Here is a 576,716-nt window from a genome sequence, read left to right as displayed (position 1 = left end):
CTATTAACCCTGGGGCTGCTGGGGGGGTGTCACTATTACCGCTGGGGGGTGGGGGTCACTATTACCGCTGGGGCTGCTGTGTGGTGGGGGTCACTATTATCGCTGTGGGGGTTCACTAGCGCTGGGGCCGCTGTGATGTGGGGGGTCACTATTACCGCTGGGGCTGCTGGGGGGGGGGTATCACTATTACCGCTGGGGTATGTTTACATGTGGCGGAAATGTGCAGGGCTCTTTCGAAATAGACAGTGCAGATTTTGACTACTTTTTGGATGCGGAAATGCTGCAGAATTTTCCACAGAAATTTCCACTGAGGAAATTCTGCAGTATATCCACATCCAAAAAGCAGTTAAAATCTGTACGCTGTCTATTTTGAAGCAGCCCTGTCCTTTTTAGAACGACGGGGGTAAAATCATACGGCGTGATAAGCCCGGCCCCCTGACATGTTGGCACTTTGCGATAAATAAGTGGGTTTTAGGTTGCAGTTTGGGCACTCGGTCTCTAAAAGGTTCACCATCACTGCTGTAGGATGTGATGCTGAGCTGCACGAACCCGGGAGAGAGGAGTATATGATGCTTTTGTAATACATATTTTTTGCATGGTGAGCAGGAGTATATAGAAAACCTGTCACATCCCCAACACATCATAAACTAACTTATGGCGCCATTAGGGGACATAACAGTCAGGCAATTTATTTTTTACACTCACCGGTTCCCATGATCCACTGATGTCCCGTGCTCTCCAATAGACTTGTATGGGAGCGTGCATGCACAGGACTCTAAAAAGAGTCGGAATTTCATGCCATGCTTAGTTTTCAGAGGGGGAATCAAGGGAGGGTATATAAATACCTGGCTCCCTGTCGCTGTCCTAATAGTGCCCTAGCTTAGTTCGCCCTTATTCACTCTAATAGCTTCAGTAGCAACAGTGTCCCTCCCTCCAGCAGTGCGGCATCAGTAGCTACAGTGTCCCACCACCACCTCAGTAGCTACAGCGTCCTCCCACCTCCACCGCAGCCTCAGTCGCAACAGTGTCCCCCCACCAACACCACCGCGGCCTCAGTCGCAACAGTGTCCCCACCACCACCACCACTGCGGCCTCAGTGGCAACAGTGTCCCCCCCACCACCACCACTGCGGCCTCAGTGGCAACAGTGTCCCCCACCCCCCAACAGCATCGCAGCCTCAGTGGCAATATTGTTCCCCCACCACCACCGCGGCTTCTATGGCAACAGTGTCCCCCCCCCATCACCACCGTGACCTCGGTAGCAATAGCGTCCCCCCCATCACCACCGTAACCTCGGTAGCAAAAGCGTCCCCCCCATCACCACCGTAACCTTGGTAGCAAAAGCGTCCCCCCCATCACCACCGTGACCTCGGTAGCAAAAGCGTCCCCCCCCATCACCACCGTGACCTCGGTAGCAATAGCGTCCCCCCATCACCACCGTGACCTCGGTAGCAATAGCGTCCCCCCCCATCACCACCGTGACCTCGGTAGCAATAGCGTCCCCCCCCATCACCACCGTGACCTCGGTAGCAATAGCGTCCCCCCCCATCACCACCGTGACCTCGGTAGCAATAGCGTCCCCCCCCCCCCCCATCACCACCGTGACCTCGGTAGCAATAGCGTCTCCCCCCCCCCCCATCACCACCGTGACCTCGGTAGCAATAGCGTCCCCCCGCCCCCCCCCCCCCATCACCACCGTGACCTCGGTAGCAATAGCGTCCCCCCCCCCATCACCACCGTGACCTCGGTAGCAATAGCGTCCCCCCCCCATCACTACCGTGACCTCGGTAGCAATAGCGTCCCCCCCCCATCACCACCGTGACCTCGGTAGCAATAGCGTCCCCCCCCCCCCATCACCCCCGTGACCTCGGTAGCAATAGCGTCCCCCCCCCCCCATCACCACCGTGACCACGGTAGCAATAGCGTCCCCCCCCCCATCACCACCGTGACCACGGTAGCAATAGCGTCCCCCCCCCCATCACCACCGTGACCACGGTAGCAGTAGCGTCCCCCCCCCCATCACCACCGTGACCACGGTAGCAATAGCGTCCCCCCCCCCCATCACCACCGTGACCACGGTAGCAATAGCGTGTCCCCCCCCCCATCACCACCGTGACCACGGTAGCAATAGCGTGTCCCCCCCCCATCACCACCGTGACCACGGTAGCAATAGCGTCCCCCCCCCATCACCACCGTGACCACGGTAGCAATAGCGTCCCCCCCCCCATCACCACCGTGACCACAGTAGCAATAGCGCCCCCCCCCATCACCACCGTGACCACAGTAGCAATAGCGTCCCCCCCCATCACCACCGTGACCACGGTAGCAATAGCGTCCCCCCCCCATCACCACCGTGACCACGGTAGCAATAGCATCCCCCCCATCACCACCGTGACCACGGTAGCAATAGCATCCCCCCCATCACCACCGTGACCTCGGTAGCAATAGCGTCCCCCCCATCACCACCGTGACCTCGGTAGCAATAGCGTCCCCCCCATCACCACCATGACCTCGGTAGCAATAGCGTCCCCCCCCATCACCACCGTGACCTCGGTAGCAATAGCGTCCCCCCCCCTCCATCACCACAGTGACCTTGGTAGCAATAGCGTCCCCCCCCCTCCATCACCACAGTGACCTCGGTAGCAATAGCGTCCCCCCCCCCCCATCACCACCGTGACCTCGGTAGCAATAGCGTCCCGTCCCCCACCCCCATCACCACCGTAACCTCGGTAGCAATAGCGTCCCGTCCCCCATCACCACCGTGACCTCGGTAGCAATAGCGTCCCACCCCCCCCCCATCACCACCGTGACCTCGGTAGCAATAGCGTCCCGTCCCCCCCCATCACCACCGTGGCCTCGGTAGCATAGTCCCCCCCCCCCATCACCACCGTGACCTCGGTAGCAATAGCGTCCCGTCCCCCCCCCCATCACCACCGTGGCCTCGGTAGCATAGTCCCCCCCCCCCATCACCACCGTGACCTCGGTAGCATAGTCCCCCCCCCCCCCATCACCACCGTAACCTCGGTAGCAATAGCGTCCCGTCCCCCATCACCACCGTGACCTCGGTAGCAATAGCGTCCCACCCCCCCCATCACCACCGTGACGTCGGTAGCAATAGCGTCCCGTCCCCCCCCCATCACCACCGTGGCCTCGGTAGCATAGTCCCCCCCCCCATCACCACCGTGACCTCGGTAGCATAGTCCCCCCCCATCACCACCGTGACCTCAGTAGCATAGTCCCTCCCCCCCCCCCCCATCACCACCGTGACCTCGGTAGCAATAGCGTCCCCCCCCCCCCATCACCACCGTGGCCTCGGTAGCAATAGCGCCCCCCCCCCCATCACCACCGTGACCTCGGTAGCAATAGCGTCCCCCCGTACCCCCCCATCACCACCGTGACCTCGGTAGCAATAGCGTCCCCCCCCCCATCACCACCGTGACCTCGGTAGCAATAGCGTCCCCCCATCACCACCGTGACCTCGGTAGCAATAGCGTCCCCCCATCACCACCGTGACCTCGGTAGCAATAGCGTCCCCCCCCCCCCATCACCACCGTGACCTCGGTAGCAATAGCGTCCCCCCCCCCCCATCACCACCGTGACCTGGGTAGCAATAGCGTCCCCCCCCCCCCATCACCACCGTGACCTGGGTAGCAATAGCGACCCCCCCCCCCATCACCACCGTGACCTCGGTAGCAATAGCGTCCCCCCCCCCATCACCACCGTGACCTCGGTAGCAATAGCGTCCCCCCCCCATCACCACCGTGACCTCGGTAGCAATAGCGTCCCCCCCCCCCCATCACCACTGTGACCTCGGTAGCAATAGCGTCCCCCCCCATCACCACCGTGACCTCGGTAGCAATAGCGTCCCCCCCCATCACCACCGTGACCTCGGTAGCAATAGCGTCCCCCCCCCCCCATCACCACCGTGACCTCGGTAGCAATAGCGTCCCCCCCCCCCCCAATCACCACCGTGACCTCGGTAGCAATAGCGTCCCCCCCCCCATCACCACCGTGACCTCGGTAGCAATAGCGTCCCCCCCCCCCCCCATCACCACCGTGACCTCGGTAGCAATAGCGTCCGTCCCCCCCCCCCATCACCACCGTGACCTCGGTAGCAATAGCGTCCCCCCCCCATCACCACCGTGACCACGGTAGCAATAGCGTCCCCCCCCCCATCACCACCGTGACCACAGTAGCAATAGCGTCCCCCCCCATCACCACCGTGACCACGGTAGCAATAGCGTCCCCCCCCCATCACCACCGTGACCACGGTAGCAATAGCATCCCCCCCATCACCACCGTGACCACGGTAGCAATAGCATCCCCCCCATCACCACCGTGACCTCGGTAGCAATAGCGTCCCCCCCATCACCACCGTGACCTCGGTAGCAATAGCGTCCCCCCCATCACCACCATGACCTCGGTAGCAATAGCGTCCCCCCCCCATCACCACCGTGACCTCGGTAGCAATAGCGTCCCCCCCCCCTCCATCACCACAGTGACCTTGGTAGCAATAGCGTCCCCCCCCCTCCATCACCACAGTGACCTCGGTAGCAATAGCGTCCCCCCCCCCCCCCATCACCACCGTGACCTCGGTAGCAATAGCGTCCCGTCCCCCACCCCCATCACCACCGTAACCTCGGTAGCAATAGCGTCCCGTCCCCCATCACCACCGTGACCTCGGTAGCAATAGCGTCCCACCCCCCCCCCCATCACCACCGTGACCTCGGTAGCAATAGCGTCCCGTCCCCCCCCATCACCACCGTGGCCTCGGTAGCATAGTCCCCCCCCCCCATCACCACCGTGACCTCGGTAGCAATAGCGTCCCGTCCCCCCCCCCCGATCACCACCGTGGCCTCGGTAGCATAGTCCCCCCCCCCCCATCACCACCGTGACCTCGGTAGCATAGTCCCCCCCCCCCCCATCACCACCGTAACCTCGGTAGCAATAGCGTCCCGTCCCCCATCACCACCGTGACCTCGGTAGCAATAGCGTCCCACCCCCCCCATCACCACCGTGACGTCGGTAGCAATAGCGTCCCGTCCCCCCCCCATCACCACCGTGGCCTCGGTAGCATAGTCCCCCCCCCCCATCACCACCGTGACCTCGGTAGCATAGTCCCCCCCCATCACCACCGTGACCTCAGTAGCATAGTCCCTCCCCCCCCCCCCCCATCACCACCGTGACCTCGGTAGCAATAGCGTCCCCCCCCCCCATCACCACCGTGGCCTCGGTAGCAATAGCGCCCCCCCCCCCATCACCACCGTGACCTCGGTAGCAATAGCGTCCCCCCCCATCACCACCGTGACCTCGGTAGCAATAGCGTCCCCCCCCCCATCACCACCGTGACCTCGGTAGCAATAGCGTCCCCCCATCACCACCGTGACCTCGGTAGCAATAGCGTCCCCCCATCACCACCGTGACCTCGGTAGCAATAGCGTCCCCCCCCCCCCATCACCACCGTGACCTCGGTAGCAATAGCGTCCCCCCCCCCCCATCACCACCGTGACCTGGGTAGCAATAGCGTCCCCCCCCCCCCATCACCCCCGTGACCTCGGTAGCAATAGCGTCCCCCCCCCCCATCACCACCGTGACCTCGGTAGCAATAGCGTCGTCCCCCCCCATCACCACCGTGACCTCGGTAGCAATAGCGTCCCCCTCATCACCACCGTGACCTCGGTAGCAATAGCGTCCCCCCCATCACCACCGTGACTTCGGTAGCAATAGCGTCCCCCCCATCACCACCGTGACCTCGGTAGCAATAGCGTCCCCCCCCCCCATCACCACCGTGACCTCGGTAGCAATAGCGTCCCCCCCCCACCATCACCACCGTGACCACGGTAGCAATAGCGTCCCCCCCCATCACCACCGTGACCACGGTAGCAATAGCGTCCCCCCCCCCCCATCACCACCGTGACCACGGTAGCAATAGCGTGTCCCCCCCCCCCATCACCACCGTAACCTTGGTAGCAAAAGCGTCCCCCCCCCATCACCACCGTGACCTCGGTAGCAAAAGCGTCCCCCCCCCATCACCACCGTGACCTCGGTAGTAATAGCGTCCCCCCCCCCATCACCACCGTGACCTCGGTAGCAATAGCGTCCCCCCCCCCCCCCATCACCACCGTGACCTCGGTAGCAATAGCGTCCCCCCCCCCCCATCACCACCGTGACCTCGGTAGCAATAGCGTCCCCCCCCCCCCATCACCACCGTGACCTCGGTAGCAATAGCGTCCCCCCCCCCCCCCCCATCACCACCGTGACCTCTGTAGCAATAGCGTCCCCCACCCCCCCATCACCACCGTGACCTCGGTAGCAATAGCGTCCCCCCGCCCCCCCCCCCCCATCACCACCGTGACCTCGGTAGCAATAGCGTCCCCCCGCCCCCCCCCCCATCACCACCGTGACCTCGGTAGCAATAGCGTCCCCCCCCATCACCACCGTGACCTCGGTAGCAATAGCGTCCCCCCCCCCCCCCCATCACCACCGTGACCTCGGTAGCAATAGCGTCTCCCCCCCCCCCCCATCACCACCGTGACCTCGGTAGCAATAGCGTCCCCCCGCCCCCCCCCCCATCACCACCGTGACCTCGGTAGCAATAGCGTCCCCCCCCCCATCACCACCGTGACCTCGGTAGCAATAGCGTCCCCCCCCCCCCATCACCACTGTGACCTCGGTAGCAATAGCGTCCCCCCCCATCACCACCGTGACCTCGGTAGCAATAGCGTCCCCCCCCATCACCACCGTGACCTCGGTAGCAATAGCGTCCCCCCCCCCCATCACCACCGTGACCTCGGTAGCAATAGCGTCCCCCCCCCCCCCATCACCACCGTGACCTCGGTAGCAATAGCGTCCCCCCCCCCATCACCACCGTGACCTCGGTAGCAATAGCGTCCCCCCCCCCCCCCATCACCACCGTGACCTCGGTAGCAATAGCGTCCGTCCCCCCCCCCCATCACCACCGTGACCTCGGTAGCAATAACGTCCGTCCCCCCCCCCATCACCACCGTGACCTCAGTCGCAACAGTGTCCCTCCACCACCACCACCACTGCGGCCTCAGTGGCAACAGTGTCCCCCCACCACCACCACTGCGGCCTCAGTGGCAACAGTGTCCCCCACCAGCATCGCAGCCTCAGTGGCAGTATTGTTCCCCCACCACCACCGCGGCTTCTATGGCAACAGTGTCCCCCCTCCCCCATCATGACCTCGGTAGCAATAGGTTCCCCCCCCCCCCCCCATCACCACCGTGACCTCGGTAGCAATAGCGTCCCCCCCGCATCACCACCGTGACCTCGGTAGCAATAGCGCCCCCCCCCCCCATCACCTAGCAATCGCGTCCCCCCCCCCCCCATCACCACCGTGACCTCGGTAGCAATAGGTTCCCCCCCCCCCCCATTACCACCGTGACCTGGGTAGCAATAGCGACCCCCCCCCCCATCACCACCGTGACCTCGGTAGCAATAGCGTCCCCCCCCCCCCCCCATCACCACCGTGACCTCGGTAGCAATAGCGTCCCCCCCCCCATCACCACTGTGACCTCGGTAGCAATAGCGTCCCCCCCCCCCATCACCACTGTGACCTCGGTAGCAATAGCGTCCCCCCCCATCACCACCGTGACCTCGGTAGCAATAGCGTCCCCCCCCATCACCACCGTGACCTCGGTAGCAATAGCGTCCCCCCCCCCATCACCACCGTGACCTCGGTAGCAATAGCGTCCCCCCCCCCCATCACCACCGTGACCTCGGTAGCAATAGCGTCCCCCCCCCCATCACCACCGTGACCTCGGTAGCAATAGCGTCCGTCCCCCCCCCCCCATCACCACCGTGACCTCGGTAGCAATAACGTCCGTCCCCCCCCCCATCACCACCGTGACCTCAGTCGCAACAGTGTCCCTCCACCACCACCACCACTGCGGCCTCAGTGGCAACAGTGTCCCCCCACCACCACCACTGCGGCCTCAGTGGCAACAGTGTCCCCCACCAGCATCGCAGCCTCAGTGGCAGTATTGTTCCCCCACCACCACCGCGGCTTCTATGGCAACAGTGTCCCCCCTCCCCCATCATGACCTCGGTAGCAATAGGTTCCCCCCCCCCCCCATCACCACCGTGACCTCGGTAGCAATAGCGTCCCCCCCGCATCACCACCGTGACCTCGGTAGCAATAGCGCCCCCCCCCCCCCATCACCTAGCAATCGCGTCCCCCCCCCCCCCCCCCATCACCACCGTGACCTCGGTAGCAATAGGTTCCCCCCCCCCCCCATTACCACCGTGACCTCGGTAGCAATAGCGTCCACCCCGCATCACCACCGTGACCTCGGTAGCAATAGCACCCCCCCTCCCAACACCACCGTGACCTCGGTAGCAATAGCGTCCCCCCCCCCCCATCACCACCGTGACCTCGGTAGCAATAGCGTCCCCCCCCCATCACCACCGTGACCACGGTAGCAATAGCATCCCCCCCATCACCACCGTGACCTCGGTAGCAATAGCGTCCCCCCCCCCATCACAACCGTGACCTCGGTAGTAATAGCGTGTCCCCCCCCATCACAACCGTGACCTCGGTAGTAATAGCGTCCCCCCCCCCCCATCACCACCGTGACCACGGTAGCAATAGCATCCCCCCCATCACCACCGTGACCTCGGTAGCAATAGCGTCCCCCCCCCCCCCATCACCACCGTGACCTCGGTAGCAATAGCGTCCCCCCCCCCCATCACCACCGTGACCTCGGTAGTAATAGCGTCCCCCCCCCCCCATCACCACCGTGACCTCGGTAGTAATAGCGTCCCCCCCCCCCCCATCACCACCGTGACCTCGGTAGTAATAGCGCCCCCCCCCCCATCACCACCGTGACCTCGGTAGCAGTAGCGCCCCCCCCCCCATCACCACCGTGACCTCGGTAGCAGTAGCGTCCCCGTCCCCCCCCCCCCCCCATCACCACCGTGACCTCGGTAGCAGTAGCGTCCCCGTCCCCCCCCCCCATCACCACCGTGACCTCGGTAGCAATAGCGTCCCCCCCCCCATCACCACTGTGACCTCGGTAGCAATAGCGTCCCCCCCCCCCATCACCACTGTGACCTCGGTAGCAATAGCGTCCCCCCCCATCACCACCGTGACCTCGGTAGCAATAGCATGCCCCCCCCCATCACCACCGTGACCTCGGTAGCAATAGCGTCCCCCCCCCCCATCACCACCGTGACCTCGGTAGCAATAGCGTCCCCCCCCCCCCCATCACCACCGTGACCTCGGTAGCAATAGCGTCCGTCCCCCCCCCCCATCACCACCGTGACCTCGGTAGCAATAACGTCCGTCCCCCCCCCCATCACCACCGTGACCTCAGTCGCAACAGTGTCCCTCCACCACCACCACCACTGCGGCCTCAGTGGCAACAGTGTCCCCCCACCACCACCACTGCGGCCTCAGTGGCAACAGTGTCCCCCACCAGCATCGCAGCCTCAGTGGCAGTATTGTTCCCCCACCACCACCGCGGCTTCTATGGCAACAGTGTCCCCCCTCCCCCATCATGACCTCGGTAGCAATAGGTTCCCCCCCCCCCCATCACCACCGTGACCTCGGTAGCAATAGCGTCCCCCCCGCATCACCACCGTGACCTCGGTAGCAATAGCGCCCCCCCCCCCATCACCTAGCAATCGCGTCCCCCCCCCCCCCCCATCACCACCGTGACCTCGGTAGCAATAGGTTCCCCCCCCCCCCATTACCACCGTGACCTCGGTAGCAATAGCGTCCACCCCGCATCACCACCGTGACCTCGGTAGCAATAGCACCCCCCCTCCCATCACCACCGTGACCTCGGTAGCAATAGCGTCCCCCCCCCCCCCATCACCACCGTGACCTCGGTAGCAATAGCGTCCCCCCCCCCCCCATCACCACCGTGACCACGGTAGCAATAGCATCCCCCCCATCACCACCGTGACCTCGGTAGCAATAGCGTCCCCCCCCCCATCACCACCGTGACCTCGGTAGTAATAGCGTCCCCCCCCCCATCACCACCGTGACCTCGGTAGCAATAGCGTCCCCACCCCCCCATCACCACCGTGACCTCGGTAGCAATAGCGTCCCCCCCCCATCACCACCGTGACCACGGTAGCAATAGCATCCCCCCCATCACCACCGTGACCTCGGTAGCAATAGCGTCCCCCCCCCCCCCCATCACCACCGCGACCTCGGTAGTAATAGCGTCCCCCCCCCCCCATCACCACCGCGACCTCGGTAGTAATAGCGTCCCCCCCCCCATCACCACCGTGACCTCGGTAGTAATAGCGTCCCCCCCCCCCATCACCACCGTGACCTCGGTAGTAATAGCGCCCCCCCCCATCACCACCGTGACCTCGGTAGCAGTAGCGTCCCCCCCCCCCATCACCACCGTGGCCTCGGTAGCAGTAGCGTTCCCCCCCCCCCCCCCCATCACCACCGTGGCCTCGGTAGCAGTAGCGTCCCCCCCCCCCCATCACCACCGTGGCCTCGGTAGCAGTAGCCTCCCCCCCCCCCATCACCACCGTGGCCTCGGTAGCAGTAGCCTCCCCCCCCCCCCCCCATCACCACCGTGGCCTCGGTAGCAGTAGCCTCCCCCCCCCCCCCCCATCACCACCGTGGCCTCGGTAGCAGTAGCCTCCCCCCCCCCCATCACCACCGTGGCCTCGGTAGCAGTAGCCTCCCCCACATCACCATGGCCTCGGTAGCAGTAGCCTCCCCCACATCACCATGGCCTCGGTAGCAGTAGCCTCCCCCACATCACCATGGCCTCGGTAGCAGTAGCCTCCCCCACATCACCATGGCCTCGGTAGCAGTAGCCTCCCCCACATCACCATGGCCTCGGTAGCAGTAGCCTCCCCCACATCACCATGGCCTCGGTAGCAGTAGCCTCCCCCACATCACCATGGCCTCGGTAGCAGTAGCCTCCCCCACATCACCATGGCCTCGGTAGCAGTAGCCTCCCCCACATCACCATGGCCTCGGTAGCAGTAGCCTCCCCCACATCACCATGGCCTCGGTAGCAGTAGCCTCCCCCACATCACCATGGCCTCGGTAGCAATAGCCTCCCCCACATCACCATGGCCTCGGTAGCAATAGCCTCCCCCACATCACCATGGCCTCGGTAGCAATAGCCTCCCCCACATCACCATGGCCTCGGTAGCAATAGCCTCCCCCACATCACCATGGCCTCGGTAGCAATAGCCTCCCCCACATCACCATGGCCTCGGTAGCAATAGCCTCCCCCACATCACCATGGCCTCGGTAGCAATAGCCTCCCCCACATCACCATGGCCTCGGTAGCAATAGCCTCCCCCACATCACCATGGCCTCGGTAGCAATAGCCTCCCCCACATCACCATGGCCTCGGTAGCAATAGCCTCCCCCGCATCACCATGGCCTCGGTAGCAATAGCATCCCCCACATCACCATGGCCTCGGTAGCAATAGCATCTCCCACATCACCATGGCCTCAGTAGCAAGTGTCCCCCACAGCAGCATCCCACTTTCATGGTGACCAGAGATCAGCATATGTGCCCAAAAAGAGGGCTCTAAGTGCCCCCTCTGGCACACATACCATAGGTTCACCACCACAGCAGAACATTATCCAGCTGTATGGAGGGGACATTTCTCACAGCAACCCCACACCCTCCTCAGTGCTAGCACAGCCCCATCAACAGTCTCTGCACTGTTCTTACCCTTCTTGTCTGCTCCAGTCTTACAGCCATCACTTCCTAGTACTCCTATATAAAGAGTCAGCTCTTCTCACCTGGTCAGTCAGAGCAGCAGGTGTAATTCATGGGATGGAATAAGGGTCGGGATCCTCCCAACTCTTCCCCAACCGCCTCCAGGACTCTCTTTATGCTGGACTTTGACAGAACACGTTTTTTTTTCTATGTTCAAACACAATCTGGCTGATTTACTAATACCAATAACTATGACCAGTAATGTAACTTTATGTCCTGTGGCATTAAGGGGTTAAGGGGTGTATGCTACTTACTACATGTGTCTTGGGCTGCTCCGGTGCCAGAAGGGAACCGTTCAATACCCGATTGCGTTCTTGACGCCAGTGCTCCTTTCCAATGTTAAGTGTAAATAACAAAGTTCACAAAGAAATAATTTTTGCAAAACCGGAGGCACGCAGTTTTTCTTTTTACTCTCAATTCAAACGGTGCGGTTCCATTACACGGTTTCAATTGTCTTCTTTTCACGTTTTTCTCCGGACTACCACTCCCCTGTCTAACTCCTCCTTCTATCACCTGACTCACTTTACATCACAGGCACACACAGCAGGTAAGGAAGGGCAATACACATAACCAGACTAGACTGATACAACGCCAGACATTAACCCTTTTGTGACCTGTCGCTCTTGTCGCAGGGTATGTACCCTACCCTCTGCTGTGGCACAGTAATTTGAGTCATCAAAGACTTGATCAATAGCGGTAGTGTAGGCATTGAGATTGTCCAGGAGGTTACTGTTGTTTTCCACATATGGCGAGGTCCATGCAAACGTCTCATCTGTGAGGAGGTTAATGATCAATAATACAGTGGTGCTTTGGCTTACGAGTTTAATCTGTTCCATGATGGAGCTCTTAAGCCAAAACACTTGTATCTCAAATCAGTGTAAGGGTGCATTCACACAAACGTATATCGGCTCGGTTTTCACGCCGAGCCGATATACGTTGTCCTCGTGTGCAGGGGGGGAGGATGGAAGAGCCAGGGCCAGGAACTGTGCTCCCGCCCCCTCTCTGCCTCCTCTCCGCCCCTCTGCACTATTTGCAATGAGAGGAGGCGGGACAGGGGTGGGGCTAAGGCCCGGGAATTAGCCCCGCCCCGTCCCGCCTCTCCCTATTGCATATAGTGCAGAGGGGCGGAGAGGAGGCAGAGAGGGGGCGGGAGCACAGTTCCTGGCCCTGGCTCTTCCATCCTCCCCCCCTGCACACGAGGACGACGTATATCGGCTCGGCGTGAAAACCGAGCCGATATACGTTCGTGTGAATGCACCCTAACACATTGAAATGAACTGGAATGCCATTAATGCGTTCCGGACCTCCCCAAAAATAAGCCCTAACTACACTACAGTAAAGTACATGTAAAAAAAACAAACATCAATACTCACCTACCGCCGGCGTTCCGGTCCTCGCGGTGGTCTCTCTCACTGCTGATATCACTGAATGGATGTGATTGGTTAATCCAGCGCCAGCTTTCATTGACTGACGCGGCACTAAATTAACCAATCAGAGCATTAACTTGCTGGAGGCGGAGTATTCAAGCCTCGCTTCCAGGAGAAAAATGCTCTGTTGGCGTGGAGGAGGCCGCGGCAGCCTACAGCAGTGCCGCAGACCACCGCGAGGACCGTAACGCCGGTGGTAAGTGAGTTTTAGCCCCCCCCCCCTTCCCCCAACCCTCAGCTTGCAAGCTTCTTGACTTGCGAGTAGACTCGTAACCCGAGTTTTTGCTCTTGAATCAGAGCAAAAATTCGGAAGAGAGTCTGCTCTCAGGTCAAGAAACTCACAAGCTGAGGCACTCGCAAGCCGAGATACTACTGTACCTTCCTTCTGTTACTGTTAAATGCAGTCGGTGGCATCTGGAAGTTCGTACAGTACTGGTTAAGGAACCCTCCGTATTGGCGATGAGCTCTGATCAGGGAAACAGGAGCAAAAGCAGGGAACCAGGACCAGGCCATGCAGGGGAGCTCTCCAAAGATAGCTGACCCAGCAGAGCCACGGCCTGGAGTACAGGAATTCCTGGGTTCAAGTTATTAATTCAATGAGGTATCTAGCTTTCAAAATGGGGTCACTTGTGAGGGTTTTCTGTCGTTTTGGCCGGTGAAGGACTCTACAAGTGTGCAGTGGGACCTGAAACACCTTCAAGCACAATCTCTGGCCTGAAAGCCATCAGCTGCTCATTTCGGTTTGCACCCCATTGTGTATATGGACATAATATTAGGGCCACAGGGGTATCAATTTTTGGGTACAAATCCTCATTTCATGTGCACTATAGAAAAAAAAACTGTCTTTAAAATGACATATTTGCAAAAATATGAAATTTTTATTTTTTCTAAATTGCATTAACTCCTGAAATGAAACAATGGGGTCCAAATACTTTACACAGTGGGGGTATCCATCATTCTGATACCTATGAGCCTTTGCAATCTTGGCATGGTGTAGGAAAACAAAATGTTCGTCAAAATGTTAATAATCAATGTTAAATTTGTACGTCTCCTAAATGGTTAAAAATACTGAAGTTTTTCCAATGAGCTTTCAGAATAAAGTAAACAGATGGAAATATATATCTTATCAAAAATGTGTACAGTATGTTTGCACATATTTCAGATATTGCAGTTGAAAATGTGAAAAAATGAAAATTTTTTCAAACTTTTCCCAATTTTGGCGCTTTAAATAAATATACACAAATTCTATTGGTCTATTTTTACCACCTAAATGAAGTACAATATGTGGCGAAAAAACAATGTCAGAATTACTTGGATATGCAAAACCTTTACAGAGTTATTCTGTTAAAGTGACACACGTCAGATTTCCAAAATTTGGCTCCATCACAAAGACGCAAACAGGCTTGGTCACTAAGGAGTTAAGAAGTTAAAGGAGAGCTCCCCATCATGGGCGCAGTACCATGAAGCTCTAGCCTCAGGCAACATCCTGCAGCTCTTCAGAGGGAACATGTGCTGTAGAATGGCAAAGAGACGCTAGCTGTGTAGGAGATAAGTATTCGGAAATACTTGCAGTGATGTCATTATTATGTGATCATAATTCAGAGTTCAGCAGTGTAGAGGACTACTGTAGATGAAAGCTATGCAATGATGCCGCTATCTGCTGGTAAAGGCTCTGCGGTAATTATGTGACACAATGGGGTTTTATATGGTGTAGAAATAAGATGAGAGCTAGGGAATTGCTAGGAGCTGTAGTTCCCTCATCTTATACGCTCCTTCCTGTAGTATCCTCTGATATCAAATATTAATGGCCTGGAAGACCTGCAACTTCAAATTTCTTACACTCCCACCTTGTAATATTCCCTGATATCTTATAATTACTGCCTGGACATGATGGGACTTGTAGTACTCTCATCCATGTAATTTCCTCTAATAGCTAATAACAACACAGACATTCTGGGAGTTGTAGTATTCTCCATTTATGCAGGGGAGTAGCTTGGGGAGCAATTAGAGCTTCAGCTGCTGGCATAGCTAGGATTTGCCTGCCCTAGACCACCAAAGATATACCATGTTAACCCCACACTGTCCTAGAACACCATGGATTTGCCCATTAACCCAGTCTCTCCTCTAGACCACCCAAATTCTGGCTATTGGTTGGCCATTAAACGTTTGCCTTCCTTTCCGTGTTTATGAAATCTATGATATGTCTCTCTTGAAAGGGGTTGTCTAGTACAGTAAAACCTCTACTAACATTGGTAATACGTCCGAAAGCAATCTGCTTTACCTGAAACCATTGCTCCTTGAGGTAATTATATCCATAGGAATCAATGTAAATCCAATTAATTAATTCTAGACATTCCAAAAAACACACCAAACCACATTTAGGCTGGATTCAAACGAACGTATATCGGCTCGGTTTTCACGCCGAGCCGATATACGGTGTCCTCATCTGCAAGGGGGGGAAGATGGAAGAGCTAGGAGCAGGAACTGAGCTCCCGCCCCCTCTCTGCCTCCTCTCCACCCATTCTCCGCCCCTCTGCACTATTTGCAAAAAAAAGAGTCGGGATGGGGGCAGGGCTAAGTTCTGATAATTAGCTCCGCCCCTGTCCCGCTTCTCCCCATTGCAAATAGTGCAGAGGGGCGGAGAGGAGGCAGAGAGGGGGCGGGAGCTCAGAGGACTGCTCCTGGGCTCTTCCAGGCTCCCCCCCTGCAGAGAGAGACGATGTATATCGGCTGGGCGTGAAAACCGAGCCGATATACGTTCGTCTGAATCCAGCCTTAATGGAGAATAAATAGTCTTTAATACCAATAACAATAATAAATGAATGTAAAAGACTACTGTAAAGAATAAATTAACATATATCATCTTATTGAACATGTTACTGTGTGTTATCTGTGGTATAACATAGGACTGCAGGTCACATCTACTATATCATCTGTCCTCAGAGTTTTCACTGTGTTCTCTGAGCTGTTACATAGGACTGGAGGTGACATCTGCCGTACTACAGTACATCATCTGTTCTCAGTGTTATCATGGTGTTCTCTGTGCTGTTACATAGGACTGCAGGTGACATCTGCTGTACTACAGTACATTATCTGTCCTCAGCGTTATCACTGCGTTCTCTGTGCTGCTACATAGGACTGCAGGTGACATCTACTGTACTACAGTACATCATCTGTCCTCAGCGTTATCACTGTGTTCTCTGTGCTGTTACATAGGACTGCAGGTGATATTATTATCTGTCCTCAGTGTTATCACTGTGCAATTGTACAGTACTGTGCTGTACTAGTGTATTACCCATCACCGATGATGGAGAAGGGTGGGTTGCATTAGCAGCACTAGTGTCCACCTTCCAATGGACAAAGGACAAATAAAAGAAGAATCAGTCATTCAACAACAAACAGAGGGGTGGATCAGACATAAACGGAATACACACATAAAACAGCAACTGACAAACACCCAAAATACTCACCTAACATACCGGCACGCATAAACAAATGTAATATATATGATACAAGGTATTGGGTGCTAATTAGCTCACTAGCTAATTAGGAATGAGCTATATACAATTGAGGGCTGTGGTAGTGAGTATTCCACTATAGTAAATATAGAGTTTCTATGAATGGAACTGTGAATGATACAAATAACTGAGGGAGGTGGCTCCCCACTGTAGTAAACACAGGCTTCTGTGAATGAGGTTGTAAATTCGAGATTCCATTGATAAAAAAGGTGCCGTATTGTGTCACAAGGACAGGAAACAACGTTGATCACATGACGCCAAGATGGCTCTGGCGTGCATCGTGATGAGTGTAAGTGGACTATTAAACTCTCTATATATATATGTAGATGTATTTTCAATATGTATGTATGTCATATGATTGAAAAAGGCAAGAACTATATTGCCGAAATGCGTCGCATAAATAAAAGGTATACTATGAACCGAAGAGTCTACCATTAAACCTTTTGGGTTTCGGAGTGCGGGGATTTTTCTTCTTGTTTGTACACCATATTTTGAATTTTAACTGTAAAATTTCACAGCGCAATTCTGCAGCATAAACAGACATACTGCAGAGTCAGAATCCATAGTGTTTTATAGAAACGCTGCAGATTTTTCGTGAAAAATATTCGCACCAAGTGAAGGGGATTTTTCAAAATCCTCTCCACATGGCTTGTACTGTAATTGTGGCGGAATTTTCACAGCGATTCTATATATAGAAACATTGTATGTAAGGCCCAAAAAATACATATTTATGGTCCAGTTCAGCCTATTACCCCCAAATGTTGATCTGGAGGAAGGCAAAAAAAAATAATGAAGTAGAAGACAACTTTCCCCATTTAGGTGAAAAATTCCTTCCAGACTCCAATCTGGCTATCGGAATAATCCCTGGATCAACAAAACATCTGAAGTACCGTATATACTCGAGTATTAGCCGACCCGAGTATAAGCAGAGTCAATAAGTTTTACCACAAAACATTGGTGAAACTTATTGACTCGAGTATATACTAGGTAAAATAAAAAAACTTAATACTCACCTCCCAGCCGGTGTCTGTGTCCCCGGCGCGTTGGTCTGCTCGGTGGTGCGGCAAGTTGCTTGAGACTTCTCCCCGCTGTCATCTCCCTGCTTGGCTTTGAATTCCCCCGCCATCAGCGCTGTGTAAGTAAGCGCTGTGATTGGATCGAGCGCCAGACAATCACAGCCAGCGCTTGATAGACCAATCATAGCCATTCACTGATGTCATTCACTGAATGACTGTGAATGAGTGAGCACAGGCTGTGATTGGCTGGCGCTCGATCCAATCACAGTGCTTAGTTACACAGCGGTGATGGCGGGGAATTCAAAGCCGAACAGGGAGATGACAGTGGGGAGAATTCTCAAGCAGCTTGCCGCACCGCCGGGGAGACCATCGTGCCGGGGACACAAATGCCGGCTGGGAAGTGAGTATTGCATTTTGCACTTGAGTATAAGCCGACGGGGGTTTTTTCAGCACAAAAAAATGTGCTGAAAAACTAGGCTTATACTCGAGTATATATGGTAAGTAGTCATTATAACATGTAATAATGTAACGCTCAAGTAAGACATCCAGGCCCCTCTTCAACTCTTTTAGTGAGTTCGCCGTCACCACATCCTCAGGCAGAGTTCCATAGTCTCACTGCTCACAGTAAAGAACCCTCTTCTATGTCAGTGTAGAAACCTTCTTTCCTCTAGACGTAGAGGATGCCCTTTTTTACAGTCACAGTCCTGGGTATTAATAGATGATGGGAGAGATCTCCGTATTGTCCCCTGATATATTTATACAAAGTTATTAGGTCGTCCCTCAGCCATCAATTTTCTAAAGTAAATAACCCCACTTTTGATAACCTCTCTGGGTATTGCAGTTCGCTTATTCCGTTTATTGCTTTAATTGCTCACCTTTGAACCCGCTCAAGCTCAGATATGTACTTCTTGAGTACCGCTGCCTAAATCTGTCCACAATATTCCATGTGTGGTATGACCAGTGACTTGTAAAGAGGAAGAACAATGTTCTTGTCATGGCCCTTAGACCTCTTTTGATACACTACATGATCCTATTTGCCTTGGCAGCAGCTACTTGAAACTGGTTGCTCCAGTTAATTTTATAGTTAACTGAAATCGCCAAGTCCTTTTCTATGTAGGTTTTGCTTAGTGGTTTCCCATATTAGTGTGTAATGATCACATGCATAACATTACATTTATCAGTGTTAAACCTCATTTGTTACTTTTCTGCCTAAACACCCAACTTATCTAAATTCATTGCAACCACATTCTGTCTTCTCTTGTGTTAATATGTTTACATAGTTTTGCATCATCTGTAAATATTGATATTTTACTGCAAAATCCTTCTACCAGGTCATTAATAAATAAATTAAAAAGAATAGGGCCCAGTACCGACCCCTGTGGTACCCCACTAGTAACAGTGACCCAATCATGAATACCCACCCTCTGCTTTCTATCACTGTGCAGGTACTTGCCCACATTCTCGCCCAGACCAAGCATTCTGCTAATGTAAATTCTGTAGTGGATCCTGCATTTGTGAATTCCCCCTCAGACAGCACATGGACTCATAGTAGTCAATATGCCAAATAACACATCATTTTTGCACATGTATGGCTTGAGAAAAACAGAACATGCATTACTTGGTTTTGCAGATAAGATTCGCCTATTCAAGTCAATAGGGATGCAAAAATGCCATTGTGTACATTCTATATTTATTGAGTCCATTGCTAAGAAATGCAGAAAAAAAAGAATTTGCCGTTTCAGTTATTTTGCGGACGTGAAAAATGGATGACATACTGAAGTACAATCTCAATTCCTAAAAAGTTGAGATATCTGCATCAATAAACAGCAACATTTATTTTCATGTTCCCTGCAAAGCTGGGATGATTTATCTCCAGTTTTCTATAAATAATTGATACTAAGACACCTTGAAACATAGTAATTACTACTGCTATTTTGAGACTTGTATTCCGATAATACATTTTCCTATTCGGTCATTGGAACATGAAAATGCAATGCTAGCTGGGGAGGGATCCGTCCTGTGATGGACACAAATGGTACCTAATGCTACTCATTGGCTATCAGGGACCATCACACGGACAGGATCGGACGCACGATGCACCGCAAGCTGCGATAAAATCTGTTCAGAATCGGCAGGCTACCTGAGGATTTGGATACGGAATTGAAAATGGCTTAAAACCTGCCTGCAATTCCGTATCATAATCTGCAGTTCGACCCGCGGATTTGGCTGCGTCCTGCGGTGTAATTCCATCCTCTGTGAAATGTCCCTAAGGGGATCTGTCTGCCTTCCATCATACCGCTTGCATTTTGCTGGACAAAGTAGGGCGCTGCATTGTTTTATCTGGGATTTTGTTCCGGAGCCTCAGATGTGGATGTGAGCAGAACACAAGCGCTATGCAAAACATACTAATATAGGAGAGCAGGACCCTTCTATGTATTTTTTGCATTGTTCTATTGTGACCGTATAGCCATTCTGTGAAAGAAAATCAGATTTTTGTATTTTCTCATGAAAACCTTCCAGTTCCGGCCGGATACATGCAAACAGGTGAGTGGGGACACCTGTGGAAGGTATATTGTGGGCAGGTGAGCGGGGACGCCTGTGAAAGGAACCTGCGGGCAGGTGAGGAGGGACACCTGTGAAAGGTCCCTGCGGGCAGGTGAGGAGGGACACCTGTTCAAGGACCCTGCAGACGGGTGAGGACGGACATCTGTGGAAGGTACTTGTGGGCAGGTAAGCAAGAATGCCTGTGGAAGGTACCTGCCGGCAGGTGATGAGGGACACCTGTGGAAGGTCCCTGTGGGCAGGTGATGAGGGACACCTGTGGAAGGTCCCTGTGGGCAGGTGATGAGGGACACCTGTGGAAGGTACATGCAGGTAGGTGAGGAGGGACACCTGTGGAAGGTCCCCGCGGGCAGGTGAGGAGTAAGGCTGCTGTGTGACAAGTAGGGAGCGCCGCTCGTCCGCCCTTCCATCAGTAACACAAGCCTCTCCCTACATCCGCCGAGCCCCCAGTCCTCCCCCGGAGCCCCATGACGGTCGGCCCCGGGATGACGTTCTATGTTGTCTTCCTTCCACCTCTGCTATCTAGCACACACGTCCCACATCTGCTGAAGGAGTCCGCCGTGTCTCCGCCCTAGATTTGACTTCTTCCGTCCTGCTAGTCAGCCAGCGAGTGGAGACTGACCCGGTCCGTATGGAGAGCCGGAGGACGCACGGGGCCATGTCCGTCTGCCTGCTCGCTGCCGTCTCCCTATGGGCTGTGTGTGGCGGGCAGGACGGGGGCGCTCAGTGGACCGCCGAGAAAGTAGGTGCATTACTAGTCAGTGCGGGGTGATGTGCAGCTGGTCAGGGACCGGGGGAGTGCCGGGCATTGTGGAAGATTGGGTGAAAATATGTGAGCACAGAGGAGCCGCCGGTGTGGTAATATGTGACAGTATAGAGGTACTAATGGTGTGGTAATGTCTGCACAGACGAGCCGCCCGTGTGGTAATATGTGACTATAGAGGTACTAATGGTGGGGTAATGTCTGCACAGAGGAGCCGCCGGTGTGGTAATATGTGCCAGTATAGAGGTACTAATGGTGTGGTAATCTCTGTACAGAAGGAGCCGCCGGTGTGGTAACAGCTGAGCACAGAGGTACCTCCGGTGTGGTAATGCCTGACAGTACGGAGGTACCTTCAGTGTGGTAATAGCTGACCATGGTGACACCTCCGGTGTGCTAACAGCTGTACGCCCGCTGATGCCTCTGTGGTGACAGCAGACGGTCGGCAGGAGGTGCCGGTGGTGAGGGGATTATTATGTGCCGCTTCCTCTCCTGACTGGACGCCTTCATGCCGACCTCCTCCTATGTTCAGGCTGGTCCACCATGCTGATACTGGGTGACTGGCTGTGAATGAAGATATCCGGCTGGAATATGGTGGCATTATCTTGTGCTGTAAAGGGGTTTCCTCATTACTACAAAGAAATATACGGCCCCTGGGCCACCATAAGGGCTTCCACAGCTGAACATATGCGCAAATATGCATATTTGCGCATGAACAAGGGTATCCGCGATGCCACATCCTCTGCCTTGCTTTTTTTAACCTGCCATAGACTTAAGTCTGCGTAACACTCAGAAGGATGGCGCAGGACTTATCTCCTCTCACGTAACACTCAGAAGGATGGCGCAGGACTTATCTCCTCTCACGTAACACTCAGAAGGATGGCGCAGGACTTATCTCCTCTCACGTAACACTCAGAAGGATGGCGCAGGACTTATCTCCTCTCACGTAACACTCAGAAGGATGGCGCAGGACTTATCTCCTCTCACGTAACACTCAGAAGGATGGCGCAGGACTTATCTCCTCTCACGTAACACTCAGAAGGATTGCGCAGGACTTATCTCCTCTCACGTAACACTCAGAAGGATGGCGCAGGACTTATCTCCTCTCACGTAACACTCAGAAGGATTGCGCAGGACTTATCTCCTCTCACGTAACACTCAGAAGGATTGCGCAGGACTTATCTCCTCTCACGTAACACTCAGAAGGATTGCGCAGGACTTATCTCCTCTCACGTAACACTCAGAAGGATGGCGCAGGACTTATCTCTTCTCACGTAACACTCAGAGGGATGGCGCAGGACTTATCTCTTCTCACGTAACACTCAGAGGGATGGCGCAGGACTTATCTCTTCTCACGTAACACTCAGAGGGATGGCGCAGGACTTATCTCTTCTCACGTAACACTCAGAGGGATGGCGCAGGACTTATCTCTTCTCACGTAACACTGAGAAGGATGGCGCAGGACTTATCTCCTCTCACGTAACACTGAGAAGGATGGCGCAGGACTTATCTCCTCTCACGTAACACTCAGAAGGATGGCGCAGGACTTATCTCTTCTCACGTAACACTCAGAAGGATGGCGCTGGACGTATCTCTTCTCACGTAACACTCAGAGGGATGGCGCAGGACTTATCTCTTCTCACGTAACACTCAGAGGGATGGCGCAGGACTTATCTCTTCTCACGTAACACTCAGAGGGATGGCGCAGGACTTATCTCTTCTCACGTAACACTGAGAAGGATGGCGCAGGACTTATCTCTTCTCACGTAACACTCAGAGGGATGGCGCAGGACTTATCTCCTCTCACGTAACACTCAGAAGGATGGCGCAGGACTTATCTCCTCTCACGTAACACTCAGAAGGATGGCGCAGGACTTATCTCCTCTCACGTAACACTCAGAAGGATGGCGCAGGACTTATCTCCTCTCACGTAACACTCAGAAGGATGGCGCAGGACTTATCTCCTCTCACGTAACACTCAGAAGGATTGCGCAGGACTTATCTCCTCTCACGTAACACTCAGAAGGATGGCGCAGGACTTATCTCTTCTCACGTAACACTCAGAAGGATGGCGCAGGACTTATCTCCTCTCACGTAACACTCAGAAGGATGGCGCAGGACTTATCTCCTCTCACGTAACACTCAGAAGGATGGCGCAGGACTTATCTCCTCTCACGTAACACTCAGAAGGATGGCGCAGGACTTATCTCCTCTCACGTAACACTCAGAAGGATGGCGCAGGACTTATCTCCTCTCACGTAACACTCAGAAGGATTGCGCAGGACTTATCTCCTCTCACGTAACACTCAGAAGGATGGCGCAGGACTTATCTCTTCTCACGTAACACTCAGAAGGATGGCGCAGGACTTATCTCCTCTCACGTAACACTCAGAAGGATGGCGCAGGACTTATCTCCTCTCACGTAACACTCAGAAGGATGGCGCAGGACTTATCTCTTCTCACGTAACACTCAGAAGGATGGCGCAGGACTTATCTCCTCTCACGTAACACTCAGAAGGATGGCGCAGGACTTATCTCTTCTCGCATTCATCAGAACGAACTCTTTGCAATCAATGGGTTCACTTTGTCCGGTTTTGTGGGCGAGTCTCACGAGTGCGGAGATGTTCACAAACATGTTCGTTTGTTTAAGCCCTAAATTGAAAAAATGTAGCATTCTCTACCCTCCTCAGCCTCCTGAAGTGCAGCATCGGCCCGCGGACGTCATGTGACTGCTGCAGCCAAGCAGCGGCTGCGCCATCACTTTCAGCACTCCTTTCATCAGTGCTGACATCCTGGGCACCATGATGCCAGGAGTTTAGGACAGTGATGTCATAGCCTCTGGTTGGCCACAGCGATCACGTGACTTCTGCTGTGCTGTCTACCCGGAAGCTAGAATTGGGGGCCGTGTGAGTGCTCTGCTGCATTTCAGGGGCAACGAGAGGTGAGTATGATCTAGTTTTAATTTTACAGAGCGCCCAGCGGCTGGAAATTATTTTCTGTAGTAATGACAAAATCCGTTTTAAGTGTTTATTTATGGGTACTGCAAATATTACATTGTTTGCTTGCAGCGCCTGTGTGTAAAGGAAACTTGTTGAAATGGTAAGCAAAGCTTGCAGCTTTAGTCTCTGTTTTCCGGTTCGGACTGGATGCCTTTTCTGGCAATCCTGACAGCCTTTCAGGACGGTAGGCCATCGGGAGGCTACAGCACAATGTGAATGATGCCCTCCTTGATCATATCTCTAGCTCCCCTGGCACAGAATGATTGAGATGGGTGAATTTTCTTGCCTAGAGTCTCCATAACATACAACTGCATAAAGAGGATCATGCGAGTGTTGTGCCTGAGGGACAAACAGTTGGCCGACAGCCATACTGCTGTTGTAATGGCCGGGGGCAGAGAAACAGGTCTCAAGATTAGACAGACGGGGGGTAAGCTTTATTTACCAGTTTAATTTCTCTCAAGGCTCACTGATGCACGTAGGAGGTGAAGGCTAGCCAGTTTTGTCTGATACCACCAAACAACTATTGTAACATAAATTACTTAACATGTTACATGCTGATAGAAAAGTGTCAAGAAGACACAGTGGATCACAGCTTGCTACATATGTGGCTGAATGGCCACTGACGAATCAAGTGCCCAAGCTAACCCCAGCTAATGTATCTACAAAGGGAATGTAAGCATCAGAACTGGACCATGAAGCAAGAGAAGAAAGTGGCCTGACTTCATGTGTCATGTTTTTTTTTTTTTTACATTAGGAGGATGCTGGGTGCGCTTGCATTATGTACCTGGGAAAGAGATGGCACCAGGATGCACTATGGGAAGAAGGCAAGCTGATTCTCTGGGCAATGTTCTGCTGGGACACCTTTGTTATTCATGTGACAAGTAGACATACCTCTAAAAGGGGTTTTCTGGACATTTACTATTGGTGACCTATCCTTAGAACAGGTCATCAATCGTTGATTGGCAGGAGTCCGTTGCTCGGGATCTCTGATGATTATCTGAGTCTCTTGCCCGCTGTCAGTGAAGCGGAGTCAGAGATCTGTATTGGGGTTGGAGCCAGAAGAGTCATAGAAGGCATCCCTCCCACTGATTTCATTGAGAGTGAAGCTTTTCTACTACACTTCCATCTCCAAACATAATGCAGACGTCTGGCTCCACTGCACTAAGAGCGGACCAGAGGATCAGTTGATTGGTGGGAATCCCGAGTGGTGGACCCCAGTCAACTATGAATGACTTATCCTGAGGATAGGTCATCAGTGTAAATGCTTGCAAAACCTGTTTAATGGCCGTAGTATTCACTAAAGGTTTGTTCACATGACAGAAATCCGTGTCAGAAAAGTTGGCGCAGATTTCAAGAGAAATTTGCATCAGAAATCTGTACATTTCATCATGGATTTTTTACATGTATTTCTTATTTTAACACACAGATTTGCCAGAGATTCTTTGTGGATTTCCTATTTGTTGTGGAATATGCGTCCATTAAGTGGCATATCACAATGTGGATTTCAAAGCCCAGGTTAGAGAAATGCACCCTATAAGAACTATGGGGTGGATTACCACTGAAAGCATTGGGATGTGGATTTGGGCACAGAATATCCATTTGAAAGTGCTCTGTGTGAACATACCCGCATGACACGGGCACCTTTCAGCCCTCTAACCCGTAAATCTTGTTCAGGAATGGTCTGAGGAACATGCCAAAGAGATCAAGTGTTGACTAGGCCTGCAAATTCCTAAACTGATCTCCAAGTGTATGATCGAGTGCCTATGGGATGTGTTGGAAAAAGTTGTATTCTTGGAGGCCCACCTCACAACTGACAGAAGGAGTTCCTGCTAACATCTGCGCCAGAGCCCACAGTACACCTTCAAAGTTTTGTGGAGTCCATGCCATGACAGTTCAGAGCTGTTTTATCTACATGACCGCTACCTACAAAATATTAGGCAAGCGGGTTTAGTGCTCTGGCTGCATAATCTATATAATGTTCATTTCTAATTAATGTTTATATTCCTTTACAGAATTCACATCGCCCCCTGGTTTTGCGCACAGCTGATGTACGGCGTGTTGTATCCCAAACAGATATTTCTAACATGTGGAAAAATGACTTAAGGCCTATGCTTATTGAAAGATTTTCCGGATCACCAGGGAATTTTGCTGTGCGGCAAGTGAGTAATGCTCTATAGAAAAGTATATTCACATGGACCTATGTAAACAAAAAAAATCCTGAAAGGCCCATTTAAACGAGTTATGATTTTTTAAAAGGGGGAAGTTAACTGACTCCAATCACCGTGTACTGCCCAGGCGTGCATCGCGTGCATAATACGCAGTGAAATCACGCCCATGTGGATAAGCTCTAACTTTTCAGACAACTTGTACTTTTATGGTAGCCAGGCTGATAATGAGCAAAACTGTTATTTGCGTCATTTATCTTGAATAATGTTTTTGTGCTGAAAAATCCCCTCCCCTACCTTGCTTCTCTCTGTCTGCTCTCACATGATTGGAAAAGGATGCTAGGACAGTATTGCAGGGATATCAGTCATTCTGCTCATTGAACTGTATGCAGAGAGCAGAAAGGAGGGGGAGCAGAGGGAGGGAACGACTCTAGTACACATACCTGAATCTTGGAGCTAATGCTGCTATATCTGCTGCTGTTACTACACATCTACACTACTAGAGCTCGCTCTACACTCCAACATGATCAGGTTGTATGTGTGTGTTATAGACAGCAGAGTCTTTGAAGTTCTCTGTGTACAGTCAAGAGAACATAGCACAGCAACAGGCTCCTCCCAGCAGTCCTTAGAGGATGGAAAATCAAATGCCCTGCAGAGGGGCAAATGGGGAAAAAATACAGTGTACAAGTCATTTGACACCACACATGGTGTTACTCCTCTTGTGCACACACAACGGCTTATTCTGAAAGGCCAAGTACACTTTAAGGGTGCATTCAGACGACCGTATATCGGCTGGGTATTCACGCCCAGCCGATATACGGCATCTCTCTCTGCAGGGGGAGGAGGCTGGAAGAGCTGGGAGCAGTGCTCTGAGCTCACGCCCCCTCTCTGCCGTATATCGGCTGGGCGTGAAAACCCAGCCGATATACGGTCGTGTGAATGCGCCCTAAGATAAATTCTTACACACTGTCTATTTTTATTCTGCCTACAAAGGTACTCAGCAGTACCACCACAATTTATTGCTCTTGTATTTTTATTATTTTCTGTATACTCTTGTGCCTATGTGTGTAATTGGGAATTCACATATTCCATTTTGGGGGCATTTGACATGTATTTTCTGTATTCTGTTGTGGCATGATTGTAGCCACATTTTTAATAATTTTTGTATTGCTGGTGAATTTTAAAAATGAGACCTGTATTACAGATTGTGGTTGTGCCTCTTATTTTTATCTTATTTCATGTACTGGATTTAAAAAATGATTTAGTCACTTTGATGATAGTTTAATGTTTTCCTTTGCTTTTCTGTTAATAGCACATTAAAGAGCGACTGCAGAGACTTCAAGCTGGGTGGCGTATAGAAGAAGATACATTTCAAAGTCAAACTCCTTTTGGATATTTGGCATTCTCAAATATTATTGGCACTCTCAATCCTTCAGCAAAACGTCACTTGGTTCTTGGCTGCCATTATGATTCAAAATACTTCAGTCCCCGGTGGGATGGTAAAATATTCATTGGAGCTACAGATTCAGCTGTACCATGTGCAATGCTATTAGAGCTCGCCAGAGCGCTGGACTATCGTCTTCAGCAGTTAAAGGTATGATAAAATACTGTGTGTGAAGCCAGATTTACGTAAGTATATTGTGAATTCATTGCAGACATTTTCCAGCAGATTGTTGAAAACTCCTCCACATGACTTGTACAGTAAATGCTGCGGAATTACCACTGCGACTCTGGCATTTCCACCATATGTGAAGATGGCCTTAGAAGTACTAGGCAAGCCTAAGTTTTCCATTGTTTGAAAATTTAATTCAGGGGCAATTGAAATGGCTGCCAGAAACTCTGTACTTTTATTTAAAAAAAAGTTTATATCACCAGATATTCCAGGACTAATGTTAGAACTTGATGCCTGTTGTCTCTAATCTGTGTCCACTTCAGTAATTATTCCAAAGTGGTCACACATGCTCAGTCTTGCTTCTTTCTCTGCTCCACTGGGTACATAGTGCCGGCTATTTCTGAACTTCCCGCGTCTTCTCTGATGTTAGAAGAGATGCTGAGCAAGTGATAATAGAGTGAGATAGCATTACTGCGTAGAAGCCAGACTGAGTATGTGTGACCATCTTGGAACATTTACTGAGGTGGAGTGGAGACAAAAAGGCTCTTCGGGTAGTTCTGTTCTAATTATTTCTGGAATATCTGGGGATATAAACATTTTTAAAATAAATGTAAATACAAAAAATGATTATGATTATGGGTTGGATTCAATAATTTTTGTAGGGCAACCCCTTTTTTAGGCTGCCTGCCCATGGCAGAGCCGGATTCCGCATGTGGGTTTCCCGCAGCGATTTCTGGCTCTGGCCGATTTTTTTTTTAATGTTTATTTTTCCTGTGCTAAGTAAAATGTTAATTGCAGCTGGGCCGTGGGTCGGACGGCATCCATTGACTTCAATGGAAGTCATTTGCGCAAAAATGGAGCAAGCTGCGATTTTTAAAATTGTTTGTTTGTTTCCACCACGAGCAGAAACCGCAATTGATTTCCTCTCATGTGCAGGAAGAATCGATTTCCCATAGCATGCTATGGATGGTATTTGCTGCGTATCCACGGACGCCCGCCGCGGATTCTGCAGCAAAAATCCGCCCATGTGTGGGTTTTTTAAGTGAGCTGAACTGCAAGTGCAATGAAGTTATTGTCTTGAGGGTGGATTCAGACGACCGTATATCGGCTCGGTTTTCACGCCGAGCCGATATACGGTGTCCTCATCTGCAGGGGGGCGGGGAGGATGGAAGAGCCAGGAGCAGTGCTCTGAGCTCCCACCCCCTCTCTGCCTCCTCTCCGCCCATCTGCACTATTTGCAATGAAAGGAGGCGGGATGGGGCAGGGCTAAGTTCAGAGAATTAGCCCCGCCCCTGCCCTGCCTCTCCTCATTGCAAAAAGTGCAGAGGGGTGGAGAGGGGGCGGGAGCTCAGAGCACTGCTCCTGGCTCTTCCAGCCTCCTCCCCCTGCAGAGAGAGACGCCATATATCGGCTTGGCGTGAAAACCCAGCCGATATACGTTCGTCTGAATCCAGCCTGACTGTTGAAGTCTTGTAATTTTCAGATTTTTTAAAAATGTTTTTAATGTTTTATTTATATAGAAAAGAAGCTCCGAATCAAAACCAGATCTTTCCCTTAAGTTAATTTTCTTTGACGGTGAAGAAGCATTCCTTCAGTGGAATCAATATGACTCTCTTTATGGATCTCAGCATTTAGCCCAGAAGATGGAAAATAGTCCACACCCACCCAATGCTGAAAACACAAATCAACTTAATGGGATTGTAAGTATTAAGTAGTGGTTTGTGTGCTTTTTAATACTGTATACATAAAAAACGCTTATAGGATACTTATAGAAATGTGGAAAAAGTAAAATGTTAGTAGTCTTGTAACTTAAAAGGGATGTTCCTATCTCTGTCAAACATGGCTGACATGGGAAAATTGTTGATTACGAGACGGTTGGAATGACAGAAATAACTGAGCTTCGCTACATTGTTTCCCTAAATCTCACAGATGTCAATGAGCCACTTTGTAAATAGCACAGCGCAGTTGCTATGTTGTTTTTTTCAGCTTCTGAGTTCCGAAAATAAAATAGCTTGCTGTGCTACACTGTTTGCGCAACTCTCATTGACTTCTATTGGAGTTATGAAAATGCTGTACCATAAGACACTAAACTATTTCTGTCCTCCTGGCCACCACATTCAGGGTGGCTGGAGGTGGTAGACCCCCCTCACTCAAGATAGGTGTGGGTCACAGAGGTGCGATATGCTGATAGTGGCGCAAGCCCCGGTCTCTACTGAAATGAAGCAAGCTGAGTGTGCATGGTTACATGAGGCAGGAGAAAAAGCAGTGGGCTGAAGGAGCACTGGACTGGCAGCTTAAAACCTTATTTTGTTTTCAGGTCTAGAACCCTGAACTGATTAATTTCATAGTGTCGTGGATTTTAAGGATCCACGGCGTTATCAATAGGAATGTTTGCACCCTTCCTGATTTACGTTCACAGATTGTGCGCACAATGGAAGAAAATTGACACCGAGACAGACTCAGTGTAGAAAGTCTTCCTTGACTCCGATTTATTTGTAGGCATACAGTATCTCTTTACAGCATGTTAAAACTTCCCGCCCTTTATGGGCATGCCAGAAATTGTGTAAGCTATACGTCCAAGCCGGTGATGGAGTAGACCATTTAAGGTCTTCTTGCATCCGGTCCTGCATGTCCATCATCACGTGGTTTCAGGTGGAATGCAGGCGACATCTTTGGTGTTCAATGGAGGGGAGAGGGGAGTGGTGAGCAGCGTGTTGCCAAGTGACGCCTGAGGTTATGTGCGTGCGTTTCTATTAACTCCTTAAGGACATGGCCTATTTTGGCGTTGAGGACCAAACGATTTTTTTTGTGAATTTTCATCTCCATTTTTCAAAAGCCATAAATTTTTTATTTTTCCGTCGACGCGGCCTTATAAGGGCTTGTTTTTTTGCGTGGCAAACTAGATTTTATTGGTGCCACTTTTGGGTACATAGACTATATTGTAAAACTTTAATTTTTTTTTTCTATGATCGCAGGGAGAGAAAACACATCAATTCTGCCACAGATTTTTTTTTTTAAGCGTTAATCATGTAGCATAAATGACACACATTTTTTCTGCGGGTCGGTACGGTTACAGCGATACCAAATTTCTTATATTTTTATTATTTTTTCCACTTTTCTGCAATAAAAACCCTTTTTTTGGAAATTATTTTTTATTTCTAAATTACTGCATTCAAAGTCCTGTAACTTTTTTTATTTTTCCATGGACAACGCTCTGTGAGGGCTTATTTTTTGCAAGACGAGTTGTAGTTTTTATTGGTACCATTTTGGGGTACATACGTTTTTTAGCGTTTTTTTTTTACGCTTTTTACCGTGCAGGATAAAAAGCATGTCCAATTTATTGTACGCGTCGTTACGGATATGACGATACCAAATATGGGGGGGGGTTTATGCTAATATGAGAAAATGCATAAAGTTTATTTTTTTACATGTTTTTTTACATTTTTATTTTTAGTACATTATTTTGATCTTCTTTTTACACCATCTGTGTCCCTCTGAGGGACTTACACTGCAGCACTGATGATCGCTGTGATAAGGCATTGCAGGACGTCTCTCCTGCAATGACTTATTGCTTATTACAGCGATCACAGGCACTGGCAATACAGCAAGCCGGTATCCTGCATTCTGTTGCCATGGCAACCAGCCGGGCTCTCTGCGATAACATTGCGAGAGCCGGCTGAAGTCACAGAGGGAGCGCTCCCTCTGTGAACCCTTTCCCTGCCGCGATCTACTTAGATCGCGGTAAGAAAGGGGTTAACAGCAGGAGGCCGGCTATCAGTGACAGCCGTCTCCCGCTGCCGGATAGCGCGAGATCTGTCATGATCTTGCGCTATCCCTATGACGTAAGGGTCTGTCATTTTGCGGCAAGTACCCCACCCCCATGGTGTACCCTTACGTCATGGGGAGGGAAGGGGTTAAAGCTGTATATAGTGATAAACTGCCAGCAGTAGAGATGTGACCAGCACATCCTGCCTGCTGGCTCAGATAATGAAATAGACATTTCACTTTATATAAATTCTCAATTACAATAGTACATCATTCCAAGGGTTGGAACTCCATTCTTATACAATGCTCCAAATCCTCCTGCTTCTTTTCTCATAATCCTACATGTTGAATTAAAGGGGTTGTCCCGCGGCAGCAAGTGGGTCTATACACTTCTGTATGGCCATAATAATGCACTTTGTAATGTACATTGTGCATTAATTATGAGCCATACAGAAGTTATAAAAAGTTTTTTACTTACCTGCTCCGTTGCTGGCGTCCTCGTCTCCATGGTGCCGACTAATTTTCGCCCTCCGATGGCCAAATTAGCCGCGCTTGCGCAGTCCGGGTCTTCTGCAATCTTCTATGGAGCCGCTCGTGCAGAATGCAGGCTCCGTGTAGCTCCGCCCCGTCACGTGCCGATTCCAGCCAATCAGGAGGCTGGAATCGGCAATGGACCGCACAGAAGAGCTGCGGTCCACGAAGACAGAGGATCCCGGCGGCCATCTTCAGCGGTAAGTATTGAAGTCACCGGAGCGCGGGGATTAAGGTAAGCGCTCCGGTAAGCTTTCTTTACCTCCCTGCATCGGGGTTGTCTCGCGCCGACCGGGGGGGGGGGGTGAAAAAAAAAAAAACCTGTTTCGGCGCGGGACAACCCCTTTAAATAACACTTACACTAACACCATTAGGGGAAGCTTATTGCATACAGATTTTATAGCTTCCATTGATCTAAACTGAAAAAAAAATGTAGGCAATAAGCTTCCATACTGGCAGCTAGAATGTTATCGTTTAATATTATTTCTATGTAAAGTTAAAAGAAAGTTTAAAAAGTGTACAATAAAAAGGAAAAAAAAAGTTTTAAGTCTCATCTTCCCTCACGGATCATATGTGTGAGGGGAGATGAAATTACATACTTAAGGCCCCCGGATTTATATGCAGACTTTACTCTGGCTTCTGCGCACGCGCCCGTCGCTAGAGTGGCAGACGCATATGCAGAAGCCGCGGATTGCCGAGGTAATTTAAAATGTCCCTGCTCCTGCCTGCCAAAGGTAGTCGAGAGCCTGGAGATTTCACGGGGGCCGCGGTACGCAGTCCCTGGCTACGTGATCGCCACTATCCAATGGATAACGGCAATCCTAAAAAAGTTAACATTTCACCTCTTGTCATGGATCAGATCTGTGAGGGGAGGTGAAATTACTTACCTAAAGCCCCCAGCGAAGTCCCCTGATGGGTTCTTTATCCACGGACCTCTCCCCAACTTCGGCGCAAGCTCCCGTCGCCAACATGGCGGACACAAGCGCAGAAGCTGGGGAGGGCCCGGGAAATTTAAAATCTCCTTACTCCTGGCTACTAAAGGTAGCCGAGAGCCTGGAGCAGTGACCAAGGGCCATGGTGAGCAGTCTCCAGTCACGTGATCCCCGTTATTCAATAGATAATGGCAATCACGTAAAAGTTAAAACACAGTTGAACTTTAATGCTCCTTTCAGCTTGGGCCCCATTGTGCATACAGACAGAAGATTAGGGCCACAATGGGTATGTTTATGAACACTGGACAAACTGGGGGATCCATTTTGGGGTGAAAGTCATAATTCTAATGTGTGCTGTACAAAAAAGCTGTTTTTAAAATGACACAGTTGCCAAAAAAATGAAAAACGTTATTTTTTCTTCTGTTTTGCTTATATTCATTCAAAAACTGTGGGTTCAAAATACACCGTACACCCCTTAACCCATTAAGGACCAACCACTGTAAATTTACTGCGCTTGACCCTGTGCTTTAAACCCAGCTGATTTTAAAAATACGGTGGCAGTTTGAAGCCCCTGCTTCTGTAATTAATCAGAAGTATGCGGGTTGTCAGCTCTTAGTCACAGCTGAAAACCCGAAGGAGAAGGCAGGAAAGGTTTTTAACCCTTTCTGCCTTCTCTTTTCTCTACTACACAGCGCTCAATGAGTGATATGTACTAAACTGTGAAAGGAGAAGTATAACTTCCACTATGCAAGATGGCTGCCGGGATTCCATGTCACAGCAGAGCTACAGGGTCCTAGCAGACCTTGATCAGCTCTGCCAGTGACTACTGTCACTACAGGGGATGTTTTTCCCTGTAACTGTAACTCTTATGAATGCCCCAGCTATAATGGGAAAGTGTTAAATGAAAAAAAAAAAATGAATGTCCCCCAGTGGTCTTATATGACATCTGGGGGACATAGATAGTAAAAAAAATAATTGCATAAATAAGTAAAACAAAATTACAGAATAAAATAGAAATATATGCATAAAAAGGAAAATAACCCAAAGCCGACGCTAACAAAAGCCGTAGCCATATGCGCCCTGTAATCCCAAACTATACATATTACATATCAAAACGTCCGAAAAAAAATAAGAAACCCATTAGTATACTTTATTTATCCCTAATATTTTGGGATTTCTCCCTTGTTTTGGCCAGTCAAGAGCTCTACAAGTGGGCAATAGGGCATAAAACACCTTCAAGCAAAATGTCTGTTCAGAAAACCACCGATTGCTCCTTTCGGTTTGCGCCCCACTGTGCATAGAGACATAAGATTAGGGCCACAGGGGGTATGACTCTGAACACAGAACAAACAGGGGGATCCATTTTGGGGTGTAAATCATGCGCATTTTCATGGGCACTATAGAAAAAAAATATGTCTTTAAAAGTACATATTTGCATTAACTCTTGGAAAAAACTGTGTGGTCAAAATAGTGAATATATTAAGTGGTGTCGTTCTTTAAATGGGGTCATTTGTTGGGGTATCGATCATTCTGACACCTATCAGCCTTTGCAATCTTGGCTTGGTGTAGGAAAACAGTGTTCCTCACAATTTTAAAAAGTAATGTTAAATTTGTACGTCTCCTAAATGGTTAGAAAAAAGTTTTTAAATGTGTGTCCAGAATAAAAAAAAACAGATGGAAATATATATTTTAGCAAAAATCTGTACAGTATGCACATATTTGGGATATTACTGTTGAAAATGTGAAAAAAGTTACAATTTTTTCCAAATTTTACCAATTTTGGCACTTTTAATAAATATAGTTTTTAGTTGACCCGTTAAAACCAATTTGTTACAGTAATCTACCCTGGATATGCCAGTCCGGGTTTCCCTGGATCTTACCCGCAACCCCTGTCCCTGCCCACTTGCCTCCACTCCTGGCTAACCCCAGGTGGGCAACTGGGCGGCGGTCCCTATGCTATCTAGGGACCGAGAAGGAGCGCTGGCATACCTAGATGAAATGGGTAGACTACCGACAGGACAGGCAGATGAAAACGGCCAACACCAAACAATACTGATAGTACCGAGGCAGATGGAACAACCTGGCAGATGGTAACAAAATAGCAGACAAGCTGACAGAGGCAGAAGACCTACAGATGCAGACTAGCTAGCAACCTGAGGGAAACCAATAACTGGCAGTGATTGCAGTCACTGCCAGACTTTTAAACAGAAGCCTCCGCCCAGAGGCGGAGAGAGGGAGACAGCCAACTCCCTATAGCACATCAAAAGGGAGCTCGTGCACGGCAGCTACACTCCCAGGTGCACGCGTGCACGGCGCCGCCAGGACTACCGAGCGCGCGCAGTGCGCCGCGAGCCACCATTACCACGCCAGCTTGACACCCGCGCCCCCGGCAGCCGGAGCACAAGTCGGGGGGGGGGCGGCGCCCCGACTGCGGGACCCAGCACACCGCCGCCACGGGAGGAGCCGCAACCGCCACATGGTAACACAATTATTGGGTAACTGTGAATAACAAAACAAACATCTGGGACAATTCTATACAAAATGAAAAAATGTCTGTAAACATATGGGCAGCCACTCTCGTACGTGGAAAAAATGTAAAGAGGACTTATATAGACAGAAAAATACGTCTCATGTTATTTTGAGAGGGTCTATTTTCACCGACTCAATGAAATACATTATGCGGTGAAAAAACAATGTCAGAATCACTTGTATATGCCAAACCTTTACAGAGTTATTCTATGTTAAAGTGGCACATGTCAGATTTCCAGAATTTGGCTTCCTCACTAAGGGGTTAAAGTAATTCTGTCACCATGTATTTGCAGCCCTCTCTTAAAGCAGCATAAAGTAGTGTCTGTCACACTGATTGCAGTGACATGTGTCCTGTGTATGTCTGTGCAGGAGTTTTGGAGAAGCTTGGAGACACAAAGCTGATCTTACATATTCATGAACTGCAGACAGGCCACACCCACCCTGCCCTAAGCACAGTAATAGGCAGATAGTAGTAAATCAGTGGCTGGAGGGCATGGTGGTTGTGGCTAGCCTGCAACTATTGAATATCAAAGACTATTGTAAGTAGTCCTGTATGCATGTGCTGTTGCTAATAAAATGTAATTTTCTCCAAAACTACTGCACAGATCCAAACCACAGATCTATCACTGTAATTGGTGTGACCAGCACTACCTTGTGCTGCCCTCCAAGAGGGGTGCAATAAGATGGTGACAAAGTCTCTTTAACTGCTGTAATCTATAGAATATAAAGGGTTAACTACTGACTACAATACCAGCCACATTATGTGTGGGCTTGACTCTAACTCACGCACATCCAACATTAATTAACTTGAAGTTGTTAAAGAGGTTATCCCATCAAAAATATTGCTTAATTGCTGGGGTCTGACGACTGGGACCCTCTGGAATCATTGAGTCCCCGCTAGTGTTCACTGTGCAGAATAAATACTTGTGAGATTGGAACACCCGTCTGTATGCGGTGGCCAGAAGTACAGAAACAGCCAAGCAGGCCGGCACATTCAGATGGGTATTCCCATCTCAGCCATAATTGTCTGTAATGGGATAACCCTTTAATGTACCTGAACCAAGCTCATTATATGTCTACCGCACTAGAAGCACTGCTCCCTGTAGCCCCCTCTCATAGCCTGCTCCCCATGCTTCCGTCATTACTCTTCCATTATGGAAGTCCTAGTGGTCACATCAGCAACCTCAGTCTGCTCCTACTCTGTTGTGAATCACTACAAGACGGCAAGGTGGGGGAGTATCCCAGGGTCTACTGGGGAATTCACCGGCTCCCTGATGGGCCCGTCCGAGCCGGTAAACGCTGTACACTGTATTTATCTTTTGATTTCTTAAATTCCTTAACATGACCTACATTTCCAAACCTTGATGTTACCATAGAGATTAATAAAAGCACCTCTAGCCAACAGCAATAATTAGTTTGCAGTAGCTGCACGCTTTACTGCACAATAATTCATATACTTGGCAGCTGTGAATGAATACATAATCTGAGATAAGGATTGTATCTTTTCATTTAAATCAAATTAAAAAAGAAATGTTTTTTTTTTTTTTGTTTTTTTTTTAAACTCAGGCCTGTTTATTTTGGGTCGTCATGATCAGACACAATTTATCCAGTTTTCTTAGATGCTAGTTTCAAGTAACTCTCTGGGCTCACATTGGTGTATTGTCATTGCGTGTCACGCGTGCAATTTTTCTGAACCTGACACGTGATGCCAATAGACTACTAACTTCTATTGGGCCATTTACATCAGCGTATTCCTCATGCGAAAAACAAAATTGCAGCATACACTATCTTGGCACGTATTACACATGCATACATGCCCAGATAGTGGTGGCACGCAGCAAATACGCATGTCATTGCATACTTATTGAGTGCCTGCTCTAGAAATATTCGCACATGGCACTCCGGTCTACACGGTCATGTGAGGCCGGCCTTGCTGAGACAATCCCCTCAGTATTTGTGTGGCAGTTCTTTTTTCACTGATATTTTAGTAACTTGTAATTTATAATCATTTTGTCCTTGCTGCAATGAATATCAGCTCCTCATACACTGACTTTGTGGTGAGCCTGTCATCGACTTGTACTTATAGATAGCAGCCAATCTGAGGAGGTAAAGTTGAAAGGGGAGGGAAAGAGCAGCAGCTTGAACAAAAGATGAGACAGGAGGTTTGTTTGAGACTACCTCAGACTCCTTGTATATACTGTAGCTAAACTGAGTACCGGTGTACCTTGACGCCTCCGGAAGCTAGGGGTTTGACGGGAGGAACGCCCCTGTCACACCCCTAGCTCCCGATTGGCTGCACACCCAGCACAGCTCTGGAGGCAGAGAGCAGCGTGCTGTGAATTCTGACATGTGAGGGGTCCGAAATATATAATATAAGGCTAACTGTTACACTTAGCCCTCACCCTAACCCTCGATCCCTGACGCAAATTACCGCATGGTACTTTTACTCTGCTGGACCGCTCCTCCGCGGACAGCCCATCTCCCACCCCCTGTACCTCTACTGTGGTCCCTGCACCCAAAGCTACTGGGAGCACTGTAAGTGCCGTCCCTGCTGGTATCCCTGGGTCGCACTCACCCTGCACCGCTGTTCGCGGCTCCCGCTCCCCCTGCGGCCAAACGACATTAAGTAGAAAGCAGTGCTGGCCGCTCAGCTCCCAACTCCCGCTCTGAGTATTCCCCGGAGGCTGCTCTCCAACTGCTGACCACGCTGCAGTCAGTTTTTGCTCCAAGCAGTCCTGGGCGCTCACCTCCCCGCTCCTGCACTGACTGTTCCCCAGATGCTGCTGTTGGAGATTAATCTGCAGTCGTCCACTGCAGACAGCATCTCCGCTGCTCGGCACAGTGGCGCTAAAGTGACTGAAGCGTTTCCCCCTGCGTTATGAATGATATTTTTTGAATCGGGCAGGTCGACTGAATAAAATACATCTAAACTCATTGCAGTGTGATCCCCAGAACACCCCCAAATGGCATATTCGCGTACCTAGTTAGAATTTCTGGAGAAACTTTAAAAACTGAGGGGTCAGAGAGACCGTGTGTCAGTCCTTCAGAGATATCCCACAGCGTAAGGACTTTCCTGTTTGCTTCCAGTGACTCCACAGAATCAGAACCTTCCAAATCTGATATCTTCTTTATTTCTTTTTTGTTTTATTTTAGATGCCGTCTGTTGTGTATACCTGTAAACCTTATGCCCATTATAACATCTTTTTGTGTATATTTTTGTATATATTTAGAGTAAATCTGCAATTTATTAGTCAAACCTTGTCCTTTTTAAAATGAACCATGACTTCAAAGTTTCTTTTAATAAACAAAGTGTGGGTTCGAGCTTACATGGGAAACAAAAGCTGGCGGTGGCAGCGAGTGTGTGTGTGTGTGTGTTGGTATTGTAGAGCGTGGGAGTCATTAGACCAGATCAGGGGGTGATTTGAGCTTTTGTTCTGCATGCGTGCAGACGCCTGGGAAAGCTGGGTACCAATTTGCCTGTATTCTAACAACTCCACGCTTGCAATCCCGCTAGTGTGATGGATCGAGGCTCTGTCATGACAAGCTTTCACAGCGGTGAGAACACTCGGAAAAGTTGATTCGCAACAAATCGATGATAGAGGTGGGATCCATCCGGGTCTCCCCATCTCTCCCCCCTCCCATCCGTGACAGGTTAAATGCTTGAAGGTTTTCTAGGGGCCCCTTTTAGATGAGCTGATTTATAGTTTGAACAAGCGAATGACATTACCGTTCGCTTGTGCAGACTGTTTAAATAGGCAGCTACATTATTGACTCCTTCAAATGGGAAATTGTTCAGAAACGTTCAATCTTTCACATTTGCTGTATAAATGAATGAGAAGGATTGAATGAGCGCTGTGTAATCTAAACGATGAGTGAACAAGCCAACAATGATTTTTATACATGCATAAAATGAATGACTGATAATCATACTATCTAAAACGACACTAAGAGATGCTATCCTCAAGTACCTCAATGAGATTATGAGGGGTTACCTCTGTCATACCAATCTAATCAGCTTCTATGAGGAGGTAAGTTCTAGAATGGGCCAGGAAGAGTCATTGTATATCTTGATTTTTCCAAAGCGATTGATTCTCTGCTGCATAAAAGGTTGGTATATAAAATGATGATGCTTGGTCTGGGCAAGAATGCGTGTGAGTCAGTAAGTAACTGGCTGAGTGATAGAAAGCAGAGGGTGCTTATTAATGGTACATACTCTAATTGGGTCACCATTACCAGTGGGGTGCCAAAGGGGGCAGTACTGGGCCCTAGTCTTTTATATATTTATTTAAGGGAACCTGTTCTAGGATTCTAGTAATGCAGGCTTAGAGTAGCGTTACAATATTGACTGTCTGGTTTTACACAGTCATTTTCGTTGGTCTGATAATACGTGCATACCTTAGCAATTGGAGTTTAAAGTTTGCCCATGCCACATGTAAATGAGGCTGAACAGTACGGTGAGCTGAAAAAATAATACATTTCAGAAGTATGAAGTATACTCCAGCACCTATTTGCCAATCTGTGTACAGCACTGTAAAATGTTTATGCTATGTAAATGAGCAAATATCTGCAAAAATGTCCAGAAACCCAGTAAGAGTATTAATTATTCTCTTTGAGTGTATGATAATATATACAATGTATCACAGAGAAAATGCTGCCATGAAGAAATGTTTGTAAATGAGACAAAACTCCATGAACTGATTTGTAATTAAAATCTATTGTTCAGAATGTAATTCTCTAACAATTATACATAGTTTGTTAGATTGAAGAAAGACATATGTCCACCCTGCAATGTTGATCCAAAGGAAGGCAAAAAAAAACATGAGGTAGAAGCCAATTTTCCTAAATTTAGGGAAAAAATTCCTTCCCGACTCCAATTCTGGCAATCAGAATAATCCCCGGATCAAAAAGCCTTCTGAAGTAATCAGTGACTATAACATGTAATATTGTTACACTCAAGAAAGGCGTCCAGGCCCCTATGCCCTCATAGATTCTCCATCACATCGTCCTTGGGGAGAGAAATCCATAGTCTTACTGCTCTTACAGTAAAGAACCCGCTTAGTGTCGGAAACTTCTTTCCTCTAAATTTAAAGGATAATCCCTTGTTACAGTCACAGTTCTGGGTGTGAATGTGGAAGAGATCTCTGTATTGACCCCTGATGTCTTTTCTCTACCCTAAATAACCTCAATTTTGATAACCTCTCTGGGTATTGTAGTCCGCCTTTTCCATTTATTAATTTAGTTGCTTGTCTTTGAATCAGCTCAAGCTCTGATATGTCCTTTAGTACCGGTGCCCAAAACTGTCCACAATATTCCATGTGTGGTCTGACCAGTGGTTTGTAAAGAGGAAGAACAATGTTCTTGTCATGTGCCGCTAGACCTCTTTTGATGCACCTCGTGATCCTATTCGCATTGGAAGCAGCTGTCTGACACTGGTTGCTCCAGTTAAGATTACAGGTTTCTATCCCCAAGTCCTTTTTCCATTTCAGTTTTGCCCAGTGGTTTCCCATTTAGCATGTAATGGTGACATGTATTTCATCTGCCCATATGCATAAACTCAACAATGCTGTGCAGAGATGGTCGTCACTCATATCTGTCCATTTACTCAATTGGGCAAAAAGTTTTACAAATAAAACTTGAATTTTAGTTTAAAAGAATATACTGCCATAGATATATACAGTATTTTTCCTAAATGTAGACAGCTGGTACATTGTGAAAATGGCACCAAGAATTTGAAACTCGTGACTGACTTTTTAAAATTTTTGTAATTTTCTGTCCTAGTCAGCATGCCTACATGTTAACAAAATCTTCAAACCAAAGAGACCAAAACATGTTTTTAAGTACACCCCCAATTCCAAAAACGTTGGGACGCTGTATAAAATGTAAATAAATGTCAGACGAAAGAATGCAATGATTTGGAAAGATGTAATCATGTTTTATTCACAATACAACATAAAACACGTTAGAAGTTGAAAATTGAGACATTTTCCCTTTTTATTTTTAAAACTTAACTGATTTAGAAATTGATGGTAGCAACATATGTCACATGAGTCACATGACTGTGTATAAAAAGAGCATGTTACAGAGGCAAAGATGGTCAGAGGTTCACCAATTTATGAAAAACTGTCTCTAAAAATTGTGGAAAAATATTACAACAATGTGCCTCAATGATAAATTTTGGAAGACTTTGAATATCCCATCTACAGTAAATAATTAAAAGATTCAGAGGAGCTGGAGAAATAATCGCATCACTCTGAAGAGGCATAGATTTGTATTATAAGTTATGCCACTTTCTAGTGAAAGTCAGTAGATGTGTCAGCCCACAGGTGGCCCTGCCCTCTTCCATTAAACATCACCCACTTTTGAAAAGTGGTGAGAGAAGTGTGAAACGGCAAAAACTGCCATAATTGCAAATGCAATAGTACATGTCCCCAATTGTCTCTGTTAATAAAATGTTTTTTTTTTCTTTAAGGACTTATTTATTTTACTTGATTTAATTGGAGCTGCAAATCCTACTTTTCCAAATTACTTCCAAAATACATTTCGTTGGTTTAACCGGCTTCAATCTATTGGTAAGTAAGCTACATTGACCGTCATTTTTAAAGTATTAAATCATGCTGTGCTATTTTATCCGGAAATATGTTGGTGAGATGGACCATAATGGACAGACCACCTAAGACTGTTCAGGTTTGCCAAACCCAGCGCTTTCATCTTTCCATCTGTGCAGCTTCTTTGATGCAGTGTAACAGAAAGATGCGTGCAGGTGTCAAAATGGCCTTTGGATACAAACTGATGAAAGGATTAATAAAAAATAGACTGATGTTGTTTTTAATTAGCTTCCTGTTCCATATGTATACGTATGTATATGTGTGTGTGTGTGTGTGTGTGTGTGTGTGTGTGTGTGTGTGTATGTATGTGTGTGTGTGTATGTGTATATATATATATATATATATATATATATATATATATATATATATATATATATATATATATATAAAACTCTTTAATTAAAAAAAAATGGTCATTGAATTGGGATGCAAAAATGATATGTGAACCTAGTCTTACTCCCAGCCAATGAACATTCTATACACACATGAATATTTCTCATTAATTAAATCATGTTAATAGTAATAATTATTATAGCTTTAACATATTTTGTAGCACTTTAGAAAACAAATCTTCATAAACATTGCAAGTGAACAACATGTCATACTAGCTGATATATCCAGCTTCGCCCGAGTTAATTTGGTACAGGTGTTTACCTGTTGTTCGCATGGAAAATTTTATGAAGTCATGGTTACTTCAGATGAACAGAGAAATAACATATGTATACACAGAGGAGCGTTAGATTCTCCTCAGACTGCATGTACCGATGTTCCTCTTCCAATCTCCTCACTTTTTACCCTTAAAGGTAATGCCCCTTTTTATTCAAATTTACCCCCAGACTGGAGGTTGCAGCGCCTTCTTAGCCTTAAAGGCATGCTCAATCCCTGCGGTCCATGGCTACTTCCTTTATGTACTTTACAGCTTTCAGTATATACACACTAAGGACAGTTATATTCTCCTCAGTATATGCACACAAGTGATGTAGATTCTCCACCATATGTACACATAGAGGTGAGGTAGATTCTCCACCATATGTACACATAGAGGTGAGGTAGATTCTCCTCCATATATACACATAGAGGTGAAGTAGATTCTGCTCCTTATGTACACATAGGGGTAAGGTAGATTCTCCTCCGCATATACACACAGAGGTGAGGTAGATTCTCCTCTGTATATACACACAGACATGAGGTAAATTCTCCTCAGTATATACACACAGAGGTGAGGTAGATTCTCCTCAGTATATACACACAGAGGTGAGGTAGGTTCTTCTCTGTATATACACACAGACGTGAGGTAGATTCTCCTCCGTATATATACATAGAGGTGAGGTAGAGTCTCCCCCGTATATACACAGAGAGGTCATTTATATTCTTCTCAATATATACAATATATACCCATAGAATCCTAGAATGCCAGAGTTGGAAGGAACCTCCAGGGTCATCTGGTCCAACCCTCCGCTCAGTGCAGGATTCACTAAATCATCCCAGACAGATATTTGTCCAGCCTTTGTTTGAACACTTCTATTGAAGGAGAACTCGCCACCTACCATGGTAACCTGTTCCACTCATTGATGACCCTCACTGTCAGAAAGTTTTTTTCTAATTTGTGTCTCCTCCCTTTCAGTTTCATCCCATTGCTTCTTGTCCTTCCTTGTACAGATGAGAATAGTGCTCACCCCTCTGCACTGTGACAGCCCTTCAGATATTTGTAGACAGCTATTAAGTCTCCTCTCAGCCTTTTTTTTGCAAGCTAAACATTCCCAAATCCTTCAACCGTTCCTCATTGGACATGATTTGCAGACCGCTCACCATCTTGCTAACTCTTCTCTGAACTTGCTCCAGTTTGCTATGTATTTTTTAAAGTGCGGTGTCCAGATCTGGACACAGTATTCCAGATGAGGTCTGACTAAGGAAGAGTAGAGGGGGATAATGACCTCATGTGATCTAGGCTCTATGCTTCTCCTCATAGATCCCAGAATTGGGTTTGCCTTTTTGGCTGCTGCATCACATTGTTGACTATGATCTATTAGTATACCCAAGTCTTTTCCCCATGTGCTGCTTAGCCCAATTCCTCCCATTCTGTATGTGCTTCTTTCAATTTTTCTCCCGGATGTAGGACTTTGCATTTCTTCTTGTTAAATACTTATAGAGGTGAGGTAGATTCTCTTCAGTATATACCCATAAAGGTGAGGTAGATTCTCCTCAGTTATACCCATAGAGGTGAGGTAGATTCTCTTCAGTTATACCCATAGAGGTGAGGTAGATTCTCTTCAGTTATACCCATAGAGGTGAGGTAGATTCTCCTCAGTTATACCCATAGAGGTGAGGTAGAGTCTCCTCAGTTATACCCATAGAGGTGAGGTAGATTCTCTTCAGTTATACCCATAGAGGTGAGGTAGATTCTCCTCAGTTATACCCATAGAGGTGAGGTAGATTCTCTTCAGTTATACCCATAGAGGTGAGGTAGATTCTCTTCAGTTATACCCATAGAGGTGAGGTAGATTCTCTTCAGTTATACCCATAGAGGTGAGGTAGATTCTCTTCAGTTATACCCATAGAGGTGAGGTAGATTCTCTTCAGTTATACCCATAGAGGTGAGGTACATTCTCTTCAGTATATACCCATAGAGGTGAGGTAGATTCTCTTCAGTTATACCCATAGAGGTGAGGTAGATTCTCTTCAGTTATACCCATAGAGGTGAGGTAGATTCTCTTCAGTTATACCCATAGAGGTGAGGTAGATTCTCTTCAGTTATACCCATAGAGGTGAGGTAGATTCTCTTCAGTTATACCCATAGAGGTGAGGTAGATTCTCTTCAGTTATACCCATAGAGGTGAGGTAGATTCTCTTCAGTTATACCCATAGAGGTGAGGTAGATTCTCTTCCGTGTATGCCCATAGAAGTGAGGTAGATTCTCTTCAGTTATACCCATAGAGGTGAGGTAGATTCTCTTCCGTGTATGCCCATAGAAGTGAGGTAGATTCTCTTCCGTGTATGCCCATAGAAGTGAGGTAGATTCTCTTCCGTGTATACCCATAGAGGTGAGGTAGATTCTCTTCCGTGTATACCCATAGAGGTGAGGTAGATTCTCCTCTGTATACAAATCTATAAATAACTATAAGGCTTTATAGAAAAGAACATTTTCATGTATTGAGGAGTTTCACACAGCAATATTCACTATTCACACAGCAATATTCAACTTCAATATTCACTTCATGCTTAGAAGTGAATATTGAAGTTGCAACCCCTTTACTTTTCCTATTTGGGACATAAAGAATGGGTTATGTCCGCTGGGCGCAGTAAAGTGCCATTCCTCTGAATGGACGCAGGATTGTGTCCTTTTAAAACTGCAAACACTCTCACAGCATTTGCACTCACAACTTGCACCTCTCCAGGCAATGATGGAAGGACCCCTGTCCCTTACTAATCAGGGAAAGTGGTGCACCCCTGCCAAAAAGCGGAATGACTGTCTTCATCTGGGACCTGGCTATCCCTGACTGGAGAAGTGCACAAAGCACACATAGCAGGACACTGTTCACACACACACAGAACAGGACTGCACATAAAACACATGTGCCACTCACACAGACATACAAAACACGTCGCTGTTCACACCAACATACGATGTTATGCATACCACATTGAACAGGACTGCACATAGAGCACATGTCTGGCCACTTGCACAGACATACCACACACGTCACTGTTCACACCAACATACCAGGTTGTGCATATAACAGGAACCCGACCCAGAGCTCACATGCATACAGATGGTAACCCTTAGCCACTCCAAGTGTACTCACACCAGGGTAATAGAGAGACAGCCAGTGTGCTGACATAGGGAACAGTGTCAGGCATCACCCATCTGACACACACACACACACACACACACACACACAAGATATAAGACGATGGAAATATAAAAATGCACTCGCACCTGGAATGCTGCAACATAAAAGCAAATCTTTTAAAAAAATAAGTGTTTTTAATGTACAAATAGCAAAACATACAAAAACTGTATAAACTTGGTATCGCCGGACTCATGCTGACTCAGAGAATATTGTTGTCATGTTATTTAAAACAAATGGCAGAATGTATTTTCTTTTTCCAATCCCCCTAAAAAAGAATTAAAGTTATACACTACATTATATATACCAAAAAATTAGGTAATTGAAAAATGCAGCTTGTCCCGCAAAAAACAAGCCCTCATATTGCTATGTCAATGAGAACTTTTTTAACCACTTGCCTGACTTTAAATTTGTCTCCGACGCATGCCATGCGATGCGCAAGAGCTGCTCTGGTCCCATTGAAATCAATGGCCGATGATTGTTATCCACTGCCACTGCTGTAACAGCAGTGGCAGAGGATTCCTTCACCCCCTCGGGGAGTCCCCTCATCGCTGAGGGCTGTGACAGTGCTGTCACAGAGTTCAGTGATGAGGGGACACCTGCGGCAATGATTTTCCGGGGGCGGGGGGTGATTATATATACACTCACACTCACTCACCTCTCCGCCGCTGATGGGGTCTTTCCTCCTTTCCTGAGGAGGAAAGCTTGTCTGTGAGAAATCATCTTAGTTCTAAAATGTTAAAGGTAAGAATTGCTTTGGATGGATTTTTTTTCTATCTAGAAAGAAGACTCCATAATCTCGGGCTCCTGAAGAATCATCCATCTGAAATTTTATATTTTCTAAGCAGTTTGCGTGCAAGACAAGTTGATGATGATCATGTACCATTTTTACAAAGAGGTAAAAAATGCAGTTCTAATGAAGATGTTTTTATGTGTGTCTTTTCCAGTGTATTCACTCAGGAAAATGAAATGTCAGATGAAATGCAGAGTGATAAAGTAAACTCCATTAAATGTCACCAGTCTAAAGGGCCATTTTAAACATTGTGTATACCCTCTTATATGTGGGCATCTAGTTGTGTTCAGAATTAGCCAATCACATTTAATCTGATGTTAAATAGTCGTCAGTACACAGCTGTCATTATTTACAGGGATTCTGATTTCCCCTATATAAAGTTCAGCTGATCTAGTAGGATTTTCCTGACATTTTCTTAGTTACATTTTTCAGTAAAAGCCATAAAGAGCTTACAGCACATCAAAAGGGTCTGATAGTTGAAAGGTATCAGTAGCAGGGTACCAAAACATTTCTAAGGCATTACTTATACTATGGAACAGAGTGAAGATGGTCCCTAAGAAGTGGAGTAATTTTGGCACAACCATGACATTACCAAGAACTGAATATCCCTCAAAATTGATGGAAAGACCAGAAGTCAATTGGTCTGGTAGGCTGCCAAGAGGCCTACAGCAACATTAAAGGAGCTGCAGGAATTCCTAGCAGATACTGGTTGAGGAGTACATGTGACAACCATCTTCTGTATTCTTCATATGTCTGGGCTGTGGGGTAGGGTGGCAAGATGGAAATGTTTTTTAACAAAGAAAAACATCCAAGCCTGGCTATGCTTTGCCAAAACCTACATCAAGTCTACCAAAAATATGTGGGAGAACGTATTATGGTCTGATGAGACCAAGGTTTTTCATACAAAGCTAAACTTTTTGGCCATAATTCCAAACGGTATGTTTGGCGCAAAGCCAACACTGCGCATCACCGAAAGAACACCATACCCACAGTGAAGATGGTGGAGGCAGGATCATGCTTTAGGGCTGGAACTGGGGCTTCAGTCAAGGTGGAGGGAATATGAACAATTCCAAATATCAGTCCATTTTGGCACAAAATCTTTAAGCACAACGATCCAAAGCATACCACCAAACCAAAAAAGATACCGATCAAAGTTTTGGAATGGCCCAGCCAGAGCCCAGACCTGAATCCTATTGAAGATCTGTGGGTTGACCTGAAGAGGGCGCTACACATGAGATGCCCTCATAATCTATCAGATATGGAGTGCTTTTGCAAGGAAGAATGAGCAAAGTCAAGATGTACCATGCTGATTGACATCTACCCAAAAAGACTGAATTCTGTCAAAGGGTACATCAACAAAGTATTAGGGTGTGCATATTTATGCAGCACGTTATTTTAGTTAGAGTGGAAAAATCTAAAAAAAACTGTTTTGGTTTTCAGTGGAATTATACAGATAATGGGTCACATTGAAGGTGGGAATAAATCTGAAATTATGCATCTTTGTTGGATTTTTTTAACATGACAAAAACTTGGCATTTCAATAGGGGTGTGTAAATGTTGTATACCCACTGTGTATGCCATATAGGCAGCCATTTAGAGCATATATAAAGGGGTCATCTTGATAAAGCAGCAATTTTTAGTATCTTTGTTTTTTTGAAAGTCAGTTGTGATTGTACTGTACAATGTTTTCTTAAAGATTGGAAAGTATTCTTTGTATTTGGTGGTAGAAGAGAGAAACTGGCAACAACCATGCAACAAAAGCTGTTTTTGCAGTATCCATTTTGTTCAAGTGACTTTAGACTCACATGACACAGGCAAGGGGAAGAAATAATTGCTAATTTTCTCATTGTGTAGAGCACTACCAATCCTAAATAAGACTCTGCATGTCTATGGTAACCATATATGTTTTATTGCAGGTGTTCCAGTCCTGCATCTTATTCCTTCACCCTTTCCATATGTTTGGCACACATTTGAAGATAATGAAGAAAATCTTGATTCTTCAACTGTTGACAACCTCAGTAAAATTATTCACGTTTTTGTACTTGAATACCTAAATATATGAAGATATTGTATAAAATTTATTAGTAAATCAATTATATAGTATTTTGGTAATGTAGTAAATTGTGCAAGATTCAGTTTTATAGAAATAATGGCAAGTAACTGTTGTATAAAACAGCTGTATGCCAGTCCTAATATGTCTAGGCCTACCTGTCCTTTCAAGTGAATTCTCAGAATAATTGTATTCTTGAACACAATGTCATCTGCATGCTGTATGTTCTTGCTGTTTCACACCTCTTGGAATATTCCATTTCGCCAGCTCTGCTCTAGAAGGCATGGGCACTGCCTGCTATGATGCTCCCCCACATTCATTTTGGAGGGGTACTATTTCTCCTTGTTAAGACCACCAAATTGCCATAGTGAGACTTATAGGCCGTGCAGTGCTCCCCTAGGAAATAAGGTATGCCAATGCAGTGGGATTGTATAATGACGTATGGGGAAGCACCCTTCCAGTAGGCGGTGCCACAGAGGTATTATGGCATCTCATATTTGCATACCCACACTCAGTAGCACAGTGCAGGCTTCCAATGAGTCTGGCTCTGATTAGTGTCCTGCGGGAGCTGCCACCGTTCTCACAACCTCATTACTGTGTGCAGTCACAGAAACGTAGAAAATTCACAGCTGGAAACAACTACTTGATCCATCTAGTCTCCCCTTATACTATTTCCTTTTTATTTCTATCGCTACGTTTATTATCTTTAAATGCACTATTGATTTCTAGGGAAAATATTAACATTAGGAGCATCTTGGATGTTACTTTACATCGGGCCCGAATTCTTCCTGGAAATAGCGTGCACGCGGCTGCCGACAGGGAAATGGCTCACTTGCTGGAGTCACTTGGTTTAGCAGAACTAAAAACCAAGGAAGTTTTGGCTGCTGAATGTTTGAGTGACTCCTGTTTACTGTAAATGTGGCCGGGTGGGCTGGAACGATCCAGGCCCACTCCACCTCCATTCACTTGAATAACTCTGGGACCTTTCACGCAGGGTGGAATATTCCGCCACAGCATTTCAGACTATGCTCTCCTACAAAATATGCAGCCCTAATTCTGCACTGCTGCCATGCAGATTTTGGTTCAGAATTGAAAATGGTAGAATCCTGCGGGCAATTTAGCATCAAAATCCACAGCAGAGGAGCGATATTTGGGCAACACTCTGTGGGATGGCAGGCGCTTATGTGCCTGGCAGTTGGTACATCGTAAAGCAACCTTAAGGCGTAAAAATAGGTGTCCAGAACTACAAAGCAAACAGCAAATGTGTGCCTCCTCCTATATACTATTAATCCCTGTGCCTCCACCCCTATACACTATAGTATGTACCCCCTCTGCCACCCTTTTTATTCTATAAATGCTCTGTACCCCCATTGCTAGATATACTGTATCCCATTCCTGTATAATACAGTATCACCCCTGCCCCCCCCCTCCTATTTACTATGCCCTTCCCTGCCCACCACTTCTATACACTGTAACTCTCAGTATTTGAGTGTACTATGGAGTGTTTCTCCCTCAAATGTCATGCTGTTTATCCCAGCTCAGTCTCCTCCATCACTCCCCTGCCTCTAGCACTTACTACTTTATCCTCCTCTTCTGTTGCCACCATCCCTCAATCAAGTGCCATGCAGGAGGGTGGTGCTGGTTGCCCTTGGGTAGCCATACTTTCCCATATCATCAGACTCACCGTCATCCTGCTGCTGCCATGGCTGGTGTAGAACAGGAGACAGTGGGTAGGGAAGCTGGGTAAGACTGTCAGTGCCTAGAGGAAGATACAGCCTTGTGGAGAGTCACTGCATTGTGGGGATGGGCCACCAAGAGCTCATTAAATAGGAATAGGCAAGAACGCAGAGTAGTGTTAGTGTGGTGAGGAAGGGGCTTGTAGATGTCACAGAGAGTAATGTAAGCCAACTGATAGGTAGTATAAAGTTAGTCAAAAGTTTATAAAGATTCACCAGATTTATCATCCTGTATGAGCCACTGTGATATACTGGGCACAAGTTAGAGACTGTCTAGTGAATGGTTGTGCTGTTTAATACATGATATTAGTAAATCTCCCTCAGGACTTATTCAGATGACTGTATTTGCGCAGGCATTTCCGTACATTATAAAGTCACATATATAACGCGACCATGTGATATATTGGATTTCAATTGCTTCATTCAGACAAGCGTGCTTTTCCACTTTCTCGCGAGAGAAAAACTGGAACCTGCTCTATTTTTCTCGGTTGTCATTTGTTATACGGGGTGAGAAAAGATGTTTGTTCTTGTTACGCAGCAAGTTCCCATAGACGTCTATGACAGCTAAAAAAAGGAAGGGGAGGGAGTTACCCTGCGTACAACGCTGAAAAAGAAGACCGTTCATCCTAATTAGACATTTTATTGCCTTTTCAGGGGTTTATTCCAGTCGTTGCTAGCCATCACATTTAGTATGTTTTTCACCTTCGCGCTGCAGTGCCTGGTATGAATGACTTTAAAAACGCCAATTACGATCGGGACTCGAGCTTGTCTAAAATTCATTCATGCGAATATAGCAAGACATGTACGCATACGCTCGTGTGAAGGAGCCCTCAAGCTTCATTGATTTGTACTGTGAGAATACAGAACACGCTACATATTTGAAATACAGCTGTAGACAATTTGACCATGTGAACTGCTCTAATTTCAAGTTTGTTTGTTTTTTTATTATGACCATCCAAATACAAAGATGATATACACACACGTGAATGAGGAGGAAATGGACATTTTTGTCCTAAATACAACTAGTTTTCTGGTTTGGTTGTACTTTTGCATTCTCATTCAGCATTTTTATTTAGCTCCAATGTGACTAAAATGTTAAAAGCACTTTATATGTGTGACTTCTTGGCCACCAATGGGAACAAGAAAGTGTTTTATGCATGAAAAATGTAAATGAAAATAAATATAAAAAACATGTCAAGAAATGTATTCAAATAAAAATGATAGATGTTTACATTTTTACAATATATTTGGAGATGACTTTGCCTGCATCAAAACATCGGGGGGGTTTCATTGTGTCCTACAGCAAAGATAGTTGTCCTATCATACAATGGTGCACCCAGAAGCTTAACTTGTGAGGGGGTCCGGGGTCCCTGAGGATGTGCTAAGTGATGTGTGCTATTTCATATATTAGGGTGATCAAATGTTGTGAAAATTTTCTGCAATGAAATCTGCACCAAAAGTCATTCGGTGCTTCATTGGAGATTTTGCTGCGGTCTGCATTTTCACTGCGGATGTTACTTTGCAATGAATGAAATATGTGGTGACTATTTTCCATTGCACATTTCTTCTATTGTGAGTGAATGGGGTTTGCTAAAAAAATTAAGTTCAGATATTGTGAAATTGTTTCAAACCCCATGGAAGAAATCTGCTGTGAAAAGTAGTCATGCTGTGGATTTTCAATTTTCAAATCCATAACATGCTGTGTTGCGGAAAAGGGACAGATTTTCCTTCATTGCAACGCAATTAAAAAAATCAATGGGGAAATTCCCCAGCAAAGTCATGTGTGGATTTTCATGTAGAACATTTGCAGTATATGTGCTCCTTTTAGGATCGGCTCACACAGCTGTAATTTGCGGCGTGCCACATGCAAGAATGCATTAAAGGGGTTGTCCCGAGGCAGCAAGTGGGTCTATACACTTCTGCATGGCCATAATAATGCACTTTGTAATGTACATTGTGCATTAATTATGAGCCATACAGAAGTTATAAAAAGTTTTATACTTACCTGCTCCGTTGCTGGCGTCCTCGTCTCCATGGTGCCGACTAATTTTCGCCCTCCGATGGCCAAATTAGCCGCGCTTGCGCAGTCCGGGTCTTCTCCTCTTCTCTATGGGGCTCTGTGTAGCTCCGTGTAGCTCCGCCCCGTCACGTGCCGATTCCAGCCAATCAGGAGGCTGGAATCGGCAATGGACCGCACAGAAGCCCTGCGGTCCATGAAGACAGAGGATCCCGGCGGCCATCTTCAGCAGGTGAGTATGAAGACGCCGGACCGCCGGGATTCAGGTAAGCGCTGTGCGGGTGGTTTTTTTAACCCCTGCATCGGGGTTGTCTCGCGCCGAACGGGGGGGGGGTTTAAAAAAAAAAAAAAACCCGTTTCGGCGCGGGACATCTCCTTTAAGTATGCAATACCATGCCTACTTGCTGTGTGCCACCAATCACCATGCATTATCATGGCGTGTATGCTCGCAAAATACGCACCAAGATAGAACATGCTGCTTTTTTTTTTTTTTGCGTGCATCGGTCACGCAATTTGTGTATGTGGCAATATGGGAGCCTATGGAAGATTGGTACAGCATGTTACGCACGCAAAACCTTTAACCTTATGCTTGTCTGAGCCCGACCTTAGGCTGGTTGGTTGAACTAAGAAAGTCATACAAGCAGTTTAATAATTATACTGCACTGTTTTTATTTCCACAGCAAACCACCATGTGATGTCGGGCCATGTTTGCAGGGTGTTTTGTCTTTGTGACTTGAGTAGTCATAGAGAAATTGTAGTACAACTTAGTGGCAAAAGAAAAGTGTTGGCTAGTTGGGAAAAATGTGATTGCACTCAGACAAAACAAAATAATATTCTTGCAGATATGATACATTTAATACTAACAAATATAAAAGAATTATAAGTAAAACAGCAAACCTGTAAAGCTAGTTAGGACAAAATAGCACAGCATGCTGCATTATTTCAGAGGGCAAAATGCTGTACAATGTGGCAGAAGCCAGACGGATTCCAATCTAGTGAATGAGGTCCTTCTGGGGTTTTGGTTTTTTTTTTACCTTGTTTGCCTTCTAGGATAAAGCTCATCAATGCAAACCCAAAGCACTAATGTGAACCTAGCCCTAGGTCTCTTCATTAGGCCTCCTATAACAGTATCTCAATGGAAGATTACTCTGAGAACCACCAAGAGTTAATGCAGCACCATCTGTTGGAAGGTAGCTTCCATAAATCTGGCCTTCTAACAGGCATAGAAACATGACTGAGGCCTTAGTCACACAGGCGGTTTTTCCCGCGATTTGTGGATCGCATGACGGATGCGCATCCGCAAATCGCGTGACCGGGGCCGAAAAATCGCCCAAAAATACTGCTCCTAGCCGCGTTTCAATAGAAACGGGCCGCAGCTGTCCAGCGCATTGAATTCAATGGAACCGGCAATACAGCCGGTTCCATTGAAAGCAATGCGCTGCGGGCGATCGCGGGATGAATTTTTGGGAAGGGCTTAAATATATAAGCCCTTCCCTGAAATTCATACAGAAATGTGTAAAAACAAAAAAAATATATATACTCACCTGGTCCCGGCAGATGGAGTTCAGCCGCGGCCGGCGGCAGTTCTCCTGAACTGCTCTCTGTAGTATTCAGCAGCTCATTCAGCAGGCGGGGATTTTAAATCCCCGGCTGCTGAATACTACAGAGAGCAGTTCAGGAGAACTGCCGCCGGCCGCGGCTAAACTCCGTCTGCCGGGACCAGGTGAGTATATATTTTTTTTTTGTTTTTACACATTTCTGGATGAATTTCAGGGAAGGGCTTATATATTTAAGCCCTTCCTGAAAATTCATCCCGCGATCGCCGGCAGCCCATTGCTTTCAATGGAGCCGGCTGTATTGCCGGCTCCATTGAATTCAATGGGCTAACATCGTTCTTCTCTGCTACAGCTGTGGCAGAGGAGAATGATTTGTCTACTATATGTTCTCAATGGGGTCGGCGCTGCTGCCCCTGGCCCCATTGAGCGCATATAGAGAAGAGAACAGGAATCACAGATCGCAGATAGGTGCGATCTGCGATTTCTGTTCTATAATTTATCGGACGAGCGCATAAAAAGCGCTCATGTGTCCGATACCATTGCAAAGCAATGGTTTTATAAAATCGCCAGACGCATGCGCAAATCGTGCGAAAAAAACGCCCGTCTGACTGAGCCCTGAGGTTGTATTCACAAGGACTTGTGCAATTTGTGCCCATAAGAAAATGGCATAAAAAAACAAAACATTGCATAGCAATCAAACACCAGTGATGTGCTGTGCAATGTTACCAGACCCCATACCCTGCATGTCCTACTCTAGGACTGAAATAGGACATGTAGCAATTAATAAAATCAGAAGCCTAAATAGCCTCATAGCTGGAGGTGGAAGGGAGTTTAGCAGCATGGCTCCCTCCCCGCTCACAGGCTCACCACTGCTCTCCTCCCAGCTCGTTCTTTGCAACGAGAGGGGGCGGGATGGGGGCAGAGCTAGGCTCCGCCCCGTCCGACCCCTGTCCACAGCCAGCAATGGGAAAAGGCAGGATGGGGCGGTGCTTAGCTCCGCCCCTGTCCCACCCCCTCCCATTGCAAAAAGCGAGCAGGGAGGAGAGCAGAGGTGATCCTGCGAGGGGGAGGGAGCGGAAAGGAGCGACAGCATGGTAGCCTTGGCATATTTACACCGGGGCCCATGCCGTGTGAACGGGGGCACAAACGTTAGATTTGTGCGTCCATTCACGAGCTTTAACGCCCCAGATAGTAGCGTATATCGGCTGGCCGTGAAAATGCCCACGGCTAGTGGGAATAAGCCCTTAATATAAGGCTGTGTGAATGCACTCTTATAATACAAGACAATCTAGATTAATAAAACATCTTTATGTATATAGCAATAACATATTCAGCAATACTTTACAAATCGGGGAGTACAGGAACAGACAAAATCAGACATTTCATACAGTATTAAAGGAATCTTCTGTGAATTTACTATTGATGACCCTGAGGATAGGTCATGAATAGTAAATTCCCAGAAAATCCCTTTACAGGGATCCTGTCACCAGTTTTTAACACCTAAAGATGTCTGCACAGTTTATACCCTGATGATTTGAGCATTTTAACATTTGCTTCCTTGGATACTGATGTATCTTGTCTCCACAAGATACTCAAAACATCTGCTTTAAAAGTCTTGCGGATCTTTGAGACCGATGCATGCGCAATTGCAAAGGCTGGTTCTACCCACAGCAATGACAAAAGTACTGCACATGCAAAGTTACTACAGGCTCCAGAGGCAGCTCACTGGGAATGGAACGGCACACTCATCGTCCCGGTCGCCCCAATTAGCATTACAGTGAAGAACAATAAATTCTAATTGTTCTAATCTACATTAAAGGGGTTGTCCCGCGGCAGCAAGTGGGTCTATACACTTCTGTATGGCCATATTAATGCACTTTGTAATGTACATTGTGCATTAATTATGAGCCATACAGAAGTTATAAAAAGTTTTTCACTTACCTGCTCCACTGCTGGCGTCCTCGTCTCCATGGTTGCCGTCTAATTTTCGTCGTCTAAAATGGTCGAATGGCCAAATTAGACGCGCTTGCGCAGTCCGGGTCTTCTGCTTTTCTGAATGGGGCTCCGTGTAGCTCCGCCCCGTCACGTGCCGATTCCAGCCAATCAGGAGGCTGGAATCGGCAATGGACCGCACAGAAGAGCTGCGGTCCACGGAGGAAGAAGATCCCGGCGGCCATCTTCAACCGGTAAGTATAGAAGTCACCGGAGCGCGGGGATTCAGGTAAGCGCTGAGCGTTTTTTTTTTAAGTCCCTGCCTCGGGGTTGGCGCGGGACAACCCCTTTAAGTAGTAACATTGAAAAAAAACACTCAGACATCTATGTTGATGAATGTATAAAAGAGTTATGATGTTTTGAAATTGGGGAGGAAAAACTGAAAATGGAAATGAAAAAAAAAGGCTGGTCCTTAAGGGGTTAAACTAATAACAGTTTGAATAATTGAAGTGAGAGCTCTGCTCACAAGAGTTTACAATTTAGGAGGAAATAAGGATGGCACAAGAGGTAAATGTTCTAGTTTTGCATAATGATACAGCCATCTTCAACTGAAAAGGCTGCTACCCCGTTTCCCAAAAATAAGACAGGGTCTTATATTAATTTTTGCTACAAAAGATTTTACTATTTTACATGTATAGCTGCCTGTACACTATTTACATTGACTTTTGTATTAACTGCTACTAGGGCTTAATTTTGGAGTAGGGCTTATAGTTCAAGCATCTTCAAAAATTCTGAAAAATCATTCTGCATCCTCAAAAATCTTGAAAACTAATGCTAGGGCTTATTTTCGTAGTAGGTCTTATTTCCGGGAAACAGGGTATACATAAAGTCGGTCACTGTCCAATACTTCTGTTTACTCACATATGAAGTGCGCTAGCTTCATAGACTGTGAGGGATACTATGGGATGAAGGGATAAGGTTCTGAGGGAGGATACAGAAGGATAAATGAAAATGGGTTAAATTAGGGGATGTGATAACCCTCCCTAAAGAGATGTGTATTAGGGCACTCTTAAAACTGTGAATATTTGTGATTAAACTGATTGGGGTAGCACATTCCAGAGAACTAGCGCAGTTCAGAAAATAATTCTTGGAGATGGGAGGTTTGTATTATGAAAGTACTAAAAGTCTGACAACATTAGTAGAATGGAGAGCATGAGTATATGAGTAGGGTGGTAGACAAAGATAAGGGAATCGCAGAGTAGTGTCAGAGTAATCTAAACTACAAGGCAGCTCCCCTCTCGGACACTCTCATACAGGTGTATTTTGATAGCGTTTAGCGGATGTTTGTAACGCCTACTAAAAACGCTGAACTGAGCATCCATTCATTTCAATAGGGCTTCTCAGACGAGTGTTGTAGCAAAGTGTTTCCAACGCGCTAAAATGAACGCTGTCAACCGCGGTCAAAAAGACTGTAAAACGCTGCATTTGTACAAACGCCTGTGTAAGAGTGACCTTACAGTTGTCTGGATATTTCACATAACAGCTGGGAGGTGGACCTAGACAGGAAAACATGGAGCCAGGAACATGGGAAAAGGTGAAGCATCACCTGGAGCACATGAGGTTGCAGGTTCAAGTCCTGACACGCTGTCACATTCCTGCACCTGTTTGTAAGCACAATAGGGATTCTTACCTTAACTGATATGCAGACACAAGAGTGGCGGGTGTATAATGGAGTCTGACCAGGGAGAGCAACACCCTTTTATTTAGAATTTTGTAACATAGAAGAGCATTTCAAAGCATCTTTTGATGCTACTCCAATATTTGACAGCATTTGGATATTGCCCCAAACCAAAAACACAAGTAAAAGGTATGCATACATTTTATTATAGAAAATAAGAGGAAAGCTTAAAATGTGGTTTATGATATAATTCTGCTAGTATGCCCTATTGACTACTACTGATAATGGCTCTAGCTGGCTAATACATGAGTAGCACATAATTAACCCTTAGTTATAAGACAAGGCCTAGCAATTATTTTTAACTATTAGGTTACTTTTTCATTTTCCCGATTTTGAAAATAATTTTAGCCTAAACACAGACGTGACTCACCCATGTTATACCACAACTGCGTAAGACCTCTAGGTCATTTGACAGATACTGTCTGAACACTGTAATAAAGAAGATTAGACTGTAAGTACGTGGTTGTGGCAGGTGACTTTTTACCTTGTGTAATTGCTCTATGCATCATGACTTTAGAGTTCAAGCATTTCAGAAATCGCTTTGTGGATGGGGGATATCCCGAGCAAGTGCTGAAAACAGTGTACAATAATGCAATGGCACGTAATAGAAAGGATCTTTTAACCAAAAGAAAAAGAGAAACTGAAGAAACACAAGTGCGGAATATCGTATGTATGATGACCAGCATTTAGAGGTAAAGAATATACTCCAGATGTATTGGAATATTCTGAACATGGATTCAATAATAGCTGACAAAATAGATGGTTTCCCCTCTGTAACGTATAGACGCGGAACGATAGGCTTGTTAACAGCTATCACAGACCCTTAGAAACAATGAAGAAGAATGTCACTGCGTGTTGCATTGCATACCCCTATATTCAGAAAGGTTGAGCTTTTTGCAGTATAAACAATGGAAAATAGTATCAGATTTTATTTCTTCGCATCATGCAAATCCGTTGAGGAAATTTACCTGGCAACATGTCCCTGACTTCTTAATTACATTGGAAAGACAATAAGACAGTTTAGGAGAAGAATCGGGGACCATCTGAGCGATATTCAACATAATAAAGACAAACCTTTGGCTAACCATGTGAATATCTACCATAATTGCGACTACTGAGATCTGAAGTTTCAAAGTCATAAGCCATTGAATTAGAGCAGCCTCCGATAAGAGCAGAGGACTGGGATAAAATGATGTTGAAGAAAGAAGCACAATGGATACTTAGATTTCAAAGCATGGCCCCTAAGGGGTTAAATGAAATCCAGTCTTGCACTCATCACTATTGCAATATATAAGAGCCATTTGAGCAGTGTGATCCATCTTTGTATATGTATATATGTGTGGTACCATCTAATACATATATATTATCTTATGGATTCTCTATGGGGATGACAAAATGGAGGAAAGGTCTTCATGCCGTTTTGAGTTACAGGCGTTTGTATGGCTGCATCCAACTGTCTCGCGACTACTCAGTTTGTCATTATCTTGACATTGGCTAAGGTGAACGTCCTCTTGAACTTATTTTGGCAGTTTAAAGCATAATGTCCCAAAAAATCCGAATCTTTAAGCCAAGACGTGGTCAATAAACAAAACATGGTCAATCTTCTTATTGCAGGCAATAAAGAGGAAAAGCTTGGCTAAAAGCTGGTAGGCACAATAAACCTGCAAGAAATGAAGGGACAGGTTTATATAGGAAGCTAATTGGGGAAGGTACAAGAAGGTGTATGGTGGACCTAGACAGGAAAACATGGAGCCAGGAACATGGGAAAAGGTGAAGCATCACCTGGAGCACATGAGGTTGCAGGTTCAAGTCCTGACACGCTGTCACATTCCTGCACCTGTTTGGAAGCGCAATAGGGATTCTTACCTAGCGTCCTTGTCATCCAGCTCCTAGGGGATGCCTACAGCCACATGGCGCTTGGTACTTCAGCTGGTACTTGCCTCTCCCGTAGCCACCACTTGGCGGATGGTAGTGGGAACTCATACTCAGCGGGGGGGAAAGGGAGTTACCGAGTAGAGCTCCATCAATCACTCAACCTAGGACTTCCAACTCTTCTCTCGTCTTTGGCCATTTTTAGGGAATAGTGGGCCATTTGTCCTCTAGTGAGTGATCATCAGCCCCCATGATGAACCATGTTCCCTAGAACATCTGTGGCTGACAACTCTGCCATCTGACCTGGAGAGACTGAGTGCCTGATTATATACCAATTAGCCACAGGGTGAGAGGCTTGTTTGAGTTTGGGTGACCTGGGAGGCAGTTAATGCCTCTAGGGATACAATCCCTTACTGAGATCATTTTCAAACGGAGTCATTCACTGTGGTCTGTTATTCTAGTGGTGAATTTGTTCTCTACAGCACAAACAAGCTTCTCTTTTTTTTGGAAGGGGGGGGAGGCTGTTTTTGCAAATTAAACTTTTATGTGAAAGGCAATATTTGTTTTTTTTAAAAACTCTAGCTCCGATATACAACTTTTGCCTGCAAACATTGGAGTTGCTAGATAATGTGCATCTTTTCAGTCTACAACCCCACCTAGTGGACAGGTAGGAGAATAACATTCATTGGAACTATTCATTTCTCTTGCCATTCTATATTGTTATGCAGGCACTGCCTGAATTTTTCAGGTTTCACTTAGTGGGATTGTATATACCCCAACTCAAACAACTGCATAAGGAAATTGTCATTAACCCCCAAATTACCATTGATGTTTCTCACCATTCTTTATAATATCAATTAAAATATAGCTTCCAGGTCCAGCTCTGGTATGCTAATGTAACACTGCTATTGTTTCCCATCTGGACACTGCCCCATTTCTGCTGGTAGAAATCAAAATGCCATTTTGCCTCCCCCTATCTGTTGCAATAGAAAGTACATGGAGCGCTATTTGTTTTGCAGTGTCAAAAAGTATCCACAAACCACTGGAAGTATCCTGCATACCTCCATTGACAGTGTAGAATTGACAACAACCATGGAAGCAGATACAAATAACATAAAACTTTATTAAAGCCAGCAAGCTCAAACCCAATTGAGTCAGTCGGTTTTACAGTGCCTTACAATAGACTATAAGTTATTGGCCATAGAGGTGTCTCGATATTTGGCCGAGGGCATTCAGACTACACTGGCAGCAACTATTCAGACCTCACTCAATCTTTTACAGGACAAACTCCACCAACATACTGTCCACCTGGAGGAAGCAGAGCAACAAATATCAAATGTGAAAGTTGATCTCATGAGTGATTAAGAATATGCAGAAACAAAATAAAATCTTACTGGAGCGGATTGTGGATCTGGAGAAGGGGTAATTTGAGGCTGGTTGCACTGCCAGAAAATTAAACAAATTTGTAAACTGGAACTACCTCCAGCCTTAAATTTAAAGTGTCCTATGAAAGTAGGGCGAGCCCATCATGTGGGCCCTCCAAAACAAGTGCCAAACTCATCTGACAGACTTAGGCAGGTCATTATGAAATTCCTGGATGACAGTGACAAGGAGGAAATTCTTTGACCGTTCTGTAATAAAAAAGGTGCTTTAATGATTCAAGTGCATAAACTACTACAATTTGAGTATTACTCGACTGAGGTGATGAAGAGGGGCAAGGCTTTCAGCTGAGTTTGCTCTTCTGTTTTCAAACGAAATTATAAATTTCAACTAGTCTATCCAGCAACCCTAAGGGGAAGGAGGTCAGACACCACTTTTAAAGCCTTACAAGATTCTGTGGAGGCCTTTTTTAATGTAGATTATGAGGACCAAGAGAAGGAAAGCTCATCAACACCACGGCACAGGCCTCTCCAAGAAAAGCATGGTTGGAGATTGCAGCTTCAGCATTCGCTAAGCCAAAAGAGTAGAGGACAACACAAGGCATCGCAAAAGTGACAAATTTGTTTGAGCTACTTCTCATTTGTCTTATAATTTGTAAGACTGTTCCACGTGTTGGTGATAATATTTAGTTGTACCTCTTCCAATATTGGAAGTTAAGGGAGGGATGTGCCTTCCAGCTCAGTCCTGTGGACACTATGAGGAACATTATCACAGAGACTGGGACTTTTCCATTGGGTCTGCCAAGTCTGGTGAAGGGGTAGGTGGGTATTTGGCAAAGGGGCATTTTATGAGTAGAGATTAGCATGCTTATACTTTACAAGTTGAAACTTTAATATTTACTCTAAATGAGAATACCATGTGAAGTACCAGAAAAAGGGAAATAATATACTGTATATCAAATGTTACATTTGTTTTGTTTTTTTCATGTTTTTGGTATTGTACAGTGTTTGCTTGCATTTTACGGCCTCAATATTTATAATATAACATGTTAACTTCTGACATTCTATATTGCAGAGTGCAGATTGGCATGAGTATGCATTCACTCCATGATGGCCAACAGCCATCATCCATTTGGGGTGTTAGGGGCCTACCTTTTTTCTTTTTCATTTAAGTTAAAACTCTTTCACATGGCTCTTTACCATGAGGATACCATAATGCAAATCATAATGTGGAATGTGAAAGGCTTGAGGCCCCCTAACAGATGTATGAGAATGTTGAGACATTTAAAACGATTGGGGGCAGATATTGCACTACTACAGGAGACACACCTGAGGGAAGCCGATTTTCCTAGGCTTTGCAAATTTTGGGTGGTGACGGTATATGGGTCTCCGGCAGTGGAACAATGGGTTGCAGTGATCACTCTTTTGAGATAGGGCTTGAACTGCGCAGTAAAGAGCCACACAACTATGATGGTAGAATCTTGCATATGGAGGTGACAGGGCCTAATGGAGATATCAGCATCTATAGCATCTATGCCCCAAATGCGAGTCAGAGAACCCCTAGGAGGGCACTTTAATGCAGCTATCGCCACTCAGTAAGACAAGAGATGGACGCAGGACTTGGGGGAGTCAGCCACTAGGTAACCCACTATACTTAACATTTTTGTAGACTCACTGAAGCTGAAAGACAGTTGGAGACTATGCAACCCAGGTAAGTACGAATATACACATTATTCGTATTGACATTTTTCGTGTTCCTGTATTCATTATATACTACTTAGTGGGCAATTGATCCCTAGAATTCACGGGGTGCACATAGCCGATCTAGTTATCTCTGACCATGCTCTGGTGGCCTTTGGTATGCTTGATTCCTAATTTTCTTCTTTCGTCTTCTTCAAGGGTGGTGGTTCGAAATTTTAGATAATAATGAGGAACACTTGCAGAATACAATATTATTTTGGGAGAAGGACAAGGTGGTTCTTCGAGGCTGCCTAATCTCTTGTGTTCTGGACCTGAAAAAAGTCACCCATGGACAGTTTAAAAAAAACAGTAGTGATTTGAGAGTAGCATATATGCAATTTCAGGCCTCTCCATCTGCAGAATTAAGGAAAAAATGGGTTCTGGCAAAATAAAACATTCGATTTCTGAATGTAAAGGAAAGAAAGCTTGGTCATGTCTCACAGGAGGTGGAGTTTTACAGGTTTGAGGACAAATCAAGGAGACTACTAGCTAATTTAGCTAAGGGAAGAAGACGTATGCATACCTATCAACAACTGAAAAGTTCAGGATGTCCCTGAAAATCTGGCTGCAGGCTTAGATTACCTTGGATTGTTGAAACCTTGCATTCTTATCCAGGGTTTCTATGCCTAAATTTAAAAGTGATCAGCTAGAGCTCTTAAGTTCTCTTATTACTGCAGAAGAAATTCAAGAGGTAATCAAATCACATCCAGCAGCTAAGGCTCCAGGCCCTTACAGTTACCATGCAGAATTTTATAAGGCCCTTAAACTATGAATAATACCTACCTTGGATAGTCTCTTTAAATCTATTATACAGGGGACGGACATTCCACCCTTATCTTAACATTGCCAACATAAAGGCATTATTTAAGGAAGGAAAAACTCTGGATCTTTCAGAATCATACCATCCATATTCACTCATATATGAAGATATTTGTGAAGGTAATGGCCAACAGCTATAGTCTTTTTTGCTGACTCTGATTTTACCCTCCCAAGTGGGATTTGTGCAGGGCAGGTCGGCAGTTACCAATGTTAGGAAAGTTTTGATGGCCCAGGACAGTGTCAATAGACAAATGATTGGACAGAGCTTATCAGCCTTGGTTACCATAGATGTCAAACAGCCCTTAAACAAGATTAGATAGGACTGGTTGCAGTGGGTATTAGATACAATGCACCTCATGGCCACTTGTGAACCTTCATAGGCAAATTATATGACACACCACAAGCTAGGGTATACACGCCAGGCTTCTTCTCCGAAACATTCCCATTGCAGAGAGGTACACGCCAAGGATGCTCATTGTCCCCCCTGTTGTTTGATTTGGTTTTGGTTTCCTTGATGAGATTATTAAACTCAGACCATATATTTGAAGCCATGCAGATAAAAAATAGGGAATTGAAATGTGCATGATTTGTGGATGATATAATTCTACTTATAAATCTACCTAAGATATTTTCCGTAATGTCAGGTTTTTCTTTTAATTTACTTTGAGCTAAATAAATCTAAATGCAAAGTACTTTTCCAAAACAGGGGGAGAGGATCTCACTCCGGACTCCTTGTATCAGTAGAATTACATCCCCCTATTTAATAATAATGCGCAAAACCTTAAGAGATGGCATAACTTGCTCTTGTCTATGCTGGGAAGGATACACCTAATTAAAATGTGTTTGTCGAGATTTTTATATCCTTTGCAATCTATCCCTTTAGTGCTCAAACATACCGACCTCTTGAGATGTAACAAGGCCATTAATCATTTTCTTTGGCAGGGAAAGCATCTGCATAAACAAACTGATGGACACTAGGAGTGAATGGAAAGCTAATTTGCTTAACATCAGAGGGTATAACCTGGCCTGTATATTCTGACATATCATCGACTGGATTCCTGAAACTAGCTATTATTCTGACTTTGTCTTGGAATCTAACTTCTGTACTCCTTCGGACTTCAAAATGCTATTACATATGCCTTTACGTGTAATACCGCAGGAAGTTAAGAGTTTGGTTCTCTTTAGAGACGTTTAAATGGCATGGAAGTAGAGATGAGCGAACGTACTCGTCCGAGCTTGATACTCGTTCGAGTATTAGCGTGTTCGAGATGCTCGTTACTCGAGACGAGTACCACGCGATGTTCGAGTTACTTTCACTTTCATCTCTGAGACGTTAGCGCGCTTTTCTGGCCAATAGAAAGACAGGGAAGGCATTACAACTTCCCCCTGCGACGTTCAAGCCCTATACCACCCCCCTGCAGTGAGTGGCTGGCGAGATCAGGTGTCGCCCGAGTATATAAATCGGCCCCTCCCGCGGCTCGCCACAGATGCATTCTGACATAGTTCAGGGAAAGCGCTGCTGGTGCCGGAGCTGCTATAGGGAGAGCGTTAGGAGTTATTTTAGGCTTCAAGAACCCCAACGGTCCTTCTTAGGGCCACATCTAACCGTGTGCAGTAGTGTGGAGGCTGCTTTTTGCAGTGTTGCACTTTTTTTTTTTTTTTTTTGTATATCGGCCGTGCAGAGCATTGCGTCCTGCAGTTATTTTACATTTCCAGGGCCAGTAGTGGTGAGGCAGGGACAGAAGACATATTTAGTGTATATAGGCAGTGGGCCTTTCCAAAAACATTTGGGAAAAAAAATCTATTTGGGCTGCCTGTGACCGTCCTCTGTGTACTGGGTCTCTGCTGAGGGTAGTTGTCCTAATTCATATGCAGCCAGCTAAGTGTTACAGCAGGCTTGCGCAAAATTCTTTCCTGCCTCTGTGTTGCCTCTTACATCACCGCTGTATTCCTGTCCACAGTGAAACAGTCTGCAGTAATTTTACATTGTCCAGGGCCAGTAGTGGTGAGGCAGGGACAGAAGACATATTTAGTGTATATAGGCAGTGGGCCTTTCCAAAAACATTTGAGAAAAAAAATCTATTTGGGCTGCCTGTGACCGTCCTCTGTGTACTGGGTCTCTGCTGGGGGTAGTTGTCCTAATTCATACGCAGCCAGCTAAGTGTTAGAGCAGGCTTGCGCAAAATTCTTTCCTGCCTCTGCTGTGCGTTCCGTAAGCGAAGTCAGCCTCCAACCACAGGACAATAAGCGGCACATTTAATTACAGCGTTCTGTTTCTGCACTACTGGTAATACATCATGCTGAGGGGTAGGGGTAGGCCTAGGGGACGTGGATGCGGCCGAAGACGCGGGATTAGGAGAGAGGCATGTTTCTGGCGTCGACACATTCATCTCACAATTAATGGGTCCACGCGGTAGACATTTCTTAGAAAATGAGCAGTGTGAGCAGGTCCTTTCGTGGATGGCAGAAAGTGCATCCAGCAATCTATCGACCACCCAGAGTTCTGCGCCGTCCACTGCTGCAACTCTGAATCCTCTGGCTGCTGCTCCTCCTTCCTCCCAGCCTCCTCACTCCATTACAATGACACATTCTGAGGAGCAGGCAGACTCCCAGGAACTGTTCCCGGGCCCCTGCCCAGAATGGCCAGCAATGGTTCCTCTCCCACTGGAGGAGTTTGTCGTGACCGATGCCCAACCTTTGGAAAGTTCCCGGGGTCCGGGGGATGAGGCTGGGGACTTCCGGCAAGTGTCTCAAGAGCTTTCAGTGGGTGAGGAGGACGATGACGATGAGACACAGTTGTCTATCACTCAGGTAGTAGTAATTGGAGTAAGTCCGAGGGAGGAGCGCACAGAGGATTCGGAGGAAGAGCAGCAGGACGATGAGGTGACTGACCCCACCTGGTTTGCTACGCCTACTGAGGACAGGTCTTCAGAGGGGGAGGCAAGTGCAGCAGCAGGGCAGGTTGGAAGAGGCAGTGCGGTGGCCAGGGGTAGAGGCAGGGCCAGACCGAATAATCCACCAACTGTTTCCCAAAGCGCCCCCTCGCGCCATGCCACCCTGCAGAGGCCGAGGTGCTCAAAGGTCTGGCAGTTTTTCACTGAGAGTGCAGACGACCGACGAACAGTGGTGTGCAACCTTTGTCGCGCCAAGATCAGCCGGGGAGCCACCACCACCAGCCTCACCACCACCAGCATGCGCAGACATATGATGGCCAAGCACCCCACAAGGTGGGACGAAGGTCGTTCACCGCCTCCGGTTTGCACCGCTGCCTCTCCCCCTGTGCCCCAACCTGCCACTGAGATCCAACCCCCCTCTCAGGACACAGGCACTACCGTCTCCTGGCCTGCACCCACACCCTCACCTCCACTGTGCTCGGCCCCATCCACCAATGTCTCTCAGCGCACCGTCCAGCCGTCGCTAGCGCAAGTGTTGGAGCGCAAGCGCAAGTACACCGCCACTCACCCGCGCACTCAAGCGTTAAATGTCCACATAGCCAAATTTATCAGCCTGGAGATGCTGCCGTATAGGGTTGTGGAAACGGAGGCTTTCAAAGGTATGATGGCGGCGGCGGCCCCGCGCTACTCAGTTCCCAGTCGCCACTACTTTTCCCGATGTGCCGTCCCAGCCCTGCACGACCACGTCTCCCGCAACATTGTACGCGCCCTCACCAACGCGGTTACTGCCAAGGTCCACTTAACAACGGACACGTGGACAAGCACAGGCGGGCAGGGCCACTATATCTCCCTGACGGCACATTGGCTGAATTTAGTGGAGGCTGGGACAGAGTCAGAGCCTGGGACCGCTCACGTCCTACCCACCCCCAGAATTGCGGGCCCCAGCTCGGTGGTGGTATCTGCGGCGGTGTATGCTTCCTCCACTAAACCACCCTCCTCCTCCTACGCAACCTCTGTCTCACAATCAAGATGTGTCAGCAGCACGTCGCCAGCAGTCGGTGTCGCGCGGCGTGGCAGCACAGCGGTGGGCAAGCATCAGCAGGCCGTGCTGAAACTACTCAGCTTAGGAGAGAAGAGGCACACGGCCCACAAACTGCTGCAGGGTCTGACAGAGCAGACCGACCGCTGGCTTGCGCCGCCGAGCCTCCAACCGGGCATGGTCGTGTGTGACAACGGCCGTAACCTGGTGGCGGCTCTGCAGCTCGGCAGCCTCACGCACGTGCCATGCCTGGCCCACGTCTTTAATTTGGTGGTTCAGCACTTTCTGAAAAGCTACCCACGCTTGTCAGAGCTGCTCGGAAAGGTGCGCCGGCTCTGCGCACATTTCCGCAAGTCCCACACGGACGCTGCCACCCTGCGCACCCTGCAACATCGGTTTCATCTGCCAGTGCACCGATTGCTGTGCGACGTGCCCACACGGTGGAACTCTACGCTCCACATGGTGGCCAGGCTCTATGAGCAGCGTAGAGCTATAGTGGAATACCAACTCCAACATGGGCGGCGCAGTGGGAGTCAGCCTCCTCAATTCTTTTCAGAAGAGTGGGCCTGGTTGGCAGACATCTGCCAGGTCCTTGGAAACTTTGAGGAGTCTACCCAGATGGTGAGCGGCGATGCTGCAATCATTAGCGTCACCATTCCTCTGCTATGCCTCTTGAGAAGTTCCCTGCAAAGCATAAAGGCAGACACTTTGCGCTTGGAAACAGAGGTGGGGGAAGACAGTATGTCACTGGATAGTCAGAGCACCCTCCTGTCTATATCTCAGCGCGTTGAGGAGGAGCAGGAGGAGCATGAGGAGGATGAGGAGGAGGGGGAAGAGACAGCTTGGCCCAATGCTGAGGGTACCCATGCTGCTTGCCTGTCATCCTTTCAGCGTGTATGGCCTGAGGAGGAGGAGGATCCTGAAAGTGATCTTTCTAGTGCGGACAGCCATGTGTTGCCTACTGGTACCCTGGCACACATGGCTGACTTCATGTTAGGATGCCTTTCTCGTGACCCTCGCGTTACACGCATTCTGGCCACTACGGATTACTGGGTGTACACACTGCTCGACCCACGGTATAAGGAGAACCTTTCCACTCTCATACCCGAAGAGGAAAGGGGTTCGAGAGTGATGGTATACCACAGGACCCTGGCGGACAAGCTGATGGTAAAATTCCCATCCGACAGCGCTAGTGGCCAAAGGCGCAGTTCCGAGGGCCAGGTAGCAGGGGAGGCGCGGAGATCAGGCAGCATGTACAGCGCAGGCAGGGGAACATTCTCTAAGGCCTTTGACAGCTTTCTGGCTCCCCAGCAAGACTGTGTTACCGCTCCCCAGTCAAGGCTGAGTCGGCAGGAGCACTGTAAAAGGATGGTGAGGGAGTATGTAGCCGATCGCACGACCGTCCTCCGTGATGCCTCTGCCCCCTACAACTACTGGGTGTTGAAGCTGGACACGTGGCCTGAACTCGCGCTGTATGCCCTGGAGGTGCTTTCTTGTCCTGCGGCTAGCGTCTTGTCAGAGAGGGTGTTTGGTGCGGCTGGGGGAATCATCACGGATAAGCGTACCCGCCTGTCAACCGACAGTGCCGACAGGCTTACACTCATCAAGATGAACAAAGCCTGGATTTCCCCAGACTTCTCCACCAGCAGACAGCAGCGATACCTAAACAATACGTAGGCTGCACCTGCGGATGGAAGCATCGTTCTCTATCACCATCCAAAACGGGGACCTTTTTGCTTCATCTATCTGTGTATAATATTCCTCCTCCTCCTCCTGCTCCTCCTCCTGAAACCTCACGTAATCACGCCGAACGGGCAATTTTTCTTAGGCCCACAAGGCTCAGTCATATAATTTTTGTAAACAATTTTTATACGTTTCAATGCTCATTAAAGTGTTGAAACTTTCACCTGAACCAATTTTTATATCACCGAGGCAGCCAAGTTCCCGTTGAAGAAATATATTTCACCGTAGGGAACCACAAGAAATATAAAATATAACTTTTATTAGTTAGATAAAAAGAAAAAGAAAATATTGTGCGATATAAAGTGATAGAATAGATCTATGCTGATATAATGATAAGACTAGGAGGTCTCATATGTATACTGATTGTTTTCTTAAAGTCCAGATATTCCCTTTAAGAAAGAAATCTTATATGACCCATTGGGAACTCTATGTGATACATAAACTCTCTCTCCCTTGTAAGTTGGTGGGAATTGGTTTAAATCAATTCTCCTATTATCCAGTGTATCAGATAATATAGTCGAAGGGGAGATGTGTAGATGTTGACAGGGATTACTAAGTGCCCCAATCACAGATGGAAGTGTCAACTGGGATCCTATATCCCCAAATTCAATGGAGTATGTATTCACTGTGAGATATATAGAATCCTAGGGTCATATATCAGGCTGGAACAAATGAATAAGTCACCACAATAGATGATTTGTAAATCCTGGGTTCCTATTTTATGGTAACCCACATATACCTACAATCATCAAGGGATGGATACACATCCCAAAGTCCAATAGTGCATATTCAAAAGGATGGCTTATGAATTTATAGAGCAATGCGCGGTATGCCCTAGATGACAGGAATAGCCAAAAGGCAAAGTTCTGGCCATCCAAAGTGTATGTAACAAAGATCAAAGGTTTTTTCTTTGATTCATATAGAGAACTCCTTTCAGAGGAAAAATATATACTGATCTGAGATATAACTACAGATCATATATATTACTCTGAGATATAACTTCAGATCATTTTGCTGCAGGGGTACACCCAAAGTTTTTTATGTGTGCCAAGCAGTAAAATACCTATGTAATTATTGTGGCAAAAAGCCAACTACTGATATTGATCACATTAGGCAAAAACCTTTTGCATCAAATCACTGCTGGAGTGCACTTTAAGATTTTTATATGTGCACAGCAGCAGAGTCCCTTAGGGCTCATGTCCACGGGCAAAATATGATTTAAGATCCGCAGCGGATCTCCCGCATGCGGATCCGCATCCCATAGGGATGCATTGACCACCCGCGGGTAGATAAATACCCGCGGATCGTCAATAAAAGGGATTTTAAAAAAAATGGAGCATGGAAAAATCTGGACCATGCTCCATTTTCTTGCGGGTCTCCCGCGGGGACGGCTCCCGCGGGCTTCTATTGAAGCCTATGGAAGCCGTCCGGATCCGCGGGAGACCTAAAATAGGAATTTAAAGTATTTACCATCCGTAGCGGACCGGGAAGGTCTCCTCTTCCTCACGGCCGCATCTTCCTTGCTTCGGCTCGGCGGATGTGCCCGGCGCATGCGCGCGGCACGTCGACGACGTGCCGGCGACGTGCCGCCGGCGTCAGGAATTCATCCGCCGGCCGAAAATGAAGATCCGGCCGTGAGGAACAGCTGACCTTCTCCGCCCGCGCCGGATAGGTAAATGCTTTTAAATTGCTATTTTCGGCGCTCATGTCCGCGGGGCAGGAGGGACCCGCTGCAGATTCTCCATTGAGAATCTGCAGCGGATCTGATTTTCCCCGTGGACATGAGCGCTAAGTGATTAGTTTGGCACAAAGCCAACCACTGATAATAATCACTTTAGGCAGAAAGCTCTTTCTCCATCTACGCGTTTCTGCTGTCAGAGACTATCTGGCAGCGTCATCAGGATGGATTTTATGCTAGAGACAGGATATTAAAGCCACACAGCATCGTGGCTGATGAAAGATCTGCACAGCACGGTGGCTGTGGAAAGAATGAACCAATTTTTATTTTAACTGGGCTGCCTCCAGGCCTAGTTACAAATTAAGCCACATTAACCAAAGCGATTAATGGGTTTCACCTGCCCTCTTGGTTGGGCATGGGCAATTTTTCTGAGGTACATTAGTACTGTTGGTACACCAATTTTTTGGGGCCCTCGCCTACAGTATAATCCAATTAATTTTTTGCCCACCTGCATTAAAGCTGACGTTACATCAGCTGTGCTGGGCGCTGCAATGGGATATATTTATGTACAGCCGGTGGGTTCCAGGGAGCCACCCATGCTGTGGGTCCACAGGGAGTTGTAACTGCATGTGTCTACTTCTAAAGAACCCCAGTCTGACTGGGGCATGCTGTGTGGGCCGAAGCCCACCTGCATTAAACATGACATTACCTCAGCTGTGATGGGCAATGCAATGGGATATATTTATGTACCGCCGGTGGCTTCCTGGCACCCACCCATGCTGTCGGTCCACACGGAGTTGTAAGTGCATGTGTCCACTTCTAAAGAACCCCAGTCTGACTGGGGCATGCAGTGTGGGCCGAAGCCCACCTGCATTTAATCGGACGTTACCTCAGCTGTGATGGGCACTGCAATGGGATACATTTATGTACAGCCGGTGGGTTCCAGGGAGCCACCCATGCTGTGGGTGCACACGGAATTCCCATTGCGGAGTTGTACCTGCCTGTGACTATTTATAAAAAAACGCGGTCTGACTGGGGCATGCAGACACCTTGACAGAATGAATAGTGTGTGGCACATAGGTTCCCCATTGCTATGCCCACGTGTGCAGCTCCTGATGGCGGTGGCACAGGATTATATTTCTCATTGCTTCTGTACAGCATTGTGGGCTATCACCCCGCCCCTTTTAAAGAGGGTCGCTGCCTAGCCGTGCCAACCCTCTGCAGTGTGTGCCTGCGGTTCCTCCTCATGGCAGACGCACTTATAAATAGACATGAGGGTGGTGTGGCATGAGTGCAGCTGAAGGCTGCGCAGGGACACTTTGGTGTGCGCTGTGGACACTGGGTCGTGCGGGGGGGTTGGGCAGTATGTAACCCAGGAGAAGTGGCAGCAGAGTGTCATGCAGGTAGTGATTGTGCTTTGTTGGAGGTAGTGTGGTGCTTAGCTAAGGTATGCATTGCTAATGAGGGCTTTTCAGAAGTAAAAGTTGTTGGGAGGGGGGGGGCCCACTCTTGCCGCTATTGTGGCTTAATAGTGGGACCTGGGAACTTGAGATGCAGCCCAACATGTAGCCCCTCGCCTGCCCTATCCGTTGCTGTGTCGTTCCCATCACTTTCTTGAATTGCCCCGATTTTCACAAATGGAAACCTTAGCGAGCATCGGCGATATACAAAAATGCTGGGGTCGCCCATTGACTTCAATGGGGTTCGCTACTCGAAACGAACCCTCGAGCATCGCAATAATTTCGTCCCGAGTAACGAGCACCCGAGCATTTTGGTGCTCGCTCATCTTTACATGGAAGGCATTACGAAAAAAATGTAAAATATCCTTCCGTGTTTCTAAGCATCTACCTCTGTGGAAACATTCGGGCTTCCCACATAGTGTGACAAACTAGTTATTTCAAAAATGGAGGGAGAAGAGGATTCTGACAGTATAGCAACTTTTCTATGAAACTGAAGCTAGGTGGTTAAGAATAGAGGAACTAGTTAAAAAGTATGGCTTACGACCTTTTCAACATATACAATATGCTTACATCCACAAATTCTTTATGGAACAGTTACAGGAAGTGAGAGGAGAAGTTACAATAAACAGGTTAGACAAGCTATGACTATCCAAAGTGGCTCCTATCTCCATATCAGTTTTATATTAACAGTTTTCCACAATATGAACATGGCAATTACAAGATGAGCGTGTAGATGAAAAAATCATGAAGGGGTGGCATGTATTAAATAGGATATTATAAAGTGAGATATGGCAAGATATGCATTTCAGATTCATGCATGGCGCAATCTTTGCTTTTAACCTCCCTCCTACTCCTCAAAAACCAGACAGATTAGTCCATTGTAAAAAAGTCAGCTACCAAGGATAGATTTGTTGATGGCCTCTGGAGCTTCAGCCAAGTGGCTCAATTCTGGACCCAAATAAGCCAAATCAATCATTTATGGAGCTTCATGGTCTCCCAGTATTGCATCTCTTTCATTATGATGATAGAAGGGATACAGCTACAACCAGTAGGAAAAGAAAATTACCCTATCTCTTTCATCCTATTACCCTAGTGGCTAAAGGTGTTTATTACAGCCTTCGATGCCTGATGAACAGACACCAGTATCTCAACTTAAGAAACTATTATCTTTGGAAAGACTGGAAACAGAGCGGAATAACGACAAACACACTTATGCTTTCTTCAAAAGATGGCAATGGTTTATTATACATTTTTTCAGATAAGGAAATACGACATAATGGTATTTATTAGAGGGTTTGAGGGGCACTTTAGATAGATTAAATATTGGATAATGGTTGCATAGGATGGATTCTGAGATATACGCTTCTGCCTAGATGAGCCTTGTTATTATTGATGAGAAATACCATATGCTAGTGAGCCCATTTCTAACAATAATGTTATATTCTACAGTCCCTTTTTTTGGAGCATCTCCCATTGCAATTGTGTTATGTTGTTGTTTCAATAAGCAAAAAAAACATAAAATATGTTTAAAAAAAAATCATTGGGTGAGTGTCCTCGCTGGGTAATTGGTTCCATGCACAGGCACAATAAAATTGCACCACACAGACCTGTGAAAAATGGCATGTCATATGAGGAGGTTGCTTATGAAACCACGTGGCAAAAGGTAGAGTAAAAGGGAAACACATGAAAAGTACTGCACTACCCTAGTTAGGCTACAGTCAGCTTAAGAAGAAAACTCTAAAACTGCAAGAAAATAGAGCATATTGTACCTACTGCCAGAGTAGTGACCAAATCTGGAGAAATAGAGAAATGCGGGTGGGCCATGCCTGGGTGGAAAACTGAGCGGTTGCAGACTATAACCAGAGAGTCTTTGAGTGATCTACCATGCCCTGTAAGCATGAGCTAAGCTGTGCCAACCAAGCTATTTGCTGCTAGTTTCACACAGCTGAAACTTGGTCCGATATTGTGCTTGGGCACGTGTGATGTACCCGTGGTTGCGAGACATATTTTTGTCAAAAATGCCTCCCACCACTTCAGTACAGTTGCAATCCTGTTGTGAAACCTTGCATCACACTAGCGTGCACACTGCACGCCTTGCAGTGTGTTTTCCAGCCCCATTGAAAACAATAGGCGAGGTGTTCCAAGGGAAATACATAAAGATAGAACATTCCACGATTTATTCAAAAGAATGGGGTTCATATTTCTGTGAGATTTGGGCGCCCTGTAATGTACAAATCTCACGCAATTATCTCAGCCGTGTGAAAGCGGCCTAGGGAAGCATGTGGGACAAAGACAACTCGAACCAAACTGTGTACTGTAATGAGTGTACTGAGGACTACTGGAGTGCAACAAGTCGAATCAAAGACTGAAGGCAAAAGTGAGTCCTGATCTACGGAACATCGCCTGACACACCTGTAATAAAGAGACAGAGGTAAAACTGTATGGTACTGTGAGCAAGGGAGTGTGTAATATAGACCAGTTGCTGCTGCTAGTAAAGTATTAAGAGACTGTGTAAACTACCAAGCTATTGTCTCTGTAAAGATGTTTATCCACTAAGCCTATTGCCCTAATTGAGAGACTATAACCACCACACCTGTTGCCTCATTGTGAGTAAACACCGATTCTGCTTAAAGTGTACCTGAATTTTCCAAAAATTTTCCAAAGCAGCCAAGAACTTCATTAGCCACTCCTTCACTGCTGTTTGCACCCAGTTTGAGGTTTATCAATTCAGTTTTTCATGTTGATTTTCCTATTTTTCTGCTGCCCTGGTGTTTGCAAACCACTTACAGGGGAAAGGTGGGGGGTGTTTTAAAACAGCCATTGTGCTAGTACTGTACTAGATGGGACTTCCTTTCCCATATTTCCCATGCTGCCTTGTATAGCCCTGCTCCAATCAGCTGCAAGACAGTATCTGAATGCTTGCCCCTCTGTTGCATGTAGTAACTAGCAGTCTACCCATGTTCCTCTTACTAAAGAAGCCAAAGGCCTAACAATAGACAGTGGATTTCAAAGGTGCTGGAAGGGAGACCCCTAATGCTAGGCACTTCGAACGTGATCTTCAGGGGTAAAACAAATAAATTTAATACAGAAAATTACAAGATTGAAGATATGCACATAGACTGCTAAATCCGCATAAATTGTGTAAAAGGTTATTGTCCATGTAACCTTGCTGTGTCTGTTATTTTCTGCAGCATTATGATTGTACTGAAGTCTCTATTTATCCTTACGAAAGTTGCCCTATGCCAATGCTGAGCAAATGAGAACTGGCACTGAAATGAGTATACTATTCAGCCTGCCACTGAACCTAGACGTACAAATGGAGTTGATTGTATATGCTTCATTAATCTTGAGCAGATTTGTGACAAGTTAGATTCCCACCCCAATCAAAAAACATGAGAAAACCTTTAAATAAAAATGTCTGCTGTATACATTATAAGAATGGAGTGTATGTTGGCACATTTTTCATCTTCATATTTGTTTTATTTTTGTTAAAAGGGTCTTCCAAGCAAAGTGCTCAATGAGCACTATGAACTAAGAATTGAAAGTGGAAGTGTTTCTTCCACTACGCAATCCGGCGATCACCTAACCGCCAGGCCCCCCTGTTACTGCAGGGTCCTAGCACTATTGTCACTACAGGAGGATATTTTCCCTGTAACTGGGGCTCCTACGTTCCTATAGGAACATCTGGTGTCAGAAACGCTATCTTTTCTCCTTAGGGAGAGCACCTAGACGGTGAGTGAGGAGACTCAAATGGCCATGCACGCTCCTCTGGGTAATATGCAAATAAGGGAGATGGAATAAAACCTCTACAGGGCCACCTATTGGAAGGCAGCATTCCTTCAATATAATTTGGTTTCTGGATCACAAAAGATTAAAAGGTATAAACCCTCTTATATTAGTGCGATAGAGTCACTTTACAATAGCTCCACTATAGCTAGTATAGACAAAGAGGACAGAATACGACTAGATATCTTCCTCTAGTAGATAATGCTGGTCAATGGTTCAGCGAGTTTCCCTATTTGTATAGTTCTTCAGGAACTAGATATTAATGTCTAAATAAATTCCAACTCGTGATCTACTTTAGAAATTGTGTCTCTGACCTAAGTCGTTTTTACGACTTACTGCCGCTGGTAGTTAGGATTGACGGACAGTTCTTATTCTCTTAGTTCCTATTTAGGTAGGATCTCTGTGCCTAGTACAGTCTTAAATCTATTGGAGCTCTAACTACTAGCTAAGCAGGGTCATTGTGCCCACGGCTACCTTAGATATTGTTCCTTTTAGCTTTCAGCTTAGCAGGGCTTTTGTAGACATTGTGTCTCTAACCTAAGTTGTTTTTACGACTTACTGACGCTGGCAGCTAGGATCGATGGTTGCCCTACTGGGAGTTGAAGGATTGTGGAATGTCAGTCAATCTTAACTGTCAACGACGATAGACAACTGAAAAGATGCACTTTCTAGAGTAGTGGCGGGCACAATGACCCTACTCAGCAAGCAGCTATTAAACGCAGATATACATTAGCCTGTAGCAGGCCAGATAGTCCTACCTACCTATGGGCTAAGAGTTTGAAAACTGACCATCGATTCTAACTGCCAGTGGCAGTAAGTCGTAAAAACGACTTATGTTAGAGACACAATGTCTACAATGGTTATAGGCGCAAAAGCTGAATACAAGTCAAAATTCTAGTTTGGAGTCTTCGATTTTAAAGTTAGGAGGATCCGTTTAGATTTGCTCTAGGCAAACGTTCCAAAGCATAACAGCATCGTATAGTTACTCCACATAAAGATGCAACTTCAGGGAGAAAGATTCGTATATAAAGATTCCCCACCGGAGGTAAATTGTAACTTCCGTCTATTAGTCATCTTGTTCTTATGCAAACATCAGAACAGTCTTACCTCAATTTTCCAAAGGTATTCTTTACCATAGATACCTTACCGAAGATGTGTGGCGAGGAAAAAGAGGCTTCATCTGTTGTCTTTCCACTGAAGATCACCTGTCAAAATCAGAGGTCACCAGCCAGCAGCCCAACACAGAGGATATGAGTAAACAGGTCATAGGCAGAGCCTAGAGGCTATAAATCAAAAGCCATAGAGCCAAAGGCAAAGCTCAGCAGCCAAAAGCCTGCAGGCTAACATGCATAGGTGAGGACTAGTGGCCACAAGCCCTAGGCCAAGCAAAGTCGCTATTCGTACCAAGGCCTGGCACGGAGGCCCTAATTAAAACACAAAAAGGGTATAGGCAAAACTCAAAAGCTGTAGACAACAGGTAAACTACAAAAGTTAAAAGGCCAAACTCACAAAGGCTATAAGCAAAGACCCAAAACCATAAAAACTACAGGAAAAGTCATAGATGATTTTTAGGCCATAATGCAGAGACCACAGGGCCAAAACCACAAAGGCCACAAAAGGCTGTTTGCAACGCCATAAAAATATAGGTAAAGCCATAAAGGCTATTATGCTATAGGAAGAGCCGTAATTCTATAGGCAAAGCCATAAAGGCTATGGCACTATAGGCAGAGCCGTAAGGCTAACAGGCAGAGCTATAAGGCCATAGGCAAAGCCATAAAGGCTACCTGGCAGAGCTATAAGCAAATCATTCATGAAGGGTTTAGGCAATGGCAGAATTCAATCCCTCATGTAATTCTACTCACAGGACTGGCTGGAGATTCTCTCAGAAAGCGCTCATTTCTTCTCCCAGCTCCAATGCATGGGTACTAGGAACTGCCCGGAGTAGTACACACCTAATGATGACCACAAACCTCCAGGTCAGGTGCAACAACCCAGGGAGTATACCACCACTGAAGGGCTCTTCCACAACTACACAGAAGTATCCCATGAGGTAGAGAAAGGGACTTCCCTTCATAACCTCCAGAGACAGGGGAGCACAGAACCTGCTGCAGGAGATGAGAGGATGATTCCAGGCTTCCTCAGAGGCTTCTAGTGGAGACTTACATCAGTTGGAAGTTTGCCACTTCTAGAGATCTGGAAGAATCCTTGAAAGAGCAAATGCAGCCAAGCAACAGCTTTCTCCTCTAACCTGTCTTATGGACAGCTTAGGTGGCAAAGTTTATACCCGCCTTTAACCCCTTAAGGACCAGGCTGTTTTGTACCTTAAGGACCAGACACTTTTTACTGATTTTACCCATGTGGCGGTTTTACTACCCTATTTTTTTTCCTTTAGCTACCAAAATTATTTTTACTGTGTTTTTTTTTCTGCGTGATATATAGTGCTATTTTTTAAATATCTTTTTCACTGACTTTTTTTTTCTGTTTTTTAGTTTCATTGGGGGTAAAATGCTAAAAAAAATGATTTTTTTAACATTTAGTTATTTTTTTTATTTAGTATATTTATGCTAAAATAAAGTATGGGAACTGGTTCCTTTATTTGTTTCCGACATTTGATATATAGTATGCATGGTTTTGTTTTACAGGGCGCATACGGCGACACTTTTTGTTGACGTCAGCTTTGTGTTATTTTTTTTCTTATGTATATATTGTTGTTTTATTGTTATTTTGTTTTATTGATGAATGGAATTTATGGAATTTAATTTTTTTACTATCTATGTCCCCCATGACGTCATGTAAGGCCTCTGGGGGACATTAATTTTTTTATTTTTTGTATTTGACACTTTCCCACTGTAGCTGGAGCATCCATAGGAGCCCCAGTTACAAGGGAAAACAGCCCCTGCAGTGACAGTAGTCTAGTACAGGGTGCAGTCTGACCCTCCAGCTCTGCTGTAGCAGGGAACCCAGGCAGTCACATGACCCCCTCGCTCCCTATGTGAAAGTTGCATGTTACTTTCACTTTCAGTACACAGTGTTCATTGAGCACTGTGTACTCGGGGAAGCAGAAGGCAGGAAGGGTTAAAAACTGTTAGTGACAGCTGATAACCCGTTTCTGCCTCTGACTGATTGCAGAGGAAGGAGACGTAAAGCGCCGCCGTAATTTTACATACGGCGTGCTTTAAGCCCTGGACCAGGCGCTGTAAATTTACTGTGCCTGGTCCTTAACGGGTTAAGGAGATCTGGGAGGTTCTTGTTTCCCGTCTGGATGGGAATCGGTCTCTCACTGGTGGTGTCATGAGCATAAGGGGGAAAAAACGCATCACACTCACATGTAGATGAGAGCACGATGCAATTTTTTTTCGAATTTTCATATAAGAAGAATGGGCAATTCTTAAAGAGGATCACCGAAAATTGGACATGGTTTAATTTTTCCTCTTGCAGCGCTGCAAGAGAGAAATTGTACAGATAAACACACCCATTGAAAAGGATGGATTCTTTTCCAGCGTTATTTCTGTGAACCTCGCAACGCACAGAAATCATGCAAGAAAAATCACCTGTGCAAGTGCATTCTCACATATAACTCGTGTTTTTCTCACCCATGTAAATACAGCCTAATTGCACCTTCCACAAGCTTGTGACATGTCAGAGAGGTATGTCAAAAAATGTTATCACTGGAAGTCTCGCTGCCTAATTGCTAGAAAAAAGGAGACACAGCGCTGACCTGAACACTGTGCCCTTTCAGCTGTCTTCACTACTTTGAGGTTTCTCATGACAGCTAAAGATGGCAGCATAGAACTCTATACACATCATGAGGCCGTCCTCCGCTGCCCGGAGGAGCCAAAAAGCAGCTGAGATAGCCGAAGAGGCTATCCCCCATCTAGCGATCAGCGGGAGTCTGAGCTGTGGGACTCCCGCTGATCAAAACTTTTGACTTGTCTCTGGCATGTCAAGAGTTTGTGAAAAGTGTAGCTACTTTATAAGGGAAGAGTGGAAGACATTGGAGATGGGTGTGGATGTGGGGTGCTTTTCTGCTTCCTGGTCCTAGGAGGGGCTATAAGCAATCTTTTAGCTGGTGTGGATATGGAGGATAAATATAAAGAAAAAGAAAAATGCTATGGGTATTTGAAAGTACAATACATTATATATATATATATATAGTGAATGCTGTAAAAAGCTAGGTGTTTATTGGTTGTTTAGAATTCATGGGGTACTCTTGGAAGAGGCCATGAAGATACATGGGGATCTGACTCACCGCACTTCTGCAGATCAGCATTGTTAAGGGCTGAGGTAGTGCAGTGTGGGACAGAACTGTTGTAAACTGCAATACCAGAAACTATACACTGCTAAAAGTATAGAGATGTGCCCAGTAAACAGTGAAGTGACACCAACAGTCAGATTTCCACCAATCTAATATGGATAGCCCATTTACACGGGACGATTATCGCTCAGAGTTGTTTAAACTCCCGCGCTCCTGTGTATATGCATGCAGAGAACTGAACGACTGCCTGCTTACAGTGAATAGAGGCAGTGGTGGGGAGAGTGCTTGCCGGCCACCCCGCCTCCATGCTGGCTGCGCTCTGAGCGATATTTGCTCCTGTGTAACAGCACAGGAGGAGCATCACTGGGACACGCTGTCGGGCATCGTATGCCCAACAGCTCACCCCGTGTAAGTGGGGCTTAATCAAGTCTTTATGACACATTATCCCATTCAGACACAAGGACCACATTACAGACAGACAGGGGAGGCCAAATTATTTTATTTAATTTAACAATAGCCAATTGAAGTGGCGGATGCGATTTTCTTCTGTCATACAATCATTACAGACTCATGTTGGGAAAAGATCTGATTCCCAGTTGTAACTTGTGCAGTGCTTTACAACTGTGACAAAAGTGCATTAACGAGAGATCCTCATCTTAGTAAACAGTAGGACTTTCTTCAACTGCTGAATTGGATAAAACCGCTGCAATGCTGATGCAGCCTACAAAGTACTTCCGCTTTTATGCCAGGGGTGAAATGCTAAAAAATTTGGGTATTGATTATAGTAATCCGAGATTCATAAAAGGGAAGTCGTCTTTGTTTTCATTTGACTATAGAGAAACCTTGTCACCTTAAAGTATAAAACACAGAGGTTTCTTCAGCCAGGTCAAAATACATACCTTTATAACAAAACTAAAAATTTACTTGGAGTATAAACGAGGATATACACATATTACACTGTGTACACTATTTACACAACCATACAAAATATAATACTAGAGTTCTGTACAGAAATGGAAAATGCAAGGTCCACTTAAAAGGGAACCCGTCACGTCCCCACAGAACCATACACTAAGTTCTGGTGCCGTTAGCGGGCGTGACAGGGAGCCGGGGATGGACTTTATTATACAAACCCGATCCTGCACTGTCACCTTCTGAAGATCGCGTGGCATTGGAAAGCCTGACTCTTTTCAGAGTCCCATGTGCGCACTCTCCTGTAGAAGTCTATGGGAGAAGCGCACACACGGGACTCTGAAGCGTCAGATTTTCCAGTGCCACGTAATCTTCGGAAGGCGAGAACGCCGAAACGTGGGTGAATATAAAAACAAATTCATCACCCGGCTCCCTGTCGCGTCCCCTAACAGCACCGTAACTTAGTTTATAGCTCTGTGGGGACGTGACAGGTTCCCTTTAAGTTCCTGCACAAAAAGAAAGTTCCAAACTTGGAAAAATGCTGGGCATGGTGATTGGGGCTATAACAAAATGTTCATTAAAAGAGGGCTTCAAGCACAACTGTGGACTACAGCTGGACTTTCAATAGGGTTTTCAGGTGATGTGTCATTTGCTCCTTGGATTGGTCGGACAGCTGACCAGTTATGCCCATCCAGTGGCTTGGAGGCTTCGGGAGCACACTTGGGGATGGTGGATCACTAAACTTTGCTCCTGCATAGTTAATCTCTTTGTCTATTTCATCCCAAGTATACCCTTCCTTCTTCATTTTGATATGTTGGACATTTTCAGCGCTTGCTAAAGGTTTCTTCTCAGTTTTCTGAACAGACCTGTTTGAGAGCTCAGAGTCAGTGTGAAGCCTTTCAGTCTTTTTGGGGGAACTGCTCTTTATGGACTGACTTTTACATTTATTTTGCTGTTTGTGGAGATTCCGTTGCTCACAACGGTGTGCTGCCGGGCTGTGGGAGGTATTGTTCTTCTCCGATTTAACAATCTTCTTGTCAGTCTTCGATCTGGTTTTTAACACCTATTTAGAAAACAGAATTTAAGTTTACATGGGATATTTCAGAGTAAATTACATACATGTTACACCCTTCTCAACATTGTCCCATGTCTAAGTGCTGCGCTCTGCATTATGGCTTCAATGTTTGGATTCTTCAACCCCCAAAAGGTTTCCATACCTCAGTAATAAAAGGAATTGCTCTAATGCCCTGGATATGGGGTGCTTCCTCCATGTGAAGCCGTCTATAACATTTCCTAATCTACCAGGACATGGAGGTTCCAGAAGACTCCACACCCCGATGCCAGGAATGTCAGACTTGTTATCCATCCGAATGTGAGGGGCAGCATTAGTTAATGAAAGGGCATCGATCACCTCCGAGCGGCATAGGGTAGCGAGAGGCACGCCTGTTACAGTAAGTTCTTGGAAACATACTTTAATAGTAGCAGTGCTCACATCGTGCTGGAAGGAAGTAGCCCACAACATTCATGCACACTCAAGCTAACCCCACCCTCTGGCCACTGATGGACAGCTGCCCAACATCCAGAAGGCAGAGCTAGCCCCGCGGCTAATGAATATTCCAGACTCCTTCCTACCAGAGTGATGTTGGGTAAGGAGGGTTTCACACACAATTCAGCCTCATTTTACAAAACTCTACAGCAACCAATCACAGTGCACCTTTCATGTTAGCAGAGCAATTTAAGAATTGAAAGCTGAGCTGTGATTGGTTGCTGTGGACAACAAAGAGTTTTGTAAAATGTTTTTCAGAAAAGCAGCTTAAGTTTTTCACACACTTTTTGAGCCGAGGCCAGAAGTAGTTTTATAAGGCATGAGAGCTTTAAAGGAAAAGGTAAAGGAAAGGGTGCATTATGGGAAAATATAAAGGAAAGGGTGGATTATGGGAAAATATAAAGGAAAGGGTGGATTATGGGAAATATAAAGGAAAGGGTGCATTATGGGAAATATAAAAGAAAGGGTGCATTATGGGAAAATATAAAGGAAAGGGTGGATTATGGGAAATATAAAGGAAAGGGTGCATTATGGGAAATATAAAGGAAAGGGTGCATTATGGGAAATATAAAGGGAGGATGTATTATGGGAAATATGAAGGGAGGATGCATTATGGGAGATAGGAAGGATGCATATTTCTCATTGGATCCACTTCTGGTTTTGGATCAAAAACCTGCAGTGGAGTTAACTCTAAGGCCTCATGTCCACGGGGAAAATCAGATCCGCTGCAGATTCTACATGTAGAATCTGCAGCGGGTCCCTCCTGCCCCGCGGACATGAGCGCTGAAAATGCAAATAAATGAGAATAAACTCACCTCCCATCCGCTCCGTTTCTTCTCTTCGCGGCGGCGTCATCTTCTCTCGTCGCGGCCGGATCTTCATTCTTCGGCTCGGCGGATGTGCACGATGACGTCGGTGACGTGCCCCGCGCATGCGCCGGGCCGAAGCAAAATGATCCGGCCGCGGCTGAGAGAAGATGGCGCCGCGGAGACGAGAAGAACCGGAGCGGGTGAGTAAAATATGATTTTTGTGTCCCGCGGATCCGGACGGCTTCCATAGGCTTCAATAGAAGCCCGCGGGAGCCGTCCCCGCGGGAGCCCCGCATGAAAATGGAGCATGGTCCAGATTTTTCCATGCTCCATTTTTTTTTAAATGCCTTTTATTGACGATCCGCGGGTATTTATCTACCCGCGGGTGGTCAATGCATCCCTATGGGATGCGGATCCGCATGCGGGAGATCCGCTGCGGATTTTAAATAACATTTTGCCCGTGGACATGAGCCCTAAAGCTGCTGTGTGCGGCCCCCCTGCAGGTGCCGACGGACTCCCTTTGTATTAGATTTTTCGTTAAACATGAAGAACTTTCCCATTGTTGTCCATTTCTACACTTCCTGACTTCAGGGATATGCAGAGCAGGTAAAAATGAAAGCAGCATGATTGGGTTTGGGGAACAGAAGTGGGAGCAGCTTGCATGAGACACCCGGCTGTGTCCCATCTCCATGGAGTCTGCTGATTACATTGTCCTGGGCTGCTCTAACACTTGCGCCAGGGGTCCCGTCTTGCTGCTCTGTTTGGGGAGTAGGAAAGGGGAATCCCCGTGGCCAAAGGGGATTTATCTTACGACAGAACTGAACGGACCCCACTGACTATAATGGGGTCCGTTTGGTTTCCACCCTCATCTACCAGCTCTATTTCTGCCGCTATTTTACTCCGGATCTGCAACAGAACTTGCGAACAGAGATTCCAGTGCAGCTGTGACCGGCGCTATTCTTGTCTGTGAATACTGGTGGGAGCAGCCATTCTTTATTCACACAAGCTATTAATCTGCATGAAAAATCAGCTGTCAGAACAGCCTCACAGACAATTGGGGAGCGGTGTGAACGGGTAGGAGGCCGTGTGACTGCGCCCTGACCCCATGTACACTAAGTTATGGCGGGATATAGAAATAATGACACGCAGCATAAGTAACTGTTAGAGGCTCTTACTGGTAACATGGCCGAGGGGTTAAAAGGTGGATTTATAAAACTACTACAGGGAGAAAACAAAATCACAATTCCATGCAGCCATATGTATACTCTGAATATACCAGGTTTGCCTGAAAATAAGACAGGGTCTTATATTACTTTTTGTCCCCAAAGAGGTGCTATGGCTTACTTACACAGCAGGCTGGGTCCTGGTCCCTCCAGCTGCTCTCCGGCCCCCGCAGTCCTCGGCCGCTCACACAAGATCACTTTCTGGGATTTATAAATTCTGACTCTGCGAAGCGATGGCTGTGATTGGTTCTTCCAATGCTGCATTAATTGGTTGAGCAGCAGTACTTGAAGAACCAATCACAGCCATCGCTTCATGAAGGTGGGATTTATGAATCCTGTAACCAGGAAATGACCCTGTTTGGTGGCTGAGGACTGTAAGAACCGCGTCAGGGCTCTGAAAAGCAGCAGGAAGGACCTGGACTGAGCCTGTTGGGCAAGTGAGTCAGCTGACCCTGAAAAGTGCTGTAAAAATGAAGCAATTTTTCATGCACTCCTGTTTACTTTTTTTAAGCAACTAGGGCTTATTTTCAGAGTGGGGCTTATATTTCAAGCCTGCCCAAAAACCCTACTAGGGCTTATTTCCAGGGAAGCAGGGTATATCCAAACTGAAGTAGTCTGGGACACACCTACTGTCTCATGATTGGCTCAGGGTGCCTCTTTTGCTGATCACATGTCCCACACAAACCCAAACTAGGCCTAGTCACAGATCAGCTCTGTCCTGAGTGTAGACCCCCATGCTCAACCATCCTGAGGTCAGCAATAGCATCTGCATGGAAAGCCCCTTTAACCCCTTAACGACACTGAACGTACAGTTACATGCCGTGTGTTCGGGGGTTGTATGGAGGAGGATCAGGGGCCGATCCTGCCCCATACAATGCAGGTGATGGCCGTTTCATACAGCTGACACCCGCCGGCAACAACTGCGATCAGCATCAATGCTGGTTGTGGCTGTCAACTCTTTAAATGCTGCTATCAGTTTAAGTACGGCTGCAGACTGTGCTATTCGTCCGTTAAAAAAAAAAACTGCAAACAGAGTTTTCCATTTTTTTAAAACCCCAATTGAAATTAATATTTAAAAAAAAAAAAACAGATACTTTTTTTCAGTTTTAATTCTGCTCCTCTGCCCTCCAAAAAGAAGAGCCGGAATGCCCAAACGCAGATGTGAAGGCGGCCTTAGTACGTGCGGGGGAGGGGTTACATAGCAGCCAGATCTGGGACAACCCCTCTAGCGAGCAATGGTCAGGTGACCCCTGTCATGTAGGTCAGTAGGTGGGCAGTAATAAGTGGTCAGGTGACCAGTGTCATGTAAGTCTGTGGGTGGGCAGTAATGAGTCGTCAGGTGACCAGTGTCCTGTAGGTGGGTGGTAATAAGTAGTCAGGTGACCAGTGTCATGTAAGTCTGTGGGTGGGCAGTAATAAGCGGTCAGGTGACCAGTTATGCAGGTGGGCGGTAATTAGTGGTCAGGTGACCAGTGTCCTGTAGGTGGGCGGTAATGAGTGGTCAGGTGACCAGTGTCCTGTAGGTGGGCGGTAATGAGTGGTCAGGTGACCAGTGTCCTGTAGGTGGGCGGTAATGAGTGGTCAGGTGACCAGTGTCCTGTAGGTGGGTGGTAATGAGTGGTCAGGTGACCAGTGTCCTGTAGGTGGGCGGTAATGAGTGGTCAGGTGACCAGTGTCCTGTAGGTGGGCGGTAATGAGTGGTCAGGTGACCAGTGTCCTGTAGGTGGGTGGTAATGAGTGGTCAGGTGACCAGTGTCCTGTAGGTGGGCGGTAATGAGTGGTCAGGTGATCAGTGTCATGTAGGGGGGCGGTACGTGCTCCGGCCCCTCCCCTCGGGGTATTATGGCGGGAGGTCTGACGACGCACCTCTCTCCGGCGCTGCCGGTACTGGGCCACTCTGGCGGCCTGCGGCTCCCCCGGCCCCGGACTGGGGCTCCTGCCCGCGGGCTCCCCGGCCCGGCTCTGCAGCGGGTTGTGATGGGTTCTGGTGGGGAAGGGGGTGGAGCGGACTTTATTCTTCCTCCTCTTCCTGCGGCCGCAGCTCCTGGCTCTGCTCACACTGCTCCTGCGGCCGGCCTCTGACATGGTGGCCCCGCGGGGTCTCCGTCCGGTTGTTGCCGATCCGCCCGGTGCCGACAATCCCGGGCTGTGGCGCCGCACAAGATGTCGGCTCCGGCCTCCGGATCACTGTTGTGTTTGTGTTGGAGGCTCCGCCTCCGCGCGCTCCCGCCAGGCATCAGGCGCGGCCCCGCTGCCCGTGAGGTAATGCTGGCGCTGCTGCAGTCTGGTGCGCCCCCTGCCGGCCGCCGCTGCTGGAAGACGGGAGAATCAAGAACGTCTCTTGTCTGGGACTCGTGAAATCATCATGTCTCTGTAGACAGACCCGACCTAAGATACTGAGCTGCGCCCCTAGAGGGGGCTGTCAGGAGGCTCATGCTGGCCGGACCCCGAGATGCCAGCTGCCCAATGGGGACTTCTCATCCTCAGAGTTTGGCCAGTATGAGCCGGATGACACAATCATGTAAAAGAATACTGTGAACTGATGAGCTGTCCTCTGAATAGGCCATCAGTAGTAGGATGGGGGTCCGCCGCTTGGGACCCCCGGCCATCAGATGTCATCAGTGGGAGCGCCGGCTTCACTGCCATTGGGATCAGTGTGAGTGCGGAGCGTCTCTTCCACTTCCTGCTACGCTGGTCAGGATGTCCATAGCAGGAGGTGGAAGGGCCGCTCCGCGCTCACACTGACCCAATGGCAGTGAAGCCGGTGCTCCCACTGCTGACGACCCTCAGCAAGCTGGCTGATCAGCTACTGGATGGGGGTCCCGTGCGGCGGACCCCTGTCTATCAACTACTCATCAGTTCAAGAAGCCCGAATCCCCCTGTAAATGGTGCCAGCCGTAGAGGCCGTATCGCTGTAACGTGAAGACGGGGCCGCTCACCGTGCACTTTCTAACTGTAATGCTGTCTTTGTTGCCCGTAGCAACCAATCAGAGCTCAGCTTTTATTTTATCACAGTTCCCAGAATTAAAAGCTGAGCTGTGATTGGTTGCTATGGGCAACAGACAGTGTTCGACATTTTTGATAAATGAGGCCCTTTGTCTCCTTTAGGGCTCGTTCACACGAGTGCTGTGGGCGGCATTAGAGGCGTGTGAAAAGATCGCAGCTATACTGCACTAAAGATGGCGTGAACGGGTGACTCCCAGCTATTGGAATTAGCCCGTTCACACAATCAGAGGTGCGTGTTATCCAGCTCCCATAGGGGTCTATGGAAACTGCTGCGCAGCTCACACCAAAGATAGGTCAGGTCCTATCTGTTCACGGACCCGAGGCTGGATTCATACGGGTGTATATTGGCAGGGTTTTCATGCCCGGCCGATATACGCTGCCCCTCTGATGCATTGGCTTACAATGCATCAGTGCACATGGATGTATTCCGGCGGCGTAAAAGTGCCCGGCCGGCCAAGATAGTGCATTTCAGCTTTTACGCTGGCAGTGGCTGCATAGACTCCTATTAGAGCCTATGACAGCTGCCGGAGAAGGGAGGTGGGAGAGAGTTTAACAGCGTGACTGCTAAACTCCCACCGCTTGCCCTGCTCCTCTCCTTGCCGGCTGTTTGCAATGGGTGGGGGTGGGGCTAAGATGCACCCTCGTCCCGCCCCTCCCATTGCTGGCTGTGACAAGGCGTGGGAGCTTAGCCCTGTAGCTCCTGCCCCGTCCTGCCTCTTTCCCTTGCAGAGAGTCGGGAAAGGGGAGAACAGCTCAGCAGAGCTAAACGGTCTCCCCCTCCCAACGGCACTGCGGGCTCGGCGTATATGTGCCAGGCCCCTGCTTTCTGAAAGGCACACAAACGATAGATTTGGACGTACAGAACAGGAAGTGTTTGCAGAAGTGACTGATTCTTTAGGCCAAACACATTACTTTATAAATTCCTTAGTAGCTGGCCTATTCTGCATATTAATGACCTGACCAAGCAACCTTTGTTTTCGCGATTGCATTCCAAGAGCCGTAACATTTTTATTTTTTGGCAACATCACTGTATTGAGGGCTTCTTGCTTAACGTGCCTATGAGGACTGGATATTATATCGGAATGGGTGCCAAGCCTGTATGTAAAGGCCCATTTACACTAAGATGATCACTCAAAATTCACTCAAACGATAGTTGAGCGGTTCCTGGTCACGAGATCGCCTTGGCGATCACGTAAAAGTAAAAAAAAAGTTGAAGTTTCATCTCCCCTCACCAATGTAATAGATGAAACTTCTTACCGGAGGTCTCCACATTTGAACCCCGATGCGCTCCTCCTCCACGGACCTTACCTGGATTCTGCGCATTTGCCCGTCAGCAAAATGCCAGACACATTCGCAGGAGCCGGGGAGCCCAGGAAATTTAAAATCTCCTTATTCCCAGCTACCAACGGTCGCCGAGAGCCTGGAGCAGTGACTGGTGGCCTGTTGAGCGGTCCCCGATCACATGATGAAAAGGTATCAATCTACCTTAGGCTGGTATCACGTGACCGGATAGGAATTACGGATTCCACATGCATTTAATCCGCGGTACTAAGCGGATCAATCAAATGCACTGGGTTACACAATGCCGCTCACATTAGCGGGTTGGAATTATGTAATTCACTTGTAGAAAACAGAACGCAGCAGGTTCTATTTTACCGCGGCTATCTGCAGCATAGAGCCCATTGTGCTCCATGGTCGCGGATATACCCGCAGCCCATACGCAACTACATTGTATACAGGCTGCGGGTGCCCATGCCATTGCTAAGCGACGGTGCGGGAAATGCAGACAAAAAAGGTGTACTGCGCATGACCGCCTGTGTGAGTACGCAGTACATTACGCAGCGTCACAGCCAGGCTCGCAGCTGGGATCCACTGCAGGCCTTTGCTAGCAGATTCCACATCCGGCCGTGTGTACCCGCTATCTGTAATACGTAATTTACAAGGAGCCCCGAGAACACTCGCCTTCCTGCAGTTGCAGGAGCAGCTTGTTGAACGCCTTCTGTGTGAGACCGCCACACCTCAGCAAGATTACAAAGCCGCACAGAGCGCCACTTTTCACACCCCATCCCCGCCGCTGAGATCAGGAAATATCCCCCAAAAAAGCATGAGAGGAGGAGTGATATCCGATTTTATTGCCCCATGGGCCCATCCCAACCAGGCCCCCGTGATAACCCCTGTCTTTGCACATACAACACATTATTACTTTAATCTAAGATGTAGGGAACCCCAAAAAGGGCGCGGAGGGGGATTATTTTTAGGGAGTCAATTTTTTTTCTGCACAACTGGGCCTGAAATGTTTTCAGTTGTACCCTGAAATCCAACGTGTATTCTCTCCATTATAGGCCTGACCATGTGTCAAGTAAGTAGATTAGGGCCACAATGGGTATGTTTCAGAACACGGAACAAACGGGGATCCATTTCGGGGTGAAAGTCTTCATTCCTATTTGTGCTGTACAAAAGAAAAAACACGAAATTGAGACAATTGTAGAAAAATGAAAATCTTAATGTTTGTCTCCTGCTTTGCTTAGATTCATTCAAAAACTGTGGGGTCAAAATACACAGTAGAACCCCTACATTAATTCGTTAAGGGGTCTAGTTTTCAAAATGGGGTCATTTGTTGGGGGTTCTCCAGCATTTTGGCCACTCAAGGGCTATACCAGTGTGCTATGGGGCCTAAATCATCTTCAAGCTAAAATCTCTGTTCTGAAAGCCACTGGTTGCTCCTTTCATTTTGGGTCCCGTTGTGCATATAGACATAAGATTAGGGCTACAATTGGTATGTTTTTGAACACAGGACAAACAGGGGGATCCATTTTGGGGTGTAAATTCTCATTTTCATGTGCACTATAGAAAAAAAAACTGCCTTTAAAATGGCATATTTGCAAAAATCTGAAATTTTATTTTTTTCTCCTCTAAATTGCATTAATTGCTGAAAAAAAAGCTGTGGGGTCAAAATACTCCTGACACCTCAGTGAATACATTAAGGGGTGTAGTTTTTAAATCGGGTCATTTGTGGAGGTATCTAACCTTCTGACACCTATGAGCCTATGCAATCTTGGCTTGGTGTAGGAAAACAGAGTTCCTCAAAATGTTGATATCAATGTTAAATTTGTACGTCTCCTAAATGGTTAAAAAAATGAACGTTTTTCAAAGATGCATCCAGAATAAAGTAAATGTATGTCTTATCAATCATTTGTACAGTGTGTGTGCACATATTTGAGATATTGCAATTGAAAATGTGAAAAAAGATAATTTTTTTCAAGATTTTCCCAATTTCGGGCCTTTTAATAAATATACACAAATTGTATTGGTCTATTTTTCCTACCAAAATAAAGTACAATATGTGGCGAAAAAACAATGTCAGAATTACTTGGATATGCAAAACCTTTACGGAGTTATTTTATGTTAAAGTGACACACGGCAGATTTCCAAAAACTACATTTATCCCAATTCCTCGTTCTGTACTTCCTGTGCATGTCCTCACAAAGCTCTGCCCTGCTATTAGTCAGCAATCCAGTCCATTGGTTTCAGTGGGAAACATCACATTGCACAGCCTGCGAGTGCCATGCGATGTCTTTTATGATCAGGGGCAGAGCCTTTAACTCACTCACTCTTGCTACGCCCCATATCATCCAGAGTTACATGCTCCACCCCTAATCATATGACGGTTAAGGTCCTTCATCCGGAGGTCAGCCCGCGTATGTTATGTATCCCCTATAAACCCCTGCAGCCTCAGTTGCTATGGAATAAGACCTGTGATGATGTGACCGTCATTTAATCAGGGGCGGAGCATGTAACTCAATCATGCACGAAAAGGAGGTTGTTAGTAGTTTGATGGGGTGAAAGGTGCTGACAGGTTCCTTTAACCCCTTAAGGACCAAGAGAGGCAAATATACAGCACTAAGTCCTGGGCTTTAATTACCATGGAAAGCAGATATACAGCGTGGGATTAAAGCCTCTGCTGCTGCAATCAAGCAGGAGTAGGTCGAGTCAGCTCTTCAGCTGTTAGTCACAGCCGAGAACCCGGAGGAGAAGGCAGAAGCAGGTACATAGCAAAAAAAATGACCACTATATACTGAAAAGTGAAGTGTTTCTTCCACTACGCGAGCCAGCGGTCACGTGACCGCCGGGTGCCTGCCTTCACAGCAGAGCTGCAGGGTCCCAGCAGACCCTGATCAGCTCTGCCAGTGACTACTGTCACTACAGGGGTGGTTTTCCTATAACTGGGGCTCCTATGGATACTCCAGCTACAGTGGGAAAGTGTGCAATAAACAAAATGTATTTATCATGTGAATGTCCCCCAGAGGTCTTCTATGACGCCATGGAGAATATAGATGATTTAAAAAGTTAAAAATTAGGCTAAAAAAATACAGAATAAAATAAAGACGTATACATAAAAAAAAGACAATGACCCAAAGCCAACGCCAACAAAAACCGGCGCTGTATGCGCCCTGTAATCCAAAACCGCATCCAAATCAAGATGACTCGTTCCTATACTTTATTTTAGCCTAAATTTACTAATTAAAAGAAAACAAAAACTATAAATTAAAAAAAACATTTTTTTAGCTTAACCCCCAAAAAACTACAAAACTGCAAATGCAGTCAGTGAAAAACAGCTATAAAAAAACGCAGTAAAAATAATTTTGGTAGCTGAAGGAAAAAAATAATAGGGCAGTAAAACCACCACCTCCATAAAAAGTGTCTGGTCCTTTAAAGGGATTCTGTCCGAAAAAAACAGAACATAGTCACCTGTGGCGTACGGGGCCGGTCACCAGGAGGCTGCTGCAGATTAGTGTATTTTGACGCCACCTGAAGCTAGGGGTTTGACAGGAGGAATGCCCCTCTCACACCCCTAGCTCCTGATTGGCTCAAGGAAGAAAGGGCCTGGAAGGAGCTACGAGCCGGGGACCTTTGTGATGGAGCTGAAGCGGGACCCATGCTGCAGGAGGAGTGGGACCCAGGGGCGTCAGTGACAGCGCTCCAGCCTGCTTTCGCTGCAGGGGGAGCCGAACAGGAAGCCTAGAGTCCTCGACTTCAGCGGGGACATCGGTCACACCGCTGCAGCCTGCTTCTGGCGGTGGTGGAGCGGAAGCGGCTGCTATCTTCACAACTGCTGCAGGAGTGGGACCCAGGAGCAGCAGCTGAAGACTACTGAGTGAGCGGGAGCACGGCACAGCGCTCCCGCCTGGTTCAGCCGCAGGAGACAGTGCCAGGGAGGGAGAGAGGGAGGCGGGACGCATGCTTGCACGCAATGACTGTCAGTGTGGAGCCATTGGTAAAGCAGCGTCCGGCAATTGGTAGCAGGGATAGAGCGTTACGGTGAGGGGTAAGTGTAAGGGGTATGGTGAGGGGTATATTATAACAGTAAGGCTAACTGTTACACTTCCCCTCACCCTAACCCGTCGTCCCTGTCACAAATCACTGCAGCTGCTGCATTAGCTTAGTGGGCTGCCAGGACCTTGTGCCCATCGAGCTCTGCAGCCAATCAGCTACAGGGGGCGTTGCCGCCCTGTCAATCTTGAGTCTACCAGTTCTTCCTGGTGGTGTCAAGATACACTAATACCGGCTGCTGACCCTCTTTTTTCCTTCCGGCAGCTGTCTGATCGCAGGGCAGAGCTGGCAAACTTTCAGCTTCTGCCCCTGCTCCGAACACGTCACCCACTGATTGGCCTGGCCGCATCTGACCTCTGCCGTCCTTGGAGAGTTGATAGCGAGTGCGCATGCATCCCCCATCCCGTCGCGCATGCGTACTTGCCGTCAACTCTCCGTGGACCGCAGAGGTTAGACGCAGCCAGGTCGACGAGAGGATGCATGCGCGCGCAGGAACCGACCCCTCACACGCCAGGTAAACAGCGGAGGGAAGAACAACAACGGGATTAGCTGCGTTAGCTTTGTTTTCACCCTTTTCTTTTTACAGATCACACTCCACAGGGATGCAGAGGGGTATACATTTTTTTTTAAATTTTACTGCCAGAACCCCTTTAAGAGATGAATGGGTCCTTGTTTTGTCCGCTTCAACTTCGGACAGAGCGCAGACATTACAACGGATGAATCCTTCCAGGAGGGGGAGCCTCACTACGGGACAGACCTCCCCACAGCTCGTCCAGCCCGCTGACCAAGCGGAAGGTCTTCCCATCGTCAGCGCTCTGTCTCGCAGTTCTCCCGTTGCCCGCTAGGTGTCACCCTTGCGCTCCGTATGTCCCTCACCGGAAGTTTCCCATCCCGGAAGCAACCTCTGCGAGCAGGCTGATGCCGCTGTGCATTGTGGGTTGAGTGCCAGCACTTTGAATGGGGTCTATTAGACGCGGGATCCCGGCGGGAGCTTTGCTCCGTTACGTAAGGCGGTGACGTCACACCGCGAGCCCTCCGCCGTGTGAGTGGTTGTGGGCGGTGTCACGTGACGGCAGAGCCTCCAGGAAGCATAGTAGCTGTAATCTCCTCCTCTCTCCATCAGCAGCTGTAGCAGCATGGCTCATAACAAGATACCACCGCGGTGGCTGAACTGCCCTCGCAGGGGACATCCGGTGGCAGGTAACTAGGCGGCCCTTAGTTACACAGTCCTCTAACAACAGCCAGTCACGTGGTCTTAGTGCTAGGCTGTCACCTATGGAGCTGAGCCACTGTCACCGTCCATCCTGAGCACTTCATGTCCTGCTGATCCACCCCACAGCCGGCATGACAGCTGCCTGACCCCATTCTAGTCCCTGGGCACCAGGCTGCCCTCTGCAGGACACATCTGACGGGACTCTAGTCCCATCTACATGACTGATCCTTGTGTACCGCTCTCTAATGTACCCCATAGCTCTAGCACCATGTAGGGCACCCATCCTGGTCACAGCTGAAGCTTTGGTGCAGTTGTATGTTGTCTAGTAGATCAGCCGCACATCTCATGTATAGCGGCCACAATAAACTGTTTAGTGCATACATTACCACAAACCCACGTCTTCATACACCTCATCCACATAACATATAAGCACTTGGACTCTGCTGCTCAAGTAGAATATATTAAGAAAACTTTTTTAAAAATTTTTGCAGTTGGATAGAAAAAAAACAACCTCTAATGGGGAACTTTTATTGTGCAGATCCCATGTGAACGGGCTGCACAGAGATCTGTAGAGATGCTCATAAGGAAACTGCTGGCAGACGTACTGCAAGAAAGTGCGAACAGAGCGCAGCGCACATCTACGCTATTCTCTTCCGTTGTGCTATAGGAGCAGAACAATGAAACTGATGCACATGCATAGCGCCCAACAGACAGACCCCACTGAGTACAACGGGGTCTGTTGGGGTTTTGTCACGCTGTCCAGTAAGTTGCTGTACAAAGTACCGCAGGATGCTGCACTAGTTTTCCTGCCATGTTTGATTGGACCTGTGACACGGGCTCCTAATAGACCCCAAAGCAGATCAGCCAGCGTTTCAATCAGCAACTGTTTAATTTTCTATTACACGGACCGTGAATCTGCTTCTGGGGATGACTGATGGTAATTCTTCCTGTAGGCCAGCTGTACGTCCTCCTCTTCACTCATGTACATCCCTTTGGCTAAAGTCACCAATCAGCTGACAAGCGAGTGTTGGCTCTTTTGATGGCTTTTACATGGCCCGATAATCAGGCTAACGGACATTGATGCCAGATAAGCGATTAGTAATGCTGTTAGTGACAAGCTAGGAGTGTTAGGAATGACTGTTTACCTTGATTTTTTAAAAGGCCACGCAGAAGGCATCAGTTTTTAGGATTGCCTTAATAATGATGTTTTCTATGTTTTGTTTACAGGGAAGTTTTTACCTTTAAAGACAATGTTGGGACCCAAATATGATGATCAGGTTCCTGAGGAAAATCGTTTTCACCCAAGCATGCTGTCAAACTATCTGAAGAGTCTGAAGGTCTGAGATTTCTGCGCTATTTAGTTCTGTTGACATTTGTTCAGAGGAGACAAGCGTTTTATATCCTATATAATCTCTTCAGCGGATAAATGGGAGTAGCTGCCATATTGCATAGATGAAATGTAACTTCAAGGGCTTCTGCCATCTTTGCAAGTTAAGTCCCTGTTCCCAGAATAGTGGATAACTTGCAGATCCTGCGGGTCCAAGCTCTAGGACCCCCGCTGATCTTGAGAATTGGGCCCTATGTATACCTGCAGTGATTACACATGTACACTGCGGCTCCATACACTTCAGTTGAACATAGCCTAATGCTTGAAGTTGGTGAACGGCGTGTCGGAGCGCACGTGTGCATCTGCTGCCCGCACTTCTGCACAGGTCTAGGCCTTGTTCTTCTGATCGGTGGGGGTCCCAACTTTTAAACCCACACTGATCTGCAAGTTATTTCTATCAATGTGGATAGGGAAGAACTTGCAAATATGGCAGAAGCCCTTTAAGTGTCTTGTGCCTAGCATTATTAACCCTTTCCAATCCACTGTCTTGACGTCTAAAGACATTCTGATTGAAGGCTGTACATCTCCGATGTCGGAAGACGTCCGGCAGGGTATTCTTACTGTAGATTACTGGCAGCTCTGTTGTCGGGGGTCTCTCCAGCATGTCCCATAGCGCAGTACTGGCTCTAGCCAGCAAATGGCGCCATTGTATAGTGGCAGAAAGAGAAAGCCCCCCTAGGAAACCCTGAATCCAAAATTGGATTACAAAGGGTTAAAGGGCACCTGTCAGTTTCCCTTCAGCTTCTAAGGGTGATTTTACATGGAGCGATTATTGTTCACCCGAGCAAACGATGTCAAAGTTTGCTCTTTCGCTCGGGCAGTCAGTTTAGACACAAATTTAATATATTTTTTTTCTTACCGGATCGTTCAGTTGATTGCAGCAGTGAATGAGAATGACTGAATGATCGGTGTTTAAACTGGAAGATTACAAAACAAGACAACTGGTTTTCATCTTTGCATGAAATGTATAAGTGAACGAATTACCGTTGGATTGTTGGCGTGTTTACACTTAATGATTATCGTTTAGTTACGGCTTTAAACCAGTGGTACGACGGGGGACGCTGCCATGGAATTGGTTTTTGAAGCTGCAGCATGTCGTATTTAAATCCCCCTGGACTGGTCCTATAGACGGTCCACTGCTGATGGTGGTCTTGGCCTTTCTTCAGTAAGCTATCATCAACCCCTCACCTTGGCCCTTGATTGATGCCACTAGCAGCCAATCAAGAGCCAAGAGTAGGCGTCAACAATCATTTACAGAAGAAAGTCCTGATCAACTATTAGTGAACCGCCCAACAGACTCCTATGGGGTATTTGCATACTCCTTGGTGTGTCTGAAAAGAGGATCCTGGGGCTCCTGAGGCTGGCAGTGCAGCAGAGGACATATGTATAGCGTGTCCCCCATGTCAGCGTCTCTGCCGTGCTACTGATTTAATCACTGCAGGAACGTTAATAGAAGTCCTTTTAAAGGGATATTCCCACCAAACGCGTTGATGACCAGCTTGGGATCTGCTGCTATAAGCTGTTTAGTTGGTAGAAGTTTCACTCACAGCAGCCAGTCATTCTGCAATGCATATTACACAATGTAATCATTTCTTGGGAGCCGAACCATGAAGCTCCATCTTATAGCAGCTACTGCATTATACCGTTCAATGTAAATTCTGTTAAACTAAAGTAAGATCCTTCAATTTTTTGTCAACACCAATAGTCCCAATCATAGTCCCTGCATATTACTGCAAAAGCCATACTCACTCATACAAAGTTAAAGGTATTTGACAGGCTATTGTTGACCTATCCTCAGGATAGGTCATCAATAGTTGATCGGCTGGGGTCCGTCGCTCGAGGCCCCAACTGATCAGCTTTTTGTTCAGGCACCTGCTGTCACTCGCAAAACGCGGGGTACAGAGTGGAAGCGGATACCTCCGACTCTTGTGTAGTGGCTGGCACTGGTAACTGCAGGCGCAACTGTCATTGATTTTATTGAAAGTTGTGCCAGCCACAATACAGGGGTCAGAGCTATCTATTTCCTCTTTGAACCTGTCTTTTGCCAGTGACATCAGGCATCCAAACAGTTGATCAGTCAGGGTCCTGAGTGGCGGACCCCAGCCTATCAATAAATATAGTCTGGAAGACCCCTTTTTAACACAAGTTTACCGCAGGATGCAGATAAGGTTCAAATAATATATGATGGAGGCTGTACAGGTGCAAAATACTGGTGAACAGCCACTTGCACACAGACCATCTATGGGTTGGGTGGATGCTTAGTGTGGCGAATGCAGACAAATGAGGCTTCCCTAGGGTGCCAGTCACACGGTTATGTCTGGTGCACTGTTCCTATTGGTCAGTTTCCTACTATTGGATCAGGCGGCTGCCCAGCTCCTTCTAAGTACTTGACACCACATTCTCCTCTAGCATCACAATGACTGGCTGCATCCTGCAAAAAAGATGAACATGAGGTATTTGTTGATATTTTGGTGAAATGCAACCAACATCAAGGCTCTTCATTCTCTTGTGAGTCGCTAAGCTAAAATCAAAAGCCGTTCACTGAAAAGAGAAATCAAAACTACAACATATCAATGAAAAAAGGCGAAAACACTAGATCACTATTCTAGTCCCTGTTAGCATACAGTACTGCCCGCTGTCACATTGGCTCCATCTGCATTGTGGTGGGAAAGTTGCTGGATTCCCATGGTACATACAGCCCTGAGATGCCTGTACACAAGTGCAATTCTCTGTATTCTTCTATTCTGCCCTGTGGTTCAAGTCCGATTATTAATGATCTATCTCCATCCACTGCGTTTTGTTCCGCTCTTCCATGGACTGGATGACATTTATACATACAGTTGTCCCGTATTAATTATACGAGGGTCGTACTGAAAGTAATGCAAAAGTGGTCATAACTTCCTTATAAGCTGATGTAGATCATTCAGATTGCACATGTAGTTGGAGTGGCTCTTCCTTTATGTGAATTTGCTACTCAATGTAGTTTCCATTAAAAGCGATTTGCGCTACAACTACTCGCCGTTGATGGTACGGCTTCATTCCAGAAAATCAAGTAGAATGATGCCTTTGTCATCCCAAAAAACGGACACCATGACTTTGTGTGCTGATGGCTGAATCTTGAGCTTCTTAGGCCTTTTTATAGCATATCTAGTTGTTGACCGTTCGCTCTTGACTCTGTTTTATCCTTCCCTTCTGCTTCGTGTTGCCTCTACCAAGTCTGCTTGTGCTTGAGTGAATTGTCTCAGTTCCTATTGTATGGAATTATCCCCCTTCCTCGCTCCCTGCTCCCCTTTCTTCTACCTGGATTCCTCGCCCTCATTTCCCTTTCTGTTCTGCTAATAAAACAATCTATGAGTCATGGCTATATCAGGCTTGTATTTGCATTGAAGTTCAAGATATTACGTGGCAAGGACTGGGTCACCGCATGAAGGGAGTTGTAGAATATTGGAAGATAAGGAGAGTCTCCCAAAAACTGTTCTGTATAACTTATGTAACTCTTTTTCAGGTAAAAATGGGTCTTTTAATTGATTTGACCAATACTACAAGATTCTATGATCGGAATGACATTGAAAAGGAAGGAATAAACTACATAAAGCTTCAGTGCAAAGGGTGAGTTCCATCTTCATCTTCTTACTTTCCATGGTGGAACGTTCAGGGGTCTGTTCACATTTACGCACATTTCTGCTGACATTTTGACCCAAAGTGAATAAATGTATTTTTCAATTATTACATAGTGTGGAAAAATTCTGCAACACATTCATTTTTGGTGCGTATTTTACCCATGATTAGTTGTGGCTAATTATCCAAAAATCTGTGTATATGCAGTTGTAAACCTGTGGCAGAATTCATGAGCTTCAGCAGCAAATTGCTGCCATAGATTTCACTGAAGTCCATACCAAATATGAAGGGCTCGGGGAGAGAAGGACCAAAGTCCACCTTTACTGAAAATTAATCATTTTAATTTGAAAGTTTCTAAAGTACAATGAAATGGAAGTCTGAACACTAATACTAATGGAACATTACTGAAAACTTCATGAAAGTTCTAAGATCACCATCTGGAACATTGCCCGATTGTGACAAACACTCACAGTATCATGGTATTCCATTGGCACGAATTGTTTTAGATTGTATTTCTCCTCATGTGATGGGAGAAGAGCAGTACACATTATTCAATGTTCCACCATCTTGGAATTATGTTTTGCGAGTCTTGCCAAAGTCCAAGGTCCCCTGTTTGCATTGCAGAGTATGGGGTGCTACAGACGTCCCTTTCCATTCCCTTTTTTGAAGAAAAGCCTTAAACAGAACGTGCCATTTGGTAGATTAAGAATGCAAAAAACTGGGCGTCCATTGTCCTTTCCGCGAGTTCTTCATGTATTTCGATTGATTGGGAATCCTAAACCTATGGAAGATATTCTGATGTCCTCTTTTACTATGGCAAGCATGGTAATGCGTGAACCTTAACCTCTTGGTGATGAAGCCCGTTTGCACCTTAATGATCGACCTATCTTTCGCTCTTTGTCGCATTCCAGGAGCCATAACCTTTTTTAAAATTGTTGTCGACACAGCCATATGAGGTCTTGTTTTTTGCAGGACAAGTTGTATTTTCCAATGGCATCATTATTTGGCTACATGTAATGTATTGAGCAACTTTTTTATTAATTTTTCTTAGGGGCATTGGGGAGAAAAAAAAGAAATTCTTTTTTTGTTTTTTAGATTTCACTTTCACGGCGTTCAGTATGCAAAACAAATAATGGGATAACATTATTCTCAGGGCCAGCATGATTCCAGCAACACCAAGTTTCTAAAGTTGTTTTTTTTTGTTTTTTTGTGTGTTATTTGTTAACTTTTGTACGCAACCCTTCACCTCGCCCCCTTTTTTTTAAGACCCTTACATTTTTTTTTTGTCAATGGTGTTATATGGGTTCTTCTTAATGGTACCATTTGTTGATCCATGCAACGTTTTGATCATTTTCCATTCTATTTTTTTTTTCATGGCGTTCACCATGCAGGTTAAATAATGTACTAACTTTTTCTCTGGGTCATTATGAACTCAGCGATACTACATATGTAAACTTTTTAAATTTATTTATTTTTTACATGGTGAAAAGGGAAAGGTGGGGTTTTGGCATTTTATTTATTTATTTTTAAATATTTTTTAAACTTTTTACATTTTTGTCCCACTAGGGGACTTGAATATCAGCATCTTTTATCATTATTTTAAAATACTAGTAGATATATACAGTATAGTTGTACTTCAGTATAGTAGTGCATTAGAAAGCCTATGAGGTTAGCCAGAGGCTGAACCTCAGAGGCCCCCGAAGCTGGCAAAACCAGAGGCTATGTCCAAGCCTCTGGGTTCCATACCAACCCATTATGCTTTTACATGCTGCAGCGTGTAAAGGGTTAAACACAGGGGATCCAAAGCTTCTCTGGTCCCCGATATTAGAGCAAGTGCCCATCTGTCATCTGACAGCCGAGCACCCGCTCCTCCCGGAACAGGCTTCTAATGCAACACCGTCTTTTGACATCGCTTCAGAATAAAGCTCCTTAATGTCCGCTGCCAAAAGGCGTATAGGCAGTCGTTAAGGGGTTAATGTATTGGGCAGTAAATTTTCTTAGAACTTTACTTTAATGCCTCTTTTAATGCATATATTACCATTGGATGGCTCAATAGATTGCCTGTCAGATCACGGTAAATGTAATACCTAAGGTATTATGTCATACTGCAGGAGCGATCAAACCATTACACGTCGTCAGAAAGAAAAAGCAATGCTAGAATTGCGCTTTTTCGGTCACCTTATCTCCAAGTAAAAATGTAATAAAAAGCAATGAAAATGTCAATGTACTCCAAAATAGAATGAATTGAATCAAGTTACCAATAGAAACTACAGGACGTTCTGCTAAAAACAAGCCCTCGTACAACTATGATGACGGAAAAATAAAGTTATGGTGGTCAGAAGACAGTAGAAAATAATTACATTTTGTTTCCAAAGATATAGCACAGCAAACAAAAAAACCTGCATAAATTTGGTATCATTGTAATCTTTCTGACCCATAGAATAAAGTTATCCTGTCATTCTTACTGTAGTGTGCACACCGTAGAAACAAACCCCCACAAATGGCGGAATTGTGCGTTATTTCTATTTCACTCCATTTCAAATTTTTTAAAAGTTCTTCAGTATATTATATGGTACATTAAATAGCACCATTGACGTAGACAACTTGGCCCGCAAAAAACAAGCCCTCAAACGGCGACATCGATGGATAAATAAGAGTTATGGATTTTTGAAAGTGGGGAGGAAAAAACAAAAATGAAAATGAAAAAAAGCCTGCGTCCTTAAGGGGTTAATGCATGGCAATCTCATTCCAGGGGTTATCCCACCAAAAACTTTTATTACCTATCCACAGAGCACGAATAACCCAATGTCACTTTAAGGCTGAATGCGCACGGGCGGATTTGAATTGCTGTATCCGGATCGTGCGACCACCTCTGGATTCCGCAGCAAATACCACCATAGCATGCTATGCAAAAGTAATTCTTCATACACATGAGCGGAAACAAATTGCAGTTTTTGCTCGCGGATGAAAAATCGCAGCATGCTATATTTTTTGCGGTGCTTCCAATAAAGTCAATCCGACCCGCAGCCCATCCGCAGTTCACATTGTATCAAAAACATTATTTTTTTATCCTCTGGAGAGATGATAAATGTTTTTGGTGGGAAATCTCCTTTAACTTCTTAAAGCTACAGGTTTGTATGGAGGAGGATCAGGGGTTGATCTCACACCATGCAGGATGAGCGCCAGTTATTTCTTACAGCCAACACCCGCCTGCAACAGCTCTGATAAGCAGAGCTGCTATTTGGATCTGCTAACTCTTTCAATTCTTATAGTGACATTTAAATGCCCAGTTCAATGGTCTGGGGTCTCGCATAGTCCCCATACCCTGTCCCCCCTTCCCCCTCAATGAGATTGCGGGTTGTTGTGCAGGTGTCATGGCAGTCGGGGGGCCTTCTGAAAGGCCTCAGGGGTGTCATTGAAAATTGCCTAACAAGCCATGCCTGTGTTGTGAGTTTATAGATTTTGTCAGATTGCTGTATAGCGTTACATCATACTGCAGGAGTGATCGAAGCTCTTGTCCTCTATGGGGAATAAAAAAAAAAGTCTGATCTATCAAAGTAATGCATTATTTTCTCATCACGGTGAACATCGTCAGAAAAAATAAATAAACAACGCTGGAATTGTGCTTTTTTGGGTCACCATGTGTCCAAGAAAAAATTAATAAAAAGCAATCAAAAAGTCATGTGTACTCCAAAATGGTACCAATTACAGGACATGCCGCAAAAAATGAGTCCCTGCACAACTACACTACCGTTCAAAAGTTTGGGGTCACCCAAACAATTTTGTGTTTTCCATGAAAAGTCACACTTATTCACCACCATGCGTTGTGAAATGAATAGAAAATAGAGTCAAGACATTGACAAGGTTAGAAATAATGATTTGTATTTGAAATAACATTGTTTTTACATCAAACTTTGCTTTCGTCAAAGAATCCTCCTTTTGCAGCAATTACAGCATTGCACACCTTTGACATTCTAGCTGTTAATTTGTTGAGGTAAGCTTGAGAAATTGCACCCCACGCTTCTAGAAGCATCTCCCACAAGTTGGATTGGTTGGATGGGCACTTCTGGCGTACCATACGGTCAAGCTGCTCCCACAACAGCTCAATGGGGTTCAGATCTGGTGACTGCGCTGGCCACTCCATTACCGATAGAATACCAGCTGCCTGCTTCTGCTGTAAATAGTTCTTGCACAATTTGGAGGTGTGTTTAGGGTCATTGTCCTGTTGTAGGATGAAATTGGTTCCAATCAAGCCCTGTCCACTGGGTATGGCATGGCGTTGCAAAATGGAGTGATAGCCTTCCTTATTCAGAATCCCTTTTACCCTGTACAAATCTCCCACCTTACCAGCACCAAAGCAACCCCAGACCATCACATTACCTCCACCATGCTTAACAGATGGCGTCAGGCATTCTTCCAGCATCTTTTCATTTGTTCTGCGTCTCACAAACGTTCTTCTTTGTGATCCAAACACCTCAAACTTGGATTCATCCGTCCACAACACCTTTTTCCAGTCTTCCTCTGTCCAATGTCTGTGTTCTTTTGCCCATCTTAATCTTTTTCTTTTATTGGCCAGTCTCAGATATGGCTTTTTCTTTGCCACTCTGCCCTGAAGCCCAAAATCCCGCAGCCACCTCTCCACTGTAGATGTTGACACTGGTGTTTTGCGGGTACTATTTAATGAAGATGCCAGTTGGGTACCTGTGAGGCGTCTGTTTCTCAAACTAGAGACTCTAATGTGCTTATCTTCTTGCTTAGTTGTGCAACGCGGCCTCCCACTTCTTTTTCTACTCTGGTTAGAGCCTGTTTGTGCTGTCCTCTGAAGGGAGTAGTACACCAGATAGTCGATGGAAAAATAACCAAAGTAATGGCTGTCAGAAGAAGGCGGCAGAAAATAATTTTGAAAAATTAACTAAAAAAAAAAATAGTAGTGTATATATACATTTTGTATCATAGTAATCGTACTGACCCACAGTATTGGGCTGTCATGTCAATTGTTGCAGTGTGTGCCGTATACACTAGACCCCCTTCCCTCACTCCCCCCTTCCCTCAAAGATGGCATAATTTCTTTTCTTTTTTTAAGTTCACCCCACTTAGAATTTTTTTAAAGTTTTTCAGTACCTTATATGGTACATTGTATAGTACCATTGAAAAATACAACTCATTCTGCAAACAACAACTCTGACTGCTGCGTCGATGGATAAATAAAAGAGTTATGATTTTTTAAAAAGGGGGAGGAAAAAACTAAAATGAGGAAGGGGGGTGGAGGGGGGGGGGAGGGCCATGTCCTTAAAGGGTTAAAGGGACATAGGGCTTATTTGCAGCTACTACAGTAAATGTCCAGTTGACTAGCTTGGCTCATAAAAATATCCTCCTTGTTCCTGCATTAAATGTATGGTCCCTACACAAAAGGACATTGGTTGATTAATTCAGGTATTTGTATTTGTGTACATTGATGATTCTGTGTAGTGACTCACATTCTGACTGGTAATAATGCTTTCATTCTATTGCTCTGTAGACATGGGGAATGTCCATCACAGGAAAACACTGAAACTTTCATTCGACTCTGTGAGAGATTCATGGACAGGAGTCCGGAGGAACTTATTGGTATGTTTCTAAGTCCTTATCTTACACATGGTGCTTCCATTTCTATAGACCTTTCATGCAGTTAATAAGAAAAGTTGCAAAAACCAAATAAGAAATGGAAATGAAGTATAGAATAACGTTGTTGTGATCCGAGCGTTGGTTCTCAAGTGTAGAGCGTAAAGCCCAATGCTCATGGCGGAGGCCGTACAACGGAGCACTGAGTGCCGTAGACATTCGGCTTAGTATCATATTCCAGAGATGTGTTGGTGGTGTGCAGGTATTTTACCTTAGAACAAGGTCTCCAGGGAACAAAAGCATCTTTATATGGTGTCTGATGGAAAATGGTTCAAGCTTTTGATAGTGGAGTAAAATTTAAAAAAACCTGTATATCTCCATCCATATAAAATCAGAGGCCTACTTAGGTAAAGTTGGACCCTAAAGACGTTAATGCAAGCTTATGGATTATGGGTCATACAGAGCTAGAATTAGTTAGTGTACATTGGCTCTAACTCCCTGGGTCACAAATAATGTCCTTCAAGAAAGGCATGCAGAATGGGCTGATTTTCAATGTTTTTTAATCACAAAATCACGTGTTCCGCCAGAGTTCCATGTAATGTAAAGCAGTATTTCTATCAGAGACTTTTATGAAATTTCTGAAAACGCAGGTTCTGTTTCCAGGACTCCCACTTACGTGTAGAATGGGGGCCCCCTTCTTCCCAGTCAGTATTCCAGAGAAGAGGAGACCATGTGGCGCTTTCCGTTGTAATGTACAGTGGTAACAGCCTATCATTTTACAGCCCTGTACACCATAATAGAGAGATTCCTATGCATAGACTGTCAACTCTAAACCACATACTCTTTTCTTAAGGGCCAAACAGGGTTTTTTTCGGATGTCTTAGGAGCCAGAGATGGCTACACATTGCACCATTAGTACTTGCTCATACTTTCTTCTGATCTCTGTGCCTTCTTTCTGACATGGAAATTAGATGTCAGCAGCCACACAGAGCAGGACTACAGATAGTCACCAATATTTCCAAACTTTTGGAAATGGCAACAAGATTTTGTGGTATTTGTGACTGTTCCACTTACCACGTTTCATTGCTGTAATGGGAAAAATAATCTATTTTCTATGTAGCAGACCTGCCTCACGCTAGACACGTCCGTTACATGATCCGCCCCCAAACAGTCATGTAACCAACCAGGATCTTCAGGGACTTCATCCCCGCTTGCACTCAGAAAGTATAGACAATTACTTGAAGGAGGGTTTTGGATGTCCTTGCTATACTATATTGAAGGGTCACTCATGGATGTGTGTATCTAGTGAATTTTCTAGTACCGTACAGTATAATACAAAAGAATAAGTCTCTATTCTAACATTATATATGTTTACATTTTATGAATACATTTATTGGGCTCCTATATTTTTCAGCTTGGCAATCAATAAGCCTTGGTAGATTTTTTTTTTTGTTAGTCTGGAGCCCTGCACAGACAGGCATTACTGTGTCCACATGGTTTTGGGACACACAGAATGGGATTATGGGTTACAGGTTGTGCACCCCTGCCTTAAATACTGACAGAGGAGGACTGTATGTCATTCTCTTGTCTGGACACTCTTGTTTCTTGCCATCTGGATCTACTGACTTGTCTATTTTACCCTCTTTAGGATGATTCTTTAGCTGTAATTGGGTTAGCTAGGTGACAGTTAATGGAGAGCTAGGGACCCACCATTAGGATGACTATATGCTAGACATTGAGGCAGTGGATTCAATCTGAATACACTAGCAGCACTTCCAGGAGGAAGGTGGGCTTAGCAAACAGTATTGCTAATTAGTCATTATGGTGTCTGAAAGACTGTATAAAGCTAGAAGAAACAGACAGAATCTGCAGCAAATTCAGTGACGCACACTGTATTACATGTGTCGTGTCTTGGTAGACGTGTTAAGGCCCATTTAGAAACAACGATTATCGCTCAAAAGCCGTCTTTTGAATGATAATCGTTGTGTGTAAATGTGCGCCCATCGTGCAGTTTTTGTTAAAGGGGTTGTCTCGCGGCAGCAAGTGGGGTTATACACTTCTGTATGGCCATATTAATGCACTTTGTAATATACATCGTGCATTAAATATGAGCCATACAGAAGTTATTCACTTACCTTCCCTGCGCTGGCGTCCCCGTCTCCATGGCTCCGTCTAACTTCAGCGTCTAATCGCCCGATTAGACACGCTTGCGCAGAAGGGTCTTCTGCCTTCGGCTCGGTCTGGCACGAGCGGCGTTCTGGCTCCGCCCCCTTCTACGCGTCATTGCGTAGCTCCGCCCCGTCACGTGTGCCGATTCCAGCCAATCGGGAGGCTGGAATCGGCACACGTGGCGGGGCTGAGCTACGCGATGACGCGTAGAAGGGGGCGGAGCCAGAACGCAGCTGCTGCCGGACAGACCCGAAGGCAGAAGACCCTTCTGCGCAAGCGTGTCTAATCGGGCGATTAGACGCTGAAGTTAGACGGAGCCATGGAGACGGGGACGCCAGCGCAGGGAAGGTAAGTGAATAACTTCTGTATGGCTCATATTTAATGCACGATGTATATTACAAAGTGCATTAATATGGCCATACAGAAGTGCTTAACCCCACTTGCTTTCGCGAGACAACCCCTTTAAGCCATCCCTCATAGTTGTCTTTCAGTGTGCTGAAAGACAACGATGAGTCTTATTAGGAATTCACAGCGGGATACAGCTGATACTATTATTTCAGCTGTATCCCGCTCCCTGATAACAGGCTGGGTATGAAGAACAGAGCAGTCCAGCTCTGTTCTCCATACCTGGCACGGAGCGCTCGGCTGTATAACAGCCGGGCTCTCCGTGCAGAAAGCATCTGGATGCAGAAAACAAGCGGGGACACCCCGCTTGTCTTCTGCATCCTCCGCTCCGAGCGCTCAGCTGTATAACAGCCAGGCGCTGGAGCAGGGGAACAGCTGTATGCAGAAGACAAGCGGGGACACCCTGCTTGTCTTCTGCAGCCTCCGATTCGAGTGCTCGGCTGTATAACGGGCGGGCACTCAGAGCAGAGAACAGCTGGATGCAGAAGACAAGCGGGGCCATCCCGCTTGTCTTTTGCATCCTCCACTGGCAGCGCAAGGTAATCACTCATCTTGAGCGATCCTCTTGCACTGTAAATGACCCAACAATGATCACTCAAAAGTCACTTGAGCGACATCATTTGAGCGATTATCGTTGTGTCTAAATGGACCTTTAGACACTTTTTTTTCTTCCCTACGCTACCTCCGATTGGTTTTATTTGCACCAATATTCTGCTTAGCTACACCCCCTTTTCTGGAACTTTTTTTTATACTGGGTAGTGAAGCACTAAAAGTTTCTAAAAAACGGTAAATCAGATGGTGAATTTACTTAGTAAAATCTCTCTCAATGTACTTGGATTTCTTTACAGACTTAAATCCCATTTACACGCAACGATTATCGCTCAAAATTCGTCAAAACAATGGCATATGAGCGGTAATCGTTGTGTGTAAACGCTCCCATCTTTTACTCTTCACCTGAATGATGATTTTAAGGTGAGCTTAAAATCCATCTTCCAGCAAGAGAGAGATAACAGGGACTGGGAGCAGCTGATTACATTGTATTCATGCTGGCAGCTCATGACAGCCCATGCCAGAGCTCAGACCACCTGCTGAGTTCTGCAAGCAGCTCCTGGAGGCTCATTTGCACACAAATGACACTGATAAAGTGCTAATGGACATTAGTGCCCATTAGTACTTTATGCAACCTGTTCACTAAAACTGTCAATTTTTCAATCGTTTGAAAGATTGTCTTTGCGTGTAAATGAGCCGTAAGCAAAAAGTCTCATTTTAGTTTGTTAATTTACCATTGAGTATGTGTAATATATATACACTTACTATTTTTTTCAGTGTTAGGTAGGGTTCACACGGGGCGGACTTTCCGCACAGAAATTTTGCATCCATTCTAAAGCCTGAGCCTACGCTGCAAAGTGGACGGGATTCGCAAAGATTTTGTCCATACGATGCGGACAAGCCTTTTAGGAACTGACATATGGTACAGAATTCAAATCCGCAACATGTCAATTGTATCGCCGTTTCCTCTGCGGGCTCTCTTCTCTCTGTGTGGAGAAATCCTGCAGCGGAATACTGGCGAACAAGCTGCTACGAACACGGAAGCTGCCTTTCCGCTGTAGAAGCCTCGCGGAATTTCGGTGCGTTCCAGTTACGGACATTCCGCGTGATTTCCGTGGGATTTCCGCCCCATGTGAACCCAGCCTTAAGACTATTGTTACTATGCCTTGAGAATACTTTAAAAATACTCTATTAACCCTTTCCAATCAAGTGTTGGACTTGTCTGATGTTGAGATTTCCTTGCATCGCTCCCATATTGGACAAGGTCCAACATATGTATCTAACACTATGCAGAAGAGAGTTCTGTCATTGGAGTGCTCTTCTGCATATGTATATTACAGAATGCAGAGGAGTGCTGACATCGGATTTCTGCATGTTTTAATATATCCAGAAGAGAACTCCGATGACAGACCTCTCTTCTGCATAGTGTAATATACAAATACAAAACTATATTATATATATATATATATATATATATATATATATATATATATATATATATTCGTACAATACACATGTGTAATATATATATTAACTCATGTATAATTTTCAAAAAATTGCTAATAAAATCATCAGTTCATTTTTACGTGTTTGTTTAGTAATTCCAAGGAATCCACAACGCGCTTACCCACCCAAAATAAATAAGAGCTGGGGAGAGTGTGGATGGCAGGGAAATTGGATTTGTATTGGAAAGGGTAAACTCCTGAAAGACATGCCCCCCTCCCCCTTTCTTGGTTTTCCCTCTCCACTTTTTAAAAATTCATAACTTTTATTTATCCATCAACGTAGCAAACTAAGGGTTTGTTTTTTTGTGGGACGAGTTGTATTTTTATTCAAAATGTCTTTTATTAGAGACTTGTGCATAACAAATTATATTAAAACATTGTTCTCCAAATTATTCGTATCTGTAATATGTTCATAATAATGTCTTAAACAACAATTTGGTAAATGAAATGTTTTTGCATTCAATAGAGTATTTCCTCAAGATGTCTCTAAATTTTCTTAGTTCAACATTCTAAATCTGTGTAATGATCCCATTCATTATGACAAATTAACGAGTAATGGGAATATCCGTTCCCGAACAATGCTACTGACTATATAAATGTCAATGTTGCCCCAGTCAGGGGTAGTAGCACCACATGGGTAGGTGTGGAACTAGGTGTGAGAGTTTAAAGAAGGAAAAAAAGGGGGGGGGGTAGTAGATGGGGAGAGTGGGGAAAGCAGAAGGAAAGAGAAACGAAAGAAAAAGAGAATATAAAGGCGAAAAGGAGATAGAGAGGAAAAAGAATAAGCATTGTGCCTCCTGCCCGCGCCGCCTGGCCGACCCGCCCCGGTTATTATTGAGATATAAATCCATTTGCCAACCAATGGCCAAACGTAGTAGATTTACGAAATGTCAACCAAACCTCCCAAGTGGCGTGATAGGATGTATATTGGGTGTCGTCTCTGGCCCTCATCTCCTCCATCCGGCTAATCTCATCCATCGTTGTCACCCAATTCAGGCGTGTCAGGGGGTCCTGTGACCTCCAGTATCTAGGAATCACCGTTCTCATGGCTTGAAGAAGAAACCTTAGAATATTAGTCTTATTAGTACTCATGGATCCTGGTAATATCGATAGTAGAACCATTTCTGGCGTCAAGGATATGGCTCCCCTGTTCAGGGAATTGTATAATCCTTCAATTTCCGACCATAGTTCAGAGAGTTGGGGGCAAGACCACCATATATGAGTGAGCGTACCCCTCTCCCTCAGGCATCTCCAGCACATGTCCGAGAGCCCTGGGAAGATTTTTGCCAGTCTTGCTGGCGTACGGTACCACCTAGTTATGAGTTTATAATTCATCTCTTGGTGGTTCCCTGATACTGACATCTTATGTGTCATTTGCCATGCCTTCTCCCAGTCCTCCTCTGTCACAGGTCGACCCAGCTCCCTTTCCCAGGATCTCTGGATCCTCCTCACTGCGTCCCTGACCTCCCCAGTGACCAGGATGTTGTAGACAGCGGAGATCTCCCCTTTCGTCCGTCGAGGCCCCTCACAGAGTGCCTCGAAGGGCGTGGGCAATGCGGTCAGATCCGATATTGGTCCCAGAGCTCTGATAAAGTGGCCTATCTGCATGTACTGGAACCACGCGCCTGCCATAAGGCCCCCCTGCCCTAGGAGTGTGCTCAGTGGTAATAGACCTTCTTCCCCTACCAGATCCATTACTCTAGGTGTTTGTAAGCCCATTCTATCTAGTAACGGTAATCCCTGAGGGAAATCCGGGTTCCCCATAAGGGGAGTTAGTGGGCCTGGTATTGCTACTAGATGGTGTCGCTGTGCAAAGTTATCCCATATTTTTAATATTGAAGCCATCAAGGGGGAGACTCCCACGCCTCGTCGCCCCAGACCTCCCTTTAACCAAAAAAGTCCCCGGATCCTTCCTGGTACTGGGTACTGCTCCATTTCAACCCACTGTTTAGATGGCTCTCCATGGACCAGATCCAGAACCAGCTTGCCGATTGCAGCTCTGTAGTATAGGGTTAAATCAGGTAGTCCCGCTCCTCCTTTTTCTTTCCGTTGAGTGAGTAGTCTGTAGCTCAGGCGGGGTCTGTGGCCCCCCCAGATAAAACGTGTTACCGCCTTTCTCAATTTAATAAAGTAGTTTCTTGGGATTTGAATGGGCAGCGTTTGAAATAGGTATAGAAGTCTGGGGAGAGCATTCATCTTGATGGTATTTATCCTGCCAAACCAGGAGAGATTTAATGGTCTCCATCTCTCAAAGTCTCTCACCAGCTTAGAACAAATAGGTTCAAAATTCAGCTCATAAAGTTTTCCCGGGTCAGGAGACAGGATCACTCCCAGGTACTTGATGTGGTCCTCTCTCCTGTTTAGGGGGAACTGCGACCTATACTGATTGACCTCCATAGTTGGTAGTGTAATATTTAATATATCTGACTTGTGGAGATTGATTTTAAAATTGCTAACCTGACTATATCTGTCAAATTCTCCTAGGACGGCAGGTATGGCTTTTTTGGGATTTGTAATGTATACTAGGAGGTCGTCCGCAAAGGATGCTACTTTGTGTTCGTTCCGGGCTACTGTATATCCCTGTACTTCCTTATTTGCTCTAATTGCGTTGGCCAATGACTCCATGACCAGTACATACAGTGTTGGGGAGAGCGGGCATCCCTGTCTCGTACCATTTTTAATATTGATTGGCCCGGAGAGTTTCCCGTTCACCCGAACCTGTGCCGTGGGGTTACTATACAAGGCCATTACCCAGTTTATTATCCGGTCACCTAATCCTATCTTGTGCAGTGTAGCCTCCAGAAATGCCCAACTTACTCGGTCGAATGCCTTTTCGGCGTCCACCGATAAAAGGCATAGTGGATTGTTTGTGGCCCTCGCCCGCTCTATCAGTGAAAGTGTTCTGATGGTATTGTCCCTGGCTTCTCGGCCATGGACAAATCCTACCTGGTCCCTATGAATGATCTGGGGAGTGATTGGTCTTAGACGTGTGGCTATGGTTCTTGCAAAAAATTTTGTATCTACGTTTAGCAATGATATTGGGCGGTAATTACTGCACGACATAGGATCTCTGCCTGGCTTTGGTAGCACTGTAATGGTGGCTTGCAAGGCTTGGCGTGGGAATGGGTGGTTTGCCGATACTGTGTTGAAAGCTCTGCTCATTATTGGGGCCACTTTCTCCCCGCAAATCTTATAAAATCTGGGGGTAAAGCCATCTGGCCCCGGGCTCCTCCCTACTTTCAGGTTCTGGATTTCCTCCAGAATCTCTTTTTCCGACATGTCTTGTTCTAATGTCTTGGCCTCCTCTGTAGGTATTGGTGGTGGTGCGTGGCTATTTAGGTATTGTTCGATGTTTGGTGTGGTGCTCCCCCCAGTGTCGCTCCCCTCGTTTTTAATGTTGTAAAGCTCATTATAGTATATCTGAAAACACTCTAAAATATCTTTTGTGGCATGTACTTTTCCCCTTTCCCTTGAGTTTATTGCGAATATGTGGGTTTGACTCTCCCGCGGGTTTAGTGCCCTTGCTAGCCAGGAGCTGCATTTGTTGCCATATTCATAAAAGCCACCCTTTATCCTATCCCTTATGTGTAAATGTGCTTGGTCCATGCATCCTAAAATCTGTTGGCGTAGTAGCGAGATCTCCGCGTTCAATGATGTGGAGGCTTGGGTTTTATTTTCTTGTTCCTTTTTCTCTAGTTTGGTTATCAATTCTGTTAGTTTTCCTGTCCTATCTTTCTTCAACCTAGATCCGTGGGATATAAAAATGCCTCTCAAGACACATTTCATGGCTTCCCATTGTATTGTTGGGGATGTTGTATCCGTTTTGTGGACTTCAATGAAGGTATCTATGGTACGTTTGATTTCAGCTATACACAAAGCATCGCCCAGGAGGTTGTCGTTGAGTCGCCATGTGTTCTGTCCTCCTCTTGTCTCCCCCCCCCCAGGAGTGCCCCATAGACAGGCGCGTGGTCCGTCCAGATAAAATTACCAATGGAGCTTCGTGGGGCTAAGTCTAGAAGGCTGTGGGAGACAAAGATATAATCTAGCCTCCCATAACTATTGTGTGATGAGGAGTGGTGGCTGTAATCCCTGACCTCTGGATGTAAAGTTCTCCAGAGGTCAACGAGTCTCAGCTCTGATATTCTTCTCCGCAGTCTACGTAGGGCCACTAGGGATGAGCTGGACTTACCCGAGGATGAATCCAGACCCGGTTCCAGGCAGAGATTGAGGTCTCCTCCCAGGATTATGTTGGTGCCTGAGGCGAACTGTGCCAGATCTCCCAGTATGCGGTGTCCATACGAGGCTTGACCTGAATTGGGAGAGTAAATATTAGCCACTGTTATAATGCGACATCCCAGATCCATCTTTAAGAATAAATATCTCCCTTCCTTGTCTACTTTAGAGTCAAGGAGTTTATGCGGGAGGTTTTTATGTATAGCTATGGATACACCACCGGCCTTTTTCTCGGGATGTGGGCTGTGATACCAGGATTTGTAATATCTGTTGTTGCTTTTGGGAATATGGCCCACTCGGTAGTGTGTCTCCTGAAAGAGCGCGATGAGTATCCTTTTTTTATGCATATGAGCCAGGATCTGGCCTCTTTTAGCGGGGCAATTCAGACCTCTGGCATTGTACGTGCAAAAGGATAAACTGGTCATGATGATAACCTATATGTATTGGGGCTTGCCGTTCCAGGGGCATGGGCGTAAGGCATCAGAGAATTTGAGAAAGATAAAAGATAGAGAAAAGGAAAAAGAAATAGAAGGGGTGAAATAGGTGTAGGTTTGTAGAGACAGAAGGTATGCATTCTGCCGATCGGGGTGTAGTGTCCCGATCTCACAAAGTGGGAAACTGACTAATGTCAGCTCTTGACGGCACTTAGTGGCGTCTACCCGGTGGAGAGGGAGTTAAGGGTACCCAGACTATCCAGGCCTCTTCCCCGCCACCCCCACCAGTTGGACCTAAAAGTAATCAAGTAAATAGACTCTAACTGTGAGTCATATCTATAACTCCAAGTAACCCCTGCGAACATTTAAAGTTTAAAGGGGTTGTCCCGAGGCAGCAAGTGGGTCTATACACTTCTGTATGGCCATAATAATGCACTTTGTAATATACATTGTGCATTAATTATGAGCCATACAGAAGTTATAAAAAGTTTTTTACTTACCTGCTCCGTTGCTGGCGTCCTCGTCTCCATGGAGCCGACTAATTTTTGGCCTCCGATGGCCAAATTAGCTGCGCTTGCGCAGTCCGGGTCTTCAGCAGTCTTCTATGGAGCCGCTCGTGCCAGAGAGCGGCTCCGTGTAGCTCCGCCCCGTCACGTGCCGATTCCAGCCAATCAGGAGGCTGGAATCGGCAGTGGACCGCACAGAAGAGCTGCGGTCCACGAAGACAGAGGATCCCGGCGGCCATCTTCAGCGGTAAGTATTGAAGTCACCGGAGCGCGGGGATTAAGGTAAGCGCTCCGGTAAGCTTCCTTTACCACCCTGCATCGGGGTTGTCTCGCGCCGACCGGGGGGGGGGGTTGAAAAAAAAAAAAACCCGTTTCGGCGCGGGACAACCCCTTTAACGGTTATGCTAACGGCATTTTTAAACAACACTGGCGCGGTCGCTGTCCGTTTTAGGTAATTTCGCACGGCATTCCACAGCCTTAACTCGCTGGTAATGTAGCTTCTTCACTCCTGTAATAATGCGCATATATTTGCGATTAGATGGCGATTGTCTCTATATAATAGTGACAGAATCATTCATAGTTCTTGTTCAGCGCTTTGGTTGTGTTTTGCTTGGTTGGTGGTTTCTCCCACGTCTGCGGGGTCCAGCCTCCTGCCAGGTTTCTCTTGGCGCCGAGATGGGTAATATTGGCATTTGGGGCCAATCTGGTAGCGCCACCATAGGCAGCTCTAGTATGCCCAAGAACTTAGGGAGGTCTGCTGGTGACCTAAAAGTCGCTGATTTGCCATTTTTGGATGCAGTGAGTTGGAAGGGATAACCCCATCTATACATAATGTTGTTGGTTTTAAGGACATCGAGTATTGGACGGACCGCTTTTCGCAGTTGTAAAGTGCGCCTAGCCAAGTCCGGAAATACCGCTATAGTAGTGCCGTTGTGTTATAATGCCTCTCTCCTTTCTCTTGCGCTTTTTAATATTGCCTCTTTATCTTTGAAGAAATGTATACGGCATACTACATCTCGCGGCCTGCTCGGGTCATCTGGTTTGGGTCCTAAGGTTCTATGGATGCGGTCTATTTCAACGGGTTGTTCCGAGTCTCGCTGTAGCAAGGAGCTAAAAAAATTGCGGGCCCAGTCCTCCAGTTGGGGTGGTGTCACTTCCTCCGATAACCCGCGCAGACGCAGGTTATTACGCCTATGGCGGTTTTCAAGATCATCAAGATGCGACATAATGTCCGCTATTTGTAAAGCCTGCGCATTAATAACTTGGCTATGGGCATCCAGTGTGGTCAGGACTTTATCCTGGGACTCTTCCACCGTATTCAAGCGGTTCCCTACATGTTTAAGTTCCTGTTGTATAAGGGATAAAGCATCTTTATGTGAGTCTTCAAGCCGCTGAAAGTCCCTTTTTGTCGGGAGAGATCGCAAGTGCTTTTTCCAATCCCACTCTTCATCTGAGGAAGAATCATATGAAGATGGGGGAGGGGCTGGTGTATTTGCTGCTGCTGCCGCCTCCTCTCTCCTCTGGTGTCTGTGTTGGGGACTACTACTCCTCTCCTCCTGTGTTAGTGTCCATGTATTATCCTGGTGCTTAGTTGGCAGGGTCTGGCTCTTTATTAACTTTCTCCCTGTAGCTTGTGGCTGTGGCAGGCTATGTGGGGCATGAGGGCTGGTTGGTGCACTGAAGTGTGCTTCCTGTGCTGTATTCCTGTCTGCAGCCTTATCAGAGACAGTCCGGTCAGGGGAGCTCTCACCCCCACCACTCTGTGAGCGTTCCCTGGGTGTACATGTGTTGTAGTTGTGGCACTTATCTTTCGTTCTGCACCCACGTGTTCCCTTATCTCTGGCTGTCTGCTCCTCTTCTCCACTGCCACCGCTGCTGGTCCTGGAGGGGGTCGGGTGCACATGGTCTGGCACCATCTTAGCTGCAGGAGTCTGCTGACCTCGGCCGCTGAAGTAACGCTGTATGTTCGCTCCTTCGTCCTCTGCTGCCTCCGGTCCCTTGCTTGTGCCTCTCCTCTTCACCATCGCTGGATAGGTAGGTTTTGTGGCCGTTTTCTTGCCGTTTTGCGGGGTTTTCTGGTGGGGAAAGCGGGAGCCCAGTCGGCGTGTGACTTATCCGGACATCCGCAAGCTCCTCCCTCCACGAGTTGTATTTTTCAATGGTTTCAATATATGGAGGTAACTATGATGTCACGGTGCTTTCCCCAGAGAAAAATAGACCAATCCCCAAATTTCTGGCAAGGGCACAGCACACTTTAAAATTTTATGGCTTGTTATGCTTATGTTCAACAAATTCATGAGTTTGTTTGTTGTCTCATATTCTTAGGTTGTGCCGATGTTGTCCGAAAACTTAAATAATACCCAATGTAAACACTGCTCATCGTTATACGATTTTTCTGTGGAATTTTTAATAAAACTGAGGTTTCTCAAATCGCCCTCCATGACACCACAGGAGTTAACTACGTAGCCCTATTACCCAGTTTCCCCCAAAATAACAGTGTCTTATATTAATTTTTGTTCAAAAAGGTTTAACTTTTTTACATGTATAGCTGCCTGGACACTATTTAAATTGACTGTTTTAATTAACTGTTAGCAGGGCTTAATTTTGGAGTAGGGCTTATATTTCAAGCATTCTCAAAAAAGCCTGAAAAATCATTTTGCATCCTCAAAAATTCGGGAAAATCATGCTATGTCTTATTTTCAGGGAAACAGGGTATGTGGCCTTTAGACTAAAGAATTATTGTTCAGAAAATCGTTCAAACCAGCGGAACTGGATGATCGTTAAATTTAAACGCAGCCAACGTTGAATATGATTCTTGCACTTCTCGTTTGCCATTCAGTTTCAGCTGGCATAGGAATCCGTGCCGGCTCGTTCACTTGCCAGGCAGTTTAAACACTGGTCGTTCATAAGAATGTGAAACCCTGAACACCAAGTGGGCGAGAACTACATGATTCTGAACGAGAATCATGCAGTCTAAATGTGCTGCCCGAACACTAACGAGCTGGTGATGTCACCAGCTCATTCGCTCTGGGGGAATGATAATTGTCCTGTGTAAAAGGGGCGTTATAGGGACAGGAAACGCACAAGAGGTTAAATAGCCCTGCGCCACTTCCTGTCTGTTACTTTTGTGTGGGCAACAAAGCACCAGGCCCACACGAACGTGACCCCAAGACACGGGTTAGGGACAACTGACCCTGTGCTGCAGGGAAGATGACTTGACCCTACCTACAAGCTGGGCGATCGCCTCAATAAAGGTGGTCCTGCTCTCCCTGAAAGGGTGACACTTGCAACCAGGCGGAACTTACACATTAAATGCACAAATTCACTAACCACACAACCTCGCAAGCTAAAGCAGATGGTAAAGCTGAATATAAAAGCGAGGGATTAGTTCGCACATTGGCCAATGAACTTAAGCTGCAAGGCCACGACAAACCTCCTCGTGTCTTACAGTCTCTACTCTAGCAAGACACTAAACAGGCAGCACAGGACACTACTCACACAGAAAGCTGACCAGACACTACTCACACAGCAGACAAGACTGAAAAAAATACAGCTTCCTCTTTGCAGAGGGGCTAGGGTATATATCTACACCCAGACCCAAGGGATTGGCTCACCTGAACAACCACACCCAGCCAGCTCAATTAACTCTCACCTGTGCAGGTTTGCTCCTGAAACCCTGTAGAAGAGCCAACTCCAGCAGCACAACCTAACACTATCCTCTTCCTGTCCCTATGAGCACAGAGAGAGGTTAAGTTCAGATGTCTATGGACGGCAATGGCAGTTGGAATTTTATTATGCCGGATTAGAAAGGAACGTTCTCTACTGCTGTCATTTTCTGATTTAGGACCTACTGCTTCTTCCCGGTAAAGTAGTGTCTCTGCAATTTGTGTTCTGTGTACTGGGCAAGCATTTGCTTAGGCATGCGTGTGCAGTGACGCATTTCTGGATCTTGCATTCACTTCAGGGGTCCATTCAGCGAATTGTTTCTCCTTGAAGGAAGGAGCTGGGATCAAGGATTTACCAATGAGAAGATAATCCTCCCTGGGACTGCCTTCTTGGGAGGGATTGGTACATCAGTCCTGGTATTTTAGATTTCTCAGACCTGCGTTGTGAGTTGGATGGTTCCTCCTCTCGCCCTGCATTTACAGAGCCTGGTGCAAACCCTGGCCCAGTAAGTAATTGGTGTGGGGATATATTAGCAGAACTTGTGGGAAACCAGTTTCTTACATACTAGTGTATCCTGAAAAAGTGTTCACTGCATATAAAACTGGGACGGATGAAACAATTCGTAAAAGCAATTGATAGAAATTCTGCAGCATTTATGCATTTGAAATCTGAATTTCCCAAAGTTAGTGATGCAAACTTTTTGTAGGGCCACAAATAAGATCAGTGATGGATGATGAAAAGTTTCAGGAACTGTTAAATTCATTGTAAAAAGCAGCCTGATTGTCATTCAAAAATGTCTCCTCTATTCTTGGAAATCATAAATCAGAACACTATTGTGATCTAGTGAGTGATTTTGTGAAATCACACCAAGCCGTGGGATGCAGTATGCCCTTAGAACTTCACTTCTTGGACTCCCACCTGGACTTCTTTCAAGAAAATCTTGGAGCTGTCGGTGACCAACATGGCAAGAGTTTCCATTAGCAGATTTCTACGATGAAACTGAAGTACCATGGCAAGTGGAGTCCCTGTAAGCTGGCTGACTATTGCTGGACCATGAAGAGAGACATCCCAGCAGCAAAGTATTCCTGTCAATCATCACCAAAAACATTTGAAGTAAATTGTATTTCACATGATGTTGACTTGCATAAGCACTCATTTTATGGAACTTAAAATGTGTGTCACGAAAAAAAACCCTGCCTGATGGAAATATATTAACAAAACAAAAAAGGTTTGTTTTGTGGGCTAGTATTCTTCCATCTGAGATTTTCCTTTGATGAAGAAATGGCAAAAGTCTGGTCTGAGATGCCTAAAATTTATTCAGGTGGCTAAAGTCATTAAGGAGACCACGCTACCTTTTGAAGATGCATCAACTTAAAGATTCTATGGACAGGAAAGCAAAAAGCCTGTTAAGAAAATCTTGGGAAGCATTCTCCTCAATGTTAAAGATGAACATATGCTCAACCTGTAGATCCATGTCTAGTTGGCTGATTCAATTAGGAAACCATCCTAAAGCAGGAACTACTAGAGAAGACCTCTTGGTATCCCTACCCCCGCTACAGAAAGCGTAAATTTTTAGCAGATGCATCCGCTGAATCTATCATTTGGTGCAAGATTGGTTGTATTATCAAATACTGTTCGATGTGTATCATGGCTAAAAGTGTGGTATGGAGATACTGTATCAAAAATTAAGCTATGCGTCTCTCCCAGAGCTGAAGATTCAGAAAACGTACATTTTTCGTTCCTACATGAATCAGCCTCCGGAATACAAAGGGATAGGGAAAACGGGGAGTTGCAGTTATTCCAAAGGAAATAAAAGCAAAGAATATCTTATTCAATCAAAATAAATCGGGACAAGAGAAACAAAGATGTCAGAAGTGTTGGCAGAAGGCCGATGGAATTTTACAAATTGTGTCAAAACATCATGCAGAATGTCTGTCTAGATTTTCAGAACTATCAAAGAGGGCTATAATTTGGTGTTCTCCAGTCATCTACATCGGAAGTTCTCTTCTACAGTCTCTATAAAACATCAGCTGACGCTAAATTCAGAAATTCGGGAGCTAGTTTGGATGAACGTTGTATCTGTTCTTCCTCAGGATAGGGGAAAAGGTCATTATTTCCGTCTTTCTGGTACAATTGCCAAGCAGAAAACACAGAACTATAATTAAAGACTCCTGTATGGGTATGTAATGTGTCATCAGTTTGAAATGGAAGCAATAAGAATTGTACCTTTTTTTTCATGGGGAAGAATTTCACGAGGTCAACCATCGCAGGATGCCTATTACCACAATCTAATTCATCCAGATGACAGGGAATACTTAAAGGGGTTGTCCCGCGCCGAAACGGTTTTTTTTTTTTTCAAACACCCCCCCCCCTCCCCGTTCGGCGCGAGACAACCCCGATGCAGGGACTTAAAAAAAAAAAACAGCACAGCGCTTACCTGAATCCCCGCGCTCCGGTGACTTCTATACTTACCGGTGAAGATGGCCGCCGGCATCTTCTCCCTCCGTGGACCACAGCTCTTCTGTGCGGTCCATTGCCGATTCCAGCCTCCTGATTGGCTGGAATCGGCACGTGACGGGGCGGAGCTACACGGAGCCCCATTGAGAAGAGAAGAAGACCCGGACTGCGCAAGCGCGTCTAATTTGGCCATTAGACGGCGAAAATTAGACGGCACCATGGAGACGAGGACGCCAGCAACGGAACAGGTAAGTGAAAAACTTTTTATAACTTCTGTATGGCTCATAATTAATGCACAATGTACATTACAAAGTGCATTAATATGGCCATACAGAAGTGTATAGACCCACTTGCTGCCGCGGGACAACCCCTTTAAGGTTCACGATTGTGATAAACCAAAAAGTTCTACACTTCCAGTTCACCACTCTACCATTCAGAATATTGTGAACACCAAGAATATTTACAAAACTTATGTCAAAATTAGTCACATATCTTGGGCAACAAAATATCATTATTGTACCTTAGCTGGATGATCTGTTGTTAATAGCCCTAGACGAAAAACTTCTACTTGTACATATACAGGCAACCTGTTTTACCTTTAGAAGTGGGATGGATAATATGTAACAAAAAAATCTGACTTAATTCCATCTTGTCCAAAAAATTTTTGGAGGGGGTTTTGTTTGGATTCTCAAAAACAAATGTCCTTTCTTCTGCATGACAGCTCGGCAACAAAATATTTCTATTCCAAAAGCAGAGGCAAGTTGCAATAAGACCGCTAATGTCGATGTTGCGGTCAAGTAACTGCACCCATGCAGGCAGTAGCGTGGTTTCAAGCCTGTAGAAGACCACTTCAAACCTTTCTCTTAAAGGGGTTGTCCCGCGGCAGCAAGTGGGTCTATACACTTCTGTATGGCCATATTAATGCACTTTGTAATATACATTGTGCATTAATTATGAGCCATACAGAAGTTATAAAAAGTTTTATACTTACCTGCTCCGTTGCTGGCGTCCTCATCTCCATGGTGCCGACTAATTTTCGCCCTCCGATGGCCAAATTAGCCGCGCTTGCGCAGTCCGGGTCTTCTCCTGTCTTCTATGGAGCCGCTCGTGCAGAATGCAGGCTCCGTGTAGCTCCGCCCCGTCACGTGCCGATTCCAGCCAATCAGGAGGCTGGAATCGGCAATGGACCGCACAGAAGAGCTGCGGTCCACGGAGACAGAGGATCCCGGCGGCCATCTTCAGCGGTAAGTATTGAAGTCACCGGAGCGCGGGGATTAAGGTAAGCGCTCCGGTAAGCTTTCTTTACCTCCCTGCATCGGGGTTGTCTCGCGCCGACCGGGGGGGGGGGGGGGGGGGGTTGAAAAAAAAAAAAACCCGTTTCGGCGCGGGACAACCCCTTTAAGGAGATGGGACAGATCGCCTTGGCCTTTAGACAAAAATATATTACCTCACAGTATAAAGACTAATTTGATCCCAGGTCACTCAGGGAAAGGAAAATTTGGGCACCCTGATGCCAATGATATCAATCACCATAAATGTTAATAAGTCAGGCTGGGGTGCGATAGTTTCCCATCAGTATTTCCAGGGGATATGGAATAGGTCCATGCAAAGATCTTCACATTTTTGGGAAAGAAAAACAGTTCTATCAACTTTATGAGCTTCAGAACACTTAATCAATAATTCCCATGTACAAATTTATTCAGACAATGTGACAACAGTGTCTCACCTCAGGCATCAAGGTGCAACCAAAAACAGGGAACTTCAGAACATGTCAAGGAAAATAATTGTTTGGGCAGAATTCCATATACTTTCTCTCACAGCCCTACATCTCAAAGGAGCTGTAAATGTGCAAGCTGATTACTTGAGCAGAAAAACAATACGTCCAGTAGAGCGGTGTCTAAATAACTGTGTAGTCAGGAGGATTATACAGAAGTAGGGTCCTTCAGAAGTGGATCTCTTTGCTATACAGGAGAACACAAAAACACCTCATTTTTGCTCTTCGAACCCTAGAGAACATTTGCTGGGAGTAGATGCCTTATCCTACAAGTGGAAATTCTGCCTAGCGTCTGCTTTTCCACCACTTCCCCCTACTACTGAAGGTTTTACAAAAGATAAACAAGGAACAATTCGATGGGAAACCTCGCATCGCATGCCCCTTGCACACCCCGTGATGCTTTTCCTGGCTCCATAGAAAACAATGGGTGAGGCGGTTTGAGGGAATGCCCAAATATAGGATATATTGTGATACTGTGAAAAAGGCTCATGTATATGACCCAATTCAATAGAATAGAGTTCACATTCGTGCATCTCGCAACAGACAAGTCTCGTGATATTCTCAGCCGTGTGAAAGCGGCCTAAATCAGATGTTTGAAAAAATAATTTTTTAAGGAGAGCCTACAAAAAGGGCACAGCCCTGTGTGTCTATTTTGATACAGATCTAGCAGAACACCGTTGGATCAAAAGATGCCTCAAAGTGGCAAACAGGATTAATTCGAGAATCTCAAATTTACTTCCATCTTGGAACTTTATATTTGGTACTGAAAAGTTTAACATATTCTCCGTTTGAACCATTATCAGAAACTAGCTTCAAGTTCTTATTGTGGAAACCGCTTTCCTAGTTGCTGTATCTACAGGTGGGAGGGTTGGTGAGATGCAAGCACTCTCCGTAAGAGAACCTTATTTCACCAAGTTTTATAATGGGATAGTCCTACGTCTCGACCTCTCATTCTACTCAAAAGTAGTTTTGGAATGCCATGAACCAGGATATCATTTTAACAATCCTTTTTCCTGAACCCGAAGAATGCTAAAGAAGAGGAATTACATTCTGTACACAATAGATCAGTCTTAAATTATCTAAAAGCATCAGAGTTTTGGAGAATAGATTCAAATTTGTTTACACAATACCATGGACCCAATAAAGGGAAGATGATGTCCAAGTCTACTCTACATATGGTGTTTTTTATCCAGTTTGCTAAAGCATATGCAGGGCATGGAATCTCCACACAAGTTAAGAGCTCGCTCAATTTGGGCAGTTTCGGTCACTTGGGCAGAAAGGGCCAAAGCATCTATAGAACAGACTTGTAGGGCTACAAGCTGGTCATCACTCCCCACTTTTACCAAACACTAGAGACATGATCTTTAGTTCAATAGAGACTTAAAAATTCAGACGAAAAGTTCTTCAAGCTCTGGGAGTTACCAACCATGTGAAAATGAATATGTATTTCATATGGTGGCTCTTTGTTCAACGTACAACGGCACTCACATTGCACACCAGTCACTAAATACACTGTACTTTCATTTTGAACCGTCACCGTCTTGTGTACTCTTGTCACCATGTACTCTTTTCCTGTTAGACCTCGAGATGGAAAACTTAGAGACTTTCATTCATTTGTCTGTTGTTACCAGGTTAATACCTCTTCTGATTTTGTTATTAAAGGGGTATTCCAGGCACAGACTAACATTTAAAAATTTTAATATACAACATCACAATAAGTCATTTTGTAATAGGTTCACTCTACAGGGTCTAGCTATTTTCTTCTTTTTGTATTTGTCACGTGATCTTCAGCCTGAAAAATATCGCTACTTCCTCTGACATCTTGTCCACATTTGCTGCTTCCACCTGTCCATAGCCCACAGCATACTCCGAGCGATGCATGTTGGGAGGACAGGAGCGGAGGACAGGAGCGGAGCGGATCTACTCTATCGCTCATGTGCAGATCAGAGTGCTGGAAGCTCAGGCCTGGCACTCTGGTTCTGAGGGAGGGTGGTGCTGGGAAGTTGTAGGACCTGTGAGCTGTGGGTGGAGCTACAGCGCTGGCTGGTAAACAAGCTCTATGCATGCTTGCAGTTGCAGATAACTGTTACTGTGGTTATGACGCATGTAAACACAGCGGCAGATCGGCGACTGCACAGGACAAAGAGGGTGTAGAGCAGTAGATAGAAGGTACAGGTTGCCACTAATGAGCTGTACCACCCAGATTTCATCTTTTTTCAGAATTTCCATTTTGTGCCCTGAAAATTCAAAGTTTCATATGGTGTTTTTTTGTTTTTCTTTAGGATCGCATCAAACCCGAAAGGGGTTTTTATTGTTCTGTTTTTTTTGGTTTTTTTTTAATAAAACACACCTCCCATTGATTGTGGGTTTTTTAAAATTTTAACCGTGACAAACTTGTATCACAGTTTCCAATTACCTTACAACTTGCCACTCTGGTTTATTTATTTTTTTATTCATGATGTAACTAGTCAACTAGTCCCCCATTGTGTATATATCAGCTAGTATTATCAGCTAGTATTACCACTGTTAGTTATTACTTTCTATCCGAAGATTCTTGACGACTTTCTCCTCCTCAGATGGGTCGTGTGTCCTCATTCTGACCACCCAGTAAATGTTTTCTGCAGGAATTACAGACAAAAAAAAAATCTCGGCCACTAGGACTTCCTACATGATGAAACTGCATGTACTGTTCTACGAAGACTCTTCATAGCCGGGTAGTGGGCAGAAAATCCTTTCATAGTTCCTCTTAATGATTCAAGGCTCCTGGTACACAATCTTAATGAAGGAAATGAGAATTTATCCTTTCTGATTTTATTCTTTTTAGTCTTTAGCTTGCTTAGTTGAATATAGAGGGTTGTGATATTTACACAGTCCTCCCAGCAGGCAGATATGGTACTGCCTCTAGCTGATCGTGTGATGCTGTGCTGATGCATCATGGAATTAAATAGTGAAAGAGACAGCAGAGAGAAATGTACAGATCAAGATAGTGCCTGGTGAGCAGAAGAGAGAAGGCCTGCATGTGTGGAAGTGACAGCAAAATAATATCTAGAGTGTGACAGGCTATCAGGTGGGGGGATTAAAAAATACATAGAAGACTTGTCTGATAGAGATATCATTCACAAGGTTTGGAAAATAAAGCATTCACTTACAGCCGTCACACTAATAATCGGCACACTGCCTCCAAAACTGAACTTGATCCACAAAGGTTAATCTGCCAGTAGGGTCTGTTCGAGTATGAAGAACAGAAATATCAGGCCCAGCTATGAAGCAGACTATGCTGACAGCTGAAGAATGTTCTGTCACTCAACCAGTTTAGGTTCAGCGGTCTTCCTGGTCTGGCACATTGCACAATTAAGAAACTTATTTGCCCTCAATTTAGTTTTAGAACTCCACGGTCGGCGCAGGAATATTAGCGGGTGACAGGTTGATTTAGGACAGTCATATTACTCTAGCATTTAATTTCATGCTGTGTGATCCAGGGCATAAATGATGGCTGCTCATGAGCTTGCCTTTTCTTTATTTTTGTCCATGTCTGCTATTTCCAGAACAGCAGTCAGGCTGAATATTTTAATTTACTCCATTAGTGTGCTTCACTGAAAGCAAGCAGAGATATGGTATGGGATCATAACAAAGTATATTACAAAGTTACATACCTTTTTCATTATATAATTATAATGCTTTCTTGAAGACTGAAAAACTCCTTTTAAGGGCGCCTACCCACTGGCGTTGCCGATTTTCGTGCGTGAAAAACACAGCGTTTTCCGCGCCGTTTTTCGTGCCTTTTTCGCAGCGTTTTTCGGTAATTTCCATTGACAATCATGGGTGCATTAAGAGAAAAATAAGGAGACATATGCAACTGACAGTTCCTATGTGAAAAATTGCAACGAAACGGAAAAAAAACACCAAATGGACAAGAACACATCCTATGCTAATTGCTCTTCAGAAAAAATGCAAAACGCAATTTAGCATCGCAGGAAAAAAAATCGCCAGTGGGTAGGCACCCTAAGTCCTTCCGGTGTTGCAAACAGATTTCACTTTGATCTGTTAGTTAAAATTGGTGTAATATTTTCAGTAATGTTTATTTAAAGGGTTGGATGCATATTCCAACCTGATGTGACAACAGGTTTGGCAAGTCCCAACTGCATGCTGGATGTTAGGGTAGTATTGTACCTTGTCACCACTGAAAGATAGGGGTTTGACAGGGCTTGTATGGAGGAACCCCCCTGTCACACCCCTAGCTCCCAATTGGCTGAATTTTCTCCTCTGTCCTCCCCATCAGCCAGCCCGGCAGCGGCCACACTGTCCTACCCACTGCTGTACATGCTCTGAAAGTGCGGAGAGCGTTGGAACGGCCTCATCCACTGCGCTGAGCACCGCTACAGCATGGGGGCAGCACAGTGTTGGCCACACCAGCATTGCAGGGGGGATGACGACAGTGTTGCCGGCGGTAGGGCGCCGATCTCGATGTGCACGGCAGTTCAGGGGAGCGGGGATACGCAAGGCAATCGCATTGTATTGATTTTTGGCTGGCGTAGAAGGTTAGGGTTTGTTTTTGTGTTTAGGTTTACATTATTAGCTCTACATGCTTCCATGTTATACCTGTAAAATGGAAGCATGTAGAGCTAATAATGTAAGCCTAACAGGAAAAGTAACTCTAATCCTAACCCTCCAGCCCAGCCAAAAATCACTACAGATGCTGCTAGGACCTTTTAAGGACCTTCAACAATTCAGCCAATTGGGAGCTAGGGGCGTGACAGGGGCGTTTCTCCATGCAAGCCCTGTCAAACCCCTAGCTTCCGGTGGTGACAAGGTACAACAGTACCAGATGTTAGTTGGTTGCCTTGTCCAGTAAAGAATGCCTGGATATATATCTGTCTCTCCCTGACCTCCATGCACGACTCAAATTTTGCTGGAATTAATTAAAAAAAAAATCTGATCAAAACTGGATGCAAACATTTTTCACCTTTTATTCTAATGTTTTTTAAGGAGTACTTTTGTATTATATATATTTTTTAAAATCCTGCTGTCCATGTCTCAAAACAAGTAAGAGCTCCCTATCCCAGGTGCCCGCACCTCCAGTAACACATCTCTATTCAACCCACCAGCACTATATTAATTAACTATTTTAGCCACTTCACCTGTACATGTTCCCTCATTCCTACCAGTTCATTCACTCCACTGACCAATAATCTGGCAGCATATAGCACCTCCACGCTGCCAAACCTATGTGTATCCAACACCTGCAATCCCCGTTTCAAGTACCTTGCATGCTCATGTCCCTCTTGGTCTTTCTGGTTCATATATGGACAGCTGCGCCATACTCAGCTGCCTCAGGGATTCTCTAATGATTTAACTGTCCATATTTCGCTGTTACAGCATTGTGGTATCCCTGATGTAGAGAGGCAGGAGAGTTGTCATTTTAGCACCCCTGGGGCAGTTGCTTAATTCTGCAGTATACTGTGCTGCTGGAAAGGGGAATTATGGAGGGCTAAGAATGGAGCAGCAGGCAAATGAGGAAGGGAGCCGAAGATGGGGAAGGGGTAGAAAAAAGGAACGGATGGAAGGAGCAGCTGGGAATATGGATCCAAGGAGTAATGGGGAATGAAAAAGCAATCCAAAGGGGCAATTAACCCTTTCTGCTGTCTCTTCCTCCATCCTATTCTCCTCTCTCTAGCAGTAGAGTACAGTACAGAACTGCTGGCTGCCCCAGGGATGTCCCATTGATGCGACTGTCCATATACACTTAAAGGAGATGTCCCGCGCCGAAACGGGTTTTTTTTTTTTTAAACCCCCCCCCCCCCGTTCGGCGCGAGACAACCCCGATGCAGGGGTTAAAAAAACCACCCGCACAGCGCTTACCTGAATCCCGGCGGTCCGGCGTCTTCATACTCACCTGCTGAAGATGGCCGCCGGGATCCTCTGTCTTCATGGACCGCAGGGCTTCTGTGCGGTCCATTGCCGATTCCAGCCTCCTGATTGGCTGGAATCTGCACGTGACGGGGCGGAGCTACACGGAGCTACACGGAGCCCCATAGAGAAGAGGAGAAGACCCGGACTGCGCAAGCGCGGCTAATTTGGCCATCGGAGGGCGAAAATTAGTCGGCACCATGGAGACGAGGACGCCAGCAACGGAGCAGGTAAGTATAAAACTTTTTATAACTTCTGTATGGCTCATAATTAATGCACAATGTACATTACAAAGTGCATTATTATGGCCATACAGAAGTGTATAGACCCACTTGCTGCCTCGGGACATCTCCTTTAAGTCATACCGAGCTGCTACAAGTAGTGCCCCAATGATGCAACAATCCATATATGGACTGGAACATTATGGGCGAATCTTTGAAGCTGCTCGACATGATGAAACCGTCCATCTATGTTCAGTTGTGGCCTTGGGGTATTCCTGGGGTAGCTGGGTAGTTCTCTACTGTACCCTGCTGCCAGAAGGGAGAGTGATGGAGGAAGGGTAAGAATGGAGCTGCAGGGAGCCAAGCTAAGGGGAGTGGGGCAATTAAAAAGGGGCTCTGCTGGGAGAAAATGGATGAAAGGAGTGGCAGGTGGAAGAAGCGAGCCGCAGGGGTGCTGATAAATTGAGCCATTGCAGAGAGTGAGGGTGAGCAGCCAGGATAATGTTAATGAACATCTTACATTAGACAGTACCTAAACAAATTTACAGTATATGTATTTATTTAAAGAGGTTTTTAGGTTTCTTGCAGAAAGTTAACCTGTTGTATTAATGAAGAGTTACGCTACCATTTCAAATTTACTTCATGTGTCAGTTCCTCACCAATGTAAGAGACTTATCTTGCTGCCAAGGAATAGAAGCATTCTTGTTTATTTTCAGTCTAAAAACCACTGCAGGACCTCTACAGTTAATGATATATATTTTATCTACTCGATTCAAGCCTCTTCGAGTTTAGAGGGGTTGTCCAAATTTAAGGACACCTCTCTCACCATGCTTAGAATAAAAGAAATCCGCAGGTGCTCACTTTTCTCGTTCCTGCATTTTATCCTCCGTCACTCGCTCCATTCTCCCTGTGACGTCACTTTCGGTGCTGAGCCTGTCTACAAACAAGCTGTCGCAGCCAATGACAGCTCTCATTGGTCATGGCTGAGCGCTGTCATTGGCTGCTACAGCAGGTTTACATTCATCACCACTGCCTGTAAACAGACAGGGGATGAACGAGGGAGCACGGAGAAATGAGTACAGCAGTTTTGTTTTTTTTAAGGCATAGGGGACCCAGTGATGGGTTTCCATAACTCGGACAACCCCCTTTTAAGAGGCTGATATATTTTGCCAGCTCTCACACAAAGGCAAAAGAGACAAGATTTGTACCATGGATGTACGTAGCTTGAGAAATAAGGATTTCCTAGAGTAGATATAACTGTGAGGCCACTCTCGCACACCACGCTTTTTACAGCGTTTACCACAGCGTTTCAAGCTCCACGCTAAATGCTGTAAACCGCCTCCATTGATTTCAATGGGGCTTCGCAGAATAGCGTTCGAACGCAGAGTTTCTAACGCTCTTATATAGCCCTCTTTAATGCACCTCACCCATTGTCCTGACGGAGTGCATTGAAAAACGCTTTTGATCATGCGTTACAACACTGCGTTTGAAGCACGACGCTTTAACAACTATGTGTGACAGTGGCCTAAGACTCTTAGGGCCATTTCACACTAGTGTTTTTGCTTTCTGTCTATCTGTTCCGTTGTGGGAGCAGCAGAATGGAAAGAAAATGTTTCCGTTTTCCTGCCCATAGCAACTAATTGAATCTGAGAACCTTCAGTTTCAATTCATTTCTCAATTTTCTATCTCTGTTCTGTTTTTTTACATCAGAGCAAAAGAATGCTGCACTTTTGTCTCCAGGTCAAAAAAAGGAAACAAAACCAGATACCTATTTTATATTGTAGTCAATAGGAGACTTGAAAATAGCCATTTTCATCCGTTTCACTTACGTTTTGTACAATTCTGTTTTTAATAAAGCAGGATTAGCTGAAATAATTCCAGTGTGAAGTCGGCCTTAGCTGTATCGTGCCTGTACTTATTTTAAACGATGTAAACAAGCATTTTCATGATAGACCTACCTATATAAATATACCTGTAAACACAATGGAATACATGACATGTGTAATGCACCAGATCAGCCACTAGATGGCTCTGTCCGTCTATTTTAGCTGTAAAGCAAGAATGATGGAAGTATATTTATGGAAGCCATAAGTATGAGAAAGATAACAGGTAATTTATTACTTCTAAAGTTCTCTTCAATCCATAAATGCATTTTTGCTGGAACTTTAACCCTTTTTACCGTTGGAGAAAAAAATGAATTTGCTCATCATTTACTTTGCCACATTGAAAGTACATTTATTAAAATTGTCAGTTCTACTTAGGAAATGATTTATTTTGGGGGGGAGAAAATCCTCATCTGCAGTTTTATCTGTGCTGCTGTACTGCACCTAATATCAGCTACTTATTTCTTTCCTTAGGTGTCCACTGTACTCATGGCTTTAATAGAACTGGTTTCTTAATCTGTGCCTTTTTAGTCCAGAAGATGGATTGGAGGTAATAATCTTTATCTAAATCAAAGCATTCACAGGTTGTTTTTTTTAATCAAATAATGAATTAATTGAGTCTCCAATATAAAAAAAGCTTTCATTTCAGCCCAGAAGGTAAGGCTCTATTCACAATAGCATCATAGCTTTAATTAATAGCAAAAGCCATAATGCTGTGCCACATCCATTGTACGGCAGAGGCACATGGCATCAAGCCGACCACCCGGACTTTCTTGGTTTGTTGATGTGATAAACACCTAAGTTCACCTTTCCTGAGATTATCTGTATAGTTGGAGCTCTGTATCAGACACTTTCTCCACCGGAGGTGTACTGGGCTGTCATAGTTGTTCCTTTTGTCGGAGTCTTAGAGGTTATGCAGTACATATCATTGCTGGTGCTTTAATTATATTCCCCCTTATCTTACAAGCAAGCTGTGTACAAATTCAAAGCCTCACCGTATAGAAATATTTAATAAAGACCTTAGAACAGATAGGGCTGGTAATGCACATACAAAGTCATGTAACGATTCCTACAGCCTTGTGGTTCTAGACAATCACTGAAGAAGTGTATGACTTCTTTGCAGGAGTAATGAAGCTGGGGGCCATAGAGATCTACCCTTTAAAGTTACTTTATTTGTTGGGGTTGTAGCAAGGAACACACAAAGTATATATTACTGGTTATCCCTATACATGGCCCACTGGTAAGTGTTCTATTGGTAACGATCTATTAAATCACTTTTCCTGGGGATCTACACATCCAGTGCCATAAATGTACAGTAGAGTTATGGCGTGGGCACAGGAGGTGTCCGAGAATGGCTGTAATAGCTGTCTCCTGGGAAAACATCGAATATCGGCGCTACCTAGATGTTCACCTCCTTAGATGCCATACTTGATGCTTAGGCTTTATTTAAAGTTATGGGCTGACAAAGCCAATTTAGGACTCTGAGTTTTGTGGTAATCATTCACTCACTTGTTTGTTTCTGTAGCTAGGCACATTTCTTTTTTTACTGGGCATTCTTATACAATACCATACAAACATGCATAGGAAGAGATCTCAGCAGTGTTTTGTACATTTCAATAACCAGAATTCTTGTACTTACATATACCCTTTTATTTATTTCCTCCCCAAAGCAGTACCAAGATTCCCAACCTGGGAGATAGTAACTAAAACATAGAAACAAAGGTTTCAGACACGACACGACCGTCATCACAGCAAGCATTCAATATCCCTGTGCATAGTGAGGAGCAGAAAAAGGAAAACCTCCAAATTTCCCTTTGGTTAAGAAGCTAGTCAGATACGCTTGATGCAGTATTAGGGCAGTCAACCCACTGGCCCCATATCTTAGCAAATTTGGCGGGGCAGCCTCGAGCCATATATGTCAACTTATATAGAGGGATGACCCCATTCACTTCACGCTGCCAAGCAGCCATAGTAGGTTTTCTTGGATGTTTCCAGTTAAGCAGTATAACTTTTTTTAGCGTAAAAGAACAGCAATTTATATAAAGTGCGTGTTACTGTGTCAACTGGAATCTCCTCCACAAGGCCAAAGAGACAAATTTTAGGATGCAGGATGCTCGGGACCCCTAGGTGCGTCTCCCTAAACTTGAGGACATCTCTCCAATTGGTCTGCAAAACATGGCATTCCCAAACCATATGCATGATCGTGCCTGCACTTATCAAGCATCTTGGGCAGTCTGCATTTGGGATTAGGCCCATGGTACACAAAAGGGTGGGAGTATAGTAGATTCTATGTAGGAACTTGACTTGGATCAACCTGTCTCCTGCACTGATCAAGGGCGGTCCTGAGCTGGCCAAGAGGCGATCCCGGTCGTCCGAGTCTAGGTCCGGTATGTCCAAGCCCCACTTTTCAAGAGCCCCGTCCCTCAGCAAGGAGAGACCCCCTGTCAATTGCCTATAAAAATAGGAGAGCAGCTTCAGAATGTTGGCCATCTGTGCCAGCTCCTCTAGCCGGGTCAATGCGAGGGGTATGTTCAGGCCTCCAAATTGGGCTCCAAGTGCATGACAGAGTTGAAAATATCTAAAAAGGGAGTTATTAGGGAGGCCCAATCGCATCTGTAGTTGTGCGAAGGTACTAAGAACACCATTCTCAACTACATCCGAGAGGGTAGTTATCGCATGATGTCTCCAGAAAACAATGTCTGGCGTTTCTTGCAAGAGCGGGAGATTAGGATTTCTCCACAAGGGAGTATGAGGGGACCATTTTGCTGTCTCATCCTGTATCAAGTGGAGGGCTATACTCCAAACCTTAAGGGTCACCCAAATAGGTATAGGCAGGGTAGTTATGCGTGAAGTAGGGCCCCTTAGCAATAATCCTCTCAAACTTTGTTCAGGACTTACTGTTCTGTGCTCAAACCCAACCACTGGGTTATAATCAGTAGAAAACAGCCACCACCCCACACATACCAGCTGATCAATCAAAATAGCTGATCAATCCTCACCTGGTCTGCGGTGTCCCGATGGTCTCCGACGGCGCTGCAGTAAACTGCGTCCTCCCCATTACACAGCTGAGCTTCTGCTGGTGACAGGGCTTTAAATACCCCGCCTCCAGCAAAGCGAGAGCTTCGATTGGCTAATCGAGCGCCAGCAGTCAATCACAGCCGGCGCTCGATGAGCCACTCTCAGCCATTCAGTGGATATTAAAACTATTAGGGCCTCACGCATGGCTGTCAGCAAGATCCCTTCCTGAAGGATTTTATTATCTAACTTGAAAAGTTTTGGGGCAGTGAATTCCGTATTTCTTTTGTACCACTCTATAGGAAGTCCATCCGGGCCCGGGGATTTTCTATTTGGGAAGGATTGGATAGCCTCTACTACCTCTTCTAGCGCAAAATTCCCATCTAGCATAGTCTGGGGCAATGTCGGGAATGCAATAGTGTTGAGGTAAGTGCTTAGGTCTTCCCCAGGGCAATTAGCTGCAGGATGGTGGATGCCCGGGGAGGGGGGCATATATCTATATTACACTCAAGTTCGGCACTAACAACCAATGAGGTTGAATCGGGGAACCCAAACAATCAATGAGATCGAATCAGACAAGCCAAACAACCAATGAGATTGCTGGAATTGTGAATCAGAACCAATGAGGTTGCTGGAATTGCTCCATAGTGCCGAACTTGAGTGTAATATAGATATATGCGGGAGGGGGTGAGCATTAACAGGCTGTCCTCAGCTTAGTATTTCAGGGTATACAGCCGTGCAGAGAGCCTGGAGCAGGGGCTCTTATGTCACAGGCCGCGTGCCTGCCGGCAGCAGTGTCACTCACCCGGCTACAGTGTGGGGAGCAGTCAGCAGCTGTTTCTCTGCGGGGGCCTTTGGACTGGCCTCTGCTGCAATCCACTGGGCAGAAGGGCTTCAGCTGGGCTCTCCTGAGCACCTGGTAATGGAGCCTGGGGTCATTCAGGCCTAGCAGGCCACAGCTCAGCTCCGTTGCCAGTAAGACCTTAAAAGGTCTCTAAATGATCCCCGGAGGCAGGAGAAGCTGATGAAGGGTCAGGATATGCAGCCCCAGGTCCAGTAAAAGCAGGATGGTAGAGGATTTCCTGAGCCTGATGATGGGGCAGTCCCCAGCATGTTCGTTCCCCTCGCTCGCTAGGCCGTACCCCTAGACACATTTCTAATAGATTAAAGAGACTCTGTCACCGTCTTTTTGCAGCCCTTACTGAGGGCACGATAAGTGATATGTCTGCTGTTTGTATCTATACAGTAGTTTTAGAGAAAATCCCATTTTATAATTAGCATTACATGCATAGAGGACTACTTGACGTAGTCCTGGATATTTATGAGCTGCAGTTAGCCCCACCCTCCAGCCAATGATTGACTGCTGCCTGCCTATTACTGTGCATAGAGAGAGAGAGCTGCCAATCATTGGCTGGAGGGCAGGCGGGTGTGGCTAGCTGCAGCTCATGCAGGACCAGTTCTCTCTCTGTGGTCTCTACTAATAAAATGCCAGTTTCTCCCAAACTACTGCACAGATTCATGCAGAGTAGACATATCACTGTAATTAGTGCAACAGATACTACCTTCTGGTGCTCTCAGTGAGGGCTACAAAAACATGGTGGCAGTCTCTTTAACTTGAAATGGCACATCCCATGTTGTTGCACATTGCCATCATTGTATTCCTCCTTGCATCTGACATTTGCCATGTTTGTTTCTAATTTTTCTGTTTACTTGGTAACTTTACTTAATTGATTCAGTCTGTGTTTTATTCTAGAATTTTTAAGCTTGGAGAGTTCTTTCAATATTTTTCTCCGGCATTTTAATTTGATTACATATAATCTGGCAATTAAACTGAAGCTACAATTCAAAATGAGACATTAGCAGCATTTCCTTAAGGCAGTTAAGCTGGTGGAAAAAAATGTATTTATGCAATACTTGTAAAAACTGTTTGGCTGGATGTGTTCTGTATGATAATTGCTTTTTCCAATGTTTTTTTAATGCTAGTTTCTGCCATTTAGTTAGCTTACTCATTTCTATTTGGTGCGGTGTGTGTTTATACATGTATATATTACCATAATGTGTAATGTTATGAATTATGTCATCAATGTGGTCTTTCGTTTGCAGTAGTAGTAATATTTTTTTTAATCATCTCATGAAGCATTACTTTTAGGAGATGTGATGACCGTTATAGGTTTTATCTATGGAGGGAGGGGGCGGAGGACTATAAATGAATGATAATGGAAATGTTTAGTAACTCATGAGACTGGTCTACAAATATCATCGATAGAACCAGTATGGTAGAACCAGAAACATCAGGGTATATGTACCTCTGCTTTAATGAGACAATGTATAGTTTGTTTTTAATGTGTTATTGCTTTAATTTGGTAGCTCTGGTTTCAGGACCATTGAAGTGAAATGCATTCATGGATGTAGTCAATTGCTACGTATATTCTTACTCGTAATTATTAGGAAATTATATAGTACCCGTGTTCCTGGTGGCACAATGCGTCAGAAAACAGCTCTGCTACATGCACGTCACACACACACAGCTCTGCTACATGTACATTACATACAGCTCTGCTACTTACATTTTTCATACAACAGGGATGAAAGGCAGCACAGCAGAGTCCTGCACATTCTGCTCACCCCCTGGTCATGTGACCCCAGAATACTCCCACACAGGTGACTTATCACATGACGGTGACATCATGACAGGTTCTGTAAGCACACGACTGCTGTAAGCATTTGTTAGTATTCCATCCCCTACAGACCCCTGCAGTTGCTATGGATTACTGATGAATACCTAGCCAGACAGCAGCCGTGTGCTTAGAGGACATGTGATGACGTCACTGTAATGTGATCAGGGCAGATCATGTAACTCACTTGCGATAAAGGACCTTTTCATGACGTCACCGTCATGTGATCAGGAGCATGTAAAGGCCCATTTACACTGGACGAGTGTCAGGCAAACAATGCCCGACACTCGTCCCTGTGTTCCTCGCTCCCGTGCTCCTGCGTGTATCTTGTTGCTTGCTACATTAATTTTAATGGATGCATTTGAAGTGTTAAAGGCTCCGTCCTCTGTGCCTGGTCTTTGTTTAAAGGCTGCAGTCAGCCTGTGTAAGGAATGTCATAGGCTGCTGCAGCCAATCACATACCTCCTTTACATAGGAGGTCACAGGCTGCTGCAGCCTGTAAACATTGTATCGCAGGGGAGACCCAGAGCTGTTGACACAGGGGATGTTGGGGAGAGGGGAGTATAAGCTAATTTATTTTCTGTGATGGGGAATATGTTTTTATATGAAAAATGATCAGACAACCCCTCTGATTTCAGATCTGTTGTGTTTTTCCTACTAGTATCGAGGCTGCAGTAGCTACTTTTTCTCAAGCGAGGTCACCAGGTATTTACAAAGCTGATTATATAAAGGAGCTTTTTCAACGTTATGGAGATGTTGAAGATACACCCCCTCCCCCTGAACTCCCAGACTGGTGTTTTGAAGATGATGATGAAGTGGATGATGAGGGAAACGGTATAACTCAAGAGGCAGAGCCAGGGTCCTCGGGAACTACCTTACACAGGAAGAGAAAAGAGAGATTAAAACTTGTAAGTCACTTATTTTTATAGTTGATTCATAATGTTTTCTATAAAAAAGTTTTGCATGAAAAAAAACTCCAAAAAACATGCTGCATTTTAGATGGTCCATAGATGATGAGATGTCTTATCCATACTGGTGGTATTCGTAAATACTTCCGGGCCTGACCTGATTATTCTCTTGGCAGTAATGCATAAACCGTCAGTGCCTCTAATATCATAAAATGGTAGGGTTGGAAGAGACCTCCAGGGTCATCGGCTCCAACCCCTGCTCAGTGCAGGATCACTAAATCATCCCAGGCAAATATCTGTCCAGCCTCTGTTTGAAGACTTCCATTGAAGGAGAACTTACCATCTGCTGTGGCAACCTGTTCCACCCATTCATCACCGTCACTGTCAGAAATTAGATATTAGAAAAAACTTTCTATCTCCTCCCTTTCAGTTTCATCCCATTGCTTCTAGTCTTTCCTTGTGCAAATGAGAATAGAACTGATCCCTCTGCACTGTGACAGCCCTTCAGATATTTGTAGACAGCTATTAAGTCTCCTCTCAGCCTTCTTTTTTGCAAGCTAAACATTCCCAGATCCTTTAAGTGTTCCTCATAGGACAGGATTTACAAACCGCTCAATATTCTGATAGCTTTTCTTTGAACTTGCTCCACTTTGACTATGTCTTTTTTTAAATTGGGGTACCTAGAACTGGACACAGTATTCCAGATGAGGTCTGACTAAGGAAGAGTAGAGGGTGATAATTACCTCATGTGATCTAGACTCTGTGCTTCTCTTAGAGGGGTTCTGTCATTAGAAAAAAAAATACTTACCTATTCCTCCGCAGGCAGTCATCTCACCGCATCTTCTCCTCACCTATCTTCTCCTGGCACCTCCAGTCCCGTGGTTCACTTCACCTCCGGCCGGCCTGATCTCTTTTTCCTGTGACGTTACGTACATTCTTCGCATTCTGCTTCCTGCAGGTCAGTGTTTGCTACATCACTAGTGATGTAGCATTCACTGCCTAGCAGGGAATGCCAAATCCTATGCCGGGCTATTGCCAAGACTGTGCATGCGCGCTGTCTCACGGTAATAGTATATGAACACTCGTTGCGAGACAGCGCACATGTGCAGTCTCGGCAATAGCTCAGCATAGAATTTGGCATTCCCTGCTAGGCAATGAACGCTACATCACTAGTGATGTAGTGTACACTGACCTGCTAAACAGAATGCCGAGAATGTATGCTACATAACAGGAACAAGAGGATCTGGCCGGTTGACATGACCCGGGGGACTGGAGATGCCAGTAGAAGATCTGTGGTAAGAAGACTGCCTGGGGAGGAATAGGTACCATATATACTGGGATATAAGCCGACTTGAGTATAAGCCGAGGTACCTAATTTTACCACAAAAAAACTGGAAAAACTAGGTGCCTTGAGTATAAGCTTAGCTAGACTAGGTAAAAAAAAACAAAAGCAATACTCGCCTCTCAGCCGGCTTCTGTGTCCCTGGCGCGATGGTCTCCCTGGCGGTGTGGCAAGCTGCTATGTAATTCTCCCTGCTGTCATCCCCGCTTGGCTTTAAATTCTTCCGCCATCAGCAAGTAAGCACTGTGATTGGATTGAGTGCCAGTCAGTCACAGCTTCATTAAATGGCTGTGAATGATCGAGCGCCGGCTGTGATAGGCTGGCGCTCAATCCAATCAGAGCACTTGCTGACGGCGGGGGAATTAAAAGCCGAGCAGAGAGATGACAGCGGGTAGAATTACATAGCAGCATACCACACTGCCAGGGACACAGGCTCCGGCTGGAAGTATTACTTTTTTTTTTTAACCTAGTCTCTCACTCGAGTATAACCTGAGGGGGGCTTTTTCAGCATAAAAATATGCGCTGAAAGAGTTGGCTCATACTTGAGTATATACGGTAAGTATTGATTTTTGTTTTTCTGATAACAGAACCCCTTTAATACATTCCAGAATTATTTTTGCCTTTTTGGCTGCTGCATCACATTGTTGACTCATATTCAGTCTATGAGCTGTTAGTATACCCAAGTCTTTTCCACATATGCTGTTGCTTAGCCCAATTCCTCCTATTCTGTATAGGTTATGTGCCCTATTTTTTAACATGTTTATTTACCAAATTGTGGCATTGGAACAAGAAAATACTATTTATGTCCAAGTTTAACCCCTTCCCGCTATAGGACGTACAGTTACATCCTGCAGCACCAGGGTATGTATGAAGCGAGATCGCAGGGGCGACCTCTCTTCTTCATACAGCGCGGGCGCCGGCTGTCCACTACAGCTGATACCCGGACGCAATAGCTGCAATCATACACATGGCTGATCGGTGCTATTAACCTTTTAAATGCTGCTGTCACTTAAATAAAAATCAGTACTAAAGTTTTACAAAATATATATTTTTTTTAAAGTTATCAAAGTTAAAAAACAAACAAAAAAAAACTTTTGCCATAATTATAAGAATCTAAATAATAAAACAAAAAGACATATTTGGTGTCATTAAGGGGTTAAAGCACACCTGTCACCACTATTGGCATATCAGTTTTAGTAATACTTATATCTCTCATTAAAATAGGAATGCTGGGTGTCTTGTAACTACATGTTGTACTGTTACTTTTTTATGTCTACTGAATATATATGAACAAATTGATAACTGTGTATTACTATTCTTCTCAAAGGGCTGCAGATCCATGCAGTCTGCCTATGTCAGTACTGATAGGATGACCTTAAACTGTGTAAGGACACACTCCCAGCTGTTAACACCCAGGTGTCAATTTATTCATACATTTTAGGAAGTGTAACAGAGGAACAACAAAACACAGAAGGAGGGATTTACTGCATTTTTCCATTGAAGTGAATGGGACGACACAGCGCTGGACTCAAATTGTTTTCAGTTTCTTAGTTATTTCAATTAGCCACTTTTTAAACAAGAGCTTCGTCACGTTTACTGATACTTATTCTATAGTTAAAGGGGTTCTGCCCCCCCCCCCCAAATTTTTTTACTCACCTTGCCTGACCAGGACCGATCGCCAGGCATGTCCCCTCCGTCTGGCATCTTCTTCGGTGGCTTCTAGAAGCAGAGCATGGGCGGTCAAAATGACCGCTTCCTGCTCTGCTCCGTCCGTCAGCCACTTCTGAGGTTAACGGATGGGCTGCCCACAGCAAGCACGTCACAAGCAGTGCTTGCTGTGGGCGACCCGTCCGTCCTGGCTGAAGTCGGAGTTCTGCGCATGCACAGTGGAGACGCGGCCTGTCCTGACTGCTGTCAGAGGGCACCTCTCCACTGCGCATGCGCGGATTCCCAGAGGGGGGGTGGCTCGTTGGAGGATGAAGAGGAGCCTGCTGGGAGATGACCCTGCTGCAGAGCAACATCAGTAACAAAGGTAAGTGTAAGATTTTTATGCTTTAGCAGCCATTGATCGTGGGTTCCCTGTGTCCATTAGGCAGACCAGGGAACAATGGATGCTAAATAAAGATGAGCGAGCATACTCGGTAAGGCGATATACTCGAGAGAGCATTGCCTTTTTCGAGTACCTGCTGGCTCGTTCCTGAAGATTCGGGGTGGGGGCTGCGGGGGTGAGTGGGGGGGTTGCAGAGGGGATCGGGAGGGAGAGAGAGGGATCTCTCTCACTCTTCTCCCCGCTTCCCCTCGCTGTCCCGCGGCCCCCCCGAATCTTCAGGGACGAGCCAGCAGGTACTCAAAAAAAGCGATACTCTCTCTCGAGTATATCGCCTTACTGAGTATGCTCGCTCATCTCTACTGCTAAAGCATAAATATCCGATTCGTGTCAGAACCCCTTTAACCCCTTGAGTGGCACGCCCGGAAATTTTCCGGGACGAGCTCCACTGCTCATAGTGACATAGCCCGGAAGATTTCCGGGCTATGTATCACTATGGGAGCTGCAGAGCACAATGCCACAGGCTGTGACAGTGTGCTCTGCCTGCACAGTCCCACTGAGAGCAGTGCAAGGGCTTTGAAAAAACAGCAGAAGATATTGCCGATATGCCGGCAATCTCCTGCTTTGTTTACAGGTTGCCATAGAGACCATCGGCTTGTCAGAAGCAAGCCGATGGTCTCTGTGGCAGGGAGAGCTTGGTGCTTGGCTGTCAGAGGACACCTAGGTACCTGCTCTTACAGCAGAGATCAGAGAAAACCTCCGATCTCTGCTGTGTTAACCCTTTACATGCTGCAGTCTATGTGACTGCAGCATGTAAAGGGCTGTCACCATCGGACCCCTGAAATGTGATCAGGGGTCCTGATGGGTCCCTGTGGAAGTCCCCTAAAGGGACAAAAAAAAATTAAAAAAAAAAAAAGGTAAAAAATTGTAAAAAAAAATAATAAAAACACTTGTCTCCCTTTACTTTGTAAAAAAATCAAAAATACAATCACACATGTGGTATCCATGCGTCGTAATGACCCAGAGAAGGAAGTTAATACATTATTTAACCCCTTAATGACATGGCCCCTTTTTTTCTTTTTTCCCCATTTCTTTTTCCCCCCCCCCCCTGTTTAAAAAAATCACAACTTGTCCCGCAAAAAACAAGCCCTCATATGGCCATGTCAATGAAAAAATGAAAAAGTTATGGCTCTTGAGACGCAACTGCAAAATTAGCTGAAATTCAATGATGAGACCATTTTAAAAAACCTGCCCTGGTGGGCACGACAGGGTGGTAGGAAACCCGCCACTCAAGGGGTTAATGGACATGGCTTGCAAGTTGCACGCTGCTTTAATAAAGTTTCTGCCCCTTTGAAACAAGAAATGTAATTCTGGGTCCTAGTTTTTCCTCCGTACACGATGTCTATCCCTCACTTGTCTCATTTGAGATCAGTGACATGGACTGCTGCCATATATTGAGGTTTTTCTTCCAACAAATAATCTTCAGTAGCTTTAATAGCTGTCAACATGAGTTTAATGATGTTCATGGGGATGTTGCCTGTGGGGCTTACATGCTTCTGTATCATTCCTTTCATTCCTCCATTTTTTTAAATGTCACTTTAAGTTATTACATAAACCAGAGCCTTATATTTGATCTTAGCAATGCGAAAACAAAATGTTAATTGTGTTTTGTATAATTTGAAAGGGACCCTCTAGGTAATGGATGTTTGCTTCTCTTCAAGTTTTCCCCCTGTAGGATTGTGTCCTTAAGGTGTCAGTGAAACAGATGGTTACTCGACATGGCATGGGTTTATCCACTGGGATTCCTCCGATGCTTGAACTGAGACTGCAGTAAATCTGTACTTTGTGCTGTTATAGCTTTTGTAGACCATCTGTATCTCTTTTCTGAAGTACTGTACATTAACAATTTGTTTGCCAGGCAGCTAAAATCTTTTGGCTAATATTGTTACATGCAGTCTATGGGAAGGGGGACGGGGGGGTGGGGGGTGGGAGGAGTGCCATATATAAGGAGAAAGCAAAGTTGTCATCAACTTATCAAACATCTTGTACTTATATGACAGCTAGTGTGATAATTAGCAAAACGATGTACTTTTCTGTTGAAAACCCAGCTTTGCTGTCCACTGTCTCCAAGCTCTTGATTGACAGGTGGACTCTAGTATTCAGAGGGAGGAGGGGGAGGGAAAGACACTCACATATGGAGAGCTGCAAGTAGAGCTAATGGTGAAGATTCCTGTTTATACACATGTACACTCCTGCTTGAAAAGGTTATGTCTGTGTGTAACAAGCATTTAGATAGCAAGATCTCTGCAGTTTTCTGTGTACAGTCTATAGTGCACAGCAGAGGCTCCTCCCACCAGACGTGAAAGGATGGAAAATCAGATCCGCACTCTGCACAGGGGAAAATGCAAGGATATATGTCATATAATGGCCAGAAAGAGGATAATTCCTCGTGTACACACATATAAGTTTTCAGAATAAGATGCTATCTGAAAACTCAGGTACACTTTTAAGCATATCCACGTTTTTCTTTATAGTGGAGACGAAGCAGAGCTCCAACCTCAGCTGATCCTTAGCCAAAGGTGGAGGAAAAGGACAATTGTTTCTGAAGCCTGCAGAAAGTTCAGAAAGTCTGAATGATTTTTCTGTTTCTTTCCTCTTTATTATTTTTTCCTCTTAAAATTCAGTATTTGTACTGCAGCTTCAATGTCTTTGGAAAGGTCATAGAATAACAATGGTTCTAAGTAGGCTCTGTTTGTATAAATATCATTATACGGTTTATGTATTTGGAGATACAAATATTGATAATTTTGATATATTTAAATGGATTAACAATTCCCTTATGTATATAAACTCGAAGAATAACATTTACTCAGTCAAATAAAAGTGTGTGATAATTGTAAGGGCATCAAGCTGTTCTGTGTATGTTACTGAACGCATTCACAGGAGGGAGATATCTGGAATGTGTGAGAAATATATCTGATTACAATACTCAAAGCGTTGAGCATATTAATTACTTATACATCAAACATCCAGTCTGCATGCTGGATTCCCATAATGGGGATACAGTGCATTATAGTAAAATGTATCAGTGTTATAGACCAACTGTACTCTTATAGTACACATATAGACCACAGGTACTCTTATAGTACACATATAGATCACATGCACTCTTATAGTACACATATAGACCACAGGGAATCTTATAGTACACATATAGACCACAGGTACTCTTATAGCACACATATAGACCACAGGTACTCTTATAGCACACATATAGACCACAGGTAATCTTATAGTACACATATAGACCACAGGTACTCTTATAGTACACATATAGATCACAGGTACTCTTATAGTACACATATAGACCATATGTACTCTTACAGTACACATATAGACCACAGGTACTCTTACAGTACACATATAGACCACAGGTACTCTTACAGTACACATATGGACCACAGGTACTCTTACAGTACACATATGGACCACAGGTACTCTTATAGTACACATATGGACCACAGGTACTCTTATAGTACACATATAGACCACAGGTACTCTTATAGTACACATATAGACCACAGGTACTCTTATAGTAAACATATAGACCACAGGTAATCCTATAGTACACATATAGATCACATGTACTCTTATAGTACACATATAGACCACAGGTACTCTTACAGTACACATATAGACCACAGGTACTCCTATAGTACACATATAGACCACATGTACTCTTATAGTACACATATAGACCACAGGTACTCTTATAGTAAACATATAGACCACAGGTAATCCTATAGTACACATATAGATCACATGTACTCTTATAGTACACATATAGACCACAGGTACTCTTACAGTACACATATAGACCACAGGTACTCTTACAGTACACATATAGACCACAGGTACTCTTATAGTACACATATAGACCACGGGTACTCTTATAGTACACATATAGACCATATGTACTCTTATAGTAAACATATAGACCACAGGTAATCCTATAGTACACATATAGATCACATGTACTCTTATAGTACACATATAGACCACAAGTACTCTTCCAGTACACATATAGACCACAAGTACTCTTCCAGTACACATATAGACCACAGGTACTCTTCCAGTACACATATAGACCACAGTTACTCTTCCAGTACACATATAGACCACAGGTACTCTTCCAGTACACATATAGACCACAGGTACTCTTCCAGTACACATATAGACCACAGGTACTCTTACAGTACACATATAGACCACAGGTACTCTTACAGTACACATATAGACCACAGGTACTCTTACAGTACACATATAGACCACAGGTACTCTTACAGTACACATATAGACCACAGGTACTCCTATAGTACACATATAGACCACAGGTACTCTTATAGTACATATATAGACCACAGGTACTCTTACAGTACACATATAGACCACAGGTACTCTTACAGTACACATATAGATCACATGTACTCTTATAGTACATATATAGACCACATGTACTCTTATAGTACATATATAGACCACAGGTACTCTTATAGTACATATATAGACCACAGGTACTCTTACAGTACACATATAGACCACAGGTACTCTTACAGTACACATATAGACCACAGGTACTCTTACAGTACACATATAGATCACATGTACTCTTATAGTACATATATAGACCACATGTACTCTTTCTTTTATTGACTAAATATTCAAATAAATAGAATATAGTGCAATAACTTAAAGCACCAGAGTGTGCAAATCTTTTTATTATACTCATAAAGGTATAAAATCAAATTCTGTGTAAAACTTAGTAGGGGCTCAGGGGTTCATCGCCATCCATTCTGCGGCTCATCTCATTTTTCTGGTTGAGTGCAATTTATACAGTGTAAATGCTGAGCTACAATACACAGACCCTGCTCATGCACATAGAGGTGAGGTAAATTCTCCCCAGTATATGGACATACATACACATACATACATATTGGGATGGCCATTAGCTATAGGTAATTTTCCAAAAGCTAAACTTTTGCTGCTCCCACTCCTAATCCTGTTCCAATCAACAAAAAACGGACTGTGCAAAATGACAGCTCAATCGGACAACTGCTGGGCGACCCCCAAAGACCTTGAAGTTGGAACATAGTATACACATTACGCAATTATTAATTCTGTTCAAAAGCTGTATTTACTCTTCCCAATCTCGACCATTTTTCCTTTTTTTTCTTAGAGAAATTTATGTGGACACATCCAGGCAACCCCAGTAATTGTTTAACCCCTTAAGGACCAGGCTGTTTTGTACGTTATGGACCAGACACTTTTTAGGGATTTTACCCATGATCTGGTTTTACTGCCCTATTTTTTTTCCTTTAGCTATCAAAATTATTTTTGCTGTTTTTTTTCCCCATGACATATAGGGCTATTTTTTAAGTATCTTTTTCACTGACTTTTTTCCAGTTTTTTTTTTGTTTTTATTAGGGGTTAAAAAGCTAAAAAAAAATTAGTTTTTTTTAACATTTCTAGTAATTTTTTTTAAAATTAGTATATTTACACTAAAATAAAGTACGAATGGGTTACTCATTTTGTTATGGACGTTGTGATATATAGTATGTATGGCGCTTATAGCAACGTTTTTGGTTGGCGTCGGTTTTGGGTTATTTTCTTTCTTATGTATATATTGTTGTTTATTCTGTTATTTTGTTATACTGATGTATGTAATTATGTTTTCACTATCTTTGTCCCCCATGATGTCATATAAGACCTCTAGGGGACATTCACATGTTTTTTTAATTTTTTTTATTTGACACTTTCCCACTGTATTTGGGACATCCATAGGAGCCCCGGTTACAGGGGAAAACAACCCCTGTAGTGACATTAGTCACTGGCAGAGCTGGCTAGTGGTCTAGTATGACCCTCCAGCCCTGCTGCAGCAGGGAACCCCGGTGGTCACATGACCCCCCCGACTCCCGTAGTGAAAGTTGCACTTTACTTTCACTTTCTAGTACACAGTGCTCATTGAGCACTGTGTACTCGGGGAAGCAGAAGGCAGAAAGAACCCCAGAAGGCAGTTAAAAATCCCTCCTGCCTTCTCCTCCGGGTTATCAGCTGTTACTAACCGCTCATAACCCGTTCCTGCCTCTGATTGATTGCAGAGCCATGAGGATTAAAGTGCCGCCGTTACTGTCGGCAGAGCTTTAAGGCCAGGACCAGGCGCCATGTATTTACAGTGCCTGGTCCTAAACGGGTTAAAAACATACTGAATTCAATTTCCCAAAATGTAAATCCAAAAATGTAAAAAATATTAGGTTTTTTAATAACGCATACAACTTCTATAAGAGAAACACATTTTTATTTACAACAATTTCTATAGAATCAGAACTTAATGTCAACGAATGAACATTGAACATTATTTTTCCCAAGAGAGAATATAGTAGCAGTTGGGTATTTTCTACGGTCCCCGGCAACGATCTGTAGAACAAATTGTTTCTTAGTTTCTTCGTTTGTGAGAATGTTATTGTAATCCTGATTGAGTTTGACGCCTCTTTCCGCAATGTCATTCACAATAACTGGTTCTCAAGTTTTTCAATTCCACGTTTGTAACTGGGATCATCCTTCTATGTTGAAGGGTTTTTGCTGAGGAAATGGGTGCTTACAGAAAATTTCGTGAAGAAAGCTTTACCTCATCAAGTCCAATGATAAAGCCTGATAACGTTCTCTATGTGTAATGCAGACCAAAGGTGCACAGCGTTATAATGGGGAACCATGTAAAAAGTAATGCCGTCGTTAGTAGCAGCGTTACGAATAACGCAGGAAAGGTCTTGCATGCAACGTTTTTGTGTAAATCACATAACATAATTCAAGCATAATATAATTGTTCATTAAATCAATTGTAGCGCCGGCTTAACTTAGCAATAGCAATGCTAATTAATAAAAACTCCTGTTAAATTTCCGTTACTAGTGCTTACAAGTGATTATAAATAAAATAACAAAAAAAAAATTATCTGAAAAAATGAATTTCCAGGTGAAAATTTCAAAACTACACGGTTGATGAGTGTCGCCTCGCAATGGTCTGATTGGGCTAAAATTTTGACTTTTGATCAACTGGTGACTATTTTCTAGTTCAGTTGTAATGAAGCGACTGTGAATTATTGCTCGGCAATAATGACTGCTTGCATGCACTCTTTTGAGCCTTTATTTGGATGATACCTATCCCATGCAGAATGATTATTGAGAGGATAGTTGTCCCACTTAAACCCTTAATTTAAGTAGGTTAACCCTTTGTCCATTTCCTGATCTTGTAAAGTGCAGTATTTATACATTGTGAGGCGGGGAGGGGAAGCCAGCCAGCCGAGCCTAAGCTGTCACACAGTATTAAGGGAAGGGAGCTCTGCCAAATTGATCTCTCATAACCCTGATAAGACCCCTGCAACTGTGCCTGTGTGTATGAAAGGGTTAAATCCTTTTGTTTTGGGAAGGGTGGGCAGAGCTGTGCTTACTAAATGCAGGGGAGAGAGCAGAGGCATGGCCTGCGCTGTGCATGCTCACTTTGTGTTCTGAAGGCAAGGATAGAGCAGTTTGCGAAGGAGTAAAAGCAGGCTGAACTGAGCATGTGCGACCAGAGCAGAAAACTACTAGAGACTGTGTCCAGGAGCGACCAAAGGTAAACAGAGTAGGGATGGGATGTTTAGGGGGGTGAGCAGTCAGAACTGGTGCACTTTAAAATAATGGGTGTATTTTTTAATGTAAATGACTTCAGATATGGAACACACTGAGCCACCAATGTGATTGTAGGAATACACCTTTAATTTGTGTATTGAGATCATATGTTATCTATATGTATAAAATTGAATGTATGTCTGTATGCGTGCGTGTGTGTGTTTGTCTGTTTGTCCTTTATGCGCTACTACACCATTCATCCGATCGCCATGAAACTTTGGGAAGTTGTTGAGTACACTCCTTGGAAGATTATAGGCATAGTACAACTATACTACGATAAATGGCGCGCGTGCGAGCGTCGTCGACAGTTACGCCCCCCCCCCACGTAGATCGTTCGATTTCCATCACTGCCACTAATTCTCTCACTTCCCAATGTCGTAGAAACATGAAATTTGGCACAAGCATTGATTATGTCATAAATAGGAAAAGCTAATGGGTCCCAACTCCATTATTCAATTGTAAGCGCCAAAGAATTAGCGTCCAAATTTTACGTACGGAATCTAATTTTCTCGCTTCCCAATGTCATAGAAACGTGAAATTTGGCACGGGCATTGAATATGTCATAAATAGGAAACGCTAATCGGTCCCAACTCGATTATTCAATTCTATGCGCCAAAGAATTAGCGTCCAAATTTTACGTACGGAATCGAATTTTCTCGCTTCCCAATGTAATAGAAACGTGAAATTTGGCAGGAGCATTGATTATGTCATAAATAGGAAAAGCTAATGGGTCCCAACTCGATTATTCAATTCAATGCGCAAAAGAATTAGCGTCCAAATTTTACGTATGGAATGTAATTTTCTCACATAGAAACTTGAAATTTGGCACGAGCATTGAATATGTCACAAATAGGAAACGCTAATGGGTCCCAACTCGATTATTCAATTCTATGCGCCAAAGAATTAGCATCCAAATTTTACGTACGGAAACTAATTTTCTCGCTTCCCAATGTCATAGAAACTCGAAATTTGGCACGAGCATTGATTATGTCATACATAGGAAAAGTTAATGGGTCCCAACTCGATTATTCAATTTTAAGGGCAAAACAATTGGTGTCCGAATTTTACGTACGGAATCGAATTTTCTCGCTTCCCGATGTAATAGAATCTTGAAATTTGGCACGAGCATTGATTATGTCATAAATAGGAAAAGTTAATGGGAAGTTGTTGAGTACACTCCTGGGAAGATTACTGGCATAGTACATCTATCCTACGATAGGTGGCGCGTGCGTGTGCGAGCGTTGTCGACAGTTATGCCCCCCCAGACAAAGATCGTTTGATTTCCATCCCAAGCACAAAAGCAAAAGGCATTACGACCAACGGGATGAGTGTTCAACTACAAAATGATGCATCCGCCGAACGTATCACAAGACAATTCCTAAATATTGAGAATGCTGAGGTAAAATAAAAGCTGTGCTGTGATTGGTTGCTATATATTATACCGCTGAGGTAAAATGAATGCTGCGCTGTGATTGGTTGTTATATTTTATACTGCTGAGGTAACATATAAGCTGCGCTGTGATTGGGTGTTATATATTATAAAGCTGAGGTAACATCAAAGCTGCGCTGTGATTGGTTGTTATATATTATACCGCTGACGTAACATGAAAGCTGCACTGTGATTGGTTGTTATATTTTATACTGCTGAGGTAACATATAAGCTGCCCTGTGATTGGGTGTTATATATTATAAAGCTGAGGTAACATGAAAGCTGCGCTGTGATTGGTTGTTATATATTATACCACTGAGGTAACCTAAAAAAGCTGCGCTGTGATTGGTTGTTATCTAGATATATAAAAACGAATGTATGTCTGTCTGTCTGTCTTCGCAGCAACGCGCAACGGGTAAGCTAGTCTATATATATAAAATTGAATGTATGTCTGTCTGTGTGTCTGTCTGTTTGTCCTTTATGCGCTACTACACCATTCATCCGATCGCCATGAAACTTTGGGAAGTTGTTGAGTACACTCCTGGGAAGATTATAGGCATAGTACATTTATGCTATGATAAATGGCGCGCGTGCGAGCGTCGTCGACAGTTACGACCCCCCCCACGTAGATCGTTCGATTTCCATCATTGCCACTAATTCTCTCACTTCCCGATGTTGTAGAAGCATGAAATTTGGCACAAGCATTGATTATGTCATAAATAGGAAAAGGTAATGGGTCCGAACTCGATTATTCAATTGTAAGCGCCAAACAATTAGCGTCCAAATTTTACGTACGGAATCTAATTTTCTCGCTTCCCAATGTCATAGAAACTTGAAATTTGGCACGAGCATTGATTATGTCATAAATAGGAAACGCTAATGGGTCCCAACTCGATTATTCAAGTCCATGCGCCAAAGAATTAGCGTCCAAATTTTATGTACGGAATCTAATTTTCTCACATAGAAACTTGAAATTTGGCACGGGCATTGAATATGTCATAAATAGGAAACGCTAATGGGTCCCAACTCGATTATTCAATTCTATGCGCAAAAGAATTAGCGTCCAAATTTTACGTACGGAATGTAATTTTCTCACATAGAAACTTGAAATTTGCACGGGCATTGACTATGTCATAAATAGGAAACGCTAATGGGTCCCAACTCGATTATTCAATTCTATGCGCAAAAGAATTAGCGTCCAAATTTTATGTACGGAATCTAATTTTCTCACATAGAAACTTGAAATTTGCACGGGCATTGACTATGTCATAAATAGGAAACGCTAATGGGTCCCAACTCGATTATTCAATTCTATGCGCAAAAGAATTAGCGTCTAAATTTTACGTACGGAATCTAATTCTCTCACTTCCTGATATATATAAATGAATGTATGTCTGTCTGTCTGTCCTTTATGCATTACTACACCATTCATCCAATTGCCATGAGACTTTGGGAAGTTGCTGAGTACACTCCTGGGAAGATTATAGGCATAGTACAACTATCCTACGATAGGTGGCGCGCGTGTGAGCATCGTCGACAGTTATGCCCCCCAGACAAAGATCGTTTGATTTCCATCTCAAGCACGAAAGCAAAAGGCATTACGAGCAACGGGATGAGTGTTCAACCAGAAAATGATGCATCCGCCGAACGTTTCGCAAGACAATTGCTGGATATTGAGAATGCTGAGGTAAAATGAAAGCTGTGCTGTGATTGGTGGCTACTTCTTATACGACTGAGGTTGCATGAAAGCTGTGCTGCGATTCGTTGTTATATATTATACCACTGAGGTAACAGGAAAGCTGCGCTGTGATTGGTTGCTATATATAATACCGCAGAGGTAACATGAAAGCTGCGCTGTGATTGGTTGCTATTTTTTATATTGCTGAGGCAGAATAAAAGTTGCGCTGTGATTGGTTGTTATTTCTCTTACGGCTCAGGTAACATGAAAGCTGCGCTGTGATTGGTTGTTATATTTTATACTGCTAAGGTAACATGAAAGCTGCGCTGTGATTGGTTGTTATATATTATACCACTGAGGTAACATGAAAGCTGCGCTGTGATTGGTTGTTATATTTTATACTGCTAAGGTAACATGAAAGCTGCACTGTGATTGGTTGTTATATATTATACCACTGAGGTAACATGAAAGCTGCGCTGTGATTGGCTGTTATTTAGACATATAAAAACGAATGAATGTATGTCTGTCTGTCTTCGCAGCAACGCGCGACGGGTAAGCTAGTTGTATGTATAAAATACACTGCGGCACAGTCATATGCTCAATGTGGCTTAAGGTTCTTTTACACGCAATGATTATTGCTCAAAATTTGTCTAAACTGCCAAAAATGTGCAGTAATCGTTACATGTAAACACGGGCATCATGCACTTTTCATTTGAACGATAGGTTTTACTTCACATAAAATCCTCTGTTCAGCAGCTGAAAGACTGAACAAATACATTCCATTTAATGTATTTTGCTCAACTTTCAATACACTGTTGTGTATGTTCTCCCCATGACATGTTTACACTAGCAATGAGGAGAACAATGGAATGTGTCCTCAGCAGTTTACACACCTGGGTGTGTGTTTAAACACAAGCTGGGCTCTGCAAACAACTCCTAGAGGTCCTTTAACATGCAAATGAAGATGCTAAAGTGTTAGATGCTAAATTGTTAATGGTCATCAAAGCCATTAACACTTTATGCAAATACGTTGCTAAATCTTTCAGTCTTAGTAGTTTGAAACATTATCTTTACATATAAAAGGGCCTTTAGAGTTAATTACTAATTTCATTTAGAAGGACTTCTACTCCCCCCAACAATTACTTGTTATTGGCAGGTAGAGGTGGCAGGCAGGTAATTATCTTCCCATAAAAGTTAGAATGGTTAAAATTAAAAATTTCCATAGAGCACAAAACAATAAAAGCAATGTTATGGCCCACTGGCATCAAATGCATGCAAAGCTGTCTTTAGATACATAAATTCAAAAGTACTAGGTAGGTGTTCAGGATTATTTCTAATTTCTGTAATGCAGGGGGTCAGCTTCAAGAAATGTAAAGTTGTTCATAGATAGGTTTGCATAGATAGCCCTACTGATAGTTAATTGATTTGATATTCTCATATTAGAACAGGAAAAAAAAATGTGTGTGTATATATATGTATGTGTGTATGTGTATGTGTATATATATATATATATATATATATATATATATATATATATATATAATATAGTGTGTGTGCGTGTATATACATGTATATCATATATAAACACTTATTGATGAACAGCTTTACATTTTTTTAAACTGACCAACTGCAATAAATAAAACAATTCTGTAGTCTTTAGGATTGTTTTTACAGAACTCTAGTGATGGGATCAATCTTGTAGATTTGTATTCTAATCTTTAAAGAGTAACTGCATTTAAAAAAAAACTTTTGACACAACTGAACAACATGTCAAGAATTTTGATCTGGGGGGTCTTAATGCTGAGGCCCCTGCTAATTTTTTAAATAAATGGGTTGCAGCATACGCCCAAATACTGTGCCTTTTTGATTGTCATCATTGTTTGTCAGCTGCTCTTGGCTGCTGAAGATGGACGCATATATGCCCTTGGTAGTTTATGCGTTCGTCTTCAGCTGCCAAGAGGAGCTGATAGGTAATGAGTGCTGAAGGGGCACAGCTTTTGGGTGACTGCTACTGTCCTATCATTTCTGTGATCATCCAGAGTCTCAGGACCTAGACCCCTATTGATGAATACTGTTATGTGTCATTATGGGATGTCAAAAAGTTTTTGTTTTTTTTTGTTTTTTTTTAAAGGGCAGTTGCTCTTTAAATGTGGCAATCCTTTTCAAATTCTCAATAGCAAATGTGCTGCATCTGATAACTGCTATCTCTATCACATCCGTTATATGTGAGCCTTCTGCCAAATCTTTCTCACATAGATTCTGAAGAAGCCGTCTCCACAGGCATTAATAACAGGGTCTCTATACAGTGCATTTTTAATGACATTATTTCCCTTTTATTGTAATTATGCAGACAAGATGAAATCATTATGCTGTATATAATATAGATGTACATTTATGGCTGTAGGTGCTGAAAGAGTCATAGTGCTCATCATTTTTATTCATACATGAATGAACTCTTTGCAGAGAATTTTAATTTCTAAATTACTCCTTTCTTTAGGGGAGAAAATCTGAACTTTTTGCAAGTTTTATATAGTGTCTGTGTGTGTTTGACAAGCATTAGAGATGAGCGAATATACTAGTTTCGAGTAATTACTCGATCGAGCACCGCGATTTTCAAGTACTTCCGTACTCGGGTGAAAAGATTCGGGGGGCGGGGGGAGGCGTGGCGGAGCGGGGGGTAGCTCCCCCCCCCCCCTCTCCGCTGCAACCCCCCACTCACCCACGGCGCCCCCCGAATCTTTTCACCTGAGTACGGAAGTACTCGAAAATCGCGGCGCTTGGGCGAAAAAGGGGCATGGCCGAGTAGGTTCACTCATCTTAAAAAAGCATCACTAAAAGATGGTGCAATGTACCCTATATACTAAAATTATTTAAATCCAACATTAACCCCTTCCTGCTCCAGGACGTAAGGGTACGTCCTGGCAGTGAGGTACTCCTGCTGCAACAGCGTGGGTGCGTCAAAGCAGGGACCTCTGCTGTTAACCCCTTCCCTGCCGCGATCTACATAGATCGCAGCATGGGAAGGGTTCACAAAGGGAGCGCGCTCCCTCTGTTACGTCATCGGGCTCTCGTGATGTGATCGCAGAGAGCCTGGCTGGTTGCCATGGTAACAGGACGCCACCTATAGGCGTCCTGTATTACCACTGCCTATGATCGCTGTAATAAGCCTTAAGGCATTGCAGGAGAGAAGTCCTGCTATGCCTTATCAAAGCGATCATTGGTGCTATGGTGTAAGTCCCCCAGAGGGACACACATAGTGTAAGAAAAAAAAAAATAAGTAAAAATGAGAATGTAAAAAAAAACTACTTTTTTGTGCTTTTTCTCATATTAGCATAAAAAAAGAGAGAAAAAATCCAGCATATTTGGTATCGTCGGGTCTGTAACGATGCATATGATAAGTTGAACATTCTTTTTATCCTTCACAGCAAAAAGCGTAAAAAGTAACGCTAAAAAAACTAAGGCAAAATGCTAGTTTTTAGCATTTTGCCTCCCAAAAAACGCAATAAAAGTGATCAAAAAAGTCGCATGTACCCCAAAATGGAACCAGTAAAAATTACAGCTCATCCCTCAAAAAATAAGCCCTCACAGAGCTCCCTCTATGGAAAAATAAAAAAGTTATATGACTTTGAATGCAGCGATTTAGAAATGTTTATTTTTCCAAAAAAAGGGTTTTTATTGCAGGAAAGTGGAAAAACCTAAAAAAAATATATAAGAATTTTGGTTTCGTAATCGAACCGGCCTGCGGAAAAAATGTAGTGTGTCATTTATGCTGCATTATTAATGCTTTAAAAAAATAAAATTAAAATCTGTGGCAGAATTGATGCGTTTTCTCTCCCTGCGATTATAAAAAAAAAATAATAAAGGTTTACAGTATAGTCTATGTACCCAAAAATGGCACCAGTAAAAACTACAGTTCACCACGCAAAAACTAAGCCCTTATATGGCCGCGTCTACGGAAAAATAAAGTTATGGCTTTTGAAAAATGGAGATGAAAGTCAAAAATCGTTGCGTCCTGAAGCCCAAAATAGGCCATGTCATTAAGGGGTTAAGACCTGATGGGGTTGATCCGGTAAACTTTATCTGAATCAGAATTACTTCAAGTCTGTCACTAGAAACATTTAAAATTATAATCACTTACTTATAGCAACATTACAATCGCACAAAGTTTAATTTGATTCCGACAACTCTTTCTATTTGCGTGATTGTTTTTTGGATTTTTTTTACAGTGTGTGTATATAAAAAGTTTAGCAACTTTGTAAATACAATGCAGTTGATATGTTGAATTAATAATAATAATCTTTATTTGTATAGCGCCAACTTATTCCGCAGCGCTTTAATTACAGTCCGTATTATAATCCAGGGCTGCATTCCTAATTCTAGCAGACTACAGAATTGAAATCTCCAATACATTAGTTCTGTGCAGTTGTTTAGTGATTTCCTATCCAATAGGGTATGCTTGCGTTCTCCTTGTATTCCTTCGACCTGCAGTTTTCCTGCTGTGTTTTATGTCACCTTTTATGATGATGTTAGTTGCAGTCTTCTCAGCAAGCCAGTACATTATTACCGTAGTACATTTATTCTTCTTCTATAATATACAGGCACCCTGAAATGAATGGCGCTTTAAATAATATATCATTTTCCTTTTTCTATTTTCACAGGGTGCAATATTTTTAGAAGGTATGGCAGTAAAAAATGTATCCCAGTTAACAACACAACCAAAACTTGGAGAAATACAACGGAAATGTCAACAGTTCACCTCCTGGGAAGGGTATGCAAATTTCTGTCTGTCTTCCATCTGTTCTTTTTATTCATCTAAGGGATGTGAACACCTTGGAGTCGCAGGCAGCTTTGGCCTTGTGGACATAGCCCAATTTTTCAATTCTCACGTGTCACTTTATGTGGTAGTAACTTTGACATTCTTTTACCTATCCATGTGGTTCTGCGAATTTTTTATTTATTTATTTATTTTTTTCAGGACTCTTTGATTAAAATTTATGAGTAATATAAAATACAATGTGTTAGGACTTTTCAAACTTTTGCATTTTTTTTGCTTGTAAGGATATATTCACAGGGGCGTTTTTTCCTGTGCAAGTTCTTTCTGATTTGAAAATGGGTAGAACTTACAAAGGAAAAAAGCCCATTGATTTGAATGTCAATTCACACAAGTGATTTTTCTCTTGTACTAATAGTCCAAGTTATAGAAATTGCTACATGTCTAATTTTTGTGCAGTTCTCCTTAAAGATTTGCATATTATTTTTTACGGGAGCGTTAACGCATTACAATCACATGCCATGCATTTTGCATATGATTTTTTATGTGCGCTAGATGCGTTTTTTACTCGGTTTACTATGGGGACCACATGAAAAAAAAAAGAACCAGAAAGATTATGGATCTCATTGAAGGTGGAAATCATCTTTTAACATGACTAAAACATGGCATTTTTACAGTTTTGTGCACTTTTTACATCCACTGTGTGTCAGTTTAAGTATATGTGTATGTATGTATGTTAAAGATGAGCGAGCACGCTCGGATAAAGCAGTTACTTGAGCGAGCATCGCTCTTCTCGAATAACTGCTTACTGATCCGAGTGTGCTCAGGGGGGAGGGGGGGGCGAGTGAGAGAGATCTTTTTTTTTTTTTTTGAAAATGCAGTTACTCTTAATGGGGCTAGTAAATGTTAATAAATACTTGTGTGTGAACCCTTCCAGTTGTAGATCAGGATTACAATCAAGCACACCTAATGGTTCTTTTCAGGATGTTTGCACAAATTGCTTTTTAACCTTATGAAGTCGATTTGTAGCTTCATTATACACATATTATGACACTTAAACAGACTTAATCACTGATGCCTGTCACTGTTGACAACACCCTGTTGAGAATTACAGATGGTTCTGTACCAGTTAGTTGCTTCTTCACCAGGTCCTTTATGAATAATGATTTAAAAGTGTTAAAAATAACATTGAAACATCTGTACATGGGGAAGTGTGGTTTTTAACTATACCAAGACTCATGCCTTCTGGCGCATCAAATCATAGCTAATTATTCAGTTCAATGGCAAGTTGGTTTAGACAGACGAATTGCTAGGGAAGCATTGCCGAGCAATCACAGCCGTTCACAAATGTAAAAAGCCATGTGTCCTAGGTAACCAGTCTGTCGCAAATTTGGCTGTTCAATTGACTGTCAACTAGGCAGTGACCTTAAAGCAGGCCTTTTCATGTGACTTTTCTGCAGTATGTTTGTCCATGGGGCATGTCTGACCAGGATATGACTTGTATGTGGAATTTTTCACCAGTTTTCCTCTGGTGGCTCCATCTCGAATAGTCAGCGTTCATTGAGCTAGTACCGTAGATGAAGACTAGCCACTATGATGTCTCCCAACCACTGCACACATAGGAGGACATTACACAGCAGTACTGAGCAGTGTAGATTTCAATCTAGTAACTGAAAGACAGTAAAACACTATTGGCTGCAGCACAGTTTCTGTTTTGTTTCTTTCTGCCTCTGTCTAACTCAATTGTACCTCCCTCTTCCATAACTACTCGACTTCTATGGGTTACATGTAACCTGATCTGTCAGTAAGCTGATAAGGCCCATTTAGACACGACTATCGCTCAAAATTTGAGCGATAATCGTTGTGTCTAAAGGCTCATTTACACGACACGATAATCGCTCAAAGATCACTCAAACGACAGTTTGAGTGACAGCTCTGAGCGATCATTTTGCATAAACTATTAAGTAGCTACTCAGCTACTTAACAGAAATTAAGTGTGCAAATGAAGCCTTAGCTGACAGCAATTAATAGCCCCAGAGCTATTATCTGTGCTCAGATCCTTTGTTCTCCATGTAGAAACAATGCTATCAGCACTCCCCGTGGAGAACTGCTGATAAGGCTAACCTACGATTTTTAGGTTGGACTGAATTTACTAATCAGCTAGCAGTGCACAATGGGTGCATATTTAAACGCAACGATTATCGCTAAAACGATCGCCTTTTAGCAATTTTTTATTTTTTTTTAAAGCGATCATCGCTCCGTGTAACTGTCGAATGACAGTTTTTAGTTCTGCTTGAAAACCACCGTTCGGCAGAACAGCTGATAAGGACTGCACGCCGTGTTCTACCCAGGAAGAGCTGATTACAACTAATAACATTGTATTAGCTGTTCTCAGCTGTCAGCTCTGCAGGCAGAACAGCTAATAATCAGGACCTTGTATTGTGTCTGCTGTCCATGGTGCTGAATTCTCCACGGGGAGCTAGAGTTTACATCGTTTACTCTTAGCAGCCCCTGGCTGAAAAATGAAGCTACTTACAGAGCTCAGACCACCTGCTGAGTTCTGCAACAGCTCCCAGAAGCTCTTTTGCATGCAAATAAAGCTGATAAAGTACTAATAGCAATTAGTGCTTATTGGTACTTTATGCAAAAATATCACTGATCTTTCAGTCTTTTGAAAGATTATCTGTGTGGGTAAATGAGCCTTTAGTCTGTCTTCTCTATCAAAACAGTTTTCAGCTGTTTTCCAGAGTGAGTGAATAGTTAGGGAGGAGTAAAGGAGCCTGGTAAGTGGAGCAAAGGGCATTTTTCTCTGACATAATATATCACAAAGGTTAGAATATTTGCCTGCACTGTTTTGTGTAAAAACAGGTGAAGCCCAACTTCTATCATTCCAGTGATGATGTGGTTGTGCCGAGCCATCTTCAGACTAGTCTTTTCAATGATTATCAAGTCATTTGCTATTACCGCAGCTAAAACAGAGATAGGATGGTGTGACCATTTTATTGTATGCATGTTCTGGTGAAAGCTGCTGTAACTGTATACTTGATATGTATTATGCGTTCTTCAAAGAAAGAAAATGGAGAAAAAGGTGCAATTCCCTCCCCTCCTACCTTTTATCTTTAAATTACTCCCTTTGTCCGCCAATTTCTCCGCTGTCATATAATAGAAAGTGTTGAAAGCGGTGTTGCATTATTTCAAGTGGTCTAGCAGATTTCTTTGCTTTGAAAAATTTCCTTCTATATCTTATAACTGCATGTAGAAAGTAATGAATCTGAATGTATGTTTGCAACATTTTGTAGACAGTCCCTGCTTTAAAGACCAATTTCCCTTAAAGCATCTTTAGTTTAATATACAGCGCTCTAGATGGCCTTCTTTATTACCACATTTATATGATAACTGCACATCACATAATAGCCGATCCAGGCATCGTTGAACTGAAACTTAAATATTTGTCCTTCCTGAAGCCTGGCATCATTAACCAGTGGATGATATATTCTCTTCCTTGTGCCCGTCCTTAGTGCTCATTAAACACTGCTCATGTAGACTCATTTACTTTGTAGAGTGTTGCCTTTAGAGCAGTCTCATTTTTATGTAGGAAATGTCATTCAGACATGATTTAATTTTTTTTATCCTTGTTACATCATTAAGGGAAAAAAATAAAACCAATGTCTTTCAGATCTGGGTTCCCTGGAGCACAGCCTGTATCCATGGACAAAAACAATCTCAAATTTCTCGAGCAGAAGTCATATAAAGTGAGCTGGAAAGCAGATGGTACCCGGTAAGTGGAGCTGTTATGTGAAATCACATAAATGTTCAGCAAGTTGTTTTCTTTTTGTAGCTAGCTGAAGTATTATTGCTGCAAAGCAGTTGTTTCCCGCTAGTAAATATTTTTTGGACCTTTTTTCGTAAAAATGCATTTTCAAATTTTTTTTATCTTGATACTGACCTCTTTACAATGTCTGCAAAAAGGCTTTGTCTTCTGCCATCAGCAGTTTTGTTTTTTTGTGTCACCTAAGTATACTTCGGAAGGACCCCCCCCAATTACATTTATATGCCCCAACAGGGCCAAAAGCGGAAGAAATGCTTCATGTATTTATTGTTTTTCGCACCTTTTGTTGGTGAATAGAATGGCAGAAGTACCGTAACGGAGCAGTAGGCAAGTGTGAGCTGTGATTGGAGAATCTAATTCTATAAAAAACTGCATATTTTTATGCCTTCTCTACTCTTGGGACACACTGTGATATCCCCAATTTACGATATATTCACATGAATAGTAGTCAACCCTGAAATTGTTAGACAAATATAAGGCTGCCTGCAAATAAACAGATTTTTGCTGCGGAATCTGTAGCAGGCGTCCGCACCGCAGATCCGCAGCAAATACAGTCCATAGCATGCTAGGAAAAATCATAGCATGCTCCATTTTTGTGTGGATTCCGCATGGATGGCCTTCATTGAAGTCAATGGAAGCCGCCTGACCCGCGGCCTGTCTGCAATTTATATGTCTCGCTGCGACCATCCGCAGTACAGATGAAGAGGAAAAGAGGCAGGTATGCGCTGATGCCGCATGCTGTCAGGGGCAGATTCCACTGTGGGCTTCCGAATGCGGAATACGGCTCTGCTGTGTGCAGGCGGCCTATGTAATAAAAAATCAGAATAAATATTTAACGTTTTGCGTAAAGAGTATAGCATATGCCTCTACAATCTATGGCCTATTTTCATTGAAGATGTTTGACCCTGTGTTCTTGGTTTTTAGCCAGTACCCAGAATGCCCTTTCACACAGGTGTAAATTTTCTGCATTCCGCTCCACATGCTGCAGTACATTTTGCACCACAATTCACAGATCATTCTCTTCTCCCTACATGCTGCCTTCTTCTCTTCCACACAGGCCGAAGGGATTGCTGCAAATTCAGTACATGCAGCTTCAACTTCAATCTGCTTTAGCCATGGCTAGAGCTGTGATCCCATTCTTGTTTTAAAGCCATACAAGAATAGAAGGAGAATCGCAGATAATTATCTTCATGCACGTTGCCTACTTGCTCCCCACTGGCCATATTTTCCTGTCCACATAGGCTGAAAGGGAGAGCTGCAAGTTCAATATATGCGACATGCACTTCATCCTGCTCTAGGCTGTGGCTAGAGTCGTGATCCCAGTCTTGTTTTAAATGACTAAAATATAGCAGGATGTAGAGAGACTTCAGAATAGCCGCTCCCTCTGCGCACTCACTACACGATCTGAGCTCAGGATAAACATTAAAGTCAATTCAACTGTTAGGGGTTAAAAGTGTTACAATGGTCAGGAATATAATAACTTTTTACAGTAAAGAAGGTGTTTTGGAGTCAGTAGCATCTAAGACAGACAAGGTATGGCTACTTTATTTTAATGCTTATTACACTATAATGAACAAGGGCTTTTGAGTCATTTGTGAAGTCTTAATTTGTATGTGCCGTGCAATCAATGAGGTGGGTTATGAATAACAATTGTTGCAATGAATTTGGAAGAATGTTGTGTTCAAAGATGTTGGCTCTTATACTAATCAACGTGTCAGTGTCTTGCCTTTATCTTGTCATTACGTCTCTCATTAACAACGCAAGTAGCAGATGTTTGCTCTAATGAGTGGAGCTGAATGTTCAGACAGGATTAACAAGTATATAGTAACAAGGCAGCAATCTGGAAGAAAATGAACTTTATCACTAATAGCGATATTTAAAAAAAAAAAAATTTGCTAAGTTCCCATTGCAGCATTACCCTTTCTGATCTGTATGTTCATTGCAATAAGAGAGTGCATTTATTTGTACTAGCTTTATTATCACATGCTCCTCATGCCAGAATACTAATTTTGGTCTAATGTTCAAGATTCTAGCAAAAGGAATAAGCTTAACCTTTATCAGGCATGGGAAATTGGGATAAAACTTGACTGACTGGAGAATGTGTGTGACTGACTATGCCCGAACTGAGTTGACGCACTATTGTTGACCTGCACTGACCCCAACACCATACGGCCCTATCCTTGCCCCATGGAGTTCCTACATGAGTGAAACCTACATAAAGATATTCCCCAGAGTCCCCTGCCCTCTTACAATCGAAGCAGAATTTCTCCAGTTGCTTTTTAGCCTACCATATTTTTGGGAGGGTCCAGGGGCTGCATTGCAGTGGGTCCTGCAGTAGGAAATCCTATGCCCATAGAGACCACTAGGGAAGGTCTGTGACCATCTCTAAGTCTGAAAGAGAGCTGAAATACTGCTTTCCATCTTACGATCGAGGCTAATGTGCAGCCACCCAGCTTAACCCAGATTTGGGGAGGGGTAACTGCTAACAAACATGGTCTGCACATATGAATTGATACCAAGGATGTCAGCCACAGATAAGTGTGCCACACCATACAGGATTGCAACCCCTACTGGCAAAGCAGTGGTGCCCTGTATCACCACAGTGCACCACTCTGCCATGACATCCTCGGCTTGTCCAGCATCTATAGCAATTTAGTTAATAATGAGATAGCGTAGGTTCTGACGTATGCACAGTGGCCTTGTCGTAGCCTGTTAGCTTACGTTTTTTGGCCAAAATGCAGACTAACACACACATTTATCAGTTTGTTTTTTCATGTCGTTTGCTATAGATGCTGGACGAGCCCAAGATGTCATGCCATGTTTGTCTATAGCGCTAATGAGATGTAATGGAACGATTTTAATGCATGTATATGTTTTTGTGACATCCATATGCATTGTGTGTGTCCATTATTTATGTTCATGTCATCCGTTTCTTGTGTGCAAAAATGCCACCCGTGTTTCTGGCACATGTCGGAAAGAGATTAAAGGATACCTTCACTCGTTATGTAGATTCGTCAATACTATCAAAATGCTGACAAATTTATTAGAAACTTGTTCATGGTACAATAGATTTGGCGCAACTTCCTGAACTGTTTAACCCATATTTTTTGTTTATGCTATCTCATGGCTGGTGTACATGTATACTAATTATGTACAATGACGCACATATTTAGTGCATTAGAAGACTCCTCCATCACCCATGGGGTCCCATTGCTACATTGTAAAAATAAAATAACATTTTATAGCATTTTTTTACTGGATGCTGTTGTATGGAGTAGCTTTTCCTTATTTCATTTTTGCATTCAACATATAATAACCAGTTGTAATTCTGTAAATACATTTACGGTTTACATTGGGTGTGAACGTAGCCTTAAAGGGCTTGTTCAAGTGCAATATGGTTTTTTAAAACTAAAACTCGATTCAAAACTGTTAAAACAATTAAACCAGGGGTTCCTTCCCTGTTCTCAACCCTGGCAATCCAGCACCACAGCCTTTGGCTGCAGCAGTCAGGTGATGGAAATTTCAAAAAGATGATCTGGAGGACCACAGATCTTGGTGGTAAGGACGCACTGAATCTTCGGGGGTGGGGGGTGAGGGCTGGTATGTACTGCTGGTTTTATTTATTTATTTTGATTTGGATCGAGTTAAAAAAATATCACACTTAGGCAACACAGTTTAAAGAGGTTCTGTCACTAAAAAAGAAAAATGCTATACTTATCTATTCCTCCGTCAGTCTACTTACCAGATCTTCACCTGCCTTATCTTCTCCTGTCTCCTGCATTCCTGGGGGTCACTTCACCTCCAGCTGCCTGATTCTTCTCCTTCCTGTGCGGTTAAGTACATTTAGCTGGCAGTCTTCCAATGTATGTTACATTGCAGCTCACAGGCCAGCAGAAGAACTGCCTATCTTCAGAGATTGCTCATGCGAGCTGTCTCTGAAATAGATTACAATTCCTTCCTAGGCAGTGAAGCTACAGCACAGGGATGTGACCTTCACTGACCCAGCCGGAGAGAATTTGTGATAACCAGCCCTCATAACAAGCTGGTCCCAGCCTGCAGTGAGCTGACCTGGGGCACTGGGGAAGCTCAACCAGGAGAAGACGTGATAAGGAGACTGACAGGGAAGGAATAGGTAAGTTTAGATAATTTGTTTTTAACCCCTTAACGACCGCCCCATCGGGAAACTACGTCCTCAGAAAGTGGGCCTTAATCCTAGAGGACGTAGTTTTATGCATCCTCTTTGGATTGATGCCCACCTGCCTGAGGACGTGACAGCTCCATGCTGTCGGTGCCCGCAGGTAGCCGACAGCATGGAGCTGTCATCCCAGGATGCGGGCAGTCCCCCCCGGCATTGCGATCGGCGCTATAAAATGAATAGCGCCGATCGCAAAAAAGTAAATAAAACAGTGTAAAAAAGTAGTAATTCGGCTGCTATGATGGATCGGATCCATCACGGCAGCTGAAAATACTCACACGGCTTGTCGGTGGTGATCCCCGGAGATCTGGTCCTCCCGGACCCGCCGGCGGCCTTCTGCGCATGCGCGCCAGCCGATGACGTCACGCGCACGCGCAGAAGCCCGGGTGTCCCCGGCAAATTTAAAATCTCCTGGCTCCCGGCTCCTGAAGGTAGCCGGGAACCAGGAGGTGTTACCGGGGACCACTGTGAGCGGTCCCCGGGCCCGCGATCACCGCTATCCATTGCGATAGCGGTGATCGCGAAAAAGTTGAAAAAGTAAAACAAAGGTAAAGTTTCACCTCCCCTCATGGATCGGATCCATGAGGGGAGGTGAAGATACTCACCCCCGGTCCTCTGCAATGTCCCGATGTCCCGGGACCCGAAATCCCCGTCTGCGCATGCGCGCCCGATGATTGACATCGGGCGCGTGCACAGAGGGGCTCGAACCCCGGAGAATTCAAAATTGCTCTGCTCCTGGCTGCCATGTGTAGCCAAGAGCAGAGAGATGTCACCAGGGACATGATCACTTTTACTCATGTAAAGTTAAAAAAAAGTGCAAAAAGTAAAAAAATAAAAATAAAAAAAGGGGTAAAAGGTAAAAAAAAAAATTGTGCAAAAAGTAAAAAAAAAAGTTTTAAAAAGTTAAAAAAAGCTTGCGTTTCATCTCCCCCCACGGATCATATCTGGCTACTGGCTACAAAACTTAGCCGAGAGCCTGGAGATTTCACGGAGGGCCGCGGTGAGCGGTTCCTGGTCACGTGTTCGCCGTTATCCAAAGAATAATGGCGATCACGTAAAAATTAAAAAAAGGGGAAGGTTCATCTCCCCTCACCAATGCGATCGGTGAGAGGAGATAAAACTTTTTACCAGAGGCCTCCATATTTGCACCCCGACGCAATCTTCTTCCGTGAACTTTCCCGTATTCTGCGCATGCGACCGCCGGCAAAACACCGGACACATGCGCAGGAGTCGGGGAGCCCAGGAAACTTAATATCTCCTTGCTCTCGGCGACGAACGGTCAACGAGAGCCTGGAGCAGTGACGGGTGGCCTCGTTGAGCGGTCCCTGGACACGTGAAAAAATGGTAGCGATCTACCTTTGGCCGGTCTCACATGACCGGATACGAATTACAGATTCCGCATGCGTTTGATTAGCGGTAATACGCAGATCAATCGCATTGGATTACACAATTCCGCTCACATTAGCGGGTTGGAATTGTGTAATCCACTCGCAGAAAAGAGAACGCAGCAGGTTCTATTTTACCGCGGATATCCGCAACATAGAGCCCATTGTGCTCCATGGTCATGGATATACCTGCAGCCCATACGTAACTACGTTGTATACGGGCTGCGGGTACCCGGGTCATCGCTAAGCGACGGTGCGGGAAATACAAACAACAACAAAAAAAGTGTACTGCGCATGACCGCCCGTGTAAGTACGCAGTTATGCGCAGTACATTACGCGGCCGTACGCAGGGTCACAGCCGGGCTCACAGCTGGGATCCACTGCGGGCCTCCACAAGCAGATTCCACCTACGGCTGCCTGAGCCTGGCGTTATTCAGACCGCTACCTGTAATACGCAATTTACAAGAAGCCCCGGGAACGCTCGCCTTCCTGCAGTTCCAGGAGCAGCTTGTTGAGCGTCTTCTGTGTGAGACCGCCGCACCTCATCAAGCTTACGGAGACTCACGGAACGCCACTTTTTACACCCCATACCCACCACTGAGGTCAAGAAATGACCCCCAAAAAGCATGAGAGGGGGGATACCCGATTTTATTGCCCTATGTGCCCATCCCAACCAGCCTCCATAATTACCCGTCTTTGGAAATACTACACAGTTCACATTATTACTTTTATCTAAGATTTGGGGAACGCCGAAAAGGGCGTGGAGGGGGATTTTAGGGAGTTAATTTTTATTCCGTACAAATGAGCAATGGGGCCTGGAATGTATTCAGTTGTGCCCTGCAATCCAACGGGTGTTCCCTGCATTATAGACCTAGCCATGTGTCCTGTAAGTAGATTAGGGCCACAACGGGAATGTTTTTGAACACGGGACAAACGGGGGTATCCATTTGGGGGTGAACATCTTCATTCCTATGTACACTGTTTTTAAATTGACAAAATTGCCAAAAAAATGAAAATCGTAATTTTTTCCTTCTGCTGTGCTGAAATTTAGTCAAATACTGTGTGGTCAAAATACGCAGTACACCCCTAGATGAATTCGTTAAGGGGTCTAGTTTTTAAAATGGGGATATTTGTGGGGGTTCTTTATAGTTTTGGACGCTCAATGGCTCTACAAGTGGGCAATGGGGCCTGGAATTTATTCCGTTGTACCCTAAAATCCAACGTGTGCTCCTTCCATTATAGGCCTAGCCATGCGTCCTTTAAGTAGATTAGGGCCACAAGGGGTATGGTTCTGAACACGGGACAAACAGGGGTATCCATTTTGGGGTGAAAGTCTTCATTCCTATGTGTGCTGTACAAAAAAAACCAGTTTTTAAATTGATACAACTGCCAACTGATCAAAATGGGATCATTTGTGGGGGTTCTCTGTCGTTTTGGCCGCTCAAGGGCTCTACAAGAGGGCAATGGGGCCTAAATCACCCTTATGCTAAATTTCTGTTCTGAAAGCCACCAACTACTCCTTTCATTTTGGGCCCCGTTGTGCATCCAGACAAAAGATTAGGGCCACAATGGGTATGTCTCTGAATACGGGAGAAACAGGGGTATCCACTTTGGGGTGCAAGTCTTCATTCATGTGTGTGCTGTACCAAAAAAAGCAGTTTTTAAAACGACAGAATTGCCAAAAAAACGAAAATCACAATTTTTTCCTTTTGCTTTGCTTGAATTCATTCAAAAATTGTGGGGTCAAAATGGTCAGTACACCCCTAGATAAATTCGTTAAGGGGTCTAGTTTTCAAAATGGGGTCACTTGTGGGGGTTCTCTTTGATTTTGGCCGCTCAAGAGCTCTACAAATGTGCTATGGGGCCTAAAACACCTTCAAGGAAAATCTATGTTCTGAAAGCCACCGACTACTCCTTTCGTTTTGGGCCCCATTGTGCATCCAGACATGAGATTAGGGCCACAATGGGTATGTCTCTGAACACGGGAGAAACAGGGGTATCCATTTTGGGGTGAAAGGCTTCATTCATGTGTGTGCTGTACAAAAAAAGCTGTTTTTAAAATGACAGAATTGACAAAAAAACAAAAATCACAATTTTTTCCTTTTGCTTTGCTTGAATTCATTCAAAAACTGTGGGGTCAAAATGGTCAGTACACCCCTAGATAAATTCGTTAAGGGGTCTAGTTTTCAAAATGGGGTCACTTGTGGGGGTTCTCTTTGGTTTTGGCCACTCAAGAGCTCTACAAAAGTGCTATGGGGCCTAAAACGCCTTCAAGCAAAATTTATGTTCTGAAAGACACCGACTACTCCTTTCATTTTGGCTCCCGTTATGCATCCAGACATAAGATTAGGGCCACAATGGGTATATTTCTGAACACGGGAGAAACGGGGGTATCCATTTTGGTGTGTAAATCCTCATTTTCATGGGCTCTATAGGAAAAAAATATGTCTTTAAAATGACATATTTGCAAAAATATGAAATTTTATTTTTTCTCCCCTAAATTGAACTAATTCCTGAAAAAAACTGGTGGGGTCAAAATACTCATGACCCCCCTCAGTGAATACACTAATGGGTGTAGTTTTTAAAATGGGGTCATTTGTGGGTGTATCTATTATTCTGACACTTATGAGCCTTTGCAAACTTGGCTTGGTGCAGGAAAACAAAGTGCTCCTTAAAATGCTGAAAAGTAATGTTAAATTTGTACGTCCTCTAAATGGTTAAAAAAAACACAAAAGTTTTTCAAGTGTGCATTCAGAATAAAGTAAACAGATGGAAATACATATCTTATCAAAAATTTGTACAGTATGTTTGGACATATTTGAGATATTACAGTTGAAAATGTAAAAAAATGACAATTTTTTCAAAATTTTTCCAATATTGGTACTTTTTATAAATATACACAAATAATATCGGTCTCTTTTTACAATCTAAATGAAGTACAACATGTGGCGAAAAAACAATGTCAGAATCACTGGGATATGTAAAGCCTTTACGGAGTTATGCCACGTTGAACGACGCATGTCAGATTTCCAAAATTTGGCTCCGTCACTAAGGCGCAAACAGGCTTCGTCACTAAGGGGTTAATGACAAAACCCCTTTAACTGTACATTTTCAGTGCTAGGCTGTTTACATGACAGCATCTGCTTACTGATATTTGAGCATGACTGTTTGTGGCACCTGCATCTTGTAATTAAATAAACTAGAGACCTTTATGTACAGATTATATAGTAAATGTCAAAGTATAATGAACCTTCCTTCCATTAAATATATCTTTTTCTGTAATCTTGCATGGCTGTGTTGTAGGTATATTGTTTGTAGAGCTTATTTTTCTACAAATGTTATTTTCTGATATGCTGACCTTTTCTTTGTAGTAAATTGCAAATTTTGTATTTTGTTCTTTGGAGAAGTAAACCATCTGTTTAGCTTGATTGTTACCTTGTAAGATAATGTTTCACAAGAATAACACAGTGGTTTCCTTTTTATTAAGAAAATAATAATTTAAAGTCAGTGGGATCATGCGAACACCGTTGGGGTTCCTCATGGGACAGATTTGTTCCAGCGTTGTGGCTTCCGTTATACATGGAAGATGCAATGCAAATGTGAACAGTGTCAGATTTTATTCTGGCTGCTTGTAGCCACCGCTTGGGGAAGCTTGATGCAGAAGAATTTATATAGCCTCCATTAAAGTAGCACTAAAATTCTCACCAGCAACAGTCCAGAGCTTCCTGTCCTGCCTATACAGGTCAGTGTCTTCTGTGTGGCTGACTTGCTGTGAACTACAGGATTACATCATCTATCAAACCCTCTTGGTAGCTCAGACACCTCTCCTGCTCACCAAGCTCCACCCGTCTTGTTCCTATGTATGACAGACACCCCCATCCCCACCCCAATTCTTAGAATGCAGTCAGGATATCTAAAGGATCAGTAGGTGAGTCCATGCAATGATTAGATGCAGAGATATACACATTTTCTGTCTTCTATTGTCTATGCTGTTTGTATACCAAATTTCTAGTGTATTCTATAAGATGCTCTCTTCTTTGTCCTGGTTGTAACAGCTGATGGGGAGAAACCTACTAATCACAAGAAGGAGGCAGGGGACAGCAGTGCAAAGCAGTATGTCAGATTACACTTAAAGGGGTTGTCCCGCGCCGAAACGCGTTTTTTTTTTCCCAACCCCCCCCCGTTCGTCGCGAGACAACCCCGATGCAGGGGTTAAAAAAGAACACCGCACAGCGCTTACCTGAATCCCCGCGCTCCGGTGACTTCTTACTTACCGGTTGAAGATGGCCGCCGGGATCTTCTACCTCCGTGGACCGCAGCTCTTCTGTGCGGTCCATTGCCGATTCCAGCCTCCTGATTGGCTGGAATCGGCACGTGACGGGGCGGAGCTACACGGAGCCCCATTGAGAAGAGAAGAAGACCCGGACTGCGCAAGCGCGTCTAATTTGGCCATTAGATGGCGAAAATTAGACGGCAACCATGGAGACGAGGACGCTAGCAACGGAGCAGGTAAGTGAATAACTTTTGATAACTTCTGTATGGCTCATAATTAATGCACAATGTACATTACAAAGTGCATTAATATGGCCATACAGAAGTGTATAGACCCACTTGCTTTCGCGGGACAACCCCTTTAAACTCTGCCGTGTGAGTCAGTGGACAGAAGGTCTATTATCACTATTCTATCATTTGCTGTCATTAGTTATGTTCACCTTATTGTTTTAGTTTTCCCATGGAATTATAATGAAGCTGGTTGGGATTCCATCGTGGTGTCTGCCATTTGATGGGTAGTATAGCACTGTATGTAGCACTATACTTTTCATCAAGTTATAATGATACTGGTTGGATGCTAAATGTCAAATCCTAAATTCATTTTTAGTAATCACCATTTCTGGGTACTAACCTTGTCTGCCAGTACAAGATACCCCAAAGACTTACAGTAGAGCCAAATAGTGTAACATCTGGACCATTTCATGAATAATGGCTATCAGTTAAGTAGCATTGCAATAAAAGAACACATATACCAAATAAGAACTTGTCATAAGAGGGTGATGGTAACTAGATGATGATGAAACTGACAGGGGAGAATGGAGGAGTTCATATGGAACAGAAACAACAACCATAGAAAATTCCATCCCTTATACTGGCTTTCCCTGACACTGACCCTAACACCAGACATCACTGTCCCCAGGTAACCCTCTATTTGAGCTAGTGACCCTGTCTAAAATACTGTCCCTGGGAACAAGAGGGCATTAGGGCTCAGACAAGAAGCCAAACAGCGAGCTGAATAATGAACCGAGGCTAGGCAGATTTAAAAAACAAGGAATGATAAGACAAAACCCTGGGGCTAGAAAACAAAGACATGACTAGACAACTATAGGAATAAGACCACTCTGACGAGAACAAATAAGGCTAGAGCTGGATACTAGGACTTACACAAGGAGTACTGAATTAGACTTGTAGTGTTACTGCTATCAGCATTTACCACACTGTGGAAGCCAGGGATACTTAAGAGGGGCTAGCCAATGAGCAGCTTCTCCATAAATGAGGTTGACTGAGAAATTAGGTCAGCGGACCCACTCTTAAGGCCGGGTGCACACTTAGTGTGTGCAAGTTGCACCTGAGAAGCTTGGGTGCAATGCTCATTGGGATGTGCCTGTGTGCTGTCCAGTTTACATGCACTGGGCACATAGAAATGCATTAGCATGTCCTATTACTCCTCTGGGATACAGGCAGGTCCACTCGAAAATATTTTAACTGCTTAGCTCCATAGACTAGAATGGAGCAATGTGCTGCCCGTGAATTACCATGGACAGCACACGACCACAAATACGCTACTGTGCTGAAAGTCTTCATCGATCAGCTGTTGGAACAGTTGCATAGAAACTGTCCAAACAGATTGGAAAGCAGGAGGTGATGATCCTGCAGGAGAATTACTGCTGATCGTAACACAAGTATAATAGAACTGCCAATGTAGGTTTCAAACTAACCTCTTAAATATTTAATTGGAATGTAGCTTTGGATGGGACTTTGTGCAGAGAAGGTGCTCTGTGAGGAGACTCCCAAGGCTTAATGGGAAAAGTAGGCTGCATTATGGCACGTCAACTGAAATGGCTATACACAAGAACCTCTACATTATTCCTTAATAATAGCCTATGTTGCACTATCTAGGCAAAAACAAGTTGGTTGGAGTGCTTCTTTAAACTCAGTAATAAGTACGACTGCAGTAGGCTCCCCCAGGTGGTGACAGCAGACAGAGGAGGTTTACCATGTGTTTAAAAGGCAACCATAGATGTAGCACTGCGAATGTGCATTTAACAAATAATGCATCTGTATTTGTATTACGTTTTACTATGGCGTTTTACTGCAGTAGCCAAATGTACTTTAGTGAACAAAGTCTTAAAAAATCCCATCCAGATTCTGGGTTGCTTTATAGTACTGGACTAATGCTAGAAATACTTTTACATTCTTATATTTTTGGATGTTGGCTCTACATGGATCTTATACTTCTTCTTTCTGGAAAAAAAGCATGCACCTTATTATCACAGCAAAAAACACTCTTGTAAAGATGCAGTTTTTAAAAATTTTTTATAGTGCCGTTACTGCGATTGTGGTGTTATAAGGGTTGTCCGAGACAATTTGTTTTAAAACCAGGTCTCCCATGATGAAAAAAAACAAAAACTGGCTAATGCTCTCCTGCCTCCCCGTAGGTAATTCTTCGGCAGCTCCGGGTCTTCCCTGTAACATATTGTTTATGAGCTGCAATATCCTGTGTACGTAACGTCACAGGCTGCTGCAGTCAATCAAGTTGTGATTGGCTGCAGCAGCCTGTAAGCAGTACATCAAAGGGAAGACCTGGAGTTGCTGACAGGGGAGTTTGGAGAGGTGAGGATAAGCTGGTTTGTTTTTCGCCATGGGAGAGCTGGTTTTAGATAAGAAAATCTAGAATAACCCCGTTTTAGGTATTGCGCTACCCTGGCCTAATAGTTATTTTGCTTTGAACAATAATGTATTTGTCCTCTAAAAGTAGCCGGGTAAAGACATGCAATAAGGCTGCCTACCCATCTCCATTTATAACAGAAAGTTAGCGGCTGAGATAAGTGCCATAAAGATGACAGTAATTTGTGTACCTGTCACACAGATGTAGTAGAAACAGCTATTTTCTGCCTTTTTTCTGAATGATGGAGAAAAGCGGTCTATAAATTCACTATGAAATTGTGCATCACATGAGCTTGAGGCTCTGTGCCATAGTAGGCAAACTGAAGTTTCCCTATTTCTCAAATGTTCATCATGAGGTACGTTAGTTTTTCATTATCTTCTTGAAGAAAATTGTTAGTCTGTATAAAATTTATTTTATCTTTTTAATTTAATGTACCGTATATACCGGCGTATAAGACGACTTTTGAACCCCGAAAAATCTGCTCTGCAGTCGGGGGTCGTCTTATGCGCCGGTAATACAAAAAAAAAAAAGTGTAAAAAAAAAAAAATTTATTACTCACCTCCCACGGCGTTCTGTCGCGCTCCGGCAGGATGTCGCTCGCTCCGGCAGGCTGTCGCTCGCTCCTCGTCCCCGCCGCAGCATAGCTTTCTGAATGCGGGGCTTGAAATCCCCGCTTCCAGAAAGCTAATACACACGCCGGCAGCCATGACAGCATTGAATGGCTGTGATTGGCTAAAGCACACGTGGCTTCAGCCAATCACACTATTCAATGACATCATTGAATGGCTGTGATTGGCTGAAGGCGCACGTGTTAGCAATCACACCCATTCAATGATGTCATTGAATAGTGTGATTGGCTGAAGCCACGTGTGCTTTAGCCAATCACAGCCATTCAATGATGTCATGGCTGCCGGCGTGTGTATTAGCTTTCTGGAAGCGGGGATTTCAAGCCCCACATTCAGAAAGCTATGCTGCGGCGGGGACGAGGAGCGAGCGACAGCCTGCCGGAGCGAGCGACATCCTGCCGGAGCGCGACAGGACGCCGGGGGAGGTGAGTAATAAAATTTTTTTTTTTTTCTCCACTGAATACCGGCGTATAAGGTGACAGTTGGGGGGTCGTCTTATACGCCCCGTCGCCTTATACGCCGGTATATACGGGTATTTTCATTTAAAATAATAGACTTGTAACCCTACAGCAAATGTAGTTACCTGTAAAGGCTAAGCCTGTGTGCACACTTGTGGTCACTTTTGTCCTTTTTTTGAAGTTGGCAACTATTGAGACAAAATAATGTATCTTACATGAAGAAGACAACAGTTGCTACACATTAAGGATTCAAAAGCAAAGTCCCATATTTTTTTGCTTGCATAAGCATTGGAAAACCTTTTGTCCAGTGAAAAATAAACACTTTACAGTGCTTTTACATCATCCATTACATGTACAGACCAATGGAGAGGCCTCCAGCCTGACCTGATATACAGCTGCTACCAGGTCTAAAACTTCTTCCACATCATGTGTAAGAGGCCTGCAGGATGTACTTTACTATGACAAAATGGGTGATCTCTCAGCTCAATGTTGTATAAAAATCCCAGTGTTCTATAGACTCTGTGGATCCTATAAAGATAAGATAAATGGTGTGCTTCACTTAAAGGGGTTCTGTCATTGGAAAAAAAAATTCTATACTTACCTATTCCTCCCCTGTCAGTCTACTTAACAGATCTTCACCTTGCTGATCTTCTCCTGTCTCCTGCAGTCCGGGGGGAAAAGGGGGGGGGGGGGTCACCTCACCTCCAGCTTGCTGATTCTTCTCCTTCCTGTGAGGTTACATGCATTCACGGGCAGTCGTCTTCCTGCCAGCCAATGTACATTACGTCACAGGCCAGCAGGGGAGTTCTGATCTTCTTCAGAGACTACTCATGCCCACTGTCTCGGCAATAGGTCATAATTCCTTCCTAGGCAGTGAATGCTACAGCACAGGGATGTGACCTTCACTGATCCCGACGGAAGAGAATGTGAGGAATGCAGCCTTCGTAACAAGTCAACGTCTGAGCGATCACCTGGCTTTAGGCAATGGATCTACTATTGCAGATGTGAACAAAGCCTAGCTGTAATCCTGTTATAAAATGATTTTTATTCCCTGGATGTAAACAAAAATTGTCCCGTTTAGGTGACCGCAAGCAGAAATCCTAAAACTATTAGCAATTTGATACAGAAAGTTTATTGGAATTCAGTATGACTTTTTATCTATTTTATTGAAACTGTAAGACCCCTTTTAGTAGCTCATATATCAAAGTGGTTTATGACAAATGACAGTCTGTGCCGATGACCTTGTGAGGCAGGTGGTGAAACATGCTATTAGTAAAGTAAATCCCAGTGTGTGACAATAAGGAACCTAGCTTATCTTTCCTGGCATGTCATGTAGAGACTACAGCCTTTGTTAGCTTGAGTTCCTGTCATTGTGAACAACTGTTTACTAGCCTGAGACATGTTGACACACTTATGATACACTCTATAGTTTGCATTGATGAGAATACAACTCCGCCATCGATTTGACCTTTCATTATTTGTTGGATGTTGACACTTTTGCTGTCATAGCAACACAGCCTGTTTGCATGATGAGTTTCTACCTCAAGGAAAAGAAATCTTATGTGAGAGACTGCATGTCCCTCCTGGATTCATGTCAGCTGCAGAGCCTTTCTTGATTATTCTCTTGGTCACGTCTCTTTTCATAATTTAATTATGCAGAATATACCCCCCATGTACTTTTGTTCTGCCACATGAACATTTGACATGTAAATCAGATTGTAAATTGGCCCCTACAATTCATTATGTGTACATATTTTCAGCACATTGCTCTGCAGGGTACACTTCCTTGGATTTAAGTTGGTCTCCAGGGGCTTGAAGCCTGTCATCCCTGCTGGTAGGGACACCATGTCTGCCTTTTATTTTCTCTAATGATAAGCAGAGTTTACAAGTATATATAGGTAACAGATCTGCTGTCAGAATTCTAAAATTTAATTATGTATTGATTGTACCTTCTTATCTCAACTCCTTCCTGACATCCACCATTCATATATATGTCAGGTGTCATTGTATGGAATGAGCTCGGGAGTGTATGACAGCTGACGTGGTCAGCAACCAGATCACTGTCCGCCATTTGTTGACAGGGCATGTGAAGGCCCCCAGTGCTGCAAAGTGTACTTCTGCCTATTAAGCTGTGCCTGTGGCATGGCTTAATAGATTGCCTATTGAAATATTTCAGTATTGCGGTATATTGTATAAGCGATCAAACAATTACCTTTTTTTTTTTCTATCAGGCATTTATTAGTTTAAGTCCCTAACATAATAAACTAAAAAAACTGAATATAAGATGATTAATTTTTAATTTAAATCCTCCTTTTCTAGTTGTCACATAAAAAAATTAGTGTTGCCACATCCATAAAAGTCCAGTTTATTAAAATATCACATCATTTCTTCCACGTGGTGAAAGCCATCAGAAAAAGAAATACACATTGCCAGCATTACTCTTTTTTGGTCACTCCATCTCAAGAAAAAAATAGAAAGGAAAAAAGTGATCAAAAAGTCCTATGTACCCCAAATAGTAGCGATAAAAACTACAGGTCAACTCAAAAAAAAATGAGCCCTCACACAGCTGTATTGATAGAAAAGCAAATGATCAGGGGGCAAATATGGTGACAACGAAATTTATTTTTCAAAAGGTAGTGTTTTTTTTTTTTTTAATACTACAACATAAAAAGAAACTATACAAATTTGGTATTGTTGTATTCGTTCTGACCTGCAGAAGGAAGATAAAGTCATGGAATTTAGAGAGAACCTGTAATACTCGTAACATGTCTGTTTCAGTAAATACTGGGATTTACACTGAAAAAAACAATTCTAGGGTGTCTTTTCTCATACATACATATAACATAGTATGTTAGACCGAGTGAAGACAATGTCTATCCAGTTCTGCCAATTTCCACCCCCCTAGTTGATCCAGAGGAAGGCAAAAATTCGAAGAGGCAGAAGCCAATTGTCACATTTGGGAGAAAACTCCTTCCCGACTCCATAACGGCAATCAGAATAATCCCTGGATCAACCTTTGATATTCCTACCTAAATATAAGACCCGGAACTACAAACCCGCTGGTCACCTAATGTCTATATCCTGTAATATTCTTCTGCTTGAGAAAGATGTCTAGTCCCCTCTTAAACTCCGCAATGGATTTTGCCATCTCCACCTGCTCAGGCAGAGCGTTCCACAGTCTCACTGCTCTTACAGTAAAGAACCCTTTTTTGTGTTGGTGATGAAACCTGCTTTCTTCTAGACGTAGAGGTGCCCTCTTGTTACCGTCGCAGTCCTGGGTATAAACAGATCATTGGGAAGATCCTTGTATTGTCCCCTCATGTATTTATACATGGTTATTTGGTCGCCCCTTAGCCGTCTTTTTTCCAGGGTGAATAATCCCAATTTTGATAGCCTCTCTGGGTATTCCAGTCCTATTCAGTTTATTTATTTAGTTGCCCTTCTTTGGACCCTCTCAAGCACTGCAACATCTTTCCTGAGCACCAGTGTCCAGAACTGTACACAGTATTCTATGTGAGGCCTGACAAGTGCTTTATATAGTAGAAGAATAATGTTCTAATCCCTCGCCCCTATACCTCTTTTAATGCATCCCAAGACTTTATTTGCTTTTGCAGCCGCTGACTGGCATTGGTTGCTCCAATTAAATCTACAATCCACTAGTACTCCCAGGTCTTTTTCCATATCACTTTTCCCTAGCAGTATCCCATTTAGTGTATATTGGTGACATCCGTTTCTCTTGCCCATGTGCATAACCTTACATTTATCAACATTGAACTTCATTTGCCATTTTTCTGCCCAAGCCCCCAGCTTATCTAGGTCCGTTTGTAGCCGTACTTGTCCTCCGTTGCATTGATTATATTTAGAGATAAGCGAACCTACTCGGCCACGCCCCCTTTTTGCCCGAGCCCCGCGATTTTCGAGTACTTCCATACTCGGGCAAAAAGATTCGGGGGGCGCCGTGGGTGAGTGGGGGGTTGCAGCGGGGGCCGGCGCCCCCCGAATCTTTTCACCTGAGTACGGAAGTACTCGAAAATCGCGGTGCTCGATCGAGTAATTACTCGAAACAAGTAGGTTCGCTCATCTCTAATTATATTGTATAATTTTGTGTCATCTGCAAATATTGATATTTTACTGTGCAGCCCCTCTATCAGGTCGTTGATAAATATATTGAACAGAATGGGGCCCAATACTGAACCCTGTGGCACCCGCTAGCAACGGTGGCCCAATCAGAGTGTTCACCATTTATAACCACCCTCTGCTTTCTATCATTGAGACAATTCTTTACCCAGATACACGTTTTCGCCCAATCCGAGCTGTCTCATTTTATATATCACCCTATTATGCGGCACGGTGTCAAATGCTCTAGAGAAATCCAGATATACGAGATCAATAGACTCCCCCCAGGTCCAGCCTAGAACTTCATTGTAGAAGCTGATCAGATTGGTCTCTCATTACATTGCATTGTGCTGTTCCTATGTTATTTCTCCTGGAAATGTATTTATAAATTAACAACTCTGTGTTACTTTGACAAGTGGAAAAGTATGACATTAAATAGTCAGCACTGATTGGACGATATTGGAATGTACATGGAGATAGCCCCAAATAGTAGCACTCACTTGTCAATTTGCATATACATTTTGTTGGTAGAATAACAGTAGAGCATCACAATGCATAGTGTTAAACTTAAAAAAACAAAAAAAAACAAAAACGGATGGGCAGAAGTGCTCAACTGAGTGCTGTGCCCATTTGGCTTTTATTAGCAAGCTGTGTACGGACTCCGTAGACTTTCTATGGGCCCATAACGCTGAATGGACACAGCGCTCAAGGAAAGATGTTCCAGAATTGTTACTTCACAAAGAGCACAAGTATTCACTAAAACAGTGCCAGGAGAGATGTTGGGTGCTCTTTAAGCCTGCCTAGCCTTGCAATGTGTGTCCATAGAGTCGTTCGTTTTGCTGTATTTTTATGCGGAGATGTCTTTTACCTACTGCATGGTGAATTATCCATATGTCCGGGAATATTAATAGGGCTAGCAAGCTAAGCATATGCCTGGTAAATAAGGAAAATAATCTCCAATGAACCGCTGCAGTATGCATTCTCTCTGTATATATTATTAGTCCTGCGTTCTGGTCCAATTTAAATAGTCATTTTCTCCTTCCTCTTTCTTCTTTCCTGACCTAGTTTTCCAGGTGTTATTGGTTCTCCAGTATTTCATTATTAGTGCTCAGCAATTTGTAAGGAGTCACACACAAGCTTTCCTACCATTCTGCTCGTCAGCGGTTTATTTGTAGAGCTTTGTTACAATGAGTCACACTGAAACTGTTTAGCACATACAAGCCGCATTACAACTTGTGATCCGAACGCAGGATGAAAGGATTGGCAGACACGATTAGTCTTTTCAGTATATGTAATTTTCTCAGTTCCAGGAAGGCTTTTGTAGTCCTGAGAGCGAGAGGTGGGGAAAAAGCATATGTCTTTTGACTTTTGGGGCAATGTTTTTCCTATTTTGTGTATATTGTCTTTTCTACCACTAGATGGCAGCAGAGTGGTAATGTTTGTTCAGTCCACAGGAATACGGATTGAAAATAAAGCAAGAAAAAAACGAGATATTTGGCTTTTCATGGAAGAGACAAACAAGTGAAATGTAGAAGTTAGCACATTTTCTTGGTAAATTATCACAGACTACTTTATTGCTGAGGACAAGTGTAATTATTTTTCATCTGTACCATGTCAATAAGCGGCATTGTAGATCTGTAGCTTTGTGTTAATTAAATTGAGAATGTTCTGTGCTGTAGCAATGGGAGGCTCGACTCTGGATCATATAGCTACTGATGTTTTTCTCTAGGCTTCCCTCCAGTGTTGGGAGCAATTTACAACGTGTTTACAGAGTGGTTTGGTAAAGAGCCTGTTACTGCCTCTAGGTGCCTATTTTCTTTGCTCTGGTTAGTAAATAGGAATTGTAGGATGTACATTGTGCATTTCAGCTCTTTTCTGCTTAAATTGGAGAGAGTGTAGCAATAAAGTACACATATTCAATTACAGCCATGCAAGCGGGGAGACAGTATTTACAGGAAAACCACTACCAGCATGGTCATCAGCCTTCATTATTGTTAATATGCTGCATGAAGCATAGGTGATTTTCTTCTAAAATAGTCTTAAAGTGCCTCTAAATGTATAATAAGGAAACGCTCATACGGTATATTGTTACGATGTGAGGCTGATGGTCAACCTGTTTAGTTCACGTCACTGCCACTTTCTCTCTAAGACCAGTTTCACACACGTGTATTGTAACAGGTCCTTAATACTGGAGTGTATTTGTAATTGTAAGACTGCATTTTAAAGGGGTTATCCAAGAAGTGGCTGCAGGGATATACTGGGGTCAGGTTAGAGTGGAAGCGCTGCTCCAACCCCTGTGTAACGGCCGACACTCGTAATTGCAAGCACAGCTCTGATTGAAATCAGTGGGAGCTGCTTTTGTAATTGCAAGCTAGGATCCCATTGATTTAAGTGGGAGCTGCACTAGCAATTATAAGTGTCGACCGCTACACAGGGGTTGGCGCAGTGCGTCCGCTCCGACCCTAGTGTTATCCCAATGGTCGCTTCCTGGATAACCCCTTTAAAGAATATATTAAAAATGGGGAAAACAGAGGGACTAGAGCAAAGTGCCAGTCTAGAAACATTGGGGCACAAGTCCCCCAGCACAGACACTGGTCTCTAAACTGCCAGGTAGTTAGAGAAACAGAAAAATTATGGGAGTTAGCAGAGCCTGGTGAAAGGTTCCCAAAATTATTTAGGACAGAGCCCTTATTCACTGGATTAAGCAGCAGCATAACACAACATCCTCTCTGATCTGCAGCAGGATCACAGAATATAGACCGTCAGGCTGGGATAGTCTATCCCCTGCAGGATGGTAGTGAGGATCCTCTCGGATGTACAAGCTACCTCAAGGTCTGAGCCTTGCAAGCAGTGCTGTACTGCAGGATAGGCACCACCGGAGAATCAGAAAGGGCAGTGTGCACCAAAGGCTTCAGGGGCTGCAGTAACAGACACAGCACTTGGTCTGCATGCGCCAAATGTCACAGCGTAGGACAAACATGGCAACTGTGATCCCGGTACACAGCGGCAGGCCACAAACGTGTCCACAGTGCGCCAGAGGGTCATCTTAGCACAGCTTTGGACACTCTGATCTAGAAGAGGCTCTTTTGCATCCAAACCTTGTGGGCTACATAAAATGACGTGGCAGGCCAGATTTGGCTTGCAGACCTTGAGTTTGACACATGTTCTAACTGCTTTAACCTCAAGTACTGCAATTGTGGCTAAAATGGCTCTTTTAGACGTTGCTGAATGTGGCACATTATATATCTTTAATGATGCATTTTTGGTTCTAGGCCCTTAAACCCCTGTCTTTAAATATTTCTCCATTGCTTTTTTTAATAACATTAACAATGTATCCAGACATTTATGTTTTTACTTCCCCGTCCCCTCCCTTCCCGACCAATTTGTAAAGGAGCGCTAAACGTAGACTGCTCATACCTATTGGATGACTATAATGAGATAATCTGGCAATGCCACAAACTCCCAGTCAAATCATTTGCAAATAATGCATATAAATCTAGCTTCTCTTTAAAATATAAATACCCAGAATTTGTTTGGGTGACACCCCTTCCTCAGCTCAGAAGAGCAAATAGAAACATAGAGGAGAAAAATAAAAATTGCAAGGCGTACCTCTGAGATGGCTGTTAGCAGAATGCTGCTTCAGCTGACAGCTCTCACTCTGCCCCCCATACACTGAATTCGTGACCGGTCTGCGAGATAGCTATTGCCAACCAGTTGTCTTAGGGCTTATCCACATGAGCAGATGTTTAGTCCATGTTCTTCCCGAGCCTACAGCAGACTAGACTTGGGCAGCACATGGACCTATACTAGCCAATGAGTCTACTCAGATATGCAACTTTTTTACATGGACCATTGGTCCGTGTGAAAAAGTTGCAGCATGTTGTATTCTGGTTCACTTGCAGTATTGGAAAAAGAAAGCTTACCAACAGCACACATTTGTTCCAACATCTGGTAGGACTAGGATGATGCAACAGCCACTTGGGGACCTAGAATCACTATTCCCTGATCGAATTCAGAGTACGAACACAGTCTGTGGCAGCATATCAAGATGCAAAATAGGAGAGTAGCTTTATTCCTCCATGCCAGAAGATCAGTCGCTACTTTTTGACCACAAAGGTCTTTGTGAAGCTTGACAAAATGAAATTAGGGCGTGCAATGTTAACGGCTCTGTATGTCTGTGTGCTCTCCCATATTTTTGCATCTGATTTCGTGAACCGCAAACTAACATACGTGTGTGAATTTGGTCTTGCAGCCAGAAACCATATTATTAGGAGGGGAGGTATGGCAGGTCTCCTGGGACACACAAAATAAATAAATCTTGTTATTTGTATAGCGCCAACTTATTCCGCAGAGCTTTCAAGTAATTTGTTTATTATACCCCACCAAGCTGGGCACTCATTTTACCGACCTCGGAAGGATGGAAGACTGAGTCGACCTTGAGCCGGCTACTTGTACCAAGTGGGGATTGGATCGGCAGCCTTCAGGTCGTGAGCGGGAGCTTAGGACTGCATTTCTGCTGTTTTAGCACTGTGCACCACACAAGGCTCTTTATGTCCTGTTGTTAATTGTATTATGAGACGAAATAGGACAAAGGAAAGAATAATATTAAAGGAAGAAATTATGGGATTTTTTGTCTATTTTATGTGTCCAGTGTTCCTTTTACGAGGAACCAAAGAATCATCTCTGGACAAAAATATATGCCTTTCTCAGGGAACCACCAAGAGATGAATTATAAACTCATAACTAGGTGGTACTGTACGCCAGCAAGACTGGCCAAAATCTTCCCAGGGCTCTCTGATATGTGCTGGAGATGCCTGGGGGAGAGGGGCACGCTCATGCATATATGGTGGTCCTGCCCCCAACTCTCTGGACTGTGGTCGGAAATTGAAGGATTATACAATTCCCTGAATAGGGGAGCAATATCCTTGACACCAGAAACGGTTCTATTATCTATATTACCAGGGTCCATGAGCACCAATAAGACTAATATTTTAAGGTTTTTTCTTCAAACCATGAGAACGTTGATCCCTAGATACTGGAGGTCACAGGACCCCCCGACACGCCTGAATTGGGTGACAACGATGGATGAGATTAGCCGGATGGAGGAGATGAGGGCCAGAGACGACGCCCAATATACATCCTATCATGCCACTTGGGGGGTTTGGTTGACATTTCGCAAATCTACTAAGTTTGGCCATTGGTTGGCAAATGGATTCATATCTCAATAATAACCGGGGCGGGTCGGCCGGGCGGCGCGGGCAGGAGGCACACCTTCCCCCCCCCTCCCCCCCCCCCCTTCCTTTTTCTCTTTCTCTATCACTTCTCTTCCTAACGTTTTCTCTTCCTCTCCTTTTCTTCCCTTCTGTTCTCTCTAATTTCCACATCTACTACCCCCACTCCCTCTTTAAATTCTCACACCTTATTCCACACCCACCCTTTGGGTGCTACTACCCCTTACTGGGGCAACATGGACATTGATATAGTCAGTAGCCTTATTAGGGAACGGATATCCCCATCACTCATTAATTGGCCATAATGAATAGGACTATTACATAGATTTAGAACGTTGAACAAAGAAAATTTAGAGATACCTTAAGGAATAACTTTATTGAATTCATAAGCATTCCATTTACCAAATTGCAGTTTAAGACATTGTTATAAATATTTCACAGATACGAATAATATGGAGAACAATGCTTTCATTATAATCTGTTATGTACAAGTCTCTAATAAAACACATTTTTGATTTAAAAAAAAAAAATATATATATATGCCTTTCAATTAAAAAGCAGCTGCACGTTCTACATTTCAACTGCCTTTGTTATTCAGTGTTAGTACCTGGAAGTAATGACTAGTTGTGCCAGCCTTAGTTGCCGCTTTTCTCTGTAAGGCCCCACGTAACATGGTAGATTTTTTTGCCTGTTAGATTTTCTGCCTATTGACGATCTAGCAGATAGATTGCTGCTCGCTTATCTGCATTCACATGGAGCCAACATATGTACTGGATGTGATTGAACGATCATATGTGCCATTGTTCAGGAGCGCATAGCATATAGTTGGCGGAACATTCCTGATTACATGAGCTGGCAACAAACCATTTTTTATGCTCATCAAAGATGCGATCAGTGACAACCATTTTCTCATTTGCTGGCAGATTGATGGAAATGTTTACAGGGGGCAATGATTTGGGAACACAAAGCCTGTTTGAAAGCGGTTTGCCCATTTATTGGCCTGTGTAAACGGGTCTTGAGTGCAGTTTTCATAGTGCACACCTTTAATTACAAGGAATTGCAGAGCTTCAAATGACAGCAAAAATGGCTGCTATTGTACCTTAAAATTCGCAAATGGTTACAAGAATTGACAGTCTGGCCACCATTTATGACTAGCCCTGCCGCTGCTTTCCTGCAGCAGTGATTTTAAGATTTATCATAGTGGCTCTAGCCTCAGTTTATTCTACCTATTAGTTTTGCAACAGGTGAAACATCAACTTTTTGGTGCAAAAGTTACATTAAGGCCCAATGTCCATGATTGGATCTGATTTTCAAAATCTGCGCATCAAGCTGCCCATAGAGATACCTGGGTGTCCGCAAGTGAAATAAGGCATACAGATTTGATTTGTGGAACTTCTGGTCCGCAAAAAAAATTGTAGCATGACCTATTTCACTGCGGATACCGCAGGGACGGCTTCCAGTGAATGCAAAGGAAGTTATCCGATCCGCGGCTGTGGATTCCGCGGAAAAGCAATAGTTTAAAGTAAAAGAAAAACTCTACTGCGCGTGTGCGGCGGTGCACCGACTGGCTCTTCCGCACACATCCGCAGTGAAGAACAGAGAATACTTGGATGGGTAAGTAAAAGTCCCGCAGTGTCCTCTGCCACGGGCAGGGTTGGATTCCGCTGCGGGCTCCCGCATGCGGAATCCGATCCACCTGTGGACTTGAGGCCTGATGCTGCAGGCCATTTCTCATGAAGCAACACCCTTTTTTGAACTTGGCAAAAAGATGGGTTTAAAGTATATAAATGTAGACCAAAGCAGGGAAGACAGATTTTTGGTGCATTTACAATAGTAAATCTGCTCCTATATTTTCTCTGAGACGCCACAGCATTTCAGGGTAAAACATGGTTCTCCTATAAATTAGGTAGTCTCTTGGTATTTCATGCTGCCCGAGGTTCAAGCAGTCATGAAAATGCTGACAGGTTCCCTTTAAACATAAGATCGTGTAGCGATTTGATGAATGTCAGAGTCCAAATTGCGAGTTCATTTATATGGTAATTCAGAATGGTTGAGCGCAGATCAATAACTGAAGATTAATATATTCTGCACTTCTACCATGATCCTCACCTTATGGCGGTCCTGTGTGTCCATTGATTAGTACACTGTACATTATAGACTCGATGTAAATGGGATTGTTTGCTATATGTTGCTGCACTTTACAGTCTCATGGCAGTAATATATTTGTTGTGCATCCATTACCTCTCTGCTAGTATTTTATTACAAAGCACATTCTATCTACTTAATGGGTGCGCTGTGCAGCGTGAAACAATAATTCTCTCTCATGTCATTTATTAAAGTGGCACTCCATTTTTGAGCAACTTTTACCTTTAAACGGCATCAAAAACAAAAACATTTTGTCATTATTACAGAAACAATCCTTTATCTTCTCTTGAATTGTAGCAGCAGACAGTAAAATCGGCTTATTACTAATAATTTCATAAAAACTGTAATCATTTCAGATTTCTCTTCTTTAAAGGGGTATTCTGGTAACAACCCCTCCCCTCTATTAGCTTGAGATGTGAGCGGAGTCGGGCATGCCTCTAGGTACTGTCAGAACGCATTCGCTTCTGTAAGTGTTCTCCAAAATCAAGGCATCCGTTGTACTGGACAACCCCTGTATAGCTGCAGCGTGGTTATTCATGACATTTTTGGATAGACATCGAAGTCATGGCTTTAATTAGCACATAGTGATGTATGGCATGGCAGAAATTCTTTGGTGAAGCGGCGTTCAGTCAGATCATTTGATGCGTTACACGTAGCACTTGTAACAGAAGAGATCACAGTATCACTGGGAATATTCTGATAATGTTGCTGTTTATGTAACATTTAGGTAAAGTAAGTTGTTTCTTTTACCTTTTGGATATTGGAATATTGCACAGTGGTCAAAACCAACATGGAAAACGACTTGGGGATTTTAGTTAACTATAAGCTTAACTGGAGCAACCAGTGTCAGGCAGCTGCTGCCAAAGCAAATAGGATCAAAGAGGTCTAGGGGCACGTGATGAAAACATTGTTCTTCCTCTTTACCAGTCACTGGTCAGACCACACATGGAATATTGTATACAGTTTTGGGCACCGGTACTCAAGAAGGAGCTTGAGCAGGTACAAAGTAAAGTAGAACAGTAAAGTAATAAATGGCATTGCAGAGGTTATCAAAATTTGGATTATTTAGTTTAGAAAAAAGATGGCTGGGGGGCGACCTAATAACTATGTGTAGATATATAAGGGGACAATACAGAGATCTCTCCCATTTATTTATACCCAGGACTGTGACTGTAACAAGGGGACATCCAGTATGTTTAGAGAAAAGGTTTTTTGCACGGACATAGAAAGGGCTTCTTTACTGTAAGAGCAGTGAGACTATGGAACTCTCTGCTTGAGGATGTGGTAATGGGGAACTCGCTAAGAGTCCAAGAGGGGTCTGGATGCCTTTTTTGAGCAATACAATATTATGTGTTATGATCATTAATTACTTCAAAAGGGTCAGTGATCCAGGAATTATTTAGATTGCCAGCTTGGAGTCGGCAAAGAATTTTTTTCCTTAAACGGGGAAAATTGGTTTCTACCTCAATAGATCAGCATTGGGGGGTAATGGGCTAAACTATATGAACATATGTCTTTTTTCGGCCTTACATACTATGTTACTATGAGTTTACCCACCAGTACTTTTTTTTTTTAGTGCCATGGACATTTTGACGAGTCGTGATCCCCCCCCCCTTCAAATATGCATGATTGGCATGGTATTATTTGTAAAGGCTGGTTAGGGATGGAAGTGGTAGTGAATAATTACAAGGTACCTGGAGGATGTATTTCTTACAGTGTAGCCTATGAATTCTTCAGAACAAAAATCAGCTTAAAATGTGCATATATAATGGAGAAGTGGTCTCCAAAATCTACATTGTTGTAATAGAAAATACAGCTAGTATAATAGAGAGTATGTAGTCGAAAATTTTGTGTGGGCATTAGAAGTGGGAATATGCATTCCTTCTCTCTCCCAGACGAAGTATGTGTTAGGTCTCTACAGAGGTTAGCAGAAAATAAAGCAGATCACTTGTGTGGAAGCATTAAAACAGAAAATACATTACATTTTTTTCTAAGCCGTTTAATGGAAAGGGGCCACATAACATCCGTATGCATGGGGCCATGGTCGAAATCTCTCTAAATGCTTGTATAGAAGTACAAATAATGAACCATGTTCCATTCTGTTTTTTTCCCAGAAATGTAGTACTGTACTCAGTTAACCTGCCACTGAGTCTACTAAATGTACTTTTACCAAATTAATAGAATTAAGCAGCATGTGCTATGGTGTCAGTTGTTTGTTGTAAATATAGGTTTTCCCTATGCGGAAAAGGCATCCTCCATATCTGCAACAGGGGTAATATTTGTATCTGTATCATACACACACAAGCACATTAATATTTAGTACTAGGCTTCGGTAATGCAAATTCTGTGGGAGATAGATGAGGGATATTTCAATAAAGCAAGGGTGGAAGCAGTTTGGGAGTCCCACAACAAACAACTAGGTGCCCACTGTTTGAGCAGTCCCTATTTTCCTACCTAGAGGAGTCCCTCTTCCTTAGAATGTCTGGCCATGACTACTTAAAGGGGTTGTCGGAAACTTTGGGATGATTGGCTAGGGGGCGTGGCTGGGGATCCCCACCAATCAGCTAATTCCCAGTGCCATGGACAGCGTAGGAAACAAACTGCAGTGCAATGGTCTGGTTGATATTGCAGACAAAGCTCCCATTGAATTCAATGCAAACTGTGCTGCTGCGATGTTGTCAACACTACCTGCTTCCAGCATTGACCACATTGACAGCAGCATTGGAAATATCGAGCTGTGCAACCCCACCGATTTGGCAATGATAAAAAAAAACCTCCTAAAGTCTTGGACAATCCCTTTAGCATTTGTTACACTGTCAGTGAATGTAAATTCTGGAATCTTTCTAAACCCATTATTATTACTTTTATCAAAGTACTAACGACCACCTGTCCATCAGTGAGTGAGTGAGTTACATGAGCTTCCCCCGATCATATGACTGTGATGTCATCACAGGTCCTGTAAGCACACGGTGCGGCTAGGTGTTCATTAGTATTTCATAGCAACTGAAGCCGTGGGGTTTTGTAGGAGATGGAATACTAACGAGCACCTACAGCAGCCGTGGCTTACAGGACCTGTCGTGATGTCACTGTCATGTGATCAGTCACCTGAGTGTGAGGAGTCCAGGGTCACATGACCCGGGGGTGATCAGTGTGTGCAGGACTCTGCTGTGCTGCTTTTCATCCCTGTTGTATGAAGAATGTATGCAGCTGAGCTGTATGTAATGTACATGTAGCAGAGCTGTGTGTGTGTGTGACGTGCATGTAGCAGAGCTGTGTGGCGCCACCAGAAACACTGGTACTATGGTTTCCTAATAAATACTAGTATGTTACTATTGAGAAACTGAGACGAGGCTCTCTTTAATAAATCTGTTTTTATGGCTTTTTTTCTGATGTAGTTTCAGTTAAGGTGTTGTGTGTCTGATTGGCTCATTAGGGGTGCATCACACACAGTACATTTGCACAGTAGCCAGATGTTGCAATGAAATGAACAAAGCTGTTTAAATCAAATTCACACAATACAGCTGCAAAGCACAGTTATTTTATGGTTTGCTGCTCCTTCCCTCTCTAGGAATATTTTGCATTACTGTTTAGGGAAAAAAACTGTGATATAAGCGTGTGTCTATTTAAAGGGGTTGTCCCGCGCCGAAACGGGTTTTTTTTTTTTTCAACCCCCCCCCCTGTTCGGCGCGAGACAACCCCGATGCAGGGAGGTAAAGAAAGCTCACCGGAGCGCTTACCTGAATCCCCGCGCTCCGGTGACTTCTCTACTCACCGCTGAAGATGGCCTCTTCCTCCGTGGACCGCAGCTCTTCTGTGCGGTCCACTGCCGATTCCAGCCTCCTGATTGGCTGGAATCGGCACGTGACGGGGCGGAGCTACACGGAGCTACACGGAGCCCCATAGAGAAGAGGAGAAGACCCGGACTGCGCAAGCGCGGCTAATTTGGCCATCGGAGGGCGAAAATTAGTCGGCACCATGGAGACGAGGACGCCAGCAACGGAGCAGGTAAGTATAAAACTTTTTATAACTTCTGCATGGCTCATAATTAATGCACAATGTACATTACAAAGTGCATTATTATGGCCATGCAGAAGTGTACAGACCCACTTGCTGCCTCGGGACAACCCCTTTAACATGTCGCTTTAGATGTCCTCTTTTGGGCAGAACTGTAGGGTGGAGGAAGTTTTGTCACATAAGCATCAGATTGTTCTGTTCCTGAATATACATACTTTCAGCCCCGCGCTAATCGTGGCAGAACACTCCCATTGTTTTCAATGGGACCGCTCAGACAGCCGCTCACTCGCAGCGCTTTTCAGTGCCTTTCAGCGCCGCAATTTTCCAGTGGTGTCTGTTCTGTTTTTGAGCATTTTTAGCGCTCTTCATCAATAATGAGGAGTGCTAGAAGTCGGCGTCGGCCACAGCATCACTGCGGCCAAAAGCTAAGCTCAGCAAAGCGCTGTGATTTAAATCGCAACGCTTACCACAATGCCTGTGTGAGGGAGGCCTTAAAGGGATTGTCAGAATGTGGTGAGAAAAATGTTCTTGGCCTATGAAAAATGCTTTATTGTGCAAAAGTTATACAATATGTATTTGTGTATGTTTATCTATCTCTCGTGTCTGTCTGTCGGTCTCATAGCTATCTATTCCCTGTACATATCTTGACATATGTGGCATATAATTAGTTTGAAATAATCGGGGTGGGGGTGATACAGGAGCTACAAGTAGGGGGGATGAGCCACGGAGGAACATGGGCAGTACGGGAGTTACATCTGGAAATCAGTTGTTATAATGCAAACGGAGTGGGGCGGTAAGGTGGTGTAGGAGTAGAGGTCATATGCAATAAGCAGGGTAGACAGTGTTGGGAGCCATAGGGAGAGCTGGGGGACTAGGTCAGGAGGTTTGGTATGTCTCCTTGAAGAGGTGTGTTTTAAGGCTCGTCTGAAATTTCATGCATCAGGAATTGTCCGGATGCTTTGGAATAGAGCGTTCCAGAGGATGGGTGCTGCTCTGGTGAAGTCCTCTAGGCGAGCATGGGAGGTTCGTATTAGAGGGGTGTTTAGTCTGAGTGTGTTAGCAAATCGTGATGTGCGGGCTAGGTGGTGTACGGACAGGAGGGAGGCGATTTATGGTGGCGTAACGCCATGCAGAGCTTTGTGGGTGAGGGGGAGAAGTTTAAATTTAGTTCTGCTTTGGATGGGCAGCCAATGCAGTCATTAGCATAGTGCAGAGGCATCTGAGAAATCGCTGGATAGAAAAATTAGCCTAGCTGCCGTCTTTAGTGTGGATTGGGGAGGGGAGAGTCTGATGTGGGCTAGGCCAATGAACAGCAAGTAGTCGAGTTGGGAATGGAAGAGGTGACAAGTGTCTTAAGCGTGTCTGTGGTGAGGAACGGCTAGATTTTAGCAATATTTCTGATGTGCATATGGTATGCTTGGGCCAGAGATTGGATGTAGGGGGTAAAGGAGAGGTCAGAGTCCAGAGTGGCCCCCAGGCAGCGGGCGTGCTGTCTGGGGTTTATGATGGTGCCAGACACTGGAATGGAGATGTTGGGGGGAGGTCAGTTGGAAGGCGGAAAGTCAAGAAGGTCAGTTTTAGAGAGGATAAGTTTGAGAAAAACAGAGGACATAGTATTCAAGACAGCGGGCAGACAGTCGGTGATATTTTGGAGGAATGGTTCAGAAGTGTCATGAGAGGAGGTGCATAGCTGGGTGTCGTCAGCGTAGAGATAGTATTGGAAGCCAAATTTGCGGGTGGTTGGTCCAATCGGGGCTGTATAGATAGAGAAGAGAAGGGGAGGGGATAAAGGACCGAGCACTGGGGGACCCCGACACCAAGAGGAAGTGGAGAGAAGGTAGAGCCAGCAAAGGAGACACTAAAAGAGCAGTCAGAGTGGTAGGAGGAGCACCAGGCGAGAGCAGTATCCTTTAGGCCGATAGAGTTGAGCATAGTGAGAAGGAGGTCATGGTCGACAGTGTCAAATGCAGCGAAGAGGTCAAAGAGGATAAGTAGGGAGTAGTCACATCTAGACTTTGCCCATCATCAGGTCATTTGACACTTTTGTGAGGGCGGTTTCGATCAACTGTAGAGGGCAGAAACCGGACTGAAGGGGGTCGAGGAGAGAGTTGTCAGAAAGAAAGTGTGTGAGGCGGGAATAGACCAGGCGCTCTAGTAATTTGGAGATGAAGGGGAGGTTTGAGATGGGTCGGTAGTTGGCTGCGTCGGTCAGGTCAAGGGTTGTTTTTTTTAGCAGAGGGGATATGATGGAGTGTTTGACTGAGGAGGGGAAGATGCCAGAGGTTAAGGAGAGATTGCAGATAGTAGTGAAGTAGGTAATGACAGCTGGGGAGAGGGTCGCTAGCACAGGGGGTGGGGCGATCGGCGGAAAACAGCCTGAAGATTTCTTCCTCTGTCGTTGGTTCAAACATAGAAAGTGAATGGGTGATGGATGCAGTGCTGAGGAGACTAGGATCGGGGCTAGCCGTGCATTTTTCGCAGATTTCTTTTCGGATATTGATGATTTTTTTCTTCGAAATAGGCAGTTAGTTCTCTAGCACTCAGATCTGTCATGGGGGCCTGTTCTTTGGGGCTGAGGAGGGAGTGGAAGGCGTCAAAGAGTTGTGTGATTTTGAGGGGACAAGGGAGGTGAAATAAACTTGTTTGGCATGGTGAAGGGCTAGGTTATAGGTTTTAAGCATGTATTTGAAGTGGAGGAAGTCGGGTAGCTTTGATTTTCTCCACAGCCGCTCGGCGCAGCTAGAGCACCGCCGGATGAAGCGCGTTTGGGATGTGATCCAAGGTTGCTGTGGTCTGCGGTTGTCGGCTCAGTTCACAAGTGGTGCCGCTTCATTCAGAGCACGTCTGAGAGTGGTGTGGTAGTGTTCGGCTACCAGGTTAGGGCAGGAGAGGAGAGACATAGGGCACAGGGAGAACTGGATGGTCTCGGCGAAATGATGGGGGTGGACAGTCTGGAGGTTCCTAGAGGTGAGATAGGTAGATGAAAGGGTCACGGGAGATGCTAGGGTGCCTAATGGAGAAAGAGAGGAGGTTGTGATCCGAGAGTGGAAGGAGGGAGTTAGTAAAGTGGGAAGCAGAGCAGAGGTGGAGGAAGATTAAATTGAAAGTGTTGCCGTCTCTGTGAGTGGGGGAGTCTGAGAGTTGTGATAGGCCGAGGGAGGAGGTGAGCATTAAAAGCCAGGAGGCAGATGAGCTGGGGTCGTTAGTAGGGATATTGAAATCGCCAAAGATGAAGGTTGGGATATCACAGGATAGGAAGTGGGGGAGCCAGGCGGGTGGGACCTGGGGGCCGATAGATAACTGTGACGCATTGGGACAGTGAGCAGAACAGTCGTAGGGTGTAGACTTTGAATGACTAGAAGGTGAGCGAAGGAGCCGAGGAAATGACCTGGAAGGTACAGTTCGGCGAGAGAATGACGCCTACTCCTCCACCACACCTGTCGCCCGGTGTGGGAGAACTGCAGGCCATCATAGGACAATACAGCGGGAGAGGTGAGATCGGACTGCTATATCCAGGTTTTGATGAGGGCGAGCAGGTTGAAGTGTTTGGTGGTGATGAGGTTGTGAATGGTTGGGAGTTTGTTGCATGCGGATTGGGAGTTTCATAGGGTGCATTTGAATGGGGCAGTGTGGGTGCATGGGCTAATGGGGTGGTTTGGTATGATTGGGGGAGGGGGGATTTTGTAGGGAGCAGTACGGGGTGGGCCTGGGTTGGGGGATATGTCCCTTTCGACTAGGAATAGCAAGGGTAAGCAGGAGGTTGGGGTATTTGTGAGGGTGGCTAAGGTGTTTCTTGGTGGTATGCGGAGGATGGCGGCATCTGAGGAAGGTGAAAAGTGCATAGGAGCTCCTGAGCAGAGGAGGGAAGGGCTGATGTGGATAGAGTGCGTTGGGGCTGGGCGTAGGAAGAAAACAATAAACAACGATACCCCTCTCCCTGCGGCCACTGGGATCCAGCTTTGTAGCCTGCTGCGGTCTTAGTGATTCCTGTGACAAACCTCGGGACCACAGAGGGCTACAGCTCTGGATCCCAACGGCCACTGAGGGGCAAGTACCTCTCTATTTATTATTTTCACACGTGGTCCTATTGAAAAGGGATTGTCTGGTAACTGGACAACCACTTTAACGTTTTAACTTTATTTTTCAGGCCATTATGCTTTTATATTGTATAACATTTTTATTCAGACCTGGTGCCCCCAGAGGCCCTATACTCACCTGTCGTGATCCGCCACGAGTGTCTCGGCCAGCGAGCCAGCACGCATGCGCAGTGCAGCACATGATGCGCTGGACTGTGACACGGATTCCCACGATACTTCTGCAGTGCTCACTGTGGAATTATTGTGGGACAGACTACTTCTATTGGCTGCAATGGAAGCCGTCCGTGTGATTTTCTGCACAAAATACAACATGCTGCAATTCTCCCGCGCGAGCGGAAAATCGCAGTTGATTTCCACTCGTGGGCAGGCGAGAGTCGTTTAACACAGCATGTCTATGAACGGTCATTGCTGCGGAATTTGTGGTGGGTGTTTGACTGCAAATTCCACAATGATAATCCGTCCGTGGGCATGTGGCCTAAGCCAGAGTCGTCTTCAGAATTAAAAGATCAACCGTGCATAGACAGTCTGTTTGGTGTTTTTTTCCCCCCATCAGTTTGCTGTAGGTTGCTAGTTTGGCTGAATTCCAATAAGTGGCACTGTAGAGACATTGTTACATCTCACCATTTGCATAAACGTCCCAGAGGAGCATGCTCTACCTGAAGAGAAACCCCACCCTTCCTAATTGTACTTACGGATATCATATTAGGCTCTCCCATAGGCGTATACATATGGCATATGTGGGGTTTTTTATTAGGATCCCCAGCTGCTATGGCTGTGGCACATCTGCAATCATGTCAATGTGGTCACATAGTTAATCCCCTCGATCTGTTCAACTCCTTAAATACCATGGTTGCTATTAACAGCAATATTTAAGAGAGCAAATGGCTGAAACTGGAGTTATCTCCTTTCTGAGTTGTTACAGCGGTACCCAGTGGTACGGGTACAGCTCCTGTGCCCGCTCTATCACCATGACGTAATAGTACGACCGAGTTACCATTATAATGGATATGTGCATACTCTGCATATCTATGAAGGGCGGCCAGCACAATCCTTTCCTCCGGCGGGACCCCGCTGAGGGTGGAGTACTTTTGGAACGCGGACCTTTATCCTGGTTCATTATGTGCACCATTGTCATATGGTAACAGTTGTTCCTCATTTTCTATATGAATCCTGTCTGTAGAGACACGTATGACACTTGTAACAGTGTGAGAAGATTCTCCAATATTGCTGACATGAATGATGTTCTTGCATGGCCTCCAGTACATCTGTCTGAAAAATCCATACAAGTTTTACTGTAAAGTACACAAAAGCAGTCCTGAGAGTAATTTTAAGCCTAAGCAGAACATCTGCCCTTTCTCTTCTTGTTCCTGAAGGAAGGCACAGAAGCTTGTGTATACCGCCACATAGTGTGCTTATTTATGACTGTGTGCTAAGCCAGAAGGAGTTAGGAAGGATCACTGCACAGCTCCATAAGTGTTAAATGGAATGTGGTACTTCCCTGGGATTCTAGCTTATATTTTTCTAATCAATCCACTTGAACATAAGATATGTTTCGGATAATGGCCATTGATTCCTTTTGTAAGAGATATGTCTGATACTTCACTAGCACTCTCTTTACATAGCATTAGCAGTGCATTGAAAAGGGAAGCAATTATAATTGATTATTATGAAATGCTACCTGTGTGAGGGCAGCGATTAAATAGCCGGCAAATTGGCTTCCAAGCTTTATTTTCCTTGGATGTTAGAAGAAAGCTTTTTTTATGTAAGACATGTATTACCTCTGTGGTATTCACTTTCATCAGAACCGGTATGTATGATTTATTCTGTGTCATCAGGCACTTTCCTCAAGTCCAATATAGTTCTAAAGCTGTATTTTGTAATGTTGAAGTTTATCATATAGTTGCAAGAAAAAGTGCGTCCATCAGAATTATCTAGAGATATTACCATAAATATATATAATGATTAGGAACAATGGGATCTGGTTTATCTAAGACACAACTATAGGCAAACCGAATCTAAGTTAAGTACTAACATGTAGACAGTGCTAACATTTATGTCTTTTATTGAGCAAGTGTTCACAGTGCAGGGGGAAAAAAAGAGAGTGAACCCTTCCGTTTAATAACCTGCGAATGTCTCTTTAGCAAAAGTCACTTGAACCAAACGTTTCCTGTAGCTGCAAAAAAATGTGTAATGTCAAGGAGTTGATCAGTATTTCTGGGATGTTGTGTGTACAAAGCTCTCTTTTGGTTATGCCACAACATCTCAATAGGGTTATGGTCTGTACTCTGACATGGCCATTTCAAAATACAAATATTGTAATTGCAAATTAGATAAACACATTTTATTATTAATCAATGTAAAAAAAAAACATAATTCCATTACTTTTTCTATTGACTGTATATGCACCTGCAATAAAAGTCATCACTTCCATATATCTAATGTATGGACAATAAACCAGGTTCTTTTGATACAAGGTAGGCCAGTACACCTGAACAAAGCAGTTGAACTATTTTTGGGGGGTAAAAAAAAAATATATATATATATATATATATATATATTTGTTTTCATCATTAAAAAAAACGCAGTTTTGCTTGTACCTTTAATACATATCTTACGAGACATGTTAAAGGGGAGATGTATAAAGAAGAGGTTTGCTCTCTTTCTAATGATATGCAAAAATCTGAATATATAGTTTTGTAAGGAAGTTGTTTCATGAAGGCATTCCCGTCCATATGGCCTATTAGGGCCTATTCAGGTACTCTGGTTTCCTTCTATCTATGGTCCATTCCCCTTGCCCACTCTAACTTTTGGAATATTAGCGGGTCAGATGTTGTCATCTGCAGTCAGGAGAAGAAGTCGGAGCATTGGCTTTGCTGCCATTGAAATCAGTGTGAGTGCCATGCTAGTACTCTGCTCCCTGCTTCTTTCCTGGTCAGCATATCCTATCCAGTCATGACCAGGAGAGAAGCAGGAAGTGGAGCAGCGGTACGGCGCTTCCATTGATTTCAATAGGACGTGAACTTCCTGTTCTGACCGCTCATGACAACATCTGACTTGCTACCCTGGACAGCAGACCGGATGATCAGCTGGTCGGGGATCCATTTACTAGTACAGGCTGTTCATTGATTCAGCTCCCTGCACTGTCAGTGTGTCAATAGATGCAGAAAACCTGACATCACCCACTGACCGTGAGTGGAAAGACCTCCCATTTGAGTCATTGACCACATTGAGAGCCAGATCGAAAAAGAGCCCGTACAGGTAAACACAGTTGAGTATGCGTAAGGCCTCCCTCACACAGGGCGTTTGCAAAACGCTGCCTTTTCAGCTGTGTTTTCAGCCCAGCTGAAGAGGCTGCCTATTCATTTCAATGGGAGACTCAGCTGAAAACGCCCAAGAATAGAACATGCAGCGCTTTCAAAACGTAGCGTTTTTCAAAGCAGCGTTTTCAGCCCTGTGTGAGCGGCCCCATTGAAATGAATGGGAGCCTTGTACAGCGTTTAGCACGGGGCTGAAAACGCTGCTGAAAACGCCCTGTGTGAGGGAGGCCTAAGACGCAGGCAGTGAATCAGCGAGCCTGCGGCTGTAGAGCTTTGCAGCTTGGCCTGCTGACTCACACACACGGCAGGTTCTCTTTAACTGCAATGTGGATTTAAAAGTTAAGGGGCTTAATGGTGTTTTGCATGTTAAAAAAAAAAAAGTGACTCCGGTGCCATGCCATGCAATGGGGAAGGGGGTGCACATCATAAGCTAGGCCTCCCAAAACATACGTGAGAGCAGTCATCGTTGCCGCATGTATGTGATTATTAACTAGCTGGAATACCCAGCGTTGCCCACGATTAAAACTTGAACAAAGATACATTAACATGGATTGAGATTTTAAGGAAAATCTGTGTTGCCCATGGCAACGAATCACAGCGCAGCTTTAATTTTACCCCAGCGGTATAAGAAATACCAATGAATCACAGCGCAGCTTTTATATTACCTCAGCTATGTAAGGAATGGATTCTTTTTTTATTGTATTTCCTATCCATTTTTTTTGTCGTCTTTTAATATGCTGTGCAATTCAGATCTAGCGTGTAGCTCTAGCAGAGCTCGAGCTGCAACAATTACTAGAACCCAAGAATCTGTTGACCGCGCTGAGGCAAGATGAAAGACAAGCTGCTCTTAGAGGAGTTGGGACCCCGGAGCAGTCTCGGGCACATCGGACTTTAGATTATGAGCGTCATGCATCTCTTAGAGCAGTAGAGACTCTGGAGCAGTCTCGGGCCCGTCAGACTTTAGATTATGAGGGTCATGCGTCTCTTAGAGCAGTAGAGACCCTAGAGCAGTCTTGGGCCCATCGAACTCTAGATTATGAGTGTCACGCGTCTCTTAGAGCACTAGAGACCCTAGAGCAGTCTCGGGCCCGTCGGACTTTAGATTATGAGCGTCACGCATTTCTTAGAGCTACAGAGACATTGGAGCAATGTCAGGTCCGCAAAACTTTACAAGCTGACTGTCACACGTTTTTTAGAGCGACACAGACATTGGAGCAATCTCTGGGCCGCCGGTCCTTAAATGCTGCACATCGCTCATCCCTTAGATCTGCCGAGACCCTGGAGCAAACTCAGGCCTGTCAAACTACTTTTGTACGATTGCGGTGAATCAGGATATACAATTCGTGGTTCCAGATGGCGTTATTTGGTGGGGAACTTTTTATGTTTTAATATACAGCAAAACACAGATTTAGATAAAAAATACAAATACCACGTGGACAAACTCGCTGGTAACAATCTAGTAATTAATAGTTTGCTTGCTATGAGTTTACCATGATGCAATAAACAGACATCTGCACGTAAGCTTCCTGCCACCAATAATAATGGAGGTTACATGACCCTAAGGCCTCCTGCCCACTGGCGAGAGCGATATCGGGCTGTGATTCATGGCCTGATATCACTCTTGTAATCCATGGGAAACTCCTGAATGTGAGGCGCTTTCATGTGAAAACAGCCTCGCATCCCTGCAGGGATTCACTTCATCCCATTGCTCTCAATGGGGAGGCAGCAGCGCCAGCCCCGTTGAAAGCAATGGGAGAAGATCGCAATCCTCTGCCACAGCTGTGACAGCTGCAGCAGGGGATTCCCTCATCACTGAACACTGTCACATATGGAAAGATCTGTGCTGTATGAACTATGGCACAGATTCCCATTGAGTTCAATGGAATGTCAAAATGACAGATTCTGACACAAGCTAAAAACTGTGTGAACAGGGTCTTAGTCTCTTATATTTACATTGCTGAAACACGACCAGGAATAGCAGAGAAAAAAAATTACAATTTAAAAATAGTGTGCCAACGAACCCCTTTTAAGCTTTTCATGGTAGTATTGATGTCTAACCATTAAGTAAGCAGAGTAATAAAACCATTTGTTCTCTAAGATTCCAGCAGCAGGATAAAGGAAAAAGTTGCTTGGTGTAAACAGGTGCTAAGGATCCTAAAACTTGTGTTTTTGATAGATTGTCACAAAGTGGGACCTCTAATGTCCATCAAGGTTTACTGCTTAAAGGGGTTTCCTGGATCTAAGATATTGTTGATCTATCCTTGGGATAGGTCATCAATGTCAGATCTCTGCGAGTCTGCCTCTCTGGACATGTTTTGAAGGCTTTCATGATGACTGATATCGTGCAGCCTCTACAATCAGCTAATCAAGGGGGATCTCGAACAGCGGACCCCCACTGATCTGATCTTGATGACCTATTCTGAGGACAGGTCATTGATATCTTAGTCCTGGAAAACCCCTTGAATTCTCTTTGACTATTCACTTATTGAGACAATTTTGAATTATGCAGATGCCATTGAATCATCAGCGTTTTAAAGACTGTCATTGAAACCGAGCGCAGAATAGAATATTCACATAACATATAGAAAAGATTTATGAGAGGCAGTAATTATTACTCTGTGTTTTGCAGATGGGTATTTCTTCTCGGTCATTTAACACAATCGCCATCCACTAAATAAGTGGTTTGCTACACATAACCGATACATTGAGCAGGCAGAAACTGGCTTTGCTGAGAGAAATTAGATAATTGCGATCATATAAAATTAAGTATTTGTGATCAGGATTTTGCTTCGGTGATCACATTGAAGACTTCAGCTGTGATCTTCTGTGCTAAATTGTAGACAAACTGTAATAGATAGGACAGATTTGCTGGCATTTGCTTGTATCTATTTCTGAAGGCGGTAGAAACAGATAACAAAAAACTTGGCATAGAAAATTATAGGATGCTGTGAAAATGCTCAATGGATGGTTTAATTATAGGCATTAAGCAGAGATTTTGAACTTGTTAATCATTATCAAAAGAAAAGGATTTTAAGTCAATTGACTATAAAGAGGACACAGCAATCTTTTTTGACTTGGTTCTTACTATCTTCGAGCTGATAGGTGAATGAGGATCAAGACAACATCTGAGCTTTGTAAATAGATGCAACTGTTTGGTCACTGTCGGAATAAGAGAGAAGTGGAACAGATTATATTTATTCTTCACAACAACAACAAATACATGTTGCCTGGATGCCCCTTAGTTCGTCCATTGAATCCAGGGTTGAACAAATCCCAAAAGCCTGATTGGCGAAGCTCCTACAATATTTTTTTTCCCCTTGCTAATAGATCTGCTTCTTCCTTCACTTCAAGTGTACAGTTGAAAGAAAAAGTGAGTGAACCCTTTGGGCTTCCCTGGATTTCTGCCTTGATTACTAATGAAATGTGGGCTTATTGTAATCAATCAGTTAGAGACAAATGCAATTGAACTAAACTAATAATACACAGTTATACAGTTCATGTCATTTGTTGAGTAAATATTCAAAGTGCAGGAAGAAAAAATTAATCTCTGTGTTAATAGTTTCACGAAGACTAAATTAGCAGAAAGTGTTCAAATGAAGGAGATGAGATTGGAAGTGTGGCTTTCACAGGTGCTTTGAAAGCTTCTATAGACCTCTGTGTGGCCATCTTCAGCTGCCGGGAGGAGTGAAAAAGCAGGAAAGACAGCTGAGGGACATTTTGCCGAAAGAAACTGTTCAAAATTACTCAACGTTCTGCAAATCCTATTTGTAGCTGTAAGAAATGTTTAGTGGAGAGGATTGCTGCTAAAGGGAGATCTGCGGGTTACTAAATCGAAATGTCCCCTTTTTCTCCTTGCACTTTGGATGTTTGCTCATTGAGCTTAAGACATGTACAACTGTTTGTGTTTTACTCAGTAATCCAGGCAATACCAAAGTATTCTCTTTTACTTGGAACTGTCCGCCTATATGTTCCTTACTTCCAGTAAAGACACATCGGAATGTAACAGTATACACTAAATCTCTAGGAATAAGTTGCTTCCAAATTTGTGGCAACAATTAGGCAAGGCCCTTTTTTTTTGCTTCAGTAGAACTTGACTGACCTGCACAAATAAAAATCTTTGGAATCAGTCAAAACACTGTAAGTGAACCATTAGTGAGGTTGGGCACCCAACATCATTGACAGGCCTAACTAATACTCTTGCGAAGAATAATTTTGAACCCCTGCAACAATCTTCCAAAATCTAGTCAAAAACCTTCATAGGAGGTTGTAGGCATTATAGCAGTTGGGTGGGACAAACTCATAATTGATGGCCATCGTTTAAGTGGAGCAGTTTAACAAAGCTCATGTATAATACCAAGTTCAGGTGTTTGCACACTTTCAGATGTGTATTTTACAAATCACTGTTTGTGATGCATAGGATTTCTGGTTACATAAAACATATAGCTACGCTTGGGGTTTTCAGTTATCATTTGATGCCTGTAGTCAAGCAATTTTCTAGCGCAATCTATGCAATGCTCAAAATATATTTTGCAACAAGAGTCAAGTAAATGTTGATATTTCGTTAGACAAAATCTCAGAGTTGGACCAAAACGGGGAAAAAATATTTTTCCCTAAGATATGACTTTTATTAATATTATTAAAATCAAAGCACTCAAAACTAAATGATCAATAAATAACTAGGATGTGAGGCTACACCGTCGTGCAGTGTCTCACAATATGAGCCAGCTATTATGACAGTAAGAACTCTACTCCTCATCACATCAGATTTAGTTTGATCACATTTCTGTCGAGGATGTTATGTGTCTATGGCCCAAATATTCTACTTTTGGCGCTAGACACAGAGGAAACAAAAAGAATCTTGTTTCTCGAATTCAGATGTTCTGACAATGACTTGAGTATTAATAAAGACAACGCATTTCTGTGTCGATGTAGTGACACGTAATAAAGAGTCATTTAAATAACCTGTCACCTGGTTAATATGGTCGACAGTAAAAAATAACAAAAAAATTGCAACTGATCTATTAAGGTTCATTTCATTGTGTGAATATTTCCAAGGGGATCAGCCCATGTACTGGAAACCAGCAGCTAACTGTGATAGTCAGACACTACCTGGAGGCTCACATGAGATCCATCTTGGAATAAACTCAAATAAATGATACCAGTGCACAAAAAAGCTTGTATGGTATCAAAACATAGTAATGGCAGTTAGCCAGCGATTAAGGTCATACGTTAAGGTTTAAAAGCCTTTATGCCTTGCATTGTGAAGATACACCCCATCAACGGCTGTCATGTCTGAAATAGGGGTTTAATTCATGTAGGCAGATGCCAAAAAAGTCCTCTTGCTGTACAGCGCAAGAATTGTGGCTGATAGCAAAAAATGGACCTTTAGAGCAATTAGAAACAAGACTATCAGCCTACACCTAAGGCTAACTCACTTTCGCCATATAGCCCTAGTGGCAAACTGACAGCATATTAGTAAGATACGGTCCAGACTGAACCTGTCTTATAACAGAGTTCACAGATTCAAAATGAAGGAAAAAAGAGCTACAGCAAAGATAAATGCTAAACAGCCATGATGTCTGGCTACATGTGCAACCAGACTTAGAGTGGCTAGGGTTTATGTACTCATAGCTCCACCCCCAACACTGGAAGAGCAGCGCTATCCACCAATAATCTCTCCTCCTCTCCTGTAAAATAAGCATATCAGCTTCTTCCTATCAGTAAAAAAAAAGGTGTGAAAACCCAGTAGTGAGGGTAATGGGATTGCATATATGATAGAAATGCACATCAGTGACGTCATATGCTGGTGTGTCACGTGCCCTGCCACATGGCCACTACAGTGATGTTCACCTAAAGGAAGGGAACGCCCCCCAGCAGTGTCACTGATCACATTCAAATAAGGAAGGTGAAACAATACCTCTGCAGCGCCACCTATTGGAAGGCAGCATTGCTTCAAGTAAATGTTAGACTCTTTATACAAGCTGTTAGTGCAAACAAATATTTGCTATACGATATGCTATTGGGGTCCAAATTCAAGTTAGGATAAGCTGAGCTCAGGAGACTAACATTAAATCACATAGCATTGGATGTGATCCAAAGTAATCTGTTCATTGACTGACAGACAGCAGCTTTTATACAGGCACATGATCTAATTACAATAATTCAAATCTATTATAATTAATTTATTACCATTGGTCAAAGAAACATAAACATGCAAGATAAGGAATTTAACATCTAAATTGATGAAGAAAAAGCAGCACAGGCGCAGTAGAATCCTACATGAATAACTTCTCAGAATATAAAGATACAATGATTGTTTAGAGAGAGACAGGAGAACAGGGCGCAATGACGCAATACATTCTAGGGCCTTAGAATGTTCTAATCATTGATGTCCCTTCTTATTCTTCAATACATTTTAGCAAATCTTGTAAAAAGAAAAGTACTAAATAATTGACACAGAATATGGCTACTTGTTCACAAAATGGCCACTCATAGTATAGAACATGGAGTCATATTTATTTCACTAACACAAGCCTTATAACAATGACTGGGAACTGAAAACCAAGCCAGAATCTAAACACAGACAGCTGTTTGGGAGTTTTTGCCCCTCATCAGTATGCAGTAACAAACTGCCTTGACTAGTGAGAGGCCTATGATGTGGGTCGGGAGGGTCTCACGCTAGCCAAGGCAGTTTCCTACTGCACACTGATGAGGGGCAAAAATCCCAAAACAGCTGTCTGTGTATGGATTCTGGCTTGGTTTTCAATTTGCAGTCATTGTTCTAAGGCTTGTATAAAGAGTCTAACATTTACTTGAAGGAATGCTGCCTTCCAATAGGTGGCGATGCAGAGGTATTATTCCATCATCTTTATTTGCATATTCCCCAGAGCTGCATGGATGGCTTTATAAGTCTCCTCACTCTAGGACAGATATGGCAGATAAAATTAGGGGATGAATCAGATAAACACTGTTTATAGAGTACCTAGAGTGCTTGTATAGCTGCAGTTAGTAACTCGGAGGTCCAACATTACTAACACACAAAAGTATCAACTCTGTATGTGGTATATTTCATGTAAAAGTATGGTTTAACCCCTTGAGTGGCACGCCCGGAAAATTTCCGGGACGAGCTCCACTGCTCATAGCAACATAGCCCGGAAGATTTCCGGGCTATGTATCACTATGGGAGCTGCAGAGCACAATGCCACAAGCTGTGACAGTGTGCTCTGCCTGCACAGACCCACACAGAGCAGTGCAAGGGCTTTGAAAAACCAGCAGAAGATATTGCCGACATGTCGGCAATGTCCTGCTTTGTTTACAAGTTGCCATAGAGACCATCGGCTTGTCAGAAGCAAGCCGATGGTCTCTGTGGCAGGGAGAGCTGGTTGTTAGCTGTCAGAGGACAGCTAGGTACCAGCTCTTACAGCAGAGATCAGAGAAAACCTCCGATCTCTGCTGTGTTAACCCTTTACATGCTGCAGTCTATGTGACTGCAGCATGTAAAGGGCTGTCACTGCAGCATGTAAAGGGCTGTCACCATCGGACCCCCGGAATGTGATCAGGGGTCCTAATGGGTCCCTGTGGAAGTCCCCTAAAGGGACAAAAAAAAAAAAAAATTAAAAAAAAAAAAAAAGGAAAAAAATTTTAAAAAAACCACTTGTCTCCCTTTACTTTGTAAAAAATCAAAAATACAATCACACATGTGGTATCCATGCGTCGTAATGACCCAGAGAAGGAAGTTAATACATTATTTAACCCCTTAATGACATGGCCCCTTTTTTTCTTTTTTCCCCATTTTTTTTTTCCTCCCCCCTGTTTAAAAAATCACAACTTGACCCACAAAAAACAAGCCCTCATATGGCCATGTCAATGGAAAAATGAAAAAGTTATGGCTCTTGAGACGCAACTGCAAAACTAGTTGAAATTCAATGATTAGACCATTTTAAAAAAACTGCCCTGGTGAGCACGACAGGGTGGTAGGAAACCTGCCACTCAAGGGGTTAACTGGAGCTGATATGTTCCTTCTGTTTGCTGAGAAAGCCAGTCTGAGAGTATGCTATTTGTATATTTCTAAAACTTCTGTGACTGCATCTTTGGTGCACATGTATTACAGTTGAAGACACTTGTACGTCTGCCATAACCCAGTTTGCAATAACCCTTTAAAGACTTTGGAAGCCTTTTGAGGGCATTTTTTACAGAAGTATGTGTATGTTTGGCTAATAGAAAAAAAAAAAAAAAGGGTTTTATTAAAAAATAACAACCCATTTGGCTTATGCATCTTCTGTTATATCACAGCACATGGCAAGCTGCAGACGGATGTTTATTAGCAAATTCATCACACTGACTGTCTGATGGCTCAGTTTCCAGCCCCACTTTTTAGTCTGATATATGATAAAGTCCAAGTTCAAAGACCAAGAAACTTAATCCTAGAAGAATCTTAATGCTGTTATGTATTTTATTTTTCTTTAAGGTACATGATGCTGATTGATGGTAAAAACGAAGTGTATATGATTGACCGCGACAACTCTGTATTTCATGTTTCCAAACTTGAATTTCCATTTCGGAAAGATCTCCGAGTCCATTTGACCAACACTCTACTGGATGGGGTAAGACCTTAAAAAGGAAATTAATTGTACTGTTCTTATCTTTTGGCTCTAATTTATTACCTTACATAGTAACATAGTGTTTAAGGCTGAAAAAATATTGTGTTCATCCAGTTCAGCCTATTACCATCCCCCTCAATGTTGATCCAGGGAAAGGCAAAAAGCCCCATGAGGTATAAGCAAATTTTCCTTATTTTAGAGACAGAAATCCTTCCCGACTCCAAATCAGAATAACCAATACCAGTTCCCAAAACTGTACACAATATTCCATGTGAGGTATGACCAATGACGTGTAAAGAGGAAGAACAATGTTCTCATCATGTGCCCTCTTTTGATACACCCCAAGATCCTATTTGCCTGACACTGGTTACTCTATTTAAGTTTACAGCTAAGTTAAATCCCCAAGCCCTTTTCCATGTTAGTGTTGCCCAGTGGTTTACCATTTAGTGTGTAATGGTAAGAAGTATTTTCCCTGCCCAAATGCATAACCTTACATTTATCTGCATTCAATCATATTTGCCACTTTTCTGCCCAAGCCCCCAGCCTATCCATATCCAGTTGCAACTGTATATTGTCCTCTTGTGTTATTTAGTTCATAGTTTTTTATCATGTGCAAATATTGATATTTTACTGTGCAATCCCTTCACAACCTTGTTAATAAATATATTAAAAAGCATAGGATCCAGTACTGATCCCCGTGGTACCTCATTAGTAACGTTGACCCAATCAAGAGTATGTGCCATTACTGACCACCCTCTGCTTTCTATCACTGACCATTTTTTTACCCACTTACACACATTCTCCCCCAGACCAAGCATCCTCATTTTATATACCAACCTTTTATGTGGACCAATATCAAATACTTTTGAAAAACCAATATATACAAAATCCAATGACTCTCCCTAGTCCAGTCTAGAACTTACCTCCTCGTAGAAGCTGATCAGGTTGATTTGACAGGAGCGACCCCTCACAAATCCATGCTGACATGGAGTTATACAGATCTTTTCATTGAGATACTCCAGGATAGCATCTCTTAGAATAAACATTCAAATTGTTTTCCCACTATAGAGGTTAAACTTATTGTCCTAAATTTTCCAGGTTCACATCTTGACCCCTTTTGGAATATCGACACCACAGTTGCTATGCACCAATCTAGTGAAACAAACTGCATTATTATAAAGTCCTTGAATATAAGAAAAAATGGTCAGTCTATCACATTACTTAATTCCCTTATAGCCCAGGGTTGTATGCCTTCAGGACCCAGCGATTTATCTATTTTTATCTTTTTTTAAGGTGGCTCTTCACTTCTTTCTGGGTAAGAGCCCTTTTACACTAAACAATTATTGTTCAGATTCTTGCTGGATCATGGGAATCTGAACCTTCATTCTAAATCGCTGCATTCTATAACTTTTTTATTTTTTCATGGACTGAGCTCTGTGAGAGCTTATTTTTTGCGAGACAAGCTGTAGTTTTTATTGGTACCATTTTTGATCACTTTTATTGCGTTTTTTTGGGAGGCACCTCAGTTTTTTCGCATTGTTTTTACAGTTTTTGTCTTACAGGATAAAAAGCGTGTTCAACTTATTGTACGTGTCATTATGGACATGACGATACCAAATATGTGGGATTTTTTATGCTAATATGAGAAAGAGCCCAAACAAAAGGGGTTTTTTTACCTTTTTTTTTTTACATTTTTATTTTTTTGTAATTTTTTTTTTTTTTTTACACCATTTGTGTCCCTGTGGGGGACTTGCATCATACCACTGATGATCGCTATGATAAGGCATTGCAGGACTTCTTTCCTACAATGCCTTATCGCTAATTACAGCGATCACAGGCAATGGTAATACAGGACGCCTATAGGTGGCGTCCTGTTACCATGCTAACCTTTTGGCCTCTGTGAACCCTTACAATGCCGTGATCTACATAGATCGCGGGAGGGAAGGGGTTAACAGCGGGGGGCGCATCTCTGGTGCACCCGTGCTGTTGCAGCGGGAGGCCGGCTATCACTGACAGCCGGCTCCCGCTGCCGGATAGCGTGAGATCTCTTATGATCTCGCACTATCCCTATGACGTAAGGGTACGTCCAGTTGCGGAAAGTACCCCGCCTCCAGGACGTACCCTTACGTCATATGGAGCAAAGGGGTTAAAGAGATTTGCTTTATCCTCATCGGCCTTAACAATTCTTCTCTCATTACTATTTGAGGGGCCAACACTTTCTGTTTTAATCTTCTTACTATTTATGTAGTTGAAGAACCCTTTAGGGTTAGTTTTAATCTTTGGCAATGAGTCTTTCTGTCTCTACCTTTACTGCTTTTAGTTGCTTTTTTATTATTTTCATTACATAGTCCCACATCTCTATTTACACTATTTTCCCCTTCTTTCTCTATGGTTGCTCTCCCCCGAGGTGCTGTTCAGTTGCCATGTATTGCAGTATACTCTGAGCTATCAAATGACTTTAAGTTCCCTATGGGGACTGAAAAATAAAAGTAAAAATGAGTTTAAAATGTTTTTAAATTAATTATTAGAAAAAAAAGATTGTTAAAAAAAGGCCTTTCCGATTTTATAATAAAATCTAAACAAATCCCAAACATATTTGTAATTGATGCATCTGTAAAAGTCCAGTTGATCAAATTTTTTTGTTAATTCACTTTTTATTGAAAGAGTTTTCAAAATACAAGGTATGCATGAGTTTGAACGTGCACTTTGCAAACTTATAGCTTGACATTACAAGAATCAGATATATTGTTTATGAAATTGTCAGCCAGCTCAGACAAAGGTTTTATCCATGTCCTAAAGTCAGTACCAGCAGGTCTCTCCCGCCCAGTTTTGTTTGCTTAAAGGCTTTATTTGCTGAGCCGGAGTGAGCCGCTACCTTCCTTCCACAAGCGCTCTCATGCATCTGGAGATCTGTAATAACCTTTCCTAATGTTTATCGAATAATAACAATGGGAGTGGGGGAGGGTAGATGACGGGGAAAGAAAGGCAGGGAGGGGGATGGCGCTGTTATCCACAGGGTGGAGTCAGAGTTTCCGACCCACCCTGTTTGTGGTGTTAGCTTCAGCCTGCGTTCCGTTTGATCAGTTTATCAAATTTTAACACAATTATTCATTGCACTTTGTCAAACTTTTTCAGTACATCATATGGTACATATAATAGTACTATTGAAGAATACAACTTGTCCTGCCAGAAATAAGTCCTAAGATGACTACGTCGATGCATAAATAAAAAAGTAATGATTTTAGAAAGTGGGCAGGAAAAACAAAAAATGGGAAAGATAGGGGTGCACCATACATGGTTAAGGATTTTCCACCTACCTCTAACTTTGTCATAGGTGCCAATGTGCTCCATGACCACGGGGTCCTCACCATCGCCTCCTAGTAATCTGTCAATTTAATCTGCGATATGTCAAACTCAAGCGCCAGGAAGACAACACACTGTTCGACAGTCCCAGTCCATGTGGAAGATTGCCCTAACTGTCATCCTAATAATTGAGTCCCCCACTACCAGAACCTGCCTAGCCTGCCCTGCATTCCTATTCTAACTCCTTTCTGCAGCAGAAATCCCCCTGGCAGTCAGTGCGCATTTCATGCTGCAGCAGTGCTAACTTGTTTGGGTGTGTGAGTTTAGGATTAGCCTTTCTGCAACTCTTCCTACTCCTCCCTTCACACAGCCAGCTGGCTAATCATCCTACACTCCCATGATACCATCCACCCCCACATTTGCCCCAGCGAGTATGTGCTTAGTGAGCAGCAAACTCCTTTCCATGTTGTCAATGGATCTCCGTGTTGCTAGCTGCTTGGTTAGATCCAGGATCTGGGCTTCCAAATGTGCAGCACCCTCACATCTCGTACAGCAGTACGTACCCTGGAACGGCTGTTCAATGACTGTACACATGACATATATACACTGAACAGCGCTGTCAAAATTGGGATTATTCACCCTGCAAAAATGCGGTCAAGGGGCGACCAAATAACTATGTATAAATACATTAGGTGACAATACAAGGATCTCTCCCATGATCTGTTTATACCCAGGACAATGAGGGTAACAAGAGGGCATCCACTACATCTAGTGGAAAGCAGGTTTCATCACCAACACAGAAGAGGGTTCTTTACTGTTAGAGCAGTGAGATTATGAAACTGTCTGTCTGAGGATGTGGTGATGGCAAAATCAATGGAGGAGTTTAGAAGGGAACTAGATGTCTTTTTGGAGTGCTACAACATTATTGCAGGATATACACATTAAATAACCAGAGGGGTTGTTGATCTGGGTATTTTCCAACTGCCGGGTCTTTGAGTCAGGTAGGAACTTTCAAATGTTGATCCAGGGATTATTCTATATACCATTATGGAGTCGGGAAGGAATTTGTTTCCATCAAATGGGGCGAATTGGCGACTGCCTCATTTTGGTTTTTTTTGCCTTTCTCTGAATCAACAAGGGGAGGTGGAAACAGGCTGAACTGGATGGACATTTGTCTTTTTTCAGCCTTTCATATTATGACTCTATGTCAATCATGGAGCACATTCTAAGGGCTAATTCCCACGGGCGGATTTCCACCACGTGATACGCGGCGGAAATCCGTGGCGTTGCCCCGCAGCTATTAGGTTCTATTGAACCTAATAGTGCAATGCTCACGGTGCAGAATTCTGCCCCGTGAATTCACCTGTACTTACCCGTGGCATGTTCTGTTTGCAGTCAATAGAAGCCGTCCGTCACGCTATCTTCCGCTGTAGCACAGCGGAAGATAGCGTGAAAACGCTTTCCCGCCTATTGCCGGCCGCGTCATGTGACCCTGTCATGCGCTATTCTGCGCATTGCGTGCCGGAGCATCATACGGGACGTCGGGCGGCAGATCCGGAGGTAAGTATGGGGTCTCTGGGGGGCGCCGTGACGGGCTCCGCTGCGAAATTCCGCTTGCGTAGCTCGTCAAGGCCGTGGGCGCTGGGCCTAAATGGTACAGATAAAAAACAAATAATCTATACAAATAAAAAATGACTCCCTTCTAAAGTCCTCGAATCGAAAGTCACCTGATTTCAAGTTACGCACATTTTAAATCAAACTGCATTTGCAAATTCTCACACTTGTAGTTTTATCTTTAACCCCTTCATGACGCGGCCCTTTTTTTCTCCCCATTTACGCTTTTTCCTCCCCTCCTAAAAAAAATCATAACTCCTTTATTTATCCATCGACGTCGCTGTATGAGGGCTTGTTTTTTGCGGGACGAGTTGTATTGTTCAATGGTGCTATTTTATGTTCCATATAATGTACTGAAAAACTTTAAAAAAAATTCTAAGTGGAGTAAAACAAATTTTAAAAAAAGACATTCTGATATCTTTCAGTGCGTCTTATTTCTACGGCACACAAACTGCAACAAAAACGACTTGATAACTTTATTCCATGGGCCAGTATGATTGCTACGATACCAAATTTGTATCGTTTTTCTTCTTACTATACTACTGGTTTTTTTTTTTGGTTTTTTTTCAAAGACATTTAATTTTTTTCTATTATTTTCTGCGGTCATCTTGTGCACGCAATAACACTTTTATTTTTCCGTAGTTCAACGATGGCTCCTTTTTTGCAGGACATCCTGTAGTTTCCGTTAATAGTAATTTGGAGTTCATATGACTTTTTGATTGCTTTTTATTGGGGTTTTTTCTGGGAGACAGGGTGACTGAAAAGGTGCATTAATGGTGTTCTTTATTTTTATTTTCAGACGACGTTCACCATGCAGGGTAAATAATGTGCTACTTTGATAGATCGAACTTTTACGGACGCGGTGATACCAAATATGTATTTTTTTTATTTTATTTTTTAGAGTTTTTAATTCTAGATATGGCAAAAGGGGGGTGATTTAAACTGTTATTACGTTTTTCTTTTTTTTTTACAATTAAAAAAACTTTACTGCTCTTTTTTTTAACTTTACTTTTAATTCCCCCTAGGGGAGTACAATATATGATACTTTGATCCCTCCTACAGTATGACGTAATGCTATAGCATTACGTCATACTGCATTGTGACAGGCAGCCTATCAAGCCACCCCACGGGGATGGCTTGATAGGCAGTCTCTCAAGGCAGCCCTTGGGCCTTTCAGAAGGCCCCCGGCAGCCATGACACCTGCACGGCTCCCCCAATCTCACCACGGGGGGGGCATACGGGACCCCCTAACAGAGGGGGCTTTAAATGCGGCTGTCAGAATTGACAGCGGCATTTAAAGGGTTAATAGCCGCTGACGGCTATTTTTTTTGCTGTTTTTTTGCAGCACTTTTCTAGCCATTTTATGACTTATATCCTGCATTCATTACCATTTCCCCCTTTTACAGGCTGTATTTGTGATTTTCAGTTTTCTTTGTCTTGAAGGAATCTCCTGCTAGGCTGTGTTCTGTGTACTGTGCACAGAGAGAATTGCATATTCTGCTCTTTGTCTTAACACAGATAAATACCAAAATAATGTAGGGCAATAGAGCAATACTGAGCGGTGTAGAGTTGATTCTATTAGCTATAACACAGTAACAGTCAATTACTTTTAGCAGACAGTGTCACTGTGTCTTTCTGATTTCCATTTTCCTCCTCTCTCCTCCCCGCTGTTCTCTATAGACTTCAATCAGCGGCCTTAGTCATCCCCCTCCTGTACTTCCTGTTCTCTATCTTATCTCTGTTACTAGAGATTAGCAGCACATGACAAAATGCAATAGTCGGCAAAATTGAAGGAAGGAATACGTAGTGGCGAGTAATTTAGATTGCTAGTTATTTAGCTAAAATGATGTTTTTGTGCTGAAAAATAAGACTTGTAAATAACTTTATCACATTGGCTATCAAGTTGTTTGAAAAGTTAGAGACTATTTAAGCACAGAAAACCTAATATGCCATTTTCTGCAGCTTATGATCTGAGATCTAACATTTGCTCCCAGTGTTACACTCTTTGTGGGTAAAATATTAGTTTTTTATTACTATTTTAATCCCCCAGCTTTAAAAGAGGCGGTAGTGGCAGGGGGTAGTGAACTTTCTGGAGTTCCTCTGTAGTTTACTGCAATAAAGATTTGCTTCTATTATTTCATAAAAAGTGACTGTTCGTCTCTTGATGTTTTGAAAGTTACCTGCAATTTGTCTTAAGGTGGTAAGGCATTGTATATGTGGTGCTATGTATCTATGTTCCTGAGCTTTCTTAAACCCTTTTGTCCATGCTCCCTGTTGAGGTAATCACTTTATTTAGGTGATACTCAAGGGGTATCGTAACCTTATTACTTAGGTATGCTTATTTATTATTATGATGCATCGGGGAAGGGTACGCATAAGAAATACTCAACTGATGTTTCCAAGCTCTTCTTTTTTATAGTTGCAATGCAAAAGAGTTTTATAGTAAAACAACCCCTTTACACACCTCACAAGGTTAAACAGATCAACAATTCAAAGTCCACAGCATGTGTGAAACTTCTATCCTAATAAAACATTCCAAAGTTCGACTTCTATGTAAAGAGCAATTTCCACCGTCGATTATCGCTCAAAATTTGTTCAAAATAACAAAAATGAGTGATTATCGTCCAGTGTAACGCAAAAAAAATCGTTTACTATTCACTCACCCTTCGTTATCGCTGAAATTCCATCAGCATAAAAACCATTGCTGGATCGTGGACTTCTCATTCCTTTTAAATGCTCAGCGCTTCACCTAGAAGTCTAAGGCCTCTTTCACAAGGGCAACAGCAATATCATTGCTAGAAAATCGTGGCGATATCGCATCTGTGTTCTGTGCGATATCGCTGCGTTTGCTCGTGGTGATATTGCGATTTTGTGTCGCTACTTGAAATAGAAGTCTCTACCCCGAAATAAAAACCCTAGCTGCATTAAAAAAAACAATACAATACATCACCCCACAGGAGCTGTCTGCTCTGCTGCACCTCTCCTCTGCAGCTGTGGCACACTTTTCTGTAGTCTTAAGCCAGTGGGTTCAAAAGCCCCGCCTCCTGGAAGTACTGGCTCTGATTGGCAAGGCTGCAGCATTTGAGAATCAATCAGAGCCAGCGCTTGATGAGCCAATCACAGCCATTCAATATGTGTATATACAGAAGTGCATTAAGGTGTATGGCGCTTCGGGCGATACTGTGATCAGGTTTAGATGGAGAATGTACAAACACCATAAATGGGGAAGTGTGTGACTAGAAGATAGAATATGCCTTCCTATTGAGATGTCTTTTGTAGTAATGCAAGGGGGATGCCTCAGGATAAGCTGTTTAACCCCTTAATGACCGTCCATACGTCTTTTGACAGCGACCGTTAAGGTCCTTTGACGAGCTGCATTAGAAGCCTGGCACAGATGCTCGGCTGTTGGATTTCAGCCGGGCACTAGCTCTAAGACAGAGAATCAAGGAAACCTCAAATCCCCGATGTTTCACCCTTTACTCGCTGCGGTCACTGCGACTGTGGCCATGTAAAAGGCTAACAAAAGGAGGTGGCTCCCTCTGTCACCCATTGGATCCCTGCAATGTGATTGAGGGGTCCTGATTGGTTGCTATGGAACCCAGGGGCTTGAATATATATATATATATATATATATATATATATATATTTATTTATTTATTTTTTTATGTGAAAGGCTTTAGAAATTTGGTATTGACATAATTGTACTGCATTATTAATTTAACATATTTGTACTGACAGCGAACGCCATTAAAAATAAAAATTTAAAACGTACCAGAATTGCAGATTTTGTTAATCTTGCATCTGCAAAAAAGTGGAATAGAAACAATCAAAATGTTTTATGTTGCCAAACATTGGATAAATGAAGACTAGATTTCATCCTGCAAAAAAAACCAAGTTCTTATAGACCTCCATTGATGGACATATAAAAATGTTATGGCTCTTGGAATGTGACAACACAAAAGCGAATCTTAAAAAAAAAACCAAAAAAAAACACCTTTTTGTGTACAAAAATAGCAAAACCTGAAAAGACTGAATAAACTTGGTGTCGCCGGAATTATGCTGATCCAGAAAAGAATGTTATCATGTTGTTTATTTTGCACACTAAGAGCTGTAAACATGTAAACAAAAAAACAAGTAGCAGAATTTGTCCCTCCCCCCCCTTCAATACCACAAAAAAAAAAATTCTAAAAGTTATACGGTACATTATATGTAACCCAAAATGATGGCATTAAAAAATACTACTTGTCCCCCCAAAAACAAGCCCTCATACAGATATGTCAGAAGGAAAAATGTAAAGTTATGGCTCCTGGAATGCAAAAATAAAAAAAACTGAGAAATTGGTTGGTCATTAGGGCGCAAAAAGGCTTTGTCACAAAGGGGTTAAAGGGGTTGTCCCGAGGCAGCAAGTGGGTCTATACACTTCTGTATGGCCATAATAATGCACTTTGTAATATACATTGTGCATTAATTATGAGCCATACAGAAGTTATAAAAAGTTTTTTACTTACCTGCTCCGTTGCTAGCGTCCTCGTCTCCATGGTGCCGACTAATTTTCGGCCTCCGATGGCCAAATTAGCCGCGCTTGCGCAGTCCGGGTCTTCTGTAGTCTTCTATGGAGCCGCTCGTGCCAGAGAGCGGCTCCGTGTAGCTCCGCCCCGTCACGTGCCGATTCCAGCCAATCAGGAGGCTGGAATCGGCAGTGGACCGCACAGAAGAGCTGCGGTCCACGAAGACAGAGGATCCCGGCGGCCATCTTCAGCGGTAAGTATTGAAGTCACCGGAGCGCGGGGATTAAGGTAAGCGCTCCGGTAAGCTTCCTTTACTTCCCTGCATCGGGGTTGTCTCGCGCCGAACGGGGGGGGGGGGGGTTGAAAAAAAAAAAAACCCGTTTCGGCGCGGGACATCTCCTTTAAGATAAGTTAACCAAAGTATATGGTAGTCTAAAAAAAAAACAACAAAACAAAGCATTTTCACCAAAACATTTTTTTAAAATCAAATGTAGTCCTTTTATGAATAATTTGTGATTCTCCTCTTGCTGTCTTAATGTTTTTCAGTCATCACTTCTGAAAGGCAGTTTTCCTTCTATTGAATATTTTAAAGGCTTCCTTTCACATTAACTTGCCGAGTCTATGATTTTCTGCAGTTTAAATTAAAATGACTCAAGTGCTGGCTTATTGAATTTGTTTGCCCAGCGTTTGTATTGTTTATCTTTTGAAAACCTCCTGCAAGCGCAGTACTAGATCAGCTTCTGAAAAACTGGACATTCTCATAAATTCATCCGTTGAGACTGTGACAAGTTCTACCTCAAGGCTTTGGATCCTAATGAGGCATTGCAAGAAGGGGGCAGTTTGATTTTTTTTATCATTGGATTGTCAATGTTTGACTTTGACATTTGTCTTACTGTGGTCTGCTTGCTTCTGGTGTATAAGCTTATATGGGGTTATTACGCTTGGCGGTTAACCTTCACACATGTTGCTGCATATTTTAATGTCATAACGCCGTTCAAGGATCCTTTAGTTTTCTACTGTGACAAGTTTTTGATAAAATGACTGGCACCCTTAATGTACAGAGAAGCAGTTATGATTATGTGATGACAACTTTTGGCCAAAGGGACAATTTTCCTAATGAAACTAATTGCAATTGTCTTCTTTTTTCCCTTAACATTCAGGGGTTAAATGGCATACAATATGCTTGCTCCCCAGAGGTCTTATATGATGTCACGGGGGAACTACATGTAAAAAAGAAAGTTATGAAAATAAGTAAAAATTATAATAATATATATATGTGTGTATGTATAATATATAATATATATATATATATATTAATTTAAATATCTATATGAGAAACTGATGCCAACCTAAGCCATTGCCATATGTGCCCTGCAGTCTGAGACTTTACAAACTATATATCAAAAGCTCCGAAACAAAATGAGGAACCCATTCCTGTACTTAATTTTTGTGTAAATATACTAATTTTAAAACTAAACTATAGCATTTTTTCGTCCTTTGATTTATACCCTTAATAAAACAAAGAAAAAAATCTGTGAAAAAATGTATTGAATAATATGTCACAGAAAAAAAAGCTGCAAAAATAATAGCTCAAGAAAAAAAGTAGGGCCGTAAAACCATCAAATGGTTAAAATCCCTAAAAAGTGTCTGGTCCTTTTGGACCAAAACACCTGGGTCATTATTAGACCAAATTGTAGATTTTCTTTTTTCCTCTTCATGACTACCTGCACTTAAAAAAAAAAAAAGTCAGAAAACCCCTTTCATTGGTATGAGGTTACATGAATATATAAGGTTTGTTAAAGGGAACCACCAGCTTCAACATGGCCCTAAACTTCAGGCAGCATATCATAGAACAAGAGGTGAGCAGATTGATATATCGTGTTGTGGGAAAGATTTAATATAAAGTGTAGTTCATTCATTAAACTCTTTGTTTATTTTAAGGTATGAGGTCGTATGGGCGGTCCTGTCAGAGAATGACAGCTGTATGTGACTGTGCATACATTGAAAGCCATTAGTCACTGACAGGACCGCCCAGAATGACCAGAGATATAAATTTAATAGAATACAAGATTTATACTGAATCTTTTCCCACAAGATTATACATCAATCTGCTCAGCTCCTCCTAACATTCTGCTTGTAGAGCCAATTGTATCTCCAATGGGACAGGTTCCCTTTAAATAAATCTATACAGAGCTATACAAGGGAATGTAATATTAGAAAATGACTTATTTAAAATATTATGGTGCAGGACTTTGCAATACCATCATTTTTCTACATAATCACAGGATATTGGGCTATTTTGCTTTTTAAAGGGTCTATCAGATAAAATTTTTATTCATTATGTAACTATCTTCCCCTGTGTATATATAAATCAGCAAGCATTAATTTAGTTTGTTATTCCTTTCTATCACTCCTGGCCTCTTTCTCTTCAGGTGGTCATCTGATCTCAGTTCTGACCAGCTCAGATTTACTTGGCTTTATGTGTTCTTAAATTAGTCAATTTCTCAGTCAGCATGATTGCTGTGTGATGATATTACATGGAGTGTACCACACAAGCTCTTCAGAGGTGGACACAGACTCTCCTAGAGACATAAACTTCCTAAAAAGACATAAATGTGTAATTTTATTGACCTTTTTTTATGGTATTGCCATTTTGGATTACATTTGAACATTAACCCAAGTCAGCAAAAATATTAAAGCAAACTGTTAATTTAAAGTTTCTAAGGCTGAAGGGTGAAATATCATCAGTGCTTTACTTGAATGATGACTTGTAGCCAGTGTTGTGATAGTGTTGTTTTTTTTTTCTCTTTTGAAGGAAATGGTCATTGATAAAGTGAAAGGACAAGCTGTGCCACGATATTTGATATATGACATCATCAAGTTCAATGTAAGTATTCAGATTTTCCTTTATTTTTCATTCCTGCGTGATTTGTAGGGATGACAGGAATATTCTAGTTACTGCATAGACTTTTCTTCCTAGTGATTCATTCTTCTGCTCTTCTGGGGAAAGCAGGTTCTATTGAATTTATGCTTCACTGCATGGGCTTTGTCATATTGAGGCAGTGCCAGAATCCTAACTAACTGCTGTCAAAAAGTCCACACCGTAAGTCAAAACAATCCCTTTACAAGCACCGAATGATGAAAGGTTATGTCAAGATGATTCACGTGTTCTCCGTCCCGTATCTAGTAAAGCGCGCTCTTTTTTTTATATGTCTAATCTTCTGTTTTAAGGTTTGAAAATAATAATAAAACAGTACTATTGAGAAAGTGTACAGATGGTCAATTGTCACTACTGCTGCAGTCAAAGACCCCCCCACACCCCCTGGCATTTTTCTTTCTTTGTCAACTGTACTGTTAGGATTCTATTTTAGGGGGAAGGGGGTGGGGGAAATTAGTTTTTTCCTTTTTAGTAGTACCATTTGTTAATTTATATAACGTTTTGATTACTGTCTATTCTGTTTTTTGTAAGGCGAGATAGGCAAAATTAACTAGTTTAGCCATGATTTTGTATTTTACACATGCACAATGTGGGTTAAATACTGTACTAGCTTTTTTTCTCTGTCTCATGACGAATGTGGCAATACTAGATTTGTGATTTTTTATTTTTTTACACAGTAAGGGAGGAAAAGTGGGGTTTTGTTGTTTTTTATTTTACCGTATATTTGTCCCACTAAGGACCTTGAATATCACCATCTTTTATCATTCTTATACTTTGGTATAGCAGTGTATTATAAAGCCTATAAAGTTCATAGGCCAGACCTGGAGGCCATATTCAAGCCTCTGGGTGCCAATAAGTTTGCTTATTACTGTCTCAGTTAAAGATACATTACAATAGTATAACTGCTCTTGCCTTCACTGGAATTTTGACTTTTTTTTTCATTTTAAATTGCTAACCGATCACAATGCAATCATGCCTATGATATATATTTCTATATACCTTAAAGGGGTTTTCCAAATTGTTTTGTAGTTTTGTATTCCCTATATATAATAGATATACTCACCGCGATATGTGACAGGTAGAGTTGAGCGAACCTACTCGGACACACCCCTTTTTCGCCTGAGCGCTGCGATTTTCGAGTACTTCCGTACTTGGGTGAAAAGATTCGGGGGGCGCCGTGGGTGAGTGGGGGGTTGCAGCGGGGAGTGGGGGGGAGAGGGAGAGAGAGAGAGCTCCCCCTGTTCCCCGCTGCTACCTCCCGCTCCGCCACGCCTCCCCCCGGTGCCCCCCGAATCTTTTCACCCGAGTACGGAAGTACTCAAAAATCGCAGTGCTCGATCGAGTAATTACTCGAAACGAGTATATTCGCTCATCTCTAGTGACAGGTGATACCAGCTGTCCAGAAGGCCTGGGGGTGTCCCTTAAATCTATCATGTGGGGTTATAATGTAGTAGCCCTTTACAAGTTTACGGAATGTCACCAGCGATGTCCCTATCTGGCCTTCTATTGGCTGCAGTGCTTATGTGGGTAAATAACCTATGTGACTGCTGCCGTGGTTATAAACGAAAGACCAGCAGCACAGTGAGCAGCAACAGGAGAGCATCAGGCTAAATGTCCACTTGCACACAGGGGTTCCGCTTCTTAATTCCCACAGCGGAATCCCTGCTTGCCCACGGACATGGGAAGGAAAATAGGTTTTCTTACCTCCCCAGCTCCCGCACGGATCTTCTCTCCGCCGGCCAGATCTTCTTTCTCCAGCACGGCGTATGCGTCCGGATGTGCCAGCGATGTGCCTGATGCACGCGCAGTGCAATTTTTTCCAAATGTCCTGCTCTCCCGCGGATCAGTGGCACAGCAAAATGACAATTGTGGCTGTGCCGCGGATATGGAAATGGAGCATGCCGTGATTTTCTCCTGCAGCATGCAACACGATGTGAGGAAAAGGCATCCGCGCGCTTTTAAATATTTGCGGATGCCAATGTATCCCTATGGGCGGCTAACCTGCAAATCAGACCCACAAATGGACATTGGGCCTCTCGGCAGTGGGAGGTGAGTATTGTGTGGGGGGTTTTATTCTTCTTTTGTTTTTGGTGTGTTTTCTGCTTACCCCCACTGCCACGAATATATCTGACAACCGCTTTAACCCTGTAGGCATCATTGGCCTTAAGCCTCATTAAGCCCTCTTACCAGCATAGTCTGATTTATGATGTTCGCTCTGTGCTGTTTCTGATGATACACATCACAAAGCTTTGCTGAATTAGATACTTAATGAGAAGTTGTGGTTTTCCACTTGACTTGTTAAAAAGGCTTGTTTGAAAATCATTCTCTGAACCGAGTTAGGTTTATTTCTGATGTTCATAAAATGCTAATAGGGGTTTGCATTGACATGTGAGAAGCAATTCAGTGGCGTGCTCCAGTATTTGATGCTGTGACAGAATTTAGAATGGACTTAACTGCTATGTAACGGGCTATTTTGTCGATAGTTACATTTTGTTGCACGTTACACAATGTCCAAGTGATAGCAATAGAATGCCGAAGAGAAACTGAGTGCAGTACAGTCTAAAGTACGACGGCGCTGTCCTCAGTCATTGACAGCTTCTTTACATTACTGCTATGAATTCAGGAGGCAATGCCGACACCAGCTTATACAGAAAGAATATTGAAAAACCTTTGGGGGGTCTGTTATATGGATATAATGTATGCTCCTCTCATCAAAAGCAAATCTTTAGAATAACTATTGTTGGCATTGAGCACAATGTCAGTTCTACCTGTAGTCTGTCCTTGCGCAACAGGAGCACAAATGGAACGGAATAAATGGCATTTCCACTTATGGGCACAACTATTCTTTAGCAAGGAAATCGTACAGTTATTAGAGAAAAGACTGTATGTGTGTGTAAATATTCTGATAAGCCCATTTATGTACCCATTTGTGTTCCTGCTTTTATCAACTGTCTTTGGCTGAGTTTCCATACTGGGTTTTCCCTGTCCATTATATGAAGCATGCTACATTCACCTGCAGGGAGATTTCTAATCATTTCCATTGTAAAACACTATACAATGCCCAATAAAAGGGAGCCCTCCCTGTTTTACAAGCTATTAAGCTTGTATGGTTTTGGCTGTTTCACAGTTCAATAAAATGTCTGATTTGCGTGGAGCTCCTTAGTATGTTACCAATAGAAGTCTATGGGACCCAACTGTACCTCTGTATACCATACCACTGATTTCTTGCAGAGGCATACTATGTTTTTTTCTGTCAATTCATGGATGCGTTATTACAGAGATTATTCTTTACTAGAAACAATGGGGCACTTTAGAAGAATCGACCTTTCATACTCTGTGTTGGAGTAAGAGTCACCAAATTTATTAAGAAGCACTCCCCTCTTAATTATTTTGGCGTATCTTTGGTTGTCCATGTGCGAGAAAATGATATCCATGTAGATATGTGTTATAATGTACATAGCTTCCTAGCGTAAATTTGAGTAAATCTGCCAGCCGTGACAGGCTCAGTCCCTTACCACTAAACCACACCCACTTTTTTTGTAAAGTGATGAGTGGTGTAAAATTGAAAATTTAGCAATTTTTTTTCTTGGATATGGCATTTATCAAAAAGTATTATTTTTTAAATATACATACACACACACACAGTGGTAGGGGGGGAAAGTATTTAGTCAGATACCAATTGTTCAAGTTCTTCTACTTAAAAAGATGAGAGGCCTGTAATTGACATCATAGGTAGACCTCAACTATGAGAGACAACATGAGAAAACACATCCAGAAAATCACATTGTCTGATTTTTAACGAATTTATTTGCAAATTATGGTGAAAAATAAGTATTTGGTCACCTACAAACAAGCAAGATTTCTGGGTCTCACAGACCTGTAACGTTTTCTTTAAGAGGCTCCTCTGTCCTCCACTCACTACCTGTAGTATGGGGGAAAAAACAGGGACATGATGTGATCTCCAGCATATAGTTGCTTTTGTGTAAAACATGTTTGGGCCTGTTTTTCTGGAATGGATGGCAGGCTTGGTAGTGGGGCTGTCCATTCCACCTCCTCCACTCCAGGTCTTATTAGGGGGATTCGCTCCCCAAGTATAGAGGCTAGGTACTTAACCCAGCCCATAAAAGTCTGCAAGCTGCAGACAGAGAGGAGGCTGGGTACAGCTAGGAATGCTGGAAGCTGCTGGCCTCAAGAGACACGCAAATTTGTGCAAATTGCTTGGTGCTCGTGCGGCTGCAGCGAGCTGTCCGTATAGTCAGGGATGGACTCTGTATAGTAAGTCATGGAGAAGCAGGATTTTTGTTTTATGCCTGAAGTTAAAGGGGTTGTCTCGCAAATTAAAGTAAAGCTAAACACTTCTGTATGGCCATATACATGCACTCTGTAATATACATCGTGCATGAAATATGTGCCATACAGAAGTTATATACTTACCTAAAGGGGGTCCCCCCCCCTGTGTTGGCGTCCCCGTTGCCATGGCGCCGACCAGAGTCCTCTTCTCCTCGCTGGAACCGTTGCGGTTGCGCAGAGAGGAATCTTCTCCGGGATGGTCCGTGCGCACGAGCTGCGTCCTGACTCCTCCCTCGGCCGTCCTCTTCTCCACGTCATCGCGTTGCTCCACCTCCGCCACGTGGTGCCGATCAGCCAATGAGGTGGGTGGAATCGGCAGTGGAGCGCACACTGCAGAAGAACACCCACGGTGCACCATGGGAGAAGACCTGCGATGCACCGTGGGAGAAGTCCAGCAGCGCCATCTTGGAGAGAAGATTTTTAAAAGTTGCTGAAAGGGGATCCATGGAAAAGGTTTTTTGTTTTTTTTTAAGTAACACATGGTACGGTATTCCCTTTAAGGAACTGGGGGACTGGGCAAAAAATTTTTTTAAGGTTTTGGCGCAGGAGAACCCCTTTAAGGCTGTATTTTGTTTATTTTTATGCTTGATAATAAACACAGGCCAAGCCTGTACGGACTTTACCTGTTGTTGTGGTCTCTGACTGCTGCTCACAGTGCAACCCCGCGCTCTACCTGAGCTAACTCTCCCTATATATATATATATATATATATATATATATATATATATATATATATATATATATATATATATATATATATATATATATAAAAGATGTTATATAATATTCTCTTGGAGGTACAGGTTACAGGTGATCTAGGTGTCTGACCAGCATTCCTCACTCTCCTGAATAATTAGATTTTTATTATATATATAATATGCGTGTGTGCGCGCGCGTGTTTTTCTAACTATTGAGAAGCCTTGTCATTAACTGTTTTAGGTGTTTACCCTGCTTTGCATGATACATACTGGGGTATAGTCAGCATTCCATTTTTTGCAGGGGCCGATTGCATGGGTTAAAGGAAGGTTACATAGTCCTACAGCAGTGTAAACAACTTGGGCTGTTTCGGCCCCCACCATTTCCCCCTTGAACTGAAATAGCTGTAAATGATGCCCATTATATACATAACTGTAGGGATGACTCTCTAGAATGAAAGCCCTGCTCTGAAATGAGACAGGTGAATAAAGAGATGTAATTTATATCATTTCTTTTAGAAAATAGAATTGGGTATTATAGAAATTGGAGTTATTGAACTGTAATTGTCGGATTCACCAAACCATAATTGAGGTTCACAATTTACAGTCTTTCTGCATTTTCATTAAACCACAAATCCAATAATGTTGGCTGAAGTCATGGAGATGAGGATACAGACTTTTTCTCCATTGTGCTTCCAAGGAGCAGATTATTTCACATGAAATTAACCCATTGTGTTCTGAAGTAGTGTGGGTTTGTGAAACTGAAAGACTGATTTCCGTACCTTTCCTATTAGTATCAGTACTTCGTTGTGCATGCTTGTGGATGAAATCTTTTAGCAGCATTTGCAGAGGATGAACCTTTGCCTGTCAAGTGCTAAAGGTGACCCTTTTTAAATCTTGACATGTCTCTTAGGCATGATAGTTCTAGGAATGCAAAACAGTCATCCAATTCCTTACTAAGGCATTGAAATATCCTTGCCAGAAACACTGTATGTCACTCGCTATTATCTGTTCTAAGTCTATATAAGGCTTATTCACATCTGCATGCTGTCCACATTTGCAACTGACTGCACACGTACAGCACGCTGACTCATATTCAGTGGTGCTCCACAGATGGGCTTTTTTTCATGGATTGTAAAAAAAGAAAAATCGCAGCATGTCCTATTCTTGTCTGACTTCTTGGATAGCAGTCACCTATTCAAATCAATGGGTGCTGTAAAAACAAACAAAAAAAGCGCACACTGCTATAAAAAAAATTGGACCACTTTGTGGTTTCTTCTATGTGCGAGAAGTAAAAGGATAACAATAAGGGAACAATACCCGGAGCTCCAGGGAATATGACCACATACATACATACAGACAATAAGGGAACAATACCCGGAGCTCCAGGGAATATGACCACATACATACATACAGACAATAAGGGAACAATACCCGGAGCTCCAGGGAATATGACCACATACATACATACATACATACAGACAATAAGGGAACAATACCCGGTGCTCCAGGGAATATGACCACATACATACATACATACATACAGACAGACAAAGAGTAGGCATAAGAACATTCACTTACTTCACAGGGGGGTCTCAGATTCTTAGATGAGAACACCCCATAATCCTGGTTGGCAATATACCACAATGGTATTTTCAGAGACTTGAAAAGATGGATCCACCAGATAATAAGATTTGCAGAGTTTATTCAGAAATAATACATACACTTTACATTCCTAACACATAATAAAATTAATAAACATAGGCTGATAGAAGTGTGCAACGCGTTTGGGGGGATAGCTTAACTCCCTTACACATGCACATAAGATGTCTAGCCACGTGATGTATTTATATTGTTGTTGGAATGGATTTTCCACATTTTTGGGAAAATAATCAGGTACCAAAAAGTGATGCACCTGCAGGTCTCACAACTCTAGAAATAGGCCCACTACCTTTGGTTAATAAGAGTTTTATTGGTTTCAGAGTAATCAGAAGATTTGTCGATAAGGTCAGAGGAATACAAAATTAGGCAGGTTGACCACAGTAGCATTACTGAATATTGTTTTTGTAAAAGCATAAAATGAAGTACACGGCTCTGTTACTACTTTACTCCTATTAAAATAAAAAAAATTAAATTTGTGTCAAACGGAGTAGACCGGAGGCAGAGATAACAATTAGGGAAAGACGACAAAGTGGGGAAAATACATAAGGAGAAAGAATTAGGCTGTGCTTCTTATTTATCATGTTGGTACACCTGTGTTAGTCAATAGAGGAGTCTATCTTTATTATTTCTATGTCAGAAATCCTATTCCTTTATGTAGAGGATATGCTTGATGGTAAGCTGCAACCATTGAGATTTCCCCACAAGAGACTGTAGGTGAGGTATCAGCTGAAAAATCCCTTTAGTTTCAATTCTCTATCATGGCAGGAGATTTAGAGAAACCACTGACAAGCTGACATTAACGAGTTATACCTGACGTAGAAGTAAGAAAAGATAACTTTCAAAGTCAGCAAATGAGCGACCTTAGCAATTTTTCTACCAGAGAAAATATAAAAATAATTAATGGCGTACCTGTGGAACCTAACGTTAGGCGTAATATCCCATATATGGCCCTGGATCTATTGTATCAACTGGATAGAAAGGGGAAAGATATGGTGCAGCAGTTTGTTATTCCGAAACCCTATAGAGCAGTTTTGAATCTGGCATATGGGCACATTAGGAGTGGCCGCTTGTGGGTTCAGAAAACCACAGAAAGGATCTTGCAAAGGTTCTACTGGCTGGATGTGCATGGTGATATTAAACCCTTTTGTGAATCATGTTCTGACCGTCAGATTTCTGCATCCAGATTTCATTTCCGTAGCCCCCTTATACCCTTGGCCATTATTGAGGTACCAATTTAAGTACCAAGTTAATTGGGATTGATTTTGCTGGGTCCTTGGTAAAGTCAGCATGTGGACTCAACATATTTTGGTTATAGTGAATTATGCCACACACTATGTAGAGACCATGCGTTTGCATAATATGTCATATATGACGTTTGCAAAGGAACTGGTCTATGTATTCAGTCGGGTTTCCTTTTTAAAGAAATTTTCACAGACCAGAGTAGCCCCTTTATGGTGAAGGTAATGAAAGAACTATGCAAAATGTTCAACGTTTCACAGCTACACAGATCAGTATGTCACCCCTCAAACTGATGGTTGAGAGATTCAATAAGACCCTCAAATAGATGCTTTAAAAAGGTGGTAGACAAGGATGGGAAAGACTGGGACTGTTTACTCCCATATCTACCGTTTGCTATAAGGAAAGTACTGCAGTCATCCACAGGGTTTTCACCATTTGAACTTTTTTATAGGAGGCGTCCTTGTGACCTATTAGATGTGGCTAAAGAAATGTCTGTAGGACTAGTCACCCCTTACAAAAGTGTAATCAAACATGTTTCACAAATGCAGGAGAGCAATGCAGCAGTTATGCTAATTGTTAAAGAGCACATGGAAAAGGCTCAATGACCTCAGAAAAAAAGTACGTACATTTGCACCAGGAGACTGAGTGTTCGTTCCTATTCCATGCAACAGAGAGTAAATTCCTTGTCAAATAGCAAGAGCCGTTTGAAGTAAAGGAAAAAGGTGAGTGATGTGACCTATGAAGTCTGTCAGCAAGGCAAAAGGAAAGTGGAACAAATTAACCATGTGAATCTGATAAAACTCTGGAAAGACCAGCTACCTTTGTCTGAGAAACTGTCTCCGCTAATCCCTGATAATCCAATACTGTCTGATATACAAAAGAAAGAGGCTAAACGGTTGGTTATTTGCAAAAGCATTCTTTCCTGACAAGCATGACCTTATAGCAGAACCTGGGGTAAAGGTACATGGCAAATCATATAGCATTTCGGAGGCTCGAAGAAAAGAGACCTCAAAAGAAATGAAGCCTATGTTGGACCTAGGTGTGATTGAAAAGTTTCACTGTAACTGGACAAGTCCTATTGTGGTAACTCCCAAACCCGATTGTGCTATAAGGTTCTGCAATGATTTTAGAAAATTGAATTCAGTGTCTAAGTTTGATGCCTATCCCATTCCACCAGTTCACTAACTGCCAGACCGACTTAGTGCAACTCAGTATATCACAACATTAAAATTGACCAGGGGAGATTGGCAGATACCCCTGACTGATTCTGTGAAAGCGAAAACAGCACTTTCCACACCAGACAGTTATTGCAATATTTTAATATGCCAATCCGACTAGACTACATGGGGCCTCTGCGACCTCCCAGCAACTAATCGCCAGAATCTTAAGACCACACCGACAATATGCTTCTGCCTATTTGGCTGACATAATAGCATAGAGGATCGACTGTGAACCCTAAGAAGTGTAACATTGGTCTAAAGGAGGACAAGTATTTTGGGTACGTAATTGCAAATGCTGTAGTCAAGCCTCAAGTTGCCAAGATAAAAGACATTCCAATTTATCCACAACCAGTTAATAAAAAACGTGCAAGAGCCTTTCTTGGAATTACTGGGTACTATAGGCGGTTCAGACCAAATTTTGTGGCTATAGGGTTCCTCTTCACTAAGCTTACTAAGGAAACTGAGTCCGTTATGGTAAAATAGAGTCCGGAAGCTGAAGAAAGCATTCCAGGTGCTGAAACTAGCTCTGTGTTCTTAGACGTTATTGGTAACCCCTGACTTTAAAAAGGAGTTTGTTGTATAAACTGATACCTCTAACTTAGGTATTGGAGTAGTTTTGTCAGAGGCTAATAATTGAGAAAAACACCTGCTGCTGGATTTTACTAGAAAATTAAATAAGCATGAGAAAAATTATTCGGTTGTTGAAAAAGTAATGTTGGCTATTGAATGGGCACTGGAGGCCCAAAAGTAGTTCTTGTTAGGTGAAAAATTGTAGATTAGTCACTGACCATGCCCCTCTCAAATGGCTGTATAAAAGCAAATAAAAAAACATTCTTTGCCCTGCAACCGTATAAGTTTACTGTAGAGCACAGACTGGGAAAACTGCAGAGAAATCTGGATGCCCTGTCAAGGGTCAATTGTCTGGTGCTTGCAGTTGCTCGGTCTGACTGGCCTGAACAGAGGATGAGGGGAAATGTGAGTATGGAGGTGTAGTTGTGGAGGGAAGGTATATTTCTCCCAGATTCCTCCTATATGGCATGCAACAGAGAGAGTCCACCTGCTGGGTAATTAATCCAGTGGGTGGCTATTTAAAGGCAACTAGGGGAACAGGAAGTGCTTTCCCTGGGGAACACAGAACATGTTAGGTCTCATTTACACGGGTGTATGTGTAAAACGCCGTGGGTCATCCGTGGTGGTTTACACATGCACAGCCCTTTCGCTCTGCTGTTAGAGACCACGTATGGGCTGAGTATGCACTGCACATGTCTGGGAATCTGACGTCACCAACATGCGCAGTGTGTTTTTTTTTTTTTTTTTTAATTCCCCTCTCTGTTCAGAACGGGAATACATATCGTGACGCTGCCCTCTTGCAGTGCCTGCGTAGAGGCAGTGTTTTGGATATGGGGCCCATAGAATCATAGAATGGTAGCGTTAGAAGGGACCTCCAGGGTCATCGGGTCCAACCCCCTGCTCAGTGCAGGATTCACAAAGTCATCTCAGACAGATATTTGTCCAGCCTTTGTTTGAACACTTCCATTGAAGGAGAACTCGCCACCTCCCGTGGTAACCTGTTCCACTCATTGATCACCCTCACTGTCAGAAAGTTTTTTTCTAAGATCTAATTTGTGTCTCCGCCCTTTCAGTTTCATCCCATTGCTTCTAGTCTTTCCTTGTGCAAATGGGAATAGGACTGATCCCTCTGCACTGTGACAGCCCTTCAGAAATTTGTAGGCAGCTATTAAGTCTCTCGGCCTTCTTTTTTGCAAGCTAAACATTCCCAGATCCTTTAACCGTTTCTCATAGGACATGATTTGCAGACTACTCACCATCTTGGTAACTCTTCTGTGAACTTGTTCCAGTTTGTCTATGTCTTTTTTTAAAGTGGGATGCCCAGAACTGGATACAGTATTCCAGATGAGGTCTGGGTAAGGAAGAGTAGAGGGGAATAATTATCTCACGCGATCTAGACACCATGCTTCTCCTAATACATCCCAGAATTGTGTTTGCCTTTTTGGCTGCTGCATCACATTGTTGACTCATGTTCAGTTTATGATCTATTAGTATACCCAATTCTTTTTCACATGCGCTGCTGCTTAGCCCAATTCCTCCCATTCTCTATGTGCTTTTTTCATTTTTCTTAGCCAGATAGATGTAGGACTTTGCATTTCTTATTGTTAAATACCATTCTGTTAGTCGTCGCCCACTGTTCAAGCTTTTCTAGATCTCTTTGAATACTCTCTCTCTCTTCCATAGTGTTAGCTATCCCTCCTAGCTTTGTGTCATCAGCAAATTTGATCAGTTTCCCATCAATTCTCTCCTCCAGATCATTTATAAAAATGTTGAACAACACTGGGCCTATGATAGAGCCTTGTGGTACTCCACTTGATACATTCTTCCACTTGGATGTGCAGCCATTTATGACCACTCTTTGAGTACGATCACTCAGCCAGTTGGGAATCCACCTAACAGTTGCCTTGTCAATTCCATATTTGGTTATTTTTTTTATTTTTATGGTATGAGATACTTTGTCAAATGTTTTACTAAAGTCAAGATATACAACAGGGCTCAGTATTGGGCCCCTTTCTGTTCAATATATTTATCAACGACCTGAGAGAGGGCTGCATACTAAAATATCAATATTTGCAGATGACACAAAATTATACAATATAATCAATGCAAAGAAGGACAATGTACGGCTACAAACAAACCTAGATAAGCTGGGGGCTTGGGCAGAAAAATGGCAAATGAAGTTCAATGTTGATAAATGTAAGGTTATGCACATGGGCAGGAGAAACGGATGTCACCAATATACACTTAATGGGGTATTGCTAGGGAAAAGTGATATGGAAAAGACCTAGGGGTACTAGTGTAGATTGTAGATTAAACAGGAGTAACCAATTCCAGTCAGCTGCTGCAAAAGCTAATAAAGTCTTGGGAAGCATTAAAAGAGGTAAGTGGGCGAAGGTTGAGAACATTATCCTCCCACTATATAAGGCAATTGTTAGGCCCCCACATGGAATACTGCATACAGTTCTGGTCACCGGGGCTCAGTAAAGATGTTACAGTGCTTGAGGGGGTCCAAAGAAGGGCAACTAAACTAATACGTGGAATGAAGGAACTGGAATACCCAGAGAGGTTATCAAAATTGGGATTATTTACCCTGGAAAAAAGACGGCTTAGGAGTGATCAAATAAATATGTATAAAAACATGAGGGGACAATACAAGGGTCTCTCCCATGATCTGTTTATACCCAGGACTGCAACTGTAACAAGAGGGCATCAGCTACGTGTAGAAGAAAGCAGGTTTCATCGCCAACACAGAAAAGGGTTCTTTACTGTAAGAGCAGTGAGACTGTGGAACTTTCTGCCTGAGGATGTGGTGATTGCAAAATCCATAGAGGAGTTTAAGAGGGGACTTGATGTCTTTCTAGAGCGGAAGGATATTACAGGATATAAATCTTAGGTCAATTGTTAATCCGGGTATACAGGCAGGTAGGAATAGGGGTTGATCCAGGGATTAGTCTGATTGCCATTAGGGAGTCGGGAAGGAATTTTCACCAAAATGGGCTAATTGGTACCTGCCTCTTGGTTTTTTTTTTTTTGCCTTCCTCTAGATCAACAACAAAGGAGGATAAACAGGCTGAACTAGATGGACATTTTCTTCATTCAGCCTTACATACCATGTTACTATGTAACCCAGTCAGTGATTTTGTCTTAGAAAACAATTGGATTTATTGGCATGACTTGTTTGTTACAAACCCATGCTGGCTCTAGTTAATCACAGCATTTTTATCCAAGTACTTGCATACATGCTATTTAATAATTTGTTTAAAGATCTTTCCCAGTATAGAAGTCAGGCTAACAATCCTTTAGTTTCCTGGACCCACCTTCTTCCCTTTTTTAAAGGTAAGGACAACATTTGCCCTATTCCAATCTTCTGGGACTTCTCCTGTTTTCAAAGATTATGGCGAGTGGTTCAGCAATTACCTCTGCTGCTTCCTTTAGTATCCTAAGATGTAATTCATCTGGACCTTGAGACTTGAATTCATTTAAGGTAGCTAAGTATTCCCTCACCACCTCTCTGCTTATAAATAGCCTGCATTGTTTTATTCCCCCAATAGCACATGGAAAATCAGTTGATGTTACATCTACTTTCTGAGAGAAAACAGATACAAAATAGGAATTTAAAAGTTCGGCCTTCTCAACATGATTCTTAACCAATTCACCATTTTCATCTTGTAAGCATGCAATAGCATCTTTTAACTTTTTTTTTTTTTGCTTTGGACATGCCCCCCAAATCCTTTTTTAATTATTTTGGCCTCTGTTGCGAGCCGCAATTTATTATTACCCTCACAGAATAGATGTCTAAAACTAAATTTTAATGATAAATATTTAAAACCAGGGCACTAATGCACACATATACCTCACGTTAAACCAAAATGAATTGGAAATAGACACGGGCGTTAGACACCACAAACAACACAAAATAAATAGTTTCCTGGACCCCAGAAGAGGTACCCAGTGTAAGATTCTATTCAGGAGTAACTTGAAAACTGGTTGATGGTCACGGCCAGCTATAGCCCCTGAAAGAATATTTTGGATAGGTCTAAGCTTAATTGGTAGGAATTCCTAAAGTACATATTGATGCATATTTGTACCCGGAAGGCCCAAGGGGAATGTTTTATTTAAATTGTGGTATGAAAACCACACTCACATTCATTACTACCTCAATATTAGTTCTTCAGTATTGATTTAATTTCAGATTCAGTATTTCATCAAATAATCAATTGTACGAGTTTCCCTGCATATAATGCAGTTTATCAGGAACCTTTTCAAAATAATCACTCAATGATGGAAATATGAGATGGTAGTATTTGTAACCAAAATAAATTGCATATGATGCCCTAGAGCAAGTACTCCGAAACTAGAATGTCAGGTGCATCTTTTGTTGATAGTAACCCAAATGCACTAGTATGGAGACTTAATATCTAAGATCACAACAGATGATGGCATGTATGAGTAACTACTGACTGGCAACCGACGGCCACAAAATATTATGCCAGTCAGATATAGTCAGTGCCCAACAAAAGGGGGTTGGATTGTTTGCATGCCAGCTAATTGTGCAGTGCAGCTACCAACAAGTATATTCTGTTAGTTGCATCACAAGGAGCTAGATATCACTACTTTTAGAGAAATTCAATTACACTGCACTAGCTTTATAGTGGAGTACTGTCCGTACATCATTCTGCAATATGCCATTAAGGCTCAGGCTAGATCACCCTTCCTATCCACTGTATTCAATACAGTTGGAAAATGTAACAGTAAAAAGTACATTAACCTCATTGATTTGATCATCGAAGACTCTCTTTCAGAGTGGTTGTAATATGTAACTTAATCATTTTAAAAAACTTGTGAATCAAGTCATCAAACTAATACTAAAATTGAGCACTTAAAGCAAGTAGGACTTGGCACGTGTCAAAAACTGTTTTGAATCCAGACTTCCAGTTCATAAATTTTCCATTTTTATCTGAAGTGCAGGAATGCATGTATTCAAACCAGCTGTTGCCATTTACAGCCTTAATTGTATCAGTTATGGAAGGAATAGAATTTCCATTCCAGAATTGAGCAATAGAAATTCTGGGAGCTATCAGAATTTGTAACAAGGGAGTGTAAATATTGTAGGGTAGGTGGTCGGAGTCTAAGTTTAATAGGGCTAAGACTGGGTTCAGGGTTCTCTGTACACCACATACAGTGGACATTATTGGAAAGCCTGGGTCCACAAACTCGAAATGTACAGCACCTGTCTCTTAACAGATTACATGAAAATGAGTTTCTAAACTGTATAACACATTTAGAATTGATTTCCTCTTTCTTCGGCCTGGATGTTTGCCTTAAAAAAAAAAAAAAAGAAAGCTATGAAATTAATCCTCCAAATACCAGGATGAATTGATCATGTATATTATTCATTTGAGCAGAGGGCATGTGGCCATGAAACTTAGTTCTTAAAATAAATCTTTGGCTTGGAGTTACTGTTAGGATGGTTTTACACACAGCGTTTGTTTTTTTTTAAATGTGCTTGTTCCCAGCAAGAGAAACCAAGTACTCTTGTAGATATGATACCTTTTTATGGCTAACAAAAATACATGATGTTAGTTATTGCAGCGTTCTGCTTCAGGCTTAAATTAAATAGAGCCGAAGAGGCATGCATATTTATACACACATTCTTATGACAAGGCACAGACATGGGTGTGATTAATTTGCATTAAAAAAAATACTACAACAGAAATACAAACATATTTAAGTAGTCACTGATAAAGATGTGAAAGTTTTATGGTCTCTGAATTAGTGTTACGGGGTCACCAGTGTTGTTTGTACCATAGATGTCTCATACTTCCCAGTCATGCGTGTGAACCCTCTTGAACAATTTAACCCTCTGTTGAAAGTGTCAAAAGTTGTTATAAATTTATATTTCCAAATTCTTCTAGGGCTTTGTGATTTGAAATTGTCTTTCAGTGTAATAACTTTCATATCTTTTATGTTGTGTCTGTGACTAGAAAAGTGCTCAGCCATGTCATTCTGTCTTTCTCTGTTTAATTGTGTGGCAATGAGATCTCATCTTCGCTTTAAGTTTTTGTTCTGTTTCTCCTACATAAAGTCCCCCAAAAGGACATTTACTGCACAGGATCAGGTACACAAGATTGAATGTGGAACTGTTGTGTGTTGGGGAGTTGTATCCTTTCTGTGGTCAGTCCATGTGAGCAAAACCCTGAGTAGGTTTGAAAGCTCGCTGTAACATGATGTATTTTTGTTAACCAGTAAAAGCTATCATATCTAGAAGATTACGTGGTTTCTCTGACTGAGAACAATCACATTTTGCTCTAATGGCTAACACGGCACCAGACTTTTAATGCACTTTTTTAAGCTAAAGCAAGGAGTGCATCCAGCAGGAAGGCGCTGTGTAAGTTCTTTTACATTTCCCATTACTTATCAAGCCAATTATGGCTTATGCTCAAAAAATTGCATGCCCGTAACAGCGCTGATCAACAGTATGGTAAGTCAATTGGCACTTGTTTCAGGTAAATTTATATGCATCAATCATCGGGAATATGTTCAGTCAAACGATCATTCCTGTAATTGTTTGTCATCGTACAGTTTGCATTATTGCCAGCAAACAATTTGTATGCCTGCATAAAAACTTGATCAATTGCTGGATATGTTTACCCTGGGCATTGATCGGGAACAAATGTTTGTATGTATGGAAATGGGCCTTTAATAATCATAGTGTTTCAATGGGCAAGTTTTCTGGCAATGAGGATTTGCTCTTGTTTAGAATACTAATCTAGACTGTGGAAGGCAGGTAACGCATAGTAAAATAGATAGATACAGATGCAATAACAAATTGTTGCACTTTTTAGAAACCCATCCGTTCCTTTGCACAGAAACATAGAACATTATATAGCGTACAGATATGTAAGCTATGGTTCTCTGAGATTGCACCTCCCATGTGTGTGCTATGTACCCAGTTTCCCCGAAAATAAGACAGTGTCTTATATTAATTTTTGCTCAAAAAGATTTAACTTTTTTACATGTATAACTCCCTTGACACTATTTAAATTGACTTTTTTAATTAACTGTAAGCAAGGCTTAATTTTGGAGTAGGGCTTATATTTCAAGCATCCTCAAAAATCCTGAAAAATCATATTGCATTCTCAAAAACCCTGGAAAATCATGCTATGTCTTATTTTCAGGATAGGTCTTATTTTCAGGGAAACACAGTAGTAACATGTGAAGTGCTTATTCCCATGTCTACTAAATAAACATTTTAATGACATTTTTGTTTGCAAATTGCATATATCAGCTGCATGATTTGGATTGTCAGTAATAGTATTAGCTGTGCTGATAACAATTTAGCCTGTACTTGTTCAGTATCAGTAAAGGGGCTAGATCACCAAAAACTTTTTTTATTAATAGAAATTAGATAAAGAAGCATTACATTTTTCTAAACAGTTTTGATTTTCTGATTGTATCATTTTTTATTCTGCTCTCCATACATGACTTTTGGGCGGCCATCTTGCCTGAGCTACATTTAACAGCATTTAGGGAATTTAGGTAGATGTTTTACAGCAGCTTTGTGGGCCATTCACACTATGGGCAGGAGGGAACCCATTGACTTGTTTGGTAGACTGTTCTAGACATGCTCAGTGACCTGTGTAGAAGTAATTTTGCAGGGAAGGGGGTAGAAAGTCACATTTATACCTATAGTGAATATTGGATCCAGTGTTATCTACCTATAGGTGTTACTTTGAAGTGTAATCCTGCCTGTGAGGCTAAGGAGATGACTGCTGCAAAGTTTTCTCTACAGATCAGGAAGTGACAGACTAGTATTTGAATCTGTGGTTAGATTTTTACTATAAACTTTGACGAAAGTTAAAATCCCCCAAAATTCTTTAAGAAATATTTAACACAAAAATGGGATTTATATAATGGGTCATTTGTTGATAACACATTCCCTTTAAAAGTTGTGAAAAGACAATAACAACACATGTTCTCTTGGTCACTAAGCCAAGGTTTGTAGTTGGCTGTGTACATTTTGAAAGAGGTATTTTAGCTTTCAGCAAATCATTTAAGGACACAGAGAAAGCGACAGGAACGGTATTAGATTTTCTGTGTTCACTGTAATAAAAAGACAAATGTTTACATTCATAAGATTTCCATCCACTTGATTTATGACACCAGATTGCATAACTGCGTTAATATATTTCTTGAAACACTTGTCGCTGTGTCTTAAATTGGAAATGATGCGCATTCTATTTTCGGATTCAGCAATATCAACTTTTTTTTTTTTGCAATTTCGGCAAAAAAAGAAACAAATAGAAGTGTCTCTCAAAAGTTCAGTCCAACAAAGGATTTAAAATTTTGCACTATTGAAGACTTCTAAAAGTTAATCCATGTTGTGTTTTGTTAATATAAGCAATATATCTAGAATCACATATTTAACCCATTACATTTTACAATCCATTACTGTTCAGTCAGTGAAAATATCAAAAAATGAAAGCCTGATCAGTGGTGTTTATCTAAAGTAATGTTTTTTATCTTTTCCTAGTGTCCGGTAGGACTTATTTCAGGTAAAAAAAAATAAATGAAAATTGTCTTTCTTTCATTGGTTAGCAAAAAAATGAAGGGGGTAAATGCTTTTATTATCCTCATCAATTGGAAAACAGATTTAGATTCCTCCAGCACGCTGCTCTCCTAAGTGTCTTGAAGACGGTCTTTACCCCTGAAGTTCTCTCAGCTCTCTGCATTGAACTGCTCTATAGTCCCTCCTCTCTGCTCTGATTGAGAACAGTACCATCCAGCCAGAAAACAGCTGACACGAAACATGAATTGACCCAGCTTCAATCGCAGCAGTTTGACATGCTTGGTTAAAGCTGGCATTGGGATGTAAGCCATCACCCCAGGGGTGGTTCTCCGGACCAGTGTGGGTCATGGCAGTCGGACCCTACCTATCATAAAGTTATTTGCTATCCTGTGCACAGGTGATAACTTTAAAGTTAGTACAACCCCTTTAACCCCTTGAGTTGCACGACCGGAAGATTTCCGGGGACGAGCTCCACTGCTCATAGCAACATAGCCCGGAAGATTTCCGGGCTATGTATCACCATGGGAGCTGCAGAGCACAATGCCACAAGCTGTGACAGTGTGCTCTGCCTGCACAGACCCACACAGAGCAGTGCAAGGGCTTTGAAAAACCAGCAGAAGATATTGCCGACATGTCGGCAATGTCCTGCTTTGTTTACAAGTTGCCATAGAGACCATCGGCTTGTCAGAAGCAAGCCGATGGTCTCTGTGGCAGGGAGAGCTGGTTGTTAGCTGTCAGAGGACAGCTAGGTACCAGCTCTTACAGCAGAGATCAGAGAAAACCTCCGATCTCTGCTGTGTTAACCCCTTACATGCTGCAGTCTATGTGACTGCAGCATGTAAAGGGCTGTCACTGCAGCATGTAAAGGGCTGTCACCATCGGACCCCCGGAATGTGATCAGGGGTCCTGATGGGTCCCTGTGGAAGTCCCCTAAAGGGACAAAAAAAAAAAAATTTAAAAAAAATTCAAAAAAAAAAAGTAAAAAAATTATTAAAAAAATAAAAAAAAATACTTGTCTCCCTTTACTTTGTAAAAAATCAAAAATACAATCACACATGTGGTATCCATGCGTCGTAATGACCCAGAGAAGGAAGTTAATACATTATTTAACCCCTTAATGACATGGCCCCTTTTTTTCTTTTTTCCCCATTTTTTTTTCCTCCCCCCTGTTTAAAAAATCACAACTTGTCCCGCAAAAAACAAGCCCTCATATGGCCATGTCAATGGAAAAATGAAAAAGTTATGGCTCTTGAGACGCAACTGCAAAACTAGTTGAAATTCAATGATTAGACCATTTTAAAAAACCTGCCCTGGTGGGCACGACAGGGTGGTAGGAAACCTGCCACTCAAGGGGTTAAAGGATCTGCTGCTAACGTCTTGGAACTAGATGCCACCGAACACCTAAAGTGTTCTTGCGGAATTCATTCCTCGATGCATCACCGTAACTTTTGCGATCTCAAATAGAGCTTAGCACTGGCATTGTGCATGTGGAAAACATTTAATCCAATGTACCAAAAACTTTTTTTTTTAACTCACAGGTTTTAAATTAGAACATTTTGAAAAGGAACACAACGACAAAGTAGTAGGTATAACAAATCACTGAAACTGCAAAAAACAGTAATGGAAGCAGAGCTAGCAAATATTTAAGCTAGGATATAAGTGTTGATTACAGTTAATGATACAAACCATAGAGGGGGCAGGTAATGGGGAAAGAAGGTTGGGAGGGGGGAGGAAAGGGTTGTAAAACTGAACATAGAGACTATCAATATTTAACGATTTAAGAGATTTCCAAGCCAGCTATAGCAAATAGAAAGTCTTCAACCAATTCAAAGGAGTCAAGGCTTTTGTAGAAGTAATTGAGTGACCGGGCTTGTTGGAGACCTATTGGTGGCTGCAGCAACTTGCACATAATATAAATTGCTGCTTTTTTATGCCAAAAAAGTGATCTTACTAAATTGGAAACACCCTGGGAGACCGACCAAGAATGCATGGGTCCAGGTGGTAAATTCTGCAATCCCAATGTACAAAGTGAAATATATGGACATTGGATGCCCAGAGAAATTTGATAAGATCTGGGGTGGCTGAGTGAACTGTCCTGCAACAGGAGTGCCTGTCTAGGCATTAATGGGGAAATAAGTTGGAGGACACTCGCTTGACCTGTCTTTAAAGCCAAATCTAACCTTTTAAGAGTCGCGTTGTGGGGGAAGGGGAGCAGGTGGTGCCTTGGGTGTTCTTGTTGTTTCGGGGTTTTTTTTCTGTTCTTCTTTCTTGTTGTATTTGGCTTCGGGCTTCAAGCCCCACGTTCTTTTTCTATGTCCTTTGATTAGCAACAGCCGATAAAGGTAAAATAAAATTTCTAGCCAAATATCTGCCAGGAGGAATGTATATAAATACATAGATAATGATTGTTTCTGTGTTTCTGTATTTATGCAATGTAATGTACCATTGAGATGGGCACATGTGGTGCCAGCTGTCTGTTTGCTAATTATGCTGGCTAAATAAACGTTGCTTTAAAAAAAAAAAAAAAAAAGTAAGTGATTGAGTGACCAGGCTTGTCTTTGAAGGGAGACAGGATTTGGAAGGTTTATACAGTATCACCATGTCCAGAGTTAAAGTGAACCTTTGCGAAGATACTTGACAAATCGCTTGTTCAACTTTTTCCCAGCAGGGCACTATCAAGGGACAGGTCCACCAGATGTGGAGATATGAGTCCACATGTTGAACAGCTCTAAGAATGTTTAAGATGGGGAAATACCTATTTCTGTCCTTTTGGCTGACACAAATTTGTTTAATAGTTTTGACAGTTTCCTAGTAGTGTTGCATTTAGCTACTACTATTCTCTCAGATTCAGTAAGTGGTCTGGGTGAGGGGATCTATTTCAGAAAGGCTGAAAAGCAAAAGTTTGCTTATGGAGATAAGAAATATTGGAGGTTGGTAGAAAGCTTTGTAGCAGAAGTGATGTCTTGATATTTCTATTTCCATGAGTATCCATAAGAGTGTACTTAGATAAACATTCCCAATGTGCAAAGTTAGTGAGTCAAGTTGTTTAGAGACATAGAAGGATAGGCGGCTAATAGGCAATGAGGGGGATAAGAGACGGCAGAGGGAATCTCAGACCTCATAGGCGTATCCCTCAAGAGGATCGAAAGCAGAAAAATGGGTAAAGCAAGCCTATAGTAGAGGTGGTGCAGAGTATATAGTGAATAGGCCATGCAGTAAAAAGGGGTGTTGGGTGATATGGAGCTGTTGCCAACCAGATGTGACACACCACTAATTGCATGTGAACAAAAATGGATGTGATAAGCGACAAAAACTGGTTACATGGCACAGCCTTCGAAAATGACTGGAAGACTAGAGTGAGTAAAATTCAACTTTTGTTTTATTTCAACAACCAACAATAAAAATGTTTCAGGGTGTAGCACCCCTTCTTCAGTTTAGTTAGAATAGGTGCAATAGAACTCCAGGAAAGGTTTGATTGTACCTGCAGAGGTTAAAAGACAGGAGCACCGGTGTGAGGTGGTGTCCAGTGGCCAGCTATGCTGAGAAACAATGGCTTAGACAGGTACAGATTGCATGAGGTTGTGAGCAGTAGAGACACACCAAGAGAGCTCTCACCTGTTATGTTAGCTTGCCAGCTTGTTTTATGTCCTGAGGTGTTTTAATTCTGCTGTGCTGGTTGTCTTATCGGTCCCTAGGCCCTTGGTTGTGCTGCACCATGGTTCCTGTTGTGGAGGAGCAGTGATAGCAGAGGCTGGTCTGTTGTAAGACCCATCTGTTTAACCAAGTTTTGATGACAAGGAAGAAAGAAACTAGTGGTGCATCTCCGCTTCATGATGGCGCTTATGTGCAGGAATAATAAGCTGACCATGGGCATTCACCCTAATGCTCGTTTATATCCAACACGGCTAAAAGCTGTTATGCAGGGGGAGACGTTTTTTGTTCTCCCCCCCCATCCCCCCCCATAATTCTGGGGATTCGGCCTGCTAGATTGGTAAACAGGAATAATATTTCAGGGTTCATACGCGTCATGGAATACCTAGAATACCTGGAATGTGATGAAAGTAATGGAATACCTGGAAATGTCATGGAATTTTCTGATTTGTCATGGATGTTTGTTTTTTGTCATGAAATTCTTTCTGAGTAATAATAATTTCTGAGATCCTTGTGTATTTTAGTTGTCTTTATTTCATTACAATCCAGTATTGTGATTAACACTATAGGCTAAAGGAATAAATTGTTTTGGATAAACAGAACTAAAAACACAAAATCTCAATACTCAGTCTTGAAAATACAAAAAATATTTCCGATTTTGAAGTTTTTCTTCTCAAGCGGCCTCTCATAGTTGGGGATTTTTTATTAAAAAAAATATATATATACATTTAACTTGAAATATCTCGACTTCGCAGGGTGTGTCTTATTTTTGTATATTAAAAAAACAATAAGGGTGTCCTCACACTTGCAAGAAAATCTTCTGGGAACTGCTCCTTAGTATTGGTAACATTACTGTGATATTGGGACTTTTTAGACCATTATGACTGCCTGGTTATTAGAGCCTTACGTGATATAGGTATGTGTATAGGGCTGGGTGTGACAGGGTGTGTGGTTTTTTTTCCCCCACTTCTCTCTCTTTCTACTTCTCTACTATGCAATACAGCTGGCTTTTTAAATTATTCGCTTAAAGCCTAAATATAATTTACCATGGTTCAAGAGGTTAATATACTTTTGTGTAATGTGCGGCATCTTTTATAGATTCTATGGGAGTATTCATTTGTCCTAAATATATTAATATATTAACAAAAGAGTTATTTTTGGATGGCAATATATATATATACCCCCTTCGTATTCCAGCGAATGCATTAAGAAGGTGATGGAATTTACAGCTATATCTCTTGCTGTTCCTACATTAATTGTGGGTGGTTTAAAGAATTATTTGGATCCCTGTTTGGATAAACTTTTATAAAGGCCCTATAGTGCCTTTTCTTTCCCCAACTACTTTTGCACATTTCTTAATGGAATTAGGTTTAAGTAATCTTTGGAGGGTGATAAATCCAGAGGTTCGCCAATTCTCTTGTTATTCCAGTTCACTTAATACAATTTCTTGAATGGATCTCGTTATAGGTACTCTATCTATGCTTCCTTATGTTTATAAAGTGAAATAACTACCACAAACTGTGTCTGATCACACTCCACTCTAATTTGCCCCTGATTATGAATGGTGGGGGATTTGGTTTGGATTGAGTTTAGATGTTAAATCTATAGATGATCGAGCACGCTCGGATAAGGCAGTTACTCGAGTGAGCATCGCTCTTCTCGAGTATCTGCATTCTTGTCCGAGCAGGCTTTGGTGGGGGGGAAGGGGCAGCGGGGGTTAGAGAGTGAGAGAGAGCCTGTTCGGACGAGAATGCAGTTACTCGAGAAGAGCGATGCTTGCTCGAGTAACTGCCTTATCCGAGCGTGCTCGCTCATCTCTAGTTAAATCCCTTTTGGTTGAACCTGCTTGCTGGTAATGTTAGAATGGAGGAGGCTCTATTGGAACTTTTTCAGATTAATATTGGCTCTTCCTCAGAGTTTCTAGTGTTGGATGCTATGAATACGTATACGTGGTCACTATATAAACCCTACATAAAGCGAAATCTCAGAATATTATTAGGGCCCTTCGGCGATGAGCTTTAGATGCAGAGCGAACGTATATGTACACTACCACTAATAAGGCAAAAATTAATTGGAAAGAAGCAAAGTCTCAACATCTGAGAGGTGTTGCAAAAACTAAGCGTCGTTTTATGAAGTGGAAGATCTTTGAGGAAGGGGAAGCAGGAGGTCGTTTTTTGGCTTCTATAAATAAAAACCTGCATGGTTTATGTTAAGTCTGGATTGTGAAAATCTTTATGGATATTTTGCTTAGATGCAATTGCCAACCTTGTCTGATTATATCACAGAGCAATATTGTTGGCACTTCTCACACTTCTTACAATAACACTTCTGTGTAAGTAAAAGCACTTTATGCGGCTGTTTGCCTATCTAGAGGGATTCCTTTAGGGCTCATGTCCACGGGGAAAATAGGATTTAGGATCCGCAGCGGATTTCCTGCATGCGGATCCGCATCCCATAGGGATGCATTGACCACCCGCGGGTACATAAATACCCGCGGATCGTCAATAAAAGTGATTTAAAAAAAAATGGAGCATGAAAAAATCTGGACCATGCTCCATTTTCATGCGGGTCTCCCGCGGGGACGGCTCCCGCGGGCTTCTATTGAAGCCTATGGAAGCCGTCCGGATCCGCGGGAGACCTAAAATAGGAATTTAAAGCATTTACTCACCCGCAGCGGACCGCGAAGCTCTTCTCTTCCTCACGGCCGCATCTCCCTTGGTTCGGCTCGGCGGATGTGCCCGGCGCATGCGCGCGGCACGTCGACGACGTGCCGGCGACGTGCCGCCGGCGTCAGGAATTCATCCGCCGGCCGAAAATGAAGATCCGGCCGTGAGGAACAGCTGATCTTCGTCGCCCGCGCCGGAAAGGTAAATGCTTTAAATTGCTATTTTCGGCGCTCATGTCCGCGGGGCAGGAGGGACCCGCTGCAGATTCTCCATGGAGAATCTGCAGCGGATCTGATTTTCCCCGTGGACATGAGGCCTTAGGGTATTATTTTTATTACCTTTTTATTAATTATGCATGGATAGCTACTATTTTGCATGTGTCTTGTTTTCTGATGATATAACAGCTGTTCACCCCGTGTTATATTTTTTGTGAATTATTTAAATAGTTTTTTCTAACTCTTATCAAGTTTTGTTTCAAACTTCTTTATGTATATATTTATTTATTTTTTTGTACTTATGCTGGACACTGATTGCTTTTACTAATTTTTAATAGTGTCCAATTTTTTTTTTAATATAATGGAAAATTTTGATGCATATCTTATCTTCTATGACCGCTGGCGTGTGTGGATTGATGGAGATCCCCATGATATTAGGCGCTCTTATTTCCCACTTGTATGATCCATTTAAATGTCCCTTGTTTCTCTATTTCTGTAATGTGGCATGACGAAGGAGTCTGTTCGACTCTGTAATGCATAGCCCTAATTGTAATGAAATCAATTATCTTTACCTATCTGGTTTCATTCTTCAAGGACAGCAGCGCCATTAGTCCTTTTTCAACAATTCTTCATGGTGGAAAATTGGCAGCGGAAAGCTTATGAAAACTGTTTGGTGCCACAACTCTTTTATATACTTCAAAATTCTCCAATTTGGATTCCATCACGAAACTTTTTTAGACTCCATACTATTTTTAGGAGTTTATTATGGAGCAAGAAATCTGCTAGAATTAAATTGGAGACCCTTCAAAGGGATAAACGATCTGGAGGGTTCACAATTCCAAATTCTTGGATATAGTTTCAAATGGCTAATTGGTTTCTAAAATGACAGGTTGTAGCCACCCCTCTCACTCCATGTGGATAGAAACCCTTAGGCCTCCTGCACATGAACGGGTCGTATTCTGGATGCAATATCCCGCTGTGGAATCAGACCCTGTGCTCGGCCAGTGGCCCCGTGTACCTGTCTATTCTTTTTTATCTGTACTGCGGATTGTCCGGATGGATCGCTGTCAGACATGCGCAGTACAGATTTTCCCATACTGTCGCGAGGCGATGACATGAGTACTGCGATCTTTACGCAGTGTTAATTGAGGAAGGGCCCCGGGTCAGACGGCTTCCATTGACTTTAATGGAAGCCGTCCTTGCGGACGCTGCACGAATACAGAGCATGCTGCAATTTTTCCTCAGTGAGCAGAAAATCGAAATTGATTTCTGCTTGTGTATAGGAAAAAGCTCTTTTCCATAGCATGCTATGGATGGAATTTGTCACGAAACCCAGGGACTGGCGCCTGCCTTGGACTGTGCAGTGTAAATATGCCCGGGTGCAGCGCACCTTAATCATTATTATGAGAACGGGTTCCGAACAAAATAAATCATACCAGTTTGACTTTCAGTGGCCCCCTTGGACCGCTTTCTATTTTTGTCCTAATTTCACCTGCTGGGCCAATGGTAGCCCTTCTCCAGGACCCTAGTCGACCCTGACGCTACGAGCTGGCATAGATTTCAGCTATAATTTATGCCAATTCCTGGTTTAGATTCTAGTAAATTTGATGGGCTTCATACAACCATGCCCCCTAGCACTACTGAAAAAGTGTCGGAGGCTGGCATAAGCACTCAAAAAGTCACAATTTTGGCTCTTTTAGCAAAATTACAACTTTTTGGCACCACAGCCAGATAATACATATGCCTCTAAATGTTTATATGGCAATAGTCACATCCTTTTCCTGCTGATTTGGCCAGGAAGAAAGAAATGTTGCATCTATGACTCCTAACTACCATTTAACATACAGGAGCTATTCACCCCCCTGGCTGCTTTTAATTCCAGCACCTAAAAGATGAAAATTTTTGTCTTTATGGCAGAACCATTGAATGATTTTATATAATAATTCTCCGTTTTTTCTAGTGTTTCCCCATTTCTAGTGTTAAAACTAATTCCTAAAACTTCAGGGCAGTGAACATATTTTAATCACAATGCAATTGTAGGCTTTATTGTCAATGGTACATCAGTGTATAAAGCTGAGGCCAAAAACGAATGTAATTTGTAATCTGTTTAAATAATACCAATCCTTTCAGTTCCTTCGTATGGCTTATATTCCTTTCAAGTATTCGCATAACAAGGAATAGAAGTGCAGTTGAAAGCAGTAGGTCATGAATCTTGTTTGAGTTTGGCAATTTAATTTAATGTTACTCTGCTATGCCTGTAAGGGGGCTCGTCGGTTTCTTTTCAGTTTCCAGTTAGCATTTGAAATGCAAATATTGGCTCTCTTTCGCAGTGCATTCATTTGCAATATGTTCTAAACAGTAGAACTTTAAAATTCCGTTCCCGTCAGCGCCACCCAGGCAGATGACTCTTTCCCGGCGCTCACTATGTCTGTTCCTTCTGTGTGGCTCACTAGTCTGGTAGGGTGAATGTCACTTGCCTTATCTTGCCAATCACAGTCCTGCCTAGTGTAGTGATCCGCTTTTAGCCATTTATCTTATTTGACATAGTAGTGTAAATCATGTCCGGTTGCGACAGTTGTTTCCCCGCACTCCAGCAGTTATGTGCTTTCCCCCTTGCATTAATCTTCCGGATTTCTATTCCGCTGACGTTTGTTTCCTTCACAATATGCTTTGTTTCTCTCCGTATGTTATGTAAAAGTTTGTCAATTCTGCTTTCGGCTTATTAGTGTGGGCTGTGAAATTGACTAGTTTTGTGGGTCACCAGGTTTATAGACTTAGAATCATACTTCATAATGTGGATGCAAGGAAGCGCTGATCACTGTAGGTAAGTAAAGCATCCAGGCCTCATACCTAGAACAATTCCATATGTATAGACTGTGCCTCTGTGGAACATGGCAGCATTTGCTTTTTAACTGTTTTATTCCAACACTATTTTGGAGAAGAGATTGTTCTTCCATATAAATTCAGCAGCACGCACGGGTATGATATTGGTCCTTAGTCATCTGTTGGCACTCTTTGCATGGGGTGCAATTAGAGATGAGCGAATATACTCGTTTCGAGTAATTACTCGATTGAGCACCGCGATTTTTGAGTACTTCCGTACTCAGGTGAAAAGATTCGGGGGGCGCTGGGTGGCGGGGGGAGGTGTGGCGGAGCGGGGGGTAGCAGCGGGGAATAGGGGGGAGCCCTCTCTCTCTCTCCATCTCCCCCCCACTCCCCGCTGCAACCCCCCACTCACCCACGGCGCCCCCCGAATCTTTTCACCCGAGTACGGAAGTACTCGAAAAATCGCAGCGCTCGGGCGAAAAAGGGGCGTGGCCGAGTAGGTTCGCTCATCTCTAGGCGCAATCTTTTGTAATGCTGGATAGAATGTTTCCTCTAATATCCAGAGCCCCCCACTCCCTCAAATTGAGGGAATGGGGGGCTCTGGATGTGATTGAACGTGGATAAGAGGGGGTGCCCGGCGATGTGCTTTTACCTGCGGGGTGAGGGTGAAGCCTGTAATTATTTCTGGTATAAATGACCCTATACTCACCGGCTGTTGTGGGTGGGCAGGGTTTCATTTGCATATGGTTACCACATCGTACCCTCGTAGAGACCTGATTCAATACTTGTAGAATGTTAAATCTGGAAGGCTGATACTTCTACGAAGAATGCTGGGAAATGTCGGTCATTTAGTGACATCAGTGAATGGAGAAGTAGCTAGCCCTTAAATTACTAGCGGACAGCTTGACACTCACCTTCACTGCAGGAAAAGACAACATGGGGTTTTAACAAATAAAGGGATTTTATAAAATGTAATGAGAATACATGAAGTAAGAGATTTACAATGTTCGTTTATAATCCATCATAGAACAGCAGTAGTTATAATGCTATTGTGCGTTCGCTGCAGACTAAATGCCTGCAGAGAATGGTCTAAAGGCTTTATATAGATTTTTTTGATTGTGCGCTCTGTTTTAGTTCATAGAGTAGCGATTAATGGCATGACATTTATTGGCTAGTCAAGTATTTTATTTGCTTGCATTTATCCATCAGATGTAATTGTCTGAAGTGAAATCTTTCTAATGTACCAGCAGAATCCAATCAGACATGATTGCACTTTTTTGCTGTCTTTGGGTATGCTCATACTGCGGGAATGCTGTGGATTTTCCACAATGGAATTGGTTGTGAAAAATTTGCTACACTTTACAGTACAAACGGTGTGGATGAGATTTCAAGAAATCCAGTCCACATGCAGATCTGCAGAATAAGTTGACCTGCAGTTCAGATTTTTACCCCTTAGTAACTAGCCTATTTTGTGCCTTAAAGGGGTTGTCCCGCGCCGAAACGTTTTTTTTTTTTTTAACCCCCCCCCCCCCCCCCCGTTCGGCGCGAGACAACCCCGATGCAGGGGTTAAAAAAACAAACCGGAGAGTGCTTACCTGAATCCCGGCGGTCCGGTGTCTTCATACTCACCTGCTGAAGATGGCCGCCGGGGTCTGCTCCCTCCGTGGACCGCAGCTCTTCTGTGCGGTCCATTGCCGATTCCAGCCTCCTGATTGGCTGGAATCGGCATGTGACGGGGCGGAGCTACACGGAGCCGGCATTCTGCACGAGCGGCCCCATTGAAGACAGCAGAAGACCCGGACTGCGCAAGCACGGCTAATTTGGCCATCGGAGGGCGAAAATTAGTCGGCTCCATGGGAACGAGGACGCTAGCAACGGAGCAGGTAAGTAAAAAACTTTTTATAACTTCTGTATGGCTCATAATTAATGCACAAAGTGCATTAATATGGCCATACAGAAGTGTATAGACCCACTTGCTGCCGCGGGACAACCCCTTTAAGGACCAAGCCATTTTCATAATCGCACTGCACGGGCCATAACTCACTGACATGGCCATATGAGGACTTGTTTTTTGTGGGATGAGTTGTATTTTTTTAATGGCATCTCTTATGGGTACATACATATAATATATTTTATAGCTGATTACACAAACATTGTACCTCTTGTAGCATTCCTGGCCTTACGACCCCCCCCCCCCCAACAGTAATTCATGGACCATAAAACTTTCACTCCGCTATCAGTGCCTAGACAAAAAAGTTTGTTTTCTGTTGCAGAATTCCTTTTAAGTGCGAACCAATCACATCCATATCTGTGCCTTGTCATAAGTATGTATGTTATAAGTGTGTATAAATATCCATGCCTCTTCAGATCTTTTCCATTTTTAGCCTGACGAAGAGCCCGAGAGGTTCGCAAGCTCGCTATCATTACATCATGTATTTTTGTTAGCCATTAAAAGCTATCATATCTACAAGATTACTTGGTTTCTCTTATTGAGAACAATCACATTTTGCTCTACTGGCTAACATGGTACCAAACCTTTGTTTTCATTATTGCTATAGTTTGTCTCCATTCCTGGCAGTAAGGGGTTCATTTTGCAGCATGTGAATTTATGTTGTGGTTTTTCTGCTTAGATCTCATCTGTTCAAATGAGTGGGTGAAATCCGCAATCAAAATCCAAATGTAACATATGCGGATCAGCACCAAAATTCAATTACGTACAGATAAAGCAGAGTTTCGACCTAACTTGTTGCGGAAAGTTATCACAGTTATCTTATAAGACCATTGAAAAGCTATTGAAAAGGCAAATAAACAGTGGCACAGAACATTGTCTTAACACTTTCAAGTGTGAACTTAAACTGCTACATCTGTAATCCGAGTCCGATGTATTAGAAAGGTTTTTCTTGTCTTGTCTGTGATACGCACCCTTTAAACTCTCTTCTAATTATCCTGTTTATCTTCTTTCAGGGTCAGCCTGTTGGGGATTGTGACTTTAACATCCGTCTGGCTTGCATTGAAAAGGAGATAATTTTTCCCAGACATGAAAAGATGAAGATGGGACATATAGATAAAACACAGGAACCTTTTAGTGTTCGGAATAAGCCATTTTTTGATATACATGCAGCAAGAAAGGTATGTGTATTCATGGTAGAACAGTGGACGTTTTCCTTCCATATGTAGGATGTCCAGATGTGCATGGTGCTCTTGTGTACGCAGTTGGATTACAGCTGGACATACATGTAGATGAAGCCGGACTCTGACGCTCCACTCCTGTGGATGGCCAAACTGCAGTCCTGCAACCAGACCTCTGGCTACATTGTAGCATATTCATGCAGCTGGAAAATATCTCCACAGACAGCTCAGCTGAGGGTTTCTGTAGTTGGTCTCAAGCATGTCCAGTTGTGATTATCCAGATTTGAGAGGATTATTATGGAGTTTGAAGGGCTGTATAAGTCTATGCATGCTGTGAGGCCAATTGCTTGATATTACTGCAGTTATCTCAGTGTGTAGCTAGTATCAATCAAAAGGCCCATCTGTCCTATCCATTTTCTCTTGGATGCTACGGTCTGCATCGAAATGTAATGTAAAGATTATGTGCACATTTACCTCTTTCATGTTGTTTCCATTGTGTGGTATGCTAATAGATAATCGCCAGGGAGACTGGATTCAGACTGAAAACACATCACACCTTATGGATACTTTTAAAGAATCCCCATGCGATTGTGCATGTGTCATTGATCTCTAAGAATTTATAATCTGGCACCGCAGTGCTGAGGGGGGAAATATTGAGTGAGCCAGGACTAGGTTCGATATCTAGCTCTACAAGATGCATGTTCTCATTTCATGTGAGAAGAAAAAGGTTTGGTACCGTGTTAGCCAGTAGAGCAAAATATGATTGTTCTCAGCAAGAGAAACCACATAATCTTGTAGATATGATACCTTTTAATGGCTAGCAAAAATACATGATGTTATAGCAAGCTTTCAAACCTATTTATGGTTCTACCTTAGGCTTAAAGGGGTTGCCCCGCGAAAGCAAGTGGGGTTAAGCACTTTTGTATGGCCATATTAATGCACTTTGTAATATACATCGTGCACTAAATATTGGCCATACAGAAGTTATACACTTACCCCCTCCGGTGTTGGCGTCCCCGTCTCCATGGCGCCGACCGAAGCATTCTTCTGCCTGGAAGACCTCTGCGGCGCGAGCACGCCGGAGCCGGACAGAAGAGGGCAGACAGCGCAAGCGCGTCTAATCCAGGCAGAAGAAGGCTTCGGTCGGCGCCATTAGACGGGGACGCCAACACCGGAGGGGGTAAGTGTATAACTTCTGTATGGCCAATATTAAATGCACGATGTATATTACAAAGTGCATTAATATCGCCATACAGAAGTGCTTAACCCCACTTGCTTTCGCGGGACAACCCCTTTAATGGAACAGATCCGATGAAGCACATATATATGTACACCTACTTATGAAAAGGCACAGACATGGTGTGATTTAATTTTCACTGAAAAATACCAGAATAGGATGAGTAAAGGAGTAAATAATAAGTCCACTGATGAAGATAACACACAGGCCTGGTGACCCCCTAAAAGCAGTTTGGAGACCATAAAACTTTCACATCTCTATCAGCGGGCTAATTAAGTATTTACTCCTCTGTTCATCCTGTTCTGGTATTTTTTTACTGCAAATAAAAAATGTTTGTGCCGTTTCGTGTGTGTGTGTGTGTGTGTGTGTGTGTGTGTGTGTGTGTGTGTGTGTGTGTGTGTGTGTGTGTGTGTGTGTGTGTGTGTGTGTGATACATGCTGCTTCAGATCTATTCCATTAAGCCTGAAGAAAAACCCCAAGTAGGGTTATTCACTGGACAATTCCTTTAACTTGTGTTTGTCTGTACGTTGTGATTCAGAGGTGATATTCCACCTTTTTCTGCTGTTTGCAATCCCCTTTCATGGAGGGGGTATGTGGCGCGCCAAACATTAACTGTCCTGACTTCCTTGCCTTACTTCCCGTTCAGTATTTCACAGTCTCTTGATTCAAACAACAAGGAAGCAGTATCTGAATCCCACTTCCCCCCCTTCCTTCCTCTCTGCTCTCCCAGAACGATTCAGGCATTCAAAAAAGATATTCTGGCTTAATGGTTAATAAGCACACTAGATTGTGTGTGCGTAACATGCGCAGACACAGACACACACCCATACGCTGTAACAGCAGGAGATGCAGAGACTGTGAAGATCATTATGACAGTGTCTGCAGATCTGTCAGCCTGCAGTCTGCAAGTGCAGCGGAGCCACCTGTGAAGATAGCTCCTCCCTCTGTCGCTATGGAATCATACATGTGTCCTCCTTACTAGTTCTGTAACTAATGATTGTGGATTGCCGATTACCTGGAAGGGAAACCACTAGTGGCAACCACTTCAAACGTGATTTACAGTGGTAAAGCAACAACGTTTTGAATGCAAATATATTACAGAAATAATGAGATTGACACAAGCTAGTGAATGAACAGACGTTTTCTGAAAAGTTAGTGCCCCTTTAAAGTTCGTTTTATATACTCTTCAAACACAGTATGTGTGCACCCTTTGCCATAAACCTACAAATAGCTGTCTGAATGTGCAGTAGCATTCAACAACTGAGGTAATATGTAGCCAACATTTCCTGCAGTGGGAAAGGTAAGGAAAAAACCACATTTTTCACATATGGCAGTTTTACCAAGACTGAATTACTTTACACTTGTTCTTTTAAACAACAACTCCATTCATGCAGAAAACCAGCAAGACTTATGCTGTGTAGTTAGAAGCCATCTTACACAAGACTTGATATTATTAGCAATCTGCTCTTGTCAGACAAATCCGTTTTTAATATTTCTAATTTCACAGATCAGTAGCTCTAGCGTTGAAAGGAAAAAAAGTTTAGAAACTTTAATTGTATGATAGAGAACAAGAGCTGAGACTATAAATCCACAGTTATCATCCAAAATCTATTTTTTTTTTTTCTTCATGTTGACATGACAATTTAGCATTTCTAGGTTGCTGGCTGTCATAGAGCCAGGGTAGAAAATTAGTACAAGTCGTAGTTTTACAACGCTGTCAGTGCCACTTCAGTAAGGAACAATCGTCTGCAGATACCTGTCAGCCTTCCTAAGAGCAGACAGGATCAGGAAAGATGGCAGAATACCTCTAAATGGTGTTCATATTTCATCGCTGTAAATGGCAAGACTGACAAGAGATAAGGGCCACTATAGACATTACTTTTCGGCTGGACATAACAGGTTATTTTTTAGTGTAGGATCTGCAGACTCATAAGCAAGTAAGTTTATCATCTGAACGGCTGAAATCGATATATTTTACAAATTTAAAAGGTTTATACCTGTTTAAATGCTCTATTGCATCATAACCGAGAATACCCTGCTTTGGATTGCATGCATTAGCCAGAGAGGAGAACCAAAGCAAGGAGCCTCTACCATTCTTAGGATTTGGTATAACAATAGTCCTAGGACTGTGACGGTAACAAAAGGACATCCTCTGCGCCTGGAGGAAAGAAGGTTTCATCACCAACATAGAAGGGGGTTCTTTACTGTAAGAGCAGTGAGCTGAGGAACTGGTTATGGCAAAATTAATGGAGAAGTTTAAGAGGGGACTAGACGTCTTTATGGAGCGCTACGACATTGCAGGATTTAGACATTAAATAACCAAAAGGGGGCCTTGGGTTCAGGTAGGATATTTCAAATGTGGATCCAGGGATTATTCTGACTGCTATTATGGAGTCGGGCAGGCATTTTTTCCACCAAATGGGGTTAATTGGTGTCTGCTTCATTGTTTTTTTTTGCCTTCCTCTGTATCAACAAGATGTGGGTGATTGGGAGGGGGGGGGGTTGACAGGCTGAACTGGAAAGACATTTGTCTTTTTTCAGCTTTGCATACTATGTTACCATGTAGTCGCCTTACCATGGGGCTCGTTTGCAGCCAGGAGTGATGATATCACTCTGATTGGCATGCTAAAGTGGATGGCTGCATTTGGCCACCATAATCAATTGATGTTCTGACAGTGCGGACAAGACTTCTTAAAATAGAGGAAAAACATGCCACAAGGAACTTTCTGTTTTCTTAGAAAAGCTCTTCAAAAGTAGGTTAGAGTTTTCATTAAGCCTTACTTCCTGTCATTGGGGTAGATCCATTAGGCGAAACTTCTAACTCAAATTGCACCAAAAAAAATGCACAAATCAATTCAATTATTGGCAAAGTTCACCTCTGCCTAATTTGAGTTGAAGATTTTTTTTTTCATTTTTGGGAAGAGAGGCAAGTGAAATGTGCCAAATTTATCAATGTATGCCAGTTATGAGATGAATTAAAGTGAATGTTAATACTTTAATACAATGCTGGTAATCTTAATGGGTCCAAAATTCTATGCTAGTTCATTTCTGAAAGGACAATTATAATTGGAAAATAACTTTATTTCAATCAGGTTTTCCTTATGACTCTATAAAACATAATGTTAAAATATTGTCCTTTTGAGACTGACCACTGGAACATAGACATTAGGTTAACTTTTTCCCTATTTTTGGCAGCTCTCTTGTCAGCTTTACTGTGTAGACTAGGGCATATGAGCAAAGCCATCTTATTGTCATTAAAGAGTGGGGGATCAAATAAACGCTGTATTTTACTATTGAAGGTGTAAATGAGCCAAAATAGCAACACTGTACACACCCACGGGGCTATGTATGCAGTTCCCATGACCCTCCGTGGTTACTGAGGTAGGGGGCTATACGTCATCACTTTCAAGAGACTGAAATAATCTATGGCATTTATCTGTTTGTTGACTCCCATTATTACAGCTGTCAAAGCACAACACCCTGCTGCACTATTTTAAACAGAATTGCTTGAAGGAAGTGTGTTCCTCCAAATTTGCCACCCTCAGAAATTAAAAAAATATATATGACCACAACATTAAAAAAGAGCAAACATTATTTCTCTTCTACATACGTAAATGTAATTCATAAATATAAAACTACATACATAAGACATTCCCATTAAAGCAGCTGGGGTTTCTAGCAATCGCCCCTTTGATATTCAGGAGGGCCAAATTCCAATATGTGTTCTTCAAAGCACAGAGCCGAGTCCAACAATGTATAAATTATTATCTATAACAAGTACAGTACAGTCCTAAGCATTTTGGAAAACACATGCTGATCAGCACACTGGGGGGACTTCAGTTTTTGTTTTTTTATTTTTGTTTTTATCCCTGAGCACTGTCTTGCTTTTAAATGTGTTTATAAATGGGGAATAACACTATTTCTGGCCAATATTTGACTTATATCCAGTTTTATCTTCTATGGGTTGTATCTCATTTTCATTTTATTTTATATCTCCAAGTTTTAAATCTGTTAGTTGAGGACTCCTGGTGTGTCTTCTATACACTGGCATTGAGAAAACAGATTCTTTTCACTATCTATCTGTAGCACACAGAAAAATAACAGGATCATGGAGTACAATAGTACTGAGCAGTATTGATGTGATTTCAGTAGATGTAAAACAGTAAGTTGCTTACAGTTAGGTGTAACAGCCATATCAGTAAGTTTCTGCTTCTATCTCCCATCTCCCCCTTTGCCTTCCCATCGGGTAGCATAAGACAACACCCTCCTTCACTTCCTGTATTCTATCTTGTTTTCTTTGCTACTAGAGACAGTCTTTACTTGACAAAAGACAGCAAATCAGAAAAAAGGGAGTTCTCTATTGGCCAGCACTTTAGATGGATTTTTGAGCACAAAACATTTTGCATGAATATTGAGTTTTTGTTTTTCTGACTATCACTCTGGCTATCACAATGAAGCAATTATCTGGGTTTTTAAAATTGATGGCCAATCCTGATTGATGGGGACAAACTAATCAGGACAAACGGATGGGACGACGCTGCAATACTCAGAACAGCTCCTACTAAACTAATGGCATTTTGAGTAGCGGCTACTAACCAAAGAAGTGTTAACATTGAAGAGGCCACAGCATTTGTGTGAGGGTCGTGGGCCTTTTTATCAGCTGACTTATGGGCATTCTAAGAGTTGGACCCCTACCGATCAGATAATGGTGTCCCATCCCCCAGATTGGCTATCAGTCTAAAAAACTCAGATGATCCCTTTTAAGACACGTTGTCTCAAGCACTCTCCATCCAGTGCTCTTCTGCTGCACGGCTGTCACTACTGAAAAGTGCATTTTCTTCTCAACCTGCTCTCCAGATCAAGATCACTTTTCTCTATCACCATCTAAATGTACCTCATAATGTAACCTACTAATTTAAGTGGGTGCTTATCAAGAGACTTACGACATGACCTCACTTTTTATAACAAGATGATGAGTCGGAAAGAACGCAGAAAGTCACTGCTTTAACCCATCAGCCACTCAAACAGATCTGAAAAGGTTTCTAAAGAAACAGACAGACAAACCTAGCCAAGATTCAGCTTTGCCTCAGCACAATTTATCTTTAGGGTGAATGCACAAGGGCGGATTTGAATTGCGGAATATAGAGCGGGTGTCTGCCTCTGGATTTCGCAGCAAATACCGCCCATAGCATGCTATGCAAAAGTGATTCTTCATGCACACGAGCAGAAACCAATTGCAGTTTCCGCTTGCAGATGAAACATCGCAGCATGCTCCAATTTTGTGCGGATTCCACGCGGACATTTTCCATCTAAGTCAATGGAAGCCGTCTGATCCGTGGCCCTTCTGCAATAGACATTGTGGGTCGTGGATTCCGCATTATCGCATAGCGATGACATGGGAAAAGCCGAAGGTTTTAAAATAATTAATCTTTACCACGCATGTCCGATGGCGAGCCGGCAAACCATCCGCAGTACAGTTGAGTATTCAAGAAAGCAGGAATGCTCGGACATCGCTGCTGCTATGGCCGGATTCCTACCCGCCCGTGTGCTTGCGGCCTAACACAGAGTCTCTGAGGCACAAAGGAACAAGGATGAAGAAGGAGAACGAAGATGCCCACCAATGTCAGCACCTTCATCAAATGGTCCTTACAAAAGTTTTAGAACCAATACCAAAAGACCTGCTTGAACTAAAAAAAGATGTACAATACATCAACTATAGGGCCAAATCACTAAAGAAATTGCAGGTACCTATTGTTGAACATGCTTGCCTATCTATCCATAAGGACCACATCAAAAAGATGTACCTTACACTTAAAGTTGTGCCTGAAGTGATGCTTAAAACACTGACCAAGATGTTTCATGATTTACTGGAAGAGGTTAGATTACCACCTTCTTATCATAGATTACTTTGTCCTAAACTGAAACCTATGGACCTGCCAAGGGGTGTTATATGTAGAATACTTGATTTCCACAATAAAGATTGTATCCTCTAACTCAAGCAATATCAATATCGCTGGCTGTTTCTCTTTAGCATTTTGATCCTAGCTAAAGGCAAGCAGTATATGGCCAGATCATTGGCCAAATTAAGACACTTAATATCACTTTGGATTTCTAATCCTATTTAATCTTGGAAATGGTAGCTAGTTTATTGGACATCCAGCTCCTCCCCAAACCCCCGTGAACACTCCAAAGGGACAGAGATCAAGTCGCAGGCTACACACAACTCCTTCATATTCTCGCATCAACGTCCCCCTGCTTGTGCAACTTGGGAGAATAATAAATCATTGGCTACGTGGTTTAGGTGCCTGACTTTACTCAATTCTATCTACCCATCAGTCTTCGATACAATCTGGAAGTGTGACCAGGAGAAGGGTACCATTTTACATATCTGTTGGATATGTTTTTTGTAGAGATGTAGAACCTTTTGGAACTTGGTCTTTGCATTCTCCAAATGAACATTAGTAGGATCATTCCTAGTTCCCAGTTTATCTGTATTAGGCCGCCTGCACACGGGCGGAAATCCCGCCGCGGGATTTCCCGCGGGATTTCCGCCACTGAAAGTTTGCATAGGAGTGCATTACAATACGCACTCCTATGCAGACGGCCGCGGTTTGGCCGCGCGAAATCTCGCACGGCAAACAAACCGCGGCATGTCCTATTTTTGTGCGGGGCACGCACTCACCCGGCCGCCGGCTCCGGTCTGCGCATGCGCCGGCAGCAGGCACATGAAAGAGCCGGGGCCGCCAGGCGCGGGTGAGTACGCGCTCGTCCCTGCAGGCTCTCGGGTCGGGTCCCGCAGCGAGAATTCTCGCTGCCGGATCCGACCCGCTCGTCTGCAGGCGGCCTTACCAGGTTCTAGCAGTATGAAGAAAAAAAACAGATAGCCACACTGGCTAAATGGTCCCACCTCTCTCTAATAGAAGAATTGACTTCTTAAATATTTCTAGCAATTAAAATAAAATATATACATACGTAGTGGGATTTCCACTGTAAAAATTCTGCAGATTTTGGAGCAGATCCTCTTGAAAATCCACAAGCTACATGTGGATGTTAGAGCTCATCTCACTCCCATATTTGAAGATGTGAAATCCGCTGCATTGATTGACAGGCTGCAGGTGGTGTATAATCTGCAACACAAGTCAATTCACTTACATTACTTGAAAACTCCTCCACAATGCAGATTTTCTTCAGCTAGTTCCGCTGTGCATAATTTACACAATGTTTGAATATACCCTTGAGGTTTGCTCTCACGGGTTTGTCAATGCTGCAGATTTTCTTCAGTGGAGCTAGCTGTGGAAAATTACTTTTATTGTGGATGGGAATTTAGAAATCCCATTCGCACACTATGAAGAATATCTGCAGCGTAAATTGATCTGCAGCGTGGATTTTTAATCTGCAGTAAGTCAATTAATGCTCTGGATTTTCGACACGGTTTTCACTTCCTCAAATGAAAGGATAACCTCCATAAAGAGTCTACTGTGAATTTGCTGCAGATTTTTCACGTTGTATGAACTCTAAAGATATGTTTATAGGGCTGTTTGCTGTGGTTTTTGGTGTGGATCTGTACGCAGAAATTGCAAGATCTGCATGTGGGAATTCCGAAACAGAATTGCGTTTCTGCATCAAGAAGCGACATGCGAATTCTTTTTTTTAGCACTGAGTTTCAAATGCTGTGCTAAAGATGTAATACGCTCCCATTGATTTCAATGGGGCCTCATAGATTTTCGAGCACTGTCTGCTCAAGTTTCGTTAGTTTTAGCGCTTTTTAACATACCTCATCAGGCATCAGAATGATGGGGTGCATTAAAAAACACTGTTGAATGCTGTACAATGCGTTCAAAAACGCTGCTTGAATTTGCTGTAAAATGCCACAATTTCGAACACATCGTTTTGCAAAGTCCTGTGTGGAAGCGGCCTTGGGTGTGTTCATACATAGGGGAATTAGTACAGGATTTCCGCTGCAGAAAATCCACATCAAAATCTGCCCCATTGGTGTGGATTTTGGTGCGAATATGCAGCAGAATTTACCCCTTCAATTAAGAGGGTGAAAACTGCTGCAGATTCTCAACAGAAGCCGCACCATATGGTGATGATTTTGACACGGTTTTTGGTGCAGATCTGCACTATAATCTGCAGCACAGATTATAATACCTAAAGGGTATGTTCACACGGTGGAATTCACTGTGAAAAAATTACATGTGAATTCTGCACCTAAAATCTGTCTTTTTGCTGCCATTTTTGGATCGGATCCCCATGCGTTAATGTGCAGAATCTGCATTCGGAAATCTGATGCGGAGAATTTGTGTTTTGTATATTTTCGCATCAAGAAGTGATATGTCACTTCTTCAAATGGAAACACTATTCTGAATTCTGCACCCAAATTTTGCCCATTGATGGGGTACATTTTTATATCTGAATCCATACCAAAAACTGCATCAAAAGGATGGGGATGTTAGAGTTGGAATTCACATAGAATTTTTGCAAGGTGAATTCCGCCGTGTGAACATATCCTCAGGCTATGTTCATACATGCCGGATTTGTTGCAGATTTTGATGCGGATCTGCTGCAGATTTCACCCTTTCAATTACATTTAAATAGACGGGGAGAAATCTGCTGAAGATCTGCACCAAAATCTGCAGCAAATCAGCAGTATGTGAACACACTGTAACAGTTGTAATTCCCACCTGAGAGGTGACGGAAGGAGAACATTTGCCGTGTGCCTAAAATCTAGCCAGCAGCCTAATGATTTACGTGCTATCATTTAAATATACAGCAGCATGGTAGATCTGTATATCGCTGCATGTCGTTATCAAGGGCCTGTTCCCAGTCAGATTTGTTCAATTGCCAAAACTATCCAGGGAATTGAAACATATTTTTTTAATGTTTTTGCTGGCGTTTTAGTTTGTGAAAAGCTGTGTCTTCTGCACCTGCTTCTCTATTCACTGCACAGGTGTTTCATGAAAATCCGGGCAATTATCTGGGTTATCTGAAGCATTGGAGTGTGAAATGACAGATGTTTTCTTAATAATTGTCATTTCTAGCATTAAACCTTTTTTATCTGAGCATGTGTAAAAGAGAACATATACAGTTTGGGGACACATCCACAATTTCAGATTCTCTTTATGACCTAGAATACATTTCTCCGCTGAGAACTCTCGCCAGACTGTTCTTTTTCAGTGCTTTCTACATTTTTTATATTTTTTTTGGTGTTGTCTTGACTGATGCTCTTAGAAACTCTGCATAGCTAACTATGCTTGGCAACTCACTTAGATTTTACATAGACAGTTGGGTCTCAATATTTTTTTTTATTCTGGGGCGAACATTGTGAAGCTGTGTTCACACAGGATGGTTTGGCTGCAGTATAAGCAAGACGCAAAACCGTATTGACAAAATCATGCATGATTTTTGCCCTGGTTTTGCATGTAACTGTGGTAAACAAAACCCCCAAAAAACTGACAGCTATTGCCTCTGTCCGCTTTTCTGGTATGATAAAGGGCATGTAGCCAAGAGCGTTGCCTGTGTCGCTGAAATCTTGCAGATTGTACTTCTGTCCCAGTCTCTCATTGATTATTAGTTGCAAACATTGTAACTTGAGGGCATAACTCTATGAAAAAATATTCATTAGTTCTGAAGACTCCAAAGTGTCATCCCAAAATAAGATAACATGAAGAAGAAAGGGAATCTATCACCTACTTTAAGCTCCATCAGTTAAGTTTATGGGCTGAAAGTAGGTGACCTGCTGAGTGCAAGTGTTATACTTGCCTCCCCTGTCCCCAGGACTACTGAAAGCCACCGCTCAATACATTGAGCAGTGGGTGGTACTAAGTAGTCCTCCCATTCTAATTTTATAATAGTAGGACTACTTAGCTCAATGCATTGAACTGCAGCTTTCAGCTCTCAAACCTGGGGAATAATGGAGGAGATAAGTACAACACGTACATCCCTGGACTTTCAGCCCATAAGCTTAGCTTAATAGGGCCAAAAGTAAGTGACAGAGTCTCTTTTTAAGGAAAAATAAGCAGAAGACTAATGGCCCTTTTACATTGGCCGACAGTAGTTTAAACGACTGCATGAGAGCAGACCTCACCAATAAGGTCGTCATCGCTCATGAAGAGCGATTAGACTGAAATAGATTACCGACTTCTCGCTGTCTTCTTACTCAGTGCTTCACCTTATATGTGAAGCGCTGAGCAGGGAGCATTTACACACAACGGGAAGCCAGTGATCCAGCAATTGATTTTTAGCTGGAAGAAAGTCAGCAATAAACAACTGCGTGCAGGTAGTGAGTGATCTTTTTTTTTTTTCCGCATTTATGCTGAGTATTTGTTGCTCAAATTCATTTGTTAAAACGAACTTTGAGCGATTATCGTTACGTGTAAACGAACCATAAGGTTGCTATCACACCTGCACCTGAGGGAGATATTCATTTTATGATCTAGATTCTATGCTTCTCTTAATACATCCCAGAATTGTGTTTTGCCTTTTTGGCTGCTGCATCACATTGTTGATTCATGTTCAGTCTGTGATCTATTAGTACACCCAAGTCTTTTTCATGTGTTACTGCTTAGTCCAATTACTCCCATTCTGTATGTGTATTCCAGGCAGTGTTGATTGCTTCTGCACTCACAGCTGGCACTGCCTGGAAACCCCCTTTAGAGAACAGAAGTCTGATCTTCACAATACCTTTGTGAAAGCGTATCATGACTCGGATAAAGGAGAATTCTGAGGACCTCAGAAGAAGAGCTGTTGATCATCATCATGTTGGAGAAGGTTCAAAATGATCACTAAAGGTTTTGGATTCCAGGAATCCACAGTAAGATTGTGTACAAATACAGGACATTTAGGATCAGTATTGCCCTTCCCAGCAGTGGTCAACAAACAAAGATTGCACCATGAGCAAGGCGTAGAATAGTCCACAAAGTCAGAAAGGAACACAAGATGACCTTTAAGTAACTACTAAAGACCTTTCTCACATCAGTTAATATTCATGTGTCAACCATCAGGAGGACTCTGAACAACAATGGTGTGCATGGCAGTCTTGCAAGGAGAAAGCTGTCACTCTCCAAAAGGAACATTGCTGCCCATCTACAGTTTGCTAAAGTTCACATTGATAAACCAGGCAATTGAAACAATGTTTTGCGGATGGATGAGACCAAAATAGATCTTTTTTGGCATCTGTTTGTGAGCTGAACCTCAAGAGCACATGGGTCATGGAGCAAGACAATGACCCAAAGCACACAAGCAAAAATATGGTTAAAGAAGAAAGCAGTTAATGTTTTGGAATGGCAAAGTCAACTTCCTGACCTTAATCCCATAGAAATGTTGAGGAAGGACCTGAAGCGAGCAGTTCATGGGGAAAAACCCAGCAACACAACAGAGTTGAAGCTGCGTTGTACGTAGAAATGGGCTAAAATTCCTTCAAGCCAATATGCAAAACTAATCAACAATTACCGGAAACCTTTAGATGCAGTTATTGTTGCACAAAGGGATCACACCAGATACCTTTAAACAAAAGTTCACATATTTTTTGCCAATCGTAAATGTGATATTGGATCATTTTTCTCAATAATTAAATGACCAAGTCTGGTGCTTTTGACTCATCTGGTTATCTTTACCTACTTTTAGGACTTGTATGAGAATCTGATGTAGTTTTAGGTCAAATCTAAATAGAAGTATAGGAAATTCAGAAGGATTCACAAACTTTCAAGCACCCCTGAAGCCAAATACTGTATTATTATTATGTATTTTTTGTATTTTTTTTTTCTTTCTTTCTTTGAAATTTTTCTTTTTATCTTAAAGCAGTTCCCATTGAACAGTTGGGATAGAATCTCGAACAAATATGGAATGAACACAGTTTATTCGTTATGGCTAATTTAGATTTAGTGTAATCAGTCAGTATCCCCTTGCTCATTTTCCTTGTCAATATTCTTTAATCTTTATATGCATGTTAAGGTTTTTCTTGTTAACCATTGAAACTAGAATCTAAAATAAGAATTGCCTTTCCATTCTTTAGCTACTTCTAATAATGTGCTGCACAGAGCTTTCTGGTAGCATTGCCTGGTATGCTGGGGATCTAGTCCTTTTTATGTAATATCTTTCTTTTGACCTGAGCAGTCTCCTCTGTATGAGAGGACTCGGTCAGACTTCCCTGTAATTTAGTGGAAGAATAGAACTGCAGACATTTAGTACTCTGAGGTAGTGAACACTGCCTAACAAGACAAGATATCCAGACATCCAAAATCTGAAAGAGGAAAAAGGCTGTAAACTCAACTTATTCCTTATTGCTCTATTTTAACCCTATCCAAACCACTGTATGACGTCTTCAGACATTCTGATTGAAGGCTGTACAGCTCCGATGTCAGAAGACATCCAGCAGGGTAGTCTTGCTGTATATTAGTGGACGCTCTGTTGTCGGGAGCCTCTCCAGCATGTCCCACACCACAGTACTGGCTCTAGCCAGGAGATGGCACCATTGTATAATGGCAGAAAGAGAAAGCCCCCTAGGAAACCCTGAATCCAAAATTGGATTACAAAGGGTTAATGCAGACATTGACCATGGGCAGTCACCGCCAATTTTGGCATTTCTGACACCGCTCTACTTTTCAAATCTGACATGTTACATTACCTGGCAATAATATAGAATGCTTTTAGTTATTCAAGAGGTTCTAATATGTAGTTTTTTCATGACACATTGTCCTTACTGGTAAGTTTCAGTCAATGTGTTTTTGCTTTTATTAAAAATGTACAGAAAAGTTAGAGAAAACTGCATTTTTCACTATTTGATTTTTGTTCTGCTTGTAAGACAATTATACTGCACAATGGTTAATAAATAACATTTACCATGTGTCTACTTTATGTTTGCATCCATTTCTAAGCGTCCTTTTCATGTATTTTTTGCACATTAGAAGGCCTCTAAGAATAATAAGCATGGCATTTATTTACATTTTGAAGGGAATGTCCCAAACTTGCTTTTTAAGGGACTAATTCAGTTCTGAAGTTCAAAAGTGACTTTGAGGGACTTATATGTAAGAAGCCTCCATAAATCACCCTATTATAAAAACTGCATTGACAGTCTGGTAACTCTTTGGAGCCACCTATTGGATGGCACTATTCCTTCAAATCAATATCAAACTCGTTAAACAAGTCTTTCAAACAATGATTGGGAATATTTTTTTTCTGGCTTGGATTTTACTTCTCAATCATTGTTTGAACCCCTTAATAATGCTTTTCGATTTTTTTTTTCTCTCCCCTTTTAAAAAAATCGTAACTCCTTTATTTATCCATCGACGGAGCTGTATGAGGGCTTGTTTTTTGTGGGACAAGTTATATTGATTAATGGTACTATTTAATGTACCATATAATGTGCTGAAAGACTTTTAAAAATTCCAAGTGGAGTAAAATGAAAAAAAAAAGCACCAACATTCCACCATTTTTATGTGCGTCTTGTTCCTACGGCACACAAGCTGCAACAAAATTGACAAGATAATGGGGTCAGTACGATTACTATGGTACCAAACTGATATAGTTTTTTTCTTTTCTTGCTGTACTATTTTGGGGTGGCTTGATAGACTGTCTGCCCAATCACAGTATGATGTAATGCTGTGGCATTACATCATACTGCAGGTATTACATCAAAGCATTGCAAGTTGTTGTCCGCTGTGGGGACTAAAAAAAAAAAAAAAAAGAACAATAAAGTTTTACTAATTATTAAAAAAAAGTAATAAAAGTTAAAAAAAACACCCTTTTGCCATATTAATAATAAAAGAATCTAAATAATAAAACAGAAATACATATTTGGTATCGTTGCATTCGTAAAAGTCCAATCTATCAAAGTAATGCATTATTTACCCCCCCCCCCCCACAATGAATGTCGTCAGAAAAAAAAATTAAAAAGGACACCAGAAATGCCCTTTTTTGGTCACCCTTTCTCCAAGAAACAAGGCAATATAGAGCGATCAAAAAGTCGTATATATTCCAAAATGGTACCAAACCGAACTACAGGACGCCCCGTCAAAAATGAGCCCTTGCAGAACTATGTCAACGGAAAAATAAGTTATTGCACTCAGAAGATGGTGGCAGAAAATAAGTTTAAAAAAATTAAATGTCTTTGAAAAAAAAATAAAAGTAGTGCAGCAAATATATATATGTAAGTTTGGCATTATAGTAATTGTACTGACCCATAGAATAAAGTAATTTCATTTTTGTTTGTGCGTCGTAGAAACAAGACGTATCAAAAGATTGGGGAATGTTGTGTTTTTTTTTAATTTTTAAAAAGTTTTTCAGTAAATTGTATGGTACATTAAATGGTAACATTGAAAAATACAACTCTTCCCGCAAAAAACATCCTCTCATACAGCTACATCATTGGATAAATAAAGGTGTTGCGATTTTTTTTTTTTTTTAAAAGGAGGAAGGAAATCTGAAAATGGGCTATGTCCTTAAGGGGTTAAAGAATTTGGACTCCAGCAATGCACAGTCAGTTTGTGTAGAAAGAGAGGAAATTCAGGAACATTATTGCCCTCCCCAGGAGTGGAGGATCAACAAGGATCACACCATGAGCAAGGCACAACATCTAAGTAGTTAATTAGCTGGGATCTTAAGGTCAATTTACACTGGATGAACGTGGGGCAAGCGATGCCCGACATTCGTCCCCACATGTACTCGCTCCTGTGCTGTTGCACAAGAGCGAGTATCACCGGCTCGCTCACAGAGCAGCTAGTAGGGATCGGGGTGGCTGTAGGAGATTTCACGCCTCGCTCTCCCCCGCCTCTCTCCACTCACTTTAAGCAGCGGACATTCAGTTCTGAATGACTTCTGTGTACACTGAACGATGAGCATTCAGGATTTTAAGCAATTTAAACGATGAACTGAATGATCAACGTTCAGTGTAAACTGCAGCCGTTCAGTACTAATCGGCCGCTGCTTAAAGTGAATGGAGAGGGGCGGGGGGAGAGCAAGGAGTGAAATCTACTCTAGCCGCCCTGGCCCTCTGCTGGCAGGTCTGTGAGCGAGCTGGCAATACTCGCTCCTGTGTAACAGCATGGGAGCGAGTATATGCGATGACGGGAGTCGGGCATCGTTTGCCCGACATTTGTCCAGTGTACATGGGCCTTTAGTTGACTCCAATTCCGACTGCTACAGCGGGGCTCCAGCTGTCAGTTACAGCCTTTATAATACCTATTCCCCTGTGGTTACTGTGGGCTCAGCTTCTAAACCTGCTCTTAACCAGCATGGGAACAACTGTCTTACTGCACAGTAGCCACGATTAAAGGGTGTTTCCACCTAAAAAGCAAAAATGGCTTGCTTGTATTAGTAAATTTGCATGATTATGTATTTTCGAATTAAGCCTTACTTAATATTTTTATTCCCTGTTCTGATCATGTCTGTATTAGTTGTCACTTTAGAATAAGTTTCTCTGCTGCTGATGACAATCTGATTTTTATTTATTTTTTGCCTCTTGTATTGTCAGTTTTATTTAGCAGAATGACAGTGTGACAGTTGGTCGTTTGCAGCCCAACCTAATTCAAAGTGACGGCCAGCAACAGAATGTGGGTGATTTATTAAGCAGATTTACTGTGCCTACAAAGTGCCATCCTTTGAATGGTATGAAGAAAAGTGTCTGTGCCTAGTGAGTTGCATCAAATTTATCAGACCATGTGGGGTATGAAAAATTTGGTGCCATTTTTACCACCAAGTAAAATGAAGTGTTCTATTACTTGACTCGAACAGAATCAAAACTAATTTCTATTCTATAATTTAATACCATAACTGTCTACAATTCTCCATAAACATTTCACTGGCTGCTAATGATTTGGGATCATTTTTCATTGGGCCTAATATGTAGGTGTAGCAGACCTGAACACAATGAATGTGAATGTATCCTAAGACACCGTTTTTGGGTAAGATAAAATCTTGCTGAAAAGCGGCTGCACTTTATCGTCCAGAGGCAGGGGGGTATGACAGATCCAGAAACCCCTGATCACGGCCGTAATGATCTGGCAGTGTGCTGATAAAATGGGTGGCCGGTTACCTGCACAGTCCTTCCTCTTCTGCCCAATCAGTGCCCTCCAGCAGATAACAGTGGAGATCACTCACATTGTCCCTGTGTGTGCAGAGGAGGACCTGCAGCCTGGGGAGATGACAATAGGCAAAGATTTTGGATCTTGCAGTAGCAGACAGACCTCTGATGATGTCATGGCCATGTGAACAGAAGCTTTATGGCCAGGAAGCAGCTCGAGAGGGTCATGTAATACTACACTTGTTAATGCTAAGAAAATCAGTGTTTAACATGCCAGCTCAAGGGGTGTGTGTGTACATGTGCACATGCATGTAGCAGAGCTGAGTGTGCATGCTAGCGCATGTATGTAGCAGAGCTGTATGTGTGTATGTTAATGCTGTATGAGCTGTGTGTGTTCATATGTGCAATGCGCGTGCAGCAGTGCTGTGTATGACGTGAACTTATGTGTTTGCCCCATTACTTAAATGGACACAGTAGGTTTAATAGGAGCTGACTGTTCATTGTTAAACTTTTCTATACTGGATCACCAAAGGTAATGACACCAGCCCCTGCACTTTGTTAGACCCCCAGAGATGTTTAATATTTTTTTCCTGTTGTCTAGACCTGGGGTGCGTCTTATAGTCTGAAAAATACAGTAATACAAAATTATCAACAATTGGGAACAATTACTAAACCAACAATCGGTATCCTACAAGTACTGGTAGGCAAATATCCTACCGCATAAAACTACAGTACATGTAAGAAGCTCTCCACTGGATCCAAATCAGATGCGAATTTCATTTCAATCTATCTGGCTTGCATTGCATATGCTCACGTGGTAGACTGGTAACGGCACACTATTTAGGCGTATTGTTCACATAATGAAAAAGGAGACCAAGCCAAATATTCGTTTGCTAATAGCTCACTCCATTACATAGACAGCAACTTTAAATATGGTGATCAGCTCACCCCACTAATCCACAGGTGTTCCTTGTAGTCATTCCTCTACATAACAGTCATTTCTCCTTCACACAGGCGAAAAAGTTGCCACAATGTTACAAATCACATGTATGTGAAGCCCATGCTTTCCTATGGGTTACTTCACATGTGCGATGTTTTGTAGCATGCAACAACCCGACACAAAAACCTTGCGGGTCTGGCGATATGCCTGCGACTCATGAGGTTTTGTAGCCCATGTTTCCCTATGGAGCCTTCCTCTCTGTTGTATACTTCAAGTAAACCCCCCCTGGAAATCCTCGCATGTGGTGCTACAAAGCCTATACACACATTTTTGGATTTTATGCTACACAAATTTTAAGTCAACTGTAGGTTGTTTTTTTTTGCTGACCTCTATCAGCCATTCATAAACCTGTTGTGTGTGTGTGTGTGTTTTTAATTGCAGTTGCAATAATTTGGGCACTTCCACAAGCAAGTGAAAGACCATTGCACTTCTATAATGAATTCTGTGCCATGCCTCTCCATATTAAGTGGAAAACAACATAAAATGTCTCATACGAATTATTATTGTGACTCCTTTCTTTTTGGCTAATATTGGACACAAGTGGACATTGTGCCAACAAATGATAATTTTATGTCTCTATGGAAGATCTGGTCAGTGACAAGTGAATTTTCGCTGACCGTTGCATGTGTTCAGACTGAACAGTGATCGTGAAAATTTGCTTGACTCAAAGCAATTGTCCGGTTGTAAACCTATTAATGGCCTATCCCTAATAGGCCATCAATATTAAGTCAGCGGCTGTCCGCCTGGGATCCCCACTGATCAGCTGTTTCCTGGGCCACTGCATTCATGCATGGAGCTGATTTCTGCAGGAAGCACACATTTCCGTTCCCACTGCAGCTGCCAGACTTGGCAATACACCCATTCACTTTAATTGGAACTTTGCCGGTAATACCAAGCTGTGCCACTTCTGTGAAAATTGAGCTGTCTGCTTCTTGCAGAAATTAGTTCAATGCACAAGTTCACTGGCCCAGGGAACAGCTGGCTGGTGGGGATCCCAGTTGGCAGACCCCCGATGATCTACTATTGATGGCCTAGCCTGCAGACAGTCCCATCAATAATTTGCAATTGGATAACTACTTTAACGATTATTTGGACAATAATTGTGCTATATGAAAGGCCCTTAAAGGGTTTCTCCAGGCAGTTTCCACCAGGATACATCGTGCTTCTGCTCCGACCCCTGTGTATTGGCTAGCGCTCGTAATTGCAGGCAGGTGCAGCTCTGACTGAAATCAATGGGATCTGCGCTTGTAATTGTAGGCGCAGCTCACATTGATTTCAATGAGAGCTGCGCCTGCAATTATGAGTGCCGGCCAATACACAGAGGTCAGAGCAGCAACTTCCACTCCGACCCCGGTGTATCCTACCTGGGACATCAGGCGTACCTGGAAAACACCTATAACTAATGGAAGAACCATTAACTGATTTTAGTGACACCACCTTCTTTACGATACTGTATGTTTAATGGAATGCCAGAAGTCAATCAGTTCATGAAGCACTGAAGTAACATATTTCTGCATTCTTTTATTTCTCTCACAAACCTTGAACGTTGCATGCTAGAACAGGGTACACAACAAATCCAATTTAGAGCAGCAGAAATATAATACTACTTTCTAAATACATTCTTTAGGTAGTTGATGTCATTTGACTTGTAGTCATACAACTTCCTGCCTCCTATCGTTCTCAAGGCCAGCAAAGCTTTTTTCTTTGTCTCCATCAGATAGTCATTAAAGCAATTTTTATATACACACATTGCTTTAAAAGCGTCTGCAAATTACTGTTTGATCTGTACAACTGATAAATACGAACAGCTACAAATTGTATAAAGCAGCGTGACCTGCAGTCTGGTTTAGTATTTCCATTATGAAGGTGATTATTTCTGTTCACTAGAACTTTGAAAGGATTATGTTCCTCTCCATGTATGTACATTAATTGCTTCTTAAATATCATTTAAACATGCTGTCTGCAGCTACATAAGCCTCCAAATAAGCTTCAGTAACCTTACATAGTCTTAAAGTAACACTCTGTCTTGGAGCCACACCAATGTTGGCTGTCATGTCTCAGTATCTTAGTACTCTACTATTGTAATCTCTTCTTTTAACCCCCTCCTTAAAACTAGCACTGCTCCTTCAACTGGAAAACTATATTTCAAAAATTATGGTTTTGAATGAGCATAGCTCATTTTAATGTTAAGGGTTGATTTCCACACTTAAAATCCACAGCATTTTACAGTACAAGCCATATGTATAAGGTTTTAACATATTTCATCCAGATTCTGCAGCAGAATGCATACACTGTGGGTTTTCAATCTGCAGCATCTCAATTGTTTCCTGTGGATTACACCATGAATTGTACAGAGTGAAATCCATTGCAAATCTACAGCAAGTTCTTGTAATATTTGGTGTGAATTATGCCACTGTGGATTCTCTGCTGCAGAAAATCTGCAACACATCTGCAGCTTGAAAATGTACCTCAAAGGCTCTAGCTCAGGCTTAAAGCCTAGCTAGAGCTGTGATTTTGGTCTCATTTTAAAGCCAAGAATTTAATTGTGGCTAGAGCTGTTTGAAGTATAAGCTGCATATCCTGAACTTGCCACTCAATTCAGCCTGTATGTAAATTTAGTGAGAAGGATGAGCATTGAGAGAATGATCTGTGATTCTCCTGTCTGGCTGTAGGTTCCAAGTTCATAAATTAAAAAAAGAAAATATGATTTTGGAATGTGGTGACAAAGTGTTTTTCATTGTGCAAAAGTAGTAAAACATTATAACGCCAGTTTGAATCTGGCATTTTCATAATCCTAACAACCTGTAGAATATAGTTAATATGATATTTATACCACATAGGGAATGCCAGAAAACTAAATCCGCAAAATTATTGTATAATTGTTTTTTTTTCAATTGTACTTTCCCCCACAAAAAAGTATGCTATTCATGACATTTATATGGACTGTGAGGTACTGAGGGGCGTGATAGTGGATGGTCGCTACATCGCCCCTAGGTTCCGCTATTATGCCTAGTGGGGCTGGAGGAAGTTTATGCCCCGCTGTTTGAGACATGAAAAGCCAGGAGAGCAATGTAATCTCCAGCAAGTAGTTGCTGGAGGTCTTTTCTTTAATGCCTCATGTCCACGGGGAAAATCAGGCCCGCTACGGATTCTCCATGGAGAATCCGTAGTGGGTCCCTCCTGCCCCACGGACATGAGGCATTAAAATAATTAACTCACCTCTCGCACGCTCTGGATCTTTCCTTCGCCGCAGCTTCATCTTCTCTCCGTCGCGGCCGGATCTTCTTTCTTCGGCCAGGCGGATGCGCACAGCACGTCGGTTGCGTGCCGCGCGCATGTGCCGGCCCGAAGAAAAAAGATCTGGCCGCGACGGAGAGAAGATGAAGCCGCGAAGAAGGGACGATCCGGAGCAGGTGAGTATATTCCGATTTTGGTCTCCTGCGGATCCGGACGGCTTCCATAGGCTTCAATAGAAGCCTGTGGGAGCCGTCCCCGCGGGAGACCTGCACGAAAATGGAGCATGGTCCATTTTTTTTCATGCTCCATTTTAAAAAAAATCATTTTTATTGACCATCCGCGGGTATTTATCTACCTGCGGGTGGTCATTGGATCCCTATGGGATGCGGATCTGCATGTGGGTGATCCGCTGCAGATCTTAAATCATATTTAGCCCATGGACATGAGGCCTAAAAGTATTTGGGCCTGGTTTTTTGGAATGGATGTCAGGTTGGTAGTGGGGCCATCCATTCCACTTCCTCCACTCCAGGTTGTGTGCAAGGTTAATCAGCACAGGTGCTGAGGCTGAGCCAGGATAGGTGTGGATTAAAGATGAGCGAATATACTCGTTTCGAGTAATTACTCGATCGAGCACCGCGATTTTCGAGTACTTCCGTACTCGGGTGAAAAGATAAGGGGGTGGGGGGAGGCGTGGCAGAGCGGGAGGTAGCAGCGGGGAACAGGGGAGAGCCCTCTCTCCCTCTCCTCCCCACTCACCCACGGCGCCCCCCCCGAATCTTTTCGCCCGAGTACGGAAGTACTCGAAAATCGCGGCACTCGGGCGAAAAAGGGGCGTGGCTGAGTAGGTTCGCTCATCTCTAGTGTGGATATAAATAGCAGTGTGCACTGACACAGGGGGGGAAATAATATGGCTGCTGGACCCTGGCAGCCTGTGATACCTGCTAGAGCTGAAAACCCTGCTGTGTGTGCACCTGCTGAGCGTGACCTGTACAGGCAGGGACTGCCTGATTTCCAATTGCTGGACTGTTATTTTCTCGCCTGAAGCTAAGGCTGAATTTGTGTTGATTTTTCTGGACTGAAATAGACACAGGTCACGCCTGCTCTTGGACTTTCTCCACTTGTTTCCGTCTTTGACTGCCGCCAACCCGCACTCTACCGAGCTGTCCTCCCACAGGACCCCAAATTGGTTCCTATGAAAGCTAAAACTCACCCCACAAAATACAAGTTCTGTATACAGCTACATTGGAGAAAAAATAATTTCTGATACTAACTCGGAGGGGGGAAACTGCTGGTTCTTAAAGTGTCGCGCGGAAAATATTGTTTAGAATATAAATTATATAATTGCATAAATATTTTTTATATTTTACAGTTATTTAAAATATATATTTTTATCCCCAAATATTCCAGGGCTCATATTAGAATGATGTCAAATGCTGTTTCTATTATTTTTTTCTATTCTAAGAGCCTTTGTGGCTCACACCTTCTCAGTCTTATTTCTCTGTAGGAATGCTGTTTCACTCTCTTTCTCTATCACTTGCCTAGCATATCTTCTAACATCAGATAAATCTGAGCAACTACAGAAGCAGCCGTTCACCACGTCTGGGATACATCCACATACCCAGAGAAAAGCAAGATTGAGCGTGTGTGACCACCTTGAAACAATTACTAAGGTGGACATAGCAAGTAGCATTAGTCCTTGTATACCTGGGAACAAAAACTTATAACCATATTCTTGTATTTACACTTATTTTTGTAAGTATGGGCTGGATTTAACGATACACAATGATTTTCTCCTTTAAAGGATATCTCCTTTAAAGCTAAAATTAGTTAAGTCACCTAGGGGATTAAAAATGCATTTAAGTTGACTGAGTTATGCACCAACAATATTTACTTCAGTAATAAATTTAAAATCTACTATAAAAAGGTGACCTTTCTGAGAGGGTTTTTTAAACTTTAATTTGGCTGTTAGGGCTTGTAATTATGTGTAAATGTGTGTACTATTATGATTTCACACAGGAGGATAAAGCCTCCTGCTCACGGGCGGAAATTCCGTGGCGGGACTTCCCGCAGAATTTCCGCCCGTGCCCGCTGCCATACGATTGCATTAGACAATGCAATGAAAACACACGCAGTAAACAAATCGCGGCATGTCCTATTTCAGAGGCCCGCACAGAAACGTCGCCAGTGATGCACCATCTCCGTTCCACGCATGCGCCGGTTGGGCGGCAGCCGTCACATAGAGCGGGGAGATGCCAAGAGCAGGTGAGCCGCAGTGGTCACTGCAGGGGCACGGCGCGCATCCCGCTGTGAGAATTATCGCAGCGGGATCCGACCCAGCTGTCTGCAGAAGGCCTAACCCTGTAAATAATTGTTGTTAAACATGGCTACAGAGTTATAGAGGCTAAAAAAGTGGAGTCGTGAAACTAGCCTTACTAAGTCCTTCGATTCAGCTCTTAGGACTGATGCTCTTTGTACTTCTTACTTTGTAGTCCCTGGATATTGAAGAAACAATGGAAAACACTCACTTATCCGTCACTTTATTTCCCATTAACTCAAGTGGAAAGCATCAGTGCATTAAATGCCAGTGGCTCTTCCTCACACCTCATTCTTTCTGTTTTCGGAATCGGTATCATAAATGTTAAGGGCTAAAACACCACCTTCGAATTCAGGTTAGCTAAGAATTTTCTATCTCTTTAGGCCGCCTGCAGACGAGCGGAAATCCCGCCGCGGGATTTCCCGCGGGATTTCCGCCGCTGAAAGTCTGCATAGGAGTGCATTACAATACGCACTCCTATGCAGACGGCCGCGGTTTGGCCGCGTGAAATCTCGCGCGGCAAACAAACCGCGGCATGTTCTAATTTTGTGCGGAGCACGCACTCACCTGGCCGCCGGCTCCGGTCTGCGCATGCGCCGGCTGCGCGGCAGCCGGCACATCAAAGAGCCGGGGCCGCCAGGCGCGGGTGAGTACGCGCTCGTCCCTGCAGACTCTGGGGTCGGATCGCGCGGCGAGATTTCTCGCTGCCGGATCCGACCCGCTCGTCTGCAGGCGGCCTAGGGACGGGAAGGTAGAGCTCAAGTTGGGATAGTTAGTCTTAACTACCGTATTACCAGAATGCCCGCACTTGTGAAATCCAAAATAATATGCAGTTGAAAGAAAAAGAAAGTGAACGCTCTGAAATTAGCTGGATTTCTGTATTTATTAGTAATAAAATTACTTGTGTTTGTCTATTTCTGGTTTAGATACTAATATCTTATTTGTGGCAAATGGAACATTTGGAGGTGAATGCTGCTAAAGGGGTTTGCTACAGGTTATTAAATTCAAGAATTCACTTTTTCTGCCTGCCCTGTGGATTTTTAATTGTTTTCTGTAGGTCTTTTGTTGTTAAGGCCCATTTACACTGAACGATTACCACTCAGAATTCGTTCAATGACCGAATTTGAGTGGTATTCGTTACAGGTAAACACGGGCAGCTGAACTTAAAATCCATAGGCCAGCTACTGGAGATAAAGCAGTTTGCTTTATCTGTCAGTAGACCTTAGGCTGTTATCTCCGTGGGGAGCCGGCAGTTAACATAGTATTCTGCTGGCACCTGCAACGAGAACAATGCAGCTGTGTGCACAGCTGGGTGTGTGATTATTCATATGCTCGGCTCTGCAAACAGCTCTTGGAGGCCGTTTTACATGGAAATGAAGATGATAAAGTGTTAATGGCCATCAATGGCCATTAACAGTTTATGTAAAAAGATCTGTAAAACCTTCAATCGTTTGAAAGATTATCTTTTCATGTAAATGGGCCTTTACTCTTGGGTTCTTTCTCACCACTCTTAAGATTGCCTATTGTACTCTTGGAATGATCATAACAAGACACCCTCTCCTCGGCAGAAGAGCAAAATTCTGGAATTTTCTAAATTTGGATATAAAATCTCTAAATGTGGATATTATTTTATATAATATGCACACATAAGGGGTGCTGATGGGTCCTTGGCTTTTCTATCCTAGTTTTCTTTCATATCATTGTAACATATCATTTGAAAGCTAAATTTTTGCAATATTTTGTGAACAAATTTAGCATGATCTCATGTTCTATTCTTATGTTATGCAAGTTTGAGGACAACATGGTGGAGTTAGCAAAGGAGAGCAGAGATGAAGTTTTTGTAACTCTAAGGCCCAATCTCCACTTTCACGGATTACACTGCAGAAGCCCGCAGCAGAATCCAGCCATGCCTGCGGACATGGACAGAAAAATAAAATTTCTTACCTGTCCAGCTCCAGCGCGGGTCACCTACATGCCGTCCAGATCTTCTTTCTTTAGCATGGTGGATGCATTCGGACTGCCTGGTGACGTGCTGGATGCATGCACAGTGCAAATTTTTATATATTTTTTTTAAATCTCCTGCCTTCTCGGGGATCCGCGGCATGTCCACAGTGACAGCCGTGGCTGTGCCGCGGATTGGATAGCTTCCATTTACTTCATGCTGTGATTTTTTTTTCCCGTGCGTGCGATGCGTGATTTAAAGGGATGTTTGCCAAAGACATTCGCAGAGACATGGTGCAAACTTTAGGCAATAAGTGCCCTTTGTGAAAAATTGGGTTGCCAAATAGAAAACTGACTGCTTGAACCCTGATGATAAAGACTGTTCCAGAAGACTTCCACTGGTGATTGTTTCAGAAACCATAGATGTCAGAACATTACCAGAGAGAGAGTTGGGTCTATAATTCACGATCTTTCTGACATGAGGAAAAAGCCAAGTGAGTCCCAAAATGTATGTCAGCTGGTCAAAAGTGTGCTCGATTGCAAGACTTCAAGAGAACTATGCAGCATTTTTAGTAGGATGATGCTTTCCTGTCTCAGCTGGTGACGATAGACGTGGATTTTTATGTAGGTCAAAAGAATGGAGAAACAGTGGTTTAAATGAAGTGTCCAAAGAAATTCAGAATACAGAAGTTGTCATCCAGTGTGATGGCCTCTGTCTTTTGGTATGAAGATGAGATACTGCTTGTGGACTGCCTTCCAAAGGGGTCTTCTATCATGGCTGTGTATTACAAACACATCTCCATAAATTTAGGGCGGCATTGAAGTTTTAAAGGCTCGGAAAATTGACCAAAAGTGTTGTGTTCTTATATGACAATGTCTTGTCCCACACAGCAGCCATCCGCCAGAGCAAACTGGCCTACCTAGCTGGGCTTCAAGGTGCTGCATCATCCTCCTTATTTGCCTGATCTGGCACCCTCAGACTTCTTTCTAATTTAAAGAAACACCTTAAGTGGAACCAAATGTCCCTCCATTTCTGGCGCAATTGCAGCTGCTGACACGTTGTTTGTTCTGCAATGACTAGAATTCTTTCAGGATGGATTGGGGTTGTAACACTACTGTCAGAAGTGCATTTATATCCAAGGGGGCTACATAGAATAATGGTGACATTTCATTGTTCTATGTCTTTTTGGGGGTGGAAGCCAAGGACTTTTCAGTACCGCCTTGCATAATTTGTGTATGTATAAGTAATCGTCTCAATCAAGTACATGAGGGAATCTTTTATTTCTAGCTTTTATTAGTCCTACTACCTAAATGAGTTAACTTTTGTGCAAAAGTTATTTTTCTTAAAGTCTCCTCATTCTATCTCAAAATTTACTAGTACCCCGAGATCCTTGTATTTGTCTGAATATTGTTAAAGGCCACTTTAGCTGTAGCAACGTTTATTGCTCTCCCTTGGAGAAAAAACTTGCACCAGATGCTTCTTAGACTGGGTTTCTATATATCAGTAGCATCAGGCTAACTTTTTTTGTGTTATAGGGTATAACGGATTATAACTAATGCAAAAATTAATATTCTTGAAATATTGTATTTAGCAATCTGTGAAAGGGTGGCTTTTCCAAAATTTAATTTTAGAGTGGCACCCTAATATGTAAGAATTATAATATAACATATGTATAAACGAGAGATACTGTGCAATCGCTCTAAAAGAACACCGCTTTGAGAACCGTGCAGCTATAGAACCCATCAGCATTTGTAGATGGGGGAAAGAGTAGTTGGTATTACTAACATAGGGCTAATCTCCCCAGACTTCTTCCCTTAGGCCGGGTGCACACTTGCAGTGTGTGCGGGTTGCGACGAAAGGTTCAGATGCAACTTGCATCAGACGCCACACACACCTCTCTGTGTGTCTACTTCGCGGACGGCTCACACATTCACATGAATTTCCATGTTTTAATTCATGTCTGTGATACAGACAAGAATAGGGCATGCAAATGAGTTGTTTCATGGTCTGCATGGAAAAACAGCAGTATGCAAAGCCTCATAGGCTATAATGGGGCTGTGTGCTGTCCGTGAATTAAGAAGGACAACACATGGACCCAAATACTGTAATGTTCTGGGGGCCTTAATGGGGGACGTTTTAGCTATAAAATGCAAGTATCTCCTTGGTAAGTCTAAAAAGCATTAGTGAGTCATTGTCAAACAATGCTTAGCTGGAGAGTGTAATGTCAATATCCATTTCTCGTCCTTCCAGTCCCTTCTACCCATTGAAGTCTTGAACTTGATTTTTATGTTTATTGGGTTATATGAACTTTGTAAAATAGTGATACTTGCTTCTCCAGTGGTCTAAATAAGACTCACATTACAGCTTTGGATTATGTCGCAACTGTGGCAGAGCTTCAGATAGATCTAGGAGGGAATATACACGTTTGAATCTATTTTTATTAACCCTTTCCAAGCCACTGTCTGACGTCTTCAGACATTCTGATTGAAGGCTGTACACCTCCGATGTCAGAAGATGTCCAGCAGGGTATTCTTACTGTATATTACTCGCGGCTCTGTTGTCGGGGGCCTCTCCAGCATGTCCCATACCGCAGTACTGGTTCCAGCCAGTAGATGGGGGACATTGTATAATGGCAGAAAGAGAAAAACCCCTAGGAAACCCTGAATCCAAAATTGGATTGCAAAGGGTTAATCCAATGTATTTTACAGCATTAGAAAATAAAAACTATGTGTTTCCATTGCAACAGACCACAAACAAACTGTGTAGTCTGATCCTGCACTGGTACTCCTTTACATCTTTTCTTTACTTCCTGCTAATCTACATTTTGGGGACAGTTTGATGGCACTATGGAACATAGTGATTTTATCAATTTATGCAATGTAGTATACTTACAATCAATGTTATAATCCATATATTTTTTTTAAATGTTTGAGACTTTATCAGTGTAGATAGACAGGTAACAATTAGAGATGAGTGAGCATACTCGCTAAGGACAGTTGCTCGAGCGAGCATTGTCCTTAGCGAGTACCTGCCCGCTCGGAAGAAAAGGTTCGGCTGCTGGTGGGGGAGAGCGGCGGAGGAGAGCAGGCGGGAACGGAGGGGAGATCTCTTTCTCCCTCTCTCCCACCTGCTCACTCACCTCTCACCCGCGCCGGCACCCGAACCTATTCTTTCGAGCGGGCAGGTACTCGCTAAGGACAATACTCGCTCGAGCATTTGTCCTTAGCGAGTAGGCTCGCTCATCTCTAGTAACAATCCAATGTATCATCTCTAACAGTTTACTTCTTGGGAGCTGCTTGAGTCCAGAACGAAGTCTAGATTTGCAGAACTTGGAGTGCATACATATGACGTTTCATTACTCAGAATTAGTTATTTTTCTTTCTATGGTAAGGACATTAGTTGTTACATTAGCTATTTACAGTAAGTACTCTGCAAGCAGCATCCCTGCTGAACATTTCTGCTGTGAAGTGTTGCTTCCTCTCTCCTTTTCTCATAGTGTAGAGAAGAGATAGTTTACAGAAAACATTTTTCTACCAAAAAATTCAACCGTTTGTTTATAATGAGGCGATTTATATTCTGGAAACTTTCTCCCATGCCTAAAATAGCATTTGATTTTTAAGCAAATGGATTTTCAAGAATATGTAAGCAGCAGGGTATCTAGACGGAGCTCTCAAATGATGGGCAAGATGGTGTTCATTGGCCTCTTAAGCATGCAGACAGAGGGAGGAAGTGTGAAGTATGAAGAATAAACATGTGGCGTGCATGCCCATAATTGCCTTGTGCACTGAGACTATGTTTATTGAGTAATACTACATCTACAAGACTTTCGTCTTCATTTTGCTAAAACTCTAGTTGCCCTTGGCGAACCTACCCTAGTCTATTAGGAAGCTGCATAAACAATCACTTAACATTTTAGTGTAGTTTTCCTAAACCGAATGACTTTGCTTAGAAATCACAAATCACTTTCTTTACTCAACTGCAGTTGTCCTTCCACAACTCCTTCTCTAGGATTCCTGCACACGGGCGGATTTGATTTGCACAATCTGGGGCCAGCATGCTCCATTCTATGCAGTTTTCCGCACCGACCGCTTCCATTGAAGTCCATGGAAGACGCCTGTGCCGCAGCCCTTCCACAGTAAGCACTGCAGAAGGGTCGCGGGATTCGTGTCATTGCCTAGCAACGGCGCAGCTATATCTGTACTGCAAATGCGCCGGCCCTCCCGCAGTACACAAATAGAAGAATCTGGACAGGTGAGTGAGTTCACCATCCAGGAACAGCGATGGATCCTGCTGCGGGATCCCGCATTCTAGATCCAACCTGGTCATGTGCAGGAGGCCTAACTTTTATAACCCGCCAATCAGAAAAGTCAATTACAGCAGCGGATGTAGTCAAGCTCTTGCCATGCACGTTGTAGTGTATGAATGTTTGATTCTGTGATGTGTACTCGCAGATCATATTAATGTCAATCACTGATAGCTCCGCCCATTGGACTGTTGGGGTCAGAATGTGCAGAGATATAAATGAATAAAGTACAAGTTATACTGCATCATTCCCCATAAAACTATATATCGCTCTGCTCAGCTCCTGCTGCTCTATAACATGCTGTCTGCAGTTTGGACAACATGTTCCAGCTTACAGATTCTTTTTTTAAATGGATAAAATACCCTAAAAATGTTAACAAATGTTAACACATAATAGGTGCATATAGACCCAGACAATAAAATGTTATTTATCTTGCATAGTGAACAATAAAAATATTTTAAAAAGTATTGCCAGAATAGCTTTTTTTTGTTTGCTTCCCATAAAAGATAACAAACAATCCCAAAGTCATATGTACCTTAAAATGCTACCAATAAAAAGCCACAACTCTTCCTGAAAAAAAAAACAAGATCCCACAAAGCTCCATTGGCAGAAAATTAAAAATGTTCTGGATTTTAGAATGCGGTGATGCAGTCAATTGTTTTTCATTTTTAATCAACAAATTTAATCATACAAATGTAGTAAAAAAAAATAGTTTATAAACCTGGTATCACGGTAATTGTGTTTAATTGTGTTCATGTTATTTTTACCAAATGTTGAACAGTGTAAAAACAAAAGCCAAAAACAGTGGAAGAATTTCTAGATGTTTTTTCCATCTCCTCCCCAAAAATTACAAGTTATATAACACATTATATGTGCGCCCGAGTGGTGCCATTAAAAAGCACAACTTGTCCCATTAAAAAAAACGGCTGTTATATGGCTATGTCAGTGAGTTATGGCTCCTACAGTGTGACAATGACAATTGTTTGGTCCTTAACCCCTTAACGGCCCAGGATGTACATTTACGTTATGAAGATTCAGGGTTCGTATGGAGGTACGGACAACCACTGCAACGGCTCCAATAAGCACTCCTGCTGATCCCAGTTGTTGAGCCTTTAAATACTGCCACGAATTCTGACAGCGGCATTTAAATGACTCGCTTGGAGTTGGGGGGCGGGGGGGGTTCCTTAATGGCCTCCGGCAATGAGATTGCTGAGTGCAGTTTGGTTGCCATGGCATCTGGGGTCCATTTGATAACCCCCAGGGCTGCCATTGCAGATTGCCCTTCAAGTATAGATGAGCGAGTATACTCGCTAAAGGCAATTGCTCGAGCAAGCATTGCCTTTAGCGAGTATCTCCCCCGCTCGAGACTACAGGTTGGGGTGCTGGCAGCGATCTCTCTCTCCCTCCCCCCCCCCCCCCCCCGCTCCCTCCTGCTGACAGCCGCTACTCACCGCTCCCACGCGCCGACACCCGAACCTGCATTCTCAAGCGGGGGAGATACTCGCTTAAGGCAATGCTTGCTCGAGCAATTGCCTGTAGCGAGTATACTCGCTCATCTCTACTTTCAAGCCATGACTGTGGCGTGGCTTAATAGATTGCCTGTCAGATTATAGTGTAATGTAATACAATGGTTATATCATACTGCTGGAGCAATCAAAGCATGTTTTTAGTTACTAAAGTCAATTGAAGAAAAATTCAGTACATGGCACGGAACTTATACTTTAAAGGGAACCTCTCATTAGCTTTTTCATTATAAAGCCATGGGCATGATGAAATAGGACTTTTGAACATTATTGTTCGATTGTCCTTTTTAAGAAAAGGGACTTTATTAACGGCCTGTTCTACATGCAAATAACATACCTGGAGTTATCGTGGCAGTGCACTGCAGTGTTGGATCCATGCAGAATATGTGATTGTCATCCCCCTGTTGGCTTCTGTTTTAACCAATAGCTGCTAAAAATCACTTGCTGCTCCCTCCACTAGTACACGGATCATGCTCCGCGAGCCAAGATGTACACCTCGCCTTCATCCACTCACTGTGCATGCCTAGAACTTACATCAGACAGCAGGGAGGGGGTTATGCCAGTGGCTCAGGTGTAGGTGTGATTGCAGACACAACTCTGTCTCAGCAGGGCTGCTACACTGCCCTGATAGCTTTGTGTTATTCAGGTAGGTCTGATCAAACATATTCCTAAGGGCTTATTCACACAAGTGTATATCGGCCGACATACGCTACTATGTGATGCACGGCTCGGCGTATATGCCGTTGGGCAGGGGAAGACAGCTTAGCTCTCCCTCGCCGGCTCCCTCCTCTCTCCTCCCTTCCGGCTGTTTGCAATGAGAGGGGGCGGGGTGGAGCTAAGCGCTCGCCCCCCCCTTCCAGCCCCTTGTCCGCAGCCAGCAGTGGGTGGGAGGGATGGAGCTTAGCTCCGCCCTTGCCCCACCCCTCCCATTGCAAACAGCGGCGTGGAGTGGAAAGGAGAAGAGGGAGGGAGTTTAGCAGTTATGCTGCTAAACTCTCTCCCATCTCCCTTCTCCGGCCACTTAAATTGGCTCCCGTAGGAGTCTATGGCAGCGGCCGTAGTCCGTCCAGGAAGATAGTTCCAGGACTATTTTTCCTGCCCGGCATAAAAGCGCTCGAACGGGGAATATGCCTGTGTGATCTGATCATTGGAACGCAATGCATCAGATGGTAGCGTATATTGGCCGGCCATTAAAGTGCTCATGTTAATAAGCCCTGAGGGTGTCTTCAAACTTGCAATAAAATAGTGCCATGCGTGAGTCAGTGAAAATGAAGAATTATGAAACCAATGGTTTTCAATGATTTCCTTCACATTTGTGATGTTTTCCTTCACATTTGCGATGTTTTCGAAAACTCATGCAATGTGGAGTGAAAAAAAAAATCGCAGCATGTTCTCTCTTTCTACGTTTTCAGATTTTTAAAATTAATTATTTTAGTTTTCAGCTCCCATGTTTCCCTACGGAGCCTTCTTTTTGTAAATTAGAAAATTCTACATTACATAAGAAACTCCTATTGACTTTAATGCAAGAAAATCGTGGGCAGGCAGCGATGCAAGATATTTTTCAAGAAAAACCATAGCTGAGGTTCAAATATCACGGGAGCAAATACGCAATTTTCTTGTGGTAAAGCACGATCGCCGTTGTTAAGGAGCCCTAATAATTTAGTTTTCTTAGAGTTTACTTTGTTGTTGTGGGATTTTTTTGGTCATAGGGAGAAATTTGGCATGATATGTACTGTGAGCCATAAGAGAGATGCTGTCACACATTTACTAGTTCTTTTATTCAACATAAGTGGATTAGATTTGGCCAAATGGAAAGTGTCTGATTCTGTTTATTGCAGCCTTAAATAATAGAGCTCCCTTAGGCTAGATGTGCAGCTTGTCTGGCCCCTGCATTTGTTAGCAGTAATTAAGTAAAATTATTAATGCATTACCATCAACTGGCATTTTAATGACTTAAGACTTTAGGATTTCGCCTTGTGAAGGTGTTTAATTTTGGACCTAGTGTTCTGAACAATTCAGATCTTGTAGGAGAGCCTTTTGTCTATAGACTTTGTTGTAAATTGACATAAGTACACATTTAGTTTTCACTCTTTGTTCAGTAAGCTTTGATTTTTGAAACAAAGGATAACATTTGATAACACAAATTCGAATATGATGGCACGCGCAGGTCATGCTTCCTGCCGCTCCTTTGAATCAGACTTTAATTTTTCTTTTTAAATAACTCATTTACAATTAAAGGCCCATTTACAACAGCTGATCGTTAAAAAATCTCTAATCGGCGATCGTTTTAGCGATAATCGGTGCGTGTAAATGTGCGCCCATCGTGCGCTTTTCAGGCACTGCTAGCTGATCGTTAAATTCAGTCCAACCTAAAAATCATCATTCGCTTGTATCAGCAATTCTCCGCGGGGAGTGCTGATAGCATTGTTTCCCCGTGGAGAACAAAGGATCTGAGCACAGATAAGAGCCTTGGGCTATTAACTGCATTCTGTGAAGGCTTCATTTGCATACCTAATTGATATATAGGTAGCTGAGTAGCTACTTAATACTTTATGCAAAATGATTGCTCAAAGCTGTCACTCAAACTGTCGTTTGAGCGATCATTGGCCCATGTTAACCAGCCTTAAGATTGACAGAGGCTTATCAATCTTATCGCCCCAACCAGCAAAAGCATGGTGACAACTTGTCCTGTGCCCCCAGTGCCAGCTTACAGAGTCTTCATTCACCTTCTCACTCCTGACTTTTCTGCAACCAAAAGTAGGTAACCTATTCATTGATCACTAGTGAGGGTGATCAGTGAGTGGAACAGGTTACCATGGGAGGTGGTAAGTTCTCTTTCAATGGAAGTGTTCAAAGAAAGGCTGGACAGACATCTCTGTGGGATGATTTAGTGATCCTGCACTGAGCAGGGGGTTGGACCCGATGACCCTGGAGGTCCCTTTCAACTCTACCATTCTATGATTCTATGATCTGTTCCTGTGTCAGTCTACATAGGAGAATGTCTTCCATGATGAAGCAATCTGTGATGGATCACTTATGCTGGGACAGAGGAATCCTGTTTTAGGAAAGTGGATCTGTTGAGCAGACTATGGGAATTTGGGAGGCATGTCAAACCTCAGCAGGAACTAGGAGGTGCCTAAAAGTTAGGGAAGTGCTGAAATAGACGTTTTGCCTTTCATGCCTGTTCATCTTCTAATTCCTATATGATGTAATTTTTGTTTGTATACTTTAGCAGCATTAGCTTGCCGAAGTCACTTGTGTAACTGATGCTTGGAATAGGGTATCTGAAAAGGAAAAATACAGTTTTTCTCACCAATTATGTTTCTGAAGCGTTGATTTTGAACAGTATAAATTAGATGCCCAAGGTCACAATGTTATTGACAGCTCTAATCATAACGCTTATGTAACTGCGAGACTTAATGCAATGGATACATCAAGACTAAAATAGCATGTAGAATATGAAAATTAAAGTGACTTCTTGCAGTCTGGAAAACCACAGAAGTTTATGTTCACAGCTGTTCAACAACAATATGTCCATGGTCATTCTGTGACATGAAAGGCGGACCAAACGCGATAAGACGTCTTGGCCTAGTGCAGATATGAGGCATATGATTGAATAGTATAGTTGTGGCTATGTACTCAATATCAGCATGTTGTGAACCCACCCTGCAATTTGTTTGCTCATAAAGTGAGAAAATAATAATCTAAAGTTTTCTATCCAACTACAAGTATTGAAAAGATATATCGCCTTGGAAGAATGGGCATCCCTTGACAAATTCCATGTTTTGTTGATTTTTTACATGAAAAAGTTTAACATTTCTGCAAGAAAAACTTAAAGATGTCTAGAATTAAAAACAAAACATGGCTGCTTTCTTCCAAAAACAGCACCACACCTATCCGCAGGTTGTAGGTGGTATTGCAGCTCAGCCAGGTTCATTTCAATAAAGCTGGTTTGCAATACCAGGCACAAACCAAGGGTAGGAAAAAATCTGTAATTTCTTCCTGATCCTGTACAACCCTCTTTAAATATGAATGCGACTCTTAAGGCACCATTATTCTGTATTTGCTGCTTTTTTATTGTGGTAAAAATGAAACTGAACCGTTTGTGTGTGCAAATGTTTTGTCGCTTTTCTAGTTGTTCCAATAATGCTATTAGATAATATAACACAATTAAGCTTGTTTGTGCTTAGTTTTAGTCAAATTTAGACATTTCCAGCACCCAATACATTCTCTGAGGGCTCGTTCACATGAGCGTATTTGTGTGGGGTATTACGTGCGCAGTTTTTGCATGCATAATACGCAGTGAATAGAACCCATTAATATGCCCTATTTTGGTGCATATTACTCACCATAAAAACCTTTGAAATCAATGGGCATGCCTAAATACACAAGAAACCAGGTGTTCCATTGACCTCATGCCATAACTTTCAAAGGCCATCATGGTGCCTAGCAAGACTACAATGAAGGCCATAGTGTAGATCTTTATTGGCGAGTCCTGCCTTTGTCTCCGATGCAGTGATAGCCGGAGATTGGACTGTAGACCATGTGTACAACGCTATGAAAAGGCCTTTGTGATGGAATATCATACTGGTCCAGCATAATGTATGTAGGCCAGTCCCTTCTAGTCTTCATAAATGAATAGCTCAGTGTTAAGTTGATCTCGTTGTGGAACCAGTTGTACGGCCATTTTCTCAACATGTCCCAGGAGCCATTTTTCAACATGACAGTACAAGGCTGCATGTTGCTTGTACAACTATGAGCAGTCTGCATGTCCTAAGTGTGCTACCAGCGTCTCCAAACTTGTCCCATCTGGGACGTCAGTGGGTGTCAATTGCAAGGGGGGGGGGAGTTGCCAGCAGTGCACCTTAATAAATTGCTTGCCCAAGTGCATTCATTGTGGCAGAACATTCCTCGGGCAACCGTTGTTTAGCTCATTGACAGCATGCCAAGGCATGTAAGTGCGTGTATTTCGGTTTGTGGCGCTCATACATAATACTGCATGTATTGTAAAATTTTGGATATTTTCTTTGAATTTGTTTCATCATTAACCTGTCTATTAATCCTGTGAATTTCAGAAATCCGCCACTTTCCTTCTTAGTGTTGAAATTTCAATGTTGAGGAGCATGTATTTCTTTTTGTAATTGCAAGTCTTGTCCCTTTTTTGCAAAACCATGGCTTGGGGGTCAGTGCTCCCATATCCGCGCACTAATCACTGTGATACTTAAGTAGCTTAATAAGCAAGTAACAAATGCAATTTGTGGAAACCAATTAGAATGTAGAGATTAGTAAACTTTGAAAACAGATTATGTTGAATGTGAAGTTTTTTTATCCAATAAAATCTTAACCCTTTCCAATCCACTGTCGGACTTCTTCTAATTCTGATTGAAGCCTGTACAGCTCCGATGTCGGAAGACATCCGGCAGGGTATTCTTACTGTATATTACTGGCTGCTCTGTTGTCAGGGGCCTCTCCAGCATGTCCCATACCACAGTACTGGCTCTAGCCAGCAGATGGCACTATTGTATAATGGCAAAAAGAGAGAGCCCCCTAGGAAACCCTGAATCCAAAATTGGATTGCAAAGGGTTAATAATCTAATTAGATAAAGAGGGCATTATATGTAAGGATCCTACATTTCTTCATGAGTTAGAAAAGTCCCAATGTTGGGGATTTAAGGGATGCCACATAAGCCACCAGATCTGAAGCTTGTGCAGTGCACTACGGGTAAAATGTGATGACTGACTGTGTCTAATCAGAAGTGCTAAGAGGATTCACATATTTTCCATGCCTGCTTCTAAATAAATATATACTTCCAGTCTTTGCAGGTCCTCACCAAAGATTGTTTTCATATATTTATTTCTTCTCATTAAAAAAAGAGTCATTTTAAATAAAGGGAACCTCTTAAAGCGGTATTCCTATCCTATAACGTGATGGCATATCGGTAGGATATACTATCACTTTATGATCATTGGGACCCTCACTGACCCTGGGAATGAAGGGTCTTCAGTGCTGATTTAGTGACACTTTCTGTTCTAGATCTTCCCTCCACTATAGTAGGGCGGTTGTACTGGAGGCTGCAGCTGGTCCCATTCACCGGAATGAGGTCACATTGCAGTTCTGTGCACTTTGAGTGGCTGGGGCTCCATTATAAAGGGGAAAAACCGTGAAAGGAACAGTGTGCTATACCAGCTTAGTGGCAGCTTGATTCTCAGGATCAGTGGGTCTCCGAGGTTAAGCCTCCACTGATCATTAAGTGGTGGCATATCCTGTTCTAGTTTTTGTGTCCTTTTTTGAAACACATAAAATCAAAAGACTTCTGATGGATATTTTACACAGACATCTTTTGATTCAAGTCAAATAGAATATGGAAAATCCTTCTTCTGTAAGAATCTGACAAAGCTCTTCTATTAAGGTGACCACTAGGACAACTAGAGGGAAGTCTTTTTGGATTTAGGATTTGTGTATTATAGACTTAGAAAACTTTTTGGGTGGAAATGTTTCAAATATTCATTTTGTATCTATGAAATTATTGAAACTAAATGAATGCAGCGAATACCCTGCACTAGTGATTGCTTTGAATAATGATATCCAAGATTAAGTTGTTTTCCACCTGCTGAGTTTGGCAAGTGAATATATTAAAACTTAATCAGCAGTGTATAACGAAATACAATTATTTGTGCTGCAGCTTTGCATCCGAATCTTAAATAAAAGCTATGCTGCTAAATAATAATTTTAACATAATTTATGAAATCATTCTTTTCACTTAGGTTTCCGTTTTGAAAAACACACACATACACACCCATTGCTAATCGCATTTTAGTTAGAAGCTAAATTTTGGCTGCAGAGAAAATACTCTTAATTGACTTCTAGTTTTAACTTTAAAATATGGTTAAACACTAGGCATAGAATGCTGAAGATTGTCTACTGGTGGGTAGGTTTTATTATGGGGGGCTGCTGATATGTCTTTGGCTTTACCCAGAAAGAAACAAGATAGGAAGATGAAACTTTACATTTATTCCACATACTCTCCACTGATGTCAGCACACCACTTATATCGGTATTCCAAGTTCTGTAAACCTTGCAAAAAGAAGGATTTCGGTTGTGCCTCAAACCAGTCATCCGTAGCAGCCATGGCATCAGAAATGGTATGAAATTTGGTACCCTTGAGGTGTTTCTTCAGGTTTGGAAACAGATGATAGTCGGAGGGAGCTTGATCTCATGAATAAGGTAGTTGGTCAACCAGCTGGAAGCCTAGCTCCACCAGTTTTGCCGTGGTGGCTTGTGCAGTGTGAGCGGAGGTGTTGTCTTGCAGGAACAAGATTCCTTTGGACAGCTTGCTGTGCCTTTTGGCCTTCAGAGCTGCCTTCAATTGGTCCAAAGGCTCAATGTAATACCTTGCATTGATGGTGGAACCATTTTGAAGGTAGTCCACTAGCAGCACGCCCTCCGTATCCCAGAACACAGACGCCATCACCTTAGTGGCTGATTTTTGCACCCTGAACTTCATTGGGTGAGGAGAACCACTGTGCCTCCACTCTTTTGACTGCTCCTTGGTTTCAGGGTCATACAAATAAATCCAGGTCTCATCCATAGTGACCAGTCGATCCAGGAAGTTCTTATCAGTCCGGAAATGCTGACAAATGGACCGGGAAGTTTTCACTCGCATGCTTTTCTGATCTGTTGTCAAACATTTGGGGACCCACTCTGCAGATAGCTTCTTCAGGTTCAAATGTTCATGGATAATGACACAAACACGTTCACCAGAAATCCCCATGATGTCTGCTATTCCTTTAGCTGAAATTGGCCGATTCTCCAGTATGAGGTTGTACACAGCATCGACGATCTCCGGAGCAACAACCTCTCTCGGTCGTCCAGGACGTTCCTCATCACTGGCGCTGAAGTGGCCCGTTTTAATTTTGGCAACCCAGTTCTTAACTGTAGAATATTAATGATCCCCCAATGTCTGCGACATATCACCATGAATATCCTTCGCGGACTTTCCTTGCAGAAACAAGAATTGTATCACTCCTCTGCTCTCATTTGCTGTGAATATCGCCTTAGACTCCGCCACTTTGTTTTCCCGTGTGCCAAGATCACTGTTGCCATAAGCTACAAACACAAAATTTTGAAAACCTTTATTAGACACATAAGGCTTTCATGTGATGTAACATTTGTTACCATAGAAACAAAAAAAAAAAGCAAAGCCAAAGACTTATCAGCACCCCCTCGTATATGCACACTGCAGTCCTTGGACCAGGTCTTCTGTGCCACACAATAAGTTATTATTTGTCAACAAATGTTACTGGCTTCACATATGGTGTTCGTGTTTTGTGAATTTTAAGAAGCTATTACTTTACAATAATTATTTTATTTATCTTGTTGTGTTAATTCAAACTTGGTGGTGTCATTATGGATAAACTATCCACTTGTTTCCAGTATGTCATTGGGTTGCTACTGTAAGGGGTTATTCTATTTCCAAACACTCAATTTTGCTCTTACCTTTAACTCAGCTTGCAAATTGAGCATTACCATGGCCCAATACAGTCCACACACTCAGGATCAACAAAATGTTGCCATTTCCTACAGTTTTGGGTTAATAGGTATCCAACACATGATGCAATCCAGTAGTCCAAGGCCTAATTCCCACGGGCAGATTTCCGCCACGTATCACGCGACAGAAATCCGCGGTGTTGCCCTGCAGCTATTAGGTTCTATTGAGCCTAATACCGCAATGCTCATGGTGCGGAAATTCCACAGCGTGAAATTACCTGTAATCACCCACGGCATGTTCTATTTGCCGCGGCCGTACACATGGATGGCTTCCATTGCAGTCAATGGAAGCCGTCCGTCACGCTATCTGCCGCCAGTAGCACAGCAGTAGATAGCATGAAAATGCTTCCCCGCCCACCGACGCCCTCGATCTCTGCTGTGTTAACCCTTTACATGCTGCAGTCTATGTGACTGCAGCATGTAAAGGGCTGTCACCCTCGGACCCCCGGAATGTGATCCGGGGTCCTGATGGGTCTCTGTGGAGGTCCCTTAAAGGGACAAAATGTTTAATAAAAAGTTTTTTAAAAAAGTAAAAAAATTATTAAAAAGATAAAAATAAAAACACTTTTCTCCCTTTACTTTGTAAAAAATTAAAAGCAAAATTACACATGTGGTATCCCTGCATCGTAATGACCCAGAGAAGGAAGTTAGTACATTATTTAACCTGTCTGGTCGGGATGTTTGATGGATAAGATTACCTGATTTAGTCTGATGGCCAGGATTTTAGTTAAAATCTTATAGTCTGCGTTCAGTAGTGAAATGGGGCGGTATGAGTCGCATTCTATAGGGTTTTTTCCAGGTTTCAATATCACTACTATGGAGGCTTTGTAAAATGAGGGTAGGAGTGCTTTATCTATTTGGGCCTGGCACAGTGTCTCTAGTAGTTGTGGAGCTAGTTGTTCGCTATATTTACGATATGCCTCTATTGGGAGGCCATCTGGGCCAGGAGATTTGTTAAGGGCCATGTCTTGAATTGTTTGCTGGATCTCTTCCAGAGTGATTGGAGCTTCCAAGAGCTCAACCTGTTCTGCGGAAAGAGTTGGGAAGGTCAAGTCATTTAGATAGTTTAGGGTATCTGCCACAGTATTTTGGGAGGAAGAACTGTACAACTTGGTGTAGAATACCTTGAAGCAGTTTGTAAAAGGTTATAAGGAGGCGCCTTGATGCTATTAATATACCATGTTATACTCTATTAACATGAGGAAAAAATGAGTGTTTAACTCACCTGGTGTCAGCCGAGGACACCTTACAACAAGGCACCTCGCTGACACCGCAATCCAAGTTCGCTTATAAGATAGTCTTTCAATCCATCCAACCTTCGTCGGAGAGCAGCGGGGCAATCCAAATAAGCTACACCGGGTAACCGGGGCTTAATTCAAATAGACCACGAGGAAGAAAAAAACGACTGTCCGCGCTCCTAGGGATATCAGACTCAGAGTCTGATATCCCTAGGAGCGCGGACAGTCGTTTTTTTCTTCCTCGTGGTCTATTTGAAGCAGTTTGTGATAGCTGGGGCATCAGTCAGCTCCGCGTCACATTGGTTTTTAATCTTAAGGACTGTATTGGCTTGGTTTTCCCGTCTAATCAAATTGGCGAGTAGATGGCTGGACTGATTTCTCAGTTCAAAATAATATTGCTTGGTGAAGAATAATTTCCGTTTAGCCTTAGCGTGAATTTGGTGTTTATAGAGTCGAGAGAGGCTAAGACAGGCTATTCTGTTAGCATCTGTGGGATTAGATATGTATAGTTTTTCGACTTCCATAGTTTGGGTTTCTAGTTCTTTGTCGGTCTGGGATGTTGACTTTTTAATATGTGTAATAGTGGATTTAAGGAATCCTCTAATGTAGGCTTTGAGAGTGTCCCACTTTAGGGCAGGGTGGGTGTTGCTGTTATGAGCATCTAGGAATAGGGATATATGGAAGGGGGTTTGGTCATCTGACCCCATAAGCTTGAGCCAGAATGGGAGCAGTTTCCATACAGGCCTTATCTCGTGCCGAGGGAATTTTAAGGTTAACAGTATAGGGCTGTGGTCAGATATGCCCCGCGGACAGTGCGTTATATTGGAGAGAAAGATAGCCAGTTCCGTGGAGCTGAATATATAATCGATTCTCGCCAAGGCATTATGTCCTGGGGAATGACAAATGAATTCTAAAGTTTCGGGGTGATGTAATCGCCAGAGATCAATCCAGCCAACACTGTCGACCAATTGCCTCAAGGGGGAGTTTGAAGTGGAGGTAGTGTTAGGGGGTGTATGGAATCTGTCCTTGGTTGGATCCATTACCAAGTTAAAATCCCCTAGACAAATCACCGCCGCCGAAGGGTATTGGTGCGCAAATGCTATGGCCGTTTGTGGAAGATAGAGATTGTTGTGGGGTGGGTTATAGATAGATAGAATGACATAAGGTTTGGAGTCAATTTCCCCGTGTATGAATACGAATCTTCCTTCGGGGTCTCTGCGGACGTTAATGGGGTTCCATCTCAAAGACTTGTGAATAAGCAAAGAGACGCCTCTAGAGGAGGAGGTGTGGAAGGAGTGGGCCATCCATTGGACCCATGGTTTTCCCAGGGTGTCGGCCTTGTCTTTAATTAAGTGGGTCTCCTGCAAACTTATAATGTGTGGATTAATTTGCTTAATATATGAGAAGACTGCCCTCCACTTGAGAGCGGTACCTAGGCCCCGCACATTCCAACTAAGGCATGTTAGAGACATTGGTATTTACGTAAACATGGAATTTACACATTTTATCTATATCTATTGAATATAGGAGAGGGGAAAATACTGACGAGTATTGAAGAATGGATTGTGTCAGCGCAGACTTGTTAGGAGTATTGATAAAGAACAGATTAAAACATCTTAAACAATTAACCTTTAACATCTTGCTTAAATTTTCGCGTAGGTGTCAATAGAAAACGGAGTAGAAAGAAAGAAGTAGATAAAAAAAAAACAATTTAGCTGCAATCTATCTAGAAGTAGCAGGTGTTATTAGGAGAGGATATCCCGATGGCCTATAGAGGGCTCAATTCGACCGCTAGGCCTTGACTGTAATTTGAGTGCCACAGCCGTTCAGTTCGCCATCTATAAGTCAGAGGGGTATTGGCAATGCAAATTATAACTGGGTTTAGAGTCCCGCCATAACTGTAACAGGATCAAACGTTTCTCGGTGACTTTGGGTGCATATCAAGCCATTCAAGGGCCTCAGTGGGAGATTGCAAAAAGATCGCCTTTCCTTGTGCCACGATGCACAAACGGGCTGGGTATGCCATTGAGTAGGGGATATTTCTTTCTTTAAACTTTCTCTTAACTTCCATGAAGGTGGCTCTTTGTTTTTGTAATTCGGCAGAAAAGTCAGGGAATATGGAAATCGTTGTGTTGTTATATTTGAGTGGGCCCTTTAGTCTGGCTTGGCGTAATGCGGCATCTCGGTCCCTGCAATTCAAGATCCCTGCTAGGAATGGGCGCGGGGGGGCTCCCGGCTGTGGCGGTTTTGCTGGGACTCGGTGGGCTCTTTCCACTGTGAAGTGAGCGGAGAAGGTGTCGTCACCCAGTAAGGATTTCAGCCAGGTCTCGGCAAATATTTCTGGGTGGGAGCCTTCTGATTTTTCCGGCAGGCCTATAATGCGCAGATTGTTACAGCACGACCGATTTTCCAGATCATCTGTTTTAGATTGGCAAAATTCTGATATTCTTATGGCTTTTTTTACTGCAGCAGGGGGGAGTCTTCTGCGTTGGAGATGCGGTCTTCCATCTCCTGCATTCTGCCTCGCATGTTCTGTAGGTCTTGTCTTAGCAAGGAGACGTCAGACTTTATCTCTTCTATTTTGTTGGTGAGAGAGGATTTGCAGGTGTTAATTGCTTCTAGAAGCTGTCGCATGGTTGGTTCCGGGGGTTGCCCCATGTCGTCTTCAAGTTCTCTCATCTGGGTAGGTCACGACGCTCGCGGGGTATGATCGGAGTTTTCAGTGTGGGCAAATTCTTTTAGTTTCTCTGCTGCAGAGCCGCTTTTGGCACGTGTACTCATAATAGATGGCGTTAGATTCGTATATTATTTTATAGAGAGAAGGGGTTTTTCTTCGTCTTTTTCCCCCTGCAGCAGCTTGATGTAAACGGCTTCAGGTACTGTTACTTGCGAAAAATGTCGGATAGCAATTCTAAAGATTTGATGCAATTCTCGCAGGATTTAGATGCTATAGACTATAAAGTCCTTGTAACTATGCAGTTACTGTAATTGTTAGAGGGTAGGGGTCCAATAGATTGGGTCACAGTTATACAGGATTTATCCAAATCTTAAACGGTGGCAACGGTGGAAGGCGACAATAGCCTCGCGCGGCAATGCTGCTTGCTAATGGCTATAGATTTCTGTCTTGACGCTCCAACGTCACAATTTAAAGTATACAGAGAGATTAAAGGGGTTGTCACGCGCCAAAATGGGTTTTTTTTTTATTCAATAGGCCCCCCGTTCGGCGCGAGACAAACCCAATGCATGTATTAAAAAAAAAAAAACGTTTAGTACTTACCCAAATCCCCGCTCTGCGGCGACTTCTTACTTACCTTACCAAGATGGCCGCCGGGATCTTCGCCCACGATGCACCGCCGGTCTTCTCCCATGGTGCACCGTGGGCTCTGTGCGGTCCATTGCCGATTTCAGCCTCCTGATTGGCTGGAATCGGCACACGTGATGGGGCGGAGCTACGTGATGACGCGTAGAAGGGGCGGAGCCAGAACTCCGCTCGTGCCGAGACCCAAGAGAAGGGAGAAGACCCTTCTGCGCAAGCGCGTCTAATCGGGAGATTAGACGCTGAAATTAGACGGCACCATGGAGACGAGGACGCTAGCAACGGAGCAGGTAAGTGAATAACTTCTGTATGGCTCATAGTTAATGCACGATGTATATTACAAAGTGCATTAATATGGCCATACAGAAGTGCTTACCCCCACTTGCTTTCTCGGGACAACCCCTTTAATGTTTTCTGTGGGACCAATTGCCTGTCCGGCAGGTGGATCGCTGCCCGCGTGGGAGTTATATCTTGGGGCAGTCTCCCGTCTCCCCTCCAGGACGTCACTATCTAACGGTGTGGGCAGCAAGGGGTGCTTTCCAGGGGGGGTGAGGAGGATTTTACTGTGCCCAGGTTTACAGTTCCATGAGCTAGCTCCGCAGGGCATCTGTGTTGTCCCCCTGCCCCCACTAGTTACTCATAGTTTGTTTCCGGCTCCGCAGGGCCGGGTCCGAGAGGGGGGATTTTTCAAGTCCAGTGCTCCAGGAGGACGCCGAGTGTCCAGTAGATCAGCCTGGATGCGGGCTGCAGATGAGGCGGCCGGATCGGTCGCGGCCCGATCCCCCTGCTTGGAAGAAGGGTTTCTTGTTTTCCTCCTCTCCCAAGCCGCGGCCAGCGCTTCGCAGAGTGCCCGGCTCCGCCGGCAAGCGGCAGCAGGATGTTATGCAGGGGCGGACAGGCGGTCTGCAGTATCCCGCTGGTTCTCACCGCTGATCGTCGGCTCCCAGGGCCGGGAGACGGACCGCGCCCCCCGACCGACAGAGGATCGGATGCTCGGCTGCAGGGAATGGCTCCCAGGTGAGCAGAAGACGGGCGGCTTAGCAAACCGTGGCTCCGGTCGGGATCTTGCAGGAGGTACTCCTCGTGGAGGTAGGCACCGGAGGCTCGCTGCTCTCGAGGTCAGGTCCGGGTCGGCCGCCGCGGGGCTCCGCAGACAAGCGGCGCCTGAAGGTTTTGAGGTGACAGAGTGCGGGGCGCTGCAGGCAAGCGGTGGCTGGAGGTCTTGAGGCGACGGGGCGAGCGGAGCGACAGGCGGACCGCAACCCCTGCCCAGGTCTTGCAGCGGCGGCACGACTCAAGTGGTGAGGGTTCGGAGGGTCCCACTCCGTTCAGGTTATAACCAGGCGCGGGTCGCCGCCCGGCAGACGAGGCGGTCCAGCAAGCCACAGGTCCTAAAAGGGGGATTCTTACCGGCTAAGTTGCGCCTGGGTAAGGGAGGACGGGGCACGCAAACCTTGGTTTAGCCTGCAGGCAGGTGGGTCAGACGAGTTGGCGCCAAATGAAGAGCGAGAGGGGATCAGGGCGTTGGCGCCACTTCTCCTCTGCCTCGGCCCACGGTCTTGCTGTGGGTGTCAGGAGGCTGTTATTGCTCCCAGCTGCCGTCCAGTTTTTTCTTCAGGATCTAGAGGTCCTTTAGCGGTGTTGTGGGCAACAGGAGTCTGATAAGGCCAGGATTTTATAAGGATTCTAGACTTTCCCCTGGGGAGCTCTCCTCACATGCGACTCTCCATGTTGGCCGCTCTTTTGATCGCTTGTTATTGCATTTTTTCTGGGAGACAGGGTGACTGAAAAAGTGCATTTCTGGCGTTCTTTATTTGTTTTTCGGATTATGTTCACCTTGCGAGGTAAATAATGCACTACTCTGATAGATTGGACATTTACGGACGCAGCGATACCAAATATGTATTTTTCTTTTATGTTTTAGATTTTTTTATTATAGATATGGCAGGAGGAGGGTGATTAAAACTTTTACTTTTTTTTTTTAAACTGTAAAAAAGTAGCGAAAAAGAAAAAAACTATTACAATTTGGTATTGGGGTAATCGTACTGGCCTGTAGAATTACTTTAATACATTATTTATACGACTCAGAGAATGCAGTGAAAAATAAAAAAACATGCCAGAATTACAGATTTTGTTAATCTTGCCACTAGAAAAAATGGGAATAAAAAGCGATCAAAATTTTACATGTTCCTAAAAATTAGATAAATGAAGGCTAGCGTTCATCCCGCAAAAAGCAAGGCCTTCTAGAGCTCTGGCAATGGAAAAATTAAAAATAATTAATACGGCTCTTGGAATGTGGCGACACAAAAGCAAACCTTCAAGGAAAAAAAAAGTTTTAAATGTACAAAAATAGCAAAACATAAAACAACTGTATAAACTTGGTATCACCGGGATTGTGCTGACTCAGAAAATGTTATCACATTATTTATTCTGCACGCTGAACGCCGTAAAAATGAAATCCAAAAACAAATGGCAGAATTTCTTTTTTTCCCCCAATCTCCCTACAAATTTTTTTTACAAAAGTTATGCAATACATTATATATACCCAAAAATGATGTCATCAAAAAGTACAACTTGTTCCACAAAAAACAAGCCCTCGCATGGCTGTGCCAATGGAAAATGAAAAAGTTATGGCTGTTGGAACGCGACTGAAAATTAAATGATTGGCCCATTTAAAAAAACCTACCCTGGTGAGTCTGACAGGGTGGTAAGAAACCCGCCACTCAAGGGGCTAATGGTGAGCCTACTGGATTAATTGTACAGGCAGATTTCCAAGAAATACAAAAAGTCAATTTAAAAATAGAAAAGATTTTATGTAAATGTAATAAAACGAGGGGGCGTGGCTAGACATGGAGGAGTAAGGTCGCAAGCTTCGGAGCTCCGTCGCCGCTAGACACCAGCAAGCCAAGAAAAAGCAGAGTAAACAGCCCCACGAATGATGACCAGAGTGGGGAAGAGAAGAACAAGCCAGGCGCACGCCGGTAAATCCCCTCTGAGCAGATACTTGCAAGGAGCAAGCGCCGGAACGGAGAAGAGACCCGCCGGAATGGCGCCGGCTCTACACGTGGAGCGCGCGCTACACCCGCTCAGGAGAACGGAGGCTCCCTCATCGCCGCTGCAAATGAACAGACAGGCAACGTCAGAAGCGGAAAGCACGGCACAGCAAGGGGAACCCGAACGGCTGCAGAACGGAGAGGCAAGCACGCCGACACCGGGCACAACAGGAGCGCAGCATCACCTCACCACTCCGACGCTGGGAACAAGCAGAAAGCCAGCAGGGGACGTGGAGACACAGGAGCCAGGCAGTACCGGGGTAGGGAAACCTGCCAATCACAAGAACCGGCACAGCTTAGCAGATCTGGCCGCAGAGCAGGACAAGAGAGCGGTGGCTCCGCACACAGACTCCGAGGGAGCAAGGAGATCCCCCCCTCCCCCATGCATGATGGCGCCGAGACACCACGAGGTGGGAAGAAGGCAGACTGCGGGAGGAGCAGGAACCCACTCACCGGGAGAGACTGCAGACACGGTCAGTAAGGGGAAAGGGGCTAAAGAGCAGGGGACAACACAGAAATACCCCACCAACTCACCAAAGCACCCAGGGGGAGTGGGGGAAGTTGTGGTTGCCAGGCAGGGGCACAGCGCCACCGGGAGGACACACTCAGATGGCATGGAGGCTGCCCTCACTCAGACATTGGAGGGCCTAATACCCACGTTAAACTCAAAGAAAGGAGGGCCGCAGGAGGCGAGCAGACAAGGGCACCATGTCACAGCAAAGACAAATGCGCACAGCCAAGAGACTGTCCCTACCCAACCCAGAATGGAAAAAGCAGATAATGCCATAGAAGTGCAGGAGAGCTCCATGTCCCCCCATACCCAATTCCACCGTACGAAAGGGGTTAATACAGGAGCCTACTGCAACGCGCCGGGCCCTAACCCCCCACAATCACCTATAAGAGGGACCCCAGATGACCCAATATCGCCACCCGCTGATGACTCACAAACGCTACAAGCCTTATGGGTCATGATCCGCGCATTACCTACCAAGACAGACCTAGAGACACAACTGCGGCGTATTGAAGAGAAACACGATAAAGCCATCGCCACAGTCAGTCACTCAGTGCAGGCCCTCACAGAACGGGTTACAGCCCTAGAAGAAAACCCCGAGGTTTCGTCTACAGACTTCCAACAGCTCTCTACTATAATAGAAAAGCAGCAGAAACAGATTAGAGACCTGACCTTTCACCTTGATGACATCGAGAATAGAGGTCGTCGTAACAACCTAAAACTAAGAGGCCTCCCAGAAGACATACCCCCAGACGCGCTACACGAATGTGTAACCGCCATTTTCAACAAACTGCTGCAGCGCCCCGAGGACAGAGCAATAGAACTGGACAGGGTACACAGAACGCTTGGAGGAAGAACACGTAACGCCAATCTGCCTAGGGACGTAATCTGCCGAGTGCACTTCTATAGGCAAAAAGAGGAGATCCAACGTCTATCTTGGGAAAGAGGGCCAGTCAAATTCCACGGAGCGGAGATTACAATACTGCCTGATGTCTCCAGGCTGACCCTTAACAGCCGAAGAATGATCCGTCCCCTGCTCGAGGCAGCACGCAAAGCAGATGCTACATATAAATGGGGTCACCCCTTTCATCTAATCCTCCGAAAACGGGGACGCATCTTTATAGTCAGAACCCCAACAGACCTGGAAGGTGCATTTGAGTTCCTGCAGGCCCCTGCAGTCCCGGTACCGGACTGGACAGAACCCTGGGACCCTGCTCCAACACAACTCTGAGTCAAAAGTTCCCCGGTGAGGAAGACACCAATGACACAAGCATAGAAACGACCTTGCGTTACCTGAACATCGAACCACAGACTTGACAACCACGTTCTCGTTAGTTTTCAAAGTTTAAATTCTCCCAGAAAGTGCTCTTAGATTGAAGCAATCTCACGGCTGGCGGACTATACGGGATTAAATTTACACAGTTTCTCGGACAACTAGCGTTTTCATCTGTAGCGGCTAGGAGCTCCTAGGCAAGATCGTAAAGGAAAGAAACAACCACAAGAAGAATCTATTAAGGACTGATTCCCCGATAGATCAAGTTGAAAGACTGAGGCCCGGAGGCGGCCTTGCGGACTCGGTGGTCCTCCACGTTTTCCCCCAGTAGGGTATCAGGGGTCCAGTCTTGCCCCTAAGTGTGGGACGGGCAGGCTCCCTGATTGAATTACAGTTGCTAACCATTAGACTGGTTAGAAGTTTATTTCTCTGTTGTCTTGTTTCCCCAGTGTGTCTTGTGCTCCCCAACTAGCCCCCCTTCCCCAACCCTTATCGTGCCTATCCCCCTCATACTCAACACTCTTACCCCCCTCCTGCTTAGACAACCCTAAGGTACTTGGGCAACCATGTCAACAGACGTGAATAACTTGTTAATAGTGTCTCTTAACGCTCAAGGTCTAAATGTTCCAGAGAAACGGTCCTCCATCCTCCATCTACTGTGGAAGAAGAGAGCGCAAGTGGCCTTTATCCTGGAAACCCATTTCCGGACGAACGCCTGCCCGAGATTCGCGGATGCCAGATTCCCAAATGCGTATCACAGTACGAATGCTGAGTCCAAGACCAAGGGGGTCTCAATCCTTCTGTCCAACTCCATACCATGGGAACACGGGGAGACGCGGTGCGATCCGGAAGGTAGATTCCTGTTCCTTAAAGGTAAGCTCGCCAGCACTACAGTAACATTTGCCGCAATCTATTCCCCCAACTCCGACCAGGTGTCCTTTCTCGAAAGGACCCTGGAGGACTTGGACGAATTCAAGGAGGGCACCCTGGTGCTAGGTGGAGACTTCAATGTCCCCCTGGACCCACGGATAGACACATCGAAAGGGTCAGATAGTATTTCTACACCTATACATCGCAGGATCAAAAGAACGCTCCATAAACACCAACTGGTAGACGCCTGGAGAGTATTGCACCCCGACACCAAAGACTTCACATTCTTCTCCCATCCGCATAACACATATTCCAGAATTGACTATTTCCTCGTCCAACATTCCACACTAGCGTCCCTAGTTTCGGCTTCAATAGACAATATTACCATTTCGGATCACGCCATGATCACGATTACACTGAAACTACCCTCGCTATACAACAGAACATGGCAATGGCGGCTCAATGAATCGCTCCTCCACGACCCAGGAATCTCGGAAGAGATCCACAAAACAATAAAAGACTATTTTACACATAACACCACCCCGGACGTGGACCCGCTAACGATATGGGAGGCCCACAAATGCGTGATTCGGGGACTCTGCATTAGCATAGGCTCCCGAATCAAGAAAGAACGATCCGCACACCTTAAGAAGCTCCTGGACCAGATCCAGGTGCTAGAGACCTCCCATAAATCTACCCACGACAGCACTAAGGGGGCAGAGCTAACCCAGCTAAGGGAAAAGGTGCGCTCTAGCTGCCTGGGGCGGGCCAAAGTAAGCCTAATGAAATGCAAGCGCCACTATTATGAATTTGGAGACAAGCCCAGCCGCGCGTTAGCGCGAGCTCTGCGTACCGCAAGAGCTCGCACGTATGTCCCACACATCACTGCACCTAATGGCCGCATGAAGGTCTTACCTCAACAAATATCCGAAGCGTTCCGGGAATATTACCACTCCCTGTACAACTTAGCCCCTCCACAATCCGACCAGGCAAGAGAGCAAAAGAGAGCCGCAATCAGGGAATATCTGCAACAGACGAATCTGTGCAAATTCCCTCAGGAGGCAATAGACATGATGGAGGCGCCCATCTCCCCAATGGAACTGGCGGAAGCGCTGGTAGATTCTAAGCCGGGGAAAGCCCCAGGTCCAGACGGGCTTACTATAACATATTTCAGGAAATACAAGGAAACTCTATCCCCCCACTTCATCCATGCCCTTAACTCAATAATCACCGGGAACAAAATACCTAGAGACACGCTGACAGCACATATTTCGGTTATCCATAAGGAGGGTAAGGACCCCTCACAGTGCCAAAGCTACCGCCCAATCTCCTTGTTAAACGCGGACCTGAAATTGTTCGCCAAAATCCTTGCAAACAGGATCTCCCCCTACCTACAAAATATAATTCATAAGGATCAGGTCGGATTTGTCCCAATGAGAGAGGCTAGGGACAACACAACTAAAGCCATCAACTTAATACACACAGCGCGTAAGCTCCCTCTGCCAGTATGCCTACTGTCCACAGACGCGGACAAGGCTTTTGACAGGGTGGAGTGGGACTTCCTGTTTGCAACGATGACACACATGGGAGTGGGACCTAACATGCTACAGTGGGTCACAAGCCTATACTCCCACCCAACAGCAGCAGTAAGAGTAAATGGCCAGCTCTCAACATCCTTTCCCATTTCGAACGGGACAAGACAGGGCTGCCCCCTGTCACCTTTGATATTCATCTTGTGTTTAGAGCCATTACTGACAAAGATCCGCGCAAATCCAAACATTCATGGGATTACCGCAGGGGACACAGAACACAAGATAGCTGCTTATGCAGATGATCTACTATTCTTCATCTCAGACCCACGAGTAACACTGCCAAACTTAATGACCGAGATCAAACAATATTCCACACTGTCTAATTTTAAAATCAACTACCATAAATCAGCAGCGCTCAATATCTCGCTCACACAACCACAAATAGAGGAGCTCAAGGATTTCTTTTCATTCACTTGGGCAAGGGACCAGATTCAATACTTGGGGACTAACTTAACACCGAACAATGAGGACCTATACACGGCTAATTTCCCAGCGCTGCTAAGTTGGATCAGAAAGGACCTTAATTCATGGACCAAGGGTATTTTCTCCTGGTTCGGCAGAGGGGCAATCATTAAAATGAACGTACTCCCTAGAGTACTTTACCTATTACAAGCCCTTCCCATACACGTCCCAAAGGGATTTTTTCAACACCTACTCTCACTCATCTCCACATTCATCTGGGCAGGAAAGGCATCCCGGATTGCACGTAGTACGCTGACCAGACCAAAAAAAGAGGGCGGGCTGGGCCTGCCGGACTTTGCAGGATACCATCAAGCGGCCCACCTTGTTCGAATAATAGATTGGCACCGACACTCCGCGCTTAAGCAGTGGATAGCTATCGAGCAAGCCGCTTCCCCAGTGCCGCTGGTGGCTCTCCCGTGGGCTGGCAGCCCTAACCCGGAGGCATTGAAACACCACCCCACTATCGGACCAACATTAACAGTAGCGTCCAGAGTATTAGAGAGGGCAGACATATCCCCCAGCCCATCACCACTGTTCCCGATCTTGGGTAACACGAAGTTCCAGCCGGGAGGGGAGAGGGGAGTATTCCATACATGGCTCACGGAGGGTAGATATAGAGCGGAGCATTTCATACAGAATGACATGTGGCTCTCAGTGGACACCTTGAGGGGACCTACGGTTCCAGCCCCGCTCCCATTATGGCAGACATTACAGCTAAGACATTTTCTACAGTCACTACCCCAACCTAAAGCATTCGCTCGAACAAAAACAAAATTCGAATCCATATGTACCGAAGAGGGTCCTGCTAGACACACCTTATCCAGAATATACAATATTCTTACCTCACAACCGGAAGCCGCGCCCCCAAAGTACATGGAGAAGTGGGAAGAGGAACTGGGAATCAATTTTACCTTGGAAGATAGAGTCAAGATTTTCACAATCACACACTCCTCATCCATATCCAGTAGAATACAAGAAGCTGGATATAAGATTCTCTCCAGGTGGTACAGGGTGCCCTCCCAACTACACAGGTTATTCCCATCAGTCTCCTCCACGTGCTGGAGATGTGGAGGGGGACAGGGAACCATGCTACACGTCTTTTGGGACTGTCCGGTGCTGGCGGGCTTCTGGTCGGAAGTCTGGCGGATCTCATCCAAATTCACTCACTTTCCTCTGCCAAAATCTCCAGCTTTCTTCCTCCTACACCATACTGATATACCGCTGGCTACATACAAAAAATCGGTGGTACGCTTCCTGGTGGCGGCGGCGAGGTCTTGCATTGCCAGGTGCTGGAGGCAGACAGAGCCGCCAACACTGGCACTTTGGCTAAATACGGTTAACTGGACTAAGGAGATGGAGGATCTTTCTGCGTCACTTAAGGGCACACAAGAAAGTTTTCGCAGAATATGGTACCACTGGATGGTTTTCCAGGATTCTGAGGAATACTGCCGGTTACTTAACTAACTAACCCACTCTCTCTTCCCCAACTGTGCTTCCCTGTCTCCCTGAATCAGAAACAAACCCACCTATAACTACTGTTGTATTCCCCTCATGTGTCCTGTTTGTCCTTGTTATTGAATATATCATTCCGTGAACATAGGTCCGAAGCCCCACACGGTACACAACGGAAAGGTCCACAGACGGAGCCGTGAAGCGGGGCAAGTTCTGATTTAGTATAAAGCACCTTACTAACATGTTTTCATGTTTACATATTTTTATGATTATTTGAAGAGTTCCTTAATTTACCAGTTACCTAGTAACAAGGTTAACTGGAAATACGAGTAAGTCTGAACTTGAAAGTTGTAAGTCAGTTGTTATGGAACTAAAATCTGCAAAAATAAAGAATTAAAAAAAAAAAAAAAAATGTAATAAAACACAACCTAAAATGTGCACATTTAATATTGCTGTAATCTCACTGATCCACAGAATAGACTTAACGTCATTTTTATCACATAAAGAATTCTGCAAAAATGAGATCCCAAAAATTGCTCATCTGCATTTTTCCCCCTTTCCGTGCTACATAAATACTTGACATGTCTTTTAATACATTATATGGTACATTAAACGTACAACTCATTCCATGAGACAAGCCCGCTTACTGCCGTGTTGATGAAAAATAAAGTTATAGCTCTTTAGCACACATGAATAAAATCAAAAGATTTGCGGACAAAGCTGGCTGTGTCCGAAAGGAGTTGAATTCTTCAAACTAGAAAAACTACGGTGCTTATAAAAAATAAGGAAAAATAACAGAATAATAAAATATGCAAATTTTAGGATGAATACCTGAAACTTGTAGGTGCACCCTAACAATGTGAACAACCCCTTTTTTGTTTAATTTTTCCAGTCATAGTTTTATAGTTTTTGGCTCAGATTTCCAGAACTGTCATAACAATCCATCCGCAGTGGCAAATATAAAGTGCATAAACAATCCAGACACTCTTCGATTTGCTTCTCCACCATGTTAAGCAGCAAGCCTAGCATACTGGTATACATGTGCAATGGCAGTGGTAAAGTGCATATCCATCTATCTGCAGACGTTGGTACATGGGCAATTCAACTTATTGGTTTCTTTCCAACATGTCTCATGTAGTGGCATGCTATGTGTATCCGGCATCTGACATCACTACCTGTCCTTCCCCTCTGTCTTATAGGTCCCGGCCTCACATGGGTATCGGAATTAGTTTCAGAATTGTTTATGCACTTTTATGTCTTCCACTGTTGAGAGATTGGCATGCGCTTTATTTTTGCAATTATGCCTTAAGGCTTGCATGCTAGGCCTATGGCTACCTGTCATTAGTATATAGTAGATATTACTGGCTCCATTTATTAATTACTTCACTCTGTATAGAACCCCTCTCACTGTGTTGAGCATTGATGAATTTCATTTTGTACCAATAAGACTTTATCATGCTGTATGAGCTTTGATTTAGTTCAATATGCATTTTGGTTTTGCACATCTTGGAACTATTGATGTACAATTTAGTGGACTTTCTTGATGGTGCTCTCATTTAAACAGGTATGCACTTTTTTTCTTTATGAGTAGCACCGTATATTCCAGCGTATAAGGCGACTGGGCATATAAGACGACCCCCCAACTGTCGCCTTATACGCCGGGAATACGGTGTAGGGGGACAAAAAACAGTACTCACCTCTCGCGGTGTTCTGCGGCGCTGCAGGCTGTCGTTCCCTCCTCGTCGCCGACAGAGCATTGCTTTCTGGATGCGGGGCTTGAAATCCCCGCCTCCAGAAAGCTAATGTTGTGATTAGCTAACTCAGGCAGCGTCAGCCAATCACAGCCATTCAATGACAATGATGTAATTGAATGCCTGTGATTGGCTGACGCCACATGATTTATCCAATCACAGCATTAGCTTTCTGGAGGCGGGAATTTCAAGCCCAGCATCCAGAAAGCAATGCTCTGTCGGCGATGAGGAGGGAGCGACAGCCTGCAGCACCGCCGCAGAAAGCCGTGGGAGGTGAGTACTGCTTTTTTTTTTTTGGACACTGTATACCTGGCGTATAAGACGACCCCCGACTGCAGAGCAGATTTTTCGGGGTTAAAAGGTCATCTTATATGCTGGAATATACGGTACTTTATATCCATACTGATATATTAGATTACTTGATAAGCTCTAAGTTTGTGTCATTTTCAATTAAAACATTCATGTAGAAACATTTTGGAAGGCTAAGGCCTTGCTAGGAAGATATTAGGATGAGGTTCTTGTATAAGGCCGCCCTTGTCAGGGCGGTTACCCTGTTTTTCTGGTAGCACTTTGCGGCAATTTGTGATAGTTCTCAAAATCATTGACTCTGCGATCCATAAATGCATATTGCGTACCACATTAGATTTTCCTTTTTTTTGCATCAGTGTGTGTCTGACTTTATTCAGGACAAAATAATTATGAGCAAACAATGTTGAATGTAGCGTTTTACCAGCGTGTGGAGCTGCATATCACCACGATTGTGATTTGCATATGCCTGCACATGACAGCTTATCTCAGGCACGCCGTCATGGACTGGCTTCCTGGTTTCTTTTTTTATTTTTTTTTTTTTACTTGCCTTGTTTTATTTCCTATCAACCAGCATATAAAACGCCACACATAGCTATGTAATTGTGTATGTACAGCCTTTTTCATACACATCCTTATAGAACAGAAGGACTCTATCATGCGTAATACGCGTTAAGATAGAACATGCAGCTTAAGTTTCAGCTTTTTGCTTCGTTTTGCTTCAGTCCCACTACTCCAAAAAGATGAAACTCTTTATTAGACTTTAGTTTTTAGCCGAAATGTCAATCATTGTTTAATGCCTTCTGTAATCCTGAGATATGAGCACAATGGCGCCTGTAAGCACTGTTTTTATATACACAACCATTACATGATTATTCAATTACGTGGTTTTTTTATATCATTTTAAAATTGCAGGGTATTTTGTCAACAATTACTGCAGATAACAGGATACATTATGGAATGGGGAATAGGTATTTTTGTGCAGAGCCTTCACTTTATCATTCAGTGCTATTAGAACATTGTAATTTATTCTCCAAATTCTATTTGATGGCTGGCAGAGTTCATGTTTCAGAGGAGTGCCTTAGGAGGATGATTGCTTATTTACATGCGATTACAGTTGCAGGTTATTTAGATGTCTGATGCTCGCCTTCTACCTATGTTGTTGATGCTAATAATTTAATGTGTCTGTCAGAAATGTGTTTCTTAATACAGATGAAGATTACTTTTTTGCAAGGATTGTGTTACTTTGTGAAAGTTTAATAAGTGCTTCCTATAGTATTTTCTGAAAATTTGAATTTGGACTTTCAGTTTCTATTACTTTTCTATTAAATATAAAAAACTATTTGTTGACTGGTTAAAAAAGATGTCCCTTTGTTATGCAAATTACATTGAAATATCAACTTTTAAAGTAAGGCTCTGTACACATTGGCATCGTTACTTTTGTCCGTAAGCAGTCTCAAGGAATGTGGACAGATCCCATTGACTTATAATAAGTGTCCTTGTCAGTTCTGTTGGTTTGCTTTTTACTGCAAGAGTAGTTCTGCAGAGCACGCAATTCTAGCCATAAAAAAGCAAAGGAAAACTGACGGAAAAGGAGCAGTGACTTACATGTGAAGTACTTCAGTGAAACTTTATTCACTGCTTTCTTAACCATCTAGCGGAAGACTCATTTTTTCTGTACTAATGTTGCTTTCTCCATCATTATGTTTAAAAACGTTGTTTTGGTCAGAATTGGAAATCCTGTCTGAGTGCTCACTCCTCAACAGACAGCTGTAACTAGTCCTAGCATCGGACAGCCAGAGCTAATTTCCATAAAAGCAGAGAAATGATACCTTGCTTCTAAGGCCTTAGTCAGACGGGCGTTTTTTCGCGCGATTTGCGGATCGCATGACGGATGCGCATCCGCAAATCGCGTGACCGGTGCCCAAAAATCGCCCAAAATCTGCTCCTAGCCGCGTTTCATTAGAAACGGGCCGGAGCTGTCCAGCGCATTGCATTCAATGGAGCCGGCAATACAGCCGGCTCCATTGAAAGCAATGCGCTGCGGGCGAGTGTGGGATGAATTGTCGGGAAGGGCTTAAATATATAAGCCCTTCCCTGCAATTCATCCAGAAATGTGTTAAAATGAAAAAAATATATATACTCACCTGCTCCCGGCAGCCGGAGTTCCGCGCGGCCGGCCTGCAGTGGGTGTGAAGGGGGTGTGACTCAGACTTGCCCCTGATTGGCTCAGCCTGAGCCAATCAGAGGCAGGTCTCACTCACACCCATTCATGAATTCAGTAATTTTCAGTTTTGAAGGGAAATTCTAATTGCGGAATCCACGATTGCCATTAACTCGGAGGATTTGCAGAAAAACACAAGCATTGAAGGGCTTAAATTGCGTATTCCACAAGCCGAATAAAAATTGCAGCATGCTCTATTTTGCTGCCGGAATCCACGTGGGCAGCCTCCATTAACATTGCATACGGGTTGCGGGTTCCCACATCTTCGCTTAGGGACGTCAGAGGAAATTAAAAAAACAATGAGAAAAAAACTGTAGCTTCTATCCGCAATACAGTAATAGCAGGTTCACAGGGTGACCGGCCAGGCTCACAGCCAGAATCCAACCTGCTCCTGTGGGCCTAATTCTTTTATATTTAAGTTCCTGCTGTAAGAAAAGAGCTGGATCCAGTTTTCACAGCTCAAAGCAGACGCTCAGCCAAGAACACAGCTCCCATAAACATTTAATGAAGATGATAAAATATTCAGTGACAAATAGGCAGGTTTGAAAAAAATGGTTTCAGTATATATATTGTTCATACTTAATCTTTTGTTACAAAATCATCAGCATGTAATTACAATATCACATTCATGCATTTTGTTATGCTGTGGCCTTGTACCAATTTTAGCCCTTAACGCTCCAGGATGTACATTTACGTCATGTAGGTCCGGGGTTTGTGTGCAGGGGGATTGCAGGTGCCGGCTGTTTCTTACAGCCAACACCCACCCGCAACAGCTCTGATCAGCACCGCTATGGACCATAGCTGTCAACCCTTTCAATGTCGCCATCAATTCTGACCGTGGCATTTAAATGCCCTGATTGGAGTTAGGGGGTCCTAAATGGCCACGGTGATGGGATTGTATGAACACGGCAGTAGGATTGTATGAGCACTCTTGCTGTAGCAAAACTCATATGCAGTCACAGCAATAGTCCACGCTTGCATGCTAAAACAGGCTACCGAGCTTTCGGCATTTTCTGCTAGGCAGTGAACACTAGTGATATAGTGTACACTGCCCTGTAGGAAGCAGAAGGTAGCAAATGCACGCTACATCACAGGAAGAAGATAAGGTGTCCAGCTTGCTGTGAGGTGACCCGGGGAACTAGAGGGGCCAGAAGAAGATCGGTGAGAAGATGATTTGGTAAGAAGACTGCCTGGGGAGGAATAGGTGAGTATTGATTTTTTTTTTCTAATGACGGAACCCCTTTAAGGGCTGAAAGTAGAGGACGTACTGAGTCGAGGGATATAAGTGTTATACTTGCCTCCTCCATTGTTTTCCTGGTGTGATCACTGAAGACCACCGTGCAATGTATTGACGGCACTGCTAAGTAGTCTGCCTATTATAAAATCAGTACTGACGGACTACTTAAAAGCAATGACAGATGCCCTTTAAAGCACATTCAAAATCCCTTTATTTCTATTAAAATTGCTTGAGCTAGATTGGAGAACATTTAAAATCAGCTTGACGTGAATGTGTATCTTGATGTGAAATAGTCTTTTTCTGAAATGGAGCTTGGAATTTAATGTGCCTTCTTAATACACACAATGGCGGTGATTAATAAGATAATAGTATTGTATATAGCAAGTGAGTCATTGAGCTGATCAAATTACCGGCTCTCGAGCTTACACCTAGCTTAGCTCTTATTGCCGGTCTCTTAATATCTCTGCGGCTTTTTAGGATTTGCAAAGTATTTACTACTAGCGCAATTTTAAAATCTTGTATTCCTGCCATGTAGAGCAAAACCGTACATCTCTTTTATCAGACAGATTTGCTTTTCAAGCTTGACTAAATCAGTTGGCGTCTCCTGTCCTAAAGAGTTAACCAACTTCATACTGTAGCGTCTATAGATTTGACAATAAAAGGCCATGGCAATTTCTCAGCCGCACATTTGCTATTGCTTATTCTCTGCGTGGGGTGGTCTTAGCCAGACGTGGCTTAGCATTGATTTATCCCGAGATGTCTATTTTTCTCTTTTCAGCTGTGCTCCCAGGAAATGGGCCTTTGTAGTTTTCTGACACTGCTTTCATACATGAATAATCAATAGTGAAATGATATGATATCAGGAAAGAGATGTTTAGAAAGAGAAACTCTGACATTTCTATGGAATTGACATGCAGCCAAAACCAGGAAGCTTCGGCTGTAATCCTTTCATACATTTTGTATTGAAACATAAAACTTGTCAGAATTCTGTTCGTCAGCTCGTGCAGGAGGACAAAATATATCCCAAATTTTGTATTCGCAATTTTTCCTCTCTTTCCCATGTTATAATAGGTGAAATTATCAGTATATCAGCCAGAACATTTCGTAAATTATTTATGCTGTTACCTGTCTATTGTTTTGTTATATTTCTGTTTTCATACTTTGTATCCATTTGGCATTCTTATACACTTTCCCCATATAGCATTGATACTACTAGATACTTCCCATATAGATTGATACTACTTTAATTTGTGGTAACCACAGACACAAGTGAAGGGAGGGATTACCCTCAATCATACAACAAATGCATATAAAGACAAGTGGGGTGTACATGCTGATTCCCCAAAATACCAATATTATGTAACTCAACAATCTGGCACCTTCTTGGAGGCCAGACCCACAAGCTAACTCTACCACCATAGAAATGCATTTGGGTTTCTAACACTTTTAGTAATCCTGACTCATAGTTATAGCAAACGTTGACCAGACAGTCCAAAAATCTGCCAAATTTTAAAGGTGGCTAATGCTGGATGATAAATTTGGCGCATCTTTAGACACATTTGTCTAACTTTATCGTATCTTTTGGTTAACGGAGTTTGTAACAAAATGTTGGTACACACTGTTGAATTTATCACACTATTTCCTGCTAAGACACACCCTAGTGGTGCATGAGGCACAATGTTTTATACTTTTTAGTACATTTGCATCATAAATGGGTATAAAACTTGATGTGATAGTTTTGTGTATATTCCGACAAGTTTTACATAATTACATGAGTTAATCTCCTCCATTGGCACAATGGAAAGTTGCTTTTACTTAGAAATTGATATATACAATTTTAGCCCTTAGAAGGTATCACTTCAAGTACGGTGCCATCCATTCTCCTACGGTTATGGCATAGTGGTGTTATGGAAAGCCCCCACTGACCCAAAGTTTAATTCATTCTTCAGTTATTATTAATTGCTTAAGGCCGCCTGCACACAGGCAAGTCGGATTCCGTATGTGTAATCCGGCCTGTGCCCAGTCGGGATCTACGCGAATCTGTCCTAAAGTCATTTTATCTGTACTGCGGATGGTCCAAATGGGACCCAATCAGCTGATCCTCCAATCTACTGTCAGTGTTGCGATGTTGCATGTCTGCATCATGGTCAGAGACAGAAGTATAATAGAAGGCTACGCTCCCATTGATTACAATGGGAGTGAAGCTTTCTATTACACTTCTGCCTCTGACCACTATGTCGACATCTAGCACCGCAACACTGGCAGTAGATTGGAGGATCAGCTGATTGGCAGGGATCTCGAGCAGCAAATCCCCATTGATAACAATTGATGACCTTTCCTAAGGAATAGGTTATCAAGAGTAAATTCCTAAAAAACAAAAACCTTTACGTTTTCAGCAAATGCACAAAAATAGAATAACTGTTACATCAACAGGAAGCTGTTGATGGTTTTCGTTTTTAAAGAGCAGAGATTATAAATGAAGTGAAAGATAAGTGAATGAAGCTGTATGCTGTAATAAAGAAGCTGCTATTTACTGCAAAGTTCTACAATCAATAATTTACAGAAATATTCTTTATCTTCTAACATTATTACTTTTATGTCTGACAGCTGCTTGAAGGAAGCTTTGCTAGAGAGGTCAGCCATGAAGTTGATGGACTCATCTTTCAACCAACTGGAGTAAGTTCAGCTTGTACTGGAACATCTTACAGTACCAACATTACATTATATTTTTTTTCCATATCCTTCTATAAAAACTTGTGATTGTAAAAAATATTTCCATTTTTAAGTAGAATATGTTCTTCAAAGATTCATGCAAGTTATGCTTTTCTTTTTACATTCGTAGAAGTTACATTTTTTAAAATCATTTTGCTATTAAGCTGCTTTCATATGCCTCGACTGTAGCCATCTGACATACCTATGTCCTGGTGATAAAAATGTAACAACCAGAATTTCATTTGTTTTATTCTTTTTGTGTAGTACAGTATATACTTATTCCGCAGTGCAGTTCAGCGAATGTCACGATTTGCATTGAGCCCCTGCCCCTATTGGGGCTCACAAGCTAATTTCACCTATAGTATGTTTTTGGAGCGTGGGAGGAAACCGGAGAACTGGAGAAAACAAACACAAACATGTGGAGAACATACATACTCCATGCAGATAATGCACTTGGTGAGATTTGAACCCTGGACTCCAGTGCTGCAAGGCAACAGGGATAACCATTGGGCTTAATGCTTTATTAACACCATTATCATTCTGGATTGCTGTATTAAGTTGAGCTCAGTGAACCCCTTGTATTGTCATTTCCAGAGTCGACATCTATACGTGGACAGCTGCGTACGGCTGTCCTTCTGTAATAATGCCTGTTTTCTTCCTTTCTTTTATCCGCTCTCAATGTATATATGCAAAACCAATTTCCAATTTGATTTATTTCTGATTTCCAAAGAAAATCTTCAGTAATATTATACAAAGGAAGAGACAGGCAGTGATTTATAAAGCCATGTGCTTTCCACTCCTGTCTTGATATAAACTGTGATTAAGATGCATTAGATATTTAAGATGTGCATGTCTCTTGCTACATTTGGTGCATTTTTCCGCAGTCCATGTGCCAAAACTAAAATAAGTTTTTGGCATACATTGTAGTAAATATATTGGGCCATAGGAGGCCATGCCCGTCAACTAAGCAAAATCCATTTTTTCCCTTTACAAAAAAAAAAAAAAAAGTGAAAAGTTGCAAGTATGCCATAAAATTGTAAAAGCTGCAATTTTTTAACAAAATGCTATGCACCAAAATTTGCAACTTTTTCATGCGAACATGCTAGCGCAATTGCCTTGAGAAATTAAGGCAATAATGTTTTTGAATTTTTACTGCTTTTATTTAAAGAATCAACATGATGATAATGCCCGCTCTTTCCATGTACCTAATGTTTCCTCTGGAGTTTCAGGGACAATGCAGTGTTATAGTGCTTAAAGCGTTCTTTTGCCAGTAACATTTCAGGGTCAGTTACCGTGTATATACCTGACGAATAACACTATTTCGGGCAATTACATGACTTGTATGTCTCCCCTCTGCTCCTTGTTACACGCACATAAATAGCTGTATTGTGTAGTGCATTAAACAGCAGTACTGAGCAATGAAGCTGTGATTTTAGTTTGTCTGTCTTCCTCCTCTCCACAGACTTCTATGGGCAGCATAAGTCGTTGGACGCTGCTAAAACGCTTCCCCCTCCCTTTTGTTCCAGCTTCCATAGGACTCTATAGGACCCGCCAGCGTATATCGGGCAAAAGATAGATCCAGAGCTATCTTTTTAGCCACCACATTTACGCCGGCCATATTTCGATCGCGTATGTTCTATTTTTGATGGTTCGACATATTTACACGCTGTATATTCGCCCATGTTAATAAATGCATTGAAAACCAATGCCTCAGATGGTCACGTATATCGGTCGGCCATAAAAATGTCGCCGTTTATGCGGTAGTGTGAATGAAGCCTCTAAGTGATGATTACTTGTATTTTTCTCACTGCTTAGTTATTTGCTGTTTTTTTATCAGCTCCATTAGAACAGAGCTCTTATCTGTGGCTACAGCTTAGCTACAATGTCTAAAGGGGTCTGAGACAACTTTAGGCCACACTCGCACGACCAGATTTGAATTGCGGATTCTGCAAAAGCCGTTCCAGCGTATGATACGTGATAATACGCAGACAATCCAATGTTTTAACTTACACAGTTTTGCTCACACTTGCGTGTAGGAATTTGTGAGCAGAAGAAAAATTCCACGAGCAGAAGAAAAATTGTAGCATGCTCTTATTTACCACGGATTCCATGTGTATGGCCTCCATTGATCTCTATAGATGCGTTTGAAACACAGTGCATACGTAATTAACACTGCCTATGGATGCGGGTTTGTACGCACGTTGCTGGGAGGCCAGATAAAAATGGCTTAAAGATAGAAGGAATTTGTGGGTAGACAATGCAGGACAGAGTCAGAGGAGCAACTCATCCATCCAACCTGCTGTCTGCAACTTCCAGTTTCTTCTGCAGGAAGAGTCTAGAAGAATAAGTTTTTTTTTTCTTCTTTTAAATGGTTTATACTACTTTCAAAAAGGTAGCGTAAAACCAGCCAAGCCTAGAGAACAGTATCCCGTCCTGAAGACATGGTTTTCACAGTAAAGCTAACAGATCTCACCATTACAGCACAGGAAAAAGCCTATTGTTTCCAGGGGGTTGGGAACCTTCTGATGTCGTTCCTTGATTGTTTGTTCTTATGCGCATACGATTTGCTGTCCATATGCTGTACATTTGCGCATACGCGACCATACTCAATTTGCTTCAGTGATCATACACAGGTCATGCACTGTGAATATACGCTCGCGGAATACAACCCGGTTATGTGAGACTAGTCTAAGACACACCCCCTGTCTCCTCATTGGTTCAGGCTGCTGTTCTCCTCTCCCCTTGCAGCTCTGCCTCCTCAGACTAGATTCTGGGTATGAAGTTAAGTTCATCACAAGCTCCCCAAGAAGTGAATGCAGAGGGAGATGATTTCTATTACACTTAGGGCAGAATAATGATAAGGAATATAAAGTACAGACTAATAAACCAGCAGGAGGATTATCAGGTACTGTAACTCTCACACGTAGAATGAGGGAAATGAGCATAAGTCCTAATGACTTCAGTAAAGTCCTCCTTTGACAATTCAACACAGCAGTGACCACTATTAGTCAGCTAGAACTTTGCTATCCATGGGTGTCATCATAAAGTGCACAAACAGACCATCGGATTAGAACCATTCAAGTGATTAAAGGATTTGTGTTTCTTCATGCAAGTTCAGATGGCATAAGTAGAGAAGGGAATGATTGACATCTTGTTGCACTGCTGGAGTTGGAATAGCAGGGCTTGCAGGGCTGTGTGGTCGTGTCACGATAATACCTAACTTGTTACCTTTGAAGAAGAGTTTGAAAGATGCTATAATAGAAATGGTATATGTCTATGTATTAAAATGTAGTTGGCAATACATTCATGAAATGGCAAGCATGGATTCAAGCAGACCTATTAATATTCCTTATATATGTGCATAGATGAGGCTGAAATTTGGCACAAAATATGCTATTTTCTCCCCCTATTAACCTGTCTCGTCAAGTGAGGTCTGTCAAAGACAATTAAAGTCATTTGTTTTGATAAGTGTCATGTCTGTTTACATTTTAAAATACTTCCACTACTTCTACTTTTTATTCCCTTCTACACCTCTGTGCATCTCAAATTAAACTTTATACCGACCCATGCTGCATATTGATGAGGTACACACGCTCTAAATATTTTATATCAACTTCAAACAAGTCCTGAAACTAGTCAGAGCACACTGAAAACCTCCAGTGAGAGAGAAGCAACTAGTATACTGCACAGTCTAGGTCCTCTCTATAGAAGGTAACTTACTGCAGAGTTCAGGTTTATTTAGATATACGCCTGCAAGAAAAAGTAAGTGAGCCCTTTGGAATTACCTGAATTTTTGCATTGATTAAAAATAGATTTTGGTCTGATTGTGTTGGTGTTTGTGACCTAGGCTGGCTAGACATGAGCGCAATGCATGCGCTTTTCGGTACACAAAAAATACGCACTGATGCTCCCACCCACTGAAATGACTAGTTAGCCTAATGAGTTAAAAAAGTGTTCTTCCTGTGCGGTTACGCAGCGTATCAGCATTTCCTACGGTAGCACATTGCACTCACGTTGGCGCATCTCTATTGACTTCTATGACAACTCTTGGTGTGCAAATAAATAGCAGAATAGGGCATACTGCGTTTATTTTTCACATATGCGCAGGAAAAATACCTGCATCTGAACAAACCTATTGAAATCAATGAGTTCTAATCACGCCTGTGTGAAGCCGTCCTTACATAACCATCTCACTAATCTAATCACACACAAAGCCTTGTCTTAATGAGCATATAAAATAAACATCCATAGTTTAGGAAGATAAGAGTAATGGCCCATCTCCACTGGTCGATTATCGTTTGGAATCATTTGAATTCCGACACTCCTGCTGGAATTTGAGCGGTGATGTTAACAGCTGCAGTTTACTGTATGTCACAGGGGCAGCAGCCAATAACAGAGCTTAGTTGTTTTTTAATGCATGGGATAGGGGTTGTCTAGACTTCTTGCAACTCTGATAACCCCCTTCCATTGCAATTCTCTATGTTGCACTACAATTAGCAGTGATCCGCATGTACTTGTCACATGTGGTTACAGCAGCTCAATCACCATGTGTGTGGGCACCCTAATTGGGACTTGGGTAACAATCAGAGCACATTTTATCTAATAATGCAGATATGAAGGTAAGTCCAAAAGATTCACTCACTATGAAATAAACCGGGTACCCCTTGTATATTATTGATATGACTGTGTGTATTTACATTTTCCATTTGTTTTATGTTTGAGACTTTGTTCTACTGTGAAAGGGGTCAGATACCAAAGAGAGGATTGAGCATGCTAGATTTTAACTTCCCCCACCCATTCTTTGTTCCCCCAGGAGATAATCACTACTGGGGGTGACTCCTCCCCATAGATATAAAGAGTGTGTATGCTTATGGTTGGGTTGGTTGTATGTTAGCCAAAACAGCTATCTAATTTGTTAGACCAGCTTTAGGCCGGCTGCACACGAGCGTGACGGGCTCCCGCGGCGAAGCCCGTCACGGCGCCCCCCAGAGACCCCATACTTACCAGCGGATCCGGCCTCTTCGCTCCCGCATGACCCTTCCCCGCCCACCGCCGCCACGTCACATGACACACCCACCATGTCACGTGACGCGGCCGGCCGCGTCATATGACGCGGTAGGCGGGAAAGCGTTTTCATGTTATCTTCCGCTGTGTTACAGCGGGAGATAGCGTGAACGGACGGCTTCCATTGACTGCAATGGAAGCCGTCAGCGCGTACACCCGCGGCAAATAGAGCATGCCGCGGGGGAGGACGGGAGATTTCACGGTGCGGAATTCCACGGTGGAATTCCGCACCGTGTGCCCTGAGCTATTAGGTTCAATAGAACCTAATAGCTGCGGGCAACGCAGCGGATTTTCGCCGCGAATTACGCGGCGGAAATCCGTTTGTGGGAAGGAGGCCTTAGGCTGTCTGTCCATGGGCGGTTTTGCATTGCGTTCCCCGCAGCGATAATCCGGCCGCGGGGAACACAGTGCACGCTTTCCATAGCATTGCTATGGAAAGCGCAGCCCCCCTGATTCTCTCCGCTCATGGTAGGCAAATTGCAGCATGCTGCGAAGTGCCGCGATTTTCCCCGGTGGGCCTATCTGTCAGGCTCACCGCGATATCCGTCAGCTGGCTCCTGTTCCCTGGCTGCGGAGATCCGCGGCGGGATACCGCAACGCAAGTAGACAGGCAACCTTAGAATCTTGGCCGCTTTGGTGATTTACTAGAAATAAAAGTGTGTCCGGTAAGGATTGCTAAGGTCATTGTTAGCGCTTTGGTAATTTCTATCATATTTTCTCTAAAGGAATACAACCTTTTATTTTTCTGTCGACATGGCTATGAGGGCTTGTTTTGTGTGTTGAATTTATTAGTAGTATTTGTTTGGATACATGTACTATATAACTTTTTGTGAACATTTAACATGCAGTGATCAACATTGTAGTAAGGGGTTAACAGCAGAGGTTAGTATTTTAATCAAAACTGGCTTCTGCTGCAAAGGGCACGGCTCAGCTTCTGAGCCCACTCCATCTATAGGATGTAAAATCACAGAGGTGAAAGAAAATGTACAAAGACGTAACTCAGGGAGCTGAATGTTCAGTGCAGACTCGTGCAGCCACTGATCACGACCCAAGATTGCACTAAACATTTAGCTCCCTCATATTGCAATCTGGCTACTAGGGAATATGGTTGATTGGGCCTTTCCTGCAGTATCAGGTGATGCATATTTGGCTTCTTTTTCTGTTTGTTATATCCATAGGATGTAAGTTTACGTCCATTCTTGGGAACCCCTCCCTAGTCAAGGATGTACATTTATGTCCTGGGACAGAAAGAGGTTAAAATAGACTATTTTAGACCTATGTCTTGGAACAGAGCACTATAATTTACAGTATTTCTTTCTGGCCACTAAAGTTCTAACTTTCTTTGCTACTTCTTATTTGAATCTTTGAGAGTTTCCTTTGAAATTTAATGAAACATAAATCTGAAAAAAACAACGTATTACAGGTATAAAATACACAAATATATTGGGACTTAATTACTATTTAAAATGAGTTTTCTGGAGCAAATCATGATAGAAAACTGTCTTACATGCTTGCACCACATGTATCAGGTGTCAGATAGTTTTGCTGACTTGTCCAGAAAAAGGACATAGTGTAAATTACAACAAGTTACCACACATTTGGCGTTAACTAAGCAAACTAATAAGTGGTCTGAACTTAGACCAGACAGTTTTTAAATTCAACAGATTTATTATTCAGTGACTGTCTAGTCTAAGTTTACACTGTCTAACTTTTAGACAGTGTTCGTAAATAAGCCATATAGTGTACCAAGGGAGAAAAAAAATAGAACAACTATGTTTACAGGAAGAGGGGGACAGGGGCACGAAGGGGAGAGCCTCATTGGCCGAATATGTAGTCTGAAAGAAGAAAAACAGAACACCCACACAAGAGTGAACGAAGATGATGCTACTTACCAGTAGGGAGGGGGCTGCTGGAACTTAGGAAGTAGCCAGAGAATGGGTAAACAATTTTGGCTAATTTGGCAAAGAACTTTAAGAATTTAAGCTTTGAAACTCAATCCAGGCCCAGCAGGTAAAGGAGTAACTCAAATATCTTCTGGAGTATCTGCAACCAATTCCTCCCTTCTATTTAAAAAGGCCACTTCTACATATCATTCCTCCAGAGTCAAACATCTTTTACTGCCTGTATAGTATAACATGTGAGTGACTGCTTGTATCGTGAAAAACCAACAGGTAACATTAAGGAGGGCTTCTCGTTTATTAGGGATACTCATAGAGGCCGTTTTTACTATGCATTTGAGAATTTGAGTGCAAATTCGTTGGATTGGGGGGGCAGGTCCACCATATACAGGACATAGTCCCTCTCTCTTCCCCCACAATGCCAGCATGTATCCGAGACAGACTGGTGCTATTTGCGTAACAGAGAAGACACCCTATACCAATGGGGAGACTATTTTAAATGAGGTCTCTTCTGCTTTAGTAGCAGTCATTGACTTATGAGTAACAGTTAAGCTCTTGTAACATGCGGCGGGATCAAATGTCGTGCGCAATTCCCAGTCCCATGCAATGTAAAAGGAAGGAGTCTTTCAGAAGGCCACTAAACAGCAGAGAAATGGAGTGTCCAAGAGGAGAGTGGGGGTAAACACAAATGTTGGAACAGCCCTCTTGAAATGTGCATCTCTTTTATGCTTACCTTAAAGTGTGACACCTCTAGATAGTGGCAGGGGGCTCTTTGGGGTCATTTTCTGTGATGGAATAGGGTTTGCAAGTGGAGCTTCCTATGTTCAGAATACTCATGGATTGTTTTAGTGCTGTGTAAACTTTCTGTTCATTATTTGCAAACAATCCTGCAAGTAGGTGAGCTGCAGCAAAACTGCAGTAAAGAAATCAAGAAATCTATCCACTTACAATGTCTCATTAATTAATATCTTTTATGCTTTGCCACACAACATAACTTCTGTCATGAATGCCTGCAGCTGTTTTTGTTATTTCGGGGATGCTCTTTTTAGCTATTTTTTGCTGCTGTTAACAATTTTGCATGTTTCAAAGCAGATTATTTTAATTACAGTTTTAACTCCAATTATCGCCTGCATTTTCAGTTCTTTTCTTTGTTCAATAGACGTAATTGATTCTATTCACGTTCTAAATTTATCTATTTTTGGCTGATTTTAAACTGACATATCATATTTCATACGCTCAGCATTACTGGAGCCTATGTTATCCTGTATAGATCATGTGCTCTATTCACCACCCTCTTAAAGATATTGGGGTTTTCAAAAGTTTGAGCAGTTCCTCAAGTGCACTGCACAATTACAGTTTCTCCTGTACCGAAAATATGTGTGGCTGTGAGCAGGCATTGTGATTATAGATGAGCGAGTATACTCGCTAAAGGCAATTGCTCGAACCAGCATTGCCTTTAGCGAGTATCTCCCCCGCTCGAGACTGCAGGTTCGGGTGCCGGCAGCGGGCACAGAGCTGCGGGGGAGAGCGGGGCGGAACGGAGGGGAGAACTCTCCCTCTCCCCCCCCCCCCCCCCCCCCCCCCCCGCTCCCTTCTGCTGACAGCCGCTACTCACCGCACCCCCGCGCCGGCACCCGAACCTTCCGTCTCGAGCGGGGAGATACTCGCTAAAGGTAATGCTCGCTCGAGCAATTGCCTTTAGCGAGTATACTCGCTCATCTCTAATTGTGATGAATGATCTTGTTGCCTATACAGTTTACAGAGTAATTTGCATGTATGTGGTCAAATTTAAATGCTTCATGAAATGGAAGCATCATCTTACTCATTCAAAGTTAATAGAGCTGCTAAACAAGCAGTGCTAGTAAATTGAAAATCCTAATAAATGCTGTATTGTATTACAAAATTAAAGCTATGTTCTTGGCAAAATATAGAAGGCTGACCTTCTGAAAATCTTAGCATAAATTTTTACATAGGTGTTCAATAGGGCGGTTGGATGGAAATAAGCTGAAAAACTACTTTCTTTCGAAGTTTAGGTAAGGTAATGATAAGGGCCTCTAACATTTCTGAAGGAAAGGAACCTCCATTTATTGTCTCATTAAGCACCGTCACCAAATCGGGGGCTAGATGGGAACAGTATTTTTTTTAAATAACCATTGGAGAAGCCATTCGTACCCAGGGATTTGAGTGGTTTTAATGGGTTCTAAAACTTCAGATATAGAGATTAATATTCTTGAGGTAGTTTGAAATGTCTTTGATGCATATTTGGTTTATCTTTCAAATTTATAGAGTGAATATGAGGCAAATGCATTGATAAGGTCTTGTGATTAGGGATTTTGTATCTGATCCTTTCCTTAGATTTAAGACTTTTACGTTTTTTGCCCAGTGATGCCCCAGTGCGATTTTTATGAGCATCAAAATGCAAGTTAATTTTTGGGAGAAAAATATCCTGTTTTACCGCTAAGAGACTCTGAAGTTTGGCACTCAATTTAAATATCTCTACAGTTCTATTAGGCGTAGGATTAGCTTTGTTTACAGAGTCAACTGTTTTATTTGAGAGATCAGAGGAGTTATCTCTTCATCTCTTTCTTGTAGTCCTGTAACTTAAAGGGGTTGTCTCGCGAAAGCAAGTGGGTCTATACACTTCTGTATGGCCATATTAATGCACTTTGTAATATACATCGTGCATTAAATATGAGCCATACAGAAGTTATTCACTTACCTGCTCCGTTGCTAGCATCCCCGTTGCCATGGTTCCGTCTAACTTCGGTGTCTTCTTGCTTTTTTAGACGCGCTTGCGCAGATGCATCTTCTCCCTTCGGCTGGTCTTGGAAGCATCGGCGTTTTGGCTCCGCCCCCTTGTACGCATCATCGCGTAGCTCCGCCCCCGTCATGTGCCGATTCCAGCCAATCAGGAGGCTGAAACCGGCACACGTCATGGGGCGGAGCTACGCGATGATGCGTACAAGGGGGCGGAGCCAAAACGCCGATGCTTCCAAGACCAGCCGAAGGGAGAAGATGCATCTGCGCAAGCGCGTCTAAAAAAGCAAGAAGACACCGAAGTTAGACGGAACCATGGCAACGGGGACGCTAGCAACGGAGCAGGTAAGTGAATAACTTCTGTATGGCTCATATTTAATGCACGATGTACATTACAAAGTGCATTAATATGGCCATACAGAAGTGTATAACCCCACTTGCTGCCGCGAGACAACCCCTTTAATTTTATAAATAAACCTCTCCTATTGGCTTTATGTGCATTCTGGTCTGAGAACAGGTTAGAAACTAATAGAGTTAATGGTGAAAAACATTCCTAATTTGGATTTTAAATTAGATTCATATTCCAGGCGATAAAGGATGTATTCATTAAGTCGACAGGGGAAGGAAGGAGAATAAGGAAGCCTCTCACATAATGACAAAGACACTGACGCATGATCTAACTAAGTGATGGTGATAGCCAGAAATGCCATATGCCATGGATGTAGCACATCTAGAGCCTTCATTCTTCAAATGTCCTGCTACATCTCAATCTCCTCTATGCCATACATTTAATCAGGCAAGACAGAACACTTCAGCCATCTTCCTAGTCCCTCAAAGGGCAGCAGAGGGTAAAATATACTTCACTAGGGAGCTAAGTGCAGAAAAGCAACCTAGCAGGTGCTCCCACAGCATATACCTCACCGGACACTCTGGTAGTGCCTTCGGTTCCAGCGGGAGCTGCCCGGTAGTGGACCCTGACAGGTTCGCTGAATGGCGAGGTAGTCCGGCCGCATGGGTCTACTCTCCTTGCCATCCAAAACATGTCCCCCTAATTTCTATCTCTTTTTAATAGCTATCCCAATGTAATTGAATTGAGCTTTTTAGGAAGTTTTCACATTGACAGTGCAAGATGGTAAGAACTAGTGAATATAGTAAAAATGCTAGCCTATTATTTCACTTTGGGTCATATTGTCATTTGCACATTTACCATTACAGTCCTATGTTTTCTTCACCAAAATACATTTATTTTACACCTTTATATAATGCATACATGTTCGGTAGTGCTGTACAAAGATTGTCATCACCTTCTATACATTGGTCCCTATTCCCACAGGGACTTAAAATTTGAATTCACCTATTACTATATTTTATTGAATGTGGGAAGAAACAGTAGTACCTAGATAGAACACATGCAAGTATGAGAAGAGCGTACCAACTTCATGCTGCTGTTGTGCTTGATCTGATTTCAACTGTTAGTGCAAATAAATATTTGCTAATTGGTATGTTTTTAGGTATCCAAATTATTGTTTATATTCGAGCTCGAAAAAAGCTTACAAATCACCCACACATTGCATGTGATTGGAAGTCATTTGTTCTATTAACAAGCAGAAGTATATATGCAAAACTATTTGTAAAATGAGGCTAGAACATGCCTCACTTGCAATAATTATAATTTATTATAATTCATTTATTATCATTGGTTATGAAAATTTAAACAAGAACAGAGACATCCCAGTTGTCAAACAGGACTCCTCTCAGGCCAAGTGAAACTATTTCTGTATGGCCTTCTCATTTGCTGGTAGCATCAGGGTTGTATAATCTGGTCCTCTTGTCTCAAAGTATGGAACGCATGGGAGGCTCTGACAAGCAGGATTATACTAGACCTAATTTCTGTAGAGTTCTCATGAAGGAAAATGTCAAAAAAAAAAAATAACATAATAGGCTGAAGCACACACGATGGAAGAAGGATGCAAAATGGATACATATTTATTGCTCTAACACAACCCAGGATGCCAGTGCTGCAAGGCAGTACTAACCATTAAGCCACTGTGCCATCAGAAAGTTTTTTGAACTTCTGCTTGAACAAGATTAAAATGTAAAATGTTTTAACTTCCTTCAAGGAGACATGTTTTTGTTGCTTTTTTAAGAAACCTCTGTGTTGAAATGACTGGTGACATGCAGTCTCGCTAGAGTATCAGTAACAATTTTTTTAGCTTGTGTCTGCTATTTCTGACAACTCTGCATGCTGAATGAATAGTCCAATTCAGCGGGTTTGCATGGCACTTTGACAACATAATCCCTAGTTAATTTCATGCCACTGAAAAGCCTTTATTAAGGTTACAGAGTTCTCCCTATAAATATTTCTGTTAGCTTATAATTTGGGGTCAGAATGCCTGAGCAGCTTGTGGAGTTCTATTTTCCTGATGTAGGTAAAAACTTTTAAAAAATTATACTTCAACTTTGTCAATTTTTGTCAGTCTCTCGGATTGTGAGGAATTAGCTTTCTTACGTCTTAATTTTTTTTTTCCTTTTTGAATTTTTTTTTTGGTATTTAGCAAATTTCTTAATTTATAAGTGACCACCCATAGAGCTTTTTACGATGGTCACTAATAAGTTTTATTCCAATTCAGATATGGTTAAAAAGGCCTTGCTCTCAACTACTGGAGGTAGTTAGATCTGTGATTAGAGACTCTGTAATCTCCACTCCCCATTTTACTTGATGAGGGGAGATTAAAAACAAAATAGGGAATGTATGAGCACAAGCTATTTACCAAAGCTGCCTGTGACAGCCTATGGCACATTACAACTACCAGGAACCATTATCATTGATCCATGGTCGCATAGATCCCTGTGATATACCTATCACTGCCGAACGTGTCATTTATTTTGGATACCACACAGGATTTCACTCCCCTAACTGAATGGTTTTGTGAGAGGAGGGAGAAAGACCCGTAATCCAGTGCTGTATGCTGATCTGAGCCCCCTCTTCACTTTTATTGGCTCAATCTCTTTTCTTTCTTTTGGTTATAACGCTCTTTAGGCCTCATGTCCACGGGGAAAATCAGGCCCGCTACGGATTCTACATGTAGAATCTGCAGCAGGTCCCTCCTGCCCCGCGGACATGAGCGCTGAAAATAGGAATTTAAAAGAATTTACTCATCCGGAGCGGGCGGGGAAGGTCTTCTCTTCCTCACGGACGGATCTTCTTTTTCGGCCGGTGGATGAACTCGTCACGCCGGCGGCACGTCGCCGAAGTGCCGCGCGCATGTGCCGGGCACATCCGCCGATCCGAAGCAAGAAAGATCCGGCCGTGAGGAAGAGAAGACCTTCCCGGTCCGCTCCGGATGGGTAAATTCTTTTAAATTCCTATTTTAGGTCTCCCGCGGATCCAGACGGCTTCCATAGGCTTCAATAGAAGCCCGCGGGAGCCCCGCACGAAAATGGAGCATGGTCCAGATTTTTTCATGCTCCATTTTTTTTTTAAATCACTTTTATTGACCATCCGCGGGTATTTATCTACCCGCGGGTGGTCAATGCATCCCTATGGGGTGCGGATCCGCGGGCAGGAGAAGAGTTAAAATCTGCTGTGGATTTTAATTCTTCTTTTGCCCGTGGACATGAGCCCTTAGGCCTGCATTACTGTACTTTGGGCAGTTAACCTCAATTACTTTTCCTTTCCTTTCTTCAACCCCTTAAGGACCACCCTTTTGTTAAATTTCTATTTTTCCTCCCCACTTTCAAAATATTATAAATCTTTTATTTATCTATCGACGTTGCTATCTGAGGGCTAGATTTTTGTGGGACGAGTTGTATTTTTCAATTCTGTAATTTAATGTACTATATAAAGTTCTGAAAAACGTTTCAAAAAAGTGGAGTTAAATGTGAAAGAAATGCAATTCTGCCATCCTTTTTTTGAGGGAGGGTAGTATCTTGTTTTTATGGTGTACATTCTGCAGCAAAAAAGACATGCTAGCTTTATTCCGTAGGTCAGTATGACGACTGCAAGACCAAATTTCTATACATTTTTTGCTGTACTACTTTTAAAAAACAAAATAAATTTTACTGCCACCATCTTATAACAGCCATAACTTTTCTTTCTCCGTTGACGTAGTTGTGTGAGGGTTTGTTTTTTGCAGAACGCCCTATAGTTTCTATTGGTCCCATTTTGGAGTCCATACAACTTTTTGATCATTTTTATTACATTTTTTTCTTGGAGATGGGGTGACCACGATAGTGCAATTCTGGCATTGCATTTTTTTTCCTTTCTGGCAATTTTCACCATATGGGACAAATAATGTGTTACTTTGATGAATTGGACTTTTAAGGACAGAGCGATACCAAATGTGTTTGTTTTTTATTATTTTGATTTGCTATTATAAATCTGGGGAAAGGTTATTTTCTGTTATTTATTTACTTTTAGCGATTGAACTAGAGCAGTGATGGCGAACCTTTTAGAGACTGAGAGCCCAAACTACAACTCAAAACCCACTTATTTATTGCAACGTGCCAAAACGACATATGATTTTACCTCCGTTCTAAAAAGGAAAGAGCCGCTTCAAAATAGAGTGCAGATTTTGACTGCTTTTTGGATGCGGAAATACTGCAGAACGTCCTCAGTGGAAATTTCAGTTGCAAATTCTACAGCATTTTCACATCCAAAAAGCAGTCAAAATCTGCACGCTGTCTATTTTGAAACAGCCCTGCCCATTTCCGCCACATGTAAGCATACCCCAGCGGTAATAGGTGACATCCCCCAGAGCGGCCCCCGCAGTAATGACGACATCCCCCAGAGCGGCCCCCATGGTAATGGTGACATCCCACAGCAGCCCTTGTGGTAATAGTGACATCCCACAGCAACCCCTGCGGTAATAGTAACTCCCCCACAGCGACCCTCAGTATAATAGTGACGGCCCCCAGTATAATAGTGACGGCCCCCAGTATAATAGTGACATCCCACAGCAGCCCTTGGTATAATAGTGACATTCCACAGCGGCCCCTAGTAGTGATTGTGCCCCCCCCCCCCACACAGCGGCCCCCAGCAGTGACAATGTCCCCGTGAGACCCATATACTTAAACCCCTCCGCCTCGTGGAAGCTCCTCTGTTCCTCTGACCGGGACGCTGCCAGGCACGTGCTGATCGCAGGTGCACACTGTGCCGTCAGTGTGTTGCCAGAAGCCTCCTCCGCCTGCTCTCACAGAACTTAAGAGGAGACGTCGGGGGAGGCGGATCCCTGCTGCACACTGACATAACAGTGTGTGCCGGGATCAGCGCGGCTAGCAGCGCAGTGAGTGAATACTGGCAGGGGAGCTGCGTCCCCTGCCGATATTCACTACTAACGTGGTGAGCAGCCAGCGGCAGGGTATGCCAGCAGGGCGGGCTCTGCGTGCGGCCTCTGGCACGTGTGCTATAGGTTAGCCACTACTGACCTAGAGGAACCCTATCGCTGGTGTGAACAAACCCTATTTTTTTATTTTATCCACCACCAACTGTGAAAATTTTCAGTTTTATAATTTAAAGATGGCAATGAAATATTCATTGGATATATTACATATTTTATCATTTTGTTGCTACTATGTCCCACTACATAAAGCTATTATTTCCATTCCTGTTAAAGCATGTTGATAGGGGCATGATATTTTTTTCTTAGGAAGATCTCTAATAATCGAGTCATTCCTAACTAATACACCATGCTCTTTGTAATAGTCGTTAGGATTTTTACTTAAAGACTTAAATCCCACAATACTTCTAGTATACTGACATTAGTTTGGGAAGTAGTGATCCTTTTTTACGCAGCATTTCACACGATTTCTGCTACATGTGAATGTACCCCTATAGACCGTTTTGGGCACTGCCCCCTTTTATATTCAGTGTGTGATTGGTGGTTTTGTGTACATAGTGGTCTCTACTTTGCTGGGCAGGGGACTGTTATGGTTTACTGCATAACTTGACACTTTTGTCCCTCAAGCAAGAATTGATGAAACTAAACAAACGTCTAACTGTTCACCTTAAAAAATTAACTTGTCCTTATAGCCCTACAAGCTCTCTTTCATCCTGTTACCAAACTCAGGTTTGCCACAGAGCTTGATACATATGACTTCATTTTTTTGAATATATTATTCCTGCATTTCACTACAGTTTTTCCCACTATAATTAATTATATATCAAACCAGAATACTGTTCACTATGACATCAGAATGATACCAATGAATGACATCTGCTATCATATTGTCATATCTACAGGTGAATGCGCTCTAAGGCATTTCTATAGTGTTGGAAAGTGAAGAAATCCACAGCATTCAAATCAACTTTTAATTGAAGTTTTGTATTTATTAGATATTTATTTATTCATTCAGTTTTTGGGTCAGATCTGCAGCAGATTTCACCCTTTCAACTGAAGGGTGTGGATTTTGATGTGGATTTTCTGCTGCTTAAAATCTGCTACAAATCTGCAATCACGATAGACCTGGACATAATGCACACCTCACCTAGGACAGACGGAAGACTATGGCCAAATGCCCACGGACAGATTATTGCTGCGAAATTTACGGTCAGACACCCGCCACGAATTCCGCAGCAATGTCCGTCCATAGACATGCTGTGTTAAATGACTCTCCACTGCCCACAAGTGGAAATCAACAGCGATTTTCCGCTCATGGGGGAGAATCGCAGCATGTTCTATTCTGTGTGGAAATTTGCACGGACTGCTTCCATTGCAGTCAATGGAACCCGCCCATCCTCCGATACTTCCGTTGTGAGTACTGCGGAAGTACCACGAGAATCCGCGTCACTGTGCCTGCGCACTGGCTCGTGGCGGATCCAGAGAGGTAAATATTAGGGTCTCTGGGGGGGGAGGGGGGCGACGGGTCTGATTCCGCTGCAACATTTTGCAGTCGGAATCCGACCCAGCCGTGGGCATGAGGTATATGTCAACACCGGTAAAATCCCTTTTCAACAAAAGAAAACACTGATTAAGAGGGAAGACGGACCCTGCTCCCAACTGGGAAAGGTCCCTACCTAACGGCAGGTTGATCACTCTGATAAGTGCAAACCTACTGAATGCCTCTTAGCCTGCTACCACTTTGCTACCATATGTACCACTTTCATATGGATATCATTTGTTCTCCAATAATATTTATAGCTGTTAGCTATTGATATGATTAGTAACATAGTCCTATTCTATTTGTCTGCTACACATTTTAAACTTTGATTTTTTTCCCCCTCTCTGAGCTATAGATGGGAAACGGAACATGTTTCTTACTGTATATTTTTAAGCTTTTTATCAGGATATTTTATAATGTTCTACTTTTGACCTGACTCAAAACTAGAAGATTAAACAGGTTGTACCAGAATTTCAAGTTATCCCCTGTATAGATAGAGCCTCGTGTGGCGCAGAGTGCTAAAGCAGCTCTTGCTCACGACCTGAAGGTTGCAAGTTCAATCCCCACATGGTTCAGCTCAAGGTTGACTCAGCCTTCCATCCTCCGAGGCAGGTAAAATGAGTACCCAACTTGGTGGAGCATAATAAGTTGGCACTATGCAAATCAGAAGATCTACAGGCTTCACCACTGAGACTCTTGCCGACGGACCATATGGGGCCCCCTTTCATGAGATCACAGGGGGGTCTCGGTGGTGAGACCCCTTCCGATCAGCAAGTTATTCACTATGCTGTGGATAGGGAATAACTTAATATTCTGGTCCAATGCCTTTAATCATTCATAAATGTAGGTAAGCAATGAACATTTTTAGCACCATAATAAAGGGAAGAATAATGTTCTGTATCCGTCTAAGATAAGAATGTCTCTTGTGAATAGCACTAAATATATTAAATGTTATTTATCAAAATGTTGAGAACACATTGTCCCCAGAACTGGAAAATAGACTACAAAGTACCAGCAGTGGAGGCTGTCAGATATCCTGCTGGCTGATTCTACTGCCTGGCATCATTGTTTACTTTCAGCAGTCTGAAATCACAACATGCATGGTGCTTTCTTTGATATTTTTGGCAGTAGCTGTTATTGCTATGTGCTTTATTACTGCTTATTTTGCATTTATTAATCAGTTGAAAATACACTTTTAATATTTTAACATTGTTGAATGTATTGGTACCTTCATGCCGATTGTCCTATGGTTTATCTTTTGTGTGTACAACAAACTCCATGATTAAGGCCCCCTGTCCACGGGTGTTGCAGTATCCCGCAGCGGATCAGGAGTCGGCAGACGGATCTCCGGGGTCAAGCCTATCTGACAGGCTGACCGCGGAGAATCGCGGCAATTCACAGCATGCTGTGAATTGCCGGCCGCAAGCGGAGAATTGCAGTGATTCTCTGCTCGTGGACACGGGGTCGGCGCTTTCCATAGCAACGCTATGGAAAGCTTCAGACGACGTGATTCACCAGCGATTTACCGCCGGCAAAATCACGTCCGTGGACAGGGGGCCTAAAGGGTTTTCCATATTGACGACCTATCCTGCAAGACAGGTCATTAATATCAGATTGTTGAGGGTCCAACATCTGGCACTCAACCATTCTTCTGAACTATGTCAGCCAGAACTATCACAGTTCCATATGCTGTGCAGCGAATCGTTGCAGTGAATGGGACTGAGCCTGTAATACAATTCCCCAAAAGTTAGGACGCTGTGTAAAATGTAAAAAAAACTGTAAAGAAAAAAATGCAAAGATTTCGAAATCTCATATAGCCATAGTTTATTTACAATGGAACATAGAACACATCAAAAGGTGAAAGTGAGACATGTTTCCATTTAATAAAAAAAAACCAACTCATTTACATATTGATGGCAGCAACACATTTCAAAAAGGAAGGGCCATGTCTACCATTATAAAGCATTCCTTTCTCTTAACAACCGTTTGTAAATGTTTGGGAAGTGAGGTCAGTTCAGCACTCGGACTCCTCTTCTGCAAGACTCTTCATCTGAAATTCTTCCACAATTTTTAGATGTAGTTTTTCACAGATGGGTAAACATTGGACCAGCTTTACTTCTGAGAGACTCTGCCTCTCTAACATGCTCTTTTTATACAGCTTCATATGACTAATTTGAAAATTGAGTCTCTGGCTGTTTTTACCACTTACTTTTCCAGCCTTTTGTAAACCACTGTCACAACTTTGAGATGAGTGGCTGCAATTAATCTCTAAATAATTTTTTTTTTTAATTGATGGAAAAATGTCTTACTTTCAACTTCTGATATGTGTTCTATGTTCTGTCGAGAATAAAATTTGGTTGAGATTTCCGAATCATTGCCTTCCTTTTTTTTTATAAGTTATTTACATTTCACACTAGCTTTTTTTGGATTTTTTTTTTATCTTCAAACAATGCACCTCTAGTTATCAGGAAAGCCCAAAAACTCCTCACTACTGTCCGAACTTATCAAACTAAGTGACTCACTGCCACTGGTGTCAGCATCTTCATAAAGGATTCCATCCTCAGAACCGTCTAAGGCATTAGCGATGCCACATTTTTTGAAGGATAGAAAAGGGTGTTTTCACCCACTCACAAACCTGTGGTAGTGGGCCTTTTCATCCATCCAGTGGGTGTCAGGTCATGATTCCTAGCAGCCATCCACTTGTTCCACTCCTCTCGCATGAAAACTTTAAATGGCTTGTTAATTGCAACATCCAGAGGTTGCAACTGGCTGGTAAGTCCCCCAGGAATTACAGCTAAATGGGTCTTCGTTTCCTGAAATTTATTTTTTGTATTTTCACTGATATGTGCCCTAAACTGGTCAAGTACTAGCAGGGCAGGTTTCTTCAGAAGCCCTCCAGGGCGTCTGGACCACACTTTTTCGATCCATACTTTCATTGTACCTTTGTCCATCCATCCTTTCTCATGAACATGGACAATAACTCCTCGTGGCATGCTTTTTCTTTTTAAGATTGGCATTGGTGGAAGTTGGGTGCCATCTGCACAGCAGGACAACACAACCGTGTAGTGAGTTTTCTCATGTCCTGAGGTTTTCACAGTTATGGTTTTTGCACCTTTCAAATCAACAGTCCTGCTCGATGGCACATCAATTTCAAAGCCATTTTTCTTTCCAGCATCAATTACAAATTTATGAAAAGACACAATCTTGGCTTCATATTCTTTAGGCATTTTTTGCACAATTCTGGTTGTGGTGCGCATAGCAAGGCCACATCTCCTCATAAACCTGTAGCAGCACAATGCAGATCCAGTGAAGTCCTCAATGCCTTTCCCTGCAGCAAGACGCTTTGCTTCGAAGATGATCATTTTTGTAGGCACTGAAAATCCATTGTTCCTGTGGAGTGTGATCCACTCTCTCAGACTTTCCACGTCTATCTGTGGCCATTTTGCACTACGTCCACGAAAAGTGTGCTTACTTATCTGCTTTTTGAAGCTCATCCTCCTGTTTCCTCCATTCCTGTATCATTTTTTCAGTTAGAGGTGACCCAAAATGTGTCTCAGCTGCCCTGTTTCCATGTTGTTTGGCGTATTTCACTACCTCCAGTTTAAAAGGAATTTTATACGCTAGTCTTCTCTTGTTTGACATCTTTCTAATATGGGTTCCATACACATGAAATTCTTATCAGTGTGGTAAATATGGATTGATTTTCAATCCGCTCCGGAGCCTTGAAGCCTCTTTTCATAGATGCCCTCGCATAGGCTCCTAAAAATATCTTTTATGCCCCGCTGGGTAGCAGGGGACCCTATTATCATAATTTAAATTGTCCAATCTGTCCTTCCCTACCCTGCCTCCACCTTTACTCTCCCCTACACTTAATTATTCCTCCCTCTTCCTTCTTTTCTCTCTCTTTCCTCATACTTTTCTCTTTTCCTAATGTTCGCGAAGAACAATACTTCTGATGTCCACTTCTCTAACGAGAACCGTTATATTTTATCACCTCGTTTGGTAACTTTATTTTACAGGGCCTGGCTCCCAATACCTACCCAACAGTTTAATAATTTAATAATTTGGGAATAATATTAGGAGTTGCTAGTATACCTTTGTTCAAAGTTTGTTTGAAATTATGTTTTTTATTTAGTTATACTTGTTTACTGGGTCCTGTATGACCTTTCTTTTCCTGATATTTTGTACTGTATACTTGCAAATCTTTCATAAAGACTGCTTAAACATAAAAGAAACCAGGGCTCTGGCACAAAACTGCAAGTAAGAGACTGGAGATGAAATAAATAAGGATGGGGACAACTTTTGACGCGTTTTAGGGCGATGTGCCGCTCTCCCAAACAGCTGAAACATCAAAGGACACGAGAATAGTAACAGTAATAAATAAGAAGATTAGACAGAAAATAACTAAAAGGACATCTTTAAAGCCAATTCATTCAAAATCAAAGTATTCTTTAAAAAATTTAATCATGTAACATCAGGAAAATGAACTGATAAATCATAAGCATTAAATACCAAGTGTTTTAGAATAATGATAAATTATAGAAATGGTAAAAAGAAGTCATAAATCAGCAATAACCATTTCTGAGAAAAAATATTAGATTAGATAAATGAAAAAAATCATAAAAAATTATCATTATATAAGCAAATGAGTACCCATAGAAGAGATACATTTTGAGAGCCAATCTACAGGGGAGCCCTTTAAAATGACGTCCCTTACGAATTGTTCCACTAATTTCGTAACTTCTTTAACTTATTAATGCCTTTAATTTATTTAATGTGAAGACTGAGGGGTACAGCAGCACTCACCAACCGTATAGGGGGACCCTTCCAAAGGAAATTGCTGCTCGCCTGAAAAAGGGATTGAATCCACAGGAATCCCAGTATATCAAATCCAAAAAGAAGCAGGGTCAGGCAGCAGATTAGGTGCTTAAAGGGGTTGTCCCGCGGCAGCAAGTGGGTCTATACACTTCTGTATGGCCATATTAATGCACTTTGTAATGTACATTGTGCATTAATTATGAGCCATACAGAAATTATCAAAAGTTTTATACTTACCTGCTCCGTTGCTGGCGTCCTCGTCTCCATGGTGCCGACTAATTTTCGGCCTCCGATGGCCAAATTAGCCGCGCTTGCGCAGTCCGGGTCTTCTGCTGTCTTCAATGGGGCCACTCGTGCAGAATGCCGGCTCCGTGTAGCTCCACCCCGTCACATGCCGATTCCAGCCAATCAGGAGGCTGGAATCGGCAATGGACCGCACAGAAGAGCTGCGGTCCACGGAGGGAGCAGACCCCGGCGGCCATCTTCAGCAGGTGAGTATGAAGACGCCGGACCGCCGGGATTCAGGTAAGCGCTGTGCTGTTTGTTTTTTTAACCCCTGCATCGGGGTTGTCTCGCGCCGAACGGGGGGGGGGGGGTTAAAAAAAAAAAAAAAAAACCGTTTCGGCGCGGGACAACCCCTTTAAAGGTTTTAATGCATAAGCATCAGTCATAAACACCTCATAGCCATAAAAATAGCGACGTTTCGACCCTATATAAAGCGGGTCTTTGCATCAGTTATAAACACCTCATAGCCATAAAAATAGCGACGTTTCGACCCTATATAAAGCGGGTCTTTGTCAAGCCTGGCTTGACAAAGACCCGCTTTATATAGGGTCGAAATGTCGCTATTTTTATGGCTATGAGGTGTATATAACTGATGCTTATGCATTAAAACCGTTAAGCACCTAATCTGCTGCCTGACCCTGCTTCTTTTTGGATTTAATTTATTTAATGGCTTTTTTTTGCTTTCCAAGCCGCTGACTGCACCCTTGATATCTTCAGGCGTGTGTCAGCTGACCGTGAGCCAGCTAATATAATTCAGAGCGGCCGCGTTTTTTCCCCGCGTCATTTCAACTGACAGCTGCTTTATAGTACTTGTCCGCTGGCCACTAATGGTGAGTTAATTCTGCTTCCTCTAATGTAACAATCAATATAGTTCATGCCTCTATAATAAACCGCTTATAAACTTTATTGTTGATCCGGTCATCGTTTTCTGCTACTGTTTTTCACACAGGTTACATTGTTTGAGCTTTTATTGATAATATTAAATCAAAAGAATTCTCCACATCTAGATGTAAGTTGAACAGTTTTTTTTCTGATTGAATGCTTCCTGTGTGTCAGATCTATGAATTTCCTTGCATATATGCTGAGACCTGTCATTTGTATTGACTCTCATATGTACAAGGTAAGAAATTTTTCAGTTGAGTTTACAAGTTATAAATCGTAATCCTCTGACTTTATGAATTAGTTTTTAGTCATTTTTACTAATTTGCTTATATAATCTTTTTTTAAATTTATCTTATAATCTTATATTTAGCCTCATCATTTTTTATTGGGTATTTTTGACTCCCCTTTACCATTTTTATTAATGTAGCATTCTAGAACAAATGGTATTAAGTGCTTATGATTTATCAGGTCATTTTCCTAATTGTATGTTGCATGGTTACATTTTATATGAATTCTTCCATCTGAAATGAATTAGTTTTAAATATGCCCTTTTATTTATTTTCTGTCTCATCTATTACTGTTCCAATGTCCTTTTAGGTTTCACTTTCCAGCTGTTTGAGAAAGTGGCACATTCCCTCGAAACGCGTCACATCCGCTTGCTAAAAATAAAGTTGTCATTACCCTTATTTATTCCATATTTCATCTCTAGTTTCTAATTTGCGATTTTGCAATAGTCCAAGTTTCTTTTATACTCTGCTGTATGTGAAAAATTTGGCAGAGCATCAATGCTTCTGGTATAAAGGAAGCCTTGATGTGGATGTGATTAGAACCTTAGATTGACAACAAATTCTGCTCTCAAGAACCTAGCAAGAGTTAAAACATACCTGAGTTTTCAGCAAGTTTTTTGCAATGTAACAAATTCTCCTTACCCACTCATTTGCTGCTGTTTACACCCTATTTAATGTCTGGAGGTTCTGATTTTTGTGTGGTCTTCTGAATTTTCTGCTGCTCCGCTGTTTGCAAACCATTTTCAGGAAGGTAGCGTTTCACAACTCTAGCATTCTGCCAGCAGTTCACTGTCCTGTACTTCTTTTCCCTCACTTCCCATGCCGTATTTTGTACCTCTGGGCCAATCAGCAGGCAGTTTATGACTGCCCCTTTGTTGTCTCAGGACAATTGTAGGAATTTGACATTCAGAGACATTCTAGCTAAAGGATTAATAAACCCAAAATAACGTGCACACACAAGTTCCATAACAGCAGGAGATGCAGAACATGTGGAGATTGTTCTCACATTGTCTGCAGTAAATACCCTACCCCTTAGTTAAGGTAACATCCCAGTTACTACAGAAGCTCAATGCCTAACAATAGGCATCGGATTGCAGAGGAGCTGGATGGAGGGCCCCTAATGGCAGCTACTTCAGCCTTGATTTTGAGTGGTAAAATGAAAAAAAAGTATATTACAAGATTGATGAGACACACAGGCTATTAGATGATTAGAATTTGTCTGAAAGTTAGTGCCCCTTTAAAAATATATTTCACAGATGGTCACAGAGCTGTTAGTTATCAACCTAATTGGCAAATAGTAAATGCCTCATAATACACACAAAGATCAGCATATTCTGTTTCTTTAGAGGTCATCCTTAACACCTGTTTTATGCATTGCTTAATATTTTTAAGTTTACCTCTGAGGTAAAATGTCCTGAAGTCTTTCGGAAAGACTCATAAAATATGTACAGTAAATTTAGATGTCTGAATTAATTTTGAGATCAACACATTCTCCTGGTATGTAAATGTGGCTTGTTGTTTGATCTGTCGCCTATTACTTACGTGGGAGGCATGTTACCAATGAGCCATTATATATGCACATTCTCAAGTCTAGTGAAGAGCATGACAATAATCCAGAACAGAACTGTCAAAAAATGGCTTGTAGCAATATGGTTTAACAGATTCATAAATGGAAAGTTGAAAAAAAAACATTACTATCAAAAGAACAGCATATTTTATTATCTGTCAAAACTTTCAGGGAAAATGGCAACTTTTACTGGAATGTGGAAAAATAGGAAGTAATTTCAAGGGTTTTTAGGATCTAAACTCATTGCTTTGAAACTGGGGCTGATCAAACACTTGGTTTATACTTCTCTTCATTAGACGATTATGGATGTCTCCACTGGAATTCTATATTTACCTAGTTTATTTTTTAATAGAGCTCAAGTTCCATGTCCCTTTATCTTCAGAATACGTCCGCTTCTGTCTAATTGTTTTATACACTTTCCCTGATTATTTTAAACACTCTAGGTTTATTTAAGAAAATGTACTGTAAGCTAAAGTAGAGGAAGGGCTTAGCCTGGCATGTTTCTACTAATCTAAAAAGGTGGTGATAAAAGCCCCCGTTTCCTTAAAGGAGTTTTCACATTAAATATATTTATTTCCTATCTAGAGAATAAGGGATAAATGTCTGATCGCAGGGGGTCCAATTGCTGGGACCCTCAGCTCCAGAAACAGTGCACCCAAATGCCCATATGAATGAAGCAGGGGGTGCACATGCATGACAACTACTCTATTCCACGGTCATGCTATGAGATAGAGGGAGATTGCGGAGTGCATCATTCTCTACGTGTCTCGTAGAAGTTAATGGAGCAGTCGTCGAGCATGTGGACTGCCACTCCATTCACATGGGGGATTTGGGTTTGCCAGTCACATGATTTTTGAGCGGTCCCAGTGGTCAGACCCCCAGTGATCAGAAATTAATCCTCTATTCAGTGGATAGGGGATGAATGTCTTGAAAGGGTACAGTCTTTCAGGCCCTTGTATATAGGCCGACGATCAGGCACAAATGTTCAGCCAATCGTTAGGCCACATGAATTTGCCCCAAATCAACTTATGAATGAGCAATCGCTTGTCTATCAGCAGCTTGGGCTGTTTATGCGCAAAAAAGTCTTTGTTGTCAGCAGCACATCTCCCCATAGAGTAATTTGTACCCATACAGCTAATACTGTCCCGTGTAACGGCTATTTAAGCAAGCACTTATCTCGTTGATCAGCACTTGTCTAATGGTAACTGTCCACTTGTGTAAACTCTTTGGGTTCAGTATATTTGTGTCAATTATCTGATGATGATCTTTCTGGTTTTGTAGTCTGTTCTTTTTACTCTACTGTGTTTGTCGTGTAATTGGAATGTTTTCAGGTAGAAAAAAATACATACAGCACAGCTCTTATCCATGGGCTGTATCTTGAATTTCAGCTCTGTACCATTCAAATTAATGGAGTTAAGCTGCAACTCCTGGCACAGCCCATGAACAGAAGTGATGCTATTTTCTGGGGCCAGGTAGACCCTTTTCTTTTAATCTCTGACAAACCATTTAATGATCATTCTATGCATCAAAATACTAACAGCGACCAGTCCGTCTGTATGTGAGTGAGTGGGTTTTGTGAGTAACTTCATCCCCAGTGAGGGAGTTACATGCTCCACCCTTGATCACCTGACGGTAACATCATCACAGGTCCTGTAAGCACATGGCTGTTGTTTGGCTAGGTGTTCGTTAGTATTCCATAGCAACTGGGGCTGCAGGGTGTTTGTAGTCCGCCTGTAATCTGCATACCGATGCAGGACCTGTGATGTCGGCACCATAATAATGGGTGGGGCATGTAACTCTCTCACTAGCGATGAAGGACCTTTGATGAGGTCACTGTCATATGATCAGGGGCAGGGCATGCAAGTCATTCACTCGGGATAAGTGTCACCGTGATGTGATCAGGGGCGGAGCATGACGGTGACGGCATCACAGGTCTTTCATCTCCAGTGCCGTGCTGCTTCTCATCGCTGTTGTATGGGACGAACAATGTATGTAGAAGTGCTGTCTGTGTGATGTGTATGTAGCACAGCTGTGTGGCGCATTGCACCACCAGAAACACTGATACTATAATTTCCTAATAATTGCTAGTGTTATATATAGGGCACATTGTCGAAACACAGCAGAAGCAGCAGTTTTTAGGGCAAAATAAAACTCTCTAATAGTTTGATCCTCTAAAAACTTGATTAGCATTGGAAAACTTTTAACAATGCTCAAATGAACCCCCAACCAAAAATGCATAACAAATCATATAAACAGGTTTGAACAGCTGTGTTCTGATTGGTTGCTTTGGGCAATAGACAGTTTTTTTGTTTTGAAAATTTTGATAATTGAGGCCCATAATGCACAGAAAAAGTTTTCAAAATCTTAATATAGGGTGAAATAAAGAAAAAAACAGTTGAGCCATTTTTGTTGGGCGTGGGGGTGGAGCCTTGTTTCTGCAGTCAACACATTGCAGGAAAAAGATATGTTATCTTTATTCTGTGGATCAGTACGATTTGGGAGATACAAATTTTATATATTTTTTGTTCTACTTTTAAATAATAAAATATATTTTTATTTTTTTTTTATTTATTTTTGTCACTATCTTCAAACCACTGTTTAAAGGGTGTGAAGGTTTGTTTTTCGCAGGACGACCTGTAGTTTCTATTGGTACCATTGTGTGATTTTTTTATTTATTTTTAGTCACTTTTTTTCTTGGAGATGAGGGTGACCAAAAAAGGGCAATTCTGGCATTGTGTGCTTTTTTCACTGTGTTGAATAAATAGTGCATTATTTTATTATATCTGACTGTTATGGACACTGATGCCACACATTTTTTGTATTTTAAAAATGTAAAGGTCGTAATTTTTAAACTTAAAAGTTTTTGGGTTTTTTGTAATTAAAAAAAAATCCCCCCCCCCCTTTTTTTAGCCCCCATAAGGGACTGCAACTAGCGATCAGATGATCGCTTATATAATATATTGCTATACATTAGTATTGCAGTATATTGTATTTCTGCAGGTATCCTATTACCACCTGCCCCAGGCATAGCTAAATAGAGGGTATAACATGGCAGCCCCGGCTTTTCACAAAGTCCTAGGCTGCCATGACATTTGAGTGACCTCTCGCAATCTCGTGGTGTGGATGAAGGGCTTGTTCAGGAGAGAGAGAGACCCTCTCCTTCTGTGTCAGGCCATTTAAATGCCTGTTTCAAAATTGACAGCAGCAATTAAATGTTAACCGCTACAATCAGAGTCCTCTCCAGTTGCGGCCAGGTATCAGCTATGAAAGACAGCCGACACCTACTGTGTATGCAGCTGGCTTGGTAGCTGAGCTCGCTCTATACGAACCCCATACACATCTGTGATCCATGTATAGTGGATAATGCCGGTTTTAAACCTCAGTATACTCAACGTCCGCTATTTTTGTTCTTTTCCATGGAAATAAGAGTTACAGTTGCCGCATGTGAATATATCCTTAAAGCATTGCTTCCCAAACTGTGAGGCGATTTTCACCAGTGTGGTACCCCCTAGTCGTTGATGAGGCTCATCCTGGGAGGGACTTTTTACAGTAATTAGAAGCTGTAAAGTGCTTTCTCTGGCTTAAGCAGCCTCTGGCTTAACCCCTTTTCAATGTGTACTATACATCCAACACCTGCCCGCAACAGCCGCAGTTGTAGAGAACATAGATTGCAGCAGGTAGCCCTTTAAATGCCACAGTGAGGTTGGAGGAAGCATTCTGGGTGTCATGCCAGCCAGGGGCCTTTGGAAGGTCCCCAGGGCTGTTATAAATAATCAGCAGACAGTATTATGCAATACTATGGTGTTGCATTTTACCATGTTAGTGATCAAAGTATCGTAAATTCAAATCCCCTTTGAGTACTAAAGTAAGTAAAATAGTTTTTTTTTGTTTTAATTAAAAGTTTTTAAATGATCCCCCTCCCCTTTTTTGTTCCCAGTCATCATATCGAAGGATAAAGAAAACAATAAAAATATTGGTATTGCTGTGACCTTAAGATCCCAGATTATTAAAATATGTTATTAAACCCACATGGTGAACGCTATTGGAAAAACAATGCAATGCCAAAATCTTTTGGTGACCCCGCCTCTAGGGAAAAAGCAATCAAAAAATTGTGTGTACCTCTCCAAATGGTATTAATAATGACTGTAGGTCACCCTGCAAAAAGCAGGCCCTCTCACGACCCCATCAACAAAAAAATAGAGATACGGATCGGCATTTGGATTTGAGCTGCCCAAGCCTTTGTTCTCGGGAATATAAGCCAATGCAAGAGAAGTCTGGCAGCATTTTTCTCCTCTCACTGCATTCGGAACAGATTCATAGTAAGTGTGCATGTTCATGAAGGTGTCTACCGAATAAGCATTTGTCAAACAGCTATTTAATGTGTATGGCCATGCTTGGGGTGCCTCTACTTTGAATATAAAATACCAAGTAGAATAAGCTACAATTGCCTATTCTTGTTGGTAGGAGGAGTGATCTAACAGTAGAGCAAGATAGCAAGTGAAATTTCTATATTGCTGTTACCCTTTCAGTAGTAGTCAGTGTATTCTTGACTTCCGGTGCCCTATTTATTGACTGTAGAATTGCAGCCTACTACTTGCTAAGACTGATTTCCAATGTATTTGGCTACCCTTTTCTTTGATAAGCTACTCTCGCTCACAGTAGCGTCTTTGCCTCCGCTTCTGCTCTCTGTCACAAACGCCGAAAATGGCATTGAGACAGAAACCTAAATGGAACAATAGGGTTTAATATGTGAAACGGAGGCCATTTTTGAAATCTGTTGAAGTTAGAAAATAAGGCGCCTGTTGAATGTCAGCAAGCAAAGATCGTGAAAACCATGAAAGTATTGGAAAATTGTATGGCTCTTCATTATTTAGTGAATAACATTTGCTGAAACCCGAATGCTAGTATAATAGTGGATAAAGGGAAGTTCAGTAATAAGGTTACAGTGCTCACTGTCCGATTGTGGCTGTCTATATTCTGCCTAAGAGGAAACAAGCTTGGACAATCAATGAGAAAGAAAAGGGATTGGTGGATGGGCTGACGTTAATGATTGACAAGTTGACATGATTCATTTTAAAGATTGACATTACTGTTGACACCCCTCTTGACCCATGGCACAGGCCTCTCACCAGCCAAGCCAGAAACCTACTGCACACTGATAAGGGGCAAACACCCTGAAACAGCTGTCTGTGTATGGATTCTAGCTTGGTTTCCTATTCCCAATCATTGTTATACAACCTTGTTAAAGAGTCGTACATTGATTTGAAGGAATGCTGCCATCCAATAGGTGGCGCTGCAGAGGTATTGTTCCATCTTCCTTATTTGGTAGGTTACTGTTATCGGAACATTTTTATTTGTAAAACGATCAATTTTACTTATAGGTGTACATTAGGAAATAGATGTCCTCCTCCACTGGACACAGTGGTTATGAAGTTGAGGGAATAAACAATGATCATTTGTCAGACTCCCATGTTGTGATAGGTGAGACAAAGTGGTTGTTTTAACCATGTGACTTGGTTTTGGGAATAGTCCTAATTCACATACTATAGGAAGGTCATGAAGCATTGACTGTGGAGGGCTTGTAGCTTAAAGATGAGCCGCTCCTTGTTGATGCATTTGTCTAGTCCCCTGCTTACAAGCACTTCATATCTGATATCGGACACCTAGCAGATCCTATTCCATGCAGCGATAATACAAATTTCCGAGATGTCTATCGACATGACATAGTTTCTCCTTTTATTTTATCCGACATATTCGGTTTCTTTATTTTTTAATTCTTTTGCTGACCTGACATGGTGAGCTCTGGGCATCTGTTTCTGGAAGGTCTTTGCAGCTCTGCAGAATATGTTATTGATGACCTGTGAAATGAAAATGAGATCTGTGTAAAGATGTTGTCAAAGAGTGCATTAGAGACTAGAGGGCTTTACTGCAGTAATTGAGAGGATGTTACCATGGTGAGCACTTTTGTTTCCATGACATTTCTCTGGATTTTGAGATCTTATACTTAGGAAACTCTGTGTATCCAATTTTTCTTTAAACAAAAAACCTGTTCATTTTAGATGTAACCGACTATTATTCATATTGGTGAAAATTACCAGCTTTTGGATATAAGTAATGCCGTACATACACCCTTAACGGCATGGTGCTTTTATCATTTTAATTAACAACAAAAAAACATTGGATTGAGTTGCTATTTAACTTGAGACAATCACATGTTGTGGCTTATATGACCGTTTGCTATACATACCTGGTATTTTCAGGTAATGGATACTATTTAGATGTCCTATTCTAGGTAAAATGTAATACCTGTTTAGATTTTTATTGAACCTATTTAATCCACGGTGCACCACAACTGAGAGAATCAGTAAGGACACCCTGCTGTTCTCTGTTTTTAAAAGTTTGCAATCTACATTATCCAGTTGCGTAACATGGCCATGACCTCAGTAGCCTTGGCTTTCCAGGGAAAATGGTTTCCAATCTGATATACTCCATGTCTTAAATTCCAGAGTCTAATGTTGTATAGTTTTCTAGAGAATAGGGTTTGCTTCGAAGGAAGTTAGAGCAGGAATAGATGCCTACTACTAAGAAGGTAACTTCTGAACTTGCTACTTCAATGCATTAGACCCTCAACCACTTGGGAAGGCTTCAAAAAGAACCTGAAGACCTACTTCTAAAGACAAACCTACAGTAACTCTGCTTCCACCACAACATGAGCACCTTCTATCTTCCCCTTTGGTCTCCATCTCCTATACACTGTAAGCCTTCGTGGGCAGGGCCCTCTCTCGATATCAGTTTGCTAGTCGTTTAGTAGAGGTTCATTGTTTGCGTTGGTTTATGTATGTAAAAAAAATAGTAATAAGAAGAAGGTACATAGTATTGACTCACACCGCAATTGTGCCTAGTGTTATCAAGGTAACCAAAAGTCATTTGTGTTTTGAAATTGCTCAGAAAGATTGGCATTTTGGTGTGTGCATACATAAAGAAACACACACAGAGGATGGTTTTACTTTATACAGCTAAAATCACAGAGGTGAGGGGGGACACAAAAACATATTTCACTGGAAAAGAGCCAAAAATGCTGATAAGGTGCAGAGCAGGCGCGATCGCCACTAAGCAGGCACAACCGCCATAAAATCAGCACAATTGCCATAAGACCGGCACAATGGCCGTAGGGTAGGCACAATGGCCGTAGAACCTAACAATATGCAGCAAGCCAGACTATAAACCGGAGGAGCTAAACTGTCCACTGCAGACTTGTATGCAGCCACCCACTCAACCCAGCCCAGATTGGGGAGGAGCGACTGCATGCAACTAAATCTGCAATGTGAACGATACCACAGAAGCCAGTCAATAGATGGGTGCGTCCCATAATACAGGATTACAACTCACACTGACATGGCAGTGGGTTTTCCTGTATCACAACAGTGGGCCGCACTGGCTGACAGCTTGGGCTCCCCCAGAAGTCTGTAGCAAACTGCATAAAGGAAATATTTATACACACTAATAAAATGCAGGTGTTAGCATTTTGGCCAAGACGTATAAGCTGATGGGCCGAACGGCAAGGCCGACCTTATGGTGATTGTGCCTGCTTAGCGGCTTTCGTGCCTGCCCTGCACATTATCAGGTATTGGTTTTTTAGGGCTCTTTTCCAGTGAAATATCTATATATATATATAAAATTGAATGTATGCGTGTCTGTGTGTCTGTCTGTCTGTGTGTGTCTGTTTGTCCTTTATGCGCTACTACACCATTCATCCGATCGCCATGAAACTTTGGGAAGTTGTTAAGTACACTCCTGGGAAGATTATAGGCATAGTACAACTATCCTACGATAAATGGCGAGCGTGCGAGCATCGTCGACAGTTACGACCCCCCCACGTAGATCGTTCGATTTCCATCACTGCCACTAATTCTCTCACTTCGCGATGTCATAGAAACTTGCAATTTGGCACGACCATTGATTATGTCATAAATAGGAAAAGCTAATGGGTCCCAACTCGATTATTCAATTCTATGCGCAAAAGAATTAGCATCCAAATTTTACGTACGGAATCTAATTTTCTCACATAGAAACTTGAAAGTTTGCACAGGCATTGAATATGTCATAAATAGGAAAAGCTAATGGGTCCCAACTCGATTATTCAATTCTAAGCGCAAAAGAATTAGCGTCCAAATTTTACGTACGGAATGTAATTTTCTCACATAGAAACTTGAAATTTGGCACGGGCATTGAATATGTCATAAATAGGAAAAGCATATGGGTCTCAACTCGATTATTCAATTCTAAGCGCAAAACAATTAGCGTCCACATTTTACGTACGGAATCTAATTCTCTCACTTCCTGATATATATATAAATGAATGTATGTCTGTCTGTCTGTCCTTTATGCATTACTACACCATTCATCCAATTGCCATGAGACTTTGGGAAGTTGTTGAGTACACTCCTGGGAAGATTATAGGCATAGTACAACTATCCTATGATAAATGGCGCGCGTGCGAGCATCGTCGACAGTTATGCCCCCAGACAAAGATCGTTTGATTTCCATCTCAAGCACGAAAGCAAAAGGCATTACGAGCAACGGGATGAGTGTTCAACCAGAGAATGCTGAGGTAACATGAAAGCTGTGCTGTGATTGGTGGCTACTTATACTACTGAGGTTGCATGAAAGCTGTGCTGCGATTCGTTGTTATATATTATACCACTGAGGTAACATGAAAGCTGCTCTGTGATTGGTTGCTATATATAATACCGCAGAGGTAACATGAAAGCTGCGCTGTGATTGGTTGCTATTTTTTATATTGCTGAGGCAGAATAAAAGTTGCGATGTGATTGGTTGTTATTTCTCTTACTGCTGAGGTAACATGAAAGCTGCACTGTGATTGGTTGTTATATATTATACCACTGAGGTAACATGAAAGCTGCGCTGTGATTGGTTGTTATATATTATACCACTGAGGTAACATGAAAGCTGCGCTGTGATTGGTTGTTATCTAGATATATAAAAACGAATAAATGTCTGTCTGTGTTCGCAGCAACGCGCGACGGGTCAGCTAGTACTTTATACAGCTAGGTTCAAAAGTGTTTGCCCATTGACATTTTCAGAATTTGACCTACCACAATGGAATGGCAACAAATCAATCAATAAGTGATTGAAGTTTAGGCTTTCAGCTTTAACAGTTTAGGAATCACAGCGATTTTTCTATAGTAACTCTACTTTCATAGAGCTCACAAACAATTGGACAATTGATTTGTAAGCAGTTTCATGGACCAATGTGGCCTGTTAAATTATTATTTCATGACAAATTCAGGAGATAAAGGGCTTCTTAACTTCTAGACAAGTCTAACGTCTAGAAAAATATGAAGGAGAAAAGGCAGGGCATTGTATGACTGTCAATGGAACTGGGTCACTGGCATTGATGGATGAGATGTGCTTTATAGTGGACCATTCACACAATGGACAGGAGGGGACCTTTGGGAGACTGCGCAGGTCACAGAGCAGAGGTTATTGTGCAGGAAGGAGGTGAGCTGTAAGCATCCGCTACTGTGAATGGTGGGTCCTGTGTTATCTAGATTTGCATGATACATATCATTGTACTCCTGCATGTGAAAATGATGAGATGACAGCTGAAAAGTTATTTCTAAAGTAGAGAAATCATAAGTCTATTATTAGGCTTAGTGCTCAGTATAAAAAATAAGGATTTAGATATAGATCATAACATCAAAAATTTAAAAAAATTGATTACGCCTTCCTTTTAAGTATGCTTTTCACTTACTAAAGAGAGAGCTGCAAGCAGAAAGACACCCAAACAAGCAGCAACTAAAGAAAGCTGCTTTAAGGGCCTGGCAAAGCATTTCGAAAGAGGAAATTTGGGTAATGTCGACATGTTCCAGACTTCAGGCAGTCATTGACTACACGGTAAATTCACACCTCCAATGCAATGAGAGAGAAAAATTAAATATAAATATACACAAGTCATCGTCATTCAATACAGAAACAATCATTTATTAAATATTTGACAATGACGCAAGCGAGACAGATTAAAAACCTTTCAAAAGAGATGACAAGGCCAGTCCTTGATGTGTCTATTGCAAGTCACATGATGGAAAAATGTTATTCTGTTATACTTTTAATTGAAAATTTTTTTTAAGGCCCCTGTCCACAGCAGTGATTTTGCCGGCGGTAAATCGCCGGCTGAAGCTTTCCATGGCGTTTCTATGGAAAGCTCCAGCCTCATGTCCACGGGCAGAGAATTATTGCGATTCTCTGCTTTCGGACGGCAATTTGTAGCATGCTGCAAATTGCCCCGATTCTCCGCGATCAGCCTATCTGTCAGGGAGGTTGACCTGAGAAGAACCGTCTGCAGGCTCCTGCTCCCAGACGGTGGCTCCCGCTGTGAAGATCCGCCACAGGATACCGCAACGCCAGTCGACAGGGGGCCTTAGTATTCAGACATAAAGTTGTCAAATGTGATAAAAGGATACACTTCTGGTATTTGTGCAACAGAAACCTGACTTTACTGGGCTGACCCTTTTGCTGGATATATATGTACACTTGTCATAAACTGGAGTACCTACTTTTTAGAAAAGAAACCTGCGAGCAAAGGTGTTAAACCTAGAGTTCCTACCTTTACTTAGGGGGTCTTTTGCAGCCCTATAATGCATTTTGAATCACAATGTACAAATTTCACCTTCAATATGCGTCAAGTACTGTACTGAAATATGATGGCATCTCTATGTAAGAATGGCTGCTGCTACTTTGCACTTCTCTCCCTACAACTACTTACTTTGCGGAACCAGGTGTGTTCCAATGGAATTTGATTATGCATTTAAAAAGTAAATATAGCTTTGCAATTATTCTAATTTGTATACTTCAGCGCTGCATACCGGAATGCGATGTTAGTTCATCACTCTGTAATTGCTCTTAGGAGTGTGATTTTTTTTTTTTTAAAGGTTATTTTAAATCCATGTTCCGTCTGATAATCTATTCTATCTTGCTTCCCTTAGACGTATAAATATCGTAATGTTCCTTGAGTTAATTCCGCACTTCTCGTGTCAGTTAAACAAGATGGCCATTGCAGCGATGCTTAATTATAAATGCATCGCCTCCATATGATCTTGTAGAATTATTTCATTGCTTTCATTGCTCACAAAAACGAAGCGCTTCAACTGCAAGTATTTGGGCACTAATTGAATCGGGCCGAGTGATTGTCGTTTACAAACAGTCTTTGTAATTGTGATTTCCATGGAGGTTTTACCTTTTGCATTATGCATATTATAATAGACCGGGGTGCATTTAAAGGGAAAGTTAAGAAACAGCTTATCAAGTACAGAAAAAACACCTTGTTACCTGTTAATGTCACTTTATGGAGAAAGAAAATGACTGTGCATGGTGAGAAATGTAGACGCTGATGAGAAGTAAAGAAATCGTATCGAATGTGCTGAGAATGGCAGCTGGTATTTCTCATTGTATTGAGTAGTGTTGTCTTGGGTTTGGTAAACACAGCCTGATCTCTGGGGAAGAATTGATCGAGCTGTGCTGAGGTTTAGATATCTTTTGCTAAGACGTGAAATGGCTAGGGACATTGATTTAACGTGTTGCTTATGCAGGCGTTCACGTGATAGATTGTCTGACTAGCCTTTTCCTGTGCCCTAGTGTGTGCTTTCTCGGTGTGAAGAGCCAATGGCATAGTGTGTACAGCTTACTAAACTTCTGCGAAATGCAAGTGAAGAATCAGGTTAACATTTGCTTGGATTATGCCTTACATCCTGAGAATAGTCTTCCTTAAAAAAAACTGCATTGTAATATATTCATGAATGTCTGTCTTCCTTTCTTGTATAAATTGATTTTTTTATTCATTGTGTGCCAACTGAATTTTCCTTAGTACTAAACATCTCCCAGAACAGAAATCCACCGCTCTGTCTTTGTTAAGCGAACAATCCCACTTCTAAACAACTGAATATTGATGCCCATTTTCCACACACTGATATCGCAGCCAGGTTTTCTTTTTTTCCTTACGTATTTATCACTTTGATTTTACGCATTGTTTTATGTGGTATTATACTTTGAAGAATATAACAAGGAATAGACAGACTGTAAAACAAAAGGAAGCTCTGTGCCTGCAGAACTAGGATCTGATTGATGAGAAGAAAGGAGACATTAGCAAGCCATGCTTAAAGAATTCACCCTTTGGGCCACTGGAAGAGAGGGAGACCAATGAACCTTCTTCATTTAGACCTTCGTCCATTCTATTCAGAATCTATATGTATTTTAACGTTTGTGTAAAGTACAGATGTTCCTGAGAAAGTTCTTGCTTTAGTCCAATGATAAAGTGTGGGAGATCAGCTAAGTGGACTGAAGCGCTAGTTTTAATACATAGCCCTATAACAAACATCTTACTCCTATTTATAAACCTATTGACAATTTTGTAGGTTTACCTTATCTCAGGGAGCAGAAATGATTCTAAATTCTAGAGCACATCTATGCTAATTTATAACTGGCATAACTTTGATCTTTTAGTACATTGACAGAGAAAGGATTCGCAGAATGTGTTAAGAGGCATGCACCCGTTAATTTTTTCTCTGCAGTGTTGTTTTAAAGGGGTTTTCCCATAAGATAGGGGATAACTTGCTGACCAGTGGGGGTCTCGCTGCTGAGATCTTTGCTGATTTCAAGAATGGGGGTCCTGTGTGCCCTGTCATCTTCACCGTAGGCATACTGCACCAATCGCAGTGATTAGGAGACTAAATGGAGAATTATTTGCTCTAGCGCTCCATTCACTTTCAGTAAGAATGTGGATATACCTTGAAATTGGGGTACAACCCCTTTAAGATTTGTGTACTCTCACCAATATGTAGGGATTTTCACTCATTGTCATACAGAGATTTTGTTAGGCTACCATTTTCAACTCTTGTACCACTCATCTATTTCTTTGCACTTAGTAAAGGTTTGAAAGGGGTTCACAATAATAATCCTTTCCTCATTATTGGTTATAATTCACCAAATATTTTTCAGTTTTGGGGTAGCTGAATGGACAGTGGCAATTCAAAGTAAACTACTCAACGTGGGTAAAATGCTGCATACGACGTTAAAGCTAAGCATTACAAAAATGACAAACCTATTTTGCCCAATAGTTGGAGGATCACCAATAATGTTATTTCTATAATGAGCAGTGATTTTATAAATTCATGCCTTCAGTTAGTTTTTGGTGGTGGTTAATTGTACTGCACAAATTCCATTTTTTAGCATGCAGTGTGCTTTTTCCAGTAAATTGTACTGTAAAAGGTAGCTTGTACTGTAATAATAGCGGCAGCTTGAACACCACAGGGAATCTGAAATTGCATTGACAGCCATGTTTTATTTTTAGATTATTATGTATAAGCAATGCACTAACAATGACTATTTTAGTAACTTTGCTATACATTTTGGACAGGTGCTTGAAAAATGGAGGTGCAGAACTAATTTCCTTTCTTGTCTGTTTGAGTACAAACAAATCAAAGCTTAATCCAAAATCCTTAGGCTGGCTAAGATAATTTTAGAATGTGTCAGAAACAAGAAAAATGTATGTAAAAACTTTAATTATGTGTGGGTTTGGGGTAATTTGTCAACTGTTTCATGGAATGGGGATGACTTTATTGCTTGCTAGGCTTGTACTTTTGACACTTTTTGCTTGGGATAATTCTTTTGTTCTACATGGCACAATTTTTATATCTAGAATATTTTATCATCTGCCTGCATGGTCTTAACATAGATAAATGGACACTTTTCTGCCAAGAGAGTTATCATCTGGTTTCATAAGGAATGGTATATTCAATTTTCATTTGCAGTAGTCCATTAATTTAAATATCTCTTAATCTAGCACTAAAGAACGGGTTTTATTGCGTAAAATTCAACATCTGCTTCTGTTAATCTGGGTAATATACATTACTTTCTAAAGCTTTTGGTTTAGGGCTTTATATTCTGTAGATAAATTGCTAAGAGACTGCAGCCATATGTTTGTTTTCTGTTTTTTAACACAATCTACTGTACGTTGCTTGCATAATTCAAAGACTGACAGCTGTACTAAAAAATGTGACATCTTCCAATAGTGTACAAGAAGCTGAAATATTGTACTTTTCGTAAACTGTTTCGTAAATCCCTGTTTAAATATATTGAAAACTCAATACGTTAGTCTCCTGACTTGTGATGGCTTCTCGTTGTGATATATTCAAGTTGTAATGGCCTTTCCTGGGTGATCGTAATGTGAATGTGTGTTCGATTTACGATTATGATCGGTCCCTATTTACAGCACATGAGATTGGCTGAAAGATCCAGCCAATCATATATGTGGTCTGACTACAAGCCTCATGCTGATTGGCTGGATCTTCCAGCCAGTCACGTGTGCTGGAAATTGGGGCTGACTGCACATTTTAATTTCTGTAATAACATCCCAACTGTCTAAGCAGAAGTTTGTGCTGCGGGTGCCCTCCCCCCATCTCGCAGCTGTGTACTCCCACACCTGTAACTCTTGTGTTGTGGCAAGGCTAAGGAGCATCTTTCTATCTCTCCTTATCGGGACTGTCATTAAACTGTGCAGTACTCCACGGATGTGAGTCAGGCTGCAGAGATTACAGATTGCATTTAGCTGCTTTCATTCTGATTTGCTATGAGTCAGGTATCTGTTTATTCACATTGGATAAGTCACACGGATAGTCCCACCATTCCCTGTTTGATTGGGGTCCAAGCAGTGAGAACCCCTTTGATCCTAATAATACAACCTTGGTGCATCTGAAAGTATGAGCAGCAGAGGACACACATGCCTACTCTCCATTCCATTCACTTCAATAGGACTAGCATAGATAGCGGAGGGCTTGAACTTTGCCATCAGCGGTGCTCCCATTAAAGAGAATGGAGCGAAGATGCAAATGCATTCCACATTTCAAGGCATGCTCATGCACTGATCAGCAAGTTATCCCCTATTTTAGGGTTAGAGGATAACTTGCTTTGGTGGGACAACCCCTTTAATCCTTCCCTAGAAGTGGCTGCACAGGCCTCTGCCTCATCTGTATATTCAGTGGTGCAGTACAATCTGGAGCTGGTGAAGCCTGTCCTGCACAAAGATGCAGAGAACGCTTGGGATTGGCAGTATTCCCTTGTAGTAGTTAAATCCATCAAAATGGGACTAGTAGGTTCTCCACACTGTATCACAGCACACACAGACGTTACAGTCTCTGACCTTGAAGATGTTGCCATCTTTGTATGAAGTGAGTCCTAGCTTCCAGTTGCTTCTTCTTACTGTTAAAAATAAGGACTTGGTTTATTTGGATTGATTTTGTCATTACTTTTCAGTATTTTTTTTTTCTGTATGGCAGTGGAGTTGACATTCTGGAGCCTTCAGAACCAATTACCAATTTTCCATAGAGTTATGATCTCAACATGCAGTGGTTGCCCCGGAACCAATTCATATTGTATTATGAGAGAGCACTATATTTTAATGACATATTCTCTCATTAGCCATGTACCCATGACAACACTGCTACAGCTTTGCTTTGGAAGCTCAAGGTTATCATATTTTAAAAAGAAAATAAATATATTAAAAGTTAAAAAACCCTTTTCCCATTTCTCACATCACAAAAATAAAAACTGATATTGCCATGCTGTTAAAGTCCAATTTATCTTTAGAGACGAGCGGGGAGATACTCACTCGAGTAATGTGCCTTAGCGAGTATACTCGCTCATCTCTAGTCCTGAACTCACAATCTAATTTAATAAACTATTTTAATGCCAGTTATTCTGTCCTTGCGAAGTATACATATGAAATGTACAGATGCAGCACAGTTTAACTTGATTGGGATAACTTTTTGTAACAAGTTATTTGATCTTAAGCCATTAAAAAACTTTGTTCTCTTATCGTAACGCTACAAAACCCCTTGTAAAACAACTAAAAGTGTAAGCAAATTGTGGCACAGAAAGGTATCAACACATTAAAAGACATTAAACTCTGATACATGTGTATGCAGATAGAACCTAGTACAAGCGACTGGATCTTATGAACAGAGTCTAGACATGACAGCTCAGCTGAAGTCTCACACGACTTTTCATCTGCTGAACCTCTCAGGTGATCCGCTACAGATCAGTAGAATGAGATGTCTAACAGTCGTGCATTGTCAGACATACACATCTGCAAACAGGAGCAAGCAGTGAACAATTACTTCACACAGGGAAAAACAGGATCAGAATGTCCTCATCCATATTTGGGAGATACGGTTCAAAATATTGTCTCATTGCTAATAAGATTGGAAGTCTAAAGCTCTGCACAATAAATCGTCTTTCAAGTAATTTTTTCCTGATCCATGAATTTCAGTATGTGTTGTAAAAACAGTAATGCGTATGGTTTACTTTCCAGAAAGACTATTGTGTATTGATTGCAGTTCCCAGGAACGATCAGGGGAACTGCAATCAATACACAATAGTCAAACATTGAGCAATCCCCTTGCGCTCCAAGCAGGGGGTGCAGAAGACAAGTGGTGTGTCCCCGCTTGTCTTCTGCATCCAGCTGTTCCCCGCTCGCAGCGCCTGGCTGCTATACAGCTGAGCGCTCCGAGTGAGGTATGGAGAACAGAGTTGGACCACTCTGTTCTTCATACCCAGCCTGTCATCAGGGAGCGGGATACAGCTGAAACAATAGTATCAGCTGCGTCCCGCTGTAAATTCCTGATAACTGATCACTGATCTTTCAGTATGCTGAAAGACCAGCGACGGCTTAACGAAAGCTGCACGATGTCAATGTCGTTAGACACAATGATTATTGCTCAAAAGACGGCTTTGAGCGATTTTTGAGTGAAAGTCATTGTGTCTAAAAGGGCCTTTACACATGCAGTATCTCCCTCTTAAGGACGCCATGCATGTTTCTTTGAAGACAGATTGGTCAATCCAACAAGCATTGGGATAATATGACCAAGTCACTTGGCATTGTTTAGTATCCTTGTTATTTCATTGAAGTAAGACTCGTTTACACTGGATAATTATCATTACTAATACTATGGTGCCTATTGATCCAGCCGATAATTTGCATGTGTAAATTTACAAGTAGACGTAGCGTTTACTTGAGCTATTACTGTCTAGTGCACTGCTGTTGCCAGAAGTACTGTTGGGCAGCAATAATGGTCCTCGACCTGCCAGCAGTAGGGATTGTATTGATCAAAATGCCCATCAAATCCCTGGAAAAGAGTGATGGTTTAGGGCCCAGTGTCCACAGACAGATTTGTTTTGCGGAACTTTTGGTCCGGAAAACAAATTGCAGTATGCTCCATTTCAGTGCTGTTGCCGCACAGACGGCTTCCATTGAAGTTAAGGAAAGCCATCCGATCCATGGATCCTGTGAAAAAGTAGGAGTTTAAAAACAAGCAAACTGTACTGCGCATGTGCGACAGCGTGCCGGCTGGCACTTCCACGCACATCTGCAGTACAGAAAAAAGAAGACCCGGACAGGTACGTGCGGTCGCTGGCTGCGGGCGGGGTTAGATTCTGCTGCGGGCTCCCACATGTGGAATCTGACCCACCCGTAGACACAAGGCCTAAGGCCGGCTGTCCACAGGCGATGCGGTATCCCACGGCAAAGCTCCGCCGTGAGAGCCGCCGGAAAATCTCCGCCGGTCAGCCCTATCTAATAGATAGGCTGACCGCAGAGACTCGGGGCAATTCGCAACAGGTGCCGGCGCTTTCCATAGCAATGCTACGGGAAGCGTCGGCCAGCGAATAAACTGCCGTGGACAGGGGGCCTTAAGGATTTGTCCATTGACTAAATATTGTTTATAAGTCCAGCCTGTGATTATAAACATTTTTTGTATTTACACTTATTAATAAGAATGTTTCGATTCCCACATATTCCTGCACTGTTAGAATAGCACCATCTATTTCTATCGTGTCCAGCTCAAAATTGTTTGAAGGTGGCCACACTTGTTCTGTCTTGCTTTCCTCTCTGCTTCACTGGATATGCGGGATTGAAAACATTTTTTAATAAGTGTAAATACAAAAATTTGTTAATAATCATGGGCCGGGATTTAATTAGAAACAATTTTGTTGGACAATACCTGGCAGTCATTTATGACTGCATCAGCCGTTCAAAGGCAATGCAGTAAAAAAAAATCACAGCAGTTGTAGTGTTAAAAGTTGTTCTCTGTAAAAGTGTTATGTGGATGGTATTGCTTTGTTTTTGACCTTTTTTATAAATGTCAGAAATTGAGTTGGTGTTAATTTTCAGCTGCCAACATGCATTGATAGCCAGAAGAGAGGAAATTGAGGAAAGCTGTCTTTTAGGTGTGTTGACTTTTTGGGCATGTACCTGCTTTGGGGGTTTAATTTTGCACATAGCCTGCTATGGTTCTCTTATGAATAGCTTTTCCATTTCCTGACATTTCCATTAATAATCCTGCAAACGTAAAGGGGTTTTCTGTTCTTTTTTTTAACTGATGACCTATCCTCTGGATAGGTTATCAGTAGTTGATAGGCAGGGGAGGGAGTATGAGCAATGGCTTCACTCCTATAGGAGTGAAGCACACACTCCCACTTCCTTCTCTGTCCTCTGATGATGACGTTTGGCTTGCTGTACTGGACAGTAGACAGACTATCAGTTGATCGATGGGGGTCTTGAGCTGCGAACCCTGTTTATCATTTACTAATGAGTTATCCAGAGGATTGGCAATCTATTGAAAAAAGGGCAGACAATCCCTTTAAAGGGCACAACCACCCTTATGACAGTTGTAAGACTTGTTACATAAAGAAACCCAATTATATATTAAAAGAACCAACCGTTTTATGTGTTTTTATCCTACTAAATAAGCTTGTTTTTCAGTTGGATGTAATTTGAGGAGTTTAAGAGGGGACTAGACGTCTTTCTCGAGCGTAAGGATATTACAGGATATAGACATTAGGTGACCAGCGGGTTTGTAGTTCCGGGTCTTATATTTAGGTAGGAACTATCAAAGGTTGATCCAGGGATTATTTTGACTGCCATTACAGAGTCCAGAAGGATTTTTCCCCCCCAAATGGGCTAATTGGCTTTTGCCTCTTGGGGTTTTTGCCTTCCTCTGGATCAACTAGGGGGTTGAAGTAGGCTGAACTAGATGGACGTTGTCTTCATTCAGCCTCATATACTATGTTATTAAGTTTGTTGAAAAACTGAAAATAGAAAAGATAGCACTGATGTTCACATTGTGTCACTTTAATTGCAGCATTTTCATCTTATTTCTGAATGTTATAAAATGCTTTTTTTTATTTTCACTATAATTTTGTAAGTACTTGAAAAGTAATGTATTTCCTACTTGTCTGTGTTCGGCATTGTGTAAGCGGAAGCTTTAGCACCACGTTTGTCATTGTTCTACACATAGACAGCTATCAATTAAAGTTTTTTTCCATTAAAATGACACTTTTTAATAGTACTCTTTTTAACCCCATTCTAGAAATACAAAAGTGGTCGTTGTGATGATACTTTAAAATGGAAGCCTCCTAACATGAATTCAGTGGATTTTCGGCTAAAAATAACAAAGGTTGGAGGAGAAGGGTGAGTTTTGATTTTCTCATGTGAAAACATACAAGAGGAAATGCTCAGCATATGTACAGCCTGTACATCACCATAGGTCCTTCATAACACACAAATTGATATTTTCACTTATTTCTAACTTAAAACTTTTTCGGTTCAACAAACATTTTATTGTATATTTAGATGTCATTTGCATTAAAGTTGCTCATCCATAGCTGCATACATATTCCTAAAGGGTTCTGATCTGCAATTTCACAGTATGCCTCCTTTGCCTATGATCTGTAGAGAACTTTCATCATCTTTGATGATTTTCATTTTGGGAACCCTAATCAATTTACTGGTTACTGTACAGCAATCTAGTGTGGAAAAACATTGTTTTATAGGAGCTTGGCTAATCTTTTAGGAGTGCGTGTCTCAACGAATGTTGACTGTTTCCAGTAGCAATCAACTAAATTGTTAGTTCGGATGTCTGCAATAACATTAACTGTAGCACAGTATGAGTATAAGTAAAGCAAGTATTTGCACATTCAGATTTCTTTGTAGCTTGTATCTACTGTGAGAGTGTATTTAACATAGTGACCAGCAGAGGGCTCCAAAGCACTCACACTGCTTACTAATGAGAGAGAACACCTCTGTGGGTGTAGTAGGAATGAAGGTAAAAACTTCGGTTCCTGCCACAATTAGGGGTTGTTGGCGAGAGCTCCTTAAGACTGGAGGAGATTACCCTCTCTGGGATGAAGGCATGTGGGATCCCAGAGAGAAGCCTATATGTTTGCTGTCCCTAGAGAATCAATGAATGGATTATTGATGGACTGTGCATAACAGGTATGCTATGACAGCAATAATAGCATGAAGCCTGGATACCTGTCTTACCTTGAAAATAAATAGACTTGCTTTACTTTTCCCCAAAACTGGCCTGTTTGAGTTTTCTAAGTCCTTCCAACCTTTTCAGAGTAGAAGTCGGTAATCCTGAGCGACTGACAATCCCTTGGATCCCCACACTACATAGAAACTCTAGAGTTGCAGTCAAAAGTGAATATATGCCTCAGCATATCATCCACCCATGCCTTATGGAAGGAAAAGTAAAAATAAAACTCCTTGTTTGTTTCTGGTTATACAAACGTATACTGTATGTCTGGCATATATGACAGTGTATGAGATGAACGTTGCAGCTCGAAGAAAGCACTTGGCAGTATATATGATATAAATTATTCTCTATTGTAAATGATAAGAAAATTGCTGTCCCTGAGGAGTCGCATAACCAAATAAAAGCAGGAGGTTGAGGGGATTTGTGCTTATCACAGCACTGTGAGATAACATCTAATATTCTTTATAATTAATAGTAGAGGGTGCATTAGTCCTTATAACTTAGCTGCTGCAAACCTTTTTTTGATCATCAAAGGGAGAGTTTCCTGCACACCATTTATTAATTGATTGGTATGAAACAACCTCATTTATTTAATAAAGAAGGTCTGCAGCAGCTGCATTATTTATGTTCTGCAGCAGCTGGGATGTGGTAATGTATAATCCACCCTGCTGCTTCTGAGTAACCTCTTCATAGAAGAAGAGGGAGCTCTTCAAGTCAGTTGCTGGCATAAGAGAAAGAAGCTTCTGCAAAATAATAAGCCCTTTTATTTATATAGCGCCAACATATTCCGCAGTACTTACAAATTAGGGTACATGAACAGAAAATCATATTTTACATACAGTTTAAAACTAATAATCTGAGTGAGGGCCTTGCTCACAATAGTCTACAATCTATGAGCAAATGGGGGTTGATAAGAGGTAGAAGTGTCTGTTCTGTATAAATAGAGTAGTACCATATATACTTGAGTATTCGCCAAGCCGAGTCAATAAGTTTTACCACAAAAAACTGGTAAAACTTATTGACTCGCGTATAAGCCTAGCTATACTCGAGTATATACTAGGTAGAAAAAAAACGCAATACTCCTCTCCCAGCCGGCGTCTGTGTTCCCGACGCGATGGTCTCCTCGGTGGTGCAGCAAGCTGCTTCAGACTTCTCCCCGCTGTCATCTCCCTGGCTTGGTTTTGAATTTTCCCGCCTTCAGCGCTGTGTAACTAAGCGCTGTGATTGGATCAAGCGCCAGCCAATCACAGTCGGCGCTCAATAAACTAATCACAGCCATTCAGTGATGTCATTCACTGAATGACTGTGAATGATCGAGCGCCGGCTGTGATTGGCTGGCGCTCGATCCGATTCCAGTGCTTAGTTACACGGGGTATTGTGTTCCAGAGGAATACTAGAGAGCAGCTCAAGAAAAATCCTGGAGGTGAGCATGGGAGGTTCGGACTACAGCAGTACTTATGTCCCTTTTATTCGAGACAATTCTCATTTAAACCACCGCACGAGCGAATAACGTCACCACTACTTCTGAATGCTCATGCAGAATATTCAGACAGGCAGGTCATCGCTGAGAATCGCTCACTTCTTGCTCACTGCTTCACATTCCTATGTGAAACACTGAGTGTTGAGACGTAACAAGAAGTGAGCGAACCAGAGATCATCTTTATACAGTCTGAAACTGAGCGACAAACGAAGAGTGCACAATGGCTTCACATTTAGATGTAACGATTATCGCGCACTTACATTCATTTGAATTAATTTTGTGCGACAGTCGTTATGTGTAAATGGACTATTGGTTTAACATCATTAGCAGAATGTAGAGCACGGGTGGAGTGGTAGACAGATGAGGGGGAACATATTTGGTGGTGCAGCACTGTGGAGAGCTTTATGGATGAGAATGATGAATGATGGACTTCTTTTGCAAGAAGCATGGGCAGCACAGATTGCCCCACTCATCCGTCAGGATCTCACCACAGACTGTGATGTTTATACTAATATTATTTATAGATGCACCAATAATGATTTTACATTGAGATGCATTATAAAGAATGTATTGTATATGGGATTTATAAAACATTCTGTTATCTTTTAGTTGTGACTGCACAGCTTATATTAGTGTACCATACCAATATAAACTTGGGCACTGTACACCGTCATTTCTTACCATAAGACACGTTTTTAGCAAGAGTAATTCTTCCTAAAATGGCACTGTGCCTTGTAGAGTGAGTGGTCTCCCCACTTCCCTGACTGTCCCATGTCCAGCCAGGCAGTGATAATAACCCTCCCAGACCCCCACAACAAGCTGAGCTTTCACTTTGAATAACCCTAGAGTGACTGATCCTAGCCTAAACTTTTCTCTCATCTTTCTTTTTATTCCTCCTTTTCCTCACTCAGTCTGTTGAATCCTGTCTCCATTCTCCAGCACATAGGCAATCTGCGCCAATGAGATGAGGCTGAACTTCTAGACAGAGCATTAAAGTCATGGGAGGAAGCCATGCTGTTTAATAATGTGCAATTATTGGAGCTGAAGCATTACTGAGGAAGGGGTTAACATTGTGAATGGGAGAGTAGGAGGACAGGGAAGATCACTGCTACAATATATCAGGAATGCAGGTGTCCAGTTTCACAGTGAACTCTCAGTGCACAGAGATGGCACAAGTGAACATATAAGTGTGAAAGAAGATATATACCAGTATTTGGTGTCCAAGCACCATTGGAGTTTAAGGACAAGCATTTATTAGAACATTTGGCTAAAAACATATAACTGCCATCCAAAGAGAAAATCCATGTGGACACTTGATTAGTGCTGGAGAATTACATAGGGCTCATTCAGACCGGTGTTCTGTTTTGCCCCTCCTATCCCCTTTATTATTGCGGATTATAATACTTATATGTTAGAAAGCGGGCTAATATTTTATTATAACACCAAACACTGACATTACTCTGGACAAATTAATGACGTTGGTATAAAATTTTTTATCTTATTTTCTGTTGTCCTACAGACAAAAAAATACAGTAATATGGTGTTGTTATACCAGCAATGAGCATAGTACTATAAACCAATTACTAAAATAAATCCCTGCTGGATAAGGCTCCTGGCAAATGGGGAGATTTGGTTGGAATCAATAGTTTTTTAATGCCATTGATTAAGCTCTAAGCGTTACATTGTTGTGATCATTAACAATAATTACTACAGTTATGGCGACTGCTCAGTGAACAGTATCATGGGAAACTTTCTCCTGGCTGCGTGCCAAGCTCTTTTATTTTGTTTGCTGGCTTGGTTATAGAGTGTGCTTAGTGATCTTACAGAGATTGATCTTGAACAATTAAGGAGACAGGTTTGGCTGCCCTCGCTCCATCTTGGTTATTCAGATAGTTGGCTGTACTGCACATTATTTACAGAGTTTCATTTAGCAACTCCTTTTCTGCCTTGTTTTTAAAGGCGAGACTGATACTAATGTTTTTGATGTTTAGCACTGCGAGAAATGAGGGACAGGTCTTTATTAAATGTCCTAAGGTCTTTCTAAGCACATCAGTCACAGACTGAGATAAATGGAAAACTTTAACTGTTCTTCTGGACAAGACAGCACAATTCTTGATCTGCATTCAGAAACTATGCAGGGCATTGTGTCTCTATTTTGGTAGTTTATACTTGGAAATTAAAAATATACTGTATGTGCTCTGTGGAAAGCTGTGTGGCCACCCCTAATATTAGGTGTCACTTTACATCTGATTGTCATGCAGAAAAGGAAAAAATATCACAAAGGGCTTAGAAGGACTCTTAGAGAGAACTTGTCACAGAAGGCCGTACTAAAACATAACTTTTTTTTTCTAAATTAAAAAAAATCCATCCGGGCAAACTGACTAGAAAAAGACAATACCTGTATTACTAACCAGATAGACAGTATGTGACTGGGTTTTTATATAGGGGCAGTCAGCAAGTAGACCGATGTGTATCTGATCAGTAATACAACCTACCCCAGCAATGATCATGGCAGGCAGCTGGGCTTTTGGGTCACGTATGGGATCATATAGCCAGTTTTTGCTTGCTAACTTGATATGGGGTTGTATTGACTATGGGATTTTGGACTGGAACTAATTAAAAGCATTCCAGTGTAACCCTATCAGTGTCTTAATTAACCCTTTAACACCTTGTTTTGCAATTTTGCTAGCTTTTTCTTTGCTGGCTTTTGTTTATCTAGTGATCACATGACTGTGATCTATTGATCCTTCTTTTTTGGGGGGAAGTGACTGTATTGCTTGGTCTAAGCTTTAAGGTGTATGCAACCCATATGTGCGAATGCCCTCCTGGTTCTGTATGGGCGGATGCAGGTGTATATTTTCATCACAGCATCTCAAGCCTGTGCCATGACGAATAAGATTTTGCTACTGTGGGTGTTTGAATGGGAATAATGGAACATTGACCCATAAAAAGCATATTAGGAGTAACCCTGTCCTAAAATTTTCTTTTTCTGGTCATCTTGCTTGGATAGATTTTTTTTTTATCTAAAAAAAAATAAATTAAGTTTTAGGATTAGAGATGAGCGAACGTACTCGTTTCGAGTACTTACGCACCCGAGTACCGCCATTTTCGAGTACTTCAGTACTCGGGTGAAAAGATTCGGGGGGCGGGGAGAGGCGTGGCGGTGTGGGGGGGAGCAGCGGGGAACAGGGGGGAGCCCTCTCTCTCTCCCTCTCCCCCCCACTCCCCACTGCTACCCCCCGTGCCGCCACGGCGCCCCCCGAATTTTTTCGCCCGAGTACGGAAGTACTCGGAATTCGCGGTATTCGGGCGAAAAAGGGGCGTGGCCGAGCACGTTCGCTCATCTCTATTTAGGATGTCATGCAGAAAAGGATCTCATGAAGAGGCAAATCTATTATTATACATCTTCAGGTAAGAGGTGAGCTCTGGGACTTCTATTTCCAAACTGGACAGCTGAGCACATGCCAATGCACTGTTGTATGTTAATCTCATGTTATGGCTTAGTGTGACCAAGTTGGCACTCCATTTCAGTATTCTGAGTAATTCTTTTTTTAAAGGGGTTGTCTGAATTGCGACATCTTAGGATAACTCCTTCCCCATGCAAACAGATAGTGCTATGTTCAACCCTTCCCCGCTCCTGCTCAGTCCCACGCTGGTGCTCAGTCCGCTGCTCCCGTCCAGCTGCAGTCTGCCTGTGCTGCAAACGTTACAACTCGGGCGACCCCTTTAAGGGAAATGTTGTAAAATCTGTATTCTAAGTTTGGATCCAATCTAATGCTATTGCTGTGTTCTTTACCTACCGGCTATACTGTGTGAGTAAAGTAAGATGGCATTACTTATACATTTTTGGATGATACACAGCTCTTAATAAGGTTTTATCTGTAGGCTAGTAACCTCTACTGCGGGAGCTATTCACTTCCCACTAAAAGCAATTCACATAAACCTTGCCTGCCTTCATGCTTCAGACTTTTTTAGATTTGTTATCAGATAAAACAAATACATTCTGTGAGAGCAGTGAAGTGTGACGGTAGATAAGAGAGAAAAAGATGTTTTCCAGCTAAAATTAATTCAGGCAATCAATATAGCTAGAAGAGCCTTCTTCATCCTCATACAATGATGTTTATATACCGAAAATTAAAGGGAGAGTTTTCCATCGGCTTTTCGGAACCTTCAGAGGTTATGTTTGTTGACACTGAAGTGTCATATGCAGGTACTACCACCGAATTCTAGATATACCGAACAGAACGTTCCGCACTTATCCATTATAACCGTAATCTTACAATCTAAAAGCATAGTTATTGGCTAAAAGTATACAGGCTGAAAGAATTGCATTGATAAAACAGATTAGAAACTCTCAAAGTGAAGATGCACATTTGAACATCACTTTGTAGCTTAAAGGGAGTGTGGCATCTGAAAATTACCTATTGTAGAAACAACATTTTTATGTTAAAACATTTTTAAAGAATTTTTGGTGATTTGTTTTTTTTTTGGTCATGATCAATATTTGTATGACGTTCTAATATTACACTGACCACACAGCCAAATGATAGTCTGATACTTTCTGATCTGTAGAGAAAACTTTTCAGCAGTCATCTTACTGACATCACAGGCAGGATTACAGTGAAATGTAGCACACATTCCATGATTCCCAATTGCAGGTCAGCCGTGACCATCTACTTCCCCTGTTTGCACAATGACCTCTGACAGGTCACAGAGCATGTCTAGACCAGTCTCCAATACAAGTCAATGGAAAGTGTAATGTGAAGAAAAAAGGGAAGTAAAGCTACTCCAATGACCAGTTGTTCTTCTCCAAAATGGGTTGTTTGTATATGATGAGAAGATCAGAGAGAGATGTATATCAGATTGCGGGTACATGCCAGTGACTGTACAACCTGTACTGATAGTCAAAAAAGACTGGGGAAATGGCGCGTCCGTTTAGAAAAGTGTGCCCATACTCAGGATAAGGTATAATACCAGTAGATAGTGAAACTCAATAAAAACGCTATGCGTTTTAAGGCAATAAATGCCTCTTCCTCAGTTGTGCTGGAGACACACTGTGTATATAATATATATAGTAAATTTACAGTATAAAATGGTGTGGGTGTACATGGTTAAAAAGGTAATAATAAAACAGACTGTATACGGTAAATGAATAAAAAGAAAAGCTGAATGCATATATGGCAGATGTGTGTGCATTTGCAATCAGATAGTTGAATCAAATTGAATTGTATAGAAAACATCCATTTACATAGTTACATGTTTCAGTCACCTATATGGTAAAACTACATATTAATACCGTGGCTATATAGTTAAACCCAGTTTTGTGGTACGTATAAAAATAAAAGGTAGCAATAATGTTCAAAAAACAGGTGGTATGAAAAAGCATGAAAAGCTTGTATGAAATATATAAACGTAAATAGATAAATCCATCAGCCGTGCACATAATAGTAGGGCTATATAATCAAATCAGTGATGATTTTGTGATTAGTTGTAGTATATGGGTGGGTGGGGGGTGGTGGATATGTTCAATGAAGGTGAGGAAATGGAGGAGGGCAGAGAAACAGAAACCCACTGTATGTACAGGTATGTACAGGTGTAGCTGGGTGACTATCCAGCCATGAAGTGGAAGAGAGCATGGTGTGTGCGCTTTGGAAGCCACTAACTGGGCGTCCAGAGGCATTTAAATCGTAATTTGACGGGGAAGGGACCGTGCAAGCACACCGTTGTCAGGAGATGGAGCGCGCGGACAACAGTAAAGCTGAGCTGCTCTCATATCTGACATAGCGCGCCCCAGCAGGGGAGAGAAGAATGAATTTCACAATCAGAAAATACATATTACAAAATGGAATATGTTTCAATATCTGGTTTAAGGCCGGCTGCACATGAACAAGTAAGATTCCAGATGCAGGATCCCACACCGTAATTTGACCGGTGGCCCCGCTTACCTGTAGTTTTCTTCGTTTCCTTTGTACTGTGGTTGGCCTGGCCGGTGAGCCGTCTGCCATGCGCTGTACAGATTTTCCCACGCCGTCGCAGAATCCATGATCTTTCCGCAATGTTAATTGTCCATCAACAATGGAAGCCGTCTGAGCGGAATCCGCTCAAAAATAGAGCATTCTGCAACTTTTGCTCCGTTAGTGGAAAATCGCAATTGATTTCCGCTTGTGTGCAGGAAAAAGCACTTTTCTATTGCAAGCTATGGGCAGTATATGCTGTGAAACCCAGAGATGGATGCCCACTCTGGATTCTGCAATGCAAATATGCCCGTGTGCAGGCGGCCTTAATTAGTAAAAAATATAAGTGATGTATTAACTTTAAAGATGATATGAACATGTACAGTATTTCCCTAAAAGTAAGACCTACCCCTGAAAATAATAACCCTACCCTTAATTTCAGGGCAGGAGGTGCTTGAAATATAAGCCCTACCCCGAAAAGAAGCCCTAGCTATACTACGTAAGGAAAAAAGCAATAATTACCTAGCAGGCACTTTTCGGATCCCTCCCGCTGGCCTCCACAGTTCCTTGCAGGCTTGCTTGCAGTTCTCAGCACTGACAGAACATCGCTTACCGGTAATAGGATTTGTAACCCCCACCCTCAGTTAGCAATCGCTCTGATTGGCTGAGCCGCGGCGCTCGAGAACCAATCACAGCCATTCAAGCGATGGCTGTGATTGGCTCATCAAGCGCCGCAGTGATTGGCTGAGCCGCGGCACTCTTAAATTAATCAGAGCAATCACTTTCTGAAGGCGGGGTTTACAAACACTCTTACCAGCAAGCGATGTTCTGTTGGCGCTAAGAACTGCAAGCAAGACTGCCCGGAACTGCGGAGACCAGCAGGAGGGACTTGTGCAGTGCCTACCAGGTAAGTATAAGACATCCCCCATAAATAAGACTCTGCGCCTCTTTGGGGGCAAAACTTAATATAAGACAGGGTCTAATTTTTGGGAAACCATGGTACTATACAATGACATTTTAAATACCCTACTTTTCTTCTTTATAGCTAACTTAAGTCACATAAGGTCATCACCAGCATTAATCTCTAAAGCTAACTTTAAACCTTTATTGGTCTCTTGTAAGCCCTTGCCCTGCACGACCTTCATCTTTACCTGTGCTCCATACTGATTCAGGGTCTGTATACAATAGAATCTGCTATGCAGCCTTGTAGAAAATCTAAACCTGTTTGAATATGAGAAGTAATATAATATGGGGATCATAAAGTCAGAATGATGTTCAGAAGCAAGGTTACATTAGCGAATAGTCAGGATTAACTAATGGAAGAAAAACAGAGCATTTTAAGAAGTATCAATAGGATTCAACTGCATATCAGAAATGTCTGTGACTGGAAATCTCCGAATCGGAATAGCATCTGACTTGGCACTGTGACGTGTGTGAATATGAATTTATAATGATCCCCTTTATATTCAGACACCGTAAATACCAGTTCGGAATTTATGGACCAGGGGTTTAGACTAACAGCACATTCATCACAGATTGTCAGCTGCCCTCTTGCTTTTCTGAGGGAACTTTATATACAGGAATTTAAGGTGTATTCTCATAGACCTATTTGCCTTATTGTACTGTATTGCACTGTTACCTCCGCAAAACCCCGATGGTCCAAGTTGATTTATACCTGGCTGACCAGTAATCTGTCTTCTAGTAGTTCTAATAATCCAGGACGAGAATGTGCAGCTGAGCAATAATAGGCTTAAATAAACGATATACTTTGCATAATTATAGAACAAGTGATTCTGAGAAACTGCGTAATATATCTTTAAGAGAAAATGCCTCTACATCTACATTTGCCTCTGCCATCTACATTTGTGGGCCACTTCTGCTCTCTCTCCTGCACGGCTCATTCACGCTTATTAAGTGATGCAACAAGGTAAGTATGTCTTCAGCTTGCGGCCATGGACTGCTGCGCTGAACTTAAACTGTAAAATGTTTTGCTACACCTCAGAATTCAGGATTCCATCAATGATCACGAGGTGTCCAGTCTCTGACTCAGCAAAGCTATCATGGGTTTGAGAAAACCCAATTACTGGTAAGAGTAATTACCATTTCTTTATTATGTGAAAATGAAAAAAGCAAAGAGACAAAAATAAATAAAAAATCTATATTCCTGTTAAGGTTAATTTTTATGTATTATTTCATTGTTCTGCATTGCGCTTTTCCTTAATTATATTTACTTCTAATAAACATAGACCCTAGAATAATTTTACTGTGCTTCTTGGAAAAGAGAAGCAGAATTATTCCATATTGTATTAAATTATTCCAAACGGAATGCATACTAGTGCAAACATCTCCCAAATTATTATATTCTTGCATGTTCATGCAATCACATTTATTACTGGAAATCACTACCATCACCATATTCTATGTATGCGTTACACTACCATTTTCACAAATAATTTATAACGTCTGTGTCCCACGCATTCCGTGAAGATAGTCTTGACTCTCAAACATGGAAAACAATTTGATTTCCTGCTTTACTCTATTGTGAAGAAAACAATCAAAAGTTATCAAATACTCAGCTTATGGCCGCCTGCAGACGGGCGGAAATTCCGCGGCGGGATTTCCCGCGGAATTTCCGCCCCTGGAAGCTGCCATAGAATTGCGTTAACAAAGGCAATCCTATGCAGACGACCGCGATTTGGCCGTGCGAAATCTCGTGCAGCAAACAAATTGCGGCACGCTCTATTTCAGTGTGGGGCTCGCAGAGGCCCGCACAGAAACGTCACTGCCCGGCCGCCGGCTCCGGTCTGCGCATGCGCTGGTGGCCGGCACATCAAAGAGCCGGAGCTGCGGGAGAGGTGAGTGCCATGCTGCTCTCTGCAGACGCTCGGGTCAGGTCCTGCTGTGAGAATTCTTGTAGCCGGATCCAACCCGGCCGTCTGCAGGCGGCCTATCAGAGGGGCAAATCAGAAGCGTACATGTACAGTAACAATTCATTTGGCATATGTATTATAAGGGATTTATTGATGTTCTTATCATCCAGTTAGACTCTGATGCTACATTAGAACTTGTATAGCTAATTTGAACAATAAGGCTATTAACCTTTTGTTTATTCGGACTTCAGATAATAAGCATACATTCCTGTACCTCACTGTATTCTTTTGAGCAAAATCAAGTATTGACCAAAACCTTTTTCAGAGAAATTAACTCTAGTTACTTGCGCTTTCATGGTAACCATCATAAAAAGTATACAATAAAACCAGCGATCTTGATGCCCTTAACCCCTTAGTGTTTTTACATTGTGGTTTGCTGGGCTTTAATCCCCAGGGCCGTAAAAACACGCTTCCTCTGGGGGGATTTAAGCCCTGTAGGCTGTGTACATGACATCTCCATGCTGTTGGAAATAAAGCAAACATCCGTCAGGATGTGACTTTATTCCTTCACAATCAAAAGCAGCAATGTTTTGACTACATGCTGTAGTCTTTCTCAAGCTTGACAAAGACTACAGCATGTAGTCGAAACGTTGCTGCTTTTGATTGTGAAGGAATAAAGTCACATCCTGATGGATGTCTGTTTTATTGGCACCATAATCTTCTTGTCCTATCTATTTATATCTACTACTGGAACTATTGGGCTGGAATCCTGCCTGAACGGGGCATGCAAAATCCATAATTTCATGAAGGATCTGATGGTAATTGAAGTAGGAGTGCTGCTGATGCCAAATTACCTGTAGCTCCATGCTGTTGGTTACTGGAGGTAGCTGACAACCTGGAGCTGTCATGGGGGGCCGCGGGAAGCCCCCTCCTACCCCCGGTCCAACAATCACATTAAAGTGAACACGAACTTAAAAAAAAAGTTAAAGTTTCGGCTCCCCTAACAGATCAGATCTGTGAGGGGAGCTGAGAGTACTCCCCACCGTCCTCCACAATGTCCTGCGGCACTCCGGTCTTCCAGGACTTGCATGTCACGTGCAGAAAACTCTTACCTGTAGGCTGTCAATCATCCTCCTTTTATCAAGTTCCTTCTTGCCCTGATGAACAATTGGAGATCTCTTCCCATACCATGATTTAGACGCAATTATGCGCTCAAGATATCCTGCCTTCTATAATTGCTATATTTATTTTGGGCTTTCCTGGCAACCGTTCCAGCCTTTATCCTTCGCAACCTATAAAGGAAATTGCTCTCCAAATATACATTGTACACTCATAAGCTGGAAAGGGTTTGGGCATCCCAGCTGTTTTAAAATTTTATCTAGTTATGGTGATAGCCCAACTCACTCCACTACCTCTGCTCCCATCTGTGTTCTTTTAGAAGTTGATCCAATTCCAATTACCTCCCTTCTTCATACTTCCAAAATCTTGACAGCCTCTACTTATTACTCTGTGGCACTCCCTCTCTGTTTGAGACACTGTAAAATAGTTTTGTAACCTCATATCGCCTCATATGCCTCTTACCCATACCTGGAATAATCCCATTTTTTTAGCTGGGGGTGGTTGACCTTCCCTTATTCCGATGGTGGCATACCAGTGGTTTCACTCAATTAGGGGAACAAGCCTTGACCCAGGCTAGGGACCCTGCTGCCTGGCACAAACTATGGCTTACAGTTTCTCAATGCTCAATTAATACCGCTTTCCTAGAATCAGCTTATAAGGTGCTCATGAGGTAGTATCTAGTACCACCACGGGTAGCACATTATGTTCCAAATTACTTCCTCTCATGTTCCAGGGGTTGCCCTTATTCAGGCACTATGTTCCACATATGGTGGATATGCCCCAAGTGGTTCATGTGTGGTCTATAATTTACAGCCTAACCTTCAGCCTGTTTAATGTGAATCTCCATTGCAATCCGTAGGTGACTTTACTGCATCATGACACACGGGCATTATCCCACACCCAATTCCTCCTTTTGGCGGCCAAGCAAACTGTCGCCCACTTGCGGAAAAAAATTAGCATTCCTATACAGGAGGTTAAATCCAGGACGGACAGGTTTTTCATAAATTAGAAGTTTTCAAGTATACTTCTGGATAAAACTGAACAGTTCCTGAAGATCTGGCAACCGTGGAATGACTATGTACATCCTGACTAGTGATGAGCGAGCATACTCGCTAAGGGCAATTGCTGGAGTGAGCATTGCCCTTAGCGAGTAACTGCCCGCTCGAGAGAAAAGATTCGGCTGCTAGTTTGTGTCTAAAACGCAAAGTAGGCTCATCTAGGCTCCCTTGTCTTTGTCAGTCAGTGTCCTTCCCCATTCCTTACTGCCTATTCCTCTTCTCTATATTTCCCCCCCTAACCTTTGCCCCTGGTCCTTTTCCATCTCATTCTACTCTTTTCTTCTTTTCTACTCTATTATTTTTATTATTAATGACTCCATTTACCATTCATGCTGCTCTAGTTTCCTTTTTTACAAGGGTTGAGCTCAAAATTTTACAAATTTCAATCTTCAAAGGACCTTCATTCTTTGATTGCTTTGTTTTCTTCTATCTGTTGATACAGCCTCTGTATTCACGATCATTCAGTATGAGCTTGATTATCACATTATATGTTGTATTTGTAATTTCTGTTTTGAAAATCAATAAAACTTTTGATATAAAAAAAATATTGTAGGGTCTCATGAGGAAAATGCTACTGAGATAAAAGTAATAGGTATTGACCTAATGCTCAAAACAGTGGCTGCGATCGTTAAAGATCGTTAATTGAAAACTATTTTTCCAGATAGGTTGAATATTAACATTCAACCTATCATTTCTTTGATTATAGCAATTTTTCTTCCACTTATCACAAGTTAGATTAGATAGTTGTTTAGAGCAGTTGTTTTTATATTCTTATCTGTTCATTAGTACCATAAACTGCTCTTTCCATTTGTCAGCACTAAACAATAGAAATACATCTGTCAGCAAGAGTCTTCCATTCTTGGCCCCACATTCACTTTGTGTTTGTAGACATGTTATGGCAATTTTCGCGGCTTGTCCAAAAGTGGGGCGTGGTCTAAATTGTGCCAAAAATTGTGCCTATATTTAGGGCAATTCTTGGATAAACTAAGCCAACTGATTGGTGGTTTCAACTTAGACTAGTCAGTCTGAAATTTAACCAGTTTACCATCCAGCTGTGATTAATCTGGTGCGTTTTAAGACTTAATATTCACTAACTTTTAGACAGTAAATATACCCATTACAGGATCGCTAACTGAAATACTAGAGAGCTACCTTTTGTCCTTTGGAAGCGAGCTACCATAATTTAAGGTTTGGCTTAGTTTTTTCCATGGAGCACTGCCCTCAAGATTTTACTCTCTAGTTGCATCTCCTTGATGAGAACTAGACGTTGCATCCACCTAAGCAGTACCCTCTAACCAGGTGAACGGATAGAGGTTTATGGAACACGTGCTCTGAAATTAGTTGTTAAACTAGGGGTTTTACTTTGTATTTTAAGGTATTTTATCTGCATGTTTGTATTTCATTCTGCACTTAACTGCTCAGCCACTCACCGGTGGCTAATTCTGAAGCCAGCATGTGACTGCCCGCTGCTTCTTTCTGGTCTGTGCAGCGGGTACTGGGGCTGCAGCGCCGATTAGGGGAGCGGCAAGAACAGTTGAGTATTCAATTTTTATTCATTTTAAACCTTTCTCTTTAACCCTGGAAACCCCCTTTTAGTTCTTAAACGCGCCGCATGGTACCTAATGAAAGTTGTTGTTGTTTTTGTTTTTTTTTAAATAGATTTTAGAAACCGCTTTGTGAAACAGTAGTAATTACTCACATGAGGACAGACCCTTTTTTTGGGTAGGAAAATTTTATTAATGTGATGATAACCCCTTCTTATGGTTTAGCTTTAAATAGCTGTCTGGTCATATAGTTTGCAGTCTCTTGAGAAAGCAATCTGATATTACAAAATGTCAAGCTTTCTTTTTGTGTTTTTTCTTATGCGACCTACAATAAAAAGCAAGGCTCTTTTCATATAATGTATATTGTTCTGTCTGGATCACCAAAAATTGCATCCATGTGGAACCTTGGATGAAGCCATAGGCTGCGATACTAAAACGGAGTTGACACTATTCTGTCTGTCTAAAATGCTTTGGCACCCATTTTAGTAAGAACAGACTATGACTTCATCCAGAGTTCCGTCTAGATGCTGGTTTTGGTGATCCACATGGAAACCTGTGACATAGTTACCATGTGAATGTAGCCTTTAAAGTGAAAATACATGGAGAACTGTATCGGAGAATCTATGGACCACCTCCTTCTGTTAAGAGTTGATGAGAAACCAGGGATGTCTGACAATGATGAGCTGACTCCGCGTGTAAACTCTGTAAGTGGATTTGCATAATACTATATTAACCCTTTCCAATCCACTGTCTGACCTCTGAAGACATTATGATTTAAGGCTTTACAGCTCTGATGTTGGAAGACGTCTGTCGAGGTTCTCTTACTGTACATTGCCAGCCTCTCTGCTGTCAGAGCCTATCCAACGTGTCACCTCATGCAGTACTGGCTTTAGCCAGCATATAGCGCTGTTGTATAACGGCAGAAAAAGAGTAAGCCCCCCCTAGGAAAACCAGGAAACAAATTGGATTGGAAAGGGTTAAGGCCCATTTAGACACAACTATTATCGCTTAAAAGATGTCTTTTGAGCGATAATCGTTGTGTCATTTACAGCGCAAGATGATTGCTCAAACGTTGAGCAATCACCTTGCACTCGAGCTGTTCCGCGCTCCGAGTGCTCGGCTGTTATACAGGTGGATTATGAGATGTCACTGTGAATGCGGGAAATAAGGCTGGTTTCACGCTACCGGATTTGAATTGCGGATTCCACGATCGTCGTCTGCGTGGAAGATAGGTGGTAATACGTGGACATTGAAAGGCATGGACTTTCACCAGTTCACTCAGACATGCGAGTAGGAATTGTGGAGAGAAAATGGTTGACTGTGCAATGTTCTGATGTCATTCCCTGCTTGCGAGCTTTCTCTCTCGTGAATGATATGCTGTCTATACATGTACATCCATGCGGAAAACTGCACACATACGCGACCATTTACAATTCGTTTCCGCAATCACTTGCAGGTCTTCCACTGGCGATATCTGCAAGCGGAATCCAACCCGTATGATTTAAGAGCTGTGCTTGTACTTGGAGCTATTCTGATGTCTGCCCTTCTTGCCAACCCTCTTTCTCCCCCCTCCCCTATGCTGTTGTCCTGAAACAGTAGTGAGATACTGCAGCTGCATCCTCCTCCTCTCTCTTTTTTGTTTTTTGCTATATACGGTGCTGGGCCAATCTCACACAACTAGATGTGTATTGCGGATTCTGCTGTTAAACATGGGCGTTGAAAGGCATGTATTTTAGATTTTTTGCCTTTACACTCGCGAATACGGATTGTGTATTGCGCAAGCAGAAGAAAAAGCTCAGCAAGCTCTATTAGCCTGGCCTTAGTTGTTTCTGTGACTACTGCAGAGAACAATCTCAGTCAACAGAACTTTCTGTATGCTAGAATTACATGAACTGTTCCACACACACTCTCCATATGGGGCGGAAACTTCTTTCACAGTTATAATTAAAGGCTCCTGTCACACAGTTATAATAAAGGTGATAACAGTATATTCATAACTGTGATAACTGTATACTCATGGTCTTTAACTTAATTAGGTGAATATAGAGGATGATAATCCTCTCAGCAGGCAGAAATGAAAGGTAAGGTACCAGCTACCTTAACCCACGCAGGGATTGAACCCGCAACCTTCAGGTCGTGAGTGAGAGCTTAGGGCCGCATTTCTGCTGCCTCAACAATCTGTGCCAAAAAGATTATTATTTGACTCATTTTTTGTATTTGTTTGTTTTAGTTTATCAGATAATATTCTGAAGCTCATTTTTGTAAACTTACTCGTATAATAAACATATTTATGTTACTTCATAGCAAAACAGGCGAATTAACAGGAAGGATATAACATATAGCGCAGCAGCAGGCAGTTCTCCCAGAGTGTCTGTAGCTATACAAATGGTTTGAATACCCTGTTGCTTATTTAACCTCTCTGCTGTCATTTTTTTAGTACACCTCTCTGTTTTAAATACACTACATCTAATGATTCATGCAGATCACTGATGCCTGTTAAGACTAATTAATTAATTTGTACTATCCAGAAAAAAAAAAAGAGAAACCAAGCGGATAGGTCAACTTTATGGCACCCAACAAAGCTGTGTAAGCCAAGCTGTGCAAATAATTAAATTGTTTTGAGTTAATGATTCCAACATGTTTTATCCTCTGTTTTTAAAATACATTACCATCAAATTAGGTGAATTGGAAAATTAACTAAAAGATTACCCACATTCTTCCAGACTAAGGAGAATTAGCAGCTACATGTAGATAATTACTTGTTACCGGGTGAGGGTTAAACATCCCTGTATGCTGCCTTCTCTGGGAGCAGCATACAATAGTAACAGACACCCTGACTTCAGTAGTTTGTACCTTATGTGTTAATGTGTAGTCGGTTTATAGTTATAGCATAGCACTGCTATGGACTGCTGAGCTTTCTTGGATCCTGAAGACATTGAGCTACAAATAACCTCCGAAATGTTCAATAAGCTCACAAACAACCAGTGTTTTATAGAATCTTTACCATTGATTTATATGGCATGCGTTCCTGCTTCAACACTTTATAATGAAAAAGAAAATGTTTTCAAAAATGAAAAGCCCTAAAGTTTTTACTGCCAAAGAAGAAAAACCACTGTCCATCCTTGGGCTGCTGTAGATACAGTGCATAAATCACAGAAAGCTCAATTACTGGGTAAAAAATGGATTCAATAAAGCATAACCTATATTGTTATTAAAAAAGTAAAAAAAAAACATCAGACTAACACAAATTAGGAAAAACCACCACTACGAACAGGGGCAGCATGGGGGTCCTGCATGGGTTTTTTTATGTTTGCTTGGGTTTCCTCCAGATGCTCTAGTTTCTTGCCACACTCCAAAAACATACTAATAGGCAAATATAGATTGTAGGCTGCCATTGGGACAGAGCCCAATGTAAATGATGACAATTGATGGACAACGCTGTGAAATGTTTATTCGCTGTATAATTGAATAAAATAGGCACACACCTGGTACATCTTAGTTACTTTATGTAGATAAAGGGCAGACAGAAATGTATTACATTTTAGTGGGTCTTATTCCCCTCTGTTTTCAGTAAGTTTTTTCTGGTGTGATTTAAGATCTGTGCTTGTGCAGGAAACTATTCTAAAGTCTGTCCTTCTTGCCCTCCCTCTTTCTCTCCCCCCATGCTGTTGACCTGAAACAGTAGTAAGATACTGCAGCTGCATCTCCCTCCTCCCTCTTTTTTTTTTGGCTATTTATTGGGTTGGGCCAGTCTCTCACGACCGGATTTGTATTGCTGATTCTGCTGTAAAACGTGGGCATTGAAAGGCATACATTTTAGATTTTTTGCCCTCATACCCGCAAAGAAGAAAGATCTTAGCAAGCTCTATTTTCTGTGGAATCCATGCAGACAGCCCCTATTGAAATCAATGGAGGCGTTCAACCTGCATCCCATACCTGCGTCATGGCTAAGTGACCGTGCCAGAAATACAAACATAAGAAAAACCTGTACTGTGCATGGCCGCCTGCATGCTTCTGCAGTCATACGTAATATAGGTACTTGCAGAACGCAGGCTCACAGCCGAAATCTGCTACTGGCCTCCCGTATGCGATATCCGACCTGCTTGTATCAGCCCGGCCTTGTAGTGTCTTCATGGTTGAGATGACTTTTGAACATTTATAGACCTCCTGCAGGCAAGGAACTGAAGACTACAGATTGCCGGAAGTTGGCACTTTTGTTTTATTTTCTCATGTCTACTAACAAAATTCTACGAATTAAAATAATAAAAGGTACATTTACGGCTCATCACTAGAAGTTACCTTGAGTGAGGTCAGGCATTCAGACTTGTTTGGCTATTGTGCTTTCCATTTCCATTTATTAAGACAATGACTATACATGTCCTTACGTACATTCAGCTTGGATAATGTAGAGTGAATAAAAATATTCACAACCTAATTGACCTTGTCATCACATTAAGTTATTTTTCTGAAATATGAGAGCTGTTATCAGCTTTGCTATATCTTCTAGACAATTGCTGGATGCTTGCTCAGTGTGACCTGAGAGACTCATTTCTGGTCATTTATTACTTCCGTAATTAAAATGAATTAGCAAAATGATGTAATTTTATTGCCACAGTCTAAAATGATAAATTGACTTTTTAAAATGCTACTAGATGCAATAGAGCAGCGTGAGAGCGGGAGTTTTTACCGTCATTCTAAGAAATGCTGAAGAGCCCTTAGAAATGGGATTATTCTATAGTGTAGGTGAGGTGAAGTTTAAGTATGCACATACTACAATTAAAGGAGTTCCATTCCTGAAGATACTTAGTAACTACTCTGAATTACAAAGTTTAGTAGGTAGTGGTTTTAGTTACAGTGAAACAAAATGCCAGATTATTACGATCATTTATGATTTTTCCTAATGATTTAGGCCACCTGCACACGGGCGGGTCAGACTTCCCACAGTGAAGTTCGACCCGATGCCCGGCTGGTGACCCCTTCGTACCTGTCCGGCATCTTCTTTCTGTGCTGCGGATGTGCCATCTGTCCATATTCCGCACAGAATCGCAGCATGCTGTGATTTCTCCTCCACAATTGATTTCCGCTCGTGGAAAGGAAATCCCGCATTTCCATAACATGCTATGGTGCGGTATTTGCTGCATAGTCTGGAAGCGGATGCCCACCGCAGACTCCGCAATGCAAATCCTCCAGTGTGCAGGAGGCCTAGGTTGATACAAATTAAAGAACAAAATCTTTAAAGAGTCCTATTCTATACAGAAATGGTGCTCCGAAGGTTCCAAATAGTAGACTATAGCTTTCAAATGTACACTTCCCTCTGGACAAGCTGTGTCAATGGACTTTCATTCTTCCATGCACACCAGCGTGTGTACACAGCATTTACGTATGCAAGAGAAATAAATCACAGCATGCCCTTCTTTGGGCTCTGCATTGAAATGCTGTCCCTACGCAGGCAAAAAAAAAAAATCACACTGCGCATGCCCGTGACGTCAGATTCCCGGACATGCGCAGTGCATATTTATCCCATACAGCATACGCTTGTGGAAATGAGCCCTTAAAAACAACCTGTCGCCGCCATCTCATCCCGAAATGCTGGCTTCACTGGCCAGCAGGGGATGAAAAATCAGTCACTTCTGTTGTCCCTCCTACCTAATGAGACCATGTACCTCTGCAATTAAGTTCCGAAATTATCCCAGACCATATGCAAATCAGCAGAGAAGAGTCATCAAAGCAGCAATGTCACATTGATTTATGAGCTGCTGAGCTAACCACGCCCTCTTTCTTTTGATAGGCCAGATTGTACCAGGGAAGGCAACAAGCTGTTTTTAAATAGAAAGGGGGTGGAGCTAGCACTGCAACTCATGAATAAGCAAGACTCTTCTCAGCTAGATGACTCTTCTGCTGATTTCCTTAAGTTGCAGGATAACCTTGGAATTTCAGAGGTATTTAACATCACAGGGCATTAGAAGTGATTGACTTTTCAATCTCTGCCGGCCAGTGAAGTGAATTTTAAGGGTGAGATGATGGTGGCAGGTTCCCTTGGCAAATATTTACAGATGGATTGTAATATACAAAAAAAGTTAAAGATTTGCTAGAGCATCATTAGAGAACTCCTGACAAATTATCTGCTAAATACCAAGGGCTCACAGTGTTTGGTGGGGTTTTTTCTGTGTTCGTTTTTTCTCCACTGGGTTTCTCTTCTGTTGATGTCTAGTACTTACACCCATAGTAGGAGCTACAGGTTGGAGTGGACTTTGATGCCCTGTTGGTGTTCTCTTGTGGGCTAAAGTGATTATTATATAACATGTCTACTTTTGCTGTGGAAGAATAAGAGTTCTAAGGCATTTTCTTATACAGTTATAAATCCATTCACTGGCTTCATCTATATATATATAAAGCTGAAAGCCCTCTCTGACTGACTCGCCAAAAGTTCTCCAACTTCCCGATATCGTAGAAACATGAATTTTGGCACGAGCATAGATTATCTCCAAAATAGGAAAAGTAATTGGGTCCCAACTCGATTATTCAATTCTAGCGCAAAAGAATTGGCGTCGAAATTTAACGTACATAATCTAAATCTCTCACTTCCCAATGTCATAGAAACTTTAAATTTGGCACGAGCATTGATTATGACATAAATAGGAAAAGCTAATGGGTCCCAACTTGATTATTCAATTCTATGTGCAAAAGAATTAGCGTCCAACTTTTACGTACAGGATCTAATTTTTTCACTTCCCGGTGTCATAGGAACTCGAAATTTGGCACGAGCATTGATTATGTCATAAATAGGAAAAGCTAATGGGTCCCAACTCGATTATTCAATTCTATGCGCAAAAGAATTAGTGTCAAAATTTTACGTACGGAATCTAATTTTCTCACATAGAAACTAAAAATTTGGCACAAGCATTGATTATGTCATAAATAGGAAAAGCTAATGGGTCCCAACTCCATTATTCAATTCTATGCGCAAAAGGATTAGCGTCAAAATTTTACGTACGGAATGTATTTTTCTCACTTTCCAGTGTCATAGAAACGTGAAATTTGGCACGAGCATTGATTATGTCATAAATAGGAAAAACTAATGGGTCCCAACTCGATTATTCAATTCTATGCGCAAAAGAATTAGCGTCCAAATTGTACGTACAGAATGTATTTTTCTCACTTTCCGGTGTCATAGAAACGTGAAATTTGGCACGAGCATTGATTATGTCATAAATAGAAAAAGCTAATGGGTCCCAACTCCAATTTTTTAATTCTATGCGCAAAAGAATTAGCGTCCAAATTTTACGTACGGAATGTATTTTTCTCACTTTCCGGTGTCATAGAAACGTGAAATTTGGCACGAGCATTATGTCATAAATAGAAAAAGCTAATGGGTCCTAACTCGATTATTCAATTCTATGCGCAAAAGAATTAGCGTCCAAATTTTACGTACGGAATGTAATTTTCTCACTTTCCGGTGTCATAGAAACGTGAAATTTGGCACGAGCATTGATTATGTCATAAATAGGAAAAGCTAATGGGTCCCAACTCGATTGTTCAATTTTAAGAGCAAAAGAATTAGCGTCCACATTTTACGTATGGAATCTAATTCTCTCACTTCCTGATGTCATTTTATATAAAGGAAACGTCGCATGGTTACCTCCCGTGGTGTTTCCTGGGTAACACAGAGAACTATGCAAAATGGTGAACATATGTTTTTCCGGTATCTCTAAAGTAACCACGACTTCATAAGATTTCTGTGTGAACACTAGATAAACACCAGTACCAAATTAACTCGGGCGAAGCCGGGTATATCAGCTAGTATGTCATAATTATGTGGATGGACAAGTCATTTGGTTTCAGTACCCTTATGTTGAGCAAACTCTCTGCATACTTTTGCAGTTTTTTAAACTGGGAGCATCCAAAAAAACACCGAAGTATGAAGTTTCATATAATATTTGTCCAGCTTTTCAGATCTACTCTTGGTTTTGTGCAAAAAGTGAGATCTTTGTTTAAAGCCTTACCTATTGTTTCCGGTGGCTTTTCCGAATAAGCTTTCAAGTGTATACATGAGGGAAAACACTATTTCTAGCCCTTATATGATTTTTATCCTACATTTTCACCTGTTTTTCTCCTCTTTAGGCTCCAAATCTAATTGTCAGGATTTCCCAAGCTACTGGGTGGAGACTTGCTGCTCTGATGTGTCCCATACACAGCACACAGAGAAGAGGAGATCCTGCTCCCCTTTTACGATCTCTCATACACAGAGAAGCTGCAGTATGGAAGACGCAGAGAAATACTGAACAATGTAGCTGTGATTCTGTCACTTTTCAGGCAGTAAAAAAAAAACACTCACTATTGGCTACAGCATCTTTGTTGTGTGTATTTCTCTGCTTTTCTCTTAACTCAGATCCTACTGCCCTTGTCTCTTGATAGACTTGTATGGGCAGCATGTGATCTGACCTGTTAACAAGTTGGATTTCAGAAATCTTTCAGAATCAATGAACAGTTTAGGTGAGGTGGGGAGAGAGAAGCCCAATAAGTAGAGAAAGTCATTTTTGTATGATGAGCTCTATTACAGAGTTTTATATATTTGCTTGTAATGTACTATTGACTTATTCAAAGTTTGATGAAATGAACATTTAAACAAGGCTCATTAATCATTGGGAAACTTTCCCAGAACGGATGTATATTTTTTTCTTGTTGGTTTAGTTTGTTTGGTTGCTTATAGAGTCCCTGATTTGCAGCATTTTGGCGTGACCTGGCCTTCTTACTTTTTGTTTACTTGCTTTTAGTAAGCATTTCTGCCTTGCTGCAAGCAAAATCATTTCAAGGTGCGCTGACTAACCTCGTTTGTGAGCTTGTGCTTATGTCCTGTAGCTAATCTGAGCAAATGGAGCTTCTGTGTTGAGCATTAATGAAGGATAGAACGGCAGCCCGAGCCACTGACTGAACAGGAGATGTATATTCCCGATATCCTCTGCGGCCAAGGCAGCCTTCAAAATAGTATTATTGCCTCCATCCATGGTACCTATCCTTTGAATTGCCCAAAATGGCATTCAGATGGAACGATAGACTTTAGTAAGTCAAATAAAGACCAGAGTTGCAAAATTTGGTCTGTATTTGTCGCTGTTATTTTTGAAGCGCACAATAGCACAGCCGACTATAGTATTCTGTCCTCCAAAAATATGGGAAATGAGTGGAAACCATGGCAAATGAAGATGAACGTTTCCAACTTTGGTCTCTATTTGACTAAAGTCTATTGTTCCTTCTGAATACTGCTTTTGGTGATTCAGATGGAGCCCCGGGACAGAAACCTTCCAGGCAATAACGTTGTGTGAATGTGGTCTAGCTCAGCAACATAGTTGTGGCTAGTGGAGTAGTGCTAAAAGGCAACAAACACTGAAGAAAACAAAGTAGCCGGCAAGTATTAGCCATTTTTACAGTTTGAGCACAGGCCTTCTCCATTTGTCTCATTGTTTCCGAACTTGTATGCATTACATGGCATTTATCTCCCCCAATTGTAAAGCACTGCAGAGTTTGTAGGCTGTATATAAAGATGATGATTATTACTATTAGTATAGGGGGGCAGTATATACATATAATGTCACTGCGCAGCTCCGGAGCCCTTTTTTAAGGTCATATTTCATTTAAAGTTCTTTTCATTAAGCGTGTTTACAGACCTTTAATCCTACAAATACTGCGCATACCGCATTGATGGAAGTTTAATTGTGTGATGCCTGAACAAGCTCCCTGGTGGGGAACACTCAGTCAGTTTGTATTGTTTTTTTGGAGCAGAAGACTGGAACCAGGACTTGTCCTGCCTCATTGGGAATAATGTTAATGTCTGATAAGAGACTTTGAAAGTAATTGTGAGGGCTGCTGTTACAACTAGAATAACATTTTAACAACACCAAACATGAGAGACAAAAGTGAAAGTGGTCCAGCATTACCTCATGCTCCCTGGGCCAATGCCTCTATAGTGTGTCATGCAGCGACTTACCACAGTGGGGTCGGCGGTGAGCCGGCTTATTGCTGCATATGGCAGAGATTTTGGACCGCGCATTACAGCGTATCTCACTAATGCTGTCATGCGCAGTCTTTCTGGTTTCTTTTTTTGTTTACATTTCCCGCTCTGACGCTTCGCAACAGCACATATAAACGCGGCACATACGCAATGTACAGTGTTGATTATGCACCCATACAGAACAATTGTCTATATTGCGTGTAATACGCGTTAAAATACAACATGTTGTTTTTTGTTTTTCTTTTTGCACGCGTATAACATGCAGTGAATATTCGCAAGTGTGAAGGAGGATCAATGAACTTTCACGGACTCCTTTCACCACGTATCACACGTGCAATACGCAGTAAAATTACATCCGTGTCAGCCCGGCCTCACAGTGCATCACCATTTTTATCCATAGTGAAACATATCTACAGATATACAGACAAACTCCAGCTAATTGATACTTTTGGTTGAATTCCGACTCGTTACTCTAGATTGGATGTAAGATCTAGGGCAGTGATGGCGAACCTTTCAGAGCTCAGTGCCCAAACTGCAACCTAAAACCCACTTATTTATCGCAAAGTGCCAACACGTCAGGGGGCGGGGCTTATCACGACGTATGATTTTACCCCCGTCGTTCTAAAAGGGACAGGGCCGCTTCAAAATAGACAATGTGCAGATTTTGACTGCTTTTTGGATGCGGAAATACTGCAGAACGTTCTCAGCGGAAATTACTGTGGAAAATTCTGCAGCATTTCTGCATCCAAAAAGCAGTCAAAATCTGCACGCTGTCTATTTTGAAACAGCCCTGCCCATTTCCACCACGTGTAAACATACCCCAGCGGTAATAGTAACACAGCCCCAGCGGTAATAGTGACCCCCACCACACAGCAGCCCCAGCAGTAATAGTGACACCCCCCAGCGGCCCCCCCAGTGCAGCAGTGACACCCCCCAGCGGCCTCCCAGTGCAGCAGTGACACCCCCAGCGGCCCCTCAGTGCAGCAGTGACACCCCCCAGCGGCCCCCCAGTGCAGCAGTGACACCCCCCAGCAGCCCCCCATTGCAGCAGTGACACCCTCCAGCAGCCCCCCAGTGCAGCAGTGACACCCTCCAGCAGCCCCCCAGTGCAGCAGTGACACCCCCCAGCGGCCCCCCAGTGCAGCAGTGATACCCCCCAGTGCAGCAGTGACGCCCCCCAGTGCAGCAGTGACACCCCCCAGCGGCCCCCCAGTGCAGCAGTGACACCCCCAGCGGCCCCTCAGTGCAGCAGTGACACCCCCCAGCGGCCCCCCAGTGCAGCAGTGACACCCCCCAGCGGCCCCCCAGTGCAGCAGTGACACCCTCCAGCAGCCCCCCAGTGCAGCAGTGACACCCCCCAGCGGCCCCCCAGTGCAGCAGTGATACCCCCCAGTGCAGCAGTGACGCCCCCCAGTGCAGCAGTGACACCCCCCAGCGGCCCCCCCAGTGCCCCTCCCGAGACCCACATACTTACCTCCTCCTCCTCCCCCTCCTCCTGGAAGCTCAGCTTCTCTTCTGGTCCCGGCATGCATATTAACTTTTTCTTACCCACTTCTGCCTCAATAGGTAATTCCCAGCAACCTGATTGGTTGTTTGGTGAATCAGTCAACCCAAACAACCAATCTGGTTGCTGGGAATTGCTGATTGCTGCAGAAGTGGGGAAGAAAGTGTTAATATGCTCCCGGCACACACTCTGACACACACGCTGTTGGACGCCTCCCCCCTCCCGGCGGAACCAAGTAGTAGGAGACGTCGGGGCAGGGGGGAGAGGGATTCCTGCTGCACACTGAAGTCAGTGTGTGCCGGGATCAGCGCGGCTAGCAATGCCGGCAGGGGAGCCGCGGCCCCTGCTTTTATTCACAAGTGGTAAGCGGCCGATGGGGAGCGTGCCAGTAGGGAGGGCTCTGCGTGCCGCCTCTGCCACGCGTGCCATAGGTTCGCCACCACTGCTCTAGAGTAAGGTCAGGTTCACAAGACCATATACGTATTTGTACCATGTTTTTGTGCATTGAACGGTGCATATTTGATTGCGCAACAGCAAGTCCTGCTCAATTGGGCGCGCAAAAAAAACTGCTCTCAGCTATTGAAATGGCCAATTAGTGTAATGAGTTCAAGAAGCGTTCTTTCCCTGCGCAAATGCACTGGAAAATAGAGCATGCTGCTTATTTTTTTGTGCAACCAAATTTGCGCATTTGAAAGAATCCATTGAAATCAAAAGGTTCTCTTTTCTCAGCATTGCATATGCAAATACATCTGGGTGAATCCGGCCTGACTGTAGATTTAACCAAATACAGGTTACATTGCAGTATTCTAAAATAAAACCTGTGTAGCTGATTCCTGTAACTGTATGGTTTCATTTGTTTTCACATACTTTCCGAAAATGTGTTTTAATCGCTGTGTTTTGTTACATCATACATGCAGCTACAGATGGGCTTTTCTTCCGTATTACGTGGTATCCACTCCTACATGTCCTATCTCTCTACTATGAATCATTAAGATCTAGTATTGAGAATAGTGTTAGTGAAATGTCCTTTCTATTAAATATGATGCTTTCTATTAAATCTGTGGTGTTTTACTTGCCTTTTATGCAAATAAGGAAGATGAAACAATACCTCTGCAGCGCCACCTATTGGATAGCAGCATTCCTTCAAATCAATGTCAGATCTTTTATACAGGTCTTTATAACAATAATTTGGAATAGGATCCCAAGCCAGAATACCATATACAGACAGCTGTTTTGGGGTGTTTGCCCCTCACCAGTGTGCAGTAGGTTTCTGGTGTCGTGTCTCCTTAAGAAGAGCATCCAAAAAGTGTGTGGAAACACCTGGGGCTGAGTGGGAGTTGAGGGTAGAGTCTCTCCTCAAGAAGAGCAACCAGAAGAGGTGTGAAAAGACACCTGAGAGGTAAGTGAGGAGACTTATACGGCCATGCACGCTCCTCTGGGAAATTTATTCAAATAAGGAAGATGGAACAATACCTCTGCAGAGCCACCTATTGGATTTCCTATTCCCAATCATTGTTATAATGACCTGTATAAAGGGTATTACATTGATTTGAAGGAATGCTGCCATCCAATAGATGGAGCTGCAGAGGTATTGTTCCATCGCAGGCCTCTCACCAGCTAAGCCAGAAACCTACTGCACACTGATGAGGAGCAAACACCCCAAAACAGCTGTCTGTATATTGTTTTCTGTCTTGGTTTCCTATTCCTAATCATTGTTATAAAGACCTGTATAAAGGGTCTGACATTGATTTGAATTCAGCTTGCTTTATGTCAGGTTGTATTGCAGGTAAGGCTTTGACTGTGGTCTTGAAGGCCAAATATTCTTAACTTGGTGTATTTATCTCCCACGACAAATGGGTATATCTCAGGCTATATTGTTTGCAGAGATTTGTTTTTTGTTTTGTTTTAAAGACCAGATTCTGCAATACACTCATTTACAGCAAGGATATCTCATACTTCCTTGGCTACTGAAGTGCCTCTCTGCAAGGATGTGGGAGATAGGCAGGCAAGTGTATAATCGATAAGATGGACTAACAACTCACTGACAGATCAGATTACATGCTGCCCATGCAAATCTATGCAAAAGTGAGGGAGGAGGAGCAGATGATCGAGAGAAACAAAAAGACACAATGCTGCAGCTCACAAGGTCTTACTGCCTCACAACTACTTGAGTGATGGTTATACTTCTCAGTACTACTTTATAATATCCTCCATATTGTTGCTGCTTCTCTATGTATGAGATCTAGTGATAGGGGGGCATGATCTCTTCTCTCTTTGTGCAGTATATGGGAAACCACATAGCAGCTAGTCTCCACCCATCAACTCAGTAAAAACTGCCAAGTCTTTCACACAGGCGTCAGGATATCCCATTTGTGTTCTGCGTTTTCTCACTGTAGCACTCGAGGAAACAATGACAGCCATTCAATGCGATGGCTGTGATTGGTTCATCGAGCATAGCAGTGATTGGCTGACCTGTGGCGCTTGATAACCTGTCAGAGCTAGCGCTTCCTGAAGGCGGGGTTTTTGAACCCGTGACCAAAAAGCGCTGGGGGGAAACTACAAGCAAGTAGAAGTGCGGTGGAGCGGACAGCACTTGTTAGGTAATGTATTGTGTTTTGTTTTTTTATGCAAAATGGTTTATTTTAGGGCTCAAAAATGATGCAACACATACGAAAGCTCCATAGGGAAACATGGGCTGCAAGACATCGCAAATCGCGGCTGTGTAGAGCATGCTGTGATTTTGTTTTGTAGCAGCCTACCAAACATCGCTCATGTGAAAGAACCCATTGGAAAGCATGGGCTTCACATACATGTGATTTGTGCACTGTCGCATCACGAGAAAGTCGTGTGATTTTGTAGCCTGCGTGAAACCGGCCTTAGACCAGCTTGTTCATGCCGTAGGCATGTTTCACATGCTATGTACTGTGAATATATTAGCCTTGTTAGAATGAAGTTAGTTGATTATTTGGTCACTTCAGTTTGGGCTCACTCATACAGGCATGTGTGTCCCACGGGTTTCACATATATTTTTCAAGAGTATAAAATCCGCAGTACACAGCAAATACACATGTCCATGCATATTGGCTGCATATCTTAAATCCCTGTAGCCTATATTAGTGCATATAATGTACCAAAGTTGGACATACTGTGTTTTCTTTTCCACGCACGTAATGAAAAAAAAATTGCGGTGTGAGTGGCCCATATTGTGCGCATGAAAAATACACGTTTAATACACCTGCAACATACGCCCGTGTGAGTGAGCCCTTTGATTGGCAAGCTGAGAATTATTTGCTTAGTACTAATTATATGACTATGCAAATCTCTTACTAGATTTATTCAAGTGTAAGGTAACTCTCAACCTACCGTACTTTTGAGAAATTATTAGGCAATTGATTCAATAGCAACTTATTATATGAATGATATTAATGTGACCCCCTTTGAATACTTCAGAAAGACCTAAAATTCTAATTGCCTGAGTTCCCTGATAAGCGTGCTGCTTCTGGTTTTACTGCAGCTGGACTCCATCAGTGTCTTCACATTTTCTAAGGGAAACCATGGTAAATATAAATTCTCCTGGCACCTCTTCATAGCTAAAGGAAACAATACCAATAATGTCTTTTGGAAATTGTTGTTTTAAAAAGGTTTTCTGGTTTAGAAAGCATATTTTCAAATACCATGTCTCTAAATTAAAAGAGGGGCTTCCTGTTGAGGACCCTCATTTATTGCCATTGCTATAGCTGCAGGGTTTCCTTTGGAGGAGCCAGCAGATCTGTACATTGCATAAAAACGTGCATTAGTTTCAATAGGAACCGTGTGACCCTTTATTCCCCTGGGGTGGGCTGCAGGGAAATGTAATGCTTGCTACTGAGTTTTCCTTTAGATTTCTATTGCTTGCTGGACCACCCCTTTTAAAGAGTTGCACAGGTTAATTTAAACACATACTATTGTAGATAAAAAAAACACAGATAAAAAACACCAATCAGCTTTCTGAAGGGGCCACAGCACTCTAGTGAAAGCTGTGGTTGCTTCAATGCATCCCAAGCACAGAGCCATGGCTGGGTCTGGTATAGCAGGTCATTTCCATTCAGTTGAGTGGCACTGTGCTACTCTCAACCATGTGACCGATGAACGTGATATCACACGCCTGAAAAAAAGCCACCAAACTTACGTGAGCATTGTGCCCTCTTTAAACAGCTGATTGATAGAAGTCCTGAGCAGTGGCCCTCGTTGTATTATATGCTGATTCCCATTGAAGTAAATGGGACTCAGCGTATGATAACAGCCAGGGCCAATCTGCGATGTACAGTACAAAGCTGGATAGCAAACTTTGTCATCAGTATCACTTCTGTAGTAAGCAAGGATCAATCATGCACAGCCAGTAAACGGTCAAGAATCTGTTTAATGAATGTGGCACAGAGTGTTAAGACAGCAATATGCAGTCCTACGCTCTTGCTCACAACCTGAAGGTGCAGGTTCAATCCCCACGTGGTTCAGGTAGCCGGCTCAAGGTTGACTCAGCCTTCCATCCTTCTGAAGTCGGTAAAATAAGTACCCAGCTTGCTGGGAGGTAATAAATTTAAAAAAAAATTACCTGAAAGCGCTGCGGAATAAGTTGGCGCTATACAAAAAACAACATCATTATGGAGGAATAAATCCAATTTCGGCTATTTTTGCACCGTTATGCTGTCACATTATTTTTTTTAAATACAGTATGGAGCTGTTGCTTCCGGCACAAAGACAGCTCCGTACCCAGTGACAGTGAGCGGCCCCGTGGATCAGCTGATCAGCGGATTGCTGCTGGTCTGCTCTCGATGACTGATCCTGAAGACAAGTAGTAAAAAAGGCCGACAACCCCTTTAAACAAACAAGCCAATATCTATTAACTACGTTTATTATTAGTAATGCAAGCATGAAATGTGCATAAAAGTAAATAAGTGCTCAAACATAGACTTTTGCAGGCTGGCTATGTAATCAAAACCATTTTGTTCTTTTCCTGCCACTCTTGGTACCCCCTGTCCTTTTACACCAGCTTTCTTTGTCAGACTTTGCTCACTCAACACAATTCTTACCCAAATATTGTCAAAGTGGAGTATATGAAGTGCGACGCTAGTTCACATAATAGTTAGAATGCAATGCAATCAGCAACTTGTTTTATATTTTATACAAAATCAGATCACATTCAAATGAAGTAATACACTGCTAGAGAATGCTGGGTTTGACATCACCCCTCCTGTTCCAGGACATCACCCAAAGAACACAAGATGCTTAGCTGTCTCCTTTTATTCCACAAAGTTATTTATATAAGAATGAATTTTATTTTGTGTTTTTTCCCCCTCTCCATTCATAATGCTTGCTTGATTGGTATTGAGTCTATTTTCCCAATGTGTTTTCTACTAGCCTAGTATTATAGTTCTGGAAAAATGTCAGACAACATCATTCATTTCAGTTTACTCAGCACAATGGACCTCTAAAACCAAAAACGGAAAATGTCTAATAATTCTGCTGAAGCTAAATGTATTGTTCTGTGTATACCTACATCTTCACCGTAGGTTTGTAAGAGGGGATCAGCTGCAGATTTCACTTAAGGCAGTTGAAGCTCCTTGTGTATCTTTAGTCTTTACAGTTTCATGTATTGATCCATAAGATGAACAAATAACTGTCTGCTGTGACCATATTAGAGCATTTCCCATTCTGAGCTGTTGCATGTTTTGTAAATGATAACATTTAAAAGGGTTGCGGTTTAGGATCAGATGACATAAAACAACATGTATGCGAGTGCATGTAGTGTTCACACTTTGCAAAGTACGCCTTGTTGAAACGTGGCTGCTGAGAGCATCTCCGGTGGACTGTAGGAGGCTGAAGGTGTTTACAGCTGATGGATCCAACTATGTAAAAATTAACAAAATAAAGCTAAAAAGCTTACAGAATACCTGTCATTTCAGGTGATTTTTCAGAATAAGCTGTGATGGGGTGGTGGCAATAACTATTCAAGGATAAAAGAGATCTTTCCAGCACTGAACCAGGATATGTGTGTTGAGCATGCTTGTTCTAGCACAGAAATAACCAAAGGGAATCAATGAAGACAAATTTGCATAACAAACAAATAATTTCTGTCTGTAAAGAATTAAAAGAAATGCAGGAAAAAAGTGATCTTTATTTTCTTATAGAAAATGCTCAAAATGACCGCCATCAGTGGCTATACAAAGGTGTACATGGTTGAGTGTGGCGGAATGGATGGCACATAGCTAGAGATGAGGGAGCATACTCATTGTTAAGGACCGTCACACATGACCAGTCACATTAACCTTTCAAGCCTTGGGTTCCAAATTAGTTCGTACCTGGATGCATCACGGAGACCAAGAACCACACAAAGAGTCGGTTTCCAGTTCTCCTCAGATACGTAGAGAGAGCCCCGGCAAGTATATAGCTCACTCTGCTTAAGGCGTACGTACTCTGAATCTTTATTAACTTTTCATAGCGTTTCTCAATACAGGAAAGGAATACGTCATTAGTCACGGCTTTAATCTCATTGGGTTAAAAAATAAAACATTACAGCATAGTGTGAGAATATATATGAAATGTCCTTCAAATGTTAATGTTATCTCGTCCTCCCTTGTGAGTTTGGATGGTCGCAGCATCTTATTAGCACGATTCGTTCTTTTCCCAGAGCTCAGGGCGTGGGAGGGTTTCTTCTGATAACGATTTTTTCAGGCTTGGTTCTCGGAAGAATAAAAACAAATCATTAGACATTGCACCGAATCTCATGCTCTAAAGTTATTTCTGCTTGAATTATTGTTTCACTACGCACAAGCTTATTTATATATTATAATGCTCCATTTTGTATCTAGTGGCCATTTTGAGACAGATTCTTCCATTTTATGGACCTGTACTTTCTCACTCATTAAGGGACAATACTCCAGCGAGTATCGTCCTTTTCAAGTACCTGCCTGCTCGTCAGAAAAGATTACCCCCCGCTCCCCCATTCTCACCCCCGCCGGCACCCGAATCTTTTCTGACAAGCAGTCGAAAAGGACACTACTCACTCGAGTATTGCCCCTAACAAGTATACTCACTCATCTCTACACATAGCATTTCTGCGGTCACCGTTTCATAGACTGCTCGTATTTGCTTCTTTAATTTGCCAACATTACAAGGTGCTACTGGGTATTTATCATAGACCGCTGTCTTAAGGTGACCCACAAGAAGAAATGCAAAGGGGTCAAGTTTAGGGAACATGGTGACCAAGGAACAGGGCTATGTTGTTCAATCTAGTAGGTTACAAACTGAGATGCAAGTCACTCTTCGGGAATGAGGTGGAATGCCATTGTGCTGGTTGATGTTGTGGCAATGGGAAGTCATCAAACTGTCCTCTTTAGAATGCTCAGATATCTATCGACATTTAGGGTGCCGTCAAAGAAAATGGGACAGAGAAGCTGCTCACCACAAATGTCACATCAGATGTTTAGGGCAAAATGCATTTGGTATTGAGCTTGTTGAATGCATTCTGGAGCATGCTCTGCCCAGTGGTGGTCATTTTAATGGTTGTACACTAAATCCCAGGTAAACAAAGCCTTATTAGTTCATAAGACGTGCTAAAGGAGTAGTGGTTCCTCATGCTATACATTCAACATCATGTTGCACTTGTCAAATTGCTGCTCACATCCTCTACATGCTGGAGATAGCAGTGGAATGGGCACATAACTTGGCAACGTAATATCCGATGTATTTGAGTCCACTACAGCCCACATATACACGGACATTTGAATGCGGATATGGATGGACACATCCACATCAGCACACTCAGAATTTTCATATGCATCTGTCTACGTTTGGTTTGTCTTTTTTCCAGGTTTAAAATGACTATTTAACAGTATTTTTCATTTGTAGATGACATTGCCGCTGTACTCTACATGTCACCTAACAGCTTGTCTCTTATTGTAGAGACAATGGCATTGTGTGTCACAATATGATTCGTCTAGGTTTCTTTCGTTATTTGCATCGTGGCTTAATGTTAGAAAAAATAGTTTTTTTTCCACCGATTTATCATGTGAATTTCACGGGACCTTTTATTTGGCTGATTTATTTTATTTCACTGATTGCACTATTTCATTTGTGACATTTTTTATTGCCTTGCATGTGTGCCGCTCTTGCCATTCACTTCTTTGGGAGTTATGCAAACGGCAAGCAATTGGATATGCCATAAATGAGTTAAGAATACTAACTTGTATTTTACTCTGTTAAGTCACATAAACCACAACAATTTTTAAATTGCGATATTTTTTTAAAATGCTCCTATGTCTAGATAATACTATTAAATACAGATTTCTCCACCCTTACTTTTCCACAATTTTTTTTTTAATAGTCGATTCTCATACAACCCCTTTATCAACTGTTCATAGGTGCGAAAAGTCTGATTGGTGGTGGTCTTACCACATAGACCTCCCCAATCCCAAGAGCGTGGTTATGTTTCCCCCTTTTCGCCCCACGGTACCCTCACAATGAGTATGACCTTGAAGAGAATGGTGGCTGCGCATGTACGCTGCCGCTTCATTCATTTTAGTTTTACGTGATGAAGATAAGTTTACACTAGGCTACCTCTGATAGTCCCATTAAAAATTCTGATGGATGGGGGTCTCACCACTGATCAGGCTTTCATTACCTATCCTGTGGATGAGTGATAAAAGTCGATTCTGCCACTCCTAATTTCTCACAATACATTCTTGCCATTCGCTAGCAAAACCCCCTCTCCTCGGCTGCAATCTACTTCATAGCCACTGGCTGACCATAATAGACACGCACAGCATAAATATCTCGTGACAGCGTACTGCAGAATATGTCAAGCCAAGCGGAAAGGTATGGAAGGACATATCTATACATCTTATGGTGCCCCCTGTTCTTTTGTTTTCCCCTCAGAACATCCACCTATTGTGTTGAACACTGGTTAGAAAAACAAATTTTTAGTGCGTTGACTGTATTCTACACAATAGCAGGAACCACTCCATCACCTGTATGTGGGTGTGGGCACATATTGTGGAAACGCTGCAGATTCTCCCCAGCAGAAAAGTTTACTATCAAAGTGATTAAAGCAAATCCAGTTCCCATGTAGTGTAAAAAAAACTATGCGGATTTTCTACTGACAACTGTAACCTGCGGATTTGCTGCAGATATTCCACAATATGTAAACGCACCCTACAAGAGGATCTGAGCGGTGGGACTGAGCTACTGGGCATACCTGACAACAAGTATTAGACACACTAGGTGAACTTTGAAATATATAATACAAAGCACTAAAATATTTTTTTCAAGCAGAAAAATAATCTTCCCTAGCATCGTTGTGGTCTTTATTTTATATTTATTTTGTATATACTTTTAACTGGCATTAAGGTCACCTGCACACGGATTGGTCGGATTCCGCATGTGGGATCCCGCAGCGGAATCCGACCCTGTGCCCAAGCGGTGACACCTTCATTCCTGTCTGTAGTCTTTAAATCTGTCCTGCGAATGTCCCGGCAGTTGCTCCGGCGCACATACGCAGTACTGATTATTCCGCGCCGTTACTAGGCGATGACCCGGATCCCACAACAATGATTGTGGAGGGGCCGCGAGTCGGTTGGCTTCCATTGACTGAATGGAAAATCGCAATCTATTTTCCCTCATGTAGAGGAAATCACTTTTTGCCATTGCATGCTATTGGCCGTATTTACTGTGGAATCTGGAGGCAAACCCCCGCTCCAGATTCTGCAAGGCAAATCTGCCCGTGTGCAGGTGGCCTAAATGTTTACTATTCTCACAGTTTACCTCTGACAATGACCCAGAATAAATTAATGTAAAGTATATGACATAAAAAAAAATTATAATATTTTTAATGGCAGAGACTCAACAAGTTAAAGAGGTCCCCCGAAATCTGATTACATATCCTGAAACTGGACATCCTATTGCATTAGCAACTGAATTCTACAATAATCTAAGCTGCTGAATTTTAAAGCTAAATCATAATTTTTGCCCCCAGAAAAGCCTATCAAACCTAGAAGAACAGAGTGTGGTAAGCGCATATGCAACCCATATTTTGATTTGGTTAACTAGATCTTTAGGGAATGGTAACCAAGTGCAAATTTAAGAGCTTTTATTAATATACACCATTTACTAAAAACAGATTTATAAACCCAAACTAGTAAAGAAACTTTCCAAAACCTAATCCTTAAAAACAGATTATACTGCATTTTATTATTGGCTACTGCCACTTTTGTCACTGTAATTGGGGTCTATATAAAGTCCCATTTAAATGGAGCTAAAAAGCGATTGGTTGAGCGATATTGAGTCTAAACGCGCAGGTATCATGCACTTTTCGTGCACTGCTGGCTGATCGTTAAATTCAGGCCAACCTGAAAATCGTTGTGCGGTCTTATCAGGACCGAACGCTGAGTTCTCTGCGGGTAGTGCTGATAGCATTGTTACCTGTCGGAGAACAAAGGAGCTGAATGGAGATTAGAGCCCTCAGGCTATTAACTGCATTCAGCGAAGGCTTCATTTGCACGCTAATAAGTAAGGATGAGCGAGTATACTCGCTAAGGCGCTACTCGTCCGAGTAATGTGCCTTAGACAAGTATCTCCCTGCTCGTCCTTAAAGACTCGGGGGCCGCCGTGAAGCGGGGAGCTGCGGGGGACAGCGGGGAGGAACGGAGCGGAGATCTCTCTCTCCCTCTCTCCCGCCCGCTCTCCCCTGCTCCCCGCCGCGACTCACCTGTCAGCCGCGGCGGTCCCCGAATCTTTATGGACGAGCAGGGAGATACTCGTCTAAGGCACATTACTCGGACGAGTAGTGCCTTAGCGAGTATACTCGCTCATCCTTACTAATAAGCTATTAAGTAGCTGAGTAGCTACTTAATAGTTTATGCAAAATGATTGCTCAAAGCTGTCACTCAATCTGTCGTTTGAGCGATCTTTGAGCGATCATCGCTCCGTGTAAATGGACCTTAACACTTCTTAAAAATCACACTTTGTAAGGGAGTTTGAGCTTAACAACCAAAATCCTACCAAACTTCAAAGAAATATGTGCTGAATGTACCATTTCCCTACATGTCTACATTTTCTCAAATATCTTGGATGGTGGATGGATAAATTTGGGTATAACTGATGTTATTAAAAGAGCAGACTTTTTTTTCTTGTTAAAACATTGCAGATCAGCCAAGTCACTAAATACTCCTTCAAAATCAATAATTATACTTGTCTGTTGCCATCTCATCCCTCTGAATTCCTGCTGTTCTCTGCCTTGACTTCCTTTCTCTCCTCTCCCAGTTACCTTAACCCATTAAAGTCTAAGCACAGTAAGTTTACGGCACTTGGTCCTGGGCTTTAATCCCAGTTGATACCCTGTTTCCCCGAAAATAAGACGCGTCTTATATAAATTTTTGCTCCCAAATATGCGCTACGTCTTATTTTCAGGGGGTGTCTTATTTTTCAATGAAGAAGAATTCACATTTATTGTTTAACAAAAAAAACAAACATTTATTGCCGTATATACTGCACAGTACCGTAGTTGTCACGACAAACCAATATAGCTAGACAAACTGTAAAAACAAAGCAAAAATTATTTAAAGACCGTCATGTCATCATTTTCTGGCACATCATCATAAACATCTGAACCCGGAATCTCCTGCTGAATTTCTTGACACTCCTTTTCTTGTAAAATCTTCGGGCCAAAGCAGGAAGGTTTTTGCCCCAAGAATCTTCCACGATTCCTTTCTTGTACTCAACGGAATAGCTCTTTCTTTTTGCGCTCATGTCTAGGGGTAAAAATATACGGTAGCAACATTTTTTATTTCTTGTACTTTAGACTCTTCAGCAAAAAAGCAGACCCCCTATTAAATCAAAATGACACACAAAAAATAAGAGCTGTAAAGTACCTGGCTCCCACACACTGTCTGGAGACTGTAATGCTCACCCCCTAAGGCTGGAAATACACTCTGTGAGAACCCAGCCTTAAGAATCACACATATGGTTGCCTGACTCACACACAGAGCCATAAAAAAAAGTAACGTACCTGCAGACAGAAGTTCCTGTACCACTTGTAAGCAGGGATGGTATTGCAGCTTCCGGCCACCAGGGGGAGCTCATCACAGCAGACGTGTGCAGCAGCAAGAGAACGACAGTATGGGGTTTTGCAGCCAGCAAAGGGAGCTTACAACAGCACACTCGTACAGCACAGGAGGAGGTAGGAGACAACGGGGATGGCAGCAGGGGACAGGCCTCTTGACTTGCCTGCACACTTTAGTATGCCTTATTATCGGGGTGTGCCTTATATTAGCGATTTCTGCAAATTTCTTAATGTCTTATTTTCGGGGGTGCCTTATTTTCGGGGAAACACGGTAGTAAAAATACGGCGGAGGATTAAAGCCCCTGCTTCTGCAATCAATTCCGAATACACAGCGCTTCCTTTCCAAATACACAGCGCTCAATGAATGCTATGTACTAAATAGTGGAAGTATAACTTCCACTATGCGAGCCGGCGGTCACGTGACTGCCAGTATTCCCTGGCACAGCAGAGTCGCAGCAAACTCTTATCAACTATTGTCACCTCAGGGAATGTTTTCTCCTGTAACTGGGGCTCCTATTGATGCCCCAAATACAGTGGAATAGTGTCAAATAGAAAAAAACAAAAAACATGTGAATGTACCCCAGAGGTCTTACATGACGTCATGGGGGACATAGATAGTAAAAAAAAAAATAATTACATACATACGTAAAACAAAGTTACAGAATAAAATAAAAATATATACATAAAAAAGAAAATAACCCAAAGCCAACGCGAACCAAAACCATTGCCATATGCGCCCTGTATAACAAAACCATACATATTCTATATCAAAACGTCTGAAACAAAATGAGAAACCTGTTCCCATACTTTATTTTGGCATGAATATACTAATTAAAAAATGTTTATAAATGTTAAAAAAATCATTTTTTTTGCGTTTTACCCCTAATAAAACTGAAAAAAATTGTGAAAAAGGTATAAAAAAAATAGTCCTATATGTCATGGAAAAAAAATTCTGCAAAAAAAAAATGTTGATAGCAGAAGGAAATATAGGGTTTTTAAAGCACCACATGGGTAAAATCTAGAGATGAGGGAACATACTCATTAAGGGCAATTTCGCAATTGAGCATCAATATTTTCGAGTACCTGACTACTCGGGTGAAAAGATGGCAGTCAAAGTACAATTAGGTGGAGGGTGAGAGAGAATCCATCACAGTCAGTAGACAGGCCATGAACACAAGAACCAAGAGACAAAGTTAAAAGATGACCTAGGAGTACCATAAAGGAACCAGGGTGAGGTCAGGATCAAGAGTATGGAACAGAGTCAATATACAAAGAAACAATAGCCAAGTAAAGGATGACGCTTAATCTGCTGGCAAGGTTCAGGAGCCGGAGTTCCCTTTACATAGGCTCCAAGGGTCTGATGTCTTCTTTAAACACTGGTTGCCTTTCCAACCCAACGCTGACGTCCGAGCAGAGAAGTAGAGGTGTCGCTGGAACTGTGACTGCCCACATCAGCGAGTGAGATGAGTAACGTGTGGATTCATACACTAGGTATTAGCCCTACTCGGTTTGATGCCTACGGCACCATGTCAGCTGTAGCTCAATATAAATAGTCATTTGTAAATGCGTCATTTGTTATTTACACGCAACGTATTTTCAATATTTGAATTGTTCAGCTCTGTTAGGAAATTATCTGAATGTAAGCCATTAAATGAGGCTAAACATTTCTATTCCTTTGGCTTCCTGAGTTATGGGGAAGTGTCTTGGTCCTGATTCCCTGTATACTTTATAGTCTGTCACATTACCTATTAATGTAATCAGTGTGGCACAGCTGCAATATGGAGTCTGATTTACTTACATAATCTTGTGCATACTGATTGCAATAAACTCCGTGTTTATGGTACATTATTTAAATGCATTATTTGTAGTGACACCAGTGCTATATCATATTGTATGAGTAAGAAGTCATTAAGTATGGGATATGTCAGTAATATTCATGGCTTTATTGAAATCATTGAATAACTGCATGATTACTGCAACTATCTCTATATTAAACTTTTTTCATTTATAGGTAATAAGACATAACAGGCTAAACAGACTTATGATAAAGTGGAGCAGGGAAAATATTCTGCATACGTAATCTTTAAAGCCACAATTTTACATTTAGTCAATGCCAAGAAGCCTGAGACAGAATAGCACGGAGGGAATCTTAAGCAGACTGCTCTATTTGTGCTTGCTCAATATTTACTCTGCACTATGTAAATATTGATGGCCTGCCTACATGATTGGCCGTCGATAGTAGATTGGCAGGGGGTCTTCCGCCCAGGATCTCAGGTGATCTGCTGTGTGTCAGGCCGGTGCGCTACTGACTGGAGCAGATTTCTACCTGCAACAGATAGCTCCATTCCTACTGCAGTAGCCTGGCCAATTCCCATTCACTGCAGTGGGGTCAGAGATGTCTGCTTCCAGAAATGATTTATGACCAGTAGCATAGCGGCTCAACTGATCTCCAGGGTCCCATGCAGCACAGACTTGGTGATCTACTGTTGATTGCCTATTCTGAGGATAATCCATTAACAGTTTGCAGCTGGCCAGAGCCCTTCAATGTATGACTTTCCCGATGAGGAGTTGTTAGGGAGAACCTGGTTATTTCAAAAATTCCCCTGCAAAAAGAATGGTTTTCTGGGTGATAACTATGTATCATCTTGGGTTAGATGGAACTGGATTTACATGGTTAAAAGAGAAAACTCTACTCTTTTATGTTCTGTTTTCTATTGGGGGATATTGATATTTTTTGTTTTACTCAAAGCGCTGTGAGAGAATTGGAGCTGTCTTCAGGCCATCTCACTTTTGTGGTCTGCAGAGAGTTTCTGTAGAAAATACGGTATGAGAGGATTAGCACAGTGTTTGAGGAGAAAAATAGCACTAAATCCAGAGGCTATTAAACTTGTAAAATATCTGAGCTCGAAACCCATTGAAGTTCCATGTGAATTTCCTGTGGCAATCATAATATTATTTTCGGTTGATCCCTGTTCTCCATGCCACGTGGCCTTCTTGACCTCAATCTGCAGAATAGCATTTTATTATACCTTATTAGTATGGAAACTGGACACAGTACTGTTAGAATAACATTAGAGTCGTTTAGGCTTTCTGGGTATCACCCTAATTATGATGTACAATGTACAATATATTCCATTGTAACTGGACCAGACAGAATATACATTGGACAACAGATTTGTTGCCAATTTTACTAATTTGCACATTGGTTCATATTTCAATGCCCATTAGGATGCATTGGGCATCTTTTCTGCTAACCACAGCGCGTGTTTTATCATAATTGATGAAGATGACAATAGAAAGAAAAAAATTTAAAAATGTAGAATATATGATGGTTTCATATGGCTTGAATATTTCATAATCCAGCGACCCTTTTTATATCTCGCAGTAGATACTGGTACCATTCTCATATATATAACAGCGTTAGGTTATGCATAAAGGATGTTTGTTACTGAAGCACATTTACTGTCTGTTTTAAATAGTTTATAGTGATTTTCAAAGTTTTCTAAATTGCAACCGTAGTAGAATAAACAGAGAAAACAGCATAGGGCATGCTTCACAAGACATATCAGGAATGTAGGGCACAACTTCATCATCCTGAGAAAGGTCTGTGAGAAAATCTGGGGGGGTCAGTAGAAGGAGGTAGTGTCCATCTCTGTCCAGCCTGGCAGGGAGAATCCATGTGTATGTGTGTAGGCGGGGAAAAAAGGTTGGTATAAAAATCTCCATAAGGGCCCTTTTACATAGAACAACTATTCTTCATATAATTAAAGGGGTTGTCCCGCGAAAGCAAGTGGGGTTATACACTTCTGTATGGCCATATTAATGCACTTTGTAATGTACATTGTGCATTAATTATGAGCCATACAGAAGTTATTCACTTACCTGTTCCGTTGCTAGCGTCCTCGTCTCCATGGTGCCGTCTAATTTCAGCGTCTAATCGCCCGATTAGACGCGCTTGCGCAGTCCGGTCTTCTCCCTTCCGCTCGTGCCGGAGAGCTGCTCCTTGTAGCTCCGCCCCGTCACGTGTGCCGATTCCAGCCAATCAGGAGGCTGGAATCGGCAATGGAGCGCACAGAGCCCGCGGTGCATCGTGGGTGAAGATCCCGGCGGCCATGTTACTAAGGTAAGTAAGAAGTCGCCGCAGAGCGGGGATTCGGGTAAGTACTGGACGTTTTTTTTTTTTTACCCCTGCATCGGGTTTGTCTCGCGCCGAACGGGGGGGCTATTGAAAAAAAATAAAAAACCCGTTTCGGCGCGGGACAACCCCTTTAAGTTGTCCAAAAATGAATCCGTACACAGATTTAACCTCGTCAATGGACAAAATCCTTGTGTGGAATTATGATGTGTGCACTTGAAATGATATGCCAGCAATCTGCGCGGAAACACTGTAAAATTACGCATGTGCATTTTGCCCATTGATAGGGCTAAATGCTCATGCAGATCCACAGCAGAATAGCTGGGGTTTAACAGGCAGACTCTATAAAGCAAAATTCCACAGTGGCTCCCATATGTGAGCATAGCCTAAAGCTAGAGGCACGTGGTCATAGCTGAGAGAATCAGACTGCACACAGACACTATCCGAGTGCTGTCTGATATACATGGACCCTGCACATTAAATGTCCATGATCAACAAATGGGAATTTGACATGCCATTAGGTTAGACCATGGATCCATGGGAAAAATTGTTCATGTGTGTAGCTTAGTAGGCTGTAATGGGGCCATGTGCGGTGTCCATGGAATTACATGGAAAGTGCTCAGCCAAAATATAGGGCCATGTAGATTGGCAAATAGTGCAGAGGGGTGGAGAGGAGGCAGAGAGGGAGCGGGAAATCAGAGCACTGCTCCCGGCTCTTCCAGCCTTCTCCCCCTGCAGAGAGACACCGTATATCGGCCGGCATGAATACCTGGCCGATATACGGTCGGCTGAATGCACCCTAAGGCTGCGTGTACAGCAGGTTGAGAACCAAATGAAATAATATATTTCACCACAAATAGTTCATTATGTAGCCATGATAAGGACCACGAATATTGATAACCATATGGATATGTACCTTCATAAATGGTTTAAAGTTTAAATCGTACTCTGCAAAAAAAAGTTGTGTAATTGTCTCCCTACCAGTTGTCACTTTTGTCAATTCTTTGCTTCAGTCTGGTCCAGTTGTCTGGTTGTTTTTTAGTGATCCTTTGGTTATGTTTTTGGCGATTCATGGCCAGTAATACAGTTTGATCAGAGCTATAGAGAGAAAGTTACATTCTATCCTTCAGAGCCTCTCTATGTTCATCATTCTAGAAAAGGGTAATCTTGTGGACTGTCACCTACTCTTATCCTGTGGTTGTTGTTAGCCGTTCATTCACTTTAATATCAACCACCTGGTAGAGTGGAACCTTCTGTGTGCTATGTGGTCTACAGAAGGTCAAGAGACGTTCACATGTGGCATGCATAGGATTCTACTTATTGTACTGGCTCTACAGCTGAACCCCAATCAAACTGTTCATTCCCCTGTTGTCCACCGAAGTACTAAACAAATTACACTAGTTGAGACTTCCTATAACATTTGCCAATGAACCTCTCATTAGAGAAGACTGGTGACAGACACACTGAAACATAAACCTGTAAAGGGGATAGTTTTCTCATTTCTGTGATGAAGCAAGGGAACTGCCTGGTAAACCTAGATCAGTAAATCACAATCTACCATTAGGCCATCACTGGGGCACACTTAAATGTGTCATCAGAAAATAACCTTCTGTTTCTATCAAGTTTTTATGTTGCACATTTTTCTAATTGTGTTGATTTTTTTTAATTTTTCATGTCACTATGTATAATAAAAGAGATTCTAAGAACCTGTACTTTTCAGTCTGGCCACTAAAGGGGCATTTACACGGGACGATTATCGCTCAAACTAACTAAATTGAGTGATAATCGTCCTGTTTGAATGCAAAACATATCATTTACTATTCGTTCACTTTCAGTCAGCATAAACGCCATCGCTGGATTGCTTGCTTCTCGCTGCATGTAAACGCTCCCCACTGAGCACATCACATAGAAGGTAAAGCGCTCAGCTAGGAGCCCGCAATCCAGCGGGGATCTCTGCCTGTCTAAACTCTCTGCACGAGCGCTAATGACCTTAGCAGTGATGTCAGCACGACTCGACTGTCCTCCCATCTAAACTGGACATAAGCCTCGTGATAGTCCAATGCATCCTTTTCTGTATAGAAAACTATTCAATCGTGATCTCATTAGCATGACAGGCAGGATTACAACAAAAGGTGAAACAGATGAATAAATAGATAACACAGGATCTCCACACAGGTTCCAGAGCATGCCTCTTCATAGAAGTCAATGTGTTCTCTCTGTTGTCTCCATATGGAAGTGTCCCGACTACTATTAAGGCCCTTTTACACTGAATGATAATCTTCAGATTCCCGTTAGATCACGGGTGTAAATACCTGTAGCGACGGACTGTGACCAGAGCGATATCCAGCCTTATCTGCCTCCATTCACTGATCGATCCTCACTGCCATGTGAATAACTACAAGATATTAGGATTTTTTAAATATAACATGATAACATAGAAAATTTAAATCAACAAAAATTACAAAAAAGTTTCACTTAAAAACTTGATTAAGGGCTCATGCCCACGGCCGGATTTCACCACAGCTATAAGCTTCTATTGAACCTAATAGCTCAATGTTCACACTGCGGAATTCCACACGTGAAATAAACCGTGGCATGCTCTATTTGCCGCGGGAATATGCGTGGCCGGCTTGCATTGTAGTCGATGCAGGCGCGTCAGGCGGGATGCGCACAGCGGATCCGGGAGGTGAGTATGGGGTCTTTAAGGTGGGGGGCCGTGATAGACTCCACTGCGATATTCCGCTGGCGGAGTCCATCACGGCCGTGGGCATGAGCCCTTAAACAATACATCATTTTCTAATGACCCATTCCCTTAAACTGTTTCCTTCTTTCTTTTCTGTTTACAAAAACAAGTAGGAAGAGGATTAAAATTTTTAACTTTTAGAATGTTACTAGAAAGTAGACAGGTCAACCATATTTATGGAACTTTTTTAGATACCTTATTGCAGTACATTTGTAGAAAAGCCTTGTAATTTATCTAGGCACTGATGAGGCAGCCAAAATTACATTTCATTGAATTGATGATGAGTAACACTAGCAATTGTTTGTGGGTTGTGTGGCAATACATCCTAATACATTGCACTGAGTTTCAGACACGGGAGCAATGCTTTGATTTAGCTGTTGGTGTATGAACAGTAATTGCAATTCCAATCTACCCGTATGTGTAGCCATATGCACTCCATAACCATCTGAGTGAAGTACCTTCTGGCTGAAATTAGTGTCCTCATAACTCAGGCCTACCATCTCTTCTATTTGTCTTTGCCCTCCTTTCCATAGGTATGTTTGTATTTTCCTCTGTGTAAGCTACTGGGGATTCTTCTATTGCTATAAATTTTGGATGGTAGTTATATAAATTGTTGATGCCGAATAAAAAGCAGACAGTTTCTTGATTGTTTTCTTTACCAGCTGTCTGCTATATTAGTTGCTTAGATTATACAATAAATACTGTATTAAAGTCTGCCAAGCTTACTTAAAAGAAAACTATAATTCTTAGTATATGTAATTAGATTTTTTTTGTTGTGCCAAGTATTATTTGAAGATGTAAGAAATAGTTTTGAATGTCCTTTGTTTTCTCCTCTAGGCTTCTGACTCAGAATGTTGGATTGCTCTTTGTTGGAAGCTACGATCGTCCTTTTTCTCAGATAAAGGTATACTGTTTTACGCAAACACCTTTTATAGATAAATATATTATTGATGTAGTAACAGAAGAGAGATTTTATACAGTATTATTGAGATTACATCACAAAATGCTGAACCCCGTACCGCACGTAGCATACGTTAAATATGGCCTTGTCAAACGGAGTAGCTTTTAAAGTTTGTGCATTTTACATTTGTTCAGAAAATTCACACTGTGTTCAAGCTGATTGATGTCATATGCCAGGCACAATTGGTAAGATCTTGCCAATCAATTTTCAGATGCTGCCAGGTATTAAAAATAGCCTAAAGTTTAAAGGGGTTGTCCCGCGGCAGCAAGTGGGTCTATACACTTCTGTATGGCCATAATAATGCACTTTGTAATATACATTGTGCATTAATTATGAGCCATACAGAAGTTATAAAAAGTTTTTTACTTACCTGCTCCGTTGCTAGCGTCCTCGTTCCCATGGAGCCGACTAATTTTCGCCCTCCGATGGCCAAATTAGCCGCGCTTGCGCAGTCCGGGTCTTCTGCAGTCTTCTATGGAGCCGCTCGTGCAGAATGCTGGCTCCGTGTAGCTCCGCCCCGTCACGTGCCGATTGCAGCCAATCAGGAGGCTGGAATCGGCAATGGACCGCACAGAAGAGCTGCAGTCCACGGAGACAGAGGATCCCGGCGGCCATCTTCACCGGTAAGTATTGAAGTCACCGGAGCGCGGGGATTAAGGTAAGCGCTCCGGTAAGCTTTCTTTACGTCCCTGCATCGGGGTTGTCTCGCGCCGAACGGGGGGGGGGGGTTGGAAAAAAAAAAACCCGTTTCGGCGCGGGACAACCCCTTTAAGTGCCAGGATGCCTAATAGAGAATGTCACTTGAAATTAAGCCTGTAATCGAGCAAAAGTCCTGAAATGTGGCTTCACAGGGACTGGGAGTACAATTGAAAACTAACATGAGCTATGTAGTAGCTTACAATACTCGTAACTCCAGTAATACTCTGTTGATTTGCTGGAAATCTAACCAATCAGTGTGTGCAGTTCACTGGTGAAACACCTGTGAATCAGTGCAGTGTAGGCAAGCTGAACCAATCAGTAAGTACCGCTGAAGTTCATTCACTAATTGGTTGTCTTCATTGAGCCATTTAGTACAGACTGGTGATCGGCTGAACGATTACATTTTTGATTGCTCCTTTCCAATCACAACGGAAAAGTACTTGGTGACCAAGTTAGAAATGAGAAAACACTAATTTATCTTTCTCCGTATCTTTCCTGCAAGTGCAGAAATGATCCATTGTTAGTAGCGCAGTCCCTCTTGTAAATGGGATGTGCCTATTACAATAATGTAAACTGGTTCGTATAAGTCAGTGTTCCCCAACTCCAGTCCTCAGGGACCCCCAACAGGTCAGGTTTTCAGGGTTTCCTCAGTATTGCACAGGTGATGTAATTATTGTCCGAGCTTCAGACATTGCCACAGGTGTTCTTACTATAGGAGATCCCGAAAACATGACCTGTTGGGGGTCCCTGAGGACTGGAGTTGGGAAACACTGGTATAAGTGATCGTCCATGCAAACCACTGCACAGTAATTGTAAATTTAAAACCAGCAAATGCCAGTTGTCTTGCTATATCTGTGACCGGCAGTCATTGCAGGAAATAATCTGCCTGTATAAAAGGACTCATTAGTGTACCAACATAGTGTTTGTCTGTGCTAGATGTACTGTTCATCTGTCTGCCTGTGCTAGATGTACTGTACTACATGCATTGAGCTGCTCTCTACCTGGGCTGCATGTTTTGTTTTTTTACCTATAGTACAGTATGTATACTTTAACGCTATCTATGCCTGGACCCAGCTCTTTCCTTGAACAGCGGCTTAGAGTGGCTTCTTTAATTTTTTACTCTAAGGACTTTTACCGACTAGCGTTTTTTTTAACGATTTTTTTTGTGCAATACGATTTTAACTTTAGAAAGTTTCCTTTGAAAAACAAGCAGCGATATCACAGCATTAAAAAAAACGCTAGTGGGGAAAAGCCCTAAAGAATTTCCTTAACATCAGGCAGCTTACATACGGACTTTCAGTGTTTTATTAGTAATAATTTACTTTTGTGAAGTATTCTTGGTGTTTATTTTAGGGAACTTGATCAAATATCACTGACCTCTACTGTGAAGACAACTGCAAGAGTATCCATCTAAATTAGGAATGCTCTCCCCAGTGGAGATGGCAAGAATCTCACCAACAGACCAGGATAAGAAAGTTTCTATTTATTTGAGTCAAAGCCATGTGTTTTGGAGCGTATGGCTCCTTCCTCAATGCACAGGCATATGCAAAACGCATCTCTGGTTCAAACCAACCGAATCTTTCACATCCTGGTGTGTGGGTGAAGATTCTTGCTATCCCCATTGGAGAGCACATTCCTATTTTTAATGAATACTCTTGGTGTTGTGTTCAGCTTATCCATATTGTGGAGTGGTTGTAGCACAACGAAAAAAAGTGAGCGGAATTAATTTTACCTTACTTATCCTGTTGATTGGGTTACTGTTCAAGGAAGCACTGTGCCTATTATGTCTTTTAGGAGTATCTCTACTTTGATTAGTCCAGTTCTGTAGCTCATCCACTGTACCTGTGTATTCTGCACCTTTCTTCCGACCTCCAGATCATAGAACCAGCACTCTGACTCTGTTCTGTGTCCTGCAGTGAATGGGTCAGTTTTGTCATTTGTCATAAAGGATAACTGTATTTCTTGCCCATAGCAACCAATCACAGTGCAGCTTTTATTTCGTATTCTGCACTACAAAGTGAAAGTTGTGCTGTGATTGGTTGCTATGGACAAGAAAGTCAGTTTTTCTTTATGGCAGTGGATATAAAATGGATCCAGGACGCAGAGCATTATCAGACTGCTAGTGACCTGGAGGCTGGAAAAAAAAAGTGCAGAATGTGCAGCCTGGAACATTTCATGACCTGTCTGTTGCATATAAACAAGTATACAATGTTCCTCATGCATATGCTTGTACAGAACATAAAAACCTTTTCTGGTAACTATTCATGTTGAAAAACTCCGAAATAAAATACTGCAGATGATGATTTCACTTAACAGAATAACAGGGATGTGAGGAAAAAGATGTGTCAATGCAACGTTTCTACAGAAAATCCTATACTTTGTACATACATGTAAATGTATCTGTTTGTGTTTATAAAGACTGATTTTGCATTTGGTTTTACACCTAATGTAAAATCTCTGAGTATGTTTAATCTTGGAAGAATTTCTGAAGAATTTCTTGTGTGCTTCTTCTATACGTCTCCTCCTAATACCTATATATTTCAGGTTATACTCCTGATATACATATGCTGCTGGCATAAAGTCCAACCATTATTATAACCTTGAAGTCACTTTGTACTAGATTCTGCACTTGATTACACCAGGTCATCTGCCTTCTAACTGAACCTTATGTTTTCTCTTTACAACAGCTGCTATATCTCTTTAGGGAATAACTTTTATTTATTAATCCACATTTATTCCATTACAACAATGTCTTGTGACTCGGAGTAGGAAAGCTTTGTGCAGAATGGTAGATGCATTTTTATTGAGCTTTTATATGAATAAAGAAACATCCCAAGAATATTTCTTTAGCTTTATATTACAATATAAGTGTGGCATTCTATCACAGCTCATAGGTAACGTTGTAAGAATGCCTGAATTAGCATAATTATTTAGGCAGCGTAAAGATCCGGAATGGTACTTAAAATGTGGGAAAAAAACAGTCAGCACTGTGAGTAGGGCCTGTGTCCTATCAACCCCTTCTCCTATGTGCTTCGTCCTGCAATGTCTATATGAAGGAATCATATGCTAAGAAAATGCTATGTTTTACGTTTATTGATCAGGTTCTTAAAGATGAACAGATGTCCCTTAGAGAGGATACTAAAACTATCCTAAGGGAAGAGATTCAATCTTCAATGCCAAACTATCTAGACCCCTTTCTGCCAGTGCCAGTGAACCCCCAAGGAAATATGCAAGGATCGGTCAGATCTCCTTCTTAGAGATAGAAGCTCAAGAGTTACTTGATTCTGACTGAGAAATTGAGAGAGGGAAGTATATGTCCTCAAAGCCTCAGCAAGATGATGAATAAATACTACTTTGACTTAGAAGACAGATTCCCTACTTAAAGTGGTACATAGTACTATGGATGTACAGGAGATGAAGAAACAAAGGTTTATCTAGAATTAAATGTTTTTGAAGGGGAGGGAGTCATGGCAGAGAAGAGGAGTGTTCCAGGTATATTCCAATATTAAGTTAATGAGTTACCATATTTCCTAGTGGAATGGAAAAAGAACAATGGTTTCTATGGAATTTAGGAATAATGAAGAACATACTGCCCTTTTGATGAAGAGGATTCTTCTTTATGGAAGAGACTCCAATAATTGTAATTTAGACGGCCAAGGCAGTGAAATGTAGTACTATCCTGTTTGAATTTTAATGTCATCTATGTGATTCCTTGGACTGGAAGACCGACCATCTTTTAAAAAAGGACTGTGAGGCTTTGCAGCTGTTATCCAGACTCGCACTACTTCACTGACGCGTTCTGTAAAGATCTGGATGGACCAGCTTGAAAACCAACAAAAAGTAAAAACCTCTAAAGAACAACTGATCAAGTTGATTCTCTTACTTAAAATGGACAGGGGCTTTCTCAATTATGCCTTGGCAGAATGCGGCTGCATCCGCACGGGCTACAAAACATCGCTCATGTGAAAGAACCCATTGGAAACCATGGGCTTCACAATGTAGCAATGATTTTGTAGCAAGATTTTTTGCCCTTGCGGATGCAGCCTCAGTAAGATTTGCCACAAAGACTTGAATACTTACCAACTCGACCCGCAAAGCCTTGTGGCTAAAGCTTTGGTCTGGCTACACACTATCCAAGATCAATCTTTGTTCAATAGGTTTTCACTGCAAATGAGTTCAGTCCAGAACTGGACAAGATTTTGAAATAAGAGCTTTCCAGAAGAGAAACAGGTAAAAAAGGAAAACCGTTGTCTTGATTTCTCTTCCTAAATCCAGCGAATGAGCCACTAGGGGTAGATGCACTGTCTCATGAGTAGATGGAATTTGTTTATGCATTCCCTCCTTGTTCATTAATGTCTCCATTTCTATTTCTGTACCCTGACAAGCTGATTTTCCCATAGAGTATGGAAAATTCTGTGCATATTGTAGCTCATAATACCTGGATTTACAAGAACCCAACATACCACCTATATTGGAGTTCCTTTAAGAGGGGCTAGAATGTCTGCCTCAGCTATAGCACCCCTAAAAGTGCATGCATCAGCTTTATTTTTTTGGCTGTTTGTTAATAGATAAGTTAATCAGCAGGTTTATCAAGACTGTATCTTGTATGAGACTATTAGACCTTGGGATTTGAATATGGTCCTGTTGGTCGTAACTTGAGTCATCAAACATTAAGTTCCTGTCCTGTTAGGCAGGGATCTTCCTAGTCATAACTACATCTGGTAGGAAGAGGAGATCAAGATTTTATCTGTCAAGTAGCCTTTCCTAAAAGTGCTTGAAAATAAAGTAATTTAAAGCCTGACCCATCTTTTCTTCTGAAGATCGTGTCAGAATTACATAAAAATGAGTTCATTGTTATTCCCTCTTTTGGTAAGGATCCCAAGAAGAAAGGAGATTCCATAACCTAGAAGAACTATTGTACACTAACTAGTGGAGTTAAGAACTGAGTCAAAAAGACATCAAAGAGCACCTTTGCAAATTTGATTAAATCAGCAATTAAAGAAGCCTATGGATTCCAGGACAAACCTGTTGTAACTCTCATTAAGGCCCACTCTACAAAAGCAAGTCTCTTCTCCCTGGACTGAGAAGGCAGAAACATGCCTCGAATAGTTTTACAGAGTTGCACCATGAAAAAACGCTCACAGCTTCACAAAACATTGTAGACTGGATGTCAGAACTAGCAGAGACTTCAGATTCAGATGAAAAGTCATGCCAGCTGTTGTCCCACCCTAGGAGATGCTTATTTGTTATGTCTCCATAGTGGAAATAGAGAATTATTGCTACTGTTAGTTCGATTTCCACAAGCCCTCCATGACTAGTTCCTTCTTTACTAGTATATCCAGAGACAAAAGGGAAAATAAACAAGTGTTGTGTTAAATCAATGTAGTAATTTAGAAAACACTGCGGAGTGTATAGGGGAGGGGCTATTTAACCAGTCTGTGTTCCTGTCCCTACAGAAGGGGGAGAGCAACCTCCATTGCTGCCGGCGTGAAGGGCTTGTGGAAATTGAACTAATTTTAGGAATAATTCCCTATTTAATGTCACATGCAAGCCTCATGAAAGTTGTAATACTATTTCTATTACTTTTTTAGGAAAATAAATTCTTTTCCATCTTTAATATAGTATGTAAGACTGAAAAAAGACATATGTCCATCCAGTTCAGCCTATTACCCCCCAATGTTGATCCAGAGGAAGGAAAGAAAACCCCAATGAGGTAGAAGCCGATTTTCCCCATTTAAGGGGGGAAAAAACTTTCCTAACTCCAATCTGGCAATTGGAATATTCCTTGCATCCATTGCAGCTATTCAAAGTGGTGTTATATACAGTAACATAGTAACATGGTAACATAGTTCGTTAGGCCGAATGAAGACAATGTCCATCTAGTCCAGCCTGTCTATCCTCCTGTGTTGATCCAGAGGAAGGCAAAAAACCCCAAGAGCAGAAGCCAATTAGCCCTTATGGGGAAAAAATTCCTTCCCGACTCCCTATGGCAATCAGACTAATCCCTGGATCAACCCCTAATAGTTCCTACCTGCCTGTATACCCGGATTAGCAAATAACCTAAGATTTATATCCTGTAATATCCTTCCTCTCCAGAAAGACATCAAGTCCCCTTTTAAACTCCTCTAATGATTTAGAAGTAGTTAGTTAGTTGTTTAATAAGTGTAAGGAATAATACATACCCATTGATTTTTTTTTATGCACTCAGACGTTAAACTGTTTCCAGAAGACATGAAGTACTTTGATTTTGTCTGTTAGTAACTAAGCCTTTTCTACTTGAGCTGAATTGTAAGTGCTGATTGCATGTTCATATATTTCACTGATCTCAAACAAGTATAGTGCAATCCAACCAACTCTCAGCCTGAAGAGAATTTCCTGCCCAAATACATTTATACATCGATGCAATCAGAAACTTATTTTATGTACATTATAATTCATCCCTTCCAATTGTTAATGAATAGCATTGCCTATGTTGCATTAATGGAAATTGATTTAGTAAAGCGTATTCTCAAATCCAAGAATTAAACAATTATGCTGAAAGATCAGTATGCTAAAAGATCAGCGATCATTTATCAGAGATTCACAGCGGGATACAGCTGATACTATTGTTTCAGCTGTATCCCACTCCCTGAACACAGGCGGGGCATGAAGAATAAAGTGTTCCAGCTGTGTTCTGCATCCCCCACTCGGAGCGCTCAGCTGTATAACAGCCAGACACTCCGAGCGGTGAACATCTGGATGCAAAAGTCAAGCGGCCCCCCTTGTCTTCTGCATTCCCCGCTCGCAGCACAAAGGGATCTCTTCAACGTTTGAGCGATCACCTTGCGCTTAAAGGCACACAACGATTATCGCTGAAAAGAGTTTTTGTGCGATAATCGTGTCTAAACTAGGCTGTATACAGTGTATTAACACCACAGTGACCAAGCTTTTTTTAGTTTTTCCATTTTCATTTTTCCTCCCCACTTTAAAAAAAATTATAACTCCTTTATTTATACCATCGACGTCACTGTATGTTTTTTGCGGGATGAGTTGTATTTTTCAATGGTACTATTTAATATACCATATAAAGTACCGTTTATTCCGGTATATAAGATCTTTTAACCCCGAAAAATCTGCTCTGCAGTCGGCGGTCGTCTTATACGCCGGGTATACAAAAAAAAGCAGTACTCACCTCCCCGGCGTTCTGCGGCGCTGCTGAAGGCTGTCGCTCCCTCCTCGTCCCCGACAGAGCATTGCTTTCTGGATGCGGGGCTTGAAATCCCCGCCTCCAGAAAGCTAATGCTGTGATTGGCTAACTCAGGCGGCGTCAGCCAATCACAGCCATTCAATGACATGATTCAATGGCTGTGATTGGCTGACACCGCCTGAGTTAGCCAATCACAGCCATTCAATGACATGATTGAATGGCTGTGATTGGCTGACGCCGTGTGGTGGGGTTTTCAAGCCCCGCATCCAGAACGCAATGCTTTGCCGGGGACGAGGAGGGAGCGACAGCCTGCAGCAGCGCCGCAGAACGCCGGGGTAGGTGAGTACTGCTTTTTTTTTTTTCTTACACTGTATTCCTGGCGTATAATGCGACAGTTGGGGGGGTCGTCTTATACACCCAGTCGCCTTATACGCCGGAATATACGGTACTGAAAAACTTTAAAAATTCTAAGTGGAGTAAAATGAAAAAAGAAACAAATTCCGCCAACTTTCACTGCGCCTTGTTTCTACGGCGCACAAACTGCAATAAAAATGGCATGATAACTTTATTCTTTGGGTCAGTACGATTGCTACAATACCAAACTTGTAGTTTTTTTTGCTGTACTATTATTTTTTTTCAAAGACATTACATTATTTAAAATTATTTTCTGCTGCCATCTTCTGCACGCAATTACTTTATTTTTCATCAACATAGTTGTGCGAGGGCTCATTTTTTTTGCGGGATGTTCTATAGTTTGCGTCGGTACCATTTTGAAATACATACGACTTTTTAATCGCTTTTAATTGCATTTTTTCTTGGAGACAGAATGACCAAAAAGAGCATTTATGGCGGGTTCCTTTTTGTACTTTGATAGATCCGACTTTATGGTCGCAGCGATACCAAATATGTATTTTTGTTTTATGATTTAGATTCTTTTATTATAAGTATGGCAACAGTTTTTTTTTTACCTTTATTACTTTTTAAAAAAATAATTAGTAACACTTTATCGTTCTTATTTTTGCTTTTATTTTTAAGTTCCCAGAGGGGACAGCAACTTGCAATGCTTTGATCGCTAATGCAGTATGATGTAATGCAATAGCATTACATCATACTGCGACCAGGCAGGCAGTCTTTCAAGCCACGCCACGGGGGTGGCTTGCTAGGCATTCTGCTATGACAGCCTTTCAGAAGACCCCCCCCCCCCCCGGCTGCCATGACACCCACACAGCTCACTGCGATCTCCTCATTCGGGGCATTTAAAGGATCAACACTGCGCCGCTTATCGGGGCAGTTGCCACTGCTTGTCCGCTGTAAGAAACAGCCGGCGCCCACACTGTGTGAAGCGAGATCACCCCGCGATCTCTCTTCATACATAGGCTGCCGATACAGGCCGTCAAAAGGCGTATCGTCGGTCACAAAGGAGGTAATAATTTTTGGATCCACCATTCAGAGTATCTGATGGTCACAGCTTATCTACTTAGCCAGCCTGTGACCTCTGCAAAGGTCACAGAACATGCCTAGAACATCTCCCACAAAAGTCTATGGGTCAGCTCTTGTCCATTGTGCAAATGCAACATGACGCTGCTGTAAGTGTATCTTTGCAGCAAAGAGAAGATAGCAGCCACCCGCTCTTTATTGTCATGTACAGACAATATATATATATTTTTTAATTTAGGTTTTACAATTGGAAAATAAAAATTTAGTAAAGAAATGGAGTATGCTTCACTTTCTAGTTCTAAATATTGTGTGAGAGAGACATTCCCTTTAAGTACTGCTGAATGCTTGAGGTTTTATTTTTATGATGCTTACATTCATCCTTTTAGCCTGGTTATAAACCTGGCAGACAATAAACTGAGGAAACGAGGTCTATCCCAATGTTGTGCGGTGCACATGAAGTGCCTGGTACTGGGAGCCAATTTTGATCTCACATTACCTGACCTTGCTTAAATCACAATGTGCAGGCTAACATATGTTCTCATGTAGCAAAGTTATATGTTTTTAACCTGCTTTACCAAGTTTTGATTGCAGGCATAGTTTGTAAGACAGCAAACCTGTTTAACAGATATCATCCGTAAATACTCAGTAATTTTAACCCTTTCCAATCCACTGTCTGACGTCTGAAGACATTCGGATTGAAGCCTGTACAGTTCCGATGTCGGAAGACGTCCGGCAGGGTATTCTTACTGTATATTACTGGCCGCTCTGTTGTCGGGGGTCTCCCCAGCATGTCCCACACCGCAGTACTGGCTCTAGCCAGTAGATGGCGCCATTGTGTAATGGCAGTAAGAGAAAGCTCCCTAGGAAACCCTGAATCCAAAATTGGATTGCAAAGGGTTAAAGTATGCTGTGCGTATTTTTCTCAGTAAATAACACAACTGCTTTTAACAGATATGGAACACAATGTATTGCCTGGCGGCAAGTCACAAAGTTTATAATTTAGCCTGTGCTAAATCCATTTAAAATGTCAAAGTTGCAGCGTGCTTAAAGTGACCTTTTCGTGTAATTGAATAAAAACATTTTCACTTATGCCTCGTTGATGGTTTCAGATGGGCACAGTTGTTTATGAAGTGAGAAACATTTAGTCTTGTATCTTGGAACTCTAATTTAACTTTAAATGCAAATAACAGCAAAATCAATAAAAGACTGTGTGTTCTCTCGCTTCTTGTACCTTTCACACCAGCAGATGATCTGAAACAAATATTCATCCCCCCGATCATTTGCTCGTATGAAGGTGCAGCCGTAAAACTAACAAATGCTTGTTTGTCAGAAAATCTAATTTTTTATGCGATATTAAGGGTAGTTTCAAACGAGCCATCACGTTTTTGCCATGCGAAAATTGCGACAAAATCACATCTTTGTTCCTGCGATTTTTAAGCATCAGCACTGCTTTTTCTTGAGAATATCGCATCGCTGCCGCCTGCGATAAAATCACAGGATTTTTTTTGTGCGAAAGTCAAATCTATTATATAAAGTATCAAAAATATTATGGCTGAGAAACAAAGTTAAAAGGGTTGCATTATCAGAGATAACCCCTTCCTGATTGGAGCGGCTATGGCAGTCAGCAGGTTGGTGTTGATCCTGCTACTGGCAGCTCTAGCTAAGAGCTCATTATGTTCAGGGATGCCAGCCAGACATGTAGTGCAATGACCAAGTGTATTACATGGTAGATGAATACCAAATCTATGTAATGGCTCAAGTCCACCAGCGAGGACTACTCTGACCAGAATGGCTTTCGATTCTCAGTCTCACAAAGTGATTGAAATTGTTGCAAAAGAATTAAAACTTTATACACAATGCAGTATCTAATGCAGGGGTGTCAAACAACTCATTTTCGCCGAGAGCCACATCCGCCTTATGGTTGCCTTCAAAGGGCCGATTCTAATTGTAAAACAGTATAGAAAAAGTGAACCCCATAGTGGCCCGATTGGTAGTAAGGTCCCCCATAGTGGCCAGTGGCGCACACTATTATACATATATATACACACAGGCGCACACTATTATTATACATATATATGTATACACAGTCGCACACTATTATTATACATATATATGTATACACAGTCGCACACTATTCTAAGTATAGACGCACACTATTTTACACATATACGCACAGATGCACACTATTCTACACATATACACACAGAAGCACACCATTATACATATATTCGCACAGACACACACTATTCATATATACGTACAGACACACACACACACACACACATATATATATATGTATATATGTGTGTGTGTGTGTGTGTGTGTGTATACACACACACACACACACACACACGTGCACATACACATGTATACACACAAGGACACTTCTGCATTTTTATACTTACCTGCATCCAATATGCTCCCACTGGCAGGTATACCAGCTGCTCTCAGTCCTTCTTGGGGCCCTCCTGCATACTTGGGCCCCTCCTGCATACTTGGGCCCCTGATGTCTCCCAGGCCTGCAGCCATGAACAGAGGGAGGGCTGGTGAGAGGAGGTCAGCGCTGACCAGGCCCTCACCCTGCACCTGCTCCTCCTCAGCGCCGCTCTCGTTCTCTGCAGTCTTCTTCCCTCCTTCGCGGCCGTTGTCAGTCTGCTATCGACACTCCTCTATTACTGTCTGCACTAGACAGAACAAGCCGATAGAAGATCGCATACTGACAACAGCACGGAGGTGAGGGAACTTACTGCACAGCAGGCGGGCCACAGAAAATGAGGTGGAGGGCTGGATTCGGCCAGTGGGCCTTGTGTTGGACACCTGAGATCTAATGGTTCATACTGTAATTGGCAATTATTATGTAGAATGTTAAGGCCCATTTACATCTAAAGACAATCTTTCAAACGATTGAAAGATTGACCGTTTTAGCGATCGTTTTGCATAAAGTGTTAATGGATACAAATGTCCATTAACACTTTATCAGCTTCATTTGCACACCGCTCCATTGTCCTCGCATGGGCTATCTGCTGAATACAATGTAATCTCTGACTCCTGTGCAGAACCGAGCGTGCGGTCTCTATTATCTCTCTCTGGCTGAACAATGGATTTTAAGCTCACCTTAAAATCATCATTCAGCTGACGACTGAACGATGGCAGCGTTTACACACAACGGTTATTGCTCATATGCCATCATTCAAATGAATCTTGAGCGATAATTATTGCATGTAGATGGGCCATTAAGGTGACTCCACATTTTCATCTTCTACAAGGTCACCCTTGATTGCCTGTGATAAGGACCGTTGCTGTATCGCCTTCGATGGTCTGTTTCTTTATTTTCAGTTAGAGATGTACAGGCAGTAGTGTGATATTGTCACAGTCTGTCTGGATTTTTAGGACTGCATCCTTTTAATAGCCTTCAGTAAATGATACACTTGATATACTGTACTCTTTATTTTTATATGCAGGGAAATGAGGATGAAGCACTAATTTGCATGCTAAATCAACGGATTAGCCTTCATTAGCCCTTTGCTGAGGTTCTGCGCTGCTTTACTGTTCTTCCTGTAGAGTCCTAGTTTATGATGTAGAAGGAGCTCAGTGATGGTCTTATGGGAATAGTTAATCATATGGCTGTAGTTAATTATTCTTTTAACATCATTATGCTTAATTATGATACATATATCAACTGTTTCAGCCACATGCTAGGAAGTTATGTATGTTACAAACAGCTGGCACATTAATAGATGCTGCTTATTGCTCAGTTCCTTTATTTGTCTGGAATTGGAGTAATTGCATTAGTAAATGTCTGAGTAATGCTATGCTACATACACATAAGCAATGGATGACATTCCCCCAGCTGGCTGTCTTGACAAGATTACCTGACCTACACGTCAGCTCCTTCTGTCCTTCTGTAAGATGTGCTAAAGCTATCCTGACGCTCTGGATGTCTGTTGGTAAAGGGCACATCATCATCGACCAATCATTCCTGTAACCTTAAGAACATACTTGGTGCAGCCATTTCATATTCCAGGAGAAGGCACTTGTTATTTTTAGGAGTGTGGAGTGATGCATTCTTACGCAGTATAATTAACTACCTACACAGTTGCTGACTATTCTGGATCACATTCTAGGAAATAAGCCAACTAACACAGGCCTCCTCCATCTTTTTTTTGCTATGCGTTGGTGATTTCTCTCATATTTGTGTTTGCAATTAATTAATATTATCAGCATATTCAATTGCTTTGACAGGAGGTAGTGTATACTTTTTAACCCTCTTTTGGGTGAAAATGGTGCATAGAGAAATTTCCACCACATTTTTGTTCAGTATCACTAGATTTCTATTTTTATGGTTGGAAATAATGAATGCTATTGCCTGCATTTACTTTTTAACCCTTTCCAATCCAATTGGTATCCTGGTTTTCCTAGGGGGCTTACTCTTTTTCTGCCATAATACAACGGCGCTATATGCTAGCTAAAGCCAGTACTGCATGAGATGACACATTGGATAGGCTCTGACAGCAGAGAGGCTGGCAATACACAGTAAGAGAACCCCGACAGACGTCTTCCAACATCGAAGCTGTACAGCCTTAAACCATAATGTCTTCACAGGTCAGACAGTGGATTGGAAAGAGTTAAAGTTAGATTAGTTTTAACAGCTTGCATGTTCGATATGTGCTCTTGTAATACATTCCATGGCAGCGCAGTTACCTGGACCTTTTATATCATTTCACTGGCCAGTTAGCTCCACAAGTATGCATTCTCTTGCTGTTCCTGTACACGGTATAAGCCAGTCTTTACTCAGATGTATCCATATGTAGGGAATTATGCTCCGATCATGTTCAGTTCTGATAAAACGTAATACCCATGTTCTCACTCCTTGACTTTAAACTCCTTGGTGGTTAAAATAAGATTGTAAAGTAGGTACAATAATACTTCCCTCCTTCTAGAAATCTAATCTCTAGTGCGAATTACCTAACACAATTATACTGCTGCGACAGGTTTGCTGCGAAACCTGTAATAATCCCGCCATGCTGACACAAATGTTTAACACTGTATATTTTATTGCTGCAGGATGTGATAAATACAAGACATTTGCATAAAGGAGTTCGTTGTATTTATTCTCTTTAGTTCTTTTATTTTTTTGTGCAACTACATTTAACTAGATTTTTGGGATACCATTTCCTTTCGTTGACTGTTGTGTTAAGTTATATGCAGACATAGGGTACTATTTTCAAGATATACTACAGCTCATTAATTTCAATACACCACCCAAATTGTCGATTTTTCAGGAATTAAGAAAATAAGCTAGTTTGTGATAGAGATTTTTTTTTTAACGCAAATAGATTTGGTGATCACCTCCTCCTTGGAAGGGGCCCTGAAGGACTTGATGCAGTTCAGGGAGGGTACCCTATTACTAGGCGGGGATCTAAACATCCCGCCCTATCCTTCTTTAGATACATCTTGAGGGATTAGTAGCTTACCCGCATCCACACACTGTAAATTTCGGAAGGCATTATATGAACATCAATTGATAGACGCCTGGAGAATCATCCATCCCTCAACTAAAGACTACACTTTCTTTTCCCGCTGCCACAACTCCTATTCTAGAATAGATTATTTTCTGGTCCAACAGGCGAATCTTCCCCTCATAACATCAGCACACATTGACAACATATCTTTTTCAGACCATGCCCTCATCTCCCTCTCGCTCTCCTTTTCATCTATACACAAAAACACCTGGCAATGGTGTCTTAATAAATCCCTCATACAAGAGCCAGCAGTTAAAAACGAGATACAAAATAGCCTAAATGAGAACTTTAGAAACAATTCAACCCCAGAGGCTGCCCTGCTCTGTCTGGGAGGCACATAAGTTTGTTATTAGAGGTTCCCTCATTAGTATTGGCTCCAGAATTAGAAAAAGAACGTAGTTCCCAACTCAAGAACCTCCTGGGTCGTATCCAGACCTAGGAATCGGCCCATAAACATACCCTGAACGCCGAGCAAGGAATGGAACTAGCACAATTAAGGGAGCAGGTACGTTCCTTGTACATGTCCCAGGCTAAGAGATTCTTCGCAAAATGCAGGAGACACTTTTACGAGTTCGGTAACAAACCCACTCGTACCCTGGCCTGTGCATTATGAAAGGAGAGGACTCACTCCTACATACCACACATCTTTTCCACTTCTGGCCATAGTCTCCATCTGCTGCAACACATATTTCATGAATTATTACCAATCTCTTTACAACCTGTCTCCACCTCTCTCAGAGCAAGACCGGACCTCTCGCAGATTGTTAATCCAAGCCTATCTCTTAAACTCAGGCTTTTCTGATCTATCTCATGAAGCAGTACAAGTACTAGGATCCCCCATCTCACAAGAAGAACTGACTCTCACATTAAAAGAATCCCAAACGGCAAAAGCCCCCGTCCCAGACGGTTTTACGGTATCATAGTCTAAAACATTCTCCAAAGTCCTGTCCCCTCACTTCCTGGAAGCCTTCAATTCCCTTACTTTGGGCATACAGCCTACCGAGAGATACTCTGAATGCATTTATCACGGTTATCTCGAAAGAGGGGGGAAATCTCTCCCAGTGCCAGATTTACCTTCCCATATCCCTTTTAAACGTAGACTTAAAACTATTCTTAAAAATACTAGCCAATCTCCTATCAGCCCACCTCCAATATGTGATACATGGAGACCAGGTGGGTTTTTCCCCCTGGGAAAGGCACGAGACAACCCCATCAAAACCATAAATATTATCCGTCAGGGGAAAAAAAACTATTTCCCTTCTATGCCTTCTCTCCACAGATGTCGCAAGGCCTTCGATAGGATTGACTGAGATTTTATGCACGAAATCCTCCGCCACATGGGATTGGGTCATAACATGATGAAATGGATTTCTAGTTTATACTTCTCTCTCCTCTTCAGTAAAAGCAAATGGTCAGTTCTCCTCCACTTTTCAAATTTCCAACGCTACGAGACAGGTCCCCCCTCTCCCAGCTACTCTTTCTCTTGTGCTTGGAGTACCTCCTCGGACATATTCATGCCAATAACAATATTGGGGGTGTCCACAAGATGGTGGCATATGTAGATGATCTGTTGTTCTTCCTATCGTCTCCACGCATACCCCTGCCCAACTTCTTAAATGATCTCTGATACTGCGCCACATTATCACATTTCAAAATTAATTATCAAAAATCTATGGCTCTCAATATATCCCTACCCCAAACCCTGGTGGCGGAGTTGAAGGATTCCTTTTCCTTTAAATGGGCTAGGGACAGCATCTAATATTTGGGTGTCTACCGCACAGCGGATACTGCAGACCTTCATGCAGCTAAATTATCCGACCCTCTTACACAACATTAAAAAAGACTTAGATTCATGGAGGAAGGGTCTCTCTTCCTGGTTTGGGAGATGCTCGATATTCAAGATGAATGTTTCCCCCTCCCAGAATATTATACACCCTCCAAGCATTGCCCATCCAGATTGTTTTTCCAACACCCATCCTTCCTGCTCACAAAATTTATATGGGCAGACAAGCCCACATGTATAGCCCGTAGCACCTTTGCTAGGCCAAAGGAGACGAGTGGTTTGGGCCTTCCAGACCTGTTAGCTTATCACCAAGCCTCCCATCTTTTATGCGTAGTTGACTGGAATAGGCACACAGACGATAAACAGTGGATCACATTGGAATAGACGTTTTCTCCTATTCCTCTGGAAGCTTTACCTTGGCTAAAAGCAGACACCCCTCCAGAAGCCAGCACCCACCCCACAAGTGGCCCCACTCTTGGGGTTCTCTCCTGAGTGTTTTCCAGACCTGGAACATTTAATCTGTGGGTCTGTAATGGTAGATTTAGGGCAGTTTATTGCAGAAAGGCAGTGGCTAGCACTAGAAACACTGGCAAACATGACAGAACCTACGCCCCTGTCTTACTGGCAAAGCCTCCAAATCAGACACTTCCTTCCCCCCCCCCCCCCCCGGGCCCCCGACCAAGGATTCTCCAGAGCATAGATTCCCTTTGAACAACTCTGCAGTGGGTCTGGTCCCTCTCATGACACCCTTTTGTGCATATATAACATACTAACTATGCATGAAAAAACTCCACCCCCACCATATATTCTAGAATGGGGAAGAGATCTATCGCTATCATTTACACCAGAACAATTATCTAAGATTTAATCCCTTACACATAAATCCTCCATGTCTAGCAAGATTCTGGAGACCGGATTCAAGATCCTCTCACTCTGGTGTAGGGTGCCCTCCCACCTGCATAAAATGGCACCATCTGTTTCCCCACTTTGTTGGAGATGCAGGACAGAACAGGGAACCATACTTCATATATCCTGGGAATGCCTGGTGTTGTTGGGTTTAGCATATTACGAACTTTGCTCTTCCAAAGTCGCCCGCATTCTTCCTCCTGCACCTTAGTGACATCCCCACATACTCCTATAAGCGCTCTGTGGTCAGACATCTAGGTAATGCAGGCAGAACGTGCATTGCGAGACTAGAAGCAATGGGATGAAACTGAAAGGGAGGCGACACAAATTGGATATTAGAAAAAACTTTCTGACAGTGAGGGTGATCAATGAGTGGAACAGGTTACCACAGGAGGTGATGAGTTCTCCTTCAATGGAAGTGTTCAAACAAAGGCTGGACAAATATCTGTCTGGGATGATTTAGTGAATCCTGCACTGAGCAGGGGGTTGGACCAGATGACCCTGGAGGTCCCTTCCAACTCTACCATTCTATGATTCTATAATTGGTATCACCGCATACAAAGTTAGAAATATTACAATGTAGCATTATTTATGCCACATGGTGAACGTTATTAGAAAAATTAAAAACCCAAACCAAAAATTGTTGGTTTTGGGGCACCTGCTCTAAAAAAAAAATTATAAGGGGATAAAAGGCAATTTGAAAATTGTATGTACCTGAAATTCGACCAATGCAATTTTCAGGTCGCCCAGCAAAAAACGAGTCCTCATATAGGCCCGTCTCAGAACATGGTGACAGAAGACATTTTGAATGATAGATATTTTAAAAGCATTATATAAAAAACTTATTTACATTTTGCATCGCCGCATTCGTTCTGCACTGCAGAATAAAGCTAACATTTTATCTTTGCTGCACTATGAATGCTATAAAAACAAGACCCCAGAAACAATGATGTAATTGTGGGTCTTTCTATTTCATCCCACTTACCGTATATACTGGCGTATAAGACGACTTTTGAACCCTGAAAAATCTGCTCTGAAGTCGGGGGTCGTCTTATACGCCGGTAATACAAAAAAAAGAAAGTGTCAAAAAAAAAAAAATCATTACTCACCTCCCCCGGCGTTCTGCGGCGCTGCTGCAGGCTGTCGCTCCCTCCTGGTCCCTGGCAGAGCATTGCTTTCTGGACGCAGGGCTTGAAATCCTCGCCTCCAGAAAGCTAATACTGTGATTAGCTAACACACGCCGTAAGCCAATCACAGCCATTCAATGACATCATTGAATGGCTGTGATTGGCTGAAGGCACGTGTGTTTTCTGGAGGCGGGGATTTTAAGCCCTGCGTCCAGAAAGCAATGCTCTGCCGGGGACCAGGAGGGAGCGACATTCTGCAGCAGCGCCGCAGAATGCCGGGGGAGGTGAGTAATGATTTTTTTTTTTTGCTCCGCTGTATTCCCGGCGTATAAGGTGAAAGTTGGGGGGTCGTCTTATACGCCCCGTCGCCTTATACGCCGGTATATACGGTAAGTTTTTACTTTTTCTTCTCCATACATTATATAGTAGATTAAACAGCACTATTAAAAGATACAGTTCATCACTCAAAAAAACACAAAGCTCTTATACAGCTGTGTTGACGGAAAATTTAAAAATGTCTCTTGGAAGGGGCGGATGATAAAGAAAAAAACCAAAATAACTGGTGTTTAAAGAAATAATGAGCTGAATCGTGCATACCTTACTTAGCGCTCAGACGATCCAATGGAATCCAAATTCACATTTATATACATATGCATTGTGGAATTTATAAATCATATGGATGACTTTCTAGTTCATATAACTTGCACATACTGGGAAGGGGGAATACTGATACTATTGTCTTTTTTTTTTTTTTCTTACCCTGACGCTTCCTATTCTCTTTTTACTCCCCTGCTCTTAGGTTTTTTTCAATTATTGACTGAGACATGGGTGATTGGGGTAAGCACAAGGCAGAAACCCCAGCGCAGATGTGAAAGCACCCTTACCGGCTTGTAGGATATGCTATAAGTTTCTATGATGGCGATACACTTTCACTTGCAGCTATCTGTTGTTCAATTTTTTTATGCAGCTTTTGAACCTCTGCAAATTTTGCCAAAAATCACTTGTAAACTAATTGCTGAATTTGGTCCACAAAAGTCTTTCTGTTCCTTACCTTCTTGCTTTATTGATAGCTGACACCATACTGAAGCTCAAGGGCAGCATTCCCTTAAAGGGGTTGTCCCGCGCCGAAACATTTTGTTTTTTTTTCAATAGGCGCGAGACAAACACAAGGGATGGGTTAAAAAAAAAAAAGTTTAGTACTTACCCGAATCCCCGCTCTGCGGCGACTTCTTTCTTACCTTAGCAAGATGGCCGCCGGGATCTTCACCCACGATGCACCACGGGTCTTCTCCCATGGTGCACCGTGGGCTCTGTGCGGTCCATTGCCGATTCCAGCCTCCTGATTGGCTGGAATCGGCACACGGGGCGGAGCTACGAGGACCAGCTCTCCGGCACGAACGGCCCCATTCACCAGGGAGAAGACCGGACTGCGCAAGCGCGTCTAATCGGGCGATTAGACGCTGAAATTAGATGGCACCATGGAGACGGGGACGCCAGCAACGGAACAGGTAAGTGAATAACTTCTGTATGGCTCATAATTAATGCACAAGGTACGTTACAAAGTGCATTAATATGGCCATACAGAAGTGCTGAACCCCACTTGCTTTCGCGGGACAACCGCTTTAATGAAAAAGAAACCAACAGCACTTGACTTAATCGTGTCAAAAACCGGTATAAAACGTTAATGTTTTCATTTTCTTCAGTCTCCGATTTTCTCTTTTAATTGATAGTATTTGGCACCAGCATTTAATGTGAACAAAAAATTCAATACTGGGAGAATTCCCAACTTCTATGTGTTCTAGCAGCTCAAATGAGCTCTGTGCGGTTAAATATTCCACTGTAAGCTGCAGAAGAGACCTTGTTCAGGAGATACGCTTTCCAGGTTTAGGGAGTGAAATGTAGTTTGTTAAAGTGGGTTTGCAATGCAAATCAATCTGCTGATATCTTGTACCGCAGATTACAATACAGACAGATGGTGTGCATGCAATTTAAATTCTTATCAAAAGACATTGGGATTCATAAAGAGCCAAGACTAGAGTGACTTACATTTGCAAATTACGTTCACACTAAGCAGTATTTATTAGGTAACATAAGTGCTGTCAAAGCCAAAATACTGTGTGATCCGAGGCATCCTCCGTCATAAAAGGGGAGCAAGTCAAAGGTAAAAAGTTTAAATGGAAGCGCTAGCAAGTGATCTAAGGTTTAAGTGCGGAAGTTCATTTCTATCATTATTCCTGACTGACATTGCCTAGTAACCATTTGATACTTAATTGAATTTGTGATCTAATGCTTGACAAGAATGAAGTAGCATCATAAAAGAGGGTTAATATTGAAATGAGCTCTTGTGATGATATAGATGCCCAATCTTTTTATTCTTCCTGTAATAGCTCCACAGTTTTTATTACAATCCTTCTAATATTATTAGCATTGCCGTAAATGAGTTTCTTCAAGTAAGGTGTATAAAAGAACCCAATCGGCATATGTGCAAAATCATGCATGTGTCACTTCACCAAGAATGCGAAGAGCAATGGACAAATACAGTAATAGATGAGAGAATCGTTGTCTTTACAAGTTGACCCCGTTCGGAGCTTACAGGGCTGTCTACACTTGTAATTCCCAAGCATTACCCTGCAAATGCATCAGCAAGTGCAGAATTCTGATTCCCCTACTCTGAATGTAATAACAGGAATTCTATACATGCAAGTCACTAATACCTTTATCTCCATCAAATCTGAATATACATTCTAAAGCTTGCAGCACAACAGATGATTGGATTGGTTCATTCTTGCCAGGTTTAGTCGTGAGCATGTTGGAAGATTCATGTGTGCGATGCCTACCAGCTGAAGAGGAACAGGCCTTATAGGCTCGGCACCAAACACCTGCTTGAATGTTAGAACGGGAGGCAAATTTTACAGTTAATTGAGAAATAAAGATGGATCACTGAGCCAGACTGTGATCCCTTTTTAATTCTCATTACTGGCAAAAGACAAAGGGGAGCTTAGGGAGCACAATGAAAAAGGTAAATAACGGCATGAAGAAATATGATGTTTGCATTCTAAATCATTAAGTGGATAAATTGCAGTAATATTTAATGTTCAGCATGCGATTTCACAAATGCTTATTATTTCTTTGTAAATGAAGGAAAGACTTTTCATAAATCATGTAAAAGCGAATCAAGTGCTGTCTGGCGAATGCAGATCAGCTCCAGGGATCTCTTCAGCTCAGTTTTACAGAAATGTATGAATCCTAGAGTGTGAGTGTGTGTGTGTGTGTGTGTATGTATATATGTGTATATATATATATATATATATATATATATATATATGTATGTAATGTGTGTGTGTGTGTGTGTGTGTATATATATATATATATATATATATGTATGTAATGTGTGTGTGTGTGTGTGTGTGTGTGTATATATATATATATATATATATATATATATATAAATAAATATACACACGCACATATAGATATATAATGTTTGCTAGATTGCAACACCAAGTTTTGTTTCGTTAAGAAATTTCTGAATTTGGTGCATTGAATCGGCTTCGTAAAGCCTCTTGCACAACATCGTTCATGAGATCCACTCTCCTCTACAGCTTTTTAGATTGAAAGGATCTAGCTAAGGAAATGTTATCATATATCACCCCTCCCGTTGTTGTGTAATAATCCACTAGAAGACCGCTAGTTTAAGGCCCATTTAGACACAAGGATTGTCGCTCAAAATTCGCTCAAAAACCATCTTTTGAGCCATAATCGTGTCTAAATGGGCGGCCATCATGCACTGTTTGTGCACTATTCGTTCATCGTTGAAGCTAAAAGTCAGCGATGAGTCTTATCAGCGCCGCGCACTGATTTCTCAGCGGGATACCAGCTGATAGCATTCTTTCAGCTAGTATCCCATACAGACTTCTCAGCTGGATACCAGCTGATAGCATTCTTACAGCTGGTATTCTGCAGGGAGCTCTCAGCGATAGCTCAGAGAACAAAGCAGCTCCTGCTGTTCTGGGCGCTATCAACTCAGCGGGATACCAACTGAGAGCTCTGAGAACAAAGCAGCTGTTTGCATATACAAAGCAGCTGCTGTTCTTAGAACTGTCAGTGGTATCCAGCTCTGCCTGCATTTAACTCTTAAGTAGCTAATTAGATACTTAAAAGTTTATGCAAAGATGATCACTCAAAACTGTCACTCAGACTGTCGTTTGAGCAATTTTTGAGCGATCATCTTTCAGTGTAAAGCTGTAGACTGAACAATTAACATTCAGAAAATAATTCAAACGAGTAAAACTGAACAATAGCCATTCAGTTTAAATGCGATCCAACAACTGAATGACAAATGAGAATCGGTCGGCGTTCAGGTTCGGTTGGCATAACAATCAGTACTTGTCGGGTAGTTTACACACTGATCGTTCAGTGGTTCATATAGGAATGTTAAACACCAAACAATCAGTGCACGAGAATTGCAGGATTCTCAATGAGAATTCTGTAGTCTAAACAGGTTGTCCGAGTGTGACGTCACCAGCTTGTTCACTCGGGCAAATGAGAATCTTGAGATTCTCGATCTGTCTAAAAGGGCCATTAGTCAAAGACAAGTGATGCATGTCTCTTGTTAAAAAAAAACACTAATGCATATACGTACATTGGGGAATAAGCTGCTACCATACATCTTTGGATGCAGCTTATCTCCTGGGGAAACAAAGAATTGGGCATGCTGTCCAACATGCCCAATCCGTCTTTTGCCCAACATCTAATGTCAGAGGTTAGTAAGCAGGCCTTATGCACATAAAAACAGTCAGCCAAAATTGCTGGATTAGGATGCCTTTTTTTTTCGTATGACCAGCCTTACATCAACTTAGGTATAATTGTCTACAAAGAAAGTGCTTCAGAAGTCCAACCAATTTCTTGTTCCATTTCCAGCACTCTTTTGCTGTCTGGGAAACCAAGTGATTCCCGAAGATGTGATTGCCTATTTATTTCATTACATGTGTCTTTGTGTGGTCAACATCTATAAGAAACAAATATATAAATGCATCATTGATGATTGTCAGCTTTTTACCTCTGGTCCTTTTATGATATTTTCTTAGTGCTGCGCATGAACATGGCTGTTATTTGTATTGACTGTGTTGAGAATTTTAAGCTGATACAATTTTATATTAGTAGATCGCTCTTGAATGTATTTATTTTTTCATATTTTATCTTAAATCTCCAAGTAACAGAGTGTTTCTCAACCTTTTCAAGCCAAGGAACCCCTAGTAACAAGAGTTCCAAACAATTACTCTATGGAAACGTCTGGAGCCTCTGTTGGCAGTAAGATCAGATTTAAATGCAAAAATAGTGGAGCACCATGTCAGACCTCCAATTGTCCTCATTATAAGTTAATGGCTGCCATTTGGCACCAATTATGCTTGTATGGGCTGTGCAAATGCTTTCATTATGTTTTGTCCATTTGATGACCCCTTTCAGCAAACCCTAGAGTGAATATAGACTATACAAGACTAGACCAGAGACATCCCAATGGGCACTAAATACTAGCAATCATTAGTTAATCTGGTAATGGCATTCTGAGAAGGAATGTGTACTTTTGATCCCAGTAATCCATTTCTTGACTGCATTTGCTAATATGGCAGATACATAAACCTGTTGTTCATTTGGATGGGGTCTGTATCTGCTATACCAGCACTTATGGATTACAGAAATGATAATGACTTTAATTATCTTGGTTTCACATACTTTTTTCACCATTCTGAGTTTATTTCCTGGATTTAAAGGGGTAGTACCAAGTTTATAAGTTATTCCCTAACCACAGGGTAGGGAATAACTTGCTGATCGGGGCAATCTCAGGAACGGGGCTCTCGTGTCCACATCTGCCTGTCAATACAAAGATTGCTTTTTGCCCCACAGTGACGTCAGAATGAATCGATCACTTGCCTACCATGCACAATCGCCGCTCCATTAATTTCAGCGGGGCTGACAGAAATACCTGAGTGCTTGCCACTCGGCTATCTCTGCAGTGAATGGAGCATTAGAGTTCCATAGTCTCACTGCTTTTACAGTAAAGAACCCCCTTCTATGTCGATGTAGAAACCTTCTTTCCTCTAGACGTCGAGGATGCCCTCTTGTTACAGTCACAGTCCTGGGTATCAATAGATGGTGGGAGATCTCTGTATTGTCCCCTGATATATTTATACATATTTATTAGTTAGCCCCTCAGCCATCTTTTTTCTAAAGTAAATAACCCCAATTTTGATAATCTCTCTGGGTATTGTAGTGCACCCATTCCATTTATTAATTTAGTTGCTCACCTTTGAACCCGCCTAAGCTCTGATCTGTCACTGATGACATTCCTGTCCGGCCTCTAATTAGCTGCAGAGGTCACATAGGTAAACAACCCGTGAGACTGCTGCAGCCACTGTAAACAGGAGACTGGAGCTGCAGGTGGTGAACTGTGCTGCAGCAGCAGGTTTGTATTGTGGGTTTTTTTGCATGATCATACAATTATGTTTATAAATACAAATGCCTGATGATGAAACTTATACTGCTACATTTTTCTGACAGTTTATGTATGTAGACTTGTATTTATATCTGTGAGATTAGAGAGGTTCAGAAATGCACATCGGGTTTACATTTTTTCAGTCATGTGACTAATGGTTTTTAGTACAAATGATGTGTCTATTCATAGTAGATGCAAGCCATGAGTAAGGATTGCAGCACAGTTTGAAACATGTAGGCGGTATTGCATCTGTGCTCCAGTTCTGTGGATGTTGGATTTTAAATTCATGATGAAATAAAGTTTTGACAAACGATTTTCCGGATTTGTGAACGCAATCTAAAAGTGTTATTAGGCAGCGGCATTTTTGTCTGTGCTTACAATTCACCACAAATCATGTAAAACTGCGTGCACGCAATTTTCTAAAACGCACGTGTGTTTTACCTTTTAGATCACTGAGAATAATTAACATTAATTAATAACGCATGTGCATTTTTCCATGCGTTGTTCAAAGTGTGTTTTTGGTGCATTTGCACTTAGACACTGCTGTGTAATATTAGGGACCTTTCACAAGAGATGGAATTAGTCCACGTGGACATTTCTGTATCACAATGTTATCCCTAAGAGGCTTGAATTCCGCACCTCTTAAAATCTGCGCATCTTTACTTCAAAACCGCAAGATTAAATTCCACAGCGGACAAGCTTTCTGTTGTGGAATTAAGGCCGTCTTGCAGAGTCGTTGTTGTGGATTTCTAAGATACAGGAGATGTAATTCCGCAAGAGATTCCACAAGATGTTCCGTAAAACACATTCCGCAGTTAAAAATGCAACAAGATCTGCACTAGTTGACAAAATTCTGCATCTGTGCTGCGTCCTGCAGACAATTCCATCCTGTGTGAAAGGTCCCTCACACAACCTGATGATTGGGGAAACGAGCATTCTGATAAACATTCATGCCAGATTGTCATCCAATGGATGTAAAAGGACTTTCATTTAACCATGTTATGCAAAGCATGCCTTCTTCGCTTTTCCTTTATCTTCCCTTTGATTTTACTCATATTTAAATTATTGCTTATTTACAAGTTGCTGCCTAAAATTGCTCCACAGCCACTCTGTCCTTCCTGTTGGCTGCTGACCAGGGCATGTAACTGCTGTAGCCAATCACTGACCTTCTTACAGCAACTGATTGGCTGCGGCCGTCACATGCCCTGGTCAGCAGCAACTAGGAAGTACATAGTGGTTGTGGAGCAACTTTAAGTCATGTAAGACCCCTTCAATAAACACTTTGGCCGTAATTGCCTACAAATGTAATGGTGTAACAATATTTGATTTTTAATCACATATTGTAAACAATTTTATTTCACATTCTATTATATATTCACCCGCTCAGTCACAAATCTGTATAGCCAGGGCAACAGTTCCAAAAAATGTAGCAAGTATTCATCTCCTCCAGTGAATGTAATGAAGGTAAAAATCTATAACTGTGCTTTACTAGCTGGTCTGCAATATATTACCAAATGTCAGGAAAAGCTGAATCCTGAATGTTTGTTCTAACTGGTTGATCACACGTTCATCCTCCTTCCAGAATGCTTTCGAAACAAATTGCAGATAGAATATAAGCAAATAAGCAGACTTAGCTGTGCAGGACATCATCAACATGGAAGCAATAGAATACTTTATGATATGTAAAATATCTATTTCTCTATTGTGTTTATTATAAAGGACTCATCACATTGCTTTCTGCCTGATGTGGGTTTTGTGACAATTTGCTCTGCTTCTGAGTAGCTGTGATAAGCTTGGACAAATCTTATAGGACTTGGCAAAAACACTTAGTAGGGTTGAAAAGGGATTGCTGGCCATGATGCCCTCCGTGCAAGGCCTTTGATGTCTAAATATCCACATCAACATTTCATGTTTCCAAAGCAATGCATTCTAAGTTCTTAATATTCTTTTATGGCTGGGTTCACACAGGGCGGATTTGCTGCGGAAATTCCACCCGGAATGTCGCTGCGGCAAATCCGCCTGCAGTCGCTAATACCGGGATTAGCCAGCCATGTGGACGAGATTGGTCAAAAATCTTGTCCACACAGGACGGCCTATCCGTCGTGGCAAAGCCAGCAGAAACAGGAGCTGCGGCGCGGATTCCCCGGCCGCAGCATGGCAATTTTTTTTTTTCCTGTTGCGGACGCGCTCTCCTCTATGGTAGTGCCGGCCGCAACAGAAAAGCATGCGGCCAAGCGCTTTCCCGTGGGAAACCACGCGGTTTTTCGCTGCTGCGAAACCGCAAGATTTCCGTCGGGACTTTACCCTGTGGGAACCCAGCCTATTTGTGGCGTAGATTGAGTTTTCCTATGGTACCAGGACACAGCCAGAATCTTTTATTGACTTCGTTGAGGGATGTAGTAAGCATTTTCACCTCATGGTTGTTGAGTATTTTTTTTTTTTTTTGAACATTTGGATTTGAAAATGAAAAATTCCAATTTTTCCAGTAATATGTAGATTTAGACCCAGACTTCTATTTTTTGCCAGAGGCAAAAGGATAATAAATCACCCCACAATGTGTTAACCAATTTCTCTTGAGAACGTAAATGCCCTATATGTGGACATAAGCTGCTGTTTAGGCACATGGCAGGGCTCAGAAGGGAAGGCTCGACATGTGGCGTTATGTACATCAGGGTAAATCATAATACGGTGGTTTAACACAATAATAAGCTTACAATTCCAGTGCTGGGTATATTTTGAAGCAATCTTTTATGCACAGGCCAGGTAGTGTGTGTCCTTCCTTATCCCTCATTTGTAACAGACTTTGCACCTTTTGTGGGTCCTTCCCTTATTACCATTGGCGGGCATTTCACTAGGAACATGCTGCCCTGGTACAAGACACATAGACTCGCCTCCAGAAGTACTGGGCTCACTTCCCCCCCCTCTTCCGGGATGATCTCCTCCTGAAATTCAAGGAAGGTGCCCCTCCGGCTTGCACATCGATATAGCACGTAGGCATTGTACAGCGCCACCTGTATGGTTTGCACAAACAGTTTTTTATACCACACCCATGTTTTCCGCATGGCATTGTACGGCCTGAGTACTTTATCTGACAGGTCAACCCCTGCCAAGTACCTATTGTAGTCAAGGATGCTGTCTGGCTTGGGGGTCTCTGTACTGGTACCTTGTACTGGGCAGGGGGTACTGCTATGGCTGTGTATTGTGCTCAGTATAAGAACATCCTTCTTCTCCTTATAGATAGCACACAATACTTTGTCGCTGCCTAGTGCCCGCCTCTCACCCCTTCTGAGCATTTGCCCATGCAGCAACTTAGGGAGGCTTTTCAGATTTTTTCTAACAGTGCCACACACCACTATTCTTCTGGAAGCGAGGATTTGGAATAGGGGAACACTGGTGTAAAAATTATCCAGGTACAGATGGTAACCCTGGTCCAGTAGTGGGGGCACCAATTCCCATGTAATTTTTCCTGTAATTCCCATGAATGGGGGGTATTCTGGGGGCTCAGTTTTGGTATCCTTCCTTTCATGCAGAACCTATGTGTGTACCCTGATGTGCTCTCGCACAGCTTGTACATTTTCATACAATACCCTCTTACTGGGCAGATACTGGCAGAATTGAAGCCTCCCTTTGAAATGTACCAGAGACGACTCTACAGAAATGTTTTCCTCGGGGGTGTACGCCTGAGTAAACTTGGCATTATAATGCTCTATTACCAGACTGATTTTATATAAGCAATCATAATTGTGATCACTGGGTGGGTACTGTGTATTGTTGTTATAATGCAGGAATGATGTCAACTTACATCCTGTGGTGTTAAGGGGTTACACTTAATATTAAAATGCATGTTAAAAAAAACCTGATTTTTCAGTAGTTTGTAAGGTTTATTATTCTGATCTCAGGGGTCCCATTCCAATCTGTTCTTATTATCAAAATTAAACACTTGCCCATTAGATGCATATTTCGAAAATGCCCCTTTCTCCTGATACTCCCAGCCAGCCAGATGAAGATTACGGGTAGACTTACAAGTGCCGGCTGCCTCTGCTCTATGATGGAGGGGGTCAGTTCCTCTGGCAACAAGCAGTAAACAACTAGAAGGAACGATAAAGAATAACGGGGACGGAGCATTTTCAAAATATGTATATAATGGTATTTTGCTATTTAGAACACATTGGAATTGGATTCCCAAGATGGGAATACCCCTATAAGTCCGCTAGTGCAGGGGTCCCCAACTCCAGTCCTCAGGGACCACCAACAGGTCATGTTTTCAGGATATTCTATGCTAAGAACACCTGTGGCAATGTCTGAGGCGCTGAAAATAATTATATCACCTGTGTCATACTGAGGGAATCCAGAAAACATGACCTGTTGGCGGTCCCTGAGGACTGGAGTTAGGGAACACTGCGCTAGAGAATACTATGGGAAAAAGGGGTAAAAACAAAATCCTTCAACACCCGGAACATGCTGTAATGCATTTGGGAAACAAGCTATCTCCAAAAATGCAACAAGCACCAAAAAATGCAGTGCATGTGGATTTTAGGGTGCCTGTCCACGGGCGTTGCGGTGTCCCACGGCGGAGACAGATAGGCTGATCACAGCATGCTGTGAATTGCCAGCCGCGAGCAAAGAATCGCTATGATTCTCCGCTCGTGGACAGGGGGGCCTGCGCTTTCCATAGCGTAGCTATGGAAAGCGCGCATTGCGTTTCCCGCGGCTGGATTATCGCCACGGGGAACTCAATGTAAAAACACCCGTGGACAGGCATCCTAACAGTACTTTACTACATATTTTTTATAAACTCAAGGAATGCTGTAAAACGAGCTAAGCTGCACTTGTTTAGTGTCTCTGGATCCCAGCATTCTCCAGTTACTTCTAGGCAGAGGATTCTGTGCCGTCTAAGAGGATACCCACACAGTGCTAATTTGCTGCAGAGTGTCCTAAGTGTTTGCAGGGACATTCACTATATCTACCTCTTGTCCAGTAGTACGTTCTGTGTCGTGGGAGTCCTTGTATATTTGACAGCTATATCACATAAGGGGGGTACATTTTGGAGCCATTGCCTCAGGTGCCAAGAGCTTGTGCCACCTCTGTCTACAGGAGCCAAGCTGTGATACATGCAAACTGAAGGAATCGCTGGTGAACAGATAAAACCCGTTTAATGATACCTTACTTATGAACCTCTACTATGTTTTTAGGTGATGTTCTCCCAGTCTCACCCGCATGGTGTTATTCATAGCACAGGTACTAAGTGAGTTCCTGGGAGGCTGAAGAGAAGATATACTTGTAACATACATTTTCAACTATTCTTCTATTTTATAAGTATGATGCGTCCTTTATGTATTATGTATTATTTTCCCGTGCCAACTATGCTGGAGTGCTACACAGAGAATGTGCACTGACATATGCCTTAGAGCAGCTTATGATTTAATTTTCAGATATTCATACATAGGAAGTTGAGCTAGAAATATGTTTTTGAACTATAAAACACATATGCAGTTTTTAATGCCAAAGCTAGAACTGGTTACAGCTGGAAGGAGAAGTACATGTCATACTCTTATATTCCCCAGAGCTTTGAATCCACTTCGGGCTTAGTCCGGGCTCACACAACTGCATGTGCATTCCGCTTCCAGAGGCCTGCAGGAGATTCCAGCTGTGAGCCTAGCCATACCCTGCGTACGGCCACGTAATGTACTGCGTATGACTTCGTACTCATGCAGGCGGTCATTTGATGTTTGTTTATATTTACTCACTTAGTGATGACGCGAGTACCCGCAGCACCCATACAATGTAATTGCGTATGGTCTGTGGGTATATCCGTGACCATAGAGAACAATCGGCTCTATGCAATGGATTCCGCTGTAAAATAGAACATGCTGCATTCTATTTTCCGCAGCGGATTACGCAATTCCAACCCGCTACTATGAGCGGCATTGTGTAATCCAATATATTTGATTGATCTGCATATTATCACAGATCAAATGCTCACGGAATTTGCAATTCCTATCTGGCTGTGTGGGAACGGCGTTAGGTTAAGAAAAAAACTGCATCAAAGACTGCCACAAAGACTGCATGTGCGACTCTAGCTTTACACTAATTACAAGAGTTATCTCAGAGTACAAAAATAGACTTGCATGCTTGTAAAATTTTCCTTTGTGAGTTTTCATGTAAAACGTGTCTGTGACATTGGAAATTTGCAAATGTAGCAGAGCTGAAATTGTACTGTTTCTGTAGTGCATTGTGATAAAGGCCCATTCACATGCAAAGATAATCTTTCAAACAATTAAGATTTAGCGATCTTATTGCATAGTGTTAATGGCCATTAACACTTTATCATCTTCATTTGCATGTAAAATGGCCTCCAGGAGCTGTTTGTAGATCCCAGCCTGTGATTAATCACATGCCCAGCTGTGCACACAGCTGCATTGTTCTGCTCTTGACTTCCAGCAGATTACAATATTATCTGCCAACTACCGTGGAGATAACAGCCTGCGATCTACTGACGGATAAATGTGTTCACTTTATCTCTCAGCTGAATGATGGATTTAAGTTCACCTTAAAATAATCGTTCAAACAAAGTGCACAATGTCCTCGTTTACATGTAACGATTATCGCTCATTTTCAGTCGTTTGAACAAATTTGAGCCATAATCTTTACATGTAAATGGGCCTTAACAGACTTTGCTCTCTTGACAAACTTAGTTCTGTCACATCTGGGTTTTGCAAGAAATTGCAGTTCGGTATAACAAAACTGCACAGCTTATAGTGTTGCATCAAATGTATCTGATTATAGTAATGTATAGTATTACTATAAGATATAGTAATGTGTATACAGTGTATAAAATATAGCGAATAAATGATGTAAAGCTTCCATGTGGCCAAGAGCTGAAACTGATGAAAGATATTCCTGTAAATATCACTGCTCTCTGTAGTCGCACTACACCACATCCTTCTCTTATCACGACTTATATTTTTTCGGTGGCAGTAACAGTCTACATTGCATTCCATTTGTAAGAAAGGCCTGGCACGCGTGGGCTGTTTAATTAGTATTTTAGCAGATCCATTGTGTTCCTAATTGGCTTGAACACGTGATAAGCAAATGAAGCCTGTGAGGCCTGATAAGCGTAATTGTTCAAAAAATGGGTTTCACATGTAAAGATGGATTTATTAACAGTACAATGAGAAAGTATATTAAGTTTCTACAGTTTTGTATTTTCATGTGGTTTGTACAAAGAACTGTGTGGCCTGAAGATATCCATAACGATCCTTCTCCATTAACCTTTTATTAATTACTGAATAAGGCTAGGTTCACATCATATTTTGCCTCCACAATTTGCTTCAAAATTCCCCTGATGTATACGGCTAACGGGCCCATTTACTTTCATTAGCCAGGTTATGTGAAGATATGCCTAAAGACACTGTTTTTGGCCATTATGGTGGTATATATGTGCCTCAACTGTAGTAAATGTACAACTGTGCACAGTGTGTGATTTTAGTTTTTTTTCATGGTAGTAAGTCACTGACATAGAAAACCATATTGGCATATAGAGCATCCATGGGCATACAGTTTCAAACGTTTGTGAGATGCATTCAGTAGACTGTGTTTAATGCATCCGGTGAACATAAGGCCCAACAACTTTTAGCCTTGGTTGTACAGAATATTTGCAACTCTTAGTAAAAATAACCATGAATGAATGTTAACCATGTAATGGGGCATTATTGCTGAGCAGGGGCCTATGTGGAGCATTATTGCTGAGCAGGGGCCTATGTAGAGCATTATTGCTGAGCGGGGGCCTATGTGGAGCATTATTGCTAAGTAGGGGCCTATGTGGAGCATTATTGCTGAGTAGGGGCCTATATGGAGCATTATTGCGGAGCAGGGGCCTATGTGGAGCAGCATTGCTGAACGGGGGCCTATATGGAGCAGCATTGCTGAGTGGGGGCCTATATGGAGCATTGTTGTTAAGCAGGAGCCCTTATATGGAGCATTATTGCTAAGCGCGTGGGGGGGGGGCTTTATGGAGCATTATTGCTAAGTGGGGGTCTATATGGAGCATTATTACTCAGTTGGAGCCTATAAGGGGCATTATTACTGAGTGGGTGCACTTTTACTTTGTGTAACACAAAAAGTGACATTTGCTATGTGGGGCCTATAGGAAGCATAAAAAGACAGATAGGATCACTGTGTGGGTCACCTCAGGTGGCATTACTACTATCTGGGGTGCTATGGATGGGGAGATTATGTAGACTTTGGAAAACGAAGCCGAGTACCTGGAAAATTGAGATGTAAAAGATGTCAGTTTTCAAATTCTGCAGTGACAAATTGTGACCCAGAGAAGTCATCATGATGGTCTGGGCCAGATGAAGAAAAATGGAACGTGAACAACTCTAGCTGTACTGTAATCATTTATATAGTTTACAAAGTGCCTGTGTAGATCTAGTATAAACAGTTATTTGGTCACTGTATTGGAGTAATATTAACCTTTGTGTAGTATTTTTTCTAAGTTACACTCTGATGATATTATGTACACATGGTCCAGTTGTACTTTTTGGTCCTCATATGGTATTTTTATTGGTAATACTGATCTTTGTAGTGGTCTTTTTTCAGTGACCGTATGCTGGTATTAATCACTCTCTGATGATGATGATATGTGATCTTAGTGTGGCAGTATTATTTGCCTCTTATATAGTGTTGTTATTGGTAATGTTGGTCTTGGTATAATGAGTTTTGTACAGTGACAGTATGGAGGTAATTATACGGGCCATGATGATTTTTCGTGGTATTGTGTGTGTGATTATTTTTCTTCACATCTGCAAAAAAAGAAAAAAAATCTATATATATTTATTTTTTTAATAAACTTTATTACCATTTATTTTGTTATTTATGTAGACACACTGGGGACATTGAAATGTGGTGTTTGGTCTGCTCAGTATAGCGAACAGTTATTCTAAGCGTGTCTAAAACTGCAAAGCAATCTATTAGATTGTGCTGAAGCATCACTTAAGGCCAAATGCCCACGGACGGATTATCGTTGTGGAAATCAGACACCGTCCCGATTTCCGCATCAATGTCCATCCATAGACATGCTGTGTAAAGCGATTCTCCCCTGCCCACGAGCGGAAATCAGCTCACGGGGGAGAATCACAGCATGTTCTATTTTGTGCGGAAAAAAGTACGGACGACTTCCATTGTAGTCAATCTCGCGATATTCTGTGCAGTGGGCACAGCAGAAGTATCACAGAAATCCATGTCATACCTCAGCACCAACGCGGCGTGCGCTGCAACGCGCATGCCCGCCGGCCGACACTCTTGCGGCGGATCCGGAGAGGTGAGTGTGGAGTCTCTGAGGGGCATTGGGTCAGATTCCGCTGTGAGATTTCGCAGGCGGAATCCGACCCGGCCGTAGGCATGATCCCTAATAGGTATACAGCTGTGACATGCCTGGGAGCCTTTCCTAGGTCTCTATCTACCATGGTTAACCATTGGCACCCCACAATTACATTTGTGGGGGACTGATGGAGACATAGGGAGCTCCCTCTGTCTAATCATCTAAATATCATGGTTGCTATTGGCGTCTAGGGAGTTAAATGACAGGAATCAGAGTCTTTCTGATTTTGGCCATTACATCGAGAGCTAAAGACAAGCCAGTCTATGATGTTCATTTACATCATGGAGGCTTAGCGGGTTAGAAACAGTCTGCACCTTAATGTATACCTCCAGTCTTAACATGTCCTGTGATTAATAGTAGATTGCAGTAGCAAGCTGTGCATGCCACGTAGGCTTCTCCCCACCTACAGCATGCAGCCTTGGCCACTTTGATTTCCTAATCTGCCCCTGCTGTATGATGAATATCCGGGAACATGTTGCAATGACCTGAACAATGTGGTATTCCCCCTGAAGATTAATGGTATAACATGCATGTGTTTAAAGCTATGATCACCCTAATTTGTAAAATGAAGATACACATGGGTCACTGAATAGGTTGATTCTAGCTTCTTCTTTTTTTTTTTTTTTAAATAGCTTTTTGCTTGCTAATGACTGCCTGTTGAAGTATGTATAGATAGTTAATAATACTGATTAATTGCTATGGTCAAATGCACCAACTGTATAATCTGCTATTATTAGACAATAATACAAAGCCGCAGAGTTCTGCTTTTATCGTGTTTAGCAAACCATAGATTGTTGTAAACCAGTTACGTGTAAACCGAATCTGCAAAATCTCATCTGCAGCCTTTATCCCAATCTCGTCCATTTAAAGTAATGGCCATTAACCGTGCAGCTATAGACCTATTCATCTCTGAGCTTTTACATGCCCCGTGTCTTCCAGAGCTTCAGGCTTCTGCACCCATGCATCTTCAGCTCTGTTATTCTTGTCTTTGACAATTTAAGAGGCTGCAGAGCAGAGAGATCTGTAATGGTGAATTTCCATTTGAGACTACATTCTTTCTCATCTTTCTGAACAGGTGACAAGAGACTTAAAACAATATGACAATAAAATCATAGAGTGCAAGTTTGAGAACAATTGCTGGGTCTTCATGCGGCAAAGAGTTGATAAAAGCTTTCCAAACTCCTATGACACGGCTTTGGGTGAGTACAGCTTCTGTCTCAGAAATAACAATACTTAAACTGCATCTAATACCTAAACCACTGTTACTTTCATCTGCAATGAACATGTTCTGTATGTCACCTTAGTTGTGGGTTTGGTGGTTGTACATCTATATCTTAGGTTTAAAGCTCCAGCAATCCAACAGGGAAAGGTTCAATGAGCTCTATGTAGTGAACAGAGGCAGCAGCAGTGTCGCCAAATCTATTGAACCTCGTGATCATCTGGCGCTGCCTGGCATGGCATAGCTGCTGGGGCTGTATGCCCCTTTAATTGGAGCTCCTATAAATATTCCAGTTACAGTGAAAAATTGTAAAATAAAAAAAGTGAAGTAAAAGTCTTATAGGCATCATGTCTGACCTAATGGGGACATAATTATGTAAAAAAAAAATAAATATATATATATATATATGCGCAAATATAAGTTTAAAAAAACGCAATAGTCTTGTGTCATAGGGCAACTATGTTGACTGCAATGCAAACCATCACCATAGCTACTCCATAACCCAAGACTATATATTGTTACGCATTAAGATGAACAAAACCAGAACTGTAAATGTGAAAATATATATATATACATTACCTCTAATAAAACTGCAAAAAAGTATAGTCAGCCCTATATGTCGTGAAAAAAGCAGCAAACGTTATTTTTGTTGCTCAAGAAATAAAAAAAAAAAGTGGTCATTCAGAAGTGATACTTTTATGAGTTATTTAATTGTTTTGTATACATTGAAATCCTGTGCCTCATTTCTACAAAGAGATGCAGGCCAGAAAGTAAAACATTTGCCCATAGCAACCAGCCAAATATCGGTCTTACAGCACGTAGCAAAATGATTTGATTGGTGGTTTTGAAAAAACTGCACTTCTTGTAATGTTTTTTTTTTATATTTTCTTTTTTTAATATGAGGTGCAGTGTATATAAAGCTTTGTTCACATCTGCTCCGGATGTTCCAATAGGAGCCTCTGTCACAGTTTTCACTACATTTACCAGAAAAAAGTAGTGTATCATGCAGCAAAATGCCAAATCTCATAATGGAAACCTGTTGAACCCCCTTCATGAACAATGGGGTCCATCAGGTGCCTTTTGTGTCCAATATATGAAGTATCTGGCAGCACCATCATTTTCATTGTTGTACTCCTATAATGGAGCAGAACATTTGAAGTGTAAAAGGTGATGTTAGTGAGGCATAATAGTTAAAATTGTTTCCACCATTGATGCCATAGTGGCTCAGGCTATTCATAACTTTTTTCACTTAGTGTTTTTTGCGGTGATTCTTCTGGTCACAGCATTGTTCTTTTCATACTATGACATCCATTTACAACTGGATGCTAGGGAATCCTGATGGATCACATTGTTCCTAATGTGGTGGATCATGTTTCGAGCACAGCATTACTATAAAACAAATACACTTTTTTTTATACAGAACCAAAACCATTACAAAGGTAGACACGCAATATGCGTAGTAGCATAGAGTTGTGATGAAAGTTTTTGCCACTGCAGCTTTTCGTGACAAAGGGAAAAGTTCTGGGAGACACCTGCAGCAGACAAACAGTTGGCTTATGTTCAAGAAAAGGCTCACATACAGAGCATTTGTAACTTCTTCATACAAACATAAAGACACACTAAAAAAATGTTATTATTTTGGCTATATCCATAATACTTAAGTTCAATGTTGCATAGAAACCAATTTCTTTTATAGTACCCTGTATTTTTGAAAGTACAGCCATATTCTTGATATTTGTTTGTGTCCTAAATTATGGAAATCCCAATGGACCTCATTAACGCTAATGTGAACACAGCCTGATAGATACACATTCTTGGAATTAAAGACTATGAAAGGATGACTTATCACTAATCAATGATGGATTAAAAAAGCTAAGGCAAACTGATGTGAGATTTCATCAGTTTTGATAAGCTGCAGAGCCAATAATATACTACAAAAGATGCACACCCCTTAAAGACTGACTGCACTCTATTTTTTTAATGTACTAAATTGGCAAGTATAAGCATTTTTGCAATATCTTTAACAGCCTATCATGTAGATTTTTTTGTACAAAACGCCTATTCAGCTATACAGCTAGGTGAAGATGGTGCTGAGGAATCCATCTTCAGTTAGCTAACTTCATAGCTGAAGAAGGAGCTCCAGCTGTGCCTGCACTGCTCTCTCTAGTGCAGGCACAGCTGTTCCATATTACAGTTTATAAAGCCTGCTTTATACAGTATTTTATTGGTTTTCAACCATATTTCATCTGTGTTTCCCGTGATCTCTCTCCCAGCGGTGATGCTTTTATTCCTCTCCTTTCTCCACTTCTGTGTTGCCCCTCGCTGTGTAAGGAGAAGCTGTTCTGCACTGTAGACACCTTCTATCCTCACAGCACATCCATTCCCTGCAGAAACAATGCACTGTCAGTGTCTTAGTGGATCAGGTAGGTATAAGTACTACATGTCACAACCCAAGACACTGAGACCCGGAGAGTACATCGGTCTGGGGCGGGGGGGGGGGGGGGGGGGCATGCTGTAAAGGGGGGAGAAGCTGTCTGCAGAGCAGAACGGCTTCTCCCTAGAAAGTGGAAGAGGATAGAGCAGTGGAGATGGGATGGGAGCAATAAAAGCAGCAATGTTGGGAGAGAGATCACAGGGGCACAAACAAAATACAGAGTTGAGTCACATTATTATGACCACCAGCTAATATCCAGAGTAACTTGTGTGCTGCACAGACAGCAGCTTGACAGGCTGAGAGTGATTCAATAACATGTGTGGTAGGTATCCGTAACCATGCTGACTGCAGTTGATGGAGGGTGCATGGGGGTAGAACTATAGAGCAAACACAATGATCAATGTGGTCCCATAGATGCTCAATTTGCTTAAACTCTGGAGAATTAAGGGGCCAGAGAAATAGTCTTGATCTTGCCTATCCAATTTTTATCAAACATATCTAGCTATATGACATATCGCATTGTCTTGCTGGAAAATCCCATCTGCCCCAGAGAAGACAAACGGCAAGTGTGTGCCTCAACAGTATATGTTTGAAAATTAATAAAATACAGTATAAGGCAGGCTTTACAAATAAACTGTTATATGGGACAGCTGTGCCAACACTAGAGAGAACCGTAGATGCACAGCTAGTGGGTATTATTTTATCTTGACGCCACCGGAAGCTAGGGGTTTGACAGGAGGAACGCCCCTATCACACCCCCAGCTCCCGATAGGGTCAAGTGTGGAAGGTCCTACCTGCACAGTGTGCATTGATTTGTGCTGGCCCTGCAGCCTTAGCCTGAAGGTTACTTTGCTTATTAGGCGTACATTATGAACTGTAAATGCTGCCATGTTTCCGCAGTAACATGGCAGCATTCACAGTCAAAAATCTAAGGGTCGGAAGAACATAAAACTTCAGCCTAAGCCTGCAAGCCAGGCACAAATCAATCCACAGGCTGCAGGTAGGAGTGTGAGCAGAGCAGCTCACCCCCTTTGCATGTAAAGGTTAGAGTTGGCGCTGGCTCTCTGCTGCGTCCCGGCAGCCCGCTGGCAGCTCAGTGCCGAACACCACCTTAGTGGTCCCTGATGGCCGCTCGGCAGGACGGAAATTCGCCGTTGAAGGGAGGTGAGGGACGTGCTTCTGCAGTAGAAGTGCTGGGAAAGCTGCTGAAGGGAAATTTTGCCTGGCTGCTTTTTTTTTTCAAATTTTTTTTTAATTTTTTTATTTATTTTTTTTAATTTATTTATTTTTTTCTCAGATTCTTTACCTATTTATCGCTATGTAAATGTATTTAGGAATTGTTTTTCAGATATCCATATGCATACTTGTTTCTCTATCTGTCTGTTTTGAATCCTCCTGCCATAAATCTCTGTATGCTGGTTGTAACATGTGATGTAATTAGCTCTTGAACACACCCTCTATACCATCCCTCAACCATTTCTCCCCCTGACAAGCTAACATACACAGGTATCTCTCCTTTGATTTTAATTTGTATTTGGTCTATAAATGTCTTATGTACTCCATACCTCATAGCTGTTGACAAAGGCTTTTGCCGAAACGCGTTCAGCGTGCACTTGTGAGCTGTATGCTTTATTTTATTCAATAAAGAAGGAAATTTTTAACGGTAGCAGCTCCCCTCCATCTCTATTTTCTGCTGCCTAACATGTGCTGCGCTGCAACACCTACGGGAAGCCCCTTGCTAGTGGAAATGGTTAGCGAGGCCGGGGTGCACTTCCACTGTCACGGGGGCTCGCTCCAGCTAATCCTTAGTGGGCTTCCAGGTCCTGCAGCCAAACCACCTCGGCAGGCAATCAGAAACAGGGGGCGTCACCCTCCTGTCAATCTTGGCTCCACCAGGACTTCCTGGTGGCGTCAAGATACAATAATACCCAGCTAGTGCTCCTTCTTTAGCTATGAAATGTGCTAGCTGAAGACTGATTTCTCAGCATCATCTTCACCTAGCTACTTGGCAGAAGAAGAGTTTTGTACAAAAAACGTACAAAATAGACTGATAAACCGTATTGCAAAAATGCTTAGAATCGCCTATTCTGTACTTTTTAAAAAATACTGTTAGTCTTTAACTGTAATATTGTCAGAGATGGTCATTTTCCTATTCTCTGTGAATTCTGAAAGGAGTTCTGAAGTCTGAGGCATAGCTTAAATTGGTTATATTAGCAGGCCCACATCAAACTCTATGCAACTGCAACACCTTCTCTAGCAATGACACTCACAACCCCAGCATTGTTTGTCTGTTTCTGTGTAGTACTTTATTCATTTGACATTTATCTTATATTTTTTACTCTATAGCTGTATGTAACAGCATCCAGTATCCAGTAACAAAGGAAATACTATTCGAAGTAATCGATCGATGCACTGGAGCCAATCAGGGCCAAATTCAAAGAAATGCCTTGGATCCTGATGCTGAACTTATGCCTCCACCTCCTCCTAAAATTCCACGAGGTCTTAACTGAAAGAGAATTTTTTATGAAGCTGAAAGACTTCATCTCAGACAGGGGAAATCCTAAGAACTTGGTCACATTACATATTTGCAATAAGGACCTTTCTACACAAGAAGCAACTTTTTGCACACTGACATTGTAGCTGTCTTACAAGTACAAAGATTACTTCTTCCCAAAACGTGCATCAAAGACTAAGCGTGTCTGCTTTGAATCTTACATGAAAGTGCATAGAACCCAAAGCATTGCATTAGAGACTTTGAAAGACTTTATTTTTGCAAGATGCACTAGTAAGAACTATCAGATCAAGGAACACACCTTTTGTGTTTGCTTATCAATTTGTCCATGTAATAAAAAAATAAAGTTGCTTTTGTCCTTTCTTTTCTTAAAGACCTTTTTTTATTTAATTGATCATTGTTTAAGGATTTAATTCAATGTACTTTTCTTAAGAACTCCTTATTTTGGACAGAATATTGATGGGTCAAATATTTTGGCTGTATAGGCTACAACATTGTCTGGTTTTGCCTCTTTTAAATCCTGCTTCGAATTTTGAAATTAAAAAAGTGAAACTTTTGTATTCTTGCATGGACTTGATAGTATCTCATACGTATCATGTTCTCATTTGCCATCTCAAAATTCTCTATTTATGAAGCAATGAAGACCAAATTGGTTTAACACCTTTTTTTTTTTTTTTTTTTTTTTACAAATGCCAAATTTTTACATAGAGTATGTACCCATAATCTAATTACCTTAATCATAGCTAATGCACCACTGACAATCACTTGTGTTTAAAACACCCATGGCCAATGAAATGGTTACATGTAATGACCACTCCCATAAAAACTTTTTAACAAATGATATAAGGCGAACCTACAAAAAGGATATTACAGGGAACCTGTCTTTACCTAAAAGGACCATAAACAAAGTTTATGGATTTATGGGAAAGGAGCCAAGGAGTTTGGGGTTGTGCTTTTTATACTTACCTGACTCTCCATTCCCTCGTTGTCTGCTCTGGAATCTGGTGCTTGGTCCATGCATCGGACTCATCTCTGCAGTCAATACGCATGTACACCCATACACATAGAGAACAGTGTGTATGCACACACTGTGTGCAGAGCTGAGTCCGATGCATAGACTGAGCATCGGTTTCCAGGGTGGACAGCAAGGAAATGGGGAGCCAGGAAAGTATAAAAAGTACACCCTCGGACTCCACTGCTCCTTATTAGCCAATAAATTTAGTTTATGGTCCTCATAAGTGATGGAAGGTTGCCTTTAACAAAAAAAACAGGCAGGAGTGGATTGGCCATAGGCACTTCAGGGAGGAATGTCAGTAGGCCGGTCGGATTAGTGAGTGGATGAAATCACGTATTCACATATCCAGCATCCGGTAATAGAGAGTCTTATGCAGGATCTTGTCTCTCAGGGTATGGATGAAAGTAAACAGGTAATTGCCCAAGAATCTGGCAGAAGTGGTGATGCCCAGGGATGCCAGCGTAACCTATGAGCCACGGCTAATGTGATAAGGGAGAAGAGATGCATTGCTTTTTTGCAACTCATGATGAGCTATGAAGACAACTGCTGCCTGCAAGTCCTGTGAAGATCAAGAGAATACTAGAAAGCTCAGGCTCTTCTACAGTATAATAGATATGCAAGCTGTGCTTTACGCTGTACACTGATTTTCCACGTCAAATTAAAGGGCAGCTATATTTGTCATCGCTGCTGATTGAGTTATACAAGTCAGCAGCAATAACAGAGATAGTTGCCTGTAATCAGACCATGTCTTCATACTGTATAGTAGTATCTTCATATGCCACCATATCTTCTCTCATTCTCCTTGTTCCCCTCTCTCATCCTCTTCCTCAGCCTCCTTGTTCTCCTCTATCATCCTCTTCCTCAGCCTCCTTGTTCTCCTCTCTCATCCTCTTCCTCAGCCTTCTTGTTCTCCTCTCTCATCCGTTTCCTCAGCCTCCTTGTTCTCCTCTTTCATCCTTTTCCTCAGCCTCCATGTTTTTCTCTTTCATCCTCCTCCTTCACCTCTTTTTTCTCCTCTCTCATCCTCTTCCCCAGCCTCCTTATTCGCCTCCTCAACCCTCATGTTCTTCTCTGTCATCCTCCTAATTCTTCTCTCTCATCCTTCTCTTCAGCCTCCATGTCCTCATCTCTTATCTTTCATATGCTCCTTGCTCCTTATCCCCCTAATAGGGTCTAGCCACTGCTCTCTTTCTTCGGTGGCACAGACAACCAAACATACCTGGCACAGAAGGTTCCCAATCCATCCCTGACAACAGAATACTGTTCTAGTGGTTTAACACCTGCGCCCGGTGTTCTGCAGGAAAGGGGAATTAGAACAGCTCAGGACGGAACTAAACAGCGCCAAACGGACCCCAATGATTATAATAGGGTTCATTTGCTTTCCAGTCAGTTGTCTGGCTTTTAGCTGGAAGAAAAAGCACTGCTTTTATTCTGGTATTGTGAGCCGGATCTGCGATGGAACCTCAGACGAAAGGTCCCAACACAGATGTGAAACCACCCTTATGTAACCAATACTGAATCACTATAAATAAGTATGAATATCATATTAGAAATATAAAAAGCAAATGTTGTTCACAATATAGAAATTATTAAGCTGTTTTAAAATACGAGACATTGGCAGGAATCTAGGCTATTTAATAATACAGCATAATTTCTATTTTAAGATTAAGACCGGTTGGTGCTCTTGTCTGTAGATTAAAAATTCAGAATCATTCCCTGTCCCCACCGCCACCCCCCAGATTTTGGTTTCATAACCCCTTCTATAACTTTAATTTTGAATTGTGTGTAGAGATGAGTGAGCATACTCGTTAAGGACAAATGCTCGAACGAGCATTGTCCTTAGCGAGTACCTGCCCGCTTGGAAGAAAAGGTTCGGCGGCGGGCGGACAGCGGCGGGGGAGAGCGGGGAGGAACGGAGGGGAGATCTCTCTCTCCCCCCTGCTCACCGCTGCAACTCACCTGTCACCTGCGCTGGTAGCCGAACCTTTTCTCCCGAGCGGGCAGGTACTCGCTAAGGACAACGCTCGATCGAGCAATTGTCCTTAGCAAGTATGGTCGCTCATCTCTAATTGTGTGGTAGAACTGTTATGAACTTGTATGAAGTGATGTGCTGCATTAGATATATTACAATTTTGATTGGAAGGTCTGCTTAAGTCCCCTAAATGTTTCATCACTAGTTTTTACCTTCCTTGATGTGCATCCCCTGCCCTTAAAATATGGGATGTGCAAGAAATAAAACATTTAGTGGTAGACTGAGAAACAAAAAAAAATCACCTTTAGAATCTGCTGGAGTGGCTTCAGTATACAGTTAAAAATTAGGCTATTAAAAAGGTAATCCCATCTCAGAAACTCCATTTCACTGTGCTGCAAATATGAAAGTAAAGCACTCACCCATAAATGCCCTATTTCTCTTGAAAAGCTGTAGTGCTCTTTCAAGTTTTTTTTTACTGCTCGCTGCTAACGGAAGCAACTACCTCTGCTATGGTGCTGAGATAGCCAGCAGTTGCGCACCTCTAAGTTCTTTTGTGATGCTCTGCTGGGTGGCCAAGATCTCTGCAGAGCTCGCGCACTAACTCCTGACCAAGCTACTGCTGAGGACTTGTTTGCACTGCCCAGGAGTCCTTCTATGGAAAGAAAAAGCAAACCGCAGTGAGAAGTGAGAACTGTTGGCCAGGCTGGGAGCCAGTGTGCATCCCAACAGAGCATCGTATAGTGAATTAGAGATGCACAAGTGCCTCCAGCAACGAGCAGTAAAGAACTTGAACACTACAGCTTTTCAAGAGAAGGGGGCATTTTTGAGAAGGGGCATGTAATAGGTGAGTGCTTAATTTTATATTGTCAGCACATTGGAATGGGGTTCCCAAGATGGGAATATCCCTTTATTAGTTTTTGACTGAAGAATAATAGTATTGAGATTTAAGTCAGAAACGCTCTTTTCTCCTTAGGGAGAGCAACTATATACTATAAACTAAGTGAGGAGACTCAAATGGCCACGCACGCTCCTCTGGGTAATATGCAAATAAGGGAGATGGAATAAATCCTCCACAGTGCCACCTATTGAAAGGCAGCATTCCTTCGAGTCAAAGTGGGACTTTTTATACAAGTCTTCTTACAATGACTGGGAATCAAAAGCAAAGCCAGACTCCATGTACATACAGCTGTTTCCGGGTTATTGCCCATCATCAGTGTACAGTAGGAGTCTGGCTTTTGCTAGTGAGAGGCCTGGGACAGGGGTCAGAAACGCTCTTTTCTCCTTAGGGAGAGCAACTATATACTATAAACTAAGTGAGGAGACTCAAATGGCCACGCACGCTCCTCTGGGTAATATGCAAATAAGGGAGATGGAATAAATCCTCCACAGTGCCACCTATTGAAAGGCAGCATTCCTTCGAGTCAAAGTGGGACTTTTTATACAAGTCTTCTTACAATGACTGGGAATCAAAAGCAAAGCCAGACTCCATGTACATACAGCTGTTTCCGGGTTATTGCCCATCATCAGTGTACAGTAGGAGTCTGGCTTTTGCTAGTGAGAGGCCTGGGACAGGGGTCAGAAACGCTCTTTTCTCCTTAGGGAGAGCAACTATATACTATAAACTAAGTGAGGAGACTCAAATGGCCACGCACGCTCCTCTGGGTAATATGCAAATAAGGGAGATGGAATAAATCCTCCACAGTGCCACCTATTGAAAGGCAGCATTCCTTCGAGTCAAAGTGGGACTTTTTATACAAGTCTTCTTACAATGACTGGGAATCAAAAGCAAAGCCAGACTCCATGTACATACAGCTGTTTCCGGGTTATTGCCCATCATCAGTGTACAGTAGGAGTCTGGCTTTTGCTAGTGAGAGGCCTGGGACAGGGGTCAGAAACGCTCTTTTCTCCTTAGGGAGAGCAACTATATACTATAAACTAAGTGAGGAGACTCAAATGGCCACGCACGCTCCTCTGGGTAATATGCAAATAAGGGAGATGGAATAAATCCTCCACAGTGCCACCTATTGAAAGGCAGCATTCCTTCGAGTCAAAGTGGGACTTTTTATACAAGTCTTCTTACAATGACTGGGAATCAAAAGCAAAGCCAGACTCCATGTACATACAGCTGTTTCCGGGTTATTGCCCATCATCAGTGTACAGTAGGAGTCTGGCTTTTGCTAGTGAGAGGCCTGGGACAGGGGTCAGAAACGCTCTTTTCTCCTTAGGGAGAGCAACTATATACTATAAACTAAGTGAGGAGACTCAAATGGCCACGCACGCTCCTCTGGGTAATATGCAAATAAGGGAGATGGAATAAATCCTCCACAGTGCCACCTATTGAAAGGCAGCATTCCTTCGAGTCAAAGTGGGACTTTTTATACAAGTCTTCTTACAATGACTGGGAATCAAAAGCAAAGCCAGACTCCATGTACATACAGCTGTTTCCGGGTTATTGCCCATCATCAGTGTACAGTAGGAGTCTGGCTTTTGCTAGTGAGAGGCCTGGGACAGGGGTCAGAAACGCTCTTTTCTCCTTAGGGAGAGCAACTATATACTATAAACTAAGTGAGGAGACTCAAATGGCCACGCACGCTCCTCTGGGTAATATGCAAATAAGGGAGATGGAATAAATCCTCCACAGTGCTACCTATTGAAAGGCAGCATTCCTTCGAGTCAAAGTGGGACTTTTTATACAAGTCTTCTTACAATGACTGGGAATCAAAAGCAAAGCCAGACTCCATGTACATACAGCTGTTTCCGGGTTATTGCCCATCATCAGTGTACAGTAGGAGTCTGGCTTTTGCTAGTGAGAGGCCTGGGACAGGGGTCAGAAACGCTCTTTTCTCCTTAGGGAGAGCAACTATATACTATAAACTAAGTGAGGAGACTCAAATGGCCACGCACGCTCCTCTGGGTAATATGCAAATAAGGGAGATGGAATAAATCCTCCACAGTGCCACCTATTGAAAGGCAGCATTCCTTCGAGTCAAAGTGGGACTTTTTATACAAGTCTTCTTACAATGACTGGGAATCAAAAGCAAAGCCAGACTCCATGTACATACAGCTGTTTCCGGGTTATTGCCCATCATCAGTGTACAGTAGGAGTCTGGCTTTTGCTAGTGAGAGGCCTGGGACAGGGGTCAGAAACGCTCTTTTCTCCTTAGGGAGAGCAACTATATACTATAAACTAAGTGAGGAGACTCTCCTCACTTAGTTTATAGTATATAGTTGCTCTCCCTAAGGAGAAAAGAGCGTTTCTGACCCCTGTCCCAGGCCTCTCACTAGCAAAAGCCAGACTCCTACTGTACACTGATGATGGGCAATAACCCGGAAACAGCTGTATGTACATGGAGTCTGGCTTTGCTTTTGATTCCCAGTCATTGTAAGAAGACTTGTATAAAAAGTCCCACTTTGACTCGAAGGAATGCTGCCTTTCAATAGGTAGCACTGTGGAGGATTTATTCCATCTCCCTTATTTGCATATTACCCAGAGGAGCGTGCGTGGCCATTTGAGTCTCCTCACTTAGTTTATAGTATATAGTTGCTCTCCCTAAGGAGAAAAGAGCGTTTCTGACCCCTGTCCCAGGCCTCTCACTAGCAAAAGCCAGACTCCTACTGTACACTGATGATGGGCAATAACCCGGAAACAGCTGTATGTACATGGAGTCTGGCTTTGCTTTTGATTCCCAGTCATTGTAAGAAGACTTGTATAAAAAGTCCCACTTTGACTCGAAGGAATGCTGCCTTTCAATAGGTGGCACTGTGGAGGATTTATTCCATCTCCCTTATTTGCATATTACCCAGAGGAGCGTGCGTGGCCATTTGAGTCTCCTCACTTAGTTTATAGTATATAGTTGCTCTCCCTAAGGAGAAAAGAGCGTTTCTGACCCCTGTCCCAGGCCTCTCACTAGCAAAAGCCAGACTCCTACTGTACACTGATGATGGGCAATAACCCGGAAACAGCTGTATGTACATGGAGTCTGGCTTTGCTTTTGATTCCCAGTCATTGTAAGAAGACTTGTATAAAAAGTCCCACTTTGACTCGAAGGAATGCTGCCTTTCAATAGGTGGCACTGTGGAGGATTTATTCCATCTCCCTTATTTGCATATTACCCAGAGGAGCGTGCGTGGCCATTTGAGTCTCCTCACTTAGTTTATAGTATATAGTTGCTCTCCCTAAGGAGAAAAGAGCGTTTCTGACCCCTGTCCCAGGCCTCTCACTAGCAAAAGCCAGACTCCTACTGTACACTGATGATGGGCAATAACCCGGAAACAGCTGTATGTACATGGAGTCTGGCTTTGCTTTTGATTCCCAGTCATTGTAAGAAGACTTGTATAAAAAGTCCCACTTTGACTCGAAGGAATGCTGCCTTTCAATAGGTGGCACTGTGGAGGATTTATTCCATCTCCCTTATTTGCATATTACCCAGAGGAGCGTGCGTGGCCATTTGAGTCTCCTCACTTAGTTTATAGTATATAGTTGCTCTCCCTAAGGAGAAAAGAGCGTTTCTGACCCCTGTCCCAGGCCTCTCACTAGCAAAAGCCAGACTCCTACTGTACACTGATGATGGGCAATAACCCGGAAACAGCTGTATGTACATGGAGTCTGGCTTTGCTTTTGATTCCCAGTCATTGTAAGAAGACTTGTATAAAAAGTCCCACTTTGACTCAAAGGAATGCTGCCTTTCAATAGGTGGCACTGTGGAGGATTTATTCCATCTCCCTTATTTGCATATTACCCAGAGGAGCGTGCGTGGCCATTTGAGTCTCCTCACTTAGTTTATAGTATATAGTTGCTCTCCCTAAGGAGAAAAGAGCGTTTCTGACCCCTGTCCCAGGCCTCTCACTAGCAAAAGCCAGACTCCTACTGTACACTGATGATGGGCAATAACCCGGAAACAGCTGTATGTACATGGAGTCTGGCTTTGCTTTTGATTCCCAGTCATTGTAAGAAGACTTGTATAAAAAGTCCCACTTTGACTCGAAGGAATGCTGCCTTTCAATAGGTGGCACTGTGGAGGATTTATTCCATCTCCCTTATTTGCATATTACCCAGAGGAGCGTGCGTGGCCATTTGAGTCTCCTCACTTAGTTTATAGTATATAGTTGCTCTCCCTAAGGAGAAAAGAGCGTTTCTGACCCCTGTCCCAGGCCTCTCACTAGCAAAAGCCAGACTCCTACTGTACACTGATGATGGGCAATAACCCGGAAACAGCTGTATGTACATGGAGTCTGGCTTTGCTTTTGATTCCCAGTCATTGTAAGAAGACTTGTATAAAAAGTCCCACTTTGACTCGAAGGAATGCTGCCTTTCAATAGGTGGCACTGTGGAGGATTTATTCCATCTCCCTTATTTGAGATTTAAGTTAAACATCCACTCTCTACATTTTTTAGTTCAAACTACAGACAAGATATTTCAGTGGCCAAAGAAAATGCAGTATTCAGTAACTTCTACATAATGGTACGGCGCTGTTCAAATCTGTTCTTCTGTTCCATCATAGGAACAGAAAAGCAAAAGCCTTGCATTAAACGGATCCATCGTATGAATGAACAGAAGGCTGTCGGCCTGATTCTATTGCTATCTTAGGGACGGTCTGGCTTCTGTTATGCTGTCTAGCATCTTCCCAAGTGGAACTGTGCCAGAGGCGCCAAATGAAGCATCCAGTGCAGATGTGAACAGAGCTTTAGCGGTTATGGCACACCAAATATGTGACCTTCAGCCATTCTTTATTATGGGCTGTGGTTGGAACTGCAGCTCAGTTCCATTCTCTTGAATGAGGCGTGGCTGAAATAACAGGTCCAGTGTATTGACAAGTAAACCATTTTATTTCTAATCCTCAACATCGCTAAGGATGCATTCATGTAGTGTTTCGTTGTACACTGTACTTCTCCGACCAGGGACTCTGCCTTAATAGCTGAAAACAATATTTCGATTTTCATAAGATGAGGGATAACTTGTTGATCGGTGAGGGTCTCACCACTGAGACCATGGCTGATCTTGAGAACTGGACTCCCGTGTCCCGCTCTCATATCACTGTGGGGGTCACATCTCACCCTGTAATGACGTCCCTTTGAATGGAGTGCTGGCTGCACATGAGCGGTCAGTTCTCCATTCATTTCAATCAGGGCTGATGGAATGGAAAATGGAAGTTGGTTCCCCTTGGGTATCTTGGCAGTCCCATTGAAAGTGAATAGATTGCTGGTGTGCTTGCACAACCAGCACTTCATTCAGTCTCCTCACTGCTTGGAGTGCAAGAACCTGCAGGAGAATGGGGGACACAGGATCACTGCCGATCATAAGTTACCTCCAATCCTATGGATAGGGGAAAACTTGAAATTCTGCTGTAACCCTTTTAAACCATTGACTTCAATAAGTCCTAGAACAGGGGTGTAAACTTTTCTCTATGTGTGATGTTGTTTCTGTTATTTTTGGAAGACACAATCTCGTAGTTAACAATTTATGAAGTATGGAATAACCCAACAGGATTCCCACAAACAATTGTTTTAGTGTTTTTGGCTATTCAGATGGAACCCCGAGCTACAAAGGCACAATGTACACAGCAATGTGGCTGCAGCCTTAATGATGTCCAAGATTTTAAAAAAGGACTTGCTTATTGATGGTCTGAGCCTGTAATTTCAGCCGCACCTCATTCAAATGAAAGGAGCTGAACTAAATACCAACCAGCCGCAGTGTGAATTACCTTGTGCTAAACTTTGCATTTTGTACCACAGTATATCAATCACCTACTAATAACATGGTTACTTTTGGTTACTGAACCCTAGAATTATTATAGAACTCTCTTGAGAAGTAATACAATGATAGAACATCTAAATATCACTGATGCTATAAATATTCAGAATGGATGGATGGCTGGCTGTGTGCTTTCCTCTGTGCTGTTTGTTTTAATCAGGGTAAAGTTTTGGCCAAGCAGCAGATGATCTCTGTTATGTGAAATGCGAATGAGATGCATTACAGCATTTAATATGCATTAAAAAAGGACAATTTCTTTTACTTGAGTTCTGGGAAGGTAACACTATTTTTTCGTTTGAATTTGCATTTTAATATCCTTTTAGTTTCTTTTATTTAAGCCACTTTCGGAAAATAATCAAAGCTGCATATTGAACCATTAATGGAAAAGTTCTATGCTTACATGACTATTGAAATGTCTAATAGTAAAAAGTTCAAAATATTTAACTTCCATTAAGCTCCAAAATGCTTCACTTTTGAAATCTGGAATATATCTCCTATCGTCACAATTTGAGTTCTTGTATTAAACTGGTTATCCTATGAATCCTTTTCATACCAAAAGGCTTAAAAGGCTGTAAATTGTCATGTTAAATTAATTTACTGTGTTTCTAACTTTGAAAAAATTACTTTTGTCATTAAGTTTTGATTATATGTCCCCTCTGTTTCTGCTGCTCATCCATTCTGTTGGGGGTAGGCTCTAGACTGAGTCATTCTCCATCCCCATCAGGCAGCTGACATTGGGGTCTCTTCAGTTTTACAATTCTCACAACCTTAGAAGATGGAATCCTCTCTGCTGCACTGCCATGTTACTGCAGACGCTCTAGTCCTTTCCCGAACGAACGGAAAGCCATTTATTTTGCCTGTTCTACAGTGAACAGAGAGTCATTATGCAGAAAGTGACTGAGCATGTGTGTCCACCAGCGCTCAGCTCATCATGTGGACGTACATATTGCTATACATTTTGAACACAGAGTGGCGTCATTCTAGGTAAGAGAAATGTCATAACTCTTGAATAGGTCATTTTTAATACAAAATGTATTTAGAATTTGGTGCTTTATTAAGGTAAACATGACATGCTTTGTGGGATAACGCCTTAATGCCATATGACGTACGATTACGTCAAGGCAGCAGGGTACTTGACACAACGTAACATGTCAGGTGGATATCGCGAGATCAGAAGAGATCCTACGCCACCCGGCAGCAGGAGCTGGCTGTGTCTGATAGCTGGCCTCCTGCTGTAACAGTAGGGGGCATAAGGACAGCGACACCCGCTGTTAACCCCATACATGCCACGATCTGTGTAGATTGCGATATGTAAAAATAAAAGTTATGGCTTTTGAAAAGCGGAAGTGAAAATCCCTCAGAAATCGTTGCATCCATATGGCCAAAATAGGCCATGTCCTTAAGGGGTTAAAGGGGTTCTGTAAGCAAAAAAAAAAAAATTCTATACTCACCTATACCTCATCGGCCCATTCACCAGACACCTCCTCGTCTTCCTATGTCCATCCTGCAGGCTGTATAAGACAGTGCAGAAGCTGGCAAAGTTCCGGCTTCCGCAACTGCCTTGACCACTGACGGGCGGCAAGTACTTCCGCCCTGGTCAGTGGTTGTCACCTGATGCTGGGCGCGCAACGCGTCACCTCTACGCCGGCCGCTTCTAACCGCCGGAGTTGATGGTGTATGCGCGCTGGGAAGGGGGACGCATGCGCGCTCTCCATCAATTCCGGATGTTAGACGCAGAATAGTTTCGGGCTATAGAAGTAACATGAGCCACTGTAGCCAAACTAAGTGACTAAAAAAATTAAAATTGTGATGGAATACCTATAAAAGTATGCCGCTTGTTTCCCCTTGATAAAGGACACAGGTCCTCTTTAATCCTGTGACCCTATTATATGTGTATTATTAGGCTCTATTCCCCATTGTTTCTTCTGAGTTTCTTTGTTAGATCATACTAACTGTATTAAATTCTTAACAAATGTGCTTATAGCCTGTGAGTCCTCCACAACTTGACTCTGGTAATTCCTGGTATGACATCCTTTCTGAATAGTTATGTGCCGACCTAATCACTCTATGCTTCACCATCTGTTATCCAGGCAGTATACCTAGGGAACCCTACTCCAAACTAAAGTCCTATAACCAACAAATACAGGGAAAGGGTGTCCTATATGTGAACACTGTGAAGTTCTTTTCATTAGCAGTAATGATATCTTTGTTCTATCTCATGCCTGATTCTAAATTCCAATTACATCTGTCTTGTTACTTTGTACTTTAGCATCTACAGATTATAATTACGCCTCTGTCTGCAGGATCCATCTATCAGCAACTAATTCTGCAGGCAACCACTTTCTATGGCAAGTCTGGTTTTTCATAGTTTTTAGTTATCCAGGCTATAAACCCAGACACACAATCACACACCTGAGTCCCGGAAGCTGCAGATTTGCAGAAATAGCTTACCCATGGCTTAACCCTTTCCAATCCAATTTTGGATTCAGGGTTTCCTAAAAGGCTTTCTCTTTTTGCTGTTATACAACAGTGCCATCTGCTGGCTAAAGCCAGTGTGTGTGCTCCAGAGAAGCTCCGACAGCGGAGTGGCTGGCAATAGACGGTAAGAATACCCTATCGGATGTCTTCTGACCTTGGAGCTGTACAAGCTTCAATCAGAATGTAGGAAGATGTCAGAACCTGGATTGGAAAGGGTTAATAGTTAGATTGACCAGGTTTTTCTTAGTGAGTACTAACTATATTTATTTGTCAAATAAGATTTCTGAGTACCAGCTTGTTACATGAGATTATTATTATGAACTATTACAGATCTATGCATTATTGCATACAATGAATATAAACAGATGATCAGTGCAAAGCTTCTAGTATGTCCTATACTTATATACAAACCACCTAAAAACTTAGTCCTATAGGAAGTAGAAGTTATTTTTCTTTCAACACTTTATTTATTTTGCTGTGGCAGAGTGAACCCAGAGGTAATTTCAATTCGCTACAAATAACTGTGTAAAATGACACTAGGGAACATTGAAGATTTCTTTTTTTGTCCCTTGCAGTATATGAACAACTGAGACACCTTGCAATGTAGTTCATTACTTGGCTTGTAGCTTCCCAATAAAAATTCCATTGCTATAGATTCAGTACCGTTGGCAAATGAGTGCAAGACGCCATCATACTATAAATGAGATCTAAACGGCACAATCCCCAATTAATTGTCTCACACTGAGTTCAAGAAAGTTTAGATTTAGTTTACTGAAGTACATAATTCTCTTTATTTTGGGAATACTATTATTGCTTCGGGTGATCACTACATGCTAGTATTTGGCATCCATCTAGTGAATGGAGTAAAGAAGTGTAACCTAAAAATATATATCCATAAGAGCAGCTTGGCGAATATGTCCTGTTTCTGGATCCTGCCTGTTTCATTGAGGTTATCCTTTTTTCCTCAGTGGCTACTGTATGGACCTGCCATTGAGATATCTATAGATGTCCTCTTTTAGCTGAAGGGTGGCATGTTTTCCTTTACAAGTAAAAGCTATTAATTAGAGATGAGCGAGCGTACTCGGATAAGCGGTACTCGCTCGAGTAATTGGCTTTATCCGAGTATCGCTGTGCTCGGGGCTAAAGATTCGGGTGCCGGCACGGAGCGGGGAGCTGCAGGGGAGAGCGGGGAGGAACGGAGGTAAGATCTTTCTCTCCTTCTCTCCCGCCCGCTCTCCCCTGCTCCCCGCTGCGACTCACCTGTCAGCCGCAGCGGCACCCGAATCTTTAGCCCCAAGCACAGCGATACTCGGATAAAGCCAATTACTCGAGCGAGTAGTGCTTATCCGAGTACGCTCGCTCATCTCTACTATTAATCCTTTCCAATCCACTGTCTGGCGTCTGAAGACATTCTGATTGAAGTCTGTACAGCTCCGATATCGTAAGATGTCCGGCAGGATATTCTTACTCTATATTACTGGCCGCTTTGATGTCATTGGTCTCTCCTGTATGTCCCATACTGCAGCACTGGCTCTAGCCAGTAGATGGCGCCATTGTAAAATGGCAGAAAGAGAAAGCCCCCTAGGAAACCCTTAACCCAAAATTGGATTGCAAATGGTTAAAACACAACCATTGCAGATCTTTTCATTGTACAGTAAATGTCTTATTTACAAAGAGAAAAACGGAAACCCCTTTTATTTTGATGTTTTTGACCCAGAAAGAATATCAAAGTGTTAGAATTTCATGTTGATGATTTTTTTACAATAAACAGTGTAGTATGATACTCCAGTAAGCTGAAGTATATGTATACTGCAGTTCATTCAATTTTATCTATTTTCATAAATGTATTCTTTTGCTTTACTACATAATGACTGCGCTAATAGAAACATCAATAAAGTGTAGCATGAATAGGACGGCCGTCTTCGTAAAGCGTGCTTGCGACAACGTACATTACTCTTAAGTAAATTATACCTGAAAGCAGAAACATGAGAGTCTCTTGTTGCTTCGAGTTTCAGATAAGGCCTTTGTTGTACCTAATATCTGTTTTAAATGACTTTTCTCCACATGCAGTTTTACTCTTGTGTCACAGAACACAGCGGCAAAGAGAGGGATCTTACATTTTAGGTGTTAATGCTCATTAAGGATAAAAATGAATTCTCCAGCTGCATCCACCATGAGCCGCTTAGCCAAGCCTGAATAAAACATCTGAATCCATCCTTTCTGTACAATAACCCATATGGGGGATGAAAAATTAGAAGAGCCACCTATTGAGATGTAGTCTATTGTGCAACAAATGAGCAAGTAGGACCTATTTTTCTACATTGGAAGCTGGCAATCGTTTTCATAAAACACACAATTTTATGTATTATTTCTTGAAAGATAGGTTCACATCAAAATTTGCTCGTCTGGCACAGGTGAGGTATTTGAAGAAATGTGTGTTCATTCTATAGATCTAGCATGTTCCCTTGTTACCAGAATCAATGCAACATCAATGGCTTAGCTGGTTTGAAAGATGTATGAATGTATCTAGCAAAGGAAATGAAGGGTTTGTTGATTTGGATGTTAGATGTGGCGGTCAGGGCAGGATGCATAATATGAAATGTCTTTGTAGTATTTAGACTATACTATAATTTAACACAATGTAACATTTTTACTCTTGTTGAAGCTACTAAATTTACTTGAATACACGTGGCTAGTATTATAGGTTATCCTTATAGCAACATTCAATGCAGATGCATCGTCAGAGGGAGCGTCAAGTGGCTAGTTCTTACAGTTTTTGATATATGACACAGTTCTTTAACCTTTACATTACAAGAGCCATAACATTTCTATTTTTCCTTAGCATAGCTGTACGAGGTCTTGTTGTTCATCAAATGAGTTAAATTTTTTTTAAACGGCAACATTATGGCATATGTATAATGTATTGTATAACTTCAAAAAAATATATGGGGAATTGAAAAAACTGCAGTCCAAATATATATATGTGTGTGTATGTATATATATATAGTTTATCTGAAAGTAAGACCTACCCTGGGGAGGGGGCTTAAAATATAAACCTCCGAAAATAAGCCCTAGCTACACTACATGAAAAAAAACAATACTCGCCTAGTAGACAGCATGCAGGTGTTTTGCGCTGGGCTGCTGCAGGCTTCTATGTAGTCTTGAACGCCGACAGAGCAGTTCTTCCTGTTAGCGGGGCTTGAATACCCCGCCTCCAGCAAGGGATTGCTCTGATTGGCTCATCAAGCGTTGCGTCAGCCAATAAGAGCTGGCACAAAATTAACCAATCACAGCCTTTCAATGATGTCATTCAATGGCTCTCTTGATGCACTACATGATCCTATTTGCCTTGGCAGCAGCTGCCTGATACTGGTTGCTTCAGTTAAGCTTACAGTTAACTAAAATCCCCAAGTCCTTTTCCATGTCAGTTTTGCCCATTGGATTCCTATTTAGTGTGTAAATGTGACATGTACTTTCCATTCCCAAGTGTATAATCTTACATTATACCTCATTTTCCACTTTTCTTCCTAAGCCCCCAGCATATTTATATCTATTTTCAAGGTATACTGTCTTCTGTTGTGGTAATTACTTTACATAGTTTTAGATCAACTGTAAATATTGCAATCTGGATAACGGTTTGCAACTCTACAAGGTTGTTAATAAATCTATTTAAAGGAATAGGGTCCAATACCGACCCCTATGGTACCCAAACTGGTAATGATGACCCAATCAGACTATGTACCATGAATAACTACTTTCTGCTTTCTATCACTAAGCCAGTTAACTACTTACATATTCCTCCAGTCAAAGCATTCTCATTTTATATACTAACCTTTTATGCGGCGCAGTATTATACGCTTTGGAAAAATCAAGATGTGATATCCTGTAATACTACCAGTCTGGAACTGAACCAGGCAGTGTCACAATATATCACATATCTCATTCAGATTGGTTTGACAGGAGCGACCCCTCATATACCCATGCAGATATGGAGTTAAGTCTATTTTCATTTTGGTACTCCAGGATAGCATCTCTTAGAAACCCCTCAAATATTTAACCCACAAAAGTTAGACTTTTTAAAGGGCTAACACTATCTGTTTTAATCCTTTTACTATTTATATAGCTGAGGAACAGTTTAGGGTTAGTTTAAAGGCCCATTTAGACGCAATGATTATCGCTCAAAATTTGCTCAAAAGCTGTCTTTTGAGCGATAACCGTTGCATCTAAACATGCGGCCATCATGCACTGTTCGTTCATTGTTCACTTCTAGTTTTCTAGAAATGAGAGATGACTCTTATCAGTGGCGCAGGCTGATATCTCAGCGCTGATCAGATTCTCTCAGCTAGTATCCCGCTGGCAGTTCTCAGCGGGACACCAGCTAAGTGCTCCGAGAGCACAGCAGCTCTATACAGAAGACGGCACTCCAGCTGTCTTCTGTATACCCCGCACGGAGCCCTCTGCTGGATACCAGCTGAAAGCTCTGGGAAGAAAGGAGCTGTATACAGAAGGCAGCACTCCAGCTGTCTTCTGCATACGCCACTCGGAACGCTCAGCTGTATACCAGCTGAGCGCTCTGAGAACACAGCAGCTGTCTTCTGTATACAGCAGGAGCCTTCATTTACACACTAATAAGCTCTTAAGCAGTTAACTTAACTACTGTTTGAGTGAATTTTGAGCAATCATCTTGCCATGTAAATGCACACAATGATTATCAGTCAAAAAATTGCTTTTGAGCGAATTTTGCACAATAATCATTGTGTCTAAACTGGCCCTTACTCTCTTTGATGAGTCACTCTGTTTCCACCTTTGCTTCTTTTATTCACTTATTACATAGTTTAAATGCTTTTTTATTGTTCATTGCCCCTTTTACATCTTTATTTAGCCATACTGGTTTTCTCCTCTGCCAACCCGAGAATCAATGCAACCTAGAAGCGGCTTGAATTGTAGAAACTGACAAAGCAAAGCATGCCCAACATTCCTCAGACCGAGAGAGACACTCAATTTTGAGAAGAACAGCTTGGAAATTCTTGGAAGGGGAAGCTTTTAGATACAACGCAAACAATAACTATGAGTGTCATCCCCCACTTTCTATTGGCCGAATGAACAAACCATGTTCATATTGCAATGCTCTAAAGTGGCCCAAGGAGACCCCTGGACTATGTTGCTCTGACGGAAAGGTTTTACTCTCAACGCTTAGAACTCCTCCTAAACCACTGGAGACCCTTATGTCAGGGCCATCTTCCAGGTCTAAACCAGAAACCTTGTGTATCAAAAGGCCTTGCAGTAAAAATTATATAATAAAAATGTTAAATGCAAGGATCATTGAATTTGTCTATTTTAAGTTAATACATTAACATAGCATTAATCAGGTGTCCGAGGTATTTATGCGTACGTACTGATATCACCTTTTCTAACTTAATGTCACGTTTTGTATCCGCGTTCTGTATCGGGTACCCGGGCTAGCATTTATTTTATTATGGTCACTATTTCCTAGATGCCCTCCATCCTACAGCTCTGTTATTCGTCAGGTCTGTTGGTTAATATTAAAGCCAAAATAGCTGTGCCTCTCGTTGGGTCCTGTACAGGTTGGAAAGATAATTATCTTTAGTTATAGAAAGAAACTCATTTACTTTATGAGATCCACAGGTTTCAGTTTCCCAGTCCATATCTGGATAGTTCAAAATCCACCATAATAATTACATCATTGTGATTTGCCATTCCATCTATTTGCCTTAGGGCTCTTGCCCATGAACGGCTATACGGCAACAACGTGTTTCTGTTTTCATCCCCGCTCCGTATTAGCGCCTGAATGGGCATTTTTCTGCGATCACGGACAGCGTTTTTGACTATTCACATGACTGTGAGCGGCGTTTTTAGCGAAAGAATATGCCACAGCCTGGTAAACCCTCACTCTGCCAAAATCCTCAGGATGCCTTCCAGTGCCTATATAGACACTGCAAAAATGCCTCCTATAAAGCGATTCATATCGCAAGATGGATCTCTTTAGAAGACACCAAATTGGAGTCACCAACTATAAATCTAGAAAAAAGCTCTACTCTGGCCCTACTTTTTCCATTGAAATGAAAGGAAAAGCCATTAATCCGTTCCAGATCATGAAGTTCTCCCACTAATTTCAATAGGGATGGCTATGTTTGCCGGCTGGGCGCTTTTACGCCACAGGAATACGGCCATGTGATCTGATGCATTGGAATCCAATGCATCAGATCATAGCGTATAACACCCAGCCATGAAAACGGTGGTTGATATACGCTCGTGTGAATAAGCCCTTATATTAAGCAATTCTGTGATTTTAATGATGTTAGTATAGGGACTTACAAGTAAGCAAGGACTCGTGATGCCAGTTGTGAGCTCACATATTTTGGCCAAAATATTAACCAATACCTCATATTTATCAGTAATGTGTAGTGCAGCATTGAACACTGGAGGACCCCATGGTGCCAGTGTGGTTCACCTATGAGGTGCATTGCAGCCTGCTGGATTGAAACATGGAATCATTAATAGGTTGTAAGCCTGCATGGTGCACTACACATACTATGTGGCCAGACAACTTGTATCTGCTTCTTTTTGTAAGAATAGTATTAAGCAGCCACCTCCCTCAATATTAGGAGGGTGTGTGAGTGGCTGTTTATCAGTGCCTTGTACCTGTGCAAATTGCTCCTCCATTTAACAGTTTGGCAGTCTGCATGTTTGAGATATGGGGATAACTTATAAGTATTAAATGTTGAATAAAAGTCTTTTAGGAGATCCCCAGTAGGAGGGAAATACAGTAGTTAGTGCAAAACACTTTAAAGACTGATTAAAAAAAGCAATAAAAAGAAATGATTCTTTACCAGAGCTGAATGGCCAATTTGTGTAGCAGTTATACAGTTCTAGAGGTCTGAAAAAAGGACTAGCTTCCCCATGTTTGGGCAACTTCGTTAACTGGGCAACCTTGGTATAAAACTATTCCTATGGTGTCATGGCTCTAATTGTATCTCTGTATACATGTAGATCTGTCTAGCTTGTGTAGAGTATATTACAATTTAAAGTGATTGTTATAAATGCAGAGATTACCTGAAAAACAGAATATTTGTGTTAGATCTGTATATAAGCAAAGGGAGAAATTTAGAAGTCCTACACCTTATTTTAATTGGAAGCCCTGTGAGATATTCTTCAAGAAGCATTCTACTTCATTGGCTCATACCGAATGATGTAAAGAGGCATATGGGTATTTGTGAATTGTTCTACTTTTTTAATACAACATCTTAAATATTCTGTAGTGCAAATATTCAAGTATTAACATTAGATGAGTTCTCTCCTCAACACAGCTGTCTTTATTACATTGTTCTCCTAGCTACAACTTCCACTTCTAAATGACCAACATCATTGCACAAGACTCACAATTTAACATATTGACTAATGGACAACTGGGAAAAAAGTTATATCTTAAGGAAAAACTAAAATGGGTAATGTTAACACGCATTAAGTTGAACTGAAGGTGTATGGTCACATTAAGAAATCAGCACAGGACTGTAGTTTAGGATGGTGTCACCTCTGTATAATTTTCTCATTTGACGTCAGAATTAGCTGTCGCCAAGCCAATTGTTGGGAGTAATTTGGAAGATTAAAGGAGTGTAAAAGGGAATGGCATAATCGAGTTTCCCATCAGTGAAGACAATTTAATTTAAACTGATTGTCTAGGATATTGCACAGCACGTAAAGCAGGAGTCAATCAATGGAACTTGCAGACTGGAGATACAATAGGTAAATGAAGCCACCAAGTTTCCCAGTAATAACAGCTGAATAAACATGACACATTGCATTTTACAGTTCTGATATTATTTGTAGCTGGCTGAGATAAATAATACATCATTGCAAATGCAATCATTCAAACTTCCATTTTTCGAAAATAAATTATGGAATGGTTTTTACAGCTGCTGCAGTAACATATTAAATAACAGGTGACATCCACTAAACACGGTTGAAGTGATGTGAAGTACTGTAAGAATATAAAAATCAAGGCGCTGTTTTAGGCCTACGTTAAGGTTTAAATACTAGCTTTTACTGGGTAATTTATCAATAAAGTTACACTAGTTTTTGTAACTACATTAAAAGAAAGTGCTTATGCCTCTTTTGCAGACACACATCTTTCTAGATTGTTAGAATGTGTCGGGTAAGGCTGCCTGCAGACGGGCGGAAATTCTGCGGCCGGGTTCCCCGCAGAATTTCCACCTGTACACGCCTGCATAGGATGGCATTACAGTACGCAATCCTATGCAGACGGCCACGGTTTGTCTGCGCGAAATCACGCTCAGAAAACGAACCGCGGCATGCTCTCCCCAGCCCCCGGCTCCGCTCTGCGCATGTGCCAGCAGCCGGCACATGAAAGAGCGGGAGCGGGTGAGTTCTGCGCTGCTCTCTGCAGGCGCTCGGGTCGGGCCCTGCTGCGAGAATTCTCGCAGCCGGATCCAACCCGGCCGTCTGCAGGCGGCCTAAAGAAGTGAACCTCTTCCAGTCACATGCAGATTTGCTAAACATTTTCTCCCATTTTTCATCTTAGAAGAGTGCTGATGAACAAGGCCAGTTCAGTTTTGGTGTTTAGTGGAGTGGGTTGTATTTCTCCAAAATTGTGTTCTGCATTGAGCAATCTGTACTATAACACCATGTTTCCCTAAAAATAAGACCTTCCCTGATAATGAGGCTCACCCTGATTTTCGAGGGGAGCTTGAAATATAAGCCCTACCCCGAAAATAAGCCATAGCTACACTGCATGGAAAAAAAAAACCCACTCACTTAGCAGGCGCCGTTCAGGTCTCTCCCGCTACTCAAAGAATCATAGAATGGTAGAGTTGGAAGGGACCTCCAGGGTCATCTGGTCCAACCCCCTGCTCAGTGCAAGATACTCACCAGAGCTGGGGCTCAATGAACCAATCACAGCATTGCATTGAATGGCTGTGATTGGTTCATCGAGCCTTGGCTCTGATTGGCTGAGCCATGGTGCTCGAGAATCAATCAGCAATCGCTTGCTGTACGCGGGATTTTCAAACCCTGTTACCAGCAAGCGATTCTCTGTCAGCGCTGATGACTGCATGGAAGCCTGTTGGAGACCAGCGGGAGGGACCTGGACAGCGCCTGCTAGGTGAGTATAAGACTCCCACCCTGAAAATAAGACCGTGTGCCCCTTTTGGGGCAAAAATATATATAAGACAGGGTTTTATTTTGGGGGAAACATGGTACTATAAAACACAATTTTCTAAATATGTAATTTATTTTGATTTTTAAATATTTATTATTTTACATGATGGTCATTATTAATGTCCTATAAACTTTCTAGTCAATTATTTATTCTGGTTCTAAGGGGAAATTGCTCAATGGACAGCATATTACAGTGCAATATAGCAATTGCTACTTTACCATACACAAATAATACCCCAGTACAAGTACTCAGCCCACTATTACTGGGGCCACTATGAGGGTCGGTATTATTACTGGGACCACTACAGGGGTCACGGTTACAACTGGGACCACTATGAGGGTCAATATTACTGGGCCCACTATGAAGACACTGTTACTACTGCAGCCACTAAAAGTGTGGCTACACTTTAAGCACATTTTACTCGGATAAATACGCTGCATATTTGCGTTGCCAAAAATCACTTATACCCGCTTTTTGTTCGCCCCGGCATGTTTTTGTATGTCCAAATACACTGTGTATAATTCATAATGGTGCAGAAGCAGCACTGATGGAAATGCTCTAGGAGTTGTAGATGATGACAATAGATGACCCATAACTCGGAGCTCTATAAAAGAGTTGTCAATATGACAGTTGGATACACACTGATCTTTGTGCTATTCTTCAGATGTTTGTTGCATTATACCATTTTGTATAGTCTGCCAAATGTGCTGTATGCTTTTGCCAGTCTATTATCAATCTTTTTATCAATCTTGGCATTCGAGTAGATGATACACCCCAGGAAGCTGAACTGATAGACACTCTTCCTGAGGTGCAGGTTAATAGAGAACTTCTGTTTTCTTCAAACTGATCTCCAGCTGGTGACTTCTGCAAAGCAGACTGTTGCTGCCTCCAAGTGAGAGACAAAAGCAGCGTCATCAGCAGAAAGTAGCTCTCAGATGAGATGTTCCAATGTCTTAGTATGGGCCTTAAATCTCCTCAGATTAAACAGGTTACCATCAGTGCGGTAACAAATGTAATCACCATCCTGGTTGTCCAGAACTGCTGTAGGTCTCTGTAGCATCATACTGAAGAAGATCGTGAAATTGGTTGGTGCAAGGGGACACAGCATTGCTTTACACCATTGTGTATTGGAAAAAGCTCCGAGAGTTCAATAATATAAGTGATTCAACCTCGCTGATCTTCATGGAGTTGGAGGATCACATTTACCATAGGCCTTCCCTACTTAACGGTGTCAAACACTTTAATGAGGTTGACAAAAGTCACGTACAGTCCCTTGTTTTGTTCTCTACATTTCTTTTAAAGGTGTTGGAGAACAAATGCCATGTCAGTGGTACTCCTAAAAAGTTTGGTACTGTGATTGTTCTCAGTAAGAGAAGCCGAGTAATTATGTAGATATGATACCTTTTAATGACTAACAATAGGATATAAAATCTGGATGCCAACAGCACAACATTCACCCATATAGGGCTGGACAGGTGAGTTGCATAGCCATCATGTGTTGGTCACAATCCCAAAGAAACCAACCAAGCAGTAGATCCAAAGGAGAGGTAAGGATGGCAGCAATGTGGTGCAAGTAAAACTAGTTTATTCCTCCAGGCATAAAAACGTGAAAAAGACCCACTAAGAGTCGAAACGTTGTTTTTATGCCTGTAGGAATAAACTAGTTTTACTTGCACCAAATTGCTGCCATCCTTACCTCTCCTTTGGATCTAATGACTAACAATGACATTATGTATTTTTGTTAGCCATTAAAAGGTATCATATCTACAAGATTACTTGGTTTCTCTTGCTGAGGACAATCACAGAGGTACTCCTATTAGCTCTGAAACCACACCGACTTTCTGGGAGGATTTTATTCAGTGATGGTGGGGACCAGTCTATTTAGGAGAACCCATGCAAGGATTTTTCCTGCAATGGAAAGCAGAGTTATCACCCAATAGTTGGAACAGTCCGTCTTACTCCTTTTGTTCTGATAATAATTGCATCATGGAGGTCCTGAGGCAATATGCCCTACTGCCAGCAGCAAAGAACTCATGAAGTTTAGTATGTAGTGCTGAACTTTTAATCTTATCAGAGCATGCAAGCCTCTCACACACAACAAGGGGGCATTCGTTAAGGGGATGTGTGTGTTATATGCAGGTAGATGGGAAATTATGTGGCAGTAAGGAAGGCAGAGACAATGATATTTTGCAGCAAACAAAGTGTTACTTCTGTACATGCAAATTCTCTGCAGGGGGGTATAGATACTTGAATGTTGCAAAACATTGTCCCTGTAACAGTTTCCTATGTCTCAGGCCTAATAAACTCAAGGGTCAACTGCTGACACAGCCTCTGTTACTGCTAGTCCCAAGAGGGACCTCATGGTTACAAGGGCAATGACAGATGGCTGTTCTGGCTCAGGATCTTCTTTAACTTACAGTGTTGTCCACTCACTTGGGCATTACCTCTCACTTTTGTGGCAGTAGGGACTGATGCATGGAATGAAGTACTCACTTATATTAACAAGGGGCACTAACCCTGTCACTCTATTACCAAGCTGTTAGCGAGAAAAGCTGTCTGCCAGGTACCAGTCTGCAGCCTAGTAGTCATTGCTGTCATTGTCATCAAGTGGGGTGACAAGCGTGCACTCACTGATGTCTGTGGATATCCTCTGCTCACTACAGCTGTGGTAAGTCCAATCTTTCTTAGATCTATCTGACTCTCCTTGACCCCCACATGTTGTGTTACTGAACAATGGCACCTGCTGGTGCTTATAAGAGGCCTCTCCTTCCCTTTATGCATCATCAGTGATATGCTAGCTATGTTACTCAGGGTCTGGCACTGTTCTCTAACAAGTCCCTCCTTCAGGAGGTAACACACCAGTTATGTCATGCCGGCAACAAAACGGTGGGCCTTTGTGTCCCAGTCCTTAGAGCAGTGCTAGATTAAGGTGGCAGCACTGCTTATTTCTTTCATTTAAGAAAGTAGAACTGGAACTCCTCTTCTCCCTTACAAGCATGTCACTGATCTAGCAGAAGTATGGCTCTCTATATCTATAGTATATATCATCTACTAAATATGTATGCTGTCACTATTAATAGTATTGTCATAAGACTCCTATCTTAATAGATACACTTATTAGAATAAGAATATAATGCAGTCTGCAGAAACTGCAGGGCAAGTGTCAGAACAGATAATAATGAATTGAGGCTTGCAAGAGAGGCCAAAAGCAATAAAAAAGGATTTGGGGGGGGGGGGGGGGGGGCGTATGTAAAAAAAAAAATGAACAGTCAAATATGCTATAGGATGTTTACAGGATGAAAATGGTGACTTGTTCAAAAATGATGTTGAGAAGGCGGTACTTTTAAATTTCTATTTTTTATCTGTTTTCTCTTTGAAAGTAAATGTAACATCAACTGATCTTCCCTGTGCTATAGAAGGAATAAAAGTATCCTGACTATCTATAAATGGAGACATGGTGAGGGAACACTCAACTAACTTAAATTAATCCAAATCTCCAGGTCCAGATGAACTACATCCTAGGATACTGAAAGCGATAGCAGAGGTAATTCTGAACCACTCGCCATAATCTTTGAAAATTGCTGGTGAATAGTAGAAGCCTCCAAAGACTGAAGAAGGGCAAATGTTGTCCCTACCTTTGAAAAATGAATAGGGTGGATCCAGGAAACTAACATGCCTGTGAGCCTTACGTATATACTGGGAAAGATCTTTGAAAAAAAACAGCACAAATGCATATACTTGGACAAACAAGTCATGCCACACTAATCTAATTTCCTTCTATGACAGAATCAGAGACTTGGTTAATCAGGAAAATGAGGTAGAAATATCTTGACTTTAGAGCATTTGACAAAGTATCTAATACCATACTTATTGAAAAAATGACCAAATATGGGGTGGACAAGGCAACTGTTAGGTGGATTCACAACTGGCTGAGTGATCATACTCAAAGGGTGGTCATAAATGGCTCCACATCCAATTGGAAAAAAAGTCTCAAGTGGGGTACCACAAGATTCTGTCCTGGGTTGAATGTTGTTCTACATTTTTATAAATGATCTAGAAGAGGGAATTGAGGGGAAACTGATCAAATTCACTGATGACACAAAGCTAGAAAGTATAGCTAGCACTACAAAAGAAAGAGGATTCAAAAGGATATAGACAAGCTTGAACAGTGGGCTGGGACTAACAATGCTATTTAACAGGGAGAGTGGTTGTTCAATCAGCGTGCATCTGAACATTGTTGCTCTTCTATATTGCACTCTGGCTTGCTGCATGCTATCACGTCAAATGGTGATTGAGCATTTCCTGTAGTATATATCTTGTATCTGGCCTCTTTTTCTGTGAATTGTGTCTTTGAGCATTTTTTCTCACCTCTGCGATTTTATGTAGTTAATTGTGAGAGATTGTAGGTTCTGGCGTACGCGCAGCGGCCCTGCCGTTGGCGCGCCAGCTTACGTGATTTGCGCCTAAAATATTGACTAACATCCACATTTATCAGTGTGTGGGTTTTTTTATGCATGCAGTTTGCTATAGATGCTGGAGGAACCCAGGCTGACATGCCTGTGTGGCACACTTTTAATGCAGGGCAATCCACTGGTTAGTCAGTGTGGGTTGTACCCATGTATGTGTGGCTCACATATCTATGGCGGTCATCCTTTGTATCAGTTCATATTGTGCAGGCTGGGTCTGTTGGCAGTCACCCCTCCCCCACCCTGGGTTGAGTGGAGTGGCTGATCAATCAGCGTGCACCTGAACATTTTTGATCCTACTCTATAGCAATTTAGCTTACTCCATGCTATCAGGTCAAATGGGGATTGAGCATTTCCTCTAGTATATATATATATATATATATATATATATCTTGTATCTGGCCTATTTTTCTGTGAGTTATGTCTTTGAGCATTTTTCTCACCTCTGTGATTTTATTTAAGAGGGAGAAATGCAAAGTCCTACATCTGAGCAAGAAAAATAAAAAAGCACATACATGTAAAAAAAAGACTTGGGTATACTAATAGATCACAGACTGAACAAGAGTCAACCATGTGATGCAGCAGCAACAAAAAGCAAACACAATTCTTGGATGCATTAAGAAAAGCATAGAGTCTAGATGAGGTAATTATCCCCCTCTACTCTTCCTTGGTCAGACCTTATCTGGAATACTGTGTCCAATTTGGGCACCCCAATTTCAAAAAGACAGACAAATGAGCAAGTTAAGAGAACTGATGGTAAGCAGTCTGCAAACCATGCCATATTAGGAATGGTTAAAGGATCTGGGAATGTTTAGCTTGCAAAAATGAGAGCTGTCTACAAAAATCTGAAGGGCTGTCACAGTGCAGAGGGATCAGCCCTGTTCTCATTTGCACAAGGAAAGACCAGAAGCAATGGGATGAAACTGAAAGGGAAGAGATGTAGATTAGATATTAGAAAAAAAACATTTTGACACTGAGAGTGATCAATGAGTGGAACACGTTGATTTAGTGAATCCTGCATTGAGCGGGGGGGGGGGGGTTGAGCCCAATGACCTTGGAGGTGCCTTCCAACTCAACAGTTCTATGATTCTACCTGCATTTTCATGATTGAAGCTTCCCTGTAAGGAAATTAAACACATGATCCCAAAGTGCAGCCTAAAATCAAGTGAGGAAGGTTACTGAGGATTAGTTCCAGTGTGACTGAATATTAGAATGTGAAAAATCAAGTGATCAGAGTGATTTTGAATGAGACATAGTCTTTGGAATTACACTAAGGTCCATATTTTAAAAACTGCCAAATTTGTGGAGGGTTCTCATGCATCATTGTCGAAAGTACACCAAGAATTGTGTGATCAAAGAAAAATATCTAGCAAAATTGAACCATTGGAAATAAAAACAACTCCTTGAGAAAAAGGGTCAGAAAAAAATGTCAAGGATCATTTTGATGAACATGCGGTGCATGGTCAAGCAAATTGCAGCCAAATACAATGGTGCTCCAACTGACATGTCCAAATGCACAACTTGAACCTTGGCAAAAATAGGCCAAGCAGAAAACCAGTTTGAATGCCATTGCCGCCTAAGAGAAAAGGAAAGGCAAACTTTCAAAAATACTGTGGCTAAATGTTACTTTAAAATATGTAGTAAAATGTTTTTAGTCTACATACAAAACATATTGATTTTTTGGCATTTTTTAGCATTTTTGGGGTCCATGCCATTTTTATCAAAGCATAGAATTTAAAATTGCAGTGCAAAATGTGTTTTTGGTCGCATTTTTTATTTTGTGACATGTTGAAAGCAACATTAAAAGCACTTGAAGTCTTTTTCACATGCATTTTACAACACGTCAAAAAATTATGTGTGACGTAGGCCAAGTGTATACTTTTTTTAAAATCTGATCTTATTTTATCATTAATAATGGATGTGAAGTGACTGTATTTGTGTTTTGTCTATATAAGTTATATGGTTCATACATACCATTGAATAGCTGGGCATAGACTGGGAGAGACACAACCAAATAGTAAGCCAGACCATAAGGGCTGGAGCTAAGTGATGTAATTTGAGTGGAATGTGTGTGTATATATATACACACACACGTACACAATTGTCTCATTACCGTTTTAGCCTCATAATTCAATAGTATTCAAATAAGTAAAACACAATACATTGAATATACTATATACTTGTTTTATGCACGCATCAAAAATATATACATATATATATATATATATATATATATATATATATATAAAAAATATATATATATATATATATATATTCTTGATGTATCCACAACACAAGTACATGGTATATTCAATATATTGGGTTTTATTTATTTGAATACTATTGAATTATGAGGCTAAAACGGTAATGAGACAATTGTATAATTGACAAGCCTGATAATTACATTAATAACAAGGGTTTACCTAAAGTGTATTACATTTTCAATCTGGGTAACAAACATGAGTTTTTGAAAAGTTTATATTGTATCCCAATAAGGTTATTTATATGTACTGCATATCACATTAGTTGTAAATAACTAACACTGCCTGCTTAGATTGAATGTCTGACAATAAGGACCTATGTAATCTCTTTATCTCTTTCAAGTATGATGTATATACTCAATTGCCAAAGTAATATTTTCTAACTGATATATATATATATATATATATATATATATATAAAAATTCAAATGACAATCCGCGCCACCATATAGTAATCAATGAGATTGACTCACCTGGTGCATAGCGGGGTTCCTATGCAGCGCTAGGAACAACCCACTTGCACCTGTAGTCCAAGTATGCCCGTAGTAAATGAAGAAACTTCAGAAATCCTTCAATGAAGAAGGAGAGCCGCTGGAATGAAGGATCCCAGAGAGAGGCACTTCTCTCAATGGGTTAAATACATAGATTTTCAAAATAACAAAAAGTTTCTTTCCGCGCTCGTCCTGTGGATCTTCTTGTGTGGAATAAAAAAATCAAATAAACTGTCACGGAGGACAGTTTTTTATAATAGTATATTTATTCCCAAAATACAAATTACATCATTGAATGGCTGTGATTGGTTAACCCAGCGCCGGCTTTCAATGGCTGATGCGGATCTGAGTTAACCGATCAGAGCATTAGCTTACTGAAGGCGGGGCATTCAAGCCCCGCATCCAGAAAGCAATGCTCTACCGGCGTGGAGGAGGGAGCGACAGTCTGCAGCAGCGCTGCAGACCATCGTGGAGCGCCAATGGTAGGTGGGTATTGCTTTTTTTTTTTAACTTGTAGTTAGTTTCCCCATTGAAATGCATTGGAACGCATTAATGGTGCTTCAATGCATTTCAATGGGGAAAATGCTTTAACATACGAGTTTTTCGGCTTAAGAGCTCCGTCTCGGAATGGATTCAACTTGTAAACAACTGTATATATGTTTATTTTGAATGTGTCATGTTTCAAGCCTTATATAGGTGGTTTATAGCTGTAAATCTTGATGGTGGTCCCTTTCTTCTATTAGTGCCATAGTTGCTGCTGCGCCTGTCACAGATGAAGTCACAGATATAATCCTGGAAATGATTTACTTCTACTGGTCCTTAATGGAGTTCAAGAAATTCTTCATCAGACACAAACAAAGTACCTTTCTGCTGCGAGGCTCACTAAATACAAGAGTGCCCTCCTAACTCCATCTACTCTCACCATTAGGAGGTGTTTGTGTTAAATCCACCTAAATGGGCCCAAAAGGAAGGGGGCTTAAAATGAGAGTAAATTGAAAGACAGTAAAGTCCACAACTGACTTTTATTCATGAAGTCAGAAAGAAAGAGATTTAATTGTTAATGTGTTTTTTAAAAATTTTTTTGTAATAATAATCATAATTTTTATTTGTATAGCCCCAACTTATTCCACAGCGCTTGTTTTTTTAGATCGCTTCAGATATGACAAAGACAGGTCATGCATGACAGGATATGAACTGGTCATGCAATATTAAGTACTACTATGACAACCACTGGAGACCTAGGAGATAGAGCTTAAGGCACTTACTGAGGCATGTAAGAAGCTGGATGTAATACTGTAAGGTGCACAAAGGGTCCAGGTACTCTTTGAGCATCGTCCACAATTATGGCCCCATTGGCATAATAAAGGCTTTGTGGGGCCCATGGATAAGCCAGTCAGAAATGCAGAAGCGGTATCAGACTTGTTTTCGGCATTAACTCTACCCAAACTGGTAGCCATTATCAGAGCCCAGTCTCATACAAAAGAGACCACTCCTGAGGCCCTAGGGAACCGGAGAGCAGACACAGCAGCCAAAGCAGCAGCCCAACTCTCCTCAGATGAGGTAATGGCCATTAACCTGGTTATAACCAAACTGGGCATCAATATCTTTCTGTTGTCTATTTTGAAGGAACATGCCTCAAATGGAGAAAAAGAGGAGTGGCACAAAAAGGGTGCAGAAGAGAGAGGAGTCTAGAGGAAAGGTAAACACCTGTGCTCTACTTTATGTCACATTTGACCCATGGACCAACTCACCAGTCAAAGTAGGTAATGTGTGGAATAATGTCTTCTGCTTCGATTGCTCCAGGGCTTAACAGTGTAACAGCAACGGTTTGAAAAGACCTGTATTGCCTGTCCCTGTCATAGCCCAGGTAAAATGGTAAAGGTACCTGCCCAACACATTGTATTAGTAGCTTACCTGTTTCAGAGACTGCAAATGGGCCTCATCCAACTCCTAGAGATAGGCTGATATGAGTATATTCCTGTCCGTTTTGATCTCTTTTAAGTTTGTGAACACAGCTACATAAAATTTGGCTAATAAGCTATGGTCTGAGGTACTATTCCAATATGGAGGTATTAGAGGGTGATAGAGGGCCACATTTTGTTAATGGAGTTCTTGAGAGGAATTGGAACCTCTTGATGATTGCCCAAGCTTCACAGTTCACAAAGTAGGGGCAAGGAAGATAGACTCAATGGGAGCTTCAACCTTTAAGTTTAGCAAGGTCAAAGAGGAGAAACAGAAACCATGGATAATGTCTCACTTTATAATCTATCAGGAACACACCCAATGGAAAGATGTCACTTAGTTCTTTGAGATTTTGTTTGGCCAGGCCCCTAGTATAAAGAGATGTGCTTTTCCACAACAGACAAAAGCTATGCACAGAAGAATAGTACGAAGCACTTATATTTGATGGTGATTTATAGTCCAACGCTGTAAAATTGGGTCAGGTTCTGTGCAAGATGATTTTTCTGGAATAATCTATATATTTATTAGTTCAGACATTCATAACGGCATTAGTCTGCTTCATGGTCATTGTTAAATTATACTGGGCACCACAATTTTTGGTAACTGAGAACCCTTTTGGGCTATTTTAGGGGTCATAGATTCTGAAATTGACATTAGTTTTTCTCCATCAGGTGTGCTTATCAAGATATGGCTTATGTCCATATATATGTATACATCCACACATATTGTATTATACATGTAATGATTGCCAATTAAAAGCTGAAGGTACAAAGATAAATCCCCAAGAAGCCTGGAACACAAATGAAACAAAAATTTCTTCATTGAGATGTCGATGAAACTACCTTTTTGTGATTTCCTGCGATGAGATATTCTTGGACATTCATGCTGGATGTTTCAATATGCGGATCCCATCATCCACAGTACTGTTCTTCCACTGCCCTTCTTTCCTGTTGAAATCATTCACCCTGTTCATGGTTTACATCTGGAATTCGATCCAAAATGACTGTGCAGGTCCTACAATATGACGCTCATGTTACAACCAAGTGTTCAAAAACAGAAGTAAGCATTTTCTCCACAAGTTCACCAGAGTTTGCGGCCTTGTAGTTCCCAAGGAAATGATTTACAACCATACAAAACAAAAAACATGCAGGTGCCTTAAAGTTTTCCACTGAATCTTGGAATCGCTGGTCTTTCATGAGTTCACGGATTTGTGGTCCATCAAATTTATCTGCTTTTAGCTTTTCCATGGTCATCGTAGGAAATTTTCTACATATCTAGCCAAAACACGTTCCATTTCTCTACAATGTCTATACACATTGTTTCATCAAACCAAGTTGACAATATGTATCATATATACTAATAGGAAGTAAATGCTGCAGGAGAATAAAGTAACTGTAACAAAAATAGATAATGGCATCAGGAATATCTCAAAAACTAGAGCTCCTAGAACGAAATGGACGGTAGTTTCGGAATCAGCGGCTCAAAAATACCCAGATTAAGTCCAAAATTCCAGGCACAATGAAAAAGGTTTTTTTGTTCCCCAGTGTTAGTTATCAGATATGCAACTGGAAATATTTACAGCTTGTTTTGCTTTATATAGCAGTAGATGTGTCAATGATGTCAGTCTGATACTTACAAGAACCTCTCCTCTTTGTAAAACGACTCATTTCCAACAAAGAGACACAGTGAAATGTATATTATGTCTTAAGACAAATCCTAAGACGTTCCGAGAATGTGTCTGATGTAGCAATCTCATGGAGCAAAGCAGTCTTTTCTAATGGACAACCACCATAAGACCTTTAGCCTCATTTGCCGGAGAATAAGGGTCATTAGGCTTACCCTTACTCATCAGAGGGTATGGAGCTGGAAGAATGATTGCACAAGGACTGAGGCATTCATTAGAATTATCAGACAAAAAAACCAATGTTACAATATCTTTGCTTTTATGTTGAATTTATTTCTGAATTCTATCCAATGCAAATGCGGGATGAATAAGTAGAAGCCACTGATTATCTAGAGGAACAAATTATTACTGTGTTCAGTATAATTTAAACTTTATTCCAGATATTATTGCTATAATTTATATTATTTTAAATATTATTTTAAATATTATTGCTATGCTTTGCTGTTTATGCTACATTTATAATCCTAATGGTTTGTATACCATATTTGCTTACAATGTGTAAGAAACAAATAAAATGAGTTACCAAAGTTGTGCGCCCTAGGAACGCCCATGCGAAGATGCTCACCCCTTGTCACAACTATAATTTGCGTCATCCCGCACTTAAGGTTTTCATAACCCAGACGAGTTCTCAAATTGAGAAACAGAGTGAAGACAACTACTCCCTGGAGGCTAGCTTTAGGCAGGTGAAGCACTGAAGTCTCCCCTGTGGGACTAACCCATGGGATATACCTAGTATGGGAACAAAATAAAAGTGTAATCAAAAGGGGGGAAAAATGTGAAAGTATTAAGGTGATCTGTTAGACTTGTTATTCAAGGGTTAATATTTACTCTGACTGAGCTGTATTTGTAGTAGAAGAAGCATTTCTTGAAGACCATATTTAGTCATTGTATCCGCATCCCTTTAGGCTGGGTTCACATGGGGCAGATTTGCCATGGAAATTCCGTCTGGAATTTCGCCGCGGCAAATCCGCCTGCAGTCGCTAATCCTGGATTTCTAATTTCTCAGAAATCTCATCCACACGGGACGGTAAATCCGCCGCGGCAAAGCCGGAAAAAGCAGGGGCTGCGGCGCCGATTTGCCGGCCGCAGCATGTTCATTTTTTTTCTTCTTCCGCTGCGGCCGCACTCTCCTCTCTGAGAGCGCCGGCCGCAACAGAAGAGCGAGCGGCCAGGCCGCTTCAAAACCCGCAGCTAGGCGCCGTGGGTTTTGAAGCAGCGCTTCTCCCGGTGGAAATCTTGCGGTTTTCCGCTGCCGGCAAAATCGTGAGATTTCCGCCGGGAATCCACCTCGCGTGAACCCAGCCTAACTCTTCTAAAATCAGCAACACCTCACATAATTTATTAATACGTCATTATTAGACTTTTTCTGATTTGCTACTTTCTAAGGCATTGTTCACCATGACTGGACACTATACTTTCCTTTGCCCTGCTTTGGATGTTAAGTAGAACTCAGTGGGCTGGGCTCGTTAGAAAGAGCACAGTGGTGACTTCACAAAGTTGATGTCTCTTTATCTTTATCCAATGATCGTCGTTAATTAATTTGGACACACAAGAGAACTCAGGTTCGAGTAGCCTTATTGCCGATTCTAAATTTAAAAAAGGTACTCTAACAGACCTCACATTTGAAATGACATGTGGCCTATGTCTGTCAAGACTAAACCTACACTTTAAATCCTGCAAATCCAAGGGCATTGTTTCACACTTGCCACTAATACTCTCGTTTTGAGCTAATTGCCATGCTGCACCTGTACTTGGAAGTTCAGCCAGGCAACTATTGGGATGACGCAAGGGGTAGCGGTGGCCACTAGCGCTCATGTAATGGTGTCTTAACTCTGTGATTCATAATGACTATGACTTAATAAGCATTTGAGACATATCTCTTCTAAAGTAATTTGCAATCTTTTATTGAAAGCAATTATTACCGAGAGCTCACTTCTACGAACTGCATCATATGGTCTCCTTTAGTTAATGAGCCACCATTATATTTATTTACTTGCTAGGAATAACAGCATGTGTAAATGTGCCATCAAGATTATGTCCTTACTACTTGTAAACACATTAATATAGTACTTATATGGATTTTGCAGTATCAGTCTTATTGCTTGCATCCAAATAACTTGCCATATATATATGTGTAATTATGTGTTGTACGGTTGTAGGAATTATTTAACCTCTTCCACTCACATGAAATAAAAAAGCAACTCTTAGGCGGGCTTCACACAGGGGCAAGAAAAATCGCACAAGATTTGTGCATTGTGAGGCGTACAAATCTCGCACAAATATGAACCCAATTCTTTTGAATGGGGTCATATACATGAGCAGTGTTTTCCTGCATGGCACCGCCGGCAAGTGATATTTGAAATATTACGCCACAGAATCATCCTGTAATGTATTACACAGATCGCGAGACCATATTCTTAGATAAGGGAGACATATGTTGAGATAAAATAAGAACTTCAAGCTACTTGGGCCTCCGTCAAGAGGTTATTCACTGCTGACTTGGAAGTTTCTGGAAGGTATGCAAATGAAGAATCAGAATGTATCCAGTGAATGCCATGTAATGTCTGAGAAGTAACCAATCACAGGTCAGATTGAGAACTGTCCAAAGAACTATGATATTTCTTGGAGTAATGAGGTGTAACCAATGGACACGAAGAAGGGTTAAGTTGACCTATGCGAAATGTTGGATTGGAAACTAACCAATAAACTGCATAGTTAATTGTCCAATGATGCTGCGACACCCCAATGTAAGGGGGCTATAAATAAAGATGCCCGACATCGATTTGTTGGGAATTCTTTGATGAATCCATAACTGTGTGGGCTCTGTCATTTAATTCCTCCGTCATATGACGTACTGAACTCTAGGTGTGGGCAGCCCTACTGCACGGGTCACCTCGACTTCAGTCACACGGTAAACTCTGCTGTCTCTCAGCAGGCTATCGCCATAACATGGGTCATATGACGTCATTCACAAGGTACACTCCGCTTTCCCTAAACGGCCATACATTTTGCCGTAACACCTGCCTTAGAGCAAATGCGCTGTGTGATGAAAATCTGGAAGCAAAGTTCATTGTAGGGTTTAATAAGCTCCCCCCCCCCCATAAGTGGAAAAAAATCAACATAGACTTGACATGCTGCAAATCCGCAGTATTCCCTATCCATCTGTGCTATGGTGGTATTGGTCATAGGACAACAAGCTGGACACCATATTCTTAAATCCATATTCTGAATATCACCTGGAACTTCATTATCCCTCAGATAGCATCTGCTGTGTAGGTATGTAAGAAGGGTAAGGCCAGGCTCACGCGGGTGAACCAGATTTCACATGCAAGTGGCCTGCCGCGAATTTCGTCCATTGCACACAGCTTATACGATACCTTAATTACGTATGGGCTGCAGATCTCAGATGACAGATCTCAGATTCTGTAATTAGAATCTGCCTGTGTGAGCCCAGCCTAATGGTTATGGTTATATGTATACCATAGCCCCAGATCTGGCAGCAGCAGTAATTCAGCACCAGAGTTCCAAGATAAGCTAACACCACATGTCAGGACTCAAACCGGGAACCTTCTGCACTCTAGGCAGTAGCCTTTCTTATTGAGCTATGCAGGACAAATCCCTTTGCATACTTTGACCTTGTTTTCCAGATCCTACTCTTCAGCCCTTGTTCTAGCTCGCTTGTTCCTGATTAGGACTTCTTATAAAAGCTTGGGCCTGACACTCCTGCATTGTGTGATTATTGTGCTCCATTGCCTGCATCAAGCTTCCTCTCCTCACCTGCTCCTCTCCTGCATATGCGCCTACCTGCTGACGTCTCCTGGCTTCCCATCTGACTACGTTTCCTGCCTCATCCATTTTACTGCAAACGTGACTACCTGCTGACGACCTCCAGCTTCCTCCTGGCTACTCTCCGATCCTGTGCGGCTACTACACAATTGGCTTCTATCCAGTGCTGGTAAGATGTTATACCACACCTTCAACAATTAGTTTACTTGATGGGAAACTATATTTTTTTACTAATTAAACCTATATATTGAAACATGAGTTTTTCCTAATTTTCATTTTATTTATTTTTTATTCTATTTTCTTTAAATAATCATAGGAGCAGCCCTCTTATAATGAGCTGCTACTCTGTAGTTCATAGTTTTAGTTTACAGCAGTCACATGAGCATAAGGAACAACAAACTAACTTCTACAGGAGGGCTTTTAAGACATGCTTTGCAGAGAGGGCAGATGGGGAGCTTGGTCCATTACCTATTATGAATGGTGGATTCTGTGTTATCTATATAGAGGTGTCCCATATCATCCTGCCTGTGATCACAATGAGATGACTACTGACTTTGGCGTGGCTCACATGAGCGCAATTTCATTGCATATTACGTGTGTAATGTGCGTGCACATAATACGCAGTGAAGGGAGTCAATGAAAGTGTATTGGTTTTCATTGATCCAATGAAATCACACCTATGTATATTTCTTGCGTAAATAAGAACACAGCATGTTCTATTTGACCATGTTTTACGTGCGTACAGCCCTATTGTTTCCTACGGGTGCATTCAGGACACAGTGCTCACACAATTACATTGCAAATGCATGATGCTTTTTACTCATGTTGCTAGAAAACATCAGAAAAAAATTTAAAAAGAAGAAACCAAGAAGTCAGTGCATGGCAGTGTGCATAAAGTATGCTGTTCGTGCACAGGCAAAAACGGAATATTGCACAGGAATGGCGGTTCTCTATACTGGTAAAACACTGCGATTTTTACACAGCGCTATACCATATGCTTGTGTGCATCTGGCCTAAGTCTAGGGTCACACAAACTGCTCAGATTCCACATGTGGATCTGCGCAGTGGAAGACCTGTGATCTTTTGCGGAAAGTAATTGCAAATGATTGTAGATGTGAGCATTTTTACACACGGATGTACGTGTATGTACAGCATATCATCTGTACGGAAGAAAGATCTCCAATTTCCGTCGATCATATGTAATGTTAATTGAGTATGGGTGACGCAATGCTTGCAGAATTGGTGCTAAAATAGAGCATAGGGCCCGCGGCCCTTCCACAATGACATAAAAATCTTTACTGCTCATGTCTGACGGCTCGCCGTTCAGACCATCCGCAGTACAGAGAACATAGAGAAAAGGGAGGTATGCGCGGATGCTGGATGAGCACAGGGTCGGATTCTGCTGCGGGCTTCTGGTTGCGGAATCTGACCCGGATTGCGTGCAGCCGGGCTATAATAGAGTGAAATGGGATGGTTAAGAGGTGAGAAGTCAGGACTGGTATATTAAAAAAAATGTGTTTGCAAAGATTAATGGTTTTAGATATAGAACACACTGAGCTGCCAATGCGATCTTGGGAATAATCCTTTAAGAACTCTCTTATGCTTGTACTTTTAAGTACTCCTAAGTCTGTATGCACACGGATATTTTTTTTTGCAGTCTGATTTTTGTGCGCTTTTCTTTTTTGTTCATCAGTTCTACATTCATTTCTCACGTGTGGAGAAAAAGCAAAAATGTACAGGCTCTGCACTTAGTTCTCTTTATTTTTTGATGGCCCCCATAGTTACATATATTTAAAATAGATTGCATTTACATCATACAAGTGCAATCCATTTTTTAAATGCACCCATAAAAAACAGGTGAATTTTTGTATGAAAATAGGAGATGCTGCGAGTTTCTTCTTACACAGCCCTTATGAATATTCAAATTAAAATAAATATGTTCTATTTCCATCCAATTTCAAATCGATTTTCTTCGAAAATCAGATGAAAACACTGGCGCTGTGTATATACCCTAATAATGTTGCCCAGAAACTATGACACATTTGTCCAAGTGCTGTGTCTGATATTGCAACTCAATCTCATTCACTTGAATGGGGATGATCTACAATCCTGGACACAGGCCATAGAAAAAATCTGCACTATTTCAGGAAAAAAAAAAGTCAATTTCTGGCCTAGTCCATACTCACCCCTTGGGAAGAACGAATATCAATTAGTTGATAGTAGTTGACATGGCCGTCCTATTGCTTCTGCAGCAAGCAATGACAGTTCTATATAAAATTAGGTTCTTGGCAATAAAATAAGACCCCCCCCCCCGCTTGCTATTTTTAGACTTTTTTTCTAGTAATTAAAAGCTGCACAAATGTTAAGTAATGCACCATACAGTATGCAGAACTGCCATTCACTGCTCAAGTACAATGTCTATATACCTATTCCAGAGAGTGTCCAATGAATGACTCAGTACAGACTCAGTACAGAGAATAAGACCAAGAAGACTGGCTGTGATCTAAGGGTGCCCATGAACCTCCAAATCTGTTGGCTGAACTCTCTTTTCTCAATATGTCTTTTTTGATCACTTTTATTACGTTTTTTGGGAGGCAAAATGAAAAATATAAGCATTTTGCCTTAGTTTTTTATTTTATTTTTTTTTACGCTTTTTGCCATGCAGGATAAAAAGTGTGTTCAAATTGTTGTTCGAGGCATTATGGATATGACGATACCAAATATGTGGGATTTTCATTTTTTTTTCATTTTTTTATACTAATAGGGGGATAAGCACAAAAAGGAGGGGGGGTTACATTTTTATTTTTACAGTTTTCTTTTTTTTACACTATTTTAATTTTTTTTAACACTTTTTATGTCCCTGTAGGGGACTTGTACCATAGCTGCTATGATCGCTATGATAAAGCATTGTAGGACTTCTGGCCTGCAATGCCTTATTGCTAGTAATAGCGATCATAGTCAATGGCAAAACAGGACGCCTGTAGCATGGCAACCCATGGGCCCTCCGCGATTACATCCCTCGGTGAGCCCTTTACATGCCGTGTTCTACATAGATCGTGGCATGTAAGGGGTTAACTGCGGGAGTCGCTGTGCTGATCTCTCTGATCTCGCACTATCCACAAGGCGTAAGTGTACGTCCTGTTGTGTTAAGTACCCCTCTGCCAGGGCATACACCTACGCCATTCCAGTGAAAACACATTTTTTCATCACTGCCCCCCTCAGGCAATTGCCTTTCACGCTCTATAGGTCATCTTTGTATATCGTGGTCACTTCCATGCAGTGCAGCCACCTATCTGATACTGTGATTATCAGGCACCATCTTAAAGGTGAGATTTTTGCTTTCACTTTCACATCAATTCCATGATTTCAATGGGAAAAAAAGTGGATCCATTATTTTCCAATTTATTTCAGTTTCTGTTCTGCAAAAATGGAACAGTGAGAGAAACCCTGAACGGAGCCCTAACGCAGGTGTGATGACAGTCTAACTAATACATTTACTTGAAAAAAATAATAACATTTCTGTTTTTAAGGGGATGTATCAAGAACACAAGCCCTGTTTGTATGCCCTATTAGGATACAAAAACATAATAGAGACCTCTCTTACAGAGCGTCCTCCATTCTTTCAGACATTTTTCAATTCATATCAATGGCCTTCCTGTAATACTACATTTCTCCTGTAGTAGGCGATGCAGGGGAAATGCCTGGCTAGCTGCAGCTTTCCTGCCCAAATCAACTGGTTTTTGGATGTGCTGGAAGCGGGACCCAGTATGATCACCTGTTTGATCCCAGTTGCCAGAATCTGAACAGGGTTGCGTCTGATGGCACAACCTCTTTAATATGACTATAAAATAATGTAAGCTTGTGCTCATATTCATGGTACTTCTGATTGAAGACATAGAGCCTACATACTGTATATGAGCACTCGAGAACTGCTCTGAAGTATATACAGAACTTATGTTGATACATCAGTGTGTTTTTATATACTGCTTTGTGGAAAGTACATTGCTCCTATACATGTTATATAATGGTAAATAGCAAACTATGTGAGCATGACAACAATGGCAGTCTAACTTTATGTTACATGGGTAGATCACCATGCCAAGTACATTGATTGAAACTTTATTCATAACAGGCCATGTTCAATAGCTTCGCTATAAAATGTCATACCATTTTGTACAGTGACTACAATAAAATATTCAGAATAATAGTTGTTTTGAAATATTTTCTCTAAAGGCTTTTCTGTGTTTCCTCAAGGTCATAAAACTCAGTTGAAGCCAAGGCTGAACAGCGAGCACCAGTCTGCCGTCTTTTTCTATTTCGCTGAATGCTATTGTTCCCATTTTCTCTGCTGGAACAATATAACAGGATGGGACTGTATATTTTTCTATTTTTTAAGTCACGGCATGATTCCCCCATGTGTACACATATATGCTATATACAGTCAGGAAATAAGAGAGTATAGAAGCCTTTTTATCTGCATTTCCACATTAATATGGGGCATGAAAAAAGATTTACATAAAAAAGAGATTGGAATATTACATTAACCCATGTTTTATTGATATTGTTATTTGATCTGTATTAAGGACATTTATGAAGCACTCACTGGAGGTCATATAACAACCAGAAACACAAGGCATTTTCCAGAAATGTTGGTGGCTTTGTTCTGTTCAGCACTATGAAGGTTTCCTTGTTCTGCTTTTTTGTTCTCTCTGTCTTTTGTATATCTTTTATCTGCATATTTTTGGTCTGATATTTGTGTATAATGAAAACTTCAGTTCCATCTCTCATGTTTACATTGGGCTTTATAAGAGCTACACCACAAGATGTGACTACAATTCCCAGAACCAAAGTTTGAGGAGTTGCATACAGTATTGTATTTACCACCTTGTGTGTGAAGACAGATGTCATCAAATCACACATCAGGGAGTAAAATGCATCTTTCTATTGTCCCGGAAGCCAGAGTAGGACTGGTGCATGCATAGAGGAGATGGACCTGTCAAGGGCAGTCTAACCCTATTCCTCTGCACATGTGCTGAATCTGTTGAGTTCCGGGACATCAATGTCTACTCTGGCCAAGGGACGTCAGGGTACACTCATCCAACCATTCAAAACTAAATTGCATATGTCATGGGATGTTTAAAAAGTTAATTTTTTTTAAAGATATGATGGGCTGATGGGGATAATGTATTACCGTATATACCGGCGTATAAGACGACTTTTGAACCCCGAAAAATCTGCTCTGCAGTCGGGGGTCGTCTTATGCGCCGGTAATACACAAAAAAAAAAAAAGTGTAAAAAAAAAAAATTTATTACTCACCTCCCACGGCGTTCTGTCGCGCTCCGGCAGGATGTCGCTCGCTCCGGCAGGCTGTCGCTCGCTCGTCGTCCCCGCCGCAGCATAGCTTTCTGAATGCGGGGCTTGAAATCCCCGCTTCCAGAAAGCTAGTACACACGCCGGCAGCCATGACATCATTGAATGGCTGTGATTGGCTGAAGGCGCACGTGTTAGCAATCACACCCATTCAATGATGTCACTGAATAGTGTGATTGGCTGAAGCCACGTGTGCTTTAGCCAATCACAGCCATTCAATGATGTCATGGCTGCCGGCGTGTGTACTAGCTTTCTGGAAGCGGGGATTTCAAGCCCCGCATTCAGAAAGCTATGCTGCGGCGGGGACGACGAGCGAGCGACAGCCTGCCGGAGCGAGCGACATCCTGCCGGAGCGCGACAGAACGCCGTGGGAGGTGAGTAATAAATTTTTTTTTTTTTCTCCACTGTATACCGGCGTATAAGGTGACAGTTGGGGGGTCGTCTTATACGCCCCGTCGCCTTATACGCCGGTATATACGGTACATGTTTAGAAAGCTATACTAAAAACATGCTGCTGCTCTAACTTATGGAGAGAACCTCCAATGTAGTTTTCTCAGAAATACTACCTGTACCATGAGCCACACCAGAAAAGCAGCGGGAGAATAGTGAGGTAAACAAGTGTCTCCAGAGTTGGCGTAGGAAGGAAGGGTTTGGGTTCCTGAAGGACTGGGCTGACTTTGCTGTCGGCTACAGGCTCTACGGTAGGGACAGGCTGCATCTCACTGGGGAAGGTGCATCTGTTCTGGGGGAAAAGATGGCTAGAAGGTTGGAGGAGTGTTTAAACTAGGGACCATGGAGAGGGCAACAAGAGCAATAGGTGTTTGAAACAGTGACCTGGGACCAAGTAATGGGAATGGGGGTCGAGCAGGGGGTGGAGTTAGTACAGTTAAAACTGACAAAACAGCTGATAGGACCATAAGTAGCATAATGAATATAAAGAACAACAACAACAACCATATAAATTGTATGGCAACAAATGCAAGAAGTGGGTGAGCTTGAAGCAATAATGTCTGATGAAAATTACGATATAGTAGGAATAACGAAAACATGGCTTGATGATAAGTGCGATTGGGCGGTGAATTTACAAGGTTACAATCTCTTCAGAAGAGACCGTGGGAACCAGAAAGGGGGAGGAGCATGTCTGTATGTTAAATGCCACTTAATGCCGAGGCTACGAGAAGATATAGGTGTAGGAGATGAACATGTGGAATCTCTGTGAGTTGAAATACAGGGAGGGAAAAATAACAAAATCCTGATAGGGGGTTTCTATAGGCCACCAAAAATTACAGAAGTAACTGAAAACTTATTATTAAAAAAAATAGAAAAAGTGTCAAACCGCAATGAAGTAATTATTATGGGCGACTTTAATTATACAGATATAATATGAGAAAGACGAAACCCTACGAATCTCATAAGGGTGATAAGTTCTTGAGAACAATAAAAGATAACTACCTTACCCAACTTGTGCGGGAGCCAACTAGAGGGAGGGCCACTCTGGACTTATTATTAACTAACAAACCGAACCGAATTATGGGGGTGCAGGTTGAGGGATACTTGGTAAATAGTGACCACAATATAATTAATTTCCAGCTGTCATTCAATAGGAAGCCATACCAGGGAGCGACAAAAAAATTAAACTTTAGTAAAGCAAAATTTGATCAGCCTAGAATTACTCTTAAGACAGCGTACTCAAAAATAATAGTACAGGCGACAAATGGGGGAAGTTCAAAAAATCCTAATTACCTCATGAGAGCAGTTCATACCATTTAAAAATAAAAGAACTAAAAGTAGAAGGAAACCAATGTGGCTCGACAAGACTGTAAGGGGGGGCAATAAGTGAAAAAAATAAAGCGTTTAAATTATTAAAACAAGAAGGCAGTAAAGAAGCGCCAAAAACATACAGGGAAAAAAGCAAATAATGTAAGGAAAATATCGAAACTGCCAAGGAAGAGGCGGAAAGACTGATTGCCAAAGAGAACAAACTATTTTTTAATTATATAAACAGTAAAAGGATTTGCACTGAAAGCACTGGCACTTTAACAAATAATACAGGAGAAACCATAGAAAATGATGTGGGGGAAGGCGAATCTATTAAATAGTTTTTCTCAAGTGTATTCACGAATGAAAAAGAAATGTCACGCGAGATGCAGGGGGATAAAACGAACCCCCCACTAAATATTACCTGCCTAATGCAGGAGGAAGTGCAGAGTTTGTTAAAAAAGGATTAAAATCAACAAATCGCTGGGCCTAGATGGAATACACCAAAGGGAACTAAGTGACGTGATAGCTAGACCGCTATTTCTTATATTTAGAGACACTATTGAGACTAAATTGTACCATTGTATTGGTGTATTGCCAATGTGGTTCCAATATACAAAAAGGGGTCAAGAAGAGACCTGGTAACTACAGGCTGGTAAGTCTCACTTCAATAATTGGAAAAATATTTGAGGGGTTTCTGAGACATGCCATCCAGGAATACCTCAAGGAAAACTACAGCATAACTCCTCATCAGCATGGGTTCATAAGGGGTCGATCATGTAAGACCAATTTGATTAGTTACTACAATGAAGTAAGTTCTAAGCTGGACCTGGGAGAGTCTATTGATCTCATATATCTGGATTTTTCTAAAGCATTTGACACTGTGCTGCATTATAGGCTGATATATAAAATGACAAAGCTCAGTCTAGGTGAAAACATGTGTAACTGTCTCGGAGATAGAAAGCAGAGGGTGGTAATAAAAAGTTCGTACCAGGGGCTTAGCTAAAGGCTCCTGGGCCTGTGTGCGAAAGTTTATCTTGGGGCCCCCTTATTTCTCTCAACCCCTTAACGCAGAGGTATAACTTGAAGCTCCTGGGCCCCAATGCAAAACCTGTTACAGGGCCCAACTATAATGCTTTATTCATAGTACAAGGGTCCCTATATGGAGAAGAGGGGCCTTTTGGGCCCCCTAAGGCTCCTGGGCCCAGGTGCAACCGCATCCCCTGCATCCTCTATAGATACGCCAGTAGTTTGTACTTGATTGAGCCACCATTGCTAGTAGGATGCCACAGGGTTCAGTATTAGGACCCATTCTATTCAATATATTTATCAATGACCTGATAGAGGGACTGCACAGTAAAATATAAATATTTGCAGATTATACGAAATTATACAAGATAATTAATATGAGGGAGCACAATATACGGCTGCAAATGGACCTAGATAAGGTGGGCCCTTGGGTAGTAAAATGGCAAATGAAGTTCAATATTGATAAATGTAAAGTCATGCATATAGGCAGGATATCACCAATATACACTAAATGGGGTACTGCTAGAGAAAAGTGATATGGAAAAAGACCTGGGGGTACCTGTAGACTTAACTGGAGCAATCAATGCCAGTCAGCTACTGCAAAAGCAAATAAAGTCTTCGGGTGCATTAAAAGAGGCATAGGGGCGAGGGACGAGAACATTATTCTTCCCCTATATAAGGCACTTGTCAGGCCTCACATAGAATACTGTGTACAGTTCTGGATACCGATGCTCAGGAAAGATATTGCAGTGCTTGAGGAGGTTCAAAGAAGGGCAGCTAAATAAATAAATGGAATGAGAGGACTGTAATACCCAGAGAGGCTATCAAAATTGGGATTATTCACCCTGGAAAAAAGACGATCAAGGGGCGACCAAATAGCCATGTGTATAAGGGATGTATTATCCATGTATAAGGGATACAAGGATCTCTCTCATTATCTGTTGATACCCATGACTGTGGCGGTAAAAAGAGGGCATCCTCTACATTTAGAGGAAAGAAGGTTTCATCACCAACACAGAAAGGGGTTCTTTACTGTAAGAGCAGTGAGTCTGTGGAATTCTCTGCCTGAGGATATGGTGATGGCAAAATCTATAGAGGAGTTTAATAGGGGACTAGACGTCCTTCTAGAGCATTAGGATATTACAGAATATAGACATTAAATAACCAGCAGGGTTGTTGATTCGGGTCTTGGAGTCAGGTAGGAACTTTCAAAGTTGTTCCAGGGATAATTCTGACTGCCATTATGAAGTTGGGAAGTTTTCCACCAAATGGGCTAAATTAGCTTCTGCCTCATTGTTTTTTTTTCTGCCTTCCTCTGAATCAACAAGGGAGTTGGAAACAGACTGAACTAGATGAACATTGTTTTTTTTCAGTCTAACATATTATGTTACTAGTCAATAAAGGTCAAAGCTGGTGACAGATTCTTTTTGGTTCCCTAAACCACCACTATTGCATTATTTCTCTTGGAAATAGCTTTACAAAGGTGCCCCTGAATAAATTGTCCATGTCAGCATTATATAAAATGAGCTCCTGATGTAATCATATGCTAATTACAGTTGAATAGTCGTAGGAGTGGTGCTGCTATCATGAAGAATCACATAACCTGGTATTCAAACCCTCCCAGCCTCATTGACATCCTCCTGTCTTCCCCAAGTCTTGCAGTGGCACTGAAGATGTCAGAGTATACCTTGCTGCACTATACCTACTCAGGTGATACAAGACTATGACAAAGCTGCAACATTATAAGTTCTATAAATGTTATATATATTGCTGAAATGGATAATTTATACACGGGCATCTTTACGAAGCTAGTCCCCAGTAGTATTATGCAATGATGGCAGATTAGGGGCCACAAATCAAGTAACAGGTTCCTTTTAAAGAGCTTGTATTAGAATTCTCTCCTACCTGATTTGATGTCAGGCAGGGAGAGACACAACTGCATGCTGGGTGAACGACTGCAATCAGAAGATATCACCTGTGATCACTGAATGTATTTGTTTATTCTAGCTTTTGCTGCATCTGCAGCAGTATTTTATTAATTTGTCCAGAATGCAGTGTGGTGATAGTCTGAAGATACCTGTGTGGTATCTGACCACCTATATGATCATTATAGTCAGCCTCAGTATGCTGGTAATATTCAGTTGGGTAGGGTGGTACCGTTGGCATCACTTTAGGGTTTAGCAACAGCATGTAAGTGTTATTTAGTTACAGTATGATAGTGTTATCCAGGCATGGTATGCGGTATAATGCAATATCAATATGGTGATATTAGTTAGTCATGTTATGGCAGTAATATTTAGTCATTGTATTATCATTATTTGCTTTCCAAACAGAGGAGGAGCAGGAGTATTACTGATATGAGCTCTATAAAGCAAACATAAGTGAGTGTGCACGTTGTATTAAAAGTGTGCTGTTTTTTAAGTGTGTGACGTGATTAGTGAACTTGAACGCAGGCACTTTCGAAGAGTCACTTGTATTCATTTGCTGTTTATCTATTTACATTTTTGCTTATATACTTTTTATTTAATTTATTTGTACGATCCCCATTTAGAATGGGAACCATGATTGACTATGCTGTTCAGTGTAAATGTATGCAGATTTTGAACAGCTTCTTTTGGGGGTGCTGATGCACAACTTGCAATACCGAGATCTACTGACAACATGGAAAGAAGTTTGCTGCTCATTGAGCAGACATTCACTGGGGCAAATGTGGGGTGTGAATGGTACTTTGGGAGGATGATCAGGCAACTCAATTGGTAACAGAAGTACGGGTCGAGGGAAGAGATCCAGGGAGGCTAGTCCTGAACTGGCACATACAGGATTAGAACTGCTACAGCACGATATGTCCACTGATCGCCAGGGGCATATATGTTCCAGTAAGAAAGGAAATATGGGCAGGCTAGACAGGTCCTGGTAGTGGGAGTCTCAATTATTAGGAGGACTAACTGTGCAATCTGCCACAAAGACTGGGATCATTGAACAGTGTGTTGTCTATTGCGTAGGTTCGAAAAAGGATCTTGTCCTTTTTTAATATGATCAATTACAATAGCTTTGAAATGAGCGAATGATGATGATAATTGGTGAGTGTAAATGTGTCTTTAATGGATGCGTATTCAGGCCTTGTGCCTAGAACACCACAAGCTACTGTATATATATAGCCCATGTTGTGTACTGTGCCAAAGATCCTGCTGAAAACAAGGTTATTTAGGAATAATATTTTGAGGCTAGTGATGTTCTTTATCTACTATTCCTGTGTCAATGCTTGGAGCATATGGCGGAAATGCAGCACCTAATAATTCTCTTTCCAAATGTCCTTGGTGTCATGTACAGTATAAAGTCCCTCAAACATTGACCCTGAGAGCTATATCTTGTAAGTTTTCAGTATCCACTGAAGTTCAACCTTTATGACATCTTATAGATACTTTTATCTACTTTATTTCATGATTAGGGTCACATTCTGCAGTTCCTGTATTCCCACTTTCAAAAAAATTATAATTTTTTTATTTTTAGGGTAACATATCTACATAAGTGCTTATTTTTTGCGGGGCAAATTGAATATTTCAAAGGTACTATTTAGTGTACCATATAATGTATTGCAAGACTTTAATAAAAAAGAGTGAACTGATTTAGTCCATCCTATGCTGAGAATATGCCACATGCATATGACAGTACTTCGGTATTTTACATCAGTATTTGTAAGTCAAAAATAGGAGTGGGTCCAAAATACAGAGGAGGTGCTAAACACTCCCTTGTAGTTTTTTCTCTGTAGGTTCCTCTCCTGATTTTTGCCTACAAATACTCATGCAAAATGCTGACCAAAATCAGGGCCAGATTAAGGTTGGCCTCACACGAGGGTATGCATATTTGCATGTGTATTTGTGCATTTTTGAATTAACTTCTGTGGTTTTTACTGTATTATTTGCATGTGCAAATTGTGCACTTTTTTGCGTGCAGAAAAACATGCTACTACGGTCCCAGACATTGAAATCGTCAATTAGTGTAATTAGTTCCATATGTGCTATTTTCTTGCCCAAATGCACAGGAAAATAGAATCATAGAATGGTAGAGTTGGAAAGGACCTCCATGGTCATCGGGTCCAACCCCCTGCTCAGTGCAGGATCACTAAATCATCCCAGACAAATGTCTGTCCAGCCTCTGTCTGAAGACTTCTATTGAGAATTCACCATAGTGCTGATCCCTATGCACTGTGATAGCCCTTCATATATTTGTAGAAGGCTATTAAGTCTCCTCTCAGACTTCTTTTTTGGAAGCTAAACATTCCAAGATCCTTTAACCGTTCCTCATATGACATGATTTGCAGACCACTCACTATCCTGGTAACTCTTCTCTGAACTTGCTCCAGTTTGTCTGTCTTTTTTTAAATTGGGGTCCCCAGAATTGCACGCATTATTCCAGATGAGGTCTGACCAAGGAAGATTTCTTCGCATGATCTGGACTCTATGCCTCACTTTATACATCACAGAATTGTGTTTGCCTCTTTTGCTACAGCATCACACTGTTGAGTCATGTTCAGTCTGTGATCTATTAGTATACCCAAGTCTTTTTCACATGTGTAACTGCTTAGCTGGAGATCAGAGAGGAGGGAGGGGGACACAGCACAGACAGGACTGTATTGAGCTTCCAGGTTCGTCTGTGCTCTTTGATCTCTGCAGTCTGTGCTCTGTGTTATTAGTCCTTCTCCTCCCTCTGTTTTCTGTCCTGATGCTGGAAGTTTAAGCTTTGGCACAAGTTTAAGGACAGTGGAGAATGCGCTGCATACATTGTATGTAAATCTGCACATCCTCCTCTCTTTTATCTAATTGTCGAGAAAAGTGGGTAGCAGCTGCGGCTCCCCTGGATTAGAGGCAACTTGCGGCCTGGAGCCAATACTCCAGTTGCTACAATCATGATCCGGCCCTGACGAAAATACTGCTGTGTGAAACAATGCCAGCTGGACACTAGATGGCACAATGTGATGTCATCTACAACAATTGCTTTTTACCATGGAATACGGTATGGATGCGTCCCTCAATCTACGCTTGACAGCCACGAAGGTCGCTCTAGTTTTCTGGAGAGCTGCGGAAAAGTCCGGAAAAATAGAGATATTTGCATTCTGGTACTGGAGAGTTTGCTTGCGTCTTGCTGCTTGGAGGGCGATGTCCCTATCTTTACTGCTGAGGAGTCTTGCTAACATTGGTCTTGGAGGTGCGCCGGGAGGCGGGGGGCGGGCCGGGACCCTGTGAGCTCTTTCTATCGCGAAGGCTGTGGAGAAGTTGGCATCCGGCAGGAGCTCCTTCAGCCATGATTCCATAAACGAACAGGGGTCGTGGCCCTCCGCCCGCTCCGGCAGGCCCAGGATTCGGAGGTTATTTCTGCGTAGCCTATTCTCTAGGTCGTCCGCTCGTTGCGCCCAGGCGTTTGCTGCCTTGTCTAGCTCTGCGAGTTTACCCGGCACAGGAGCAGCGGCGTCCTCCAGTTGGGATATCCGCGTTTCCACCTCTCCGACTCGTCCTCTGAGATTATGCATGTCCTGCCTCAGTAGACCCACATCAATTTTGACCTCCTCTATCTTTCCTGTCAAGGATGTGGCGCTGGAGTGTATGGCCTCCAGGAGTTGGGCTGTAACTTGCCGCAGTGTGGGTTCCTGCTCCTCAGCAGGGGAAGAGACAAAACTAGGGGTTCTAGTGGGTTCTCTGTCTGGACTGGGAGTTCTTCGTGAGGTGCCAGCCGTTGGCTCAAGCGCATAGGCTTTTAGGCGTTCCGAGATTGGTGGGGGAGTCTTGCCGCTCATCTTTGAAAGCCTGCGGTTACCCCGCTTACGGGAGGACGACGGCGGTGGTATGTTGGCGGCCTGTTTGCTTTGAGTAGACTTCGGAAGGTGTGTGGATAGTGAGTTAGGATAATAAACTCTGTATAATACCGGAGGAGCAGGGAGTTCTAGAGTGCAAAGGGTCAATAGTTCAGTCCAGCGGTTTAGTATTCAGGGTGGTGGTCAATGCCCTGTAGCTGCGGCAATAACGCTCAACTTCCGCGTGGCAATGTATCTGGCGGTTACCTGTGCGGGATGCTTTATTTGCAGAGGGTCAGTAGCTCAGTCCAACAATTTAGTATTCAGGATGGTGGCCAATGCCCTGTCGCTGCGGCAATAACGCTCAACTTACGTTTGAGAATATATTTGGGGTTTAGCTGTGCGGTGAGCTTTACTTGCAAAGGGTCAGTAACTCAGTCCAGTAGTTTAGTATTCAGGATGGTAGTAAGTGTCCTGTCGCCGCGGCAATATCGCTCAATTTCCGTTTGATAATATATCTGAAAGTTAACTGTACTGGAGATTTATATTGCAAAGGGTCAATAGCTCAGTCCAATAATTTGCACTGCCAGGGATTAGTTGGTGTGTATCCAGTGCATACAGGTCCGATGGGGAGGCTACCTCCAATATCTGCCCTGGGTTGTCTTAGATGTTGGTATAGGAGAGGGACCCAGGATGTAAAGGGTTAACCCTTCGGGCTGGCGTTGCTGTCTCTCAGGGCTTGGGTGCTATCCCGCGCAGTCGGTGGAGCAGTTATGTTTATAGGGAGCAGCTCTTGGCGTTTGTCTACTGGAATGCTGGACTTTAATATGGGAAGTCCGGGACTGAAGGGGTTAACCCTCCTTCCCCTCCTCTCCCCAGCGGCCTGCCAGCCGGGTTAGTAGCTTCTGCTTAGCTCCTGCCACTGGGGGGCGGGGAACGCCTCCTGCGAGAGGGTCAGCCCCCCCCTCCCCTGGAGCAGAGCCACAAGTTTATGGCCGTTGTAAAATGGCTGCTTCCTATTAGCCACGTGGCTGTCTGGAGGCTTCAGAGTGGGGGAATTGTCCCCACTAACACTATTCTGCCTTTTACCCAGCTCCCGGGGCAGGGGGGGTCCCCCTGATGAACTGAGCGGAGTGATGTTGGGGGGGGCCACACCGGGTGCACAGCGCCGGCCAGCGGGGCTGCGCTAGGTATATCTCCCCCCTGAAGCAGTCTCACCACTCCTCTCCGGTCCTCCGCTCGAGCTCCCGAGGAGTTCAGCCGGGGGTGCTGGGTCCGCGGTGTCCCGCTGCTATGCAGAGTCCTGCCGCCGGCTGTTCCTCCTTTGCGCGTCTCTCCCCTCCTCCGCTGCAGCAGGTCTCCCTGGGTGGTCGGATCCGGCCGCTGCACACTCCGGAACTCTTTACCGCTCGTCGCTGCCCTCCTGTCCGGCTCTCCTTCCCAGCGCTCACCGATGTCCCAGCGCTTCTGGCTCCGATGCCGATGATCTACGATGCCGAGGTGTCTTTCTCCTCTTCCCCTTACCCGGAAGTGGCGGCCGTTGTGCTCAGCGGGAGCAGGCTCCAAGCCGGGATCGATGTTTCTGCCGGCGCCCTCTCACCGGAGCCCTCGCAGAGTCCCCTCCGAGTAGCCAGATGCGTTCCCCGTCGGGTGAGTGCTTCTTTCCGCGCTGTTGGTGGGTTAGGCAGACAGGATAATAACAGGATAATCGGGGTCCTCACGGAGCTCAAGGTCTATGCGTCTTTACAGCATGGCTGCTGGACACGCCCCCCCAACAATTGCTTTTTCTAGGTCTAATGATCTCTTCCAATACTCAGATACCCCAAAGACTTACAGTAGGACCAAACTGTGTATTAACTGGACAGGAGAATTCCTGCTGATCGTAAGGGGTTAATTGACACGAGCGTATGTGTTTTTACAGTCGCCCGCATGTGCCGTACAATTGCGTGAATAAAGGAAAGCCATGATCGAGTCCCGATCTTAATTAGTGTTTTGTCATCCATTCACATGGGTGACTGTGGCGTCCTGACAAAAAAATATGCTGCTACCTTGAAATCCCTCGGTCAGCAGAAATCCTCGGAATGACTTCTAATAATTAAATAGAGCCAGCTGTGTTCTCTATCCAGCATTGGACGCAGCTAAACTCCCTCCCCCTCACTTTTTTCCAGCTTCCATAGGAGTCCATGGGAGCTTCCAGCGTATCTCGGCTAAAAGATAGGGCAAGACCTGTCTTTTCCGTCAACGCATAAATTCGGTTGACGATTTTGGCCACGTATTTTTTCTGGCGCAACGTTTTTATGTGGCTAAAAATCATCTGAACAAATATATTGGAAACCAATGCTTCAGATGGTCGTAATTTTTGGCTCGTGAGAATGAGGCCTAACACTGTGGGAAAGTGTTCTTTGTCTCACAATATAATTTATGCAATCTCACATGATGTGAACGTAGAAAAGCTCCTGTCCTTGCGTGCAGAGCAATAGTTTTTACTTAGATTGCTATAGTGTGCAGTACTGGCAGTGCTCACATGATCAAGTAGACTTGTCACTGCAGTTCACTGGATTAGAAGACTTAGGCTTCATTCACATCAGTATTGGAGGTTCTGTTTTGAACCTACATAGCTGATTTCTTCTAATAAACAAGATGAAAGAGTGCAGCAAGCAGCGCTATTTCATCCTGTGAATTTCAGAGAAACTGACAATTTCTGACTGCTGTCCGGAAATTGAATGCACACCATAATAGTCAATGGAGATTCGTTTTGAACCATTCAACACTGTTGGGTTCCATCATAAGGGCTCAGTCACACGGGCGCATGGGCACCCATATTACTGCAGCCAGCAGACGGCCGTACCTGAAGATGGACGTCTCTCTGCAGCGCCGGGAGGAAGAACATGTGACTGGCTTCATTGCCGGTCATGTGTTCTTTCTTCAGCGCTGGAGGAGAGAGACGGCCGTCTTCAGGTATGGCCGTCTTCTAACTGTCAGTCACACGGGCACATTGGCGCTGGTGTACGGGTGCCGATGCGCCCGTGTGACTGAGCCCTAAGACAGAACTATTTAGCCATGGGCTGCTGTTTTTCTGCACCCTGAATAGAGTAGAAAAACAGAGTGAGCCCTTATCTCTTGTCACTAGGGACTTTATAGTGTTCTGACAGACTAAGGCCTCGTTCACACGAACCTCATTTTAGCACTCTGATAGCCGCACCCAAAAATTGTGTCTATCAGGGTGTTAAATTGCATGAATAAAGAATAGCCCTGACCTGGATCTTTAATGATTATAAGACGGCTAGCTGTGGTGTTTTGCAGTGCACTGAGACCGCAGCCCCGAGATGAAGAGAGTCCCTGCAGAGATTCCCTTCATCCCCGCTGGGCACCTCCTTAATCTCTGCAGGGATCCCCTTCATCTCTGCAGTGTTAAACTCCCTCCCCCTCCCTTTGCTGCTCGGCTTGCATAGACTCTCACAGGAGACTATGGAGCCGCTGACGTTGTGCTGTCAAAAGATAGGACAAGTGCTATCTTTGAAAGAGAGGAATCTCATTGTCTTATCTTTACGCACAATTTTTTAGGTGCGGCAAAAAATAGTTCATCTGAAAGAACCCATAGGAAACATTGGTTCTTTTAGGGCGCCTACCCACTGGCGTTGCCGATTTTCATGCGTGAAAAACGCAGCGTTTTCCGTGTGTTTTTCGTGGCTTTTTCGTTAATTTCCATTGACAATCATGGGTGCATTAAGAGAAAAATAAGGAGACATATGCAACTGACAGTTCCTATGTTAAAAATTGCAACGGACCGGAAAAAAAACCCCCAATGGACAAGAACACATTCTATACTAATTGCTCTTCAGAAAAAACGCAAAACGCAATTTAGCATCGCAGGAAAAAAAACGCCAGTGGGTAGGCGCCCTTAGATGCAATAATTTGACCCACCTATTCTGCGTCAAAATGATGCTCGTGTGAAGGAGGCCTAAAGAAAATTTAATGTCTCACAATTTCATAGTGGCAAGCTGTACCTGTGCATAATAAATGGTAAATACTGAAAACAAAAGGTTAAATCAATATGGTATTGAGTGGAAAACATGCTGCAGTAAAAATGCTTTCAAAAATACAATTGTTAATAGTTTATTTTTGTCAATTAACAAAATGCAAAGTGAATGAACAAAGTAGAAATCCAAGAGAAATCTGTGACACCGAACCTGGCGGTTTGGGAATGTCAGATTTGCCTATGGTCTTAGCACTGGTAAATAGTCTTGGAACTTGTTAGGGAAGTTAATAGCATAATGTCCTGAGCCCCCACAATAGAGACAATGATTCTCCGTACAGCGCCTCTCCTTCACTGCTAGGGGAAGAGGATTGTAGATGACATCAATCTGCACTGGTTCAGGTACGGTTTCAGTCCTTTGCTGGGTGTTAAATGTTGGTTGATTGAAAGAATAGGCAGGGTGGTTCTCAAATATCCGCAGCTTCTTCTTTTTACGTTCAGTAAGTATCTGATCAATTTGAATACATAATCGAATAAAGTTCTCCAAATTGTCAGGGGTCTCAACTCTGGCAAGCTCTTTTTTTACTGGTTCGGATAATCCTTATCAGAATTGACTTTTCTTGGTGGCTGGGTTCCATGTGGTATATGTCAGCCAGCAATGAAATTTTTCCGTATTTTTGACAAAAGAGTGTCAGCGTTGTCGTAGGTTATGTAACCTACCCTCTATGGTGGCACAGCGATTCGGGTCATCAAACACTTGATCCATAGCAGTAGTGAAAGCATAGAGATTGTCAAGGAGGTTACAAGCGCTTCATCTATGAGAAGGTTGATGATAAATAATACCTTCTTTCTGTCATTGGTAAACAGAGTAGGTTGCATCTGGAAGTAGATATGGCACTGGTTAAGGAACCCTCTCTACTGGCGATGATCTCCAATGAACTTTGCTGGCAGTGGCAGGCAGACATCAGTACCCAGAATTGCACAACTCCAGAAGTTGTCCCTGTAAACCATCTATCTCTCTTTGCAGGTCAGCAACCTTTTCCTGGTAGGTGGCACAAAATTCTTGAAGCTCAGTAACCTGTTTCCTTAAGGTGGCTACAACGGACTCAATTTTTGGGCGAGATTATTGTTTTATGATGCAGGTTTGGAGTCTCTTGTTACAACCAGTGTTGGCCGATAGCGTGGTCATGAAAAGCCCAAGGTCAGTACACAGGTAGTATCATTTGTGGTACAAAAGGAGCAGGCAGAGAGCGTTCTCAGGGTGGAGCCACAGGTTGGTACACAAGTAGTATGGGTTGCAGTACAAAAGTAACAGGCAGATAGCATAGTCATGGTGAAGCCAGATGTCGGTACACAGGTAGTATGGGTTGCAGTACAAAAGTAGCAGGCAGGTAGCGTAGTCAGGGAGAAGCCAGAGATCAGTACACAGAAGCAGCAATTGTAGTGAGAAGAGCAGTTAGTACATGAGCTTGACTAAAGGCTGAGAACACAATAATCCCGCAAGGGAAGGAAGTACAAGTCCAGGTTTAAATAGTGAGTCCAATCAAGGAACAGGGTGCAGCCAATCACACACACAGGAACAGGGGCAGGAAACAAGGACCAGATTCAGCAGAGGAGCTATCCAGAGTGCTTGAATAGCAAGGGGGCAGGGAGAGCCACCGCCGGGAGTACTGGAGCTCCTGGGTTCGCATCTTGACATGGGGGTTTGGTCAGGATTAATAGTGTCCTCTGTGAGAAATACAGGCAGATACTTATCCATCCAGAGTTCCTACAAGTCTATCAGGAAGATTTTATACTGTTTTGAAGGCAAAGGGTGGTTACAGAAAATATTGATCTGATTTACATTTCTCTTTTGTTCATTCATGTAGCATTTTGTTAATTGATAAAAATAAACTATTAACAATTCTATTCTTATTTCGCAACATTTTTCTCCACACTTGACTAAAACATTTGCACAGTTACTGTACATTGTTACTAAAGGGGAGAAAAAAAGACATAACATGTCCATCAAATGTAATTAGGGGTATATGAGGAAAGGATGTGGGTTGGAGAGAAATAGGAGGAATATATTTTTTCTCTGTGTTAATCCAGACAAATGTGAAAAAAACTAGAAGATGTGAGCAATTCTTCTCAGGAAGAGAAATAGAAATCTCCCCTGATTCCAAGCAGTGATCAGACTGGATTATTGAGAAATCTGCTATATCGTTTTGGATATTTTATGCAGTACATTAGAATTGTAATATATTTCTAGCCCTTGCCAGAGTTCGTTTTATAACTACTATATGCTTTGATGAATATTGTTTGAAAGTAAAACTAAGTGTTGCAGTTGCTTCTTTAAAGAGCAATTATGACACCTTCCAAAGCCACTCCCTGAAACGTCCCAATTTAAATTCTTGATTCAATCATATACAGAACCTCCTTCACATTTACTGGTAGATGCATCTTGCTGTCTCATGCTTGTTAAATTTGTGACAAATACTTGAGAGGCAAGCTGTTATTATTAAGTCAAAAGAGTGTTACAAAGAGGGTCAGCGCTCCAGCACATTAGTTGGCTTCTTCACAATCTCCCTGTGGAGCCTATGTGTGGAACTATATTGTGCCTCACACTCTAGGACACATCTGGTAATTACACATATGCTGTTCTAGTTATCGGGTCTTTCTCTTCTCTTATTTTCACATTTCTATATGATGTGACTCAGCAAAGCCTCTAATAAGCTTCCTGTCGAGATGCTAGACAGCAGGCAAGATTGTTTTCTGCTTCAGATGCTTCATCGCTAGAGGGACGAGTAGCTCATTACTGTATGGTTTCCACCTGGCTTCAGATCACCCGGACTGGTTCAGGCAATCCGGGTCTTTTTTCTTACTAATGCTAAGAACTTTAAAAATCAGAAAGGACTATGTTTTATTCCTAGATTGTAGAGCATAGCTTCAGGGAAAGCTTGTTTGGACATTTAAATCTCCAATGCCAATTAAGAATGTTGGTCTGTCTAGACCCAGCGACCTGGAACCAGCTGGCATGAGAATAGTGTACTGTCAGTACTAAGAGGATTTAGCATTTCTGTCTTTGTTACAGAAAAGCATTGTAGAGAATAAAGCTGCAAATGTGGGTTTAGATTGTGTGTCAGAGAAGGATTTTAAATTGGGATTTTATATATGGAAGATAAATCGGTTATATAAGCATTGTAGAACTCTTTTGCTTGGTGCTTGATCTAAAAATGCAGAGTTGTAAATCCGGTGTAAACAAATGTGGGAGAAAATGGTTCACGAAATGGTTAGGGAAAAAAATCGACACTTACTTATGTCACACTACTTCCGTGTATTGGTTCATCTACTGGTTATTATTAGAGATGAGCGAACGTACTCGTCCGAGCTTGATGCTCGTTCGAGTATTAGGGTGTTTGAGATGCTCGGTACTCGAGACAAACACCACGCGATGTTCGAGTTACTTTCACTTTCATCTCTGAGACATTAGCGCGCTTTTCTGGCCAATAGAAAGACAGGGAAGGCATTACAACTTCCTCCTGTGATGTTCCAGCCCTATACCACCCCCCTGCAGTGAGTGGCTGGCGAGATCAGGTGTCACCCAAGTATTTAAATCTGCCCCGCCCGCTACTCGCCACAGATGCATTCTGACAGAGATCAGGGACAGTGCTGCTGATGCTGCTATAGGGAGAGTGTTAGGTGTAATATTAGGCTTCAAGAACCCCAACGGTCCTTCTTAGGGCCACATCTGACCGTGTGCAGTACTGTTGAGGCTGCTGTGAGCAGTGTTGCACAATTTTTTTTTTTGTATATCGGGCGTGCAGAGCATTGCATCCTCAGTCTGCAGTCATTGTACAGAGTATAGGGCCAGTACTGGTGAGGCAGGAACAGTGGGAAAGGTGAAAGAGATATACTGTCTATATAGGCAGTGGGCTTTTTCAAACAAATTTGGGAAAAATACTATCTTTGGGCTGCCTGTGACCGTCTTGAGTGTACTGCGTCTCTGCTGGGGGTAGTAGTCCTAATTATTACGCAGCTAAGTGTTACAGCAGGCTTGCTCAAAATTGTTTCCTGGCTCTGCGTTGCCCGTTACATCATTGCCGTCTTCCCGTCCAGAGGGAAACAGTCTGCAGTAATTTGACATAGTATAGGGCCAGTACTGGTGAGGCAGGGACAGTGGGAAAGGTGAAATAGATATACTGTCTATATAGGCAGTAGGCTTTTTAAAACAAATTTGGGAAAAATACTATCTTTGGGCTGCCTGTGACCGTCTTGAGTGTACTGCGTCTCTGCTGGGGGTAGAAATCCTAATTATTACGCAGCTAAGTGTTACCGCTGGCTTGCGCAAAATTCTTTCCTGGCTCTGCGTTGCCCGTTACATCACCGCCGTCATCCCGTCCAGAGGGAAACAGTCTGCAGTAATTTGACATAGTATAGGGCCAGTACTGGTGAGGCAGGGACAGTGGGAAAGGTGAAAGAGATATACTGTCTATATAGGCAGTGGGCTTTTTCAAACAAATTTGGGAAAAATACTATCTTTGGGCTGCCTGTGACCGTCTTGAGTGTACTGCGTCTCTGCTGGGGGTAGTAGTCCTAATTATTACGCAGCTAAGTGTTACAGCAGGCTTGCGCAAAATTGTTTCCTGGCTCTGCGTTGCCCGTTACATCACCGCCGTCATCCCGTCCAGAGGGAAACAGTCTGCAGTAATTTTACATAGTATAGGGCCAGTACTGGTGAGGCAGGGACAGTGGGAAAGGTGAAAGAGATATACTGTCTATATAGGCAGTGGGCTTTTTCAAACAAATTTGGGAAAAATACTATCTTTGGGCTGCCTGTACCGTCTTGAGTGTACTGCGTCTCTGCTGGGGGTAGTAGTCCTAATTATTACGCAGCTAAGTGTTACAGCAGGCTTGCGCAAAATTGTTCTCTGGCTCTGCGTTGCCCGTTACATCACCGCCGTCATCCCGTCCAGAGGGAAACAGTATACATATATACGCTGCCTACAGTATCTGTCTGCTGTCTCAGCTCAGCCTTTAAAAAAATAGAAGCAAAATACTTAAGGCCTACTAGTGGCCTTTGGACACTTGACTGCTTCTGCGCTGTGAATTCCACTAGCTCAGTCATACGCACCTACGTCTCACTACAGGCTTGCGCAAAATTCTTTCCTGGCTCTGCTGTGCGTTCCGTAAGCGAAGTCAGCCTCCAACCACAGGCCAATAAGCGGCACATTTAATTACAGCGTTCTGTTTCTGCACTACTGGTAATACAGCATACTGAGGGGTAGGGGTAGGCCTAGAGGACATGGACGCGGGCGAGGACGCGGAGGCCCAAGTCCGGGTGTGGGCACAGGCCGAGCTCCTGATCCAGGTGTATCGCAGCCGACTGCAGCGGGATTAGGAGAGAGGCACGTTTCTGGCGTCCCCAGATTAATCTCACAATTAATGGGTCCACGCGGTAGACCTTTATTAGAAAACGAGCAGTGTGAGCAGGTCCTGTCGTGGATGGCAGAAAGTGCATCCAGCAATCTATCGACCACCCAGAGTTCTACGCCGTCCACTGCTGCAACTCTGAATCCTCTGGCTGCTGCTCCTCCTTCCTCCCAGCCTCCTCACTCCATTACAATGACACATTCTGAGGAGCAGGTAGACTCCCAGGAACTGTTCTCGGGCCCCTGCCCAGAATGGGCAGCAATGGTTCCTCTCCCACCGGAGGAGTTTGTCGTGACGGATGCCCAACCTTTGGAAAGTTCCCGGAGTCCGGGGGATGAGGCTGGGGACTTCAGGCAACTGTCTCAAGAGCTTTCAGTGGGTGAGGAGGACGACGACGATGAGACACAGTTGTCTATCACTCAGGTAGTAGTAATTGCAGTAAGTCTGAGGGAGGAGCGCACAGAGGATTCGGAGGAAGAGCAGCAGGACGATGAGGTGACTGACCCCACCTGGTTTGCTAAGCCTACTGAGGACAGGTCTTCAGAGGGGGAGGCAAGTGCAGCAGCAGGGCAGGTTGGAAGAGGCAGTGCGGTGGCCAGGGGTAGAGGCAGGGCCAGACCAAATAATCCACCAACTGTTTCCCAAAGCGCCCCCTCGCGCCATGCCACCCTGCAGAGGCCGAGGTGCTCAAAGGGGTGGCAGTTTTTCACTGAGAGTGCAGAAGACCGACGGACTGTGGTGTGCAAGGTTTGTCGTGCCAAGATCAGCCGTGGAGCCACCACCATCAGCCTCACCACCACCAGAATGCGCAGACATATGATGGCCAAGCACCCCACAAGGTGGGACGAAGGCCGTGCACCACCTCCGGTTTGCACCACTGCCTCTCCCCCTGTGCCCCAACCTGCCACTGAGATCCAGCCCCCCTCTCAGGACACAGGCACTACCGTCTCCCGGCCTGCACCCACACCCTCACCTTCGCTGTCCTCGGCCCAATCCACCAATGTCTCACAGCGCACCAGCCGTCGCTAGCGCAAGTGTTTGAGCGCAAGCGCAAGTACGCTGCCACGCACCCGCACGCTCAAGAGTTAAACGTGCACATAGCCAAATTGATCAGCCTGGAGATGCTGCCGTATAGGCTTGTGGAAACGGAGGCTTTCAAAAACATGATGGCGACGGCGGCCCCGCGCTACTCGGTTCCCAGTCGCCACTACTTTTCCCGATGTGCCGTCCCAGCCCTGCACGACCACGTCTCCTGCAACACTGTACGCGCCCTCACCAATGCGGTTACTGCCAAGGTCCACTTAACAACGGACACGTGGACAATCACAGGCGGGCAGGGCCACTATATCTCCCTGACGGCACATTGGGTGAATTTAGTGGAGGCTGGGACCGAGTCAGAGCCTGGGACCGCTCACGTCCTACCCACCCCCAGAATTCCGGGCCCCAGCTCGGTGCTGGTATCTGCGGCGGTGTATGCTTCCTCCACTAAACCACCCTACTCCTCCTACGCAACCTCTGTCTCGCAATCAAGATGTGTCAGCAGCAGCATGTCGCCAGCAGTCAGTGTCGCGCGGCGTGGCAGCACAGCGGTGGGCAAGCGTCAGCAGGCCATGCTGAAACTACTCAGCTTAGGAGAGAAGAGGCACACGGCCCACGAACTGCTGCAGGGTCTGACAGAGTAGACCGACCGCTGGCTTTCGTCGCTGAGCCTCCAACCGGGCATGGTTGTGTGTGGCAACGGCCGTAACCTGGTGGCGGCTCTGCAGCTCAGCAGCCTCACGCACCTGCCATGCCTGGCCCACATCTTTAATTTGGTGGTTCAGCGCTTTCTGAAAAGCTACCCACGCTTGTCAGACCTGCTCGGAAAGGTGCGCCGGCTCTGCGCACATTTCCGCAAGTCCCACACGGATGCTGCCACCCTGCGCACCCTGCAACATCGGTTTAATCTGCCAGTGCACCGACTGCTGTGCGACGTGCCCACACGGTGGAACTCTACACTCCACACGTTGGCCAGGCTCTATGAGCAGCATAGAGCTATAGTGGAATACCAACTCCAACATGGGCGGCGTAGTGGGAGTCAGCCTCCTCAATTCTTTACAGAAGAGTGGGCCTGGTTGGCAGACATCTGCCAGGTCCTTGGAAACTTTGAGGAGTCTACCCAGATGGTGAGCGGGGATGCTGCAATCATTAGCATCACCATTCCTCTGCTATGCCTCTTGAGAAGTTCCCTGCAAAGCATAAAGGCAGACGCTTTGCGCTCGGAAACGGAGGCGGGGGAAGACAGTATGTCGCTGGATAGTCAGAGCACACTCATGTCTATATCTCAGTGCATTGAGAAGGAGGAGATGGAGGGGGAGGAGCATGAGGAGGAGGGGGAAGAGACAGCTTGGCCCACTGCTGAGGGTACCCATGCTGCTTGCCTGTCATCCTTTCATCGTGTATGGCCTGATCTTCCTAGTGAGGACAGCCATGTGTTGCATACAGGTACCCTGGCACACATGGCTGACTTCATGTTAGGATGCCTTTCTCGTGACCCTCATGTTACACGCATTCTGGCCACTACGGATTACTGGGTGTACACACTGCTCGACCCACGGTATAAGGAGAACCTTTCCACTCTCATACCCGAAGAGAAAAGGGGTTCGAGAGTGATGCTATACCACAGGACCCTGGCGGACAAACTGATGGTAAAATTCCCATCCAACAGCGCTAGTGGCAGAAGGCGCAGTTCCGAGGGCCAGGTAGCAGGGGAGGCGCGGAGATCAGGCAGCATGTACAGCACAGGCAGGGGAACACTGTCCAAGGCCATTGACAGCTTTATGGCTCCCCAGCAAGACTGTGTCACGCTCCCCAGTCAAGGCTGAGTCGGCGGGAGCACTGTAAAAGGATGGTGAGGGAGTACGTAGCCGATCGCACGACTGTCCTCCGTGACGCCTCTGCCCCCTACAACTACTGGGTGTCGAAGCTGGACACGTGGCCTGAACTCGCGCTGTATGCCCTGGAGGTGCTTGCTTGTCCTGCGGCTAGCGTCTTGTCAGAGAGGGTGTTTAGTGCGGCTGGGGGAATCATCACGGATAAGCGTACCCGCCTGTCAACCGACAGTGCCGACATGCTACAATCATAAAGATGAACAAAGCCTGGATTTCCCTAGAGTTCTCTTCTCCACCAGCGGACAGCAGCGATACCTAAACAATACGTAGGCTGCACCCGCGGATGGAAGCATCGTTCTCTATCACCATAAGAACGAGGACCTTTTAGCTTCATCAATCTGTGTATTATATTCATCCTCCTCCTCCTGCTCCTCCTCCTGAAACCTGACGTAATCACGCCGAATGGGCAATTTTTCTTAGGCCCACAAGGGTCAGTCATATAACTTTTGTAAACAATGTTTATACGTTTCAATTCTCAATTCAATAAAGCGTTGAAACTTGCACCTGAACCAATTTTTATTTTAACTGGGCTGCCTACAGGCCTAGTTACAAATTAAGCCACATTAACCAAAGCGATTAATGGGTTTCACCTGCCCTCTTGGTTGGGCATGGGCAATTTTTCTGAGGTACATTAGTACTGTTGGTACACCAATTTTTTGGGGCCCTCGCCTACATTGTAATCCTAGTAATTTTTAGCCCACCTGCATTAAAGCTGACGTTACCTCAGCTGTGATGGGCAATGCAATGGGATATATTTATGTACCGCCAGTGGCTTCCTGGCACCCACCCATGCTGCGTGTCCACAGGGACTTCCCATTAGGGATTTGTACCTGCCAGTGCCTATGTATTAAAAACCCCGGTCAGACTGGGGCATGCAGTGTGGGCCGAAGACCACCTGCATTTAATCGGACGTTACCTCAGCTGTGATGGGCAATGCAATGGGATATATTTATGTACCGCTGGTGGCTTCCTGGGACCCACCCATGCTGTCGGTCCACACGGAGTTGTAACTCCATGTGTCCACTTCTAAAGAACCCCAATCTGACTGGGGCATGCAGTGTGGGCCGAAGCCCACCTGCATTAAACCTGACGTTACCTCAGCTGTGCTGGGCACTGCAATGGGATACATTAATGTACAGCTGGTGGGTTCCAGGGAGCCACCCATGCTGTGGGTGCACACGGAATTCCCATTGCGGAGTTGTACCTGCCTGTGACTATTTATAAAAAACCCCGGTCTGACTGGGGTATGCAGACACCTTGACAGAATGAATAGTGTGTGGCACATGGGTTCCCCATTGCTATGCCCACGTTTGCAGCTCCTGATGGAGGTGGCACAGGATTGGATTTCTCATTGCTTCTGTACAGCATTATGGGCTATCGCCCCGCCCCTTTTAAAGAGGGTCGCTGCCTGGCCATGCCAACCCTCTGCAGTGTGTGCCTGCGGTTCCTCCTCATGGCAGACGCACTTATAAATAGACATGAGGGTGGTGTGGCTATGAGGCCAGCGTGTGGCATGAGGGCAGCTGAAGGCTGCGCAGGGACACTTTGGTGTGTGCTGTGGACACTGGGTCGTGCGGGGGGGTGGGGGTGGGTGTTGGGCAGCATGTAACCCTGGAGAATTGGTAGCGGAGTGTCATGCAGGCAGTGATTGTGCTTTGTTGGAGGTAGTGTGGTGCTTAGCTAAGGTATGCCTTGCTAATGAGGGTTTTTCAGAAGTAAAAATTGTTGGGAGGGGGGGGGGGGGGGGGCACTCTTGCCGCTATTGTGGCTTCATAGTGGGACCTGGGAACTTGAGATGCAGCCCAACATGTAGCCCCTCGCCTGCCCTATCCGTTGCTGTGTCGTTCCCATCACTTTCTTGAATTTCCCAGATTTTCACAAATGAAAACCTTAGCGAGCATCGGCGATATACAAAAATGCTCGAGTCGCCCATTGACTTCAATGGGGTTCGTTACTCGAAGCGAACCCTCAAGCATCGCGAAAATTTCGTCTCGAGTAACGAGCACCCGAGCATTTTGGTGCTCGCTCATCTCTAGTTATTATTAAACTACATTATAATACAAACTTTAATTTTCTGGGTCCCAGTGCAAAATTTGTATCAGAGCCCATTTCCAGCAATGTGCCATTTTTAATATTGGTGTTTTATACGGCAGAGTGGCATTTGGTACTGCTCCGGTACAAGGCCTATGTGCGACTGCTACAGTATTTCTGCACCCCCTATAGTTACAGCCCTGTCTACACATGGTTACTAAGGACTGTAGATGGAAATGTTCTTGTTGTCCATTTTTAAGTACATGACCTCATACTATTTTAGCAGAGTATGAGAGCCATGCATCTTTGTTTTAAAAAATGCATCACATCTATGTACTTGTAATTTTCACAGGAGTGAAAAAAAATCGCAATTGCTTCCAATAGTTTCAATTGTAAAAATCGCATCGCGTTCGCATGCAAATAGCACGACATGTGAGCGCGATGTGCTTTTTTTAAAAGATCCCATAGGAAATAATGTGCAGTTCTTGGTGAGGAGTCGTCCGAAAATAGGACATGCATCGATCTTTTAATCATATCGCTATTGGACGGAACTCGCACGTGACACTTGGCTATGTGAATGCAAACATTGGTGAAGATCTCCCCGATGAGCACACAATTTGTAAGCGGTACTCCAATTTCAAGTCAAACGGTTGTTTCTGTAAGTGAAAATCATCCGGCCATCCACCAGTAAGCTTGGAAACAGTGGAGTATGTCCATGCAGGTTTCACATGAAGTTCTCAGAAATTCACCATCAGAACAAGCAGATAGTTGGACATCCCTAAGTTGACTGTGTAGAAGATTCTGCACAAATGTTTGCAATGTTCCAAGCCTTGAAGCCATAAAGCCAGGCGACGTTCTTTCTGTGAGAGTATGCAAATGATAATAGAAAATGATGGTTTCATGGAGTCTTTAATATTTACTCATGAAGCCACCTTTTAGGTACACTTAGCAAACGTAATGTCAGAATCTGAGGGAGGGAAAACCACTATGTCTACATGGAGCATATGCGCAACTCCCTCAAGGTGAGTGGGCTTTGTACTATAGCCTGTAGGAAAGTGTACAGCCCCCTTTTTTTTCAGGATGGGGATTTTGTACCTGGACATGCTACAGATATGGCTACTGCCGTAACTGGAACAGGAAATCCCTGGTTTCATTTTCCAACAGGACGGGTTCCCCCCACATTTTTACTATGAAGTCAGTAGTGAGCTCCATCGGTTTCCAAACAAAGATGAGTTGGCCATGCAGGTTGCGATGGGAGTGTGTCTGTATATTTCTATAGGTCTAATAAACTTTGTGATTGTTGTTATTTAATAGTCATGTCTTTATTGGTGTGCTAAGGGATTTTATACAAACTATCTGTTCTTTGTAGTTTCATATTACTGGCCCTAGTGTGTCCCCTATTTATCATTAAAAAATGGTTTTTAAATTATCCATTTGGACTGTGCCTGGTCTTTTTGAATAACATATTAGGCACATCTGTCTCCTTGGGGATTCTTATAAAACCAACATTTGAAACTACACTCCGAATAATTTGCCTCATGTATAGAAATCTTTGGAGTTAAATGTTTAGACTCATATGGAATGCAGCAGATTTGTTGTAAACTGGGTATCACCAATGGTATATGGTATTATGTTTTTATTCTATCCCTGAAAATACTGTTTCAATGAGGAATTATGTTGGTAACACTGTCCTGTAAGGTGGCACACAAAAGGCCTTGAGCTTCATATCACAGTGCCATGGAGACTCGGTATGCCACTGTTCAGGCTTAATTCTTATGCCTCTGCTGTGCTTATGAGATAAAAAAACTACTGAGGATTAGGTAGTTTACATTCAATATATCAATGAGCACAAAAATCAAATTACAGAGGTCATTTTTATAGTATAGATTGAACTAAGAAGATAGATAACTTTTTTCTGTTACTTTAAATTGAATAAATCTTAACTTCCATTTCTTGTGGCTTTTAAAGTCTAACATATCATCAATGATCTTTGCTGCCACTGTATGTTGCTCCATTCATATTGCTGATCTCTATCAATTAAAAGCATCTTTTCATAGAACCAGGCAAACAGCTCAAGGCATTAGTTATAAAATGAGCTGACCAGACACTATTTTTGTGGATGTTTCCTTTTTCTGAATGTATTACTATTAACGTAGTATATTTCTTTTGGAAGTAGAATCCTTTGCAGTATGTCCAGTATGTTGTTGTTAGCTGTTTAGCCATTCACAACCATCTGTGACCCTAAAGGCTCCCTCCCTCTATGTTTTTTGGTTTTGCACTGCTTCTTTCAGCTGAATGATATCCATCCCAGTATCAGCTCTGACAGTTTCGGCCATCGTGTTCTTTGGCGGCCAGGTCTTCTTTTGCCACTGATCTGTCCAAGCATTATAGATTTTTCTAGCAACTCTGCTCACATTAGATGGCCAAAATCCTTGGATCTGAGTCTGGTCATCTTCCCTCCAGTGATATATTGGGTCCTATACGATTCAGGACTTCTCTGTTTGTTACTCTTGCCGTTCAGGGCATGCGCAGCAGCTTTTGCTAACACCACAGCTCAAACACATTAATCGTCCTTGTATCATCTTTTTTCGCAGTCCAGCTTTCACATCCATGCATGGCTATGGGGAAAGCGGTGGTTTACATCATCCTGTGTTTAGTTGCTATACCGATATCCCTACTTTACCAGATTTTGTCCATGTTTAGCATTGCGCTTCGCCCCAATGCTATCCTATGTTTAATCTCTGGCAAAGATTCTCCAGCCTGGTCAATTTTTGAGCCAAGAAAAATGAAGTCTCGTATGCATTCCATGACCTCATTGACGATTATGATTTGAATTTTGCCATTTTTTGCAGTTGTCATAATTTTAGTCTGCTTTAAAATTTAGGAAGAGGCCCACTTTTTCACTTTCAGTTTTAATCAAACTACTAATTACCACTTGTCCATTAGTATGTATGTGTGTGCTTCTTATTCTCTGCTCCTGGTGATGTCATCACAGGTCCTACACCATATATAAAACACCGAGCCTGACCGACAGAAGAACAACAAAGCTAGGGCTCTTGGAAGGGGAGGACAAAAATAACAAAATAAGAATACAACTAAGCTGATATTATCTTAGACACAACTCAGCAGTCCTGACAGAAAACACGACCTACCGCCACCACAGAGATTCAGCGGGCCAAAGAACCTGTGGTTACATCACTGCTGTGGGAGGAGCCATTGTGCAGTTTGGTAAAAGAGATCCGGTGGGCTGAAGGACCTGCAGTGATGTTACTGCTGTGGGAGGAGCCATTAAGTAGTTTGGTAGAAAGTACTGTATATTGGATAAGCCGACAGCAGCCACCAGGACCTCTGATGATGTCACCATCATGTGATCACCTGTGTTGGAGACAGGGATCACATGACCAGGGGCTGATCACTGTATCCACGATTCTGCTGGGGTGGTGATGTCTTGAAATCAGCATGGATGTACCACAACTGTGTGTGTCTGATGTGTGTAAATCAGGATACATGCAGCAGAGCTATGTGCGTAATGTGCTGTGTGTGTAAATCAGGATGCATGTAGCAGAGCTGTGTGTGTAATGTATGGGAATCAGGATGGATATAGTAGAATGTAGTAGAGCTGTGTGTGTAATGTGCTATATGTGTATTGTGTTGGAATCAGAAAGGATGTAGTAGAGCTGTGTGTGTAATGTGTGGGGTCAGGATGGATGTAGTAGAGCTGTGTGTGTAATGTGTGGGGATCAGGATGCATGTTGTGAAGCTGTGTGTGATGTTTAGGAATCAGCATGGATGTAGAGGAGCTGTTTGTGTCATGTAGAAATCAGGATGGATATAGTAGAGCTGTGTGTGTAATGTGTGGGATCAGGATGAATGTAGTAGAGCTGTGTATGTAATGTCTGGCCATCAGCATTAATCTAGTACAGCTGTGTGTGTAATGCGTGGGAATCAGGATGCATGTAGTAGAGCTGTGTGTGATGTGTGGGAATCAGCATAGATGTAGTAGAGCTGTTTGTGCTGTTTGGGAATCAGGATGAATGTAGTAGAGCTGTGTGTGTCATGTGTGGGAGTCACCACGGATGTAGTACAGCTGTGTGTGTAATGTCTGCGCATCAACATGGATGTAGTAGAGTTGTGTGTGACGTCTGGAAATTAGGATGGATGTTGTACAGCTGTGTGATGTGTGGGGATCAGGATGGATGTAGTACAGCTGTGTGTGTGATGTGTGGGGATCATAATGGATGCAACATGTAGCACAGCTGTGTGGCACATTGCGCCACCAGAAATGCTGGTAATATAATTTCCTAATAATTACTAGTCTTACATATCACCTGCTTCAGACCTGCTTCTGTTTCTGCAAGCTTATGTCATCCACATTGATATTGTTTCTTCCACCTATTTTCACCCCGATTTCTAATAAATCTAGTTCCATTTTATGCATGATGACATCTGCATATAGGGTAAACAAAAAGGGTGAGAGGATGCAGCCCTGTTGGATGCCTTTGCCGATTCCAAACCAATCTGTGTACCCATACTGAGTTCTCACAGTGGCTTCTTGATTGGTATAAAGTGATTAGTAATTATTAGGGCATTATAGTCCCAGTGTTTCTGGTGGCACACACACTCACAGTAGCTTGATAACCACAAAAGACAAACACAGCTTGCCTCCTCCCACAGCAGTGACATCACCACAGGTCCTTTAGCCCATTGGATCTCTGTGGTGGTGGTAGGTCAATGTGTTCTGTCAGGACTGCTGAGTTGTGTAGGAAATTATAGTACCAGTATTTCTGGTGGAGCAATACGCGAAACACCTCTGCTACATGGTACATATACTCACACAGCTCTACTACACCCCACACATCACACACACACAGTTTGGCTCCTCCCACCGCAGTGACATCACCACAGGTCCTTAAGCCCACTGGATCTCTGTGGTGTTGGTAGGTTTTTGTCTTCTGTCAGGACTGCTGAGTTGTGTCTTCTGAGATAATAATGGCTTAGTAGTATTCTCAGCGTGTTATTTTTATCCTCCCCTTCCAAGAGCCCTAACTGTGTTGTTCTTCTGTCGTTCAGACTCTGTGTTTTATATATGTTGTAAGACCTTCAATGGCATCACCAGGGGGCGGAGCAATGATGTTACCATGGGCGGAGCATGAGAAGCACTCACACACATACTACAGACAAGTGGTCGTTAGTAGTTTGATTTTATTAGCTTGACTAGATGTGTCGATACGCCCAGCTCTTTTTGGGCCTTCCATAGCTTGTTATGGTCAATGCAGTCAAAGAACTTGATGAAGTTGATGAAGCAAATGTAGATATTCTTTTGGTATTCTCAAGCTTTTTTCATGATCCATCGCAGGTTTGGAATATGGTCGCGGGTGCCGTGTCCTCGCCGGAATCCTGCCTGCACATCAGGGAGTGCCACTTCAACTACTTATCTCATCCTTTCCTGTATAATTTTGAGAAGGATCTTGCTTGCATGCGGAATGAGGGCTATTGTTCTGTAGTTGAAACAATTCTGGCAGTCGTCTTTCTTTGATAGAGGGATGAAGACAGATCTTGTCCTGTCCTGTGGCCACTGTGTGGATGCTCATACTGCCTGGCACAGCGCTGTGATGGTTTTCACTGCTACTGGCAGCAATAGCTCTGCTGGTATGTTATCTTTGCCTGGTGCTTTATTTTTGGCTAGTTGCTTCATTGCCATAACCACTTCTGACTCCATAATGGAGGACTCCAAGTCCACAGGCTCCACCTCATACAATGGTCCAGGTATGTGGCTGCAAGCATATAGTTCCTCTGAATATTCCCTACACTTATTCTTGATATTCTGTTGGTAATTCAGTTCCTTCTCATTTTTGCCTTTGATTGTGCTGTTGCATGCCAATGAAGGTTTTCAGGCCACCTTGACCTGTGAGAATAGGCCTTGCACATGGCCTTTCATGGCTCCTGCTTGGAGTTGTTTGCAATGCTCATTCCAGTCCATTTCCATTTCTTTCCTTGCCGCTTGCTGAAAATTGGCATTTAGTTGTTGAACTTCGTCTTTGTTGCCAGCCGCCTTTGCTGCTCTTCTTTTATCAGCTATGTTGAGGGTTTCCTCAGACAACCAATAGCGTTGTTTTTCCTGCTTCTTATAAATGCAACGCTTAATGGCTGTTTCCATAGCCGTGCACTGTATATGGTGCCATAGTTCCTCTGAATGCTTTTCTGATGTGCCAAGCAGTTTGAATTGGTTTGCTACCTCAATAGTGTATTACTGGGGGATTTAAGAGGTGTCAATTTTTTCGATGGAGCACATTTCTTAATACTATGGAATTTGATCTTGATCTTAGCTGCAAGGAGTTCATGATCAGTGCCACAGTCAGCACCAGGAAAGGTTTTTATTGCAATGACTGAACTTTGCCAACGAAGATTACACAGTATGTAATCAATCTGATTTAGATGAAGGCCACTGGGAGATATCCACATGTACAGTCAGCGTAAGGGTTGCAAAAACCATGTGCTTGCTATAATGAGCTGATTTTCTTGGCAGAACTGTACCAGACGATCACAGGCTTCATTTTTTTTTTCACCAAGCCTAAATCTTCCTGTGGTGGTTACTTCTGGCTGGCTGCCGACTTTGGAATTGAAGTTGCCCATAATGTAAATGATGTCCTTTTTTGGCACTTCGTTTAGAGTTTTTTGGATGTCAGCATAAAAATCTTCAATGGTTTCCTCATCAGCACCAGTCATTGAGGCATAGACCTGTAAGATTGAGATGTTCACTGGTTTATCACGTATCCAGATAGCAATGATACGGTCACTGATTATTCTTAAACTTTCTACTGCCTTTGAGATCTGCTTGTTTGTAATAAAGAATACTTCATTCCCCTTGATTTCCTCATGTCTGGCTTAGAGCAATATGAAGTTATCGGACTGAAAATATCCATTATCTGTCCAGTGCAATCTGCTAATTACAAGAATATCAATGTTAAGTCTTGTCATTTCGCATTTCACAATGTCCAATTACCCTAGACTCATACCACGCACATTCCATTTTGCTAGTATGTGAGCTCTGGTACAGCGCAGTCCTTTGCTTTCATCATGAGGTGCATCAGCAGCTGGGCTTCCCAAGGGCTTTCCCCCTGTTGCGTCATGAGGAAACAGTGACCACTTGTACTCTGACCTTGCTCTTTCCCAGTAGCATTTAGAAAATCCTTTGTCCTGGGGGACCTGCCATCGGATACCATACATAAGTCCAATGGAGTGAATGATGAGTGGGATGCAATTGACATTTATGAACCTGACTGTTCCTTTGTTGATTTCAGAGGTAGCTTACTCTAACAGTAATGGGAATAAGGTCTTCAGACTGACACCCAGGTGGTGTGGGAGAGAGACAATTAATCCTTGGGGGGCCGGAGCCGGTTCCAGTACTAACTGTGCCCTGCCTCCCGATGCAAAATGATTGCTGGCCTTCAAGTAGGTCAGTGACACTAGAGCAGCCAGAAGAAGGTGTTGAAGCATTGTCCAATCTAAAGTTCTTCCATGTGTGTTATGTTTACTTTTCTGTTATAGGTAGAGACTGTTCCTGTTTAAGTTTTGCCAAGGATGGCAAAGATTAGAATATGTGGATGTGTACAGCCCCATTTAGACGGGAAGAATATCCAGCAAACGATGCCCGACACTCGTTTCCGCACATACTTGCTCCCGTGCACCTGCATACGAGCTAGTATCGCTGGCGCACAGTGAGGGACCTGCAGGAGATTTCACTCCTCGCTCTCTCCATTGCCTTAACATACCAGCCGTTCAGTACTGAACAGACTGTATTTACACTAAACGATGAGCGGTCAGCTCATTGTCCATCATTTATGCAGCATAAACGATGGACGATGAGCTGATCGCTCATTGGTTACTGTTAATAGCGGTCGCTCAGTATTAAACGGCCGTTAGGTTAAGTCAATGGAGATGAGTGGGGGAGTGCGAGAAGAGAAATCTCCTGCAGCCTCCCCGCCCCCCCTGCTGGCCGCTCTGTGAGCGAGTCAGCGATACTAGCTCCCGTGCAGGAGCACAGGAGCGAATGTATGTGGGGACGAGTGTCAGGCATTGTTTGCCTGACACTCATCCCGTCTAAATGGACACTAAGGGTGTAGAAGTATTAACCTGCAAGGGCTGAAAGTCTGTAACTGTGTTGTCAAGTTCTGAAGACTGTGTTGCCCCTTTTCTGTCAAGTGAAGACTGTTCTTGTTTACTACAATATGTGTTCCATCTCCTAACCAACTTGTCTGAGGGGTCCGAGATGTGATTAGGACATGGTCAAGAAGCATTTTGAGGCTATGAATAATGACAGGAAGCAAGTGAAACACAATAAATAAAAAATTTCTTACATTTTTAACACAAAATGAATAAGCATTTTTTTCTTTAAATTGGAAAATCCTTAGAAATTCAGCTAAATTGAAATAGTATAGAAGAAAAATGTAACTAAGGCTCCAGAGGAGCATGCATGGCCATTTGAGTAACCTCACTCACCGTCTAGGTGCTCTCCCTAAGGAGAAAAGATAGCGTTTCTGACCCCCGTCCCAGGCCTCTCACTAGCAAAGCCAGACTACTACTGTACACTGATGAAGGGCAAACACCCTGAAACAGCTGTATGTACATGGAGTCTGGCTTTGCTTTTAATTCCTGGTCATTGTTACAAGGCTTGTATAAAAAGTCTGACTTTGGCTTGAAGGAATGCTGCCTTCCATTAGGGGGCACTGTGAAGGTTTCGGTATTATTGTAACTTGTCACCACCAGCAGAATGGGTGGAGAGCTAGTGATGGGCTGTATCTGCCCAGTGCACGCCCACACACTGCTGATTGGCTGTGTGCAGGCAGGCCCTCAAAGGTTCTAACAGCGTGGAAATGAACTTCATGCAGGGATGGTGGTTTGGGGTAAGGAGTTGTTTCAGTGTTAAGGATGAAATTAGTAGCTGTTAATGCTTTCATGTGAGAGCCAGCTTCATTAACATGTAAGTATCAATAGCTAATAATATAACCCCAACACAGAAAGCACCCCTCACCCTAACCCTCTATGCCAGGCACACTGTCACCCAGCGCTGTTACCGTTCCCCTCCAGCCTCCCCATTTCACTCCCTCCCTCTGCCACTCTCAGCCAGCGCTGTGCTTCCGCCGATCTCCTGCTCATGCTGTGTCCTTGCTCCCTTGCAGCCTTCTGCACAGCCGTCCCCCTCCCTCACTCACTCAGTCACTGTCAGCCAGTGCTGTGCCTCTGCCGGTGCCGCTCCCCCCATGTCCGCTGCTGCTGGCCACTGAGGGAGTCAGGCGGGGAAGACGCTCTTCCGTCACTGCTCCTTCACTGACCGCCGCCGCTGCCCAGTCCAGGGAGAATAATGCGCTGTGCCACCGGGTATGCCGCTCTTTTACTGACTGCCAGGACCTGAGAGGTGGCGTGGCTGTTCTGTCAAGCAGACTGTATCTTGTCACCACCCACACTTCTGGTGGTGACAAGATACAAGAATACCAGAGGTTTCATTCCATCTCCCTTATGTGCACTAAGGCCTCATTCACACTAGTGTTGTGATTTCACACTGGCTGCATCACACCTGAAAATCTCATCAATGAAGAATTGCCTTGATTGAGTCCCGAGATTAATTAGCATTTTTTTGTCCATGCACACAGGCTTATCACGTGAAAAATTCTTGGGATTGCTCAAATAGAGACAGCTGTCTTTGTTTCCGCGCGCCGGACACATGTAAACTCTGTCCCCGTCCCTTTTTCAGCTCCTATAGGAGTCTATGGGAGCCTCCTGCATTTTTCAGCAAAAAATAGGTCAAGACCTACAAAACCTATCTTTTGACACAGTGTGAAAATCGGCAACCGAAAACAGTCAGCGATTTGACGTTTTGATGGTACGATTTTTTTTCATGCACCCGAAAATCAACCATGTGAATGAATGCATTGCAATTAGAGATGAGCGAACCTACTCATTTCGAGTAATTACTCGATCGAGCACCACGATTTTCGAGTACTTCTGTACTCGGGTGAAAAGATTTCGGGGGGCGCCGGGGGGCGGGGGGAGGTGTGTCGGAGCAGGGGGTAGCAGCGGGGAACAGGGGGGAGCCCTCTCTCTCTCCCTCTCCCCCCCACTCCCCGCTGCAACCCCCCACTCACCCACGGCGCCCCCCGAATCTTTTCGCCCGAGTACGGAAGTACTCAAAAATCGCAGCGCTCGGGCGTAAAAGGGGCGTGGCCGAGTAGGTTCGCTCATCTCTAATTGCAATCCAATGCTTCACATGGTTGCAATTTTAAATAGCCACGTAAAATCGCCCATGTGAATGAGGCCTAAACGTCATTCTTAACCCTGTAGGTGAAAGCAGACCACTGTGTTGTTATGAGATTGCATAAAGATGGAATGCACTATATAGAGTAATGCAACAAAATACTGTAGACTGTCAGAAGCTATAGGGTGTAAGGCCACTCTCACACATACCGCTTTTTTCAACCTTTAACACATTGTAAATGCAGCGCTAAACTCTGTAAAACGTCTTCATTGATTTCAATGGGGCTTCTCAGAGAAGTGTTTAAACAGAGCATTTAAAATGCTGCATTTTTCTAGCGCGGCCTGTTCTATTTTGTTCATTTCAGAGTTGTAAATGTGATGCATTGCCCATTGAAATGAATGCGGAGCACCATCAGTGCTGTTAAAAGTGCGTGGAAAATGCGTGAAAAATGCTATCAGCGTTTGACTGCGTTTTTAAACGCAGGTTGCTATAGCACCGATAATGGAAAAAAAAACTACAGGGAGTTGTCTACAGCTTATCTCTAGCTTACCGGACACAGAAAAAGCCAGTTCAGGGAATATACAGGAACGAGCAGCAGTTTTGGGTAGATATGGGTCATTTGATATTCCTCATGGAGGAAAAACTTGCAATATAGGACACAAATTCCCCTGTACAAGGATCGCACAGTAAAAGATTTAAAAGGCCCCTCTGCGGTCATGTGACTGTTTCAGGGGTGTTTCTTGTGGGTTGGCTCAGTTCTGGTATTATCAGCTTGCTTTGCCGCGTTTTTACCTGTGCAGAAAACACACTCAAATGCTGTCAAAAATGCACGTCAACGCAGCTGAAAACGCAGTAAACGCTGGGTTGAAAAACTCAACGTTTTTACAAGTGCCTGTGAGAAAGTGGCCTATGGCTGCATGCACATGTGCATTTTTTGTGGCACTTATCAACTGCAATAAAAAAAAACAATCAAAAAGCATGTATTGTTAAAAATTGCAAGCATTTTTTTAGAAAACCACATGCAGTTTTATAATGTAATTTTAAACAAATGCGAATGCAGCCTAAGAAAATAATTTAAATAATGTTAACAATCAGTTAATTAGAACTAGATACGATAATGGTATAAATGTAACTGAAAAATAGTTTTGACAATAATGGGTACTTTAATGTGTTGCATTTGTAGATCCTTTTAAAAATCTGTGTGAGTTGGATTCTCATTTACATTTATCTTCTTGGCTTGGTTATATCCATGCTCTAATATTGTGTACATGGTGGGTGCTAACACGCAGTTCTGTTTGTCACAAATCATTTTGGGAAGTATTCCAGTAAATAGAAATACCAATATATAAATCTGTGCTAATATGAAATAGTAGGCAAGGTTTCTGTTTGTCCATCATTAAATGAAGACTTTATTGGGGGTTTATATTGCTTGTTACATGTGCAATGTGTATCAGACACAATCACTAAAATAAACTGGTTTATTAATGCCAAACAATACATGTGAAGAGAATGCTCCTAGTGCCGGTAATGGCAACAACTGGTGTAAAAGCATAGCAGTAGAAGCTGATCCTCTAGATCAGAAGTTCCCAAAGTCGTCTATATGGACCACCCAGGGTTGATTTTTACTTGCAGGGGGTCCATGTCAGCAAGAAAAAAATCTGGGGGTCGAGTTGAGCGCACTCCATTAGGCAGATCATCATCAACATTTAGGCTTTCTGAAAATGACACAATACAACTTTTATACAGATTGTGCACATAATTCTTATAATAGACATAGAAAATACTTACCTCTTTGATATTTCATAAAGTTGTTTATGTCGAGTTTGTGCAAAACTTCTTGGGCTCTGGAGACAAAACAGACCTGTGCAGTAGCTAATTTACCTATAAACTTACTACTGCACATCATTTTCACGTGATCTGTCAGAGCCCAAGAAGTTTTGCATGAACTATATCTCTCTGCTTTGTGGTGTGCTATGTTCATGTGCAAGTTTTCATACCAGCAGACTCATACCTGTCGATTATCCTGCATTATGGACTATCGCAAGAAAGTTTTTGATAGCTTTTCCATCTTCATACCTCGTGGAAAGGAGTTTTAGCGCAGTCGCCAATCTTTTTAAGAAAAACGGAAATCGATTCCAAATCACAGTAGGTGGAGATTTGAGACTATACCTCACTAATGTGAAGCCAAATATTGAACAGTCGCTATCAGAGCATCCGGCTCATCCGTCCCACTAACAGTATTATTTGTGTATTCATTTTATGTAAGAATTTTACTGGGTTCTGATTTGTTTGTCCCAAATCCAAATATTTACTTGATCTGAATAAAGATCTGAATAAAAATTGTACATGTTCATTCTTTTCTTTACAATTGTCCACTCTACAAACAACCCTATCTACATGAGCTGTACGGTGTCAGCTGGGAAAAACCCATTTGACTTCTATAAGCTAAGGAAAATTCAATATTAGGCAGTAGAGATGAGCGAGCACGCTCATTTAAGGCTGATGATCGAGCCAGCATCGGTCTTCTCAAGTAACTGATTACTTGTCCAAACAAATGCGGGGGGTTGGCGGTGGGGAGTGAAGGGGGAGAGTGAGAGCGAAATCTCTCTCTCTCCCCCGCCGCCCCCTGAATTTGCTCGGACCAGTAATCAGTTACTCAAGAAGACCGATGCTGGCTCGAGCATCAGCCTTAAATGAGCGTGCTCGCTCATCTCTATTAGGCAGGCAGGGGGTTTACGGGGAAAAAAAAAATCTGAAAGTGGTCTACGGGGCAAAATGTTTGGGGACCTCTGGTCTAGATCCTAGATTCTCAATCTGAGGTGCAGTACTTGTACCCTGGGGGTACATGCCGTGTCCTAAGGGGGTATTTACTCTATGCTCATGCTGTTCTTTTAATAGGCAGCAAAAAAAGGCAAATCATAGCTTTGGGGGTACTTGGATTAACACTGCTCTAGATCATTGTGATTAGGTTAATTGAGCCTTAATATTAAATCACACCATTTAATAAAGTGTTCCTAGTATCATGAATTGTATTCCACCCTTCAGGCTGTTGTCTTGGTTTATAAATGTTACGACACTTCTGAGATTCAATAAAAGGCAATTATGCAATGTAGTAGAGCAAAGTACTAATATCAAGTTCTTCCATTTGTATCGAGAAATTTATGGATTCAGGAGCGGGATTTGCTAGGCTCAGGCACTTGAGGCAATTGAATAGTTATTAAATGCCCTTTTACACAGCCTGATAATTGGGCACAAATGTCTCACCAAATGTTCGTTCACCCAATTTTCAAACGGTAGAAAAGTGACAATGATCAGCCAACAAACGCTAATCATTAATTTTCAGTATGCATAAAAAAGATTAATGTTTATCTGTTCTACGGGGATGAACAATCGTACTAGTAATAATTTGTCCCCATAAGCTGATTCTAAGCATGTGTAATAGGAAATTAAACGTGTGATGCATGTCAATTGATGCTTGCTACATTAGGATGAGAATTTCACCGCTGTAAGAGAGCCTTTACTTAAGGCCTTGTTCAGATGAGTTCTGTTTTAGCTCAGTATAGACGTGTGAAATGATTGTGGCTATACTGCACCAAAGATCGCGTAAACAGGTGATTTCCAGTTATTTTAATTAGCTGTTATTAGCTGTGAAATTGCCATTCACACGATCGGAGTTGCACGTTATCCAGCTCCCATAGGAATCTATGGAAAGCAAGCACCAAAGATAGGTCAGGTCCTATCTTTTCAGGCACCACGGATCTTAGATGCAAGCTTTGCAGTAGCATGTCCTATCTTTGCTGGGTAAGAGTATTTAGCGCATATAAAATTCCTCCATCTGAACGGTTCTATAGGAAGTCATTGGTTCTAATAGAAGCGCTTTCTTTGAGCACTTCTAATGCGCTAAAGCAGCGCTCATGTGAACGAGGCCTAAGGAAGAGGAAGCTACTGGCTCCTGAGAGCAGAACACAATATAAGGCAGCCCCTGCCAGCCTGTAATGGCCAATGTCTGAACAATTTTGCAGTAAAATTGTGTGGCTAATGGCCACTGCAGGTGTGTGGGGTTTCAGCCACATGCGGTGCCGGACCATGTGTCCTTACCCTAACTCTCCAGCACAGTCCCAGAGAGTTTATTTTCAGCACATCAAAAATGGGAAGATAAATGGTGGCTGCTCTGTGATGGAGCACTGTGTCACTGGGTACTGAATTTACTACAGTTGCACAGAATGCACGATTTATGTATTGGACAAAGAATTGAGTGCCTTGAGAACAATTTGGAAGGAAATGTATGGTCATTTAATGACTGAATGGCCAACTTTGTGACTGCATGATGATATGTGGTCAAAGTAAGCCTCTAGGTGAACACAGTATATAGGGATTACATGGTACAGTATGATAATATGTCAGTACAGTTTAGCTTTATGTGGGTGCTGTCAGATATTATTTGGAAATAATATAGTGTTCTGGGCTATATATAAAATGAGTATTGTATGCAGTAAATGGCTGCTGTATGGTACTTTCTGGCCAATGTGTGCCCTTATTCTGGGGTACTGTATGAGACTGTTCAGCATTATATCAGTATTTTCATAAAACAAAAAAAGTTTGGTACGGTGTTAGCCAGTAGAGATGAGCGAACACCAAAATGTTCGGGTGTTCGTTATTCGAAACGAACTTCCCGCGATGTTCGAGGGTTCGTTTCGAATAATGAACCCCATTGAAGTCAATGGGTGACCAGAGCATTTTTGTATTTCGCCGATGCTCGCTAAGGTTTTCATGTGTGAAAATCTGGGCAATTCAAGAAAGTGATGGGAATGACACAGAAACGGATAGGGCAGGCGAGGGGCTACATGTTGGGCTGCATCTCAAGTTCACAGGTCCCACTATTAAGCCACAATACCGGCAAGAGTGGGCCCCCCCCCCTCCCAACAACTTTTACTTCTGAAAAGCCCTCATTAGCATGGCATACCTTTGCTAAGCACCACACTAGCTACAACAAAGCACAATCACTGCCTGGATGACACTCCGCTGCCACTTCTCCTGGGTTACATGCTGACCAACCGCCCCCCTCCCCCCCACAGCGCACACCAAAGTGTCCCTGCGCAGCCTTCAGCTGCCCTCATGCCACTCCACCCTCATGTCTATTTAGAAGTGCGTCTGCCATGAGGAGGAACCGCAGGCACACACTGCAGAGGGTTGGCACGGCTAGGCAGCGACCCTCTTTAAAAGGGGCAGGGCGATAGCCCACAATGCTGTACAGAAGCAATGAAAAATATAATCCTGTGCCACCGCCATCAGGAGCTGCACACGTGGGCATAGCAATGGGGAACCTATGTGAAACACACTATTCATTCTGTCAAGGTGTCTGCATGCCCCAGTCAGACTGGTAATATGTACCTTAACAGTAACCGCGTTGGTGGTAATGTGGTGGTGACTGCGGACCTAGTAGCACGGTTGTATTTTGTTGGTTTTCGGAATGCGGCCAGGATTAAGTGGGCCGTGGCGGGGGGATGGTGTGGGGGCTCTCTTGTTGTGTCGGTAAAGGTGAAATTCTTGGACTGCCACCAGACGAACCAATGCAAAGGCATTTGCCAAGAATGTTTTCCCTGTTGGAGGAGGAGGGGGATGTTTTTGAGGCACTACGTGTCCTCTCCACGTGTCCGTGGTTATATGCACTTTAACAGTAACCGCGTTGGTGGGAAATGGCCTCGCCGCCATCATGTCTTTGGGAAGCCTCTGTTTCCACACCCCAGAGACATACCATTAGCAGCGGTATAGGCAGAGCCCAGAATTCGTAACATTTCAGCCGTAGCATTAGGACAGGCCCCACTAACATATCAGTAGCAGCATTATAGGAGTAGCGCAGTCTTCGTTCCATGTCAGCAATAGTAGCACTCAAGACAGGCCCCAGTAACAATTCCGAAGCAGCAGTATAGCGGGAGCGCAGTCTTCGTTCCATGTCAGCAATAGTAGCACTCAAGACAGGCCCCAGTAACAATTCCGAAGCAGCAGTATAGCGGGAGCGCAGTCTTCGTTCCATGTCAGCAATAGTAGCACTCAAGACAGGCCCCAGTAACAATTCCGAAGCAGCAGTATAGCGGGAGCGCAGTCTTCGTTCCATGTCAGCAATAGTAGCACTCAAGACAGGCCCCAGTAACAATTCTGAAGCAGCAGTATAGTGGGAGCACAGTCTTAGTTCCATTTCAGTAGCCTTAGTATAGCCAAGGCCCAAGTTACATTTATGTAGCTAAAGTGTAGGCCAACCCCACATTCCTTTCTGTACCATGAGTGCAGGCGAAGAACATACAAATTGCTATGATTACACTGTAGGTGAGGGCCCCAAAAAATTGGTGTACCAACAGTACTAATGTACCTCAGTAAAAATTGGCCATGCCCAACCAAGATGGCAGGTGAATCGCTTTGGTTAATGTGGCTTAAGTGGTAAGTAGGCCTGGAGGCAGCCCAGTGTAACGAAAAATTGGTTCAAGTTAAAGTTCCAACGCTTTTAAGCGCATTGAAACTTATAAAAATTGTTCAGAAAAATTATTTGAGTGAGCCTTGTGGCCCTAAGAAAAATTGCCCGTTCAGCGTGATTACGTGAGGTTTCAGGAGGAGGAGGAGGAATATTAGACACAGATTGATGAAGCAGAAATTTCCCCGTTTTGGATGGTGAGAGAGAACGTAGCTTCCATCCGTGGGTGCAGCCTACGTATTGCTTACGTGTCGCTGCTGTCCGCTGGTGGAGAACAGAAGTCTGGGGAAATCCAGCCTTTGTTCATCTTGATGAGTGTTAGCCTGTCGGCACTGTCGGTTGACAAGCGGCTACGCTTATCTGTGATGATTCCCCCAGCCGCACTAAACACCCTCTCCGACAAGACGCTAGCCGCAGGACAAGCAAGCACCTCCAGGGCATACAGCGCTAGTTCAGGCCACGTGTCCAGCTTCGACACCCAGTAGTTGTAGGGGGCAGACGCGTCACCGAGGATGGTCGTGCGATCGGCTACGTACTCCCTCACCATCCTTTTACAGTGCTCCCGCCGACTCAGCCTTGACTGGGGAGTGGTGACACAGTCTTGGTGGGGAGCCATAAAGCTGGCCAGGCCCTTAAAGACTGTTGCACTGCCTGGGATGTACATGCTGCTCGATCTCCACACCTCCCCTGCTACCTTGCCCTCGGTACTGCGCCTTCTGCCACTAGCGCTGTCGGCTGGGAATTTTACCATCAGCTTGTCCGCAAGGGTCCTGTGGTATAGCAACACTCTCGAACCCCTTTCCTCTTCGGGAATGAGAGTGGGCAGGTTCTCCTTATAGCGTGGGTCGAGCAGTGTGTACACCCAGTAATCCGTCGTGGCCAGAATGCGTGCAACGCGAGGGTCACGAGAAAGGCATCCTAACATGAAGTCAGCCATGTGTGCCAGGGTACCTGTACGCAACACATGGCTGTCTTCACTAGGAAGATCACTGCCAGGATCCTCCTCCTCCTCCTCCTCAGGCCATACACGCTGAAAGGATGACAGGCAATCAGCCGGTGTACCGTCAGCAGCGGGCCAAGCTGTCTCTTCCCCTCCTCCTCATCCTCCTCATGCTCCTCCTCCTCCTCCTGTACGCGCTGAGAAATAGACAGGAGGGTGCCCTGACTATCCAGGCATACTGTCTTCCACCGCCCCCGTTTCCGAGCGCAAAGCAGCTGCCTTTATGGTTTGCAGGGAATTTCTCAAGATGCATAGCAGAGGAATGGTGACGCTAATGATTGTAGCATCGCCGCTCACCACCTGGGTAGACTCCTCAAAATTACCAAGGACATGGCAGATGTCTGCCAACCAGGCCCACTCTTCTGAAAGGAATTGAGGAGGCTGACTCTCACTGCGCCGCCCATGTTGGAGTTGGTATTCGACTATAGCTCTACGCTGTTCATAGAGCCTGGCCAACATGTGGAGCGTAGAGTTCCACCGTGTGGGCACGTCGCACAGCAGTCGGTGCACTGGCAGCTTAAAGTGATGTTGCAGGGTGCGCAGGGTGGCAGCGTCCGTGTGGGACTTGCGGAAATGTGCGCAGAGCCGGCGCGCCTTTACGAGCAGGTCTGACAAGCGTGGGTAGCTTTTCAGAAAGCGCTGAACCACCAAATTAAAGACGTGGGCCAGGCATGGCACGTGCGTGAGGCTGCCGAGCTGCAGAGCCGCCACCAGGTTACGGCCGTTGTCACACACGACCATGCCCGGTTGGAGGCTCAGCGGCGCAAGCCAGCGGTCAGTCTGCTGTGTCAGACCCTGCAGCAGTTCGTGGGCCATGTGCCTCTTATCGCCTAAGCTGAGTAGTTTCAGCACGGCCTGCTGACGCTTTCCCACCGCTGTGCTGCCACACCGCGCGACACCGACTGCTGGCGACATGCTGCTGCTAACACATCTTGATTGCGAGACAGAGGAGGAGGAGGAGGGTGCTTTAGTGGAGGAAGCATACACCTCCGCAGATACCACCACCGAGCTGGGGCCCGCAATTCTGGGGGTGGGTAGGACGTGAGCGGTCCCAGGCTCTGACTCTGTCCCAGCCTCCACTAAATTCACCCAATGTGCCGTCAGGGAGATGTAGTGGCCCTGCCCGCCTGTGCTTGTCCACGTGTCCGTTGTTAAGTGGACCGTGGCAGTAACCGCGTTGGTGAGGGCGCGTACAATGTTGCGGGAGACGTGGTCGTGCAGGGCTGGGACGGCACATCGGGAAAAGTAGTGGCGACTGGGAACTGAGTAGCGCGGGGCCGCCGCCTCCATGATACTTTTGAAGGACTCCGTTTCCACAACCCTATACGGCAGCATCTCAAGGCTGATGAATTTTGCTATGCGGACGGTTAACGTTTGAGCGTGCAGGTGCGTGGCGGCGTACTTGCGCTTGCGCTCCAACAGTTGCGCAAGCGACGGCTGGACGGTGCGCTGAACTACACTGCTGGATGGGGCCGAGGACAGCGGAGATGAGGGTGTGGGTGCAGGCCATGAGGCGGTAGTGCCTGTGTCCTGAGAGGGGGGTTGCATCTCAGTGGCAGGTTGGGGCACAGGGGGAGAGGCAGGGGTGCAAACCGGAGGCGCTGAACGGCCTTCGTCCCACCTTGTGGGGTGCTTGGCCATCATATGTCTGCGCATGGTGGTGGTGGTGAGGCTGTTGGTGTTGGCTCCCCGGCTGAGCTTTGCGCGACAAAGGTTGCACACCACTGTTCGTCGGTCGTCAGGCGTCTCTGTGAAAAACTGCCAGACCTTAGAGCACCTCGGCCTCTGCAGGGTGGCATGGCGCGAGGGGGCGCTTTGGGAAACAGTTGGTGGATTATTCGGTCTGGCCCTGCCTCTACCCCTGGCCACCGCAACCTGCCCTGCTGATGCCCTTGACTCCCCCTCTGAAGACCTGTCCTCCTGAGTAAGCGTTGCACACCAGGTGGGGTCAGTCACCTCATCGTCCTGCTGCTCTTCCTCCGAATCCTCTGTGCGCTGCTCCCTTGGACTTACTGCCCTTACTACTACCTCACTGCAAGACAACTGTGTCTGATCGTCATCGTCCTCCTCACCCACAGAAAGTTGTTGAGACAGTTGGCGGAAGTCCCCAGCCTCTTCCCCCGGACCCCGGGAACTTTCGAATGGTTGGGCATCAGTGACGATAAACTCCTCTGGTGGGAGAGGAACCGCTGCTGCCCAATCTAAGCAGGGGCCCGAGAACAGTTCCTGGGAGTGTTCCCGCTCCTGAGCAGGTGTCATTGTAGTGGAGTGAGGAGGCTGGGAGGAAGGAGGAGCAGCAGACAGAGGATTCGGATTTGCAGCAGTGGACGGCGCAGAACTGCGGGTTGACGATAGGTTGCTCGAAGCACTTTCTGCCATCCAGGACAGGACCTGCTCACACTGCTCATTTTCTAATAACCGTCTCCCGCGTGGACCCATTAATTGGGCGATGAATGTGGGGACGCCAGAAACGTGCCTCTCTCCTAATCGCGCAGCAGTCGGCTGCGACACACCTGGATCAGGAGCTCGGCCTGTGCCCACACCCGGACTTGGCCCTCCGCGTCCTCGGCCGCGTCCACGTCCTCTAGGCCTACCCCTACCCCTCAGCATGCTGTATTACCAGTGATTTGATTTCAGAGGCAGGAAATAAATTGGCGCAAGACTGCAGGCCAAATATAATTTTTTCCCTTTTTTGAAAACAAAAGGCCCCACTGCCTCTAGTGAATGAATAATCTAAGTTTAATAACTGTGCTGTGGCCCTGCTAATGTGTCACAGAACGTGAGGGTAGCAGAGTTATTATAACTCTGGCAGAGCTGGTATTTTTTTCCCAATTAAGGAAAGCAAATGGCGAAGCCAGCAGTAAAACGTAGCTGGGTGCGTCTGATTTTTAAACGTTGCACACGCAGCCGACATGTACACACAGCCCTTAGGACGGACAGAGGCAGGACAAATAGATTTTTTTTCAGTTTTTTTCCACCAAAAGGCAGCACTGCGTATATTCAATGAACATGAGAAGTTTAATAACTGTGCTGTGGCCCTGCTAATGTGTCACAGAACGTGAGGGTAGCAGAGTTATTATAACTCTGGCAGAGCAGGTATTTTTTTCCCAATTAAGGAAAGCAAATGGCGAAGCCAGCAGTAAAACGTAGCTGGGTGCGTCTGATTTTTAAACGTTGCACACGCAGCCGACACGTACACACAGACCTTAGGACGGACAGAGGCAGGACAAATAGATTTTTTTTCATTTTTTTTCCACCAAAAGGCAGCACTGCATATATTCAATGAACATGAGAAGTTTAATAACTGTGCTGTGGCCCTGCTAATGTGTCACAGAACGTGAGGGTAGCAGAGTTATTATAACTCTGGCAGAGCAGGTATTTTTTTCCCAATTAAGGAAAGCAAATGGCGAAGCCAGCAGTAAAACGTAGCTGGGTGCGTCTGATTTTTAAACGTTGCACACGCAGCCGACATGTACACACAGCCCTTAGGACGGACAGAGGCAGGACAAATAGATTTTTTTTCAGTTTTTTTCCACCAAAAGGCAGCACTGCGTATATTCAATGAACATGAGAAGTTTAATAACTGTGCTGTGGCCCTGCTAATGTGGCACAGAATGTGAGGGTAGCAGAGTTATTATAACTCTGGCAGAGCTGGTATTTTTTTCCCAATTAAGGAAAGCAAATGGCGAAGCCAGGAGTAAAACGTAGCTGGGTGCGTCTGATTTTTAAACGTTGCACACGCAGCCGACACGTGTCCACAGCCCTTAGGACGGACAGAGGCAGGTCAAATAGAATTTTTTTCACTTGTTTTACAAGCAAAAGGCCGCACTGCGTATATTCAATGAATAATAACTGTGTTGTGGCCCTGCCTACACAATTCTTTCCCTGCAGTATCAATGGAGGGTGCAATGCTCTGCAGAGGCGATTTTGAGAAGAAAAAAAATATGCAGCACAGCTAACAGCAGCCAGCACAGTACTGCACACGGTTAAATATGGCCCTAGAAAGGACCGTTGAGGTTCTTGAAGGCTACACTGACTCCTAACACTCTCCCTGCCTATGCAACACTTCTGTCCCTAATGCCGGGTGCAACGCTCTGCAGAGCCGATTTTGAGAAAAAAAAAAATTGCCACTGCTAACAGCAGCCAACACACAGCTATCAGTGGCCCTAATAAGGACCTTTGGGGGTCTTGAAGCCTACACTAACTACCAATTCTTTCCCTACAGCAGCTCCGGTACAAACAGCACTGTCCCTCATCTAACTCACAAGGCATCTGAGGCGAGCCGCGGGAGGGGCCGACTTTTATATTAGGCGGACACCTGATCTCCCCAGCCACTCACTGCAGGGGGGTGGTATAGGGCTTGAACGACGCAGGGGGAAGTTGTAATGCCTTCCCTGTCTTTCAATTGGCCAGAAAAGCGCGCTAACGTCTCAGGGAAGGAAGTGAAAGTAACCCGAACACCGCATGGTGTTCGTTACGAATAACGAACATCCCGAACACCCTAATATCCTCACGGATATCAAGTTCGGACGAACACGTTCGCTCATCTCTATTAGCCAGTAGAACAAAATGTGATTGTTCCCAGCAAGAGAAACCAAGTAATCTTGTAGATATGATACCTATTAATGGCTAACAAAAATACATGATGTTATAGCGAGCTTTTGAACCTGCATAGGGTTCTTCTTCAGGCATAATGGAACAAATCTAAAGACCTGACAGTATAAATAGGCTTGTTAGTAGGATGGCACCAAAGTCTGTAAAATTGCTAAATGTGCTAAAGACTCTACATAGCTTGATCAGAAACTTGGGAACTATGGTTAACTTAGAAGTGAAGTCATCTAAGTGGTTCTCATTGGATATCATCACTCTGGCACAATTTCATGCAGGGACAATCACTTACACCATATGATCAGTTAGTGTCTCAGCACCATTTGACCCCTCGAGATCACTATAAATATTACAAATCCAACATTTTTTAATTACACATAAACCCTCTTTGTTTCAGGGTAACCTAAACATATTCAATGTATTTTCCAGAGAAACTAAAGGGCTAAAACCTATCTATACCTTATTGCGTGATATCATTTTACAAAAAGTTTATCCACTAAAGGAATAGGAGAGGGAACTTGCTCAGACATTATGTGATAAAGGATGGAAATAAGCTTTTACCTGACAAATAAAGCCCCTAATTGTAATTTATACACAAGACAGTAATGGAAATCTTAAAGATGGTGTTGTACTTCAGTCTGATTAGCTCAAGTGTATCCTAACTGTACAACTGTTGGAGAAATTGTGGCAATAGGGGTACATGGCTACATGTCTTATGGAGCTGTCCACTTCTCCAACAATATTGGGACTCTGTATTTCAGATGTTATCCTCCTTGGTGGGTTGTGTAGTACTGAAAGTCTCTTCCTTGGCTTTGTAAATATGTCCACAGTGTAGGAGAAATGGTATCCTCCATGAATCAAACACCCCTATGCTTCCCAAATTCCTTTCAAATATGGAGAGCATGGTCATCTAGCACCTACTGTGTAACAAGTGGACTATGACCCAAGCCCCAGCATATGAGCCATTAGAGTGAGTTGGCAAATGCTTGGAATACTGATTCTGCCAATTAGTTTTATATCTATATGCTTTCTTTTTTTTCACTTCTTTCTCTCTTCTAGTTATAGGTTTTAAAAATTTCAGTCTAATTGTTGATTACTGTACAATTGATTCTGTATTATACATGATATGTCACGTGTATACATCCTTGTATATGAAAGATGATTATCTCATTTGTTGTACTCTGTTTTAAAATTTGTATAAAAATCATTAAAACAAACAAAAGAAAAGAACCGAAGTGTAGAGAAAATAGATGATAAAAGAAGGCCATGTGATGGTGCATAGGTTACAGCTAGAGCTCTGTTAAGGATTTTCTAATGCTTGGGGGGAAGCTCAGGAGAAATGTATTTTCACAAATAAATATTGGTGTCACGTTGTGCTCCTGTGATCTGCTGTACTACATATTTCCAGGAGTACACTGCTGCAGGAGGATTTGTGAGTGGCTGTTTCATCGGTGTCGTCACATGTGTTTGTTGCTCCTCCATTTAGCCTTCTGCCTGTCTGCATGCTGGGGGATGTGGTGTATATGCCTGTCCTTTTGTATCACTAAAATCAGTGAGTATGTAGCCGCTTTCTGTGATTTTTTTTGTCTGCATGATATTTCCTCTTCTGTAATTGTAACTAATATTAGTGTAAGTGCCCACAATAAACGAGGACCCATTACATGTGGGCTCACATATTTTAGCCAAAACTTCAGCTAATACCTCATATTTATCACTATTTATCAATAACATGCAGTATGACTTTGACTGCTGGGAGATCCCAGGGTGCCAGAGCCAACGTAGTTCACCTGTGGGGTGCCGGGCAACTCGCTGCATTCAAATATGGCGACGCTAATAGGTTGTAAGCCTGCATGGTACACTACACATACCGTGTGATCTGACACCCAGTATTTATTTTTTGTGCAGAAATAAACACTAAACAGCCCCTTATCCAATATTAGGAGGGTTTGTTAATGACTATTTCATCAGTTTCTCACATGTGTTTGTTGCTCCTCCATTTATCAGTCTAGCTGTCTGCATGTTGGGGGATAAGTGGTTTATGTAGCTGCCCTCTGGTATCAGTATATCAGTAAGTATATGGAGTTAGTGAGAGCAGCAGTAAGGAGAAGACTTCCCCTATGCATGATTGTAGTCTTGTTCTGTTTTTATATTTATCCTATCCATATCCACGGTCTGGAGCTCATTTGAGCACCAATTGGAGTTGTTAACGCTCTCATCTGTTATCCTGGGGGGTCTCCAAGGAGGAGACCTCCTACACCAGTAAGTTACTTGCATTGAAACTTTTTGAAGTATTCATCTTTAGTCCTGTAAGAAGCGCAGGGCTCTCATGTTTTTATGCATATTTTTCTATGCATGTTTCTCTATTGTCATCCCAGGAACCTATCTGGTGTCTGGTAAAGGTTCTAGCTGCTCACGACCACGTTGGTTTGAAAGACGCAAGGAAATTCCATTTCTCTTTGTCAGCAGGGGCGTTGTTTGGTTAAAATGGTGAGCCCATAACCTTGGGCTAGACCATCCGCACCAGGCGAGTCCCTATTTGTTATTTGGCATATACACATATTGTTGCACCTAAAAGGTCCACTTGAGTTCTGTTCTGACTGACAGGGATGGAAACCTAATGAAACAGAGACCAAAGGGGTCTCTTCCTCACACAATAAACACTACAGCTCAATTCAGGTTTCCGTCCACGTACAGTTTTCTGCATAGAAGATGAAAACCCAAGATGAAGCTTGTGCTGGAGGGAAAAACATCATGTGAAAAAAGCATTACCTGCACCTACACACATTTCTTTAACTTTGTTTTGAAGGTGCTGTCTGACCTTGTTTTCTGTATTGTACATTTGAATGTATGACTGCTTGAATTTTATCCCTGCGCTCCTAACCATTTGTCCAACTCTGGTTTTAATTAGGGCAGAATAATAGCTGGATCTTTCCTACACTGAATTTATTTTGGAGTTCTATTTGAGTCTACTGTTATACGGACTGAAGAGGTCACTGTGCCAGGGCAGGTGAGGTCTCTCAATTTGATGCGCTGAGAATGCAAAGTAAATATAGCAGTAGATATAGTAAAAGTAAAGTAAATATAGCAGTACTACAAGTCAAGATCCATATATTTAATGTTGTAACTTTTCTTGTACAATGAAAAGCAGTTAACGGGGAGTAGCTAGAGTGGGTGGTAGCAACTCTTGCCTGGTCAAAGTGGTGGCTACTCGGCCTATGAGGGTAGCTTGAGCTACAGGTGGGATTGTAAAGGGGTTTATGGCTAAATTAATTGGTGTTGGTTTGTAGTGACACCAGTGCCTTAATGTAATGTATTCCATTAGTGGAATAAAAACACAAGTAAAGTAAACTCAAAGGCACATAATTTACTTAGATTTGCAAGATGAGTACAATTTACACAACATGTGGTAAAGCAACAGGTGAAATCCACAATACATTCACACATGACAATGGAAGATGGCTATTAACTTCCCAGCAATTACTGTATAATAAGATTATGTTGAAGAATTGAGTGGGACACTTGCTGGACTCTGGTGTTATTCTCCCAGCTGAAATTAGCACTTTTAAAATGGGTTACATTTTGGTGCTGAACGTCTTTGCAAGATGTGGAGTATAGTGCAGGCTCTCTTGAGGGGAAACTAACTCCTGACTATGCAGGGACTTCTGTGCTTTGATGCGTAAACTCACAATTGCGGTGTCTGGTATCTTTCTGGCTTACACAAGGGTCTTCCCTGGCTCAGGTATCTCCTGGCACGATTAAAATAGACTCCTGTCCTGCTTCGGGCTCTTTCTCCAGACAGGCCTTGGCTTCCAATCTCTGCAGCACTTCCTTCTCTGGTCACTTCTTTCCATCAACTCCTCACTTCCTTTCCCCAGCGTACTGCATGTGCTTGGCTCCCTCCTCCTACTCTCTCTCTCTTTCAATCACAGGAGCTATTACAGTTTTCACTCTGAGTTACATGGCCAGTTTCCCCCAGTCATATAAATTCTACCATAAAGAGAGGCTGACCAACCCAAAAATTTGCTGGAGACAGCCAATCACAAGGGGGCCCTGTTGCTAGGCAGATTTTATTTAACCCGATCACTGGGTAAAATAGGGTTGGCCCCCAAAAGGGCTCATAGCGACGTCCCAAGGACCTACTAACCTAAGGGCTGCTCTGTAAGTCCCTCTGTGTCACTACACTTGGCATTTGTAGAGTGCTGTTACATATTTTATGAATGTTCACCAATATTATAACTGGCACTGGTAGGTGGGTATCCTGGTTACAGAGTTCACACTAGGGCCCAGGAACTTCACATTTACCCCTATATGCTCTGTTCTCACATTGCACTTTTTTTTTATCTGTGCAGCATATGCATGATTAAATTCTTAGGGGTACTTTGATGTAAGTTATTTGAGTAATGACTGCTTGGCCAGTAAACATAGAAAAGAACTGTTTTTGAATTTTCTTGGTAACATAATTTTTCTGAAAAAAATTTGACTCGCCGTTACTGAAAATAAGTGACCATTTTTGCTTTGTGCGAAATGAATAAGGTTTTAAAATCTAATCAAACATGTCATATAATTGCTTGACTCTCTGAAGTTTTATGCACTGCTAATTTAGAGTTATAGAAAATTGTTGAGTGAAATAATTTTGCTTTTCTGGCTGCCTGCCTTAATAATGAAACTTGTTTAATCATGTAATTTATATAAATGATCCTACAGCCAGTTTTCTCATTGATATGCACACACTTTGTTCTCTGCTACAATAAGTCCATTCGCTAAATGTATTTAGGAGTGCGGTAGCAATGAAGTCTATGCTATGTTTCTGTTTTGTTCATTCTATTAATTATCTTTCTCTTCTGCTATGCCTAATGGTGCAACAACTTTTTTATTTGTCATTATGCAGATTATAATTTAGTTATGATTTGCTTTTTGTATTAAAAATATTATCAAAAATCCAATAAAAAACAAATAAATAAATAATTTAGCTATATACTTTTTAAGATTTAAGGTTACACATCCCCTCCTCGTTATGTTTAGTCCTTATGTCAAATGTTGACAATCGTCTGTAGGAATTACACAAGCTGCGAGACTGTGAACTGTATAAAGGAAATCAACTGGCTCTGAAGGGAATCAAGCAAAATAGTGAAACCTCTTTTGACTAGTCACTATCAGTGTTTTTAAAATGGATTTTCCCTGGTGGCAAAGACACCTCTCTGCCAATTTTTTTTTTGAATCATGAGTCAGTTTCATGATTATATGCCTATTGTAAATGATTCGAACACTTTTATCTGTAACATAGTATCAAAGGGCTCATTCAGACGAGCGTGTTTATGTGTATACAATCATGCGCACATAACCACATGCCTGTTAGAACCCTTGGCTCCCTATGCTGTGTTCACATGTTCGTGTTTTACAGGCGTGCAAGCGCGCATACCTGCAAAACATAAGTCTGTGCTTCGCGTCAATATTCCCTCCGGGAAGTACCCTTGTCACTGAACACTGTGACAGCACTGTTACAGTGCTCAGTGACAAGGGAACTTCCCCCGGGGAGTAAACAATTCCCTACCACAGCTGTCACATCTGTGACAGCTGTGGCAGAGGATCGCGATGTTCTCCCATTGCTGTTAATAGGGCTGCAGCTGCTGCCAGCGGCCCCATTGAAAGCATTGGGCTGCCGGCAACCACTGCAGTGATTTTCGGGGGAGGGCTTTAAATACCAGCCCTTTGATGAAAATCATCCCTGGCTTGTGTAAAAAAAATAAAAAATGTATATATGCTCACCTCATCGCTGCTGTTAGGGCTCAGGTCCTTCTTCTTTGCTTGGTCCCTGGCAGTGTAGTGAAGTTCTTTCAGCAGCAGGGATTTAAAATCCTGGCCTGCTGAAAGGGCTGTATCTGATTGGCTGAGCGCTCAACCAATCAGAGGCAGCACTCAGTCAATCATTGAATGACAGCTGAGTGCTGCCTGTGATTGGTCACAGCGCTCAGCCAATCACAGGCAACGCTGTCAGCTATCCCTCTTAGCTTTGTGTTGTCAAATAAATTTGATCAGTTTTCCTTCACTTCCCTCTTCCAGATCATTTATAACAATGTTGAACAGGCAGTTGTGAATCTACCTAACAGTTGCATTGTCAATCCCATATTTGGTCATTTTTTAACATTAAAGGATGGTTTGATGGTATGAGATACTTTGTCAAATGCTTTACTAAAGTCAAGATTTTCTATATCTACCACTTTTTCCTGACCAACCCAGTCGGTGATACTATCATAGAAGGAAATTAGAATTATCTTGCATGACTTGTTGGTTATAAACCCATGCTGGCTCTGGTTAATTACCGCATTCTCATCCAAGTACTTGCATACATGCTGTTTAATAATTTCTTCAAAGATTTTTCTCAGTATAGAAGTCAGGCTCACAGGCCTGTAGTTTCCTGGATCAACCGTCTTCCTTTTTTGAAGATAGGGACAACATTTGCCCTTTTCCAATCTTCTGGGACTTCTCCTGTTCTCCAGGAAATTTCAAAGATTTCGGCAAGTGGATCAGCAATTATCTCTGCTGCTTCCTTCGTAGGATGTAATTCATCTGCACCTGGACACTTGAATTTATTTAAGTTAGCTAAGTGTTCCCTCACCATCTTACTGTTATCTCTGTATATAGATAATCTGCAGCCTTCAGTAGCACAGGGAAGATCAGTTGATGTTACATCTACTTTCTGAGACAAAATGGATATAAATAGGAATTAAAAGTACGGCCTTCTCATCATGATTTTTAACTAATTCACTATTTTCATTCTGTAAACATCCTATAGCATTTTTGACTTTTCTTTTGCTTTTGAAATACCCCCCAAATCCTTTTTTATTGCTTTTAGCCTCTGCTGCACACCTCAATACATTATTAGCTTTTCTGACACTTGCCCTACAGTTTCTGAAGACCACATTATATTCTTCTTTGATATTCTTCCCCTTTCCATTTGATTTTTTTTTTTTACCTTTTTATCGTGTGTAGGTTCTGTGTTTCCACTAGTATACCAGCACACAGCAGCACTTACTTATCTGGCTCCCATCACACAGCGGTCAGAGCGGTCTACTTTTTGGGAGATAAAGTTGTCAGCAAGACCAGATAAAAATTTGCTGGACCCATTACTTTTACCTGAGAGGGATCCCCAACAAATGTCTGAATAGTTAAAATCTCACATGATCACTGTGTTGTGCTTTTTTAAGAGCTTGGCAATGTGATATAGAAAGAGTTCATCCATATCTTCTGCTTGTCCAGGCGGCCTATTGTAAATGTCTGCAATGGTGTTCTTTCTGTTGTTTTCTCCTTGTATTTTAACCCAAACATTTTCTACAGAACTACCAAGCTCTGAAGCTTGAATCTCTGCAAGGATGTATGATTTCCTAACATACAAGGCAATACCTCCTCCTCTTTTATTGGATCTGTTTCTTATAAAAAGGTTTTATCTTCCAGTCTTGTATTCCAACCATGTGTATCATTCTACCATGTTTTCGTGATACTTCATATTTCTCTTTCTGTGTTAGGAGCTGCAATTCTCCTTGTTTGTTTCCCATGCTCTGTGTATTTGTATAGAAACATTTTAATTTGTGATCAGTGTCTCATGCTCCTCTACTTTCCTTCTGAATTTTTTGTCTTTGTTCTTTCTTTCCACTTCTAATAGCAAGGTTCTCAAATGTATTAATTAGCTTTATATTTTTACCTGGCCTTTCACTTCCCTTCTTATATTGTTCAAGTTTAAAGCTCTCCTGATGAGTGTACCTGCTTTTGTAGGATGCAAGCCATCTCTAGCAAGCAGTCCATCATATTGTTAATTCACTCCATGGAGTAGAAATCCAAATCTTTGCTGATGGCACCATCGACATAGCCAGTTGTTCACCTCTAGAATGCTGTTCCATCTCCTTATTCCATGGCTATCCACTTGGAGAATGGATGAGAAGACCAGCTGTGCTCCTAGTTCCTTCACCTTCTTTCCGAGGTCTTCAAAGTCTCTGCAAATAGTTGCAAGGTCCTTTTTTGCTGTTGCATTTGTCCCTACATGTAATAGTAGGAATGGGTAGTGTTCTGTAGAGCTAAAGATTATTGACAGCCTATCAGGCATGTAAGGGGTTAATCTTGTTTCTAAGCTACCAAAATAGTAAGAAAAATAAATGTATGCCTTAGATAGTGAAAGCGGGAACCAGGTGGTCAGGAAATAGTTTGTCTCAGACATCCAAGGTTCGCTTATCTATCCTTCTCTCCCCGGACTTAGTGTACCAAGGACATTTGTGGTAGAGTAACAAGATGTACCATCTCGGAGTTTTCTTTTTCTCTTCACAATAGCTCATTAAGAAGGAATATATCCTTGCAACTATTTGCTGACCACAAGATAAAGCCCCTCCTGTCTGGGCAGTGGTCTATGGTCTTTATAATCCAATGTATTTCTTTCAATAAATTAGAAGCCATTTTGATCACACTATGTCTGGTCAGCGTGTCTTCTCCGAGCGCTCGTTGATTGCTTATACCAATTTGGACCTAGGCAACATTAGCATCTGGTCCCCCTTGGAAGGACCCCCTACAGTTACGTGGCGCCAGAAACGTGGGGCGGAGTTTATTCTTTACCTGCAGCCGATATCTGACGACGCCAACTGCCAACACCACGGGACCAGGATCACGGGACCCCAGACTCCAAAAATCACCGGTGAAAGGTAGGCCCTTGTCTTGCCACTTCGATTCTGGGTTCCCCTGATTTTTGGGCTCATCGTTGACAGAAGGTTAGTTGCTGCATGTATTTATAAGAATACTCCGCCATGTTTTAACGTATGTGTTCATAAAACTGTAATAGACGGAAGAACTCATACCCTGTTGTTTTATGCCATGTTGCCTGAGGAAATTCTTGAAGTTTCTGTACTGATTGTTTGTATCACGTTGGCAATTATCTGCTTTCTGTTGGCTTTGTTATAATATCACCAAAAGTTCCCTGAGAGGAAAGTGGGGGCTCCCCTTACCCTCCGAGGTAATCTGTGTGATTACTGGAAGTCGCTGTAAAACTATTCCGGGACAAGGAAAACTGTGTGTCTTCCTATAACGTACTGTGTGAAAATAGTGTCCTGTTTACTTCGTGAAGAATAGTGGGCATATTGAGATGGGGGCAGGAATAAGAGAGAGGGAAGGGGAAGATATCAGTAAATGTGGTCTCCCCTCAACCCTCCGAAGTAATCTGTATGATTGCTGGAAGATTTTACCCCCATTGAGATAATAGGAGTGAGGGAAGGGGAGGCTATCGGTAGGTAAGCCTATATGATATCAGAGACGCCGGTTATGAGAAATGTTCAAGGCAAGGAGTATGCCTATATGGGAACAGCTAGAGAAATAGCAAAGGTCAGACAAAGCAATTTAGCCGTGGGGAGAGAATGTAGCGAATTGTTGAGAAAAGCAGGTGTTTTAGAATTCTGGGAGTCTTCAACTAGCAAGTTTGGGAAAGATTTAGCGATAGTAAAGGTTAAAAGTATGTGAAGAAAGTCAAGAAGTTATGTGAAACTGTTGGTATAGTCATTGAGCACTTAGAGATATACTTCCCAATGTGTCATTGAGCATAGGGCTAGGCATACCCAGTTGGTAGTATGTAGAGTCAATAAGTAATGTAAAGTTGAGATAAGATAATTGCAGTTTCAAGATGGCGATTATTCATATGCTTTGAGTTGAAGACAAAGGAAGGCAGCCCTTCTTCACCATCTGAGGGCACCGCCCCGGCCGTGTCATGGATGATGTTTTTCTCCCCTTTGCCCTGCCCCTAGATGGCCGTGTTGTTATTGGGGCCAATACCAGTCGATATATCTTGATACGTGTCTAGTATGTAGTATTCCTGGACCCTCCCGTCACCATCGCCCAGTCAGGCCACACCTTCGGTGGCCATTTCAGTGCCAGCCATGGCCCAGCGGCCATTTTAGCATCTGTTGCAATAATACCTTCAGTTACCGCTCAGACGTCATCTTAGCTCCGCAGCAGAAATGAGCTGGCTTCTCATCTCCCATCTATGTATGTTTTTACCCGGCATACCAATTCTTTGCACTGCAATGATGAGTGCCTTTTCTGATTTTTGCATAGGGATATTCAAATCCCCTGCATCGCGCCTGCAAACAGCCTTCTCCTGATTATCTGTTCTGCAGTCTGTGTTTAGCACCCCCATCCCAAGTAGGTTTGTGCTTAAAACTGCCCACAAATGTTGTTGCTGAAAAAAAAACAAGAAAAAAAAAAACTTTTCCACTTTGCAAGAGGGAAAATGGAGGAGAAAGGGTATCCTCTAGTCTGTGTCCCCCTATGACATGAAGCGAGTTCATGCAGAATCTGCAGACAATTATGTGCAATTAACCACCGTGCTGTTTGTCCTGTATATTTTAATGTCCTAACATTGTGTCATTGCTGTACGTGTTGTCCATTCCTCATAAGTCAGATACTGCTGAGAAGAAAGGTCACTATAGGTGCTAGGATCACAAGCGGCAGTAGAAAAGCTTACAGAAGGAAGGAGAGGGTCAATACATGAGAATATATATATATAGGAATAGATAGAGGGTTAATGCTTGATTTGTGTAAAGCTCTGTTCCCCCTTGTCACCCCCCCTTCCCTTCAGAGTTTAGTGAGATTTGCAGAGAAGGAATGTGTGCTTCTCAAGGACAAAGATTAGAGCGGAGAACACTGGAAAATAGCCTTGTTTGCTTGAACAGAATTGAATGCATTTGTTTGCAGGATGAGGACAGTTGCATCATACGCGTTACGTCCTGTGTGAACTCTTACTAACATTTGAATGAGACTTGACCGCATGAACGGATGCAAGTTAATGACCCGTGTTCAGACTGTTATGAATGTAAAATGTGTGATGTAGGCGCTGCGTTTGTGCGGTGGCAGCAGTACAGGCAATGGTTGACAAATCTTCGGAGTTGGTATTGAACTACCCCTTAGTGGTCCTCACCCCCCCATGACATCCGGAGCATATACACGCAAGTGCAACCCAAGCACTTATCTCCGGCCTGTCAGATCTGGCTACAATGTGCTCTTTTCATTCTTTCCAATGTTGCTACTCCTTTCAACCTGGCTACTTTTTTTTTTAAATTAAGTACCCTAGTTCAAAGGGGGCGGGGGGGGGGGGGGAGGGAAGACATAGGTGATCTAGGTATTGCAGGTCAGCTATTTTTTTAAATTTAAAAAAAAAAACAAAAAAAACATTTTTTTCTTTTCCTTCTTGCAACAAGGTTATGATCTATTTGAAATAGAATACCAGCCTGATTGTCTAGCAGTAATCGGTGCAAGGGGTTTCAGAAGTGCCAATTCATCTGGCAGAAACTGAACCGCTTGAGGTAATGTTTAGAGGGCCACGATGCCTCACGCGCTTCCTTGTGCTGGAAGGTCCTGAAAGCATATTGGGAACTGATGTGATGGGACCCTTGGGATGTTGTATCAAACTTCACCCGTCCGGTGAGGCTCGTATACACCCCGGGTCTGAAAAGTCACCCGACCTTCTGTCGGATGGCAGCAGACCAAGCAACACCTCTCCCTGTCCTCACTCTTACGCACGCAGAGGAACAAGCTCTTAGCCCCTTGGTCCGTCAGTACCCCCTGGCACATGTCCAGAAAGATGCAATTGCAGACACTGTCTCTTCTTTATGTTAACTTAAAGCCCTTAAGGAATGTGTCTTCCCAGCCAATACCCCTTTTGTTCCCCATTAACAGAAAGAGTTTAAAGGGCCAGCCAGACTGTCAGTAATTGTTTGCATTTATTTTCAGAGGAAAGCAGTACTGTTGGACAGTGCTGCCATAAGGGGCACAGAATAGCCCAAAACCAGTTCACCAGATTCATGAAACTGGTATTAGACGCCTGGCCAATTCCCGAAGGCACCGCCCTCTTGTAATATGTTGATGACTTACTTTTTGTGTGTTTCTGACCCAAATAGTTGCCTCAATGCATCACTAAGCCTTTTGTGTTTCCTCCATCAGAGTAGAATGGCTGCAAAGCTAGCAAGACAAATTTCAGTTCTGCAAATCTCACGTAGTGTTCCTGGGCCACTGCCTAGGTCCAGGTACTAGACACCTGACGCCGGAACGCACGAAGGTGGTAAGTGACATGCAACTTCCCACCTCCCATGCTCAGTTGCGTAGCTTTTTGGGACTGGACTCATACTGGCGGTCGTGGACACGCTCTGCCTCCATGACCATGCAGCCTCTGTACGACTGTTTGGGTTTACGGCCATTTGCCCTGACCCCGCAGGGAAAGTACAGATAACCAGTGCACCCGCACTGGAGCTGCCAGACTATGACAAACCCTTCCAGATGTACGTCACTGAGATGGCGGGACATGCCACCACTGTACTGACACAAATGCATGGTGACAAAAAAGCGACCTGTAGCATACTACAGTGCCCATCTTGACGCGGTGGCTAGAGGGTCTCTATCATGCGTCCGAGCGGTTCTAGCAGTCCAGGCACTACTGGACAAAAGTTCTGACGTTGTCCTAGATCACACCATGGTGATCTACACCCCACATGACATACATGGTATCCTGACTCAGGTAAGCCGTAGACATCTGTCTCTTGCCAGACAGATACAATGAAACTCGCAGTGCATTCCTCCTCGAACATCTCAAGCCAAAGGTGCACCACCTTGAATCTAGCCACCTTACTTCCATTAGGTGACGTAGATTCAAATGGGGGAGTAAGTACAGGGGATCAGTTGTTTTACAACTCCCTGACTGACAAACAGGAGGCATTTGACATCGGAAACCAGCATGACTGTGTGGCCCTCATGGCCCAGGACACGGCTGGGTTTGCGCATGTCACAGACAAGCCCCTGCAGAACCCCCAGTTTGAGCTGTTTGTGGACGGATCTAGATACCTAAATGACGAGGGAAGGTTGGGTAACAGGTTTTACAGTGGTCACGCAACAAGATGTCCTAAAAGCAGAATGCCTACGCATGTCTCAGGACAGGAAGCGGAATTGCAGGCCCTCACTGAGGCGTGTAGAGTGGCAAAAGGCAAGACGGCAAACATTTACACTGACTCCCGGTATGCATTTGGCATAGCTCATGATTACGGCCCAACGTGGAAGGCCAGACAGCTTGTTACCTCAGCAGGACAGCCAATTAAGAATGGTGCAGCGGTGCAGAGTCTCACGGAGGCCCTACTTACTTCTACCTGACAAAGTGGAAAGCTCACACCAATTCCTACAACAGAGAAACAAGAGGCAACGCCATCACAGACCACACAGCAAAGGCAGCGGCCCTCAAGCCATGGAAGAAAAGAAGAAAAGAAGAATTTAACAAAAACTTTTGACTTTGATAACAAACTTTGGACTTTGATATAAACTTGGACTTTGATATAAACTTAGACTTTGATATGCTAAAGACCTTACAGTTACAAGCCAGCAAGGAAGAAAAAGACAAATGGACTAAATATGGGAGCAGCAGAAATGGGACGGCGTATGGCGAACAGTCAACAGCACTTGCCCACCACGGTCCCTGTGCCCCATGATGGCCCAGCTGATGCACTGAAAGACGCACCTCTCAAAGCAGCAATGATGTCGACGCTTAAATGAGGACGGGTGGCTCCTGGGTTTTCTGTAGCTGCTGCATCATCATTTGTCCAATTTTGCATGATCTTTGCCGTAAGCAGCAGGGCAGAAGTAAGTTTGCCACACAACACTTGCCTAGACCACTCTACCCATTTCAGGGATTGCAAATTGGCTACACTCAGCTCCCACTTGTTGGGAAGTATGAATATGTGCTTGTTGTTGTTGATTTCTTTTCAGGTTGGAGACCTACCCCGTTACTAAAGTAAATAAGCAGGTAACCGCACAGAAGCTCATGAATGAGGTAATCCGCAGATACAGGGTACTAGAAACAATTGAGAGTGACAGAGGTACACATTTTACAGGTAAAGTGATGCGAGAGGTGATGTCAGCCCTTGGGGTGGAACAAGCGTTTCACACCCCATACCACCCGCAGAGTTTAGACAAAGTTAAAAGATTAAATGGAATGCTTAAGTTAAAAGAAGTGTTGTTTGGCTCTATGCCAAGATTGGAACTGTATCATCCACAGGCCCTACAGCAGGGCTATGACATAGTAGCCGGATATGTAAAGCACCTGTGTGACCAACTACCAGTAACCCAGAATCTAGTCCTTTCTCCCATTCCAGACCCAGACAACCTAGGGGGATCTCACTCTCTACAACCTGGAGATTGGGTGGTCGTAAAGAGACGTGTCCGAAAATCCATAGGGCCCAGATTCAAGGGGCCCTATCAAGTCCTGCTGATCACACCTACTTCAGTAAAGTTGAAGGAACTGTTGCTTGTCTTGAGACTAATGGGACTTTTCACGCCCTACTTTGCCCCCCCATGAGAAGGAAAACGAAGGACATTTTGTTTATTGATGGACTTTTGGACTTCTCACTCCATGCTTCACCCTTATGAGAGGGTGCAAAATGACAATGCCCAGAACCACCTTGTTAGACACCACCAAATACTGGTAGATGGACTAAACACCTCACAGGTGAAAGACTGTTGGACTTGTACACACACCTGGTGCCACTAGTTTTCCTTTCTTGGCTGTTCCTGTTCCGTCAAAAGAACTGTTTGCATGGACAAATGAAAACTCAGAAACCAGAGATAGCTGGTGGGGTAACACATTTAGTTCTTTGAACCCTGCCAATTGGTTTTCTGGTTTAGGAGGTTGGTTCATGGGGATTCTACAAAGTATATTACAAGTTGTGATGATTTTATTATGCATTTATAGAGCAATTAAGGTTATAATCTCATGTATTTCTAAATATACTGAAAAAGTTTTCTCTGCGCCGATATCAATTACGTGTTTATGGACTCGGAGTCGTACTTGTCTTGACTCCATGTCCAAAATGGGGGAGTATGTAAGGGGTTAATCTTGTTTCTAAGCTACCAAAATAGTAAGAAAAATAAATGTATGCCTTAGATAGTGAAAGCGGGAACCAGGTGGTCAGGAAATAGTTTGTCTCAGACATCCAAGGTTCGCTTATCTATCCTTCTCTCGCCGGACTTAGTGTACCAAGGACATTTGTGGTAGAGTAACAAGATGTACCGTCTCAGAGTTTTCTTTTTCTCTTCACAATAGCTCATTAAGAAGGAATATATCCTTGCAACTATTTGCTGACCACAAGATAAAGCCCCTCCTATCTGGGCAGTGGTCTATGGTCTTTATAATCCAATGTATTTCTTTCAATAAACTAGAAGCCATTTTGATCACACTATGTCTGGTCAGCGTGTCTTCTCCGAGCGCTCGTTGATTGCTTATACCAATTTGGACCTAGGCAACATTAGCATCTGGTCCCCCTTGGAAGGACCCCCTACAGACACATCTTTGATTTGTGCACCTGGAAGACAGCACACCTCTCGTGAGGTGTCAGGTCTGCAGATAGTGGCCTCTGTTCCTCTCAATAGACAATCCCCCACAACCACCCCTCTCCATTTCTTCTTCACAACAACACTTCTTTTTCTCACTACATAGTTCTTTGAGGGCAATGTAATTTCTTGATGTTCCTCTTCATTGGTCTCCTCTGTAAGAATCTGGTACTGGTTCCTGAGCAGTATACGTGCTGGCTGACTTCTGATAATCCAGCTTCTTTGGGTCACATGCTTCCATACCTCTGCTTCAGCAGGTACAATAAAAATGTATTTTCCTTGAACATTTTGAAGCCTTACTTCTGCTCTTTAATGAGTTTCAATGTAGCCATTCTCTCCTGAAGACTCTGCACCCTTTTCTCCAGTAGAGACACAAGTTTGCATTTCTGGCTCGTGAAGTTTGGCTTTTACTCTAGTACGTCTATAAACATATATGGTAGCGTATGTTACAGCTCACTATATTGCTGCTCCCCCCCTTCCAATGTTGTCACTTATAGCCACTTCCAAACTTCTAAAGGTCAAGAATTCCAGTGATGATATACAACCTATAAGATGCTACTATGTAAAACTTCTGGCGGTATCCTCCGAGCAGCTAGACCCAGCTAAATCCAGCAATCTTCCCGCTCACAGCAATTCTTCACCCTTCCCAGAATGCATTGGGAATATGCTAATTATCTTTCTGGAGCGTCAATCTCTGGTCCTGCGTAGTGAAACAGCAGTGTGTGCAAGCAGGCTAAAGATAGTGATTTCTGCAAAACGCTTGTGTGCAGAAGCAGAAATCATACAGTAGATACCTACTGCAGTGTGCCAGGACAAATGTCAAGATTTTGTAATAGGTGGACATCCAGCCAGCAAATGGTACCACCACACTGGAGCAAGGACAGCTGTGGACCGGAGAGATGGTCATGATTCAGTGCATCTCATAGGAGAATCAGTTACTATGCTATGGTAGTGTGAACTTGAGAGACAAGCTCTGACAAAAAGTTAATCAGTGTAGACATAAAAAGAGATTAATATATAGATCGACCTGCCTGTTTCAATTGTAGTTTAGTCACAGAATCCTCCATTGTTGTGCTGTACTGTTATCGAGAAGTCTCAGTAAAGAAAATATCTGTTAACATCTTCCCAAACTAATCAGTTATTGCTGGTGCTCTGCACCATCTTACATCTCTCCCATGATCAGTTTCTATCCAGGACGTTACAGTCCTGGATAGAAACTGATCATGGGAGAGATCTCTGCATTGTCCCTGATACGTTTATACATAGGTATTGGGTTGCCCCTCAGTCATTTTTTCTAAATGAAATAATCCTAATTTCTGGGTATTATAGTCCACCCCTTATAATTTTTACTTTAGTTGCCCTCCTTTGAACCCGCTCAAGTTCCTATATATCTTTCTTGGGCACTGGTGCCCAAAACTAAACACAATATCCCATGTGTGGTCTTGCCAGTGATTTGTGAAGAGGAAGAGCAATGTTCTTGGCATGTGTCTCTAGCCCTCTTTTGATGTACCCCATGATCCTTTTTGCCTTAGCAACAGCTGTCTGACACTGGTTGCTCTAGTTAAATTTAGTGTCAACAAAAATCCCCTAAACCTTTTCTATGTCAGTTTTACTCAGTGCTTTCACATTTAGGGCGCCCACCCACTGGCGTTTGCGATTTTCGTGCGTGAAAAACGCTGCGTTTTTCGCGGCGTTTTTTGCCGCGTTTTCACGGCGTTTTCGCGGCTTTTCCATTAATTTCCATTGACTTTCATGGGTGCATTAGGAGAAAAATAAGGACACATATGCAACTGACAGTTCCTATGTTAAAAAACGCAACGCAACGCAACGCAAAACGCCAGTGGACAGGAGTGCATTCAATTCTAATTGCTCTGCAGAAAAAACGCAAAACGCAAAGAAAAAAAAATCGGCAGTGGGTGGGCGCCCTAAGTGTGTAATAGTGCCATGTATTTTCCATGGCCATGTGCATAACTTTACATTTATCAGTGGTAAACCTCCTTTGTTACATTTTTGCCTCCAACTTATCCAGATCCATTCGTAACCATATATTGTTCTCTTTGTGTTTATTTTACATAGTTTATGATCAACTTGCTTTTTTTTAGGTGAGCTAAAAACCAAGTGACTTTGCTCAATGCCATTTTAGTTCCAGCAATTTTTTGGGTGATAATTGCCTCTTTTATATGTACCACTACACTCCTTTTAGCTGGCACAGTTTCAAATGCTTTAAAAAATAAAGATATATGACATCTAATGACTGTGCAGTCTAGAACTTTGACAGAAGGAGGCCCTCATAAACCCATGTTGATATGGATTTATACATTCATTTGCAATGATATATTCCAGTATAGCATCTCCTTGAAACAAATTTCCCAGAACTGAGGTTAAACTTACAGGCCTGTTTGCAGATTCACTTTTTGACCCCTTTCTGCATACTGGCACTGTATTTGCTATGCATCAATTATGTGGAACATTCTTGTTCTTAGGGCCATATTTAGAGTTTGTGCTTCCTAGGCCCTTTTAGTGCTCACGGCTCCTTATTTGTAATTCAGACTAACACTGTCAATACCCTATAGAGAGCTGTTGGCTGACTGATTATTAGTTTGACAGCTTACGTATCCTTCCCAACTTCCCCATATTCAAGAATGCACAGCCAAGAGTGTATGGGAAACAGGAAATAAGCCACTGCCAGAACCTATTTTTTTTATATTTTAATCCCTTTGGACACTTTTAAAAATTAGTTTTGAGTCACCATATTCTCGGAGGCATACCTTTTTTATTTTTCCACTGATTGAGCGTGTGAGGGCTTGTTTTTTATGGGACAAATTGTAGTCTTCATTGTTTCCATTTATACTTACAACTTTTTAGTTCATTCTTGTTGGAGGCAATCCTAACATTATGTATTTTTTGTATGAGGTCTCAGGATCAATAACATGTTGGTTTTATAATACATTTCATAACAGTTGCGGTGATGCCAATTCCTTCACTCTAGACTTGCTGCATACTAGATTAAAGTGATTTATTGGGACCATAATGCAAATTTACATGTAGTGGATTTTTCACAGGAAATTTTGATGCAGATCCGTGTCAAAACCTGCATCAAAGTCCACATACAACATGCGGATTTCAAGTCCCCCTTTGAAGAAGTGAAATTCACACTGAAAACCCACACTGCAAGTCAATTTACCCTGGGCATTTTTTTCTACAGCATGTGGCTGCACTGTAAAATGCTGCAGAATTTCCACAGCCACTTCTACTTCAGAAAAGCTGCAGCATCTCCACTACATGTGAACATACCCTAAAGGAGTTTTACTTCACATATGTATTAGACCTAATATGTATTTAACACAAGAATAATTTATGGTCCCAGATAATTAAAAGATCACTCTAACCTACCGTATATACCGGCGTATAAGGCGACGGGGCGTATAAGACGACCCCCCAACTGTCACCTTATACGCCGGTATTCAGTGGAGAAAAAAAAAAAAATTTTATTACTCACCTCCCACGGCGTTCTGTCGCGCTCCGGCAGGATGTCGCTCGCTCCGGCAGGCTGTCGTTCGCTCCTCGTCCCCGCCGCAGCATAGCTTTCTGAATGTGGGGCTTGAAATCCCCGCTTCCAGAAAGCTAATACACACGCCGGCAGCCATGACATCATTGAATGGCTGTGATTGGCTAAAGCACACGTGGCTTCAGCCAATCACACTATTCAATGACATCATTGAATGGGTGTGATTGCTAACACGTGCGCCTTCAGCCAATCACAGCCATTCAATGATGTCATTGAATAGTGTGATTGGCTGAAGCCACGTGTGCTTTAGCCAATCACAGCCATTCAATGCTGTCATGGCTGCCGGCGTGTGTATTAGCTTTCTGGAAGCGGGGATTTCAAGCCCCGCATTCAGAAAGCTATGCTGCGGCGGGGACGAGGAGCGAGCGACATCCTGCCGGAGCGAGCGACATCCTGCCGGAGCGCGACAGAACGCCGTGGGAGGTGAGTAATAAAATTTTTTTTTTTTACACTTTTTTTTTTTTTGTATTACCGGCGCATAAGACGACCCCCGACTGCAGAGCAGATTTTTCGGGGTTCAAAAGTCGTCTTATACGCCGGTATATACGGTATTATGCAGCAGGCCTGGAGTGAATGACTTTGCCTCTCTTCACCCCCACCCCTTGCCTATTCTCCCAGGAAAGTATAGACTGTGTCTCTAAACCTTCTACCCTCGATGAAGTCAAAATTGTCTACCTAAGCAGAATATGATCAGATAGTGTAAGGAACACTGTAAATCTTACACTGTTGCTAAGGTCTAGAGCACATCTCACAAGTTGGCAGGGAAAGCACCAAGAAGGTGAGTGAGGAGACTTCACAGGCCTCTCACTAGCAAAGCCAGGATCCTACACTGATGAGGGGCAAAAAGCCTGAAATAGCTGTCTGTGTATGGATTCTAGCTTGGTTTTTAATTTCCAATCATTGCTCTACAGACCTGTATGGGTCAAGCATTGATTTGCAGGAATGCTGAAATCCAATAGGTGGCGCTGCAGAGGCATTGTTCCTTCTTCCTTATTTACAAGTTGACAGAGCATGGTGGGCAGCACTTCCTCTGCACTCTGCGTGCAAGCTGGAACATGATGACTGGAGCAGCGGAATGGAAAGAAACCTGCTGACTGTTGCTTCACCTATTATCTCTGACAGTGCCAGGAAGAGGGAGGAACATCGCTCATATCCTTCTCTTTCATTCTGCCATGTTGCTGCCAGTTTGTTGCCTGTGTGCTCTGAGCTCCAGCTGGTCATTTGTCCTCCCTCTTCTCCTAAAAAGACAGTGGTTTTGCTTTACAGCCTAATGGGTAGCAGGGGAAGGACTTTGAAAAAAAAACCTACTGAAAGATAACGTGACAGCATATTCGGTGCAAAAATAGAAAAAGTGTTTATTCCTCCATAGATAAATAACAGCAACGTTGCAAACAAAGCGTTTTTTATCAAGCATACATACATGTTAAAATGTCACATATAAATATTAATACAGACTAATGATGTGAATGAGCAGTATCCAAGTAGGCCCACCCTAAAAAACAGAGAGCCAATGAGCTTACATCATAGTGAAAAACCTCTAGCACAGCATACACACCCAGCATGGCGTCATTCAAAATCCATAGCATTCCAGGCTTTAAGCACGCAGGTGCAGGGATTTATCTGTAAATCCTGTAAGATTGCAATTCCACATCATATGCGTGAACTGAAAAGGATCGCAAGCCAATGAGGATTGCAAAATAGGGAAATGCATCAAAGAGCAAACATAACATATTGACACATTTATATACGGTCAGACTGAAAGGACAAACCAGACTCTAGAACAGTATCTCTGATGTTTTATCACCCATCTCCAGGACAATTGGGGAATTGTCTACCAGTGGCAGAGCTCACATACAACAAAGCCAGACATTGCTCTAACTCATAGAGTCCATTTTTTGTGAACTATGCATTGTACCCTGTTTTTATTCCGAGCCTCCCGGTCTTCACTGTGAACCACAGGCTCGTGAGATTACAGGAAACGTAGGAAAAATTTGAAGAAGTACTGCAGGAGGCTCAGGTAAACTACAAACAAGTGGTGGATCGCCATCACAGGGCCTCTTCTGCCTTTTAGGTAAGGGACGAGGAATGGCTATCCACTAGAAACCTGAAGAGCCATGTCCCTTCTCTCAAGTTTGGGCCAAAATTTCTGGGGCCTTTTCCGATCACGGCAAGGTTGGGCCCAGTGGCATTCTGTCTAGGCCTGCCTAGCAATTTGTAGATCCATCCAACTGACAGGAAATAAACATACAAACAGACATGAACCAGCAAGACACAGATCACACCGCAAGCCGCAACAGACCAGGATTCATGACTGCTCACTCTGGAACCCAGATAGACACTGACAGGAGTTGGGTTTATATGTGGGCAACACGAAGCCATGTATGTAAGCAGCACCATACAGGAATCTTCAGATAATGATCAGTAAAGTTGAGTTCCAAACTTTATATTTATTTGTAAAAACTCCATGGTAGTGGAGAAAATTCCCCTGAATCCTCCAAAATATAGTTTCACTATACTATCTGTGTTGTGGAAGGTTTGGGTTTTTGCTCATGGAGGTCTGGTTTATGCTGGTGCTGTTTTGGATTTTCCTCTCTGCTTTCTCTAGCACTGGTGGGAGTGTATATGGTAGTGTTCTGCTACCTGTTGCACCTGTTTAGCAATTAGGGAGGGCTTTTATTCCAATCTTGGCTGTGGACCTGTGCTAATTATTCTCAGTCTTCATCTGATGGTTTCTGGAATTAGAGCTAGATCTTGGTCTCCTGTTTTTTCTAGCTCATCTTAAGCTAAGTACTGTGGTTATTGGTGGTAGTTCCATTCTTGCTTAGGGACAGTGAGTGGCCGAGGATCGTGGGTCAGTTGTGTAGTGGAAACCCAATATTTCTATATTTTGGACTGTGGACCTTTGGTAGTGGACATTAGTGAATTTAACATTCTGTATAACCAAATGTCATGTTTGCCTTCTGTCCTTACACTTACGCAATATGCAATACATCCTCTTATGAAACTTCTGTTCTCAAAACGCTGACAAGATAATATATAGTATAAACACGTTACATTTTCCATCTGTTTTGCAACTTTGGAAGACAGTATAACTCAGACATGGACAACCGCAGTCTGAAACAGCTACCGCAATAATTACTGAAGCAATTTTACTGGAAACGTATGCAAATAACATGGGAGGTCTATGCTATTACTAACTCATGATGTAACCCAATTATATCGAAGGAACCACACGTGGGCCTAAGACAACCCAGTCATTTCATCCACCACCTGATGGCCAATCACAGATGACCGGAGGATGGAAGAATTGCAAGATGCTTATCCAATAATTAAACAATGCGTTGTATCTATGTAATCTTTTGACCTGCCCAGATGTTAAACTCTTAAAAGAGGCTACACGCCCAACATTAAAGTTAGAATTGAGGAAGCTATACATGCTGAACCTCGTGTCAGTGTGAAAACTTCTTATGCGCATTATCAATTCAGAATTAATATGGAGGGGTGTAAACATTCCAAATTGAGTAAGCCGTGGTTCCACAAAGGAAAGCCACGACAGCTGTGTTCTCATCAGAATGGGATATCCGCTATAGGCAGGTACAGTCTCTTATTCTGAGTCATATAGGGAAAGTACCCCTTTCCATCTGTTATTCCACACATCATCTGCGGTGATTTATGTTCTTTGTTCCACTGTGTAAACATAACACAGGAACTGTTTGGGGGACCATTTTCGGTACATTCTGGTCAGACGTGATATAATAATCAACCAATACTTTTGTCTGGATTTCAATGAGCTCAATAAAATCACTAAGCAAAACCCATTGTCACTCATCCCTGACCTGTCTAGTCAATTGAATGGTGCCAACTGTTTTTCAAAGTTGGGTGCGTATAATTTAATTTGGATCAAAAATGGTGATGAGTGGAAAATGGCCTTTAACGCTCCTGACATTTTGAGAACCTGGTGATGTGCTTTGGTCAGAAAAATGCTCTTGCTGTTTTTCAGGCTCTTATCAACGAAGTGCTTCACAAGGTTGTCAGCTGATTTGTACTAGTTTATCTTAACAATTTTCTTATCTTTTCACCTGATTATGACATTTTATGTTTTGCATGTTCAACAAGTACTACAGGAATTGAGAGTGATTTTTTTGTTGGAAAAGAAAGTGTGTCTTTGCTGTTTAACAGATTACATTTTTGGGTCATATTGTCACCCTAAAGGGTTCCAAGTCGGATCCAGTAAAGGATCATGCTGTGTTGAAAGCCCTCCAGAGGTTTCCGGGTTTGCTAATTATTACGAAAAATGTATTCAGGGATTTTTAAAAGGTGGTTAAACCTCTTATGGACACTGCCAAGAAGGGTTGTTTTCATTCTAAATGGCCTTTGAAAGCACTGCATTCTTTACAGGCTTTGAAGAATTGTTTTGCAACAACTCAGATTCTGGTGCAGGCAGATTCATCCAGGCTTTTTGTGGTGGAGGTAGATGCCTCTGAGGTTGCAGTACTTTTTCAGGGATCTGGCACACTGCGGAGTCTTCATCATTGTGCTTTTTTCTTGCGGAAATATACTTTGATTAAATTATGACATAGGTCACAGAGAACTGTTAGCTATTAAGTGGGCCTTTCAGGAATGGCGCCATCTCCTCAAAGGGGCTCAACACAAGGTGACTTTATTCCCTGACTTCAAAAACCTGATTTACCTTGAATCAGGTAAGAGATTTAATCCAAGGCAGGTGCAGTAGTCATTCTCTTTCTCCCTCTTTGACTTTTTGGTCATGTGCCGCCCTGGCAGTAAAAACGTCAAAGCGGATGCGCTCTCTGGGATTTTTGTTCCGGTGTTCTCAGATGAACTTCCAGTGCATATTCTATCTGAAGGTGTAGTAGTTTTGGCAGTATCATTGGATTTGGAGGAACAAGTTCTTAAGGCACAAGATTTAGCTCTGCCTGGTCTACTTGAAGGGAAGCTTTTCGTTCCTGTACATTTAAGACTGCAGATTCTTTTGGAGGTGCATAGTTCGGTCCTGGTGGGTCATCCTGGGATTAATAACACTCGGAAACTGCTTAAGAGCACTTTTTGGTGGCAGGATTTATGTAGGGATATATTTAGTTTTGTTTCCACGTGTGAGGTTTGTGCGCAAACAAATCGCCTCGGAATTGTCCAGCCGGGTTGTTGTTACCTTTGCTGATTCCTGTGAAACCTTGGACTCATTTGTCCATGGATTTCATTATGAATTTGCCACTTTCTGACAGTAAAATGGCCATCTGGGTTGTGGTTGATCGTTTCAGCAAGATGTGCCATTTTGTGGCTCCGCACAGTTTCCCTAATGTTAAAACTTTGGCAAAATTGTTTGTTTCTCATATCGTAAGATTACACGGGTTACCTGTTAATATCATCTCTGACAGAGGGGTCCAGATTTTTCCAGGTTCTGGCAGTTTATGTGTACTTGGTTAGGAATACAACTCTCTTTTTCCTCCACGTATTATCCTGAGACTAATGGCCAGACGGAGAGGTGTAATCAAAGTTTGGAACAGTACTTGCAATGTTATGTTTTGGATAATCAGGAGGATTAGTTGGAGTCTTTACCTTCAGCGGAGTTTGCTCTAAATAATAGATTGAGTCTAGAGGCACATCACTTTTATTTTGCAATTATGGGTTTCATCCATGTTTTAGTTCAAAACTATTTCAGAGGTTCTGGAGGGGAATGAATTTTCCTCTATCATTGACACGATTTGGGATGAGATCCAGAAAAACTTTAGAAGTTCGGTACAAAATTTCAAATGGGAGGTGGATAGCTAGCGGTCTGAGGAGGTTGATTTCTTGGTGGGAGATTTGGTCTGGTTATACTGCCCGACGATTATATTGTTTTGGGCTCAAAATTAGCGTATTCTTATGTATTTCCATCTGCTGAATTAAAAAATCTCCATGAAAATGACCGATTAGCTCTTGCTTTGGAGATACAGTGACATGCCATTTTTTAGAGTTTACATTTTTATTTTGTGGAAATTTTTTTGGGGGAGGGGAGTTGTCACGTCTCTCAACTGACATACCGCAACATTCTCCATATGTTTGTAGGTTATAAACATAATAAATGTTGCTATGACTGAGTTTCATATTGTTTCTTTTTTTCAGAATTTCTGGTTTTGGAGTGCTTTTGAAGTGTAAAATTTGCTATATCAAAATGCCACAAAAATGTGTAAATTTAGTGAATAATTTTTGTTACATTTGTGGTGAAATAACATTTTTGTCACAGAAATGCAATCTGACGCCTCTTGTGAAGACTGCCTATCATCATTATTTTGGTATGAAGGTAAGTCATGGGCTCCACATATATGTTGCAACTCTTGTTCAGTTAAACTACGGGAATGCTGAAAAATAAAATATGATCTATGGCTTTTGCTGTGCCTATGGTTTGGCAGGAGCCTACAAACCATACAGATGACTGCTATTTCTGTTTGACTCCGTCTATAAATGCAGGATTGTCAATGAAGAAAACTGGAACAGTTCAATACCCGAATCTTCCATCTGCTATTTGTCCTATTCCACATTCAGATAGTTTGCCAGTTCCTACTTCACCCCAACATTATGAACTTGAAGTAGAAAATGAAGAAAGTGTGGAAAAAGAAGAACTCAACAAGCCTTCCACATCCCACGACCCTGACTTTGAGATAAAAGATGATACACAGACTGAGTCAAGCAGAATTGAGTGATCTCATTCGAGACCTTGACTTGTCAAAGGAGAAGGCAGAATTTCTAGGGTCAGGACTACAGCAATGGAATTTTCTCCAATGTGAGATCAGGGTCTCACAGTACCGAGAACGTCAGAGGGATCTGCTTCTTTTTTTTTTAGAAGAAAAACAATCAGGTTGTTTGCTGCAACGTTAATGGCTTGATGAAATGTTTGAATTTGAACCATGATCCAACTGAATGGAGGCTATGCATAGACTCCTCCAAGCTTAGTTTAAAAGCTGAATTACTTCACAATGGCAACCGTCTTCCTTCTATTCCTGTTGGTCAAGCAGTTCACATGAAGGAGACTTATGCAAACATGACAGCTCTCCTCGACTCAATCAAATATGCTGAACACAAGTGGAAAATCTGTGGTGATCTAAAAGTCATCACTGTACTCTTAGGAATACAACCGGGGTACACTAATTACTGATGCTTTTTATGTATGTGGGACAGTAGGGATAGGTAATCGCATTACATTCAAGCGGACTGGCCTGCAAGAAATCTTGACTCTACCGAGAAAAATGTAGTTGCTGAGCTTCTCGTGGAGCGAAAAGATGTTCTTCTTCCACCCCTTCATTCAAAGCTGTGTTGAATGAAAATTTTGGCAAAGGTATGAACCAGGAAGGACAGGCATTTAAGTACTTAAGAGACAAATTTCCTAGATTGAGTGATGCAAAGGTTAAAGAAGGTATTTTTGTTGGGTCACAAATTCGACATGTTGTAAAGAATCCTGCGTTTGACCAAGTTTTGGAAGTAAAAGAAAAGGAAGCTTGGCAAGCCTTAAAGGGAGTTATTCATGGAATTTTAGGCAACAAAAGAGATGATAACTACACTCAGTTGGTGACGGTACTTCAGGAAAAATACGATCAGCTCGGATGCAACATGTCCCTTAAAATCCATTTTCTCCACTCCCACCTAGACTTTTCCCCTCCCTCAGTGATGAACATGGAGAAAGATTCCACCACAATATTTCTGTAATGGAACATAGATATCAGGGCTGTTGGAATGAAGCAATGCTTGCGGATTACTGCTGGTCTGTGTGTAGGGATGCTCTGGAACTGACTTACAAGAGGCAAGCCAAAAGAAAACGATCTCATGAAGTTACCACATGATTCTCTTCACACCAAACCACCTGCCAGGAATTCTTCCATCAATTTAGAACTCTTAGAATGTAACTGTCATTAAAAAAAAATTTCAAATGCACTTTCAATGTTGTTAGCATATGTAATTAAAATTTATTATTTTCTCTTAATCTGTTAAAACAACATACTTCCACCTATTGTATATAACACAAACTAGAGCTGATAAAAAATTTCTTTGTCATATTTGTTTTTCTCACCCCCAAATTAGTAAGATTTGACTCATGAAGTTAAGGAATAGAGATGAGCGAGTATACTCGCTAAGGCACATTACTCGAGCGAGTAGTGCCTTAGCCGAGTATCTCCCCGCTCATCTCTAAAGATTCGGGGGCCGGCGCTGGTGACAGGTGAGTTGCTGCGGGGAGCAGGGGGGAGCGAGATCTCCCCTCCGTTCCTCCCTGCTCTCCCCCGCCGCTCCCCGCCCCCCGCCAGATGAGCCGGGAGATACTAGGCTAAGGCACTACTCGCTCGAGTAATGTGCCTTAGCGAGTATACTCACTCATCTCTATTAAGGAAACATTCCAAAATATTTTTTTGTTGGCCAGTGTTATCAACTAAAAACATCAAACTCAAACAACAGTCTTTCAAACTGGGTCCGTGGTTTATTGGACCATTTAAAATCATGGAAATAATTAATTCTGTATCCTTCAGATTGGAATTCCTAGTTCTTTGAAGATTACACATGAGTTTCATAAATCTGTTAAAAAAGTATGTTGATCCAGGGAATGGCTCGTCTTCTCCTGCCCTGGTGATGGTTGATGGGTATCTTCAATTTGAGGTCACTTTGCAGACTCTCATTGCATTGGGTGAGAAATTTGTTACAGTACTTAATGTATTGTCGGGGTTAGGGGCCAGCAGAAAAGACATGGGTTCAGGCTATAAGTGTCAATGTGGATCATCTAGTTTGGAATTTTCTCAGACATACTCCAAATAGATCTGGTCCAAATGGTCCTGAGGCCCCTTCTAGAATGGGAGGTACTGTTGCGGCAGGTTTTGGTTTTCATTTATGAAGGTCTGGTCTATGCTAGTGTTGTTTTGGATTTTTCTCTCAGCTTTCTCTAGCACTGGTAGGAGTGTTTATGGTAATGTTATGCTACCTGTTGCACCTGCTTAGCAATTAGGGAGGGCTTTTATTCCTGTCTTGGCTGTGGAATTGTGCTAATTATTCTGAGTCTTCATCTGATGGTTGTTGGAATCAGAGCTGGATCTTGGTCTTCTGTATTTCCCGCTCATCTCAAACTAAGTACTGTGGTTATTGGTGGTAATTTTATTCTTACTTAGTAGTTTACTTCTGTCCCAGATAGGGACAGTGAGTGGCCAAGGATCGTGGGTCGGGTGCATTCTTATGAGAATGGGATATCCGCTATAGGCAGGTACAGTCTCTTATTCTGAGTCACATTGGGAAAGTTCCCCTCTCCATCTGTTATTGCAAACATCATCTGTGGTGGTTAATGTTCTTTGTTCTACGGTGTAAACATAGCCCTGGAACCGTTTGGGGGACCGGTTTCGGTACATCTTAGTTAGATGTGACAATATGCTCACGTTTTGAGAAGAAACTTTATCCCATGAAGTTGTTCGAAGATGAGAGAAAAAGGTTATGTTTAGAGAGCCAAGATGACTATTTAAAAAGTAGTGAGCAATAACGCAAAAAAGTGATGGGGGAAAAAAGGAAGAATTTGGTTCCTAGCACAATATAATTCATCACATAACGAACAGGAATATCCTACAGAAACACTGGCCTAACTTATTTAATGACCCTATATTGGGGAAAACAATAGAGAAATGTCCACTATTAACAATTAGGAAATCCTCTAATTTAAGGAGCATGATTGCACCATCCAGACCAAAAGGAAAGAAATTTTTCCCAAAAACTAACGTGCCTTTCACAGAATGTAATACAAATTAAGTGACCTCAGGATCTTTTAAGTGCTTTAAAACTAAATGTAAGTGCTGTGACTCTATAGGGAATAATGTAATATATGTTGACATTACTATAACAACAGAGAAAATTGTTTTGGAAGACTCTATGGTCTGTGGATCAAGATGCTCCAGTGTCCTTGTGGTTTACAGTATGTAAATAAACATTATTCAAATGTACCGTGCCAGGCAGCATGGGTATCCACACAATGGCCAGGGCTGGAAAATATCTGTCGTCATCCCTTTACCAGAGAAAGGTGACTCCCAGAATTGCTCCAACTACCAAACAATAGCCCTCATTCTGCATCTACGCAAGATTCTCATCACTGAATGGCTCATCGAGCGTCGGCTGTGATTGGCTGGCACTCGATCTAATCACAGCACTCGCTTTGCTGGAGGCGGGGTATTCAAAGCCCCGTTTACCAGAAAGACACTGCTCTGTCAGTGCGGAGGACACTTCAGCTTGCCGCAGCACCGCCGGAGACCATCACGAGGCATCAGGAGGTTGCGGACTAGGTGAGCATAACCCCTCCCCCCCCCGCCTGTAAAATAAGACACTGTGCCTCTTTTGGGGCAAAAAATTATATAAGACAGTGTCTTATTTTCAGGGAAACACTGTTTATGTAGGATAGCCATGTATGGATGTAAAAGCTGAATTGTGAAAAAAGCTGATAGAAGGAGGATTGATGTGTTCAAGCTGTGGTCCTGGTTAAAGCTACTGCGAATACCCTGGGCAGCAAGAGTAACAAAACAGAAAAGTCCTGAATCATATAAGACCCAATATATCAGGCTCCCATATTTTGCCCATGTAATGTTAGTGGAGTCACTAGAAAAATCTACAATTCCTGGAAAGATCAGTGGCAAAAGAAGACCTGGCTGCCAAGAATCATGATGGCTGATACTGTCAAAGCTGAGGCTGGCATGGATTTCAAATAACTGAAAGAAGCAGTGTAAAATGGAAAAACAAGGAGGGAGCTTGCCTTTAGGATCGCCGAGGGTCCTATGCAACTAAATGGCTAACAACAACAACAACATGGTCTGTGGATCGAAATGCTCCAGTGTCCCCAGTATATTGAACGTACTATCTGCACACTAACACAGTGTTTAAATAAATATTATTCAAATGTAATGAATAAATTCATCCAAAACAGTATCTCAAGACATCAGTAATCATAATGGAGCTCCTAGGGGCCTAAGACCTCATGTCCACGGGGAAAATCAGATCCGCTGCAGATTCTACATGTAGAATCTGCAGCGGGTCCCTCCTGCCCCGCGGACATGAGCGCCGAAAATAAGAATTTAAAAGTATTTACCATCCGGCGCGGGCGGAGAAGATCAGCTGTTCCTCACGGCCGGATCTTCATTTTCGGCCGGCGGATGAATTCCTGACGCCGGCGGCACGTCGCCGGCACGTCGCCGACGTGCCGCGCGCATGCGCCGGGCACATCCGCCGAGCCGAAGCAAGGAAGATGCGGCCGTGAGGAACAGCTGATCTTCTCCGCCCGCGCCGGATGGTAAATACTTTAAATTCCTATTTTAGGTCTCCCGCGGATCCGGACGGCTTCCATAGGCTTCAATAGAAGCCCGCGGGAGCCGTCCCCGCGGGAGACCCGCACGAAAATGGAGCATGGTCCGGATTTTTCCATGCTCCATTTTTTTTTAAATGCCTTTTATTGACGATCCGCGGGTATTTATCTACCCGCGGGTGGTCAATGCATCCCTATGGGATGCGGATCCGCATGCGGGAGATCCGCTGCGGATCTTAAATCATATTTTGCCCGTGGACATGAGCCCTAAGAGTTATTCCGATTGAGCCTGTGAAAAATATTTTTTTTAAATTGTGCAAACGAGAAGCATTGAATATTTGGTTTTAATTGTCTGTTACCAATGGGTTTGAATGAAATGACTGAATATGGTTTTTATTAGGTTAGGATTTTTAGTCTTTTATAGTTTGTATATATATATACATATATATATATATATATATATATATATATATATATATATATAGTTTAATAATGTCTTATTGTTTTAATACTTGTTTTAAATAAGGGGTTTATTATTGTTGTTTGCTATTTTTGGTTCACTTCTCTCCAGAACTATGGTAATATTTTGTTGCATAGAATTAATACCTCTGCTTAAAACTCTGAAACGCTAGGTGGCTATTTTTTTTTGGGGGGGGGGGGGGTTATTGGAATTTTCCCCCTACCCCACTTGTGTAAGTAATCACTTGCATTTTCGCTTATCTCTTGCACATACTTTAGTCTACCATGGCTAATTGAATATATATATATATATATATATATATATATATATATATATTTCTTCCATCAGTGGTGCTTCCTGAACCCCTTTGTGGTGGCTGCAGACTGGCATGGGATCTTTGAGTGAAGTGGTGAAAGGTCAATGAGGCCTTTGAGTGAGGTTGTGAAAGAGGATTTGGGTGTAGTACCATTGTCTTACCCACCTCCTTATTCTGAAGTACTACTTTTAGGATACACTTCTAATCTCTAAAAAAACACAATAAGTTAAATAACAAATATGTTTTAGTAATAATTAATTGCATGCTTTTATAATGCAGCAGAAAGCATCCAATTGTTTAAAAAGTAAATCTTTCCACTTCATCATGATTTTAGGAAAAAAAAACATTTGCTTGTTTCCATTTTAGGGCTTCTACCTACTAGCGATTTTTTAACGCTGCAATATCGCTGTGTTTTTTTAAAATGTAAATGTCAATGAGACTTTTGTAATGTTAAAATTGCATCGCACAAAAATCGCAAGTTTGTGCTTCTGCGATTTTTGTGCGATGCTATTTTAACATTAGAAAGTCCCATTGACATCTACATTAAAAAAACGCAGTGATGTCGTAGCATTGAAAAAAACGCTTGTGGGTAGAAGCCCTAAAATATGTAATTGCATTTTTGATCAAATATAGTTTTCCCATGTATTTTATAGGCCATATTTCATCATAGTATAACTATGATATCACTATTGTCTACTTGCTTGCATAGGTTAGAAAGTGAATAAAATATAAAAAAAGCAAAAATGTTTAATAAAGAGAGGTACATTAAAGGGGTTGTCCCGCGATGGCAAGTTAAGTTAAACACTGCTGTATGGCCATATACATGCACTTTGTAATATACATCGTGCATGAAATATGTGCCATACAGAAGTTATATACTCACCTTCCCTGCGCTGGCGTCCCCGTCTCCATGGTGCCGTCTAATTTCAGCGTCTAATCGCCCGATTAGACGCACTTGCGCAGAAGGGTCTTCTCCCTTCTGGTCGGTCCGGGCACGAGCGGCGTTCTGGCTCTGCCCCCTTCTACGCGTCATCGCGTAGCTCCACCCCGTCACGTGTGCTGATTCCAGCCAATCAGGAGGCTGGAATCGGCAATGGACCGCACAGAGCCCACAGTGCACCATGGGAGAAGACCCGCGGTGCATCTTGGGTGAAGATCCCGGTGGCCATCTTGGAGGAAAAGAAGGAAGAAGTTGCAGAGAGGGGATTCAGGTAAGTAAAATTTTTTTTTAAAATTTCAACACATCCCTTGGGTTTGTCCTACGCTGAACGGGGGGCCTATGCAAAAAAAAACCAAAACGTTTTGGCGCGGGACAACCCCTTTAACTTATGTCTACTTCAGTGGCCCCAGGACGGTCGATACAACTTATTGTCATTGAATTTTAGATTATATTTTGTTCCTTTTTTCACATTTCTCTCCTGCTGTTTAACTCTGAAATAATTCTCACTTCTAACTTTTTATTTCGTGTGAATTTCAATGTTACACTATTTGTAGAAGTGTTACGGCTTGTCCTGGATATTTTCTCTTTTACAGAAGCTATTTTTGCCTGTTTGCTTGATATTGTCATTTATGTTTGAGCTTTAAAAGATAGGGGCTCCCACATTGATACATTTTATTCAATGGTCAATAATGACTTTCGCAGCCTGAAAACTCCAACGACCATTAAGAAGAATCTAATGGTTGAAGAACAATACACTGTTAATACATTCATTGAGAATCATGATATTGTCATAAGGGCAGCAGACAAGGTGAAAGGTGTCGTTATTCAGGACAAATGTGATTACCTTGAAGAAGCCTTTAAAATTCTTTCTTATATTAACTTTTACTCTTCTTTTTCTCTCAATCCCTATCACCAACTCAAGGCCAGCTATGATGAGCTCATAGACATGGTGTGGAAGCAAGGCCTCTTAAATGAAAAAGAAAGCCAATTTCTGATGGTAGACCAACCCTCACTCCCATTTTTTTATCATATCCCAAAAATACATAAGAACCTAACCAAACCACAAGATCAATCCATTATCTTCTGGCCAACTTGTCACATTATTTTGATCTACACTTACAGAAATGGGTAGAACAACCTCCCTCATATTTACATGATTCCACACAATTGATTTGTGAGCTTAATATTCTAGATTTAGATTCTTCTAACATCACATTTGTTACCGCAGATGTAAAGGCCCTATATTCAAATATTGCCTATGACCAAGGGTTGTTAGCGGTGGATCATCTCCTCTCATTCATCACAAAGATGCCTATAACGCAAAAAGAATTTTTACTCAAATGCATATTGTTTATTCTAAACAGCAATGTTTTAGAATTTGAGGTTACTCTATTTAAACAAACAAAGGGGTGTACTATGGGAATGCAATTTGCACCTTTACATGCCAATCTCTTCATGGGTTATTTTGAACAAACTACCTTACATATCACACCAATTCATGGAAAATATAGTAATTTACCGGCGCTTCATTGACTATCTGTTTTTCCTGTGGAAAGGTGACACTGTGGAAATAGATTGTTTTATGGAGTGGTTGAATCTAAAGCCTTTTGGCCTCTACTTCACTCACCCCTCCAATCAACAAATTAGATTTTTGGATCTTTGTATTTACTTTAATTATAAAAAAAAACAACTTTGCACAAAGACCCATTTTAGAGAGGTAGATGTTAATAGTTTTCAGAGCTTTTCTTTTGTAAACCCTAAGTTTATTGCAAAAGTTTTAGACATTACCACTTATCAGTACTTTTGAATCATACCTATAGATTGCTGTTTTTATCTAATTTTTATTTTGCAGAGATCAAGAGGTTGTATATATAGTCAGGCCTGTATTTGTCACTAGTCACTTGAGGTCTGACATTGTGTTAAAACCACCTTATGTTTCCAGGGGAGGGAAGAGCACAGAAGGCATTGGCAGCAAGTTGAATGACTGTGTGAGAGGAATGGAGGCCAATGCACCATGAGCACTTAGTGGAGCAGCATCAACAGGTTGCTCTCTGCTCTGCTTCTCCAATCAGAACCCACACCTGTCCTGTATAATCAAATGGAGAATGCAGAGGAAGAGCTGCTAAATCTCTACAGATTGAGATGCAACTCGAATCAGTATAAATTTTATTACAGCACTTCAAGATGTTCTTATTAGTAATGTTGTAATGTAGGCAATGGTAACCCTTTATCAGTAATGTAGACTATGCTGACCTTGGGGGGAGAGAAAAGCACTGGTGTAAGGCACTTTGCTGGGGAGGGCAGTTGGGTCATGGGGTGAAGCACAGGCAGACAGTAATTTACTTCAGGGCTGCCACAAAATTGATTTGATTGATCCCTTAATTGTTTGGAACTACAAATGAGCTATACATTGTGATTATATTGTCTAAGGCTCTGCTCATATTTTGCGACCCCCATCAGCAGCTGTAGTGTGTCAGCCTTGTGGCCGCTGCTGTGTCTTCTGCAGTTTGGTGCATCCATTTAAGTTTACTTACATTATGAGTTCAACTCTTATTGTTGATTTCAAGGACAACCATATTCTGTTTTTCAATAAATACCAATTTGTGTCTGTAAGTTTAGTAATTTAATATTTGAACTTGAATTATTCTATACATTAATTAATTATAGTTCACTTTCTCTACTTTTCCAGAGCATTAATATAACACTTTTACAGCCCCAGATAGCCATACATACCCTTTGTTCTACAGGGTTACAAAATCAATTTATTCAGGAAGACTGTGAAAAGTTTAAACTTATTTTCAGAAATAAATTAACTCCATAAGGCCGCCTTTCCACGGGTGTGACGATATCCTGCCACGGATTTCCGCTGCGGGAGCTGCCGACGGGGAGCACTTTGGCACCGCGATTTTCCGCAATGAACCTATCTATAATGATAGGTTCATCGCGGATATTCGTGGCAAATCGCAGCATGCTGTGGACATTTGGGCTGCACTTTCCACAGTTATCCTATGGAAAGCGTTCACTGCGTTACCCACGTGCGGATTATCTCTGCGGGAAACGCAGTGAAAAATCACAAGGCCTTAGAGCTGTCCCATTATAGTCATAATATGGAATATGATGTAGTGCTATCACTGGATAATGCCATTATTTACCTACTTGAAAATTTTCAAAAACCATCAAAAACCCCAAATTGCACAGATTAGCTCAAGTGATTAAAGTAAAATAAGCAAAAACCTGTTATAAGGCAGAGGATTAGATAAGAGTTATGCTCCTTTCACATACACGCCGAATTCTTGACCTGATGGAAGAATCGCTGATTGACACCCGTCTTTTGGCTCTCATTTAACCCTTTCCAATCCACTGTCTGACGTCTGAAGACATTCTGATTGAAGGCTGTACAGCTCCGATGTCAGAAGACGTCCGGCAGGATATTCTTACTGTATATTACTGGCTGCTCTGTTGTCGGGGGGCCTCTCCAGCATGTCCCATACCGCAGTACTGGCTCTAGCCAGCAGATGGTGCCATTGTATTATGGCAGAAAGAGAAAGCCCCCTAGGAAACCCTGAATCCAAAATTGGATTGCAAAGGGTTAATGCTTTTCTTTTTTCAGAGGCTGAGAAATGGTTTATGGAAACAAACGATTGCCACAGGAGGATATGTATTTCTGGTCAGTGAGCAATTTTATGCTCCTATAAACAAGTAGATCTGCTTACTAATGAATGTTTGTCGATTGTTGGCTCCTTTATATGTCCTGATGGTCAGGGGAACAAACATCCTAAGCAACACTTGGGCCCGATAACCGTCTGGTGGAAAAGAACCATTAACACTGTGGGTATAATTTCTCATGGGATCATAGGCCGCACTGCCAATCATACTCATGCCAATAATGACAGTTTGTCAATACATGCAAAACATAAGCCTGTTGAAGAATTTTCAAAGAAGTACACCTAAATCGGGTAAAATCAATAAGTAAGAGTCACAAGTGACTTAGCCGTTAACCAAAAACCCAGACAAGAGATCTGAATGCAGTTAATGGTAATGGGGTTCTGGAAGTCCAGCCACCCAACACCTTAATTTTATTAATAGGAAAGGAAAGGCGTAACCATCATATAGATATTGGATGGATTACACCAATGTCACATATGCAAGATATAGGATTATATACGTTTTTGGCTACAAGATGATTTTCTCAGGCTTAAGATATCATTTTTGGCGTAAACACATTGGAATTTGCAGATGTCGTGTAAACAGAACAATTAAAGGATAACCCCTACACACTCAGCAATTCTAACAGTATCCTGATGCCATTTCTGAGATAAATTGGGAAATAATTGTGTCTCCACATTCTGGGAAAGTACATTATTAAGAAATCTGTACATGGTTCATGAACAGGGCATTGTGTTCCTTCTGAATGCCTTAAAGGGATCATCAGATTGAACCAAGGTCTATGAACCAAACTAAATTTCTCTCACAACTCCCTCCTTAATTATCTCTGAAATGGCTTTCAAGGATACCACCCTAAACTAGAGAACTTAAAACAAAGTAGACCTGCTATCTTTGCTATGCTCACTAGCCCTGCCTATCGAGACATGCCCCGAGGAAAGTCAGGAGATCTTCCTCCTACTCCTCTGTCCAATCCCCCAACTGGTTCAGGTCTCTACTATCCCTATATCTGCCCTAACATCATTACTCCAAACAAGTAACGAGTGAGGGGTCATATAATTCCAAGATGCTCCATCAAATATTAAAGTATATGTGAATAAATGAGTCCAATAATAGTCCATTATAGTAAATTGGCCATTGTATGCATAGTATAGTCCATTCATTTTGTGTATCTTTCAAGAAGCATGGAGTCCTTTAAAGTACGCTCTCATATCCACAATACATGCAATTGTTGAATTCTGCAGCGTATGCTTTCCACATAAGGTACAAGGTACTTTATCAGTTGCAAGAACAGTCAGTCATAAGGTGTGTTTCAGTATTTTGTGCATCCGAAAATTTCTTAAGGGATTTTCCTGGAAAACATCTACAATTAGTACTCATGATTTTTTTAGATATCATAATAACAATCTTAATGATGATAACAATCACCAGAATCAACAGTACTCCTTGCAAGAACATATTTACAACTCCTGAAATCATGCCACCCAAACCTTTAAACCAATTTACATGGTTTAAATAGGATAGCCACTCTGGCCACTTAGTCTCATCATCAGATATAGCTTTGCGGTACAACTCCTTTACTTTTCTAGCTTGCTCTAGGTCATGAGTAATCTGCAGTGTTCCTGATGAATTTATGTAGTGACAACAGGATGGGTCTACTATTTGGCATAGCCCTCCTTGTGAAGCGGTGAGATAGTCTAAAACTACTGTATGTTGATTAGTAACTAAAATGAAATGTATCAGTGATGTTATCAAAGGCATCTCCCAAGGCTTCTTTCTTATGAGTGATCTTCAATGAGTTAAACATCAAACCTATTGGTCCTCCCAGCCTTCCAGGCCCAGTGTGTGTGTGCAAAGTGTACCTTCTGATCTGATATATCACGTTTATATAACATATGTGATGGAACATGTTGGTAGGGAAATTCATCATTTGTCCAAACCCAAGTGGCTGGTTTCAACTTTGCTAACGTGCATGTTCCTCCAGCTCTGTGTGGAATCCACCTGTATGCTTTATTGCCACACACTGCATAACCGCATTCTGGCAATTTAACCTGTGCTCCATGGATGAAAGCATCTGCAATATAAGCTAGTAAAACTGTATCAGGAAACAAACACCAAGAAGTCTTATCTTCACTGAGTGCTGCATAGTAAGCTTTAGAGCTTCACTTTGGTTTTGGCTGTTCACCTTCCGCATTATCCTGTACGACAGGCTGTATGTAATCTGTAGTCTGCCGAGGTCCACGTATTTCTCCCCCTCCTTATAATACCCTTTCAGTTCCCTACACTGGCCAGGGTCACCAACTGGGAACTTCTCGGCATAATTCCAAGAGGAATTATGTAATTCCCGGAGAAGAACAAAAGGGTTCTTCTGTACCACACTAGCTCATGAAATAATTCTAGATTGTACAATTTTTACTTTGTCCTGAATAGAGAAGCTGATCTGCATCTTATCTGTAGGTATGCTTCCCATTTCCAACATAGCAAGCGGCTTATTGTACCATCTACCATCTTCATCCTTAAATTCAAAGAGTTTGTTAGTTCTGGAGGTTAAATTCACCAGCCACCAGGGGTGTTTAGTCCATCCTGTAACAGGTAAAGCAACTGCTGTCCTTTTCTGCTCTTTAGAAAGGGGTATTAGAGGAAGATTCCAGCAAACAGAAGTTAGTCATTCCTGTTCAGTCAACGGGGATGCAAAATATGGCATCACTTTTGCTGAGACAGGAGCATGCGTACATACCCAACTATCCGATAAATTCTTTACCCTAGATACAATCCCATGGTACTTAATGAACTTGTTGTTGCAGCCCTCATCTAGTGCATCCTGACCAGACACAATTGTTATCAATGCACATAACTTACAGAGTAAAATAAAATACTTCCTTTTGTTTAGTCCTGGTGAGCTGCAAACAGTTTGCAAGGGGACACGTGTATCCATGTTTCCTTGCCTTGCACCTTTATGGAGATGGGAGTGGTCAATTGGACCTGGTAAGGACCTTCAAAGCGAGGTTCGAAAGCTCTCCTGACGTGTTTACGCATGGTCATCCAATCCCCTGGTTGCAGATTATGAGTTCCTGGCAATGAGAATGGATCTGGAATGGAACTAAAAACACATTTATGAATCTGTTGCAATGTTTTTTGCAAGGACACTACATAAGAGGTCAAGTCTGAATGCAGCATTTGCATTTGCTGAGGAAAATACAGGCCGGGTTTTGGAGGAACACCGAAAAGCACTTCATAGGGACTGAGCCCGGTTAGTTTGTTAGGTGTTGTTTGGACTGAATACAAGGCTATAGGCAGACACTCTGTCCAGGGTCTACCTGTTTCTGCTGAAGCTTTAGCAATTTTTGTTTTTATTTTTAGAGTACCATTCAAGCATTCCACCTTGCCACTACTTTGAGGGTGGCATGGAGTGTGGAATGCTTGTTCTATCCCTAATGCCTTGGTAACCTCTTGACAGACTTCTGATGTAAAATGTGTACCTCTATCACTCTCAATTACTTCTGGGACTGCACACAACCTCTGACAGTAGCTTCTTTGCATCAGTTTTAGCGTTGGCCCTGGTGCAGGGCCAACCTTGAACCCAGTTTGAGAAAACATCCACACAAACGAGGACATATTCATAGGTCCCACTGGATGAAATCAATCTGCAATCTCTGGAAAGGATACAATGGCTTTGGAATGCATTTACAAGGGACTTTAACAGTCTTTCCAAGGTTATGGTAGGCACAGATAACACACTCTTGCGCAAATCTGGCAGCAGAGTGATGGACACCCGGCGCTACCCAGTACTGACTTACCAAACTCACCATTGCCTCCTTGGATTGCTGGGTTGGTCCGTGTGAGAGGACACACATCATGGGGTGAAGGACCCTTGGCAAGCATAGCCGGGACCCTACCCTCCATAGCCCATCTTCACCTGGGGACCCGGAGTGCTTACCCCACTCCTCCTTTTCTTGATCCGTGGCCTGGTTCTGGAGCTTCAGCAGCAAACCCATACCCACCTTTCCCAAGGCAGTATCCATTGCCAAACAATATAGATCGTTGGGCAAAGGCAGAAGGGCTGCCGCTTTGGCTGCCAGGTCGGCTCTGTGGTTTCCTATGGCCTCAGGCGATTGCTCTCTGGTGTGTGCGTGGACTTTGATGATACCAACCTTCTTAGGTAGTCCAAGGGCCCTCAGCAACTGCGCTACCAGTGTGGCATTCTTGACGGGTTTCCCAGAGGAAGAGGTAAAGTTTCTGGCCCGCCATAGGGGTAAGTAGTCATGACATATACCAAAGCAGTATTGACTGTCAATGTATATGTTGGCTACACGATGCTCTGCCATTGAACATGCCTCAGTGAGTGTAGTTAGCTCTGCCTCCTGTGCTGACATGGAGGGAGGTAGAGATTCTCCCTTCAGCACCTCATGTTGGGACACTATGGCATATCATGTATGTGGTTTGCCATCTTGGTAAAAACGGGAACCATCAACAAACAGTTCCAGGTCAGCATTTGGAATTGGGGTCTCACTGACATTATCAGGCGGTTTGGTTTCAGTGTTCATAAATTCCATGCAATCATGTACAGGGGTTTCATTCTCATGGTCATTTCCTTCACCTACGTCCGGTAAAAGTGTAGCCGGATTCAAGGATTGTGACGTTGGGTGGAGTGAGGAGGGCAACCTCATATTTTGTGAGTCTTGCCATCAAAAGGTGTTTGGTTGTCACTTGTGACAACACTTCCTGTACTGCATGCGGTACTTGTACCACCAGAGGGTGCTCCAGCACCATGTCTGCAACTTTTTCCTTGAGCACAGCACAGGCTACAATGGCTCTGATACATGAAGGTGCTCCCCTCACAATCACATCCAACCTCACGGAGTAATACCCTACATGTCTTTGTTTCACTCCATGTTGTTGTGTAAGGGCACCTTTTGCATGCCCTTCACTTTCATGACATAACAGGATAAATGATGAGTCATAATTAGGTATGTCCAAAGCCGAAGCAGACACAATTGCAGCTTTTAACTTTTGAAACCCTTCTTGTGCTTCGGACGTCTTTTGAAAGAGTTGTCCCTTGTTGCAAGTGATTAGCACATCAAACAGTGGTTGCATCAGGCTTGATGCACTGAGGACCCATTCTCGGCAATAACTGACCAATCCCAGGAACGCCCGAAGCGACCGTGCACTTATAGGCTGAGATGCCTGGGCAGTAGCTGCCTTCCTGTCATCAGTGATGTGTTTCTTTTATGCTGAGATACAGTGTCCTAGAAACACCACTATTGTTTGTGCTATCTGCAACTTGTCTTTTGAAACCTTGCACCCTTCAGCTGCCAGAAACAGCCGAAGGGATCGGGTTTCAATTAGACAGACACTCCTGGTTGTTGTACATCAAATCATCGACATATTGCAGCAGCTGTGTGTCTCTGTCTTCCGGGTGCCAGGAAGACAGCACATAGGCTAATGCCTGAGAAAACTCTGAAGGGGACGTAGCCCCTCCTTGTGGTAGTCTGGTCCAGCACAATTGTCTGCCTTCATGGGTGAAAGCTAGCAATAATTGGGATTCTGCGTCAATTCGCAAACTGAAAAATGCGTTCGCCAAATCTAAGATGCTGAAATATACGGCATTCGAGGGAATTTGGTTGAGTAAAGTATGGGGATTCGGAACGAGGGATGCGTCTATAATCATTAATTTATCGATTTCACGCAGATCATGTACCATCTGATAGTTCTGCGGCTGTCCTGGGAGACATTTCTTTTTCACAGGAAATAGCGGTATATTACAAGGGGATCTGCAAACCCTTAGAACACCCGCTTCAAGAAAATCTTCAACTTGTATTGAGATCGCTCCTGTCTGGTCTTTGCTCAGGGGATATTGCCTTATGCACACTATGGCATCTCCGGATTTCAGTTTAATTTTCACAGGAGCGACCCGTAACAAGCCCACATCAGTCTTACCCTTTACCCACAACTCTTCTGAAACGTCTGCAGCAAAAATCTGGCATTTTTCCTCAATTTGCACTACCCCTATCAGGGTTGTCAACATCTCCTCAGACATGGGGCCTGTCACTGTAACACCTTTCTTTCCGAACCATAGTACTGCATTAATGGCACTCAGCACATCTGCACCAATCAAATTTACAGGACAATTCTCTGAAACCAGCAGCTGGATACAGATGTCAATCGTATCCGCTAGACGGATTTGTAACGGTTTAGTCTGTTGTAGCAAGCACAGTCCATCAATTACTACTCCCCCCACCCGGCCAGGTTCAATCAAACTGGAAGGTATGTCTTGTCTTTGTATTATTGAGCGGCCAGCCCCTGTATCAATCATGAATCTTTGTTTGTTTCCAAGGGGGAGCATCAGTTCCACACTTGCATGTGGTCCTGGCTTGGGTGGAACAAACAAAGTGGGGCTGCCCATATCCTAGTCTGCTTGGGGGTATTCTATGCCAACCAGCTGAGCGTGTGCCTGGCCTCTCCATGATGGACAGTCGCGCTTCATGCGTCCCCTCCCTCCACAGCCAAAACACACACCAGCGCTCCTTAAATCATTCCTCATTGGCTGTGAATGAGGTACACATGTATCGTAACCCTTACTCCTTCTCTGAGCATTTCTGCTTACATTCTGTACGCCTCTACCCTGTACTGTAGACAGTACCAGTTCTGGAGGGGCATCTGTTTACTGGCGTCTGTTTTTGAATCTTCTTCAATTTCTTTTTATTAAATTTGTCCTCTATGCTTCTAGCTCGCACAAGAGTCTGTTCAAGGGCGGTGTACATGCATTCTGGATGCACTTCATTCAATTCAGTCTTAATGTCTTCACGCAGCCCGTTAATAAAGCATGTATGAAACAATCGTGCATCTTTACTTGAAACAGTGTTAATACCATACTCCTGATCGGTAACTGTATTAGCACACCGGGCATGATATTGATCAACTCACTCATCTGATCCCTGAACGGCTTCTGGCAGACCGGATGACAGTTCATTACAACGCTGCTTACTTAAAACATGCAAGCGCTTAAAAAAACTGAACTCCAGATTCTTCCGTTTTTTTGTTTTCTGGCACGTCATCAATATCCCCTGTGGAACAGCAATTTTGGTTAAAATAGGTGCACCAGCGGAAAGAGAGCACAACCCTGCCAAATCACTTCATGTTGCATCACAATTTTTTTGGATACGATCTATGTGCTTATAAAAGCCGATTGGGCTCTTATAACAATACGGTAGTTTGCTAACCATGACCAGCTGTTCTGATTGACTCCACGGTTTAAACCAACTCGTAACTTCTTTAACATCGCGTCCCTCCTCAGAATGTGTTGTAGACTGTACAATAACTGGATATGCTTTATGGGTGACAGGTTGCAACATATTACACTTGTCACATTCCTGCACGGTACTAGATAAGGTCTTATTACATTTACAAACCCAAGAATTAGATCGTGTAGATCTGTTATTCGGTCGCCCGCCTTCCCTCTACTCTTCTTCCCTTCTTTCTGCTTCCTCATTTTCAGGATCCACCTGGGGTGCATCTCCCAGGCGATGGGGTCGAGGAGATACAGCCCAGCTGTCACCTTCTACTCATCTAATGTACATATTCAGTATATGTTGTGATGCAGCACCATTCTGCTGCTGCTGACTGTGGAAGACTGCGGATCGGATGAATTACTCGTATTCAACTGGTGTATCCATCCGTTCACACAGGCTGCTGTCTGATAATGGTTCACTTTTATGCCCAGTGCTAGGAGCGAATGAAACATGTAAGAGGGGGTGTGCAGCACTGGGAGATTGTAAATTAGTCCGTGACAACGCAATGCAATCCCGTAAGCTCGGATACAAAGTGTGCACAGAGGAACTAGGTAATGATGTGTACCCAGTGGAGCCAGTGGAACCAGAAATACTGTAATTAGGGGGTTGCTGTGTGAACCCCTTAAACTGGACGGGACTACCCGTAACCTCAAGGCTGTCACCTGGTCCGCCACCAAAGGGTGTGGACGAGGAAACAGGTCGTAAACGTGTTTCAGACCGAATCTGTTGGTCGGGGGTGGCGAAGCCTCCTGTTTAACCGGAGTAGAATGTGTCTTTACTGCCGGCTCAGCTGGAGGATTGGATGTGGGGGGCACTACACTCTTTTTGCAATGTAACTCCAGATCATCATCTGCAGGGATAAGGGGATCAAATCTTAAAGAAGCATCCACCCAGGCCTGAATTTATGCCCCCAAACCATTATCGGCAATCATGCTAATATAAATTAGACCCATCTTAAGATAGATATCTCCAGTCTACCACTAAGGCTGGGGCAATGGAAAACTTATGCGTCAATGCCAGAATCCCCTTCAGAAGCGTCAAAATTATTAGGGCATTCAAGCTCATCTATCCAATATGGAATATACCAGTGATTATCAATTATATTAGTGCAAAGACGTCCGCTATTTAAGATAGGAATTGCATGACATGGGATTTCAAGGTAGAGCTGATGGTGAAAATAATAGGTACAACGGGAAGAACTATTAGGACATATATGACATAACTAGAGATGAGCGAACGTACTCGGTAAAGCACTACTCGTCCGAGTAATGTGCTTTATCTGAGTACCTCCCCGCTCGTCCTGAAAGATTCAGGGAGCGCCGCGGAGCGGGGAGCTGCAGGGGAGAGCGGGGAGGAACGGAGGGGAGATCTCTCTCTCCTTCTCTCCCGCCCGCTCTCCCCTGCTCCCCGCCGCAACTCACCTGTCAGCAGCGGCACTCCCCGAATCTTTCAGGACGAGCGGGGAGATACTCGGATAAAGCACATTACTCGGACGAGTAGTGCTTCACCGAGTACGTTCGCTCATCTCTAGACATAACACAAAAGGGCTTGTAGAGGAAACTGTACAATGGCAAAAGTCACAAACCATGCAAAATTCAAAAGAACCAAATGCGAGGAAAAAAACCTGCTCTATGATTCTTATAAACTATGTATGCAATCCACACTGTCATCAATAAATTTAGACAAAATGCAAGAAAACGGCCTTCAGCACAATATGGATCTACCCATTTTAGAGCTGTCTCACAGGCGTGTTGAGTGATATTAAGCATAATGCAAAGTAACACACCATAATTGTACAGGAGTAAAAATTACAGCAATGCAATGCAGAGCGGCATAGTTGAAACAATAGAGCAGGAAATGAAGATAGTGTGTAGCGTGGAAAGAGTTAAAGCATAAATGCAGGACAGGAACTTAAAAAAGTTACACTGCATGGCTTGTCTGGCAGGAGAGAACGATCACAGCAGGGTAAATGAGGTAGGCAGTGTATAGGAGACAAACAAACAACAAATAATTTTACCTGATAGGGAGTAAGTTCATAAATGCTGAAGCTGTACACCTGACACTGACACCGCAGACGACCGTCTCTCTGGGCAGAAGTCAAGAGAAATGTCTTGCCCCATGGTACTGCTTGGTCCGAGAGAAGAAGGCCGGTGTTCCCTGTTCAGTAGTAAGTGTAAAGGAGTAGCATCTCACTGGGGCCTCCAAACTGTTGAAGAATTTTTAAAGAAGTACACCTAAATCAGGTAAAATCAATAAGTAAGAGTCACAAGTGACTTAGCCGTTAACCAAAAACCCAGACAAGGGATTTGAATCCAGTTAATGGTTCTGGAAGTCCAGCCACCCAACACTGTAATTTTATTAAGAGGAAAGGAACGGCGTAACCATCATATAGATTTGGGATGGATTACACCAATGTCACATATGCAAGATATAGGATTATATAGGTTTTTGGCTACAAGATGATTTTCTCAGGCTTAAGATACCATTTTTGGCATAAACACATTGGAATTTGCAGATGTCGTGTAAACAGAACAATTAAGGGAGGGATAACCCCTACACACTCAGCAATTCTAACAGTATCCTAATACCATTTCTGAGATAAATTGGGAAATAATTGTGTCTCCACATTCTGGGAAAGTACATCATTAAGAAATCTGTACATGATTCATGAACAGGGCATCGTGTTCCTTCTGAATGCCTTAAAGGGATCATCAGATTGAACCAAGGTCTATGAACCAAACTAAATTTCTCTCACAAGCCTTTCTTACTACCAGAAAAACTGATTGTTGTATAGGCTGAAACCTCTGCGGGGCATGAGATTTAATTATTACCCAATGAGCTACATACAAAGTTTAAGCCTTGGGTTAACTGACATTTTTTTGATTAAATGACTCATAAACCAGCTAAACTATTCTGCCAAAATTCCTATGAGCCTCAATCACCAAATCCAAGTATCAGAACAAGCCAACACATTTTTTCGGAAAACTTTCAACTAATACAGTTGGATAAATACCGCATGCCTATTACTGTTAGAGTTAATAAATTTAAGATAAAAGACAGAAAATCTCAGCTAAAATTTGTGCCAGTTTTGTCTTGAGGAATATTAAACGTTTTGGAAAGATGCTTGCCACATCAGTTAACCCTACACTCTTTTATACCAGTTTGCAAACTGGCAAGTGACATATGAAAAGTTGCAAGTTTTAGCTTATATATGGCATGCTCCAAAATTTGTGATCTTTTTAACTTAACAAAACTCATGCCAATTGCTTGATAAATGCCCCCTACAGTGTATTAGATAAAAGAATGGAGCCACACTCATTTGGTTTCCAATAGATCAGCTCATCCTAGCACAGGTAAAGAACAGTACAAAGTATATGTTACTGTACTATACTGTGGAGAGCCACTACTAAACAATCAATGCACGTATGCCAGTAATATAGGTGTTTAACAGGTGAAATGCAGTGACTTTGGCATTCTATACAGTGTCAGCAAAATGGCAGAGGAACTATAATTTACTGTTAAAATATTGCAATTTAATGCCATTGTAACTTGATCAATCCTTCTATATATGCTCACTTCAGTAGGCGATTATCAATGTAGATCTCAGATCATCAGACAGATTTTAAATGGAACCTGTCATCCATTATAAGTACCATAAACAAAGTTATTGTTTAGGTGACGGGGAGTCCATGGAGCTCATCCGGTCCCCCATTTCTGTGGTGTCCCCCAGCGATGTCAGCACGTGCACAGTAGCTTGACCCTTTTCAGAAGGCTGTGCGTGTGCACCTCCCATTAATCTCTGTCTGCGTGGGACCAATATTCACTTTTATTACCAAAGTACATCTGTATTTTCTGAGATTTATGGCTATAAAGTCAGAAACTAATTGCGTTTGAAGAATTTCAAAGAATTTCATGGATAAAGGTTTGAAATTAACAAAGGTAGAGAATATTAATTATAGCAGAATGACATCCTTGACAAATCCATTCTTTCCCACAACAGATCATGTTAGATTTGTATGGATCGTTAGCTAACAGCTATGACATACAACACTCAGGATATACATGAATAGTTTTAAATCCTAGTAATTGTTATTGTACTGATTGTTTTATTTACAAGCAGACAAACATCTTACTATTTTTGCCAAATCTTTACTGCAGCTGTACATATTTGAAAAAGTCTTTAAAATGCTAAAAGTACAACATCTAAGCTCAATTATGAGTTGATGTACTGCTAAACGACAAATCAATTCAATCATGTCAGAGCCAGGAGTGGGGAATTGACGTATAGTCAAGAGGCTTGACATGATCCATTAAAGACCCCGTATTGAGCGGATTAGTGAAATGGCGTTTATCCTTCAAAGAGCATGGAACAAACACTAAGGAGGAGATTTATGAAAGCTCATGTGCCTAGATTTTGGTCTCTAATGTGACTTTTTTCAGTGTAAGTGACATGTGCCAGACTTATGAAAATTGTCAAACCATTTTTCATTATTTAAGCTTAGTTACGTTATTTTACTTTAGGCCTAAATTTGTGGGCATGATTTAGGGAGTGCAATGGTTTGACATGATTTATAAAACGTGACTTTTTAAAGAAAGTTGCACAGCTACTCCAGTGTTGAGGAGATGTATTTCCAGAACCAACTTTCACACCACACAGTAAGAAGGTATTTTCACCTAATTACAGTGTGCAATGCTTTGATGAATTTGTCTCATGATAGAATGGTACTTAGACTAGAAGTTGCACATGAGTCGTATATGACAAATCTCCCCTAAGTCCTTATAAAAGAAACTATGTTCTATGTAATATAATAAATAGCTACAGCATCCTGCCTAAGTTAGAATGGAATAAATAAGTAGTAGTAGTAAAATATATGCCAAAATAAGAAATATGGGTAGTCTATAGAGATGAGCGAACGTACTCGTCCGAGCTTGATGCTCGCTCGAGTATTAGGGAGCTCGAGATGCTCGTTACTCGAGATGAGTACCACGCGTTACTCGAGTCAATTCCATTTCCTTCCCTGCATGTTTAGCGCCATTTTCTGGCCAATAGACATGCAGGGAAGGCATTACAACTTCCTCCTGTGACGTGCCAGCCCTATCCCACCCCCCTGCAGTGAGTGGCTGGTGAGATCAAATGACTGCCGAGTACTTAAAGGGGTTGTCCCGCGAAACAAAGTGTCGGTATACACTTCTGTATGGCCATATTAATGCACTTTGTAATGTACATTGTGCATTAATTATGAGCCATACAGAAGTTATCAGAAGTTATTCACTTACCTGTTCCGTTGCTAGTGTCCTCGTCTCCATGGTGCCGTCTAATTTTCAGCGTCTAATCGCCGGATTAGACGCGCTTGCGCAGTCCGGTCTTCTTCTTTTCTGAATGGGGCCGCTCGTGCCGGAGAGCGGCTCCTTGTAGCTCCGCCCCGTCATGTGCCGATTCCAGCCAATCAGGAA

General features: G+C 43.0%; 3 protein-coding genes across 4 annotated transcripts; 2 read left to right on the top strand and 1 right to left on the bottom strand.

Annotated features, from left to right (window-relative positions):
• Nucleotides 1–20,725: 20,725 nt before the first annotated feature.
• Nucleotides 20,726–51,810, top strand: QPCT (glutaminyl-peptide cyclotransferase). The gene is made up of 7 exons (XM_066605265.1): nucleotides 20,726–20,996; nucleotides 26,026–26,172; nucleotides 27,491–27,772; nucleotides 29,311–29,490; nucleotides 42,017–42,116; nucleotides 46,782–46,898; nucleotides 48,710–51,810. Exons 1-7 carry the CDS (start codon nucleotides 20,886–20,888, stop codon nucleotides 48,853–48,855), a joined length of 1,083 nt encoding a protein of 360 aa, XP_066461362.1. The 5' UTR covers nucleotides 20,726–20,885; the 3' UTR covers nucleotides 48,856–51,810.
• Nucleotides 51,811–80,968: 29,158 nt separating this feature from the next.
• PNRC1 (proline rich nuclear receptor coactivator 1) lies at nucleotides 80,969–87,203 on the bottom strand. The gene is made up of 2 exons (XM_066605254.1): nucleotides 86,844–87,203; nucleotides 80,969–82,462 (listed from the first exon to the last, which is right to left on the bottom strand). Exons 1-2 carry the CDS (start codon nucleotides 87,060–87,062, stop codon nucleotides 82,007–82,009), a joined length of 675 nt encoding a protein of 224 aa, XP_066461351.1. The 5' UTR covers nucleotides 87,063–87,203; the 3' UTR covers nucleotides 80,969–82,006.
• Nucleotides 87,204–94,226: 7,023 nt separating this feature from the next.
• RNGTT (RNA guanylyltransferase and 5'-phosphatase) lies at nucleotides 94,227–442,190 on the top strand. Of its 2 annotated transcripts, XM_066605238.1 has the most exons (16): nucleotides 94,227–94,514; nucleotides 95,755–95,864; nucleotides 99,420–99,523; nucleotides 105,051–105,139; nucleotides 131,317–131,392; nucleotides 137,194–137,440; nucleotides 156,317–156,426; nucleotides 160,106–160,207; nucleotides 205,250–205,385; nucleotides 217,623–217,694; nucleotides 248,373–248,537; nucleotides 310,552–310,620; nucleotides 354,533–354,633; nucleotides 400,825–400,891; nucleotides 436,559–436,682; nucleotides 441,483–442,190. In XM_066605238.1, exons 1-16 carry the CDS (start codon nucleotides 94,451–94,453, stop codon nucleotides 441,644–441,646), a joined length of 1,800 nt encoding a protein of 599 aa, XP_066461335.1. In that variant the 5' UTR covers nucleotides 94,227–94,450; the 3' UTR covers nucleotides 441,647–442,190. The 2 variants fall into 2 exon arrangements, with proteins under 2 accessions (XP_066461335.1, XP_066461341.1); XM_066605244.1 differs by lacking the exons at nucleotides 94,227–94,514; nucleotides 95,755–95,864; nucleotides 99,420–99,523; nucleotides 105,051–105,139 and adding an exon at nucleotides 116,821–116,968.
• Nucleotides 442,191–576,716: the final 134,526 nt, after the last annotated feature.

Source organism: Eleutherodactylus coqui, chromosome 1 (genome assembly GCF_035609145.1).
Source record: "Eleutherodactylus coqui strain aEleCoq1 chromosome 1, aEleCoq1.hap1, whole genome shotgun sequence".
Lineage (NCBI taxonomy): Eukaryota > Metazoa > Chordata > Amphibia > Anura > Eleutherodactylidae > Eleutherodactylus > Eleutherodactylus coqui.
The sequence above is the reverse complement of the archived record's forward strand: the minus strand, read 5'-3'. Positions and strand labels throughout refer to the sequence as shown.

Excerpts from the sequence above, each read along its gene's own strand:
- QPCT (XM_066605265.1), top strand. The coding sequence starts at position 20,886 with ATGGAGAGCCGGAGGACGCACGGGGCCATGTCCGTCTGCCTGCTCGCT. Across the intron at positions 20,997-26,025 it reads CTCAGTGGACCGCCGAGAAA|AATTCACATCGCCCCCTGGT; the intron begins GTAGGTGCATTA and ends ATTCCTTTACAG. Across the intron at positions 42,117-46,781 it reads TAACCGGCTTCAATCTATTG|AAAGAAGACTCCATAATCTC; the intron begins GTAAGTAAGCTA and ends TTTTCTATCTAG.
- PNRC1 (XM_066605254.1), bottom strand. The coding sequence starts at position 87,062 with ATGTCAGAGGCCGGCCGCAGGAGCAGTGTGAGCAGAGCCAGGAGCTGC. Across the intron at positions 82,463-86,843 it reads ACCGGCAGCGCCGGAGAGAG|GTGTTAAAAACCAGATCGAA; the intron begins GTGCGTCGTCAG and ends TTTTCTAAATAG.
- RNGTT (XM_066605238.1), top strand. The coding sequence starts at position 94,451 with ATGGCTCATAACAAGATACCACCGCGGTGGCTGAACTGCCCTCGCAGG. Across the intron at positions 105,140-131,316 it reads GAGTCCGGAGGAACTTATTG|GTGTCCACTGTACTCATGGC; the intron begins GTATGTTTCTAA and ends TTCTTTCCTTAG. Across the intron at positions 156,427-160,105 it reads CAGTTCACCTCCTGGGAAGG|ATCTGGGTTCCCTGGAGCAC; the intron begins GTATGCAAATTT and ends AATGTCTTTCAG.